The 576,716-nt window shown below is 45.4% G+C and overlaps 3 protein-coding genes across 4 annotated transcripts; 1 reads left to right on the plus strand and 2 right to left on the minus strand.

Moving 5' to 3' along the window:
* Positions 1 to 86,931: 86,931 nt before the first annotated feature.
* Positions 86,932 to 415,154, minus strand: ADGRD1 (adhesion G protein-coupled receptor D1). The gene is made up of 26 exons (XM_054996571.1): positions 414,757 to 415,154; positions 414,607 to 414,643; positions 398,886 to 398,969; positions 392,928 to 393,023; positions 390,769 to 390,891; positions 378,605 to 378,781; positions 374,488 to 374,742; positions 373,860 to 373,924; positions 371,283 to 371,438; positions 365,547 to 365,606; positions 364,197 to 364,314; positions 361,658 to 361,768; positions 357,395 to 357,470; positions 341,046 to 341,187; positions 249,776 to 249,849; positions 245,588 to 245,711; positions 218,631 to 218,734; positions 211,609 to 211,720; positions 199,692 to 199,845; positions 179,853 to 179,919; positions 172,716 to 172,782; positions 141,273 to 141,364; positions 98,590 to 98,716; positions 96,979 to 97,020; positions 90,124 to 90,216; positions 86,932 to 87,955 (listed from the first exon to the last, which is right to left on the minus strand). Exons 1-26 carry the CDS (start codon positions 414,808 to 414,810, stop codon positions 87,860 to 87,862), a joined length of 2,706 nt encoding a protein of 901 aa, XP_054852546.1. The 5' UTR covers positions 414,811 to 415,154; the 3' UTR covers positions 86,932 to 87,859.
* Positions 415,155 to 453,824: 38,670 nt separating this feature from the next.
* RAN (RAN, member RAS oncogene family) lies at positions 453,825 to 460,740 on the minus strand. The gene is made up of 7 exons (XM_054996919.1): positions 460,550 to 460,740; positions 459,739 to 459,784; positions 456,962 to 457,046; positions 455,713 to 455,838; positions 455,260 to 455,447; positions 454,312 to 454,482; positions 453,825 to 454,218 (listed from the first exon to the last, which is right to left on the minus strand). Exons 2-7 carry the CDS (start codon positions 459,775 to 459,777, stop codon positions 454,174 to 454,176), a joined length of 654 nt encoding a protein of 217 aa, XP_054852894.1. The 5' UTR covers positions 459,778 to 459,784; positions 460,550 to 460,740; the 3' UTR covers positions 453,825 to 454,173.
* A 9,734-nt stretch (positions 460,741 to 470,474) lies between these two features.
* STX2 (syntaxin 2) lies at positions 470,475 to 504,677 on the plus strand. 2 transcript variants are annotated; one of them, XM_054996981.1, is made up of 10 exons: positions 470,475 to 470,659; positions 479,431 to 479,505; positions 480,163 to 480,262; positions 489,464 to 489,538; positions 490,930 to 491,003; positions 491,757 to 491,865; positions 493,209 to 493,282; positions 493,378 to 493,515; positions 497,285 to 497,395; positions 502,618 to 504,677. In XM_054996981.1, exons 1-10 carry the CDS (start codon positions 470,630 to 470,632, stop codon positions 502,693 to 502,695), a joined length of 864 nt encoding a protein of 287 aa, XP_054852956.1. In that variant the 5' UTR covers positions 470,475 to 470,629; the 3' UTR covers positions 502,696 to 504,677. The 2 variants fall into 2 exon arrangements, with proteins under 2 accessions (XP_054852956.1, XP_054852955.1); XM_054996980.1 differs by lacking the exon at positions 502,618 to 504,677 and adding an exon at positions 500,417 to 500,531.
* The last annotated feature ends 72,039 nt before the right edge of the window (positions 504,678 to 576,716 follow it).

Consider the following 576,716-nt stretch of genomic DNA (forward strand, 5'->3'; position numbering starts at 1 on the left):
CTCTGCTCCTACGCAGAGATGCACATAGATATATCTTCAGGGAGCCATAGAGGCAAGTTACAAAAAGATGATGTGCCGCAGGGACAAAGGGAACAGGCATAATTAACAAACCTATTTTCATTTCAAACATTAATTGTGGAACGTTACTCATTTCAGGTGACAGAGAAAAGAGGAGCGCAGCTCTAGGGTGGCTCGGGGAACTTTGAAGGTTAAGAGCTGGTGGGCAGGAGGGAAAACAGCTGGCCTTTCCGTTTCGTGCATGGAACAGATTGGCAGGAACCTAATGCAGATCTAGCCAAGAAACAGCTGGGCCTCTTCTTCTGCAGGTCCCGTAATTGCGCATTATAGGTTTATCGGCCCTTAGTTTCATATTGTGGGAATCATATAATGCAGAAGGAAGTACAGGCACTAAACTACTATTAAATATTAAGATGCTAGCAATTTTGATGACTTGAGAACCCAAAGACAATCTGCATTCAAATTGCTTCATCAGAATTGGGTGGTTTCTGCTCAGGGCGAGGCAGGAGGCACCCCACTGCGCTTTGCTTCCATTGAACAACCATTTCTTGTGGTTTTGTAGAAATCTGGTGATATTTTGCTCTCGGTTGTATCTTGGTCTGCAGTAGTTAGCAGATCTTGCTTTCAGATTTTATGTTTGGACCAGCTTTGATCAATGTAACGTGTCCATCAATTGTCATTTCCTGAGAGTCTCTCTACAAAAGACATCTGACATGTGAAGAACACATGGCAGGAGGAGATGCAAGGGCAGCCGGGAAGGGTAGTTTAAATAGACAGAGCCGGTGGCAGGAGAAAGGCTTTGCTATATACTGGAGTTGTGTGAAGGGGCTGTGAAATGCCAAAAGGGAAACTGCAGCCCATTATAACCTCTCCAGGACAGTCCAAGCCTGGCTTTGGAAGGCAGCTCCAGCCCATTTACAGTTCTTGTGGCCCTCTGGTTGTGATCCCACACAGTTTTAGACAGGAGAGGTGAAATTGACAGAGCCTTCAAGGAGGCCAAGTTGCAATTAACAAACCTTCTGAGGAGTGATCTCTGCCCACTCTTTTAAAACTACCCTTCCCTGCTAACATTGCATCTCCCTACACTTGACGAACATGCATTGAGGCATCTCATGTAGAGGGACTCTGAGGATAGACCCTCTTTTCTTATTCCTTTCCTGTTTTATTTTGCCTTTGGGGGAGATTTTGAAAATGCATTTTTAAAATAAATTCCTAGAAGAGTACCACAAGTTTCTGCCCCTTATCTCGAGTCTTGAGAAGGACAATACAGTCTGAGCATGAAGCAGAAGTTGATGCTTCTTGACTGTAGTGCTAACAATGAACAAATGTTCCCTATTTTCTGGCTAGTGTAGCTTTAGGGCACCCGGGCCAGTGACAGTCACTCCCGCGCGCGTATGCGCTCCCGGGCCTATGTGATGACGTCACTTCCAGTGAAAACAGCCCTGGTGTAGTTGCTAGACTAGGACTTGGAAGTCCCAGGTTCAAATTTCCACTTTGCCAGGAAGCTAAGTGGGTGACCTTGGACTAGTCTCTCTCTCTCTCACTCAGCCTAGCCTTCCTCTCAGGGTTGTTGTGAGGATGAAAGAGAGATCGGAAAAACACGGAACATCCCAGAAGATCAATGAGATAGAAATGTATCAGATTGAAAGAGGTACATGAAAGTGCACTCCCAAGGCACTGTCATGAGTTGTGCTTGTTGTATGTGTGTGTTATGTTTCATCAAGTTGCCTCTGACCTATGGCAATCCCATGAATGAAAGACCTCCAAAATGTCCTCTCATTAACAAACTTGCTCAGATCTTGCAAACTGGAGGACGTGGCTTCCTTTATTGAGTCAAGCCATCTCGTTTTGGGTCTTCCTCTTTTCCTACTGCCTTCTACTTTTCCTAGCATTATTGACTTTTCCAGAGTTGTGTTGTGCTTAAGACTAATTTTGAATTCTTGACAACTTATTGTATGACAGATACATTTTTATAGTAGATATTTCACTGAATGAATATAACCCGCTCTTTGATTTTAAATCCATACTAGAGTTTGATAGAATCCTAGATACAATCACATTTAGATTGACTTTTGCAATGGTTTATCAATGCACATTTATGCATGAGTAATGGAGAAGAGGAGATAGATACAGGCGAACTGAAGGGATTGACAGCAGTGTCCATTGACTCCTGCTGCAGTTTCAGAAGTAATTTTCAATATTTATCCTGGTTAAACTGGGATGCAGGAGAAGTGAAACAACAGGCGGAGTGGAATTACAAACAATAAAGCAATTGACGGGGGGAATTCTCTCGTCGCTGATTGTAACCACTAAAATGATGAAAAAATAGTGGGATAAGAGAATGTATCCACCATCAGCCTTGAAATAAAATGTACTGGGCTTGGTGTAATGACTAATTTGTCCCATTGTTGAAGCCATCCCTGCACCTTCTAAGAATCTGTTCCCTGGCATATAATTCTTCCTCATTGTGTAGCTTTGTTTCAGGTATTATTTTTAAAAAACAGATCCAACAAAGTTCACTTGCATGCGATTTCTCTGCTCTTTCATTTTCCAAGAGTTCTTTCCAGGGCTTTTTTTCAGCTGGAACATGGTGGAATGGATTTCTGGAACCTCTTGAAAATGGTCACATGGCTGGTGGCCCCGCCCCCTGATCTCCAGACAGAGGGGAGTTTAGATTGCCCTCCACGCCGCTGGAGCGGCGCGGAGGGCAATCTCAACTCCCCTCTGTCTGGAGATCAGGGGGCGTGGCCACCAGCCATGTGACCATTTTCTCCAAGGGCAACCCACTGAGTTCCACCACCTCTTTTCCCAGAAAAAAAGCCCTGGTTCTTCCTCAAACATACTTTCTTCCACATGCCCCGCTACATTAGTAGTATTCTAAAAAAAGGCCTCTGTGTGTTTGACAAACTTGGGTGTTCGGAGGACTACCCCAAGGATAACTACAACAGCCTACCTTCTACCAGGTCAGGTAGAAGCTGTTGTCTACTCTGACTGGTAGTAGATCTCCATGAACTAAGGCAGAGGAAGGTCTTTTCATTTTGACATATATAACTTTTTTAAATGGAAAATGTCACCGATCGAACCCTGGACGTTCTGCATGCAAAGCAGGTGGCATATCACTAGAGATCCCATTCTCATGGTGGGTGTGGGGGATCCCCCACTCCCGGCTGGTGGGGGGGAGATGTGGGAAAGGCACTCTCATTGCCTTCAACTAGGGCCAGGGCTTTTTCTGTCCTGGCCCCAGCCTGGTGGAACGCTCTCCCAGTTGGACCTTTTACAGGGCCTGCAAGATGGAGACGTTCCACCGGGCCTTTGATTAAGGGCCAGTTTTTGCCCCCCCCCCCCCACTTTTGACCACCATACATCATGGGGGTGCCCGTGGTTTATGGTGATCTTGCAGCAGCCTGATTTGTCTGGTGGCGCCTGGATTTTATACTATTTGGATCGATGTGTTAATAATGTTTTTATTGTATTTTAACACTATATTTTGTGGGAAGCCGCCCTGAGCCCACTTGCAGGAAGGGCGAGATATAAGTTGAATTAAATAAATAAATACATTCCGGCGGGATGCAGAAGCGACAGGTTTGCAGGTGGGGCCGATTTGATAAAATCAGTCCCTGATATAGCGTTTGGAGGCAATTTTTATCAAGTGCTCTAGAGCGCCCCCCAATGCCCAGATCCCCCAGTTTCAAGCCCACAGGACCTTGCAACCCTTTGTATCACTGAGCTACAGTTCTCCAGATTATGAGGCTAGTTTATACCAAGTCAGACCATTGGTCCACCAAGCTCTGGTTGGTAGCGGTTCTCCTGGATCTCAAGCAGAGAAAGGACTCTTGTTGCAGTCTTGCAACAAGAGTTCCTGTACGTGGAGAACACATGAAGCTGCCTTATACTGTGCAGACCAACGGTCCATCAAGGATTATCGACTCAGGCTAGCAGCAGCTCTCCAAGGTTTCAGGAGGAGGCCTTTTAACTGGATCTGCTGAGGACTGAACTTGGGCCCTTCTGTATGCAAACACATGGTCTGCCACTGAGCCACAGGGTCTCACCACACAGTGACACCCGGCACGTACTGTTTAAGTGTCGGGTTTCACAATTTTACCTGGGAGCTGTAGTTTTAAAAGAGCCACTGGATCGGATCGCTGTAGAGAAAGAAGGGTTCACTCTTTTTGTAAAACAAAGAGTTGGGAGGGAGGGGTGGAAAAGAAAAGAAGCTTTTGGCTACTCCCTTAACTCCTTAGTTGCTAAACGACACAGTCTCTCCCCCCTCCTGGCAGATTCTACCCAGAGGGGGCGGGGAGGAAGACATTGTGTAGTTCAGCAACCCCTCTGCATGGAATCTACCAGATCTAAAAATAAAGAGGGAGGGGGAGACTGTGCAGTTCAGCATCTGGGGAGTTAAGGGCACTAGCCAAAAGCTTCTCTTTTTTCAACCCACACTCCAACTCTTTGTTTTACAAAAAGAGTGACTCTTTCTGTATCCAACAGCGCTTTTAAAACTACAGCTCCCAGGTAAACAGCACGTCAGGCGTTACTGTGTGTGGTGAGACCCACCGTCCTTCTCCAGTGCCAGGGCTTGATCTTCCACGTGCAAATCATGTGCCCTGCCTCTAAGCCACACACACACCCCTCCCTGAATTGCAGCAAGCAGTTGTATGACTATCGGTTGCACAAAATCCCTATTCTTGACCCTCTATAGGAACATCAGTCTTCCGTTTTGGAAACCAAGGATCTGAATATTTTAAAAGTCCTTCGGCAGTCTCCGAAACCCACAGCATGCTCTCTGTGGTCAGATGCACACAAAGTATTTGCACCTGCCAGTCTTTGAGCTATTATATTGGTTTTGGAAACAGTGTCTCAAAATGAATTTTTCACGAGGCCAGCTAACGTAGATGTATGTATAATAAAGATAAAATGTTTGCAATGCAAGGTGAGGCAGTCCACCAATCATGGAAAAGGACACTGTGACATTCTAAGCAGCTTTTCAGGGCTACAAAATGCTACTTGGAAGGAGTGGAAATTTCCTGTAGAATTTAGGGTCTGGCCAAAATAAAATTAGGGGATAGGGATGGCTGAGGGAGCTTTATTTGAGCTTTATACAAACAAACAAACAAATCATGCATTTGTATGCAGGAAACATCGAAAGATGTAGCTGTGGCTGATTGCGTATGAATGAAAGACAGCAAGGTTTCTTGTCCTCATGATGGAAGTGAAAAAATGCCAAATAAACAGCAAATGAAGGAGCAGAGGGAAAGGGGCAAGCTTTCCTTATATAATAATCACATGTACGTCTTCCCCGCAAGTCTATTTCCATCAGGGGTCCGGAACCTTTTTTATCCTATGGGTACATCTGGAATTCTGACACAGTGTGGTGGGCGCAGCAACAAAATGGCTGCCACAAAATGGCTGCAGCAGCAGCCAGGGCCAGCTTAGGCCCCCTCAACCTCCCAGCGGGGGATTGGGGCCTGGCACTTACCTGTTTTGGGGGGGGGGCAATAGCACCAACTTCTTGGAAGTGACATCATCACGCAGCCCATGGGCGTGCACCCACACTCTGCAGGGGCCCAAAACACACCTGTTTCGGCCCAGCTTGGGCTTGTTTCAGGCCCGTTTTGGTGTGAATCGGGCCTGTTTTGAGCTGCTGCAGAATGCCGGAGCACTTCTGCACTCCATAGCGGCCTGAAATGGGCCTGATCCAGGCAAAAATGGGCATGTTTTGGGCCGCTGCAGAGTGCAGGAGTGCTCCTGTGCTCCACAGCAGCTCAAAACGGGCCCGATCCACACCAAAATGGGCCCGAAACAAGCCCAATCTGGGCTGAAACAGGCGTGGTTTGGGCCCCATCGGAGGGCAGGAGGGCACCCGTGCTCTACAGCGGCCCCAATCCAGGCAGCAGCAGCACATGGGAGTGTGCAGTGCCACAGGGGAGAGTGCATGGAAGGCGTGCTCCCCCCACTGGCCAGGTAAGCAGGGGTGGGGGTGGGGGGAGCAGGGGATCCCCGCCTCCAGCAGGGGTCTGGCATCCCTAGGCCAGCTACTACAGTTTACCTTCTATCACCCAGTGAAGATCCTTGTGCTGTGGAAGCAGTTTCTGCCAAACCAATGTTTCAAAAAATCTGCACAGCCAATCAATACTCCAATGGCCAATCTGAAGCCATGCTTTGCAAATGCCCCACCTGGCCCCACCCATTTCCTAAAAACACTTGGTGTGCACCACAAATAGTTCATTGGGCACTATTGTGCCCACGGGCACCCTGTTGGGGACCTCTGATTTATGTGCTGTACATCTTCTCCATTCCTTTTCCCTTAAGATTTACATCTGAAATTTCATAAGAAGTGAAGCATTAACGACAACTGAACACACAAATTAAGAAAATAAATGAATGAGAGCCAGTGCGGTGAAGTGCTTGAAGTATTGGACTAAGATCTAGGAGACCTTGGTTTGAATCCCCGCTTTGCCACTAAAAACTCACAGGTGACTACGTGGCAATCACTCACTTTCACGCTAACTTACCTCACAGGGTTGTTGTGAGGACAAAACGGAGGAGAGGAGAACAGGGCAAGTCTGCCATTGGGGAGAAAGGAAGAGTATAAATGAAGTAAATACATAAATGTCTGGATAGTTTGTCCCAGTAACATCACTGGTTTACTACAGCAGATCACAGGAATGGTTATCCAACAAAATGGAATGGAATTTCTGCTACAGTGAATACCTCCATCAGAGATTGCTGTATAGTAGAGATGGGCACAAAACAACACGAACCAAAAAGAACCACGAACCGGCTCGGTTCGTGGTTCTCGAACCAGCGGTTCGTGGAAGCTCCTTTCCATGAACTTCCGAACTGGTATGCTGGTTTTGTTCGTTTTAAAAAGCAATGCCTCTTTCCGTGCCACAGTTCTTTAAATGCTCTTTAAATGACCATTTCCCCACCGCTCAGAGCGATGGGGAAATAGCCATTTAAACTGCAGGTGGGGCTTGGCTGGCTGGCCAGGAACTCCCAGCCGGCCAGCCAAGCCCCGATGTTTAGATTATCAGCTGCTTGTAGGGGATCTCCCCAACAAGCAGCTGATCTGCGGGTTTAAATGCCCCAAAAGGGGCATTTAAACCCCATGTACAAACCACGAACTGGTTCGCAAGTTTGCTCCAGTTCGGGGAAGTTCGTGGTTCGTGAAAACGCACAAACCAGGAACCACACGGTTCATTTTTTTCGCAGTTCGTGCCCACCCCTACTTTATAGCATGGGAGAAGGACTGAGGTTCAGCCACAGAATACAAGCCTTGTCTCTCCTGATTAAAGATCTCATGTAGCAGGTGCTAGGAAAGATCATTTCCTGTTAAAAGACCCTGGAGAGTCACCTGCTGCCAATCAGGGTAGAAATACTGACCTAGATTGGTTCGGAATCTGGAGGGCTAGAAAGGCGGTTTTGTGCATTTACTGCAAAACTTGCTGATTCATTAAAACATTTTCTTACACAGCTTTTAAAAATTGTTTTGGAAGAAAGGTTATTTATTAAAACCACATGTTTGAAAGCACCACCGCTGCAGAGAATGAATGCAGGAGTTAAGACTGTGTATTTCAGGTGATTGTGCTAGAAATAAGAAGCAGAGGGGTAATTGCTACATGAGGGACCTGAAGGCATATACTGTCAGCGTCTCCAAATTTCAAGAGCACATCGGATCCCTGAGCTAGACCTTGCGCTGAAGAAAACTGAATTTGCCATGCAATACAGTAGCCGTGAGTGGAAATCACATTTCAGTTTACTGAGGTCCCAAATGACACCAGTTTGGACACGACAAATCTCTTCCTCAGCACAGCCCTGAATGTAAGCTAGTAAAGGAACCAAATGTCGGGATTCTGCACTCCATGCTCTGGTTCACGGTGGGGCCTCTTCAGTAGCATCTTTCTGGCGCTTTGGCATCAGTTGGCAGCGTGGTGAGTAGGGGTGTGCAAGGAAAAAACTTTCGGCTTTCTTGTTTCGGGATTACCCGAAACAAGATTCTCTACCGTTAAAGCCGAAAGCCGAAACAAGAATCTCTTTCGGGATTCGGGATTCGGGATTCTTTCGGCATTCTTTCGGCATTCTTTCGGGTTTTTTTTTTGGGAAAATGCCTCCGTCTTTCAGGACGCCTGGAGGAGGCATTTTCCCACCTAGTAAGCCCAAAATTGGTGGGGACCTTCCTCTAACCCTTCTCTAACAACCACCCAAGTTTCAGACAGATTGGACTTTGGGGGGCCATGTTATGGCCCCCCAAAGCAGGTCCCCCCATCCTCCCCATAAGAAAGCAAAGGAGCAGCATATTGTTAGCATGCTGCTGCTAATCTTTCTTCATTATTTCCTATGGGGAAAAAATGAAGAGGCAGGCTTCCTTTGCCAGGGGTGGCATTTTGCATGCAAAATGCCCCCTCACCCTCAGGGGCCCTTCTCCCACCCCTCCTCCCACCCCCCACCAAGGCTCAGCCTGCTCCCACTTGGGGGGGCCATTTCATGGCCTCCCCAAGTAGGTGCTCTAATCTCTACCACTGACAGCTGGGGGAGGCTTGTGTTGCCAGGGGTGGCATTTTGCATGCAAAATGCCCCCCAGCCCTCAGGGGCCCTTCTCCCACCCCTCCTCCCACCCCCCACCAAGGCTCAGCCTGCTCCCACTTGGGGGGGCATTTCATGGCCTCCCCAAGTAGATGCTCTGCTCTCATCTCTACCACTGACAGCTGGGGGAGGCTTGTGTTGCCAGGGGTGGCATTTTGCATGCAAAATGCCCCCCAGCCCTCTGGGGCCCTTCTCCCACCCTTCCTCCCACCCCCCACCAAGGCTCAGACTGCTCCCACTTGGGGGGGCCATTTCATGGCCTCCCCAAGTAGGTCCTCTCAGCCCCTAAAGTCCACCCCTTACAGCCCCACACAAACCCAATTCCCCCCCAGCTGCCACACACAGACCCAAATCCCCACATTAGCCCCTCACAGACCCAAATCCACCCCCACCTGCCCTACACCCATAACCCCAGGAACAGGCTGGCAAAGGCCAGCCCTCTCCCTTTGTTCCCTATGCTGGGAACTTCTAAACTCTCTTTCCCTGGGCAATTCTGCACAGCCCAGGGGTGCCACAATGGTGGGCACACTTCTGAGTGCCAGCTGGTCCCTGTGAAAGAGCACCTGAACCACAGACACCCTCCCTCAAATTCCCCCACCACCCACAGAGATGGCTGGCCAGCCAGCCCCATTGTTCCCTATGATGGGAACCAACTGCACAACAAAGAATAAAACAAGAACAACACAAAATAAAGTTTTAAAAAAATTATATTCTCCCTTCCAAAGTACAAGTAGGCAAAGCATTATGACACATTACACCAGCAGTCCCCCACACAGAAAAATTAAAACAAAACTCACTTAACATCAGAGAATCACAAAGCATGATTCCTGTCAAAAACACTTTATTTCTTGAACAGCTTTAGGTTACACAGCAGGGGGGAACACCAAAGGGCATGGCAGCACTATCTTACACAAAAATAACACAACTCGCTTCACATTAAAGAATCACCCCAAAAAATTGCTGTCAAAAGCACTTTATTTCTGTAACTGCTTTAGGAAGGCACCACAGAGCAGGAAAGCAGTGCACTACACAAAAATAACACAACTCACTTCACATCAGAGAATCACACAAACACAATTGCTGTCAAAAACGGTGAAGTGGGTTGTATTATTTTTTGCAGTACATTGCTATCATGCCCTTTTGTGCCCTCCTACTGTGTAACCTAAAGCTGTTCAAGAAATAAAGTGTTTTTGCCAGGAATTGTGTTTTTGTGATTCTCTGATGTTAAGTGAGTTGTGTTATTTTTGTGTAAGATAGTGCTGCCATGCCCTTTGGTGTTCCCCCCTGCTGTGTAACCTAAAGCTGTTCAAGAAATAAAGTGTTTTTAACAGGAATTGTGCTTTGTGATTCTCTGATGTGAAGTGAGTTTTGTTTTAATTTTTCTGTGTGGGGGACTGCTGGTGTAATGTGTCATAATGCTTTGCCTACTTGTACTTTGGAAGGGAGAATATAATTTTTTTAAAACTTTATTTTGTGTTGTTCTTGTTTTATTCTTTGTTGTGCAGTTGGTTCCCATCATAGGGAACAATGGGGCTGGCTGGCCAGCCATCTCTGTAGGTGGTGGGGGAATTTGAGGGAGGGTGTCTGTGGTTCAGGTGCTCTTTCACAGGGACCAGCTGGCACTCAGAAGTGTGCCCACCATTGTGGCACCCCTGGGCTGTGCAGAATTGCCTAGGGAAAGAGAGTTTAGAAGTTCCCAGCATAGGGAACAAAGGGAGAGGGCTGGCCTTTGCCAGCCTGTTCCTGGGGTTATGGGTGTGGGGCAGGTGGGGGTGGATTTGGGTCTGTGAGGGGCTAATGTGGGGATTTGGGTCTGTGTGTGGCAGCTGGGGGGGGAATTGGGTTTGTGTGGGGCTGTAAGGGGTGGACTTTAGGGGCTGAGAGGACCTACTTGGGGAGGCCATGAAATGGCCCCCCCAAGTGGGAGCAGTCTGAGCCTTGGTGGGGGGTGGGAGGAAGGGTGGGAGAAGGGCCCCAGAGGGCTGGGGGGCATTTTGCATGCAAAATGCCACCCCTGGCAACACAAGCCTCCCCCAGCTGTCAGTGGTAGAGATGAGAGCAGAGCACCTACTTGGGGAGGCCATGAAATGCCCCCCCCAAGTGGGAGCAGGCTGAGCCTTGGTGGGGGGTGGGAGGAGGGGTGGGAGAAGGGCCCCAGAGGGTTGGGGGGCATTTTGCATGCAAAATGCCACCCCTGGCAACACAAGCCTCCCCCAGCTGTCAGTGGTAGAGATTAGAGCACCTACTTGGGGAGGCCATGAAATGGCCCCCCCAAGTGGGAGCAGGCTGAGCCTTGGTGGGGGATGGGAGGAGGGGTGGGAGAAGGGCCCCTGAGGGCTGGGGGGCATTTTGCATGCAAAATGCCACCCCTGGCAAAGGAAGCCTGCCTCTTCATTTTTTCCCCATAGGAAATAATGAAGAAAGATCAGCAGCAGCATGCTAACAATATGCTGCTCCTTCGCTTTCTTATGGGAGGATGGGGGGACCTGCTTTGGGGGGCCATAACATGGCCCCCCAAAGTCCAATCTGTCTGAAACTTGGGTGGTTGTTAGAGAAGGGTTAGAGGAAGGTCCCCACCAATTTTGGGCTTATTCGGTGGGAAAATGCCTCCTCCAGACGTCCTGGAAGACGGAGGCATTTTCCCATAGAAAAGCCGAAAGAAAGCCGAAAGAATCCCGAAACGTTTCGGCTTTTTTCTTTCGGCTACCCGAAACGTTTCGGCATTCCCCGAAACGTTTCGGCATTCCCCGAAAGAAGCCGAAACACTTTTGTTTCGGCATTCTTTCGGCATTCTGAATGCCGAAACGCACATCCCTAGTGGTGAGTCAGTAGCACAGACCAACTGGGTTCAGCTGCAGTCAGTTTACTCCTATCGTCTGCGGTATTCAGGAGTGGGAAAACCTTCAAAGCAAGCTGGCCATGATAAGTATTAGATTTCCTTTATGTTTGCCTGGGTTTGGGCTTGGATCTTCCAGAATTTTTCCTCGGTTAATGTATGTTATGCAAGGGGAGATCCACAAAGACTTGTGGAGGGAGGAGAAATCTCATTTTTCCCATCTCCCTCTCAGTTCATCTCAGCCCATTCCAACTGCCTTGCTCCTTCCGCAATTCCCGGATTTCATGCCATTCCTGGATTTTGTGCACTATTTTGGTGGTTGTCTAAAATGATGCTCAAAAGCCAGCAGTTTGGCTTTTGTGCGATCAAGTACAGGTGGTAATTTGGGTGGGGGCAGCCTAGCAGGGTTCACCTCAAATTGCCAAGGTTTTTCTGCAAACATGTAGATTCCCCTAGTTTTGTAGAGTGCCAAATGACAGTCAGGGCTAGCTGCCTTTGCATGGATTTGGCTGTCAGCATTTGGGGAGCATCTTTATGTTCTTAGTTGCAGAGATAGTGAAGCAAAGAAAAGTGAAGCATTGTGCTGCCCTTGCAACACAACACACCTATTCAAATAGGGTTGCCAACTCCAGGCTGGGAAATTCCTGGAAACTTTGGGGTGGAGCCTGAGAAGGTGTTAGGGAGCTTGGTGGAGTATAATGCCATAGCGTCTACCCTCCAAAGCAGAGGTTTTGTCTAGGAAAACTGATCTCTGTCATCTGGAGATCAACTGCAATTCTGAGAGATCTCAAGACCCCACCTGGAGGTTGGTAACTCTATATCCAAGCCTACCCTTCCTTCATGTCCACACACACAGTGTATCTTGACAAAGAATTCTGAAGACTTTTGTTTAGCATCATTAGCTTTTTTAAAAAAATTGGATTGTCAATGACTCTTTCAATAACACTGGAAATAAAGCCGAGGGGTTTTAGTTAAAATTAGAATAAAAACACAGACATGTCAAAAAAGTACCCTCCATTTGTTAAGTACAACAATTATCAAGAAGAAAAGAAGCACCTTCCATTTATGTCCCTGACAAATTGATGTCTTTCATAGTAAATCTTTCCTATTATTTTATTCATTTAATGTATATTTCACACTCTCCGCAGAATCGTCAAGGTAAGGGCATAGATTAAAACTCTACAAATGATCCATCAGATGCAATAAAACCAATTTAAACCAGCTGCATAAAACAAGAATTATAATATAACAATTAGCAGCACAATAACGTATTACGTAACTATAGCAGCATGCCTGAAAAACAATTCACGGTGCAGAACCAAAAAGTTCAATATCAGAAAAAACAGAAGGGCTTTAAGGGCATCAGGTTTGATGTCTAGTGAATAGGAAGGAGGCTCTGTGGATAGGATTCCATAACAGAGTAGATGATTTAACCAGAACACTCTTCTTGGTATACAAAAATGATCATTTAAGTGCCTATTAATAGCATCCAGAGGAGTTAGCCACGCTAGTCTGTAGCTGCAAAATAGTAAAGAATCCAGTAGCACATTTAAGACTAACCGACTTTATTGTAGCATAAGCTTTTGAGAACCACAACTCTCTTTGTCAGATTCATAGTCACCTTTCGAGAACCACAGCTATCTCTGCCGGGGGTTTTCAAGGCTCGAGACTAACAGGGGGTGTGCCATTGCCTGCTTCTGCATAGCAAGACCTCCTTGGAGGTCTCCCATACAATTACTAACCAAGGCCAACCCTGCTTAGCTTCTGAGATCTGATGAGAATGGGCTGGCCTGAGCTATTCATGTCAGGCCAAGGCCCCTTAATCTTACTGAACTACGGAAAGGATGAAGTTGAATTCCTTGTTGCAGCAGTTTTGAACTTCCCAATGTCCAATGCCCACCAAATTTGCAGGGGACATAGTCCTCACTGTCCTCTGAAGACCTCCCAAGTTTCAGAGAGGTTGCACCCCGGGAAAGGCATGGGTCTCCCCGTTGGCTGTCATTTTCTCTTCACAGTGGCAAAAATGGGACTCTCTGCTGGAAGTACTTTGAAGGGTTAAAGCCAGAAGGAAAGCCAGAAGGAGTTCAGACAGAGTTCAGTCCCTCCCTCCCTCCAGTTGCGAAGGGGATTGATTTCAGGTGACAGACTGACTGGCTTGACGAACAGCTGACGAAGGCAACAAACAAGGCTTGCAATAACCACTTGTTTGTTTAGAATGGGGCCTCATGAATTTTTATGGGTTTTTTCTGTTTGTAATGCTGTTCGTGCCCATGTCTACTTGTGATAGGATAGGAGACTTGACAAGATCAGGCTTCCCCAGGATATCCAGGTCAGGGCCTTTAAGGCATTACAGGACCCAAATCTTGCTCTTCTACTGCCGACCAACATGGCTTCCCACTTGACACTGCAAGAAGTAAACTCAGTTTGATTGTATATTTAAGGCAGAGAGGGAGTGGAAAAGATAGAAATCTGGCAACAATAAAGAATCAAGGAGTCATTTGCACAAGGTAGAAGTGAAATCAAAAGGGGGATTCTCAAGTCAAAAGAGCAGGAAAAGGGGATCCAAAATCAACTCTACAAACACATCCCTGAGAAAAAAGCCATGTCTGCAGAATATAAGGTACATGGAGGAGAATCTACAGGGACAAGGATCCTTAAGATTCTCAGGCAGCTGTTTAACCACACAGAGTATCTAAAAGGATCAAGCCCTGATGAAGCGTGATTAGCAATAAATAAATTTGCTCTAAAGAGAAGTTAAATTTGCCATTAACATATACCGTTGATACCTCCTTTTCCCTTACAATTTATCTTTCTCCATTTTTTTGCATGAGATCTGTAGGCAGAGAGACAAGTATATCATGGTGGTTTAAAATAAAATAACGTTATCTATTGAAATCCCTTTATTCTCTGTATTCTTTCCTAGGTATTGTAAATATTTTATGCTGACCTTTATCATTTAGAATGTTTAAAGGGAAACGAATTTGCTTATATATGAGCTTCAGTTGTGGCTTTGCGCGTTAATCTTGGCTGTGCGCTTCCCACCTGGTGAGATTTAAAAACCTGAATTCATCTTTGGCTCGTTTTTTTTTCGGAACAAGGTGTTCAAATTTAATGTGCTATAACTTTAACTGACAACCATGAACGGTAATGGGGCAACGTGCAAGGCATTTAAAAGACACTAATTGCTAATAAATACAGTCGTCGGCATTACATCTTCGCTGGATTCCACTATGTTAGCCAAATGATATAACAAGACACTCTTCCCTGAGATATTTTAAGGGAATATCAGGATTAACCAAGGCTGAAAGGTACCAGAAGCTCAGGCACTCTCCAGACATGATGCAAAACTGGGGTTCATTTTAACTGTGCTTCTTTTGTGAAACCAGGATTTGGTTCCCTGATGATAGGTCAAATCCTGGTTTGAACGCATGAAGCTCCTTCATACTGAGTCAGACGATTGGTCTATCAAGATCAGTGTTGTCTACTCAAACTGGCAGCTGCTCTCCAGGGACTCAGTAGAGGTCTTTCACATCACTTAACTGCCTGATCCTTTTAACTGGAACTGCTGAGGATTGAACCTGGGACCTTCTGTATGCAAAGCAGATGCTATACCACTGAGCCACGGCCCCTCATCTTCAGTCTTTACCCAATTTTATTATAACCTGGGCCATTTCCACACGACTTACCTTCCTCCGGAACGTTGCAGAATGTCACGAAAAACACGAGGAAGATAGCATCTTCTTGCGCGAAATCGTGCCGGGAAGACACGATCATCTGGGAGTTTTGTGCAACATCACGTCTTCCTGTCACAATTTCATGTGAGAAGACACTATCTTCCGCGAGTTTTTCAAGACGTTCCACGATGTTCCGGAGGAAGGTAAGTCCTGTGGAAATTGCCCTGCATTGCAGGAAGGGGGGTGCTGCGGAACAAGCCTGAGGGTTGGATGCATTCAGTTTTTTTTTTGTTTAACCTTCGCAAATTCTGCTTACTACAGTTCATGACCCCCACAGCGTTGGCCATGCAGGTTCCATGATCCCCAGCACAGCTATTTTTGCCAGTCGAAAGGGCTCCCTCCTCCCTTTTCCATCAGTAGGAAAACAAATTGGATCCAACCCAGCGTGTCCACATTTGTACGTCACACAGAAGACTGACTGTTTAATTGAATCAAGACCTAGGCTTCTTATCTCATTATCAGTGCTGATTTCTCCACACCCACTACCCCTCTGCATACCTCACCCTATCCAATTATGCCTGCTATTGTCATTCACTGACTTTTGTAATTTACCTACTATTGTCATTCGGCATCTAAAATCACTCCACTCTCAAAGATATAAGGGCCATTTCCACACTACTCACCTTCATCCGGAACGCTGTGGAACGTCATGAAAAAAACGCGGAAGATAGCGTCTTCTCGCTGAGTTTTGCGCAACATCACACAACACTCATGCAAGAGGACGCCATCTTCCGCATTCTTTTCACGACGTTCCGCAGCGTTCCGGATGAAGGTGAGTAGTGTGGAAATGGCGAAGGACAGATAGATTCACATTCTAGCTGTATCTGAAGAAGTGAGCTGTGACTCACAATAGCTCATAGCTCGTACACCACAAATTGTGTAAGTCTTATAGGTGCTACTGGGCTCTCGCTCATTTACACTGTGTTTAATAAGCTGACTTGAAATCATGATTTCACATCTGAAAAAGTGCCACAAACTTCCCACCAAACACATTTAATAGGGGAATGAACCATTTTTTAATAGCCACAAACACTTGTGAGCCAGTGCTCTTCTTGCCTCACTGTTGTTTAGGGTTGGAGTTTGGAGATCTCCATTTGTCCTGGAGAAAAGAGCTGCTTTGGAGGATGGATTCTGTAGCATCAAACCTCACAGAGGTTCCTTCCTCCCTCCCCATACTCTACCCTCAAATCGTCTAGAATGTCCAAGCCCAGATCTGGCACCCCTAGTGCCATCTGACTCAAACAGATGTTGAACAGCTTTGTTGCTGTGCAGGACCTACGATGGTGGAGTATTAGTCCTTCCATATTGTGGATGATTTGTTTCTGTTCAATAGGTGAAACTGACTCACTCCAGGATCAATAATCAAATAATGCAAGAGGGGGACTGTGAATCCTCTAGCATGCACGCGTGAAATAATCTCAAGAACAAATACTTAGAGCCAAAACAGACAAGACGCCTGATGCGTGGAGGACACACATTAGTTTTCCTCAAGGTTCCATGGGAAGTGTAGTGAGAAAGAACCTCAGCCATGGAGAATTCCTCTTCTCCCTGGCAGAGGATTTTTCTCTAGGCATCTTGTCTAGTCCACTCGGCTCCGTCTTGCCACTGCCAGCTCCCCTTGCTCCCCGAAATGCATTCAGCAGCCAGAGGGAGCCAAGCTGAGCATGCTGGTGGTGGCAAGAGGCACAAGGTGGCAGTGGCCAGGGTGTGCCCTTGCGCTGAGGAGCTGGGAGCTGAGTGGGAGCCAGAGAATGATTCACGGGCGCTGAGTGGGGGAAGAGCTGAGCAAGCCCACCCTGTCCTCACTCTTCTGGGGCTGCCAGTGGAAGAAGGATGGACAGCGTGAGCGCAGGGAGCCAGAGTGGGGCTTGTGCTGTGCCAACCTGGCTGAGGTGCTCCTGATGCTGGGGCACAACTGGAAGCAGTGCGCGCTGCCTCCAAGTCCAACTGAGCTGCAGCCGCCGCTTCCCTTTCTCCACCTTTAGCCACTGAGGCCATGGCTTGGCTGCTTTTAGGGGAGCAAGGAGAGCTAGAGGTGGTGAGAGGGAGCTCTCCCTCTTTGGAGAACTGGAGAACCAGTTTGGTGTAGTGGTTAAGAGTGCAGGACTCTAATCTGGAGAGCCGGGTTTGATTCCCTACTCCTCCACTTGAAGCCAGCTGGGTGATCTTGGGTCAGTCACAGCTCTCTCAGAGCTCTCTCAGCCCCACCCACCTCATAGGGTGATTGTTATGAAGTTAATAATAACATACTTTATAAACCATTGAGAGAGCCAATTTGAGAGCCAATCAGAGCAGAGTCACCTGGGCTCAGGAGCACATGGTCTGCAGCTGCTAGAGGAGGTAAGGGCTTTTTGCCTTTCTTGGCTGTGGTGGGTTAAGCTGAGAAGCTAAGGGTGGTCCTCTCTAGCTTTGGGGCTTTTTGTGTGTAGTTTTGTGTTGATTTGAGAGTAGTTTTGAGGCTGAGTGTGTTTGGGCTTGATTGTGTTTGAGGGTGAGTGTGTTTGTAAGGCTGCTGGGGGTTGCTGGAGTACAAGCCACACACCCCCTTTGTGCTCACCTCCTGTGCTTAGCAGGAAGTGACCTTTTGCATTGAAAAGGCAACTGCTGGGCAGGGGCAGGGCAGAGCAGAGCAGAGTCACCTGGGCTCAGGAGCACATGGTCTGCAGCTGCTAGAGGAGGTAAGGGCTTTTTGCCTTTCTTGGCTGTGGTGGGTTAAGCTGAGAAGCTAAGGGTGGTCCTCTCTAGCTTTGGGGCTTTTTGTGTGTAGTTTTGTGTTGATTTGAGAGTAGTTTTGAGGCTGAGTGTGTTTGGGCTTGATTGTGTTTGAGGGTGAGTGTGTTTGTAAGGCTGCTGGGGGTTGCTGGAGTACAAGCCACACCCCCCCTTTGTGCTCACCTCCTGTGCTTAGCAGGAAGTGACCTTTTGCATTGAAAAGGCAACTGCTGGGCAGGGGCAGGGCAGAGCAGAGCAGAGTCACCTGGGCTCAGGAGCACATGGTCTGCAGCTGCTAGAGGAGGTAAGGGCTTTTTGCCTTTCTTGGCTGTGGTGGGTTAAGCTGAGAAGCTAAGGGTGGTCCTCTCTAGCTTTGGGGCTTTTTGTGTGTAGTTTTGTGTTGATTTGAGAGTAGTTTTGAGGCTGAGTGTGTTTGGGCTTGATTGTGTTTGAGGGTGAGTGTGTTTGTAAGGCTGCTGGGGGTTGCTGGAGTACAAGCCACACCCCCCTTTGTGCTCACCTCCTGTGCTTAGCAGGAAGTGACCTTTTGCATTGAAAAGGCAACTGCTGGGCAGGGGCGCGAGCCTTTGGCGCGAGCCGAAGGGCGAGAGCTAAAGGGCTCTTGGCCTGTGGCTCTTAGCCGGGGGATCATAGCCGTTTTCTTTCCTCTTTCTGTGTTATTCCTAAAACAGAATAATGAAGTCAGAATGCCAGCAGGGGGTTGGGGGCTTTCCAGTGTATTGCACTGAGTGTCACATGTATGACTATCTGCCTTCTGGTCAGAAGTCCTGGATGTGTGCTCGCTGCAAGGAGCTCCTGGTTCTCAGGGAACGAGTACGTACCCTTGAGGCCAAGGTGGCTGACCTGGAGAAGCGGAGACAGTTAGATAGGCACGAGGACAAGATTCTCAGGGACAGGATAGATGTGTCCCACTCTAAAAATGGCAGCGTTCTTGTTGTCAAGGAGAATGAGGATCTTGTGGAATCAGGGCACTGTACTGAGGATAAGGGGAACATGCCCTCAGAAGGGACCTCTTCTTCAGTTGGTGAGCAGGTTTCCTTTCACATCAAGGAACCATCCCTGGGTGGGGCAGGAGGGAGGCTCTTGGTAGTTGGTGATTCAATCCTTAGACAAGTAGATAGCTGGGTGGCACAACCGCGTTCTGACCGTATGGTGACTTGCCTGCCTGGTGCGAAGGTAGCGGACATTACGCGTGTTATAGATAGGCTGGTAGATAGTGCTGGGGAAGAGTCAGCGGTCGTGGTCCATGTTGGAACCAACGATGTTGGGAAATGCAGTCGTGAGGTCTTGGAACAAAAATTTAGGCTGTTAGGCAGGAGACTCAAGGCCAGGACCTCCAAGGTAGCCTTCTCAGAAGTGCTACCTGTTCCACGCGCAGGGCCAGAGAGACAAACGCAGATCAGGAGTCTCAATGCGTGGATGAGACGATGGTGTAGGGAGGAAGGGTTCAAGTTTGTTAGGCACTGGGATTCTTTTTGGGACAAGCGGGAGCTGTACAAGAGAGACGGTCTCCACTTGTCCCGAGAAGGAACCCGGCTGCTGGCACTTAAAATCAAAAAGGTGGCAGAGCAGTTTTTAAACTAAATGCTAGGGGAAAGCCGACAAGAGATAAAGTGTCTCTGGTTCAGGATGGTTCATCTCAGAGAGATGAAGGGCTAGGTATAACACTTCTACAGGGAGATAGATTAGAGTTGTCAACTGAGATGGAGACAAACAGTGCAGATGACCTAACTACGTCTCGAGGCAAAGTGTGCCGGGGAAGTTACAGGTGTTTATATACAAATGCTAGAAGTGTCCGAGGTAAAATTGGGGAGCTGGAATGTTTAGTGTTGGGCGAATCCATAGACATTGTGGGCATATCAGAAACTTGGTGGGATGAGGAAAATCAGTGGGACACGGTGATTCCTGGATATAAATTATATCGGAAGGATAGGGAGGGAAGGGTTGGTGGTGGGGTGGCTCTATATGTCAGAGAAGGTATACATTCCAGTAAGATTGAGAAGGTAACTGAATTAGATTCGCTTCTGGAAATGCTATGGGTTGAAATTACGGGCCCAAATGGAAACTTAACTGTGGGAGTTTGTTATCGCCCTCCAGATCAGAAAATAGAGGAGGATTATAAAATGATGACAGGATTAAAGATGACTGCTAAACAAAAAAACTGTGTTGTAATGGGTGATTTTAACTACCCACACATTGACTGGGCTAATGGGTGTTCGAATCGGGGGAGAGAAAGTGAGTTTCTAGACTGTCTCAATGACTGTGCTATGGAACAGATGGTTACAGAACCTACTAGGGGAGAGGTGATCCTGGATTTGGTCCTCAGTAATGCTGAAGACCTGGTGAGAGATGTAAATGTGATTGCACCACTTGGGAACAGTGACCATAATGTTATTGAGTACAACATATGTATAAATAGGAAATTGCCAAATAAGACCAACACAGCCTTGTTTAACTTCAAAAGGGGTAACTTTTCTGAGATGAGGGGGTATGTGAAGAAGAAACTGAAAGGGAAAGTAAAAAAGGTCAAAACACTTGGGGAATCTTGGAGACTATTTAAAACTACAATCCTGGAAGCTCAAATTAAATATATACCGCTGGTTAGGAAAGGCACAAATAGGTTTAGGAAAAGGCCAGCATGGTTAACAAGCAATGTAATAGAAGCTGTAAAAGGTAAAAAGGATTCTTTTAGGCAGTGGAAAACTAGTCGGAGTGAGGTTGATAAAAAGGAGCATAAGCTGTGGCAAAAAAAGTGCAAGTCTGTGATCAGACAGGCAAAAAGGGAATATGAGGAGCATATTGCAAAGAACATAAAGAAAAACAATAAACAATTCTTTAAATATATTAGAAGTAGGAAACCAGCTAGGGAGGCAGTGGGGCCCTTGGATGACCAAGGCGTAAAAGGATTACTAAAGGGTGATAGGGAAATGGCCGAGAAGCTGAATGCGTTCTTTGCTTCTGTCTTCACTGTGGAAGATAAGAAGTGCATGCCCACTCCGGAAGCACTGACTTTGGGAGGGGTTTTGAAAGACCTGAGTCACATTGAGGTGACGAGAGAGGAGGTTATGCGACTGCTAGATAATTTAAAAACTGATAAATCACCGGGCCCAGATGGCATACATCCAAGAGTTCTGAAAGAACTCAAGTGTGAACTTGTAGATCTCCTCACAAAAATATGTAATCTGTCATTAAACTCTGCATCTGTTCCTGAGGACTGGAAGGTAGCTAATGTTGTCCCCATCTTTAAAAAAGGTTCCAGGGGAGATCCGGGAAATTACAGGCCAGTCAGCCTGACGTCAATACCGGGTAAGTTGGTGGAAACTATTATCAAAAATAAAATTAGTGGGCACATTGATGACCAAAAGCTGATGAGGAAAACTCAGCATGGGTTCTGTAAGGGAAGATCTTGTCTCACCAATCTGTTAGAGTTCTTTGAGGGAGTGAACAAACAAGTGGACAAGGGAGACCCGATAGATATTGTTTATCTTGACTTCCAGAAAGCTTTTGACAAAGTTCCTCATCAAAGGCTCCTAAGTAAGCTCAGTAGCTATGGGATAAAGGGCCAAGTCCTCTTGTGGATCGAAAACTGGCTAATTAATAGGAAACAGAGAGTGAGTATAAACGGGCACTTCTCACAGTGGAGGGTGGTGAGCAGTGGGGTGCCACAGGGGTCGGTATTGGGTCCAATGCTTTTTAACTTGTTTATTAATGATTTGGAATTGGGATTAAGCAGTGAAGTGGCTAAATTTGCAGATGACACGAAATTGTTCAGGGTGGTGAAAGCCAGAGAGGATTGTGAGGCACTCCAAAGGGATCTGTCGAGGCTAGAAGAGTGGGCATCCATGTGGCAAATGAGGTTCAATGTAGCCAAGTGCAAAGTAATGCACATTGGAACCAAAAATCCAAAATATAAATACAAGTTGATGGGGTCTGAACTGGCGGAGACTGACCAAGAGAGAGATCTTGGAGTCATGATAGATAACTCACTAAAAACGTCAGCACAGTGTGCGACTGCCATAAAAAAAGCTAATGCTATGCTAGGGGTTATTAGGAAAGGGATTGAAAACAAATCAGCCGGTATCATAATGCCTCTGTATAAATCGATGGTGAGGCCTCATTTGGAGTACTGTGTACAGTTCTGGTCGCCACACCTTAAAAAAGATATCATAGCACTGGAAAAAGTACAGAGAAGGGCAACTAAAATGATTAAAGGGTTGGAACACTTTCCCTATGAGGAAAGATTGAGGCGCTTGGGGCTCTTTAGCCTGGAGAAAAGACGACTGAGGGGAGACATGATAGAGGTTTACAAGATAATGCACGGGTTAGAGAAGGTAGAGAAAGATGTGTTTTTCTCCCTTTCTCACAATACAAGAACTCGTGGGCACTCTATGAAATTATTGAGCAGTCGGGTTAGAACAGATAGAAGAAAATACTACTTTACACAAAGGGTGATAAACACATGGAATTCGTTGCCACAGGAGGTGGTGGCAGCTACAAGCATTGCCAGCTTCAAGAGGGGACTGGACAAATATATGGAGCAGAGGTCCATCAGTGGCTATTAGCCACAGGAGATAGATGGTATTCTCTTTGTGGGGAGGTGGTGCTCTGTTGTCTTGGTGCTGGAAGGAAGGCAGTGGGAGGGCTTCTGGTGTCCTGGCCTCACTGACAGTCCTTTAGATGGCACTGGATTTCTAGCCACTGTGTGTGACAGAATGTTGGACTGGATGGGCCACTGGCCTGATCCAACATGGCTTTGCTTATGTTCTTATGTTCTTATGATGTAGAGATTAAGAGCGGCAAGACTCTAATCTGGAGAGCCGGGTTTGATTCCCCACTCCTCCACTTGAAGCCAGCGGAGTGATCTTGGGTCAGTCACGGCTCTCTCAGAGCTCTCTCAGCCCCACCCACCTCACAGGGTGTTTTGTTGTGGGGATAATAATGACATACTTTGTAAACCGCTCTGAGTGGGCATTAAGTTGTCCTGAAGGGCGGTATATAAATCTATTATCATCATCATCATCATCATCATCATCATCATCATCATCATCATCATCATCATCATCATCATCCTTGGCAGAGATTCTTTCTCACTGCACTTCCCATGGACCCTTGTAGGAAATTGACGTGTGTCCTCCACGAATCAGGCATCTGTTTGGGCTCTTAGATGAACCCTAAATGGCAATGCTTTTTTTAAAAAAAAAAACATACTGTTCATTTACAATCACTGACTGGCTGGCTGGTTTGCTCCAATTGGCTGCAGAGAAAGGTTTGTAAATGAGACGTATGAAAACATGCATGAGTGAAATGCTGCTGAATGTACTCCATTCTACTGTAAAAATATGCAGAAAAGCAACCAGTCTTGTGTTGTGGTTAGGAGCAGCAGGACTCTAATCTAGAGAGCCAGGTTTGATTCCCCACTCTTCCACTTCCAGAGCTCTCTCGGCCCCACCCACCTCACAGGGTGATTATTGAGTGGATAATAACAACACACTTTGTAACCTGCTCTAAGTGGGCATCAAGTTATCCTGAAGGGCAGTATATAAATCAAATGTGATTATTATTTTTCTTAACTCATGAATAGGGGTGTGCAAGGAAAAAACTTTCGGCTTTCTTGTTTCGGGATTACCCGAAACAAGATTCTCTACCGTTAAAGCCGAAAGCCGAAACAAGAATCTCTTTCGGGATTCGGGATTCGGGATTCTTTCGGCATTCTTTCGGCATTCTTTCGGGTTTTTTTTTTGGGAAAATGCCTCCGTCTTTCAGGACGCCTGGAGGAGGCATTTTCCCACCTAATAAGCCCAAAATTGGTGGGGACCTTCCTCTAACCCTTCTCTAACAACCACCCAAGTTTCAGACAGATTGGACTTTGGGGGGCCATGTTATGGCCCCCCAAAGCAGGTCCCCCCATCCTCCCCATAAGAAAGCGAAGGAGCAGCATATTGTTAGCATGCTGCTGCTGATCTTTCTTCATTATTTCCTATGGGGAAAAAATGAAGAGGCAGGCTTCCTTTGCCAGGGGTGGCATTTTGCATGCAAAATGCCCCCTCACCCTCAGGGGCCCTTCTCCCACCCCTCCTCCCACCCCCCACCAAGGCTCAGCCTGCTCCCACTTGGGGGGGCCATTTCATGGCCTCCCCAAGTAGGTGCTCTAATCTCTACCACTGACAGCTGGGGGAGGCTTGTGTTGCCAGGGGTGGCATTTTGCATGCAAAATGCCCCCCAGCCCTCAGGGGCCCTTCTCCCACCCCTCCTCCCACCCCCCACCAAGGCTCAGCCTGCTCCCACTTGGGGGGGCATTTCATGGCCTCCCCAAGTAGATGCTCTGCTCTCATCTCTACCACTGACAGCTGGGGGAGGCTTGTGTTGCCAGGGGTGGCATTTTGCATGCAAAATGCCCCCCAGCCCTCTGGGGCCCTTCTCCCACCCTTCCTCCCACCCCCCACCAAGGCTCAGACTGCTCCCACTTGGGGGGGCCATTTCATGGCCTCCCCAAGTAGGTCCTCTCAGCCCCTAAAGTCCACCCCTTACAGCCCCACACAAACCCAATTCCCCCCCAGCTGCCACACACAGACCCAAATCCCCACATTAGCCCCTCACAGACCCAAATCCACCCCCACCTGCCCTACACCCATAACCCCAGGAACAGGCTGGCAAAGGCCAGCCCTCTCCCTTTGTTCCCTATGCTGGGAACTTCTAAACTCTCTTTCCCTGGGCAATTCTGCACAGCCCAGGGGTGCCACAATGGTGGGCACACTTCTGAGTGCCAGCTGGTCCCTGTGAAAGAGCACCTGAACCACAGACACCCTCCCTCAAATTCCCCCACCACCCACAGAGATGGCTGGCCAGCCAGCCCCATTGTTCCCTATGATGGGAACCAACTGCACAACAAAGAATAAAACAAGAACAACACAAAATAAAGTTTTAAAAAAATTATATTCTCCCTTCCAAAGTACAAGTAGGCAAAGCATTATGACACATTACACCAGCAGTCCCCCACACAGAAAAATTAAAACAAAACTCACTTAACATCAGAGAATCACAAAGCATGATTCCTGTCAAAAACACTTTATTTCTTGAACAGCTTTAGGTTACACAGCAGGGGGGAACACCAAAGGGCATGGCAGCACTATCTTACACAAAAATAACACAACTCGCTTCACATTAAAGAATCACCCCAAAAAATTGCTGTCAAAAGCACTTTATTTCTGTAACTGCTTTAGGAAGGCACCACAGAGCAGGAAAGCAGTGTACTACACAAAAATAACACAACTCACTTCACATCAGAGAATCACACAAACACAATTGCTGTCAAAAACGGTGAAGTGGGTTGTATTATTTTTTGCAGTACATTGCTATCATGCCCTGTTGTGCCCTCCTACTGTGTAACCTAAAGCTGTTCAAGAAATAAAGTGTTTTTGCCAGGAATTGTGTTTTTGTGATTCTCTGATGTTAAGTGAGTTGTGTTATTTTTGTGTAAGATAGTGCTGCCATGCCCTTTGGTGTTCCCCCCTGCTGTGTAACCTAAAGCTGTTCAAGAAATAAAGTGTTTTTAACAGGAATTGTGCTTTGTGATTCTCTGATGTGAAGTGAGTTTTGTTTTAATTTTTCTGTGTGGGGGACTGCTGGTGTAATGTGTCATAATGCTTTGCCTACTTGTACTTTGGAAGGGAGAATATAATTTTTTTAAAACTTTATTTTGTGTTGTTCTTGTTTTATTCTTTGTTGTGCAGTTGGTTCCCATCATAGGGAACAATGGGGCTGGCTGGCCAGCCATCTCTGTAGGTGGTGGGGGAATTTGAGGGAGGGTGTCTGTGGTTCAGGTGCTCTTTCACAGGGACCAGCTGGCACTCAGAAGTGTGCCCACCATTGTGGCACCCCTGGGCTGTGCAGAATTGCCTAGGGAAAGAGAGTTTAGAAGTTCCCAGCATAGGGAACAAAGGGAGAGGGCTGGCCTTTGCCAGCCTGTTCCTGGGGTTATGGGTGTGGGGCAGGTGGGGGTGGATTTGGGTCTGTGAGGGGCTAATGTGGGGATTTGGGTCTGTGTGTGGCAGCTGGGGGGGGAATTGGGTTTGTGTGGGGCTGTAAGGGGTGGACTTTAGGGGCTGAGAGGACCTACTTGGGGAGGCCATGAAATGGCCCCCCCAAGTGGGAGCAGTCTGAGCCTTGGTGGGGGGTGGGAGGAAGGGTGGGAGAAGGGCCCCAGAGGGCTGGGGGGCATTTTGCATGCAAAATGCCACCCCTGGCAACACAAGCCTCCCCCAGCTGTCAGTGGTAGAGATGAGAGCAGAGCACCTACTTGGGGAGGCCATGAAATGCCCCCCCCAAGTGGGAGCAGGCTGAGCCTTGGTGGGGGGTGGGAGGAGGGGTGGGAGAAGGGCCCCAGAGGGTTGGGGGGCATTTTGCATGCAAAATGCCACCCCTGGCAACACAAGCCTCCCCCAGCTGTCAGTGGTAGAGATTAGAGCACCTACTTGGGGAGGCCATGAAATGGCCCCCCCCAAGTGGGAGCAGGCTGAGCCTTGGTGGGGGATGGGAGGAGGGGTGGGAGAAGGGCCCCTGAGGGCTGGGGGGCATTTTGCATGCAAAATGCCACCCCTGGCAAAGGAAGCCTGCCTCTTCATTTTTTCCCCATAGGAAATAATGAAGAAAGATCAGCAGCAGCATGCTAACAATATGCTGCTCCTTCGCTTTCTTATGGGAGGATGGGGGGACCTGCTTTGGGGGGCCATAACATGGCCCCCCAAAGTCCAATCTGTCTGAAACTTGGGTGGTTGTTAGAGAAGGGTTAGAGGAAGGTCCCCACCAATTTTGGGCTTATTCGGTGGGAAAATGCCTCCTCCAGACGTCCTGGAAGACGGAGGCATTTTCCCATAGAAAAGCCGAAAGAAAGCCGAAAGAATCCCGAAACGTTTCGGCTTTTTTCTTTCGGCTACCCGAAACGTTTCGGCATTCCCCGAAACGTTTCGGCATTCCCCGAAAGAAGCCGAAACACTTTTGTTTCGGCATTCTTTCGGCATTCTGAATGCCGAAACGCACATCCCTACTCATGAACAGCCAAACTGCTCATGGAAAAATCAGCTCTCTGCTTGCAACCAGTGAGCAGAAAGTGAGTCAAGCCAGCTGGGTGTCCAAGCATTCCCATTCAGGAATCCCATCCTAGGATTGCCAAATTTGTGTTGGGAAAGTCCTGGCAATTTGAGAGTGGAGTCTGGAGAAGGTGGGGCTTGGGTAGGGGAGGGTCTTCAGCAGGGTCTAATGCCTCCCTCTAAGGCAGCCATTTTCTCCAGAACTCATCTCTGTAGTCTGGAGATCAGTTTTTAATTCCTTGAGATCTCCAGGCCCTACCTGGAGGTTGGCAAACCTAGTCAGCTCCCTCTTTTTTCATTAAGCTACATCTTCAAGGCCTGGGGAGTTCATTGTGCTCTCTAAATTGTATCAACTGTACAATGTCTACATTTTATCCTTTCTCTAGAAACTCAAAATTGCACATATGTAGGGCTGCCAGGTCTCCCACTGGCAGCCCTCTTTGCCTGGGAGAAAAGGCGACATAGCCTGCATCATTACATCACTTCTGGTGGAGACCCAGAAGTGATGTAGGGTAGTTCTAGGAATCTCCAGAAACTCTGGTTTTACCACAAGGTTTCCAGCAATTCCTAGAATTACTCTATGGCACTTCCAGGTTTTCCTTGGAAGAGACATCAAGACACCACAAAATGTGGTCCTAGGCAGCGGCCTTAACTGCACCTTGTATTTTTATTCTCTCCTGGTGGAGCATTCTTGATCCATCAGGTGCTTCTGTCTCTTGCATTCAGAAAAGCTGGTATAAAACTGCTCCCCCCCTTCCTGCCATTCCCCTCACTTAACGCCACACTTTCCAGCTTTGAAAAACACACCGTCTCATTATCCTCACGCCGAGACTCATGCAATAGCAGCTAACAATAGCGCGGCCAATTGTTTTCCAGGAACACAAATTACCTCTGTGGAATAATGGGGCCATTCTCTTGCGTCAAGAACCAATTCTGTGGGGCTGTTTGTCTCGCTGCTGAATGGCTCCACCTTAATTTAAATGTAAATGAACAGTTCATAATATCTGTGTTTGAAGGACAAAGGAAACCTAGGGTGTTTATCGGAAACATTTCTTTTCTGAACCCTGAGAGCAGGATGACGGAAAGCGTTACCTGAGTGTTCCTCATTCAGGCCTAGATGACTGCCCCGGTGGCATTTGATTGGTTTCACCGATGAAACTTCCCCACCAGCGGGATGGAGCCGCTTTTTGGTGGACTCTGTTTAAACTTGTTAAAATGCGCCCCCTTCTGCCAATTCCTTCCTACACATGCAGTATCTTGAGGCATGAAATTAAAATTTTGCTTTTTGTTTCTGAAACATGAGAAAATAGATTGTTTCAGGGTAACGAGCTTGTTGTCTCCCTTCTGACCCTTGGACATTAAAAATATGTATCTGTTACTCCTCTCCATTTTTTTAATTTATTCCAATATTTATAGCCCACCAGGTCAAAACCCAGAGATTCCCCGTCCTTTTAACATTCTGGGTCTGTGAAAGAAGAAAGGGTCTCTGCATATGCTAGTACAGAGATAAACAAGGGCCGATTCCAGACGGGCACAAATAAAGCAAGTGCTTTCGCTTTTTCAGCGACAGCACTTGTAAAAACCCGCAATTTCCCGTCCCGGCTTACCTGCGGTCCATGGCGCTCGGTTGCACTCTATAAGCGGACGGTGTGAACACGGTATTGTGGGTTTGCACACTTCTGGACGCTTTGTCGCTGCGGAGAGGCCCTCCCCTTTCCCTCCTTCCTTTGCCAGCTGGCTGGCAACAATATTCCCTTAATTTTTTTTAAAAACCGGGCGCCATTTGCGCAGTTGCACATTTGCGCACATCAAACTGTGCAAATGCACACAAATGCACAAATGCACAAAAGTGCACAAACGTCGACGCTGCTTATTCGCATACCTGCGCATTTGCGCATTTGCACAAAACACGTAAAAAAAAATTTAAAAAAAAAAACACGAAATGCGAACCAATTAAGGCCCCCGACGTCAACTGTGATGGGGAGGAAACAACCAATCCCTGGTACCTCAGTTGGCCGTGCGAACATCCGGAAGCGGGACGGCACAGCACGCTGCGAGACAAAGCGGATGGAGACGAAAGTGAACGCGTGGCCGGTAGGCAATTATTTCCGCAGAAAAACCGCAATTTCTGGCCATCTGGAATCGGCCAAGGTAAGCTTTACTGTTGGGGTGTGTGTGTAAAGTTGCAGAGTAATTATTGCACAGTAGAATCAAACGGACAGACTCCTGCGGTTTTAGCTCTAGAAAAATACTCTTACCACCACATATCAGGGGAAAGGGTGAGAAAATAAATGAATAGCTATCTCTCTACATTTTGAGGTCAGACTAGATCTCTTCTAAGGCACTGACACACTGACTGATTGAACATACCTTAGTATATATTGCTAGTTAATTGCCACCCGCCCCCAATAAACTGGTTCATCCACCAGACAATCCTAGATCCCTTAATTAAGCATAATACTTCCTCCTTCCTTGAGGGGAACTCTTACTCTATACCTAAGTGGTCCTATTCAAACTCCCTATTTAACTAAACAAACAGAACAACAATTTAACTCTTTCATGACTGAAGTGAATGACTCTTGCTAAAAATCCCAACATTTACCCTGCTAGATCAAGACAGGTAGTTTTGTTAGTCTGTCTGTAGCATTAGAGAAGAGTGCACAAGTCCAGTAGCACCTATCTCTATCTCTATCAGCTGTGGCTCATGAATAGAGATGGGCACGAACCAGAAAAAAACTGAACCATGCGGTTTGAGGTTCGTCAAATTTCATGAACCACGAACTTTCATGAACCTGCCCCTGGTTTGCGAACCAGTTTGTTTGGTTCGTGAAAACGTCACATCCGGGGAGAGAAAAATCATCACTTCCAGGTCAGCAGAAGGTCACTTCCAGGCCAAAAGAAGGTCACTTCCGGGTCAGCAGAAGGTCTGCAGGAAGCCCATCCCCTGTTGCCTAGGAAACTGATTGGCACCAGGCTGTCTGCAGTGACAAACCAAAAAATGAACCAAACGAACCAGCCTAAAGTTCATGGTGGTTCGTCAGAAATGGGATCTGATGAACCGCGGTTCATGAACCATGAACTGGCCGGGTTCATGCTTAATTTTGGTTCGTATTTCAATTTGTGCCCATCTCTACTCACAAAAGCTCATACCTGGCCACAAATTTTGTTAGTCTTATAGGAGCTACTGGACTCTTGAATTTTACTCTGCTAAAGTGCTGTATGTCAAGATGCTCTTAAAGACACAGGAGCAGACCCATTTTTAAAAAGAGATGCAATAAAGTTGTCAGGTTACAAACAGGAGATTCCCTCCTTCTCTGTAACTTGCATCCACAGAAAAAGAAAGTCTCTGCTTCTCAGGACACAGAGATAAGAGTCACCTGATAAATTCCTGTCCATTGAAATGCTGTTAACGACCCAGGAATTGCCCTGTTAGGGGGGGAAAGATGGTAACAGAGTTACCAGGTTGCCACCTAGAGCCCTCTACTGTATGTTTAGTTCAGTCGTCCAGTTGGGGAACTGGCCAGCAGTGGGATCTTCTGCTCCAGCCCCTCCTCGGTTGTAACAAGACAGGATTCTGGATCGAGGGGGGATTGAGGAAATGATTGTGGGGAGGTGATGGGAGAAGCTGTCTCATGACTTGATTCAGCTCCACATTTAAAGAACCGGGGGGAAATCCTGAAGTTTGACATCCTTCCTTACCAGGGGTCATTTTGTAGAAAAAGAGCTGGAGGAACTCATTAGCATAAGTCATCAGCATAACTCATTAGCATATGACACGCCCATTGACATCACCAGAAATGTGTCATTAGCATAACTGATTTGCATATGCCACACCCCCTGACATCACCTATCCTGGCTGTTTTGGACCCAATCCTGGCCATTCAGGACCGAAATTGGGCCCAAAATGGCAAAAAGGGGCTGAAAATGGCCAAAAAGGGGCCCAAAATGGTCAGGATCAGGCCACTGCTGAACAGGAGAGTGATCCACCACCTGTCAGAGGCCTGATCCAGGCTGTTTTGGCCCCAATCCAGGACAAAATGGGCCCAAAATGGCTGAGAGTCAGGTGGGCGGGGCCACCTTACATATGACCTCTTTGGGGAACTGCCGGAACTGCGTTCCTGCGTGTTCCCCCTCGAAATGAGCCCTGCTCCTTACTATAGTTGTGTGGAGACTGCTGTTGAGTGAATTCTTGCAAGTTTGGGCCAATAAAAATGCGGTGACAAATTGCTAGCCATTGCTTAGAACCCACAACATTCTATGCTCTAACCTTTCAGCTGTTAAAACCACTGGCTTAGCACTGGTATACAAGAGGTCTCCTCACATTCGTTTTCACCTGTCTGCCCCAGGATATGTCTGTGTTTATGGCCAGCAATTTTTTTCTTCTGGTGCCTTCAGGCCCTCCAAACAATTATGCGTTTCCACTCATGCTACAGTTTTGTGAACTGATTTTCTTAGGCTTCCAATTTTGTTCCTTTTTGTGTTTTCCAAGCTAAGCAAACACCTGGAATTTAAAACACCTGGAATTTATGCTCATTGACTTTAGCTTCTTCATGCAAACTTCCTTCCGGTTCCATGGTTTAGTATCTGTTTAATACATTTAACCTTTTAAAAAATATCATTTTTCTCCTCTTGAGAGTATGATTCACTGCTTGCTTTTCGTAGTGCAACTCCACTGATATGAACAAGGCTCCATCCTAGTAAATGTAAATTTTAAGAGGTTAAATCGCCTCTTAAGCCTTTTCTGCTATTGATTCTCCCACCCCCACCCCCCCAGCTGCTATTTTCTCCAATATATGCCCAGATTAATGTGAAAGGAAATCAATTTTTTGCTCCTTGCTGTATCTTCCTTTCATTTTGCCACATCAAATTGTCCCATATTTCTCACTGGAATTTTTTTGACAGCTTGGCTTGTTCCCCTGTTCCCTGTCTGATGACCTGTAAATAATGGCGACAGGTAGCATCTCCAGCTAAACAAGGCCTGAAAGCCTTACCCAAAAGTTTCCAAAGCAGAGAGCCTTGTTAACTAACTAAGGCCAGGGGGTGGAACTGCGGGCAGAAAATCCTTAGGAAAGGCAGCTCATGACCCGTACGGCCCAGTTAACGATCTGGAACCTATAGCTGCCTTGTAGCTAAGCTGTACCAGAGGGGAAATCACTAGAGTCCCCAGATAAACTGCTTTAAGTCTTGCTGCTAGTCTGTGTCTCCTCCCCTCTCTATTTTCCTTGCAGCATCCTAGCTGAGCGTACGGCTTTGTCGTGGGTCAGCCAGAGCCCAGTTCTAGCAAGGACTGGTAGGGAGAAGATGAGCCTAGGGTAGCCCAGGAGGACTCCTCAGGAGAATAGGAGCCTCAAGCAGCCAGCTCCGAGTCAGTAGAAGCCAGCAATCAGGAGCAGCAGCTGCCAGCCGGTCAGAGAGTACAGCCAGCAGCTGACGCAGGGCTACCCACACCCTCCAACTCCACCAGTGAAGCCCAGCCAGAGACTTCCAACTCCCCAGGTTCACCTACACCCAGAGAGCGCCACTGGCAGAAGCAGGGTACAGCTGCCGGAGAGGCGGGCACAGTGTTTGCCTCCTAAGCCAAGGGCAGCTGTTTGCAGATAGAGACGGTGAGTAGCGTCAGGATAGCTCCCAACCAGCTGGCTGCAATCAGCTCACGGCCATAAAGATCAGCCCAGGAGAACGATGGGGTGTGGAAGTAACCAGTCAGCATCCCTGGTGCTGCGATCACTACCTTGAGCCTTGCTTTACCTTCTGGACCTGGTTGACCTTGCCTTTGTTGTATCCTTGGACTTATTGGTAATTGACCTCTGGACTGGATTTGATTATCGGCGTTGCCAGCACCCCTGACCTTCAGACCAGCCCTCGACTACTCACTCTGAGCTTAGTGTATTTGCCTACCGTGTCTCACGCCCGGAAGCCCAGCCTGTGCCTGCCTGGCCCACGACAGGCATGATATAATCTTATCATGTTGTGTATTAATTCATCCCAGCATCCTTTCATTGGTTGTTGGCAGGGGTGGGGCAACATGCATCCCACTTACACTGAGGTGCTGATTGGGTGAGATTGGTATCACTCACAGAGTTGTGATATTCACAGAGAAGAAGCAGCCATACAGGAAAATGGTATAAGGAGAAGGCTTCTCTGTGAAGGACCCGAGAGGTACAACTAGTAGATTGTTACCACCTGGGCTTGCCAAATGCCTGCTGGAGGTGGGATATATCCTGCCCCCACTGTCCTGTCAACACCCCAGTGGCTGGTGGGAGAAAGAAAAAAAGCTGTCAGCGATGTGATGTCACTTCTGGGGAAAACACCGTGCCTCTCAAGGAATTGCTGGAAACTCTATGGTCTTACCCTAGATTTTCTGGCGATTCTTCTGAAGTTTGACATCGTTTCCAGATTTCCCCAGAAATGACATCACACAGATGCTGAGAGCCATCCTTCTATGTCCCGACCTCCTCTCCAGTCTATTGCTGGGCCAGGCAACCCTATTATCACCGTTAGAGGTTTTTCAAATGTGCAGCTGGACATATATTTTGGTGAGCAGCTAGCATTTAATAAGGCGATGGGCTGTTCCTTAAAAATATGTAGAAAAGGGGAAAGAAGATTAAAAGAAAGAGGAGATGAAATTGAATAGTGTGTGCTGTTCTTTCTTTCATTTTCTATCCCTTCCTTCCTTCTTTGTTGTTTCTACTCCTCTTCTACCATTTTCCTTTTCTTTTAGAAAAACTGTCTGGTGAGCGTATGCCTAAATTGGGGAGGATGAAGTGCTGCATCAGAAGGGGGAAAATTCAATCAGGTTGAGCTCTCCCACTTTACCCCAGCTGGAACCAAGCAGCAGCTTCAAAGATAAAAAGGCAAAAAGACTGTCACTCAAAGTTCTGCCATTCCCTTTCTTCATAGAAGTGCTCTGTGATCATAGGAAGTTGGCTTCTCTTGTGTCATCCTATTGGTCTACCTAGCTTAGTATTGTCAATTCTGCCTGGCAGCAGCGCTCTATGATAGGTTAGAATTTGGGTTAGGGTTGCTGATCTCCTGGTGGGGGCAGAGGATCCCCCCACTCCCAGCTTCCTCTCCCTGCCACCTGACTGGTAGGGGGGAAAGCGCAGGTACAGATCTCTTGGGGCACACTACCAGCACAGTGTGACAATGTCACTCCTAGGAGTGACATCTTCATGCAGCTCCCTGTGTAAGCAGTTGGCCCGGCCTCCACCATCTTTAATGGCCATTGAATATGGCCACCTGTGATATTAAATGTCACCAGGCCCCTGGATTAATATGGCAGTTTGGATTGCAGCCAAGGGAATTCCAGCTAACAGTTGCTGAGTCCCGCCCAGGAGGCCCAGGCATGAAAGGAAAGCTGCATGTAAATGCGGAGAGACCAGCAGTGATTAGTTTTGCAGTCTCCCCAGCCCCTAAAGGAATCCAGCACAACAAAGGTCTCGCAGAGTCGCCTCCACTTAACACATTCCTTTCTCTCCATCCATGATGAGATCTCCTGTCCATGATTGAGGAGACAATCAACTAGCTTTCATAACTATTTATAATTCATTCCTGGGAAGGTACATTCCCAAACTAAATTAATCAACTTAGCTCCGGTGGACTTCATTAACAAACTGCACTTTTGTGCAGAGCCAGGACAAATTTTGCATTCTCTTTCACACGCCACAGCAATTGCCAATCAAGGTAATCAAACCCTTTGTTACTCACAGGAACTGACCATTGGAGTCTTTGTTCTAACAGCTAGGTGGGCTATCCCACCTCAGGGCATGTTTTACTCTATAAGTAGTGTCCTGGCCCCATTCAAATTGTACACGCTTACTGGATCCAAAGTGCTGTTCCTTTGAGGTTTGCCCTAAGCCTCTTGCTCTCCTGGCTGAGAACACTGGTGTTTGAAGCTGCCCTCTTCCTTATGGACTGGAATACTCTTCAGGATAGGTAGATATACTCTGCCCTCCCTCACTCTATTCCAACTTCTGCCTAGCTTCCTAGTGCGTAACCATTTTTACTACTTACCTTGTATGTGTGTGCATGCATTTTCCTCTTCCAATTAAATATTTCTCTTTGGAATTTAAGCACCAGTTTTGTTTGCTATAATTGGAAGGGACCCCGTAAAAATTGATGGAAAAGATCCCATAGTTACCACCTCTCACTTAGCTGTCTCCCTTGCCACCAATTCCCCCCACAATTCTCATACTCGCAAGGAGACCAATTCAGGTAACACCAGGAGTGCTCCTGGGCTTTGCGGCAGGCCGATTTGGCCCGTTTGGGGGCCCAAATCAGCCCAGCTTGAAGCCCAGGAGCAATCCCGGGGCCTGTGCAATGACATCATTCCTGGAAGTGACATCATTGCACCATGCCAGAAATGCGCACATGCTTTGCGCACACACAAGGAGAAAATAGAGGTGAGTGCTGGGTTTCCCCACATCCCACCAGGAGGATAAGGGATCCTGGCAATCCTAATTTTGGGCCCATATACAAGAAACCGTTTATGGACATTCCCAACTAGGACATCACAGCAAATTGTAGCTTATCAAAGATTTACTGCTTTGCTTGGCACTGTACATGGGGGGAGATGGGAGGGAACAGGCTGACCTCAAGATTTTGTCTTTGCCTTTCTCATTCAACTGAATGAACCTACTGAGTGATCATAGCCTAGTAACTGGCTTTTGTTGCCCACACCAAGGGAGGGAGGGAGGGATTCAAGATAGCTGCATAAGGTTGCCAAATTGAAGGGGGTGGTCCCTTTAACAGAGATTTAATGAGTAGAAATGGGCCACTAAAGTTTTTCATGGCACGAAGCTTAAGTAACACTGCCTGATGATCACTTGCAGAGTCACAAAGTGGGCTGTGACTCACGAAAGCTCATGCTGAAATCAGTGCCAGCACCCAGGGTGACTCCCAGCACGCGCGCTCCCGGGACCGTGCGATGACGTCACTTCTGGTAAGTGACATCAGGGTGTGGCCGCCCCCCAGGAGCATTCCTGCGATTCGAGCGCGCTCACCTCCCCACCCCTTACCTGGCAGTCCTCCGCTGCAGCCACCTGCCCCCCGGGAGCACTCCCACGATTCGGGACCGCTCACCTCCCTACCCCTTGCCTGGCAGCTGTTTGGCACAACTGCATGCACCGACGCTGCCAGCTTGGCATGCTCCTCGGCCAACAGCTCCTGCAGGAGGGCCAGCTCGGCGTCCAGCGAGCCAGCCACCCCGTCAGCATGGCAGGCGGCACAGGTGGCCTCCCGCAAACGCAGCACAGGCTCCCTTCAGCACGGCACCCCCTAAAAATTTTGTGCCTGGGGCGACTGCCCCTCTAGGCCGCCCCCCATGCTATACCACTGCTTGAAATACACATCATTAATCTTGAAGGTGCCACTACTTTTCTTTTTTAGTTTGCTACAACAGACTGACAACGTTACCTTTTGCAATCCCCAGGGAAAGGGACTCAAAGTCGGCAATGCTCCTAGCTGCATCTTGGCACACAGGGAGGGGGAGAGCAGCGCTTCCCCACATCCTGAAAATAGTTTCAGGTGGGCCGCTGTGTTGGTCTGCAGTAGAAGAGCCAGATTGGGGTCCAGTAGCACCGAGCAACTAGATTTCCAGGGTAGGAGCTTTCAAGAGGCAGAGCTCCCTTCGTCAGATACCCTTCGTCAAACTCTCAAAAGCTCATACCCAGGAAATCTAGTTGGCCTTCAAGATTCTACTGGACCCAAACCCTGAAGGCAACCGTAGAGTTGCTAACCTATGGATGCAGCTTCCCTACTCCTTCCTTTTGCAAGACTTTGCCTGGAGGCAATTAGCAGGTATTAAAAGTTTAGCTTTTAATGTACTCTCCCTGCTTGTTCCCTGGAGGATGTTCTGCTCTGTAGACCAGCATCTGCTGGTGGTTCCTGGCCCCAAGGATGTTCCCTTGGCCTCAACCAGGGCCGGAGCCTTTTCAGCTCCTGCTATGGCCTGGTGGAACGCTCTCCCAGTTGAGACCCGGGCCCTGCCAGATTTATTACAGTTCCTCCGGGCCTGTGAATGGAGAAGTTCTGCCAAGCCTGTGAGAGTGGTGGATGGTCCCTTGCCTGTTTTCCTCTGTTCCGCTCCACTGTCCAATGAGATCTGTTGATTTTATTGTTTCATGATTTTAACTGTTATTTATTATATTTTAAACTGTGGTTTTATGATGTTGTGACCCGCCCTGCGCCCACTTGCAGGGAGGGCAAGATATAAATCCACCAAATAAATAAAATATAAAAAATAGATGCATGCCATGAATTTCTTCACCTGCTCAGTTGGTTCCTTTCCCTTTGCCTAGAAACACACACACACACACACACACACACACACACACACACACGGCTGAAATTATTGCAAACAGCCCCCAGGAACATTGGGTTGATCGGTGGCTCAGGAGGGGTGAATAAAAGCTGCAAGCTGCCCTGGGGATAATGTAGATAGTGGTCTCTGTGTCTGGAAGGAATGGCCTGGAGGCAGCAGATGGAAAAGAGAGGGTGAAGCTTGGCTTTGGGCAGAAGCTGCTGTTAATTTTCCACACCTTTGATGCTTTCCAGTTTATATAAACGGCTTTAGATGGATGGCTATTAACCCTGGACAGTGGAAGGTCACCCCAAGGATCCGGCTGCTATTAAGATGTCCGCGTCGTCACTACAGAAGAGATGCATTGAATCCCATTAACTGGAACAGCTGAAATCAAATAAACGGGTTCCTTTAGACTGTCAACATGCCTGCGCCACGGGGTCATTAAGGGCACATTGATACCTGCGTATTATTATATTTTCCCCCAGATTTGTTTTGTGCGAGAGGCTGCCAATTATGAATGTTTTCAGGAGCAGCAAAGCAACATGCGAGTTTAAGTCTGTGAAACCAAATACACTGGCCTGGAAGAAAAATGGTTGAAAACCCACAACAGCCATCAGTGAGACTTGCTTCTGCGTAAGCATGTGAAACACATAGGGGTTACTTTATAATCAAAGAACTCTTCCCTTTGCACCAATTGCTATTCCTTCTTCATTCTGCCTTGGTGTGGCCCCCCCTTCCAGAGCAATTCCACTGCTGCAAGCATATGAGCCAGTTACTCTTTGCCATGCCCTGACCTAGATAGCCCAGGTGAGCCTGCTCCTGACAGATCTCAGAAGCTAAGCAGGGTCAGCCTTGGTTAGTAATTGGATGGGAAACCTCCAAGGAAGACCTCTACTATTGAATGCCCTGACTTGGATAGCCCAGGTGAGCCTGATCTTGACAGGTCTCAGAAGCTAAGCAGGGTCGGCCTTGGTTAGTAATTGGATGGGAAACCTCCAACAAAGACCAGGGTTGCAGAGCCGGGCAATGACAAGCCACCTCTGTTAGCCTCTTGCCATGAAAACCTCACCAGGGGTCGCCAGAACTCTGCTATGACTTGAGGGCACTCTCCACCATACCCTTTTTTTGAGGGAGAGAAAATTAGAAAGTAAAGTTTCCCATATCCTTCTTTCTTTTGAGAGGGAGACTTCATCAGCTTGGAACCACCATCCTCCACACAACTGGGCACTGCCACGCAGTTCCCACATTGCACGTTTCTTCTCCCATGCAGATGCCACAATGGGATGTTTTCACTCATGTAAGTTTGGAACGTATTATCTGGAGCTTGGAAAATCTGCCTTGTAATTAGGGCCAAGCTACAAGTGACGAATGACACTTGAACGGCAAGTGAACAGACCCACATGTATTCCTCCCTGTTCACTTGTGCTCCACTTGCATGCCACTTGATCACATGATCGAGTGAAGTGGAGCACAAGCAGGGCTTTTTTTCAGCAGGAACGCGGTGGAACAGAGTTCCGGAACTTCTTGAAAATGGTCACATGGCTGGTGGCCCCGCCCCCTGATCTCCAGACAGAGGGGAGTTGAGATTGCCCTCTGCATCGTTGCCTGGAGGGCAATCTCAACTCCCCTGTCTGGAGATCAGGGGGCGGGGCCACCAGCCATGTGACCCTTTTGAAGAAGTTCCGGAACTCCATTCCACCGCGTTCCTGCTGAAAAAAAAGCCCTGCTTGTGCTCCACTTCACTCGATCATGTGATCGAGTGGAGTGCAAATGGAATGCAAGTGAACAGGGAGGAATACACGTGAGTCTGTTCACTTGCCATTCAAGTGTTATTCGTCACTTGTAGCTTGGCCCTCAGTCAAATTAAAGTTCATCTGGCTCAAAACTGTTTGCTCTAACAAGCTGCAGCTCCCCAGCGACTCAGACAGAGAAAGGTCTTTTCCAGTTCCTGCTAACCAGAGATTCTTTCACTTGGAGATGGCAGTTAACCTTCTGCACATGGAAGCCACTGAGTCACCAGCCCTTCCAAATGTTTCGGCTGAACCATATCATTTCAAGAAAAGTAGGATTTTGTGACAGCTGGTGTTGGACAGTGCCGTCAAATCATAGCTGACTTATGGCGACCTCTGCTGGGGGTTTTATGACAAGGGACTAACAGAGGTGGTTTGCCACTGCCTGCCTCTGCAACCCTGGTCTTCCTTGCAAGTCTCCCATCCAATTACTAACCACAGCCACCCCTGCTTAGCTTCCAAGATCTAATGAGAACAGGTATGTCAGGGCTATCCAGGTCAGGATAACAGGAGCAATCCTCAAACCCAAGAAGCAGAGCAATACTGATATTGCTTTAGAACATTTTAGGAGAAAGCGGTGGAATTCTGGAAGATGGTCCATAGAATGGTTCAACAGACACTTAAGATTTGTTTACCCTTGAAACCAGAACTCTTTTTACTAAACCACATATTGGTTCCAGTTAATAAAAACCAAAAACACCTGATTTTCAATATAATTATAACAGCTAGGATTTTATACACGGGACTCTGGAAAATGGCAGTTACCCCAACACAAGAAAACCTGATCGAAAAAATACTTGAGACAGCTGAAATGGACAAACTCTCGAGTTTATTGAAAGATGTTGATATTATAATACATAACGACATTTGGGAGCCAATGTACACCTGGATACAGAAGAGGATTGAAGAAACCTAGTTTTTACTCAAGACAGAGACCTTTATGGACAATAACTAAAAATAAATGGAAAAATAGAAAATAATAGCTGAGCCACAGGACACAAGGATGTATCCGTAATAAGATGGTTGTTGTGGGTTTTCCGGGCTGTATTGCCGTGGTCTTGGCATTGTAGTTCCTGACGTTTCACCAGCAGCTGTGGCTGGCATCTTCAGAGGTGTAGCACCAAAAGATAGAGATCTCGACACTGAGAGATCTCTATCTTTTGGTGCTACACCTCTGAAGATGCCAGCCACAGCTGCTGGCGAAACGTCAGGAACTACAATGCCAAGACCACAGCAATACAGCCCGGAAAACCCACAACAACCATCGTTCTCCGGCCGTGAAAGCCTTCGACAATATATCCATAATAAGAATTATGAGTTTGAAACATATTAGATTGAACGGTGCAATGTGTTAAATTTATAAATATACAAATTTTTCTTCCCCCTCCCTTCTATTCTGTATCCCACATCTGTTATTAAAAAAATAAAAAAATAAAAACACTTTAGGAGAAAAAACAATTTGGCCTTAAAAATATTGGTTCGTGAGATAAGTGTTGGCTGTTCCATTGCTCAAAAGTCAATCCAGCCACCCTTCTAACCCCCACATCGCTGTTAATCCTGTGCTTGAAATCTAAGTGATCTATGTGGACTAACACATTCTTGATACTGCCTTTCACTGAAAGTTTAGATCATCAGCAGGGACTACTTGGGTGGCCTGTCTATACCAGTGTCAGCTCTTGAGGTCATAAACATGAGTAATTACCCCCCAAGTAACTACCTTATTGCAGATCTTCTCTCGCAGTCTTTTTCTTTGGCAGTTCTGCAGCTCCTCATACAGGTGATATGCATGAAATATCTGTCACCTGGAGACTATCTGAAATTGATCCTAGTGGTTGCTTTGTTTCGTCTGTGCAACAAGCATAAAGGAGGGAGGGGAAAAAAACCCTGCACAATGCCACTCCCTGGGATTGACGATTTTCTGTATGCAACCGCAAATCTTTTTTATCAAAGCATTGTTGTAGAAGGGAAAGAACTCCGAAGCCCGCTAACAAGCTTATGCATATGAATGGCTTGTGGTGCAAAGGTAGAAGAGATCGGCTCAAAGTAGACAATGGTGAATTTTTGATTTATCTGCATTGGCATTCAGAAAAGTTGTACTCCAGATTGTCCCCTTCCACTGTGAAAACTACATTCATGAGTAACTGGCCCAAGCAGGTAGCAGGTTTGGAAATAAGATCTTTCAATCTGCAAAAGAAAGAGCAGAAGCTAATGTGTAATTAATAGTGCATACTTGATGTGCCATTCTGCCTTGTGAAAATCGCATCTCTGATTAGTACTCCAAACATACAATAGCTCTTAGAGTCTCTCTACACGAGGTGCCTCGGCGCATGTTTGTCAAGTGTAGGAAGATTCAGTGTTAGCCAGGAAGCTAAAAAGACAGAGGTGGCAGAGATCACTCCTCGGAGGTTTCGTTAATTTCATCTTTGCCTCCCCGAAAGCTCTGCCAATTTCACCTCTCCAGTCTAAAACTGTGTGGGATGGCAACCAGAGAGCAGCAAGGAATGGAAATGGGCTGGAGCTGCCTTCCAGAGCCAGAGAGGTTATAATAGGCTGAAGTCTCCCTTCCGGCATTGCACAGCCCCCTCACGCAGCTCCAGTGTATAGCAAAGCCTTTGCCCTGCCACCAGCTCCATCTTTTTCAATTACCCTTCCAGGCTAACATTGCATCTCCCGACACGTGTTCTTCACATGTCAGATGTCTTGTGCAGAGAGACTTAATGTCCCAGTTCTTCTGATGGAGCTATATGCTTCTGCAACCGCAGTCTGGCCATTTCTTCCATAGCTATGGGTGAGTGTTAAGATCTGTGCAATGGAGTGGATGCTGTCTATAGACACTATGTAGGTTGGGTGGGTATTACAGGGTGACATCATTAGATATGAGGAACTGGTGAAATAGTATTTTCAATCAACTCAGGAACCATGCTGAGCAGAAGCCATAAAGCAGACCGGCCACTGTACTAGGTTTCTTTCATTGCAAACCTTTAATATGCAACGGTGAGGGAGCGCTGAAAAGCTCTTCTGAAAGAGCCAATGGCATTGCTTCCCTTGCTGGTGTAACAGCGCTTCCTACTTCTGCAGCAGTTAATGATCCCTGGCTTTGTGCCACGGCAGACTGGGCTAGTGTCCAGTACAACCGATTCATGTGTCTTTGCTCCAATAATGAGACTAAGGTGCTTTGTAGTCAGCCAGCCTGGAAATAAAAGAAAGAAACGATGCTCAACACAATCTGATTATGGTAACGCAAATATCAGGAGGAATTATCTTGTCCTAGCTCACCATGAGACATAAGGGGACTATACCTCTTTACAATTACTGCTAGGTACCAAGCCATGGATTTATACCCATCTGATCCACAAAGGGAAACAGGAGAGGAAAACAGCCTCTCCATTTAGGTGAATTATCTCGCCGAGAGCCTGTTAAAAGGAGCCAATGGCTTTCTCATAAGTCAGATGTCAAAAGCTGTGGGAAAGAGAGACTGCCCAGCCTCTTCGAGGAAGGTCTCTGAGGGGCAAAGGGTGGAACCCAAAAGGCTGAGATGCTTAACTTCAACAGCAAGAGCATTCGCCAAGGGATGTTCCCCCAGGGAAAACTTATTAAAACAGGTATATTTGTTCACGTTTATTTCCTTTCTCTTTTTTTAAGGAACTGCCCTTAGCTGCTAACAGGAAATAGTACAAAATCTGCAGACAACAGTTTGTTAGGTTGCTTCCACACAGGGACCGCTTTCACACGTTTCTGATGTCATCATGCCATGAAAATGGAATTGTGGTGCGATGGCATTAGAAATTGCGCCGTGAAGACACCCTCGTTCCATGAGTTTAGCGCTATGCCGAGATGTGTGAAAATGGCCAGGGGTTGTTGTCCTGCTCTCATTGCTGCTATGAGTACAGAGGCATTTGCCGTGGCAATTTATTTATTTTTATTTATTTTATTTACGTCATTTATAGTCCGCCTTTCTCACTGAGACTCAAGGCGGATTACACAGTATGAGGTTAATACAATCAGTATCAAGTAAGTACATTTCAATACAATACCATAAGGTATTGTATTGTGTGGTACTTCCACACAGGGCATTCCCTTGGTACCCCCTTGTGTCCATCATTCTCCCACCACCATCCTTGAAGTGCTTCGGGCCTGCTTTAAAAAAAATGGTCATCATGTATGCCTGCATGCCTGCCATTAATGTGTTTTGCATTTTGTGCTGATCATAACTGTTTGCTAAGGTTGTATTCTGTATAAATCATCTGAGAGTGTGTTAACTGCTAACATGTAACGTACTGGACCAGTGGGGGTTGACTGCTATCTGTTGAAAGTATTTACTTCCACTTTTATGGTAAGTGTCCTTGGACGCAAGCTGCAGGCAGCGAGCAATGTATCTTTTCTCAGAGTCTGGGATGATTTCATTCTGTACCATGTCTAGCCTAAACTAATCAGTTCCCATGTAACTTTTTGGGGTTTTCGCACCAGAATATCAATGGACCCAAAGGGCGGGAAGTTTCCCTATAATTAGTAGTGCCCTTTTTTGAATAGTCGCTTCTGCCAATTGCTACCTTTGTGTGAACACCCTGAATTGTATGTATCGCTACTAAAGTTGCTTCAACTGGAAAACCTGTGTGTTAACTGTGGAGAACTTGAGGGACCTAACTGCCAAGGACTGACAATGGTAGTAAATGTATGCCACTATAGTATTAGGATGCTATAGAGATGACTGATTTTTTATAAAATAGCCAGTAGAAAGCCTACCAGCAATGGAGTGGGAGGATAGGGTGGGCATGAGAGAAAATGGTACCTGAGGCAGGTGGAGTACCTCCTGCTCACACTTTTCTCAAACCTGCTTTGAGTATAACCTTTCAGGAAAGATTGTGCAGATTTAGGAATACCCACTGCAGAGACGGGGAAAACTCAGGAGAGGGATAACCAAACAACTATATTGTGTGGAAGGCCCTAAAGGAACCACTGCAATTTGTGAGGGAATGAGGACAAAGAAGAAAGGCAACCTCTGTGTGGAAGCAAGCAACCTTAGGGCTGAGAAGATTCCTCCTGTTCTGGTCCATTCCCGTCGTTTACCACACCAACTGGAAAATGGAGACTGTTTGATGTAGCTCTATGCTGAACGTCATGGTCATATTGAGCCTTTGAAAAAGTATTTATTATGAAACGGGATTATAATGCTGGCGAACGCCTGTCAGGCTCCGCCCACTGTAATTAGGATCTAATCCCAGATACGACTACAGTGTTTTTGTGAAAAGGCTTTATTCATAAGTAACTTGGAAAGAAGGTGACAACGCCGGTTTCTTTGGTGATACCCAACATCATCTGAAAAATAAGAAGAAATAACTTTATAATAGATGCATCACGTTGATATTAATCATTGAAAGTTGAGGAGCATCTACCTAGGACTGGTTACTCACTTGGATTGATTACCTATGGAATTTTACCAGTGGTGTTTGATTAATTATTTACCTCTCTTGGATAGACATTTGAAATATATTTATTGACTGTATTTATTGACTGTATATTTATATCCTTTTCCACTATTGAGCACTTTAGCACTTTATAAAATTTATATTATTAATTTTTCAGTTTCTTTATCCTCCGTTAGGCAGGGCCTTCTTGTTGTTTGTGAGTCGTTTCGGAGGAGCCCTCCGTTTCGGTTTGTCCGGTCCATTCCTGGCCTGGAATTTCACTCTGTGACGATAGAAAAGAGCAAGAGTCCAGTAGCACCTATAAGACTAACAAAATTTGTGGTAGGGTGTGAGCTTTCGTGAGCCACAGCTCACTTCTTCAGATGCACAACTGAAAGCTCATACCCGACCACAAATTTTGTTAGCCTTATAAGTGCTACCGAACTCTTGCTCTTTTCTACCGCTACAGACAGACTAATACAGCTACCCATCTTGATCTAACTCTGTGACAAATTTCACTTCTCTCTGATCTCAGATGCACAAGAGAAATTTCTCACATTAATTCCAGGATCTGAAAATGTCTGCGGCATACGGCTCTTCTGCATCTCCCCTCCCACAGCTATTGAAGGACTGTCAGCTCTGCCACTGCAACAAAAGAAACCATTTGATGGGATGGCATCAAGATCCTTTCCGGTTGGTGTTTTAATGAAGCACTCGTGTGCTCCTGCACATTGAGAGAATGCCAGAATAAAGCATTTTAATCGTCTTAATAATCTATCCGTACAACTATATCAAGTTGTACGGATACTATATCAAGGTTGCTTTTTATTAGTGCACGTATGCAACAGAACTGGAGGAAATGAAACCTGTGGCAAACTGCTTGCGCACGGTGCTCCCCGTACACAACTTCTAAATAACCAAGGAAATGCATTTTCAAAATGCACTTTGGAAATACGACCAGGTAATTTGGAACCTCAAAAATCCAGAAAAAGGTTTGTTTGAGGAGAGTTACAGAAATATCCCTACTGCCCTCTTCCCTCCCCCTCTTCCCTTCTGCCAGATAGTGGATCAGTGCCAGACGCAGCCATAAAGTTTAATATATATCATAAAGGATGGCGTGACTCCAACTTCCCTCTAAGCAGGGTTAGCAGCTGAGCACAGAAAAGTGGGTTTACCTGTTCTCTCACACTTAAGAGTGACTGTGTGCAGAAAGCATCAGGTAATGCTTTTCGCAGGATGTTTTATTGCCTGCTGATGCCTGCGGATAAATTTGCTGCTGTGGAATAAAAAAAAGCAGGAGCCAGTTACAAAAAAAACCCTGGCAATTCCTTTGGGGGATAAATATAATCATAATAATATTATAACATTCGATTTAACACCGACTCAGAGCGGTTTACAAAGCGTGTTGTTATTATCCTCACAACAATCACCTTGTGAGATACGTGGGGCTGAGAGTGCTCTGAGAGAGCAGTGACTGACCCAAGGTCACCCAGCTGGGGAATCAAACCTGGCTCTCCAGATTACAGTCCTGCTGCTCTTAATCACTACACCAAACTAGCCCAGGAGGTTTTTTTCCTCACTCTAATTCCAGAAATGTGGCCGTTGGTGATGGACAGATTATTTAGTTGAACAAAATATTTTGCACTCCAATTTTGTGTTTGTTTTAGTATCTAGGATGGAGATGGGATGGTAAAGGATAGATCCTAGCTGGTCAGGGTGGAATTAGAGAAATTTGGTTGGGTCCTCCTGGGTTAGGATTGTTAATCTCAAGGTGGGTATGGGAGATCTCTTGGAATTGCAACTCACCTCTGGATGACAGAGATTAGTTCTCCTGGAGAAAATGGCTACTTTAGAGGGTGGAGTCTATGGCATTATTCATGGCTGAGATTCCTCCCATCCCCAAGCCCAAAATCACCAGGAATTTCTCAACCTGGACTTGGTAGCCCTTTCCTGGGCTGTAATGAGCAGAATGTTTGCTTAGAACTGTCAACTCGGATATGTCAGCATAGTTGAAACTGAGCAAGTCTGAATGTGATGGGTGCTTGGCCGAAAGATATAACTCTGGCCTTTTCCACACAGCCCATCATTCCCGCCTTTTCCCCACTTTAGGTCTATATTTTGTTGAATCAGAAAACTCATCCTCCACACTCAGTCTCCGCAAGTGCATACCTTTTGCAGGACATCCTCCAAACAGTCCAAGACCAAAGAAGTTTTGGAGGGGAGGTCGTGCACTTTCGTCATCATGGTCTAAAAGTGCCCACTGCCCCCTTTTAAATTTTTTGTTTTATTTTGCACATCCGCAATTGCAATGCAGCTTCTGTTGCAAGCAGGCTTCCGCAACTGAATGGAAATGTGAAGAAAGAAGGGAAAGAGCTTCGGAGGAGGAACTGAGTGGAGATTGAGTGGAGTAGGAGGTGTCTTCAGAAGCGCTTTAACCGTTCATATGCCAGAAAATGCAAAAAAAATAATAATACTGCAAACCAACAACAAAAGAAAACACCAGTGCAAGTGCAGTCCTAGTAAAGATGGAGAAAATGTGATAACAAAACAATATGTGCATGTTTGGCCAATGATAACGTGGATGCTTGGGGAAAAGCTGCCACAGTTCCGAGGGTGAACCATACCTCTACAGACTTGTGGAAACAACCTGTTTGAGAAAGCCCTGGCACTTACATAACTATAGAAACATTCCATGCTATATAGACACATTCCATGCTCTTCTCCCTGATAAACTAGATTTCTTAAGTTCAGGGAGGTTGGGGGATGGATTTCAAACACGCTGCCTCTCCGCAGCTGGAAGTGGTATGGTCAAAGATTGCACAAGTTGACCCTGACCGTCTCTGCATCGTGGTCAGTGGAAAATTTCTTCATCAGGTTGCCTTGAGCTTCTGAAGCATTTGGCAAATGAACAGCTCACCACAACAGAAGGCTCTCATTTCACCCCCATGCTTCCAGATTGCTCTGAGAATCCCCGGTGCTTTCATTACAGAATGAAAGAGAGCTAAATAGCAGAGCACTTCAAAAGAATTCCCATCAGGTGAGGCAATTTGTGTTTCAAAGTGCAATATTAAGACAGAGAGAGAAAGAGAGCGGGAGCGAGGGAGGGAGGAACTCTTTTTCCTCTTCAGCATTGGAAAGAACTGTATTTATTTTCTATGAGGGTTGACCAAATATTCTCCAGTTTATATTTTTAGGATGAAAATGGTAATTTCAGGGGGCGGGGAATGGAAATAACCCTGAAATACACTATGATTGTGTAAATACTCCTATTTTATTAATCCCGTCCAGGGAAAATTTTGCTCTGCTGTAGCACAGTGGTTAAGTGGTTTGGCTGTGAATCAGCACTCTACTGGTTTGAATCCCACTACTGCCATGAGCTCAGTACGTGGCCTTGGGTAAGCCTCTCTTCTCAGCCCCAGATCCCCAGCTGTATTGTGGGGATAACAATAACACTAGCTTGTTCACTGCTGTGGGTGAGGCACTAATCTGTCCAGAAGAGCGGTATATAAGTGCAATTATTATTACTATTTGCTTTGCTGATATTTATTCTTCTGGTTGATGCATCTTTCTCTGACCTGCATTAGAGTGTCTCTACACAAAAGGCTTCAGCGCGTGTTCGTCAAGTGCAGGGAGATGCAATGTTAGTGGGAAGCATAGTTTAAAAAGACAGAGGCAACAGAGATTGCTCCTCAGAGGGTTTGTTCATTTCATCTCTGCCTCCCCAAAGGCTCTGTCAATTTCACCTCTCTAATCTAAAACTGGGTGGGATGGCAACCAGAAGGCAGTGAGGAATGGAAATGGGCTGGAGCTGCCTTCCAGAGCCAGACTTGGACCTGGAGAAGTTATAATGGGCTGAAGTTTCCCTTCTGGAATTTCACAGCCCCTTCACACAGCTCTGGTGTATAGCAAAGCTTTTGCCCTGCCACTGGCTCTGTCTTTTTAAACTACCCTTCCCGGCTAACATTGCATCTCCCGACACATGTTCTTCACGTGTCAGATGTCTCTTGTAGAGAGACTCATAGAGGTGCTATGTAAACAATCAGATGTGGTTGTGTGACGACATAACTCAAGATCAATGAAATCCGTTTAGAGTGCAGGCAGTGCCTTCTAGTTTATTCAGCTACAGATCCAGACAATTAGCAGTAAATGAGTGGCAAATAGAGGGCCGATGGGCTATGGAGTTAAACAGAGGAATTCACTGGAGTGAAACTGAAGAAAAGAAAGAGAAGGCAATGTGACAAAATTTTTCAGCCTTCTCAAACACAATTTATGTTTATCCCTTCCTACTTCTAGTGTAAAATATTTTTTCTCTCCCCTTGCATTACCGTTTAATGCGGTTCTCTCTGTTGCAAAGGATTTATCATGTGTTTTCTTGCCTCTGCTGAGGCAACGGCCTTTGCAAGATGTCTGACTGAGACAGAAATAACTTATTTTTGCACTTCATGAAGAGAAGCGAGTGGTTTATCGGAATTCAGCAACTCTGGCTTTGTTTATTTCTGATAACTGATTTAGCACCTTTGAGGGTTTTTTGCAATGGTGATGAAAACAACATTTAATATTTATAAAGCACTTCAGAATATGCTTTCATGTTAATATCTTGTTAGTTGCTAGAACAAATATTTGAGAGGAAAGAGGACGCTTTGGCTCCCAGGGCTTGAGTCTCCATCAACAGTAACATTCTAAATGAGCTGTGATAATCCTATAAATCATGCAATCACAAAGGGGTGGGGAAAGAATACCGCTCATAAATTATACGATAAGTGGCTCAGCATAAGTGGTGACTCGTCCCCGCAATTTGTGCCATTAGGCTGGAGGATTTCATTGGCTTACTCCAGTGTAATCCCATTGACTTCCATGCTTTTCACAGTCCGAGTAGTTCCAAGGTGGAATCAGCTGCCTAGGGGGGTGGTGAGCTCCCCTTCACTGGCAGTTTTCAAGAAGAGGCTGGATGAATCTTTGTCAGGGATGCTTTAGGCTGATCTTGCACTGGGCAGGGGGTTGGACTAGACGGTCTGTATGGCCCCTTCCGACTCTATGATTCTATGATTCATGCAACCATAGGAAAGCGAACCCCTTGTGGGTTGGGGAACTGATACTATCTTCATCCTGTCTTTACTGCCTTTTTCCTTGTTAAGAGCACTACGAAAAGACTTGCTTTCTTGGATCAGATAAATATTTATCTCATCATCTGTTTGGCGTCCAGCCAACCAGGAAGCTCTGGAAATAGGGCATGATGGGAAATTGGCATCCCTTGTTGCGGATCCCTGGATGTCACAGATATTCTGCCTATTGAACCCATATAGGGGTTCAATTTTTATAGATAATAGGTATTGGTGTATTTCTCTAGTTTTTTATTAATGTTGGTAGTGGGAAGTGCCATTAAGTCATAGCTGACATGACGACTCCTTGCTGGGATTTTCAAGGCAAGAGACTACCAGAAGTGGTTTGCCATTGCCTGCCTCTGCAACCCTGGTCTTCGCTGGAGGTCTCCCATCCACTTACTAACCAAGGCCAACCCTGCTTAGCTTCCGAGATCTGACAAAATTGGGCTTGGCAATCTTCGTTGGAGGTCTCCCATCCACTTACTAACCAAGGCTGACCCTGCTTAGCCTCTGAGATTTGATGAGATCAGGCTCACCCAGACTAACCAGGTCAGGGCCTTCTTCCCATAAAGTCTAGTAAAAAGAAATTGTCCAATGCCAAGCCATTGCATAGAGGAGTTTTCTTTCCCACGGCTAGTGGCAGCTAACGAACTGCAGTAGAGCAGTGCATGCTCAGACGGCAACATGTCACATTTGATGGGAAACAAGGAGGAGTAGGTGTGTGCCTTCTTTTAAAGTCATAGGAAATGAACATTGGTGCCTTTGGTGAAAAATGAAATCCTTCCTTCAAGTCAGAGCTGACTTACGGTGACCCCTGGTGGGGTTTCCATGGCAAGAGACTAACAGAGGTGGTTTGCCATTGCCTGCCTCTGCAACTCTGGTCTTCAGTGGAGGTCTCCCATCCAATTACTAACCAAGGCAGACCCTGCTTAGCTTCTGAGATCTAACAATATTGGGCTTGGCCGGGCCATCATTGTCAGGGCTTGTGGTGTGAAAAAGCTTGTGTACACCTAAATAAAACAGTACATAAAATCATCTTGGAGAAATCATACATACCATCACATATGTAGGGTGATACAGTGGGGACAGATGAGAATGAACTGAAGGGAGAAATTGGCATGATTTAACTCTGGAATTAATTTTAGAAAATCTCTCTGCTACACTGGGATTAAGGAGGAGTGGAAAGAAATCTTAAAGCAATAAAGGAATTGAATGGCAGAAATCTACTCATGCCTGTTGCTCATTATGCTCTTTGGGCAGCTATAATGTACTAAGAATTCACGACGCGATAAAGGTAATAGGTTTTGGATTGCGGGAGCCAGCCTTTATTTGTGCATCTTAATGTGTCAGAGGACGACGCATCACTGTGCTGTGAGATTTATGATCTGCAGGTGAGTTAGATGTTCAGATAAAACTTTCCCATATTTAAACCCCACTAATCTGATTCAAGGGTTTTTTTTTTAAAAAAAGAAGAAGATAAATCTCTGTGAGTTTCACTGTAATTGAAATCTGAATTTGAACATCTGAAGAAGAATAGAGAAAGAGGCCTAGGGCTATAGGGGGAAAAAAGAGATTCTAATCAAAAGGACAAGTGGAACCATGTTATCTTAATAGGAAAAAATATGTAGGCTTTAATTAAAAAAAAAAAATCTAACGCTTCTTTTAACCGGCTAGGTGTTGTGCTGGAGTGGAGCATTTATCTGGACAACTTCTATAGACTTCATTACTCTTTCTTGATTAAATCTTCACTAATGATTTCTGGCCGCGAGGCTGAAGAGAGAGGTATTCACAAATCACCCCTACCAACAGACACTCACAAGCAGTGATACTGGATTCAGACATGTCCAAGAGGACTTTGTGGCTGGGGGTGGGGTTACTCCCTAGTCTCTTGGTTTTAATCAGAACTGAGTTGATAAGGCTGTATAACCCTTAGGGCTGCGTCCCATGTATGCTTTAAAAAGAGGTGGTAAGTGGTACGACTAGGCACTGGCTTTCTAATAAAGATGCAAAGGAAATTCTCACATTCACTGGCTCGGTTTCAGCCATGAGGTTTGATTGGCTTTTGTACCATGAGAGAGAGAAAGCAAGGCAGAATATCTGATTGCTGTTTAAGCAGAAAGCATATTTCTATTGTCTAGTTCGTTCGTTCGTTCATTCGTTCCTTCCTTCCTTCTTTCTGGGTTAGGATGCCTTACTCCCCTGGCTGGATGTATTCCCTCAAGAGTTATTTTAAGTGTCCCCCCGCTTTCAATATTGCTGCAAATGTTAGCTGGCTACTGTGTTGTTAAGTTCATGGCTAAGAGTCTCTCTACGTGGGACGTCTGACACGTGAAGAACACGTGTCGGGAGATGCAGTGTTAGCCGGGAAGGGTAGTTTAAAAAGAGAGAGCCAGCAGCAGGGCAAAGGCTTTGCTATATGCTGGAGCTGTGTGAAGGGGCTGCAAAATGCCAGAAGGGAAACTTCAGCCCATTAGAACCTCTCCAGGTCCAAGCCCAGCTCTGGAGGGCAGCTCCAGCCCATTTCCATTCCTCGCTGCCCTCTGGTTGCAATCCCACCCATTTTTAGACTGGAGAGGTGAAATTGACAGAGCCTTTGGGGAGGTGAAGATGAAATTAACAAACCCTTTGAGGAGCGATCTCTGCCAGCTCTGTCTTTTAAAACTACCCCTCCTGGCTAACTTTGTGTCTCCCTATAGGACGAACATGTGCTGAGGCATCTAGTGTAGAGAGACTCTCAGAATAGCCGGCTCATGTCTCTACAATAGGTGTTAATTGTTCAGTAGACGTGTCCAGTGGAACCTAGAGATGACCCCTCCTAGCAGAAGAGAGGGCCGAGGTAAATATCTGTGCATACACACACACACAAAAAGAGCAACAGAGGTTATTTTTCATAAACATCCATCCAGTTAAAACTTACAATGCATAAAAAGAAATGGGTTGATTTAAACAAAAAGAGGAAACTGGCAGCCAAACATCCATTCTGAATGGGGAGGGAGACTCACTGACACCAAGAGTACAGAAGAGCAAAGAAGCTTTGGAGCCCTAATGTTTTCAACGAACAGGTGCATGCTCTTTGGTGGCCCCCACCCTATGTACTGGCCTGCCCAAGGAAGCCAGGAGAGCCCCCACTCTCCGGGTTTTTTGAAAACGATGCAAAACTGGATTATTCAAGGGGGCTTTTTGCTCAGATTGGAGGGCTATATTGTAGGGAGGTGGTCTCAAAGAGATGTTTCACTAATGAGTTGGGGACCACAGACTTCACCCCTATGTTGCCTTGCGTCCTGTCTGTTGCTTTAAGTATATGCTCCTATGTACCACCTGTTGCTTTAAATATGACCTTACTGGTTAATTCTATGTTGTCTAATGTCAGTCCTAGAATCAATTACACTCTGTTTCAGCATTTCTTCAACTCTGTATCTAATTTTTGCTAATGTTCTGTCTTTGTAAACTTGCATTTATTTACCCTATGGCATTGTTTATTGATATGTCCTTGGTACTGACTGTACTAATCTCACGCTACGTAATCCACCTTTAGTCTCAGAGCAGAACCACAAGTGACAAAAGGCACAGATTGGACACTAGTCAGCTTCCCTCAAGTTTTGATGGGAAATGTAGGCATCCTGGTCTTTCAGTTTGGCTCTCTGACTGCTGTCCAACGGACTTTTCAACTGTCACTTGTCCAACATTCCGCCAAGCTGCCTACATTTCCCGCCAAAACTTGAGGGAAGCTGACAAGTGTCCAACCTGTGCCTTTTGTCACTTGTGGTTTTGCTCTCAGTGAGAAAGGCAGACTGTAAATGACGGGCATACATACATACATACATACATACATATTGACATTCCTCCTTCTAGTTTGGCAGAAGGAAGGAAACCAAAACAGTAGAGCCTTCCCATTCACATAACAATTCAGGAAAGTAGATTCAGGTGGGTAGCCATGTTGGTCTGCAGTAGAACAGCAGGAGTTGAGTCCAGTGGCACTTCAGAAAGCAACAAGATTTTCACAGTGTAAGCTTTCGAGAAAGTAGACGTTTCTTTATTTCACAATAGTAAAGAGTCCAGTAGCACCTTTAAGACTAACCAACTTTATTGTAGCATAAGCTTTTGAGAACCACAGCTCTCTTCATCAGATGCATCGTCAGCTTTCGAGAACCACAGCTTTCATCGTCAGATGCATAACTGATTCTAAATCTATTCAATCGTCCCATTTGCAGCCCACTAAGAAGCCATCTAAAGTTAAAGAGGAGGTTTTCAGGGATGGGGGAATGGAGAGAAGGAGGCATTTGGCCAATAAAAACACTTTTTAAGCTGCATACACATAAACCCCTTAATCACACACACACACACACACCTTAATCTTAATCAAGACAAGCAGTTTAAAAAATGCTGGAATGAGGAAAATGTGGGAGGAGTGCAAACTAGGAGTTGATTTTTTAATTAGTTATTTTCTGGAACAAAGGAATTGTGCTCTCAGTTCTTAAGCTCTGAGGAAGCCCATTTCTCCTAACTTCTAAGTTTGTGGTCTGGCAGGAGTCTGTGGTTGTTAAGTGATGAGGGAAAAGCACTCTGCTCATTCTCAGAAGTACTGTTTCTGCCATTTTCCCGGCTTCAGTCATCCTACTGCAAACACGCTCCTGCATAAACCCTAATGACTTCTGAGCATGAATTCGATCAGGATTAGGGGGAGAATAAATATGAAAAGTTTTATTTGCAGATGCAAACAGGAATGAAATTATTGGATTCTCTCATTTCTTCCAGAGATATAAATAACCAGAGAGGCCAGTATTGAATATTATTACAAAATACTGCTCTACCACTGAGCTACAAATCCATTATGAAGAAAAGAAAATGTTAGCTATTTTATGGGTGTGTACTAATCAGTAACTTTTTGTTATAGTAGTGTATTCCAGGGGAACCTGGAGCTTTGGCTACATGCCTGTTTACTCAGTCCAAGAAAATAAAGAATGAAATATTCAAGCTGAAGCCATGTTCCTCTTCTGGTTATCAGGGAAATGACTAATTCAAAGGAAACCCTTCTCCAAAGACTCACTTTGAACACCTTTGGTGCTGCAGACGATAGATCTGGAGAATGTAAAGCATCTTTTGTGTAAGTCATCAATTTTCTGCTGTTGAAAAAAAAAGATCATTTTTCATTGCTGGTTTCCTCCAGTGACCATCCATAAAACAAGAGGTGAAAGTTGAGCCACGATCAAAGCAGAATACTTCCTGTAAACAGATTGATCCACCAGCCAGTTAAGACTCAAGAAGACTCTACCCTATCTTGACACACTCTCTGCTTCCTCAAGAAAAATAAACTATAAATCTGAATAAGTGAGTTTCTGTGAGCCAGAATGAGGAAGGTAGCTTAGTGTATGAACCAAAAGGGCATAGACTCCCCCAGGGGCACTTGTTATCTTGTTAGGGTTACCAAGTGCCCCTTATCCTCCCAGTGGGAGGGAGGGTACCTGGCACTCAATTTCTCTGTGTCCCTTGCTCCCACACCTGCATGATGGCATCACTTCTGATGATGTCACTTCCGGGCAACATCACTGCGCAGGAGCGCACGTGTGCTTTGCAGTGAGCCAATTGGGGCACCAAACGGGCCCGATTCAGCCCGTTTGGGGACTAAATTGGAATGTTGTGAAGCTCAGGAGAGCTCTCATGTTGGCGCAATGATGTCACACCCAGGAAGTGATGTCACCATGCTGACCTGAGAGCAGTGTCTGGGAGGCCCATTTCCACACCTTTTCCCTGCCCTCCACCGGCCAAGCGAGTGGTGATGGGGGGCTGAGAGTAGTAACCCTAGATCTTGCGGAGCTGAGTAAAGCATTTCTAAGTCGAGTCTTTGACAGATCTACTGGGCCGTTTCCAGATGGCTTACCTTCTGCCGCTCCATGCCGCAACGTCGCGGCTCGTCCTGGGGTGAACGCGAAATATCGCATGAGTTTTGTGCGATGTTGCGCAAAACTCGCGCGAGAAAACTCGATATTTCGCGTTTTCCCCGGCACGAGCCGCGATGTTGCAGCATGGAGCGGCAGAAGGTAAGCCATCCGGAAACGGCCCTGCTCCAGTTTATATCGACACTCCAAATGTTTCCTTTACTCCTGAATTAATTCCCTAGCTTGATAGAAACCATTTTGTACAGAGCCAGAGCTTGACTAACAATGCAGTAACCTTCTGCTTTTCGGTGTTCACAGATGGTAATTTTTTTAATATAATAAAATCAATTATACATTGAATGGAATTTGTCAACAATGTAGACCTCAGCCAAGAAGTCTTTGGCTGCACTAATCACTCTTTGGGTGCTGCGCCATTGTACTCAGTTACATGTTTCTTCTTCCTTGATGAAAATTGCTTCTTGGTAGTATAATTTAGCAAACCTTTCAAAGGATATTAAAGGTGGTTCTCTTCCACTCTTCTCTATCCCTACTGCTCACCTTGGCAACTAATATTATACCATATATGGTTATCTCTAGTCTAGTTCGCAAGCACACATAACATTCTGCCTGTATAAGTGTACATCCATTTGTAAGAAAGAGCCAATGTGTGTTTACTGTACAGATGAAACTGGGACCTGGTTTGGGGAGGAGTTGTGACTCAGTGGTAGAATGTCTGCTTCAACCCAACCCGAGACCTGAACCCAAGACTCTGGAGAGACGCTGCCAGTCTGAGAAGACAATACTATCTGTGGTAGACCAAGGGTCTAATTTTGTACAGGGAAGATTCGTATGAGCGCAAATAAATTGGTACCAGGATAAATGGGCTGTTTCATTTAAATTTTCAGCTGTACATTTGTTGAACGCATGAAAATTACTCAACACACATATAGAGAAAAATCTACACACTGTACACTGATTGTGCATGCATTCATTGTAACTTGTGAACAAGGTTTGTGTCTCTTAAAATCACATGATCAGCTCAACACCTCGCGTCATGTGATGGGAAGATGTCTTTTCCATTTCCTCTGAAATTAGGGCCTGGCCAATGGGGCTCTTTTTTTGTTTCTTTTTAATTTCTTATATTGCCATTTGTTTCCATTTGCCTACTGTTTTTGCTGTTATGATTCTTTTTACCCCAGTTTGATGGCATTTTTTATGCTCTCAATGCAAAAATATTAAAATGTTTTAATGTTATGGGAAGTCTAAGGAACAGGATGCAGGCACAGAGATTTACAGATTGATTTCTCTCAAGGGAGGAATAAAACTGAAATGAGAGAACCTCAAGGACACTCAAACATTTTAGAGACTAGTGTTCTATTAGATAAGGTAAAGGTAGTCCCCTGGGCAAGCACCGAGTCATTACTGACCCATGGGGGGACATCGCATCACAATGTTTTCTTGGCAGACTTTTTGTTACGGGGTGGTTTGCCATTGCCTTCCCCAGTCATCTACACTTAACCCCCAGGAAAATGGTACTCATTTTACCGACCTCAGAAGGATGGAAGGCTGAGGGCCAAGCTACAAGTGACAAATGACACTTGAACGGCAAGTGGATTGAGTGGAGGGCAAGTGAACAGGGAGAAATACACTTGCCGTTCAAGTGTCATTCGTCACTTGTAGCTTTGCCCTCAGTCAACCTTGAGCCAGCTACCTGAACCCGGCTTCCACCAGAATAGAACTCAGGTCGTGAGCAGAGTTTGGGCTACAGTACTGCCGCTTACCACTCTGCACCATGGGGCTCCTATGAGACTGGTGTTCCATTAGGTAAAGTAAAGGTGTTCCATTATGCCTGATAAAAATGTATAAGACAAAAATCAGAGGTTCCTGCAATAGAATAACAGGTGGAAAACCACAGATGAAGGAAAAAACAACAAACACCATTAACCAAGTACCATCAATGTAATAACTTAGGCATACAAACCAATTAGCATAATAAATCACAGTCAAAAGGCAATTAACAACTCTACAGTCAAACATCCAGTTCCAAGCCATTATATGATAAATGCCGCTCTTAAATTCGTTCAATAGCATTTAAGGTCCAAAAGGTGCAGAAGAATCACAACGCAGGAAGATATTCAACAGGTAAGTTTCTCATAGTGAAAGGTATGACGCTCGGCCGCCTTTTTCGATTGATTGACTCTTTGGTGCTGAATGATTTTGTACAACTTCTATGCACATTGCTGATGGATCTTTTAACAGCCCCTGAAGAGGTCTTGACAAAACATCAGGTTCTTGCTGGCTCTGAATGTTGGGTGGGCAGGCAGTGTCCTTTGGGCATCCCAACTTCACCAGTACCACCTGCAAGACAAAAAGAAACGAGGGAGATAAAGGAACATTGAATACTGAGAACTGAGATATACTTACCTTTCACTAAGAGAAATGTACCTGTTTAATGTCTTCCAGCATTGTAATTCTTCTGTACCTTTTGGACCTTAAATGCTGTTGAACAAATTTAAGAGCGGCATTTATCATGTAATGGCTTGGAACTGGGTGTTTGACTGTAGGATTGTTAATTGCCTTTAGACTGTGATTTACACATTTATTATGTTAATTGGTTTGTATGCCTAAGTTATTACATTGATTGTACCTGGTTAATGGTGTTTGTTGTTTTTTTCCTTCATTTGTGGTTTTCCATCTGTTATTCTATTGATAAAAATGTATGGCATAACACAGGAATGTTCAAATCAAACCAGCTAGTTTTTGATATTTGGTCTCCTTCCTGTCTCGAATTTCACATGGCGTGGAGCAGATTGGGTGTCCAGACCGCCATGTTTCGAGTAGTAACTTACCGCAGCATGTATAAACCAATTCACTAACCTAGATCATCCTTCCAAGCAGTGAAGAGAATCATTCCACAGCTCTGCACCTGATCAAAACTCCCAAGCAGCAAGAAAGATGGGGAATGAAGAGGTTCTCCTGATCACATGCCAAGATAATAACAAGCTTTGAAAGTACTCGAATGCTCACTGTAGTAAATTACCACCGGAAGCGAGTTTTAATGAGCTGCAAACCCCAATAGGCTGTATGCACTGTTTGTTACATAGCAGGCAGGCAGGCAAATCCCCAGAAAGAGAGAACCAACAACTTGGGCTTCATTCTGGAGTGCAGGTAAGAAAGGAGAAGCGAAATTGAAACAAAGATTTTTTTTAGGTGGAAAAACAGTAAGGATGCGAAAGTTGAAATCATTATGAAATTTGACCTTGAACGCCAAGCAGACAGGCCCTGCAAACTTTCTGATAAATACTCAAACACTGGGCCGATTCCACACACATTGAATAATGCACTTTCAATACACTTTAGAAATCCTTTGGAAGTGGATTTTTTGTGTCACATACGAAAACCCAGTTCCAAATGATCACTAAAGAGCACTGAAAGTGCATTATCCAATGTGTGTGGAAGAAGCGCATGTCTAGGTCCAGGGCTCGGCAAAATGACTTTGGTGGACTCCCTTCCAGTGGGGCATCTTCACCCCCAAGAGGTGGGTGGCGGTTGAGCAAGTGATAGCCACTAAGAGCCTGATCCTTATCAGCACTCAGGGGCAGGGGGAGGTAGGTGAGCAAGCAGGGTGGTTATCCACCCACGTGCACATAGAACATGAGCAACACCTCAGATGTTTCACGGCCTTTCCAAACTCAGCGGCTGCCCAGAGAATGCCCACGCCAATGCCAGTCCTCTGCTGAAGCTTTAATTTGTTATGTCTAAAGTAGGAATTTTGGGGGTTTTTTTAAATGTAGCCGACATGAATTCCTCTTCTTAGTCTCTAAAGCTGAAACAGAGGCCAGGCCATGGAACTCACAGAATCAGCTCTTCAAGAGTCCTGCAAGAAGCTGAGATAGGGTTGCCAACCTTCAGGTGGGGTCTGGAGATTTCCTGGAATTCCAAGTGATCTCCAGACTTCAGGAATCAGCTCCCCTTGGGAAAATGGCAGCTTTCAAGAGCAGACTCTAGAGCATCCAATTCCTGCTGAGATCCCTACCCAAACTCTGCCTTCCCCAGGTGCCACCCCAAATCTCCAGGAATTTCCCTACACAGAGTTGGCAACCCTAACCTGAGAGAGTCCTGCTCTTGCAATTCCTCACCCTCTTTCCTAGTGGGTTAAGCTAGCTGTCTTGTGGGGGGGAAACTCAAGCAGCACATCAGCCAAGGGAACCAAAGATATCAGCAGCTGAAGAGACCACCAACGGCCCAAGAGGAATCTCTATTTTGGCTTTGGCTTTTCCTTAAAAAAATGTTTATTTGCAACCCTTCTGGAGCTCCTTGGCATTAAATTGTAACAAGTTGTCTACAAAACAAGGGCTTGTTTCTACCTTCCATCCAACCGTCTACTTCTGTGAACAAAGACTTGAAGATGGAGGAAGCAAGGAAATGTTGCAGCCGTGCATGGAGGGGAAAAGAGGAACTAGTATCTTTACTAGAGATGGGCACGAACTGGAAAAACCTGAACTTTCACGAATTTGCTCCTGGTTCACGAACCAGTTCCTTTGCTTCATGAAAATGTCACATCTAGGTCAGAAAATCATCACTTCTGGGCCAGCAGAAGGTCACTTCTGGGTCAGCAGAAGGTCACTTCTGGGCCAGCAGAAGGTCTGCAGGAAGTCCATCCTCTTCTGCCTAGGAAACTGATTGATTGGCACCAGGCTATCTGCAGTCATGAACCAAAAAATGAACCAAACGAACCAGCCTAAAGTTCGTGGCAGTTTGACAGAAATGGGATCTGACAAACCGTGGTTCACGGACCATGAACCGGCCTGGTTCGTGCTTAATTTTGGTTCGTATTTCGGTTCGTGTCCATCTCTAATCTTTACGCCACAGCAACTGAGTGAGTCATGCTTGATGAGGCATGGCGTAGCAGTTAGAACATTGGACTAGGAGCTGGGGAAATCCAAGTTTGAATACCTGCTATGTCCTGTAAGCTTGGGCCAGTCACGCCCTCTCAACCTAGCCTACCTCACAGGGATGTTGTAAGGAAAAAATGGAGGAGGGAAGAATAATGTGGTATACTACTTTAGGACTGCATTGGGGAGAAAAGCAAGGGGTATGAAACTCTCTAGACAAATACATTAAATTGTTGGGCAGGCGAATTAACTCTGGTGCTTGGGGCATTCTTTCTGCTCCTGCAATTAGAGTAACTCTTGTGCAAACAAGATTTCATTCCTATCCCAGTGTCCAAAAATTGTAAATTTAAAGTGAATGCTGGAATAGGGGAAATGACTTATACTTCCGAGTCTTTTATAACTAGCAAGGAGCAGGTAATGTGTATGTTTTATTCTCCCCCACCCAAGCTTAAATTGTGGGCGCAAGCAAAAACCTCAGAACTTAGAGTGGATTTGTGAAAATCTCCAGAAGATCATAACACTTGAAAATCGATAACGAGATTATGTTGCTCCCTAAATGTCTGTTGTTTTTCTTTCTCTCCGCTGTGACTGATGTACTGAGTGTATTCTTCATGGCTCTGAACCTTTTCTAATGAAGAGATCAGCATGGAAAGGAAAATTCCTGTATGAAGAGAAAAGAATGTATCGAGTAGTGTATGCTGTGGAATTTTGCCAGCTCGATCAATTCTTACAGTTTTCCTAACCCCTTTTTCCCCCTAGTTGCGTGGCCAAAACACACAGAACCAAAGGAATATTATTTAATGATTTAATATTTATGTACTTAATATAGTTGTATGTTACTCTCCTCACACATACAAAGCAGTTTCTCTATAAAATCTCACAACACAGCCAGCAACAATGAAAAAGCATGAACGTGTAACAATAATAAGATCCAAATTGGATGCACAGGACAGAATTCAAACTGGGGAATGATGTGGAGGCTTTCCCAAGTATGGGCCTGGATCCTGGGGTTAGGTAATAGAAACTCTCTTAACAACAGGTTCTACTCGTGGCTAAAAAGCACCTTGTTTAATTACTCAGGCTATACACAAGGTTGCCAGGTCTCCCACTATGGAGGGAAACCACCCACCCGCAATACCTGCTGCTTGCCTCTGCTCTGTTGGCCAGCGGGAGAAAAATAAACTAAAAATCTACTGTCAATGCTACAGTGTTACATCACTTCCAGGCGAAACCAGGAAGCAAGTCATACCTCTCTAGGAATCTCTGGAAACTCTATGGTAAAACCTTGGAAACAAAGTGACAGTTATGCTGACAGTGCCCCCGCCATGTCCCCCCAAGCCCTGCCACTAGTTAAGCCTTCTAAAGGAGCAATCCTAAGCCAGTCTACTCAGAAGTAAGTCCCATGTTATTCAATAGGGCTTGCTTCTTGGAAAACGCAGCTTAAATGAACTGAAGTCAATGGGCTTAGAATGGTGGACCTTGGTTTAGGATTACATGGTAATGGTTTGAAGGTCAGGCAATGTGCAAATTGAGTCTCCTTCCAGGTGAATCCCTTTAAAAATATTTTCATTAAAGGCTATCCTTCTATTTCCCACCACCGCCTCCCGAGAATGCTAATAGTGTAACGTGATACCAGCTCTAACAACACCATTTTACCTCTTCAGATTCTACACAGGATGCCTGAAGTTGAGAGTCTGAAATCTTTTCCCCCCTCCCCTTTATTCTTTAACATCCTGCCTGATATAGTTTCAGGGAATTTGAAATTCTCTGTATTGGGTGTGCCTTCTCTGCAGCATCCAAGAATGAGAAGGAACTACAAGAGCATCTAGTAGCATACAGACAGCAAATGTATTTCTAGACACATCAAGGTACAAATTAGAGATCGTCTTATATCATTTAAGTTCCTCTTTTGTACAGTCCACAAGCTCTGCTGCTTGCAGATGAACACACTTAAACGGAGGGGAGATTCTAACTTGGGAGTTTTCATCCTTGTAGACCCAAAATACAACCCTACTGCAGAATAAAACATAACAAAAATAAAAAAAAAACTCACTGTGACAGAAATTTTGACAAGCTCTCTATATTTCACCCTGACTTGAATCAAATTGTACAGGGCCTATAAAATAGCCCACGGGATTTCTGTCAATGTTTCTTCTCGGGGTCTCTGGAGCACCTGAAGTTCTGTTCCACACACACCCCTTAAAGTTTTAAAGAGAAACAGACATTTTCTGATGTCTGAGTTATATTTGGACACTGTGGGGTAGTATTTTGTTTGGTCCTAATGAAAGCTGTGGTGTTTGGTTGTTGGTTGTTTGTTAAATTAGTACATTGCCTTTCTACCCTATTATGGCCACTGCAGCAAACAGCTAAAGCATTATAAAAACACATCATAAAAACAATTAGAAGTAGGGTCACTACTACCTAAGACTTGCAATCTGCTGGGAGAATTTGCGGGGGGGGGGGGGCATTCTTCTCAATGTCACATCAGTGCATGTTGTCACTTCTGGCACAAAGCTGGAAGTGATGCCATCATGCCAAGGTGACACTCTAGGATTCACCCAAAACTCTATGATTAAACAGTAGCATTTGGGGTGAATCCTAGAGGATTGCCCCGGCATCACATTCTCTCTCTCTCTCTCTCTCTCTCTCTTTGCCAAGGAAGCTCTTTCATTTCCCCCTTGCCAGTCTGTTAAATAGTAGCAGGGAATGGGGTTAGGGGCTGGCCAGGAAATCTCCCATTGTAGCAAAACACCTGATCCCTTTATTTAAAACTAAAACTAAATTACATCTATCAAAGCACAAAAAAACACCCCTAGTATTTAAAACATAGGGCAGGAAAGGGTGTGGTTCCCAACCTACAGGTGGTGCCTGAAGATCTCCCAGAATTTCAACTGATCTCCAGAATGTAGTTGCCCTGGAGAAAATGGCTGTTTTGGAGGGAGGCCTTATACCCTGCTGTAGTCCCTCCCATCCTCAAACCCCACCCTCCCATGGCTCCACCCCCAAATCTCCAGGACTTTCCCTGCTTGCTGTTGGCAACCCTACAGTAGGGGCTGAGCGCCTGGATGGCAATCGTCTTGGGAATTCTGTATGAGTCACCTTGAGTTGCTTGAGGAAAGTAACGAGGGATATTAAAATATTCCATCAGTGAATACATCTGTCTTCAACCTTAGCTCAGTGATCAAAGGGGAGACCAGGCTTTGTTGGCACTCCAACGTTAGTCATTTGTGCCCATCCTTGCCACTGACTTCAAAACAGCACCTGAGTCCAGGCTGCATGATGAGATTGGCTTCCCTTTCAGAGGAGAACCTTTCTTTTCTCCTTTGCCTAGCGCACCTGCTTCAGAACAGAGGGGCCTGCTTTGCATGTTCTTTGCCCTGCACAGATAAGCGGATCAAAAGCATCCCGAAAAGCTCCAGTTTCACGCTTGGCAGTAACACGGTTAGAATTAATGAATAAGGACAAACACTTATTCAAGCCGGTTACAGAAGGCCCCTCTCTCTTTTTGGCCAGCTTTGTTTCCCTTTGCAAGTGATTTTCTTTTCTCTCCTTGTGGGTTCATCAGGTCCTGGCAATATTACCATTCATTTGCCTAGAGGTGCCTGGAATTGTTTTCCATACAGTGCTTCTCAGGATAATGAGCTACGTTGCACTGCCTGGCTTTGGAGGGGTGGTGCCAAGTGAACCGCTGCACATTGAAAGCCGTGTTTATCTTTTGGCTTCACCGAAAGCGGATTGACGGGCCCGCCTTTTGTCTGTCTGGCTTCTGAAATACACCCATTCCAAAAAGTGCATCGTTCCACTTGTGAGTCTGCCGGGAGAACTGAAAACAACGAACTTACGCAGTGATCCTTTGCCGGAGGCATTTCAAGTCGCTCCCCAAAAGGCTGTAATGTAAAGAGAAAGGATCTAAGAACTGCCGATCTTGCTGGTGCAGAAGGAGGCTGCAGGAAAGCCAACATCGCGAGAAGCTTAACCGATGAGATGCAAAGACGACAAATGTCTCTTGATGCGCATAAGAGGTGCCCTGAAGGATCAGGTCAATAGTCCGTCTAGTTCAGCATCCTGTTTCATACAGCAGCCAACCAGTTACACTGAGGGGCCAAACAACAAGAGGTAGAAACCAAGGCCGTCTCCTCGTGCTGCCCCCTACCACTGACGTGCAGAGATGTATTGCCTCCGGACGTTGTGGTCCTCTTCGTCATCATGCCTAGTAGCTGCTAATGAAATGAATCTCTCCTCTCAGTCAGAGTCAGCCCCGTGGTGCAGAGTGTTAAGTGACAGTACTGCAGCCCAAGCTCTGCTCACGACCTGAGTTCGATCCTGGAGGAAGCCGGGTTCAGGTAGTTGTCTCAAGAACTGACTCAGAGTTGGAAGCCGGGTTCAGGTAGTTGTCTCAAGAACTTGGCTCTCCATTACAGCTGCAAGACCAGGATGCCTACATTTCCCATCAAAACTTGAGGGAAGCTGACAAGTGTCCAACCTGTGTACGGCGTCACTTGTAGCTTGGCTCTGAGTCTGTTCACTTGCCAGGCAAGTGTAATTCATCACCTGTGGCTTGGTCTCAGCCTTCCATCCTTCCGAGGTCGGTAAAATGAGTACCCAGTTTCCTGGGGGTAAAGTGTAGATGACTGGGGAATGCAATGGCAAACCACCCCGTAAAAAAAAATCCCCCCATGGGTCAGTAATGACTCGGTGCTTGCACAGGGGACTACCTTTACCTTTTTATATACTCCTGGCCTTCACTTCATTGACTAGCAGAGAATGTCACAGTTTATTTGCTTGCTGAGTGAAGAAGTGGGCAGACTCAGTAAACAGATTGAATGTTTGCCGTTATTAATTCATTCTAACCAGTCATTGTTCTTTGATGGTTGCCGAGCTGTCTGGATCTGTATAACTTCCCCAGGTTATTTAAAGCAAGCCTCTAACTAGGCAGGCCAAAAGTGGAGGTGGAATTGCAAGCGATTGTACTTGACCAATTGCTCGCTTTAATGACCCAGCCATGCTATTGGGGGATACTCTGATTTTCCAGGAACCAGGTTGCTGTTTGTAAATAGCTGCATCCAGTTGGTCGTGTTAATTTTTGAGTATTCAGACAGCAGAGTGCCATGCAAGCAGTGGTGTTTCACACAGGCACTTTTTCACACAGCCAAACCACAATCCTGCTTTCCCCTCCCCCCCCCCTCCCCTACAGATCTGTTCTTGCAGCTGCTCAGCAACTAGTGGTAGAAATAAACAGCGAGTAAACCAATGAGCCAGCTAGTGATTATAAATAAACATTTGATTTTTAAAAAACAGTCTTACCATTTGGTTTTTATTTCAGTCCCTGTTACGTACTTGGGGATTCTCGCACCGACTTGGTCATTCGTTGTCGAACATAGTAGGCAGGGCTCATTTCGAGGAACGCAGTTCCGGCAGTTCCCTGAAGAGGTCACATGTCAGGTGGCCCCGCCCACCTGACTCTCAGCCATTTTGGGCCCGTTTCAGCCTGGATTGGGGCCGAAACAGCCCGGATCGGGCATCTGATGGGTGGTGGATCACTCTCCCACTCAGCAGCGGCCCAATCCTGACCATTTGGGGCCCCTTTTCAGCCATTTTCAGCCCCCTTTGCCATTTTGGGCCCAATTTCGGCCCTGAATGGCCAGGATTGGGTCCAAAACAGCCAGGACAGGTGATGCCAAGGGGCGTGGAATATGCTAATGTTATGCTAATGACACACTGTTGGTGATGTCAAGGGGCATGGCATATGCTGATGACTTATGCTAATGAGTTTCTCCAGCTCTTTTTCTACAAAATGACCCCTGATAGTAGGGTTGCCCAGTCCTCCATTATAAAAACCGGGGTGGATAACCACGTCTAAGGGAACAAACAATGTACCATTAAAGACTCTCTTCAAAATTATATTATGTGAAATGTTCTTAAAGTGGCACAGTACACAGCCAAGTAAAGAGGGGTGCACCGTATGCCGCCTGAGATTGCCCAAGCAGCAGCGTTGCTTTGAAAATGCATGGGGAGGAGGTCTGAGGACCCCTGATGCAGTCTGGAAACAAGCGTTTATAATAACCAGTTCCTTGTCGGGTCCTTAGTCCTTCAAGTTCAGTCATCTCCTTGTTCCATCTATGAAGAAATATGAAAACAACAACATAAATATCTACAATCAAACAGCAACTATTTTGCACATTTCAGCGTGGACTTGATTGGCAATCCCCTATTGAACTTTCAGCACTTTGTGGGAGCCAATCCTACTCCCATTATTGGTTGGACCTTTTGTCTTATAGTCACTTTGTAAATCGGTGTGAATTAAGTATGAAATTGTAAAAAAAAAAAAAATTGTTGTCTTATATGCACTGCGCCACTTTAAGAACATTTCACATAATATAATTTTGAAGAGAGTCTTTAATGGTACATTGTTTGTTCCCTTAGACGTGGTTATCCACCTGGGTTTTTGCAGTTTACTTCTAAGGGTGCTTCTCTTTTCCTTACAGTCCTCCACTATAGCAGGAGACCTTCCGGCAACACAGTTTGTGGTCCACCAGCACTTGAAGCACCAGCAGATGAAAATGGGAGGCAGGATGCACCAGCATTGCACCAGCCCACTGATGTCACTTCTGGTGAAAACTGGAAGTGAGGTCATGGGATGCTGTAGAGCATCCCATGATGTCACTTTGTTGGATAATAGAAAAGAATCCAGTAGCACCTTTAAGATTAACCAACTTTACTGTAGCATAAACTTTCGAGAACCACAGCTCTCTTTGTCAGATGCATCTGACGAAGAGGGCTGTGGTTCTCGAAAGCTTATGAGACAGTAAAGTTGGTTAGTCTTAAAGGTGCTACTGGACTCTTATCTATTTTTCTACAGACTAAAACGGCTAACTCCTCTGGATCTTTGCTGGATAAGTATTGTTGCCAAGTAGAGTATGCACAGCCGATAAAGAACCACAGACACATGTATGTTTTAGCTTCTAGAATAAATCTTTACTACACATAGGGAAAAATAGGGTACCTTGGAGATAAAATAAAGAATACCTAACTTAGCTCCTACAACCTTACATCCTGACGATCTAAAGGTAACAGTCTAACCAACTGGAGAGCAATGGCGTCCTGAGAAGAGGAAAGAATGTCAATTGCCCCCCAGTAAACCTGGTCAGCCAATAAGTAATCCTAGGCTGATTCCGCACACTTTGGATAATGCACTTTCAATGCACTTTATCAATCATTTGAGGTGGATTTTTTGTTCCACACACTAAAAAATCCGTTTCAAATGATCTATAAAGAGGATTGGAGGTGCATTATCCAACATGCATGCAATTCCCCTTTCACCCTGGCAGGAACAACAACTCGACATCTAACTGGTCTCATGCAAACTTAACACAATTTAACTCTTTCACGACTGAAGAGAATGACACTTGTAAAAATCCCAACACACTTCCAGTTTTCACCGGAAGTGATGTCAGCATGCTGGTGCTCCAGTCCCCGCCCCCTAAATGCTCCTGGAGGTTGCTGGCTGCAGCCTGGCAACCCTATCCTGTGATTAAATTAGGTGGCATTGTTTAATAAAATCCTTCCTATCCAAACATCCTCTCAGATGAGCAAAAAACTGGTGCTGAAGTGCAAGGAGAAGCTAGTCATAGTTCCCTAGGTAGCCATTTTGTCCATGGATTTTGTCCATTGAGAGCCAGTTTGATGTAGTTGTTAAGATAGTGGGACTCTAATCTGGAGAACCAGGTTTGATTCCCCACTCCTCCGCTTGAAGCCAGCTGAGTGACCTTGGGTCAGTCACAGCTCTCTCAGAGCTCTCTCAGACCCACCCACCTCACAGGGTGATTGTTGTGGGGATAATAATAACGTACTTTGTAAATCGCTCTGAGTGGGTGTTAAGTTGTCCTGAAGGGTGGTATATAAATTGAATGTTGTTGCTGCTGTTGCTATGGATGAGAAGGATGAGATGTCATGTCTGTCCCCCACAGCCATTTCATTGCTCTCTGTACTGAGCCATTGCTCTGCGTCTTGACCAATGTGCATCTGTTTAACTTTTGCTTCTACAGCTTCTGTTTCTTCACGGCCTAGGAACGCAGCTGGCTTATCTTGAGTTGGAGGCTCACCGCTCTGGCCTTGAGACGTCTACACTATTATTGTTCACATTGCTGTTGATACTATACTCTGTGGTCTAGATGGGAGGGGGAGCAGGGAGTGGGTATTTAGAATCTGTACTGTATTCAAGTTGCTATTCTTAACAAAGGACCTGTGTACAGCCAGAGGCCTTTCTATTGCTTCTGATTATCCTATGGACATATATATGGCAAAGCCTGAATTTCTGAATATAACCGTTTACTCAAGAGCTTGGATTTCTTGCTGCGATGGTCCAGATTCTGGTGCACCATATCCTGTCATACATAGTCTGACATGAGAGCTGAGAGTAAGCTACGTTCCTGTTTGGAAGACTATAAAAGAAGTCACAAAACAGCACCGAAGCTGTAGTGACAAGTGAGGTAAGTGAACTCTAGGCCTGGGGAGACATATGCAGGGCTTTTTTTCTGGGAAAAGAGGTGGTGGAACTCAGTGGGTTGCCCTCAGAGAAAATGGCCACATGGCTGGTGGCCCTGCCCCCTGATCTCCACACAGAGGGGAGTTGAGATTGCCCTCCGCGCTGCAGCGCGGAGGGCAATCTCAACTCCCCTCTGTGTGGAGATCAGGGGGCGGGGCCACCAGCCATGTGACCATTTTCAAGAGGTTCCAGAACTCCGTTCCCCTGTGTTCCCCCTGAAAAAAAGCCCTAGACATATGTATGGTTAGCATTGCATTCAAGGTAGGAAGCTGAAGAAAGCCATGGATATGCTGCCATGAAGACATAAGATGGACTCACAAACAAGTACTTCTCCCTATGTTGCCTCCCGGTACAGGTATTCAAAGGTTTACTGCCTCTGAATGTGGAGATTCCCTTTCGTCACCATGGCTAGTAGTAATCGATGGACCTGCCCTCCAAGAAACTGTCTAGTCAGCTTTTCACTGCCTTCACTTCATGGTCTGTTTGGGCCTTGTGGAGATCTGGAAGAAGAAGAAGGAGCAATAGACCTCAAATCCCACACACTGGATCACGGGAAAATACTTGGATGGAGACAACACACACACTGGCTCTGTGGGCTGTGGCTTAAGGGCTGAACATCCAAGGTCCCAGAGACCCTCGGCATCTCCAGTTGAAAGGACCAGGCAGTAGATGTTGTGAAAGACCTTGGAGTGTTGCTTTCAGTCACAACAGACAATATTGACACTAATACACCAATGGTCTGACTTGGAATAGGGAAGCTTCATGCATTCATGTGTACTCACATCATTAGGTCTGCATTGAATGTTTCCAACCTGAAAAGAAAACATTTGCTAGGTTTCCTCTGTTTAGTTCCGATATTATTCATAGATTGATCTGCCCAGAGTCCCTTCTCTTCTGAATTCTGGTTTAAATGTAGGGTGATTTCAAATGTCTTAATTCCTGCTGTTTTGACTTGAAACCCCCCCCCCCATTTCAATTTCTCCCTTATGCAAATTGAACCTGTGATCAATTATTTCTGCACCATTTCCTCTTTCCTCACACCAAATGTTTCCCATCAAGCATGCATTATCTATGCAATAAATCAGCAATATGCCTCTATTATATATTTAAAAGGCATACGTTGTGTGTCAAAATACCATACAAAATGCCTACAAATATCATTCAATGTGTGTTCACAGTCTATAAAACCAACAGCCAAAAGCAGAGTTCTGAAACAATTGAACAAAATACGAGGAATATAACGAGAAATGAAATACCATCTATTTGCCTAACCTCTGTAAGAAACCAAAATTCTAGTCAGTCTTTGATTTCGCCCACTTCCTCACGAAGCAACTTCTGAGATTGCCACATAGCTGCCACGGGCATTTTTCCGGCATCTTACAGAAAAGCCCTTGTTGAAAAACATGAAACAAAGAAACAAAAATTCTTAGGATTGCCTGAACTGCCCAGACCAAATGAATTTTTTAACCCTGCTTTAATAATTGATTTCGATTAGACACCGAGGGATAATCTTCATGTGAAAACTATCATCAGCGGAGGAAAGGTCTGCCTTGATTAAGGACGAAACGAAAACCGTGATTCATCGATGGGATAAATACAGCTCAAATCCGCAGGGTCCTTGAGTGTGGCTTTTTCTTTTGCGTGCCAGTGACAGAGTTAGCTTGGCTTGACCGCGCTCTTTCCTTGGTTTGAATATTCATTGATGAGTAGGAAGATGTAACACCAAGTTCACTGCCTGGCCAATGCATAGTTCTCAAATACATTTTCAGTAGCCAGATAGGCAAGCAACTAATTGTCGGATTCAGCCACAGGTTTGGTACACACATGCATGTGTTTCACTTTGTTTGATTGATAACATTGTTTTATACCATGTAATAATAATAATAGCATCCAATTTATATACCGCCCTTCAGGACAACTTAACACCCACTTAGAGTGGTTTACAAAGTGTGTTATTATTATCCTCATGACAATCACCCTGTGAGGTGGGTGGGGCTGAGAGTGCTCTGAGAAGCTGTGACTGACCCAAGGTCACCCAGCTGGTTTCAAGGGGAGGAGTGGGGAATCAAACCTGGCTCTCCAGATTAGAGTCCTGCCGCTCTTAACCACTGCACCAAACTGGCTCTGCCTGGAGTTTTAGTGAGAAAGGCAGAAGATGGATGGATGGATGGATGGATGGATGGATGGATGGATGGATGGATGGATGGATGGATGGATGGATGGATGGGAGGAAAAGCTTCCCATGAGGCAAATAGGGATCAGTAGATTCTCCACTCTGTACTCCTCTGGGTGTGCTCCTATTTAAACCTGGTTTAACTAGAATCTTTCAAATTAATTACAGCATAGGAACATGTGCATAATTATCACAGTTTTCATCCCCTTTCAGTTTATTGGCTCTCTGCCCCTGTTATCAATATTACTAGTGTGCACATGTGCACTAATTTAAAAAAAAAATTACAAAAAATCTTGGTGCCATCTTACTTGGACTGTATCAAATTATTTTGTGTTTTCTGAATGCATATTGTTTACATCAGTAAAACACTGCACAAAACAAACTCACATGCTATAGTGATACATTTTAATTGCTGTTTTGCAGTGTTTTACTAATGCACACATGCTCCTTAGAATGATGGTTGGGGAAAATATGATACAGATGAACTGAAGAAAACAAAAGTTGCAGCAACTTGCTTATGCATGCCTCTTTGTAAAGAAATCTGAAATTAAAAACTCAGTAATGGAAAATTCTTTGATTTCAAAGTATCAGATTCTTTGATACTGAACCAATGAAGAGAAACAAAAATGTATACGTTCCATTCATAGACTGGATATAAAATTAATAAAATGGATAGTGTGTTTAAAAAGTGGTTACAAAGAGAAGAGCTAAAGCTTTCTGCCAAAAAAAATCATTCTGCAGACAGACAAGGAAAACCCCCTTTAGAAAGAAGGTGCTCCCCTAATGCCCAGTCTACTAGAGCTTGCTGCCCTCTGCAGGATCTTCTCTTCTTCTTTGCACAAAAGACATCCAACAACTGTTCTTTGAACCGATGTATTGTCGAAGGCTTTCACGGCCGGAGAACGATGGTTGTTGTGGGTTTTCCGGGCTGTACTGCCGTGGTCTTGGCATTGTAGTTCCTGACGTTTCGCCAGCACTGTGGCTGGCATCTTCAGAGGTGTAGCACCAAAAGTCCGAGATCTCTCAGTGTCACAGTGTGGAAAAGAAGTTGGCAGGTAATTTATATCTACTCAGGAAGGTGGGTTTGGGCTGAGTAATCCTGTAAGAGTTTCCCAGGGTGTGGAATGCTAATGGAGGGAGGCTTCACTGTATCCTGATATAAATGACCCGCCAACATCTTTTCCACACTGTGACACTGAGAGATCTCTGTCTTTTGGTGCTACACCTCTGAAGATGCCAGCCACAGCTGCTGGCGAAACGTCAGGAACTACAATGCCAAGACCACGGCAATACAGCCCGGAAAACCCACAACAACCATTGTTCTTTGAACGCTTAGTTAAAGTCAATGCTGGCTTTGGAATAATCAAGGGACACACTTGCACCCAGGTGTATCCACTCCTAATTCTTCTCCAACCCCAAGAGTTTGAAAATCACTGACCATCTGCAACATTGTTTACCAGGCAGTCCAGGCATTCGTAACATTCTATAGTTACCAAAATCAACCTCTGCAGGAAAAGAAGATAAAGGCTGATTCTGCACACGTTGGATAATGCGCTTTCAATGCACTTCAGCAATAGTTTAGAAGTGGGTTTTTTGTTTCACACACGAAAAATTCAGTTCCAAATAGTCTCTAAAGAGGATTGGAAGTGCATTATCCAACGTGTCTGGAATCAGCAAAAGAGAGATCAGGGCAAAGATAGCAATAGAACTGAGAGTTCTTCAGAACTCCAAAACCCAGGGGCAGATTCTAAGGAACGATCCGTGCTGATCTGCTGCAGCTGAATGAATGAAGAGTTTTGTGACTCCATAAAGACTAGCAAACGTATTGTGGAACCTTTTCGTGAGCCACAGCCCACTTCATCAGATGCACAGGGCAAGAACAGTACATGTGTCACTGGATGAAGTGAGCCGAGTATATGCTACAGTCATTCCTTTAGTTGCTGTAGTGTGGTGAGTGACACTGCTAAAATTCAGAAAGAAATTGGCTCCATTTCCATTTGGAATGGAACACAAGGCCCCATGCAGCCTTGAGAAGAGGGAAGTAAAGTCCTCTTTAAGGCAACCAAGATGACTTACACTGCCTGTCTAGCTTGTCCATCAATCACAGCCATACGGAATTAGCTGTTCAGCTTGTAGCCAAGAAGGATGGTAGGGGTGGGAATCTGTCCACCTGGCTTAGCTCACTGTGGGCTTGCACTCATTTTTCCCTGCTTCACATGGTTCTGGCAGGTCCAGCCATGTAAATAGGCCTAATCCCACAACTTGTCCGGTCCTGACTTTGAGTTGCCAACCTCCAGGTGAGGACTGGCATTCTCCCAGAATTTCTCTCCAGACTACAGAGATCAGTTCCCCAGAAGAAAATAGCAGATCCAGAGGGTGGATTCTATGGCTTTGCATCCCCATTGAGCCCCCTACCTTCCCCAAACTCCACCCATCCTGGACCCCACCCTCAAGTCTCCAGGAATTTCTCAGCCTGGAGCTGGCAACCCTACGATTACTGCCAATTCTTATAATATACTAATAACAACAACAACAACAACATTCGATGTATTGTCGAAGGCTTTCACGGCCGGAGAACGATGGTTGTTGTGGGTTTTCCAGGCTGTATTGCCGTGGTCTTGGCCAAGACCACGGCAATACAGCCCGGAAAACCCACAACAACCAACAACAACATTCGATTTATACATCACCCTACAGGACAACTTAATTCCCACTCAGAGCAGTTTACAAAGTGTGTCATTATTATCCCCACAATAAAACATCCTGTGAGGTGGGTGGGGCTGAGAGAGCTCCGAGAAGCTGTGACTGACCCAAGGTCACCCAGCTGGCTTCAAGTGGAGGAGTGGGGAATCAAACCTGGCTCTCCAGATTAGAGTTCGGCAGCTCTTAAGTAACTGACTCAAGGTCACCCAGCTGGCTTCAAGTGGACGAGTGGGGAATCAAACCTGGATCTCCAGATTAGAGTCCTGCACTCTTAACCACTACACCAAACTGGCTCTTGGTTGTGCAAATCGTCAAACACCTGTAGGCAACTGAGGATGTGGGGGGAGAGGCAGAAACCCAAGGCTCATGGTTGACTAGACCCAGAGGGTTGAGGAGGGAACTGCCTCAGCGTAGGGTAGCATCATGTGAACTCATGTGATAGCCAACATTGGAAGACGGTGGGCTTTCTCAGCGTCCTTTGACACAGGCTTTGGTGCAGGCAATGAAAAGTGAGGTGTGGCAATTTTTCCAGGCTGAGATTGCGCAAATTTTGATACCTCCTCTTGGCTTTTGCAGGGGAGAGGGGGAGATCTTTACAGTTGGCCACTTTGGCTTTTCATTTAAACCCTTAGGTGTTCCTTTCTGAATGGGCGTGTGTGGGCAGGCTGCAATTCAGGTGATGAGAAATTCAGAAGCATCTCTACGGGAGAAAAAACAACAACGGAATTTTTGCATCATATTAGTCTCCGCTGAACATACCAGTGTCTGTGGTATGCTTAGCGTTGTAGCTGACAAGATGAAAGATGGTGTCCCAACACCACGAGCAAAAGGGATTATTGAAGAAGAAAATTGGCTGAATGGGGGTAATTACTTTGCAATAACCACCCTGGACGTAAACAGCAGTGGCCCTTTCAAGTGGAACCATGGATGTGATAAAAATACCTTCTAGAGGAACTTGCCCTCAAAGAAAGAGACAGTCATAATTTTATTGTAATGTCCAGAATGATGAATACTTTTTTTTAAAAAAGAGCTCTCCAAAAATGGGAAGGAAAGACACTTTTTTGTATATTAGCATGAAACAGAAGTTGCTATTTCAGCCCCTGCTGGGCCATTCCTGTCATTTAAATAATAAACTTTTCATTAAAACTACCAAGGATGTAATCGCTCCATGCTCCTCCGTGCAATGAGCCCAGCGGTGGGAATTGGGTTAGTGGCATATTAATTGTTCCAGATCTATCTTTAACCTTGGAACGGCGTGACAGCTGTGCAGGAGAGATGGTTATTTTGGCTGCTGGTGCCTCCACGGGATCTTCCGCTTGAGAGATGTTTTTTATGTGTACTGATATTGCATCTTGTCAAAAATAAGGGCGGGGGGGGGGCAGAATCCCACAAGGTTCTGAGAGTGAGAAAAAAGTTAACATTTCGTTCATGCCTGGCGAAGTCACAAACGTTTCATCTGGGTCGGTGAAAAATGGATCCCAAGTAATCAACTAGAGGATTATTTTCGTACCCTGGAAGAGAATTGATGATTTCCATTTTTAAGGATGCCAGGGTACATCCTTAGGTATAACAAGTATAACAGGGTAAGCAATTTACCGTGCAAGAGTTACACCATTCGAAGTCAATTGAATTCATTGAGTTCAGAAGGACATACCTCTGCTTAGGATAGCAAGATTCAAGTCCAGCAGCACTTTAAAGACCAATAAAATGTCCAGGATATAAGCTTTCGAGAGTTAAAGCTTCCTTAGTCAATGGTTGTTGTGGGTTTTCCGGGCTGTATTGCCGTGGTCTTGGCATTGTAGTTCCTGACGTTTCGCCAGCAGCTGTGGCTGGCATCTTCAGAGGTGTAGCAACAAAAGACAGAGATCTCTCAGTGACACAGTGATCTCTGTCTTTTGGTGCTACACCTCTGAAGATGCCAGCCACAGCTGCTGGCGAAACGTCAGGAACTACAATGCCAAGACCACGGCAATACAGCCCGGAAAACCCACAACAACCATCATTCTCCGGCCATGAAAGCCTTCGACAATACATCTTCCTTAGTCAGATACAAGTCTAGTATCTGACAATGGCGTTTGACTTTCAAAAGCTTATACTTTGGACATCTTGTTAGTCTTTAAGGTGCTACTGGACTCATATCTTGCTCTTCTACTGCAGACCAAGATGGCTACGCACCCGAAACGATGTGCTTATTTATTTATTTATATTATTTTGTTTAGATTTGTATTCCACCCTCCCCACACCGGTAGGCTCAGGGTAGATCACATGCTTAGGCAGGATCTGTAAATTGCACCTAGGTATACGGCCATGTCACTTCTGCAATCGAGTGCCATCTTTCCAGGGACGCGACAGGGATAAATTGCAGAGGAAATGGTGGCTGACAAGAGGTATGTGCACAGAAATCTTTTGGGTGGATGCTCCATTGACTATGGGCATGTTTCTGCATTTGCTTCAGCAATGAATGCAAAGGAGAGAATCCTTACCGTGCAAAAGCAAGCAACCCTTGAGTCTCACATGCATGCAACGCACGTGGTCTACAGATGGCAAAATATGCTTGCAGAGCGCTCTGTGCAAAATTCAGAAATCAAAAGCAGAACAATGGAAAATTCCTGATGCATCAAATTCCACTCTGGAATTAAGACTAGGAAATTTGGAATGTTAGAATCTGAAAAGATGTTTGGATGAAAATTTGGGAATGCGAATTCTGTCATTTATTTATATGCCCTCAGCAATTCAAGATATAATGCTTTTTAAAAAATCAAGCGGAGCAAAAACTAGTTTATTTGTATATCTAGAATGAGGGGTGGGTGCTATGTTCCCCCCCCTTTTGACTTAAATAACTGAAATGGTATTAGAGCCCCTTTTACATTCAAAAATAACAAATATTTTATTTAACATAGAGAGGAAAGGTCAGGTGAAATTAAGGGTTGAAATTTTTTGAAGTAACTCAATATAGATAGGAGCCCCATGGCGCAGAGTGGTAAGCTGCAGTACTGCAGCCCAAGTTCTGCTCAGTCACAACCAGAGTTCGATCCTGGCGGAAACCGGGCTCAGGTAGCCGGCTCAAGGTTGACTCAGCCTTCCATCCTTCCGAGGTCAGTAAAATGAGTACCCAGTTTCCCGGGGGTAACGTGTACATGACTGGGGAAGGCAATGGCAAACCACCCCGATACAAAAGTCTGCCAAGAAACTGTTGTGATGCAATGTCCCCCCATGGGTCAGTAATGACTCAGTGCTTGCACAGGGGACGACCTTTACCTTTCACTCAATATAGATAACTCTGAGGGAAAATCAGTACATGCACAGACTTCCATTCTTATGTTTCAGACTAATGAGAACTCTTCACTTACTTCAATCTTTTTGTTGGGAGGCTTTCATTCCAGTGTTTTCCCAATCACCCTAGTACATTTTCTTCTCTTACTCTTTTGGTTTTAAGAAGGCTGGTACCCTCTTTCCAGTATCCAAACCCCTTCTCTTCAAACAACAGTACTTGTCTTCAGTTTTAAACTGAATCTGAAGGTCTCGAAAGGCAGTTTCTAACCACACCAGACCAAGGATCTCTTCACTATGGTTGTTGGGGGTTTTCCGGGCTGTATTGCCGTGGTCTTGGCATTGTAGTTCCTGACGTTTCGCCGGCAGCTGTGGCTGGCATCTTCAGAGGTGTAGCACCAAAAGACAGACACTGAGAGATCTCTGTCTTTTGGTGCTACACCTCTGAAGATGCCAGCCACAGCTGCCGGCGAAACGTCAGGAACTACAATGCCAAGACCACGGCAATACAGCCCGGAAAACCCCCAACAACCATCATTCTCCGGCCGTGAAAGCCTTCAACGATCTCTTCACTCTTCAGAGCTAACTCCCTGTTTGACCAGGTAGGGAAATTCTCTCATGAGTCACTAGAGATCTATCCCCTTTCTTTGGCCCAAATGGGAATCTGCGCCTATCTCTCAAACTTCCTTGCCAACTTTCCCCTAGTTCTCCTGTCTGTGTTAAACCGTCCTCCATCAGGCTGACTCTCCAACTGTGAGTACTCGACTCCTCTCAGCTAGGGCTGAAATCAGCCTCTTCTCACCCCAGCATCCAGTTCAGAAGTCTCTCTCTGTTCAGCTCATGCTACCCAGTCAGATTCCTTGGAGTGGCCTGTCACTCAAAACTCTCTGTTTCTGTGAGCCCTTCACAGTCCTTAAGCTGTTTGTACAGCACTTCTAAGCTTTTAAAAAGTGCAATCCATCACTGGTGTCACCACAAAATAGCTGCCATGGAGGATGGGGGTGAATCAGAAAATGGTTGTCATGTACTACTGGGGCGTCACAAAATATTCGGAAGTTCCAAGCCCAGCATCCTTCTACTATGGAGTCAGTTGTCCCTGGGTTCTCCTGTTCCTCTGAGGTTGAAGAAAGCCAGGAGTGGCTCTTTGCTCTGAGAAAAAGATGCTTCGTGGAAGAAGCAAATGGGCACTGGCAAACCCATCAGTGGGTGCCATGCAGCCCATGGGCACCACACGGGGGGGGGGGTCACAGACTATCCAGTTTTGCCACCATCTTAATGAAGGATGTTAACCCATCTCCTTTAACAGGTGCTTAATCCAACTTCACAAACCCAATATTCTTGACTTTCTGGCAAAAGCAGCCTGGTGCATGTTTTCTCCACACTTGTGGAACAGCTGGTGATGGCTTGAGCAAGCACGGCAGGAGGCTGAGTTTTTCTCAAGGCTTCCTGGGGTGATTCCTAGCAACAGAGTTGCTGGTGGTCCATCTTGCGTTACTTGTGTGCCCTAGAGAAGAAACACTTTGGTGACAATTTTACGTATATTTCCATGAGTCCTGAAGTCTTCTCCAGGCTCTTTTCTTAGCGTTAAACTAAAAAATGTGAAGTAATAAAATATTATGACAACGGGGGTCATAGCATCACCTGGGAGGAATGCCAGTCTGTATGGCAGAGAAACATTTCCCCGCCTGATCTTCCACAGAAGGCAAAGCTCTAACCCAACTTGACGTACAGGCAGCTAATGGTCATTTGACCACCTGGCTAATTGTCAGCTTTGCAGGAGGTGGTCTCTGAACAGCTGCCTTCGTAACAGGCTCCCTGACTAAAGGGAGAGAATGCCATTCCCAAAGCAACTTCCAAATGTTATGCTAGAAAACTATGTCCTGTAATTTGATCCTAGCCATAATGAGCCATCTGCTGCAAGACTTCCATTCCGACAAGTATCCATCGGAGCCGGAATTTTTGTTTTGGAGTAGATTGGGCTTTCTGATAACCGCAGGTACCGCCAGTATTGTATTTTGGGTCGTGTGCTCGATGCACTGCTGCATTGACCAGGCTATGGGTTCTCCTGCCACAGAACATGGTATGACCTCAGCTCACATTATACAAGAGGCCCCATGGAAACAGAGCTTTGGGTCATGGGTTCAATGCAGCCTTTTTGCTTCTGATTCTGGCCGCTTCCTCTACCATACATCACATTTCAATGATGGGTACATGTTTTGGAGAGGGGCTTTTAGATGTATATGTGAGGCTCCTCCCTCACCGATGCGCCACCTGACCGTCTGCCATCCGACCAGCTCCCCAGGGAGGTGTCCTCCAGCCTCAGATGGACAGGGAAGGGTGTTGCACCGCCTTGTTCCTTCACCTATCCTGAGAGTGAAAGCACGCACTTGCTGCCTCTCCGTGCAATTCCTCCTCAGCCTTCACGGGAATCTGACTTTAAAGGATCCCCCTTGCCCTACCTCCCTGGACCTTTAAAGGACCCCCCTTGCCCGCTTCCTTTGATCTTCTCCCAATCCTCACCCAGCCTCCCTGAGTAGCCCTTCTCCCCACCCATCCGATGGGAGGGCTGGATAGACTCTGCAGTCTCCTGGCCCCACCCACTCCATCCCAGCCCAGGGCAGGGCCTTTTTTCTGTTCTCTGTCTGGCTCACCCCTGCAGCTTCTGGGGTCTCTCCAGTAGCTCCCTTGGCATCTTGGGGCCTGTGCCTGCCTGGCTCATGCTGTCAGCAGTCCCCTGTGGGCCTGGCTGAGGTTGGGCTGCCTGGGCAACAGCAGGGGGGTGAGTCAGCTGGGTGGCTGCAGGCTGTTCCCCAGGGTTGCACCTGGATGTTGGCTGCTGCCAGGGCTTTTTTTCAGCTGGAATGTGGCGGAACGGAGTTCCGGAACCTCTTGAAAATGGTCACATTGCTGGTGGCCCCGCCCCTTGATCTCCAGACAGAGGGGAGTTCAGATTGCCCTCCACTCCAGCGGCATGGAGGGCAATCTAAACTCCCCTCTGTCTGGAGATCAGGGGGCGGGGCCACCGGCCATGTGACCATTTTAGCCGAGGGCAATTTAAACTTTTAAAAACTTACCCCTCGTTCCAGCTGACCCAAAGTGACATCATTGGCCCTGGGAGCATGCGTGCAGTTTGCGTGCACACATGTGGTACCAGGGGCATCACCTCCCGCCAAGAGTTGCCCCCTGTGCTGGCAACCCACTGAGTTCCACCACCTCTTTTCCCAGAAAAAAAGCCCTGGCTGCTGCTGTCCCAATGGTGAAGGTGGCCTGGGGCTCTGTAGAGGCTCTTGCAGCTGAAGTATTGACACAAGTGGTGCTGCAGGGCCTGAGGATGGTGCCTGCTACTGCAGGGCTGGTGAGGGTGGACAGGAAGACGGCGATGCCAGACAGTGTAACTTATCGATGCACAACAACACAAATACATGAGGTTATCAAACCAAGAATCTGATATGTCCATTGCCGTCAATTCCCGGAACGCATGTGCTTTATGTGTAGGCTCTTCCTACCTAGAATGTGCAAAAGAGCTTTCCAACCAATTGTCAGTTTGGAACTCCAACAAGATTATCGTAGTCATGTAGGTATTCCATGGCAAGGACAGTATTTTACACGAGTGATTAAAGTGTGTGGAATTTGCGGCCAGAGCATAGAGTGCTGGCCATAGGCACAGACAACTTTCAAAGGGGATTAGACAGATTCATGGAGGAGAGATCCATCAGGGGCTACTGGCCCTGGTGATTGAAGGGATCCTTCACATTCAGAGACAGTAAATCTCTCATTAACTGTGCCAGGGGCAACTGCAGGAGAAGGTCTCTCTCTCTCTATGTCCAGCCGTTGATCCTCCAGAGTAACTGGTCGGCCACTATGTGAGACGAGATGGACTATCGGCCTGTTCCTGCAGGTCTCTTCTTATGTTTTTATCCAGCTAGTCTGTGACAGAGGGATTTAAACAGCAGACACCTCCTTAAAGCTGTGCCTTGCCATGGAAAATTTCAAAGCAGCTTGTCATTTGGCCTGGAGCAGATACTGCTGGAGAAACGGCACGTCTAAAGCTGAGTGTGCTAATCTTGGACCAAATTAGGCGTACGTTTGAGACTCAGATCTGTGATCTCTGGATTCTGCAGCGCATTTAAGAAGTGGGGAGGGCATGCATTTGAAAAGGAGAAGTGGGGGGGAACCTTGACCCTTTGACCACCCACCCTTTTCTCAGTCACTTTTCTTTCATGTGTCAAGGGAAAGTGGCCAGGAAGGAGAGAGCACGAGACAACTGGTGGGATGAGGAAGGATTAGACAGTAGGCACTGTCCTGCCTGCTGCTTTCCCCATCCAAATCCTGGTCTCTCTTTGCTGCTTTTAGGAGGGATCAGGGCTTTTTTTCTGGGAAAAGAGGTGGTGGAACTCAGTGGTGGAACTCAAGACTGCACAATGACATCACTTTGGGTCAGCTGGAACAAGGGGGGAGTTTTTTAAAGTTAAAATTGCCCTCGGCGAAAATGGTCACATGGCAGGTGGCCCCGCCCCCTGATCTCCAGACAGAGGGGAGTTGAGATTGCCCTCCACGCCAGCCAGTGGTCAGCGGTGCGGAGGGCAATCTAAACTCCCCTCTGTCTGGAGATCAGGAGGCGGGGCCACCGGCTATGTGGCCATTTTAAAGAGGTGCTGGAACTCCGTTCCACTGCGTTCCCGCTGAAAAAAAGCCCTGGTAGGAATGATTGCTCCAGTTCCATTATTTTACTGTTTCAGAAGCAGCTTTGCATTCCACTCTTCCTTAGCTTCGGTTTAACCAGAACTTCTGAAATGAATTCCGAATCAGAGCACACACAGAGCATGCAGAAGCTTTTGATCCCTTCTGTTCATACACACCTTCCACTACCTCTGCATTAACCATGTGCACATGCACAATGATAGACAGTGCAAAAAAGTATACTCGATGGGTTTGTACGTATAATTGCATGAAGATTCTTTCGGCGGTCCATTTTATGAACGCAAAACAGCATACTGGTAAAAGACCACACAAAAAGAATCTCGATAGACATGTACATACGATCATTTCAAAGTTGCTTTTTTGCAGTGTTTTATATTTATATTTCATTGCGTTATCAGTGCTTTTTTGCAGTGCACAAGCATGGGAGGACAGAAATACAAAAATATAGCAAACCGTGTGTGAAACGGAGGACAACAATGGAGGATCGTGTCTGCATTCCTATCCTAACTCCAAAACTAAGAAATTCATTTGAGGAAGCATTCAGAAGCATTTCAATTGTCTACACTTCCAGCAGAAACCCAGGCTCAAATTTTCTTCTCTAATGTGATCCCTAGCTGCAGTTCCTTGGATCCCTGCCTGAGTTGTTAAGACTGTAGTGTTATATATCCCCCATTGCTCTTGCAATCTACAATGAAAAAAAAATGAACTGAACACTCACACATCCTTCTTTATTAGAAAACTGGGGCGGGGGGGAGGGGGACCATTTCTACCATTTCATTACTTTGGAGACAAAGTCGTCATTGCTGCTATATAATCTATATTTAACTCACATCTCATTCAATTAAGATTTCATATTGTTGACAACATCACGCTGTCGCAAAGACTTATTGCAAAAGCCACAACGTAAAGCCCATAAATAAGTAGCAGGATTTTCATACTCCAAAGGGGTAGGGTACAGATAGGCAGAGTTCAGAAAAAGGAAAAATTTTTTGGAGCATTCCTTATTCATACCTTTACTACAGAACAGTGGGGAATATTTAAAGTCCAACATAATGAACAGACTGTGATGGGGAAAGCAACATTTATGATCTGCTCCTATTCAAGAAAAACATATACAAACAGTACCCTGTATTGGAGACAGAAAAAGCAATGACAGAAGAGAAGATACGTACATACAGATGAAAAACTCCCCACCGATCCTCAAAGCACAGAATTCTTATACAGTGTTCTAATTCCTAACACTGGAGGGCATTCTAAAAAAGATACTTTGTTAGAGGCATTGTTTGAAATGGGTAAAGCATTGAGCTTGAATTACTTGACCGTAAATAAAATGGCAAAAACAAGAGGCCTGGTATAAATATAACAATTCCAATTTCCTATCCATTGCTATCTTTGAGCACCTGTTAATCTTCCACATTCCTTCCCCGTACCTCTTCCTCTCCAATTATCTTCCCCTACCCTTCAGAGCTAACCATGCCATCGAGCATGTCCGTAGCAATCATAACTCTAAACCCACTTCCAGCCATGTTTACAAGCCCTAGCTTCCAGCTAACCGCGGTTAGCTTGAAGATTGATGTAAATGCACTAGGGGTAACTTGAAAAGGGAAGGGTGTGGGAAATTGTGTGCGAAGAACAGGAGGTGGAAAGTGGAAGGAACCCATAAGCCTACAAGATGTTAAACGTTTTTAAAACGTGGTTAGAAGATCGGAACAGGAACATTATGTGTGCCCTAGGCCAGAATCATCAGCTCAATTTAAATATATTATTTTGGTCCCGATACAAAAATGTACCCCAGTTGCATTATTCGCATGCATTTCAGTGATCAACTCATGTCAAGAAAAGGGCATGAGAATCCATTTCCTACACTGAAATTAATGCAGTGGTCCTTGTGTGAAATGGCCTCTGGGCACATTGATATTTATAAGAAATAGAGGGGTGGAAGGGGGGACTGTATTGTGGGGGAGCCCTTGAGGGAGGGAAACAGCCTTTATTATAGTGCTCCCTAATGCCCTTGAGAGGCCATGGCTGACCTCGATTGTTTCGCTGTTAATGAGAAAAGACAGATCAGATAGGATGGGTATGTTTTTAATCATTCACTTAGAGAACATTGAGACATTCCCCATTGGCATGTTGGCTAATAGGGTTGTCAGGCCACACCTGGCAACCAGTGGGAGAATTAGGAGTCTGGGGTGGGGTGGAATGTGATGCTGGTGGCATGGCTGACATCACTACGTCATTCCAGGCACAACCCAGAAGTGATAATGGGTAGCTCTAGGAATCACTGAAAATTCTATGGTTCTAAGCAGATGATCGGCAGGAGGGCTTCTACCATAGTGGGAGGTGATGTGATACTTGCTGGGAAAAGATTGGTTCCATGTGTTCAGGATCCACATGGACCTGTCCAGAACTGTCATCTGCTATCGGGTTGAAGCGAAGATTGAGAAGAAAGCAGGAGAGAGGTAGGCCAGCAGCCAGATGCAAGCTAAATAAGCCAAGGCCTCACTGGGAAGCATATACCTTGCCTTACCTTGACTTACAAAAACCTTTCTTGGTTAAGAAAAAATATTTTGTGTGGAAAGGCTACTGTGGATCATCTGGCAGTGGTTAGATGCTGTGATATATTGCATTATTTTGGTTGTAAAGCTTCTGACAGCTTCGAAGTCCACTGAAGTCAGTGGATATAGCTCAGCTTAGGATTGCATTGTTAAATATCTTTGAGAGGATGGGTAATAAAGCACAGGAGAAAATGGAACACCGAAATGAAACAATAAATTATGGCTCTTCCAAGAATATGTTAGCCAGCAGGCTTCAGCCTCTTGACTCAGGTTATCATGGCGTGGAAATACACATTGCTAAGGACCTAGGGATGCTCAAGTGAACCTCATTTCATGTGTCCCCTCTCCACCTTTCCGTGTACTCGCTTGCACAGTCTCACTTCAATTTGCTCCGCATTAATATATTCATGTGTTCGATATCAGTTCCTCCTCAGCTGCTAAAAGTATCCCAGCTTCCCCCACCTCCCACCTCCATTCATTGAAATGCAGATCTTGACACTTTCTCACACCTTAAAGAAATGCAAACTGGCAAGTCAAAGGAGGCTCACAGGGAAAACATAGCAGACTCACTTGAAGATACAGTCACACAAAGGGAGCTCCCATGAAAACGGCATGCATGTGTACCGAGCAAGAACAGCCTGCACATGAATTGAGGGACATACATAAAATCCTACACTTAAACATTCCCAGGTAATGGTTGCTGTGGGTTTTCCGGGCTGTATTGCCGTGGTCTTGGCATTGTAGTTCCTGACGTTTCGCCAGCAGCTGTGGCTGGCATCTTCAGAGGTGTAGCACCAAAAGACAGAGATCCCTCTGTCTTTTGGTGCTACACCTCTGAAGATGCCAGCCACAGCTGCTGGCGAAACGTCAGGAACTACAATGCCAAGACCACGGCAATACAGCCCGGAAAACCCACAACAACCATCGTTCTCCGGCCGTGAAAGCCTTCGACAATACATTCCCAGGTAATTTGCAACATGATTTTCACACATAAGAGGCATAGCTCAGTGACATATCCCTGGGAAGCAGAAGGCCTTGGGTGCAGTCTCTGACATCTCCCATTAAAATATGTCAAAGAGAAGATGTTGTGAAGACCGTTCTCTGCCTCAGCCCATGGAATGAACCAATACGTTAGGTGGACTGATAGTATGACTTGGTATAAGGCAGTTTTCTATGCTCTGTGACATTACTCAGTGGAGGGGCGGGGGGAATACCACTGATGCAATGGTTCACTGTACATGCAGCTAATAAAAGGTCAGTCCGAGTGTAATAAATCTATGACATGTTGCAAAGTAGAAACAAAAGAAATGTTCATGATTCATTGACTTTGTTGATGCTGTTTCAATCCTCCCTTTGTAACGTGTGTTATACCTGGACATTTTTAAAAGAAAACTGTTTAACCCTTTGCCAGAAGTGAAATCCAGGGGCTGAGTAACCACAGCCACCTGACTATAGACTGGCATCCAAAGAGGGCAGGAAAGGAGGAGTATCTTGTTGGTAACTATAAAACCTGGATGCAGCCTCTTCTTACTGCTTTAAACCAGTGGCTATCAGCCCATGGGTTGCAGAGTCCTTCTGACTTGGTTGTTATCTCTTACAGAGCTTTCTTTTTTGTTACAGTTTGGAAGGGCAAGTGGTATAGGCAGTAAGGGTGCCATCCCTCATCTTCTCTTTGCAAGAACACTGAGAAGAACAGCTTGCTAGTGAGAAGAGTTGCTCCTTGCTGCCTTGGAGGATCTTATTTACTCTCTAGCTCACCAAACATTCGCCTATTGTAGAGGATGCTTGGTAGAGAGGTGGGCAAGCAGTTTCTTGGGGAATTTCATCTGTGAATATTTCTCCTTGAGGAACCTCTGATAAGCCTCCAAAACAATCCACTGTTCCCCAGAACACATTCTGGAAACCCTTAATCTATCAAAATCAGCCAGGATATCTGACATATGAATGAGCCTACAGAATCTGAGAGGCTTATTAGGACAATGTACAAAGTACTAGCCAACGGATACATTAATGATTTATACAGCTATGGTTCCTGTTTCTACTACATAGTTTGAAACAGAATGTGCGCAGGGGAGGTGTGCTTATTCCAGAGGCATGTCTAGCTTATAGATCCCTCTAGCACAAATTCCCTCCACGCTACAGTGGCATTGTGAAACCAGAATATGAAGAGTATGAGAAACAATGCCCCTGACCACAGCCTCTGATTATCAGCATCAATACATTACAGGGGTTCTGGAAGACAGAATGGATTGTATTCAGCGATTCTGTGTGTATCTGTGATTGAACACAGAAGGCAGTGTTGAGGGGGGGGGCAAGGTTCTAGCCCTTCAGGCAGCAAGGATAGGTTTGCTCAGTGCTTGGCGAGCCCTAGCAACAAAGCCCATAAGAAGGGGGAAAAAACATTTGTAGAACGAAAACAGGTGCTGCTTTCTCCTCTATCATCGCTTTGTTGGAAAGACGAAAGAGCTGTTTACCAACGGGGAAAAAAGAAAATAAAAAATGACATCTGTGGATAATAACACAATCTCAGCTGCAGTCTGTCTGCTTAGTTCACAGTAATATTTTTCTCGTCATAGTTTAGTTGAGCAGAGGAGTTTTTATTTTATTTTGTGGGTTGGATTTGGGTGTTCCTTTTTTTTTTTTTTTTGGTATGCTTCTGTTCGGCATTCAGCGTCCCACTCTGCTCTGCAAACAGAGAAACATGTCACAGTGTCAGCCCCGCAATAGTTTCCAAAAGTTACAGGTTAATTCTGTTGGCAGAATCCACCGGACAGACTGCTGTTGATTCTCCTACTAAAGGGTATTTCAGTCAACATGAATAGCCCCTCCGACGAAGCAACGTTGCAGGTGGCCTTCGCATCACCAACAGTCTTTAGAAATAGCATCATAAAAACTGAACAGATGTGTAGGAGGCAACCCCCCCCCCCCCAAACACAATATCTGCCATCTTTGTTAGTCCCAAGACCAGCGTACAGTAAGAAAGCATGGCTTGGGTTTTAGTTCCTCTACATCACCAACTTCTAAACAGTATTAAAATGAAATGTTTGTTGGCTGGATGCTGGGAAATCTCATCTCAGATAATTGGATTACTTGTTATTTAACATCAGTGGAGGATGAAGATCTGGACAAGAATGACTCCGTTTTAAGAACACCGTAGCAAACTTTGGTTCTGCAAAGCAGAAAGCGAAGCTCGTTGTGATCTCCTTTCCTGAGGTGCCATAAACTTGTCTCAGTCCTATTACCAAGGCAGCAGTATCCATTTCTCCTCCTCATCTCTCGTCTCTGCCTTAGTTACAAGACTGTCCAGTGTATATCGTTGCTAGCTATTCTGTAGCAGTTTTCAATGGCTACGGCAGGTAAAGATGTTTTTTGAAAGCTGGAAAGATTGATTCGGTCCAATGCAACATGGTATTTTTTCCCCTTCCAATTTAGCAGGTGACGATAAAATGAGAGGCACAAATCCAGAGTAAATCCTGGGCAGGCAGACGCCACATCCAAAGTCCTGAAGGTATGGCTTGGCTATTGGACAGGGCAGCTGGTAGGGTCTGATGTCAGACTGCCGAGAGATCGATCCTGTTTGCTGAATTGGTGCTCTTGTCCCAAGTATTTAGTTTTGTAGGACTGGTTCCTGGCCTGTTCCCAGTTATCTGGAGAGAAAAAATAATACTGAAGCAACAGCCGAGCTTTCATTGAGATAATAAACCTGCCTCTTGATTCTACCACTTCAATCTGCATGTGAGAACTCACATGTTGGAATGCCTCCTCAGGGGCAAATAAAACAGCGCAGATGCAAACAGATGCAAATTTGATGGTTGTTGTGGGTTTTCCGGGCTGTACTGCCGTGGTCTTGGCATTGTAGTTCCTGACGTTTCGCCAGCAGCTGTGGCTGGCATCTTCAGAGGTGTAGCACCAAAAGACAGAGATCTCTCAGTGTCACAGTGTGGCAATACAGCCTGGAAAACCCACAACAACCATCATTCTCCGGCCGTGAAAGCCTTCGACAATACATAGATGCAAATTTGCCCCCACCCCAAGAGAAGCAGACACCAGTTTCCTATTCCCACCAAACTGCGCTCAGCTCTCAGGAAAAGACATGGGTAACATGAGTTAGGCACATTTGTATTCTTCATTGGGTAATTATGAACTTTTTCAGCATCACCAGTCTGAAGACAGACGTCTTGTAAAAGGTCAGCTCACAGTATGTTGTTCTTGCCGTTGGGCGAATGCAGCCTCACAACTCACATAAAAGATGCTAGCACGACCCCCAGATGTGCCTCTCCACAAACGCTCTCGGTGGGCTGTCTTTTTAAAAAGTATTTATAGCAGCGATGCATGAATCATGCAATCATCCATTCATCCAATTTTTATTAACTAAAGAGCATAAGGCAACTTTGTCTCCTTCCATACAGGGATTTCCCCTCACTTGGACAGCAGGAGGCCGCTGATTCTGCACACGTTGGATAATGCACTTTCAATGCACTTTGTCAATCGTTTGAGGTGGATTTTTTGTTCCGCACACAAAGGAATCTGTTCCAAATGATCTATAAAGAGGATTGGAAGTGCATTATCAAACATGTGCGGAACCACTCACAGTAAAGGCAAGCATACAGACATCATCATGCCCAATCTGAGCACATTTCATCTGGCTCCTTTTCTTCTTTACTCTGGAGAAAACTATGCAAAACTGAATTATTCAGGAGAGCTTTCCACCCAGATTATAGGGCCATGTATCTCTTTCCCTGAATGTCCTAACTGTTGTTCGTTACAGTACTTGCTCAGAGAATGTCCTAGCTGTTGATTATATTGTATTTTCAGAGGAGTCAGCCGTGTTAGTCCGTAGTAGCAAAACAGAAAAGAGTCCAGTAGCACCTTTAAGGCTAACCAATTTTACTGGCTTTCCTTTCTACTGATGGCTTTCCTTTCTATCAAGAGGTATGTTGTGAGGGAGGGAGATTGTTTTCTTTATATTGGAACTTCTTGTACTTACAAGAGATTCTCACTTTTCATCAAGGCCCCGATAAAGCACTTTTACTGAGATGCTGTAGTGTGGGCGATATATGGTTAATTTAATTGTTTAAGAACCAGGCAAATTCATTGACAAAACTGGGCTGTTTAAACATCTTAGAACACTTTTCCATATCCATTGATGAGAAGTCCCTGTATATTCTCGTGGCCCCTTCTTACACGCCCAGGGTAATACTGATCACCATTTTGGGATAAGGAAGCAATTTTCCCCAGGCCAGTTGGCTAGGGATCCTGACAGTGTTTTTCTGTTTTCTGGGCATGGAGCTGGGGTCACTGGGTGTGTGGCGGGGGGGGGGGGGCGGACTTGTGAATTTTCTGCATTGTGCAGGGGGTTGGACTAGATGACCCTGGAGACCCCTTCCAACCCTATGAGTCTATGATTCTATCTGTCATGAAACCCCTATGCCTAGCAAAGGATTCTCTGATTTATATTAAGGTTAAACCAGGGCATGAGCTAGGTAATTGCCTTCATTCTGTTGAGTGCATATAAATCCCACCATTCCTCCAAGGAGATCAGGGTGAAACGCCTTGTTCTCTTTTCCCTATTTTATCCTCACAACAACCCTGCGAAGGTAGATTTGGCTGAGAGGGTGTGACAGGTCCCAGGTCATGCAGTGAGCTTCACCGCTGTGTGGGGATTTAAATCTGGGTCTCTCAGTTCCTAGTCTGACTTCTGCACCACCCTGGTTGTCCGGCCCATTTCCTATTCCAACGTGCCTCTGGAAAGATCTTTCCCATGACTGAAGTTTTTATGTTACAAACCATCTTACATCAGCCTAGGGATACTTACAATATCAGAGTTGAAAGGCTTCACATTGATGTTGCGCATGGAACTGCTGGTGAGGGACCACACTTTGGTTTTATGCTTGAAGGCAGCTCTTACCTGGGTGGGGAAACAAAGCAGAGAGCAAGAGGTAAGAGGCTTCCGTAAGCCGGGAGTGTTTGGCCATTCGCTTAGAAGGTCTAAAGCCACAGAAAGCCAACTGGACCACAAATCTTTCCACAGCCTTTGTCCTTCAACTTTCTCTGCTGCTCAACAGTGGCTGCTGGACCCCTTTCTGATGACTGTCCAGGCCAATTCACACATGCACGTCCATCGTACGATGACTGCAGCATCGCATGATGAGCTGTGTGTGTGAGTGAATATGAAAAATCAAGTACCCAGACTCATATGGCCTCACAGTTCTTTAAACTCGGTGGCTTTTCAACACAGAGCACTTCACATGTTTAGCAGAGTCATCAAGGGGTCAGCAACTGATGCTTTTTCTCTCTTTCTGTGTGTGTGTGTGTGTTGTCGCTTCTGACTTAACGGCAACCCTCTCTGAAATAGCAGCCTCCAAAACATCCTAGCATGAACAATCTTGCTGAGATCTTGCAACCTGGATACCGTGGCTTTCTTTACTGAATCAAGCCATCTCATTTTGGGTCTTTTTCTACTCCAAGATATACCATAGTTTTTAGTAAACAAATAACAAAAAAACTGGGCAGAACAGTGGTAGAGATGCTACCAAATTTTTGCAAACCCACAATTACTAACTGAAAATCCCTGTTTCAATTTATCTTCTCCATTGGGCACAGTGAACCCATGGTTTTTTAATCTCTGTGTAATTGTCTGTTTCCTTCCACCAAATTTTCTCCATTAAATTTATGTAATATTTAACTTCACTGATTTTATTTTATTTATTTTTATTTATGCTATTTATAGGCTGCCTGTATTACTGAGACTCAACTGTGAGTCAGTACAGTCAATTTCACAGACATTTCAATAAACAATGTAATTGGGTATATAAATGCACATTTCAAAGCTTTAAAACTAACAGGAATCTAATATGGAGTTGAAGAAATGCTAAACAGAGCACAAGCAATTCTAAGACTGGCAGTAAACAACATATAAGCTATCCGGTAGGATCATACAGCAACAGACAGTACATAGAAGTAAGACCTATAGCCCCTATCCCTCAGCCCCTCACTTTGCCTCAGTTGCATATAAATGGCATTCAAACAATGTCAAATATTCAAACAAAATGGAAAAAAAAACAGCAAAAATCTCCCTTCCCCCAAAGCGCAACGAAACTAAAATAAAAAGGGCATATTCATACACCCTGTACCAGCATCCGATATGCAATTCCCAGATCATACCACTTCAGACTGCTGATGAGAAACCAAGGGTTGGATCCTGTCTCCCTGTTTTCTCAAGCAGCACCTTCAGCCCCTGAGAAGCTGCTACTTGAGGCTATGGACTCTCCTGGAGCCAGTTTGGTGTCGTGATTAAGAAGGCAGGACTGCAATCCGGAGAACCGGGTTTTTATCCCTCGCTCCTCCACTAGAAGCCAGCTGGGTGACCTTGGGTCAGTCACAGCTCTCTCAGAGCTCTCTCAGCCCCACCCACCTCACAGGGTGACTGTTGTGAGAATAATAATAACAGACTCTGTAAACCACTCCGAGTGGGGGTTAAGTTGTCCTGAAGGGCGGTATATAAATCAAATGTTATTATTGTTGTTATTATAAGGCAGGGGCGGGGTAGGGACTGCAAGAAATCAGGCAAGATTGACCCTCTTATGTTAACGGAACATTAGTTTGATACAACAAGTGATATCTATGTTCCGTACATCCTTGCGAAATAGATAGGGCACTGATATCACAGCCTTAACCTCAGCTATTTTGTACAGTACTACATGAGTTAAGGGCATCAAGAATTACATTTTAATGCTTTTTGGTAGTTTTATGCAGCAGCCCTTGTATGGTGGGAAATCAGTTCTGCTATGGTGCTAGTTTTCTCTAACCTGGATAGGATCCTGATCTCATCAGATCTCAGAAGCTAAGCAGGGTCGGCCTTGGTTAGTAATTGGATGGGAGACCTCCAACGAAGGCCAGGGTTGCAGAGGCAGGCGATGGCAAACCACTTCTGATAGTCTCTTGCCATGAAAACCCTGCCAAGGGTTGCCACAAATCAGCTATGACTTGAGGACATCACACACACACACACGGCCCTTGTTCACACAATGAGTTTCAAGGCTGAACGAAAATAGGAAGCACCCTTTCTGGGAAATATTTTTCTTCTTACCAAAAGATGTCTCCCAATTTTGCCAGTCTTTCAAGTGGCCCATAAACAGGAACAAATACATATATATGTTCCGTCACCTTTTAAAGCGGCAAGCGATGGTGGAAGAATCAAGCTATGCATATGGCGGCAGATAGCCTCCTTTAAAGGAGCAATCTTGAAGCGTGATTTCCAGCAGAACCGCTTTCCTGCCCTTGGCAAATGTTGCAATGGCTTGGCAGAAGATTACGTTTTTGGCTCGGCGGAGCTCTGCACTTTGGGAGAAAACGTCACCCCTCACCAGAAAGACCCCTTTTCCATGCCAACCTCCCTCTCTCCCCCAAAATGAGCTTCGCAATTCAGAACAGCCAAAGTATTACTCATCGAATGGCCAAACAGTAGGGAAAACTATGTGGATTCTACGGGGAAAGTGATATCTAGACCATTTAATGGAAGTTGGGACAGCTACTGCAACCACCAAACTTACAAGATAGGTGACCACAGAAGGAATGAAGGCCTGCAGTGCCCTATAATTTTTAATTCATTAACACCGCTTCCGTGCAAGACACCGTCAGCAGGGAGCAATGTTTAGGAGGGTTTTCTGCGGTGTTTGCCAAAAACTATTATTTATAACCCTTGCTCGTTTCTCTCTCTTGTCTTCCCTTTTTCCTTTGGCAAACAAACTACAAACTCTAACGGGAAAAGATGAAATGGTGCACGCTCTCAGAACAGCTCTGCTCCCGAGGCAATCAAACGGCTCCCATCATTTACAACATACTTTCCCATCGAGCCCTTATGTTATTGCTTGTAAAGTCAGCAAGAAATGGGATTTCAGCTTGACGCCGCCTGAGTTTGAAGGTAGCAGCAAAATTTCCTCATCCTGGCTTGGATTGCTTAGCTATACTCAAACTGGAAAGTTTTCTTGTCTTAATCTGTTTAAATCTGCTGCACTTGTAACAAGTACTTTATTAATCAGACAGTGGGCCCAAATAGGCAACATTCAGTCATGGTTTTGAGGAGCCCCGTGGCGCAGAGTGGTAAGCTGCAGTACTGCAGCCCAAGCTCTGCTCACGATGACCTGAGTTCAATCCTGGAGGAAGCCAGGTTCAGGTAGCCAGCTCAAGGTTGACTCAGAGCCAAGCTACAAGTGATGAATTACACTTGCCTAGCAAGTGAACAGACTCTTGTGTATTCCTCCCTGTTCACTTGCCATTCACTTGTGCTCCACTTGATCAGGGAAGAATACACGTGAGTCTGTTCACTCACCAGGCAAGTGTAATTTGTCACTTGTAGCTTGGCTCTCAGCCTTCTACCCTTCTGACGTCGTTAAAATGACCACCCAGTTTCCTGGGGGTAAAGTGTAGATGACTGGGGAAGGCAATGGCAAACCACCCTGTTACAAAAAGTCTGCCAAGAAAATGTTGTGATGCGATGTCCCCCCATGGGTCAGTAATGACTCAGTGCTTGCACAGGGGACTACCTTTACCTTTAAGTCATGGTTTTAAGGAAATGAGAGGTGTATTGTAAAATCTCTTTGAGTTAATGTTTAAAATACATGAAATTGTATTATTGTTATAGTCCAGGGGAGCAGTGATGCGTGGAGAGTGTTTGGGATCTTTGAGGCTCCCCAAACTGATTTTCTATGAGGTCTAATAGACCCCATTTCCATACTTGTACACTTCTTTGCATTCAAGTAAAAACCTCTTAGAAGTATAAGTGGAAAAAACTACTAAACAGTCAATAGTAGGGATGAATCAATACGTCATTTTCATTTTAAAAAAAATTTCCATCTGCTGTCACTGTAAACAGCTTTGGTCTACACACGTTCATTGCTAGCACTAGATGCAGACGAGTTAGCCATGTTAGTCTGTAGTAGCAAAATCAAAAAGAGTCCAGTAGCACCTTTAAGACTAACCAACTTTATTGTAGCATAAGCTTTCGAGAAGCACAGCTCTCTTCGTCAGATGCATGACAGATGCATTGCTAGCACTGTCCATTATTTTGTATCCTGTATGCATTTTAGCACTATTTATACTGAATTTATACCGACAAATGGCTGAATCCTACCAATTTTTTTCCACCGGCAAAAGTAGGAGGAGAGGCCACTTTTGAAAACAGCTGCTGTAGCATAATGCTAGCAACTAACAAGAAAAATTACCAGAGGTACAAACAAATCAAATCATTCAACCATTCAAAAATGTTTAAATTATTTTTACTATATAACAGTGTAAAGTGCTATGTGCCAGAGTGCTTCGAACATTGATGGTTAAATATAATTAATAAATATCACCGTTATATAATATTTAACCATCAATACTTTTTAATAATGTGATTTGATTTGTTTGTATCTCCGGTAATTTTTCTTGTTAGTTGCTAGCGTTTTCGAGTCTGGAGGAACCCTTCTTTTCTGGTTGTTTTGCTGTAGGGGTTAATTAAGAGCATGTTAGGGAATAATTTTCTAATTTGGTACATTTTTTCTTTAGAGTGTAACAACAAATGAAGAGCAGTGTGTAAACACAGTCCTGGGTCTACTGCAGTATTTGTAGTTTATCACACCATACTAGATTTAAATTCTGATCCAGTATTTTACCTAGAATAATTCTAGCACTTAATAATGGACTATATTATATTAGAAAAATTTCCTCCCCCCTTCTTCTTTTGTTACAACTCTAGATAAAACACCGGGAGCACTGCATGATTGGTTTCTATATGTGTGGATGTGTTTGATCATAAATTGTTTAAAACTGACCACTAAGGAAGGCCTTCGGGCTGAAATGCGTCTGGTCGGTGTTTACTGTACCTTGGTCTATTTGTGTTGGTCGTTGCACTGTACCATCATCTGTATCTTGAGAAGTTTTAGCAAGTTTTAGTATATATATGTAGCCTGCCATTCAGACCTTATGTTTTAAACTTGTTTTTAATCTACATTGGTGCACATCTATAATAAATACTCTCTAATATATATATATATATACACACACACACACACACACACACACACACACACACACACACACACACACACACTTAACCCCTCTATTTTGTTCCCCTGTTTTGCTGTAGCATAATGGTATCGTGAATGGGCTACAAATCAGCACTCTGCTGGTTAGAATCCCACGACTGCCATGAACTCAGCAGGTGGCTTTGGGGAAGCCGCTCCTCTCAGCCCCAGCCCCCTATGCCTGTCATTTATGTGAAAAGGTAAAAGTAGTCCCCTGTGCAAGCACCAAGTCATTACTGACCCATGGGGGGACATCGCAGGGTCTCTAAGGGTGATCATAGTCAGAGACGGTTCCAAATTTCAGGAGGCCCTCCTGAAAGTACCTGTGCAGAGAGTGCCCAGGTGCGTTCCCCTTCTCTGCAGACCCCGCCTGCCTGTGCATCTGCCCCACATCCTCATGGGTCCTCTCACTGCCTGCACTCACAGCTGCCTGCATCAGCCCCATGTTCTTTCCTGGACAATGCTGGGCATCCTGGCCAGCTGGGAGCATGGATGGTGGACTGCTTGCAAACAACTGGGTGGGAGAAAGGCACGCAGTCATGTCTTCCCCTGCCCTGCTGCCTGCCCTCCGTATTTATTTATTTATTTATTTGGTGTTTCTATTCCACCCTCCCCAAGAGCGGGCTCAGAGCGGATCACAACCCATTAAAATACAATAACATTCCATTTCCATAAAACATTTACAAGCATCATTAAAATAAAAACATATTTCTAATTATGCAGTCAGCCTGACAAACTAAAATAGGATAGTGGACAGCCTTTGCAGGGAGGGTTATATTTTGTACACCCCTTGTTGTTTCAGGCCGGCAGAGGCCCAGACCTCAGCCATGTGCCTGGCAGAACACCTCTGTCTTACAGGCCAGGTGAAAAGATAGTAGGTCTTGCTGGGCCCTGGTTTCAGTAGACAGAGCGTTCCACCAGGTGGGAGCCAGGACCGAGAAGGCCCTGGCTCTGGTCGAGGCTAAGCGGGCCTCCTGGGGGCCAGGGACCACCAACAGCTGTTTATCCCCTGATCGGAGTGTCCTCCAGGGAACATATGGGGAAAGACGGTCCCGCAGATACGCTGGTCCCAGCCCGCGTAGGGCCTTATAGGGCCTTATAGGTCAGTACCAAAACCTTGAATCTTTGCTATGTGTTGTACCGGGAACCATCTGCGTGCAAAGCAAGCATTCTGCCACTGAGCTAAGGCCCCATAATAGAAATAAATAATAAATAAAATAAAATAATTCTCCCTACATTAAAGCTGTGCAGATGTGACCTGAATCCTTACAACGGCCAAGCTGCGGCCATTCATTTTACACCCAGAGCCCTCGACTTCAGCCTAGTTTTCTAGTTTTCGGAGGATGCTATAAATCGCACAGACAGCAGCTAAATGTACTATATATAAACCGTGAACATTGCTAAGCAACTCTGAGTGAAAAATAAAAGGCCCGCTCTCCGGGGCAACATCATTAAATGGCGCCATTCTCCAAATACTGCGGCTGATTTACAACCAAATTTTAAATCATCTTATTACTTCGCTAAATAAATAAATACAGATATATATCCCAGCATTACCGTGCTCTCGGTTTTACTGCACAAAGGCCTCTTACGTGAAAACGTACCTCTGAGTTCAGAAGACAGTGAAATAGGAAGATGAAAAATCCCTGAAACAGTAAAATAAAAATATTACCAATGATGGTCCGAGCTGGTCATAACTAGGCAGGTTTACAATTAAATAGAAATTGGTTCTGGCAACGTAGGAAGGGGGGGAACAGCACAGCAGTTTCATTCTTCATAAAGGACAGGGAGGCTCTAATTGCCCTGAGAATCATTTTGAAAGCCAGCTTGTTCAAAGGAATCACTGAGGGCCAAGCTACACATGACGAAAGACACTTGCCTGGCAAGTGGATTGAGTGGAGGGCAAGTGAACAGGGAGAAATACACTTGCCGTTCAAGTGTCATTCGTCACTTGTAGCTTGGCCCTTAGTTCCTTCTATCCTGCCTTTTTAGGGCTAAGCTCTATGATATGCCTGACATGTGCTGGGTCACAGGTGCATGACCAGACTCTCAGTCAGGCATACATCAGGTGTGCAACTGGACTCACAGTCAGATGTACATCAGGGAAACTCACAGCCAGATGTACATCAGGGAAACTGAGCAAAAAATGAGCAAAAGTGCTCATTTGCTCAGTGCTGCAAAAGAATACTGCAAGGGGAGGGGAGGGGGGGGGAGAGAAGGAGCTTCCAGTATTCTCCCTGCTCTGCTTTCACCCACAGAAAGGGAGGCAGGAGGGCTTTTCTGGCTCCATGTGCACGAGGACGGACACGTGCACCCAAAGTAGTGGGCAGAAAGCTCTCCCCACACCCCTTCTGCTGGTGAAAGCAGAATGGGAGGGAAGCAGGAAGCGCGTTCTCTCCCCCCCCCCCCCCGCAGTGCTGAGAAACGAGCACTTTTTAAGATAAGTTTCCTCAATGTACATCTGACTATGAGTCTGGTTGTGCACCATAATGGTACGTCTGGCTGCAAGCATGTACCTGTGGCTTGGCACACGTTGGACATCTTCTGTAGTTCTGCCCTTAGTGCCCCGCCTGAACTAGGCTGTCATGTGGAGATGCTCTTATATTCACGGTTTCCAGAGTGGAAACCCATCCACAGAGGATCCCCCTTGCCTCCACCGGAGGATGATTTGAGTACTAGCGTTTCCTTGACCACTAGGCCCTCCTCCCCTGAAATGAAGGAATAGGAAGGTCAATTTCTCTTCAAGACTGCCACTGGCAAATCCCATGGGAAGACATGAGACTGCCCCTGAAAATGGCATTCCCGCATTGCGTTCCCCTGGGAAGAAATGGACACAGGGATGCCATTTTCGACAGCAGCCCCATGTCTTCTCTGATGTGTAATTCATCCACTAAGAAAGAAATCTAAGCCCTTCAGGCAAGAACACCTGAAAACGATAAGCATGAACTTAGAATTACTACGCTCAAGCAAATACTTCCATTGTCTGATTTATCTCACAGCGGCTGTAATATACTGAACAACAGAAAATCACTGATGAGCCCCAAGAGTTCCTGTTGATCATACAGACTTATGAGCAATGCACAAAGGCCATGAAAGTTTAGAGGAAAAAACATAAATAGAAATTTGCTGGTAAAGACCTGTCTATTAAAAGCATGAAAGAGTCTGCACAAAATTGATGCAGGTTCCCTGGCTCTGTAGCTGCACTGTGAACTCACTTGCAAGGAGTTGAATACTGCAAACATGTACTGGAACACTAACGCGTGGTCGTTGACTGCTAGAACGCCAAAGATCCAGGAGCTTCCCAAGATAGGCAACAATACAGCCACGGCTTTGGCTGTCAACCTGAAATACAGCAAGAAAGAATGGGGATTTTAATACGATGGGCAGGTACAAGACTCATCCCCGGATTTTGGCTGAATCCACACTTCCTTTTTGTTTCTGCGTCTTTTTCGCAACTGCGACGCTGTTCAAGCAGATACTCACACGCTTTCCCGTTCCGCGTGTTCCCCGCCATCACCGCGCCACAATTGCGCCTCCTTTCTGTACCATGTGATAATGGCGGAAATCTGTTTTTGCCCAGCCCTCTTTTTTAAAAAAATGGGCTTTCATAGCGCATTTGCACAATAAAGAAAGGTCTCGGTATACTACAAAACCTACTTTAGCGAGCAGCGGTTTGCGCGGGAAAAGAATCAGATGATGGTCCTTTATCTTACCATCAGTTACTTTCTGCTCTCGGCTTTGAATGGGACCTGGTTCCCCCCTATAAATACTCTGGCTTTTCCCTGGCTCTGCCTACATAAGAGTCGGAATATCGGTATAGCGCAAAATTAACTTTTTTGGGGGAAAAAAAAGGGAAGCGACGTGTGCCGTCAACACTGACGACGGAGGAGGGAACTGCCCACTATAACGCTTCACTCAGTGGCGTGTGGAGAACTGATTGTGCCACGAAGACGCACTGGGAGGGTGAATGTGATGATGCCCAGCATGGTAGCAGAATGAACCCGACTGCCATGACTGTGCAAGATAAGCGGATGGTTGAGTGCGTGTGGATTTGGCCTTTAATAGAACACTTTGACCATGTGCTAGTCTCCGATTTTGTTACAGCACAACAAAAAGGATTGGCACCCATGCCAGCCTGGTGTAAGCATAGCAGAATAAGTCTGTAGCCTTACATTATTATTACATGAGAGACAGCGTGGTGTAATGGCCAGTACTGGACTAGGATCTAGGAGACTCGAGTTTGAATCCTCACCCTGCCATGGAAGCTCACTGGGTGATGTCGGGACAGTCACACGCTCTCCACCTAAACCTACCTCATAGGATTGTTGTGAGGACCAAATGGAGAAAGGCAGAATGTTGTAAGCCACTCTTGGTCTCCACTGAATAGAAAAGTAGGATTTAAAATGAATGAATGAATGAATGAATGAATGAATGAATGAATGAATGAATGAATACTGCGTGAGAGATGGTTGAGATAACAGTACATTTGAATGAGTGTAAGTCATTACCCAGCAGGGTAAAATTTAAAGCACTTTAAATGCAATTACTTAATGTATTAAATCCATTTTAATATTCATTTGAGTAACATGAAATATAATTAGTTTGATCCAGCTAAGTTAACCCCGTTGAAGAACCTTTAGTTTCATAATGGGAAAGTTAAGCCTGTTTTCAATTGTCTCTCAAATCAATCCATTTAACTTAAAAGGGTTTAATTTTGGCAGGATCATGCCCCATCTTAATCCAATTTAAAACAAATCACTGGTTGACCGTCCCAATGCCTCCATGCTCCCTAATCAGTATTTTGAAAACCAGTGTTGGTTTGACTCTTATGGAAATTCAACCTTATACTGAACAGATGCCTGCTGCTTTGAAATGGCACCTCATGTCTATGTCCCCCGTTCATAATATCCATAACTGACATCACGGTATTCCATGTCTCCTTACCTCATCCTTATTAAAAATAACCAAGGCCACCATGAACTAGTAGGAGGGTAGCAGAGTAGCAACAATTGCAGAGAAAATGTGATGGGTGTTTTGGAGCTTGCTTGCTGGCTGGTGTGAGTGTGAGAGACAAAATAACAAATTTACACTTGGCTTAGGTTTAGAAAAGAAATAAGAGTTCTTTATTATAGGAACTCCATACTCTGATAGAAAAGTGGAGAGATTCATATCTACCTGTCTAGTCTAAGGATGCTCATGGATTGCAGGACAAGTCCTGCATCCATGGTGTAAGATGGAGAGAAGAGATAGTTGTGTGACAAAGGGAGGAAGAGAAGGATGTCACAAGGATGAAGTTCTAAGATTAGAAATCTATACATTAAAGGATAGTTCAGGGCAGTAAAGAGTAAACTAACCTCTCTATCTTTCTAATTTTCTGGTTTGTCCCCTTCTGAAACCTGAGGAATGGATCAAGATGGGTAGCTGTGTTAGTCTATCTGTACCAGTAGAAGAGCCCAGTAGCACCTATAAGACTAACAAAATTTATGGTAAGGTATGAGCCTTTTGTGAATCACAGCTCTTTTCTTCAGATTCAGTTAGAATGTGAGTCCAACCATCTTTATATCTTGGAGAGCGGAGTGATTTCACATGCCAAATTACAATAGCACGTAAATGACAAAAGCCAGTAAATAACAATAGTAGGTATGATTGGATAGGGTGGAGTATGCAGAAGGGTGGTGGGAGCAGAGAAATCAGCACTGGTAATGAGACAGGAAGCCTAGGTCTTGATTCAATCCAGGTGGACAGGACAGCTGTCCCTGAGGAAAGGAACAGCGTTCAATCTTCGTCTTCTTACAACCCCTAATAAAAATAATAACTGCGCTTATATACCGCTCCTCTAGACAGATTAGTGCCTCACCCAGAGCAGTGAACAAGTTATCCCCACAATACAGCTCGGGAACTGGAGCTGAGAGGAGTGGCTTACCCAAGGCCACCTACTGAGTTCATGGCAGTAGTGGGATTCGAACCAGTAGAGTGCTGATTTACAGCCGAACCACTTAACCACTGTGCTACAGCAGCCCTGCCCCACATCAGTGGCTCTTCCTGCAGAATGCCATGATATCAGAACACAGGTAACCCCTACCTAGACCTTAAGGAAGGAAAAGTTAGACACGCAGCTACCATTTGCCACAGCAGCCATGTGGCTAATGCAATGCCTAGTTTAGCTCCGAACAATTCAGCGTAATACCATCTGCCAATTTTCCCACAGAGCCGGAGGCTCACTCATTTTTAAAAAGAAAGATTAACGTTCAAAGTCGGAGCCCTGAATAGCCCTGAGGGTCCAGCCATCTCTCTAGGGCTTCAGCCCAGTGACAGGTCTAAGAGGCCACATATAACATCCTGAATCACCATTCCGAGTTCTCTCCATTCTGAATGCAAGCGAGTGACTGATATTTGAAGGATTAGCCATGTTGGCTTTCGATCAACAAGATGACAAACCAGTGCGGGCATATTTATGTCCACAGCCTGTAGGAAGAATTTAATCAATACCACTTTCGTAATGCAGTCCTTTTATTGGGGAAGGAGCGGGGGGGTACATTAGCTGACCTTAAATCACAAAGCCCTGTTTCCATGCGTGCAATGCAATTACTAATCAAGTATCCCCGTGCACCATACTCAATGGACATGGGTTCTGCCACAAGCAATCTACAAACTCAGAGGTCCCTTGCTGCTTTAATTTGTAGCTCCCCCCCCCTCTGTTGAATGAGAGAATTGTCTGGCGTGTCGGTAGGACATACAGAGGCAGGGGGAGTAACTGGGGATGGAGAGAAGAGCAGAGTCAAAAGATCTTTGGCAAGAGGAAGGAAGTCTGTCCATGAAAATTGGCACACCACCTACATTGCTACTGGATTGCAATGGAAGTCAAGGACCAAGGTGAAATCTGGGCAAAAACACCGGAGGAATTTTACAGGAGGCAAAAGGGATGACAATCAGACTAGGAGAGGTTTCTGGGAAGTGGTATAGATGGGGCTAAGTGGGCAGCAGGGGGGATCTTGAGAGCAAGATGATAAATAAATCATTATGTAGGAACCAGGAACCTAATTAAAGGATTCCATGTTTGGGCTGTTAGCAGAGTCTATCCTTTGGCATAGAAAGCATAATTATAGGTGGTTGTGAGCTGGTTCTGCTGGCTGGTATATGTGCAGGAGAGAAAATAACAAAAGCATACACTTGCTTTATATTTAGAAAAGAAATAAGAGTTCTTTATTGTAGGAACTCCATACACTGATAGGAAAGGAGGAGAGACAGATCCTAACTACCTATCTAGTTTATCTAGTTTGCACAAGGCCTGCATCCATGCTGCCAAGATGGAGGGAGGAGAAGGAGAGAGGTGTTGCCTGGAACAAAGGCAGGAAGAGAAGAAGTGAGAGGGAGGAAGTCAGGAGGAAGAAATCCTGAGAAAAGCAATCTACATATCAAAGGACAGTCAGAGCAGTAAACAGTAAACAGAGTGCCCTGACCTCTCTATCTTTCTAACTCTTTGGTTTGCCCCCCTCTGAAACCTGAGGAAAGGGACAGTGTTAAATCCTCCTCTTCCAACACAAGAGACCAACAACACACCTCAAAAGTCTTTCTCTGGTCCCTGGGTAGATTGGTAACAGGCTGAGTTTCTCACTCTGGTGCCCAGGTACCCTGCAGAGAGAAGTCAGGATGGGAGGGGAAAGGGATGCTTCTTCCCTGAACAGAATACACTGTTCCTGTCCTCCTCCGGAATACACTGTTCCTGTCCAAGAACTAAACTGCCAGATGGAGAACTGACCCCTCCTTTCCAGTTTTTTATTTATATACTTCATTTATAGCCCACCTTTCTCACTGAGAGTCAATGTGGATTATCAAAATACTAGCAATAAGGCCTGTTGTTTGGGGAAATACAATGGGTCCTAGCAGCGCTTCCCCCCTCGCACCTCCCCCCCCCCGTGGCATCAGTCAAGGGGGGATCAGGGAAGAGATTGGAGGGCCCCCTCCTCCTCCAGCCCCTCGGCCGCCACTTGGCTTGTGCAAGGCCCCACAGAGGCAGCGGGGAGCCCCACCCTCCCGTTGCTGTAGGACGTTTGGGGGGGGTTCTCGTTGCCGAGCTGAGCCTTCCCGCAACCATAGAGCCTTTCCAGGCCTCTGGAGGCTCCAAGTAGGTGGTAGGGAGGCAAACCATTTCCCCCCGTCTCACTTCTTATCCCCGCGTACTGGGCCTGCACAGGGATAAGAGGTGAGTCATTGGCAACACGATTTGCTGTTTATATGAATGAATGAAATCCTGCCATCAAGTCATAGTTGACTTATGGCAACCCCTGGTGGGGTTTTCATGGCAAGAGACAGAGGTGATTTGCCATCACCTGCCTCTGCAACCTTGGTCTTCGTTGGAGGTCTCCCATCCAATTACTAACCAAGGCAGACCCTGCTTAGCTTCTGAGATCTGATGAGGTCAGGCTCTCCTCAGCCATAAACAAAGACCTCCAATAAACAATGCAGTAAGACAGATTACAGAAATAGAAAAAATGCAAATGAAACAGGCAAGCCATGCCGTAATGAAGAAAGCGGTTAAGGATATTGGTAGAGGACACTGTAGTAAAGAGGGTCAGCAAACACCAGAGGGGGGCAGGAGATCTCCCAGAATTACAACTGTACAACCTACAGGGATGTTCATTTATACCCTGACTTTCTCCCCAGTAGAGACCCAAAGCAGCTTACATCTTTCTCCTCTCCTCTGTTTTGTCCTCACAACAACCCTTTGAGGTAGGTTAGGCTGAGAATAGGTGACTGGCCCAAGATCTCCCAGCAAGCTTCCCTGGCAGAGCAGGGAATCGAATCTGGGTCACCCAGATCCTAGCCCGACATTCTAACCACTACACTACACTGACTCTCCCTGTTGGGTCCTTCCCTCTAGCAAGCCTTCCGCAGACCAACTTGCGCAATCCAAACCATTTGTCTGAGAACGTATGAATAAGGTACAGCTCAGCAATGTGATGCTTCCAGGACGGCACAAAGCAAAGCCTGAACTAAAAGGCTGCCTGTGTAGCACATTTCAGTGGGAAGAAAGCAAGAAGGTTTTGTGTAATTAAAGAACCGAGATCTAAGGCTCCTTGGTCCCCATTGCACCGCTTGGCAAACAAATCATTACATGTTCAATTCAAAAGGAATGACAAAATACCGCACAAGGTTCTTTTTAGTTGGATAAAGAAATCTGGGTCACTGGAGAAAGGCTGGGTAAAATTCTTTGTTGTAGAGGAGAAATCCCATTGCCCTTGACTGAAATGTTTCTCTCCTTAATAATGGTGATTTTCCCAAAGGCATTGTTCTGCTAGGAAGGGGAAGGGTTCCTTGAGTTCCGAGGACGGTATGACAGAATCAAGAATTGTGCTTACATACCGTTCTTCTAGACGGATTAGTGCCCCACTCAGAGCGGTGAACAAAGTCAATGTTATTATTATCCCCACAATACAGCTGGGGAGCTGGGGCCGAGATGAGTGGCTTGCACAAGGCCACCTGCTGAGCTCGTGGGAGTCAAACCCGCAGAGTGCTGATTCCAAACCCAACCATTTAACCACCATGCTACAGCAGCTCAAAAGAAGAGTGTTAGACTATGGATGGCCTGTGCAACTTGGTGATTTTCCAACATAGTATAATCAATTCGACAATAATTCGACAATAACATAACCAACTTGCCACATATTGTGGCCCGTCAGAAATTTTTGCTGTATGCCCAGAACTGCAAAGTGGGAGGAGCGTTGTCAAAGTATCCCATGTTTGGCTTGAGGGGTTTCAACCTCCCTTGAGCTAGACATGGTGTCTCAGCCTGAACTATTTGGCCGGGTTGTTGGGAGGATAAAATGAGAGAACTCTCAGTGCTTGCCATGCTAAGATCCTTGGAGAAGGAAAAGGAAACAAATGAGACCAAGATCCAGTAGACATTAATCACTTCCTTATGGAATTTCTCCACATTGTTGGAGGAATCATCTGAAGAACTGAACCACACGGGGCAGCGACAACCGTAATTCCTTCCTACCTCATTGTCACTGAGGTGGGAGGTGGGATGGCACCAGGGCTCATTTCGAGGGGGAACGTGAGGGAACGCAGTTCCGGCAGTTCCCCAAAGAGGTCACATGTCAGGTGGCCCCGCCCACATGACTCGGCCATTTTGGGCCCGTTTCAGCCTGGATTGAGGCCGAAATGGCCCAGATTGGGCCTCTGACGGGTAGTGGCTCACTCTCCCACTCAGCAGTGATCCGATCCTGACCATTTTGGGCCCCTTTTCGGCCATTTTCAGTCCCTTTTTGCCATTTTGGGCCCAATTTCGGCCCTGAATGGCCACAATTGGGTCCAAAACAGCCAGGATAGGTCATGTCAGGGGGTGTAGGATCCTCCTTAGAGCCAAATCCCCTTTTAGACACTGGGCAGGAATTATTCCTCTTCAGGAATAACTTCAGAAGACATAACCCTATCCACGTGGCTTGAATGGGAGTCTCCACTTACTATAATAATAATAATAACAGCAGCAGCAACAACATTCAATTTATATACTGCCCTTCAGGACAACTTAATGCTCACTAAGAGCGGTGTACAAAGTATGTTATTACTATCCCCACAACAATCACCCTGTGAGGTGGGCAAGACTGAGAGAGCTCTGGAAGAACTGTGACTGATCCAAGGTCACCCTGATGGCTTCAAGTGGAGGAGTGGGGAATCAAACCAAGTTTTGCAGATTAGAGTCCTGCTGCTCTTAACCACTACATCAAACTGGCTCTGCCAATAACACATACCCAGTTCTATCTTGGCTGTGTAAACACAGTCTTCCTTTAAGACAATGTTGTTACAGTCAGGGCAAATGTTTTCTTTACTTCACTTCAGAGGGGTACCCGTCTGACTCTCCTTGTCAGACTCTCTCACATACTCAACTCTCAACTGCTAAGTAACTCAAAATCCTGTCAGTACCAACTGTCATCCTGAAGCTGATTCCACCTAATCAATCAAAGAGCAGCCTGTCAATCAAGCTCTCATACCAGTTATTAACACCTTCCCTTCCCTCTTTGAGTGTTGCACTGTGGAAAACTTTCTTTAAATTGCATTCCGTCACACCAGGTTACAACTTTATTGACTACTAGCAAAAAAGTCCGTTTGTTGGTATTTTCCACTGGCGTCGAAAAATATCTACCCAATTCCCCCTTTCCCTTATTTAATCTTCCCCCTTTCCTCTTCTAGCTCTGTCAATATCAGATAGTGAGACAAGGTGCCAGGCCCAAGAGCCATTAGGAAGAAATTTCACCTCTCATGGGAAGCAAACTCTATTGCTTGCAGGGACATGGCCCATAACTTACAAATCGATTTTATCAGCTAGATGTGTGTAACTAATCCCTTTTAAGGAGGGTGACCTCCGCCACTTCAGCCGCCCCATCTGCTGAGTTAGAAACGCTTCTTGGGCCTATAAACCAAGGTTATATAAAGATCAGAGAAGGGAAATCTTATGAAGCCGAAACTCTTTTTCCGGAGTGGCTTATCAAAAAGAATTGACTTGACCCACAGGTTTTTAGCTGTGCTTTCTCCACTCGGGATGTGTTACACAAATATTAGCCCAGCTCAGCTGTTTGCCCAAGAGGGTCGTGAGGAAAACAAATCACTTATTTTCATTTCTCTAAATCCCAGTTGGGGAATGCAGCAAGGCAGCCTCTGGCTTTGTCTCTGCCCAGGCTTCTTTTCAGCAGGAACACGGTGGAACGGAGTTCCGGAACCTCTTGAAAATGGTCACACGGCTAGTGGCCCCGCCCCCTGATCTCCAGACAGAGGGGAGTTGAGATTGCCCTCCACACCATTGCGCAGAGGGCAATCTAAACTCCCCCCTGTCTGGAGATCAGGGGGCCGGGACACCAGCCTTGTGACCATTTTCGCTGAGGGCAATTTAAACTTTTAAAAACTCCCCCCTTGTTGCAGCTGACCCAAAGTGACATCATTGGTCCTGGGAGCATGCACGCACTTTGCGCGCACATATGTGGTACCAGGGGCACCACCTCCCGCCAAGAGTTGTCCCCTGTGCTGGCAACCCACTGAGTTCCAGAAAAAAAGCCCTGTCTCTGCCTAGTGGTAAGAAAATCTTTCCCAATAGGGGAGCCAGGAAGGTGCAGATTCTCTCCCACGTCATGTGCAAATTTTTAAAAAACATTCTACCTGTTGTCTTAATTGCTGCAGGAACACTGACACAGACCCAATAACAAAGGTATGTAGGTATATATAGCTAGCATGTCAGGAGAAAAGGCTCTAGACTAACTTTCTTCCTAGTGAATTTTGCCAGTGTACCAGGAACTGTGGTGCCCTGGGCACTGTTTTATTGGGTTGGCTGTGGGATACAAAGACGAGCAAGTCTTATGGAATCCTCCAAAACAATTTTATTTACTTCATTTATACCCTGCCTTTCTCCCAAATGGGAACCTGTCATGCCTCAGGTAGGGTGAGCCACCTTATGCTGCCACCACTCTGGGATTCAGGGTCCCTTGGGAAGGCCCAGAGTACCCTCCCAACCTTTCTGACCTCTGTAGCTTGGCCAATAAACAGGCGTGAGGACCCAGCAGAGTAACAACAAACAAAAGGGTTTATTTACAAGGTCAGTTAATATCAAACAAACAAGCAAGCAAGCAAGAAGCAAGGTGCCTTAGCAACAATAGACAGGTGAAAGCAAAATAAACAAAAGGCCCTAGCGCAACTGAACTCAGTGTCCCTCTGTCTGCCAGGCCTGTCTTCCCACCCTACCTGGATGAAGGCCTCTCTCCCCCTGGCAGAAACCTCCTCTGGCCTGCTCCCTGGGAGGAAGAATGCAGGCTTTTTCCCTCCCAGACTTATATAGCACTAGCCCCCGGTGTTCTGATTGGCCAAAAAGGGCTCCAAAACAGCCCAGGGGCTCCTGGGAATCGTAGGCAGGCCTACTCCCACTGCTAACAGGCTTCTGAGGCCTTGCTAGGCCTTCCTGGCACAGCCAGATCATGACAGATCCCAAAGCAGCTTACATCATTCTCCTCTAATCCAATTTATCGTCACAACAACCCTGTGAGGTAGGTTAGGCTGAGTGAGTGTGATTGGCCCAAACTTCCACGGCAGAGTGGCGATTTGAATCTGGATCTCCCAAATCCTAGCCCAGACTATAATTACTACACAACATTGGCTCTCACTCAAACCAGATGTCCCCACCTGAGTGTATGTATTGTTTCTGGAACAGTTCTGGTTATTCCCCAGCAGTTATTTTATTTTTCATCCATCACTGAATGCTGCTACATTGGGACTGCTTTAAGCAGAGGCAGCAGGAGAAATGAAGTGTAGTTTGTCATTCTCAGAGAAACAGCTCCGGGAATTTTTGTTTATTTCTAGGAAACTAAACAACAGGGCTTTTCCAAGATTCATTCCCTGTTGTCTGGTTGAAGTGAAATGAATTTTCAGAGGAGTTTTTTTAATGGCTTGGTTTGCCTTCCTCCTGTTAGGAAGGCCTGATGTGAGTTTTAAAAATTGCTGTTGAGGTTTTAGTGATTAAGGCAACGTGAGATCTCTTTCTTGGGAGCCACAGAAAACATTAGCAGTTTATATTCCCACTTCCCAGTTCATTTCAGCCCTTCCGTCTCAAGCAGGGCCTTTTTTCTGGGAAAAGAGGTGGCAGAACTCAGTGGGTTGCCTTCAGCGAAAATGGTCACATGGCCGGTGGCCCCGCCCCCTGATCTCCAGACAGAGGGGAGTTTAGATTGCCCTCTGTGGCAATCTCAACTCCCCTCTGTCTGGTGATCAGGGGGCGGGGCCACTGGCCATGTGACCATTTTCAAGAGGTTCCGGAACTCCGTTCCGCTGCGTTCCTGCTGAAAAAAAGCCCTGGTCTCAAGGGAATCCTTTCCAGGTGGACTGAGCATCCTAAGCATTAACTGGGAGAATCCCTGCATGTTGCAGAGAATGTGTGAGTTTGCACACCATCAACTTACAATCGGTTTATGGCAATCCCAGCAAGGGGCTGTCAAGGCCAGTGAGAAGCAGAGGTGATTTGCCCATGCTTTCCTCTGCAGAATCTTCCCCGATGGCAGCTCAGCCAAGTATTTACCCTGCTTAGCTTCTGAGATCTGATGATATCAGGCTATATCATGCTGCTTTGGCCTCCTGTTGCAGAATGATTAGGGTTTCCAGCCTCCATGTTGTGGCTGGAGATCTCCTGGAATTACAACTGATCTCCAGCCAACAGAGATCAGTCCCCCTGGAGAAAATGACTGCTTTGGCATTATACCCTCTGAGGCCCCTCCCTTCCCCAAACCCCACCCTTTCCACCACCAAAATCTCCAGGAATTTCTCAACCTAGAGCTGGCAACGCTATGCAGCCCTATGCGGGCTGTTTGGCATCCATGTTTTCGGTGCCTTTTCCAGGACCACAGAAAATGTGTTCCCAAAAAAAGGTGCTGAAAAAACAGAAGCCAAGTGGCCTGCAACCGTTTTGCAAACGGAGACGCCTGGATTCATGAGCTATAGCCACCAGCATTCGGTGAGTAAGCCATCCCTTTAAGGGTGTATGGAAGCGGCCATATTTTGAGATGTGTATTCAGTATCTGTCCTCACTTTCTTCTCCCATGTGTTGGGGCTGCTTCAGACCGTACTCAGAACTTGCCTGCAATTCTGGGTTGCAGGGGAAATGCAATAAAGGAGAGAAGGGTGTCTTTTAAGGAAGCTTTGTTATTATAACCTTCTTATCAGGGATCCCCTGGAAGGTTCCTCAAGAATCCTCTGTGTTCCCCAAATCCTGAAGCCAAGCTACAAGTGATGCCTGACACAGGTTGGACACTTGTCAGATTCCCTCAAGTTTTGATGGGAAATGTAGGCATCCTGGTCATGCAGCTGTAATGGAGAGCCAAGCTGTAAAACCAGGACGCCTACATTTCCCATCAAAACTTGAGGGAAGCTGACAAGTGTCCAACCTGTGTCAGGCGTCACTTGTAGCTTGGCTCTCAGTTTGTAAAGCTCTTTGTTTTCTCAGCCTTGAAGGCTACAGCTCGGCATTTTGTATTTTTGTCCTGACAATCTCTCTCTCTCTCTCTAAAACCATGAAACTTCCACGTTAAAGGAAGGTGATAGCAGATGAGTTGTGTTTCTGTGCGTGCAGCGGAGCAACAATTCAAGACCCCTTGCAGAATGGTACAAGTTGCCGTGAAAGGCGATACGTTAAAGGCATCGCTGGAAATGCCAGGCTAGCATCCTTGGCCCTATTTATAATCCAAAGACTTCTGTGTCAGCTTTATGGAGAATAAGAAGACTAATATCCAAGTTATGCCATGGCATAAAGTAAACACTTATTCAAACTAGCACCTTGCATTGCTCGGTGGGCAGGAGACATAAATCACTGGAGAAGGCTGACAGCACGTTTAGCAATGCAGATCCTGAGGTGCATGTTCTCCCCCCACCCCACCCGCCCACAAATAAAAATGAGAATATATAGGATAATTAAGAAGAGCCAAAAGTCTGTATTTTTGAAATCAATGCTCTTCAAGCTTTGAGATGTGATTTTTCATGTCCCTTGCATATTTTCAGTGTTCCACATTTTAATGTCTTTCTTTATGTCGCACGCGCTCGCTCTCATTTCTGAAAATGAAACACAGGCATTCAAAGGTAAAATTGATGCCACCCGGTGCCCTATCTGCAGCTTTCCAGTGTGCGACTGACAAAAAAAGAATGCCTCTTGTAGCTGAACAAACTCAGAGCGCCATCCAGGCAGAGTTAAGCAATTTTTATGTCCCATTGATATCAATGGCAGACTTCACGGATGAATTAACTCTCGCCTACTGATAAAAGCAGAGCTCAAAGGCGCTAAATTTTGGCTGCAGCATATCCCACAGTTTCTGCCAGAATGCTACAGCGAAAATATTCCAGCGTGCAATTTGCAAAATAGCATCTGGTAATCATAATTAGGGCTGTGACGCAGTCTCGCAAGCGTCCGTTTCCACTATGAAAGTTGCAACTTCTGTGGCAGTTGCAAAGGAAAACATGGAGATGTTCTGCTCTGTGCAGCAGTAGTTTCAGTGCTTTGCAATGTGCCTCTCAGTGCAAAGGAGCATCAGGCCCCTGGGTTGGATCCAGACTAAGTTTTCCACTGACGGAAGGCACTTCCATCAGCAGCACGGCCCTGACCTCTGCCCCCTGTTGCAGCCCACTGAAATCCTGCTCCAGGGGATTAGGGCCCTCAGGAATGGCATGGCATGCAAATCGGGTTTGTGAGGAGCAATTGGTAAAAATTCTCTCTCCCCCGATCACTACTTTAGGATCACTTAGGAATTTTCCTGAGATTGGCTAGGATCCTGGAGGTTTTTACCTTCCTTAAGAAATAGAACAGGAGTCACTGAGGGATTGGAGGAGTGGCTATAAGCTTCCCAGTTGCCCGCCACTGGTGAGCCATCTCTCGTGGGTTTGCCCTGTTGTCTGCCAATCGCTGGTGATCAGCGGGATGTGGCAACCCCCCCCCCCCGGAGATCGCCCACCACCAACAGGCAACCTGGGAAAAGATGCGCTGGGCATGCTCCCATTGGGCATGACGACATCATGGCTGTTTCCACACGTTCCCCCCCCCCTTGAAAAATGGCGCAAACCTTACAGAACAGCGCGCCTTCATAGCGCGATTTTCCATCATGAATTCGCTTTGTGGTGCGTTTTCTGATGTCATCGCACCACGAAGCAAAGTCGTGTCAGGAAATCACGCCATGAAGGCGCGTCGTTCCATAAGTTTTGCGTCATTTTTCGGGAGAGGGAAAAGACATGTGGAAACAGCCCATTTCCCGAAGTGACATTATCATGCCATCCATGGGTGTGTTCCCATGCCTCTCTGGGGCCAATTTTGGCCCTAAATTGGCTGAATTGTCCCCATGCAAAGACAGGAGCGTGCCCACAGCTGGCATGATGATGTCACTTCCAGGAGGTGACATCATTACGCAAGTGCTGTGCACACATGAAGAGAAGACTCTTGGGAAGTGCAAGGTAAGGGATAGCCCCCCCCCTCTCCGGCACCGGGTGAGTGTAGGGACCAGGCAACCCTAGATGGCTGTGAATTCCCTGCATTGTGCAGGGGGTTGGACTACATGACCACTGGGGTCCCTTCCAGCTTTATGTTTCCATTCCTATAATTTTGTTTCTCTGTTAGGGGAAAACTTAGTCCAACGCCATGGTTTTTGCCATGAGAAAATGTTCCCTCTTCTTCTAATAATTGCTCCTGATAACCAGTTTTGCAATTTTTTTTTGCTATGGAACCTCACATGCTCTCTTTACCTATACTATTTTGTTATGTACATATTTGTCTTTTATTATTCATGTCAAATAAAAACGTTATGTTCGGCAATTTCTTTTTAAATAGAGAGGCTCATTTTTCTGGGGAAGAGAATCTCGGCAGGAGACGTGCATTCATTTTGGCTCAGCGCAAATCACGGTACTCCACTACGGCTCCAACTTGGATTGTGCACACACACAGTGCACCTTGGCTAGTTCCACAGAGACAAGGGACTCCGAATCCAAGTCTTTGCACATGTGTAGGCTATGTGTGAGGCTGGTGCCCCCAAGCAAGGGACAAAGGGCAGATGGCGTGCTGCAAAGCCCCTCCTGCGCACCTCCCTTTTTGGGCCCTCTGGCAATCCCTGCTTCCACCATTGCCAGGTGGCTTGCCCTTTTCCCCAGCCTCGTCTCCTGGCTGCAATGTAGCCCACCAGTAATTCTGCAAGCCTCTTCGTGGCAAGACTGGTCCTGCAAGGCAAAGAACTGTGAGCAAGCTGAGTCAATTGGCCCTTGCTGGAGGTAGCACTGCATGGTCCACTCAGGTCAAGTACAGGCTGGACTCAGCGTAGCCAGAGCCGGATCAACGGGGTGGGGTGGGGTGGGTAGTCTGCCCCTGGTGCTGCCAAAGAGGGGGTGCCAGGTGCAGCTGCGCGCACGCACAGGGAAGGAGGCCAGACTTGGGTTGCCCTGGGCACTGGAACCCTAGATCCGGCCCTGAGCATAGCTTGAGTTGAGGCAGATGCTGGGGCCCAGAGCTTCTGCTGGGGCCCTCTGCTGTGTTAGCAGTCAGGCCCCTCCCCACACTAAAAGACGGTTTATGGATATTGAATATCATAAAGCCCTTGCCATAAGTCCTAGACACTGCCTGGTCCAAGGCAGAGCAGATGCCAGCTGGCCTGGAGACTGGGAAGTTACCAAGCCATGAGTCATCGGGGGAATGACTGACAGACAGCCCTCCGCATCCAGGAGAGCAGCAGAGATCATGAGGCTTTCTGAGAAAACTCCCTGCCGCATCCCCTCAACACCTGCCTGCCTTTTCCTCCCCTCTCCCACTTACCTAATCAGTTCTTTGCTTTTCACTGTTGGTTTTGTAGATTTGTTGTCTATATACATGGTACCATTTTCTATATGCCTCTTATTTTTCATTTCTATTTATCATTTATATAATACATAACATATAATGTATATTATGTATTATATAAATAATACATACACATAATATGTAATGCTGGTTTGGGATGCAGCAATTATGTTGAAAATGCACATATTTTAGGGGGAAATTTGGGTGCAAGTCAACAAAACGGTGTGAAAATACCAGTTAATAATAATAACTGCCCTTCTATACCACTCTCCTACCCAGATTAGTGCCTCCTCCAGAGCAGTGAACAAGTTAATATTATTATTATCCTCACAATACAGCTGGGGAGCTGGGGCTGAGAGGAGTGGCTTACCCAAGGCCCCCTACTGAGCTCATGGCAGTAGTGGGATTTGAACCAGTAAAGTGCTGATTCGCAGCCGAACCACTTAACCACTGTGCTACAGCAGCTCTTAGTCATTTGTTGAAGGGAAAAGTGAAATTGAAACAGGGCTTTGGCGATAAAAAGAGAAGGAATGCGCTTTCCTAGCCATAAGCCAAGTCCAAACTAAGAGCCAAGCTACAAGTGACACCTGACACAGGTTGTACACTTGTCAGCTTCCCTCAAGTTTTGATGGGAAATGTAGGCATCCTGGTCTTGCAGCTGTAATGAAGAGCCAAGCTGTAAAACCAGGACGCCTACATTTCCCATCAAAACTTGAGGGAAGCTGACAAGTGTACAACCTGTGTCAGGTGTCACTTGTAGCTTGGCTCTAAGGCCATTTTCACACTGCTTACCGGCCACGGAACATCGCGCCAAGCTCCCAAAATGACAGCATCTTCCATTTCGTGTGCGAACTTCTTGCGCGAAATCACGCCAGAAAAATGCTGTCATTCTGGGAGCTTGGTGCGATGTTCTGTGGCCGGTAAGCAGTGTGAAAACAGCCTAAGTATGAAATGACACCAGTGTCACCCTCATCCACAAACACAGCCACCTTGGCCCTTGATGTCAGCTTTCCTCTGAGTCAGGGAGGAGATTAATTAACTGATTATATGTTTATCCAGCCATAATTGGATCCCAAAGTGCCATGCGATAATTAGATTCCAGTGTGAATGACAATTAAAAGGCAACTCAAAAATGCTGCTGGAGCACAGGCAGCCTACTCAGTTGGGTCTGGAACTACAGAGAGATTCTAGATTCCAGCTTCCAGAAATCAGGTTCCTGTTACAGAGCAGTTTCTTCCTATCTATAGTCTTCTCTGTGGTTTCCTGCCCATCGCCGATGGGTGTTTTCCAGATGTCATACTCTAGTTTGCATGATGGGACAACGCTTGGTCACTTTCCGCAAATGATTGGCAGGGAAAAAGAGAGAAAGGGTGTGAAAATGCCATGTAATTCATGTGGTGATTACCAACAGAGAGTCCATTCTCACTATAATAACATTATAATAATAACATTCAATTTATATACCGCCCTTCAGGACAACTTAACACCCACTCAGAGCGGTTTACAAAGTGTGTTATTATTATCCTCCCAACAATCACCCTGTGAGGTGGGTGAGGCTGAGAGAGCTCTGAGAGAGCTGTGGCTGACCCAGGGTCATCCAGCTGGCTTCAAGCGGAGGAGTGGGGAATCAAACCCAGCTCTCCAGATTAGAGTCTCACGCTCTTAACCACTACACCAAACTGGCTGTCACTAGGCAATTAGCTTGTTGTCTAGGCTATATCATTTTATTATGCAGCTGGTGGTTTATGAGGAAAGAAAGATCCTGGCCTTCTAAATAACATGTTAGCTTTCTACAAATAGGACTCTTATTTTATCGAGGATACTGCACTGTAAGCCCCACCCTGTTGTTAGAAGTGGTACAGCTGAAGCTCAGTTTTACAACCGAGGCTAAAGAATTTTTTGGGCACAAGACCTTTTCTGAGATGAGGGAAGGAAATTACCAGTTAGGTTTTCACTTAGCTAGAGGTGACTCATTTTTAAGGTCTTTGTTGTGGATGCATTTTAAGTTGTACTTTATTGTGTTATGATAGGTTGATGACATTGTGTTTTTCGTTTCTTTTTTTAAGTAGGCATTTATGAGCAAATAGTAACCGCTGTCTTGGATTATGCTTTTAGTGTAAAGCTCTTCAGAAGTTATAGCTGTGAAGTGGAGTTATAAAATGTTCTAAATAAATAAATAAGCCAGCAACAAAATAAACATAGCATATTTATTTATTTATCTTTCCAGCACTCCTCATCGCAAGTTGTGGAGAATGAAAATCAAGTCAAAGAAAGAGGCCTCTAACAGAGTTCAAAGAACATACAGGGCACTGTATATTATCCTGGGCACTTCCTGTTATTCTGGGAGTTTTTGGGATGGGAAAATAAGTAGACATGATATTGGCTGTTTCCACACGGCTTACCTTGTTCCAGAAAACAGCAAAATCTCACGCAAAATCGTGCGAGAAGACGCTGTTATCACTCGAGAAGATGCTGTTATCACGCAAGAAGACGCGATGACAGCGTCTTCTCGCGAAATTTCGCGCAAGATTTCGCTGTTTTCCGGAACAACGTAAGCTGTGTGGGAACGGCCATTGTGTGATGTGTTGATATGACATCAGTATGTCAGCCCATGTTCTGGAAACTCTATGGTATTACCATGGAATACCACAGAAAACTTTATGATAGGGAGTCCTGGCTCCAACCTGGTGGAACTGTCTAACGAGACCAGGGCCCGGCAGGATTTATTATCCTTTCCCCCGGCTTGTAAGACAGAGATGTTCCACCAAGCGTATGGTTGAGGCCAGGCCAGGCCAGGCCAGGCCTCCCGCTGACCTAAATAGAGAAGGAGATGGCAACATCAGAGCCCTCCCTGTCAGAGGTATCCACCACCCAGTTTTTTAAGTGGATTGTTTGCCTTCTATTAGTTGGTTGCTGTCATCTTGTGAATGTTAAGTATTTATATTGTTGGATTGTTTTGGTGTAAACTGTTTTAAAGTATAAATTTACATGTATGTTTTATTGGATGTAATCCTCCCTGAGCCTGCCTGTACAGGGAGGGTGGAATAAAAATAGAAAACAAACAAACAAACAAATATGGCAATACCATAGAATTACCACAGAATTTCTGCTGATGCACTAATGTCATGGGAACAAAATAGAGGGGTTAAGTAACAACCTAAAAATATATTAGAAAATATTTATTATAAATATGCACAAATGTAGATTAAAAACAAGTTTAAAACACAAGGCGTGAATGGCAGGCTACAAGTATATGCTAAAACTTGCTAAAGTATCTCAAGGTACAGATGATTGTACAGTGCAATGACCAACACAAATAGACCAAGGTCTATTTAATCTACATTTGTGCCCATTTATAATAAATATTTTCTAATATATTTTTAGGTTGTTACTTAACCCCTCTAATTTTGTTCCCCTGCTGGTTTGGGTTGATTTTGTGGGGTCTTTCCCCCCCACACCCCCATTTTCTTTCTTCTTGTTGGCACTGATGTCATGTCCAGCTGTCCACACATTGCAACATTCCCACCCAAACACATGCGCTGTTTCTCCTGCCAATCCAGATGCAAGGGCCAGGCTATCAGGAAACTGGGTTGCCAGCACCCTGCTGGGGGCGGGGGATGCACCGCCCCCAACTGCTGCCCCCCTGGCACTGCTTGCCTAGCCAGTAGGGGGGGAGGTGTAGGGAGGCTGACAGAGCACATGTCAAAATGGCATATGCTCATTGCTTCTGGTTGAAACCAGAATAGATGTCATCAGGGAGTGCTTATGTGTGTTTTGCACATGGGTGAAACAGAGAAGAGGTGGCACCCCCCCCACGCCCCCACTGCTAGGCACCCACACACAAACTCCTGTGCATGGGGAGAACATGCAACTCACGTCAGATTTTTACATAGGGAGGCAAAGAGGCAGTAATCCGGAAGCTGGTAGGTAGTGAGCACTGGAAGAAAGGGGGAGCCACTTAGACAGGACAATAGGGTTGCCAACTCCAGTTTGGGAAATTCCTGGAGCTTTGAGGGTACAGTCCAGAGAAAATGGGATGTGGGGAGGAGAGGGACCTCAGAAGGGTATAATGCCAGAGAATCCACCCTCCAAAGCAACCATTTTCTCCAGGGGAACTGATCTCTGTCATCTGGAGATCAGCTGTAATTCTGGGAAATCTCCAGGCCCCATTCGGAGATTGGCAGCCCTAAAGGACGGAGGCATAAAATCTTGTTATTGCGAGTAAAATTTGATACACTGAAAGCATCTTATTCTCATTCTGTTAACCTCACATGACTGCCTGGGAGGGGATCAAAGTCAGCAGGAGATCGGAAAGCAGAATAAATGCAGTCCATTCCTTTGCCTCTGCCGTTCCCTTTCCTCAAGCCACCACCCCGGTAGATTTCCACCTATCTGGAACCTGGAAGTGTGTAAAGAAAAGAGAATGAGAATACGACAGTGAAGTGGAAAATCAACGGGGCAGGAAAGGGTGATAAGAACTTCTTCCCTGCAGCTTCTCTGCTAAAAATGTCTCCTCCTTAAAGCTGTTTTTCCGGGGGGGGGGGGAGCACCCAAGTGAGTTTAAATCTGTAAGAGAGTTTGCTCCATAGCATGCCTGCTACTCACTCTGCCTAACCAACTTCTAGATTCTCACTAGTATAGGTCAGACAATTCACAGTTCACCCCTGATGCTGCAGCGGTTATTGCTGCTGTTAGGCTGATTTCAGGAGCCGATTTTCAGAAGGCAAATGCCTACTCAGTGATGGCCCCTTTGGCGACGACTTCAACCTGCTTCAAAGAGATGTCGTGCTTCAGAAATCCTTTTTAAAAGAATACCCATTGTCTTCTGAGTCTACCGTCCCCAGTTCTTCAGTAGGCAAGGAAAGGAAATTGGTGCTGCAGTGACTGGGTTGATTTTTGTGACTGTGAACAGATCGGCTCTTTTTTTAAAAAAAGAGTCCAGTTTCAAAACAGAGGTTTAAAATGAGCCGTTCAGCCTCAAATTATCTTGTTGAAGCTCTCTAAAGCAAGGCAGCCACAAGTCTGCACTTGAAAACTCAACTACCATTGTGTGTGTGTGAAAGAGAGATTCCCAGAGGAACTCTACGTAGAACCTCTCTGAACGGATCTGCCCTTAGCTCCATGCAAGGATCCAAATGATTTGAAATCAAACGTTTTAAAGCCCCCTGCAGAGTTTTGTTACAATGAAGAGCTCTTGGGAAGGATATGCAAGGCCAACCTGCTTGGATAAGTGGAAGAAGGGAGGAGAGGTGCTGGCCAAGGAATTAGCCATGGCACTGGACCTTATTCGCACTGGACCTTATTCGCATGGTTTCTCTTTACGGATCTTTTAAGAGTAGTGCAAGATCACAACATAGGGAAGAAGCTATAATGACAACACAGCACAGGGACACCCGATCAGACTAAAGTTATATTGTTGTTGTTGTTGTTGTTGTTGTTGTTGTTGTTGTTATTATTTGAATAATCCAAAACACAACAAAAAGCAGAGGTCACATGTTATTATTGATTGGCCTTCCTAAGCTCATACAGGTTTCCGCTGGAGACCTAAGTATCAACCAGATATCGGCGTCTTTTGCAGTTCTGTAGGTGTTATATCAGAAAGCTGCAGTTTTTCCACATAAGTTGCGAAGTTTTTCGAAATAGTTCCCAGTGCCCCGATAACAATGGGGACTACTGTTGTATTCTTCATCCATAGTTGGGTGGTTTCTATTGCCAGATCTCTATATTTAATCATTTTTTCTTGTTCTTTTTCTTCGACTCTGGCATCCCACGGAATTGCAATGTCAACTATCCAAACTTTTCGATTTTCTGCAACTGTTATGTCTGGTGTATTGTGTTCAAGGTGTCGATCAGTTTGTATTCTAAAATCCCATAAGATCTTGACTTGATCATTTTCTAGCACCTTTTCTAGCACCAAGCACCTTATCATCATCATCATCATCATCATCATCATCATCATCATCATCATCATCATCATCATCATCATCATCATCATCATCACTGAAATCCAAGGTGAATTACAGCATGTGATTGAAAGATACAACATAATCAACAGCTTGGACATTCACTGAGCAAAGTACCGTTGATTTTGCCCAACTACAGGGTGGTATCTGCAGAAGGCCCTGTCCAGATGAATGAAGTTGCTGTTTCAGAACATGGGGTAGAGGCAGTCACACAGGTATGAGGGGCCGAGGCCATGAAGGGCTTTGAATGATGTATTAATGACCTGATAACTGATGGGAAGCCAACAGAGTAACTTCAGAATGGGAGTGATGTGCTTGCTCTATCTAGCTCCTGAGAGTAAATGAACTGCAGCATTCTGCACCAGATGGAGTCTCCCAGTCAACTTTGAGGGGAGGCCTATGTAGAGAGCATTACAGTAGTCTAGTCTTGATGTTACTGTGCCATGAATCCAGGTGGCCAGATCGGCCATGTCAAGGTAGGGGGCCATCTTTCAGGCTAGTCTGAGCTGTGAGAAGGCCTTTTGTGCAGCTGCATTTACTTGCTTCCCTAGCAGCAGCGCTAGGTCTAGTATAACCCCCTAGGCTCTTAACTGAGGGCCAAGCTACAAGTGATGAATGACACTTGAATGGCAAGTGAACAGACTCACGTGTAGTCCTCCCTGTTCACTTGCACTCCACTTGCACTCCACTTGATCACTACGTGATCATTTCCAGGGGATTTGGATAATGAAATATAGAGCTAGGTATCATCTCCATATTGATGACATCCAATTCCATAGCTACAAATGAGTTCTCCTCAAGGCTTTCCATAGAGGTTGAATAACATGGGGGATAAGAATGTGCCCCTACAAGATAATTCCCACCCTGAAGATTTCTGGTCTCCAATAGGATCCTTTTGAGTTTGTCCCATGAAGAACAATTTAAACCAGCCCAAGGCACATCCCCTGATCCCTACTTCTGCCTCCAAACACCTCAGCAGGATGGCCTGGCCTACTGTGTCGAAGGCTGCAGATAGATCCAGGAGAAGCAACAATGAAGCATCCCTTTGTCTACATTTAAGCAGAGGTCATCAACTGGAGCCACCAATGCCATCTCCGTCCCATTGCCTGGCCTAAAACCAGACTGAAAAGGTCCGACGCACCAGAGTTTTCCAAGAAGGCCTGGAGCTGGAAAGCTACTGCTCTCTCAACCACTTTGCCCAGAAAGGGCAGATTAGAGACTCGTCCAGCATCCTTTTCTCCACAGTGGCCCATCAGATGTCCTGGAACACCCAGAAAAGGGACACAGAGGATAAAGCCTCTCTGTGTTTTTGCCCTAAATCAACTGTCAGAGCAATCCTATGTGGAGTTACGCCAGTTTAAGACCATGGAAACGAACGGGCTTAGGCTGGAGTCGCTTTGGAGTAAATGTGCAGAGTACCGTACACTGTAGCATTAAATAATATTAAGTATTCAAAAACTTAAATAGCCCCTCTATGCCTACACATGCCTTCCCCTTTAAAATCTCAGTCCCATAGGATACAATCTGGCAAAAGAAAAGTGTCAAGAAAAATAATCATGAAGCTGCATGTGATATTGTGTTGCACCCCAAATTCTCGCCCTCGGAATAAAGGAAGCGTCAATCAAGTGCACCCGGCGGATGCTCCAGAGATCATTTGTAACTCACCCAACTTTAACAAATGACATTCTTCACCCACATTAAAATTTGAAAGCGGTAAATCTTCCCCGTGAAAATTACTGCCCTTTCGCCTATTTACATGCTATGAATATCAGATGGCGCCACGGCATCCTGTACATGAAACACCTTCTTTGCTGGGTCTGCAGTTCTATTTGAAAGAGCTCCTCTCCTATCAGCAGACTCGTTTATTACTCATCTACATTCTGATTTAATGAATAGGCCCCATTAAAATTTAAAAAACCCCAAACTGAAATGCATGCCAGTCAAGGCTTCATGTTTAATGTAACCTGGTGTATTATCATAATGGAGAGTTCCTACAGAGGAGCACAAATCTTTTCTTGCGGCGGGCAGTGCTTTTGCATGAGACTTTTAAAAACATATTGGATGATTTTAAAAATATGTATTATTGTCACCAGGGCTTTTTTTTTTTTGAAAAAAGAGGTGGTGGAACTCAGTGGTAGAACAAGACGGCACAATGACATCACTTTGGGTCAGCTGGAACAAGGGGGGAGTTTTTAAAAGTTTAAATTGCTCTCACGCCACTTGGTGGTGTGGAGGACAATCTCAACTCCCCTCTGTCTGGAGATCAGGGGGCAGGGCCACCAGCCATGTGACCATTTTTAAGAGGTGCCGGAACTCCGTTCCATCACGTTCCCGTGGAAAAAAAGCCCTGATTATCACTTAACTTAGGAAGAAAAGTATGTATGCCCAAACTCTTAGGCATAGTGTGCCAAAGCCTCCCCTCCCCTGCACCTTAAGTTTTGCCCTAATGCCCATTTTCAATGTTTTTGACTGCCGTTACATGAGATGCCTGATGTGTTACATGGGAACCTGATATGTAACAATCAGATATTCAACAGGAGACTCATCTTAAGAGTGATTGGGGGTGGGATATTGCTTGGAGTGGCAGCGTGGACCATGAAGGAGATTCAACCTTCTTTCCCGCATTTTTGCTGGCAGAAACAGCCATTAGAAGGCCCTGTTTGTAGCGCTGCTGGAAGCACGTGTCCTGGATCATGCGATGAAGGACAAGTGGTCCCTGGCAGCTGGCAAAAACAATGCCAGAGAGGTGCACTGCCACTCATAGCAAAATCCGCCACCCTCCCACACCAATCATTTTTAAGGTGAGTTCTCTATTAAACAACTGACTGTGAGTTAGGTTGGGAAAACGCAACGCAAGTTGCTTCAGGCATCCCATGTAATGAGAGCCTTAGACCATTTCCACACGTCCTTAAAGGGACAGCCCACTCACCAAATGCTGGGGGCTTTCCCCTTTGACTCCAGATGTCTCCGTTTTCAAAACAGTTGCAAGCTGGGTGCCGAAAAAAACAGAAGCCAAACAGCCTGCAAGCACTTGGAAAATGGAGACGTCAGGAGTCAAGGGGGAAAGCTGTCAGCATTCAGGGAGCGGGCCGTCCCTTTAAGGACTGTGGAAACAGCCTTAGGCTTCTTTCACACATGTTTGATAATGTACTTTCAATGCATTTTAGCAATTTTGTGCAAGTGGACCTTCCTACACAGGAAAATCCAGGTGCAAATAACTGCTAAAGAGCATTGAAAGTACACTGAAACCACATTGTCTGACATGCGAAAGCAGCCATAGTCTGAAATGGCATTACATGGAATGCTGTGATTTCCCCCCCCCCCTTTCTCTTTTTTTAAGTCCAAAGAAGGCTGGGCCTGAAGTAATTAGTAATTAGACAACATGCTTCAAGCATAACTGCAATGGGGACTTTACAGTCAGACAACAGCTGCAAGATCCCCATGGAAACTCAGTCCCCGATTCAGGAGCCCGATTCAGGGCAAATAGCCTTCTGGGGCCATCTGAGGGCATTTGGGGATTGAGTTCCCATGGGGATCTCATAACTGCTGCCTGACTCCATCACAGCCACATGTTAAATGCCATGCCCAGTTCAGACCTGGTGAGCATGGATGTTTTGTTCCTATGTTCCTTTCCTGTCATCTCAGCTCAAAAACACCCTTCCCAAGCTGACCTTTCACCCACAGGGGTAAGATTCAGGGAAGAAACAGGGATCCACACTCCCACCCCACACAAGACTGAGAGCCAAGCTACAAGTGACGAATGACACTTGCCTGGCAAGTGAACAGACTCACATGTATTCCTCCCTGTTCACTTGTGCTCCACTTGAGCTCCACTTGATTAAGTGGAGCGCAAGTGAATGGCAAGTGAACAGGGAAGAATACATACACGTGAGTCTGTTCACTTGCCAGGCAAGTGTCATTCGTCACTTGTAGCTTGGCTCTGAAAGAACAGTTGAGGGTGGGTGATTTTAAGCCGGAAAAGGACTAGAATGGGTCTCCTGGCCAATGTTTTTTTCTCCAACCTGATACAGCCTATTCCCAGCTGCCTTGGGTTTGAAAAAAAAGAATCACAGAACTTTACATAACTTGTAGCTTTAAAGGAAAACAGAAAAGCAAAAAAAAAAAACCCCACAATAAAAATCCTCTAATTGTACCATTCTGTTACGCCCACTCAAGAGAGGAAAATGTACTGAACAGAGAAGAAGTGAAAAACACTCACAAGTGCTTTGCTGAAGTGAAGTTGCATTTACAAATTGTACTGTATCAAGGGAGGCACGGTTGTTGATGTTTGCTCCCCCTCCTACCCTGAACATCTGATCGGAGCTGAGCAGGAAAGTTTCTTCCAATGCAGGTGTTGAAGGGAACTTCTCAAAACTGGCATTACAGATAGCACAGATGCCAGAAAAAACAAAGTTACTCTCCTGTCCCAAATTTCCTAACTAGCACTCTGCTGCTGAAATTAGTCATGTCTATACTCACTACAGGTTTCTTCACTGTCTCTCTCCCCCGCTAATTGCCTCTTCTCTCTCCTCCCCTTCTCCTTCCTCCTCTTCTATATTTGACCAGCCTCTGTAACATGCATCTGACGAAGAGAACTTGACTCTCGAAAGCTTATGCTACAATAAAATTGGCTACAATAAAATTGTCAGTGAAATCCTAAGAAGAGTTACTCCAGTCTAAGAACATTGAAATCAATGGGCTTAGACTGGAATAACCCTTTTTAGGATTGCACTGTGAGTCAAAACCAATACCAGGGGCTGTTCAACCTTTTAGGGTACTGCTCCTAAAATACCAATTTCTCAGGGCTTCCTTCTCTTAGACTATGCAGAAAGAAAACGTTGTGTGAAAAAAGGCCCTGGTGGTTACTGCTGTCCTGTGGTCCATGGCTTGCAGGGAGAGTGGAATATAAATTGAATAAAATAAATATCTCCTCTCCATTCATGCAGCACTGAATGGCTTAAAGTTCATGAGAAGCTGCAGTGTAACTTAGAGCAGCCCCATTTTGATTTAAAAAAAATGTTTTTATTGTGTGTACATAGCCTACAAAGTCAGTTCTTAAAGAACAGCAAAATCGAAAAGAGTCCAGTAGCACCTTCAAGACTAATCATCTTTACTGTAGCATAAGCTTTTGAGAATCACAGTTCTCTTCTTCGACAAGGAGAACTGTGATTCTCGAAAGCTTAAAGGTAAAGGTAGCCCCCTGTGCAAGCACCAAGTCATTACTGACCCATGGGGGGACGTTGCATCACGACGTTTTCTTGGCAGACTTTTTACAGGGTGGTTTGCCATTGGCTTCCCCAGTCATGGACTCTTTTCGATTTTGCTATTACAGACTAACACGGCTAACTCTTCTGGATCTTAAAGAACAGCTGAGTCTATAGGGTTGCAACTCAGGGTCAAGCTACAAGTGACAAATTACACTTGAATGGCAAGTGAACAGACACACGTGTATGCCTCCCTGTTCACTTGTGCTCCACTTGCACTCCACTCGATCACGTCGATTACACCGTGATCGAGTGGAGTGCAAGTGGAGCGCAAGTGAAGAAGGAGGAATACACGTAAGTCTGTTCATTTGCCATTCAAGTGTAATTCGTCACTTGCAGCTTGGCCCTCAAAGAGGCCCTGGGGTAGCCCCTACCTTATGGAATGACCTGCCAGCACAGGTCAGGAAAGCTCCCATTCTCCTGGTTTTCCACAAACGAAGTAAAACGGAATTATTCAGGAGGGCTTTTTATTCAGGCAATAGAGCTGTGCTATAAGAATTGGCTCAGAGTGATGCCTTAGTAAAGGAACAGAGATTGTAGACTATTCTACTGAGTTGTCTTGTCGGTTGATGCATATATGCTCCTACTGGGCAGTTCCCATGTTGTTAAAGATGCAGTATTTAATTACTTAGGTTTTGTTGCAGCAATGTTTCATCGCTGTGTTTTTGATTTATGCCCATTACAAATTTCTGCAACCTATACCAAACTGTATTTGTTCACTGAATGTTCTAGCTACTGATCATATTGCATTTGTTCATCAAACAGCCTAGCGGTTGTTCCTATTGACTTGCACTGTGTAATCCACTTTAGGTCTCAGTGAAAAGGTGGACAAATAAATAATAATAAATGAAATGAAATGAAATAAATCCCAGTTTTAATCCATCCCACCCCTTGATGGGAACAGACTTGGCGTGCAGAAAGTGGGCTGTTCCTCGCTGTCACTCAACATGCCAATGTTTGTACCAGGCCTACTTGCACCAGAAACAGCAAGAGACTTCCCTTGCGGTTCACGCCGTCTAGCCAAAAGCCAGTTGAGCAGGGGCTGGAAAGGGCCAGAGAATACTTTCAGAGCTGCTTAGAGAAACAGAAAAAAAAGACGAGCACCACAGCCTCTTTACGCGTTACAAAAACTCGGGTTTGGTTTGGAGGAAAACCCCAACCCACCTCGTGTTTAATGAGTGACTGTAAGTTTACTTTTAAAACAGTGGGAGGGGGAATCAACTTCCGTGCACACGTGGAAGCAAAAGGTGCCTCTTCATCCCCTCCTTTCCACCCATGCACCCTTTAACTAGCCAAGAAAGGTCATGGGGACAGGGCTATTTGCATTATTGACAATTCCACGCATCTACCAAGGATCTGCCTCTATCTTCTAATCACATGTAGGCAGGCGGCATGGAAACAGGAAGTATGGCAAGCAGCCCTCCCCCAGCCTTTCTTGGCTAGTTACAGCATGTGGGTGGAAAGGAGGTAGGGCTGCCAGTCCCTCGGTGGGGCAGGGGATCCCCCGCTCCCAGCCTCTGCCCCCTGCAGCCACCTCCTGGGCCAGGGTGCAGCAGGTACGTTCCCCATGGGCATGACAACGTCATTTCCAGATAGGGTTGCCAGCCTCCAGTTAGTGGCTGGAGATCTCCCGGCATTAAAACTAGTCTCCAGGCCACAGACATCAGTTCACCAGGAGAAAATGGCTACTTTGGGGGCTGGACTCTACGGAATTATGCCATGCCAAGGTCCTTTCCCTCCCCAAACCCCACTTTCTCCAGGTTTCTCCAGGTTTCACCCCCCTAGATCTCCAGGAATTTCCCAAGTCGGAGCTGGCAACCCTATTTCCAGAAGTGACGTCATTGCTCTTGCAGGTGAGACGCTGGAGGGCAATAGCACAGGGAATCTGTCGCCTCTGTGCCTAGGGCTGGCCTAACTATTAGCTGCACCTCGGCAGTTGCCTAGGGCACCAGAGGTGGAGGCAGGGGAGATCTACTATGAAACTAATGAAGCTTAAGCTTCAGATCTCCTAATCCTGGAGGGGCCCTGAAGCAACCTTCTTTTTTTTTTAATGAGTCAATTTTTCAACAAAATCGATGGGTTTTTTTCAAGTCTTTGTTATTCAAATAAGGCTATTTTAGTGACAGAATAATAAGCCAATGGGTTGACGTACTTAATATTGACCTTAGGATATGCTCTAATGCCCGTTTCATATGGCCTCAAAATGTCCCTGTAATTGGTCACATTTCACTATTTTCTCGGGGACTTGCAGCCCCTGAACCCCCAGCTGTACGGGCTCGCCGAGCTCGCCAGAATCTATCCATAGCCTACATTTTGGCAGCTGGATCCTCGAATCCTTCGTTGGTGCACGGCTCAATAGTTCTAAAGGGCTCACTGTACGGCCCATTTTCAAGGGCTCCACCCCACCCCACCACCCCATTCTCCGCCATTTGGGCCTTGAGGTCCTTGCAAGGGCAGCAAGGCCCTTTGGACCTTGTGGGATGCTGCCCTATTGTTGCTGGTTGAGAAGGGGCCCCCATAACAGTTCAAGCTTCAGGGCCCCAAAAATGTAGGTCCTCCACTGGGTGGAGGTGCTCCCAAGCCATTTCTGCTGCTGCCCGGCTTTCCCTCAACATCAGGGTCTGCCGGGGCAAGTGGTGTCCCTCAGCAACATCCTCAACTGTATTGGGTAACCTGTGGCAAACCTGTTCCGTTCCTCTCTTCCCCTCCCCCCCCCTGCACTGGGGGTAGCAGGGCTTTTTTCCAGGGACGTTTTTGCCTTCCAATCCATGACCAGTGAGGGTAGTTTGAGTGGGGGCAGCTTCCCTCTGGTGTAAGGTGGAGGAGAAGGGCAGCAGTCTCCCATGGTGCAAGGAAGAAGGAAGAGTATCAGTGGAAATTTTCCTGAAGCATGGAGGGTGCAGTAACATGGTGTGCATAAGGTGCAAAAAATCCTTGAGCTGACCCTGTCTATGCCTTGCTTGAAGACCATCTGAGGACATCTGGTTGCCCGTGTAGCCCAGAACTGGCTATTCTGACTGGCATTGGCTCTCCAGGGTCTCAGGCAGGTCTTGTCTAATCAAGCAACCCTAGATTGGGGACAGTAGAGACTGAACCTGGGACCGCTTGCACGTGAAGCATTCTTCCTTCCACCTTCCAGACACAGATTCAGGGGGTGTAAAAGGAATGGAGATGCCGCTGAGGAACAGACTCGGGGCCAAAACAGAACTGCGACTGGATCTCCCAACTTTTAACATGGATTTAAAAGCTCGACACCTAAATCACCTATGTGAAGCTGCTATTAGCTTCAAAAGAGCAAAAACATGCAGGTGCAATACAGGTTCCCGTATTCTGCAGAAGCTGTTTGCAAAGGGATGATTTAAATCAAGAAAACAGCTTGAAGGAAAAGGGTTAAATGGAAAAGAGGTTTTAACCCTACCCCTTGCCCTAGAGTTGCTGCTCCAATCAATACTGGGGCTGCCACCATTTTAATGGCTGTGCTGAATTTCAAAATTCGGCAGAAGACCTGGTCAAGAGTCTCCAATATCACCTGTTTTGGCCCTGCATCTCTTCAACCCACCTTACCCTCCTCCCTATTAAACTTTGCAGGCCTCTAACCTGTAGATCAGTAATGACGGCAACATTAATAGATACACAACCCCATTCACTCTTTAACCACATTGCTTCTGTTGTTCCCATTTGTAGCTGTCTACTTTTATTTTATTTTTGGTTTTTTGGCATGCTTCGAGCTCTTCCTCCCTCGAGACTAATAAACTGTGACCCAAACAGTGTTTATATTTTGTCATGTCCAATGAGCCAAAGATTTAATTAGCTTTAAGACATTATCAGTGGCAACTAGCTCCTGCTTCGCTAATGATCGTTGCTTAATGTGTTCGGTTTAATGTCTTGCATGCCTCTCTCAGGAGGGCACCCCACTACTCCATTTGGATGCCCGCTCTTGAGCCAGCGGGGTTCTCGCCGTGACCTTAGGCATTTATCAAGAGAAATAATTACCGAAAGCTGATCCAACTTGCCAAATCACTCTGCCTAATGGCTAGATGTTCCTTTCTGCAAAATGGGGGTTGCATTTTTTTTGTTGATAGATGAGAGAGGCTAGAATACCATTCCCTATCCCCTCCACTCTGTATCATGTTTGGCAGCTCATTCATTTACTATCATATACTGTGGAAAGCGCAGACCTAGGGATATTTTTCTTCCTTTCTCATATCTGTGGAATAAACTAGGGTCACCAATGTACCTGGATTGACGGACATGAGAAGAACATAAGGGCTGTTTCTAAACGTCCTTAAAGGGACAGCCCGCTTAGAGAACTCTGGCAGCTTTTCTCCTTCACTCCACACATCTCTGATTTCAGAGCAGGAGCAGGCTGTTGGGCTTCTGTTTTTTTGGCACCTTTTCGGGGATGCAGGAAAGTGTGGGAAATTGCATTCTCATAAAAGGCGCCAAAAACCAGAAGCCAAACAGCCTGCTACAGCTTCTTAAATGGCTTGTTTGTTTTTATATTGATAATTTATTATTTTAATTGTAAGGCACTTTGAGTGGGACTCTGGAAAGATGGCACACACAAAAAAGAACTCCTTTGCTGGGTCAGACCAAAGGTTCAGCATTTTGTTTCCAAAAACAGCCAAATGTCTCTGGAAGCACAAAATCAGGGCAAAAAGTTATTTATGGCCATTTGGAGTGGTTCCATGTAAGTAGTATGATTGAAAACATCGATTTAACATGTCTGTGGTAGCTTAAGGACTGACAAGGAAGCATTTCTTTGCACAAGGCCTAATTAAGATGGAATCAAAGATATGGTGAGTGTCAAACAAAACATTAGACACAGTTATGGAGAAGATCCAGAGGAGTTAGCTGTGTTAGTCTGCAGTGGCAAAATAACAAAGAGTCCAGTAGCAACTTTAAGACTAACCAATTTTATTGTAGCATAAGCTTTCGAGGAAGAGAACTGTGGCTCTCGAAAGGTTATGCTACAATAAAGTTGGTTAGTCTTAAAAGTGCTACTGGACTCTTTGCAGTTATGGAGAAGAGGTCCATCAGTATCTACTAGCTGTGATAGTTAAACATATCTGTTTAGAACATTTTTATGCCCCTTCTTCAAGGGAACCTGTCCCACATGGCTTACAAAATAAAATATAATAAAAACATGAAACATTAAACATTGTTAATTCAAGCCCAGCATTAAAAACCCAGCCAGAGCATAAAACAAAAACATTAAGCAGTTCAAAATGAGTAAGAATTTTCAGGCTAAAAGCACATTATAAAAACAGTGAGATCAAACCTTTAATTTAAAAGCCCTCAGAGGTGAGGTGAGAGATGCCTAGAGACAGGGCATTTTCTGTGGTGGCACCTTGCCTCCAGAATACCCTTCCCTGGAGGTTGACAACCCTAATGATACTAATTCAGAGACTGCAAGCAGAGGTTTGTATTTCTGAATTCTCCCCCCGCCCAGTTGAACAGATGCTTGTACACAAGCAACTATCACATCAGGAAGAGAACGATGCTTCACCTTTCTCTGTGATGTGCTATTTTTTATGCAGTCCTTTATGTCCAAGAGTATTTAAAAATGTAATTCTGTACTGGCAGGGCTAAAGTGGTATATACTGGAATTCTACGACTGCTCATCTGCTACCTTATTCCGAGTTATATGAGGATGATACAGACCAATCCTGCCCATCCTTGTACTGATTTTCAGAAATACTACTTGACATTTTTGCATCACTACTGTTTTAACCACTTGCCTAATTCAATTGAATAAAAAGCTGCTCTCTGCCTTGGGACCCCAAGGAGTATATCATCATTTTGTTGAGCAAACAATGTGCCTCGCAGAACAAATGAGTCACATGAAAAATCAGAATGGAGCATTAAAGAATGCTCAAGAAATCTTCTAATTAGATTGTAATGGCCTTCCTCTGCCGCTGAATAGGATAGCTCATGTATTTTGAGTCTCTCTGCTTCTAGGGAACCTGCATTTACTATATAAATGATACAGATTTTTCCAGCCCATCAGACCATTTCAAAGAAGACGACGAGAAAGTGCTCGATAAGATCTGGGCTTGGCAGTTTATCGAGAGCTGGTTAATGAGAGTCTGCTTGTGGGATAAATGCGAAGGAAGAAAGCTGAGCATGCTGGTTGTGGGCCAAGCCCTGGCACTCCGCTTGAAACTCATGAACGATTCTCAGTCTCAACCAGCCAAATGATCCTCATTGTGATGGATGTGTTGTGTATGAGTGTGCAGAGAGGACTTGTGTAGTGGACGGAGATTATGTCATCCCTCTCAGTGGAGACGAAGTCCTGCCTCGTCCGTACCAGAGATGAGAAATAGGATTGCCAACATCCAGGTAGATCTCCAGGAATTACAATTGATCTCCAGACTAAAGGGATCAGATCCCCTGGAGAAAATGGCTGCTCTGGAGGATGGACTCTATGGCATTGTACACCAGTGAGGTCTCTCCCCTAACTAAACCCTGGGCCGTTTCCAGACGGCTTATCTGTCTCCGGAAAGTCGCGCCATGTTGCGGGGAAAACGCGAAATATCGCGTTTTCTCGCGCAAAACTCATGCGAGAAAACGCGCTATTTCACGTTTTCCCCACAACATGGCGCGACGTTCCGGAGGCAGGTAAGCCGGCTGGAAACAGCCCTGATCTCCCCAGTCTCCAAATACGAGCTGACAACCCGAAAGAGGAACACTGAGTCTCTTTCACTATGCAAGACAGCCTGTAATAATCAGGGCTTTTTTTCAGCTGGAATGTGGTGGAATGGAGTTCCGGAACCTCTTGAAAATGTTCACATGGCTGGTGGCCCCGCCCCCTGATCTCCAGACAGAGGGGAGTTTAGATAGCCCTCCGCGCCGCTGAGCAGCACAGAGGGCAATCTAAACTCCCCTCTGTCTGGAGATCAGGGGGCGGGGCCATCAGCCATGTGAACATTTTCTCCGAGGGCAACCCACTGAGTTCCACCTCCTCTTTTCCCAGAAAAAAAGCCCTGGTAATAATAATAACAACAACAGCAACAACATTTGATTTATATACCGCTCTTCAGGACGACTTAACACCCACTCAGAGCAGGTGATAAAGTATGTCATTATTATCCCCCTGTGAGGTGGGTGGGGCTGAGAGAGCTCCGAGAGAGCTGTGACTGAGCCAAGGTCACCCAGCTGGCTTCAAGTGGAGGAGTGGGGAATCAAACCCAGTTCTCCAGATTAGAGTCCCACACTCTTAACCACTACACCCAACTGCAGGTGGACACCAGATAGGGATCCCATTCCCCCACCTCCTTCCTCACCTCCACATACCGGGCCGGAGGGGAAGGAAGGCATGGGAATGGGGCCTTCCGGGCACACTCCTGGGGCAGTGTGACGTCACTGACATCATCATGCCACCCCGGGAACTCTCCTGCGCTTAGCCACAGGCCAAATTTGGCCCCAAATAGGCCGAACTGGGACCGTTTGAGGCTCCAATCGACCTGCTGAGAAGTACAGGAGCACTCCTGCACCTGCGCAGTGACATCATTGCGCAGCCGCAGGACTGTGCGTGAACAGCACGCATGAGTCCAACATTGAGAAGCAAAGAAGGAGGTAAGAGCCGGGTCTCCCTGCTCCCACCGGGAGGGTAAGGGGACTTGGCAACCCTAACACCGGATCGTCTACAGTCCGAGTTCATGTGATTTTTTTTCTACTCACAAAAATTGGGGGAATCACAAAACTTAGGCCTACACATGATTGGATGCTCACACCCAGTTCCTGCAGGAAACTATCTGAACAGCACGAGGGACGGAAGCTATTTTTTGAACATTCCAAAAGCACAGGAGCTTGGCTGACACAGTTCAGGTTTACAACACTGCCTAGTCTCTGGATTTTTTGCATGCTGGAGCAATCACACAATATCAAGCTCTGCGCTGTAAAACGTTAACAATCCTTGCATTTAGAATACATTGGGCTCTGAACGTCATCCAATAGACACGGAATGTGCTGTGCAATTAAGACGGAGTCCAAAAGCAGAATCTATTTTGGGTTGCGGCTGTGCCCTCTCGGCAGGATATCTATTTCCTAATAAATGTGAAAAACAGTTTTTACAGATTACTAAACGGTCACAGATGATGAAAACGTGTGTTTCGGTAAACAGCTATAATGCCAGGCTTGTGCCGTTCTGTGCCGTTAATCGAATCAACGCGCTGGCCTCAGCTCGGCAGTGCCGTGTGGAAAATCCGTAACAATTACTGGCAACAATGACATCTGTTTGTTACTGCAGTCTGCCAAGAGAAACAAGTCCCTTCAGCAAACACACGCATCTGCTGCCAACAAGCCTCCTCTCCAGGGTCTCAAAACACACCCCGGCAAATCTTTGTACGACCAACATTTTTTATTCTTGCCAATCAGAGTCACAGGCCACGTTACTAAACACTTAATGTATAAAAACTGTAGGTTACTTCGCCCTTGGCCCTTTTCACACTACTTACTTGCTTCCGAAACATCGCGAAATGTAGCACAAAAACTGCGGAACATAGCGTCTTCTGGCGAGAGTTTTGCGCGACATCGCGCAAAACTCTCGTGAGAAGACGCTATCTTCTGCGGTTTTTGAGCTACATTTCGCGATGTTTCGGAAGCAAGTAAGTAGTGTGAAAAGGGCCCATGTATGACTCTGATAGACCCAATTAACGAGTTATTTGAGTGGCATTCATTCATCTCCTTTGGTACGCATCCTGTTTCTCAAATGGATAGGGTGTTGGCTCCTTTTCTTTTTGCCTGCTTCTGTCTCTCAGCTACCCTCTTAAGCCAAATAAGCAAGGCCTTTTGTTGGTATTTTCCAGGGGATCCAATCCCCCCAGTGGGGGCGAGGGATTCACTACTTCCACTCCCCCCCCGCCCCACTTACCTGGCCATGGAAAGGCAGGGAACAGGCCTTCTGGGCATGCTCCCAGGGGCACTGCAATGATGTCACTCCCAGGGGTGACGTCATTGCGCTGCCCTGAGAGCACATGCACATTTATTTCTTCTGCTGTTATATTTTTCTGCTGGGCTTGCTGTTTTTTAAAGTTTGCTTTTTATTATGAGGTTGTTGCTATTTCCTTGTTATGATTTGTACGAGGAAATCGGAATGAAAACGTTCAGAAGGAAAGTTGGTTCTGTTGGCAGGTAAAGAGGACTGATACTGCATCTTTACCCTAATAGGTAAGGATGTGCCTAGCTACCCCAGCACAACGGCCCGTAAGATTTGGCTGTCATTTTAAGAACATGGATGAGATCACCTCTATGCTCCCTTCGAGCACTGAAGCCCTATGATTCTGTGAAAAATCCAAGTCTCACCCCCCCACCCCCACCCCCGCTTGTGTTCGGCAGGCAGCTATACGTTGTACATCTTCTCCTGCCTCATCTCGCTAAATTCTCTCATGCTGTTTTAATCAAGCCAGCTTATTTCTTCTTTCTAAAAATACACCTGAAAAATCTTGCACATTTCTGCCACCGCTAATGCCAAATGAACTGTGTTCTTCAGATGGATGGCTGACAGGCTCATTGTTTTTAAGAATTACCTGATGCAACAACCTCCCTCAAACCCTCGAGTTTTAATACTTTCTTATGCATTCCTTTACATTATTGACACATCAAAGGAAGGAAGGAAGGAAGGAAGAAGGAAGGAAGGAGGAAGGAAGGAAGGAAGGAAGAAGGAAGGAAGGAGGAAGGAAGGAAGGAAGGAAGGAAGGAAGGAAGGGTTTTTTTAGTGACAACTAGTGACCTTGGTACCTTTAGACATAACTGGATGTTATATGGGTAATCTGGCTGCCATTGACCTACCTCCTCTCTGCAAAGTCAAGCAAAAGATAGCTGCCCGCAAAAATCATACTCCCTGTGCCTGGAGTAGAAGCTTTGATTACAAGCCTGAGCTCTTCTCTAGTTCAGATGGTACGTCCAAGCCAAAGAAGAAGTTGCCTCCTCCACTCCCTCCTCTTTCAGAAAATGGAAGGCTGCTCTCAGGGCCGGTGCCTCCATTGAGGTAAGCCCGGCGACCACCTCCAGTGCTGAGGTGCCGAGGCACCGGGGCTGGGGGCTGCAGCGGATGCCTCGAAGCTGGCAGCAGTAGCGCGCAGGCGACTGACCAGGAGGGATGGGAAGCTGTTCATGTGCCACCCTGGCTGCCTGCCACGCCTGCCCACAGCTACTGCAGCCACCCAGCTCTCCCATGCTTCTGCCACCGCCAACACGTGCCCCCAGCTGGGAGCAGCAGCCGTGGGCCAGGCGCAGCAGGCGTCCGAGGCAGCGCGTGGAGCAACGGACTGGGAGGGTTGGGAGGACACACACGCACCTCCTTAGCCCCCCGCCATGCCTGGCTGGGCCGGCAGCCTCCCAGCCCTCCCACCCAGCCGCCCACCACCGCGCAGTCCGGGTGCGCACACGCGATCTGTGCGCGCGCATGCGTGCGGGGCCAGGAGCAGTCCTGAAGCTGCCCCCCACCTGGCCTCAGGTGCCAGAAACCCTGGTGCCAGACCTGGCTGCTCTCACTGAAGATTCCAGAGGGGTAGCCGTGTTAGTCTATTTAAAAGGAGATCATTTTGGAAATTGCTCCAAGACTGCGAGAAGTCAAGACCGGAAGGAAGTAACAGAACTCAACCGCTTGTTGCCTACAGTTCACAATGCCTCATCAATGGTCTACAGCCTCTCCTGGATGAGGGTATTTCTCCTTCATAGGCCTTGGATGGCGGGATTTCCCTCGCTTACCGATCAGCTCCCCATTTCCAACAGCTGCTCACCAATACCAATGGGCCACAATATACAACCCAGGAATGAAGTCCTGCAACAGACCTAGATTTGTTCCTATATACATTCTGGCAATACTATTATGGGACATCAGCTACACCATCTTAGGGTCACCATTTCATTTAATATACGCCATCATGTGCCAATAATGTCCTTCTACTATCTATATTGGACAAAAAGGTCGGTCCCTACTGGAGAGAAACATGAACACAAATCAGATACATATTTTTTTAAAAAATGCAACATTCAGAAACCACTCAAGGAACATCTTAAACTTCCTGGACATACCATTATAGATCTGAAAGTTACTCTTCTACAAAAGAAAAGAAAAGAAACTTCAAAAGGAGTATATGACATGAAAAGTCCTGAATTAGAATCCATCAAGAAAGTAAACATTCTCTTGCCTTGACCTAAAAAGAGACTTGGAGATTCCCTGCTCACTGTAATTTCTAATACCTCAAGGAGACACACATTTTAGAGATTTCCAGTGGCTCTTCTTAATATGGTGTATCATTCTGTAATTTTTATAGATGCTCATTATTCTTATGTTTCAGACTGCTTCTTCCTGATAAATCATGTGTATCCTACTGCCTTTGTTTATCTGTATCCTGTGTGAGAGGCAAGAACCTCTGGCCTCTCTCATCATCCACCAGGTTGGATCCAGACTACAAGCCAAGCTACAAGTGACGCCTGACACAGGTTGGACACTTGTCAGCTTCCCTCAAGTTTTGATGGGAAATGTAGGCATCCTGGTTTTTTTTTTAATTTTATTGGATTAGAAATCCTATAATTATTCAATACAATCATTTCCCTTTAATTTATTCCAATTCTAACCCCCTCCCTTCCCCCCCCTTTTGTTGACTTCCAACAGTTTTCCAACCTCTTCTCTATCTTTTTTCTCACTCATTTCAAACTTACTTTTTTCTATTAAGCATACACTTTCATTCTCTTCTAAGCTAATATATTCTAACACAGTACTATCTTTATTCCCTTCCCCACTTAACTTATCAAACTAAATATTACATTCTTAGCATATCTTCTTTAATAATGTAACAGTAGGCATCCTGGTTTTACAGCTTGGCTCTCCATTACAGCTGCAAGACCAGGATGCCTACATTTCCCATCAAAACTTGAGGGAAGCTGACAAGCGTCCAACCTGTGTCAGGCCTCACTTGTAGCTTGGCTCTACATTGGCAATTTCCAACAATTCCCTCTTTCCATTGCAGACTCCCCTCGCCCCCTTGTCATTCTTCCGGCAGTGGGTGGTGGAAGGGCGGAAAGTTCCATGGTGCCCTTGGAAATTTAGTCCGGATTCAACCCATTTTGTGTAATAACCAAATTTGTTCCAGTCCCTTACACGGATTTATGACCACCTGATTCACGCCAAGCCTCTCTCTGGTCCAACTCTTCTTTCTTTCCCCCTCCCTTCTGAGATTTTTGTTATAAAAATCTCCAAAATTATTTCCTTCCATAAGCATCTGAAGAAGTGAGCTCTGACTCACACAAAAGCTCATGCTGGGATAAATGTTGTTAATAATTTAGTACCACTGGAGTTCTGTTTTATACTGCTCTGAGGCCAAGATGATAAAAATACCATTGTCTCTCCTATTTTTTAAAAAGGTCAGCAGGGGGGAGGCCTGGGTCAGCCAAAAGGCACCAGGGAGGGAATGTTTAGCCCTTTCTCCCTGTAATCACGCACACACCTCCGAAGCTGCCTTTTGCCCCACTGAGGATATACACGTATCACTCCTGTGTAGGGATGTATGAATTTCCCCTTTCACATTTCTTTTTGTTTTCTTGTGTTGCCGTTTTGAGCCTTTGTGTTTTGCCCATTTGCGCTTGCTGCTATTCCCAAAACATTTGGGGCTTTCTGCAATGTGTTTACACAACTAAGGCATAAACAACACTAAAACTGAAAATTTAATGCGAAAATTCACCACAGGGAACTGGAAATTTGGACAAAAATAAACGTTTGTGGGTTCGATTTGCACAAGGGAGAAGCAAAATGAAAAAAGGATTTGCAAGCTGAAATGGTGGGGCCGTGAAATTCAGCGGTATCACTACTCCTGCAATGCCTGTATTTTCCCACAAGGGGGATATAATCGTGAGCGGTAGTATTATTAATACAGTGGCCCATAAATGAGAAGAACTATGCATAGGATTGGGCTGTAAGAATCCCTCAACAAAGTGACTCATCACAGTTAAGTCCCTCCTGTATTCTTCCCCCATAGTTGTAAAATGAGATCCAGTGTCTTTGACTAGGATCTAGGAAATCTTGGTTCCAACCTCCACTCTGCGATGGAATATCACTGGGTGACCTTGGTTGCAAGAAGAAAAGGTTAAAAATATCCCCAGATATTTCCCAACCTAATCTTCCTCCAAGCTACTTTAGCCCTGTTTACACTGAACACACTTGATGGATCTTTATGCATACACTAAGGGTGGAAATACACATTACTAAGTACCTCGGGACGCTCAAGTGCAGGATTGTATGTGTAGTCCTCAATTCATGTGCAGGCGGTTCTTGCTCAGAGCATGTGAATGCCACTTTCATGGGAGCTCCCTTTGTGTGATCACACCTGCAAGTAATTCTGGAGGCCAAACTGCCAACTCAGCTCTTTTTCACTGCAAGAACAAGTACTGTAGACTCCTTTGACTTGCCAATTTACATTTCTTATCGCTTCTCGGCCTTTTGGCTAAGATCAAGTGTAATTTACATTTCTTTAAGGTGTGAGAAAGTGTCCAGATCTGCATTTCAATGAATGGATGTGGGGGGAAATGGGATACTTTTAGCAGTTGAGGAGGAACTGATATCGAACATGTGAATGTATTCACACAGAGTAAATTGAAATGTGACTGTGCGAGCGAGTGAATGGAATATTGGAGGGGGGAACACGTGAAATGAGGTTCACTTGAGCATCCCTAGGAACTTAGTAAGGTGTATTTCCACCCTAAGAAATTCTCACATTGCTTACAATGCATATTAAGTTGGATGTGTGATTTAAACACCCCATTTGTCCAGGAAATGGTCCCGGTTTCGTTTGCAAAGTGAATGTGTGTTGATTCTTTCTTATAAATCATTGTATATATAGGTTGTACACTCATTCACTGTAACACATGAACAAGAATTTTTAAAATGCAGGGGGGGTTCACCCATGTTTTTTATCGTGTGGTCCTTTAGGTAAAGGTAAAGGTAGTCCCCTGTGTAAGCACCGAGTCATTACTGACCCATGGGGGGGGGGGGGACGTCACATCATGATGTTTTCTTGGCAGATTTTTATGGGGTGGTTTGCCATTGCCTTCCCCAGTCATCTACACTTTACCAACCTTGGAAGGATGGAAGGCTGAGTCAGCCTTGAGCCGGCTACCTGAACCTGGCTTCTGCCAGAATCGAACTCAGGTCGTGAGCAGAGCTTGGACTGGAATGTTTAGTTTGGAGAAGAGGAGATTGAGGGGGGACATGATTGCTCTCTTTAAGTATTTGAAAGGCTGTCATTTGGAGGAGGGCAGGGAGCTGTTCTAGTTGGCAGCAGAGGGTAGGACCCGAAACAACGGGCTTAAATTACATGCACAAAGGTACCGGCTGGATATTAGGAAAAACTTTTTCACGGTCAGAGTAGTTCAAAAGTGGAATCACCTGCCTAGGGAGGTGGTGAGCTCCCCTTCACTGACAGTTTTCAAGAAGAGGCTGGATGAATACTTGTCAGGGATGCTTTAGGCTGATCCTGCACTGGGCAGGGGGTTGGACTAGATGGTCTGTACGGCCCCTTCCAACTCTATGATTCTATGATTCTATGACTGCAGTACTGCAGCTTACCACTCTGCACCACGAGGCTCTTCAGTGTGGTCCTTTACCATCTGTGTAAAGTTCTGAAAAGAGCAGGTAGTTTATATCTCCTTTGGGAAGGAGTTCCACAGAGAGGGGGCTTTAACAGAGAAGGCCCTGTTTTCTAGCCACAGAGAATACAGGATATTTTTATCATAGGGATCTGTTTGAGGTGAGAAGGATTTTGGCATTGATTTGGTGCTCTAAGTCTCCAAAGCAATATACAGCAAATGCTAATTAATGCTGTAATATGAACAGTAATCAACAACACTAGCCAAACAGGAAAATGCCTAACGTTTAGAATAATTTATGGAAACCTTCAGCTTCTCTACTCCTGCAGAAAATGCCAATTTGTCAATAAAAACCATTCGTCTCCCAAAGGATGACGCGTCTTGTATCTTTCCGAAACGGAACATCAGCCATCATTTTCATTCCCAATATTTCAAACTCATTACAGAATAATTAGGATATAGATCTTTACAGGGGCATATCTACTGGTTTCTCTCTTCGATTCTCGAAAAGACATACAATAACTGAGTTAAGTTTCATTAACTCAGACCTGGCTGCCAATAAGAGAAAAGTTGCTTGCTTGCTTAAAAAAAAAAAGGCAAGCAATCTAAATTACAGCAAATGACTCTTCTGAAAGTAAGATTTAAGCCATGCGCTCCAATAGTACATATTTTATCATGAAAGAGTTGATGATGTTCCTCTTCTGACTGACGGCTGCTGATGCGCAAAAAAATTGTACTGTACAAGGCAGCATACTTCAAACTCGGAGTAACCGGTAATGGAAATAACCAAAAATATCTAACGGAAAATACCAACATGGTGGAGTGTTACTGACTTGTGCATTTGCAATATGAGAATAAATATACCTGTGAAGAAGTGATTTCACGAAATGGGATGGGATAATCTATGCCGGCACACCCCGCAGGCGTGGCATTTTGCATCCTTCAAGCAACTTTACTGCCTCGTATCTTCATACTGGACTTGCCTTTGAGTGCCTGCGTGCACCTCTTTGAATGAATTGTACCTATATAATTTTGGATGTTGTTCCCACCATTTTGGACAGAATTGCATTGTATTGAATGGTTCTCAGACATCGACTTTGTAAGATTATCTATATTTATTATATGTACTCATCGTTATGGAATTGAGCACTTTTGGCACTTATTGCACTTTATAAAGATCCGTTAGATATTTTTGGTTATTTCCATTACTGGTTACTCCGGGAAGTTTCTGGTTGCCTTTGTTGTAATTCCTGGAGGGGCCATCTTTGCGTTATAGTATATTTCAAACTGGCTTTCCTCTCTTTAGTAGGATGCACTACTTGCCCACTTGCACAGGAAGGAAGGAAGGAAGGAAGGAAGGAAGGAAGGAAGGAAGGAAGGAAGGAAGGAAGGAAGGAAGGAAGGAAGGAAGGAAGGAAGGAAGGAAGGAAGGAATATAGGCAGTTCATTTGCATAAGGTAGGCTGGATCTTTGGCATAATCCAAGGGAGTGTGTTGGTGCAGGATTGTCCTGTGGCATGCCATGTAGAAAATGACTCCATAAGCATTTGCGTGTGATGCAATGAGGTCTAGTACCATGATTCTAGGTCTAGAACCATGAGGTCTAGTACCTTGGTTCTGAATAAAAACCTGTTTATTCCATATTCAACCCTTTGGATTGTAGATTTAAGTATCACAATCCAAGACAGACAGCATCACCTCTACTGATCTACTTGGAGCTCTGAGATAGCACTAAGGAGAAGCACTTACTTGAACGCATTGGCATCTCCATGCACCTTGTAGTTGTCAGCGCTTATTCGTGAGATGACTCTCGTGACTGCTACGAGGATGCAGATGTTGACCTAGAGGAGAAACATGGGAAGGTTTCATCAGAGAAACAGAGAAAAGCCATGTTGTATGGTGGTTTCACTGTCCAACTAAAAGGTGTGAGACCGAATTAAAATCCCTGCTCAGCCATGGCACTGACAGACTGGTCGTCGTGAGCCAGTTTCTGTGTCGGCTTAAGGTTACTGTTAAGATCAGGGCTTTTTTTCAGTGGGAACTCAGTGGAGCGAAGCTCTGGCACCTCTTGAAAATGGTCACATGGCCAGTGGCCCCGCCCCCTGATCTCCAAACAGAGGGAAGTTTAGATTACCCTTTGTGCTGCTCCAGCGGCAATCTAAACTCCCCTCTGTCTGGAGATCAGGGGGCGGGGCCACCAGCCATGTGACCATTTTTGCCGAGGGCGATTTAAACTTTAAAAAACTCCCCCCTTGTTCCAGCTGACCCAAAGTGACGTCATTGTGCGGTCCCGAGTTCCACCACTGAGTTCCACCACCTCTTTTCCCAGAAAAAAAAAGCCCTGGTTAAAATAAAATGAGGAACGGGAAACTCTGGGCTTTTTGGAAGAATGGCAGAATAAACATGTATTAGAGAGAAAACAGGGCATTTTGGAGACAAAAAGAGGTGGGAACGTCCCTTTCAAAACACTGAATGGACATCTTTAAAAGAAGCAACAAGATACAGAACATTCCCAACATGGTACAGATGACAAAACTACAAATAAACGAAGGCTAAATGAATCTTTCCTATTTCAGTTCTTTAGATATTCATTTATATTTTTTCAACACTTTTGTGGGTTCATTTGTATTGAGCATGCATGGCATTTATATGCACAAAGTATGTTTTTTATATGCATAGTATAAATGTCTAACACTGATTTATTGATCCATAAATTAGACTGGAAAAATGGGGAAATTCAGCATGAGAAAAAACAAATTTTAAACATTTCAAGTTTCACATAAAAGAGAAGCAGAACTGAAGTAGGGATGTCAGGTTGAAACATCAAGGAAATTTAAAATCATCCTTGAATTAAGACTGTAAGATCCCATGTGCCATGCAGATACCAGTGGCCAATGATGTATATATTTTAAATCAAAACAAGCATTTGGAATCATAGAATCATAGGGCTGGGACCTCTAGGATCATCTAGTCCAACTCCCTGCACAATGCAGGAAATTCACAACTATCTCTCTTCCCCGCACCCCCAGTGATGCCTACTCCATGCCCAGAAAATGGCAAAACATTTCCAGGATCCCTACCCAAAGTGGCCTGGGGGAAATTGCTACCTGACCCCTAGGTAACAATTGGCATTACCCTGGGCATGTAAGAAGGAGCCACGAGAATTAAGCAGTGATGTAACCCTTCCTGCCCTCCCTCTCATGATCTTCCCAGGTTCACCGAATCAGCATTGCTGTCAAATGGCCATCTAGCCTCTGCTTAAAAACCTCCAATGGAGGAGAGCCCACCACCTCCCGAGGAAGCCTCTGAGGGACCGCTCTTACTGTCAGGAAGTTCTTCCTAATGTTTAGCCAAAAACTCTTTTGATTTTAATTTCAATCCGTTGGTTCTGGTCTGACCTTCGAGGGAAACAGAAAACAACTCCTTGCCATCCTCTACACGACAGCCCTTCAAGTGCTTGAAGATGATTATCATATCACCTCTCAGTCGTCTCCTCTCCAGGCTACACATACCTTTGTGTCACTGTAGACCCCAATCTAATGCCTACAAAGTACGAAGCTGCTTCTGAACTCATTTGCATCATCTCCTGTTCTGGACCCCCTCGGGGTCCAGACTTCAAAATCAAAACACAGTTTTCTCTTTGCATGTTGGGATAAATACATATTGCAGGGCCTTGAGTGAAAGCTCTTGTTCTCCTTGTTTGTTGGATCAGCCCAATAACTACTTAAGTTGTCCTTTCAATATTCCAGCTGTCCTTGCAATACTCCCAGGTCTGAGGGCCGCTGGAGATCAGACAGCAGTAAACAAATGGACCACAGTTCTGCCCAGTCACGACTGTTTTTAAATAAAGAGAATTTGTCTTGTTCAAAAACCTGAAATGGCACCTCCAGGAGCCTAGCAATAAAGAGGAGACTAGAAGCCTTTACATATCTATTACATTTCTGAGTACATCTAAGGCTATAGTGCTTGGTTTCTGAAAATATTTCTGCTGCTGATATTGTCAATGAAAAATCGCATTGTGGCACCTGGAGAAGGCTCCAGAAATCCCTGCTGAATCCACATACAGCCACAGCATACCAGATCACTTTGAAAGGGAAAGAGGGGGAGAAACGCAAGTCTTCGCAAAAAGTCGTGCCGTGTTTGAAGTCAGGGCCCTTCACGCGATGAAAAGAAACTCTCTACAGAAATCTTGAAAAGGCTGACAATGAAAGGAGGAACAAATGAGCGGTTGCCAAGTTCTCTGGAGCCACAGGTAAGGAACAGAAAACTTTGTCACTTGAAGAAGACTGATCAAAAGACACGGCGGCTGTCAAAAGCACAAAACTTCTCAAAAAACTCGTGATGGCTAAAAGAACAAGAAAAAAACATTTACTGTGAGCTACCTAAAGTTCTTCAACGCCCTCAGCCAGTTTGGTGTAGTGGTTAAGAACACAGGACTCTAATCTGGAGAACCGGGTTTGATTCTCCACTCCTCCACTTGTAGCCCGCTGGGTGACTCTTGGTCAGTCACACCTTCTAGGAGTTCTCTCAGCCCCACCCACCTCACAGGGTGATTGTTGTGGGGATAATAGTAACATCCTTTGTAAACCACTCTGAGTGGGCATTAAGTTGTCCTGAAGGGTGGTATATAAATCGAATGTTGCTGTTGTTCTTGTTGTTAATGGTACAGGGTTAAACAACACAAGATTCCCCTTACTAACCAAACCAATGGTTAATCTCCAGCATTCTGTTATTTCCAACACAAGCTGATCTATAAGGACACGAGAAAGGTCTATCTAGTCCAGCATTTTATTTCCCACAATGTCCAACCAGGCAACACACAAGGTTCACAGCAGGAGCACAGAGTCCAAAGCTCCCCCAGCATTAGGATTCAGAGGGTTACTCTGAAAATGAAGAGTCATGCCAGCTGTGGTTAAATGGCTGAAAGAGAACAAATTGAAACTGAACCCAGACGAGACAGAAGTGATGCTGGTCAGGAAAGTAGAGATCTTGAAGGACAAAAGTGCTCCCCACTTTTGATGGGGTTCAATTGACTCTTGCAGACTTTGTTATGATCCTACGGGTGATAGCAGGTTATATATCATGACTAATCATTACGTGATATGCCAACAATGCCTATCTGCTCTGTATATAGGACAAACCAGCCAACCTCTGTGCAAAAGAATAATTCCGCCGGGCCTGCAAGACAGAGTTGTTCCGCCAGGCATATGGCTGAGGCTGGGCCTCCGCTGGTCCGGAAAAAGGGGTGTATAAAATCTTAACCTTCCCTGTGAAGGCTGTCCACCATCCTGTTTTAAATGTGTATTAATAGAAATACACTGCTGTTTTAATGATGTTTTAATGTAGATGGGTTTTTATTATATTTCAATATGTTGTTACCTGCCCTGAGCCCGCTCGTGGGGAGGGCAGAATAGAAATGTGAAATAAATAAATAAATAAAATGGACACAAATCTTGACATAAAAATGGCAATATCCAGAAACCAGTAGGAGAACATTTCTATCTACCAGGACACTCCATCAAGGACTTAAAGGTCACCATAGTTCAACAGAATCATTTCAAAAGCAGACTCCAACAGAAAGTTGCTGATTTGGAATTCATATGTAAATTTGACTCAGTCAGACTTGGATTGAATAGAGACTTTGGATGGTTATCTCATTGCCAGAAGTAACTGCCTCCAGGTATTCCATTCGGACTCAGCAATGGAGGGGAGGGGTCACACCCAACCTGGATTGAGCACTCCACCTCTTTCATGACTTTTGCAACTGATTTACATTTACATGGTCCTCACTCCCTGCACCCTCTCCCCCCTCCCCTCACCACCTATATATCTCTGGCCAGTTTCTTCATACCCTCCATGCATCTGACGAACAGAGCTGTGGTTCTTGAAAGCTTATGCTACAATAAAGGTAGTTAGTCTTAAAGGTGCTACTGGACTCTTTACTATATGACTGGTAGATCTCTCTTCTGCAAATAAATCCTAACAGATGTCTCCGGAAGCTCTCCGTAAAGACACAGCGGGTGTTCACTGCGTCCTGTCCATCCTATACTGCTGCTGAACATGAAGGTTCCATTTCTAATATCATGATTGATGGTCCGTAAGGGATCTGATCTCCTTGAATTTATCTAACTTTTTTAAAAGGAAGCTATATTGACCATCATCACATTTAATGGCAATGAATTCCCTATGCTATTTCCACAATGCACTAAGCAACATGCTGTAAATCAATTGTATTGGGTGACCCCTTACTGCAACTATTAAATTGGACCGGGGGTGGGGTGATTATTCAAATCTCTTTTTTCCTATAATGTCTAAAACATCTTCAGCCTTTCCTGACAGGCTGTTTCCAGGTTAGAACGAGAGGATTTACCCTTTTCCATAATTCCGTTCTGTCCAGAGTTTTACACCTTCTGAATTTTGGTTTAATTAGAAATTTTTTTAAAAAAATTCTGGAATTGACGCGTGTAGCTTGCCACATCATATAAATGCTTCCATTTATTTGCATCCAGGGCTCATTTTGAGGAGGAATGCAGTTTCGGCAGTTCCCCAAAGAGGTCACATGTCAGGTGGCCCCTCCCACCTGACTCTTGGCCATTTTGGGCCCATTTCAGCCTGGATTGGGGTCGAAATGGCCCAGATCGGGCCTCTGACGGGTGGTGGATCACTCTCCCCACTCAGCAGCAGCCCGATTCTGACCATTTTGGGCCCCTTTTTGGCCATTTTCAGGCCTTTTTTGCCATTTTGGGCCCAATTTCGGCCCTGAATGGCCAGGATTGGGTCCAAAACAGCCAGGATAGGTGATGTCAGGGGGTGTGGCATATGCAAATCAGTCATGCTAATGACACACTTCCGGTGATGGCAAGGGGCATGGCATATGCTAATGAGTTATGCTAATGAGCTATGCTAATGAGTTCCTCCAGCTCTTTTTCTGCGAAATGACCTCTGCCTTCTCCCCTATGCTGCAGGTGCACTCATACACAATGATCAAACACTGCAACAAAGCAATCTTGATTTTAGCGTAAAGATTCTTTCTTTGCAGTGTTTTACAGATGTGATCCTGTCTGTGCATTAGTAAAAGTCTACACAGAAAGAACATTGCTATGACCTTACATTTGATTATATCAAGACTGCTGTGTTAAAGTTTATAAATGTAAGCATGTGCCTCAAAAATGTGGAGGGAACGGATAAAAGAACTGAGGAATTGAAATCAAATTACAGACACACAGCACTCTGTTTAAATGTCAGAGATTAAAAGAAAAATAAGGCCCTGCTTCCAGCCTCAAGAAGATTAAGCAATTTGGAACTCCAAAATGTAAAGGAGAATTTTTAAAGCAACCTTATTCCCAAACCATTTCCAGAAGAAACTACATCTGGAGATCAGTGAGATTTAGAGAGCTGAGACTGGTAACTGAACTATACACTCATCCCATTATAAGTGTTTCAAAATACAGGGAAGAGACGCTTCAAGGAGATCAAAAGAGATGCTGCCTGCTAAATTTTGATTGCAATATTAATAATACAGAAGGTGAAAGATAAACAGTATTTATTAGGCTCGCATTTATTTTCAACAAAATAAGGTAAAATATTGGCCATCTTCAAAAATGCCAGCAAGAGCGGTTGAATTACTTCTGGCATATCACTAAAATGTCTAAACTAACTGAAGTGGTGAAGCCTAAGGAAGAACAATGCAAAGGAAAAGCTTGGGTGGGGGAGAGCGACAACTTTTTTGCTGAGTTCTGAAATCTTACTTACAATATTGATTTGAATGCACACCACGTCTTGTTGATTCTGCAACATGTTTACTTCCTTGTCTTGTGAGCAGGAGCGAATGTTCTTACGGTGCGTTTCAGAAGTAGTAGTAGAAATAGTAATAGTAGTAGTTTATGTGCGTGTTTATATACATAAACAGTAACATGACCACAGTGCTAGCACTGGACTTCATTGTGGGATCTCCCATTCCCGCCTCTGTTTACCTAACATGTAACTAATTGTGCCTGATTTGATGTCTATGTCAGTTCCTTCAGTCTTCTTGCCTTCAGTCTTTAACAAAGTTAGCTTATCACCATGTCCCTTTTTCATTTAAAAAAAATTACAAGATATTATTAAATTCAAGAGAAAACTATTACTTGTGTGAAACAACCCAGAGGCAAGTGAGGTCTCTCCACGATCTCCAATATTTGAAATTAATTCAACAGCATCCCTTTATTAGCTACTGCATGACATATCCATCATCGCTGTCTGTCTATAAAACAGTAACAACTTTGTCATAAAATGATTCTTCTTGCCTTGAAACATTGTATTTTGTCTCATATCTCAAGTCAACCCTTTTGCGCGCACATGCCAAAGGTCTTAAGCCTGATGCCAGACCAGCAGGATAGATGAAGGTACCTGTGTAACAGTACACACAGCAAGTTGCCAGGTTAAGATGGGCTCATAATTGCTATGTGTGCAACATTAGCACACAAGAATTTCATAACCTGTAGAGATGCTCAGCTGCTTCCCTTCATAGCACAAGGAAATGATACCATTTCCCACATGACATAGCACCAGGAAATGACATCAATGGGGCACACTGGGGGCTGATTCACTACAAATTAGCTCCAAACTTGTTGCTTCCGTGTCAAGCCAGGAACGACACCATTTGCGAGCACCACAGTTAAGTGTCCATTGCCCCGAATATCTCCCAGGGCCAAGCTAGAAGAGATGAATGACACTTGAATGGCAAGTGAACAGACTCACGAATACTCCTCCCTGTTCACTTGCACTCCACTTGCACGGTGCAAGTGGAGTGCAAGTGAACAGGGAGGAGTACACATGAGTCTGTTCACTTGCCATTCAAGAGCAATTCGTCCTGTTCACTTGCCATTCAAGTGTAATTCGTCACAACATAAGAACACAGACTACAACTAGAAGTATTGAATTCCCTTCATAATACAATTATTTAAAGTTAAACTTTCTAATATGCTATTAGATTGGTAGATCTTATAAGATACGTACTACAGTCAGGATCAGGTCTTCTTCCCCCCCCCCCCCTGCGTCTCGGTCTCAGTTCTCTTTAAACAGCTACAATAGCGGCGCTCACTCCCTCCTCCCCACTCCCCCCTTCAGATTCTGGATCTTCTTCTTGCTCGAACTCTTGATGATTAAGCACAAAACCCCTCAGCTGTACTTCCGATATTATCTTGTAGGCTTGGTCTTTATATCTAAACCAGGTGCCTTCCGGAAATAACCATTTGTATTTTATATCACGCTTTCTCAGAAGAGCTGCAAACCTTTTGTACTTCAATCTTCTTTTCCGAGCTAGAAATGGAACGTCCTTCAATATCTTAACCTTGTTGCCAAGAAAATCCAAGTCCACGTCAGTCGAATTATATAAAATGGTGTCCCGAGTCTTCTTAGATGAAAAGTCAATAATAATCTCGCGAGGCAGCTGACTCTTTGCTGCATATTTTGAAGATGTCCGACGGACTTCCAGAATATCGCTTTTTAACTCTTCTTTAGTTGCCTTTGCGAATGACGCCAAAAGTTCCGACACCAAATCCTTTAAATTTTCACTTTCCTCCTTCACATTCTGTAAACGCAATACCGTCTGAGCACGATCCACTTGTAGTCCTATCAATTGATTCTCCAAAAGCTTTACTTCTTTGTTTGTAGCTCTCAAGAGTGTTGCATTTTCACGAGCAGATTTCTCTGCCTCGAGCGCTACATCTTTAGTGGTTTTCACTTCGTTTTCAACTGAACCAACCCTTTGTCCGATTTCATTTAGCCTATCAACAAAGGGCTTCATAGCTTCAACGACCGACCATTTAACCACCTCTTCAAGAGTCTCTCCCTTCCCCTGCAACACAGACGAAACTGATTTGCCCACAGCAGGGCTCTACTTTTTCGTCGCCATCTTAGGGGGGGGGGGGGGAGTCCGCCAACTAAGTTCCAAAACTCAATGAAGGGGAAGATATCCGAACCTTCTTAAGCTTCAACTCTCACCAATCCTTCGCATACGCTTAAAGTAACAGAAGGGATCCGCTTACTTACAGGCTTTCACCTTAAATCTGCTTGTTGCCGTTCTCCATGGCCTGGCAGCACGCGATGTGCTGCGCAAGTCTGCTGGCCTCCATAGGAGCAGACGGGCTATTTACCCCCTGGATCGACTTCAGGGGGCTCTTCCTGCAGCGCTCCAGACCCTGACCTCCTACCTGGGAGTCCTGGGGGTTAACCCTCTCAGGTCAACCACCCGGTCAGGCTGCTCGGCCGCTTCCTCCCGGACCTGTGGAGAGGAGCGTCCGACATGGCTGGGAAAACGAAAACGAATCGTGGCCCTCCATGGTCTCATGTAGAGAAAGATCCTTCCGATCTTGGCTACCAAAGATGTTTTATCTGGAGGAATTAAATAAGAAACTCTTCTTGTTGCATGAGCTCTTCTCACTGACCAAGGGCTACACAGAGGACCGAGGACCTCTGCCTCTCTTAAAGAGGCATCCGTTACTTCCCAGAGCAAGGTAAAAAAGGTGAGCACATCCTCTGGCCTGTCTGGGCTCTGCTGTGCCAAATATTGCCTGGGGGGAGTTTGCCATCTGGGCTGAGCTTTTCCACTTGCTCTGTCCAACCCCTTGCCTGCTGATACCTTTCAAGAGTGCTGCATTTTGCCTGGGGAAGCTTTGTTAGTTCATAGTTAATTATTTCATGCTATAATCATAGAATCATAGAATCACAGGGTTGTAAGGGACCTCGAGGGTCATCTAGTCCAACCCCCTGCAAAATGCAGGAAACTCCTTTAAAAAAAAAACCATACACACAGTGACCCTTACTCCATGCCCAGAAGATGGCAAAACTCCATCAGGATCCCTAGCCAAACTGACCTGGGGAAATTTTCTGCCTGACCCCAAGGTGGTAATCGGTCTTTCCCCGGGCATGAAAGATGAGGCCACGAGAATTAAGCAGTGATGTAACTCCTCCTGCCCTCCCTCTCATGATCTGCCTAGGTTCACAGAATAAACATTGCTGTCAGAGGGCCATCTAGCCTCTGCTTAAAAACCTCCAAAGAAGGAGAGCCCACCTCCTCCCAAGGAAGCCTGTTCCACTGAGGGGCTGCTCTATAATAGTTCATATTTGTTAGCTGCCTTGGGTGTTCTTTCAAACAGAAAGGTGGGATATAAAATAAACAAATGAAAATAAGAAGGTAAATAAGAATAACAGCACAGGGAACTCTCAGTTTGCAAAGCCCCATCCCTCTCTGCCCCTTACGAGTTTTATTCCTCCAGGGGTTAACGAGTATTCACCAAAGACCCCTTGAAGTCTCAACTCTGCCTTGGTCTTATGATACAGCCCTAAACCTATCCACTACAAACAGAAATCAGCAACAAGGGTTGCCAGCCTCCAGGTGGTGGCTGGAGATCTCCTGGAATTACAATTGATCTCCAGGCCACAGAGATCAGTTCCCCTGGCTGCCCTGGAGGGTGAATTCTATGGCAATATACCCTGCTGAACCCCCTTCCCTCCCCAAACCCCACCCTCTCTAGGCTCCACCCCCCACCCCAAATCTCCAGGAATTTCCCATCCCGGAGCTATCAGCAACCCATATGCTGGAGGAGTTCCGAAGAGTCCCTATTGGATTCCATGCATGGAGGCTTTGGTCATTAAGCATTAACATTTAGAGCCCCCCTCTAAGTTGGCAGAGCAGCCTGTTAACGCACTGATTTAAAAAAATGACAGCTTTTCTGTTGAATAATAATTTGCAAACAGACATCTTCATTATTCAACCATCCAAATAAAGTTGACTGTTGACATTATTCAACTCAAATTCCTGGCACGGCCTCTCCATCTAAGTAATTAGTTGGAAAACTAGACTCCCCCCCCCCCCCCCATTATTTAAGCAGCACTTAAAAATCGCTCATGGCTGCCAATTACGTTTCATTTGAAACGTATACAACTCTTCGGAATGAGTTCCAGATAACTTGCAATCGAGTCTTCTTATAATGGGAGCTACTCAAGTCAAAGCTTGAACCTTTTAGGAAACTGCAGAGCCCCGCATCGCGTTTCCTAGCTTAAATTTAACACAGGTCTTGTTTTAGCATCACACTGTACCAAACATGCAAAATCAGACAGATATACATCACTAAGTATGCAGTATATGTATCTGGGAGCCCTGACTAGGCCACTAACTATGGTATTCCAATATGTGCACATGCTTGTTTAAGTTCAAGTATCTGTTATTTACCCTTTGGGGCTTTGCAGGGAACATCTGCGTACCTGAAGCAGGTGCGACCACTGTGTAATGCATGAGCCTCATTCTAATAGGCACATGATCAGTGTTCACTGAACTTCTGCATCTAAGAGCCCCTTCCCCTTCTAAACTTAGCACCTGAAGAGCCATTATAGTCATCACGCAGAGAGAAGCCAAATGTTGGCAAGGAAGTTGAGTTTCACGACAATTCAATTCAAACATTCATCTTTCTTTTATGGCATCCCTGTACATAGGAAGAAATGGTGGCCATCCTTTCCTCCAGCTCATATTAAAGAAATTCATCCTTTGGGGAACTGGGAAAAATTTACATTTGGAAACTTCAAGGCTAGATTACTGCATCAAGCTGTATGTGGGGCTGCCCTTGAAAACAACTCAGAAGCTCCGATGGGTGCAAAATATGGCTGCTCACATGTTGGTTAGAGCCTGGAGGTGGAAGCCTATGGCTTCACTGGTTACCTATTTGCTTCCAGGTCCAATTCAAAGTATTGGTGTTGATCTTCAAACCTATTCTGCAGCGTTGTATGTGTAATCAGAAATCTCACGGCCGGAGAACGATGGTTGTTGTGGGTTTTCCGGGCTGTATAGCCGTGGTCTTGGCATTGTAGTTCCTGACGTTTCGTCAGCAGCTGTGACTGGCATCTTCAGAGGTGTAGCACTGAAAGACAGAGATCTCTCAGTGTCAATGTGTGGAGAAGATGTTAGCAGGTAATTTATATCTGCTCAGGAAGGTGGGTTTGGGCTGAGTCATCCTGTAAGAGTTTCCCAGGGTGTGGAGTGCTAATGGGGGGAAGCTTCACTGTATCCTGAGGAGGTCCTTTTGCATATGGATTGGTGGTTGATATGCTAATCTTATCTGCAGGGCTATTGTAAGATGTAGAGTATTTTGTTAATCTGGTGTTTTTCAGGACTGGAAACCATGCCCTCTTCATTCTTCAACTCTCTTCTTTCCTGTTGAGATTGTGCTTATGCTTATGAATTTCAATGGCTTCCCTGTGCAATCTGACAAAGTAGTGGGATGTGTTGTCCAGTATTTTAGAGTCCTGGGATAAGATACTGTGTCCTGTTTGAGTTAGGCTATGTTCAGCCACTGCTGATTTTTCAGGTTGTCCAAGTCTTCAGTGTCTTTCATGTTCTTTTATTCTTGTCTGGATGCTACGCTGTGTGGTTCCGATGTAAACTTGTCCACAGCTGCAGGGTATGCCGTATACTCCCAGAAAATCTACAACAACTAAAGAAAGGATCTTGTCACAGAAGTAGAACGACCGATTTGGAACCGATGAGCTGCATCCAGTCATAATGTATCTACTCCTGGACCATTCTGTTTCAGACTGGAGGTGGAGGTGAATTAATGACCTCCTAAATGTCCTATAATTAGCAGCCTTGCTCAGATCTTGCAAACCGGAGGTGGTGGCTTCCGTCATTTGAGTCAAGCCATCTTAGGCCATTTCCACACACGTTGAATAATGCACTTTCAATGCACTTTAGCAATCTTTTGGAAGTGGATTTTTTGTTCCACACATGGAAAAGCAGTTCCAAATGTTCACTAAAGAGTATTGAAAGTGAATTATCCAACGTGTGTGGAAGCAGCCCTATTCTGGGTCTTCCTCTTTCTACTGCCTTCCAGGAGGGCATATGCATGTTTGGAATTACACACAAATCAGTCCCGTTGGGGAGAAAGAGCTATCCCAACTTTCTCCCTCATATATGAGCTTTAAACATTGAGGGAGGGCTTTTTAAAAAAAAAAAAGATCTGAAGTGGTACAACCCAGCAACAGATACACTGAAAGTTAGTGCAGTATCAGACTGGGATCTGAGAGATCCAAGTTCAAATCCACACTGTGCCATGAAGCAGATGATCATTGGGTGGTCTCCCTCTGCCTAACCTGCCTTACAGGGTTGTTGTGATGATAAAATGGAGGAGGGGGAAACCACATATACTGCCTTGAAGTCTTTGGAGGAACGGCAGGATAAAAATAAACTAAACAACAACAGCAACAACTGCACTTATATACCTCTCTTCTAGACAGATTAGTGCCCCACTCAGAGCACTGGACAAAGTCAGTTTTGTTATTCTCCCCACAATACAGTTCTGGCTGAGAGGAGTGGCTTCCCCAAGGCCACCTACTGAGGTCATGGCAGTAGTGGGATTCGAACCAGCAGAGTGCCGATTTGCAGCCCAACCACTTAACCACTATGCTACAGCAGCTCTAAGGCTGATGATTTTGCATTTGTCTCTCAGACTGCCTCTGGCCAGAAAAAGCATTACCCTGGGGATATCCTGCACCACACAATTATTTTTTCCGCTAGCATAATTTCTGACATGAACACACAAGCAGCAGACTTCAGCTGAGTCAGACCTTTTGCATGCAAAGTGGATGCTGTGCTGTTGAGCCGTACTTTCTCTCCTGCTTGTAACCTGCTTCGGCCAAAGCTGAAATTCAAAGTCCCCATTCTAATGCTAGTACTGACTAGACATGGGCACGGAACAAAAAAAAAAATGAACCACAAACCACGGAACTGGACCAGTTACAAACCAGTTCGTGGTTCATGGTTCGTGGGGTTTAATGCCCCTTTCTGGCCTTAACAGCAGCAGGGGAAGGGGCATTTAACAGTTTAAAGGGCCCTTTCCTGCCTTGCAAGCAGCAGGTCCCTTTAAACTGCACAAACCCCAGCCCCCCCTACCCCCTACCTTCCCAGCCCCAGCCCCACACTTTGGCAGTTTAAAGAGCCCTGCCACGGAAGGTCCCTTTAAACTATCAGCCAGCAGGAGGCCGGGGGGGGGGGATCTCCTCTGCTGCCTGCCAGCTGATAGTTTAAAGAGACCTGCTATGGCAGGGCCCTTAAAGGGGCAGTTTAAATGGACATTTCCCTGGGGAAATGACCATTTAAACTGCCCCTGTAAATACAACCCAACGAACCAGAATGGAAAGGAGCTTCCCCGAACCCTGGTTCGCGAACCCCGAACCGACCTGGTTCGTGGGTTTTTTTTGGGTCATATTTAGGTTCATGCCCATCTCTAGTACTGACATGTCCCAAAGGTAGATCCACAGACACACATTTGTGTGGCAATGTTCCCCACTGAAACGTGTAGCGCTAGAGCTGGTACTGGGTGAGCTTCCTTTTGGGGGCAACGGATCCGTGACAGCCCCTTACACCAGCTTGCCATCATTAGCAGATATGAACCAGCTTCAAACAGAAAAGTTTTATGCAAGACAAGCAGTAACCAAAGAGAAGTTGCTTGAAGGAAGATAAAGTTTGGAGGAGAAATAACAGTGTTCATCTTCGGATTGAGTAAACAGATTAGATATGAATAGCTTTATTAATGTTCCAGCCAGCTAGAGCAAAGAAACCATTCCATTTATACTATAAAATAAATCTAAGAAACAACCAACGACTTGTTCCATCGATGGGTGATTTTCTTCCCTCCTTCCTGACGTCTGGCACAAATACCTAGTCAACGGCTTGAATGGGGGGAGAATGAATGAAGGGCTGATGAAACGCTCATTATATTTTAAACTCCCCAACTATCACAACCTTAACGCTGAGGCAGAATTACAGTGCAATTGTGGACACGTGAGCGCAAATGGAGCTTTTCCACATTAGTGTGTTTGAATGACAGGGATAAACATTTAGATTTGGGGAATTACGTGCTGAGCCAATTGCTTTATTTTTCAAGATATGCTTTGTGTGGCTGCAGTTATCCTGCACTATAATTACACATGAATTCAGGATTGTTGGCTGACTGGGCGCTGGCAGCCGAAGCTGCAGTTTACTCGTATCGAAACAGTCTAGCTGATAAAAACAGTCCGGGTCTTAGACGAGTTTGCAGTCTTTCTCAAGCAAAAATCCTCGTTAAATTTAACAGGTTGAATTCTGGGGTGGGAATGAACACAACAAGGGAGGGAGATAATTTACAGGGGGAGAATTATTTAGGCTGAAAGAGCATCTTAGTTTAAAGGAGGAAGCTGTAGATGCAGGAAATGTATGCATCGGATGGAAGCAAGCTTGAGGTTAAAGCACAATAAATTGTTTATTCTTTAAGGTGTCACAAAACTTATTCTTGCTTCACCAGATTTAACATGGCTATCACTTGCAAAAATATAAGGGAGCTACTGGGACTGGTTCACACATGCACGCACATCCCAGTACTTAGGGATGCTTCTATTATCCTTCTCGTAAGAATTTTGCCCCATATTTTCAAGTTGCCTGGTCCTCATTATCTGGTCTCATTTCTCTAGTAGTGGAATCCTCCACTGTTCTGTTTTTTTAAAAAAATTCATTTCTGAAGTTTGTACTGAGTGCTGCTCTTAAGCAGTTTCACCTCCTTCAGTTCATTAATGCCCCTATAATTGACACATATGTGCACATTAATAAAACACTGCAAAAGAGCAACCACAGTGTGACCTTTGTTTTTGTGTGGTGTTTCACCAATGTGCAAGAAGGCACATGCACATTAATACCACATTGCCCTAAACAGGGGTCATTTCGTAGAAAAAGAGCTGGAGGAACTCATTAGCATAACTCATTAGCATATGCCACCGCCCTTGCCATCACCGGAAGTGTGTCATTAGCATAACTTACTTGCATATGCCACACCCCCTGACATCACCTATCCTGGCTGTTTTGGACCCAATCCTGGCCACTCAGGGCCAAAATTGGGCCCAAAATGGCAAAAAGGGGCTGAAAATAGCCGAAGAGCTGCCCAAAATGGTCAGGATCGGGCTGCTGTTGAGCGGGAGAGTGATCCACCACCAGTAAGAGGCCCAATCTGGGCTGTTTGGCCCCAATCCAGGCCGAAATGGGCCCCAAATGTGACCTCTTTGGGGAACTTCCGAAACTGTGTTCCTGTGTGTTCCCCGTCAAAATGAGCCCTGGCCCTAAAAGAATCATGGCACCATCATATATATGACGCTTTTTGCAGTGTTATGGGCAGACCAGTAAGGTAGACTAGGAGAAAGATTAATATGAACTGAACGGACATAAAGCTGTAGTAATGCTACAATGCCATCATTTATTTTAGAAATTCTAATTAACAGAATGGAAGGCAGCGCAGAGGGAAATTCTGGAGCAATAAAGTAATGGGAATAGGGGAGATCCATTCGTCTCTGCCTACGCTCACATGTCTGACAATCTCACCACAGAATGAGAGATCTCGGAAGCTAAGCATGGATAGGGGACCACCAAGGAAGGCAATGGAAAACCACTTCTGCTTGTCACTTGCCATGAAAGCCCCTTCCTGGGGTTACCATAATCCAGCTGTGACTTGACGGCATGTACACACACACACACACACACACAAGGCCTGGTTTAGATGCACATCAAGCATCCCTATGGATGCAGTAGAATGCAAGTAAAATATGATCCTGTGCCATCATATTAACTCCTGGGATGATTTATGAGACTTACGGTTGGCAGCCTCCAGGTGGAGCTGAGAGATCTCTCAGGATTACAACCGATCTCCATTTCCCTTGGAGGAAATGGCTGCTTTCGAGGGTGGGCCTTATATCCCACTGAAGTCCCTCCCCTCGTCAAACTTAATTCTCCCAGGCTGCATGTCCCAATCTCCAGGAATTGCCCAACCTAGAGTTGGCAATCCTAAAATTGTGACTAAAGTAGGAGACATTTTTGCCCATTGCGCTTACGTGAATCGCCACCAGGAGTAGGTGGCTCTCAAGTCAGATGTGTGTTCCCTACATGCTACTAAATCCATGCGTTCACTTGGCATAGCGGATCTGAACCAAGCCATAGACTCCAACTCCGAGGCCTTCTATAAATGGGAGAAGAGCCACGTTTCTTCTTCATCTTCTACAGCTGGAAATAGAACAATTCTCCATTAACCTAACTAAAATCAATGGAACAAACTCCTGGAAATGCAAACTCCTCGCTCTTTTCCGCTTGATTTCCAGGGCACTCGTTAGAAAGGACATGCCCTACCTTGGCTTTAATGTACTCTCTGGTTCTGGGAGTTGTCTCAACTCCCATCGCAGCATCATTAATAGTGACACTTGCCATTGCAAGTTATTGGGGCTGTGCGGTCCCTTGCTAGGTCACAAAGGAAATCGTTAAATGGATGGCGCGTGCTTCCACCCGGCTGGTATTTTGATCAATCGAGCCAGATGGGCCTGCGTGAAATGGGAAGAGGAAGACAAAGTGGTGCATTCTGCTCTGTGTTTACACCAGACTAATGCGTAGTCAGCCTAGTGATTCCGGGGGGGGGGGGGGGGGCATGTTTTGTATTTTCCTCGTAATTGCTGTAAACAGCTCGTATATGCTTGGAGGCAGGGGCGGGGGGCAAGTTGCCATTTAAAACTTGAGAGCAAACCTAGGCAAGAGGCCAGAACAGATAATCAAGTTGGAGACAGATGGAAGAAGAAATAAACAGGGTTGCCAACAGGCCTGGAGAAAAATGACCTGTCCCTTTCATAGAGATTTCATGTCCAGAAATAGTCAGCTAAAGCTTTTCACAGCACAGAGATAAATAGTCTCCATTAAGCTGCTATTAAAGGCACAGAACATTTTTCTTAGGGCCTGTTGGCAACCTTAGCAAAAGAAGGAGCACCAGAGGGGAATCTGGTCCATTCATTAATCGTGTTTCATTTTGGTCTTCTTACTAGCATGTTCATTCTTTCTAAGTAACCAAATGCTTCCATGCAGATTTCCTTACAGAAAATGGAGAACTTTGTTATACATCCTATACAATATTGTTAGATGTTCCCCCATTCTCTGAGTGATGGGAAGTTCTAGCACGTCTGGGTCGACTTTCTTGGCATGAAAGAGCGAGGGAGACTTATGGTGCCTTTGTAATAGTCGCTCTGTTTACCAGACTCCAGCAGCTCTGGTCTGAGCCACAGGAAAGAGCATAATCCCTCCATGTTGTTTCTCCTTCCAAACTTCTGGTGAGCAAACATACACTCTTGGCCTCACTCACTCACTCACTCACTCACTCACTCACTCACTCACTCACTCACTCACTCACTCACTCACTCACTCACTCACTCATTCTTGTGTGCACCCTCTTTCCCACACACCCATACACACACAGTAACCAGACACCACTCCCCCTCCCCTTGGTTTTCCAGCCTATGGTTGCCAGTTCCAGGTTGGGAAATTGCTGGAAATTTTGGGGGTGGAGTCTGGGGAACCTCAGCAGTGTGCAATGCTGTAGATTCCACCACTCAGAGCAGTCATTTTCTCTAGGGGGTGGGGGCTGATCTCTATAGCGTGGAGATCAGTTGTAATTCTGGGAGATCTCCAGGCCCACCTGGAGGTTGGCAATCTTGTCCCAACACCACTCATTTCCTGCCTCCTTTGTCTTTCTGACAAGCACCCTTTTACATATGAGCAGGTAGAGCCCCGTTGGCCAGTTGACTCTGCATCTCATAGGATCAAGCCAACTGATCAAGGGTACCAAATATCCATTGCCTTCATGTCAGGACCACTGTTTCCCCTATAGCCCCCCCCCCTCTTCTCAACCTTCTGTTGTAAACTTCCTCTCCAGTATGATGGGTCTAACTCTTGACTTGGGAATCTTTGGGAGGGTAGGAGTGCTCTCCAACCTCCATACCAGATGAGTGTTCACAAAGGCACAAACATGAGGAAGGTTCTCTGGAGATTCTACACTACAGACATCAAATGACTGAACTGCCATTCCTCTCCGCTAGGAACCTTGGGAACTGTAGTTCCCTGAGGAGTTACGGATCTCCAGTACAGAATTTCCAGCACTCTCTGCAAACTACCAACCAACGATTCTAAGGCAACAGTCGTGAGACTCATGACTATTAAAATAGTAAAAGAAACAAAACATAATGGTGCATGGTTAAAGTCAGGGCTTTTTTTTCTGGGAAAAGAGGTGGTGGAACTCAGTGGGTTGCCCTTGGAGAAAATGGTCACATGGCCGGTGGCCCCGCCCCCTGATCTCCAGACAGAGGGGAGTTGAGATTGCCCTCCGCGCTGCTGCAGCAATCTCAACTCCCCTGTCTGGAGATGAGGGGGTGTGGCCACCAGCCATGTGACCATTTTCAAGAGGTGCCGGAACTCCGTTCCCCCGCGTTCCCCCTGAAAAAAATCCCTGGTTAAAGTATTCTTAGCTTTCTATCAGTCCATATCTCTGAGGTTTAAATATGTGTTATTGCAGCTACAAAGCCACGTGCAGTTGGGTTCATGCCGTGAACCATAAAACCCAACAAAAGATCCCAGCATTAAGGTCACTGCAGGGAAAGCAAACTAGAATTTCAGACAATGATGATAATATGGAATGTTGTGAGTGATCTCGTTTTCAAAACTTGCATAAGAAACCTGCTATTTAACACACACGTGAATATTGGTGGAAGATTTCACTGAAGCCCCTGGAATGTGGTAATTGATGAAGAAAAATACTATATAGAGCCCCATGAAACATTGTCTGTCCCACCTACAAGAGCTTAATGACTTCCAATCTATTCAAACACTACTAACTCTACGCAATAAACAGATGTTTGAATTTCCAGTAGAATTTCCTTAATTCTGCTATATATATGGAAATACACCATGGCGGCAGATGGCTAATAAAAATGGAAACCTTCTGCCAACCCCCACCCCCTCAGCTTTGTTCCAAAAATTCAGGTGGTGTGACTATTTTTCCTTCTTCAGAAATATGTTCTCTGGGATTCAGTCTGACTAAAAATAGAAGAAAAGATGTAGTGCTGTGACTGTAACGTGATGCATTTGGAAGTCCACAGTACAAATCCTGCCCCTAATAAAAGCTTCTTAGGCCTTGGGCAAGCCATTCTCTCTCATCCTTTGCCTGCCCCCCTTTCCATCTTATTATTAGGAAAATAATATTGATCTATTGTATTGGAATGTTGTGCAAATCAAAGTATATAAAGCACTTCTAAAGCACAATATACATATTAAGCTTTAGTATTTGCATCGGAAGAAATTCGCAATGGAAGAAATAGGGTTTCCAGTCCCCCGGTTGGGGCAAGGGATTCCCCCACTCCCAACCGCCACCACCTGCCGCCATTTACCTGGCCAGCAGAGGGGGAAGGTGAAGGAATGAGAATGGGAACTCCAGAGCGCACTCCTATGTGCGCCAGAGCCTTCGTTGACATGCCAGGAATGATGTCATTCTCAGCATAACAGCAAAAAGAAGGCCCTCGTGTGGGGGCCTTCCCTTTCTTGTCACTCCGAGAATGTTGTCATTTCCAGAATGACAACGAAGGCTCCAGAGCACTCGTGGGCACAGTAAATTTCCCCCACATGTGCCCCTTGTGCCCTGGTTTGGGCCCCAGGGGACCTGGCAACCCTAGACAGAACACACATTCTGCCTGAAGAGGGTTCCAGGTTCAACTCCTCAATTCCCCAATTACAGAGGTGGAGAAAACCTTTTGTTTGCTTGATGTACTAGAAAGGTGCTGCCAATAACAGTTAGCTAAGTGGAACAATGGACTGACTCCATATAAGGCCACATTACAGTTCACGATCCCCAAGGATTTGCCTCTTTATTATTGGGTGGGACCATGGCTCAGGGGTAAACAACAATAACATTTTGCAGAAGGTCCCAGGCATTTCTTCCTTCAGGACCCTAAGTATCAGTATCGAGTATCAGTACTGAGATGGAGAAAGAAATAAGAGACATAACTAAAGTAGATAATGTTGTGATACTGATATATAATTTTATATGCTACCTCTCCAGAGACCTGCTCTTTCAAAATCTTAAGACTTTAGAGAGGGAATTAATTTGCTGTCCAAAATTCTTCTCTGTAGTACATTTGTATATTGTAGATATTAAATGAATTATCATAGAATATTTAATATTCGCATTTGGTAGTTTATAATATATCAATGCAGTGATTGACAGTTGGCATGTAATAGTATTTTGCACTGGGCCTTTTTATTAGCTGCCATATTATGGGAGGTCATACTTGACAGCTTTCGATGGTTGGCTTTCAATAATTGATATTTGATTTGATAACTGACATGCACTGGTATTTAGTATCTAACACCTGCCATTTCATCTGACACCAAACAGTCAAGAAATGCCAACACAGAACACAAACAATATATTTTTTCCATAAAATTTCACAATCAAAATGCAGACTCAAACTTTTAATTCTAAACTTTGCAGTTCCAGTGGATTTCAAATGCTAGCAAATAAGGATGTGCGTTTCGGCATTCAGAATGCCGAAAGAATGCCGAAACAAAAGTGTTTCGGCTTCTTTCGGGGAATGCCGAAACGTTTCGGGGAATGCCGAAACGTTTCGGGTAGCCGAAAGAAAAAAGCCGAAACGTTTCGGGATTCTTTCGGCTTTCTTTCGGCTTTTCAAAGGGAAAATGCCTCCGTCTTCCCGGACGTCTGGGGGAGGCATTTTCCCACCGAATAAGCCCAAAATTGGTGGGGACCTTCCTCTAACCCTTCTCTAACAACCACCCAAGTTTCAGACAGTTTGGACTTTGGGGGGCCATGTTATGGCCCCCCAAAGCAGGTCCCCCCATCCTCCCATAAGAAAGCGAAGGGGCAGCATATTGTTAGCATGCTGCTACTCATCTTCTTCATTATTTCCTATGGGGAAAAAAATGAAGAAGCAGGCTTCCTTTGCCAGGGGTGGCATTTTGCATGCAAAATGCCCCCTCACCCTCAGGGGCCCTTCTCCCACCCCTCCTCCCACCCCCTACCAAGGCTCAGCCTGCTCCCACTTGGGGGGGCCATTTCATGGCCTCCCCAAGTAGGTGCTCTAATCTCTACCACTGACAGCTGGGGAAGGCTTGTGTTGCCAGGGGTGGCATTTTGCATGCAAAATGCCCCCCAGCCCTCTGGGGCCCTTCTCCCACCCTTCCTCCCACCCCCCACCAAGGCTCAGACTGCTCCCACTTGGGGGGGGCATTTCATGGCCTCCCCAAGTAGGTCCTCTCAGCCCCTAAAGTCCACCCCTTACAGCCCCACACAAACCCAATTCCCCCCCAGCTGCCACACACAGACCCAAATCCCCACATTAGCCCCTCACAGGCCCAAATCCACCCCCACCTGCCCCACACCCATAACCCCAGGAACAGGCTGGCAAAGGCCAGCCCTCTCCCTTTGTTCCCTATGCTGGGAACTTCTAAACTCTCTTTCCCTGGGCAATTCTGCACAGCCCAGGGGTGCCACAATGGTGGGCACACTTCTGAGTGCCAGCTGGTCCCTGTGAAAGAGCACCTGAACCACAGACACCCTCCCTCAAATTCCCCCACCACCTACAGAGATGGCTGGCCGGCCAGCCCCATTGTTCCCTATGATGGGAACCAACTGCACAACAAAGAATAAAACAAGAACAACACAAAATAAAGTTTTAATTTTTTTTCTCCCTTCCAAAGTACAAGTAGGCAAAGCATTATGACACATTACACCAGCAGTCCCCCACACAGAAAAATAACACAACTCACTTAACATCAGAGAATCACAAAGCACGATTCCTGTCAAAAACACTTTATTTCTTGAACAGCTTTAGGTTACACAGCAGGGGGGAACACCAAAGGGCATGGCAGCACTATCTTACACAAAAATAACACAACTCACTTCACATCAGAGAATCACAAAGCACAATTCCTGTCAAAAACACTTTATTTCTTGAACAGCTTTAGGTTACACAGCAGGGGGGAACACCAAAGGGCATGGCAGCACTATCTTACACAAAAATAACACAACTCACTTAACATCAGAGAATCACAAAAACACAATTCCTGGCAAAAACACTTTATTTCTTGAACAGCTTTAGGTTACACAGTAGGAGGGCACAACAGGGCATGATAGCAATGTACTACAAAAAATAATACAACCCACTTCACCGTTTTTGACAGCAATTGTGTTTGTGTGATTCTCTGATGTGAAGTGAGTTGTGTTATTTTTGTGTAGTACACTGCTTTCCTGCTCTGTGGTGCCTTCCTACTGTGTAACCTAAAGCAGTTACAGAAATAAAGTGCTTTTGACAGCAATTTTTTGGGGTGATTCTTTAATGTGAAGTGAGTTGTGTTATTTTTGTGTAAGATAGTGCTGCCATGCCCTTTGGTGTTCCCCCCTGCTGTGTAACCTAAAGCTGTTCAAGAAATAAAGTGTTTTTGACAGGAATCGTGCTTTGTGATTCTCTGATGTTAAGTGAGTTGTGTTATTTTTCTGTGTGGGGGACTGCTGGTGTAATGTGTCATAATGCTTTGCCTACTTGTACTTTGGAAGGGAGAAAAAAAATTAAAACTTTATTTTGTGTTGTTCTTGTTTTATTCTTTGTTGTGCAGTTGGTTCCCATCATAGGGAACAATGGGGCTGGCTGGCCAGCCATCTCTGTAGGTGGTGGGGGAATTTGAGGGAGGGTGTCTGTGGTTCAGGTGCTCTTTCACAGGGACCAGCTGGCACTCAGAAGTGTGCCCACCATTGTGGCACCCCTGGGCTGTGCAGAATTGCCCAGGGAAAGAGAGTTTAGAAGTTCCCAGCATAGGGAACAAAGGGAGAGGGCTGGCCTTTGCCAGCCTGTTCCTGGGGTTATGGGTGTGGGGCAGGTGGGGGTGGATTTGGGTCTGTGAGGGGCTAATGTGGGGATTTGGGTCTGTGTGTGGCAGCTGGGGGGGAATTGGGTTTGTGTGGGGCTGTAAGGGGTGGACTTTAGGGGCTGAGAGGACCTACTTGGGGAGGCCATGAAATGCCCCCCCCAAGTGGGAGCAGTCTGAGCCTTGGTGGGGGGTGGGAGGAAGGGTGGGAGAAGGGCCCCAGAGGGCTGGGGGGCATTTTGCATGCAAAATGCCACCCCTGGCAACACAAGCCTTCCCCAGCTGTCAGTGGTAGAGATGAGAGCAGAGCACCTACTTGGGGAGGCCATGAAATGGCCCCCCCAAGTGGGAGCAGGCTGAGCCTTGGTGGGGGGTGGGAGGAGGGGTGGGAGAAGGGCCCCAGAGGGTTGGGGGGCATTTTGCATGCAAAATGCCACCCCTGGCAACACAAGCCTCCCCCAGCTGTCAGTGGTAGAGATTAGAGCACCTACTTGGGGAGGCCATGAAATGGCCCCCCCAAGTGGGAGCAGGCTGAGCCTTGGTGGGGGGTGGGAGGAGGGGTGGGAGAAGGGCCCCTGAGGGTAAGGGGGCATTTTGCATGCAAAATGCCACCCCTGGCAAAGGAAGCCTGCCTCTTCATTTTTTCCCCATAGGAAATAATGAAGAAAGATGAGCAGCAGCATGCTAACAATATGCTGCTCCTTCGCTTTCTTATGGGAGGATGGGGGGACCTGCTTTGGGGGGCCATTACATGGCCCCCCAAAGTCCAATCTGTCTGAAACTTGGGTGGTTGTTAGAGAAGGGTTAGAGGAAGGTCCCCACCAATTTTGGGCTTATTCGGTGGGAAAATGCCTCCTCCAGGCGTCCTGGAAGACGGAGGCATTTTCCCACAGAAAAAAGCCGAAAGAATGCCGAAATAATGCCGAAAGAATCCCGAAAGCCGAAAGCCGAAAGAGATTCTTGTTTCGGCTTTCGGCTTTAACGATAGAGAATCTTCTTTCAGCTTTCTACTTTCGGCTATAGCCGAAAATTTTTGGCTTGCACACCCCTACTAGCAAACATTCATTTCCAGTACAAGATTAGCAGTTATCTCCAACTTGGCAAAAATGTGTCTGAAGGCCAAACGAATGGAAATCCCAGGCCTATGAGCTAAGGTAGTTTCTAAAAAGCTATAAGACAGGTGAGGATGCAATTAGCAGTGGAAGTGGTAGAAAAGAGAGTTCTTAATTCTCTTTCAACTTGCTGTTTTCTTCTGAAACATCTTTCTCCCAAACACTTTTCCTTGACACACAGCTGCTATGCCTATCCAGTATTCCCACCTGATGAACCACAGCCTGAGGAGAAGGTGGCTGGTTAACCGATGGGTCAAGCACACCCATATGCACACAACCCTTTGCTTCTCTGCTGCAAATCGTCCCCTCCTCTCATAGCTTTTCAGTTATTTCATTTTGGCCCCAATCTGCCCCCTGTACATCTAGTTCAGCTCCATTAATAACTGGCTTTAACAGGATCCAAGGGTAGTCAATAAACAGCCAAAGCTAAAAGCTCTTGTAATTCACACTACTGAGCCCAGCGAAATCAGTGTTTACTGTGTCTCGTTTTGCAATCAATAACGTTTTGGGGGCATTCGCCCGAAGGTATGTTAGTAATTACGTCAGAGGAGGTGAAGCAAGATGAAGAAGGTGCAGAATCAATGACAACAACCTCTGAATACTTCTATTCTCGTTCCATTATTCATTAGCATTTACACCTCTCTAAAAAGGTCTTCAGACACTCAAAATATGACAGAACAGAAGACACGAGTGAGCGGCTGCAGTGTGACAACGGCACAGCTAAGGACACTTCGGCACCAAACCAGGAGATCTTAATTATTCAAAGAAATGTTCTACTAGATCCAGGCATAATTTAGTATGGCTAAAGGAAAACAACCACCAAAAAGCCAGTTTGGTGTAGTGGTTAAGAGCACAGGACTCTAATCTGGAGAGCCAGGTTTGATTCCCCACTCCTCCACTTGAAGCCAGCTGGGTGACCTTGGATGAGTAACAGTTCACTGGAGCTCTCTCAGCCCCACCCACCTCACAGGGTGATTGTTGTGGGGTAATAATAACACTTTGTAAACTGCTCTGAGTGGGCATTAAGTTGTCCTGAAGGGCAGTATATAAATCGAATGTTATTATTATTAAAAAGAGATGATGGTTTCCCATCAGTCGTTACATGTAAATCGCATGTGTGTACAGCCATGATTTGGGTCGAGGGGGGTCACGTGGGAACCAGAGATTTCACCCATCCAGTCCTACTCAGTTTCGTCAATCAAAATTGGGCTCCATCTTCTTTTGTTTGTTATTTCTCACTGAGGATCAAGGCAGATTATAACAAACAAACAAAAAATGCAATCAGGCAGCATAAGAGATCCAGCCAACAATGCAATGGGGCTAGGATTACAGAATTAGAAAATAATGCAAACCACAAACTGGTAAGATTGATCATAAACCACACAGAAAGTGGATTATAAAGATAGAAGACAATGCAGTAAAATGATACCTACAATAAACATTGCAGTTGACTGTAATCCTATATTCTTATAGAAAGCATCTTCCTGAATTTTCCAATATATTACTGTTCTAATCCCTTGGAATGTTTTATTATACATTTCAAAGGGGGGAAAGATATATCCTCTTAACACCTTCTTTTTAAAAATCTAATAAAGAATGTGGAGCCAGTTTTAATTAGTGAAACTAAGTGGGGCTTGACGGGTTAAATCCACTTGTTCCTTCCAGTATGTTCCAATCCAAAATGAGGCTATCTTCATAAGCAATTTTACTTTTCAGAGAATGGTAAGAGATCTGTGACCTCTTGAATATAAAGCTATGATAAGATGGAAATGGGCAAATATTAATAACAAGGTAGATTGCGTGATGTATTTAGTTTGGGAAGGTAAATGTGAAAATATACAGTAGCTGGGATAGTATATGTATTCTTTATTTTAATATTGATTAACTCAGAATAAGAGATGTTTTGAGTACTCTGTATTTTAATAACTCTTGTAGTGCAAAATCCTACCCCTCCTTTGACCCTGTATCTCCCCCTCTTCTTTCTGTACCCCTTTCTATTTTGAAAATATTTAAAAAAAATAAGAAAAAGAAAGAGATCTGTGACCTCCGTTGCAACAGTTTAAAACCTATTTCTGACAATTTGAGGCTCAGTACACTCCTGAATGCTACAGAAGATTGTAGCAAGCTGGCTGGATCTGAAAGCAGTCTTCTGTACTGATCTATAGTGTTGCAACATTGCTGCAAAGGTGCCATAAAGCAACCACTGAAAATGCATTAACGAGACAAAAACAACAAGGATTAGGTTGTAAAAACGAGGAAAGGGTGGAAATGAAGATAGAAGGCCGCCTCTGATTATCGTAACACCCCACATTATGTACGTACATTACAGTGAATGTCTGAAAATGGGTAAATATTGACAACCTCAGATGAATTATGAGGATATAACTCAGTGATTCACTGGTGTATGATGACAGACACCTACAGTTGATTGTCAGCCTTCCCGTATGTCAGCCCAAAAAGCAGGGTTGACGGCTTGCAGTTTTACTGAATGCAGAATCAACTAGACAAATCATACCTCCAGAGGAAAGATCAATTTATTCTCTTCCCCTAACAGATATACTATCTACATATTCACATCAATCACTGGAGCAATCAAAGAAAACAACCAACTGTAATATGAGAACACAGAATTTGCCTTCGCTCTGCATCACACTTTCAGACAGTGGAGTATAGTGGTTAATAACAACAACAACAACAGCACAACAACAACAACAACATTTGGTTTATATACCGCCTTTTGGGACAACTTAATGCCCACTCAGAGTGGTTTACGAAGTATGGTATTATTATCCTCACGACAATCACCCTGTGAGGTGGGTGGGGCTGAGAGAGCTCCTAGAAGCTGTGACTGACCCAAGGTCCCCTAGCTGGCTTCAAGTAGAGGAGTGGGGAATCAAACACAGATCTCCAGATTAGAGTCCTGCACTCTTAATCACTACACCAAACTCGTTAGAATGCCAAACTAGTACCTGGGAGTCCTGGGTTCAAATCCCCCACTTAGCCATGATGACGTTCTCTGGGTGATCATGGACCAGTCACACTGTCTCAACCTAACCTATCCCACAGAGCTGCTGTGAGGATAAAACAGTGGAAGAGAGAACTATGCAGGCTACCCTAACATTCCTGGAGGAAGGGTGGGTTAAAAATATGATAGGCAGATTCTATTTTATAGGACTTCTTGGCCACAATTCTATGAACTCAGTAGGACTTTCTTCCAAGAATACATGCACAGGATTGGACAGTCAGGTACTGCTTCTTCCAGGGAGTAAGTTGGTTCAAGCCTGTTTCTCAATGATAATAAAAATAACATTCGATTTATATACTGACCTTCAGGACAACTTAATGCCCACTCAGAGCAGTTACAAAATATGTTATTATTATCCCCACAACAATCACTCTCTGAGGTGGGTGGGGCTGAGAGAGCTCTGAGAGAGCTGTGACTGACCCAGTCACCCAGCAGGCTTCAAGTGGAGGAGTGGGGAATCAAACCTGGTTCTCCAGATTAGAGTCCTGCTGCTCTTAACCACTGCACCAGACTGAGAGTATCTGTGGCTCAGTAGCAGGGATGCCAACTCTAGGTTAGGAAATTGCTAGATATTTAAGGGGGTGGACTGTGGGGAGGGCAGGGTTCAAGGAGAGAAGGGAAGGGACCTCAGCAGAGTATAATGCCATTGAGTCCACACACCCCACCCCCAGCAGCTATTTTATCCAGGGGCATTCATCTCTGTGGTCCGGAGATCAAAGGGAATTCCAGGAGATCTCCAGCTCACACCTGGAGATTGGCAACCCTACTCAGTAGCCAGCCAGTCCCCTAACAGTCTGAGTAAGCTCTACCAGACCACACAGATGAATATGTTATTGGGCAAAATTAATCTATAATTGTCAGTATTCACTCGTGATTTCAGCATATTTGGTCATTCGCCGCAACATACATGTATAAATGCAAACTCATCCCACTAGTATTTCATTTAATTGCAATATTTCTTTTGCACCTGCTATCCATAAGTCTCCTGGCTTACAATATTAACAGCAGAATATCAAACATCAATAATGAATACTGAAACAAAACAACACCTTCGGCAGATTAAAAACAGCAGGAGAGCTGATTAATCCCTTAAATGCCATTAAACCCTGGGATAAACAGAAAGGTTTTTGATCGGCTCCTATGAACAATAGGGAAGCTGCCTTATATGGAAGCAGGCTATTGGTTAGGGCTGCCAACTCCAGGGTGGGAAATTCCTGGAGATTTGGAGGGTGGAGCCTGGGGAGGGCAGGGTTTGAGGCGGGGAGGGGAAACGTTTCACTGATGTGTAAGGCTATTGAATTCATCCTCCCAAGCAGGGGCATTGATCTCTGCAGTCTGGATATTAATTTTAATTCTGGGAGATCTCTAGACTCCATCTGGAGTTTGCAACCCTACCGTTGCCCCATCTAGCTCATTCTTGTGAGTGGCTCTACAGGATCTCAGGCAAAGAAAGGTCATTCTCAACCTCTGCTACACAAAGTCTGCTCTACAAATGCCGCACAATGAAGCGGATTCTGAACGGGTAGAATGAAGTGTGTAGCACATCAGCCTGCAGGCAGGATAGGGAGTCGAGAGAATACATGTTTAACATTCCGTATGTGAACAACTCCCTGTAAGTAGATGATTATCACAGCAGGGAGAGGATGGGCTTCATCCTTCTCTCCCCTACCTACCGAAGACTCACTACACGCCCCTTTTGAAGGTGTCTCTAGAGCCAGCGTGGTGTAGCAGTTAGAGCGTCAGCCTAGGATGAGGTGAGATTCCAGTTCAAATCCCCACCCTGCCATGAAAGCTTGCTGAGTGCCCCTGGGCCAGTCACACACCCTCAGCCTAATCTACCTCACAGGGGTGTTGTGAGGATAAAATAGAGAAGAGGATGACGCAAGCCACTTTGGATCCCCATTTGGGAGAAAAGTAGGGTCTAAATGAAGAAAATACATCAATATCTATGAACGCTCATGCTAGAATAAAAACGTCCTGGTCTTTAAGGTCCTGGTCACCGTGTATTGTGACCTCTTTCCCATTTCCCCCTTTAACAAAAAAGTCTCCCCACCATTACAAAGCAGTTCCTGAGAATGCAGCCTACGTTTTGGCTTCCCTGTTTGAAAATCCACCAGGATCTTTGGAAGTTACAGAAGACAGAGGTGTGAATTCTGAATCAATATGTTTATCCTTCCATTTGCCAGTAAACCTGCAGTGAGCACTGTTATCGCAGGAGGTACAGCAGGCTAATCGATAAAAAAACATCAGTGCTGAGCTGCTGCAGCGATCCTTCCCGAGGAGTCAGCTCTTCCTTCATCCCTTTCAAAACCATTCCTTGCAACCTCCTTGAGCAATCCAAGTGATTAAGCAACAATTCGCCGTAATTTAATGTGTGGGGATAATTAAAGCCCTGTAATACATTCACGTATCAGTAACTCAGTCGTGAACCTGCAACTCCCGTCTAGAAAGATTAAATTCATTACAGCCGACAGATGCACCCGGAGCAGCCATTGGAACCTAACAGACCTGCTTTAACTACCCTCCTTTGATCGAGTGTTAAAGCTGCAAACACTTGGCATCGACTTCCAAAACTGGAAAGCGAGGGGAGGAGCCTCTTCTCATTATAAAGCATGGCTAGAAGTGCAGCAAGGGAGGGAAATGCAATCATAGCAGCTGGCTGGGCATCCTCGGAGTGCCGCTGGCAGGAAAAGATCAAGAAGTGGTTCATTACCTGCCTTTGCCGTGGAGAACATCATGCTAAGGTTCGGAGCAATGGGTCTCTCCAAAGGCATGTCTTATTCAGATTTTTGAAAGATGCATTCACCTGCTTATTCCGGGGAGGTACAATAAATGAGGGGGTCAGCAGTGGGTGCAAACAGCGGGGCCACCACTGTACAGTGATAGGGAGGAGGGGAGTCATTTCCAGTGGGGTTGAGCCAACACAGTCCACTGCTTGCCCCATAATTACCCAGGCGGGCATAACTCTTTCTTATTATGGCCAGGAGTCTTTACACACCATTTATTTCTTCTCTCCCATGCGGAGCTGAGCTACATGAATAGGAAAATCATACGGTGCTGTTCCTACTGAAACTTCTGACAGCAGGTGGGGGGGATCACTGCTTCAATGGCCAGGGGCTGTGGCCCAGTGTTAGGACATCTGCTTGACAGGCAGAAGGTCCCAGGTTCAACCCCCAGCATCTCCAGTTAAAAAACAATCAGGTAGCAGTTGATGTGAAAGACCTCTACCTGAGAGTCTCAATAACAACAACGATGATGATGATAACTGTGCTTATATACCACTCTTCCAAACAGATTAGTGCTTCACCCAGAGTGGTGAATGGGTTAGTGTTATTATTATCCCCATAATACAGCTGGAGAGTTGGGGCTGAGAGGAGTGGCTTACCCAAGGCCACCTACTGAGCTCATGATAGTAGTGGGATTTGAACCGGTAGAGTGCTGATTCACAGCCCAACTACTTAACCACTGTGCTACAGCAGCTCATCGTGTAGATGTTTCTACACGAGACATCTTACACGGGGATGCTAAAGTGTAAGAAGACTCAAAGTTAGCCGGGAAGCATAGTTTAAAAAACAGAGCAGGTGCAGATTGCTCTTTCAGAGGATTTGTTAATTTCATCTTCCCTTCTGGGAGGCCAAATTGACAGAGCCTTCAGGGAGGTGAAGATGAAATTAACAAACCCTTGGAGGAGCAATCTCCACTGGCTCTGTCTTTTTAAACTGTGCTTCCCGGCTAACATTGTGACTCCTTACACTTGAGCGTCCCTGTGTAAGATACCTTGTGTAGAGAGACTCTGAGACTCTGGAGTGCCGCTGACATCTGAGTAGACAATGCTGACCTTGATGGGCCCATGGTCTGATTCAGCATAAAGCAGCTTCATGTATGCGTTTATGTATATATTCAATACTCCCTCTCGTTAAAAGAAAAAACCCTTCTTCTTGGCTCATGGAGTGCTAACACATCAGTGAAAAAGCCAGGCTAGAACTCTTCCCCTGACCAGGTGGTATTCTGTGGACAGAGTTATTTTACACATCGTACCATTCAATTCCTTACCTGCCAACTCTCAAGTGGGATAATACAATTAGAGCTGCATTGTGTGATTTCTGGGTCTTACCCCCTACCTTTTCTCCTACAGGTGCTACCGCTTTCTCCATTCCACCCTGCCTGCCTTCCCGTAATGACAGAAAGAGCCTGTTACAGTTGCAGACCTTTTTTGCTGGGTTGTACTGTAGCTCACAAAAAAGGGATTTAACCACAGCATTCCCGTGCCCCTGACACACAGAATAAAGACAGAATAGGTATTAAAGGGCTGCACATACCACTATTACGAATAGAGCTGGAGCCACAAAAGCCCAGATTGCACCGTTCTCCAGGGAAAGCCAGCAGCTGCAGAGAAAAAGGAAAAACACTTACTCTTTGTTCACCGCTGGAAGATCAAAACAGGGTTTTGCTGTGTTAGTAGGGAGAGATGGCCAGACGCTATACAAGTTTGCATTTCTGGTGCCTGCTTTCATTATGGATTGCCGCCTTCCCATTGACTAGCCTTGTTTCTGATTTTAACAGCAGTTGGATGCACACTTTAAAAAAGAAATACTCAACACAGATTGCTGCTACAAAGAAAATATCCTGCTGAAGTTTTGGATCTTCTTTTAGTCTGTTCCACTGATGGTAGTGCTTTTCCCCGGGCAGAAGGAGCCTTTCCTTGGCATTAAGGCTCAAAGACTTTGACATCCAGGGAAGACTGCTTGTACCTGGGCAAAGGGCCACTAGGGGAAGAGATTCAGGGGATCCAATGTGAATATTTATAATGTTTAAAAGCTTTCAAGTGCTAAAGAGAGAAGAGAGCATCATTTAAGCCTGCTTAGTCTCCAAACGTACGACTCTGAAACGTAAGGAAGAAAAGCGAGCAAAGATTTTTCAAAACACGGTTTCATCATGCTAATTCTGGAGGGTAGCGAGGCTGGGTCTTTGCACAAGTGTAAAGGTGCAAAAGTTTCTGTTCCAGTAATCTCACCCCATGGAGCACCCAGGCAGTTGGAATGAGCAGCTTTCTGCCAGCCTATTCCTTTATTGTTCTGTAGGGGTTTTCTCATTGCACACTGATTGATTCCATTTTCACTACCAGGATTTTTGAAATTAATAGCTAAATTGGAACATGCCCTTTTTACCATGGCTTTCATTTTGTTTCCTTAGTTTGTATCTTTTTCCCTTCCTTGCAATTAATGTAAAAAAACCCCACTGAAAACACTGCTAAAAAAGAAAACTTGATGCTATTGAACCATATGACTGCATTGCCTTTTTATGTGTTTTGTTTTTTGCATTGTGCACATGCCCTGCTATGCATTGGTGAAACACCACACACAAACTCTATACAACCAGGGCTTTTTTTCAGCTGGAACACGGTGGAATGAAGTTCCGGCACCTCTTGAAAATGGTCACATGGACGGAGTCCCCGCCCCCTGATCTCCAGACAGAGGGGAGTTTAGATTGCCTTCAGCACCACTGCACAGAGGGCAATCTAAACTCCCCTCTGTCTGGAGATCAGGGGGTGGGGCCACCGGCCATGTGACCATTTTCGCCAATGGCAATTTCAACTTTAAAAAACTCCCCCCCCCCTTGTTCCAGCTGACCCAAAGTGATGTCATTGTGCGGTCCTGAGTCCCACCACTGAGTTCCACCACCTCTTTCCCCCCAAAAAGCGCCCTGTATACAACCCTATGTACAACCACATCTAAGTGCTGCTGCTGCTTTTATTGTTGTTGATACAAAGGGACTGACAAATACAGAAAACTGTGCAAAGCTCTCTGTACTGAAATGAGTAACAAAAAACAGAACCGTGGAGGTTTCCTCACAGATTGGTTCCGTTTCAGAGACAGGATCTGGGCTGTTTCCACACGACTTACCGGCCTCCGGAATGTTGTGCAAAACATGCAGAAGATAGTGTCTTCTCACGCTATCATCCGGGAGTTTTGCGCGACATCGCGTCTTCCTGGTGTGATTTCGCACGAGAAGACGCTATCTTCCGCGTGTTTTGCGCAACGTTCCGGAGGCCGGTAAATCGTGAGGAAACGGCACTGGTAATCAGGAATCCAAATTCCAGAAAAGACATTCAGAGGAGGAGAATTCAAGAGAAGTTCAGAAGAGGAGAAAACACCTCAGGGCAGCATGAGAAAACTCTGTCTTTGCATGCAGGTTAAAGGGGGGCTAATCCCAAACCAGGAACCCCCTGTTTGGAGGGCTGGCACTAGGCCACTACCCAAATCTTGCTTCTTCCCCCCACCCCGTATATCGTATCCCTAGCAACAGAGCAAAAGACCTTTGAGGTGACAAAGTTCAGATTAAACTTCGTGACATTTCCTTCATGACCTCGGGCCCGTCATCCTCCCTCAGCCTGGACTACCACACAAGGTTGTTGTGATGACCACACAGGGAAGGGAGAAATGTACTAGATGGAGAGTTTCCTGTTTCTCATATTCAATCATCAAGGTTTGTTGTTAGGGCAGATTTCATGGGGGAGAGGAGGTTACATGGTCTTTTGAACAGTGTCCCTAAAAAAGTGGAATATTCTTCCCTCCAAAGTCAGGTTGGGAGGGACACCTTCCTCCCTTCTTTTCACAGGGATGAGGGGTTCAAAATCTGTTTATTTTATTTCACTGTTCCTTTGCTATTTGCCTTTACCCGAGAATTTGAGATCTCTGTCCCCAGGCCATGCTTTATAATCTTCCCTTTATAAGCTTCCCTTCTGCGGCTGCTGATGGAAGTTTAAAACCAGTCACAGATATTAATTCAGTCGTTCTGTTATTTTTCATACAACCTGAGCGGATGAAAATGGCAGACACTGACTGAAAATAAATGAGTAAATAATAAAAAGGGGGCTTTCTCTGCCATCGCACCTTGATTGGGGCACCCCCTTTTCACAGTTATTTACCTGGCACCAAGTTTGTTATAGCATTGGGGAACGACTGTTCTTTTTTTTATTCAGCTTCTTGTTCTATTCCAAAGAAGAAAGTAGGGCAGGAGCAGACCAGGATGTGAATACTTTAAATATCTATCAATATTTCTATTCCATTTGTATCCTGCCTTTTCTCTAAGGATCCCACAGTGGTTCTTTCTTACCCATTTGATCCTTACAGCCAGGCTGTGAGGTACGTAAGGCTGAAAGAGAGAGACTGGCACAAGGTCACCCAGTGAGTTTCATGCCAGTATGAGGGTTTGAAACTAGGACTCCCGGATCTTAGTCAGACACTAACCAATACTCTATTCTAGCTAAATGAATCAATAACTGTATGCTAGACTTGGAAACTATGGCCGTTTTCACACTGATTACTGGCCACGGAACATCGCGCCAAGCTCCTGGAATGACAGCATCTTCCCGGCACGATTTTGCACAAGAACTGCCGTTTTCGTGCAAAATCACGCCAGGAAGACACTGTCGTTCTGGGAGCTTGGCTTGATGTTCCGTGGCCAGGAAGCAGTGTGAAAACGGCCTCTGTCTCCAACCAATTCATTACAGTTTGAATTAACTTCAGTAGGGGATGTTTGTTCATCCCAGCCAAAAGATGTATAATTAAAAAAAAAAATCTGGCGAAATGGCTCCCCCACCCCAATCATTTATTCATCCCATGAAGAGATTCAGGTACTTCCTCCCTACACCACTGGGTGCTTTGAAAAAAAAGCCGGCACAGGGCCGCTCAAAAACAGGCATGCCGATTTATTTCCCCTTCTCGCAAAGCAGTCTTGGGTGGGCTCTCGCTCTGATTGATCCATCACTGATGGAAAGCAGCAATTGCCTCTCCTGACATGCCTCTGGGTGGTGGGAGGGGCAAACCCACAGAACAAACACGTGTAATTTGTCATTTTTGGCAGCTGCACCGGGTAACATGTCATTCATCAAAGAACGCTTTGCTACAGGCATTATTCTTCCTTGCAGCGAGAGAAATATCCCCCTCCTCTCTTCCTTCCAGCTGCCAAAGGAAAAAGAGGTGGGGAGGGAGGAAAGGTTCAACTTCTCTTTCATACCTTCAGGTAAGAATCAATGAAATACAAACCCCAGGGCAGAAGCAGAGGAATTATTCTACCCGGCAGCATTTTCTGAACACCAAAGTCCTGCAAGCTACAATGTTCAGATCCAATTTGTCATTTGTCTTCCAGAAACTGAAACTTGACGTTTGTTTTAGTCGGTTAAAGGAATGACGTTTAATTATATTTATCTACTGCTTTTCAACAAGGATTCTCAAAGCAGTGTACATTGCAAGCAGGCAGAGCTATGATGTGATATGAAGACCACTCCTCATAAATGGAGCTGGATCGGACGTGATGGAGGGGCAACTGGCTCCTGCCTCCTCTCCACAATGATGGCTACTTCAGTAGTACTTGGAAGTTGGAGGGTGGAAATCACCTGGAGTTGGGTCAAAGTACAGTGGGGCAGGCAGAATAGATGGATGGGCAGTGGTTAAAGAAACTGAGGTGCGGTGGAGAGGGCTCTCGAGTCACAAGCCCCTGGAGGGGTTTTCAAGGCAAGAGACTAACAGAGGTGGTTTGCCATTGCCTGGCTCTGCAACCCTGGTCTTCTCTGGAGGTCTCCCATCCAATTACTAACCAAGGTTGACGCTGCTTAGCTTCTGAGATCTGACAAGATCAGGTTCAGCTGAGCTATCCACATCAGGGCAAAGAAACTGTGGACAGGAGCAAAAAAATGAGGCAGCAAAAAGACCAAGCAGGAGTCAAGTCTGATGCAAGCTCTGGAAGGGTCACCATAAAGCTAACAGAAGGACGCTCACTTGAGAACAGACACTCCGAGTGATTCCGCACACGTTGGATAATGCACTTCCAATCCTCTTTATCAAAAAGAGTCCAGTAGCACCTTTAAGACTAACCAATTTTATTGTAGCATAAGCTTTCGAGAATCAAGTTCTCTTCGTCAGATGCATGATCTGAATCCTCTTTATAGATCATTTGGAACAGATTTTTTCCTGTGCAGAACAAAAAATCCACCTCAAATGATTGATAAAGTGCATTGAAAGTGCATTATCCAACGTGTGCGGAATCAGCCATAGAGGGTTTCCTTTCCACCTTTGACATTTGGTTCATAACAGAATGCCAAGCTAGTTTATACAACACTCGTTTTGTATCTCTACCTACCCTAGTCAACCTCTATAAGAAGCTAGGTCAGTCCAACATCTTATTCCCAACCACTACAAGCTGTTGTCCCCTGATACCTGATATTCACGAGCAGACTGCCTCTAAGCCTGGAGGTTCCATTGAATCACGGCAAATAGTCATCACAGATCTATCCCTCTTAAATGTTTCCAATCTCTTTTTGAAGACATCTAAGCTAGTGGCAGACAATCCCAACAGCAAATTACGCAGAATGAAGAAGTGTTTCCTTTTGGTTGTTGTTCTTTTTTTTTGTCCTGAATCTGCTGTCAATCAATGTCAGCAAGTGGCCAAACACTCTTGGTCTAGTATTAGGAACATATCTTCAGGAATGCCCTTGCACAGGCAGAGGGAATGTGTGAACTGGGAGATTGTAGGAACAGCCAGGAGCAGTGGTGGTGCTTTCTCCTGCTACCCCTGAAGTGCCTGGGGTCATACGATGCTAAGGGTACAGGAATGATCCTTCTTCATTTGAACCAAGAAATCACAATCCGCAACAGTGGGGAATAAATGCAATAAAATGCTGTCTTCGTGATGAGGCAGCCAGGTTCCCTAAGGGAAACTGTGAAACCCCTCTTGTTTTGTGACTCCAGGAGATCAACCTAAAACCAGGCCAACTGGATGGTCATTAACAAACACCAAGGAGTGTTTCAATGGTTTTCCAAAATAATGCCTGAATCAGGGCTCAACAGATCCAAAACACCAACAGCAGGGCTTCATGACACCTAGAAATTTCATTGTGGTGCACAGTATTTTCAGTACCGATTTATCGTATGGTCTTGTGGTCCTCAGTAGAAGCAAAAGCTTTTATTTATCATTTCACATGAGAATATTGTTTTGTATGATAGAAAAATGCACATGCCTGAAGTTCTTGTCTGGTTTATATGTTAACTTTATACCATTCAATGGCGGTGGATCAAATCATTTCTTAAGCAGTTGCCTTCTTCACTGGCTTCCATATTCAATTAACTGGAGCTTTTGAAAGCGGGAATGGAATTATGAAAAATTGGGGAGAGGTTAGGCTAGGGTTAGAGGTTAGCTTTTTGTTGTGATGGTAACAAATTATAAAACCCTGAAGACTGGAATATTAAGTCTGGCTCCTAATTTTTGGGCTGGCTCCTAAAGCCAAAGCAAATTTGTCAAGGCCTGGCCTAAATTAATAGACAGGACAATCAAACAGCCTTCCTGAGCTAATCAGCGAAGAAATACAATACAATCTGCTAATCAGTGAAGAAATACAATACAATACAATAAAGCCAGTTAGTCTTAAAGGTGATACTGGACTCTTTGCTATTTTGCAACTACAGACTAACATGGCTAACTTCTGTGGATCAGTGAATTAAAAAAAAATCTCTACTGAATTAAAATGGCCTCCCCCTCATTTCTCTAGATACTGCTTTTAAACACCCAAATGTATACACAGATTTGGGTCAGGAGATGCACATGTAGAGGCCACAGAGGTATATTTAACCTTGTTTCTTGGGTAACACCCCAGTCACTAGAACTCCAGATGTCCGTGACTAGAGATGGGCACAAACCAGGGAAAAGGCAGTTTGTTGCGGTTCGTGGTTCATCGCGTTTCACGAACCACAAACTGGCATGAAATTGCCCAGTTTACAAACTGGTTCATGAAAACATCACTTCCAAGGCAGCAGATCTGCAGAAAGCCCACCCACCCAACCCCATTGCCTAGGAAACGGCACCAGGCTGTCTGCAGTGACAAACTGAAAAACAAACCAAATGAACCGGGCTAAAAATCATAGCAGTTCGTCGAGGGTTGTCAGAAACGCCCTCTGACAAACTGCCGGTTTGCAAATCGAAAACCGGCCTGGTTCGTGACGAACTTTGGTTTGTATTTCAGCTCGTGCCCATCTCTAGCCATGACTATAACTGCCTATCATCAAATTACTATAGGTAAATGTATACCTAGGGACCTCACAGGATAGCTCACAGGTACAAAAACAAAGTTCAGTGTTTGAATTTGTGTTTGAATTTCCCTTCCTGAAGTCTTATTTCACCTTGCATGGAGCTTGGTGAGTGGTGTTCGACAGATATTGAAACACCTGCTTGGCATAAAAAAGGTCTCAGGTTCAGTCTCCGACATCTCTTGTTAAGAAGGATCAGGTAGGAGGTGATGTAACAGCCCACCCCCTGAGACTCTGAAAAGCCACTGCCAGCCTAAATAGGCAATACTGACCTTGATGAACCAATGGTCTATTCAATACAAGGCAGCTTTATGTGTCCATGTATTCATTCCATGCATTGTTGAACCCAATAGACTGCTACGTTTCAGAACTTACTTGTTCTTTTCTCCATAGCTTTCCATAGCTGAAATGACCGAGATGACACAAATCAGCAGTGGGCAGCCTGCAGAATTCAGAGACAAATAGAACTTCAATATGTTTTAAAAAAAAAAAATTACTCTTGCTCATGCCCAATATATCTATACAGGTTAAGACCATGTCCTGGGAAAGGGCTTCCGTTGTGATGTTTAGCCCAAAACAAGACATTGAAAATCTGTGACCGGATCCCCCATCTCTTTACATCTCTTTAACAGTAGAGGAGGAGAGATTTAAACCAGCGCTTGGAGCTCTTTAGCTTGAAGAAACGACGACTGAGGGGTGACGTGATAGAGGTTTACAAGATTATGCATGGGATGGAGAAGGTAGAGAAAGAAGTCTTTTTCTTTCTTTCTCACAATACAAGAACTCGTAGGCACTCAATGAAATTGCTGAGCAGTCGAGTTAGAATGGATAAAAGGAAGTACTTCTTCACCCACATGGAATTCACTGCCACAGGAGGTGGTGGCAGCTTCAAGCATAGACAGCTTCAAGAGGGGATTGGATAAACATATGGAGCAGAGGTCCATCAGTGGCTATTAGCCACAAGGTATAGATGGAACTCTCTGCCTAGGGCAGTGATGCTCTGCCTTGGTGTTTGGGGGGGCAGTCAGTGGGAGGGCTTCTAGTGTCCCTTCCCCACTGGCAGACCTCCTGAGGATACCTGGTTTTTTGGCCACTGCGTGACACAGTGTGTTGGACTGGATGGGCCATTGGCCTGATCCAACATGGCTTCTCTTATGTTCTTATGTTCAGCTCCACAGCAATTGACGAAAGCGGCACAGTCATTATCTTGGCTTATGTATAGACTACATTTTTTCCCAAGAGGTATCCCCAAGTTCGGTCACAGACACGTTCTGGGAGCTCCATGCTTCCCAGGTGCATGGAGAACTATTCAAATCAGGATGGTGTAACATAGGAGAAAAGGACTTCGGCTTCCCACGTAAACACACCATGCCACTAGGGAGCCACTGCTTGCTCCACTGAGGAAACTGACTTTTAGTCATATCAACAGCTCCATCAGGGCAAATAACAGTTCTACTGGGCCAGTTCACATCATTAAAAGGATGGGGGGAGGCCTAAGTTCTTTCTCCACATGCTGTTGTCCCAATCTGAATCTAATTCAAAGATGTACCCGGGAAAACCATAATGGGCAGTTAGATCCACTGAGCAATGGCCAGGAAAGCCCTTCCATGGATCCCAGCTGGCCTGTCCTCAACTCGAGGCTGTTTCCCCCAGGAAGGATGTAAAAAAAGGTCGGTACCAATGAAGGCCATCCTTTGAGTACTTTTACAAAAAACAGAAAGCATCTGAAATATTGTTTTTAAGACACAAAGTAGGCTTTATGGATTTTGCAGCCCCGTTTTCTAGCAGAAAAATCTTGTGTGTGGATGGGTGCATATGTTTATTTCTTTTTCACAGATTGGCTGCCACTCGATGTCAGGTGCTACATGTTCATTATCAGTGTAGGATGCAGGGCTTTTTTTCAGCTGGAACATGGTGGAATGGAGTTCTGGCACCTCTTGAAAATGGTCACATGGCTGTTGGCCCTGCCCCCTGATCGCCAGACAGAGGGGAGTTTAGATTGCCCTCCGCGCCACCAAGCAGCGCAGAGGGCAATCTAAACTCCCCTCTGTCAGGAGATCAGGGGACAGAGCCACCAGCCATGTGACCATTTTCGCCAAGGGCAATTTAATCTTTAAAAAACTCCCCCCTTGTTCCAGCTGACCCAAAGTGACGTCTTTGTGTGGTCCTGAGTTCCACCACCTCTTTTCCCAGAAAAAAAGCTCTGGTAGGAGGCATCAAGAAAAGATCCCGGATAACATGATGAGAGTTCAGCCACAAAGACAGCAGTGGAAACAACAGAACATATTTTACTCCAGTGCCCTATCCATCAAATAAACAGTTCAAAGTGATGTATATGATTGAATATAGAATGTATGAACATAAAATTTGGGGTATAAGTAATTAAGGAGAGGGAGAGGAGTAATATTATGAAATTTAGCTTGGTATATATCTTGCACATATTTTTTGCTGTAGTTTAAATCTATTATTCTGAATTCTGTTTAAGATTTGTAAAAATATTTTAATATTTTATTTTCAATTCAAGGGGGGTATAGAAAAAAGGGGTAAAAAGGAGGAGAAAAATTAAACCAGATATATGATTTTGTGCTACAAAGATTATAAAAATACAAAGTTTATAACTGTAAGTTTTCCCATTATTAAGATGTAATTAATTAATTATTAACCTTAGCTAATATATATTTTCCAACTATACTACACAAGCATAGTTTAAGTGTATTCCTGCTTATTTTTAGTATTAATACTAATAATAAAAAGAAAAACCTCATTATTCCATTGTTGCTCCTATCTATTCCTTCCCTCCTATTCCTATCGCTGCGGAGCTGAACATAAGAACATAAGAGAAGCCATGTTGGATCAGGCCAATGGCCCATCCAGTCCAACACTCTGTGTCACACAATGGCCAAAAACCAGGTGTCCTCAGGAGGTCTGCCAGTGGGGAAGGGACAGTAGAAGCCCCCCCAATGATTGCCCCCCCCAAACACCAAGAATACAGAGCATCACTGCCCTAGACAGAGAGTTCCATCTATACCTTGTGGCTAATAGCCACTGATGGACCTCTGCTCCATATGTTTATCCAATCCCCTCATAAAGCTGTCTATGCTTGAAACTGCCACCACCTCCTGAGGCAGTGAATTCCATGTGTTAATTTTTTAAGTAATTACAATTAATAGCAGGATCTCTAATTATTTCTTAATACAACTGCTTACCACAACCTTTAATATAAATATAGATTGCTATAAACAATGTTAGCCTCTTTCTATCCTTTACCTTGTACAAAAGGAAATTCTCTCAAATTTAAAAATCTTAAACCGAAGGAAATCTTAAACAGAATTTCCTTCTGTTTAATATTTTTAATGCACTGTCAAATGTCCTTTTTCTTCTTCTAAATAATTTTTAATTTAAAAAAAAGATTAAAGTATATATCCCCCCTTCTTGAAAGTCTTCCAGGCCACTCAAACTAAGCTCACGTGGAAATGCTGCTTATGGGTGAGAACGTGCATGTAACAACCGTACCCGCAAAATTTTGTGCAGCCGTTTGCAAAGCCCGTCAAAATACTTGAGATATAAAATGGACCAGTGGCTAATCTATATTAAGCCACTGTTTATGGGGGATACAAACTAGTGGACATAATTTTAAATATTTTCTGCTATACTGTTTCATCTATCTGTTTTTAATTCATCTATATGTAAATATTTTTCTTCAGTTTTTAACCTACTTGTGGTAGATTTTACCAACAAATAGCAAGTGAATTGCCTGATTGTAAGTTATGCTGGTCAAATGACCGTAATTAACAACAACAACAACAACAAAATTACAAAGATATGGGTATAAATCCTTTGAAAAGAACTGAGATTGTTAGAACCTATGCAAGTCAATACATAGTGAGGCTTTTTGAAGTGGATATGTTATTACCAGTATGTTGTGCTTTTGCTGTTCTGTATGTTTGTGTACGTGTTTTAAAACTTGGACATAAAACTTTTGCAATTAGTCTTTTGTAGGCAAACAAATGAAAACCTCTTTTTATGATTGTTATTAGGGCCTGTTTTGCTTTTAAAGAATTTCTAAATCATCTGCCCTCACATCCAAGGGCTGAGGTCAGTATTCAGGGCATCGCACGCACGATTAAAAAAGCACTTAAAACTACTGTAAATTCAGATTTCCCAAATGATATTCTGACCTTCTGGCTGCTCATTTTTGCAGCGTTTATGGTGGGTGGATAAAGATACATGCATGCTTGAAATATTATTTCACTAACTCTGAACTGAACGGCCATATCAAACATCATTCAAAAATATAGCAACCATTGTATTTAAGTGAGAATACAAATTTCAGAACTAGCATGAGCTATATTGGGGTAAACAGTAATATTAAAGATAATTGGATGGGAGACCTCCAACGAAGGCCAGGGTTGCAGAGGCAGGCAATGGCCAGAGCCGGATCTAGGGTTGCTGGCACCCAGGGCAACCCAAGTCTGGCCGCAAGTGCGCACATAGCGTGCGCACGCTCCCGGGGCTGCATGGTGATGTCACTTCCATGATGTCATCATGCACTGCGGAGCACGGCGCACCGCAGAGCTGGCGGCAGCAGCGCAGGTAGCTGGGAGGCTGCCCATGCTGTTCGCCTGCCCCGCTGAGGGGGTGGCCGGCTTGCTGTGGGCTCCCTGTCCTGCAGGGCAGGTGAATGGCACAGGCAGCCTCTCAGCCACCCGTGCTGCTGCCCCCAGCTCCACAGTGCACTGGGGCAGCCAGCTTGCCACGCAGGTGGCACACTAACAGGGGGCAGGCTTGCTGCGTGCCCCCTGCTCTCGTGGCAGGCGAATGGCATGGGTGGGCTCCCACTGCCCTCTACTCAGCCACCCAAGTGCTCCCGGGGGCTGGCAGATGCCAGCCTTTGACAGCGCCGGGGGCAGACTACCCCCCTGCCCGCCCCATCGATCCAGCCCTGGCAATGGCAAACCCCCTCTGTTAGTTTCTTGCCATGAAAACCCCACCAGGGATCGCCATAAGTCAACTCTGACTTGAGGGCACTCTCCACCACCACCCTGCATAGAGTTTATTCTCATCAGACATCCAGGAGGGCTGCCTGTAATAAAAATGAGAAGGAAGAATCCCAGTGCATGGTGGTAATTAAGACAATGAGCTATAGGCCAGAAAGGCACTGTTCAAATCTCATTCTAGCCATGAACGCACAGGGTGGCCATAGATAAGCCAGTCTCCATCTGTATTATGGCAGTCCTGGTCCATCTTACAGGGTCATTGAATGGGTACCCGAGAGCTAGCGTGGTGTAGAAATTAGTGTGCCAGACTAGGTTTGGCAAGATCTGCATACAAAAATATCCCCATCATGCAATACCATGGGTCAGTCATCCTTATTCAGTGTTCTGATTGACTTCACTGTGTGGTTATAAGAATAAAATGGGGTGGGGATGGGGGAACCATGTACACTACTCTGAACCCTTTGGATGGATGATGAGATTTAAAAAATGCAGATGGATAGATGACGACGACAGCCGTTTTTGTGTGAGTTGTTCCCTTCCACTCTTGCACAGAAAGAGGATAACATTTGTTGCCCACCAATAGCTACCACTTCCTGAAATAGCTAATCAATAAACAGGGTCCTGAACCATAGTCGTTAAAAAGTGATCACCGGCTTTGCCTTTTTTGTTAACGATACTTTGTATCTTTGATCTGCATTTCCAAGGGGGAAAAAAATCTAATCTCTTTCACTTGGGCTCTCCGCCGTGCCTCCCAGTCAAGCAATATCTAGCTCATCTCCTTTAATAACACTCCTCAGTCAATGGCTCCCAATCCAAGCCGCTAAAAATAGCTTCCGAAATCAGAAAGCACCAAGTCTCCCCGGAGATAACTCGATCAGCATGGATAAGGCATAAAAATGTCACCGGACGGTTACTCTCTCTCAAGTACCACAAAAGTAGGGTACACAGGAAATCCATGAATAAAACCTATCCATTTTAAGATCCCATTCCACAGTCCTAGCAGGGGCTATTTTTCTTAAACGAATGGCAACGGATAACCCTAAAAAACTGAAATAAATTGCATTTTGAGGAACGCACTGCATTCTAAGAGAATGTATGTGGTTTCACAGGATTGCATAGGTCACAACATTTAATACCAGATTAAAATACTGATATCACCAACTAAGAGATTCAAACTTGTTGTACCTGAGAACGCATGACAGAAAAATGCTTTATAGTTTTGATCTAGCCTGGCCAGTGAAGCATGAATATTCTTCATATTCCCTGCTTGTTTGGGCTTTTTAAAAAATGTTGTAATTCTGAGCATGTTTGTTTAGCCTAATTTTCAGTCCTTTGAGACCCAATTTGATCATTTATTTTATGTCATGTTTACATTATTTATACAGAACTGACACACATACCCAAATGTCAGTGTTAATGGTCATATTTTTATCTAAATCCATTAGTATGGTCAGGGGAGAGGAAACCCTGCACTTTCCTCCCAAACAGCGAGAAACCATGTCAGAAATTGGACCATTTGAATCACAACAGCATGTTTTGGTAATACCAAAACACCAAAGAACTGCATGCTTGGAGTTTGCCAGAGCACACCTGTTGTGTATCTCAACGTTTGCAGCACTTTCCTCTGAAGCAAGGAGCCTTCTTCTGACACAAGAGATTGTTTTGTTGTCAAATCCACTGGACCCAATTAGAGATGGGTATGAACTGGAAAAAAACTGAACCATATGGTTCGTGGTTTGTCAAATTTCACAAACCACGAACTTTCACGAACCTGCCCCTGGTTCATGAACTGGTTCGTTTGGTTCCTGAAAATGTCACATCCGGGTCAGAAAATCATCACTTCCGGGTCAGCAGAAGGTCACTTCCGGGCCAGCAGAAGTTCACTTCTGGGTCAGCAGAAGGTCTACAGGAAGTCCATCCCCTGTTGCTTGGGAAACAGATTGATTGGCACCAGGCTGTCTGCAGTGATGAACCAAAAAACAAACCAAACGAACCAGCCTAAAAGTTCATGGCAGTTTGTCAGAAATGGGATCTGACAAACCGTGGTTTGCGAACCACGAACCAGCCTGGTTTCGTGCTTAATTTTGGCCCGTGCCCATCTCTAGACCCAATACAATGCCTGGGGTGGGATATGCCCCTTGCACCGGACAAAGCAACTGCTTTGTGATGCATTGATGTGTCAAAAGCAAGATCATCAACTTTCATTGGCAAGAACTCCACATGGTGGGAAATGTACCTATTTGGGCAGAGGCACATTTCTCCCCCCCCCCCCCGATCCCATCACTCTTCTCACAAACACATAGGCATACCTCTGCAAAACGTGGGCTCTCATTCTGTCACCCCGTAAAATATCATTAGAGTATCTTGCTCCCTTAACTTCCTGACTGTGTACCTTCAACACATGACTAAAGTCCAATTTGATCCCCATGAGAATGTGCCCAGAATTCTCAAAGCCGGAGTTCTTCTAACTGGAGATGTCAAAGATGGGGCACAGGCGTTCTATATACAAAATGTTATAGCATTGTGTTACAATCCTTGCTCCAGTTTTGCCTCACCCAATGACCGAAAGAAGAATGGCAGTAAGTGAACCCTCTTTTCTCCCTTCAAAAAATTCTGTATCTTTTGGGGGAACCTTTCCCCTTTTCTTGTCCTCTTGTCTTCTTTTAATGCAAAGTGCGGGGGGGGGGGGGGAGTCCTGCATAATCCATTCAGAGCTTTGGGGGATGAATGGGAAATAAATTGGGTGGAAGAGGGAACAGGCAAACAGATAAAAGCTACACATGCGGCACTGAAAACATCAGTGCAGAAATATACACTTGGAAGAAACATTTAAGACAGGTCTGCTTAGGTGGTATATAACCCGAACCTGGTTGCTTTTCCACAGCACATTTCAAACGTCCCCAGGATTTAACTTGATTATTTATCAGCTTAAAACTGCACTGGAGAAGAAAATTAAATAGAGGGTTCCCTGGCAAGATAATAAAACTTATGCAGATGAAATGCCGGGCAGTCATCTGGATAACAAGATGAGCTAATTCCATGAATGTAAAGTGGCTCAGAGCCCACCTTGCTCTGCTCTTCCTTTCTCGGCTTCAGTATGAGTAGGTAAACTAGCAAAATCCAGGCAGTGTTTGTGCTGTAGCATCTAAATTCCACTGGATTTTGTTTGCTGTGAAATAAACTAAGCTAAGAACCAACCACTTGCGGCACTAAAGAAAGAGAAGAAATCTAATCAACTTAGGGTCATAATGCTGGATTCACCTTGAAAAATTGCCTACAGATGATACATCGGCCACAATAAACCAAGGCCCTTGTGCAATTCCGTACCCAGTCGGGAGCATAGCAGCTGCAGGTGAGCCATAGGATTCAGACACAACGTTGCACAGCAGTCCAGATGTTTAATGTCAACACTTTTAAGACCTCATAGATGTGAACAAGATAACTACAAAGGAACAGAACCACTCACCACTTGGGTTTTGCAAACCTCGGTTTCTCACGTTATTCCAGCTCCAAACTGCTGTTTGTTCTTTTTACACCGGGGTTCTGGAATCCGCAAGTGAGCTTTAAAATGAGCTGGGGTTAAGGATACAGTACAGTGCAAGCCGCCCCCAATTCAAGCACATGTGTTCTCACACAGCACAACAGGGGCCCTGGGGCCCCAAGTACCACTTCGCCATGTCTGTATGTCATCATTTAAATAAAAAGTTAACAAAGCAGTCATATAGACCGGGGTTTGAGATAAACGCTGAGTGTTTTTTAAAAAGCCTTAGGACTGGGTGTTCTGCCTAAGCATGTGTGACATTATTTTAGGTGTGCACATGTTCGCATAACATCATGGGAGTCATAGTTTACAGCGCCATTTAATTACCTTATCTGACTACCCATGATGTTGGGGAAGAATTGATTTCACCTACAGTTGTGGAGACGGAAAAGCAACCGCAAGGCAGAAGAAAATAACACTCCACCATCCCAGCGGCTGAGCAGCCACAAAGCTGTCTGGCAGATACTGGAGATGGAAGCCGATGAGGCAAGGAGATCCAAGACTCAGAGCCAAACTACAAGTGACGTCTTACACAGGTTGGACACTAGTCGGCTTCCCTCAAGTTTTGATGGGAAATGTAGGCGTCCTGGTCTTGCAGCTGTAATGGAGAGCCAAGCTGTAAAACCAGGACGCCTACATTTCCCATCAAAACTTGAGAGAAGCTGACAAGTGTCCAACCTGTGTAAGGCGTCACTTGTAGTTTGGCTCTCGGATTGTGTGAGTCAGAAACAGAATTTTGCCTGCCGAACATGTTCACGATGAAGGCTGCAGCCCTCCTAAAAGGGGCAGGCGAGGGAAACAGTCCTTTCCCTTACCGTGAAACTGCCTCAAGAAAACATTTTGTTCCCCAAATAAGCTGCCCTAGTTTGTGACAACATTTTCTGCCTTTTTGAACAGGCAATTTACAATGTGAAAAATTAAATGGAAAGAAATTCAGCTCAGCGGTAGCCTGCTAAAAACAGTAAATACCTCCACTGGAGTTATAATATTCCTTCTTTCAGTTTTGTATTGCACACGCTGCAGTGGGAATTACTGTAAAATGTCTCTACAAGGTGGGGTAAAAAAATTGATCCCCACCTAATCAACCTGATTGTACAGAGAGTCTATTTATGGACACAATGAATACGCATAGATATTCATGCCCAAAGTAAAAACCGCTAATCTACTCTTGTGCGCAGCTGTCCCAAATATGCCACCTGATGGGAGGATGCTATTTTTATGTGATCCATGTGCACTGGAACAGAGGATGAAAGTGGCAAGCAATCCAGAAAAGCAATAATGGGGGGGGGGGCGATATTTGTTCTCTCTGTAGATCCTCTTACTTATATATACTCAAGGTTGGCCAGATGTTCCCTATCCATATACAATTTTCTCTTTCTTATACAAGTGAATGTACTCCATCCCCTAGATAAACAACGACTCAGGTCTCCATGGAGATGGGAACCATTACTCAGTTATTCAATGATCTTTGCAGCTGTCCTGCCAGAAGATAAAACATCTGCTGAAATAAAAGAAGCAGGTTTCACACATCCTTAATTCTGTTTGCCATTGGAGTTTTACAACATCAGGTGCCAGATGCCTCCCATTGTGGTATTTGGCCTTTCAGCCGAAGCGAGGTAGGGAATGGATCTCTAAGGGGTCTTGCCTTTTCCAGTGATCTGGCCAGGGCAGGGAATATTTTACCAAGAGGTGAGATGAAACCAGCTTGCCACAGAAGTAAACTGAGGTCGAATGTCAAGAGGTGATTCAGGCAGACAGATTGCGAAGGGGAAGCAGCTGGTAGGGAAGCTGGCAGAGCTGAGGAACTGAGAGCCAAGCTACAAGTGACGCCTGACACAGGTTGGACACTTGTCAGCTTCCCTCAAGTTTTGATGGGAAATGTAGGCGTCCTGGTTTTACAGCTTGGCTCTCCATTACAGCTGCAAGACCAGGACGCCTACATTTCCCATCAAAACTTGAGGGAAGCTGACAAGTGTCCAACCTGTGTCAGGCGTCACTTGTAGCTTGGCTCTGAGCTGGGCCAGGGAATAAAGCTGGAATAATTTCAAATTTCCTGGATGTTTTGATTTAAAAATGTACATTTTGATTTCACTTCTCCCTTGTGGGTTATATTCCATGCCAAATCCACAAACGGGTTGCATTATAGTCATAAGTGGAGGGATTGTTGCAGCATTCAAGTCATCATCTTGATATAGTCTGTCCATTTTTTTTAAAAAATGCACTGAAATTAGTTGTGCTCTTCCTCCAGATGTGCTATACTGTAAACAGCTGGAACCCTCACAAGCCAAATATTATGAATTTCGTGTGGAATGACTGCAGAGCAAAAAAAACCTCTGTGATTCTTATTTAGGTGCCATATTCTATTTTTCCCCAATAATGATTTTCACCCCAGAAAATGTACACATTTTTCAACATTATCAGTGAATCAGTAAATCAGCATTATAAACAATACTTATATTGTACTTACAAATGCTACAGATTGTACATGTACATTGCACATTAAAAAGGAAACATAGCTAACTGGTCATAGATGCAGAGAAGTTAGCCGTGTTAGTCTGTGGTAGCAAAATCAAAAAGAGTCCAGTAGCACCTTTAAGACTAACCAATTTTATTTTAGCATAAGCTTTCGAGAATCAAGTTCTCTTCGTCAGATGCCTGATACAGAGACTGGTCAAACACAGAAGAGCAGAGGGAAGAGGCAATTAGGGGGGGAGGGGGAGGGAGCAATCAAAACATTCCTTTGCCAGTATATGTAAACATCTCCTTTTGGTGTGTGTATCAGTTGGCTTCAAAGGAGTTTGCCCTGTTAGTTTGTAGAAGCCAAACAGCTAGACCATCCAATTCCAATGCAGTGTGGGCCTTCGATAACCACAGCTCTCCCTGCCAGATGCATCTGACAAAGAGATCTGTGGTTCCCGAAAGCCCACGCCAGGTACCACTGAGCTCCCCCAGACCCCACCTCTGTAAAGGAAATCTGTTACCTGTGGTAATGTGATAACCATTCATAGTCCCTATTCAGTCCCAGCTTGACAGAGTCAAATTTGCATATGAATTCCAGTTCAGCAGCCTCCCGTTGGATTTTGTTTTTGAAAGGTTTCTGTTGAACTACAGTGACCTTTAAGTCTTTGATGGAATGTCCTGGTAGGTTGAAGTGTTCTCCCACTGGTTTCTGGACGTTTCCATTTCTAATGTCAGATTTGTGTCCATTTATTCTTTTGCGTAGAGGTTGGCTGGTTTGTCCAATGTACAGAGCAGAAGGACATTGTTGGCACATGAGGGCATATATCAGATTGGAGGATGAGCAGCTGTAAGAGCCAGAGACAGTGTAGTTGATGCCATTGGGTCCTGTAATTGTATTCCCTGGGTAGATATAGGGGCAGAGCTGGCATCTGGGTCTGTTGCAGGGCCTGGTACCTGTGCTGGTGACTCTGCTGGCTGATTCATGGTTGTGAGTGAGAAGTCGTTTAAGGTTGGGGGGCTGTCTGTAGGCAAGGAAAGGTCTTCCACCCAGGGCTTCTGAGAGAGAGGTATCATTCGGGAACCACAGATCTCTTTGTCAGATGCATCTGGCAGAGAGAGCTGTGGTTATCGAAGGCCCACACTGCATTGGAATTGGATGGTCTAGCTGTTTGGCTTCTACAAACTAACAGGGCAAACTCCTTTGAAGCCAACTGATACACACACCAAAAGGAGATGTTTACATATACTGGCAAAGGAATGTTTTGATTGCTCCCTCCCCCTCCCCCCCTAATTGCCTCTTCCCTCTGCTCTTCTGTGTTTGACCAGTCTCTGTATCAGGCATCTGACGAAGAGAACTTGATTCTTGAAAGCTTATGCTAAAATAAAATTGGATAGCTAACTGGAGATCAGTTCCCTAAGAGAAAATGGCTGCTTTAGAGAGTGGTGGTGGAGGAAAGTACCATCAAGTCATATCTGACTTATGGCAACCCCTGGCAGAATTTCCATGGCAAGAGACTAACAGAGGTGGTTTGCCATTGCCTGCCTCTGCAACCCTGGTCTTCGTTGGAGGTCTCTCATCCAATTACTAACCAAGGCCAACCCTGCTTAGCTTCTGAGATCTGATGACATCAAGCTCACCTGGGCTATCCAGGTCAGGCCTTGGAGAGTGGAGTCCATGGCATTGTAGCTTGCTGAGGTCCCTCTCTTCTCCAAATCCTGTCCTTCCCCAGGCTCCACCTCCACATTTCCAGAAATTTTCCAGCTTGGATCTGGCAACCCTAAGTTAAACTATTGATGCATCTGGAGATTGATCGATTTCCACAATTGCTCAAGGAGTAGGATTATCATTCAGCTTTAAAAGACCACACAGTAAACCCCCATGGCTTCAGATGTAATAAACATAACCTTATTTTCTAAACTTCTGCCTTTGAGAGTTTTCAAAATTTTCTGTCCAGAATTTTGAAATGCCTCCCATACCTTTAGACTAGGGATGCCAGAACCTCGGCGGGGGCAGGGGATCCCTTGCCCCCACTTACCTGGCCAGCGGGGGGGCACACACCTTCCATGTACATTCCCCTGTGGCACTGCGTGCTCCCATACACAGCAGCTGCCTGTATTGGGCCCATTTTGGCCCGGATCAGGGCTGCTGCAGAGCGTGGGAGTGCTCCTGCCCTCTACAGTGGCCCAAAACGCGCCCATTTCAGCCCAAATAGGGCTCGTTTCAGGCCCATTTTGGCATGGATCAGGCCTGTTTTGGGCCACTGCGGAGTGTGAGCTGTGCTCTACAGCGGCCCAAAACAGGCCCAATCCATGCCCACAGTGGCCCCAAAAGGGCCCAATCCACACTCCACAGCAGCCCAAAATAGGCCCGATCCGTGCCAAAATGAGCCCGAAACAAGCCCAATTGGGGCCGAAATAGGCACATTTTGGGCTGCTGTGGAGGGCAGGAGCGCTCCCGCGCTCCGCAGCAGCCCCAATCGGAGCCCCTGCAAAGCATGGGTGCACTCCCGCAAGCGCGATGACATCAGTTCCCCCAAAATATAAATGACAGGAGCTAGTCCCCCAGTGGGAGGTTGAGGGGGGCCTGGCAACCCTACTTTAGACAGAAACTCCACAGTCACTTCTAAGCCCCGTGAACAGGACTTGCTCTGTTCCAGAGCCTTCACTTAAGACACCAGTATTGGTTTGTTGGCAAAAGGGTATTTTCTTCCAATTTGTTGGGTAGGAATTAATCTTGGCTGATATGATTTCTTTTCATTAGGTCAGCCCGATTCTTAGAACAGGGCCCTGGAGACGAGGCCTAGCAGATGAGTGAGATAAATCCACCTTTCTAATGGTTTGGAATTCATATTCCCCATGCCACCAAACAAATCCAAAAGAAACACAGGTCAGTTTTTTTTAAGGCTGTGGAGAAGCTAAGTGCAAAGTCCAACAGCAATGATTTTCTGTGCTATAAACAGTTTCTTTAAGCCAGCCACCAGAACTGAGTGGATTTGTAGTGGAAAGGCAGAAACGCCTTCTTGTTTTCTAAAAAAGCGACGCAATTCTTTTGAGAGCTGTTCTGAATAACCAAGGCAAAAGGATGATTTTCTGACCATTTGGAAAGTAGGCCATGTTGAGTCTGACTGCATTTTCCAGTAGGATTGCCAGCCTCCAGGCGGTAGCTGGAGATCTCCCGGAATTGCAACTGATCTCCAGGCCAAAGAGATCAGTTCCTCTGGAGAAAATGGCTACTGTGAAGAGTGGACTCTATGGAATTATATATGTCATGTATCTGCTATACATGCCATGAGTATGTTGTGTGTGACAATTAATCCTCTGACACTATGGAGAGTTCTGAGTACCTTTCAATGCCTGTTATCTGGAAGTTCGGTGTGCTGTCTCTGCTTTGAAGCTAAACACTCTCCCGAGGAAGCAAAATACTTTCGCTTTTAAAGCAAGCGGCCTTGAGACCGGCTGCATCTAACACAAACGAGGCTTCGCCTGGGAACAGGGATGATTTTGTGCTTTCTCTGTAGATGTCGTCTAAACTGTGATATTTTTTGTCTCTGGCGTTCGCGCCAGAATTTCAACGGGCTTCTAACCTGGGGGTGGGACCTTACTCTGTATCTAACCATACTTTCCCTTAACACGTCACTTCTGCCAGTTCCACTGTCTTGAGCACCTTGAACCTGATAGATCTCTAATAAAAGTTACTTCAACCAAACCACCTGTGTGATTGCTGTGGAGAACTTGGGGATTTACTTGCCAAGGACTGACAATATCCCACAGAGGCCCCTCCCCTCCCCAAACACCACCCTCTCCAGGCTCCACCCCCCAAATCTCCAGGAATTTCCCAACCTGGATCTGGCAACCCTATTTTCCAGGGACCTGCTGGATGGCAGCTTTACTTCTGTGGTGCCAATAGTCAGCAAGAGATCCCTGAAGCCAGTTTGCTATTCTCATATAAAGGGTACAGGAGGAGCTAAGGTTGAGAACAGGATAGAAAAAAATAGATAAAAGATTTTGTAATATAATTGTATGCTCTAAATAATTCCTCTGGTTCTTATATAGATCCTAGCTCATGGGCCTTTTTCAGAGGGAGACATAAAGTTTTACAAAATTATGCATAGAGTGGAGGAAGTGGGGGGAGAGGAGAGAAAAAGAACTTTTTTCCTCTCTCCCAAAATACTAAAACTCAGGGGATCCAGTGTAGTTTATGGGCAGTAGATTAAGGATTTTAAAAGAAAGCCTTTTGTCACACAACTGACTTAGGAAATTCACTACTTCCGAGCGTAGCAATTGCAGTTGGCTAAGAAGATGAAACAAGTCCACGGAGGGTAAATTCATATGGAACTTCGGGATTATTGAGGTGCGTTTTTCTCAGGAAACCGCAGGCAAATCTTACAGGCAAAAGAGGAGGGCGCACTTAGGTCCACCAATGCAACCAGTAAGAGCGCCTAATTGATCTAAGTCTTGCATACAAATAGATAAACTGTGTCCAGAGACGTTTCCATTTTCTGTGTTTAGAGAACTTTGTGCATCGAGTTGTCTGATGAGAAACCCGGCATGTCTTAAGAGGTTCTGTGGTTGCACACTCAATTAGTGCAGGTCACTGGCCAGTCCTCTTGAGTCTAGAGGGAGGCACGTTGCCCCGTTGCATGGTTGCGTTGCACCGTGGGTTAACCTACGTGTATTTCACTGCTTCCTGAATTCCAGTTTAATTAGGAGAATTTGTGAAATAAATTCTGGAATTGTAACATGCACTGTTTTTAGCAGCTTTCAGTTCCTTCCATTCATTTGCACACACCCTGGTTACCGATGCAAGTATGCACATTGATACGTATGTATTTTGATAAAACATTTTTTAAAAAAACTACTATGACTGCATCAAAACTCTTTGCACATCTCTGATCCAGTGCACTGGTAAACGGCCACAAGAGAAGAATCTTGGTACAATCTGACATAAATCACATGAAGAAAAAAATCCTTTTTGCAGGATTTTATCATTTCAGTGCACATCTGCAATGCAGAAAGAGAAAAAGCATGAAGGAACTGAAGGAACAGAAACCTGAGAGCCAGTTTGGTGTAGAGGTTCAGAGCGTCGGGACTCCAATCTGGAGAACCGGGTTTGATTCCCCAATCCTTCACTTGAAGCCAGCTGGGTGACCTGGGGTCAGTCACAGCTCTCTCAGAGCTCTCTCAGTCCCACCCACCTCACAGGGTGTTTTGTTGTGGGGATAATAATGACATACTTTGTAAACTGCTCTGAGTGGGCGTTAAGTTATCCTGAAGGGCAGTGTATAAATCGAATGTTGTTGTTGTTATGCAGTGCATCTGTACTATATTCAAAAATAACTGGAACCATGGAGGATCCATTATGCATTGGCTGCACTTTGGAAAGAAGTTTTGGAAACCCCCCCCCCAAAAAAGGTTTGGACAGTTCAAATTTTGGGTAGCATGTCAGATGAGCATTTTACTTGGACTCTTACTTAGAGCTCACCGTTGCCTCCACATGAACTAAAACTGTCCCCATTGATGGAAGGAAACGTGGTCTTCTCCTCATCTTTTTTTTTTTTAAATCTCTCATATGATTCTCTCTGCCTACTCTTTTCCCAAAACAATATGTGACTCGTCTCTGAAGTGCCCACAGGTCCTCCATCCCCCCGCCCCCAAGAAGACAACTGGTGAATATGGAGGTTTCGAACATATAAATTACAGCATTAGAAGCAAAGACTGGAAGGTAGAAGGTTGCGTCGACAGAATGCATAACACAGGCAGCGCTCAAGGAATGTATACATGAATAAACTGTGTTCATTTGCTCATGCCCCGGGGTCCAGCCTGGGTGTTAAAAACGTTCCAATGACAATAGCAGAATTTCTAAGTAATTGCCATAATTGCTTTTTGATTCAAGCTTCCCAATTAATCTGTAGGAGCGGGTTGGGGGCGGGGGGGGGGGGGAGAACGCATGTTTTTTCAAGAACATTTTCCAAAGGATCCACCACTGACATGGATATTCTGTTCTCGGATACCTTTGCCCCCTCCTTCTTTTGTTCTCTAGGCGTTGCTTCCTTTTCTTCTTCCGAGGAGGAGGATTTGATGAGCCCTTTTCTTACATCTCCACAAACAATAAGAGGAAGATATCCTTTGTCTCAGGGGGAACAGATGCAAAGGAAGCCAGACACTGGGGGCTGCAGAAATTCTCCTTTGCTACGTGACTCACATTTGGTCACAAATGGAAAGGGGCTCAGAAGCAGTGGCACCTGGGGGAGAAGGGGCAAACCATATGCCACGCTAGAGACCAGTATTTGAATGTCCTGATCCAGCAAAGGGGAAGCTGCCAATATCCTCCCAACAACAGCAGCTTAGGCAAAATGCTCTCTAGTGCCCTCTCTAAATACACATTACAAAGTACCTAGGGGCACTCAAGTGAACCTCATTTCACGTGTTCCCTCCTCCAACCTCCCAAGCATTCACTCGCACAGTCAAACTTCCATTTGCTCCGTGTGAGTACATTCACGCATTAGATATCAGTTCCTCCTCAACTGCTAAAAGTATCCTAGGCCGTTTACAACTGCCAGATTCCCAGTTTCCCCTACTTCTCACATCCATTCATTGAAATGCAGATCTTGACACTGTCTCACAACTTGTGGTGGTGGAGAGTGCCCTCAAGTCCTAGCTGACTTATGGCGACCCCTGGTGGGGTTTTCACAGCAAGAGACTAACAGAGGTGCTTTGCCATTGCCTGCCTCTGCAACCCCGGCCTTTGTTGGAGGTCCCCCGTCCAATTATTTATTTATTTACAATTTATATGCCACCCTCCCCACATTTCCAGCAGGCTCAGAAAGGGTTACAGACACATACAGTTAAAATATATAAGACGGTTATTATAAATTAGTAACCATAAAAACATCCAAAACTACTACACAAGTTAAAATACATATAAACATGAACATAGCAGCACAACTAACCAGCCTAAATCATCTCCAGAGTATCTTCATAGTAAAAAGATGATTTAAATGGGAGGTATTTGTGGTGGGGAGGGCGCAATCCACCATCAACCGGCCAGGGGGGCTCCGCCTAGCACCGCCCAAATGCCTGGCGGAACAGCTCCATCTTGCAGGCCCAGCGAAAGGATAGCCGGGCCGACCCTGCTGATCTGACGAGATCAGGCTCACCTGGGCTATCCAGGTCAGGGCTTCTCACACCTTAGAGAAATGCAAATTGGCAAGTCAGGGGAGCCTAAAGTGCTTGTTCTACAGTGTCCATCCTTGAGAGCTCTCACTGCGAAGACAGAGCTTAATTGGAGCTCTGCCCTCCCGACTTGTTGATGGTGTTCGTACTCACTTGCAAATGTAATCACACAAAGGGAGCTCTCATGAAAGCGGCATTCACATGTGCCAAGCAAGAGACAGCCTGCACATAAATTGAGGATGTCACATAAAATCCTGCACTTGAGCATCCCCAGGAAATTTGCAATATGTATTTTCACACTTTGAGTCCCAAATTCAGCACCTGCTATGGGACTGACAACAGAGATCTCCATATTTGAGTGGCAATTTAACCTAGGTATTCCAAACAGCAGAAAAGCTGTGTGCAGACTGTATCACTTCAGTATGTAGATAGGGTTTGTGTGTGTGGTGCCCTCAAGTCAGAGCTGACTTATGGCGACCCCTGCTGGGGGTTCTCATGGCATGAGACTAACAGAGGTGGTTTGCCATTGCCTGCCTCTGCAACTCTGCTCTTCGTTGAAGGTCTCCCATCCAATTACTAACCAAGGCCGACCCTGCTTAGCTTCTAAAATCTGATGACATCAGGCTCACCTGAGCTATACAGGTCAGGGCAGATTTATCCCTTTTTAAAAGGATTTTTTTTAATCACTCCTCATTCCATCCTGTATTTTGGTTGTAATAACACGAAGGCCTTGCTGTGTATGGTCAGTTTGCACTCTGAGAATTAAGGAAGGCTACAGATGTTTCTTTGCAGCAGGGCCGGATCGAGGGGGGCAGGGGGGGTAGCCTGCCCCCGGCGCCACCAAAGAGGGGGCACCGGGCGCGGCTGCCAGCCGCCCGGGAGGCTGAGCGCAGGGTTGGGAGTCCCTCACCAGCCCCGCCGATGGGGCGGCTGGCTGGCTTGCCACGCGCGCAGGACCTCCCAGCCCTGCGCTCAGCCACCAACGCGGCAAGCCAGCTGCCCCAGCGCACGCCCTCGCCGCCGCCAGCTCCACTGTGCGCTGGGGCGGCCGGCTTGCCGCGCAGGCAGCACAGGGCAGTGGGGCACGCTAACTGCGCGGAAGGCCTCCTAGCCCTGCGCTCAGCTGGCTGCGCGGCAAGCTGGCCACCCCAGCACCCGGTGAGCCGCAGAGCTGGCGGCAGCGAGAGCGTGCGCTGAGGCAGCTGGCTTGCCACGCGGGTGGCTGAGCACAGAGCTGGGAGGTCCTGCACGCGCGGCAAGCCAGCCAGCCGCCCCAGCGCACGCCCGCACCGCCGCCAGTTCCACAGCTCACCAGGTGCTGGAGCGGCCGGCTTGCTGCGCAGGCGGGCATGGCTCCCGCCCTGCGTGATGACGTCACAAAAGTGATGTCATCACGCAGCGCCGGGAGCGCGCGCTGGAGCACCCAGGCAAGGTTTGCCCCGGGTGCCCAGGCGCCTAGATCTGGCGCTGCTTTGCAGCCCTGTTCCCAGCCTTGGGAATGTTCTTCCTCAGCAATGTAGAGATAACCATAGAGCCTTTCTGATAGTTTGTTACATGACCTGAAAGTAAACATAATCTCGACCTGTCAATCTATTATATTTCGAACATCATGAGACATTTATTTGATTGTTTAGATATTCTTGTAATAATCCTCTGGACTGTAAGCAATTGTTGTTTACTTGCATCATGCCTGTGGGATGGTATAAATGGAGGTGCCGCCTGGTTGTTGGCATGCACCTAGCTGTAATACTGTCCGCATCAGGCTTATTTCAGAACTTCTCATAATAAACCTTTTCTGCTTCTAAGATCATCAAGTTTGAAGCCTTGGTTTATTATTCAGACAAGAAAAGAAGGGGGACCTCATGACTGGCCAACAGAGGTAATAAAAGTTCCCCCCAAGAGTGCAGCTGAGAGAGATTGAATGGCCCACAATCATTCAGCAGAGTTGGGATCTGAAATCAGGCAGTCTCCAAGATCCTAGCCCAACACTCCAGCCACTACCAGACATGGGTTCTTTTCTTAAGTAGAGAAGAAGTTACTTACCCCATCCAATTCCATAGTAGTAGAAGTGCTTGCTTTCTTCTGAACCGAACACCTTGATGACCATGCTGTACAGATGAAAGCCTTCCACCAGCATCCAAGCAAAAGCACTCAGGAAGAAGAAGTGCAGGAGAATCGCTAAGATTTTACAAGGAACCTACAAATTAAAGCAAACAGATATATAGAGAGAGAAAGGGACACACAACTTTTCAAAAACGCCAGCCGACGGACAACTTACAATCAAACTTAAATATTCATTTGAACATTTTCCCTGCACGGTCAAACTGCATCATGTGCATTTTCTCAATAACACCTACAGCAATTCTGTAAAGTAAGGCCATATTTTCATCCTGTTTTACAGACTGTGGAGACCAAGACCAGTGCTGGCTGAGAGTCTCTCTACACGAGACACCTCGGCGCGTGTTTGTCAAGGGTACGGAGACACCATGTTAGCTGGGACGCATAGTTTTAAAAGACAGAGCCAGAAGAGATTGCTCATCAGAGGGTTTGTTAATTTCATCTTCGCCTCCCGGAAAGCTCTGTCAGTTTCACCTCTCCAATCTAAAACTGTGTGCAAAGGCAACCAGAGGGCAGTGAGGAATGGAAATGGGTTGGAGCTGCCTTCCAGAGCTGGGCTTAGATCTGGAAAGGTTATAATGGGCTGAAGTTTCCCTTCTGGTATTTCACTGCCCCTTCACACAGCTCCAGTGTATAGCAAAGCCTTTGCCCTGCTGCCAGCTCTGTCTTTTTAAACTACCCTTCCTGGCTAATATTGCATCTCCCAACATGTGTCCTTCACATGTCAGATGCTTCATGTAGAAAGCATCTGACTACATCTTCCCAGTGGCTTCCTGGCTGACCTGAGATTTGGACCCAACTAGATGCAAGACAGAGCACTTCGGGTTGACATCCGATATACTAGGATCTATATGGGTAGTATGGATCCTCTGGAGTGAGTATCAATGCAAAAGTACTATTCCTCCAATACTGTCCTAATAAGGTTATGCATGTATGAATCTGCCTTATATTGAATCAGACTACTCGTCCATCTAGTTCGGTATTGTCTTTTCTGATTGGCAGCAGCTCTTCAGGATCTCACACACAGCAATATCTGAATCCATGGTTGCCTTCTTTCCAGTGGTCATAGAAACAGAGGAGTTAGCCGTGTTAGTCTGTAGTTGCAAAATAATAGTCCAGTAGCACTTTAAGACTAACCAACTTTATTGTAGCATAAGTGAGAGCCAGTTTGGTGTAGTGGTTAAGAGCAGCAGGACGCTAATCTGGAGAACCAGGTTTGATTCCCCACTCCTCCACGTGAAGCCAGCTGGGTGACCTTGGGTCAGTCACAGCTTCTCGGAGCTCTCTCAGCCCCACCCACCTCTCAGGGTGTTTGTTGTTGTGAGGATTCAATTTATACTTTGTAAACCACTCTGAGTGGGTGTTAAGTCATCCTGAAGGGCAGCATATAAATCGAATGTTATTATGATGATTATTATAAGCTTACAAGAACCACAGCTCTCTTTGTCAGATGTATCTGACAAAAAGAGCTGTGCTTCTTGAAAGCTTATGTCACAATAAAGTTGGTTAGTCTTAAAGGTGCTACTGGACTCTTTACTTCTTTACAATGTGGCCGGTTGCCAAAAGAAAGGAAGTTTGGACATGAGAGCATATTCGAACAAGCAATCCTCCCAGACAGACGCATGATAAAATGGTATAGTTCTGTCAGGGCTCTGCTATGAGCCCTGCTTGGATGTTTTACGTGGTGTGACAACTAGTACCAAAGAACCTTCACCTATAGGTGCTGGGGATCAAACCTGGGCAGAAGTTGTAGGATAAGTGAGAAGAGAATCCAGAACAATTTCTGCCATGCTAGAGTTGCCCCATACTGGGAATTCTCGAATTTGTACATTCTGCTACTAAAAGATGGTTGGAGCCTGGTGAATAAAGATAAGACACTCTCTGGCAATAGAACCTTTCAGAGCATGTTAAAGATGTTTCTTAGATACAGTTAATCATGCAAATAGCAAGGAAATGCTATTGAAACTCTCCTTGTATATCCACGTTGGAATCAGACAATGCTCGTGAGATTGGTATAGAAAGAACGTAGGCATTTGAAACCTGGTTTTTAATTGCTGACACTTCATGCAGGCATGTTGTTGTAGCTGCTCTTATCAATTACTCCTCAAAGAGATCACTTCAAGTTTCTATCCAAGCCCCCCCCCCGCCCCTTCCCCACGTCCCTTCCTGCTTTGTGAAAACAGAAGTGGAGAAGCATTGCCTCTTTCATGCCCTCCTGATATAGGAAACGTGCCATGTTGTTTTAGTCACAGTATTTTTTTTCTTCCTGAGTGGATTCTCTGATCCCATCTTCGCTCGCTAGGAGATGTTGCTGCTGGCGATGGTATTATCAGATTCCTTTGTAGCAAGATTAAGCAAAAGATTTCTTTCAGACAGTCCTTGTCCATTTTTTGAACAAGTCGTAGATATAAATAAACTTCATTTCTGCCAGCTCTGTCGATAATGGCTGCGTTAACTTTGCCATAGCAAGAGGCACTGCTGTAAAAAAGAGTGTTTTATTGCAATCCCCAAAGAAAGGTTTTCTTTGCTTTTTCAGAACGTACTAAACAGAGAATGGGGCTGGTGTAGGATAGCGGTTAACGTATCAGACTAGATCCAGAGGAGTTAGCCGTGTTAGTCTGTAGTAGCAAAATCAAAAAGAGTCCAGTAGCACCTTTAAGACTAACCAATTTTATTATAGCATAAGCTTTCGAGAATCAAGTTCTCTTCGTCAGATGCCTGATCAAAACTGGGCAGATACAGAAGAGGAGGGGGAAAGAGAGAGAAAAAAGGGAGGGGGCATAAATCACAAGAAGGCAGAATGCAATTAGCATGGAGGCTATCAAAACATTCCTTTGCTTGGAAATGTAAACATTTCCTTTTGGTGTGCAGTCAGTTTGTAGCAGTGAAGGTATCCAATTCCTATGTAGTATAAGCCTTCGATGACCACAGCTCTCCCTGCCAGCTGCATCTGACAAAGAGAACTGTGGTCCCCGAAAGCCCACACCAGGCGTCACTGGGCTCCCCCAGATCACGCCTCTGTAAAGAGAATCTGTTACCTGTGGTAATGTGATAACCATTCATAGTCTCTATTCAGTCCCCGCTTGACAGAGTCAAATTTGCATATGAATTCCAATTCAGCAGCTGAATTGGAATTCATATGCAAATTTGACTCTGTCAAGCGGGGACTGAATAGAGACTATGAATGGTTATCACATTACCACAGGTAACAGATTCTCTTTACAGAGGCGTGATCTGGGGGAGCCCAGTGACGCCTGGTGTGGGCTTTCGGGGACCACAGTTCTCTTTGTCAGATGCAGCTGGCAGGGAGAGCTGTGGTCATCGAAGGCTTATACTACATAGGAATTGGATACCTTCACTGCTACAAACTGACTGCACACCAAAAGGAAATGTTTACATTTCCAAGCAAAGGAATGTTTTGATAGCCTCCATGCTAATTGCATTCTGCCTTCTTGTGATTTATGCCCCCTCCCTTTTTTCTCTCTCTTTCCCCCTCCTCTTCTGTATCTGCCCAGTTTTGATCAGGCATCTGACGAAGAGAACTTGATTCTCGAAAGCTTATGCTATAATAAAATTGGTTAGTCTTAAAGGTGCTACTGGACTCTTTTTGATTTTGTATCAGACTAGGACCTTGAATAACCAAGTTCGAGTACCTCACTCAACCGTGAGAGCCAGGTGACCTTGAGTCCGTCACAATCTCTCAGCCTAACCTACCCTCACAAAGTTGTTGTTGTGAGGATTAAGTGGAGGAGGAGGGAACAATGCGAAAACCCACTATGCGTCCCTGATCATGGAGAAAACTGGGACATAAATATAACAACATCAGGGCTCATTTCGAGAGGGAACGCACAGGAATGCAGTTCTGGCAGTTCCCCAAAGAGGTCATATGTCAGGTGGTCCCGCCCACCTAACTCTCAGCCATTTTGGGCCCATTTCAGCTTGGATTGGGGCTGAAATGGCCCAGATCAGGCCTCTGATGGGTGGTGGATCACTCTCCCACTCAGCAGCAGCCCGATCCTGACCATTTTGTGCCCCTTTTCAGCCCCTTTTCGCCATTTTGGGCCCAATTTTGGCCCTGAATGTCCAGGATTGGGTCCAAAACAGCCAGGATAGGTGATGTCAGGGGGTGTGGCACATGCAAATCAGTTATACTAATGACACACTTCCAGCGATGGGAAGAGGCGTGGCATATGCTAATGAGTTGTGCTAATGAGTTCTTCCAGCTCTTTTTCTACGAAATGACGCCTGAACAACATTAATAAGTTCTGTTTTTTCAGCCAAATGTTCACTCCACCCACAATGACACGCTAGTTCACAGTCAAAAAGGCATTGTATACAGCCTCCCTGAACTACACCACTAGTACACAGGTGAATAAGCAAAGCTCTCAATTTTAAGAAAGTGCTTAAAGGTTTCTCCTTGTTCTGTAAGAAGTGCATATGTGACTCAAGAGTGCAAGCTTTACATGAAGAGGTGTTTTCAAAGCCTAGGGGAGGGGCCATGGCTCAGTGGATGAGCACCTGCTTTGCACGTAGAAGATCCCGGATTCAATCGCCATTAAAAGGACCCCATTGCAGGTGATGTGAAGGATTTCTCTCTGAGACACTGGAAATCCATTGCCAGTCTGAGCAGACAATACTGACCTTGATGAGCCAATGGTCTGATTTAGTATAAGGTAAGTTCACATGAGCCAGGGTTACACATGGTTAGATCTTGCGGGAGTTTGTGGTTGGAAGCTTAGTTGCAGAAGATACCAGGAGTAGAAGATACTTGGAACAATTCCTTATGCCTCCTCTGAGAAAGGTCTCAGCAGGAGCTGGAAAAGACTCTTCTCTGCCTGAGACACGGGAGAGCCATTTGTCAGTCAAAGTATGCAATACTGAGCCAGATGTAGTAATGACAATTTCATCTGTAATGTACTGTTTTGGAGAGCCATAGCTCAGTGTAGGAACACATGTTTTGCATGCAGAACTGTCAAACCATCTTAGGTAGCACAGCAAAGGAGGAAAAGACCTGTCTAAGACCCTGGGAACTACAGTCGGGATAGACAATACTAGGATACGATTTCTGCGCCATTCCTGTCTTTCTCACTCCTTCATTATCAATGTGCATGGAGGCATTGATTTTTAAAAAAATTGCAAAAAAGCGATTGTCATGTGATTGCACAGATGGCTGTATCAAATTTCTTCTGGTGACGTTTTTAGCAATGCAAACCTGTGTGTTTACATTGTTTAGAATCACACAGAGAGAGGATCGTGAGATATAGGAACACATTAAGAATGCTTTTTTGCAATGTTTTAGTTACTGCACATGCACCAACTTTGGAATTCATGTTTTAAAGTCTCCGGTTTAAACTGGAATTAAGGAGTGGATCAGCATTTAGCATTCACTTCTGGAAAAATAAGGGAATAAAACAAGAGGAATTGACGCATCTCTAATGCCATCTCCTACCAGCATTTTGAAGTGGGAGTGTCCCAGGAAGCCCAGGCCACTGAATCACCATACAAAAGCTACTCTGAAATTCCAGGTCCTCAGGAAGGGAGGGGAAAAATGACACCAGTTCCTTTGTGGAAGTCCTTCTTCTTTTGGAACAGCTGTCTTTTGTAGCAAATGTTTTTAAAGGGGTGTAAACTCCGAAGAACAGACCTCCCATGCTGGCTACCCATAGACTTCATTAGGACCTGATGTCTGAGAGAAGAAAGGGTGTTTTTCTCAGCCTTGCTGCAAAGGCCCTGCAGGTTCAGAGTTCTGCAGAGGAGTTGATAGCTAACCACAGTTCTGTATGCAGGCTGCCGTACTTTAAAAGCATTCCCGGGTTCTGCTAGCACAATGCAACATTATTTACTGTCGGCAGGTCACTGCCGACTTCTTTTCCTTAGCCTTGAAGCGCTCGTCTCCCCCTGCAAAGTCAAAGCAGCCTGCAAAACCTGTCGGATCGGTTTTGTCTGTAAGATAGGTGGGAAATGTACAGAGTTGAGTTCCTTGTATTTTCAAAATGATTTCTGGCGCTCGTTCCTGCTTAATGAAGTTCTTCAGCTCCCTGGAGTAATCCAAGGAGAGGAGCAAAACAAAGATAAAGCAGGGAGGTCTGCAAAGGGAGAATCAAACTCTTCTGCAGCACAGCTCTACAAAACAACAACATGCCCAAGAATGAGCTCAGAATGGTTGTGTCAATAGGCAGCGCCACCTCTAGGATTCACTGGGCAAAGTCCCTTCAGAAAATTGAGCATGGTGGCATTCTTAGGGCTAAGGACCCTTCCCAGTCTTGAAAATGCAGCAAATCATAAAATCGTAGAATCAAAGGGTTGGAAGGGACCTCCGGGGTCATCTAGTCCAACCCCCTGCACAATGCAGGAAATTCACAACTCCCCCCCCACACACACACACCCAATGACCCCCTGCTCCATGCCCAGAAGATGGCAAAACATTTCCAGGATCCCTACCCAAATTGGCCTGGGCCACAGCCACAGCCCTCCCAGGGTCATCACAAAGGCACTGCTTCCCACATGGAATAGCACCTTCATTGTGTGGGCGTGCGTGTAAATGAAAAGATAGCGAGCGTGACAAGAAAGCATCCTTTCCCTTCAGCTTGCTCCATCCGTTCATTTTCATTTCCCTCCGGCTTCTGTTCCCTCTCAGGAGTCACACGCTGTCTAACTGATTTATTGGGGATTATTTCATTGCCTACTTTCTGGCCTTGTTTTCTCTTTCTGATTATATCTTTCCTGCTCAGCTTCATCCTCTCTGAGTTTTTATTTCCCCTCTAAAACCAAATCCATTTTTGTCCCCCCCCCCCGCCCACATACACTTCTCCCAGGGCCTTTTCTGCTATTTGAAGCGAAGTGACTCAGCGGTTTTCTCAGGTGTGGCATGGGAGGGCCGGGATCCGTTGCCTCTAATTCTTGTCTCTTCACAGAGGCATCACAAACGGACATCACAGTTTGGGCAACCAAGAGAAGGGCCCTTCTGGCAGTTGAATTTATGTCTCCTGGCTCACAAAACCAGGGCTTTTTTTCTGGGAAAAGAGGTGGTGGAACTCAGTGGTGGAACTCAGGACCACACAATGACGTCACTTTGGGTCAGCTGGAACAAGGGGGGAGTTTTTTAAAGTTTAAATTGCCCTCGGCGAAAAGGGTCACATGGCTGGTGGCCCCACCCTCTGATCTCCAGACAGAGGGGAATTTAGATCTCCCTCTGCTCCAGTGGCGCAGAAGGCAATCTCAACTCCCCTCTGTCTGGAGATCAGGGGGCGGGGCCACCAGCCATGTAACCATTTTCAAGAGGTGCCGGAACTCTGTTCCATTGTGTTCCTGCTGAAAAAAAGCCCTGCACAAAACTTTCTAAAAATTTAGAGTAAGCCGAAGCTGCTCCTGCTCCCGTTTCACATGAACACTTGAGGCTGGCTTATATTGAATCAGCCCATTGGTCCATCCAAGGTCAGTATTATCTACTCAGACTGGCAGCAGCACTTCAGGCCGGAGGGAAATGAAAATTAGCGGAGGGAGCAAGCTGAAGAAAGGTCTTTCACATCACCTCCTACCTGGTCCTTGTAACTGTAGATGCCATGGATTGAACCTGGGACCACCTGGGACCTTCTACCACTAAACCATGGTCCCTCACCTTGGTCTTGCCTCTGACCTTTCTCTTGCCTCTCCTCCCAAGTGACAAGTATCTCATTTTTGGCCTGGGGATCTGAAGGTAGCACCAAAAAGCCACTCTTTGCCAACTACGGAGGCTGGAATAGAACCATGAAGAGGAGAGAACTTTGATAGTACATCAAGTATAATCAGTGATTGGTCCTGTAAGTAAAAACCAGGTCAGGGTAGTCTTGCGGCAAGGAAGGAAGCAAGGAAGGAAACAAGCAAGGAAGGAAGCAAGGAGAGAAGAAAGCAAGCAAGGAGGGAAAGAAGCAAGCAAGGAAGGAAGCATGCAAGCAAAGAAGCAAGCAAGGAAGGAAGCAAGGAGGGAAGAAAGAAAGCAAGGAAGGAAGCAAGGAAGGAAGGAAACAAGGAGGGAAACAAGGAAGGAAGGAAGCATGCAAACAAAGAAGCAAGCAAGGAAGGAAGCAAGGAGAGAAGAAAGCAAGCAAGGAGGGAAAGAAGCAAGCAAGGAAGGAAGCATGCAAGCAAAGAAGCAAGCAAGGAAGGAAGCAAGGAGGGAAGAAAGAAAGCAAGGAAGGAAGCAAGGAAGGAAGGAAACAAGGAGGGAAACAAGGAAGGAAGGAAGCATGCAAACAAAGAAGCAAGCAAGGAAGCAAGCAAGGAGGGAAGAAAGAAAGCAAGGAAGGAAGGAAGCAAGGAAGGAAACAAGCAGGGAAGGAAGAAAGCATGCAAGCAAAGAAGCAAGGAAGGAAGGAAGGAAGAAGAAAGCAAGCAAGGAAGCAAGGAAGGAAGGGAACAAGGAAGGAAGCAAGGAAGCAAGGAAGGAAGCATGCAAACAAAGAAGCAAGCAGGGAAGGAAGGAAGAAGAAAGCAAGCAAGGAAGCAAGCGAGCGAGCAAACAAACAAAGAAGTAAGCAAGCAAGGAAGCAAGGAAGGAAGCAAGGAGGGAAGGAAGGAAGCAAGGAAGGAAGCATGCAAGCAAAGAAGCAAGGAAGGAAGGAGGGAAGGAGGGAAGGAAGGAAGCAAGGAGGGAAAGAAGCAAGCAAGGAAGGAAGGAAAGAAAAAAGGAAGGAAGGTGTTTGCAGAACAAAGAGGCTGCACTAAGCAACAAGGTGCTCAGACTGAGAATTCAAGCCAGTTGTATAAGGCCCAGAGAAGCCTCATTGCCACCTCGTGTCACCTGATGCCTCCTGAGCTCTTAGCTGCAATACTACCTCTTAGCCATCTGTGATGGTGGAACTGAAAAACAGCAAGCGAGCTGCTTCCTCCCGCCCTGATCTTCTGTGGTAGCTCAGCCTAAGGTGCCAGGGTTTTGCTGAGTCCCCGATTTGAAATCCCTGGTGTCTTAAATGCGCCAAGAGTGCTCTGCCATGCCAGTGCTGGTGCCCACAGCATCTGGGTAATTTGCTTTTATGACCCACATAAGCCAGGCGTTGGATCATCATCTTACACGGTCGCTCAAGCTTGTGAATGTTACAACTGAAGTGAACCTTTAACCACTTTTAGAAAATGCGGGCTTGACTCTGAAATTTCAAAGGCTTTCAAGGTTTTTTTTAGAAATTTAAACCTGACTTGAGAAACTTAACCTTAGTTCTTGTTGATAAATTTTAAGGAAAGTACAAGGAAGAAAACACATTCAGTGTTTTTATATGTTGCCATTTTCTAAAATCCCAGTGCTATTCATAATGCGGGGCAATCGTGGATGGAAAATCCAATTAGGAGGAGAATTTTTTGGTAAGGACATTTGGAATAGATTTCCCTGGAAATTTTCTCATCAGTCAAAATTCCTTTCAGTTCTGCTGAACACTTTATTATGGACTGCTCTGTGCAGACCCATGGACTGCTCTGTGCTAAGGTTCAGAGCCTATAGGATTGCATGCAGAAAGTCGGAGGTTCAGTCTTCGGTTTGCTTGCTTGCAACCACAACGCACAGCAAGAAGGTCTGATTAAATCTCAAAGAAGTCATGGATTCTAACCACTCTCTGACCACTTGTGGAAGTTCTTTAAAAGACCCATTATGTAAAAGATGGGATATTTTCCACCTTCTCACTGCTGTCTTTCCACGGAGCAGCTTATAGTAATCTTTTTTCCCCCATTTTATCCTCACAACAAACTTGAGAGGTTGGTTAGGCTGAGAGTGTGCAGCTGTCACAAGGTCACCCAGGAAACTTCTGTGGCAGAGGCGGGAGTCAACCCAGTTTGACATCCTAAACTCTACACCATTGTCTCCATTTTTAACCTCACAGCAACCCTGTGAGGTAGGTTAAGCTGAAAGGGCTGAAGCTACAAAAGGGCATAGGGCACGATTATGCGGCATAAATGGAAACTACACTATCATACAGTTAAAAATAAACAAAGCAACTCCAAGATAAATTAATGAGAAATCAAAGACAATTCTTCTTTTGAAAGAGGAAAAGAGAATAACAGGAACCAATTGCTATATTTTAAAAAAGAAAATTTCAGAAAAAGACATTCCATCCCCACAGAACCACCCTAGTTCAGCATTGTCTACCTTGACAGGCAATGGTTAGATGGTCAAGCTATGAAGAAGATACATGAAACAAACTGTTCCTTGGAACTTGACTAGCCACATGACCTTTCTGTTTCTCCACCACTTAAATCAAAATAATGAGACTCAGATTCCATCCAATGCTGCGAGATCTTCAAATGAAGCTCCACGATAATCATTAATATTATTACTAACTTAAATCACAGTGCAAGCACTGCCTTTGATTAATATATGACTTTACCTTCAGACTCAATTTTTGCTGCTCAAAATTACATTTGTCATGTTTAATTTGTACAGACTAGTGTAGAACCAAAATGTGATGGATAAAAGCACTAGTGTATGAATGAAGTATAATGGGGCCAAGGTAACCATTTAGTAAAGCTATAAAAAATCAAGAAAACATAGTTTACTTAATATACTGGCTGCAGCATATGATCCTGTGCTAATTTAGGTGGCTAACTCTCTAACTCCAACCATAAGCAACCATCACTCTCAGAATTGCCACTTCAGTTCCATTGTCAGTGAAACTGGAAGCTAATTTAGGGGCTTCCCTCAACATTCCTCAAGCAAAACACAAAAGGAATGTTGAGAAAAATCCATATTTTTTTAAAAGATTCATGAAATTTCTCAAGTGGGGTTTCATACACCATTGTATCATCACTGCTTGTTTCTTAAACAAATATATAAGTTTCTCCTTCAAGAAAAAAAAATATCGATTTTGGGGAAGCCAAAAGAATTTTGATAAAATTCTTAACATTCCTTAGGGGGGTATCATAAATTTATCAAATTCATTCTTCTGGTTTGAAGACATTGGTGCTCGCTTATTGTGTATTGCCTCTGAGTTTTTGCAGATTGTTTCTGGTCCAATTAAGTTCATAGCCCTATCAGGAGACAGGCTGTTAAAATTAGAAAACCCAGGAGTTCAGCCTGAAGAGTTAAACAGGACTAAAGGACACTTGAACGGCAAGTGAACAGACTCACATGTATTCCTCCTTGTTCACTTGCGCTCCACTTGATCACATGTGATCAAGCGGAGTGCAAGTGGACCGCAAGTGAACAGGGAGGAATACATGTGAGAGCCAAGCTACAAGTGACGCCGGACACAGGTTGGACACTTGTCAGCTTCCCTCAAGTTTTGATGGGAAATGTAGGCGTCTTGGTTTTACAGCTTAGCTCTCCATTACAGCTGCAAGACCAGGATGCCTACATTTCCCATCAAAATTTGAGGGAAGCTCACAAGTGTCCAACCTGTGTCAGGCCTCACTTGTAGCTTGGGTCTGAGTCTGTTCACCTGCCGTTCAACTGTCATTTGTCACTTCTAGCTTGGCCTTATATGAGATGTGGCCACAAAGTCAATGACAAGAATAAGATGCAGGCAAAATAAGGATTCCAGACTGGCCAAACCAAGTATAAACCCCATGAATCCTGTCTTCTGTCTGTGCCTGGACAACAAAATACAACTTCCCAGCAGGACTGATGCAACTCTAATGAAAAAAGAAGAAGTTGTTCCCAGTCTTGTAGCATCACACAGTGTCCAGAGAGGAAAATGTGTATCCTATTACTTTTGAGATTAGTCAGTCTTGTTTGTAGGATGGCTAAAAATAGCTTCCTGCTTTTGATTATACTCATAAAATTATCTGGAAACAGAGAGACCTCCTGCTTGCTTTGATCTTCCACTTAGATTAATCACAAGAATCCTTTCAGCATGCCAGGTCACACCCAGTTGGAACTTACCGTTCCAGGACTTAAATGGAAACTTATAAGGAGGAGGATCTGAGCCACCAAAACGGCGAACGACAAGTTGGCATGGATGTGGTAGCGCTGATTACGGATGGTGCTGACGGAGCTGTGGAAAGGAAGTCGGGTTAGCATTCAGTCTTTGCATCATTTAATGCAAAAGGATTTGGTTTGTGTTTTTCAGGTTTCCACTGTATTTGATTAGATTCCCCAGTACAATCACACCATTTTTACTGTAAGCCAAGAATTGCTAAAGAGGCTCAGAGCTTGCAAAGCAATAATGACTTTTATGCCCAGAAAAAAACAGAGCCACAAACCAGACAAAAGCGTCTTTTTGCCAAGAAACGTCTGCCATCTCAGTTTTAGTCCTTGATCATAAACCTAACAAAGCACCATGTCTCCCTTTCTCAGCTCAAAGCCTGGTGCATCCTAAGTTTCTTAACAGCTTTCCAGCAGACAGACGTCATTGTACCAACCGCAACTGTTCAAGTACCCACTGGGCCAGCGCTGTGGCTGCTTAAGCCTTGGGTAACTCATCCAGTAGAGAAATGCTTTTGTCGTAGGCATTTATCTTATATCCACCTCCGAGGGGTAGGCATTTGCCATAGCTCCATCCAGAATCTCCATCCTGTCTGGCAATCATGGTAATGGGCTTCGTCCTGAGACTTTGGCGTGCAAAGTATGTGATATGCCCGGGGTTTTTTTTCTGGGAAAAGAGGTGGTGGAACTCAGTGGGTTGCCCTCGGAGGAAATGGTCACATGGCTGGTGGCCCCGCCCCCTGATCTCCAGACAGAGGGGAATTTAGATTGCCCTCTGCGCAATGGTGTGGAGGGCAATCTAAACACCCCTCTGTCTGGAGATCAGGGGGTGGGGCCACCAGCCATGTGACCATTTTCAAGAGGTGCCGGAACTCCGTTCCACTGCATTCCAGCTGACAAAAAGCCCTGGCTGTGCCTGAGCTCTGGACCCCTGCCACATCTTCCACCCACATAATTAAGGTGATTGCCCCCACTAAGTGAGACACTGTGCATGGCACTGCCATTTATCTTCTCCACACGGGTGGAAGATGAAAGTGTTATCCAGGAGAGCATGGGAACAACCGTAGAAGAGGCAGCCGTTAAAGGATGTGCTCTGAGGGGGGGAAAGTGGTTATAATTTCAGATCCAAGATTTGAGGGGGAAATCTTCACTGTGACTGCTGATTTTTGAATAGGGCGTTGACAGTTTGGGATTTAAATCTCTGTGGGTTTTTTTCCTTCAGATTCTGGAATTTCAGGACCATTATTTTCAACAGGGAAGCAATCTGAGGCTCTGGGACACCTGTTTTTAAAGGTAATGGCATCACATTTGCATAAAACACAGTCCTTCCTCAAACCTAGTGAAAACTCCCTAAGTTTAAAGCTGAATGGACAAAGGGGATTAATTTTACAGACCTCCAAAGTAGGTGCCTCTCAGAGGAGACACATTTGTCTCCACTGACTCTTATCAGAAGGAAATGGTGGCAGCCCAGCAGAGACTGCTGACTGCCAGCATTTTAATAATAATAATAATAACAACAACATTTGATTTATATACCACCTTTCAGGACAACTTAACACCCACTCAAAGCGGTTTACAAAAAGTGTGTTGTTATTATCCCCACAACAATAATCACTCTGTGATGTGGGTGGGGCTGAGAGAGCTCCGAGAAAGCTGTGACTGACCCAAGGTCACCCGGCTGGCTTCAAGCGGAGGAGTGGGGAATCATCATCATCATCATAATAACATTTGATTTATATACCACCCTTCAGGACAACTTAATGCCCACTCAGAGCAGTTTACAAAATATTTTATTATTATCCTCATGACAATAATCCTGTGAGGAGGGTGGGGTGCTCTCTCTTGGAGAGAACTCCGAGAGAGCTGTGACTGACCCAAGGTCACCAAGCTGGCTCCAAGTGGTGGAGTGGGGAATCAAACCCAGTTCTCCAGATTAGAATCCTGCCACTCTTAACCACTCCACCAAACTGGCTCTATGGGATTTTTATGTAATCTTATGTCAGAGATTTTTATGTAATCTTACAGTAACTGTCTGTCAAAACATTTTTTCCTTTCAACTGAAAACTCTACATTTGCCATCATTCCTTGTTGGGGGCCACAAGGAATACTTCATTTACAGAACCCCCTCTACTGTCCCGTAAATGCAATCTTTGAAATCAGACAAGATTTTTTAAAAAAGAGCACATGTGTATGTGATTGCATGTGACGAATCAATCATCTAGTTGCTATGATACATGTCTTCACACTAGGCATCCCTTAACTGTGGTGGTACCTTAATTAATAATTAAGAACACTACTATTTAAAGAGGAGGAGGAGGAGGCAGCAACAGGAGCTGAGACATGGGAGGTGTTTGTTTACTTATTTGTTTATGATTTGTCTCTGAGTCCCTTGCATTGATCAGAGTCATATATGTCAGCTCCAAGAACAGTGTTTAAAAATCCACAGAAGCTGATTTTGCTGATGAGAGGCGGCACAGGTGGAGAGAGGGCTCTTGTCCACCACCACCCCCCCCCCAGCCTTTTTCCTGATCCTAAAGAACCTCTAGTGGGATATTATTTGCATAAATTTGGAGCTGCGTGTGGAATAGTCCTAGTGCTCGTAGCTTAAGTTCCTCCTCTGGGACTTGTCTCCAAAAGGTGATTGGCTGGGAACAGTCACTTCCTGGTCCCTTGCAAGGATCTGAGTGGAAGGAAGATATGTCGTTGCCTGGGAAATCAGGAGAATCAAAGAAAAATGATGCTTGCTGCTTCTGATGGTATGCAACCAAACTGACAAAACAGAGTGGATTTTTCAGGGCGGGGGGTGTTTTTCATAATGTCAGGAATCCCAGGTTTGTGTTACTGTTCCAGAAAATCACAGTAACGATTGGAAACAGTAGTTTTTGTGTATCTGTTCAGCTGTAGGATTTCTGAATGCACCCCTCTCAGCCATCACATAGAGTGCCGATGAAACTTTAAATTAAGGCAGTCTGGGAAACTGATTTTCAACTGAGATTTATCCTTTTTCTGATCTGATTAAAACAGTACTATGTGACACCCCCTTGACATTTCCAAGGGACAGACAGCACTGAACAGCACTGGCAAAAATCTAGTAATAGATGTTGCATCAACTTAAAGTGTGTCCCGAAGGCAACTGGGGCAATGTTCTTGGGAAACTGCTCATTTCTGCTGCCGTCAGATCAAGATCGAGCTGCCACATTCCAGACATCTGTCCCTGGTAGCAGCTTCACACTGGACCGTGATATGTCTCCCTTGCATCCTAATGAGCCTCAATCTTCCAACAACAAGGTTCAAGAGTTACTTTTTAATTGGGATGGTGTTGTGTTAAAGAAAATCCTACTTAAGGCTGACGTAATCAGCTTTTTGAGCATCAGCTAGGCCACTGATGTATTCCAAGTCTTCGGATGGCCATGGACCCCATGGTAATTCTGGATGTCCAGAAAGTAACAAATGACACTCTGTCCTACCCAAAAAGAAAGTCTTTATTTTGGGATCAATAAAATCAATCGACACAAATGAAATCAGAAAGAAAAAAACCAGCCATGACCAAGCTGACATTACAAAAAATCTCCAGAATAACATCTGGAGGCAGGCAGCCTCCCCGCCATCCACTCAGCCGCCTGTGCTGCCGCCACCAGCTCCACAGCGCACCGTGCACTGGGGTGGGCGGCTTGCCACGCGGGCGGCACGCCTCTGGGCCCCTGCATGAGGACGTCATGGAAGTGACATTATCACGCAGTGACTGCGTGCGCGCATGCGCGTGGAAGAATGCTGGACTTGGGTTGCCCTGCGCACTGGCAACTCTAGATCCGGCCCTGCTTGTCACCCATCAAGATCATAAGCAGCAGGGCTGTCCTGTGAAATAACAACTAGAACTCAAGCTTGTAAACACTTTAATTCAGAAAAAGAGGGAGCTGTGAACTGACAGATCCATTTTCATTTTCCTGCAATAAGCTTCTGCATCTATTTGGATTTATGCATCTCTCTCAGAGGCAAATCGTTCTAAATCAGTTCACAATTAACAACCTCCGGGCCAATTCTCCTCCGACAGGAAACTGGGAAAGTAACTCAATGGAAATTAGCGAGGTCGAAGCCAGTGTAAAGTCCAAGCAAACAGGGCAGAGCATCCAGCCAGCCATTTCCATATTTATATCAAATCTGGCACTTCATAAATAACGCACTGTGCTATTATCTACATATGGGTGGGTTTCCTATAAATATGGAAATACAGCATTTATTACTTGTTCCCCAAATCGCATTATGATTCCAGGACAGGGAGGCTGAAGAAATGCTCCTTGCAGGAGCCAGCTGGCCAGAGGTTCTATGGAGCACACCCCTTCCTTCTTTGTAAGTGGGATAAAGGGGAGCAGCTCCCCCATTCCACTTGCATGCCAAGTCCTGCTTCTTGTGCATTAGCTAGGTGAAGGGCCAAGAATAGAACACAAATGTACCAAACACAAGGGCAACAATTCACTTTTTTTTAAAAGGTATGCATGGTTCAGGCTAGCCTGATCTCATCAGATTTTGGAAGCAGGGTCAGTTCTGGTTAGTAGTTGGATGGGAGACCACCACCAAAGAAGTCTAAGGTTGCTATGCAGAGGCAGGAAATGGCAAACCACATCTGTCTTGAAAACTCCATGGGGTCACCGTAAGTCAGCTGCAACTTGAAAGCCAAAAAAGGAGAGCCATATAAAAAGCAACTCCCTACAGGGGAAGGAACATGGAAGTCTGAGAATGCAGTGGTTGTGCAGAACATTTTATTCCTTTATTTATTTAAAATGTTTTATAAATCCACCTCTCTTTACGGCAGAGCTAGAACTCAAGGTGCGTAAGAGTTTGGTGTAGTGGTTAAGAGCGGCAGAACTCTAATCTGGAGAGCCGGGTTTGCTTCCCCTCCTCTGCTTGAAGCCATCTGGGTGACCTTTGGTCAGTCACAGCTTCCTAGAGCTCTCTCAGTCCCACCCACCTGACAGGGTAATTGTTGTGAGGATAATAACAACACACTTTGTAAATCGCTCTGAGTGTGGCATTAAGGTGTCCTGAAAGGCAGTATATAAATTGAGTGGTTTTTATTATTGTTGTTGTTGTTGTTGCTATTGTTATTGCTATTGCTGCTGTTGTTGCTATATAATGTCATTGGTTCCATCATTATCATCATCATCATCATCATCATCATTAAAGGCAATAAAAGCCACCCTCAAAACATCCATAAGACAGTACATAAATGAGCAGCAGGGTGCTAATCTTGGGGTAATGATATGATACCCAAAAAGCTACTTAGAGTATGTCAAGTGTTCTCCTGAACACAGAGCTCTGCATGTACCACAGTCTCTCAAGAGGATACAGGCTGAGAATAGGCAGGAGGAATGAGAGAGGCTAATACCAGGGATACTTGAAGACACACCAGCAGCACACGTCCTGTAAGCCAGTTTCAAGCAGAGAGCCAATTTTCCATCAATCAGTTTGGCTTTTTGGAAACAGTTCAAACCTCTGTGCCAGGTTATTTTTCACATATTCAAACAGCCCAGCAGAGAGGAGTGCTATCAGAAGTATTTCACACATGTGCATTCTCGCACAGCCCAATGAGAGTTCACCTTCTAACTTATACCGGTGAGTGGGGACCTCTCCGTGTTTGGTATAGCTGCACATTGCTTGGCAGCCAAGGGTATAAGTAAATAGTGAACAAATCAATCAGCCATCCTGTGATCATAAAGAAAACCTAAAAATGTTTTCTGAAATGACCAGTTAGTATGTGTTTGAATCCATATTATTCTTACTTTGTGCACACACATTTTTGCACAGCTTCGTGCGAGGCAGATATCACAGACAGACATAAGCAGGCCCCTGATCCAATTAAGACGGAATCCTCCCTAGAAGCTAAAATGACAAAACTGAAGGTATCGTATTTTGGTCGTGTCATAAGAAGACAAGACTCCCCGAAAAAGACGATAATGCTTGGAAAAGATGAAGGCAGTGGGAAAAGAAGACCCAACATGGGATGGATTGACTCGCTAAAGGAAGACACGGCCTTCAGTTTGCAAGACCTGAGTAAATCTGTCAATGATCGGACATTTTGGAGGTCATTAATTCATAGGGTTGACTTGATGGTACGCACAGAGCCAATGCAAGGCAGAGGGATGAAACTCCACTTCCACAGTGGCTGTGCCGCTGCAATGCTGCTCAGTAGCTGTTCAAGTCAGACGGCAGCGGGGCAAACAGATCTATGGCTGGGTTGATGAGTGAGCACTGCTGTTGGACAGGGTCCGTTTGCCCCTCTGCCATCTGAGTTGAACAGCTAGATACAGCTAAATAAGAGACGGACAGATCAGCTACAGCTGGACTCACATTCTACCTGTTATCTGTATCTATCTGTATCTAGCTCATACCCTACCACAAATTTTGTTAATCTTATAGGTGCTACTGGACTCTTGCTCTTTTCTACAGCAAGAGGTAATTAAAGAAAAGCTTCATCAAGGAAAACGGGAAACGAAGCAACGTGATATTTTTTGTTCAAAGCGTTCATCCTGTTTCCTCAGCCTTCTTTCACAGAGCCCCATAAGCTGTTGCTGTCTTTGCTGCCTTTTGGAGCAAGCTATGAAGTCTGGATTCCCAGTTCTGCCTTTCGTCAGCCTCAAGATCAAATATTAGCTTTTCTGATCCTCCTTTCCATATTCAGAATCTACCTAAAATAAGAAGAGCGATTGCGAAAACTGCCAAAGAATAAATTGCAAAGAAATAACTTGCTATTTAAAGAGGGTCCCAATTTCAGGAAATTAAAGTAATTTAGTACAAAGTCAACCGACTGTTGCAAATATATATGCAGAATCTAATTAAAGAGGTTTAAGGAATTAATAACCTTTTATGAAACTCTTAACACCTGAGAGCATCCAGTCCAGTGGCTTGAAATGAATTTTTTTTTTAACATCTGATATTTCCAGACAGATATTGGCTCAGTGGGTAGAAAAGTTAAAATTACTCACGACAGAACAGCAAACGTGACCAGTGTGATAGTCAAACAGAAGATGGACAAAGAGCAGCCAATGTAACTGATGGAGGACAGCGCCATCTGGTGTCCGATTGGTAGCTGTGCAACGAAAGAAAATTAAGTCTAAGTTTAATTATTATTATTATCAGAAGATTCTCTGCAGAAAATGAGCACAAAGTAGTTTACAGAGGGAACAAATGTGATCATTAAAACACTATATAAAATTGCATAACATCACACAAGGCATTAAGGAGAAGCAAAAACACAACTTCCAAAAGCAGGACTTCTGGCCGGCAGCACAAAACTCAAAAGAAGTCTCACTTAAACAGAACCACCAATCGAATGTCTTTGATCAGTCAGCTTTTAGCAACCAGAATCAACAGAAAAAGATACCAGCACCAGCACCTCAACGGAACAAAATGTTAGGAAATGCACAAAGTAAATACAAAGAAACCTACTTAAATTATACCTCCGACTTTTCTCCCCAAAAAGGACCCAAAATTGCTGGTGCCATTCTCCCCTTCACCCTTACAACAACCCTGTAAGGTAGGTTAGGCTGAGAGTATGTGATTGGCCCACAATCACAGAGCAAGCTTCTAGGACTAAGTGGGGATTTGAACTTGGCTCTCCCAGAACCTATTCCAACAGTCTAACCCCGCTGGCTCATACTCATGTCTGTTGTTATCCTGTCCGATTTGGTCTTATGACTGCTTTGAACAGACCAATTACTAGGAATGGTTGAGCATCTCCTGTTTCATTTGCTTTCTACACTGTTTTACATTGTTGTCAATGGTTTCATTCTCTACTTTTTGCTGTTGGCTGACTTGTGTATATATGTTTATATTTGTTTGTATTTAGATGAAAAGTGCACAAACAATGTACATCGCATACACGTATAACACTGATTCATAAATAGCATTGAAAATCAATCAATTTATGGGGGAGAAATCTGGTGTGAAGGAACACAAAATGACATGAATATCAAGGATTTGCATGAACAAGAAGCAAAATTCAGACGGGACTGTTCTGGTAACAACAGCAAGGGAAGAAACTGGAAATCGTTCCTGCCAATCACAGCAAGCGTTGGGATTTTTCTTCTTTGCTTTATGCTATTACTTCTGTGAGAGAGACAATCATTTACAGTCATGCGTGCGCCATTGCTGGGCTCTTGCCTTCTATTTTCTGCTCTGACAGCTGCTGCCCTGAACATTCAAGCAACCACATCATTTTTGCCTTGCAGCACCAAGGCTACGTGTCGAATCCAAGAAGAACACCGAGATAAAGTCAATCATCCCGTTTTCTGTATGCAAATCCCAGCCACCGACGGTTCATTGCCCATAACCTGAACCTGAGACAAAAGCAGGTGAATTTAAAAGTATTCAATGGAAAGAGCCGAAAATGCATCTTATCTTTTCGGGGGCTTTTTAAAAAGGGTAAACTGTTTCATATTTCATAATTCAGACAATGAGATGTACTAAAAGAGGTCTTTGCATTATTGGCTATCAATTATTCAAGAGAAGCGTTTTAAATTTTTCATGCACAGATTTCTCTTTTTTAAAAGAAAAATAAGACGACACCACAGGCAGGGGGACCGAGTGCCAATAAAGGAGATGAGCTTCATTAATAGATAAAAGACCTTTGACAGGGAGAAACCAAACCTCCATACCCTGATTGCCACAAGATTTCACACAAAACTGAGTCAATAATTATATGTCTGTTTGGTGAGCCTTCCCCCCCCCCCTGCTTCCTTCTCACCATGTTCTAATTATCCACCCACTATATCATCAGTCCACAAGCTGGCATTCTGCTACAAAGCAGTGAATGATGACGGATCGTAGAATTGCTGAAGATTGTTTAATGGAAGTTGTCTTCCTTCAGGTTTCGGTTCCCTTCTTCCAGAGAGGTGTGTGTAGGAACATGTACATTTTGTTCCTAGCGTGCTCGTGTTTATCCTTCTTTGACAGAATGGGTACCCTTGGTAAGCGAAGTTCTAATTAAAGACAGTTGAAATAACAAAAAGTCCTGCTTTTGAAAGTTCTACTCCGGTACGACTCAGGCCCAGATGAGACAAACCAAACTCAGTGGAGAAACCACACTGGAGGTCAAAAAGCAAAATTATAAGGATTGGTTTATGAATATATTAAAGTGAAAAGTGCCTAGTGCATTTTATATAAATACTAATAAATATTTAAGATCAATGCTCATAAATAGATAGTAATAAATATACACATTTAGGATACAATTCTTGATGGAAAGCCGAAATCAAGGTAAGTAGTAGTGACAAAAAACAGAGTAGTCCATGCATAATATTTTCCTCCTTTCTTTGATGCAGATGTTGGTTCCAGAAGAGAAAGCTCAGCCAAAGGCAGAAATTCAACAGGTAACTCAACCAATAAATAAGGAAAATGTTTCACTTCTTCTTTTTGTTCTTTTTACAGGTGGAGCCAAATAGACAGGGGAAGGACCCCCACACCCTTGCCCAAGTGGCTGGCTAATTTGTTCAAACTTGTTTCATAAATCTTTCAGCATTTGGCCAAATCTTGGGAAATGACTATGAAAATACACTTGGTTTGAAACGTATATTGGAACGCCTGCTGGAATTGGTGGACCTCTAACTGGCCCCTGATGGTACTCCTTTGCTTGGAAGGTAGAAATAGTATGGAGGGCTTGAGGTACAGTTGCCGACTCCGGGTTGAGAAATTTGTTAGGGAGATCTGTGTGTGGATCCTGGGGGAGGTGAGATTGTGTGGGGGGAGGGACCTCAGTAGGGAGCCCTCCAAAGTAGCCATTTTCTCTAGGCCAGTTCAGTGTGGTGAGAACCAGTTTGGTGTAGTGGTTAAGAGCAGCAAGACTCTAACCTGGAGAACCAGGTTTGATTCCCCACTCCTCTGCTTGAAGCCATCTGGGTGACCTTGGGTCAGTTACAGCTTCTAGGAGCTCTCTCAGTCCCATCTACCTCGCAGGGTGATTGTTGTGAGGATAATAACAACACCACTCTGAGTGTGGCATTAAGTTGTCCTGAAGGGTGGTATATAAATCGAATGTTGTTGTTGTTGTTGTTACAGGCAATCTGATCTCTGTAGTATGGAGATCAGTTGTGATTCCAGGGGATGTCCAGGATCCATCTGGAGGTTGGCTTCAGGTGATCACGCCCAGATTTGGTGGCTCCAAGTTTTCTCAGGGAAAAAAAGTCCTTGGAAACATCAGAGCTTTCCCCCACCAATTCTCTGAGAAAGCTTAGAGAAAAAAAGTGCTTTCCAAGGCAAGGCCTAGCCCATGACGTCTGATAAAGATTAATAAATAATTTAACTTCTTGGAACTTTCCTTGTGGAAATTTCTCCACGAAGAACCGTATCTTTTAACTTTAGTTATTCCATGTCTTTGGGAGGGGAAGTCCAAATTTACGACCGGTTCCCAAACTTCTTTGAAATGTCTGAGATACGCAATTCTGTCAAAAATCTCAATTTGCTTTCAAATAGGATGTTGACTAGGAGCAGAGAGTATGAGTTTTTCCTTTCGCTGCCTGTGTGCGCTGTCACCTCGCACTGCCCTATTTCAATCCAAACCATTTACCTGCAACCTGTTGCCAGGAAATCCTTTTACATTTAAATGACAGATTAGTCACCGACCCTGAAGAATTCTTTTGGAATGATCCTTGCATAAATAGTTAATCTCATAAGTAAAACATCAAGGAAGGTTAAACAAAGCAGAGACAAATCCTTTGATTATGCATCTATAATAGGCTCAGGCCATTCCTGCTTTTAACTCCTTTGCAGTCAGGTGCTTTAAAGGAAATAAATGCTTATATGCTGGTTGCTTGCCGGAGTGCATAGCTTGGTCACTTCTGGATCTGAGAAACCACTTAAGCTAATTACCCAAAATAATACAGTTAAGTCCTCCGTAGAAATAGCTTTCCAGGGTTTTCTTTTTCCTTTTAAAAATATGTTATTCCTATTCCTGTAACTAATAACGACTTTCAGTGCAATCCTGTGGTGAGTCACTCCAGTCTAAGCTCACTGGAGACAATATAATGATAATAATGACATTCGATTTATATCCCGCCCTTCAGGACAACTTAATGCCCACTCAGAGCGGTTTACAAAGTATGCCATTATTATCCCCACAACAATAATCACCCTGTGCGGTGGGTGGGGCTGAGAGAGCTCCAGAGAACTGTGACTAGCCCAAGGTCACCCAGCTGGCTTCAAGTGGAGGAGAGGGGAATCAAACCCAGCTTCTCCAGATTAGAGTCCCGCGCTCTTAACCACTACACAAAACTGGCTCTCTACAACCGACTTAGACTGGAGTAACTCTCCATAGGATTGTACTGTCCATTTTCAAGCTGACATATGGTCCTTGTGGCATCATTCCGGAGGGAGAAATCAATCAGTGGAACTCAAAGAGATCGGTGAAATGCCAGGAACCAACAATGGACTTTGTAAAGATAGTGTAATTCCCAAAAACCATGTCCTGGTGCATGGACACCAATTGGTCACTACAGAACTTCAGGGAGTGGCCATGGCTAGGTGGGTAAAAGTCTTCCTTTGCATTCAGATCTAAGTTCCATTTCCAGACTTAATCCTTGGCACTTCTTAACCAGATGTCCAGTAGCAAGTGTCAGGAAAGACTTTTCCCTGCCAGAGACTCTGAAGAGCGGCTACCAATCAGAAGAGTCATAGCTGAGATGGATTGACCCATGGTTTGAATCTCCAGATTTATAGCAGTGGGGAAAAAACCCTAGAGAAAGGAAACTGCTTGTCAAGTGGATGCAAAGAAGTTGAAACTCACAGCCTGCTTTGGCACCCCAACAGTCCTGGATGCTCTACCATACTTGCTCTGCATTTTAAATGTAAAGCCACAATAGGCCAAACAGACAGTGTGTGTACATATTTATTTACTACATTTATTATCTACCTTTCTCCCCAATGGAGTTCCAAAGTGGCTTACATCATTCTCCTTTCCCCCATTTATCTTCATAACAACCTTGTGAGGTAGGTTACACTGAGGGTATGTGACTGGCCCAGCGAGCTTCTAGGGAAGAATGGGGATTCAAACCATATGCACACAAGAGGGAGGAACGGGAGGGAGAGAGAGAGATGGACAGAGAGATGGACTGGACAGATAGATGGACAGATAGACTGAGACAGAGGGGGGGAGCGGGCGGGCGGGCGGACAGACAGACAGACAGACAGATCGATACAGGGCCAGCGGCACCATTGAGGCAGTGAGGTGGGCGCTGTGGACGCTGGGGTGCTGGAGAGGGTGCCGGAGGGGGTGCCAGGATGGAGGCGTGCGCCACGGAGCTGGCGTGCCTGGCCTGTGGCTGCTACAGCCGTCCAGCCCCGCAGTGCCGCTGCCACCGCCACTGCTGCCACACGCCCCTGGCCGGGAACAGCAGCCACGAGCAAGGCACAGCAGGTAGCCGGGGCAGAGTGTGGAGTGCAGGCAGCCTCCGTGCACCACCCCAGGCACCTGCCAGCCAATGGGCCCAGCTTTGCTGCATGATGACATCATCTCGTGATGACATCATTGCGCAGTCTGGGGGTGTGCACGTGAGGATCATCACAGGCACCAGAAACCCTGGCGCCAAAAGTGGACGGACGGACGGACAGACAGATAGATACTCTCTCTCTCTTATCCCTTTTCCCCTTAACAAAAAAGGAACATTTTCTATCAACTCTTCAAGTCCAGCATAAGATGTAGCAGCCAGTTTGTTTCTCAGGAGATCGCAACTCAGTCAACAGAATTAGGTCCAAAAATATGACACTGGGTTGTGAGAGGAGGAAGGTCATGTTGTGATTAATGAAGCTTCAACTGAGAATGGAAGGCTTTTTCCAGCAAGGCAGCTTTAAGGCAGGCATCAGAGGGCACAGAAAGAAAACCGGGGTGTGGATCATTGCTCGAAGCCAAAATATAATGTTCACCAGCACTGGATAAGAACCAATGGCCCAAATCTAATCCTATCCTGCAGAGGTCTTATCAGTGAGATTCACTTCCAAGTAAGTCGGTTTGGGATCTCAGCCAAGAAATGTGGGCCTGGGAATGTATGTATGCATCTGCCAAGATCTAACAAAGGACTGGGTAAGTTAGTCTCCAGGGTGCCACAAAACTCCGTAATTATAGCCCATCCTAAATTTTCTATTATTTATTATACTTATTATATTAACATATTTATATCCCATGCTTCAAAGCTGGGGGGAGGGGCTTGACCCAAATGCTCAAAGCCTTTTAAAAATCAATAAAACGCAATGGTAATAAACAAGAAGGTATCATTAAAAATGCAAACCAAGCAATGGAACAGCCGTCAGAACAAGCCAGAGCAAAGCAGCAAATCAAAACTAAGGAGCCAGATTAAAAAACATTGGCGGGGGGGGGGAAGTCTTTTATGCGTAGAGCTTCCATACGGCAGCATTCCAAAACCATTACGTATGGGTGGCAAGCTGGGATGGAATTTGGAAGCTCGAGCTTAATATTGCACAAACCTGGGCCCGAAACAGGTTGCTTCTCATTTAGTTACATGTCCAATGCTTGGCATTGTGAAATCTGTAGGTAATACAATTCTTTTCCTTCACCTCCCTCATTTGTATGGTTTATTGACAGGCAAAAACTCGCCAACATTCCATGCAAATGGGTGACCCATCAGCCTGGTAAGCCTTGGGGGGGGGGGACCCTAGAACTGTTATCATGTATATACAAGCCACTGCTTGGCCTCTGTCTCTGACCTGCCTCTGACCTGCAAACAACGTATGCACTCTACCATTGAACTAAGGCCCCCTTCTATGGGCCAAGCTACAGGTGACGCCTGACACAGGTTGGACACTTGTCAGCTTCCCTCAAGTTTTGATGGGAAATGTAGACGTCCTGGTCTTGCAGCTTGGATCTCTGACTGCTGTCTGATGGACTTTTCAACTGTCACTTATCCAACATTCCGCCAAGCTGCCTACATTTCCCATCAAAACTTGAGGGAAGCTGACAAGTGTCCAACCTGTGTCAGGCATCACTTGTAGTTTGGCCCTATGAGCTTCTTGAGACACCACAGAATTCCTCGAAGAACAGAATGAAAACCACAACTGTAAATGCTTTGAATTTGGCCTCCTCTAAATTGCTGAACCCCTGTTTCTTTCGGCTGGGGTACGTGAAGCATGGAACAATCTACTAACCAGGCTCGAAGTCCTCCAGACATTCTGCCCAGTCATGCACGGATTCTAATCTCCTTCATCCTGGCCTAACGCCCTCTCCTTCATAACTCTAGGCTCAATTCTTGCCCCATCAGCTAGGACCTTTGAGTTGGTGACAAGAAGTGGAATTTACTAGGACCACAACACTGTAGTTGTCCACCAAGGCTGCTTGGCAGGGCTTTTTTTCTGGGAAAAGAGGTGGTGGAAATCAGTGGTGGAACTCAGGACGCACAATGACGTCACTTTGGGTCACTTGGAACAAGGGGGCAGTTTTTTAAAGTTTAAATTGACCTCAGCGAAAATGGTCACATGTCTGGTGGCCCCACCCCCTGATCTCCAGACAGAGGGAAGTTTAGATTGCCCTCCACGCTGCTCCAGCGGAGATCAGGGGGCGGGGTCACAGGCCATATGACCATTTTCAAGAGGTGCCGGAACTCCGTTCCACCGCGTTCCCACTGAAAAAAAGCCCTGCTGCTTGCTGCTTCTTGCTGCTGCCTAAAAAGTAGTTTCTTCTCTCCTTCTCTCAGTTTGCAGCCCAGCAGGAGATTCTTTTCAAACTGAGAGTTCAGAAGACTCCAACTTCTTTCGATCAGGCTCAAGGTTTACTCCCCACTAGATCTGGAGTGATATCAGACTAGATGCATCCAAACCAGCAAAGGCTACTGTGATGCAAAGAGGGGAGAGGCCCATTGACCCGTGGTCTGACCTGGTGGTTAGCTGTCAAACTTTGCTTGTAGGAGATCTAGTGGGGCCTGCTTTTGAGAGGCCACAGCTTTAAACAGTTCATGCAGCTACATCAAAACGCTCCCATTCTTTCCAAGCTATGCAATTCACACTGTGCTGTCTGCCTGTGAGTCTAACAACCAGACCCTGCTTGAAACACCTTCTACAAAATCTCATTCATTTATCACAGACTAAGGAGGCTTAATCTCAACCAAATTTCTTCCCAGGTTTGATAGTTCCAAATTACCTATGTAGTTTTCAAAGTGGAAACAAGGCATCAGAAATTCTCCCTTGTTCCTTTTTTTATGTTTCCAAATATTGTACGGAGACCTTTGCATGGATCACTTGCCACAGCTATCAGTTCCTTTGGTTCCTTTGGCAACTGCAAAAAAACAATATTGATGTGACTGTATGCACAGTCAAATCAAGGCTCTGTTAAAATGGTGTTTTACCAATGCACAGGCACACAAGCGTCGGTCAGCAGAATACCACGCTAAAGAATCTTGACACATGATATACAGACACATTCCTTATCTTCCCAGGGTTCTAGCAATGTGGAAGTATGCATCAGTAATACAGAGGGGACCAAACTCACAAATTTATGTAAATACTTATTTATTTTTACACCACCAATAGTAAGCAGTCAGCCCGACCTCTGCCAGTTGTACAGCAGTTTTCATATAGTGGTGTGTGATATTAAAAATGGACAAGCCTCTGGAATTTAAATTGGCTACTGTATGCTACATCCCGCCCGGGAGAACCAGGCATGCAAGGAATGCTGCTCTGGAATGCGGAGTGACCGCAGCTTGATTGGATTTACTACCTTCTCCGATCCCACCGGTACCCAGAGCAACAAAGGCCCCGCAGCGTCAACCCCACTTAGCACATTCCTCTCCCTCCTTCCATGATGAGATCTCCTGTCCATGATTGAGGAGCTAATCAAATGACATTCATAAGTATAGACAGTCGTTCCTGGCACAATGTATCCCCTCCCTAAAAACACTTAACCTAGCTCTGGTGTACTTTATCTGAAAAACTGTCCTTTTTGTGCAGTGCTAAAACTAGTTTTGCATCTGCATTCACACACCCCGGCAGCTATCAATCAAAGTACTCAAGCCTTTTGTCTAACCCAGGAACTGACCATTGGAGTCTTTGTCCTAACTGCTAGGAGGACTCTCCTCCACCTCAGGGCACATTTTACCTATAAAGGTAGAGCTCTGACCCCATTCAAATCGTGCAAGCTTTCTGGCTTCTCCCTTAGGGTCACTTCCCTAAGCCTCTTGCTCTCCTGGCCAAAGATGCTGGCATTCGAAGCTACTCTCTTCCTCCATGGACTGGAGCCCCTTCTCCGGGATAGGTAGATATATTTACTCCCTCTTGCTATTCTCAATTTCTGGCTACATTTCCTAGGACTCTGTGTGTGTGTGTGTAATTATTTCCCCCAGTAATTGGTGTGTATGTGCATGAAGTTCTTGTGTTCAATAAAAAGTCATTGTTTGATGTTAAGCACCAGACTCGCTTGTTCTATTGTCGGAAGGGACCTGGTATACAAAGGTGACAGATCCCAGTTACCGCCTCTCGTACAGCCGTCTTCCTTGCTAGCTAATTCCCCCATAAATCATATTTTTGCAAGGAGACCACTTCAGGTAACAGTTTCTGTCAAAAGAATTCACAGGGTGGCTCAAAAATGAAAAAGGAGAATCAGTACCATAACACTTAATCAGCCACAACAAATAATGATCTAAAAAAATCTGATTAAAAGATACACAATGTGATCCAAAAAATGTTCTGCAGCAATGGTATAGATGGGCAACTTCAAAAACTAAGTAAGGGCCTGGAAGAAAATTTTTTAAACCAGTGAGAAAGGAGAGCATCCTGGAGAAGAAGATTTCTCAGCCTTTCTAGAAAAGAGCAGACCCCCCCCCCTCTCCGGCTGGCAGAAAGATCTGCAGGGTGTACTCCCAGGGTTTGAAGCAAATAAACAGAAGCAACGGAAATGTGTGGCATATGCTCCATTTGTCTGAGAGTCTCTCTACATGAGACGCCTCGGCACGTGTTCGTCAAGTGTAGGGAGACACAATGTTAGCCGGGAAGTGTAGTTTAAAAAGACAGAGCCTGCGGAGATCACTTCTCAGAGTGTTTGTTAAATTTCATCTTCGCCTCCCCAAAGGCTCTGTCGATTTCACCTCTCCAGTCTAAAAATGGGTGGGATCGCGATCAGAGGGCAGCCAGCAATGGAGCTGCCTTCCAGAGCCAAGTTTGTACGTGGAAATGTTGTAATGGGCTGAAATTTCCCTTCTGGCATTCACACAGCTCCAGTGTAAAGCAAAGCCTTTGCCCTGCCGTCGGCACTGTCTTTTTAAGCTATCCTTCCCAGCTAACATTGCATCTCCTGACTCGTGTTCTTCATGTGTCAGATGACTCATGCAGAGAGAGACTGAGTTAAACTGGAATTGAGGAGGAATGAAACACATCACAGTCCAAAATCCTAGAACAAGGAACTGAACAGATGAAATCTCCTCTTGCCCAGTGCAAGCAGATGAAATCTTGTACTCTTCTCGGGGTTATTCGAGTTCCACAACTGGAACTCTAACCATGTCATTCGTTCCCTTAAAACAGCTGTGAGGTTCCCACATTTGGCAGTTGGGAGGTCAGTTTCACCTGATCAAAGTATCCCCCAACAAAAATTCGTCTCCCCTTGGGTGGCTTTAAGTCCTGAGAGCGAAAGGCAAGAAGCACAGCCTTTCTGTTTGCCCAAACGAGGCATTTTGCTGTCTGAGGAATGGTTGCTTTGCGAGAGGATTGATGCCGCTTTTTAAGATTAGTGCTTCCTTTTGGGGGCTTTGAACGTGTATGTTTCAGGTTTTTTAGTTAAAATGTTTTAACTAATGTGGAGTTTTAAAACTCTGTATAGTATCTTGAACATTTTGCTTAAATAGAAAGGGCAAGGAGAACCTTTTTTAAAAAGCAAGAAAGAAAGCCCCATATAAATTCCCTGGAACGTTCTACTGCTCAAACACGTGCTTTGTATTAAGAAGTTCGGTCCGTGGTGGCTTTACTTAAGGATTTCACGTAGTGGGTGCTGGAAAAGCTCTTTCTTTCTCTGCCTGAGGCTCAGGAGAGCTGCTGTCAGTCAGGGTACCCCATAATGAGCCAGGCAGACCAAGGGTCTGATTCAGCCTAAAACCGCTTCACATTTTCTTACACATACTCATTTGGAGAAGAAGGAGATAAAAACAGAGCTGGCGTTGTGCTGGAATTTTGAAAACTCCCCTTGAAATTAGTGCATTTGCTGCAACAGAAACAATTACCTTCCCTCAAGAATTGCCAGGCAGTGCTCAGCAGCCAGTGGGATGGCTGTGGGCAGGGATGTGTGGGGATGTGACATTGGCTGTGGCATCACATTACTTCTAGTAAAAAAAAAAAACATGTGACCTTCATAGCTCTGGAAACTGCCAGAAACTCTACCATAGAGTTTCCAGTAATTCCTAGAGCTACCACAGAGTTTCCAGTGATTCCAAGAGCTACCCTATGTCGCTTCTGATGTGATGCGGCATTTGACATTGTGCCTTTTTTTATTCTCTCCTGCCCCTCTTGGAGGAATGGGGCCCTTACTTCTCCCCCAAGTCCTTCCCCTCCGCCATAGCTTGCTGTACATTTGTATGAATGCTATTTGGCATCCTTTCTTGTTATGCCAGCTGCTGCTCCTTGTCATCCTTATTTGTTGAGAGCCTCGATTGCCATTTGTTAATAACCTTAACTGCCATCGTTTGTTGACAGCCTCAACTGCCAAGACAACCTTTATGTAGGTCTCTGTGATGTCATCACATCAGATGTCACATCATAACACAGTTGGTGAGATCACTGGTGTCTTTGCTACAGAGCCAAGCTACAAGTGATGCCTGACACAGGTTGGACACTTGTCAGCTTCCCTCAAGTTTTGATGGGAAATGTAGGCATCCTGGTCTTGCAGCTGTAATGGAGAGGCAAGCTGTAAAACCAGGACGCCTACATTTCCCATCAAAACTTGAGGGAAGCTGACAAGTGTCCAACCTGTATCAGGCGTCACTTGTAGCTTGGCTCACAGCCAGCTGATAAACTTGTAGTGAGAGCAGATAAGGACAAAGAAACTGAGGGCAAAGGAAAAGGGGACAGAGAAGAACAGGCCCTAAGTTACACAAAAATATTCACAAGCACCAGAGATCATGGATCGGGGAAGTGTTCTTCAACACTCAAAAGAAAAATGAACCCAGAATGAAGCTTAGCCCTAAACGTGAAATTTCAGTTTTTGAAACAGAATCCCTCATTCTCCATTGATCAAATTCACAGTGCTCCAGTTTTGTTGACAAAGGAAATAAATCAGCCTGGGGAAAACAATAATTTTTTGTTGGCTATCTTTGAATTCCTTCCTCCAAGGATCTCAGGGCAACACACACAGTTCTGCCTCCTTAGGCCGCAGAACAATCTTGTTGTGGTAGAGTTTCCAGTGATTCCTAGAGCTACCTATGTCACTTCTAGTTTTTTTTTTTTATCGGAAGTGGTGTGGCTCCATAGCTGGTATCATGCTCCCCCATATCCCCCCCACAGCCCTCTTGCTGGTTGCTAGGCAACCCTATCCTACAGCTACCTTGTAGCTAATTGCAGGGCAACTTTTGTTTCCATTTAATTTGCTCATCTTCCCAGAATGGTACTCCAGCCTTTAGTAAACATGATGAATTTATTTCAGCGCAGGCGAGCCTAGCGTGATATGGACATCGCAGCCAAGTGATAAAGACGCAAATAATGTCAGCCTTGCAGGATGCCAATTTATCACTCGGCTAACAGGGCCAATGCCAGCCCAGGGTCTGAGTGCCACATGGCTGTAAATTCGTCCAGTATTGTTATATTACTTTCCAAAAATAAACTGCAAGGGCTGTGAAACCCTGATGCTGGCTGAGCCGGCCAGCATGCTAAAGATTCTAAAGTCTTCCATTATGTTCCATTCTGACTGTCTTGTTTTGATTCCTTTGACTGAAATATGTTGCAACTCATCCAGAGATTTAGGGTGGATGGAAAAATCCAAATAAAAACAACATTTTTAAATGCTCTCTTATTGGTGCTTTATCAAAAGTGTTACTTCTAACATTATTGCTGAAGCAATCACAAATGCAACCATGCATTTTTAGTGAGGTCATGGATGTGTAAGTCCCAAGAGGTCCTGACCCTGAAGCATTTTGATTGGCACTTCCCATTTTCCAACTGAACACAGCCATTTGGGTGGCAAATGATGGCATGGAAAGAGGATTTGCCATAAAAGGAAGCAGAAACAGAAATTTGTATATATTTTGACATGAGTAGTGCCAGGTAAAGCACACTATAGTGCTTTGACCTTGATGAAATCCAAGCATGAATCACCACTGCAGCTTAAAACGTTCTCATCTGCTCCAGTTTATCTTCACAACATCCCTGGAAGGTAGATTAGGCTGTGTGACTGGCCCATGATAGCCTGGCAAGCCTCCATGGCAGAGCGGGAATTTGACCCTGGGTAGAGATGGGCACGAACCGGAAAAAATGAACCGTGTGGTTCGTGGTTCATCACATTTCATGAACCACGAACTTTCACAAACCTGCCCAGGTTCACGAAAGGGTTCATCACTTCCAGGTCAGCAGAAGGTCACTTCCAGGCCAGCAGAAGGCCACTTCCAGGTCAGCAGAAGGTCTGCAGGAAGTCCATCCCCTGTTGCTTAGGAAACTGATTGATCGGCACCAGGCTGTCTGCAGAAATGGGCTCTGACGAACCGCTGGTTCACAAACCACGAATCAGCCTGGTTCATCACAAACTTTGGTTCGTATTTCATTTCGTGCTAGGGTTGCCAGCTTCAAGTTGAGAAATTCCTGGAGATCTAGGGGGTAAAACCTGGAGAAACCTGGAGAAAGTGGGGTTTGGGGAGGGAAAAGACCTTGGCATGGCATAATTCCATAGAGTTCACCCCCAAAAGTAGCCATTTTCTCCAGGTGAACTGATCTATGTGGCCTGGAGACCAGTTCTAATTCCAGGAGATCTCCAGCCACTACCTGGAGGCTGGCAACCCTAGTTCGTGCCCATCTCTAACTCTGGGTCTCCCAGAATCTAGTCTGACACTTTAACCACTACACTACACTGGCTTTTCTACTGTGCTTGATGGATCAGTGGTCTAATTTATTACAAGGCATCTTCATGTATGAACCACCATCTCAGCAAAGGGTCTCCTAGTAAGAAGACTGCTAGAATCAGCACCCACTGTTCCTGATGGTTAGAAGAGGGGGATCTGACGCTGTCCCTTTCCTCAGATTTCAGAGGGAGACAAACCAGAAAGTTAGAGAGATAGAAAGGTCGGAGCAACTGTTTACCCCTTACTGCTCTGAACTATCCTTTGATGTGTCGATTGCTAATCTCAGGACTTCTTCCTCATGACATCCTTCTCTTCCTCTCTTTGTCACACAACTATCTCTTCTCTCCATCTTGCACCATGGATGCAGGGATCCATGAGCATCCTTAGACTAGACTGGTATATAGAAATCTCTCTCTCCACTTTCCTATCAGAGTATGGAGTTCCTAGAATAAAGAACTCTAATTTCTTTTCTAAACCTAAGTGTTAATTTATTTTCTCCCACTCACACCAGCCGGCATGCTCCAACTGCCATCATGTCTTTCTCTGCAATTGATGCTACTCTATTAAGGCTAACTATGGACACCTTTTATAGGTTCTGGGGCCTACTATATTAATTCTGAAGAGTGATAATACCTGATCATTGGCTTGCTTGGACTTTTGTCCAAAAAGTCCAACATAAGACTGTTTGGTATTTTGAAAACTACTTGTGCTGCATATGTAATGGTGGTCTACATTGAATAATTGCTATACATACACTTTATATATACGCTTGTCTTGGATGACGGAATGTCATCGAGTGATTTATTCGCATTTGTACCTGTTGTATTTATGAATACTTATTACAGCACTTTGTCACTTTAAAGGTAGCACTTTTACAGATAGTAGATTGAGTATTGATATTCCTAATCTTGAATATTTCATTTTGACCTCCACGTGTGCTGTTGCCACTTGTTTTGTTCGGCTTAATAGTTTGGAGGAGCCTCCCTTTTTTGTTAGACTTTTGTTTCGGCATAGAAATGCTATATCTGGATCCTGATCTTGGTTTGGCTTAGATTAAACCATTCCCCCTATGCCATAAAAATCCCCATGCCGTATTACAAACCGCTTTTGAATGCCCCCTTCACTTCACAGCTGATTTGCCTTAAAGCCTTGGTGGCTCTAGTTAGAGAACTATATGCCGAAAGCCCATTTGAGTGTAGGGAACCAACTGAACAGTCCTTTCAATCCAAACAACTCTTTCCAGCAGGTTTTCACTTCCAACACAACAGCAGTACCTGACCCACACCACACCATTTAAGATCTAGTCCAGGTTACATTCTCTCTGTAGTGATTGTGTTGTTGAACACCAAAAGCTGCTTTACATCGAGTCAGACAGACGACTGGCTGGAAGCAGGTCTCCAAAGCCTCAGGTAGAGTTCTTTTACATCATTTACTTCTGGATCATTTTAACTGAAGATGCTAAAGTCTGAACTTCAGATGTCTGGCATGCAGAGTAGATATCTTACCGCTGCGGCCTTACCCATTATCTTCACTCTCCCACAGGAACTGTTGAAAGCACCATAAAATGGCTTCAACATAAGTCAATTTCCATTTTTAATGAATTTCTTGTTAATTCTATATTCATTTCTACGTGTTTTTGCAGATCGCCCCGACAAAGATCAAGAAAACATGTTGGGTAAACCTGTTCAATAACCATTGATTGACTTTAGCTTCCGCATTGATTTTTCAGGGTTATGGTGCCCCTCCATCGCCCACTGGGTTCTGTTGACCAACCCCCCAAATGAGTAAAATTATCTTTTCTACTGGATTATGAATAAAAGGGTTGTTTTAAAGATTTCATAATCAAGCTATCTTAAAATAAAGTACTACAAAAGAGTAAAAGCCTGCAGAGAAACAGGTCTAAAAAAAGAACCCCTGTGGGGCCTAAGATGTACTTGTTTAAAAAGTGGTCGCCTTTTGATCTGCTCAAGAATGTGATCACCAACTGTTCAGCCGGTGCTTGAAATGCAGTACAAAAGGTAAGGGCTGCTAGTATTTTATCTCCAGGTGAGAATCTCTCTGCTTGACTTGCCGCTTGTACCTAAACCTTCTGACAGCCAAAAGACTGGGTCATGCCAGCTCAAGAAAGGTTGCTCTCCCCTCTCTGTTTGAGGATGGAATTCAGGAAGATATGATAAGGGGAAAAAATAATAAGAGATCACTGTCCTTCTCATGTTATGAAGAGAGCAAGCCCTCTTCATAATTCTTGAAAATTTTTATATACACAGTATAAACAATACATGTACTATGTAAGCCATTTATTCATAAATCAGCATGATATTTATATGTACAAATCATGCTGAAAAGACATACATTTTATGGGGGAAATTCAGTACAAGGCAGAATAAAGAATAGAGTAGAATAAAGAATTGTGGTTTGATTCAAACGGGGGAGAACAAAACTGAAGAGGGTATTTTTAAGGGACCCTAGAACCTGGTTTCTGAAAAATCTGAAGATCTGGAGAACCAGACCTGAATCTCTTTTATCTTGCCCTTCAGAGTAGAGATGAGCACAAACTGGGGGGAAAACCTGCCCTGGTTCACAAACCAGTTCATTTGGTTCGTGAAAACATCACATCCAGGTCAGCAAAAGTCCATCCCCTGTTGCCTAGGAAACTGATTAATCGGCGCCAGGCTGTCTGCAGTGACAAACCAGAAAACAAACCAGCCTAAAGTTCGTGGCAGTTCATCAGAAATGGGCTATGACGAATTGCCAGTTCTCAAACCAAGAACTGGCCTGATTCGTCACAAACTTTGGTTCGTGTTTCAGTTCATGCCCATCTCTACTTCAGAGCATCTAAGGTGATGTGATGGAACCATTGTTACTGATGTTATGTGCATGCCTCCGCTTACTGACCCGACGAAACAGTTTTTGTAGGTTTCTCTATTGCTTCAAAAACCTACAAAATCTGTTCCACCAGAGAAAACAGTGGAAGAAAAGAAATAGATGCATAAGCCAGAAGCAACACTGTCTCTATTGTTCTTATAAAAACTATCACCTGTTTTTCCATGCAATTCTTTTTTTAAGGAGGGGATTTAAACGGGGGTTTTTCTATCCGAAAAGCAACAAGAACATTTATTTAAGTAGCAAAAAAGTGAAAATTTAAAAAAGTTTAGTTGCATGCCTCAAGTTTTATTTAATTGCCTTGAGTTGTAAACTTCCTCTTGATTTATTATTGGAACAAGTTCCCTTCTCCTGTTCAGCACGTACAAAATTATATGAACTCAGCGTAGAATCTAGCATCTAGTACAGAACATTGGGAATTTTTAAGTACCATTTTTTTCCCCTTGACAGTCATTAGCAATGTTCTGATAGTAGCCATAATCTAGAGATGTAACAGAACAGAGTAACTGGTAGAAAGCCGGTCCATAGCAGAGGAAACCCAGGTCCAAATTCCTGTGACGTTCATTGGGTGACCATGAAACCTACTTCACAAGGTTGTTGTGAGAATAAAAAGGAGAACCAAATATGCCACCCCTGAGCTCATTGGAGAAAGGAAGGGATAAAAATAATAAAATACACATTCTATGTATTGTATAATATATGGCAAATACCTTCCACAATATTTTATTTCGAGCCAGGCTGCAACCTCAACGGAAAGAGAAAATTAAAGGCTTTGTCATTTGCTGTCTAAAACAAACAAATAAAAAGAGTCCTGTGAGACTTTAGAAGGTTACAAATTTATCGCAGCGCATTCTTTTGTGGGTTTGAACCCACTCCCATCAAATGAAGCAAAGATGCACTTGGTCTGGTGAAAATGCACTCATCGAAGTTTATGCTACAATAACTTTGAAAGCCTTTAGGGTGCACAGGACTCTTCTTTTGATTTCTGATGCAGTATATTAATTCAGCTATCCCGCTGGCACTTGCGGTGTGTAGAGGAAGGACCTGCCCAAGTCTGGCCGATGCTTGCCAGCAGGGAGCACTGCGTACCCTCCCACAGGCCTCAAACTGAGAGGCAAACTCCAAGTTGGGAAAATCCTGGAGATCTCCCGATTAGAGACGAGCACGAACAGAAAAAAAAATGGACATGATGTTAATTGTTCGTTGCCACCCACGAACAGGGACTCATGAACAACCACGAACATGGCCCCGTGCATGAACATGTTCATGGTTGGCTGTTTGTGGGGGCCAGCAAGCTCTCCTCCAGCCATCATCCAAGTCAAGATCCCTACTGCACCACTCCCAGAAACCTGACCTGAGCAGGCAGCAGGAAAGGTACCAATAGTAAATAATAGCTTGGCCCCAGAGCTTGGCAGCGGCCCTGGAACCTGAAGGGGTAGATTCCTATCCCACCACACACAAAGAAAATTCAAGCTCCAATGCACTCTCCCTGTCTATTAAAATGCCAACAGCAACTGTCTCTCCCTCTCCACTGTCTGCAAAGACTAGCCCGAGCTGGGAGCTCCCCCCTCTCCCATGGTCTTTGCGCCCTTGTAACAAATTTGGAGCTCCACACTTGGAAGGAAGACCTGCCTATCAAGCTAAAATGGGCTTAGATTGGGGTTTCCAGGGCAACAGCAGGAGTTCAGACAGAGTTCAGACAATCCCTGCCTAAGTTGCCAAGGGAATTGATTGCAGGTACCAGACTGTCAGGCTTGACGAACAGCAATGAACGAGGCTTGCAATGACCACCTGTTCGTTTAGAATGGGGCCTCACGAACAGCTTGTTTGCGAACAGCAGATTGGGCTGTTCATGGCTTTTTTTGTCCGTATTGCTGTTCTTGCCCATCTCTACTCCTGATACACATGGTTCTCCTTTTCCTCATTTTATCCTCATAACAAGACTATGGGGTAGGTTGGGCTGAGACTGGCTCAAGGATACCCTAATGACACCCAGCAAACTTCACAGCAGTGTGGGAATTTGAACCCAGGCTTCCTTAACCCGATACTGAACCCATTATTCCACAGTGAGTCTCACTACTACAAAAGCCCTACCTCCCAACACTACTAGATCTATCTTCACCTGAAGGATGGCACCTTGATGCAGACCCTGGTGCCAGTTTCCTGTCCCACCACAGCTGCAAGTGTCATTAAACTTCCTCAGAAGATGCGGCAAAATAGTCAAGGGTCCAGTAGCACCTTTAAGACTAATCAACTTTATTGCAGCATAAGCTTTCGAGAACCACAGCTCTCTTCGTCACATGCATTGTCAGCTTTCGAGAACCACGGCTCTCTTTATCAGATGCATCATCAGCTTTCAAAAACCACAGTTCTCTTCGTCGCATGCATCATCAGCTTTCAAGAACAACAGCTCTCTTTATCAGATGCATCATCAGCTTCTGAAAACCACAGCTCTCTTCTTCAGATGCAGATGTGGCAGAGAGTGAAGTTGCAAGGAAGCCTAAACGTTGCTACATAATTGATACATGTGTCATCACTCAGAATTGGACCTGCAAACAAACACACGGGTCTCTTTCAGGCAAAAGTGTTTCCATGCACTGAGGGAGCATTTCTATTCACCTTCTGCATCCTGCAGACATCCTTACAGCCAAGCTACAAGTGACAAATTACACTTGCCTGGCAAGTGAACAGACTCACATGTATTCCTCCCTGTTCACTTGCCATTCAATTGCGCTCCACTTGATCAAGTGGAGTGCAAGTGAATGGCAAGTGAACAGGAAGGAATACACATGAGGCTGTTCACTTGCCGGGCAAGTGTAATTCGTCACTTGTAGCTTGGCTCTTAGAGGGGCACTTTCAACTGGATGAGATTAACAGTCCACATAATGAGATGCACACACAATTCTGGACGGGAAAATGTTTCCAGTGCATGATTTTACGTCCTGTGTATGCCACACCTGTTGTCTCACATCCTATCCATGTCGCACCATGCTCTTTGAGACACACCCCCTCGCAAGAATATCTACATTGATCTGCATCTATACCTTAGACAAACTAAAGTACTTTACCATGTAACACACAGCAGTAGATTTCCACTAATACGTGGGGAGAGGAGATTGTTGCCAATTCCCCCCTCCCACTGCAGACTTCTGACTCCCCAACTTAATGCTTTTCCTAGATGTCCCCCAGGAGAAACATTTGGGGGGGGAGTGACATTTTGGGCTGCAGTGGGAGGGGGAGGCAAGAAAGCTCCATTCTACTGACAGAAATCTCTTTCATCAGAGGAAATTTCCGCTGGATCCAACCCGTAATTAACTTATGCAACTTGCTACCAAAGCATACCGCAAGGTTGACTTTTAAAAATGGATTAGACAGATGCTTGGAGAATGCTCCTATTAGTAAAAAAAGGGGGCCTGTAGCACTGCAAACCATCTCTTGCCATGAAAACCCCACCAGGGGTCAACATAAGTCAACTCTGATTTGAGGGCACTCTCCACCACTCCAGCACTGAAAGAATTATGAATTTATAATTTATTTATTCCTCTTTATGACCCAAAGAGGATGATGATCATGTCTGTGCCCAGGGCTGGCGCGACCATTGAGGTGGTGCTGACAGCCGCCTTGAGCATTGAATGGGGGCAGGGGCGCATGCTGCGCGGCTGGTGGTGGCAGCGCTGGTGACTGAACAGGAGGGCTGGGAAGCTGCTCCCGTGTGCCACCCCGGCTGCCTGCCGTGCCTAGCTCACAGGTGCCCGGCCAGGAGCACATGCTGGCAGCAGCAGCGTGGGGCAACTGAGCAGGCAGCCTCCCAGCTCTCCCACTCAGTTGCCCTGTGCTGCCGCCACCGCCAGCACACAGCTGCGGGCCAGCTAGGCATGGCAGGCAGCCAGGGCGATGTGGGGAAACTGAGCGGGAGGGTTGGGAGGCCACCTGCGCGCTATCCCAGCTGCCTGCCTCGCTAATGAAGCAGCTGGCCCCCTGCGTGATGATGTCACACGCAGTGACGCCATCACGCAGTCCGCACGCGGGGACAGCAACACCCCTGAAGCTGCCCCCAGGTGCAGGTATCTGGCCTCAGGTGCCAGAAAACCTGGCACCGTCCCTGTCTGTGCCTTAGTTGTGATCATCCAGTGGCATGTGAGCTGGCTGCTATATCTCCTCTGTCTTCCTGACTCCCTGCTCTTCCCAAGAAAAAAGAAACGCCAAACAGCAAGTTCAGCTATTGGGCTCAGAATGTGTTATGCAAATTATGCATAGTTATGCCCATTGCAAATAGTGTAAATATGTTGTCTCTCACACTGATTTGCATAATGTATTATGACATCAAAAATTTGCAATGAGGCATAAATAACATGATTGACTGGAGTCATTGTGACCAAATATGAGTTCTCTTAATGTAGAAGCAACACTTCTTTTATATTTCCCTGCAGTCTACCCAGCAAAAGAGGAAAACAGATCAATTTAAAAAATAATAATAAAAAAAAAGATTATTCCACGTACACGATTACTCCAAAGGCAAATAAATACTTTTGCATACTTATAACCCATGTTTTTATATTATTTCCCCAAGAGGTCTTTGCTGGAGCAAGAGAAACAGAGGGTATTAAATAGATCTCTCTGGCTCTAACGCTGTGAAACGCAATCAGACTCTTTAGGAAATTTCTTGGAAAGACATCGGAGAATGAAACATGAGTAATTGGGCGGTTTAATCTGCCTCACAAGCCATACAGCAAGGAGGCTATAAAAACAAATTAACAGTCGAGAAATGTTTGCCCGCTTTGAGTTTTCAGTTCTTGAAGTTCCTCACGCACAATAAAAGTCTTCCCATAAGGCACACACGTCTCAAGCACTCCTATCTTAAATCTGGGCTGGAATTATAAACTGCCGTTTAACCGACCTACAAATCCATCAAAGAATCCGTAGCGGCCTTCCAACAATGGCTTCTGGGCTTCGAAGCTCCGCGTGTGTCTTTTTCTCAGAAGGCCAATTCGTATCACCAGACCGGCATGCTCAAGTGTGCAGAGACACAACGAATTCAAGCTGAATTTGTAAACAAAGAGCGGGCGCAGTTGCTTTATCGCATATATAGCGTACAACTCAACTAAAAAAAAGTCCTGTATCCTAAGGACTTCTTTCTTCCATGCAAAGCTAGTTAGAGTTTAACCGTCCTGGAAGATTCTACCATATGATCTTCTGTGGTGTGGCAAGAGGTCTGATGAGACAAGGGCCTTCTTAGCGGTTGCACCAACTTTTAAGAATTCCCTTCCCAGGGAGGTTCATGCTACCCCATCTTTATAAGTCTTCAGACACCAGGCAAAGGTGGTTTGATGATAGAGGGGGTTTGGCATTTGATACATCTGCTTGGTTATGCTTTTTGTCTCTTTTCTAGCTTTTATCTGTCCAATGGTGTTTTCTTTGGATAATTTTTGTAAGGATCTACAATTTTTTTCCTCAGTGTTGTTGCCATGAGCCTTTCTGTGTCACCTTTTGAAGTGCTGGTTTTCCAGATTTGTTTGTTCCTTTTATACCATTTTTAAACTATTTGTATGCAGTAGAAACAAAAAACAGGCACTAATTTTAATGGTGGAATTAATAGCCAAGGAAAAAAGACAACTGCGGTTCTATCCTGAGCAGAGGGAATCCAAGTCAGAAGAGGCCTTCTTTGAATCAAAACACTAAGGCCGTGAAACCTGAAAGCTTCCCTAAGTTTTTTGCTTTTTGTTCTACTGTTGGTTTGTACCACTGTAATCAGCCTGGAAGGTTTTGAAAAACTGGGTCATTTCCACACATCCTAACGTCACGCCACGCTCACGGAATGAGGGCGTCTTCCTGGTGCAATTTCTGATGTCATCACGCCACGAAAACGGGATCGTGGTGTGATGATGTCAGAAATCGTGCCAAGAAGATGCTCTCGTTCCATGAGTGCGGTGCGACATTAGGACATGGGGAAACGACCATTTGAACCAGAAATCCTGCAAATTGCACCTAGCTTAGTAAGCAACTTGAGACTGATTATTTAGAGACAGGATGCTGATCTCAGATGCTGAACTGGCTAACAGGCAGGCCAACGAGTTAGGAGACCCCAGACATCCACTAGGGCTGCCAGGTCTTCTGAGAGCCAAGCTACAAGTGACGAATGACACTTGAACGGCAAGTGAACAGACTCACGGGTATTCCTCCCTGTTCAGTTGCGCTCCACTTGCCCTCCACTGCATGATCAAGTGGAGCGTAAATGGAGCGCAAGTGAACAGGGAGGAATACCCATGAGTCTGTTCACTTGCCGTTCAAGTGTCATTTGTCACTTGTAGCTTGGCCCTGAGAGACCTCCCACTGGTAGCCCTAGAGCAAGGAGGGAGGAGAAATGCTTGAAAAATTGCTGTTGCTCTAACAGTGTGATGTCACTTCTGGTGAGACCCCCTGAACCCCTACAGCATTGCCCTGACATGATTATGTCACTTCCAGGATCACACTGGAAGTGATGTCATGCCATCAGAATGCTGGCAATTTGAATTCCACCCCCACCCCCAGAACCTCCCAGCAGTCTCCAGCGCTCAGCTGGCAACCCTACCTTTCCCAAAACATCTTAGAGCCATGGTTGCCCTCTGAAGAAACTTCTCCTGAAACTATCTAAACGAAAGACTAGAGGAAAAGGTCATCTTCTGATTCAGTGACCTTCATGGTAGCCTGTTCTTTGTCACTGGCCATGCCTTATGCTTGAAGATTCGGGGCTGGGATTCATTAACAAATCTGACAGCCTCTCTCAGGACTTGAACGAGGAGAACTTACTACAAAAAAGGAAGCCGCCCACCATCTTTGTTCAAAACCTGAGACAGTCTGTCGGATTTGGTCGATGAATTCCAGCCCCGGGGCTTTATACATAACAGACAGGACAGAATGGGATTTCTGCCAGATGCCATTTCGTCCAACACAGCCGGCAGATGCACATTAATAATATGAGCAATTGGGATTTAAGAAGGAGGGGAGAGAGGGTTAATTGCTGAGTGGGGGGTTAAAAAAAAAAAGCTTTCCTGAGGGAAACAATTTTGGGGAACTATGCAAATATTGGCAACGGGGCAAGTGCTAGGTCAGAACACTCTGTGAGGAGAAACACACACAGCTAGAAAATACTTGAACACAAAGCCATCTTAAACTGGGAACCGCCATCTATTCCTGCTTCCAGCTTTCTCTGTTAATTATATGTCCACCCCTGCACTAGGTGCAAGGCCAAGCTACTCCAAGGTCGCTGGCAAACAAAACCAGGAGTTGGCTCCCCAATGGCCTTGATTATTACACAATGCCGAAACACGAAATCCCAGCACTTGCATAATGCATCGCTCTTTGGATCCATTTAATTTCCCTGCCCAAAATACGCCGTCATCTAATCTTATGATGCCACCCGGCGTTAATGTCATAGAGCTTGTCCGCTATTTATGAGACAGCAGGACAGTAATAAACCTGCAACACTCCCCAGGGCATAGATTCTCAGTTCCCCCGGAGAACATGGCTGCTTTGAAGGGTAGTCTCTATGGCATTTGGCCTGCTGAGGTTCTTCTTCTCCCCAAACCCAACCCTCCCCAGGGTCCATCCCCAAATCTCCAGGAATTTCCTAACCTGGAGTTGGCAAACCTACATGAGTTTAAGCAACAGAGACTGCTCTTGCTTGCCGTCTTCTCACCAGCAGCTTACTCCTGTTCCCATCCCATGCCTGATTGCGCAGGGATTGAGAAAAATGCAATGATATGTCCGCGCATGCTTAGTCTAGACTAGGAATAGGCAGGGAGACTGCAACCAAGAAATCTGGAGGCAACGGAGACTTGGAAGAGCAGCCATAAAGGCACTAGAAAGGATCCTTAAGGATGTGTCACTAGAGGCCAAGATCAAGTATGAAAATGAAAAATGGAAAACCATGAATGCAGCCAAGAAGAAAACTGATTCATTCAAAATGTGGTGTTGGAAGACAATTCTACGGATACCATGGGCTGCCTAAGTGGGTTCTAGATCCAATCAAGCATGAATCCTCTCTAAGAGAGAAATTGACAAAACTGAGGGCATCATATTTTGGTCATATCTCAAGAAGATAAGGCTCCCTGGAAAAGACAATCATTCTAGGAGAAGCTGAAGACACCGGGAAAAGAGGAACGCCAAACATTACATGGAATGACTCAATAAAGGAAGACATGGCCTTCAGCCTGCAAGTCCTTCACAAAGATGTTAACGACAGGATGTTTTGGACGTCATTAATTCATAAGAGTCGCCATAAGTCAGGTTTCAGGTGGGAAGCCATATTGGTCTGTAGTAGAAGAGCAAGATTCAGGCCCAGTAGCACCTTAAGACCAGCTAAATTTTCAGGGTACCAGAAGCCAGAAGTGATTTTGCAGCAAAGTAGATAGTAATTACAGCCCAGAAGCAAACCGGCAGCCAGTTTCTACTGGATCGCCTATTGCCAGTGAATGGCTATGATGACTCTTGCAAAGAACATTGTCCTGGGTGGATTTGATCCGGCAAGGCATTTATGATATTTGTAAGCAAGTCCCATCATTTATCACAGACTACTTAAGCCATCGGCAATGGTCAGCATGGCTGGGCATCTGCCAAGACCACACAGCCTGGTAGAGGGCCCTGCAAAAAGATCAGAAGCGTTTGGCTGATATGCTCCTAACAGAAATGGGAAGTCTAGTGTGATTTCCCATTTGCTGGTGGAAGTGACTCTCGGAGAAAGGAGAGGAGCAGGAATCTTCCACATTCCTCCCAGGCTCACTGTCATCTCTGTGCTCTGCTAGCATCGGCAAGACTCCAAGAAGCACGAAAGAGGTGTCTCTCCTCAAGAAGAAAATGTGTTAGGATGAAAGCACATGTGCAGAGTGGCACACTTGGGAGAGGAGCACTTAAGTGAGTCTTGCCCCAAACTCCAGAAAACTACAAGCGAGAGCTGCCTTCCATAAGTCACACATGCCAAATATGCACTTCCGCTTTGCAATTTTACATACCTTGATAGGGCCTGGAGATTCTATTATTATTTATTATTTATGTCATTTATAGTCCGCCTTTCTCACTGAGACTCAAGGCGGATTACACGGTGTGAGCCAGTTTGGTGTAGTGGTTAAGAACGTGGGACACTAATCTGGAGAACCGGGTTTAATTCCCCACTCCTCCACTTGAAGCCAGCTGGGTGATCTTGGATTAGTCACTTAAGAGCAGCAGAACTCTAATCTGGAGAGCCAAGTTTGATTCCCCACTCCTCTGCTTGAAGCCAGCTGGGTGACCTTGGGTCAGTCACAGCTCTCTCAGAGCTCTCTCAGCTCCACCCACCTCACAGGGTGTTTTGTTGTATGGATAATAATGACAGACTTTATAAACTGCTCTGAATGGGCGTTAAGTTGTCCTGAAGGGTGGTATATAAATCAAATGTTGTTGTTGTTGTTGTTGTTGTTGTTGTTATTGAGATTAGTATGGTCAATATCAAGGACATTTCAATAAACAATGCCATACGGTAAATAAATGCAAGTTTACAAAGACAGAACATTAGCAAAAATCCATACAAAGACATTAGCAAAAATCCAATATAGAGTTGAAGAAATGCTGAAACAAAACATAAGCAATTCTAGGACTGACATGAGACAACATGAAGCACAGGTAGCACACAGGAGCACGTATTTAAAACAACAGATAGTACGTAAAAAACACAGTGGTGAAGTCTATGGTCCCTAACTCATTAGCGAAGCATCTGAGAACCCCTCCCTACAACACAAACGCCTTTTTGAATAATCTGGTTTTGCATCATTTGCAGAAAGCTAGGAGAGTGGGGGCTCTCCTGACCTCCTCAGGCAGGCTGTTCCACAGGGTAGGGACCACCACAGAGACAGCCCATGTACGGGCTGCTGCCCTTTTGTAGAGTCGCACCTGCAGGAGACCCTGTTCAGATGAGCAAAGCTGCCGTGGACGAACACAGGGAGGGAAGCAGAAGGAAGATAGCAGAAAAGTGGTTAGCCCATCCCTGGTACAGAATATCTTTCCTGTGTGCCTTTAATTTGCCTTACCTTTATTGGGACCACTTGCATCAAAATGGCAAAGTTGGTGAGATGATTACACAAACAGATGGAGTAGTTGAGGTTGCCGTCCTCACGTACACAGCCTTCGTTAGACCAGACGCCACTCCCGTTGCTGCAAAGCAGATATGGTTTTACTTTCATTTTATTCCCCGATATGCTAAACACAGCCAATTAAAACTGAAGTTTGGGGGCAGGAGGGGAGTTAATTTGAAAACTCTAAAGAGTCCAGTAGCACCTTTAATACTAACCAACTTTATTGTAGCGTAAGCTTTCGAGAGCCACAGCTCTCTTCGTCAGATGCATCGTCAGCTTTTGAGAACCACAGTTCTCTTCGTCAGATGCATTGTCAGCTTTCGAAAGCGACAGCTTTCTTCGTCAGATGCATCGTCAACTTTCGAGAACCACAGCTCTCTTCATCAGATGCATTGTTAGTTTTCGAGAACGACAGCTTTCTTCGTCAGATGCATCATCAGCTTTTGAGAACCACAGCTCTCTTCATCAGATGCATCGATGCATCTGACAAAGAGAGCTGTGGTTCTCGAAATCTGACGATGCATCTGACAAAGAGAGCTGTCGCTCTCAAACTACAATAAAGTTGCTTAGTCTTAAAGGTGCTACTGGACTCTTTACTATTTTGCTACTACAGACTAACACAGCTAACTCCTCTGGATCTTTGAAAACTCTAAATGCCTAAAAGTTAACACACTTAAATTTCATCCTCATTCCCAAAGCAAAACAAGAAAAAGAAACATTCTTTTCAGAAGCCGATTCATCAAGTGAGCACAACAGGAAGCGGCCATAAATATGCAGGTGAAGTTTGTCATTGAAGTTTCAAATGGAAAAGAGCTTTTGAATTGGAAGAGACAGGCCCCGACGGAGCTGACAGAAGAAAGGAAGGAAGAGAAATCTCAGGATAACTTTTCCATCATTAAAACTGCCCCCAAAGCAAAAACGCCCCAGAAGAACAGAACCACGTTATTTGTGTGTTGCCATCCTTCAGACCGCCACCGTGCCTGTGATAGCAACGTAAACCTGCTGGTATGGCAATAGCAGGACTTTAACAGCACTTAAGTGAGTCGAGATGACAGACACGCCACAAGAAAGGCATCTCGGTTCATCCGAAAGCTCAAATGTGAAGAAGCGCCCCAGTGCCTGTAGTAGTTAGCCACTCCAATAACAACAGGCAACAGCCATTTAAGATCCCCCCTCCAGCCTCCTTGTCCACAGCCGCAAGCCCTTTACTTGGGCAACCGTGTGGTCACAACAGCTTGTTGATCTTCATTTGTTCAAACAGGCGCTACTGTCTCAAAACATGAACCCTGGGATGGCAGCCTTTAAATCTTGATTGTGGGGATTAGCCATAAAACTCTTACAAATAAAGTGAAGCATGTGGCCTGACATCCAACATATGTTATGCAAATGATATGCACACTCTATTCATTACCGGCAATTTGATATGCAAATTAGCCACCAAACTAATCGCCCACCACTGTCATCAAAGGTCTGCTCTGCTTTCATAGTGCAATCGGCTATGGGACCAACGAACCAAGCTCTTGAACCACAGGGACGGCCAGGGCCGCATTCTCGGGGGACCCCTCTGTCTTCCAAAGAGTGGTGCGGGTGCAAGAATTGCAATTTTTCACAGTGTAAATTAGCCCCCAATGCGATGCTGCCAAGTTTCTCACGATGTGGAGCTCATACCCAGCACCGAATATGTGATCCTGCTGTTATAATCTGCCAATCCTTTCGTCCATCTTCCTAAGGCTCCATGTAGAGAGGCCCTCGCCTGCCTCCTGCTCTATCCTCTCTTGCATTTCTGAGACCGGCAGCATACGGCAGGAACGCTATCCGCATCACTTGTTCTCATGCATGGTTTATACCAGAATTTATCTGCTCCTCCTTTTCTCGGCCCTCATAAAGGTAAAGGTAGCCCCCTGTGCAAGCACCGAGTCATTACTGACCCATGGGGGGACGTCGTGAGCAGAGCTTGGGCTGCAGTACTGCCGCTTACCACTCCGCGCCACGGGCCCTCATAAGAGCTAGAAAAAAAGATACTAAAAACATTCAGAGCTGCCTTATGCTGGGTTAAAACATGGGTCCATTTCACCCAGTGCTGACCACTGGCTCTTTGTTGGAGCTTTTCTCCGACATGGCTCCTGGAAAGCTCGGGTTGCCAACCTCCAGCTGAGTCCAGGAGTCCTGCCAGAACTACGACTGATCTCCAGACAAGAAAAAGCAGTTCTCCTGGGGGGAATGGCAGTTTTGAAGGGTGAAATCTATGGCATAACATCCTCACTGGAGCCCCCTCATGTCCCCAAATTCTGCTCTCCCCCGACACGGCCTCAAATCTCTAGGAATTACCCTAACTGGAGTCGGCAACCCTATAAAAAGCCTTATCAAGCGGCCAACAATTGAACCTTGGACCTCCTATGTACAGGTGCTTAGTCACTGTCAGTGCAATCCTAAACAGAGTTACTCCAGTCTAAGCCCATTGACATCAATGGGCCTACGTTGCTGTACTCTGTTTAGGATTGCACTGTAAGTGACAGTAAGACAGCTGCTTCCATGACAACATGAGAGAAATAGAAATTGCTCCCAAGAGAAGGTTTATCTGTTTTCCTGCCTCCTGGGCATCTGCCTAAAGCACTGAGAATTCATCTAGTATTAAAAATACAATAGCCAAGGTTACCAGTGCAAGAGGGCCTGACACTTACTTTTGCTCTGTGTGTGTGTGGGGGGGGGGGGGTTGAAACATCTGTAGCAATTCAAGCAAAGGATTTTGAAAAGTCTAGACTTGCCATATTGTATAATTGCCCAGGCTTTGACCAGACATGCCACTCAGTGCCTGTTTGGGCCATTAGCCGCTGTGGATTCCCAGCTCCCCCCACCCTTGTAGGTGGGAGAGAAAAGCACCGTGTATGTTACCCTCCAGTGGCACCGCCAGGACTTCAGGATGGCCGATCAAGGCCCCAGTTCACAGGCACAGCGGGGTGGGAGAGCAAATGCAGGCTGCAACTGGCATACCCCATTGAGCGCAGTGAGAATTACTTAGGTAAATATGTGTAGAATCAGTTTGCAGCATGTGTGTTTATTTGTAGAGATGGTGGGATGGGATGAGATAAGCTGGTTGCATGTTTATTTTACGCTTTGCTTGTTTATTTTACGCTTTGCATATTACCATCTAAAGGGGTGGCGAGGCATAACACGGTTAAGTATAAGTAGCGAAAGTCACACTTATGACTGACATGATTGCTTCCCTTTCTCCCCAGCAAGCTTTGCTGTGGTCTGTGAAAACCTGGCATGAGCAACTAGTTACGTTTTTAAAAAAAAAACACGTCCTCTGATCCTTTGCAGCATTAGTCACCAAGAGCAGACACAAAGCACCTGGTGAACAATCCAACAGTTACTTGCCTAAAACAATTGCTTGATAGGTATAATAAACAAATTAGTTTGCCCAGATTTAGTAATTGGGAATAGGGTTGCCAGCCTCCAGGTAGTGGCTGGAGATCTCCGGGAATTACAACTGGTCTCCAGGCCAGAGAGATCAGTTCCCCTGGAGAAAATGGTTACTTTGGGGGATGGACTCTATGGAATTATGCCATGCCAAGGACTTTTCCCTCCTCAAACCCCACTTTCTCCAGGTTTCTCCAGGTTTCATCCCCCCAGATCTCCAGGAATTTCCCAACTTGGAGCTGGCAACCCTAATCAGGAATGAGAAAAGGCCTGCATAATTTCCCAGAGAAGTTTTGCACAAGTCTTTGACGATCCAGCAAGAGTCAAACCAAAACATTTGTTTATTGATCCAAAAATTGTAACTTTCATCTTTCCCTTTTAACAATAAATTCTGGCCCTTCTTGACTATTAACGTCAGTTTTGTCCCAAAATTCAGCCCAAGTGTGGGAACGGAGTTATTCCAAAGTATGATGAGATTTATAGTTTTATCAGAAATGTGTTCCAGCCTTCCTTTTATCCAGATGTAAGAATGTAAACCCCCTTTTTTTAGATTAATAATGGACTAGTAAGCTGTTTCCAGTTTATTATGATTTCATTATTTTGACTATTCCCATGGATCCATTAGGGAAGAGGCGGGTGGGTCTGTTACTGTATCCATTAAAAAAAATTCCATTCTTTGTTCAAATGCTTCAAAAGGAATTCATTCATAACTGTGTCACGTACCTGTAATCCAAAAAAGCACAGTAAAGTTGCACTCGGTTGCTTTTGTTCACCGCTTGGCTGTACTGGTGAGCAGTCTGAAATGAAAGAAAGAAAGATGTCTCAGAAATAGAGTACAATAAGGGCGCCAGAATATGTCACAAGTAAAAACCGGTACATTCTGCCCATCTCCACCACTCACCCCCATTTTTTTAGGGTTCTTGGCAAAGTCTCAAAAGAATATAAGAAGTGCCCTGTGCTTTTCCTGTACAGGCAGAAAATTCAGAAGAGAACCCGTGAAACGCCACATTGAAATCCAAAGGGCGACTTAATCGGCCGGAACTTGGAAGAAAACTTGAACGGGTATAGGGCCCAAACTGGCAAAAATTGTCCACGCAAAAAAGGCCAAAGGCAGTGAATTCCTTTGCATACGTACAAGTAGGACTTTTTTTCAGCGGGAACACAGTGGAACGGAGTTCCGGCACCTCTTGAAATTGGTCACAAGGCTGGTGGCCCCGCCCCCCGATCTCCAGACAGAAGAGAGTTGAGATTGCCCCCCACGCCAGAGGGTAATCTCAACTCTCCTCTGTCTGGAGATCAGGGGGCGGGGCCACCAGCCATGTGACCATTTTCACCAAGGACGATTTAAACTTTAAAAAACTCCCCCCTTGTTCCAGCTGACCCAAAGTGACATCGTTGTGCGGTCCTGAGTTCTACCACTGAGTTCCTCCACTTCTTTTCCCAGAAAAAAGCCCTGCTTACAAGGTTTCACTTCAATCTACATGGAAGAAGAGTGAACATACACATAATGTAATAAATGAAGGGGGTGTTAGCCCTAGAGATGTGTAAATCAGATTTGCTTGATTTTTCCCCACACACCCCTCCCATGGGGGTGGGACAACGATGTCAGATTTTGGCCATCTAAATGAACTCTTACCTTATCTTACATCCTGTGCCTATAGGAAAGGAGTGGCGCCGATAGCCACCATTTCCCCACTCCTGACAAAGATTCCCTTTGTCTCGCCTTACACCACCCAGATCCAACCCAAAGAGCATACGGGGAAACAAATCACATGACTTTCACATATTTTTATATGTGAAATATCTATGTTATAATGTACTATGTTTTTTATCAATCTAGCCATGGTTTTTAACTGTATAAATTGATGTGTTTTAATATGTTGTAATCCGCCCTGAGCCCTTCGTAGGCAGGGCGGAATAGAAATCCAAATAAAATAAATAAATTGCCTGGCTTTGTGAGAGACCCCGCCCCCCCGGCCCAAGGTGACCAGGGCCCCTGCAATAGCGTTGCCCCTAGTCTTTCCCTTCTTGGCAGCCTTGTGGCTGCACACCCACCTCTCCATCACACAAACTGGAACATGAAGAGTGTGAACTGCATCAAGCACCAGATTTTTGGGGGGGGGGGGGGCAGAAATAGCATGATTTAAAAAAAAAAATCCCTTATTCGGCTCGCTCATTGGGATCATTTCAGAAGACTTGCTTCATTCAGTAAAGTATAACCTGTAGCATTCTAAGCACTGGATCAGATGGGATCATCTATCGGGAATGATGGACGGGTAGCCTCCCCTGACCTGACTTTGGGCAGTCGATGACTACGGAATAAGATCTTAACGGCCAGCCTCAGCAGCTTTCCTCTTTGTCGCGGGCCACAAAAGAAAATAATTGCACAATGCTAATGGAGAACATAAAAACATTATCGTATTATGAACTACCACTGGGGCCGTCAAAGGACAGACAGGCACACCTCTGTCGCGCCTGGATCTCACCCCACTAAAAATCTCCTGCCAATGTTCCATTTTAATTTCCATTTATATAGGCTTTTGACTCCTGTGAGGCACTTTGGGAGCCAGTTTTGGGCTGAATAGCACAATAAAAACATAATGAATAAATGCATCGGCATTCACAACCATCCTCTGACAACATTGTATTTCCATTTACAGCTGACATTTCATTCAGTATAGTTTCAGGTGGGTCGTCGTGTTGGTCTGCAGTAGAACAGCAGGATTTGAGTCCAGTAGCATCTGAGGAAGGGAGCTTTGACTCTCGAAAGATTATATCCTGGAAACCTCCTAGTCTCCAAGGTGCCACTGGAAATAAATTGTGCTGTTCAGGAGGTATGCAGAGGGTACACTCCCATTTGGGTTGCCAACCTCCAGGAGGTATACAAAACAACAAGCCCAATAGCCGGTTCAAACCAGAAAAGCACAAAGTGGAAAACCACCCGGATATTCACAAAAATAGTCTCAACATTTATGCAAAGTTACAGCAGTGTTATATACAAATTTGTCCAATGTGCAAACAGTGCAAATATGTTAGCTTATTACATGCATAATACATTTATCATTTCCCAATAGTCCAATTGCCACAGGGAACTGCGTGCCCCGTTCCGTTTCTTCTATGAACAAGGCAAGATCTCCATGGGTGAAGAAGAATGGTAAGTATGAGTCAAAATAAAATCCATCTGCTTTTGTCTTTTTATCCTTGCAGGTGCCTCACACGATGTTCATAAAGATGTTGTACAAGGAGTCCAACCACATGCAGCCCATGTGGACTCTATGGCATTATACCTCAGTAAGATCCATCCCCTCCCAAAATCCGACCCTCGCCAGGCACCACCCCCAAAATCTCCAGGCATTTCGCAACCCGGAACTGGCAACCCAAACTCCCATCCAGAAGTTGATCTTGCTGTGGACATCTGCACTCCAACCTTTTCCTTCCGCAATGAAGGCACTTGTTCAGTGTGGCACAGCAGAAAGTGTATGAAAACCCATATCAGGCCTATTGCCTACCCAGGTGATGGTAGACAGACCTCTGCAGGAGCCAGTGCGAGCAGCAAGCAACGATGTGCCAGGCTAGACACAGGCCTACCCAGTGCTCAGCCCTGCAAGTGGGGAGTATAACTGTGGCAGCAAACTCTGCCCCATGCTCCTGATGAGTTTCATGGAGATGGAAGTGATGTATGTTCAACCTTGGCCTTTGAGCATGAGTCACCCCAAAACACCAGAGGTGGGGGTAAACAGGAAACCGTGGTTCTCCGTGGAGCTCCACTGAGCAGTTCCAGGGACCATCTCGGATGGGCCACTGGGAGGTTGCTTCTGGAGGAGGAGGGAGATATGGAAGAGCAAAAAGTATAGCTTGTGAAAGTATCTTGTGGGATTTCCAAGTTCGGAGCGTTTTCTAAGTGCTCCTCTTTCACAGACATACCGTAGATCGGCCTTCCTCAAAATGACAATAAGGATGGCGTCCTCCACACACACACACACACACACACACACACACACACACAAAACATGGTTCTCCATTTGCAAAAACTTTTGAGATACTGGAAGAACCTTTTGAATCTGGTGCAAATAACAGATACAGGCCCGCCATCCTTTTGTAAAACAAAAATGCTCTGTGCCAGGGTAAGTATCTTTTGTTGGTGTGGCAATCGTGCCTTTTCCTATAGGCTTTGAAATAACCTGTTTCCATCCGTCTAATGCTGAAGGGCGTGCTGAGAATTTGTCATCAGTATAATCAGTTCCATGATTCTGCATTGAAATCTGACATCCCAGAAACATTCGGGAACCGTCCTTTGAGTCGTAGCGAGTTTTTTGCTTTCTTTTCATAAATCATCAAAATGAAGGCATGTCTGACAAATTCCTAGCCTCGCTGATCATTGCAACAAGGAGCTGAAAGTGGTACCCGGTAATATGGGAAAGAAATATTTCTCATCTGAGACAGAGAATTCACTGGGTGCTGAAACCAAAGAACTTACAGGAACCCCCTGGTGCCAATTTCCTTCTTGTCTCTCACAAGACCAAAGAAGGAAGAGCCAGGTACCAGCAGCAGAGTCATCTCTGCATCGGCTGATAAATAACTCCCTTTCTCTGCCAACAGATACACAGTTGGATTCCATTCTCCAGTATCCTGCGTTGCTACCGTACAACAGATAAGCTTCTTTATCAAACTGTTCCTACCCCACCTTTCTGTTCTGTATTTTGTAAAGACTCTTCCTTCTCCTAGAAAAGAACAAACCCTAACATCCTATGCTTCTGTTAACTAGCCAGAATATCTCCTGTAAGCCTTTATTTTAGAATAACTTGCTTTGAGAGACGGAGAGATCAGAAATATAAACCAAGATGTTCAGTGAAATAAGAGAGTATTGTGAAAGAACAGAATCTAGAGTCTCTTGAAGGACATGAAGCTCATCTTTTCAAGGCAAAATTAACTTGTGGGATTTGCTGCCACAAGATGTGCGAGTGGCAAAGAGCTTTGAAAAAGGATTTGACGAGTTCATGGAGGAATGATCTATCAGAGGAACCTTAGCAGCCATGATACTTAATGACGTTTTTGTGTTTAGAAGCAGTAGATTGGCTGGACAACTTCAAGCTTTCCTGGATGAGGCAAATCTGTTTCTAAGCTTGGCTATGGGACTGAAACAGCCTTGGTTACCCTGGTGAGTGACCTGTGCTGCTGTTGATTCTCCAGGACTTCTCAGCAGCGTCTGATACCATCAATCTTGGTATCCTTCTAGACTGCATTTACAGGTTGGGATTGGAAGGCACCATTCTGCAGTAGTCCTACTTGGAGGGCAGGTTTCAGAAGTTGGTACTGGGGGAATGCTGGTCAGACTCTTGGCCTTTGAGGTCCCACAAGGTTCCATCTTGTCCTCTGTGTTCTTTAGCATCTACATGCTACTGCTGGGTGAGGGCATCCAGAAATTTGGGCTGAGTTGTCCCCCATATGTGAATGACAGAGCTCTGTCTCGCACTTCCTGTTGATCCCAGGAAACTCTAGAGGTAGTTTTGGAGTGGATGCGGATTAACAAACTGAAACTTAATCCAGACAAGACAGAAGTGCTACTGGTGAGTGGTAGGCCTGACCCAGGATGGAAGGTTGGATTGCCAGGTCCAGATGTGGTTGGATTGCCAGGTCCGGATTTGGATTGCCAGGTCCAGGTTGGATTGCCAGGTCCAGATAGTCTGGAGAGGGCAGAGTTTGGGGAAGGGAGGGACCACAGCAAGGTAAAATGCCATATTGTTCACCCTCCAAAGCAGCCATTTTCTCCAGCAGAACTGATCTCTATGGCCTAGAGATCAGTTGTAATTCTGGGAGATCTCCAGCCACCCCCTGGAGGTTGGCAACACTAATGGAAGGTGTTACCAATTCAAGGTGGGTTGCACTCCCCTTAAAGGAACAGGTCCATAGTTTGGGGGTGGTCTTGGACTCAGCCCTGCTGCTGGATAAGCAGATGACAACTGTGGCAAGGAGTGCCTTTTACCAGCTTTGGGTAGCCAGCCAAGACCTTTCCTGGGCAGAAAAGATCTGGTGCATGCCCCAGTTACATTTAGATCAGATTACTACAATGTGCTCTGCATAGGGCTGTCCTTGAGAAGGGTTCAGAAATTCCAGCAGGTACAGAATGCTGCTGCCAGGTGTTGACTGGTGTGGGTCGTAGGCACCATATCACTCCAGTCTTGGCCAACCTACACTGACTCCTAGAAAATTTCTGGGCACAATTGAAAGTGCACTGCTGGTGTTGAGCTTTAAATAGTTTGGAACCAACATATCTGAAGGACCTCTACTCTCTTATGAATCTACCCAACCACTCCAGTCATCTTCACAGGCCTTGCCTCGGGTATCCCACCTTCTGATATTAGGCAGGTGGCAACCTGGAGGGTCTTCTCAGTTGGGGCACCAAAACCCTGGAACGCTCTCCCCAGGGATATTTATCTGTCCCCTTCTGTTCCATCTTCAGCCAGCAGGTGAAGACTTCTTTGTTTTATTTGGCGTTCCCTTGATAATCCCTCCTTCCCAACCAATGTTTTTAATTGTTTTAAATTTTTAAACTGCTGTTTTTATGTTTTTGTATGTTTTTAGCTCTGGTTTTAATTGCTTTAATGTATTTGGACGGGCGACCAACTCGGTTAGGGGGGATGATAAAATAACGTTCACAGATTTCCAGGACCTCTCAAAAATACTCCCCTAAATCCTGAACTGGTAACAATACTTCTGAAACAGTAGAAAAGAGCAAGAGTTCAGTAGCACCTATAAGACTAACAAAACTTGTGGTAGGGTATGAACTCTCATGAATCACAGCTCACTTCTTCAGATACTTCAACTGTGACTCACGAAAGCTCATACCCTACCACCAATTTGATTAGTCTTATAGGTTCTACTGGACTCTTGCTTTTTTCTACTGCTACAGACAGATTAACAGAGCTACCCATCTTGATAAATACTTCTGAAAAATCAAGATAACAAAACCAGTGCCGTACCTGAAATCCAGATCCAAAATTATGTAATTTTTGAAAAGCATACAACTCCTAGAAATGGCTGCTGACCTCTGCATTTCAATCTTGCACCACCGCCACGATGACACCTCACCCCTATGCTGTCCCAGGTTCCTCCTTCAGTGGCTTTGTGGGAGAAATATCCCTAGCTATGAACCCAATTATATTCTAACTATAGCTTTTTATATATATTGTTAACATGACAGAATGCAATATTAATCATAACTACAATCTCTTTTAAAAAGCCACTTGGAAGCATTCTATGCATTCAAGATTGCGATTCAGACATTCAGCTGTGGCAGTGAAAAGTGCTGTCAAGTCAGAGCTGATATAGGGCAATCCGGCCAGTTTTTTGAGGGGAAAAAATGAACAGAGGTGGTTTCCCATTGCCTGCCTCTGCATAAAGACCCTGGTCGTAGATCCAGAGGAGTTAGTTTGTAATTGCAAAACGGTAAAGAGTCCAGTAGTACCTTTAAGACTAACCAGCTTTATTGTAGCATAAGGTTTTGAGAACCACAGCTCTCTTCTTCAGATGCATAAGCTTCTGAGAACCACAGTTCTCTTCTGATGAAGAGAGCTGTGGTTCTCAAAAGCTTATGCTACAGTTAAGTTGGTTAGTCTTACAGCTACTGGACTCTTTACTATAAATACCCTGGATTTCCTTGGTGGTCTCCCATCCAAGTAGTAACCAGGGCAGACACTGCTTAGCTTCCATGATCTAATGAGATCAGGGCAGCCTGGGCCATTAAAGTCAGAGCCATATAGCTCTCGAAGGAGTAATTTCTTTCAAAAGTGTGATTTAGTACAGGGGGGTACCAATAATTGCCTGATTGCATAACCCTCTGAAATAAACATAATTTAAAAACAAAAATTTGGAAATCAAGATCAGCAAGGATGCATTTTCATTATGTATCTTAGTTAATCCCTGCTGCCCCCCCCCTTTTTTTTTTCAAAAATACAAAATGCAGCTGTACTTTCTACCCTTTCGGTGAAAGTCCTTGGCAGACAAGAAGAAAATGAATCGTTCTGCGTGAAAACAAACCCATCTTTGACCATAAAGTTGTCGGATTCTTCAAATGCCAATAGGGAGAGAGGAAATGGTAGAAGATGATAAGCAGATATATAAATGGCGTGAAGCCTCTCTTTAAGCCCATGTTGTTGACTTGAGAGGCACTGCTGTTGCATCTGATCTGAGGATATGCCATCCAGTATCCTTTTAGGGTAAACTCATGGATAAGAGAGTATCCAAGAAACGTCCACGGCATTTGCTGAGGACAGATTCCGGTCACACCCTGAAACATACTGGTCCACTCTGAGCTCATTTGACTCCAGCCTCCCTAAAGCCTTTGCAAAAAAAGGCAAAGCACAAAATAAATGAATACTTTGGGAACTACATCTAAAGCATCTAAAGCAGTATTTTGCGGACCTCTTCTTTGAGGTTATGGTTGATACCAGGGGTCATTTCATAGAAAAAGAGCCGCAGGAACTCATTAGCGTAACTCATTAGCACAGTTCATTTGCATATGCCATGCTCCCTTGGCAATCACTGGAAGTGTGTCATTAGCATAACTGATTTGCATATGCCCCTCCTCCTGACATCACCTATCCTGGCTGTTTTGGACCAAATCCTGGCCATACAGGATTGGCCAAAATTGGGCCCAAAATGGCGAAAAGGGGCTGAAAATGGCCAAAAAGGAGCCCAAAATGGTCAGGACTGGGCTGCTGCTGAGTGGGAGAGTGATCCACCACCCGTCAGAGGCCCAATCCTGGCCATTTCGGGACAAATCCCGGCTGTTTGGGGCCTGATCCTGGCCATTTTGGGCCCGAATTGGGCCATTTCGGCCCCAATCCAGGCCGAAATGGGCCCAAAATGGCCAAAAATCAGTTGGGCGGGGCCTGACATGTGACCTTTTTGGAGAACTACCGGAACTGCATTCCTGTGCATCCCCCTCAAAATGAGCCCTGGTTGACACACAGACTTAGAAAACCATGGCGCTAGTAGCAAAACTTTCCTTCCAATAGACTCCTCTATGGGCCAGATATTTTTCTTCTTCTTGAACTCCATAAAGCATTATACACACTGACCTGACCTGGATAGCCAGGTGAGCCTGATCTCATCAGATCTTAGAAGCTAAGCAGGGTCAGCCTTGGTTAGTAATTGAATGGGAGATCTCCAACGCAGAGCAGGGTTGCACAGACAGGCAACGGCAAACCGCCTCTGTTAGTCTCTTGCCATGAAAACCCCACCAGGGGTCGCCATTAATCAACTCTGACTTGAGGGCACTCTCTTCCACCAGAGATAGATAAACAACAAACAAGCAATGTTTGCAACTTGGAGAGACAATGATACACAGTCAGCTGCTCAACCCGGACGCAGAGCAGAGGAAGATTCTTGTATTTTTAGCAACTGTGTAGAAGTGACAATTATGACACATGCAATTTGTCATGCAGAGATTAGAAAAGCTGCACTTGCAGAAATTTACCTCTGCATTTGAACTATTAAAAGCATCCTCTTCTGTATGCAGCAGTTCACCCTGGCTGCTCATCTTGAACGAAATTCCTTGAATGTCCCCCCACCACAAGCTCTGCATCCTTGAAACCACTTGGCTTTGCTGTTTACTCTTCTTTATCCACACACGTAAATCTAACCTTGATTAGTGTCATGCACTCCTCATGGGGCTGTCTTTGTAGACTGTTCAGCAATCTCATCTGGTCCAGCAGCCAAACTAGGGACTGGGGCTAGCCACTGGGACTGCATTTCCCCAAGTCTGCAGGAACTTCACGGGCTCCCATTTTAATTCAAAGTGCCAGTATTGACTTAAAAATCAAGTAAGGATTGCTTGCACCTGGGCCCTTTCCACACATCCTTAAAGGGACAGCTCACTCACCAAACGCTGGCAGCTTTTCCTCTTGACTCTAAATGTCTCCGTTTTCGAAACGGTTGCGGGCTGTTTGGCTTCCGGGTTTTTTGGCATTTTTTTGGTCCGCAGGTAAGTGCGCTCCAAGAAAAGGCATGGAAAAAAACAGAAGTCAAACATCCTGCAACCATTTTGAAAACGGAGACATCTGGAGTCAAGGGAGAAAGCTGCCAGCGTTCGGTGAGTGGGCTGCCCCTTTAAGGACATGCGGAAAGACCCTGTACAATCTCGCCCGCCTACTAAGATTATCTGCAGAGGCCTTTCTCCAAGTGCTCCATTGCCTTCAAGGGTCTCAAGGGTGGTTATCCCAAAAGGGCCTTTTCTATGGTGGCACCCAAGTTATGGACTTCCCTCTTTGCCAAATTCACTAGGTTTTGTTTTTATTGTTTCATTGCTATATTAGGTATGGTTTCTATTTGTTATAATATATAGGGCAATTAAATGGGACGAGAGGGTAGAAACTCTTTTTAAAAAACTAAATGAGCTAACCAGAAGTGGGACTGGGTACATGGGTGGATCTAAATTTGATCAAGGCCAGAAAACATCATCAATATGCTCAAGACGTATCCGTTACTGGATTCTACCACTTAACGGGCTATGCAACAATCTCTGATGTGAACAACACATCCAAAGCCAGAGTTTTAAGGAAAAGCCAGACTAGATTTTCAGGAGCATGGAGTAAAGATTAGGTGATTTGAATGCCCTCCTTATATTATAGGCATTCAAATCAACTAATCTGCACTGGTGCAGTCTCATCCCCAGAACCATCATAGTCTACTAATCGTGCAGTTCAGCTCTCTGTAACATAAATCATTTACTGTTAAGTCTTATAGGATGACAGTAAAGGGTTAGAAGGTGCCTTTAAAACTGCCAATGGTGATGTGGAAAGTATAAATACTGATGTCTTCAGGCGTAGCCTTGTGTGTGGATAAATAGAGCCCGTCCAGCGGGTTACTATGGGAGATAATAACCAGGACGGAAGATCCAGGATGCTCATTAAACAAACTAATGTCAGGCTGAGAAGGGATGCCCATAAAAGCAGGGGAGAAATAAGAACTTCCATTTTTGTACTCCTCCACCTCGTAAACGAGTAAGTCAAACGATCTTCCTTGTTAACGTGTACAGTCCCTTTGGCAGCATAATTATGGCTGTCATGACCAACTCTGCAGTTCCGCAAAGCAGCTCTCTCCTTAGACACTCTGTCCCGATGGGCCATCAAAGGCCACTTTTGCTAAAAAGCCCAGCTCAAAGCTCAGGGCCAATTCCTCTCCCCTCTCCCAAGGGTGCCAGTTTCTGCCACAGGAGGTCACACCAGCTATGACTGATGCAGATCAGCTTCTTGTTTAGTGATCCAGAGGAGTTAGCTGTGTTCATCTGTAGTTGTAAATGTTGGAAATAGCAATGTCTGGTGTACAACAGCAGCAAGAAGGAAGAAGAGCCTACCATGCAGGGGGCAGCAAGGATCACTTAGTTAGGACAGTGAGAGCAGCATCTCTCTTGTTTCCTGGGGGTCATTTCCTTGTCTTGTCTCCTATTGGGCTAAACAGGGCAATATCCTGCTTCTTCTCTCTCCTGCCACACTTCTTCTCTCTCTCTGCAGGATGTAGTCAGATAGCAAGGACTCTCTCTCTCCTCTTTACTATCAAGTATGTAACTTCCTCAAATAAAACTTTTTGCCTCTCTAATCAGCACAGCATAATTCCACTGCGTTATTTACACTCACTCCATCAGTAAAATAGTAAAGAGTCCGGTAGCACCTTTAAGACTAACCAACGTTATTGTAGAATAAGCTTTCGAGAGCCACAGCTCTCTTCGTCAGATGCATCAATGCATCTGAGAGCTGTGGTTCTCAAAAGCTGACAATGCATCTGACAAAGAGAGCTGCGGCTCTCGAAAGCTTATGCTACAATAACGTTGGTTAGTCTTAAAGGCGCTACTGGACTCTTTATTATTCTTGTTTAGTGGGTCAGTTCCTCTCTACAGAGCTTGCAGGACTAGCATTCTCCAGAATATTGAGTAACTTTAGAAGTAAACCTTTCTCTTCCCTGTCATTGCCTTGCCTCTGTTTCGGTTTCCTCAAAAGGGGGAACATTCACTCTTGAGATTTCTGGCTTGGATTCTCCGCCTCGCTTCCACTTGCAGCTCGTCTCTCTCTCTACACAAGACATCTTACACAGGGATGCTCCAGTGAAAGATCTTACACTTGTTCTCACATTGTGGATACGCATGTACTGCTAGGGAGACAAAGTACACTTGAATATAAGACGAGACAGAAAGTAAGAGCTAAACTAAAAGAGATGAGTTTCATGAGGATGCTCGTGTGAAGGGAGTCGCAATATTAGCCAGGAAGCTGAGTTTTAAAAGAGACTGGAAGGCTTTGTCAATTTCCCCTCTCTACAGACCCATCAAAGAACACTCCTCAGAGAGTTTGTTTCCTCTTCGCCTCCTAGAAGGGGAGGTGAAACTGACAGAGCCTTTTGGAGGCAATGAGGAAATTAGCAAACCCTCTGAGGAGGGTTTGGATGGGTGGTGATAGCAGCTCTGCTTTGTTTAGTAGAAATGGAAGAGTAAAAGGGAGAAGACTAGAGGGCAAAGGCACAGCAGCCAGAATCCTTCAAAAGAAACAAAACCCTTCTATTCTACTTGGGCCCAGCTCAAGCGGAGAGCTCCCCTTCTCCCAGAGGCCAGCTTCCATCTGCAAAGCCAGAGGGAACAGAGGCAGCCATTAAACAGTCTCACATCGTGCCTGGATCCCAATAAATATCTGCATTGGTTTTAAACGTGTCCTCTGCTTTTGGAAGTCAAAGTGAAGTACAAATGCAAGCAACTAACAAATAGAAGAATTCGCTGCAGGTCTTCCTCTTGATAACTCTGGGACATCTCTTTTGCTGTCCCTTTTGCGTGGAACTCAACCCTCTGTCCCCAGACATGTTTATTTCTCCTTATGTCTTTAAATCCCTCCACACAACCCGTTTTTCCATCATGTCTTTGGCTTAATCCGTACCCCCTCCCTCACATACATTGTAACCTACATAATTGTGCTTGCTTACTGCAATCCTTTGCTACCAGGGTGTTTTTCTTTTCTCTTGCACGGAGATTGTAAGCTCTTTGCAGGCAAGGACTTGTCCTTTTTGGCCTGTGAAACTTTCTTGGGGGTGCTTCTGTCAGAGTAATCATAATCCTATCCTCGTTCCCCCTGTCTGATCTCTAAAGGAAGGTATCAAAACCAAGTCCTCTTCTGAGGGACTCAAAATTTCGAGAGGTTTGCATGGGATAAAATGTTCTCTTACACCCACCTGGGTTCAGTTTGACATTTTCCTTTATCTCCGTCACTTAGAATAGATTGCTGTGAATTATTCTTTTAGTTCTTGCAGTTCTAACAGCTTAAAAAATAACATTAACTGAGTGCCTCATGTTCCCCTGGAAATGCAAATGTTTCTTATCAAAAAGAAATGTTGTAAGCAGTGCAATTAGCTAATCAGGCAAATATTTTGGAAGGGAGGAAGGTTCCCCCTCAGAGCGAGACTGTGATGTATTGCGCGCCTCCTGGGCTTTGCCTTCACATAAGGGTTGCCAGATGTTCTTTTTCTACAGAGAACTGCCTCGTTCGGTTCATGGCACTGCCATAGAACATACTGGGTGTCCATCCTGTCAGGTTATCTCTACAACCTGCCGCAGAACAGATTGCACGCATCCAGACCAGCCCTCCTTGCTTCAAAAGAAACTCATTTGGCAATATAAATATCAATCAACAGCGCTGGACTGTGATTTCATGTTCTCCTTCCTAAGGGTGAAAAAAACAGACAACTCTGTTATCCCTTCTTGAAGTGTTTATGTGGAATATGTAATGCGTATGAATTTTCCTCGAGCTTTTTAATTGCTGCTGCTGTCCTCCTGGTATGCAAAACTGCAACTTTCTTCAGTGGATGTACTTCAAACACTTCCATTATCCCTGAGTACCAGGGATGGTCCCAGTTTCTGTTATCACTTGGTAATTCATCGTTATCACTTGGTAATTCATTGTTGAGATTTTTGTCTTTAGGATGCCACAGACAGCCATGCCAGACTGTAGCCAAAGTAAAGAGAGTTGTGGCTGAGAGGGAAAGACTGACTGACTGGGTGAACCACGTGGCTCAATGGAGGGGGAAGCCAGGGCTTTTTTTCAGCTGGAATGTGGTGGAACGGAGTTCCGGAACCTCTTGAAAATGGTCACACGGCTGGTGGCCCCACCCCCGATCTCCAGACAGAGGGGAGTTTAGATTGCCTTCTAGGGGCCACCAGCCATGAGACCATTTTCTCCCAGGGCAACCCACTGAGTTCCACCATTTCTTTTCCCAGAAAAAAGTCCTGGGGGAAGCTATAGGGATGCCAACCTACAGATGAGAGTAACAGTAGTATGAAGAGAGAATCACGGGAAGGAACAAGAAGGAAAAGAGCTCAAGGAGCGCCATGACCAACCAACTAGAATAACAATTGAACAAAATAAATAAAATAAATCAAAACAACTGTGTGAAAAATCTTATATCTTCATTGAAAATGATTGTTTGATTTTTTATATAAACGATTTTTTCTATACATGCTGCATACATAAAGTTGCCAATAGAACTCAGAGACAAACAAAGTCAACCATGCAACAATCAGGTCACCAAAAGACAATTACAGTGAATAAAGTGCAGAATGCTTATATACAATAAATATCAATAAATAACAATAGAGATGTGACCATTACCTAGATCTCCTGGAATTGCAACTATTCTCCAGACAACAGAGATCAGTTCCCCGGAAATGGCTGACTTGAAGGGTGGACTCTATGGCATTACACCCTGCTGAGGTCCCTCCCCTCCTCAAACCCTGCCCTCTCCAGGCTCCACCGACAAATCTCAAGGAATTTCCTCAGCTCAGAGCTGGCAACCGTAAGCTCCCCACATCGGCAAGATCAATTCAAGTTTTTCTAGCTTCTGACAGTGTTCAGCCAGACACCCCCAAGAAGATCACAAACAAGGAATGCTACAAATGGCCATCCCCTCTTCTTTATTCCTTAGAGTTTCCAAACTCTAGGTGAGGCTTGGAAATCTCCTGGAATTACAACTGATCTCCAGACTACAGAGATCAGTTTCCCTAGAGAAAATGTCAGCTTTGGAGGGTGGATTCTATAGTATTATTCTCTGCTGAGGTCCCTCCCCTATATAAATCCTGCCCTTCCCAAGTTGCACCCTTAAAACATCTGGTGCGGTGTAGTGTAGTGGCTAAAATGATGGACAAGGATGAGGGACACCTGTGTCCAAATCCCCGTTCAAGCGCTCCCTACACTCTCCTAGTGGAGGGGGAGATCTGAGACTTACTTTGTGGCTCTGGTGTGGTCCTCCGGAACATGTGTGATGACATCACTTCTGGGAGTGATGTCATTGCACTAGCCACAGGCGAGCTCCCGCACTTTGCACAAGGCTAATTCTGGTCCTTAGGGGGGGGCAAAATTGGCCCCAGTGAAGCACGAGAGCATGCTCGTGGCCAGTGTGATGTCACTTGAGGAAGTGACATCATTATACCCTCTAGGAATGGTGCACTGCGCATGTTCCCATGGTGCCTGCCAGTGACGGGCAACCTCCAAGGAGCTTGCCACCTCCCGCTGATCACTGGTGGATCAGCAGGCAACAGGGAAAACCCCTGGTAGTTTGCCCACCACCAGTGAGAATAAATAAATATTTATTTATTTATTTATATTCGATTTATATCCCTCCCTCCCCACACCGGCAGGCTCAGGGCGGATTACAGTCATATACAGGTTAAAATACATAAAACAGTCAATATAAATTAAAAAGCCATGAGACATCCAAAATTATGCAATTAAAATGCATACATATACCTGCTTGGTGGATGAACCTGGGCTAGTCATTCTCTCATCCTCAGCTGCCTCACAGTTATTTTAAGGACAAGGATTTAAGGATATTTTAGGGAAAGGAGTAACAAGTGTGTTGTCCTGAGGGTGTTGACAGAAGGACAGGATAAAAACGCAATACAGACAATAAGACATTGCCTCTCAAGTGGGAGTGTCATTTCATATCGTGGATAACAGTGGTAGAAAGAACCATCCTCCATGGATTGTTCTAATCTCTGATAATCAAGCCCTTTAAATAAGAATAAACTTGCAGTCTTGATTTGGATCCCCGCGCTCACAATTTTGGAGTTGTCTAGCAGTGCTGAGATCTCATTTGAATTTCCACACAAAAAGTTACAGGCCCGCTACCTGAGACTTTTATGCAGCATGAGGCACATGTAGCGGGAAAGTGAATGTTGTATTTGTCTTGGTCTCTTACATTAATATTTGCAAAACATTCATTGAAAGGTGGACCATATCCACTTGATCCATAGTTGCATCAACTCAGTTGTCTCAATTTTTTATTAAGAGTCCTCATTTTATAGGGAAATGTTGTCCCATTCCCTTCATATTTTGGCTCTCTCAGCAATGGCTCGAAAGTACGTTTCGCATATTTTCAGAATGACATGGTGACCCATTATTCTCTTGACCTTTCAGCAGTTGCGTCCTTTGATTGGCTAGTCAGCCTCTTCCATGCTATCTCAGCTAATCCACGGGGAATGGGTGGGAGAGGCAGTCAATGGAAGCGACAGACTCATAAGTGGTGACAGAGGCCAGAAAACATTCCCGATTGTAACTTCAGGCTGCGCATGGCTGCATCATTTCACCCCAAATGCAATGGAGAGCAACAGACACAGAAGCAGATAGAGAATGTCTGCATAGCTGTTACATGCGCTAAATCAGCATATCAGCGCAACATCGGCCCAAACTTCTGGCATGGTCATTAAGCACGTGTGTCTGCTTTAAACTTGTGGGCAAGTTTAAACAAGAGATGATGCAAGTCTAACATTCCATAAAGGAACATTTTCCCCTCACAACACATTTAAGTCAGGCCCAAGTTTCTAAACTCACCCAAAGACAGTTTTTTTTAAAAAAAAAAAAATCCTCAATCAATAGCTCTGGAAAGCCATAAAAAGTATTCTCTTTCTCCCCCCCCCCAAGTGATATCTTCTCACAGTGCAACTTAATAGTTTCCTAGTTTGGGGAGGGCAACTTTTTGCTTCTTTGGGGCTTTGTGTTCTTCGTTCCTGCAGTCCCGTCGCTTGGGAAGGGCCAGGTCAGCATTCCAGTAAATGTGCAGACAACATGGGCTGGGAGGAGATGGATATCCCCGCTAGCAACCTCATCATCAACCGCCCACACTTCCTTGGGGAGGTCACCTGACATGCTGAGAAAATAAGTCTTCTTGCAATCACGCCTGGACAGAGTTGATGAACGGGTTTCTGAGCTCGGTTGGGAACAATACTTGAGCCATGACCCGCAAGCAAAACATGCATCTAATATATACCAGTCGATGTTCAGAATTACAACAGCCGTTCCCCTAAATGCGCACACAACTGTGCGAATCCCGGCGTCGTAAAATGCAGAGCCAAGCAAACTAAAAATCTGCTCCGGCAACCCTGTGAACCTTGAAAGAAGAAAATAATGGCCTAATAGAAGGTTGGCATCTGGCAATCTTGCATCTCTGCATGTGGTGGAAAAAGCTCCCGTTAACATCTTACGATGTAAATTCTGAATGTTGTTCTCAAATGGCTCAGCCACCGTCTCTCTGGGTTGTGTCTATACCTCCATTCTTTTCCATGAAATTTGTGAAACCAGTGACTGGTCCCTCTGGAAATTGATCTAATGGACTGTGGAATGTTGCTAGAGTAATTAGGGTTTGGCACGGTTCCTCAAGCAATCCCCAAGAGTTTCTCTGCAGAACTGAGAAGAATGAATGACTTCACAATTCCCTTTTCGTTAGCAAACAAACAAACTCACAAAAGTTACGCCCCCTCTTCATGTTTTCCCCTCTTTCGCATTAAAGAGTACGGGTCGACGTCACTGTTTTGGTAAGCAGGATTCAAAAGCGTCCTGACAACCAAGACTTAATAGCTATTATTTCAGCAATATATGCTTTCCAAAAAGTGTATGACTGATTAACTTGGGAAGACAAATGAACATTTAAAAATACCCGACGTAAAGGGGAACATTTGAGAGCTAACAAAAATTATAATCACATGTTTAACAATCCACAGTAATGACGCGGCGCATTACTGAGCTTCTAAGAATAATTCGTTTCAGCTTGAGTTTTTAAAAAGTGAATAGCCAGGTGTAGCCCAAAAGCCAGAAATCCTCCAACTTTAAAGAAATAAAATGACAAGTCAAAACTAAAACACGATTTCACTGTGACCGGAGTAAATGTGAATGTATCGAATCAGAACTACACAAGAATATTACCACAAGGGGATATTTTTCTATAATTATCTGGAGACTTTCTAATACATCGCCCTGCGAGGAAACCAATGTAGAGTCCCGCAAAAATACAACTGATGAAACTCAACATTGAATCGGCTATGGTTATATTACTATTTTGCCACGAGATGAATTCCTAAAAATTACTAACTGCATTAGACTAGAAATTACTAACTGCACCAGCCTAACAAGAAGGAGCTGTGGTTCAGTGGTAGAGCATCCACATGGGAGGGGGAGAGCAGGGGGGCAGGAAGAAGGCCACCATGGCATGGAGAAAAAGCTCAATGCGGCCCTGGGTACCTCCAGCAGAAAAGGATCTGTGATAACAGAGCTGGGGAAGACCTTGGAGAGCTGCCGGCAGTTGGACTTGAGTGCGCCAAGATGAGCCAACCTCATGAGAAAGCAAGCAGCAGGTTCCCGTTCTGCACAGGAGCAGCAATTCAGAGCTTGGGGGAGGTGGGGTGGGGGAGCTGGCTGAGCAGCTGGGAGCAGCGGAGCAGAGGGCTGCACAGCAATCCCTTCCCTCTCTGGCCCTCATCAAGCCTGCACGGCAATTTCTTACAAAACTACAATTCTCGTGTACAATTGCATCAACGGCCATGGGAACGAACCCATGACTGCTGTCTCGTGTAGCTTGACCCCAATCAGAGGGCCAGGAAAGGTGTGGCAAAAACTAAATTTTCAAGACCACTCAGCCAGCCTGAAGAGACAGTGGACTCTAGCGAAGAGCTCTTATCTGACGAAGAGAGCTGTGGCTCTCGAAAGCTTGTGCTACAATAAAGTTGGTTAGTCTTAAAGGTGCTACTTGACTCTTTACTATTTTGCAGCTACAGACTAACACTGCTAACTCCTCTGGATTCTAACAGTGCAATCCTATGCAGAGTTTCTCCAGTCTAAGCCCACTGAAGTGAATGGCCTTAGGCTAGAGTAACTCTCCATAGGATTGCACTGTAAGAGTCTCTCTACACAAGATATCTTACACAAGAACGCTCATGTGTAGGGAGACGCAACGTTAGCCGGGAAGCATAGTTTAAAAAGACAGAGTCAAAGGCTCTGTCAATTTCATCTTTCTACACAGAATTAGCAGTGATTGCTCCTCAGAGGGTTTGTTAATTTCATCTTTGCCTCCCCAAAGGCGAGGTGAAACTGACAGAGCCTTTACACTGAACTCTAAAGATCAGCTCTAAGGATCGGACTAGACTGAGAGCCAAGCTACAAGTAATGCCTTACACAGGTTGGACACTTGTCAGCTTACCTCAAGTTTTTATGGGAAATGTAGGCATCCTGGTTTTACAGCTTGGCTCTCCATTACAGCTGCAAGACCAAGATGCCTACATTTCCCATCAAAACTTGAGGGATGCTGACAAGTGTCCAACCTGTGTCAGGCGTCACTTGTAGCTTGGCTCTGAGAGTTCTCCAGAGGTTTTCTTGTTAAATAGTAGTGCACAGGGGATTGCATTTGTGTTGGGACCTCAGATTACCACCGTCATTCTGTGCCATTTTTCTCACCTGAATTGACCCTGATGAGCCACTATAACTGGGACGCGCTCTGAATGTATGCCATAGCCTTAAGGAACTCATCTAGACACTGTTAAAAGGTGAGAATGAGAACAGTTAACAACTAGGATACAAAAGCTAGATCTGCCAACCTGCACTGTACACAAAGGACAGGTTTCTTTCTTAAAAAACTGGAGTTTAGCAGGGATGCAAGCAACAGGCGAAGAGGTAGCAATAGCAAAGTGGGTAACGTGAAGGAGTTTATACCATAACCCTGTTTTGTGTGCCAATAATTCGGGGGAGAGTGTATCTAGGCGAAAGCAAGTGTGTGTTGAGGGGGGAGGGATTTCTGTAGCTGAGCAGAGCAGAAGGGAAGCCGTTTAGATCTCATTTATCTGGATACCTTTTCAAGCCACAGCTGGGCTAGATCACTAAGCACTAGCAATGACTGAAGACGGCCTGGACATCAGAAGGGAAAGGTACTTCGGTTTCATCTCAAGGGGAGAGAGTTGTGGGCCATTTGAAGGGTTTTCTTATTGTACATAAAAGGGTTTTTTTTAAAAATGGGGGAGGAACCTAGACTAGATTGCCCTGCTCTACCCCCAAAATGTATGGGATTTTTATTCACACTGTTTCTAAGTCAGCACACTAGATATTCTAAGCCTGTCTTTTAAAAAAAAACAACTACTTTTCTCTTCTCAATAATCAAAGGAGATTCTCTGTTCAGAAAGCGGGGGGCATTGTACAAAAGGGCCCATGTCAGCATTGGTCCAACACGATCCAGGTCAAGACCCCACATGATGCCTCCTACTATGCTGCTAAAAATGGAATAATACACTAAATAAAGAGGAGCCCCGTGGCGCAGAGTGGTAAGCCGCAGTACTGCAAGCTCTGCTCACGACCTGAGTTCGATCCTGGTGGAAGCTGGGTTCAGGTAGCCGGCTCGAGGTTGACTCAGCCTTCCATCCTTCCGAGGTCAGTAAAATGAGTACCCAGTTTCCCGGGGATAAAGTGTAGATGACTGGGGAAGGCAATGGCAAACCACCCCATAATAGTCTGCCAAAAAACCGTCGTGATGCAACGTCCCCCCATGGGTCAGTAATGACTTCGTGCTTGCACAAGGGACTGACTACCTTTACCTTTACACTAAATAAATGACATTTTGCTGGCCTATAATGGCACCCTAACGTCTGCCACCTGCCAAATTCACTTCATCCTACCTAATGGCAGGGCCCAGCTCTACATAATAGTGGGATGTTGACATATTAGGTTAGCAGTAGGGAATTTCCAATCAGACTTTGACGCTCCAAATTAACTGGTCTTGTTTCCAGAATGGTTCAAATCCCCGCACAAAGAATCTCACCTGATTTATTACACTCAACTCTTCCCTTTGTCATTCCCTTTTTGTAATTTTCTGTTAAGCCAAGGTAAAGGGCTTTATTTCTCCTATTATACCTGACATAGTGAGCTCTGTCTCGTGAAAGTTCATACTGGAATAAATGTTGGCAGTCTTTAAAGTGCTGCTGGACTTCAGTTTGGTTTTGCTACTACACTCTAAGGTCGTTTCCACATGCCCTTAAGGGGATGGCCCACTCATCACACGCTAGCGGCTCACAGAAAAGGCGCTGAAAAAATGGAAGCCAAATGGCCCGCAACCGTTTTGCAAACAGGGACGTCCGGATTCCTAGGGGAAAGCCGCTAGCGTGTGATGAGTGGGCCATCCCTTTAAGGGCATGTGGAAATAGCCTAACACAGCTACATCCCGCAATAGCCAAATGCAATCTTATCACACCCAATGATTTATTGATGTACATGTGCAGGCTGGTAACATGGTGGGGGCAGAGGGGATGCAAATGAACTGAAATCTGAGGCCAACTTCACCTCATCTCATTTGGAATTAATTTCATAAATTCTCCCTATTAAATTCAAGAATAGTTGGACCAGAGCGGAGCAAAATTACTAAACAATCAAGGAATGGAGCAGGGGAAATCTTCTCGTTCCTAAGAACTGCCTGACTTACATTCATCTCTTCTGACATCAATCTGCACGACTTACACACGAGTAGCAGTTCTTTGGAGTGTGGTTAGAAAAGGCTTATCTGAAATGAGTCTGCAGCAAAGGGTGCCGGGAGCAGGGAAAGGAAGACAGAAGATCATTTGCTCTTTTCTTTTTCCTTCTGGAAGAGAATTGGCTAGCGTACACATACCCTGAGTTACAAGTTTTTACTGCGATAAAATGCATGTCTGGATGGAAAAGCCTATGATTTAAAAAAAGCTGAAGAAACCAATGCAAGGCAAACAAATAAAGTGTACATAGTGCCATGTCCTCAGCCTCCGATTACACTAAGCTGCTTTTCTAGACATACTAGAAATAAGATTCCTATTCATTAATCATGCCGATGGTTTGGAAACAACCCATGCTTTTAAAAATCCCATGCCTCTCCCCTCTCTTCTCTCTGTTCCTGAGGACTGGAATCCCAGCAGGAACCAGGAAGCCAAACCCTCAAAGGATTATCGGTGCCATGAAAAAAAATGCATTCATGCCTTGCAAAGCAATATGACTACAGCTCCTCCAACGTTCTCTCTTAGGGTCGCCATTTGCCAGCCGTTGGCATGTGAATCACTGCTGGCACTCCCCTGTCCATTGCCAGCACTTAATGGGGTGGCAGGGAGGAGGGGAATGGGGGACGGAAGCATCACTTCCAGCTATGTAACCAGAAGTGATGTCACCATGTTGTAGGGTGCTCTAGGATTCACCTGAAACCCTGTGGTTTTTACCATAGAGGTTTGGACGAATCCTAGAACATGCCATAATGCAGTGACATCACTTTGAGTTACACAGCTGGAAGTGGCTTCATGGAGTCGTAGGATGCTGTTAAAGTATGTTGTACCCCCACCAGCCTTTTAAGCTGTTCTTTCTTTCTATGGGGAGGGACTGAGCTTTGTGGGGAAACATTATTTGCATGCAGAACGTCCTGGATCTAGTCCCGCGACATCTCCTATTAAATGGCCAGGGCCAGCATCAAAGGTTGGCAAGGTGTGGGGGGGCACCTACTGAGGGCTACAGCCTGGCAAAGAGCCCACTCCTAGATAGGCTTTTGGCTCATCTGTTCCCATTGGGAATGGGAGAGTGAACTCTTCCATGCTCCTTCTAGGCTTGGCTGGCACCAATGTTGTTTAAAGGAATGGAAAGAATCCCTGCCGCCTGAGGAGGTATGTGTATACATACACAAGGGTACCGTTTGCCTAGCAGCAGTGGGAAAGCCTGCTGGAATGTTTCCGGCCCAGTCTGACCTACAGTCACACAGATTGCTTCATAGAATCATAGAGTTGGAAGGAAACTCCAGGGTCATCTAGTCCAACCCTCTACACAATGCAGGAAATTCACAACTCCCCCCCCCCCCCCGCCCACTCCCCAGTGACCCCTGCTTCATGCCCAGAACATGGCAAACACCGTCAGGATCTCTAGCCGAACCAGTCTGAGGAAAATTGCTCCCGGACCCCCAAGGTGGCAATCAGCATTACCCTGGGCATGTAAGAAGAGGCCACGAGAACTAAGCACTGAAGTCTCTTCAGACTTATTTCAGTGCTTTAATAATTACACCATTCTCACTCTCGTGCCAAGTCAGAATATTGGTCCATCCAGTTCAGTTTTGTCTTCTCTACAGGGCAGCAGAACTTCAGAGCCTCTAGCAGAGGCAGGTGTGTTCCCCCCCCCCTCCCCGTAACATCGGTTATTCCTGTTCTTTCATTGGAGGCGCCAAAGACTGAACCTGGGACTTTCTACGTGTCAATCACAGGCTCTGCCAATATATATATATATATATTCTAAATCATAGCATAGAGCTCTGCGGTAACTGGATATTAGAGGGTTTGCCAGCACTGAATGCAAAGTTTTGCAGATGTCTCCCTGTCTCTGTTTCCTTCCCTTTGACCCTTTCGGCCCACTTTTTCCAAGCCCTTAACATGAGAAACCTTAAATACAGGGCATGGTTTAGAGGAAAGTATGAAGACTTCGCACTGTGATTTAAACACAACACCGCCATCAAATGCTCTGATTTGTAAGGGCTAATGTGCTCCCTGAATCCACACTCGCGCACATAAAGTGGTTTGCTAGAATGTTAGCCGCTGTTGTGTTGTGGTCTAAGGGAGAGTTTTAAAATATTCAGCCTAGGGAAACCACCGCTACCTCTCAAGCTTGCTGATATTCCAAAATGAAAAGAGGCCAGTTTTCAGCTCCGTTTTTATTTTTAATGCTTGGGGTGAGGCAGGCTCAGTTTTATTTTGGTCTTTTAACATACTCTTTTCAAAAGAAACCTTTTCACTGAAGCAGAAAACACCAGAGAACTATAACGTCCTGATTAACATTCTGTCTGGGAGGGAAGGAATTTTGCTCTTCTGTGTGCATTTCTATAGCCCTAACCCACCCAATCTCTTCAGGACAATCAAGGCTAGAAGTTCACGGAGACGGGTAAAAATAAACGTTTCAGAGCTAATCCATGCATTCTGCAGTCTGAAGAACTGCACAGAGCTGGTGTGGCGTAGGGGTTAGAGTAGGGTTGCCAGCTCCAAGTTGGGAAATTCCTGGAGATCTGGGAGGTGAAACCTGGAGAAACCTGGAGAAAGTGGGGTTTGGGGAGGGAAAGGACTTTGGCAGGGCATAATTGCATAGAGTTCACCCCCCAAAGTAGCCATTTTCTCCAGGTGAACTGATCTCTGTGGCCTGGAGACCGGTTGTAATTCCGGGAGATCTCCAGCCACTACCTGGAGGCTGGCAACCCTAGGTTAGAGTATCAGACTAGGGACTGAGATAACCAGGTTTGAACTCCTCAGTCAACCACAGAAGCCTCCCAGGTGAATTTGGGCCTGTCACAATCCCTCAACCTAATCTACTCTCACACAGTTGTTGTTGTGAGGATTAAGTGGAGGAGGAGGGAACAATGTCAGTCAGGGAGAAAAGCGGGATATAAATTTTAAAAAATAAACTATAAGGAACAGTTCCATGTTCCTGTTGGGAACGTACTACCTTAAACTGCAGGCGGGAGAGAAGCAATGGGTTCTTCCCCTGTGTAATAGTTTAAATCCTATCTTTCATGTGCTGATTTTCTGACATGGCTCTTTCCCTGATATGCCAGCTTTCTTTGTTCAGGAAGGATTTTTTTAAACATACAAAAGCATCTAACATGCAGAGAGAAGTGATGCAGTCCCCACAGGATTGTACCTGTTGTGCCTTACTGCGTTGTTCCTCGGGGTCCGTTATACCAAGAATGATTCATGCCAGCGCTACTGACTTAAAGCACCTTTGCGGTAAGATTACCATTTGCCTGCCCCGCCCTCAGCCTTAATCCCTTGCCCTCAAGAAATTGAGAAGTGGCAGAAACAGTGGCTGGAAAATGGCCTCCATGGTGACGCTCTAGGAATCCCCCCTACCACAGAGATGAAGGGAAATTTCTATAGCATCACCTGGAAATAATGTCACATTCTCCCCCTAACTCCACTATTCCCCAAGCACCATCCTTAAAAATCTGGCATTTGCCAAGGCAGTGCTGGCAAACCGACTTTGCACTGGCTTTGCAGTAGCTTCATTTGGCAATATACACATTGCTTTCAGGAAGTAGCTGCCCTGGAGAGCCACAGGGGGGCAGGTGCATGCTGGGACAAGTGGCACTTGCAGTGCTAGCAGGGTCTGTGCAGCTTCGAGCCGGCCTGTAGTGACGATGGCCACAGATGTAGGCTCACCCCAAAACTCTCCACCCCAAAACTTGAAGTTAGGCTGGGCTAGAACAGATGTAGTCTGGGCCCCCTATCTGTTGCCAACTGCTAGCGTTGCCACAATCCAGCTGAGGTTTTATGGCAGGCAAGGGCAACTTGGCTGCGCTGGTTCCAGGGCTAACAGCCCAACCTACTCTGGATTGTTCTGTTGCGGGGGGAGGGGCAATATTCAGAAGAGTAAGAAATTGCTCCAGACTGAACGATGCCATATTAACATCCCAGGGGCAAACCTCAGAGCACTTGAGAGGGTTTGGGCTCTGATTAAAAGCGTGCAAACAATTGTGAACCGTGGATGAATGCACCTCCTCTTGAGAGATGCCCCTGCAGCGCTCTTTGGAGGATTAAAAAAAAACCTGGAATGTCTCAGCCGTCTTCCTGATGGAATAAACTAGATTTATCTAAACAATCACCAGATTGGTCAAGTGAAAGGATGATAGGAACAGTTACGTGAGACCGCTCGGCTGCACTCTGCTCTGTCTCGTTTCATGGGGGAAGTCATCATTTGACGTTTGTGCAATGTGGAATTTTTTCTGCATCAGGAACAATCTTTATTCTGATTCAAAATCACTCCACTCCAGGCAGCTACAGTTCTATACACTGGAGGGCCGGGGGGGGGGGGGGTGTTCCTGAGCTAGCCAAGCATCTGAACTGATGGAAGAGACCCTCTGCTGCTAAAAATATTTTATTTTATTTCTTATTTTATTAATATCATCTATAGTCCGCCTTTCTCACCAAGAGTCAAAGCGGATTAAACAGCGCAAGATTATTACAGCCAATGTCAAGGACAATGCCATAGGGAAAATAAATACAAGTTTACAAAGACATGGCATTAGCAGGAATCCAATACAGAGATGAAGAAATGCTGAATCAGAACATAAGCGATTCTAGGACTGACATTAGACAACATATAACTACCCTGTAGGATCATACTTGAAGCACTGGTAGCACATGGTCCCTAACTCATTAGCAAAGCATCTGAGACTCCCTCTCTATAACACAGCCCTCTTATCTGAGTAAAAGAGCCTTTTTGAATAATTCGGTTTTGCATCATTTGCAGAAAGCAAGGAGGGTAAGGGTTGTCCTGTCTTCCTCTAGCAGGCCACTCCACAGGGTAGGGGCCACCACAGAGAAAGCCTGTGCATGGGCTGCTATTGATTTTGCCAGGGCTTTTTTTCTGGGAAAAGAGGTGGTGCAACTCAGTGATGGAACTCAGGACCGCACAATGATGTCACTTTGGGTCAGCTGGAACAAGGGGGGAGTTTTTTAAAGTTTAAATCGCCATTGGTGAATATGGTCACATGGCCGGTGGCCCTGCCCCCTGATCTCCAGACAGAGGGGGGTTTAGATTGGCACAGAGGGCAATCTAAACCCCCCTCTGTCTGGAGATCAGGGGGCGGGGCCACCAGCCATGTGACTATTTTCAAGAGGTGCCAGAACTCTGTTCCACCACGTTCCTGCTGAAAAAAAGCCCAGGATTTCGCCCATGTGCAGGGTGGCACCCGCAGGAAACCTGTTAAGATGAGCGAAGCTGCCATGGAGGAATATAGGGAGGGAGGTGGTCCCGTAGGTATGCTGGACCCAGGCTGTGAAGAGCTTTGTACGTGATAACCAATACCTTGAACTGAGCATGGGAACCCTTGTGAGGACGAATTACACCCCAAAACAGCTCAAAAGCAAAATAACCTCAGCACTGTCCACCAAAAGGCAAGCTCTGCTTTATCACTTGGTCCAACTGGTAATTTTTTGCAAAGAAAGGAGCTCTTTCTTCCTTGCTTCTGTAGCTAAGGAACCCTGAAGCCCAAGTAAGATTCTGAAGAAAGACAAGCAAAATGCAAGACTGACCGGTCCAAAAATTGCTTAGTGCAACAATTGCTTAACGGGGCCAGTGTTTATTATTGTTACTTTTATTGCTATGATTATTTATTTAGGATACTTCTATGCTGCCTTTGCAATTTCATAATTACTCAGGACAGCTCACAATTAACAACTCACAACAATCATGCTAAAATAATGAGAATCAGAAGTTTAAAACAGTTGGTCAAATAAATAGAAAACAATGGATCACCACAAACCAGAAAGGGTTTCTGACTCATACTTTTTATCTCACTTTTTCCTCAAAGGAGCTCAGGGAAGCACACATGGTTCCCCTCCCCGCCTCCAACACACACACACACACACACACACACACACACACACACACACACACACACACACACACACACACACTTGTTTCCCTCACAACAACCCTGTGAGGTAGGTTGGATTTTGACAGCGAGCTGGGCAATGTCAGTCAAGGAGCTTCATGTCAGAATACAGGCTAAAACTTGGATCTTCCCCGACTTAGCCAACAAACTAGTCAATATGCCATATTGGCTTAGACTAATAGTCTTACAAAAATGTGAAAGCAACTTTTCCAAAGGGAGGGGGGAACTAAGTCAAGGACTCTACAGAAATACATGTGAGAAAATCTTAAATACTTTTCCAAGGAGAAACAGGGCCTCAACCTATTTCCAGAATGGGCCTGGAGCCAGAGAAAAGTAGAGTCCTGAGTCTGCTCAGAAATGCTTCTGTCCTTCTGCCCCTGATTCTAATTGAGTAGACTCCATCTCATCTCTGTTCACAAACTGAATATTTGATGCTGTGTTATACATAGTCAGACCATGGGTCCATCTGCCTCAATATTGTCTATCCTGAATGGCTGCAGCTCTCATTATATATTACACTTGAAAATATATATCTAAAATAAAGCTAGTCTGTTCCTGAACATATTCCAACAATGCTCATAATTGGTCTGAGGGAAGTCTGACAGGCACAAAAAATGCTATTACCTTGGCTACCCATCACTTGCCAGCTTTTAAGAGACAAAAGGAAAGCTAGCCTTATTCCACTCATAATGCTCTTCAGCGTCCTCCTAGCCTCCATCATAATCAGTTATTTGGAAGAAGTACATTTTGTGTACAGATTTACCTGGCTAACAAATTAGATACACTTTCGTAACCAGAGCCAATAAAGGTCAGTGGACTTTTGAGTTCTGTATTAAATAGTATCGCACATCATGGAGGAAGGAAGCCATAAATTCGCCATATATGGAAATGCTGAACTCATTGTCAGGAAAAAAATATTGACAAATTTGAAGAAGTTCAAAGAAGAAGAATTGATTCAGAATGTCAGCAATTGATAAAGTTCAATCAGTCTACCGTGGGTGAAAGATGGTCAAGTGGGAAATGGGAAAAGAATGACAAGTAATTCAAATTTGTTTAGGACGAGTGAAAATGAAGAAGACAGAAGGCAGAGTGATGAAAGAAAGAACCAAAGGGAAAGCCTGGTCATCATGAGTTCGGATGCTGTGAATTTCACCGCAAACATGTTCGACTGTCAAACTTCCAGTGTTCACAAGGGGAGATCAAATGGGAGTCAATCACTCAGTTGGTTTATCACTAAGTGGGAAGGGGGAGGGAGAAGGTCCCCCGCAACCAGAAGGACAAAGTCGAGCACGCAGGTATTCCCGGCGTGGGGGGGAAAGGAGGCCACATTCGCCCAGGGGCAACCTGATCCCCCAGCTACCTGGTGACTTCACCTGAGGCTCCTACTTAGGAGACACTCAACGGCTGCCGGCATCACCCACCTTCCTGCCTCGCCAGAAAGGATGGGACGGACAGGATGTGTCATAATGGGGAGGGGGAGGGAGAAGGTCCCACAGCAGCTGGGTGTCCTTACCCGAGGGTCCCACCTCGGCTCCCGATGGCAAACAACTGCTGAACTGGGGCCATTTCCACACATGTCGGATAATGCACTTTCAATGCTCTTTAGCAATCTTTTAGAAGTGGATTTTTTTGTTTCACACACGAAAACCCAGTTCCAAACGATCGCTAAAGTGCACTATCCAATGTGTGTGGAGTTTGCATCGTGTTCCCCCAAACTGTGCATGTGCAAAAATACTGCCAATTCAAATTGATGAGCAGCCATTATCCTCATGAAGGACTACTTAGACCAGGGATCCCCAACGTGGTGCCTTTGGGCCCCATGGTGTCCATGGACACCTTTCCTAGTGCCTTCCAAGTGTTTTTAGAAAATGGGTGCAGTTTCTACCCAGCCAGGCTTCTGATTGGACATTGGAGATTTGACTGAGAGAAAGTTTGGTGCAGCAGGACTCTAATCTGGAGAGCTGGGTTTGATTCCCCACAAAAAAATAATACAACTGCTCTGAGTTGGCATTAAATTGTCCTGAAGGGCGGTATATAAATCAAATGTTGTTGTTGTTGCTATTGTTGTTATTGACTATGTCATTTTTAAAAAAATGTTGCTTTGGCAACAGCTGCCACCACTTCACGAGGATCTTCACTGTATGGCTGAAGGTAAGCTACAGCAGCCATTGTATGACAGGCTCCACCTCCTGCAGCAGTCATTTTGTGGGTGCTCCCACCTCGCGGTATCATAATTCCAAAGATGCCTATAGGCTGAAAAACGTTGGGGACCCCTGACTTACATGAACACCGAAGGGTAGGATATTATTGAAACACAGCATTTACTGATGACTGATGATTTGTAAACAACTGTCTGCTGAGAACAGCAGTTACGCAGGAGGAGTTGGGGGAATAGTAGAACGGGCTGTGTGAGAATTCACTTGCACTAAAGGCTAACTCAGCTATGGTTGGTAAGGAATACTGCAAAACAAATTGATGAACAGGTCGACAAACTATCAAACCAGCTGTCAAAAAATCAGGTCTCTCTTTGCAACTAGCAAAAAGGATGCATGCTGAACCACTGGGTATTTGGGCATCCCTAATCATACCCTGTTTCTGGACTGTACCTTCAGGCAGTGGAGTCAAGACGCCTCAGGCCATGTTAGTCAAGTATAGGGAGATGCAATGTTAGCCAGGAAGGGTAGTTTTAAAAGACAGAGCCGGTGGAGATTGCTCCTCAGAGGGTTTGTTAATTTCATCTTTGCCTCCCCCAAGGCTCTGTCAGTTTCACCTCTCCAGTCTAACTGGGTAGGATCACAACCAGAGGGCACGGAGGAATGGAAATGAGCTGGAGCTGCCTTCCAGAGCTGGGCTTAGGTCTGGAGAGGTTCTAATGGGTTGAAGTTTCCCTTCTGGCATTTCACAGCACCCTTCACACAGCTCCAGTATATAGCAAAGCCTTTGCCATGCCACCAGCTCTGTCTTTTTAAACTACCCTTTCCGACTACCATTGCATCTTCCAACACGTGTTCTTCATGTGTCATATGTCTCTCATGTAGAGACTCTGTAAGTTGCATGCTTAAATGCACCCCTAGGAAGAAAGCAAATCTATATGCAGATCTCTTGCCAAGAACCCAAGTGCCTGAATCTAGCTGGGTGAGGAGCTATCATTCATTCACTCACTCACTCACTCATTCACTCATTGATTCAGGGCCCTTATAACTTACTTTTTTTCAAACAATGCTGACCCAAAGCAGCTTACAACAAACCATAAAAAACCCACAAAGAAAACAACTGAATTTTTTTACAAATATTACTTATAATCAACAAACAAATTCACAAGGCAGAGCAGGTAACAACAGACCCGGTAATCCCCACATCTGCAGTTAGAAATGGTATAAATTAGGGATAAGCATGTTCCCCATTTCATTTATTTTTATATTCATTTACATTTTTTCATCAGTTCCTTTGATTCCACTTTTCACTGTTAGTTTCGTAGTCATTTATGTTTTGTATACCTGCTGTACTGCTTTTGTACACACTGCATATGGTGTGTATACGTATCACACATGTCATTTTTAGATACTGTATATCTGTTAAGTGATAATGACAATTTGTTGATGCACAGAAATGTTGTAAAAATATATATACATTTTACAGGAAAGATTTGGTGCAGGAACACCAAAAATAAAGCAAAAAATAATAATTGGGCGTTTGATTTACATGAGGGCGACGCAAAATCGCCATGTAAACTTGCTCGTTGAAACAGAAGGGATAAGAAATTCAAAAGCATTCCTAGGTATAGTCCAGGAACAGTTTCAGTGTCTGGTGGGGTTTTTATGTAGACTAGAGCAAAGATTTCCTGTCTCTTAATGATAATGACAAGTAACTCTTGTCATTGTTCACGCACTAGCAGGAAGGGTAGTAGCTTATCCAGCACTTCAATCCACAAATGGGAATCCATGAAAATGTATAGATATTTTCACCCCCAGATGCCACCTGGAGAGCCAAGAGTATTGCAGAGTATTGCATTTGTCATTAGCTTATTTTGCTCTTGATGGTGGCTCTGTTATCGTCTCATATGCAGCCACAAGCTGGAGACATACTGGTGTGGATTTTGACAGGATTTTTTTTTAATTAGTGGTATGAACTGTTTTAAAAATACACATGGTGCCTTGTTTGAGGACATGAACATTTTCATGGGTATTATTTATTTATTTATTTTATTAATATTATTTATATTGTCGAAGGCTTTCACGGCCGGAGAACGATGGGCACAGTATCTTTTTCCAGGACACCAAAATACTGGACAACACTTCCAACTACTTTGTCAGACTGCACAGGGAAGCCATTGAAATTCACAAGCATAAGCAAAACTTCAACAGGAAAGAAGAAACCTTAAGAATGAACAGAGCATGGTTTCCAGTTCTGAAAAACACCAGGCTAACAAAACACTCTATACCCGACAATAGCCCTGCAGAGAAGATTGGCACATCAAGCACCAATCCATATGCAAAAGAACCTCCTCAGGATACAGTGAAGCCTCCCGCCATTAGCATTCCACACCCTGGGAAACTCTTACAGGATGACTCAGCTCAACCCCACCCCTCCTGAGTAGATATAAATGACCTGCCAACATCTTTTCCACACTGTGACACTGAGAGATCTCTGTCTTTTGGTGCTACACCTCTGAAGATGCCAGCCACAGCTGCTGGCGAAACATCAGGAACTACAATGCCAAGACCACGGCAATACAGCCCGGAAAACCCACAACAACCAATATTATTTATAGTCCACCTTTCTCACTGAGACTCAAGGCAGATTACATAGTGTGAGACTAATACGGTCAGTATCAGGAACATTTCTATACAGCATGAAGAACATTTCTATACAGTGTTAAGGGCATTTCCAAAATGTGATTTCTGTCATTTTCATATTATGGAACTGCAAAATAGCGCAAAACTTGGCGCCATTTTTTTTTAAAGGGAAACGGTGGGAATGTGCTGTCGTCAGCTGTGACGTGACTACATCCACTGACCAAACCTGCGCTTCCCAAAACTTGCGCTTCTGAATGAGAACTTCTGGAAACTCAAGTAAGCGTGACAAGTCGCTTTAGATTGAAAAAATGCACCCTGATAGCGGGATGACCGATATCGATTCGTGGCACTATATTTACGCTATATTGGGCAGTGTGAAAATGGCCAATGTCATAAGATTTTACAAAGACGTAGCATTAGTAAGGATCCAATACAGAGCTGAAGAATTGCTGAAAGAGACACAATCAATTCTAGGACTGACATTAGATAATCATGAAGTACAGGTAGTATAAGAGTACATGTTTGAGCAACAGATAATATGCAAGGCAACGTAGTGGTGAAGTTTATGGTCCCTAACTCATTAGCAAAGCATTTGAGACCCCTCCCTATAATACTTCCCTCCGATCTGAGTAAAAAACCTTTTTGAATAATTCAGTTTTATAAATGCATCTGCCATTCACAGCCCCCTGAAACACTTTGTAATTGCATTGGTGCTGAGGCACCAATTGGTACTTCTGAACACCAATTCTTTGGGACAAACAACAGAGGGTGGCTATCATTCACCATCAAGCTTTGGAGCTTCCTGGGAGCATCGAATGCCATTTTTGGAAACTATTAATTTTTATAGTGATTCTTTTGTTAGTGGTTTCAGTTCCCTGCTTTTCTCTGTTGGCTTTGTAAATTCACCTGTATTGCACACTCATAGGGATCTCATTCCCCCGCTCCCACCTTTCACCTCCCCACCACTTCCCTGGCCAGCAGAGGGAAAGGCAGGGCATGGGCTTCCCGGGCATGTTCCTGGGGCTGGCATGACAATGTCACTGACGTCATTGCCCCACTCCAAGAGCACTACTGCAGTTCGCACCAGGCCGATTTGACCCCAAATGGGCCAAATCGGGCCTGTCTGGGGCCAAATCGACCCGCAGCAGATCATACTCACACTCCCCAGCCCTGCACAATGATGTCATTTCCTGGAAGTGACATCATCATGCATTGTATATGATATTTATATTTACGACGTACACCATTGATATATATATATCGCCGATCCAATGATACGCAAAATGACATGATATTAATCAGTTCTGGAGTTCGGTTCACAAAAAGGAGATCAAAATAGAGATCTGGGGAGTCAAAGCAGCAGAGATGAGAAATTATCCCTGCTGGAAACAGGATTCAGGACTAGGTTGACCTTGGTTTGATCCAGTGGTGTAATTCTCATGTTTTTTTCTTAACTACACAGGAGAAAAATACAAAGTGTCCCAAAACATTGAAATGCTGATCTGCCAGACCCTTCTAGTTCCCTAAACATTTGATGCAGGAAAAATATGAAGATCTGAAGGCAGCAGTCCGTTGATCTACATTTGTGCGTGGATGGTAGCTTTCTTAAAGATGAGGGTTGATGGGGGGGGGGGGCATCCCCACTTTAACATATCAGTTTTCCCCTTTTTTTCTTCTGAAAAACACACACCCCTACCCCACTTTGTCACCTCATATAGAACTTTGGCCCAGTTCCATTCTTGCTGTCTTGGCCCGAAGAGAGATGGCTCTCCTCCACCATCTAGGTTACCGCAACCCGACCCAAGAAACAATTTATTTTATTAAACCCACGGTGGACTCTGGCACAGAATGTACAGGACTCTGCGGCAACCGAGAGGCCGTTCCCATCTAGGATTACAGTGGCCTGCAATAACTTAAGTCTAAAAATGCATCTTGTGTTGGATTCAAACATTAGACAAACATTGTTAGTTTTTTTTATTGCTTATAAGGTATCCTTCTCTGTGCTTTAGATGATATCATGCATAATGATGGAACAATAAAAGACTCTCCAGTGGTCATGTCTTTCAATATTATTCCAGTTCTTTCACGCGTTGCGTTCCCAGCATCTACTCTGTATGGTCAAGGTTCCAAGACCCACTTCTGGCATCTCTATTGTAACTTCCCAATACTGACCCTAAGAGAGTATTCAAAATATAATAAAATTCCCCTCCTCCTACACACCACTTGCGGTGCAATTCTAAACCCACTGACTTCAGTGGACTTGGAAGGGTGTAATCCTACTTAGAATTACACTATTAATATATATATATATATATATTTGACATGTATTTTATCCCACCCACCCCTATCCGTGTTTTTAATTTGAGAAAAAAATGAAAAACTGCTTACCCTGGGTATTGGGTGTCTAACATTGCAATCCTATGCAGAGTTTCTGCAGTCTAAGACCACTGAAGTCAATGGGCTTTGGCTGGAGTAACTCTGCTTAGGGTTGCACTATAAATGATCTCATTCAGCATCCCAATGTCTATGTTTTAGTGATGCAGCAACAGTATAATTTATTTATTTATTTAAAATATTTTTATCCTGTCTCTGCAAAATCTTGCTTGAGGAGACAAAACATTAAAAACATAAAAACAATAAATACGCATTTCACCAATTAATTAATTGAAACAGTTAAAATTATTTAAAACTGCATGGAAATTTTGAATTGAGTAAAGGCATCGGGATCGCTGTGATGTCATTGGAAATAATACTGGAGGTCGTCACAGACCCATAGATGGCCATCCTGTAGCACAGGTGCACCAAGTGGCAATGGTGGAGGGGTGGCTGTGGCACACCTGCACACCGAAGTAGGAGTTTCGGTGAGTCTGATTTTGACATCATACCTGCTGTTTGATCCCCAGCTTCATAGAAAAGAGGCAAGGCACTGGAAGCCTATACATGTATTGTAATGTGCACTAGAGTGGTGGGTGTATGCCATAATATGGATGATATTGTATGGCACTCTTGCCCAAACAGTTGTCTACCACTGCTATGTATCACCCCTGTAGACGTGACCCCTGACAACAGAAACAACATACTTTCATCATTTTCTACAGTAAATTCTGGTTCCCTTCAGCAATTGCAATTGCATTGTATAGCCTTTACAATCCTGCAATGACTTTTCCCTTGGAAAAGATACATTGGAACCACTGCTAAAAGGTGGCCCTCTATGGTGGGCAATCGTCTGTGCTGAAGATCCACTCCACAGAGCTATGGAAGAAAAATGGGAGGCAAAAATTGGTATCACACAATGCTGTAGGAATTTCTCAAAATTCTTTGGGTTTTCCCAAATGTCTATGGTAATTGGGAAAATCCTAGAGCATCGTATGATGCCCTGATGTCACTTCCAGTTATGAAATGGGAAGAGATGTCATGGTGTCACCAATGCCAATTTTTTAACTCTCTGCCACCATTTTGCTCCTGGAGATTGCTAGTCAGGGGCTGGGAACACCAGGAATAGGTTTTTAACCTTCAATCCGGAAGACATATCCCATTTACCCACATTCTCCTTGTGTGTTCTCTGTGTGTTTATAAAAAATGCTGCTATATCTATTGCAAAGATATTTGCCACTTTATCAGGCTTGAGAGGAAATGGGGAGACAAGAAAAAGGGTACTACTAAAAATGGGTTTGATCCTTTTGTGTTGATTAATAAGGAAGGGAAATCACCCAAGGCAGAGCTTTCTTATCACAAATTGCAATGGGGGGGAAAGGAATCATAAAAGGATATCTAATATATCTAGCACAGTACTGATAGATTACTCTCCCTGTCAACCTGCCTGTCACTAACAAATGTGGCTGAATGAAGCTGAAAGATGAGTCTGAATCAGAAAAAAGCAAAATCTCATCATCTACAAAGTGTTACTCCATTCTTAAATCAATAAAAAGCATAAGGCAAAATTGCCAGATGCCAACAAGATAGCAGAAATTGCAATAACTAGAAAATTATTTGAAAGGAGACATGAGATTATGCCACGAAAACATACAGGGATGAACGTTTGTATTATGGTTATCAGAGAAGGCGGTTTCTACTGCTTAAAGATAGGAGTATGTAACAGAGAAAAACCCTGATTGCCCCTGAAATGTTAAACAGCAATACAATACAATAGTAGCTAAAGATATGCAGTTCAGATGGAGCCGAGAAAATCATCCTGTAGAATGGATTGGGGGAGGAGAAAAATCGCTTAAGAAATGTTCTTGTCCCCGCCTAATGGTAGTTGAATCTTTCCACAAGAATGCATCACCAAAGCTACCGCTCTGACATCCTAAGTGGCGATGCTGACAAAATCCATAATTACTCGACTCAATATAAAGATTTGCCTTCCTCATGATGCTTGCATATATTATCCTACAGCATTTCCCTGAACCTTTTTTTTAAGTTGGTTTCTAGCATAAGACAAGATTCTGCTCATGGACAGAAGAACATGTGCTTAGCTTAAGTATATTTTAATTCTAATCATGGACTCTTAATTGCAGTGTCCACACCCTCCGAGGGGTGATTGCACAGGACCAAAGCTCATGTTGCACTAGAGATCAGAATTTGGATCCCCAGATGTGCTGCTTGGTTGCAAAAAACAGAGGATGCGACAGCGGTGTTCAGGGCTACATGCCGCCTTTTTCCGAACCCTTTTCCCGCTTCGGGTAAACCCGAAGCAGGAAACCCGAATATTTCTCGGGTGCACACCCCTAGCAGTGAACATCTGAGTGCTCCATCTTACATGTTATTATACCGAATAATAGACCTTTTTTCCTGGCAGTGAGTTGAGCTCTCTGACTTGTTCCTTGTTCCTGAGGGATGTTTAAAAATGTAAAATATAATTTAAGGTGCAAAGCAAATCACTGATTGTTAGCATACACAGTACTCAGATTAAATACTGTGGCATGGAACATTTCTCTTCCCACACACAAGCACCTTCGTTCCCCTGGCTCTTTGCTTCAAGCCTACCAGGGATGAAAAAGAAAGGAAAGGAGTCCAAAGCACTAAGGACAGAATGAGTTGAATCAAAAAGAGTCCAGTAGCACCTTTAAGACTAACCAATTTTATTGTAGCATAAGCTTTCGAGAATCAAGTTCTCTTCGTCAGATGCCTGATACAGAGATCGCTCAGCGGCGCGGAGGGCGATCTAAACTCCCCTCTGTCTGGAGATAAGGGGGTGGGGCCACCAGCCATGTGACCATTTTCTCCGAGGGCAACCCACTGAGTTCTACCACCTCTTTCTCCAGAAAAAAAGCCCTGGTCACAGTTATAATTGAGATAAATACTAAGTCCTGGTGAACCCAGATGGGAACTAGTATGAAAACAGCAGATACAATTTTAGCTGCAACTGAATCCTTTGGAATGAGAAAGTGACAAGGAATTTTTGTCAGGCAACGTTCCTTCAAGAGGGAATTCCATAAGCTATCTGACCCTCAAGGCCTTCACCTTCCCAGGTGCATTGGGTGAACACATGTGCTAAGTTCTTCCAATATGAGACAGTCCATTTACAAACTTCATATGTTTCTTGTTTCTTCATATGTTTCTTCAGGCCCTTTGGTCAAGAACTCGTCAATTATTGCTTTTGTAAAACTGCTTGTTGCCATGAAAGAGGTGCCAAATAAATCCATAATGTTGCAAGCCAAAAGGAAAGTACTTTGAAGCCCAATTGATTATGACATGAGAGCTACTCGTCGTGTTCCCTTTCATAGGAAGGCAGTGGAGCTTCAAAGCGCTTACCTTGGGCTGGCATGCGCCCAGCACCAATAAGCAATTATGCTACACACCCAAGATTATTCTTACATGATGGTTTTGTTATCATTCAGTGTAAGGAATTGGCAGGCTAAAGTGTTTTCCTCCTACTATTTCAGGGTTATCAACTAACTGCTGAAATGAAAAACAAAAGTTCTCCTTTTGGGAGGTCTAAATATGGCAGCCACACAGAAGAAAAAGAAAAGAAACCCGGGTCTTTTTTTTCTTTTCCAAAAAAAGCTCTCTTAAATTTAAAATGATGGGTGTAGATCACTGACATGAGTGACTTACACAGCTGATCACAGCCTTGCCCTACATTTCAAAGAATACTGGTCCTAGAGGAGAGTTTCTTACAGAGTTTCTACAAACCACCTAGCTCCAAATTTCAGAGATCCTACTGCTATTCCTGAAGAACAAACATTCATTCTACGCTAGAACATTCATTCTACACTGGGAACACATTGTCTGCACTGAGAGAGTGCTCAAGCGAACACTTGCAACAGGTTTCCTTTACCTTGGCAATTTGATGTACTTACTAGTAGAAATAGGCACGAACTGGAAAAAAACCGAACCATGTGGTTCGTGGTTCATCAAATTTAACGAACCACAAATTTTCACGAACCTGCCCCTGGTTCACGAACTGGTTCGTCTGGTTTGTGAAAATATCACTTCCGAGTCAGAAAATCGTCACTTCTGGGTCAGCAGAAGGTCACTTCCGGGCCGGCAGAAGTTCACTTCTGGGCTAGCAGAAGGTCTGCAGGAAGTCCATCTCCTGTTGCCTAGAAAACTGATTGATTGGCACCAGGCTGTCTGCAGTGACGAACCAAAAAACGAACCAAATGAACCAGCCTGAAAGTTCATGGCGGTTCATCAGAAATGGGATCTGACGAACCGTGGTTTGCGAACAACGAACCAGCCTGGTTCATGCTTAACTTTGGTTCATATTTCGGTTCGTGCCCATCTCTACTCACTAGCAATTCTAACACTGGCTCACTCATCTATTTTGTACCTCCCTGCCATGCTTCACATGGAGGTTTTTAAAAATTAAGTGCTGCCTATAGACTAAGTAGATCTACTTAGAAGTAAGTCCCATTTTAGTCAGTGGGTTAATTTCTGAGAAAAGTATCCTTCGGACTGCAGCCTTAGCCAGGGGCTCTGGGCGGTGAACAGTTTAAAATCGATAAAAACAAGAAAACAACAAAACTAAAATCAATATACAAACAATGAAACAAATTAACGAAGTGCAGTGGTGGGGAGAACCCTCCCCCACCCCAAAGGTGGGAGGCTGACATGGCACCACCCCCTTCAACCACTGAACGCCTGGTGGAACAGCTCTGTCTTACAAGCCCGGCGGAATGATAATATGTCCCGCTGGGCCCCGGTCTCCACTGACAGAGTGTTCCACCAGGCTGGGGCCAGGACTGAAAAGGCCCTGGCCCTGGTCGAAGCGAGGCGGGCTTCCTTAGGGCCGGGGACCACAAGTAAACATTTATTCGCTGATCGAAGCAATCTCCGGGGAACGTACAGGGAGAGGCGGTCCCGAAGATATGCCGGTCCCAACCCGCTCTGGGCTTTAAAGGTAAGAACCAACACCTTGAACCTGATTCGGAATTCAACCGGAAGCCAGTGCAGCTGGCGCAGGACAGGTGTGATATATGACTGGTAAGATATACAAGTCAGGACCCGCGCCGCCGCATTCTGGACCAGTTGTAGTTTCCGGATCAGGCCCAGGGGTAGCCCAGCGTAGAGTGAGTTACAGTAATCTAGCCTGGAGGTGACCTTTGCATGGATCACTGTAGCCAGGTCCTGGGGTGTCAGGTAGGGGGCAAGTTGCCTGATCTGACGAAGATGGAAAAATGCGGACTTGGCAACTGCCGTGACCTGGGCCTCCATCGATAGGGAGACATCCAGGAGCACACCCAGACTCTTTACCACTGGCGAAGTTGCCAGTGGTGTCCCATCTAGGGCAGGGAGCTGGATCCCAACATCTGGCAGCCCCCATCCCAGCTGCAGGACCTCCGTCTTCAATGGGTTCAATTTCAGCCTGCTCTGTTTCAACCATGCCATCACAGCCTCCAAAGCTCTGGCCAGATTGTCTGGGGCCGTGGCTGGCCGGCCGTCCATCAACAGAAAAAGCTGGGTGTCATCCACGTATTGATGACAGCCCAGCCCAAACCTCCGCACCAACTGGGTGAGGGGGCGCATGTAGATGTTAAATAACATCAGGGAGAGTATCACCCCTTGGGGAACCCCGCACACCAAGGGGTGACGGGGCGATAGATCTCCCCCGAGCGTCACCCTCTGTCCCCGACCCTGGAGAAAGGAGACCAGCCACTGTAAGGCTGTCCCCCTAATCCCCACGTCGGCAAGGCGGCTGGCCAACAAATCATAGTCAACCATGTCAAACGCTGCTGTGAGATCGAGTAACACAAGCAGCACTGACCCGCCTCGATCCAGATGCCTGTGAAGGTCATCTGTGAGATGAGAAGGTCATCTGTGAGATGAGAAGGGAGAGGTTTTATGAGTTTCCAGCCAATCAACCTCATGCGTAGCTGGCTTCTGATGCAAAAAGTTTCCCCTGAACTTGATCTTGGAGAGGAAATTGTACGTCTGATCAAGGTGTAAGGAGAGGGGAGGGGGGTTAGCTTCCCCTCTCCTGTTTTCACAATCTAATCTGAATTTTTCTCTCTGTCTCACACACACACAGAGAGAGCTACAATTTGCATTATTTGCTTCAATTCTCTCCAATCCAGATCACCATCTCACAAAACTAAAGTGGAGGAGGAGACCAACAGGAGAGTTAATGGCTTCCAGGTCTACCTTGACCTTGAAAAGCATTGAGCTTATCAGAAGGAGCCAGGGGAGAAATTGTTTTTTTGTTTTAAATCCTCTATGAGGCATAATGATTCAGTGGTTAGGACAGGGTTAAGAATGTTAGAGAAATGAGAGATTTCTGAAACACGAGAGTGATAAAGACCATAACTGCAGACAGATGACATGATCAAAACAATGCTGAGAACAGGTGCAAGCGAGAGAACAGGCTCGCAAAACACAAACTAAATTGTGTGCCTGCCTGTGAAGCATCCAAACATATGTTTTCCATGGAAATTCCAATCCTTTATTACATGTCCCCTCTCTGGCTTAGCGCTTCCCCTTAACATAATCAAACAGCCCAAAATATTCCCAAAGATGCAAGGGGAGCTGTTCAGAATCTGTAACAGTACAAACTCTCCCATCTCAAAAAGATGAAAAAATACGTACAAAGGAGCCAATTGCTTTCATGCTATAGGGCCAGGGATTTATAATCTCCTACCCACTAATAATGAGGAAAAAACGTTTTGCATTGTGACAGGTTTGGGTGTGTGCGAGGTGGGGGGGGCATACAATAACAACAACAACATTCACTTTATATAACGTCCAGGGCAACTTAATGCCCCACTCGGAGCAGTTAACAAAGTGTGTTGTTATTATCCTCACGACAAGCACCCTGTGAGGTGGATGGGACTGAGAGCCAAGCTGCAAGTGACGCCTGACACGAGTTGGACACTTGTCAGCTTCCCTCAAGTTTTGAGGGGAAATGTAGGCATTCTGGTCTTGCAGCTTGGCTCTCCATTTAATTGAAGTTTACAGAGGGGCAGTCTATGGGAGGGAGAACATGCGGTCGGGAGGGGAGTGCAGGCGTTGGGCTCTCGTCGGGCACCCCCCCTTCCCCTCCACTGGGTGTGGGTGTGGGGTTCTGTAAACTTCAATTAAATTGAGAGCCAAGCTGCAAGACCAGGACGCCTACATTTCCCATCAAAACTTGAGGGAAGCTGACAAGCGTCCAACTTGTGTCAGGCGTCACTTGTAGCTTGGCTCTCAGAGAGCTCTGAGAAGCTGTGACTGACCCAAGGTCACCCAGCTGGCTTCAAGTGGAGGAAACCTGGCTCTCCAGATTAGAGTCCTGCTGCTCTTAACCACTACACCAAACTGGCTACTACATCATCTTGACTGGTGGGACACCTGTTAGTAAGGGCCAAACCACCTAAAGTCAAGCAACTGAAGGCACTTCATTTCAACAGTGTCCCCAACTGCTGTGTTTTATTTTACCTTGTGGAAGCAAACGGGAATGATGCGACCATATGGGAGAGGGGTGCCTTGAAGGACTGCGATTTGAGGGGCACACCTGATCTTTTGTCCAAGGCATTAAAAGTCAAGCCATTCAAAAACCAACCTACTCCAATATGCACAACCCACAACCTGGGTTCTCTCTTCTTGGTAACACTAGTGTGTGACAGATTGTTGGAAACTGACTTTTATAGAGAGATTAGTTAAGACTTGTCAAAATGAATAGGGAAGTGACGGTCATTCCTCAAAATACATTTCCTCTCTTCTCCATCTTTTATTTGTTTTATTTAATCATCATCATCATCATAGTAGTAGTCGTAGTAATAGTAACCGTGCTTACATACCACTCTTCTAGACAGATTAGTGCCTCACCCAAAGCGGTGAACAAGTTAATGTTTCCATTATCCCCACAGTACAGCTGGGGAGCTGGGGCTGAGAGGAGTGGCTGACCCAAGGCCACCTACTGAGCTCATGGCAGTCATGGGATTTGAACCAGAAGGGTGCTGATTCGCAGCCGAACTACTTAACCACTGTGCTACAGCAGCTCTCATTCCACATTCTTTTTATTGACCTTCTAGGGCAACTGGTTCGTCTCTGAATGAGAGGATGCAAGACTAGATGAAGCGTTGCTCTGATCCCACATAGGACCTCTTACAGTCAGAGAAGAGGGGTGGATTGCTTTCAAGATCTGCAAGTCCATATTATTCTATTTATTTATTTATTTTACTTCATAGAATCATAGAATCACAGAGTTGGAAGAGGCCTCTAGGGTCATCTAGTTCAAGCCCCTGCACAATGCAGGAAATTCACAGCTGCCTCCCCCCTACACCCCCAGTGACCCCTGCTCCATGCCCAGAAGATGACAAAAAACCTCCAGGATCTTTGGCCCAACTGGCCAGGAGAAAACCACCCAGTGAGGCAGGTTAGGCTGAGAGGATGTGACTGGCCAAGGTCACCCAACAAGCTTCCACGGCAGAGTGGGGATTCGAACCTGGGTCTCTCAGATTCTAATCTGACACTCTAACCACCACACTACATTGGCATACACTTCCCTATTAATGATGTCAATTGCCCTGCGGTATTTCATGCTTCCTCCCATGGTAAATGCGTACCAACATTTCCACTGATCTGAAAGCGAAATGAGCATATAAGGCAAAACTGCCAAACTAGACTTTTAAAAAACCTCTTCTATTTTCTCCTTGATATCTTTATGGCTGTTCTGTTCCTTTACTACCAAAATGAAATATTTAATAAAAGGTTTATTTTTGAATTTGTTTTTGCCCATGGCAGCTGGTGACATTTCCCAAAGCTTTTATTTCTCTATCTTACTTTGGGGTCTATTTGACCCCACCTACTAGATTAGCAACATACCTGTTTTGTTTGGACAAGTGTTAACTTTGTCCCATAAAACTCGGAGTCTCTCTACACAAGACATCTTACCAGAGCCGGATCGAGGGGGGGCAGTGGGTAGCCTGCCCCCGGCACCGCCAAAGAGGGGATGCCAGGTGCGGCTGCCAGCCGCCCAGGAGCGCGCCGCGGCTTGCCGCGCGGGAGCCTGAGTGCAGGGTTGGGAGGCCCTCGCCAGCCCCACCAATGGGGTGGCTGGCTTGCCATGCACGCAGGACCTCCCGGCCCTGTGCTCAGCCACCTGCAGGGCAAGCCAGCTGCCCCAGTGCACGCCGCCGCCACCGCTGCTGCCAGCTCCATGGTGCACCATTTGCTGGGGTGGCTGGCTTGCCGCGCGGGCAGCACAAGGCAGCAGGGCATGCAAACCGCATGGAGGGCCTCCTAGCCCTGCGGTCAGCCGGCTGCACAGCTGGCCGTGCACCAAGCCGGCCACCCCAGCGCATAGTGCGACGCAGAGCTGGCGGCAGCGAGGGCGTGCACTGGGGCAGCTGGCTTGCTCCACGGCTCACTGGGCACTGGGGCGGCCGGCTTGCCGCACGGGCGGGAATGCCTCCTGCCATGCATGATGATGTCACAAAAGTGACATCATCATGCAGCGCTGGGAGTGTGTGCTGCGCGCGCACGCAGAGACCCGGGCAAGGGTTGCACCGGGCACCCACGCCCCTAGATCAGGCTCTGCATCTTACACGAATAGGATTAAGTGAAAGATCTTACACTTGTTCCCTCATTGTGGATGCACAAGCACGGCTAAGTAGACAGAATACACTTGAATATAAGACCACACAGAAAGTAAGGGCCAAGCTACACGTGATGAATGACACTTGAACGGCAAGTGAACAGACTCACATGTATTCCTCCCTGTTCACTTGCGCTCCACTTGTGCTCCACAAGCCGTTCAAGTGTCATTCATCATTTGTAGCTTGGCCCTCAGTCACTTGAGTGTCCCCATGTAAGATGTGTAGAGTGGCTCTCAGTGGAAGTCATTGAGAACCAAATCAGCCCCTTCATCTACATAGCTCTGCCCTGGCTTCTGTTTCTTGGTGTGACAGAATATTAAAAATATGAGATGAAATGCCAGAGGCCGACTTTGATAAATAGAGACTTCTTCACACTCTAGGGAAGCTCACTGGTTCTCACCTGTTCAGAGCCATGTGCAGATTTAATTGGAAGTGGCTTGTGGTATTAATAATGAGAAATGTTTAATAAAGGTGCTTTGAAGAACTGAAGTGTGCCTGACGAAACCCCACTTGAAAGTTCTTTACAAATCAATTTTGTAAGTGAAGACAAGAAAGCATCTAGCAAAAAACAAGAGTGCCCCTTTGGAATCCAGCCACTGCTCTCGATGAAATCATGCTATCTGGGGGCCAGTACAGTTTCACAGATGTGCTCTGTGTTATAAACAAATGAATGAAGTGCCTTGGGAACATGCTCTCTTAATGCCTGAAACAGACGGTGTTCAATTCCGCCGCAAGCGAGACGTATACAAGCGGCTGAGCAGCTAATCTCTTTATGCAGCAATCTTTCCAATCTCCTCCCCTCCCTAGGCTGGGCCCCTTAAAACACCTTCATCAAACCTTAAGCTCCGTGCCTATTTAAAAAGGGGGAGGGGGAGAATCCAAGGAACATCCGAGTCTGGAGGAACGGAAGAAAGATGGGTTATCCTCGCTCTAGCCCGCAGGGAAAACTACCATGGTTGTTTTTGCAAAATCTTTCTGCAGCTGTTTCGATTTAGGGTTTCTTGTCTGAAGGGAAAGTAAAGATGATGGATGCTCTGCCATTCTCAGGAAAGCCATTTTGCTGTAAATGTGTCTGAACAATAGAAACTGGGTAGAGAGGGTGCATCCGTTGTCCCTTTTTCCTACAGCACTTTTGTGAAATATTTTGCTAAAACTATATGAATTGGGGCCAGCCTGATTGCAGAAATATGCTAAGCAGTTTGGCGGGGGGAGGGGGGAAATATTTGAGAGATTTGAGGGATGGGTGGCTATGAGTGCAAGGTAATGCAGAAAGCTATGGCAGGCACCGAGGAGGAACGGCTGGGATATACCGGAGGCATATAGACAAGCAGAAGGTAGGCAGGTGGTACTAGAGACCTGTGGATGGACAGTTTGGCATTACAAAGAGAGAGCATGGTGTAGCACTTAAGACTAGGATGGGGAGAATGGAGTTCGAATCTCAACTATCACTTCGAATATCAACTGTTCACTATCAGAATAACACGACTTGCAGGGAGCCTGTGAAGATAAACTGAAGGAAAGAGAATCACGTATCCTTGGACCACATTAGGTCAATTTCAGCTTGACAAGTCTTACAGGTCCCTGACTACCGACTCTGAAAATTACATTGAAGCCTCTCTGAAGAAGGCAGTTCTGGCCCTCGAAAGCTCATACCCTGAAAATCTTGTTGGTCTCTACGGGGCCCCTGGAATCAAATCCTGCTGCTCTACTGCAGACCAACACAGCTACCCACCAAAAAAACTCGTTTTTGACACCGATCCATTTCAGCCCCTGTACGAATCTCCTGTTGGTGCGGGGGTTCACAACAACACTCGTTACTAGCAGGAGGAGGTTATTTACCTGTTCAGTGATAACAACTCATGTTAGAGAGTACATCCCAGACATTACTCCAGATCACATGGGCCGCTGCATCAGATCTCTCCCCCCACCATCCCCGAATCAAGAGTGCACTTTAGTCAAAGCCAGAGGGCAACTGCTCCCACTCCATTCCATGTATCCTTAGGAACACCAGCATATCTAGTTATTAAGAGGTATAAAATACCGGTGTGCATTTGAACCTTTGCTGGGTGACTTTGGGCTAGTTCCACACTCTCGGCCTATCTTACCCTCCTTGGCCTATCCTATCCTATCCTATCCTATCCTATCCTATCCTATCCTATCCTATCCTATCCTATCCTATCCTATCCTATCCTATCCTATCATATAGGGTTGTTGTGAAGATAAAATGGAGAAGGGGAGAATGTTGTGAGCCATTCTGGGTCCCTACTGGGGAGAAAAATAGGGCATGAATGAAGTGGTGAAGAGTGCCCTCAAGTCATAACCGACTTATGACGACCCCTGGTGGGGTTTTCACGGCAAGAGACTAACAGAGGTGGTTTGCCATTGCCTAACTCTACTATCCTGGTCTTCATTGGAGGTCTCCCATCCAATTACTAACCAAGGCTGACCCTGCTTAACTTCTGAGATCTGATAAGATCAGGCTCACCTGGGCTATCCAGGTCAGGGTATAAATGAAATAAATAAATCACGCACCTCTGACATTTTTTCTCTGAAATCTGAAACGGTCTCTTTCAACTAAAACCATTCTCCTCCCTGCCTTGTGCCCAGGTCTATATTAATCAGCAGCAGGGATTCTATTCCTCTAGCTTCCTTTTGGATGTGAAAAAACATCCAGTTAATGCAAGCCAAAAAAAGAGAGAAAGTCATTGGAAGACATTTTAGTACAAGTTTGAACAAGTTTCATGTGTCCCTCAAGACTAAAAAGTAAGCTTTATATTTACGACAAAACTGTCCGAGGCCATAACTTGGACTATATCTTTGCTCTTCATTTTCAGTTTTTCATTTCTTATTCTCTTGATGCCTCTTCATTCTTCGAAAAGTAAGATACACAGACAAATTGGGAATCTTGTCAAAGGGCCTCATAGGGCCCATCATCTCAGAAATTTCCTGCCATATGCAAACCAGTTGGACATCTAAAGTTTTATATACCTTTTCAGAGTCTCCCTTTGTTTTCCCTGAGATAGCTAAAAACCTTTTAAAAATGGGTAATTAAATTTTGATGATTTAGATAAAGGAGCAAGAGAGGAATGTACTGTCCTGCCAGTTAGTTTGGCCTGTTTGATTTTATTTTCAATACTTCCATTAAATAAAAAACTAGTGTGCAATTACCATACACTCCTCAGCTATTGATATACGGTGTTTAAAACATTACATTTTGGCAGGGCTCATCTTAGCATGCAGGTAAAGACGCAGTATTTTGACTCATGGGATACCTCCATCATCAGTGGGGTATAGTCCCATTTGGGCCTCATACAATGGGAGACCCTGACCTGGATAGCCCAAGTGAGCCTGATCTTGTTAGATCTCAGAAGCTAAGCAGGGTTGGCCTTGGTTAGGAATTGGATGGGAGACCTCCAACAAAGACCAGGGTTGCAGAGGCAGGCAATGGCAAACCACCTCTGTTAGCCTCTTGCCATGAAAACCCCACCAGGGATCGCCATAAGTCAACTATGACTTGAGGGCACTCTCCACCACCACCATATAATGGGAGAACATACTGCCCATGATCTTTTCAATAAACAGTGTCACCATTTTGTTTGAATGCAGTAAGGTGCTATTTTTTTTAAGCTCCAGTACATGTGACTGTCTACTCTGGGCTTCCAATCACATGTTCTGAAACAATCGCATGTCCTCTTCACACAAAATGACTATCATGCATATCGAAACGATTGTGCATAATGCCACCTTATGTGAGATGAGATCACCAAAACACAAGGACTGAAGGGTTTTTTATGCCATGCATCACTGCAAAGTGGGTTTTCCCTAGAAATGCTTCTAGAAGTCTTATGAGAATATTCCAGCGACCTACTCCATCCTCCATTCCAGAGAAGATGTAGGAGCTCGTTACGGTAGATAGGAGCATTCGGTTTGGGGTCGGGGAGAGGTTGCACGTCCCGCTCTAGTTACGCTGCCTACTCTGTCTAAATTGGGGAGGGAATTGGAGGGGAATGCTATGATCTCACTGGACACCAGTCAACACTGGAGCGGGCCAATTGATTTGTTCTGCCCTCACGATTCCTCTGTTCAGTACCGGAGCTTCCAAGAGCCACACTTCCTCTGAGCCAGCTCTATCCACACGGATTACACTCAACCTCAACATCTTCTGAAAACAAATCTCATGGCTTCCCAACAGGGAGGAAAGCGAACTGGCTCGGGTAGGTATGAACTACCAGTAAGCAAAGGGCCAAACCAGTAATTCCCAGCTTACCTTCCCAGTACTAAGATGGCTAACTTCTACATTTGGCGGAGGGGTGGGGGAGTTGGATTTGAGCATTGTGTTCAAGGACCAGAAATGAACTCTGACGTGCGCCTGATAATTTCACTAGAGGCCAAGCTCTATAGGAAGATCCATGATGTTTAGCTGCAAAGGCTTCGTGGTGAAGGAACACAAAAGAGGGAGCTAAGACTGCTCATTGGAAAAGGAAATCCCATTTCTCTTCTTGGCCCTGAATCCTCACCTCCTTTTGCTCCAGCTCTGCTTTCCTTCCCCCACATTTTCACCTATCCTGCCTTTCTGGTCTTCTGGGGGTGTTTAATCCACCAACCATTTGGGGAAGCAGGAGACAGTGAGGATTTTTCAGCAAACCTGGGGACTCTCACAGGTTTTCAGAAACCTATATTCCTAGCTCAGTGTCATCCCATTGTGCGAATGTTTTCATCCATGCAGGGGTCATACCCTGCAGAGGTCATTACCCTGCATTAGGCATCAGGATAGGAGCCAGTTTGGTGTAGTGGTTAAGAGTGGCAGGATTCTCATCTGGAGAGCCGGGTTTGATTCCGCACTCCTCCGCTTGAAACCAGCTGGGTGACCTTGGGTAAGTCACAGCTCTTTGGAGCTCTTTCGGTCGCACCTACCTCAAAGGATGATTGTTGTAATCAGGGCTCATTTCGAGGGGGAAAGCGCAGGAACGCAGTTCTGTCAGTTCCTCAAAGAGGTCACATGTCAGGTGGCCCTGCCCACCTGACTCTTGGCCATTTTGGGTCTGTTTCGGCCTGGATTGGGGCTGAAACGGCCCGGATTGGGCCTCTAACAGGTGGTGGATCACTCTCCAACTCAGCAGCGGCCCGATCCTAACCATTTTGGGCCCCTTTTCGGCCATTTTCAGCCCCTTTTTGCCATTTTGGGCCCAATTTTGGCCCTGAATGGCCAGGATTGGGTCCAAAACAGCCAGGATAGGTGATGTCAGGGGGTGTGGCATATGCAAATCAGTTGTGTTAATGAGTTATGCTAATGAGTTCCTCCAGCTTTTTTTCTACGAAATGACTCCTGGGCCGTTTCCAGATGGCTTACCTGCCTCCGGAACGTTGCGCCATCTTGCGGGGAAAACGCGAAATATCGCGTTTTCTTGCATGAGTTTTGCGCGACGTCGCGCAAAACTCATGCGAGAAAACGCGATATTTCGCGTTTCCCCCGCAAGATGGCGCAACGTTCCAGAGGCAGGTAAGCCATCTGGAAACGGCCCAGGTCATAAGGATAATAATAACACAATTTGTAAACTGTTCTGAGTGGGTGTTAAGTTGTCCTGAAGGGCGGTACATAAATTGAATGTTATTAATACGTTATTAAGAATGACTGGACCTTATTACATACAAAGCCCCAAAAGAAGTTTAACGTTAGAATATCTTCAAGTGCGTAGCCATGTTGGTCTGTAGTAGAAGAGCAAGATTCAAGTCCAGTAGATCCTTACACACCAATTCGATTTCCAGGGCATGAACGTTCAAGAGACAGAGCTCCCTTCATCGGATACTTTTTGCATCTGACAAAAAGAGCTTTGACTCTTGAAAGCTCACAACCTGGAAATCAAGTTGGTCTCTAAGGTGTTACTGGACCCAATTCGAGCTCTGTTAAAATATCTTGTCACTATGATTCTCTTTTGCATCATTCTAAGTACTGCGGAAAACCATTTTCTTTTTCACGCAAAGGGACCTTGGGACATAATCCTCGCTGTGTCTTGATTGTGTGTGTTGTGTTATGCGCCATCAAGTCGTTTCCGACCTATGGCGACCCTATGAATGAAAGACCTCCAAAACGTTCTCTCTCTAACAGACCTACTCAGATGTCTTGATTAGAGTTTGGTAAAATCCCTGGGGAGCAGATGAAATTGCTTTGTGGGCTGGCTCTGACCTATAGACTACCATGTGACCAACCATACTCTAGAGGTTAGTGCAGTGACAAGAAGCCAGAGGGGAACAATTTCCAAGTTTCTGTGAAAATGTAGTCCCGCTCGACCATACAAGCAGGCTAGACAAATGCCTCGGGTGATGCAATTCAAATGGTGTTGACGATGCCAGGCACTGCATTCCCTTATCAGGCCTTGTACTGCTTCCGGTATGACTTGCTCCCAACTGAGAAAATAACTCAGACACACTGTCCTGCCCTTTCGAAGCAATTTTTTAAAAAAATTATAGTTGTACAAAATCAGTGAAAACAGAGGGTGAAAGTGTGCTGGGTTAAACTGAATTTGCACACATGCAGCTTCGACAGCCCCCTACGAAAAAGTGAGATTTCCATCAGGCCACCCCCTTCCTGAACTGAGGCAAGTTAAGCCGGGGCAGTGTTGGAGTCTGCACATTCCTTGGCCCCCGGGGAGAATTTCTGGAGGAGGAAATCTGTTCCCACGCCCAGCCCTTTCCAACATTCCGTTCGGTGCCTTGGCCTATCACTTACCTACCTAACTGCAGCACATGGCTGGATTTTCAGAGCTGTAGCTGGCACAGACTGACAGTTCGCGCCCTGAAAAATACTTCTACGGACTGTGTAGGAGGAAGCCAGGGAGAGGATTCCAAAGTATAAACGAAACCAATTTCTTCAAAAGTCAGAACAAAACGGGAGTCTCCGAGATTGTGCTGCAGGACTCTTTGCACTCCAAAATTACACTGTGAAAAGTACAAAGAGTGCAGATGCCCGGAATCGATCTGGAGATTCTCCGCTTTCATTTACTTTAGCTGAACTTGTGGCAATTTCCATTTTGTTACAGTTCAGAACTACTAAGGTGATCCTATTGACACAAGCCAAATGTTGTTGTTGTTGTTATCATGATTAACATTTATCATTATTGTGATGTTACTATAGTCCACCAAATGTTTGGAACTTTTTGATCCTTTGCCTACTCAGATTTCAATCCAGGAATCGAGGAGTCAGTGAAGGACCAACTGAGAGTCAGTTTGGTGTAGTGGTTAAGAGCGGCAGAACTCTAATCTGGAGAATCAGGTTTGATTCCCCACTCCTCCACTTGAAGCCAGCTGAGTGACCTTGGGTCCATCACAGCTTCTCAGAGCTCTCTCAGCTCCATCTTCCTCACAGGGAGATTGTTGTGAGGATGCAATAAATAAATAAATTAATAATAATAACACACGTTGTAAAACTCTCTGAGTGGGCATTAAGTTGTCCTGAAGGCGGTACATAAATCGAATGTTGTTGTTGTTACTGTTATTATTAATATTATTTATTATCATCTTAGTATGCGGCATGTTCCAAGTAGTTTGTAGTGGCTGTTTGCAGCTGTCCAACTGTTATCCTGTCAATGCCACGACCGTCTTAATGTTTCGTTAGTCCTTATGGAATTGCACCCAGCATGCATATCACTACTAGAATAACTGGAATATCACTAACAGAAACAATTTTCATTTTCAGATCATTTGTTGATGTTGTTGCTGTTGTTTTTACTGAAGTGATTTGTGCTGTAAGCATTCAATGTGTAGAACCAGTGAGCTAGCCGGAGAAATAAGGGTGTTCCAAAGGAATAATCACGTGTTGTTTGAAAAACGGAGGGGCGTGTATACCCCTTGATACAGGACACCCCAGGAAGCACAACTTGAAACATGTCATAGGCCATTGTCAAAGTCTAGTGGCGCAGGCTTACAGTGGCCATTTTCACACTGCTTACCGGCCATGGAACATCGTGCCAAGCTCCCGGAATGACAGCGTCTCCTGGTGCAATTTCGCCAGGTGAAATCACGCCAGGAAGACGCTGTCGTTCCGGGACCTTGGCACAATGTTCCGTGGCTGGTAAGCAGTGTGAAAACGGCCAGTATGTCTCTAAGATGGAGATTGCATTATATATGTTCCCTGTGGGCATTCCGGTATAAACGCTTCATCCTACCTTGAAGTGGTCTTAAGATAAACCTACTCTTCACTGTCAAGTAAAGCAGGAATTCTGAGCGTTTCAAAGGTTTATAGCTCCCTCTCATATGTCTCAACATGTATCCCCTCTTTCAACCTGGTGGCTAGAAAATCTGGTCACCTTGATCTATATTTGACAAGGGAAGTGAAGGCGGGAGGGAGGAAAGAAGGGGGGGCTGCTGGAAGGATTGAATGCAAAATCCACATTGCCATCTGAAAACGATCGTTTTACTGCCCACGCCATAGGAATGTTTGCCACAGGAGTAAAGAGCTTTACGAGAGTTATAAAAAGTTACTGGCACTGCAACATGTTATCATTGCGGTATAAATTAAATTACCGATCTGCATGTCAGCCATGGGCCGGCTAGGATTCTTGCAAATGCGGGGGGCGAGGGGGGGACACAAAGGCTGCTGGAGAAGTTCTCCCCTTTGCAGCATATGCACTTATCCACTGCATTGGCTCTTTCGTTAGCATCAATCTTTTATGAGGGGGATTTCAGGCCTGTTCAGTTATGCGTGCCCCTCGATTTACAAAATGCTGGATTAACTCTCAGCCAAATGTGCGAACTGACGATTGAAAAAGCATTTTGCTTGAGGGGGTACGCAAGTTGTGTCTGCAGCGCTGGAGAATTCCGCTGGCTGATTCACACGTGCAAGCTGCCGCTGTACTCAACCAGCGAAGAAGGTGTGAACCGGCCTGCAGGCACTGTACAATGACTCACAACAATCTCCTCTGCCCTCTGTTCCAAAGTGCAACAGCAGGGGCTTTCAGTTGTAACAGATCAAGGCATCCTTGGGGTTCAGAGCGTACAAAAATGCATGACCAATGTATACTTCCAAATATGGGATTACCATCTCTTCCCACAATGTTCCCTGTCGGTCTGTTGGCGCTAACAGTATAAAGAGCCACCTTCTGAAGAGGAAGAAGATACTTCTCTCCCTTTCAGAGAGAGGCAGCTGAAATAATTACGTTAGCTGTGTGAAACCTATGAGATAATAGACAGCATCTCAATGGGGGAGTGGAGGAAAGGGCTCCAGTTATAAAAACAAAACAGGCATTATATTTGGGAGCACAACTTATCCTCATAATGTTCCACAACATCCTAGCCAGATCCTACTCAGTTAGAAAACAGGTTATAAAACCTCCTTTTCAAAGATGGCTGATCATCAGTTCCAATCGTTGAGAGATGGTCGACGCCCTCCTCTTACAAAGATTAAAAGCATTGGCCTTAGGCTAGACAGTTTGTGTGTCCATCCATCTTGTCTCCACTTGCTGATCGTACACTTTCAGAGTCATAAAGCCACAGTAGGCTGGATTAAACTAACCTTTTTTATACACTGAAGAAGGAGAGAGGACCTGTGGAAAACTCCATCGGGTACTCTGAATGCTGATCTCTTTGGGAGCTATTCTCAATAAATATAGCCCGTAGCTTAATGGGATACAACCCAGTCGACCTCGTTACTGCTCTCCTTTTCTCCCTTACCTGGAATCTCACAAGCAACGGGGCCTACTGCACTAAGCAAGGGATATAACACACCAACCCTTCTTCTTATAACATCATCATCATCATCATCATCATATTTGATTTATATACCTCTTCAGGACAACACCCACTCAGAGCGGTTTACAAAGTATGTTATTATTATCCTCACAACAACAAACACCCTGTGAGGTGGGTGGGGCTGAGAGAGCTCTGGGAGAGCTGTGACTGACCCAAGGTCACCCAGCTGACTTCAAGCGGAGGAGTGGGGGATCAAACCTGGCTCTCCAGATTAGAGCCCTGCCACTCTTAACCACTACACCAAACATGTCAGGAAAGGGCAGTTCAATTGAAATATATCTAAAAACAGATGCAGGCATAGCCACTAAAAATCCTCAACAAGTCTGTGTTATTCAGACCTGGCATTCGGTGCCGTCAATTTTCTGTTTTTTCTTGAAGGAGCTGGGGATGACACACATGAGATTGCCCCTCGTCCATTGTATCCACACAACAACCCCATTACATCAGTTTGGTTAATGGCCAATTCGTACATTACAGAGCACGTGGTTTAGGTCTGGGATATCCACCTTGTGGGACACTCAGATGTGTACTAGAGTTTCCACAATGTGTGAATTGACAGTGACTGGCACCAAAGGAAGAGTGTTCCGGACATGAGAATGGAAGAACCATATGTGTTGCCTGAGTTTCTTGGAGGATGGGCAGCATAAAAATATGATTGATTGACAGTCCTACGCTCCATCCTCTACATCATGGGAGGGGGGGTAGTTCTGAGCTCTGTGTGGAAAGATAGACACAATGCAATTCGATATAGAGTTATTCCTGCCTAAGCCTATTTTTTTTTCAGTTGGCTCCAGGAAAGTGGTTAGTGGTTAAGAGCGCAGGACTCTAATCTGGAGAACCAGGTTTGATTCCTCACTCCTCCACTTGAAGCCAGCTGAGTGACCTTGGGTCCATCACAGCTTCTAGCTCTCTCAGCCCCAGCCACCTCACAGGGTGTTTTGTTGTGGGGATAATCATGACATACTTTGTAAACCGTTCTGAGTGGGTGTTAAGTCATCCTGAAGGGCGGTATATACATTGGTGGTGGTGGTGGTGGTGGTGGTTAGATCGGAGTAATTCTGCATAGCATTTTGCTGATAGAAGCTCTTGAACTTCTGTTTTCCAATCCATGAACTGAAGTTGCAGAGGGACTATCAATCATGGAAGAGGCAACAGAGAAGGTTAAATATTCTCTTCTCCCCGAACCCTTCTCTGATCTTCAGGACATCCACCCGGGGCAGCTAATTAACTTTTAAAAACCCACAAAAGATCACTCCTCAGACAGTTTGCAGATAAACTGTGCCATATTGCTATGCCACATGGACAGCATCGGGGACAAAACGTCTCCTCCTTCCAATCGATGGGCCAGCCTGAAGATATTATTTCCCGTAGCCAGTGTCAGAATTACAAAGCAGCCTCAGTATGAAATGCCATCAACTAAAAAGGACAGCGCTGACATCTTTGACAGGAACAATTCATCTCTAGACTGGGGGTGCCATCGCTTTCCATTAAGCTTGTAAGATCGGGCTGCTGTCAGGGATTCGGTGACACGTTTTCTCCCCCAACTTTCAGAAGTTTTTTCAGATTCAAGGAGCCATCGAAAATGTTTGAAGGGACAAAAAATGAGTCAGTTGCGCCAACGAAAAATTATGAATTGAATAAAAAGAACATTCCCAGGTCAAGACCTCTTGTATTTATTTATCCTTCTTGTCACTCAGAGACAGATTTCTTCTCTGTGCTTAAAACTCTGCACTCAAGAGATTCTGTGCAACTGCTAGAGCTTCTCACAATTCTGCATTAATATTAATATATTGAGCTAACGGACAATACTTGCTCTTTTATGTAACTTCTTTTTGGTATCAGTTCTGTTATTGTATTTACCTCGAGTTGGTCTTTGACCGTAATAATTCATTCATGAATTCATTTGTTCACTTGGAGGTTCTAGATGTGAACAATTCCTTTGGAGCCCCTTCTTCTAAGGAAGGGTCAGTGACGAACCTGAAGACTTCCTAGAGTTTTCCGTTCAGAATGAGCAAATATTCCCTTATTTCATTTCCTTTATACTGAGGATTTGGGTTCTATAAATATAGTACATTTTTATCCTGCAATTCCTCCAGGGAGCTCAGGGTGGCGTGCATGGCTCTCCTCTCAGCCTTTATTCTCACAACAACCCTGTAAGGTAAGATAGGCTAAGAGGTGTGACTGACCCAAGGTCAGCCAGCAAGTTTCAGGGCAGAGGAGGGATTTGAACTCACCAGCCCAGCACTCTCTACTATACCATATTGACTCTTTGAGTCTCTCTACATGAGATGCCTTGACGCATGTTCGTGTAGGGAGACGCAATGGTAGCTGGGAAGCGTAGTTTTAAAAAACAGAGCAGGCAGAGATTGCTCCTCAAAGGGTTTGTTAATTTCATCTTTGCCTCCCCAAAAGACAGAGCCAATGGAGAGCCTTGACGTGTGTTCATCAAGTGTAGGGAGACGCAATGGTAGCTGGGAAGCATAGTTTTTAAAAAAACAGAGCAGGCAGAGATTACTCCTCAAAGGGTTTGTTAATTTCATCTTTGCCTCCCCCAAGGCTCTGTCATTTTCATCTCTCCAGTCTAAAACTGGGTGGGATCACAACCAGAGAGGGCAGCGAGGAATGGAAATGGGCTGGAGCTGCCTTCCAAAGATGGGCTTGGACCTGGAGAGGTTACAATGGGCTGAAGTTTCCATTCTGGCATTTCACAGCCCCTTCACACAACTCCAGTGTATAGCAAAGCCTTTGCTCTGCCACCGACTCTGTCTTTTTAAACTACCCTTCCCGGCTAACATTTTATCTCCTGACGTGTTCTTCAGTTGTCAGATGTCTTGTGTAGAGAGACTCAGCGCATTGCTCCTATTCTTCATATCATCCCAAGCTTTCCTCACTGAAGCCCTGCCTACGGAGTTGTGGTGGGTGGTGACCAGAGACAGGGCTCTTTCAGTGGTGGCGCCTTGCCCTTGGAGTGCTCTCCTCCTTGAAGCACGCCTGGCACCTACCTTGCTCTCCTTAAGGAGCCAGGCCAAAATATATCTTATTTGGCTCAAGCTTTTACTTTTTACCCTCTCATACTTTCTCCCTCTCCGATATAAATGCAGGAACCTCCCATTTGTTAACAATGAACAAGTCAAGATTTTATTTTGCATATTTAATATTTATAAATCTGAGGTATTACTAAACAACAAACTGCACTGAATGGCTATTTTGCACCCTGTGCAGTGGCAGAGCCAAATTTGCCACCGGGTCTCTTCTTCTGGCTTAGCCTGCTCCTCCTCCTCTCTCCTGGCCTCGTGAGTCATGACTGCCCTGTGAAATACTCATAATCCATTTTTGATTCTGATCCACAGTTGGAGAACTACTGGTGTAATGTATAAGGCTGATCTGGTGGTAGTGGAGAGTGCCCTCAAGTCAGAGTTGACCTATGGGGACCCCTGGTGGGGTTTCCATGGCAATAGACTAACAGAGGTGGTTTGCCATTGCCTGACTCTGCAACCCTGGTTTTCTCGGGAGGTCTCCCATCCAATTGCTAACCAAGACCAACCCTGCTTAGCTTCTGAGAGCTGATCCAGCGGCACACAAATGACAGTAGAAAATAGATACATTTTCCTAGGGAAAAGTCCATACAAGGAAACAGGAAATAGCATGTAAAGAGAGAATCACATGTACCCAAGCGCCTGCATGGATTTTTCCTATTTAAAAGTAGAGCCCCCATAACATAAGCCATTTGATAGACTGTTTTTAAAACTCATTTCTTTTTCCCAAAGCAATTTGCCAGGTACAATGGAGGGAACCGCTCTTCAAGAAACGCAAGTCCAAAGCTCCCTCCAATTATATGGTTCTTTGGATCCTGGTCCAAATCTAGAGCTTGTTTAAAAAATGTCCTTTGGAATATTCCAGCCAACTTGGGAGGGTGGTCCCTCTATTTACTTAGGCAGCCGTGCTTTGGGTAGATGAGAAATAAACAAGAGATGTAAAATGAGCTCATCACACACACTTAAACGTGTGTTAGTTTAAGCCAGAGGCTATGAATGACTTGAAAGGAGTAATTAGGAATCGCTCTCTAGGAGTTTGTTTTTAAGAACATAAGAGGAGCTCTGTTGGATGGGATCCAAAGTCCATCAGTTTCAGTATCCTGTTTCCATCTGTGACCAGTTAGATGCCTCCAGGTAGTCCACAAGAAAACAAAGATGGCAACAGCCTTCGCCAGCTGTTAGCCCCCAGCATCTGCTGTTCAGATGTACATCGCCTCCAAAGATAGAGGTTCCATTTATCATGGCTAACAGCCATGGCTAACGTATCCTCCATAGATTTCTTTATTAGGTTTTTTTGTTTAAGTGCCATCAATCCACCCTTCTTCCACTCCCCTTCATTTCAGAAGAAATAATCAAGCAAACTCTGAACGTGGTTTTCAACCGCAGCTAGCCTCTGCTTGTTTACAACAGGAAATCCATTTCCCTACTCAAAACAATGGATTGGCTTCAACTGCTTTTTCTGCTGGTGAAATGGAGAGGAAAGAATCTCTTTTGACCACCACAAAGGCTATAGATCCAGAGAAGTTAGCTATGTTAGTCTGTAGTTGCAAAATAGTCAAGAGTCCAGTAGCACCTTTAAGACGACCAACTTTATTGTGGCATCAGCTTTCGAGAACCACAGTTCGCTTCGTCAGATGCATCGCCAGCTTTTGAGAACCACAGCTCTCTTCATCAGATGCATCTAACGAAGAGAGCTGTGGTTCTCAAAAGCTGATGCCACAATAAAGTTGGTAAGTCTTAAAGGTGCTACTGGACGCTTTAGGTAAAGGCAAAGGTGCAAGCACCGAGTCATTACTGACCCATGGGGGGACGTTGCATCATGACGTTTTCTTGGCAGACTTTTTATGGGGTGGTTTGCCATTGCCTTCCCCATGCATGGGGTGGTTTGCCTTTACTGGACGCTTTACTATTTCACAAAAACTATGTTAGAGATAGGGTTGTCAACTCCAGGTTCAGCAATTCCTGGAGATTTAGGAATATAACCTTAGGAGGACAGGGTTTGGGGAGCAGAGGGACCCTGTGGGGTACAATTAGGGTTGCCAGCTCTCCTAGGCAAACAGCAAGAGGCGGCACTCACCGGCGCTCCTTTCTTCACATGCATACTCCTAGCTTCTGCACAACCTCACGCTGGCCAGGAGAGTGCTCCAGTGTTTCACAAAGGGGCAGTTCTTTGAAAATCAGCCTCTGTGCGGGGGGAGCAAAATTGGCCCCGTGCAAAGCACGAGAGCACTCCTGCAGCCAGTGCAACAACATCACTTCCAGATGTGACATCATCATGCCAATGAGAGTTGCTGGAAGAAGACGTCGAGCCACAGCGGGAGGCCTGGCAACTCTACTTCAGAGCCAAGCTACAAGTGACGAATTAGACTTGCCTGGCAAGTGAACAGACTCCCGTGTATTCCTCCCTGTTCACTTGCCATTCACTTGATCAAGTGGAGCGCAAGTGAACGGCAAGTGAACAGGGAGGAATACACGGGAGTCTGTTCACTTGCCAGGCAAGGGTAATTCGTCACTTGTAGCTTGGCTCTCCGTCTAACCTTCCTCACAGGATCATCATGGGGATAAAATGGAGAACTATGTAAGTTACGTTGGGTCCCCATTGGGAAGAAAGGTGGAATATAAATGCAGTCAATAAATAAATACACATGTATATGAATAAATATATAAATACATATTTTACTTTACTATTTGATTTGACATTCATCAAGAATAGACACTGCATGCCTGCACTGATCTCGGAGGCTGTATGGGGGCTTGTTTGGGACTCAGGAGACGGGAGGCAAGAGACCCTGGCCTCAGAAGTCAGCCATTGTTCCCCAGCTGTACACACTTCTGTGAGTTCTGACGGGACATCAAGGGTATTATTTATTTACATAAATAAGAAGAAGAAGGTGCTGTCAAGTAACAACTGACTCATGACGACCCCAACTATGGGTTGTTCTAGGCAAGAGACAGCAGCAACCCCTCTAATTGATTATGTAACAAATGGTCATTCCAAAGGCGAAAAGAAAAAAGCAGTATGAGATCCATTTTGATAGGCTGTGCTGATAATGATAATAACAACAACAACATTTGATTTATATACCAGCCTTCAGGACAACTTAACACCCACTCAGAGCAGTTTACAAAGTATGTTATTATCATCCCCACAATAACAATCATTCTGTGAGGTGGGTAGGACTGAGAGAGCTCTGAGAGAGCTGTGACTGACCCAAGCTCACCCAGCTGGCTACAAGTGGAGGAGTGGGGGATCAAACCTGGCTCTCCATATTAGAGTCCTGCACTCTTAACTGCTACACCCAACTGGCTCTCTCTGCTGGTGAACAGATAGATCAAATTCAATAGAATGGTAGAAAATTTTGTGAGGGCAGACCTCTGTTCTGAATAGGGTTGCCAGGTGTTCAGTATTCACCTGGACTGTCCAGTATTCTCTTGGACTGTCTCGGGAAAAATAAGATCAAAATACCAAACACCTGGCCTGGGCAAGGGAAGGATATGCCACTGCAGCCTGGGCCAGTCTCGCTCTGGTGCTCCGCCCCTCAGCGAGGCCAGCCTGGGTGAGAGAAGGAGGTGCACGCTGAGGCCTGGGCCAACCTTGTTCTGCCGCTGTGCCCCTCAGTGAGGCCTGCCTGGGTGAGGGAAGGAGACGTGTGCCGTCGCCTGGGCCGGCCTCACTCTGCCACTCCACCTCTCAGTCACGCTGGCCCTGCAAAAGCAGCCCAGAGAGGGGTTCGGGGACATCGTTCCAGAAGTGACATCACCACGCTGGCCTGGGAGCGCGCATGAAGAATTCTAATCAGGTAAGTCTAGGGTTTTTCCCCCTATTCCATCTGACAACCCTCGTTCCAGACAGCTGTCCCCTCCATAGATAAACTCTTAAAATGGAGTTAATCATTAATCCACTTCCTAAAACCTTGCAAGCCGGAAGGTATAACACTTGGCAAACTCACTTCCTGGAGCAATCAATGTGAATTTGACTGAGTAAAAGCGGAGGGGAGTCTGTCATAAAAGCTTTCCTTCTACACTGAACCTGGCAAGTAAACCAAGGAATAGATCATTTTTGAATGGCATAAACACTCCCATCCATCTTGCAAATGAGAAAATGCACCATTTTCCACGAGAGGCTTCATTTGACCTCTTACGTTTCGTTGGATAGAACACGTCTGGATTCGGTTAGGTCATTTGCTTTTTCAATTCACCCCCTATCACTGGAAGACATGTTCTTGACAAGAGGCAGCATCAATTAACTTTCAGGGAGTCCTTGACACATGCATTTAAATATCTGTTACCTCTTGCCAAGTATCTCAAAAATATTACCTTTTTTGTCCCATCGCTTTGTAAGTATTTCTAACTCTCCGAGTGCTAATTAACCTTTACAGATATAGTACTGCACAGATTGTCATCTTATACAGCTTCCACCCTGATCGACCAGTGAATGCCATACAGATTTTTTCTTCCTATTAGTGCTTTACTGTAAAGTGCCAGCCACTGGAAACGGAGTGGGGGATAGAGTTTCCAGTTCTGGGTTGGGAAATTCCTGGAGATTTGGGGCTGGAGCCCGGGGAGGGGAGGGTTCGTTGAATGCCACAGAGTCCTCTATCCAAAGCAGCCATTTTCTCCTAGGGGGACTGATCTCTGTAGTCTGGAGATCTGTTGTAATTCTGGAAGATCTCCAGCTACCACCTGCAGCCTGAAAATGCTGTGGAGGGAAGGAAATCGTCACACTAAGGGAGAATCAAGTATTTTCAAAACGAAAAATTAATCCAAACTTCTCAATGCTATCATTCAGACTCAAGAACTTCAAATAAGAATTTCCAGGGCTTTTTTTCTGGGAAAAGAGGTGGTGGAACTCAGTGGGTTGCCCTCGGAGAAAATGGTCACATGGCTGGTGGCCCCGCCCCCTGATCTCCAGACAGAGGGGAGTTGAGATTGCCCTCCTCTGTCTGGAGATCAGGGGGCAGGGCCACCAGCCATGTGACCATTTTCAAGAGGTTCCGGAACGCCGTTCCACCACGTTCCAGATGAAAAAAAGCCCTGAGAATTTCTGTTCTTCCCTGATAATTCAAAATTTGAGTGTTCTAAGCATGCTGGTTTCTTTTGATCGCTTTCATTCTGGCAAGCATGAAATACGTAGCCTCAAAAACCATCAAGTATTAGGTACCAAATCAATATCAGCGGTCAAAGGTTATACCTTGAAACCGCAGAATGTCAAGTATAGATTATTATGCATCCAGAGATCCTTCATTAAATTCCAACTATTCATAGAAGAACTGAAGGAAATTTGAAATTTAAAATTCTCAGAGGAAATTTTTGAAGACAATCTGAGAGCTTTTTTTCTTTCTGCTCCTTCATTGTGTGTGTTATGTACCATCAAGTCATTTCCAACCTATGGCGACCCTATGAATGAAAGACCTCCAAAACATTCTATCTCTAACAGACCTACTCAGATCCTGCAAACTGGAGGGCGTGGCTTCTCTTATTGAGTCCAGCCACCTCGTTTTAGGTCTTCCTCTTTTCCTGCTGCCTTCCACTTTTCCTAGCATTATTGACTTTTCCAGAGAATCTTGTCTTCTCATGATGTGGCCAAAGTATGATAGCTTTAGTCTTGTCATATTAGCTTCTAAGGAGAATTCCGGCTTGATTTGATCTAGTACCCACTTATTTGCTCCTTTAAATGCCACAAAATAGTTTATAACACAACCCACAAGCAAGTTCTTCGGGGCACAACCTATCAAGACAAATGGGGTTAATGAAGAACTAACTCCCTTCTAGATTGTATTCTCAGGCTACAATCCTACACACACCTACTTGGGAACAAGACATCTGTACACAATGGATGTGTACATTGTACAACATCTGACCACAAATCAAGAGGTCACTAGTTCATATCCGGGTGTCCCTTCAACTGCCCTGATCTGGATGGCCCAGGCTAACCCAATTTCATCAGATCTCAAAAACTGAACAGGGTAGGCTCTGGTTAGTACTTGGATAGGAGACCACCAAGGAAATCCAGGGTTGATGTGCAGAGGAAGACAATGCCCAACCCCAGTTTAAAGAAGTGATAAACAAAGACGAGGGGAGGCATTCATGAGTCCTTAATGAAGGAAAGGAGAAAATATAAGTTGCATTGGGTACCCTTTGGGGAAAAAGGCAAGGTATAAACAAAGTCAATTAATTAAAAAGAAGAGGGGAAAGCCTCAGTCCACAATCACTCACTTGAACCCTTTGCTGGACTGGAAAACATAACTAAGTGCTTTCTCTCTGAAGGAGAGAACTTGATATGATTTCATGTCAAACAAAGGATATAAAGTATTGATTAGGAATTCCCCAGGAGGCTTCCAGCTACAGCTAGATGACTGGTGAGAATGATGAAAAAAAATGAGACACCTTGGGCCCCCTCGAGCAAACCTAACCAAGAGAATTTTGTACTTCTGGTCCCCACCTTTGGGCAGCTGTTTCCAGTGTATGTTTAGCACAACTTTGGCTTTGCCGTACAAATGAAGACTATGGTATCGTGAGCAGAATTCAGTCTTCTGGAAATAAAACAGGAGTCTTGTGGCACCTCAAAGGCTAAAAAGCAGGGAGTTTTTCCTAGCACAAGCTCTCATGCCCACTTAGTCAATTAAAGCGTGGGGGTGGAGAATGCTATCAAGTCATAGCTGACTTACGGCAACCTCTGGTGGGGTTTTCATGGCAAGAGACTAACATGGTTTGCCATTGCCTGCCTCTGAAACTCTGGTCTTCACTGGAGGTCTTCTATCCAGTTACTAACCAGGGCCAACCCTGCTTAGTTTTCAAGATCTGACAAGTAGAGATGGGCACGAACCAGGGGAAAAACAAACTGTGAGGTTCATGGTTCATCGCATTTCATGAACCATGAACTACAAACTTTCACAAACCTGCCGTGGTTCGCGAACCAGTTCGTTTGGTTCGTCAAAACGCCGCATCCAGGTCAGCAAATCGTCACTTCCAGGTCAGCAGAAGGTCATTTCCAGGCCAGCAGAAGGCCACTTCTGGGGCAGTAGAAGGTCTGCAGAAAGTCCATCCCTTGTTGCCTAGGAAAATGATCAGTGCCAGGCTGTCTGCAGTGATGAACCAAAAAACGAACCAAATGAACCATCCTAAAGTTTGTGGCAGTTCGTCAGAAATGGGCTCTGACAAACCGCTGGTTCACGAACCACGAACCGGCCTGGTTCATGCCGAATCTTGGTTCGTATTTCGGTTCGTGCCCATCTCTACTGACAAGAATCAGGGATCATTAAAGCATATGCTAGAATAAAAACAGGGCTCCTGGACTCTTGTTTCTTTTAGCTGTACCAGACAAACACAGATGCTCTTCCAGAATTCATCCTCCAGAGCATGTCAACAAAGGTCTACCAAGAGTTAAGCCTCCAGAGAACCTCAGTGAAGGTCAACTGAGCTAACTTCCCACACACACAGTCAATTCTATCCCACAGAGAAAGGATCCATGACTTCATTTTTTCGTCTTGAATTCAAATCATCATGCCTGCCCCAGCTGGGAGCTAACTATCTTTTCCTTCATGCACATGCTAATTATTAAATAATATACTGCTGAAGAAAACACAAGTAATAAAGTCTGTCCTCCTGAGTCCCTGTCCAAGAGGAAGGTGTATGGAGATGTATCCCGTGATGATTCAAGGGCTTGCAATTTTAGGAACTAGTGATTTCCTGAGAAGAACCCTGTTCCTGGCCCAGATTCACAAGTCAGTGAGGTCTTCATTTTATTACCATTTTTCCCTATGAAAAGGAAAATCCCTCTCTCACAGCTGCACACTCCCCATTGGGAAAACATCTTTTAAATTCCTGATTTTAAATTTCATCAAATGTCTCACTGGCTGAACGCAAGCTGAATTAACCCTTCCCTAGGGGTGTGCACTTGCAAAATTGTTGCCATTCCTTCATTTATTTTACAGATTTAAATGTTGCCTCTCAATTATCAGCCTCCCGGGATGATATGCTATCAAACATTTACCTTTAAAAAAGTTAAAATTAAACAATACAAGAGTCTATAAAATGATCGCTCAAATTCCAAACACAACGTCATAAGATACCAGCAGTGTTTTTTTTTTAAAAAAAAAACAGTGCAAGCGAGTTAAAACTATAAATCCATTCCTGCAGCAGGGAGGAAGGGAGAGAACCAACATAGCCAATCAATGCCCAGGTAAATAAGAATGATTTAACTTGGTGACTGAAATGAAAAACAGTATCTGAAAGAGGGGGCACACAGCAAAAGGCAGAGAGGAGGAAGCAGGGGGTTGAGAAAGGCCTCAGAATTTCCCTCCCACCTGCCACTTCTCTTGTTAAAATATGCACCTCCCCCACCCTCGTTTTACAGGGGAAGGTTGCCAACTCCAGGTGGTAGCTGGAGATCCCCCCTAATTACAATTTGAGATAAGTTGTGGTCTCCAGACCACAGATATCCATTTCCCTGGAGAAAATGGTGGCTTCGGAGGATAGACTCTGTGGCATTATACCCTGTTGAGGTCCCTCTCTTCCCAAAACCTGCCCTCTCCAGGCGCCACTCCCAAAATATCTAGGAATTTCCCAACCTGGAGCTGACAACCCTAGAGGAGGAAGATTCTGGGAAGGGAACATCCATCTGTATAACATTCAAAGCCGAAGGGTTTTTTTCCCTTCCTGCTTGCAGGTGTGAAATCTGGGTATGGCCATAAAACAGACAAGCCTTTGGCTATGAGCTGAAGGGAAAGAGCCAAATTGATTGATTTTATAGGTATTTATACCACATTCCCTGCCCCCCTGCCCAAATGTGGCTTACAAAATAATTCTCCCCTCTTCTGTTTTTCTCCACAACAACCCTAAGGTAAGTTAGATTGAGAGCCAAGCTACAAGTGACGCCTGACACAGGTTGGACACTTGTCAGCTTCCCTCAAGTTTTGATGGGAAATGTAGGCGTCCTGGTTTTACAGCTTGGCTCTCCATTACAGCTGCAAGACCAGGATGCCTACATCTCCCATCAAAACTTGAGGGAAGCTGACAAGTGTCCAACCTGTGTCAGGCGTCACTGGACACTTTACTATCCAGCCACTACATGACACACTGAATGATATTTTATTTAATCACTTGCTTATTGAATCATTCTTAGGTAGATTTGTAAGCATTTGCAGAAGTTTGCAGAGTTGCAATGGAAATAAGTAGACAGACTTCTGTGATTCTGGCTCTATAAAAATACTTTACTACATAACAGGGTAAAAAGGGTACATTGGGTAGGAAAAACAACAAACAGTTTCTGACTACCTCTTGATAGTCTCAACTAGATACTAAAGAGAGAAAACCTTAGACTGCATGGTCTAGTGAAGTAGTAGAAGTGCACTGTAGTAGCAGACGACTGAACAAAGAGTAATAAAACCTTAGTATATGTTGCTAGCTAATTGCCCCCCAATAAACTGGCTCATCCAATAGACAGTCCTGGATTCTCTCATTAAGACTAAAGACACCCCCTTTCTCTGGTGTGAACTTCTCTCAAAGCCTAAGAGCCAAAACACACGTTAAGAAATACCTAGGTTCAGCACGTGTTCTCTTACCTCAAGGTTTGCCGGGATCTGTAGGCGTCCTGGAAGCTTAAAGTTTAGCATTTACAGAGCGCCTGTATTTTAAGCTTTAAGCTTCCAGGACCTTAAGCTTCCAGGACGCCTACAGATCCCAGCAAACCTTGAGGTAAGAGAACACGTGCTGATTGCTGAACCTAGGTTTTTCTTAACGTGTGTTTTGGCTCTAAGTGGCTAACAAACAGTACAACAACTTAACTCTTTCATGACTGAGCATAGGACACTTGCAAAAATTCCAACACCCTCTGGGCTACATTTGGGCAGAAAAGCAGGGTATTAAGTTGCCCAGATAAATAAAGGTTTGTGACAACTCAAGTCGCCTGCCAGCTCTGCTTCAAGTCAACAATTCTGCTCCCCCCACGCACACGTCTTGCCTTCACATAAACAAGACCTCAGATTATGTTTTTTCACCTCCCACGTTGCCTCCAGCAGCCTCCCCAGTGAAGCTCCAGCCACCGGGGTTAATCAATTGGTACAGGCAGAGCAATTAGGAAATTCCATCTCACTCTTCTCGCTCTGAGAATGAGCATCTCCCACACTGCATGTTATCCTTCCGACAGATTCATCCCCAAATGCACAGAACACCATGTGCTGGAAAACTGACTGCACCTGCTTCGGAAAGGGACGGCAGAAGCTCACCTCCCTGCCGCTAACCCGTTTGTCATCTTTTCTGCTTGCCCCCAAATGTGCAACTGCCAAAAGTGAGGGAAGGGGGGAATCTGCATAGACTGAGCAGTGAAAGAGAGGGCCGATCTAGAAGGGACACTGAGAGATCTGTGATTGGACTTTCCATGTTGATTAAAATTAGACCGGGGCTGCAATTTGGATCAGGGCTGCAGAGGGAGGAGGAACTTTAACTCTTCCACTCTGGCATGAATTCTCCAGTCAAAACTGGTTCTTGATTCTCCATCTCCACGCTGTGATTAGAGACTTGGAAGAGGCGGAGGGAGACAGGCACCCATCTTTTGCCCATCATCCAAGAAGAAAGCATGAGCAAATCCTGTCATGGACAGTTGTGCGAAAAACTGATGCCTCCGATCTTTGCACAACTTTTGTACTTAGAAAGCAACTGCAATGCAACCGTTAATGGGCTTGGTTTGCATAATTAGCAAACAATTTGAATTGCATACATATTAGGCAGTTTGGATTGGAGGAACCTTTTGGCGAAGATCCAGTGTGGTGTAGAGTCATCGAATCGTAGAGTTGCAAGGGCTTTAAGCCATCTAGGTCACTCCGTTGCTCAGTGCAGAAAATCCAACGAAACCATCCCCAACAGATGGATGTCTGACTTCTGACTAAAGGTCTCCATGTAGGAGAGCTCCTCGCCACTGCCCCAGTCATTGGTTCTATTGCCAAACTCCTCTGATCATTAGGAAGTTTCTTCGAATGCTCAACTGAAGCCATGCCACCTGTGATTGAAGACCATTAATCTAACCTGGAGCAGCAGAGAATAAGTCTTTGCCCTCTTCTAGGATTGCCATCCTCCAGCTAGGGTCTGGAGTTCTCCTGGAATTATAACTGATCTCCAGACTACAGCGGTCAGTTCTCCTGGAAGAAATGGCAACTTCAGAGGGCAAACTCTATAGAATCAGGTACAAGCTTCTCCTTCCTCAAACAACAGTTTTATTTTGGTCTACCTTCAGTGCTAATTTGCTTTTCAAACTTCACTTTGTTCAGATTCTTCTACAGAATCAGGTACCAGCTGTGAACAGCTTTCCATCCCCAAACTCCTGCTTCCCCAAACTCTACCCTTAAATCTCCAGGAATTTCTCAAGGTGGATTTGAGACTACTACCCTCTTCCGTTTGAGAGCCTTTCGGGTATTTGAAGAGCATGATCATGTCTCCCCTCTGTCTTCTCCAGGCTAAAATATATCTCAGGTTTAAGGAACACCAAAGAATTCACAGATACTGCATAGCTGACTTACCAACTGACCAGGAAGCTGTGACTTTGGCCCTTTCCACACATCCTTAAAGTGATAGCCCAATCACCGAATGCTGCCGGCTTTTCCCTTGACTCCAGATGTCTCCGTTTTCAAAACAGTAGCAGGCTGTTCCGTTTTTTCAGCACCTTTTCTGGGACTGTGGGAAAGCGCTTTCTCAGAAAATGCACCGAAAAAAACGGACGCGAAACAGCCTGCTACCATTTTGAAAAAGGAGGTGTCTGGAGTCAAGGGGGAAAGCCGGCAGGGTTTGGTGAGTGAGCCATCCCTTTAAGGGCATGTGGAAAGGGCCTTTAACAGCACCCTGATGCATAGAAATCAGCAAGTGCTACTTTTCCCAAAACTGAGATTAATATTACCCAATGTCTGCTCATCAATCTGCCTTTAACGGCACTGAAAATGGTTGAAAAGCTGGCAACACAACCAATAGGAAAAGGGTCGTAATCCAGATCCATTCTCTACAGATTTTATTTACATTTTCCCAACTGAATCATTCCAGCTCCCTCAACAAGGACTGTTTCCCAAGGGTCTCAAGTTCATATGATCTCCCATATTTGAAAAAAAAAGGGGTTAGGAATTGTTTCCTATACTTCAATCCATCTTAAGGGGTGGGCCAGTGCTTGGAAAGCCACTGAGCGGCTTCACAGACAAGAGGGTATCATTTTTGCTGTACGGAATATTCATTGCTGCTCCTAAGCTGGGAGCTCTCAGTTTCCCCAATAGATGGTTTCAAAGCTCTCATTTTTCACTGTGATATTTTTGTGTGTAAGCAAAGAGGAAATCCAATTATATCTGGGCCAATGGAATGTGCATATACAGTGAGAACGCAGACCTATAATGCAAAGACACAGAGAAAAGTTCCATTTTCTCATTCCAGGCCTCTTTGAAATGTGTTACAGGGGCACCCGCTCATGTGGTCAATTATTTCGCACTTGCAATCTCTGAACATCAATGCATTTACATTTATCTCAGAGAGCAAACCCTCCGATATGAAGCAGCCCCAAGTGTTAGAGACCAGTTAATAAGGCCCTGCGTTGAAATCTAATTTATTGGAAAACAAATGGAGAGTTGCAACCCAGAGCTCTGGAAGGCCCCTCTATAGTCTGTTCCCCTCTCCTTCCTCAAACAACATTTTATTTTGGTCTACCTTCCATGCTAATCCACTTTTCAAACTTCACTTTCTTCTGTTTCTTCTACAGTTAGCGTAGTGTAGAGTTTCGATTGATGGATTAGAATTTATGAGACCAAGATCCAAAGCCTACACTATCATAATGCTTGAGGGTAGGGTTGTCAACTCTGGGTTAGGCAATTCCTGGAGCCTTGGGAGTGCAGCCAAGGGAGGGTGGAGCTCGGGGACGGGAGGGAGCTCAGTGGAGTATAATGCCATAGAATTAGGGATGCCGGCCACATCTTTTGCGTCTTGATCCCCTCACCTGGCTGGCAGAGGGGGGGAGGAGGGAGAGACATGCCTGGAGCCACCAGAGCACGAGGGTAGATGGTACACACACAAGGGCTGGAGGCCCCAGTGATGCACATCTTACTGAAAACCAGAAGTAATGGGGTGGGGGCAAATTGGCCCCAAACATAGTTAAAATGCTATGTTTAAGGCTGATTTTGCCCCCACAGAGACCCCGTCACTTCTGGTTTTCAACCGGAAATGATGTCATCGGGACCACATGAGCAAAGCATGTGCGAGAGCATGCAGAATCACCTCCCCACCACCACCTGCAGACACCCCGAAACGTCACTTGGGAGGTAAGGGGACCCGGAATCCCTAAGTAGAATCCACCCTCCAAAGCAACTGTTTTCTTCCAAGAAGCTGATTGCTGTTGCCTAGAAATCAACTGTGATTCCAGGAGATCTCTAGGGCCCTCCTGGAGGCTGGCAACCCTACATGTGGGGTAACTTTGACCAGTCATATTTTTTCTGCCTAAACTACCTCAGCAGCCTAAATAGCCCTAACTAGCCTGATGTTGAAGCATGCAGGGTTAGCCAAGGTTAGAAATGCATCTGATGAAGAGAACGGTGGTATTCGAATGCTTATGCTACAATAAAGCTGGTTAGTCTTAAAGGTGCTACTGGACTCTTTACTACTTTAATGGGAGACCACCAAGGAAGACAGGGGCTGCTATACAGAGAAAGGTAATAGCGAACAACCTTTGCTCGTCTCTTGCCTTGAAATCCCATTGGTCCTGGCGTCACCATGAGTCAGCTGTGACTAGGATTGCCAGGTCCCTCAAGTCTCCCAGTGGGAGACTGGGACACTTGTTCTTACCCTGTTGCCAGTTGAGATGGTTTGACTGCGCGTGTGCAAAGCATGCATGTGCTCCTGGCATGCATGATGATGTCACTTCCGGGAGTGACATTTTCACACAGGGTCAAAGGGTGCCCTACATGACAACATCATGCACGCCGGGAAGGGCAGAGAGAGCAGGCAGCTCGCTCTCTCGCCGCCACCACTGCCACACTCATTGTCCCTGCTGGCGCGGGCTGCACAAGGGCAGCGGCGGCAGCGGCGGCAGCAAGAGAGCAGGCCACAGTGGCTGCAGTGGCGGCAGTGAGAGAGCAGCCTGTGGTGACCATGGCGGTGAGAGCGGCCTGCTCTTGCCACCACCGCCCGTTCTCTCTCTGCCACCACTAGCGCCGCCACCTGCTCTCATGGTGTGGGAGCGTGCCCCGCACCCAGGGGTGCACCACACCATGCGGGGAGGGGGCACCCCAGGGAGCATGCCCCCTCCGCCAGCCAGGTAAGTGGGCAAGGGGGGGAAAGGGGGGGATTGGGGGATCCCCCGCCCTGGGCGGAGGGATGGAAACCCTAGCTGTGACTGGACAGCACACAAATATTATATTAACCTGCCTCACCATGTTGTTGAAAAGGTAAAATGGGAAAGGGAGAACCATGTCTGTTACTTGGAGTTTCTCAGAAGAAGGGTAAGTTAAAAAGTGTTAAGATAGATTTTTGCTGTTCTTAAAATATTCTGTCTCCAAAAACTCACAAGCAAGAGGAAAGGAGATGAACAACTTCGTCTGGAGTCCTAAGCCACCACTGAACCTATTTATTTGCCCTACACATGTGTAATTTCACAGCCCATCAAACATCTTGTCACGCTGAATCCTAAACACAATGCATAATTTAGTGGTGGGATTTACAAACACAAATAATGGTAATAAAGATGAATAGATGTTCTCGATTTCATTTTTTTTTTGTATTTTCGTCTACAGTTTCAGTTCTCTGCTGTCCATTATAGGGTTCTGTATTTGTTTGTATAGTTGATGCACACACTTCTGATATGCAATTTAAATGACATTTGCATATAGCATGTGTGTTGTTCATATGTATAATGAATAATACTGATTTACTGATGCACAAAATGTTGGAAAACGTATACATTTTATGGGGAAAGTTGATATAAGGAAACAGAAAACGGCACAAAAAATAATCAGCTCCTTGTTGTGCATAAGAAGGAGAGGGGGGATTATTGCTTCCACATAACCATGTTAGCATATGCATCAGTGAAATACATAGACAAAGCCACCTTTTTTAGCTCTCTCTTATTATCTTTGCTTGTTTCTTGGTGGAGTTACAAGTGTAAAGGGGCAGGAACCAAGATGCGACCTCAAACTCCTTGGCTTTTTCTTTAAAACAGAATATTAAGAAAACACTTCAGGAAATAAATGGCTCCCATCATTACTCATTTCAATTAATTTTCTTTTGGCATTTTCTACTATGAAATAATAAAAACGATCTACATTTTTTTTACAAAAAGATCGAGTTGAATTTGGCAGCCTCCGCTACGAAATCAAGATGTTATTGATTACAAACGTTCCCCCTCCTTCTATTACAAAAACAGTTTGAAATCATCGGGACCAATTTCGCAGGAGGTTTGCTCATAGCGGGGATTAGGGACTGGTGGAATGCAATTTGCAACTCAGCTGTTGTTGCCGTCGTTTATAATTTCAGCAGCCAAGTTATTGACATTTGAAATCTAGCTGTGCAGTAACTTCTTTAAAAAAAAAAAAAACACCAAGGTTATTAATATTTGAGTCGCACAAAATTTAACTCCAGCCCTCTTGTAGAGCTCCACTGTTTCCTCCTGTAAAATAACAGATCAGTGCAACTATGTGAACCACTTCGCACACTGCAGTGTTTTTAATGTCTACATCTGAGGTTTTTAAGCATAGCCCCCCCCCCTTCCCAAATGCCACGCGTGAATAGCAAAAACATTTGTTTGGGAAATATGTTAATTGCAGAGCTACAATCGACCAGGACTGCCGGAAGAAGAGAAAGATGGACAGAGGCACACAGAAGTAGAAAACACAGGAAATGCAACTGAAAGTCTCTCTACACAAGACATTTTACACGAGAACGGTCAAGTATAGAGAGATGTAATGTTACCCAGGAAATGCAATTTAAAGTTTCTAAGCATAGTTTCACCTCTCTATAGAGCCAGCAAAGATCGCTCATCAGAGGGTTTGTTACGTGACAGAGCCTTCAGGGAGGCGAAGAGGAAATTAACAAACCCTCTGAAGAGTGATCATTGCCAGCTCTGTAGAGGTGAAATTGACAGAAACTTTGGCTCTGTCTTTTTAAACTATGCTTCCCAGCTAGCATTGCATCTCCCTATACTTGAGCATACTCGTGTAAGATGCCTCATGTAGAGAGACTATAAGACACAGGGCAAAACTAGACATTATGGCATCCCTAAGTCGGACTCATGGACCCCAACACCATCTTAAAGCTAAACGGCTATTTAAAAATGCCAGAAGGGCTCAATCTTGGTCAGGCTCACAGCATGGCAGGACCAGCTGATCTTGTTTCCTGTCCCACCCACCCCATACTTTTATCTGCCTTGGAACCATAGTTGCATTGCTGTCTATTGTTTGCATGGCCAATGACCACTGCTGTCAAATCACTACCATACTGAACACAGATAGGCCAATTAATTGTAGCTAATTCAAAGCAGTGTGGTCTCCAAAAAGAAGACAATGTTGAAGTCATGATCAGGGGTCTAAGTATAAGGCAGCTTGGTGGATTCATAGCCACAGCACAAGCAAAAGCAAAGTTATAGTGTTTTCCAGGGCTTTTTTTCTGAGAAAAGAGGCGGTGGAACTCTCAAGAGGGAAATGAGGGGGAAACACACGGGCCCTCTTACAAAACGGCCATTTCCTCCAGGGGAACTGATCTCTGTCTGGAGATCCGGGGCAGGGCCACCGGACACGAGAGGTGCCGGAACTCCGTTCCACTGCGTTCCCGCTGAAAAAAAGCTCTGATGTTTTCTGGGCTACAGTTCTACAGTTCTCTTTGGCACACAGACAGAACTTCCTATGCCCTAGAAACAAGAGAGCAGCTTAGAAATCCCCCATGCCTCTCACAAAAAGACATAACTGCATTCCAATTCACAGGGATGGGGGTGTGGGGAGGGGACAGAAGACTTTATAGCAGAAACCTTTTGACCATATTGGAGCTATTCTGGCACCGCTGCAGCAATCCATCACAGTTCTGCAACCCTACTTCGAGAATGTTTATTATTCACTGATGAGGGCCAGAAACTAGGGAGGGTGAAACTTAATTTCAGAAGCGAGAGCGCGTTGGAGGTTAGGCAATACAACCACCGAGCGAAATCTGATTGCGTCGTGCCCCATGATCGTCTTTCCTCCTGCGGGTGACAAATGCCAAATCACAAGAGAAGAGAGCAAACTCAATATCATGCCGCTCTTGAAAATAAGATATCTGTGGGATTCAGTTAGAAGTTTATCAGCCCAGCAAAATTGCTCCGGCTTCCCCAGTTGGTATTGATCAGCGTGGTGAATGTTGACACGCCGCCTCCCGTCAGCAGAAGTTCGGGGAGGGAAACAGACCTTCAGTGTAGAAGTGTGATGTACAGCTCAAATCTAGGGGTTTTGTGTCCATGGGAAGGGGATTTATAGGTTCGGATCTTATTAACTCTCAGCAAAGGCAGGCAGATACAATCTCCAGCTTACCGAAAAAAGATCATTGAACATATGAAGCTGTCTTGTACCGAGTCTGACCATCAGTCCATCTTGCTCAGTAGAGTCTATACTGGCTGGTATGGCTAATGCAGGGCCGGATTGAGGGGGGGCAGGGGGGTAGTCTGCCCCTGGTGCCAGCAAAGAGGGGATGCCAGGCGCAGCTGCCACCCGCACCACTCGCCTGCCCCACTGAGGGGGCAGCTGGCTTGCCGCGCGCTCTCTGTCCTGCGGGGCAGGTGAATGGCACAGGCAGGCTCCCAGCCCTCTGTGCCACTCGCCTGCCCCGCTGAGGGGGTGGCCAGCTTGCCACGCGCTCCCTGTCCTGCTGGGCAAGCGAGTGGCACAGAGGGCTGGGAGGCTGCCCGCGCCATTCGCCTGCCCTACAGGACAGGGAGCACGCAGCAAGCTGGCCACCCCCTCAGCGGGGCAGGCGAGTGGCACGGGCGGCCTCCCAGCTGCCCGCACTGCCGCCACTCCACTGGTGGCACACCACCCTGCGTGATGACATCACGGAAGTGACATCATCACGCAGCGCTGGAAGCACGTGCTGCGCACACGCGCAAGGGCGGCTGGACTTGGGTTGTCCCAGGCGCGGACAACCCTAGATCCGGATCCCTGGGCTAATCTTTCCTGCTCCACAGCTGAACTGATTCAGATCGGAGATAGCCTGAGAAGCAACGAAAGGGGATGCTGGCAGGATCTCCGACAGAGACAGCTAGACTTACCAGATTGCCCACCAGCTGTGGTATATTTATTGTATATGTATGTATATATGTATGTATATAATGGAACAGTCTGCTCCTCTCCTAATATTTGTGTGATTTAGTTTGGTCCTAATGGGTAGACCGCTTGTTTCAATTTTCCAGTTTTGGATGTTAGTTGGTTAGTTGTTGGTTGCTGGAGTTGTCACCTTGCAAATAAATGGTTAATGTTTTGAGCCAGCTTGTCTCTGCTGAACGGACCTGAGGACGAGTGCCTGAGTGCAAACTCTATCCTGGGAACCCACAGCCAAAGGGGGACACTACACGGTGTCAGAAGGTGGCCTGTATCTCCTTTGGTCCTCCAGCGTTGAATGGGAAGGTTCCAGATTGCCTTCCTTGTAAAGCAATGGAGCATTTCAAGTCTCCATCACACTTATCCTTTGTGGGGCATTTAGGAGAGGACAATCCACCAGCAACTTCCTGCTCCGTGCTCTGGCCCTTGCCCTCCCTGCATGGAACAGCATGAGCAAAAATGGAGAGGAGACATGACAGAGGTGCGCGACGCTCTAAGAATTCCCCTAGAGTGCCATGCAACACCATGAAGTCACTTCCAGGTCATGCACTGTCATTATCCTCAGGCTCCAACCATCCCCCAAATGCTCCCAGCTGGCAACCCCTATTATCAGCACCTACTACTTGAGGCTCTTTAACTGGAAGAGATGGGGGTTACATCTAGGACCTTCTGCATGCAAAGTAAATGTCCTCCCACTGAGTCACCTCCAGTCCCTATTGGAAGAGAAGTGGGGATCCGCAACGACTCTCGAGAAAGGCTCTCATCCCTCCTGGCTGGCCTTCCTCCTCACACTATCTCCATTTTCCCTCCTTCCCCTTGTTCTTGCAGCTTCTCCTCTTCCCTTGTTTCCTTCCCTCCCTCCAGGATGCATTCCCTCAGAGCCAAGCTAAAAGTGACGCCTGACACAGGTTGGACACTTATCAGCTTCCCTCAAGTTCTGATGGGAAATGTAGGCATCCTGGTCTTGCAGCTTGGCTCTCCATTTAATTGAAGTTTACAGAGCAGCAGTCTATGGGAGGGAGAACACGTGGTTGGGAAGGGAATGCAGGCGTCGGGCTCTCGCCGGGTGCCCCCCTTCCCCTCCGCTGGGTGTGTGGGCGGGGGGGGGGGGTCTGTAAACTTCAATTAAATGGAGAGCCAAGCTGTAAGACCAGGACGCCTACATTTCCCATCAAAACTTGAGGGAAGCTGACAAGTGTCCAACCTGTGTCAGGCATCACTTGTAGCTTGGCTCTCACTCTTCCTCCATTTTCCCCTCCCTCCTTCGATTCTCTTTTGTTTCTCACTTCCTTCCTGCCTTTCTTGCCCGCCCACATTTAATCCACATTTTGGATCAATGGTCAAATACAGATATATAGAGGATACATTTTTGCGTCAGAGTCTAAGTGCCATTTTTCCTAAAAGATGTCAAGCAACTTCCAGGCCCACTATATGATGTGGTAACAAACCACTGGCCAAAAAAAAAAAATCACAGCTGATTTTTTTTTAAGAGTTACATTTTTTTTCCTGAATATGTTTTTGAACCAAGGCTCAGTTTTCACATTCATTTTTTGATGTGGTAAAGCCACCACAATGTAAATGTTTTGCTGACCTTTTCATTCCCTGGGTGAAATGTGCTTCGAACGTGACTAAATATAGTATTTCTGCCACATAGAGTGGAACAGACGCAAAGAAAGAAGAAGCTGCTCCTGTATCTTTAGATAGCGGCGGAAGGTTTTTCAGCAGGGGTACAGCTTTTCATACCTCTGCATGTCGAGAGGGACCTGCTAAAAGTTCCCTCTCCTGCATAGATACTGCAAGATAGATCAAGATGGGTAGCACCTATAAGACTAACTCACGAAAGCTCATACCCTAGGACGAATTATGTTAGTTTTATAGGTGCTACTGGTCTCTTGCACTTTCCTACTGCCAAAGATACTGCAAGCTAAGGTTCCCCATGGTTAGGGTTACCAGCCCCCCCAGCCTCTGCCCCCCCCCTGCCAACTCTCACCTGGCCAGTGAGGGGGAAAGGCACAGGAATGGAGCTGGAAACTCCAGAGCATGCTGGACTAAATTTGGGGGCTGATTTTTACTGAATCAGCTCCCGGCACGACCCATCATTTTTGTATTGTGCCAAGAATGATGTCATACCCAACAGGATGTGGGATGTTGCGGAGTGTCCCGTGTGCATCTGGTCACCCAAAGCTAGAAGAACTTAGTTTTCAGTCCCAAAAATTCACCTTGTAGTCACTTTTCCCAATATTTAGACCACACAACTTCCATAAAGTTTTTGCAGATCAGAATAGAGGCCCATTTAGCTTGGCACGCTCTACCCAAACTGGCAACAGTTTTGAAGGGTCTCAGGGAGAGACCCTTCCAGAACACCACGAGCATAGAGCTGCCATCTACTACTACGTCAAACTATTGGTCCATCCAGCACAATGTTTATCAGAACTGGCACTTGCTCCCCAGAATATCCAGCAGGGGCCATTGCCAGACCTGCTACTACAAATACTTGTCCCGGACCTCTTGGGGACTGAACATGGGATATTCCTGAACGCAAAATGCTATAACCACTCTACTCTCTGTCCCTCCTGTCCTTTACACTGGAGATATCAAGTTTTTTAAACGTTATATTAATTTTAGCAAAACTCAATCCGTAATGATGTTATAAAACACCACATATATATCTCCAGGGCCAGTTTAAGGAACTTGTGCACCCCAAGCAAGTTATACCCGCTGCCTCCTGGGCCCCATTGCCAGAACCAAGACAAACCCCCAACCGCAATGCCACAGGAGCCTGGCTCGTACCTGGGCAGCTCACCTTCCATGCCACTGACAGCTTGAAGTGAGCTGAGACCTCTGAGGCAGGGTTGCCAACCTCTAGGTGGAGCCTGGAGATCCCTCAGAATTACAACTGCTCTCCAGACTACAGATACCAGTTCTTCTGGAGAAAATGGCAACACACACACACACACAGAGTAAAGTTTATGGCTGATGTCACTTCTGCCCTTCTCTGCCTTTCAGACAGAATTATTAGTAGGGCAAAATCCAGCAGCCCTGGGATTTCATTTATTAATGTTAACAATGCCGAATAGATGCTATAACGGTTTAAAATGTATTGTAAATCAGTGTAAAGGCCAACAGAAGCTTGAATTTGCCAAGGAGCATGAAAATTGTCCAAAACTATTTTTTTTCTTCCATTGGAACTTTTGGTTGCTTTCTGAATTACACATTTTACTAACCGCAGTCACCGTCCATGCACGCACACACACACACACACATACAAACTATTTTGTTTTGCCTAACTGTGAATTTATAAATACCGAGCAGAGAACAGAGGGAGAATACTTAATGTTACACTACTACAGAGGTTACCAGGAAGAATTGTTCATTCAAGATTAATTCATCAAGTTCCATCTATTACATTTCTATCCCGCTTTTTCCTCCAAGCGCAGGGCTTGTTAATCTTCTTCATTTTATCCTCACAACAACCTTGTGAGGTAGGTTAGGACAATAGCAACTGGCTCAAGATCTCCCAGGGAACTTTGTGGCTGTGTGGGATTAGAACCCAAGAATTCCCAGTCCTGCTCCAACACTCTAAAGACTACACTATGCGATTAATATATACCTGTGTGCATGTCTACACCACAGATATAAAAAAGTCACTCCTCGGGATACCAACCTTCAGGTGGGACCAGGAAATCTCCGGGAATTACAACTGATCTCCAGACAAGAGATCACTTCCCCTGGAGAAAATGGCTCCTTTGGAGGGGGGGGGAATCTATGGTATCACTACCCAACTGGCTCCCCTTCCCAAAATCTGCCTTTCCCAGGCTCCACCCCTAAATCTCCAAGAATTTCCCAAATCTTGAGTTGACAACTCTAGGTTTGCTTCCTCCCTCCAGAAAATCCTAGGAACTGTACTTGGGGGGGGGGGGTGTCTCATAACAAACAGACCAATGTCAGCCAATGTCAGATGTCACCACAGCTGAACCCAGTTCGCCTCAGTTTCATACTCTACACACCACTTCACTCTGGATCTCCAGGTGTGTCATGCCCTACTACCCCAAAACTCATGGACGGTAAAACCATCTCCCTGGAATCACCTGGGTCTCTTCCATCTACATTTAAAATAGTCCACCACCCTGGAAGTGAAGTTGCTAGGGTTGCCAGCTCCAAGTTGGGGAATTCCTGGAGATCTAGGGGGTGAAACCTGGAGAAAGTGGGGTTTGGGGAGGGAAAGGACCTTGGCATGGCATAATTCCATAGAGTCCACCCCCCAAAGTAGCCATTTTCTCCAGGTGAACTGATCTCTGTGGCCTGAAGACCAGCTGTAATCCCGGGGGATCTCCAGCTACTACCTGGAGGCTGGTAACCCTAGAAGTTGCCCTCACACAGATGCTTTTCCTGTTTAATGTAATTCACCATGGTACTAACACAGCTCCTCAGTATCACCTTCTACAGTCTTGTGCAAAAGATAGTTTGCCCTCATACTACATTGTCTCCACAGTATGTTTTAAAAAATCAGTTTCCAAACCCTCAGAAATGTGGATGAAAGCCTTTTTCAAAAACCCCAAACCTGGAAAGCCCTTGGTTAAGAAAAGCTTTAATTATTGAAGAGATTTTTGGCACGACAGAACCATGTTGCTTGCGTTCCAGTTGCTGCAGGCAGTTCAAACATTTATTTTTGTAACTGTTTCAAACACACACCTTAAAGTTAAGGCCATTGTGGGTGACTGCCTGGTCTTTCTTTTTTTCCTCTTTAAAGACTGAAAACTTTTCCCAAAGAAGACCAGGAGGCAAAGTGTACATCTTCTTCAGCAGAATGCTAAACGGGTCTCAACATACTCTCTCCATTTCCACAAGGAGCCCTGCTAGATCAAACAAATGGTCCATCTAGCCAACATCCTGTTTCCCCAACGGCCAACCAGATGCCCCAGAAGATCTAGAATAAGCATGAGAAGGAGAGGCTCTTTTTGTTGTCCTTTCCCCTGAGCAACTGATTTTCATTCATTCATTCATTCATTCATTCATTCATGTCATTTATATTCCACCTTTCTCACTGAGACTCAAGGCGGATTACACAGTGTGAGATTAGTACAATCAGTAGCAAGGACAAGGGCAGGCATTTCCATACAGTGTCAAGGACATTTCCATACAACAATGTCATAGGGTAAATGAATACAAGTTTACAGAGACATAGCATTAGCAAGGATCCAATACAGGGTTGAAGAATTGCTGAAACAGAACACGATCAGTTCTAGGACTGACATAGACAACATGAAGCACAAGTAGTATATACAAGTACATATTCAAAGCAACAGATAATATGTAAAGCAACATAATGGTGGAGCCCATGATTCCCAACTCATTAGTGAAAAATCCGAGACCCCCTCCCTACAATACTGCCCCCTCCTATCTGAGTATGTGCCCCAGAGAGCACTTCGTTCAACAGGAAAACATCTACTGGTGGTCCCTGACCCCAGGGAGGCTCGGCTGGCCTCTACCAGGGCCAGGGCCTTTTCGGTCCTGGCCTCAACCTGGCGGAACACTCTGTCTGAGGACACTCAGGCCCGCCAGGATCTTGTATCATTTAGGCAGGCCTGTAAGACAGAGATGTTCCACCAGGCATATGGTGGAGGCTAGTTTTTAGCCCATCATTGCCGAGCCTTCCACCGGTCTCCCTCTACAAGGGGTATGGAGAGTCCACTCCCGCTGGTTGCCCCAAAAGGGGTACAATATTTTATCTGTTCTTATAATTGATTTTAAGCTGTGTTTTAATCAATGTTGTACCTTGTCCTGAGCCCGCTTGCAGGGAGGGTGGGTTAAAAATAAAATAAATAATTAAATAAATAAAAAGACTTTTTGAATAAGTCAGTTTTGCATTCTTTGCAGAAAGCCAAGAGCGTGGGAGCTCTCCTGACCTCCTCAGGCAGGCTGTTCCATAGAGTATATTGCCTCTGAACATGGATGTTCAATTTAATCATGACTAAGAGTGAAAATACATGTTACCAAGTACCTGGAGATGCTCAAGATCAGGATTTTAATGCGTGGTCCTCAATTCGCATGCAGGCTTTTCTTGCTAGGCACACGTGCCTGCCACTTTCATGGGAGCTCCCATTGTGTGATTGCATCTGCAAGTGAGTACAGAGGGCGGCGCGCCAATTCAGCTCTCTGTTTTCGCTGCGAAAACAAGTACTGTTGGCTCCTTTGACTTGCCCATTTGCATTTCTTTAAGGTGTGAGAAAGTGTCGATATTTGCATTTCAATGAATGGATATGGCGGGTGGAGGAAACTGGGATATTTTTAGCAGTTGAGGAGGAACTGATATCGGACACTTGAACGTCCTCACATGGAGCAAATGGAAGTGTGACTGTCCAAGCAAGCGCATGGGAAATCGGAGGGGAGACATGTGAAATGAGGTTCACTTGAGCATCCCTAGGTACTTAGTAATGTGTATTTCCACCCTAACAGCCATTGCTGGAGCTCTCCTTCATGATTTCACCATGTCCTCTTTTAAAGTGAGAGGCCTTCACCGCAGCCACACTGAGATCCACAAGTCAATCACACATCATGGTAAAACAGTGCTTGCTTTTGCCTAATGTGAACCTGCTGCCCATCAGCTGTATGTGTGCTCCTAAATTCTAGCATCTGGAGAGAAACAGCTGCTGTATCCTGAGACTTCTTTTCTCTGACACTATGCCTGCCTTTGCAGGAATGTTGATAGCCCAGGTGAGCCTGATTTCGTCAGATCTCAGAAGCTAAACAGGGTCAGCCTTGGTTAGTAATTGGATGGGAGACCTCCAATGAAGAACAGGGTTGCAGAGGCAGGCAATAGCAAACCACCTCTGTTAGTCTCCTGCCATGAAAACCCCACCAGGGGGGCGCCATAAGTCAACTCTGACTTGAGGGCTGGATTTCATTTTCATTAACAGTTTTTAGCATGAGTTGTAATTCTTCAAGTTCCAGCTCCTCTAGAAAGAGGCCAAGAAGCAGAAGAGGGAAAGTCCACTGGTGCTTTCCAGGGCACATGGTGCCTTAAATCTTTTCAGCAGAGATGCCAAGGATTGCACTTGAGGTTTTCTGCATGTGCTCTGCCACTGAGCCATGGACCCTCCTTGGGAGTTGAGGAAACTATGGGGAAGCAAGCCTCATCCTGCTAAGCAAGGTTAGAAAGGAGCAGGATCTGATGGGCTTTTCGAAGGTGGACATTGGCATGCACAAGCTGAAAGGGAGTAGGAATTAGAGATGGGCACGAACAGCAATACGAACTAAAAAAGCCGCGAACAGCCCAATCAGCTGTTTGCGAACAAGCTGTTCCTCAGGCCCCATTCTAAATGAACAGGTGGTCGTTGCAAGACTTGTTTGTCGCTGTTCATCAAGCCAGACAATCTGGCACCTGCAATCAATTCCCTTGGCAATTGGAGGCAGGGATTGTCTGAACTCCTGCTGTTACCCTGGAAACCCCAATCTAGTTTGATAGGCAGGTCTTCCTTTCAAGTGTGGAGCTCCAAATTTGTTACAAGGAAGCAAAGAGCAGGGGGGAGGGGGGGCTCCCAGCTCTGGTTTTGCAGACAGTGAAGGAGTTACAGTTGCTGTTGGCATTTTGAGAGAGAGACAGGGAGAGTGCATTGGAGCTTGAATTTTCTTTGTTTGTGGTCAGATAGGAATCTACCTCTTCAAGTTCCAGGGCTGCTGCCAGGCTCTGGGCCAAGCTACTATTTATTACTGGTACCTTTCCTGCTGCCTGGTCAGGTAAGGTTCCTGGGAGTGGTGCAGTAGGGATCTTGATGGCTGGAGGAGAGCCTGCTGGCCCCCACGAACAACGAACATGTTCATGAACAGGTCATGTTTGTCAATGTTAATTGTTTGTGGATGGCAACAAACAACAAACACCATGTTCATGTGTTTTTTTTTCTGTTCGTGCCCATGTCTAGTAGGAATGCTGCCAGGGGGTGGGGGAGAAAGAAATGGCCTGTTAGGCTCTTTTGCAGCAGCTTGCTGGGCAAGAATCAACAAACACCTGGCATGGAGAGGAGAATTATTACCATTACAGTCTGCCTCTGCCAACAACACTACTCTGAAAGGCACAGGAAACAAAGCAGGAAGTTGGCAGTCCCCAAAGTGGAAGGTGACCTCTTTGCAAAGACAACAGGGATCACTGGACACTTTACTCAAAAGCAACTGCTATGCAAGAACGAGGAAAATGAAAACAAGGCAGCTACTTGAGGGTAAAGAAAGGAGCAGATCGGAGAGCCACTGACAAAAGGCAGAAGAGAGAGATGGAGAAGAAGCTTCTTGCAGCTGCACCCAGAACAAAAGCTAGAATAGAGGATGAGGATAAGGGACAAGAACAATAGACACAGGTTTGTAACAAAGGATGCTTGTCACATACACACACATCTACACACAGTCCCTCCCTTCCATCTTTGATTATGGGTACCCAGAGCTTCCTGTACCCCCCTCCTGAAATAGCTTCGTGTTCTTCTCTCCCCCATTCCCTCTCTCATCCTATGAGTAGATCTGTCAAATGCTTTACGATATCATGTAAAAAGACATTGTAGGTAATCTATTCTGCAGAGCAAGAATGTGTTTTAGGAAACTGCACGTGTGATAAGCAGCGATGTCTTGCCGAAGGCACAGAAAGATACAGATGACAATGATGGTGTATAAATTAACAGTCATTACTAACAACGTGGTTGGGCCACCTCCCGCTCTTTGAATAACTGCAGCAGGGAGAGAGGAATCGGGCTATAGTGGAATAAGAAGAATTCTCAAGCAACTGCACCCACTAATATCACTGCTACGAAGTTTACGTGCAGAATGCAAGAATACCAGACTTTTGGATTTAAATGTTTTGTCATCAGGCACGCACTTAAATGTTTTTTAAATATTCCTTGAAATTGTTAAGATAGAGGCAATTCTTGCCTCTGTCAAGGCTTATGTTGCAAATGGTTATCAAGATGGTTATCAGTGCCTGCTTCTTCTTCAGCTGTGGTCATTTGCAAGATGGATCTCTGTCTTTTTCCATTATTTTATACGGTATTGCTGTTGTATGGCCTATGGCTAATAGGAAAATAAGACTGAACTGAAAGAGCTGTCTACAAACTCGACTAGCCAAATTGGCCTGCTGTGAAGCATGGGAGCATTCCCGGCCCCTGCACAATGATGTCACTTCCCAGATGTCACCTCCCAGAAGCATAAGCTTTTTGAGAACCACAGCTCTCTTCGTCAGATGCATGTGACAAAGAGAGCTGTGGTTCTCGAAAGCTTAGGCTACAATAAAGTTGGTTAGTCTTAAAGGAGCTACTGGGCTCTTCACTATTAAGCAGGATAAGAAATGCTCTAAATGAATGATAGGAAAGATCCACAATTGGATCGTCACTGCATTTTCCCCTTTGTACATGAGTGCCACAAAAGGCAGAGAAAGGGTTTATCTCTTTCGTCCCACATGCAGTGTCTTTCCCAACCTCAAATGGACACCGCAGAGATGATATTTGCCCTGTTAGAAAAATTCTATCTTTCCTGGGGGTTGTTTGAAGCTAGGAAAACAGCATGGAAAGAAAGAATTAACCCCCCGCCCTTTGCTCAGGGTTGCCAGCCCCTCCCCGGGGTCTTCAGCTTACCTACTGTTGCCCCACCATGATGCCAGTCTTAAAATGCAGCTGCACCTTTGGCAGGCATGGCACAATGAATGTCTGATCACGGTCCCTCTAAATGGGTCTCTCTAGTTAGGTCCTAATGACAACATTCAAATGCAATCTTGTGTAACTGCTCTTATTACCAGACAGGAAGTGGAAGATAGCCATTTTAATAACAACAACAACAACAACATTTGATTTATATACCATCCTTCAGAACAACTTAACACCAACTCAGAGTGGTTTTAAAAAGTGTGTTGTTATTATTCTCACGACAATCACCCTGTGAGGTGGGTGAGGCTGAGAGAGCTCCAAGAAGCTGTGACTGACCCAAGGTCACCCAGCTGGCTTCAAGTGGAGGAGTGGGGAATCAAACCTGGCTCTCCAGATTAGAGTCCTGCTGCTCTTAACCACTACACCAAAATCAAAATGTATATTCTAGTTACGTGTTTTGCAAATTTCTGAGAGATGATATGCTTTCATTTTTCCAGACTTAATCTGGAGCCTCTAAAAGCTTACTTGCACAGCATCAATTGGCTTAGAATGGAGTAATTCTTTCTAGGATTGCACTGTAAAGAGCCTACATCACTCTACATGAGCCACTGATCTTTGTGCCTTTCTCCTGATTGGAAAGAGGCCATACCAGAGCAAGTAACTCATTCAGAGACACAACAAGCACCCTCCTCCAAAACCAAATGGTTCTGCCCTGTCTCTAAATCACTAATGATTGCATTTGGTGTGACTGTATGTTCCAGAGACATGGCATATTTAGCTTCACTAATGATTGCATTTGGTGTGACTGTATGTTTCAGAGACATGGCATATTTAGCTTCCAGTGAAGGCTACTTAGAAAGAGACAAGGCAGAGATGCAGCAGGCAGCCTCATCTTTGGATGGGACTCACCGGAGCCTTTAATTATCTGATTTGCTTCTCTTGGCTCCCTGGCAATTCTCTCACAGCATACAGTAGGGAGTTACTGTTCGAGCCAATATAGGAATCACATTCCAATTATAGTCAAAGGAGGGGTTTTTTTTATTTTAAAAAATGTTGATTTAAGTATCACTTCTCAAAACCAGCTCAGTTGAGTGTAAGTAAAAAGAAATCAAAAGGCAGGAAAGCCAGTTCAGCAGAAATAACCTATACTTAGAAGAGGTAGAAATGGGGTCAGGCAGAGGACGAGGGTTTGAATCTGTCTGCATTACTATTTTACAGTTCCCAGAGCACCAAAATGTCAAGTATGATGTTTGGGTAATGAGGAATGACATATATAATCACACCTCTCAGACTGGGCCGTGCCCAGTGCACAGATTCCCCCAGAACTTCAAACTGCAGCCCCTTCCAAACCAAACTCTTGTCTTCCAGCCTTGCCTCCCACCACTTTGCGATGAATCTGTAATAAGGAAACCTCTTCAGACGCCAAGGGAAGAAACCCATCGAGGCTACTGGAGTGTCTGCTTAAAAAGCGGGGAGGAAAAAAGACAACAATGCAGATAACATTTTCAAAGTAAAAGTCATTATGTAGGACTTCCAGCTTGAGGTGGGCGCTAGTTATTACAGAGGTTTTTTACGGAGGTTTTACAGAGAGGTTGAAAGCACAGGTGAGAGGCTGCAACGGCGCATATCCTGCCCGGGACTCTGTTCCGGTCACATATAACACACCGGCTTTGCACCAGCTGCACTGACTTCCAGTGGAATTCCAGATCAGGTTCAAGGTTCTGGTAGTCTCCAGCCCCAAGGAGGTTCGCCTTGCCTCAACCAGGCCCAGGCCCTTTTTGGCCCTGCCACCAACCTTTGTGGAACTCTTTGTCTGCGGCAACTCAGGCTCATTCGGATTTATCTTTCCGCTGGGCCTGCAAGACAGAGATGTTCCGCCAGGCATATGATGATTGAGGCCGGCAGGCCATCCAAACTCGCCTCCTGCCATGGAGACCGGGTGTCCCCCTGACTCTGTATCCATCTGTAACCAGCCACCCTGTCCCTTGGGCGCTGAACGAGTGGTGCAATACGTGCACGGCTGGTTTTAGTATTGTATTGTTGTTTGCAGATTTTATATTTTATGCTGCCGATTTTTATTAATGTATACTTTTATATTGCTGTGATCCGCTCTGAGGCCGCTTGCGGGGAAAGTGGAATATAAATTCAATTAAACAAATAAATAAATACCTATTCTACAGCTACTCCAGGATTTCTCTTTGCGCTGATTTCTGCAGCCTGTGGGATCATTTTGCTAAACATTTTGCAGATAAAATTTCTTGCATCCACTCGGACATGAACAGGATTGGGTGGTCCCTGGCATTGCCCATTTGTGTGGGATGTCTATCAGCTTGTCCAATTTGAGGATGTGGAGAGGACTCCCGGAATTTTGAGACCTGCCACCTGCTTGAACCACCTTTGCACCTTCTGGCTGCTTAAATGTGCCAGGAGGGAAGGGCTGGTAAACTGGGTGTGGGAGTCTGTAAAACGCTTCACTGAGGCAGAGGTGGTGGCCCCTGCTTTGAAACAAGTAGTGGTATGTCCAGTTCTAAAGTAATCTATTCTAGACCCAGGAGAGCTGAATAACTACTATCCAGTCTGAAATATACCATTCATGCACAAGGTGACTGAATGAGTGGTACCTGGGCAACTTCAGGGATTCCAAAGTCTACGGTTTAGATCTGTTTCAATCTAGTTTCAGGTAGGATTGCCAGCATGCTTGGATATCCAGCTAAATTCATAACACTGAGAATACTGAACTCTTTAATAATGTATTATTAAACACATTATAGCATATTACATACATACATACACACATGCATACATACATAGAATATTTATTGCATGTGGTCAAAGGTCATCGCAATCGAGTGAATAAAACTAAATAAGCAAAACATAAACACTAAAAAATAAAACGATGTTAAAAATTACTTAAAAGACATAAGCACCTTCAGGGCTTTTTTTCTGGGAAAAGCGGTCGTGGAACTCAGTGGGTTGCCAGCACAGGGGGCAACTCTTGGCGAGAGGTGGTGCCCCTGGGACCACATGTGCGCACGCAAAGTGCACGCATGCTCCCAGGGCCAATGACGTCACTTTGGGTCAGCTGGAACAAGGGGGAAGTTTTTAAAAGTTTAAATCGCCCTCGGTGAAAATGGTCACATGGCTGGTGGCCCCGCCCCCTGATCTCCAGACAGAGGGAAGTTTAGATTGCCGTCCGCGCAGCTCCAGTGGCACGGACGGCAATCTAAACTTCACTCTGTCTGGAGATCAGGGGGCGGGGCCACCAGCCATGTGACCATTTTCAAGCAGTTCCGGAACTCCGTTCCACCACGTTCCAGCTGAAAAAAAGCCCTGAGCACCTTCATTATACATAGGCAACGGACTGTCAACCATTAAGCACGGCTCAAGCCCTGATTCTCTTGGCTGCCAAAGCAAACTGGGCTGCTGTATAAAAGATGTGCAGATCCAGGTCAGAAAGAAGGGTTCATTTTTCCACCGTAGTTGAAGATTCAGTGTTTTTTAAGATTTCCCCAAGAAATGTATTTCTGGGCTCTGTATACAAAGGGCAAGAGAAAAGATAATGGGGAAGCTCTTCGGGGACTGAAGCTCCACAAATACAGAAATGGGCATTAATTGGTATTTGTGAGTAATGACTGTCTAGAATAGCTGAGGGCGTGATTTGAAACCTCAGAGCCATTAAACCCATCCTAAGACTAGGAAAGGAGATTTGGGTCAAATAAGAGGCTCTGCCATGGTCCTTCTTGAACACCTTGAACCAGGGAGAAAATTCGGAATAGAGAGTTTTACTTCTGTCCAATGTAGCATCCATCTTAAAGATTCGGCCTCATATATTGAGACCGGGCAAGGGGACACCCTGAAAGTCATCTACTAGAGAATAACGACGGAGGAGAATGTTAAAGCCAGCAAAGCAAACGGTGTCTGAATGCAGCAGTGTATCGCATATTATTTGAACTTGGTTCTCCCCTGTCCAGCACGACTCACTAACCACTACACCGCTCTCACCACCAGTCTCTACACATACTCCACCCATGTGAATGGCAGGCATTTTGTCACTAATGGCAAGAAACAGAGGGCAGCTTTCGGAACTGTGTCCTTTCCCCTACTTGGTAAAAATTGCTCCCTTGTACATCTGTTGTCCGACCTTCTTACTTCGCAACTCTTCCATTTTGTCCGAACCAAGTACAACAATAACATGCCTTGGAACTACGTTGAAAAAAGAAATCCACCGAAGAACTGGGCCATTGAACAGCCACTGGTGAATCGACATCCCTAGTACACTGCTAGCTGAATAAATCAGGAGGGCCAACTGTGCAACCGTAGTCTTCAAGCAAGCCAGAAGGGTCCGTCGGGACGCCATTCAGAAGAACTTTGTGTTCGAAAATATCCCAGCAACTGAAGAAGAAAAAAGTCAGTTTCCACATTCTATTTTTCCTTCCTCTCCAACTCCGAGCACCTGATGCAACTCAGCTAGCAAGAGCAAACAAATCCAGTACGCTGCAGCTGGCTGGAAAGTATCTTTGAAATAAAATACGTCATGTCGCTTCAAAAGCGGGGCGCTGAAGGAAGGAAATTAGTGAAAATATTTATACATACTTCCCTTTTCCATTTATAACTATCCCAGCAATTCTCCTGGGGGGTAAAGACAGACATAATGCATTAAGAACAGCAGGGGCAGTTTGGATGTTCTCTTGCTGTACTATATCAATGTACCTCATCCTTTTTCTGTCCTTGCGGTGGAGAAGAGAACAGTTGGATTCGATCAGTTCTATGGGCCCCCGAACAAGATGCCTCCAACCACTCTCCATTGTCTCTGGGGCGAGGGGACATTTTCAAGACTCTCCAGGCAAAGGGAAAAGTTAAGCAAAGGGAACCCCTGGCCAAAAGCCAGGCCCAAATACAAGTCCCACTCCCAACACAAACTGAACCAACAAAGTCCAAAAAGAACCAAACTTCAGCAAGGGAACTAACGTCAAGCCAGAAAAAAAATCAATGAGAAAAATCAGAGAACCCCAATGTCAAACTAGAAAGCCCCTATGTCAGACCAAAGAATCACAAACTGAAACAAGTGGATGCAGCTCACTGGAGAGTTTAAAAGGCAGCCAGCAGTGGCTTGGTTTTTTAGAGCTCGAGCAGGGGTGGAGGGGCGGGATGGGAATCCACTGTGTCTGCTACCACCTATCCCTCGCCAGTTACGTGCTGCTCTCCAGCAATGGCGTGAAACTTGCCTCCACTTTGCATCACTGCTGCTCCACTGGCTGAATGCTCTCCCTCTACAAGGTGCAGCCCAATCATCTAGACCATCACAGTTTGGCTCCCCAGATTTGATCCAGGAGCCTTTAAAATGATCCAGCGTAGCCAGATTATGCCAGATCAGCATAATGCTGGCTATGTTGCTGGCTATGTTGCTGGTTCACAAATTCCGGATTGCACACCCCTATTTTGAACCTGGATTTCGCCTCTGAAATGTGACACACTAAGAACTATTCTAGATGACACTGGTTCTACTCTGAGGAAAAGCTAGGTGTGAAAGCGAATGGGCCAACATAGCAGATCCACTTCAATTAACCACAATTAGATGCTTTTGAGCTGCCATGGCTGAAATCAGAGAAGCAAAGAGACGTAACCAACAGCAACGCAGTTCTGTTTACCAGTTTCTCATTGTGAGCAGCACAGGATAAATCCCGTGGGTTCATTCCCATTGATATTGCATTTTCAAAATCGCACACATATGTAAACACACACAACAGTCACATTGCCTCAGCTTTGCAGAAAGAGGCCAGAGGAGCGGGCACAATTTTAACAAGCCTGTAGCTGAAGAACCTGCATGACCGAATCCCCATACCCTTCTTCCTCCCTTCCTTAATAGCAGCCACTGCAAGCGAAGACCAACTTCCAAAAACACGCACAGCCTGATCACAATCAGGCAACATCATTTTCAGTCTGCCTTGGTCAAGACAGTGCTTATTGTCTGGCCTCATGATAACACCGTGCGCATAGGTAGTACATAGAATCTGGTATCCTGGCAATGTCAACTTTCTTTGTATTAAAGCAAGCTTCTAGTCCTCGTGGTCCTGAAGACTGGATTGGAAGTGAAGGAATCTCAGGAAACAGAAGGAGAAGGGAGCAAGCAAGAATTCCTGTGACTGGAAGGCTGGGCAGAGCTTTGCCTACCCTTTACGCCTTTTCACAGAATTATCAGAAGCAGAATAAACAATATACACAAATGCCTATAATTTACATAAGCTACCAATGTCCCATGATTCTGCATTTCTTGACTACTGAATATGGGGTATCTTGATACAGAATGTTTGCTCGTGTGTGCGTGTTTTTTTAACGTAGTATCGGGTTGGATGCGAAGCGCTGCCGGCAGACAGAAGTTGGCAGAGGAAGATGCCTCCCCCCTTTTGCTGCAGCCCACTGAACCCCTAAGCAAAATATCGCGATGCCGCGCAAAACTCGCACAAGAAGACGCTATCTTCTGCGTTTTTTTCGCAACATTCCGGATAAAGGTGAGTAGTGTGGAAACAGCCTCTGTTCCTTAGTTCCAAAATTCTGCTCCTTACTGGTCAAGAGACTATCAGGAATAGAAGGGGGGGAATAACAGGAAAACGGCAGAAATCACTTCCTCCTGCTCTGACAAGGTAGGTGTGATTCCAAGCGTCCTTACAGAACACCACCTTTGGATCCTGTCTGTTACTTTCTGAGCACCAAGTTACACACCGCCGAGGTGACAGCAAAGAAGCAAACCAAAGAATTTGCAGCACTGTGGCCACTTACCAGTTTGTGCTTCAGATGGATAGTGATAAGAGGAGCAGCTGACAAGTTTGGGGACAGAGTCGGCGGGGGCTCCACTTTCAGGGAAATAAGGTAGCTGGCTGCTGAGATCATACAGTCTTTCCAGGTAGCGGCTTCCGGAATCCTGAGAAAATAAACAAGTGACCTCTTAGCAATTAGTTAGTTGTTCCCAGGGGTCATTTCGTAGAAAAAAAGCTGGAGGAACTCATTAGCCGAGCTCATTAGCATAACTCATGAGCATATGCCACACCCCTTGCCATCACCAGAAGTATGTCATTAGCATAACTGATTTGCATATGCCACACCCCCTGACATCACCTATCCTGGCTGTTTTGGACCCAATCCTGGCCACTCAGGGCTGAAATTGGGCCCAAAATAGCAAAAAGGGGCTGAAAAATGGCTGAAAAGGGGCCCAAAATGGTCAGGATTGGGCCGCTGCTGAGTGGGCCCAATTCGGGCTGTTTTGGCCCCAATCCAGGCTGAAACGGGCCCAAAATGGCTGATAGTCAGGTGGGCGGGGCCACCTGACATGTGACCTCTTTGGGGAACTGCCGGAACTGCATTCCTGTGTGTTCCCCCTCGAAATGAGCCCTGGTTGTTCCAATCATTAATTCACTCACATATCTACCCAGGAAATACAATTACAGGACCCAATGGCATCAACTACACTATCTCTGGCTCTTACAGCTGCTCATCCTCCAACGTGATATATGCCCTCATGTGCCAACAATGTCTATCTGCTCTGTACACTGGACAAACCAGCCAACCTCTGCGCAAAAGAACAAATAGACACAAATCTGACATTAAAAATGGCAACATCCAGAAACCAGTGGGAGAACACTTCAATCTATCAGGGCCATTTCCAGATGGCTTACCTGAAGCCGCTCCATGCCGCAATGTTGTGGATCGTGCCGGGGAAAACGCGAAATATCACGTTTTCTCGCGAGAGTGTTGCGCGACGTCGCGCAAAACTCGCACGAGAAAACGCGATTTCCATCAAGGACTTAAAGGTCACTGTAGTTCAACAGAAACCTTTCAAAAACAGAATCCAACGGGATGCTGCTGAATTGAAATTCATATGTAAATTTGATTCAGTCAGGCTTGGATTGAATAGAGACTATGAATGGTTATCTCATTATCAGAAGCTACTGATTGCATCTACTCCCCCCTCCCCTCTCCACCTATATCTCTGACCAGTTTCTTCCTACCCTCCACTCATCTGACGAAGAGAACTGTGATTCTCAAAAGCTTACGCTACAGTAAAGTCGGTTAGTCTTAAAGGTGCTACTGGACTCTTTTCGATTTTGCTACTACAGACTAACTCAGCGAACTCCTCTGGATCTTCACTCACACACACACACACTCATCCTGAGAATGACCAAGCTGTCTTACATGGGCAGAGCTACACTGCTGGTGCATCTAGGAGCCAAAACACACGAGAAGAAATACCTAGGTTCAGCACGTGTTCTCTTACCTCAAGGTTTGCCGGGATCTGTAGGCGTCCTGGAAGCTTAAAGTTTAGCATTCACAGAGCAGCAGGAAGGGAAATACAGGCCCCTGTATTTCCCTTCCCCTTCCTGCTGCTCTGTAAATGCTAAACTTTAAGCTGCCAAGACACCTACACTTCCCAACAAACCTTGAGGTAAGAGAACAAGTTTAGCATTTACAGAGCAGCAGGAAGGGGAAGGGAAATACAGGCGCCTGTATTTCCCTTCCTGCTGCTCTGTAAATGCTAAACTTTAAGCTTCCAGGACGCCTACAGATCCCGGCAAACCTTGAGGTAAGAGAACACGTGCTGAACCTAGGTATTTCTTCTCGTGTGTTTTGGCTCTAGGTGTCACCTAAGATATCATCCTGGTAGATTCCCAGCATTCTTAAAGGGCAACATGCCACAGCACAAAGAGGAGAGAGTGGTTCTGTTCTGCATTGTGCAATTTCACTGCTCAAAGCTGATGCATCCTCTGTGTTGTTATAAGAGGCTTGTCTTTTTTTTCCCCCACCCCCTCTTCCCTTGGAGGATCAACATTCAGAGCTGAATTCCCTCTTCCCTCCACTGGAATTCCACGTGGATGCCATTTCCCTATAAACAACTCTAGAGAGATCCTTTCACAGGTCTCCGGATGGCATATCTCGTTTGGCCCTCGCTCAGTATGTTTTACTGCGACTGGCAGCAGCCCTCCAAAGCCTTAGGCGGAGAGAAGTCCTTGCCCAATCCATTTAACGGGAGATGGCAGAGATTGGATCTGGGAGCCGTTGGCTTGCAAAGCAGGTACTCTCTGCACCGAGCTATGAGAATTAGGCAAATAGCAACACCATTATAAAACGACAAGAAAAAGAGAGAACCAGGCACCATAAAGCATACCAAACAAGAAAGCTTGATGGCTCTTCTGCAAAATACTCAGGGATCTGAGCAATAGACCTATTCACAAATAGTCTGTTTAAATCCCAGTGACTTCGATGCCATTTAAGCAGCAGTACAGAACATTACTTTATGTCTCAAATTTAAACGCTGACAACGAACCCAATTAAGGGCTTCAGCCTTAACTCGCAGTCGAAATAGCTGTGCCTGGCATTTGTTACATTGCACAATGCAGCTCCCAGTGTGGAAGAGAATAAGGCAGCCCCTCCTCACACGGAGCTTTGTGAGTGCAGGAAGCCCTGCAATGTTTTTAAGCGAGGCCACAAAGTTGGCCTTGAGGATCACAACCGGCTGTTTAATACCTCTAAAGCGCTCGCAAATTCAATCTAGAAATAAAACCAGGTTGTTGTTTTTTAAGTGCAAGGAGCTAAAGCAGCTTAAAAATCATGCTCAGAATCCGTACAAATTTTAATGAAGGTATATTAAAGGGACATCAGTTTGGTGTAGTGGTTAAGAGCAGCAGGACTCTAATCTGGAGAGCCAGGTTTGATTCCCCACTCCTCCACCTGAAGCCAGCTGGGTGACCTTGGGTCAGTCACAGCTTTCTCAGAGCTCTCTCAGCTACACCACCTCACAGGGTGATTGTCGTGAGGATAATAATAACACACTTTGTAAACCGTTCTGAATGGGCATTAAGTTGCCCTGAAGGGCTGTACATAAATCAAATGTTGTTGTTACCTTCAGTGATGATTTTCAACATAACAATGCAAATGATAATCATTTGCAACCTGACAACAACATAGTGGCAGACTATGAAGTTTTTGCAGGGCTTTGTTTCTGAGAAAAGAGGTGGTGGAACTCAGCGCACGCACTCCCAGGACCCCACAATGACATCACTTAAGAACATAAGAACATAAGCAAAGCCATGTTGGATCAGGCCAGTGGCCCATCCAGTCCAACATTCTGTCACACACAGTGGCTAGAAATCCAGTGCCATCTAAAGGACTGTCAGTGAGGCCAGGACACCAGAAGCCCTCCCACTGCCTTCCTTCCAGCACCAAGACAACAGAGCACCACCTCCCCACAAAGAGAATACCATCTATCTCCTGTGGCTAATAGCCACTGATGGACCTCTGCTCCATATATTTGTCCAGTCCCCTCTTGAAGCTGGCAATGCTTGTAGCTGCCACCACCTCCTGTGGCAACGAATTCCATGTGTTTATCTTCCGGGAAGTGACATCATTGTGCAAGGTGCGGCCACCTCCAGGAGCACTCCTGCAATTTGAGTCCGCTCACCTCCCCACCCCAGGCCGATTCAGGCCTGATCATGGCCATTTTGGGCCCATTTTAGCCCAATTTGGCCCAGTTCTTACAGATCTCTGGGGGTAATGTGTCTGTGTGTCCTATGCGCACACATGCACAAACAGGTAGTTAGTTCCTCCACACATACCCCATAACGATGAACATTTTGTCAGTAGAGATGGATGGTCATTGTAACTCGTGGTTGTAGAGGCTGTAATCCTAATATCTTTCCTTGGAAATGAGCCCGACTTAAATAGTTGGGACTGACTTCTGAGTGAATGTGGTTAAGATCAACCTGCAATAACATCTGAGTTTTATTGAAATCCAAGGGAAGCCAAAATGAACAAGGATTCTTATCTTCAGGTGATTTAAATAAGCACGAGTGTCAAGACAGGTTTGGGTCAGCTGGTGACTTGGCATAACTTAAGCAAGATTTAAAATAGGAAAGGAAAAGTTCTGCCTGCTGTAATGCTAACCAGATGGCATGCACAACACCTGACTCATAGCATCCTCTGCCTCCCCCATCTGCTTCTCTAAAACCACAGCTGACCAACTCTAGGACAATGTGGCCAGGTTTCAGGCCAATTCAGACTTCTTCCTGACCTCTCTCTGAGGGCCAAGCTACAATGACAAATGACACAGGTTGGACACTTGTCAGCTTCCCTCAAGTTCTGATGGGAAATGTAGGTGTCCTAGTCTTGCAGCTTGGCTTTCCAACGGCTGTCCAATGGACTTTTCAACTGTCACTTGTCCAACATTCCGCCCAGCTGCCTACATTTCCCATCAAAACTTGAGGGAAGCTGACAAGCGTCCAACCTGTGTCATTCATCACTTGTAGCTTGGCCCTGAGTCTTTCTACACGAACCCTCTTACACAAGGATGCTCAAGCGAAGGGAGACGCAATGTTAGCCGGGAAACATAGGAGTTTAAAAGACAGAGCCGAAGGCTTTGTCACGTTCACCTGTCTACAAAGAGCCGGAGATTGCTCCTTGGAGGGTTTATGAAAGCTGTGTTAATTTCATCTCGCACTCAGGGAGGCAAAGAAGAAATAAACAAACCCTCCGAGGAGCGATATCCAGCTCTTTGTAGAGAGGTGAAAGTGAGGAAGCCTTTGGCTCTTGTCTTTTAAACTCCTACGGTCCCCGGTAAATATTGCGTCTCCCTTCACTTGAGCATTCTCAGGTAAGAGGTCTCGTGTAGAGAGACTCTGAGTTAACACTTCTATTAGGCCAGAAAGACAGAACAGACCATGAGACCCATTCTTTGAACTGGTCCTCCAAGCCAGAGATGACCATAAAGGTAAACTCTCACGTTAGTCTAAGCACCAGAGTCTGGAAGTGTTAAATGCATACGTCCAAATGCTAGTGTGGTGGTCATGTGCCAGGTAGTGATGGAGGCCTGGAGCAGAGAATGCTAATAGCAGGCAGAAAAAAGCCAGTCCCGAGGGGCAGCCCAGAACCTTCTCCTCCACTTAACCTGCAGTAACAATTCCCCATTTGGGGTGTATCACCATCTCCATTCTGCATTCCTGTTGGCTGCAGGCAGGGGGAGACGCAAACATAAAACATGATGACATCACGACCTGGGGAAGAAGTTTGGATCTTCCCATCTCCTCACCCCTAAAATGGCCTGCCTCTGCCTTTGAGAAGCATGCGGGTTACAGTAAATGTTATGATTCAGGAACGGTGCACACCATCTGGTTAGCATTACAGCAGGCAGACTATTTTAATCCTATACATTACAAGGAGACTGGGGAAGAATTCAACGTGAGGGATGCCATTTTTGGCAGCACCCCTCTGCCAACCCAATTCAGCAATTCGTCTCCAAGAGAGGGTCAGCCAGCTATTGCCTCCACCTTCGGGGAAGCGGAGTTTTCTTCACCTTCTCTTTCCTCTCAAAGTCACATTGCAGACCATGTACTTTAAATAGACAACTAAAAAAATTAAATGGGAAAGGATCAAACATGCGGATCAGTCAGGCGCACTCAGCAGAGAGGCAGGGTTAGCTCAGGTTCCCTGGCAGGGCTATACTCTGGCTCAGTTCAGACCATAAAGCAGAATCACAGTTAAAACAAACCAGGGTTAATTTGAGAAGCCACAATACGGCTGCAGGTGATCACTCGAACCATGGTTTGTCAAAAAAATGTCAGCTTCATTGCTTTTGCTCTAGCCAGGCATCTTTGTAGCCGTCAGGATTAAACCATGATGTATACATTTGTATACCATGTGAAATCATAATTAAGACTGTTGGTTAATAAACCAACTTGAAAACATGTTTTCAGAACCCAGGTTGATGTACTTTAACTAATTATAACTAGCGAAATGGTCCGCATTCAGAGACTAACTATATTTAGTTTCATTAAACTATCATTTTGCATCATGTCTGAACTGGGAACTTCTCTACACAAAATGCCTTGGTGCGCTGTCAGAAAATCAGGTCTCTCTTTGCACCCAGAAAAAAGGATGCATGCTGAACCAGTGGGTATTTGGGCTTCCCTAATCATACCCTGTTTCTGGACTGTACCTTCAGGCAGTGGAGTCAAGACGCCTCAGGGCATGTTTGTCAAGTATAGAGAGATGCAATGTTAGCCAGGAAGCATAGTTTTAAAAGACAGCCGGCGGAGATCGCTCCTCAGAGGGTTTGTTAATTTCATCTTTGCCTCCTTGAAGGCTCTGTCAGTTTCACCTCTCCAGTCTAAAACTGGGTAGGATCGCAACCAGAGCGAGGAATGGAAATGGGCTGGAGCTGCCTTCCAGAGTCAGGCTTGGACTTGGAGAGGTTCTAATGGGCTGAAGTTTCCCTTCTGGCATTTCACAGCCCCTTCACACAGCTCCAGTATATAGCAAAGCCTTTGCCCTGCCACCAGCTCTGTCTTTTTAAACTACACTTCCTGGCTAACATTACATCTCCTGACACGTTTTTCACGTGTCAGATGTCTCGTGTAAAGAGACTCTAAATGTAACAAACCCAGGTTTGGGTCTTAAAGGAAGGCTACCTGCCACCCATGGGATCCCTTAAGGTGCAAAGAGTGTGGATGCATACGTCGTCATGCTTCCTCTGACCTTCTTGGGTGTTCTTGGCCAAAATAAAAATGGGCAGTACTCTTGCGGGGGTCGGCCTTTTGCTGTTCTTGGGGGGGCTGCCAAAAGCCCAACCTTGCTGCCATCTGGAGTGAGCCACAGCTGAGTCCCTGCATACTTCATTCAGTCCCTTATGGCATTTCTTAAGCCTCTTTCATAAGGACTTGCTGTCATTACAGACAATTACATTCCTTGATGGGCTCATAGAAAATGCCTGGAGATAAATCTCAGCAAAATGAAGGCAATGAAGGGAAAACTTCCCACACCCAGAGCCTGGGCTCCCCATTCAGAGATAGATATTTTTCAAATTAGTATTTTGGCACGTTATTTATAGCTTTGTTATGAAAGAGGCCCATCTCGTCCAGAAAAATGTTTGCTTTTCAAAGATAGCATAATTCAAACCAGGATACCGAGGAAAGCCAAGCTGGCTCAGCCTCTTTGCAGTAAGCCTGCCAGCTAAGATATTTTCCTTGCTTGAGGGAATTTTGACAAGCAATGTTTAAATAACAACGTTGTTTTCACTTTTTTTCTGTGGGGCAAAACTTTGCGCACAAATACCAACTCCTAAAGAACAGCACAAAAGGCAGGGTCTGGTCAGGCATCTCGCAAAACCACAGTTTAATGAAACTAATTATAAATAGTGTGATTGTCTCAACTTAAGCCACTCTGCTAACTATGGTTAGGTAAGATTTGTCAAACCAGGATCTGAAACCCATGGTTTGAAATCAGTTTACTAACCATAGTTAGTTTTCACTATGGTTTTGTGTAATGCAGGGGTTCCCAACCTTTTTGAGCATTGTGGGTGGTGCGTACCTTTGGAATTCTTTCACAGGGTGGTGGGCGCAACCACAAAATGGCTGCCACAGGAGGTGGAGCAAACCACAAAATGGCTGCCACAGGAGGTGAAGCAAACCACAAAATGGCTACTGCAGCAGGAAGAGCCATACCCACAGAGGAAGCCCTAGTACAGGGGGAAAGGCGGGTAATTTTAAAAATACACTGGGAAAGAGAAGTGAAAGAGAATAAAACCAAAACTGTGGTGGCAGCTGTCACTGAGAGCTAAGCTACAAGTGATGCCTGACACAGGTTGGACACTTGTCAGCTTCCCTCAAGTTTTGATGGGAAATGTAGGCATCCTGGTCATGCAGCTGTAATGGAGAGTCAAGCTGTAAAACCAGGACGCCTACATTTCCCATCAAAACTTGAGGGAAGCTGACAAGTGTCCAACCTGTGTCAGGCGTCACTTGTAGCTTGGCTCTAAAACAATGCTATTTGCCAGCCAATCAGATCTACAGTAGCCAATCAGAAGCTCTGCTGAGCAGGCACTTGGGTTAGCCCGACCCACTTGGTGGGCAACAGGAAAGGTGGCGGCAAGCACGGCACCCATGGCTCCATGTTGGGGAATTCCGGTGTAATGCATGAAATTGAGCATCCCGAGTCGCTTCTGGCTTGTTCCTCAGCTCTACCCTCACACCCTCCACAGCTACAGAGACAGCTAGGCCTGAGTGAAGGTAATGAAACAAGCGTTCCTCAATGCAAGCCAGGATGTGAATGATCATCTACAAGCCGAATCCTGCTTTCATAAACGAACCATAGCGAAAATAAACCATCGTTTTGCATCTCAACTGAGCCACGGAGTTTTGATGCGCCATTGGAGGAGACTTTGACTCATTGGCCCTATCCTTTCTGATCTTTGACCCTCCAGCCCTGTGGTGTTAAGGCTTTCTTGCTTACTGTGAACGGTTGGAAACATGAAGCTGTCTTATACTGAGCCATTGGTCCATAACTGGCATTCTTATCTCCTCAGATCAGCAAAAGCTCTCCAGAGTCCCAGGCAAAGGTCTTTTCATATAACCTACTGCCTGATCCTTTTTAACAGGAGATAGTGGGGATTGAACCTGGGACCTTCTGCATGCCAAGCAGAAGCTCTGTCCCTGAGCCAGTGGTTGTGAATGGGCCTATTTTGCACAACCTGACACTTGATGGTAGACAAAAGAGCTCCATGGATCTCAAGGACTGGACATCTTTCTCCAGTCTTTGAAATGTCACACTTATCACAGAGGAATGGCAGGAAGATAGTCTGAAGCAAGGAAGCCACCAAGAGAAACAGGATAGATTTTTATGACTGTTGTGGAAATAGATCCTGCGGTACTAGGGGTCTCCAAAGATGTGGCATTTGCTCTAAGGAGCCTTTTTTATCCAGAACGCTCTGCCTCTTCCCTAATCATGCTTAACTTGAATATTTCTCAATAAACAAGCTGGCAAAAATCAGCATTTTCCATAACAAACAAACAAACTTTGCAAAGAGGCCGTCCTTGTTGTTAGTCCCAACCGTGAATCATAGTCACAACGGGGACGCATCATGGGTAGTTTCGATGGAAAACGGACAAGAATCCTTTTGGATCTTCTGTAAGACGTGCTGCCTTGTTAACTACTTACAGGCTTCTCGGCAGGACTTTGTATGAACTTGCAACTTGACCCTGTAGTAGAATTATTGGGCAGCTTCAAATGGCAATTGTTTTCACACACATGTAAAGCTGCCTCCCACATGCAGGGGTCATTTCGTAGAAAAAGAGCTGGAGAAACTCATTAGCATAACTCATTAGCATATGCCACACCTCTTGCCATCACCGGAAGTGTGTCATTAATATAAATGATTTGCATATGCCACTCCCCCTGACATCACCTATCCTGGCTGTTTTACACCCAATCCTGGCCATTCAGGGCCGAAATTGGGCCCAAAATGGCAAAAAGGGCTAAAAATAGCTGAAAGGGGGCCCAAAATGGTCAGGATCAGGCCGCTGATGAGCAGGAGAATGATCCAGCACCCGTCAGAGGCCCGATCCAGGCCGAAACGGGCCCAAATTGGCCGAGAGGCAGGTGGACGGGGCCACCTGACATGTGACCTCTTTGGGGAACTGCCGGAACTGCGTTCCTGTGTGTTCCCCCTCAAAATGAGCCCTGCCCACAGGTATGGCATCATGTGATTATCATGCAACAGAATGTGGACTCTCCAGAATAGCATTGCATTTGAGAGGTTATAAATGTTCTCTCTGATTCCAGAGAGATCACAGCCTTGTTTCACACACACACACTTGGTCAAATAAGGAGCATGCATGAGTGAACTAAGCCTCGTCCACTGCACTTAATGGCCTTCCTGCTGCTGAACAGTTCTTCAGCAGTGCTATCCCACTAGCCAATGTGGCGCTGCAGCCGGCTGACATCATTAAATGGCTCTAGGGCCAAATGGAAACTGCTGTGGGCTGAATGAGCCTCCAGACCGTAATTTGCCCCCCTCTGACTTAGAGGGGGACCACAAGTGACAAAAGGCACAGATTGGACACTTGTCAGCTTCCCTCAAGTTTTGATGGGAAATGTAGGTGTCCTGGTCTTGCAGCTTGGCTCTCCGACGGCTGTCCAATGGACTTTTCAACTGTCACTTGTCCAACATTCCGCCAAGCTGCCTACATTTCCCATCAAAACTTGAGGGAAGCTGACAAGGGTCCCACCTGTGTCAGGCATCACTTGTAGCTTGGCTCTGAGGGCCAAGCTACAAGTGACGAATGACACAGGTTGGACCCTTGTCAGCTTCCCTCAAGTTTTGATGGGAAATGTAGGTGTCCTGGTCTTGCAGCTTGGCTCTCTGACTGCTGTCCAAGGGACTTTTCAACTGTCACTTGTCCAACAGTCCGCCAAGCTGCCTACATTTCCCACCAAAACTTGAGGGAAGCTGACAAGTGTCCAACCTGTGTCAGGCGTCACTTGTGGTCCCGCTCTTAAGACTCCTATTTGCAGAATATTTTGCTCTCTGCAAGTTTTGTTTCTTATTTTGTAAATCTATACAAATGAGAGAAAAGAAACCACCCTCGATCTCCTCTTGGGTTCCCTATAAGAAAATGCAACATTTTAAAGAAACTTTATTAAGACAATCAGCAAACAGAGCAATATAGTTAAGGATTTAAGTGTGCGCAAAAAAAAAAAAGAAGAATAAAAATTGTATAATAATTTTTTTTAATGAACAAGAATCTACTTGTAAAAAGCAGGCAGGTGATATTAATTACTGAAGAGCAAATACAATTGCGAGATTTAAGATACTAAAAAGAAGAGATTGTAACTTTAAAATTCTCATTAGAAAAGGTAATTGTCAAAAGGATAAAAGCTAAGTGAGAGTTAGGCATGTGTTCACATATATTTAAAAAAACACACCAATGTAAAGAAAGAAAAGCAAGGTTATTATCTGCAAGCGTTCCTCAAATAGCTGGAGTACGAGTCACGGGGGAAGAGAGGGATGCCAACAGAGCATTCCAGGAATTATTATTTTTCCAAGAGACAGAGGGAGGTGCCATCCAAAAAACTAAGGGGTGGGTTTGCTTAGGTATACAATAAGCAATTCAAAAAAAAATCCAGCTGTATTTAAAGAAGCAGCATTCTTCGGCAAAAGGAAAGACATTTTTATGCAGGTAATAGCGCTACAGTATAATGAAATGGTTCAGGAAGGCGTTTTTATAAAGGAGACAGAACTGTAGACTACATAACTATATGTTACGTATTATCTTTTTGCGGTAGCCCACTCCCACAGCCTTGTTTTCTACTTTTATAATACCATTTTCTTCCGTATTTGACGTATCATGTCTAATACTTTTTGCTTTGTTTTAAAAGTTGGTAGTTCTAGTCCTATTGCATCACTTACTAGATTTCTCATCCTATTGATTGCATTGACTTACACTATATAATCTGCCTTTAGTTCCAGTGAGAAAAGCAGTAATTAATGAAAAGAAGGGGCTTCTCGGGAACACCATGGAGATTCCAAGGGGTTGTGAAGCTTGGATTCAATTCAGTGTCACCAGTTTCAGCCACATACTGCATATTATCTGTCCTCATGGGGAATCCAAATTATAGTATTCCCCATTACTATGTATGGATGTGCGAGTTGGATGGTGAAGAAAGCTAACAGCAAGAAAATCGATTCATTTGAAATGTGGTGCTAGAGAAGAGTTTTGCAGATACCATGGACGGCCAAAAAGACAAATAAGCGGGTTCTAGATCAAATCAAGCCTGAATTCTCTCTAGAAGCTAAACTGATAAAACTGAAGCTATCGTTGGTTGTTGTGGGTTTTCCGGGCTGTATTGCCGTGGTCTTGGCATTGTAGTTCCTGACGTTTTGCCAGCAGCTGTGGCTGGCATCTTCAGAGGTGTAGCACCAAAAGACAGAGATCTCTCAGTGTCACAGTTTTATTGCTCTTTGTTCAGTCGTCTGCTACTACAGTCCACTTCTACTACTTCACTAGACCATGCAGTCTAAGTTTTTCTCTCTCTAGTACCTAGTTGAGACTTATCGAGAAGTAGTCAGAAACTGTTTGTTGTTTTTCCTACCAAATGTACCCTTTTTACCCTATTATGTTGTAAAGTATTTGTATAGAGCTAGAATCACAGAAGCCTGTCTACTTATTTCCACTGCACTATTATCAAACTCTGCAACTCTGCAAACTTTTATCTAATTGCTGTGCAACCGCCAACAACAAGGCGCTCTGGAAAAGTCAATAATTCTAGGAAAAACAGAAGGCAGTAGGAAAAGAGGAAGACCTAAACTCAGTAAAAGAAGCCACGTCCTCCAATTTGCAGGATCTGAGCAAGTTCTGTTAAGGACAGGATGTTTTGGAGGTCTTTCATTCATGGGTCACCATAGGTCAGAGGCAACTTGACGGCACATAAGACACACACACATGGGGAAACTAACACGCTCAAGCCTAGGGAAGCCCATTTCTTGCAGATATCAAACTGACAAAGATTGTTAAACTCCTTGTGAACATTCACCATGAGAGGGCTTCACTTGATGTTTCACATTCCACCACGTTATTTTCTTTCTTTCTTTCTGCAGCATGCATAAGAACTTGTACGCCCCACAGCAGTTATCCAATCCTCTCCCCCACCCACCTCCGCCCACCCGACAAGAATTAAACTGGAAAGAATCCCATATAAAGAAAGTCCAAGATACATTGAACATCAAAACTGGCAGATTATCAAGGCACTGTTACTAAAAATAATTAATTCTCACCCACTATCTCTGTATATGTGTGGGAAACAATTGTTCCAACCCTATCTCCCATAATAAATTGTGATAATGCAGTTCAAACACCCAGTGACCTTTAAATTACAGGCTTTTGTTACTTCATATCATATAATGGTCAGAAATATTCTATGTCCCCAAGGCAATTGCTTGGCACAATCCATATAGCTGGCCTTCAGAAGGCAAAAGGTGTGGCATCAGTTCCATTGACTTCTGATCCAGTATTATTACATTTTATTTACATTATCTGGGTCAGGAAGCAATTTTCCCCAGGCCAGTTTGGCTAGGAATTCTGACGGTGTTTTGCCATCTTCAGGGCCTGGAGCAGGGGTCACTGAGGGTGGGGGTGGGGAGGTAGTTGTGAATTTCCTGCATTGTGCGGGGGGTTGGACTAGATGACCCTAGAGGTCCCTTCCAACCCTATGATTCGATGATTTCGTCTTTCTCACTGAGACTTAAGGTGAATTGCATCATGTTTTGTCAATACGATCAACAGCTGAGGCATCCAATAAACTATACAATAGGGTCTGGATTGCAGACATTTGAAAATTAGCAGAAATCCAACACAGAGGTGAAATAATGCTGAAACAAAATATAAGCAGTTTAACACGACATATTAAACAACACAAAATACTCAGTATGAACATACTTGCAGCAACAGACAGTATACAGTAGTATAGTCCACAGTCCCTATCCTTTTTTAAAAAAAAAATTATTGGGTGAGTATAATATCAATGTTTACATTTCCCAGATCTGCCCATTCTTAATCTATTCCCCCCCTTTCCCTCCCCCCCTTCTACTATAGACCTCCAACAGCTTTCCAACCCAATATCTAACTACTCTGCTTAATATTATTTGGCTATTTAGCAAATAAATTGTTCTCTTAACTCAGTTACTATTTCACATCATTGCCCATATTTCCCCCTTGTAATGATCACTAACTCCTCAATAAAAACTAAAAATTATCCAATGCCCAGTCCACAGTCCCTATCCTTATTGCTTAATTTATTCATTTGAAGCGCATATATTCCCACCCACCCATCAGAAAAGGCCCTTAAGGCAGAATAATCATTATAAAAAAGGACAGTATCAAAATGCAATATCAAAGAATCAAAGGAGAATCAGGCGGGCATTCATAAAGTGCGGTGCCATACCTGAAAAGACCTTGCCACGTGTTATTAATCCTCTGCCCACTATTCCCTATGGCTAAATCCCCTCCTAATGATTTGATTCAGAGGAAGGCAACCTGTTCAGCTCAAGTGTCAGAAAACCCACAATGTCTACTTGTGAACTAGTGGAAGCAAAACATTTATTTACCCTACGGCATTGTTTATGGAAATGTCCTTGATACCAACTGTACTAATCTCACATTGTGTGATCCACCTTGAGTCTCAGTGAGAAAGGCATAAATGAAATGAAATAAATAAAAAAATAAAGTCCCCAGTATGTCCAGAGCCATGGAGCCAGACACCAGAACAGAGGTTTCTGGCTTGATCTTGGGGCCAAAATATCCGTGAATTGTGGGGGACTCACAGAAAGATGCAATTAAGCTCAAAAGAGCTGCCATACCAGGGGGCTGATATGCAAGAGAGATGCACCAGGGATGTGATACAAGGAAAGAAGAACGTAAATCTTTGCCACCACTCCACTTCCCCTATTAAAATTGCCGTCTAGCCTGATTTCAGATCCGGGTGTTTTTTTCAAAAGGCAGGAAGCCACAAACAGCCATGGTGGAGTGGGAGGGGCAATACAGGTTGGGTGCTATGGGCCGTTTTCCACACAGCCGGTCATTCCCACCCTTTGCCTGCTTTTTGTGTGTGTTTTGCTGAGTCACTCTGAAAACTCAGCCTCCACACACGCTCCCCAAAAGCGCTTACCTTGCACTTTGAGGTCGCAGGACATCCTTTACAGTTCTTAGAAAAAGCGGTTTGGGAAGGGAGGTTGGGCACTTTCGTTATTATCGCCAGCCTCCCTTTCAAGTGTTTGTTTTTGTTCTGCACATGCGCAGCTGCATGCTGAGAGCTTCGGGGGAGGAGCTGGGCTGAGATCGGATCATTCCTCAGAAAGCTTGAACCAGTCACATGCCCAAGAACACGGAAGAAGCGCTCCGTCAGCCCGCAGCAAAAGAAAAGACCAGGGAAAGTGCAGTTCCAGAAAAAAATGCTGTGAAAACGGAAACCAAGCAGCCTGCAACCGTTTTGCAAACGGAGATGTCTGGAATCTTGGGGGGAAGCTGTCAGCATTCGGTGAGTGGGCCGTCCCTATAAGGACTTGTGGAAATGGCCATGGTTTGGAGAAACCATATCCCAAAATGTACCCTTCCTTTTCCCCAGCCATGGCTAAAAGCAGCCCTAGGGAAAGTCACTTTAATTCATGGTGACTGGGGGAGCTAAACACCGCCTCCTCAGTATACAGCCCTCATTTAGCACCTGAATTACACATTGGGAGACCTGAAAAGCCCTTCACGAAAGTTCAGTCTGCCATAGGGGCAAGCAGGGCTTTTTTTCAGCTGGAACATGGGGGGACGGAGTTCCAGAACCTCTTGAAAATGGTCACATGGCCAGTAGCGCCACCCCCTGATCTCCAGACAGAGGGGAGTTTAGATTGCCCTCCACGCCATGCGGCACGGAGGGCAATCTCAACTCCCCTCTGTCTGGAGATCAGGGGGCGGGGCCACCAGCCATGTGACCATTTTCTCCGAGGGCAACCCACTGAGTTCCACCACCCCTTTTCCCAGAAAAAAAGCCCTGGGAGCAAGCAAATGGGGGGCAGGAAGGCAAGACTGCTCTAGTAGGCAGCTGCAACATACAGTGAATAGGTTCATTTTTTTCCTCCCTGTGGATCCCAACAATGTCCAAAACAGAACTTGTCTCTACAGTCAAGACTGGGGGACCGGGGGGGGGGGCACCGGTGTTTAAATTCTGCAGAGAAACCCAGAACTTCACATCAGAAGGTCAGAGCAGGAAAAAAAACTAGACTAAAAGAACCAGCCACTATCCTAATCAATTTCTCTCGGCAGCGATTACGTGAATAAATACATTTTGACAGGCTAAGGGGAGGGGGATGTAGCAATTGCCATAAATGGGCTGGGAAAATTTCCAGGGTGGAAGATGCTGTCTTGTTGAATGGTTTGTTGCTCCTAGTTCCCTCTATTTTATCTCGCATTATTGCAAGGCAGAACGTTTTTAAATGGCGTTGGTGCCTTATCAGATCTGTTCTGTTGGTATAAAAATGAGCCGGTGGCATGTGAGAAAGGCAGCGGAGGGATGTCGTATTATGCTGCAATATTAGTTTTAGTCCTTCATGCTATTTTAAGACGCAATCACAACCTTGACAAACAGATCCCGGTGTGGTATAATGGCTCGATTTTGACAATGTTGCAATGTTTTGAGGATGACGTGAGCTGCCTTGAGCTTTTTATGGCAGGAGAGGCAAAGAAATGCCTTTCTGAAAATAGAAATACTTCCATCAACATTATTATTATTAGACGGAACAGGTAGGGCAATATCTCTAAGACACTTACTTGGTCTGCATAGGTTTGATACTGTGGAAGTATTGGTGCATGGAATGGTAGAGAAGCCCCACGATGGTAATCCAAGCTGAGGGGAGGGGGAAAGAAGTGGGAAGAAAAAGGAAGCGGTGTTTACATGTCAGTTACAGCGCTGAAAGAAAGAGAAACCACAATTTGAAACCCGTTGTAAATTGACAGTCTCTGGCCTCTGTAGACCTTTCACACTTTCACTCTAATGGGATTTCTGATTGCTTTCCTAAAGAAACAAGAAGCCCCTGCAGTGGTTTTAAAAAAATGGAAACCAGGAAGAGAGGTGGAGGAACCTTCTCACGGCTGTGACAATGAAATGAAACTAAACTGCTAAATTATTAACTCTATAAAACCATGGCACCCACAGAACTGCCCGAGATACTCTGGCTAAATAGCCATCTGACGGCAATGCTGATTCTTTGAACCTGGGCAGATCATGAGAGGGAAGGCAGGAAAGGTTACATCAGTGCTTAGTTCTCGTGGCCCCTTCTTACACACCCAGGGTAATGCTGATCACCACTTTGGGGTCAGGAAGCAATTTTCCCCAGGCGAATTTGGCTAGGGATCCTGACGGTGTTTTGCCATCTTCTGGGCATGAAGCAGGGGCCACTGGGGATATGTGTGAGCGGAGATAGTTGTGAATGTCTTGCATTGTGTGGGGGGTTGGGCTAGATGACCCTGGAGGACCCTTCCAACTCTATGATTCTGTCTCTGCTCTGCTATAGATAGTGTAAACGGTAGTTCAGGCCATCATAGGTATTTCTTGTCCTACATTTTAAAGGAAATCCTTAATGAGTGCATCTAGGCTGCAAACATATTGGCTGCATACTTATTTTATGTAGTTAGTTCATTGATACCCTGCCTTCTCCCCAGTGGGGACCCAAAGCAGCTTACATCATTCTCCTCTCCTCCGTTTCATTCTCACAACAACCCTGTGAGGTAGGTTAGGCTGAGAGTGTGCAACGGGCCCGTGTTCACCCAGCAAGTTTCCAGGGCAGAGTGGGGATTTCAGCCCAGGCCTCCCAGATCCTACTCTAACTCTCTAACCACTACACCACACAGGTTCTACTATAATTGTTGTTTGTTTATAGTCCATCTTTCTCACTGCAGTCAAAGTCAGATTAATACTAACAACAACAGCAGCGGCGGCATTCAATTTATATTCTGCCCTTCAGGACAACTTAACACTCACTCAGAGTGGTTTACAAAGCGTGTTATTATTATCCTCACGACAATCACCCTGTGAGGTGGGTGGGGCCGAGAGAGCTCTGAGAAGTTGTGATTGACACAAAGTCATCTGACTGGCTTCAAGCGGAGGAGTGGGGAATCAAACTGGGTACTCCAGATTAGAGTCCTGCCACTCTTAACTGCTTCACCAAACAGGTGATGCAGTTTGGTGAGAATATTAATAATACTGTTAGAGATTCCTGGCCACACATGTTTGGTGTAGTGGTTAAGAGCACGGGACGCAAATCTGGAGAGCCGGGTTTGATTCCCCACTCCTCCACTTGAAGCCAGCTGGATGACCTTGGGCTAGTCACAGCTCTCTCAGAGCTCTCTCAGCCCCACCCACCTGACAGGGTGATTGTTGTGGGGATAATAATAACTTACTTTGTAAACCGCTCTGAGTGGGCATTAAGTTGTCCTGAAGGGCGGTATATAAATCGAATGTTATTAGTATTATTATTAAAGACTAAACTAATTTATGTATGTAATGCAGATGTTGCCGAATGACATGGCATTATGTCAAGTTAGATTATTTAGCCCAGTGATGCTCGCTCGGGAGCCACATGTGACTCTTTGACATGACTCTTCCCAGAGCACCTTCCCCGTGTTTCAGGTAAGAGGGTAAGGCCTTTGCACAGAGGGGCTTTTGGTTGGCCCTTGGTTTCCACCTTGAAACACCTGCTGCAAGAGGAATGGGAAAGCTGCAAGCCTCGCTGGGGTGCAAGCATCATGCTGGGAATGGAAGTAAATGTGGCTCTTTCGGCTGACGGCTGCCCTGACCTGGATAGCCCAGGAGAGCCTGATCTCATCAGATCACAGAAGCTAAGCAGGGTCAGCCTTGATTAGTAATTGGATGGGAGACCTCCAAGGAAGACCAGGGTGGCAGAGGCAGGCAATGGCAAACCACCTCTGTTAGTCTCTGGACATGAAAACCCCACTAGGGGTCGCCATAAGTCAGCTATGACCTGACGGCACTCTCCATAACCACCAATTGTGAAAGTGGCTCTCTGTGAGCCACTCAGTGAGCATCACAGATGTGGACCATCTAATTCAGCACTCCGGCTGCCAGCAGCTCTGCAGGGCCCTGAGCAGATGATAAGACTTCCTTCCGAGCCCTAATATCCATTACCAGAAAGGGCAGAGATTAAACCTGGAGCCGTCAGCATACCGAGCAGGAACTCTGTCCCTGATCCACAAATCCCCCCTTTAACAGCTCTTGCATGTTCATGAACTCTTTTACATGTTCTTACTTTGTACTCAACATTCAGAAGCCTTTTCAGTTAGGCAGGGCCTGATGAAGAGTGCCAGGCTGTTCCAACAGGGTCCTTCTTACCCTTCGATGAGATTCCTAACCCAAGCTTGAGTCAATTTTTCCTGAATTTCCACTCCATGGCTCAGGTTTCCAGCCTGCAACTCCCATCCAAATTAACTAGTGAAGAGCAGGCTAGGGTCTCCTGGCATGAGGGCTGTAGGGATATGGTGGGGTCACAATGCTGGCTGAGGTGTTGTGTCACTTCCAGTAAAAGAACTAGAAGTGACACAGGTAGTTCTAGGAATCACTGGAAACTCTATGGTTACCACTGAGTTTCCAGCAATTCCTAGAACTGAACTATGTCACTTCCAGTTTTTACCGGAAGTGAAGTGACGGCATACACAGCACTATGGTTTGTTTGTTTTTAATTCTTCTGCTGCCCCTCTGTGCAACAGTGGGGGAGCAGAGGCAGGGGATTCCCCCATCAGCACAGGGGGCTTGGCAGCCCTAGAGCAGCCTGGCAGCTTCACTAATCTGAACAGGGCCTTCTGCAGATACCGCCCTGCAATTGGTCAAAATCAACAGCAGCTAGCACATATACATTCTCTGCGGCAGCCCCCACTTTATGGAATGGCCTGCCTGAGGAGGTCAAGAAAGCGCCCACTTTCCTGGTTTTCCGCAAACTATGCAAAACTGCATTATTCAAGAGGGCTTTCTACCCAGATTATAGGGCTGTGCTGTAAGAAGTAGCTCAGAGAGATGCCTTGCTAAGAACAGAGACTATATGCTCCTCTGTTGAGTACTGTCTGCTGACTTAGACATGAGCCTTTGAGGGAGTTTTCATGCTGCCAAACATGCCATATAAATTAGGTATGCTTTGTTTCAGAAAGATTCCATCTCTGTGCTTGGCTTAATGCTTGTTTTCCAAATGTTCTGCTCCTTTACCCTACTGTATCTCTTTTACTGAATGTCCTAATAGTTATTCTTTATTGTCCCTTGCTCGTTGAATGTCCTAGCGGTTGAATAAGTTGTATTTTCACTTGCATTCTGTAATCCACCTTGGATCTCAGTGAGAAAGGCAGACTACAAAAAAATAATAATTCCAAAATGCTTTCTTGGGAGTTAATGCTACTGAACTACGTAAGATTTACTTCTGAGTAAACGTACTGAGGACTGGGCGTGTTGTGGATAAAACAGAATCTCCAATGTGTGTGTGTGGCATCGCTCAGTCAAAGAGCATGGCCGTTTCCGCACGGCTTACCTGAAGCCGGGCCATGGTGCAACATTGCGGATCATGCCGGGGGAAACGTGAAATATCACGTTGCGCGAGAAAACGCGATATTTCGCATTTTCCCCGGCATGATCCGCAACGTTGCGCCATGGCCCGGCTTCAGGTAAGCCGTGTGGAAACAGCCCATCTCTTTTGCATGCAGAAAGCCTTGGTATCTCCAGCTAAAAGATCTCAAGTGGCAGGTATTACATAATCTACGTATCTAAAGAACTGAGATGTGACTCACAAAAGCTCATACAGAAATAATTGTTGCTAGCCTTTTAGGGTGCCGATAGATTTTTGTTTTATTTAGCAGGTATCAGGAAAGGCCTTCTGAGATCCTGGAGTCTGCTGCCCGTCAGCAAAGACAGCTCTGAGCTTGGTGGAGCAATGGTTGGGCTTCAAATGTTCCAGTAACGCTGTTTTAAAAGAACTGCAGTCTCTCCCGGCTGCAGTTCTCACACTCTCCCCGTTCCCAGGTAAACTTTTATCTTACCTTTGGTTTGGAAAGCTTCACCAGGGATAGAAATATAACTCTGCCCTTGCAATGGGAAACGATAGTGAGACACGTTCAGGAGTTGAAGAGGCTTCTTGACCAAAGAATAATCTGTGTGAAAACACAGACATTTAATACAAAGAATACATACGATCATATTTATTACTTAGAGGGATCCAACCCTCCCACCACCATCACCAGAGCCACCTGTCCTGGATTTACTCTTTTAATATCTGCAACCATTTTTTCCCCTAAAGAAAACTGAGATTTGAGGCTTCATTCATCAAAAAACAACAGATAAGGGACAGGTATTCTATTAGAAGCCGTTGTGTATCATGCACAAAAAATGTGAGATAGTCACATAAGTGGAACTGACAGGGGTGCCCATTTTCTTTTCTGCCACAGAAACATTTAGCACACACATGGCACACGCACACACAACCGCTTGCAGTGTGCTTTCAACCTCACGGGGATTGCATGTGGGCGCCAGTTGCATGAAGTGGTGCTTCGGTACGGGGTACACAGACAAGAATGCAATACTATAGGTTTGAAAATGATTTCGCACAACGGTGCAGTCGTCGGGGATGGGGTTGTATATCAGGCTCCTCGTGGAGCCACAGATTCATCTAACACATCACAAGCCTGTGGGCACCCCCACAGGTTGGAAATCCGGTAACTACCCACTCACACTGGGCCATATTGATTATTTCCTGATTTATTTAAAATATTTATCTCCCGCGCTCTCAATAAAAAAGCCCCGTCCCTGGTGCTCACCCACCTCGCTCTTTTTTCAGCTTTTCAGCTTTTGCTGTATATAATAAAAAGCAAACTGGCCACACTTCTGTCTGCAACAACAAGCTTAAAACTGCAGAGGCTACGCTGGGTGAAATCTCATCCTAACCCGGAGGGATGACCGAAGGCTTTTCAGATCGTAAGCCCGCATGCACAACTTTGGGTTTTTAATTACTTTTGCACAGCACTTAGTCACGAATCACAGCCTAAATAAAATGTGGTGTTGATGCTGAATATGCAGGACGTTAAACTGCTGAGAGACAAGTCCTTGCCCACCTGCCAGGACTAAATTTATGCATGATTGTAATTTATGTTATGTGCGGTTTAATTAATTCTAAGAGCCTTCAGAAGCTCTTAAGGTGAGCATTTAATGCATTTATACCGCGCTTTTCAGCCACATTCGCTCCTGTAACAGCTAACAATTAAAATCCATCACAATTTTTAATTAAGGCCTACTGCTGTGATGCTGTGTTTTGCTTTTTCTCCCCCCCGCCCACCCCCGCCCAGTGAAAGAAGTTTCACCAAATACTGTAACTTCTATTGACAGAGTTGAACACCCAGAAAGTGGTAGAGATGAGGCCAGTGGTAGAGATGAGGCCTAGCCCCCACCAAATGCCTGGCGGAACATCTCCGTCTTGCAGGCCCGGCAGAATGATAACAAATCCCGCTGGGCCCTAGTTTCCTCAGACAGAGAGTTCCACCAGGTCGGATCCAGGATTGAAAAGGCCCTGGCTCTGGTAGAGGCCAGACGGACCTCCCTGGGGCCAGGGACCATCAGCAACTGCTTATTAGCTGATCGAAGCGACCTCTGGGGAACATATGGGGAGAGGCAATCCTGAAATTGTGAGTGACCCTAGCAGCCCATGGAGCCCCCATTGTCTCAGGTCCTGATATTGGCCATTTTAATTGGACTTTATTATGAGGATGTTCAGGGTTGCAGAGGCAACCTCTGTTAGACTCATGCCATGAAAACCCCACCAGGGGTCGCCATAAGTAAACTATGACTTGAGGACACAAGTTCATTTTTTATTGTGAGGATATTCTTGTAAGCCACTTTGAGAGCTACATATGAGGCAGGGTATCGATACTAAAAAAATTACAATGTGGTCCAGGAAATTCCCATTTTAAAAAGATACCTCAGGCAAGGTGTTATACTCTTAGCTTGATCTGCCACGCCATGACATCCATTCAACAATATGAGAATAAAGCTGGTTTACTTTACAGGTTTATTGTAAAGATTACTGTGGCAATAATGGGCATTAACCACAGTTTGAGCTCCTGGAATGCATGTACATAAGTGATAAGTGTTGCTACCGATTTGTATAATTTATATACATTGCAAAATTTAGCTTTTTCATCCCAGAGATTTAATTTTTATTTAAACGTGGGTCTGGAATAGTCTTGACTAACCTGTGATAGATGCTTCAAAGAACCGGGGCATCAAGTGATAACTGCAATCTACACACAACACACATGACCATTAAAAAAAAACACACATCTTGGGGAACCTGATTATGGAGCCAAATTGAGTCACCATTTCATGAGTTAATTTTATTCCTTCTTTGGTGATGGATGCAAATCTTTCTCCCCTACTCCTGCCCCAATTAAAAGGAAGAGAAAAGACAGATTGTAGTATGCTTCCCATTCACTGTCCACAAGTGACAAGCTCCAGATACACAAGTGTTGTACTGTGATTATCCAGACTCTGGTTTCAAGCCAAGTACCGTGACTGCAAAATAAACTTCACCTGCCACGGATGACGCTCCTTCGAAAGCTATACCCGACGAGCTGCCTCCCAGATTGCGGGCCACGTGCAACATCACACTGTCAACCGTTTCGACCAATGCTCCAGCAATGGGTGCTGTCTGGAAAGCCAAAAAGGGACAGAATGATGAGAAATGGAGGCAGCAAAGGTATCTGATCTCTAAAGCATGCCTGAGAAATCAAGTATGCCTGTTTATCGAAGGATTCAAAGAGGGTAGCCTGGAGGCCTTTCTAAATGATTCTAGTTGGTCCTTTCTAATGATTCTAAAATACGCATGTAATAGTACTTCTAAAAATGGGATTATTTTGGTCAATGGGTTGATTATTTCCCCCATCCACTGACCAGCTGTCTTTCAATCAGTTAAAGCAATACTGCCATTGTTTTGTACCTTTTAATTTTTATCCTGTAGCTCAGCGGGAGGACAAGCAAGGACAGGCAGTCAGCAAAAAGCCCAGCCTTTGGCCGGAGTGACAAGTTGCTCAGACTAAGGAGCTGGGGCAGAATCAGCAGCTTTAGAGGTCCAGATAGGATATTACTGGCTTCTTATGTCACCTGATTCCTGCTGGGATGATGCCTGCAGTACCACCCTCTGAGCACCAGTCGTGATGGCGCTGTTGAGCAGCTGACCAAAGACCATACAAATTTCACAGGGACACAGGGAGCCAGGCCTCTCAGCTTTGTTTGAGATCCTCAGAACCTTGTGAACACATTCAAGTAGAAATCCATGGGCCACAACTATATGACATTTGAGCTGCCATCTCTCGATGACTTCCAGCTAAACAGGTGAACTGTCACCCCACATTGGAAGGTGTCTCCATATTAACGTCCTCTGACAACTGCAGCACCAAAACTTCATTTTCAGGGGGGCGGGTGCCATCACACATCTAACATCACAGAGAGAACTTTCGTATCCTCTCTGAAGGCAAAGGTATGTTTGGAGCCTAGAATGGGGCGGGGGGAGAGAAAGTAAATGTACGGGGAATTTAGAGTGGATCAGTGTTGGTTTGGGGAAAGGTAAATAGTTTAAAAAAAGGTAAATAGGTAAAAAAATCAACTCCTCCCCAAGCAGCTTTTCTTGGACAAAAAAAAAGAAAAACAATCTCCTAGAGCTAAGCTGTTTGGAAGACCATGCGGGGAGGAGAACATCCGCATGGAAATCTGATACCGAAGAATAATGGGTAGGAAAACGACTGAGCACATCCTCTTTCCTGCTGCTTCCCCACTAAAAATCAACACCTCCCAAAGCAGTTTTCCCTGGGGAGGGAAATAGGCCATCAGGGATCTGATGGCACATATTTGCTTGTCACATGTAGTTTGGCATGTAGAAATTACCTCCATGATATCAGTCCAGCTGGATAAGGAAAGCACATCTATTACAGTTTGCAAGAAAGCCTACAAATAAAAAAAAATAGATTATGCCATGACACCGCCATTCCTCTAGCAAACAACAATCAAGGCAAGGGCTTCATTAGATGTTGCCTGCCTGTTCATTCCAAATAATAGACACATATTCATGCATGTCACAGGGACACAGCATTGCCCGACGCTTGTCTTATTAGATATCATATGGTATTATTCCTAAGTAATTGGCTATTTGTTGATGCTAACAGTGCAATAATGTTCCAGCTACGCTGTCATTTGTTTATTTCTCTCCTCAAAACGTTGAAATGAAAATTGAGCAAAAATGACTGAAGCGGGAAGAAAAATAGGCCAGATAGCTACAGACTCAAGTTACCGGGTTCCCCAACTTGATGCCCATGGGGCCCAACTTGGTGCCTATGGAGCCCAGCATGGTGCCCATGGGCACAAGAGTGCCCAGGCTTTCCAAAAAAAATGGGAACAGCCATTGTAAGACATGGCTTGTTATTGCCTGCCCTAGTCCATATGAAATGGTTGCAATAGCACCCACCACCATTGGAGGATCACAAGGACTGGTAAGCACCTGCATTTGTGGTTCGATTCCTCCTTCGTGCTTTCTTTTTTTTTTCATTCTCCCATTCTCTTTCTCCCTTGTTCCCCGTCCCAGGGGCTTCCATCAATTCTTTTTATCCTCCTTCTGTAATTCTTTTACAAAGTGAGGAGGAGGATATTGTGTTTGGCTCCATCTCCTGGTGCAGCCACTTGGGACTTGGCTCCACCTCCCACGGCTGCCATTTTGGAACTCACCACTCCCTTGCAAAATTCCACAGGTTCAAAAAGGTTGGGGACCTCATGTGTGTATAGTTCTTTTAATAATGGAAACTACATCAAGGATTGTGTCAATGCTGCATGGCTGTGCCTCTGCACTAGCAAGTCTACAGTGCACATCGACAGTCGTGCACATCGTCTGTCATGACTCTCTATTGTTTCCCCTGCTTTTTTTGTTGATATTGCTGTGAGCAGGCTGGAGTTGTCAGCCGTGCCTTGGCAAATGACAGGGGATTTTGAGGTTGGTGCCTGGGGGGGGGGGGCAGAAATTTGGGGAGGATGCAATGTCACTGATGGGTGACGCTCCAAGAATTAAATCTAATATTTATGGTTTTAAAAAGGTAAATGTAGTCCCCTGTGCAAGCATCGAGTCATTACTGACCCATCGGGGGACACTGCATCACGACGTTTTTATGGCAGACTTTTTGTTACGGGGTGGTTTGCCATTGCCTTCCCCAGTCATCTACACTTTACCCCCAGGAAACTGGGTACTCCTTTTACCGACCTCAGAAGGCTGGAAGGCTGAGTCAATTCTGAGCCAGCTTCCGCCAGGACCGAACTCAGGTCGTGTGACAGAGCTTGGGCTGCAGTAATGCGGCTTACCACTCTGCGCCAGTAAAGGACCATAAAGACATGGAGAAATGCCTAGAGCTTGGAGCACAGGACTTGGGCCTAGTGGACTGGTTGATCCAACAAGGCAGCCTTCTCAAGTCTCAGCCTAAATAGGCTGGGTGTTAATCACGTTCAGCTGCACTTGCTGGCCAGTGCTGCAGCTCTTAAGGCTGGGCTGTGCTCTGGCCAGGATTCTGTGAGGAAGTACCACTCTCAGCACTGTACTCTGGATCTACAGGGAGGTGGAATGCAGTCAGTCTGGCATTTGGCCTCCTTTGTGCCACCTCAGACTGGACCTTCTGCAACCTGGGTTCTAAGGGGTTCATGTCCTGGCTGGTAGACGCCTAGTGGTTATCTTTGAGGCTGGTGGTAGGGCTGCCAGTCCCCCAGTGGGGGAAGGGGATCCCCCACTCCCAGCCTCTGCCCCCAGCCACCACTTACCTGGCCAGCGAGGGGAAAAGGCTCGGGGAAACGGGCCCGGGAGGCAAAAAACCTCCCTGGCCAGCACACAACGGGCGCACTCCAGGCGGATGCAACAACATCATTTCCTCAAGTGACATCATCATGCCTCATCATGCCTGGCAGTGGGCACACTCCCACACTTCACAGGGGCACAAATTTGGGAAGTGACATAATCGCACCCACCTTGAGGGTAAGATCACCAAAGCTAAATGCCAGGTCCCCCCACTGTCACTGGAAGGGTAAAGGGACCTGGCAACCCTAGCGGGTGGTAAGGTCTCCTCTAGTGCTGCTAGAGCATGGTTGGTGGGTGTGTCCGCAGAGTCAGGCCCTCCATGATCCCCCAAGTCCTCCTGGTTCCCTGGCCTTGGTTTCTCAGGCTCTTCCTCCAAGCCTTCCAAGTCAGAGTCACTTGAGCTGGTCAGAGGGGGCCATGACAACTATGGAAGTCATTTTCTGGCCATCATTTCTGCCACGAGAGTGTGGGGGATTGGGGCTGAGGGTGGGGCTTTTTAAAGGGTTTCTGCAGCCGCATAGACCGATATTCCTGACAAGCAAATTCAGGGCCAGATATAGGCCTAGGGTTGCCAGCCTCCAGGTAGTGGCTGGAGATCTCCCGGCATTAAAACTGGTCTCCAGGCCACAGAGATCAGTTCACCTGGAGAAAATGGCTACTTTGGGGGGGGGACTCTATAGAATTATGCCCTGCCAAGGTCCTTTCCCTCCCCAAACCCTACTTTCTCCAGGTTTCTCCAGGTTTCACTCCCCAGATCTCCAGGAATTTCCCAATTTGGAGCTGGCAACCCTATATAGGCCGAGGCTGTAAATTGCTCACCTCTGTGCTAAGGGCTGAGCCAGAGGTCTTTCCCAGCCCAGCTACCTTAGATCCTTTGGACTAGAGCTGCCAGACAAAATCGAGGCCCTTCTGCCTATGAACAACCACTGACCTACCACCCCTTTCTGAAATAATCGCATGAAGCTCAAAGCCCCTGTGATAACAGATTATCATAACAGAAGCCAATTAACACCCCTTGGATCCAGGTTTTCCGCTTCAGGTGCTGCCAGGAATGATTCTTTGCTGCTAATATATGGTCGCAGAACCAGTGCTGGGAGGCCACATCAGGTGAAGATCTTGGCCTCGTCACTCTGTTGGTTGGCTCTGCGAGGCAACTGTTTGGCACTGTGTGAAAAGGATGTTGGACAAGTTGGACAACTGGTCTGATCCAACAGGGTGCTTCTTAGGTCCAAGCACAACAGAGCACCATAGGATGTCCTCTCACCCTCCAGTTACTGCAACCAGCACCCGTGATGCATGTATTAAGGGGTGCCTGTTCTAGGGTGTTACATCTCTATTTTTATAAATCCTGCACAGTTACAGAATTGTTGCTTTGCCGGAAAAATAGCTGCAATGTTTCTCCCTCTGGAACATTTCTTGTATCCCGTTCTTCCTCCAAGGAACTCAGGATAGAACACCAATCCTATGGGGGTATGTGAGGCTGAAACAGAGTGACTGGCCAAAAATTCCCCAAAAAACTTCATGGCAGTGTCAGGGCTTGAACCCAGAAGTTTCAGATCCTAGTTCAGCACTCAAAACACCATTATACAGGTTGATAACTTATTTAATTTAGAAAATTTATATAATAATAACTGCTCTTATATACCGCTCTTCTAGACAGATTAGTAGCCCACCCAGAGCGGTGAACAAGTTAGTGTTATTATTATTATCCCCACAATAGAGCTGGGGAGCTGGGGCTGAGAGGAGTGGCTGACCCAAGGCCACCTACTGAGCTCATGGCAGTAGTGGGATTCGAACCAGCAGAGTGCTGATTCACAGCTGAACCACTTAACCACTGTGCTACACTAGCTCTCCACTTTCCCATTGGCCTGCTGAACATAATAACAGCAACCTATCCTCTTTCCTTGAAATTCAGAATACTTTTAAGGGGCACACACACAAATAGAAAAGGGACGGAGAAGAAATGGTATATTTTCCTTTCGCCTGAGTATGTAACCTGCAGCCCCCCTCCCCCGCCATTACTCCTGGCTTTAGCATCACACAATCACAACTGATTACTATCACAACAATGCTCAGTTAAGGCCAGGATTTAACAGGGAATAATCTGCCTGCCGCTGCAGCCAAAGCCACCGTTTTGTTAGCAGAAAGTGTCTTCTCGACCTCTGGCTAGCTCAAACCCTGCAGGCAAATGGGGGCCATAAAACACAAAGCAAAGCGGAAGGACAAAGTGCGGGAGGCATTCAGTTCATTGAGATGATGGGGCCGATACTGGAAAATACATACAAGTCAGCAAAACTTCTGCCTGAGTGCCATCAAATGAGGGGGGAAAGGCCTTGGAGATTTGCTGGGCGTGTTTGCAGCCACATCTGAACTGTGAGCCCAAAAGCATGAGGCCTCCGTAATAGAAACACAGCTCCCCCCTGCCTCTTCAGAGCTGCCAATGCCAGCCACCAGTCTTTCCCTAGATAAACTTCATTTGCTTATCTGTATAAAATATTCCTTAAACTATTTCTTACCTAATGAGTCTGGTAACAATGTAAAATTACACACATTTGAGATTAACAATATCTTTAAAAAAATGTACCCCTCCCCCAGCTTTTCCATAGGTGGGTAGCTGTGTTAGTCTGCAGTAGAACAGCAGGATTTGAGTCTAGGGGCACCTTAGAGACCAACAAGATTTTCAGGGGGCAAGCTGTAGACTCTCGAAAAGCTGACTCGGAAGTTTACACGCTGAAAATCTTGTTGGTCTCGAAGGCTGTTTTCACACATCTTACCAGCCACACAAAATCACACAAAACTCCCAGAACGATGGTGTCTTCCTGGCACAATTTCCCATCATGACTCTGGTTTGTGGTGGAGTAAGATGGCCGGTATGACATGTGAAAATGGGCTTAGTTGCCCCTAGTCTCAAATCCTGCTGTTTTGCATGGTAGTTGCCACTAGATACAACAAGCTCAAAGCAGTCAGTGTGTCTGTTCTGTATAAATGGCAAAAATATACTGTTAATATATAGAATAGACCATCTAGATAGACAGCAGAAAATGGCAACCCTCCAGAAACAGCTTTAGAACCAAAATAAGGATCACGTGCAATTCTCACCAGGGATCAATCAAAAGCCTCACTCAGAAGTTCATGTTCTCAACCTGTGTGTTCACACAGTGGCAAGAAGCACAGAAGCCTTGCAAATAAAGGCACAAAAAATATGTTACTAGTTCTCCTGCCACTAAGTACCACCATTAAATCTGTGGCGTAATGTCAGGCAGCCTGAAAAAAGAACCCCCTTCTTACACATTTACAAAAACTCCCTCTTTTAATAGAAAATACTTTCTCCATTTAACAACCTTTTTTCTTAATTTACCAATCCAATCACTTTGGCCAGCCCTACCAACAGCCATACATCTACTATTTACCTCAGTATATTGACTGATGAAGGAAATTTTCTTCAGTGAATCAACTATGAACTTTCCCCCAATAAATTGACTAACATTCCACAGAAAATCAAGTAAGGGATGAAGGAAATTTACCTCAGAAAACTAACATCAGTAAATCCAGAGACAGATGAAAGAAATGTACCTCAGTAAATGGACTAATGTTCCTCAGTGGACATACACCTTTCTAAGCCCATTGAAGTAAATAGGTTTAGGAGGGTTTAACTCTACAGAGTTACACTCCAAATGAAGTAACAGATGAAGAACATTTACCTCCATAAATTGACTAGTATCCCTCAGTAAATCAAGTAATATATGAAGAAAATATTCCTCAGTAGCTGAACTAACAAATAAAAGTAAATTTACCTCAGTAAGATTAAAGGCAGTCTCTGCTGAGAGTGATTCATTGGGCAATGCAAGGGAAATGTTTTCCAAGTAGTCCAGCATGGCACCAGGGTGATGGAAGTTTCCTCTCTCCTCAGTAAGGTTCATTATGATGGGTTGGTAGGCATTTCTGGACAGCTGGAAGGTTGACACAATATCTCACCTTTCATTATCAGGGGTCAACACAATACCTTCTAAACACTAAGGCACACAACAGGTGCAAGAAGCAAGTGTCTTATTCTGAGAAATTTAAAGCGATGAATTAACTGGATAACCCAATGAACTTTCATAGGTCAGCTTATGCCTTGACTACTGCAACCTTCTGGCCTTCCCTTGTCTCCCCTCAGTCCTTTATCCTCTATCCCAAACTCCAGTAACAAAATAATTTCACTCTCTCATTGCTCAGAGCATGAAATGCCCCCTTCAAATCTTTGCACAGATTCCCCCACCCCTTCCACATCCAACACAAGTCCTTACTTCAAAAGCTCGTCGTGGCTAGACTACACTCTGTTTACATGCCTGTATCTCCTGTCACCTTCTTGTCAGCTGATTGACCCCCCAAACTACCTGCAATTCTCTCACTCCTTTAAAGACTCTATCCAGTCTCCACTGCCTGGAATTCCTTCCCTGACTGCCTACATGGGACTACCTCAATTTCTGCAAATCCCTCTTTAAATGAAACCACCTTCTCCATGGGGTCTTTGGCTTAAGCCCTCAGAAAGCACCAACAAATGAAAAAAAGCTTAAGTATGTATTGCTGCATTTGCTCATGTCTATCCCTTGTTAACCTTGCCAGTCTCCATCCATATTTCCTTCTCCTCTATCAATTCTCTCCCCCATTAAATTTCAAATTATTATATCCTCTGGGCACTGACCTGTCTTTTATGTTGAAGCGTCATGCCCACGGAGGATGTTATCTAACATAGTAATAGCTTTTCCAAGGCAATGTTTCCTTATCTTGCCTCCATCTCAGGATGGCATTGATCTGTGTTATTATTTTCTACATGAAGATCAACATCTACTCAATGCACCCTTTCTCAAGTTTATCAGTTTGGTTATGTGGAGCACTCCTATCTAAGAACATGAGAAGGGTGTTGGCAAATCAACCAAGGTCCATCTAATCCAACAATCTATTGCCAAAAAATGTCAGCCACAGTCAAGGCCTAATGGTGTGCCCTCATTAGCTATCCTCTTCATCCAGCACTCAGCCTCTTTACGTGAAAGTACAATTTAGCTATCACGGCTGAAAAAATTATCCCATTCTTCCGTTACATGAAAGGGCCATAGGAGGCTGCGCCACTACAAACCTTCCAGAAATTGCTGTGGTGAGCTGCGACCTGGGGCTGTGGCGAAGAGTACTCACCACAGAGCCATTAAGTTGCAGCTTGCTTCAATAAAACGATCTCAAGAACGAGCAATGAGCGAAAGAGGTTTTAACGAAAACAAATACCAAAGCGTTTCACCTATACCGAGTGAAAATTGCTTCCTTTCTCATTCTGACTAAACACACTTGATAACAGCTACGTCAAAATCCCATTAGTTTTCATCTTGTTCGCTTCAGACTTGCGGGGCGTGAGTTGAATTTCTGATGTGTTGTTGAAGAGGGCGAGGCAATCACTCCGGCAACAAACTTATTTGTGCTACAAGTTAAACTGGAAGCTTTACTGTTTTTCTTTTTTTTTTAATTCCTGTGAACGGACAATAATGTAGGGGGATGAACTTCTCTAAAGCAGTTATTGTCAATGTGATACCCGTGGGCACCATGGCGAAATCTTATGCATTTCCTAGTGTCCATTTACTTCTTTGACAAACCATCTCTTGCCAAAGCAAAGAGCCAGCCCTATCTTTCTCCCGTCACATTGGAGTAGGAGGTATTTCAAAAGAACCCTTCAAGCATCACATTTACGTCTGAGGAACACCGATTCAGAAATAGCTGCCATTGTCAGAACACCTTGACGTACAATCTCCCCATGTTTTGTGACTTGCCCTCCCACTCTATGGCAGCCATTCTGTGATTGCCTCTTAGGGGCAGCCATTTTGTGATGGTGCCCACTTCTCATTCTCAAAATTTCAACAGGAATAACAAGATGAGGATCCCTGCTCTAAAGCCTGAGATTAATGAGAGGGCTGCTAATTCGTATATATGCCAGTTCCCTCTCCCCTCCCATCTGCAGTCCACCCATCACACTGCATAAAGTGTGCCCCCACCACATCAAAATAGGCTTACTAGGCTACTGCTGGGGGCAAGGGATCTCCTGCCTTGAGCAGCAGCTGGAAAACAATCATGTTTTTAAAAAGCCAACAGTGACAGCATGATGTCATTTCCAGGGAAAACATGGAAGTGATGTCAGTCCTCTCTAAGAATCGCCAGACACTCTATAGTTTTATCGGGAAGTGATGTCATGCTGCCACTGATAGCACCCCCTCCAGGTCCCCTGCCTTCCTGGACTCACGCCAGTTAAATTTTTTTGTTGATTAAAATTGGGGGAGGGGGGGGGACAAATTTTTTCATTACACATAACCAGCAGTAAAGAGACAGAATTTCAAAACCTTGCCTACCATTGGAAGCGTTTCTGTTGCTTGTTGGCTCCATGGAGCTGTCGAAGAAAGTAAAGGTTGATCACCTAGAAAAAACATTCATATAAATTGTCCCTTCACCTTAAATCATCACAGTGCACAATCCAAGATAAAACCAGGGTAAAAGCTGGCAAAGTTCTGTTAGTCGGAAATCAACAGACCAGCCTATTGCAGTGTGTTCTGATTCCTCATTCCCACACTTCGTTTCCCTGCTAAGTGAACAGATGCTGATTGTTGCTAGAGTATCAAAGCACAGTGTCCCCTCCCTGATATGAGCCACTCTGCACATAAGATCTTTGGATTCTGGCCCAGCACATACATAACACTATCTCCCAGCAAACCATCTTTTGCAAGTTGGTCGCCAGTCACAAGTATACGATTCCCCATACCACCAATTACCTAGCACGAAGTCCTCTCTCCCTCCATCAGTCTGAAAGTCCAATATTATATCTGCACCAAAGTTATCAATTTAGGTCAAGGTTCCCATTTTAACTAGTATGTGCAGCCAAGATTTGAAGGGGTCTTTTAAGTCCCTTAAAATGCTCCTCTTTCAGATGCAATCCAAGATTTGCACCCGCGGCTTGCTAGAATGAGTGGTATTTCCACTTACCTACAGCAGCTGCAAAATACTGTTCAACTTCCTTGGGTGTGAGCACTCTTTCCCATATGATAAATTCATCAAAAACCCCGTTAACATAACGCCCGGTCTGGTCAGCCTCTGATCCCGTCAACATGTTTGAATTTGAGTCCACATAGCTGTAGGAAACTTTTCCGTTAGGATCAGTGGTATGTAAGGTTCCGTTGACATACACTTTCAAACCATCTTGAGATTTCCAGGTGAAAAGAACATGAGTCCAGTAGGGACCTGGAAAGAAAAATAAAACAGAGGAGATCATAAGGTTCCATAAAGTCACTGACACAAATCTGCATCTCAGAAGTAAACAAATATTGAATGAGGGGGAGGATTTAAGTCCAGTGGCACCAACAACATTTTCAGAGTGAGCTTTTGAGAGTCAGAGCTCCCTTCTTCAGGCATGAGTAGGAATGGAGATCCCTGAACCTTTATATCCTAGCCAAAGTTGGGTTGCCCACCCACCTTTGGCTGGGATATAAAGGCTCCTGAATAGAAGAAGGCAAGAACTGAAATACGAACCAAGTTCGTCACAAACTGGGCCAGTTTATGGTTCATAAACCAGCAGTTCGCAGGAGCTAATTTCTCACAAACCATGACGAATTTTAGCCCAGTTCGTTTGGTTCAAATTTCAGTTTGTCACTGCAGACAGCCTGGTGCTGATCAATCAGTTTCCTAGCAACGGGGGGGGGCTCTCTGCAGACCTTCTGCTGACCCAGAAGTGACGTTTTCACAAACCGAACAAACTCGTTCACGAACCGGGGCGAGTTTGTGGAAGTTCATGGTTCGTGAAACATAATGAACCACAAACTGCACGGTTCAGAATTTTCCCAGTTCGTGCCCATCTCTACTCAGGAATTTCCATTCCCTACTTGTGCCTGAAGATGGGAGCTCTGACTCTTGAAAGCTCATACCCTGAAATTCTGGTTGATCTCTAGAAACAAATCCTGCTGTTCTACCGCAGACCAACACGGTCACACGCTTAAACTATCCTCATGGATAGGAGGAGATCCATATTTTACCACGCCTTCAATCACTTAGCATAAAAATTGATTTTAATATATGTTAAATGAAAACTAAGGTTTGGTAAAATGATGTAACAGAAGCCTAAGATTGTAGAATAAGATATACTAGGGTATACGGATTTGGAACCTCCCACACGTAAAAACCTTCCTGCAAGCAAAAAAAAAATCACATCAAGTTGGAAAGAGTCTGGCCCAGCCCAAATCCCTATTGCATTAATTTTTCTTCTTGCGGAGAGCTGCATAGAGTACCATTCATAAACATGATCCTCCGTCTGTGGTCAGCGGAGTACAATGTTTTACCACCTCAAAACTCCAATGCCTCCTTTTACTGCTTGCACAAACCAGCCCTAAAGTGCACCAAAATTATCAGCACATTGCCCAAAAGAAATGTTTAATTTCAAACAAGAGAGTTGCTCAAGCTTGTTTCCAAACATCACCTTCCGCTCTTCCCTCTGTTTCCTGATGTGCAAGGACATATATATTCAGTGCTGATGGAAATGTACTCTGCACCTGTTCAAGCACCCATTTTCTACTTTGCACCACCCAAATTTAAGCCATGGCACTGTAAACAGATGCCGCAGCTGACTCCAGAAGAGCCCTGGTATTCATTGAGCCAGGATTTAGAGCTGGCAGTTCTGCAACCTGGCCATAGCTCAGTGGCAGAGCGCACACTTTGCAGGTATGTGGTCCCTTGAAGTTTAATCCCTGGCCTTTCCAACTAAATAGGCAGCAGATATGAGATTCTCTTGACTGATCTTGGAGAGATGCCGTTGAGAATGGAAGTACTGAGCCAGATGGGCCAATGGTCTGACCTGGCATAAGGCAGCTTTGTATCTCATGCCCTTGTAAGAGGGTTCCTGTTATTCACAGCCAGGATTGTTCAGTGCTAGAAAAATTACAACATGTAATAATGGGTTCTTCCAAAGAATTTAGATTTAATTTTTTTTAAAAAAAAAACCTCATGTTGCTAGCCCCTCTGGCTGAAAGTTAGTTGAAAGTCAGTGCCAGGTAAAATCTCAGAAGTCACAGGTAGAGCTATAAAACATGGAGCTTCAAGCAAACCATATATCAGTAGGCTCTAGCTATATCGTTCATATAAAGTCATTACAGTAAGCATCATCTAGCAAAAAATGCACAAACTAAGAAAATTTACCACCCAACAGGAAAACCAGTTATTCTACGGCTATATAGGGGACTAGGAGTGAATATGGAAGGTCTATAGGTGGACAAATTCAGTCAGGGGTAGGGATGCCAGACCCATGGTGGAGTTGGGGGATCCCACACCCCACCCCCACTTATCTAACCTGCGGGGGGAGTACACCTTCCGTGCGCGCTCCCCCGTGATTGTGTACACTCCCATGCACAGCAGCCGCCGGGATCGGGCCCATTTTGGCCCGGATCAGGGCCACTGCAGAGCATGGGAGCGCTGCTGCGTTCTGCAGCGCTTCGAAACGGACCCATTTTGGATGAAATCGGGCTCATTTCGGGCCCATTTTGCTGCGGATCAGGCCCGTTTTGAGGTGCTGCAAAGCGCAGGAGCGCTCCTGTGCTCCGCAGCACCTCAAAACAAGCCCGTTTCAGCACAGATCGGGCCTGTTTTGAGCCCCTGCGGAGCGTGGGCGCGCTCCCAGGGACTGCACAATGACATCACTCCTGAAGCGCGCACCCCCCTCTCCCCCAAGGTAAGTGCCAGGCCCCTATCCGCCCGCTGGGAGGTTGAGGGGTCCTGGCAACCCTAGTCAGGGGGCTCCTGATTTCTCAAGCCCTTGACTCATTAAGCTGGAGTTTCCTCCCAGTTTGGGTGGGTTGGTCTGTAGTAGAAAAGCAAGATTCGGGTCCAGTAGCACCTTAAAGACCAGCTAGATTTCCAAGGTATGAGCTTTCTCCTTTCCTTGTATCTTTTTTTTTCATGAATACATTTTATTTTATTGATAAGTTTAAAATTCCAACAAAAAGGAAAGAGAAAAGAGAAGGAAAAGAAGAAATAAAGGAGAGAAAAAGAAGAGAACAAAAAATTAAAGAAAAAACCAAAGAAAAATAATACATATATAAGAAGTCATTTTCCATTTTTCTCTACAATACCTATCATATCTTTACAAACATTATACATGTAGGTTTGATACCTCCAAAATTTACATTTCAATAATGCCCCCCTTCCCCCCAGTTTTATCCTCTTAGAAATCGAATCCACAAATCATCAGTTCATTTTTTCTTGTCTCACGCAGAAAGTAAATAAGGGGTTTCCAATTTACTATAATTTAATAAGGGGTTTCTAATTTACTATAAAAGTAGACAATGCTTTGTCTCTGAATCCTCTCCTTGTATCAGACAAAGGGAGCTCTGACTTTCGAAAGCTGGAAATTTAGTTGGTCCTTAAGGTGCTACTGGACTTAAATCTCCCAGTTCGGGGCTCCCTGTTTGGCTTGGAACAGCTTATCTATCTTTAAAATGGAGACCTCCGGTACCTGTTAGAATTCATTCAAAATGGAGGACGGATGCTAATTGACTCTGTAAAAAAACTGTTGATTTTTGTAGTCGTAAGTACAAAATGAATTTAAAAGGAATTTTCTTCTGATGGAACTTGATACTTTTTGAAATATTTCTGGATATATTGCTTGGACCTTATATATCTGGAGAGATATATCTATATTTATCATATTTGTGGTACTGTATTATATATATAACAGTTGTTAAAGTATTGGCACTAGCACTTTAAAAATATTTTATCTGTTTACAGCACTTGGCACTTTAACTTTGGCTGTTTCAGAGTTTGGATTATTGTTTGATGCTTTGCCTACTATATGTAATCAACACGTTATACACATACCACTTTACTAAAATTGCCTTATGAATAAGAGTTTTTGACTTATGAAGGAATCTTCTTGATTTGATTTAGTTAGTTTGATTTGATTTAGTTTGTCGCTTTCTGTTGGAATCAGATTTAATCGACTAAAACGTGCACGATCAATTCTTAGTTGAACAGTAGCCCTATTTAATAACAAATAAGTTTGCTGCATCCATCATCCCTGTTCGTCTTCAAGAAACAAACCATTTGGAAAACCTGGATTTACCTGATGGGATGAAACTTGCCTCCCACTTCCATGAATGTTGATGGTTGTACAGTTCCACAGATCCTTTGCCTTCACTGAAGGAGATCTTGAACCCATTGGAAAGGACCTGATCACCATATGCTGGGGGAGAATCAGCCTGCTGCCCCTTTGTCTTCCAGAAAAAAGAGAACGTGACACCTAACAGAGGCAAGGGAGAGAAGATGGAAGGGAGGTTGACTGTGTGAAGATGGATGGGGAATTTAAACTCTTTGCTCACTTGCCTATATCCCATTACTGCAGCTGTTAAGCGTGAGACTCTCTTCCACTTATTCATTTGTTATACTTTCTCTCTTATTCAAAGTATCTTAGCATACATTTTATTATAAATGATAAAAGGCTACAATTTATAAAACAGCAAAGCAGCAGAAACGAAAATAGCGGCATCCAAAGTACATTAAGTTGTTTTTCAAAGCTGGTTTTCATAGGTGCTCAAATATAATAATAACAACAACAATAATAATAACAACATTCTATTTATATACCGCCTTTCAGGACAACTTATGGCCACACTCAGAGTGGTTACAAAGTGTGTTGTTATTATCCTCATGACAATCACCCTGTGAAGTGGGTGGGGCTGAGAGAGCTGTGACTGACCCAAGGTCACCCAACTGGCTTCAAGTGGAGGAGTGGGGAATCAAACCCAGTTCTCCAGATTAGAGTCCTGCTGCTCTAAAGTAACTGATCCAAGGTCACCCAGCTGGCTTCAAGTGGAGGAGTGGGGAATCAAACCTGGCTCTCCAGATTAGAGTCCTGCTGCTCTTAAGTGACTGATCCAAGGTCACCCAGCTGGCTTCAAGTGGAGGAGTGGGGAATCAAACCTGGCTCTCCAGATTAGAGTCCTGCTGCTCTTAAGTGACTGATCCAAAGTCAACCAGCTGACTTCAAGTGGAGGAGTGAGGAATCAAACCCAGTTCTCCAGATTAGAGTCCCGTGCTCTTACCCACTACACCAAACCCGCAAAAAGGGCATGCAACATCAGCCCCTGAAATTGGCAGGAATTTAAAAAAAATTCTGAATTGGCCCAACCTTCTATAAATATTAGGAGCATGACCTTCCTGAAGGGCCAACAGGACACTAACTTCTGCTTGCTAATTTCAGGCTCCCAGCTCTCCTGATTTCATGGATTTGGAGCCAGAGAGCACACCCTCCAAGTCTACATACGGCTGCTCACAAACCCGGTGTGCCCATGATCGCTTTTCTCTTCCACCACATGGCCTGTAGAAAGGCCTTTGCATCAGACAAAGCAACTCCACCCAGAAAATCTTTTCTATTCATTTTACACAACCAGGTGCATGCATAACTTGTGCAGAAACTTGAGCGATGGATAGCAAGTTTGGAAGTGCGTACTTTGTTCTGGAATGCATTTTTTGTTATGGTTTTTATCCTATTCCTAAAATCTTTAGGAGGGGGAAAAAGAACGCGGCGGGGGGGGGGGGGGAGAGACAGAATTAAGCAAATAAACTTCAGGAAGGTCAGACATGTTAATTTGCTACAACAGGGACAACAAAAGAGTCCAGTGACACCTTAAAGCCTAATTTATTTATTATGACATAGGCTTTGCAGATTAGAGCCCGATAGGATTGCTAATTTCAGGCCGGGAAATTCCTGGAGATTTGGGGGTGGAGCCTAGGGAAGGCGGGGTTTGGGGAGAAGAGGAACCCCAGCAAGGTTTAATGCCCTACATTCCACCCTCTGAACCTGCAATTTCCTCCAAGGGAACTGATCTCTGTAGAATGGAGACCAGTTGTAATTCAGGGAGATCTCTAGGCCCCACCAGGAGGTTGGCATCCTTAGCCTCTGATGAAGTCCGTGGAAGCTCACGTATGGTAATTTTGAAGGTTAGCACAAAAGCATCAGGTTGGCATCCAAATCTATCTTTTGTCTACACAACCATTCAAAATCACAACAATCATATAGTAGAAGAAAAGTTCTATGTTACTCATAAGCTTATGAAACTGTCCAGTAAGCAGTAACAAGGACATCCCTATGCCTGACAACAGACCATTTTGTGCCATACAAAGACACGTTTTTTTCAGTTTTGGATTAACTTTTCCCCTTCTTATGCTGCTGCTTTTTATAATATTGATTTTGCTGCTATAGCTCTTGGATTACATTCTGCTGTTTGTTTTACTGCTGATGGTTTGAACAGTTAATTGTATTGGTTTTTTTAACATATTTATTCATTTATTATATTTTATTGATTGATTGATTTGATTTGATTTATACCCCGCCCTCTCCACAGATGGGCTCAGGGCGGCTAACAACATTCAAAAATACATTAAAAGTCAAAAAAACATAAAATCAATAATTTTTAAAAAGTCATTAAGGAGCAGGCTATTTAAACAAATATTGGGAGTCCATATATGGGCATATATTTATTTATGTTATTTACAGTCTGCCTTTCTCACTGAGTCCCAAGGTGGCTCACACAGTGTGAAATTAGTATAGTTTTAAGAGTTTTTGTTGTTTTTTTACTGTTAAAACTTTCTTATTACACTTTACCCTGTTCTTTCTCCACACAACTGGGGGTGATGCACTTGGTTCTCCCATCCTCCATTTTATCTTCATAACAATATGAAGTAGACAAGGCTAAGAAAGGGATCATCTGGTGAAGTTCATGTCTGAGGGGAGATTTTTACCTGGGTCTCTCCCAGCCTAGTCCAGCACTCTAACCATTATACAACAGTGCTGTGTCTGAGGCAAGGACAGCGATCCATCCTAGAGAAGGCAGAAAGGAAAGGAATTCCACAGCAGAGGTGTGCACCAAAAAAAGATTCAGGTTTCCCACTTTGGGTTTCTTGCAAGCAGCAAGAAAAGTGTTGCTTTCAACTGGCTTCCTGCTCCGCTGCTTTTTTCACCAGATGGAGGGGGGAGAAGGGGTTCCCTCCTCCCCATCAGGTAAAAAAGGTGGCAGTGCGGGAAGCTCAAAGCAGCACTTTTCTTGTCATTTGCAAGCAGCAAGAAAGTGCTGTGGCTGCTGCCCAAAACTTCCTGAATGCTCCAAAGCTTCCAGAAAGCTTTACTTCGGTATTTCTGAATCAGCTCAGTAATGCTGGGGCCGATTCGGAAATTACGAATCTACATGAATCGGCCCAATTTGGGTTAATAACCCGAATCAGAAACCCGAAGCACACACCCCTCTTCCACAGCTCATCTAATCTAATCCCCTGCACAGAGATAAGATTTCCATACTTGTATTCCTAAATTAGTTTGGGAAGCAGCATTGTTGAGGGAGGGATAGGCACGACCTACATAAATAAAATCAGCTTGGTTATAGTTTGTAGAGTTCCTAATTCTATCTACATCCCTGTGAATAGCTGGGAGTTATATTTTGTATGCCAAAAGCCTTACTTCCATGCTGGGGATCAGATTAGCTGAGGTTTGGAGTTCCCTTCCCCAGGAGCCCCCTAGAGATGGGTGGAGAGCCCTGGCTTTCGGTCAACACAATGACACATCTGTTGATTGATCTTTTATTTATTCTGCATCAGTTCTTTCTGCAAAAGGGAAAGTTGTGGTTTTTCCAGCATTGTTTGCTATTATTTTAGGCCTGCTGAGATCTGTGTTATTGTTGGTGGAGGAAAGTACACTGTTGCGCTTGGAAATGAGAGCAGCCAGGCCTAACTACGGCCGCGGCGCTTCAGATCCTCCGGCTGGCCTTCATCCGACCACAGGCTTAGGGCAGCCAAATTCTCCCCTTGATTTTTTCCCCCTTGTTTACATACAACACAGATGGGCAAACCTTCGAAGAGCCGAAGCTTTGCTCAAATGAATCTTTTTTGGATTAAGGCCATTCTCAATTTATTACGGCGGCTTTCTATGCCTTTTGACTGCCCATATTTATCAGGGATAGTCCATGTTCTCTATCTCTTGGGAGATTACTTTTAAAACTTTCGTGCATGGGTAAGAAAATGCACATGCATGAATACAGAATTCTAATGCAATAATTCCATTATTTTCCACATGCACACGCACAAACTTCACCATAAGTACACAACAGCAGTTGTACTGGATCAGACCAATGGTACATCTTGTCCAACAGCCTGTATTACAAAGTGGACAATCATATTTATTTGTGCTTTTTAAATTATTCTGCTCCTCCACTGCCCCTGCAATGGGCTGCGATTAGGCTCAAAGATACCCAATAACGACTACAAGCAGGGCATGGAGGCCAAGGAAAGGACACCCCAAGTTGTTGGTTGTTGTTGGTAGCCAGTTGGTAGGACACCCCAACTGAGCGACGCGTTGGGCAATCTAAACTCCCCTCTGCCTGGAGATCAGGGGGCGGGGCCACCAGCCATGCGACCATTTTCTCCGAGGGCAACCCACTGAGTTCCACCACCTCTTTTCCCAGAAAAAAAGCCCTGATCACTGCTGTACGCACAAAGCAAGGTTGCCAACCCTTGCTGTAAACAATGAAGAACGTTAGGGCTTTGCTCTGACCGAATCACACCTGATAAAGATACCTGGCCGAATTAGACACTCCATCCACCCAAGGGAGGCTGGTTGGAAGGAGAAGTCCAGAGCAGCAACACTTAGAGAGAGATAACAGACAGCCTCCTTTGAAGGCAGTTAATTCTGCAGCATCTCTACATCAGTATTGATCGAAAGTAAAAAGATACAGAGGAATTAGCTATCCCTAGCCATATCCTGTGCATAGCATAGCGGCTACTGTCTTGAATTTTGACCTGTGAGACCTGAGTTCTAATCTACTGTTGCCAGAACAATAAAGGATAAGGGGGCCTCTATGTCAGCTCCTTGGAAGAAGGGTGGGATACTTTTATTCCTCAAAATAACTCAGTAAAGGACATAGTCCTCTGTTCCCCCTTTAGCCTCATAACATCCCCGGTTAGGTGGAGAGATGGTGACTGATCCACGGTCACCTATAAGACTCAGGGCACAATGGGAACCTAAGCCCAGGTCTCTCTGCTCCTCGCATTTATCCACTACACCATTCTGGCTCTGCCAAGCAAAGGTAATGCTAATTGTAAAGAGGTTTGGCCACACCAATGAAGTATGCAGAGATGTGGCATACTGCTCCTTTTCCCCGGGAGGCTGCTTTGGATTCACAGAAGACTTTAATTATTTATTTCATTTCTTATGACACCACGGAATGCCGTAATGCAAAATTTAGGAATAACAAGGAACAATGTTCCTTCCCTCTACCACCTTTTCTTTAGTATTTTTACCCACTGTGCATTTCAGTGTTTTGTGATCTTAATATTTTCGTTTGCAAGCCCAGGGAAAGCTGGTCGTAAAAAATTTATTCCCAGACTTATATTACCATCACCATTGCAGAACTAATGTTGCAAACGGGTAAGTTTTATTTCCCCAACAGGGTGGGAAAGAAGCAAAATATATACACAAGAAATGGTGCACACAACAAAAATATTGTTGCGGCAGAGGATGAAAAATCTCCTCGAGTCTGCCCAGATCAGGATATGGGGTCCCCATTTTAGGAAAATGGGGAAGTGGGGACAACTCTTCTCCCTGCACTCCAGCTCATTGGCTATATACAATACAATAACTACAGTAAAAACCAGAGATGTCCCATTTCTGTATTCTCCTGGGCTATTCTGTTCCACAGACCCGAGCTACACATGATGTAGAGGGGTTCCCAGGCCAGATCCCCTGACATGTAACTTACCTGCAAAGTGGCTTCAGGCGACCTGAAATGGATTGGGGCCATGGCATTTAGGAAGGGGGTATTTATCTAAATGCTACATGCACAGTTTCCTTGACTGAAAATGATTTCTTCAGGGTGCCTGTAGCCCTATAAAAGAAAAGAGATATCTGTCTTTCCCCCCTCCCCACTGAGGTAAAAAGCAGCCTGGGGGACCATGATCAACTGGGGAAACAACATGGAGGGCAGTTAAAACCCACCTTCTCTGCCTCTTTTTCCACAATCTATATTGAGTCCTTTCCACAGTTGCAGGTCAGATTTACATCACCTGCCATTTCACATTAGAAATCAGTGTCCTGCTATCTTGGACAGGATTCCAACTAGAGATGGGCACGAACCGAAATACGAACCAAAATTAAGCACAAACCAGGCCGGTTCGTGGTTCGCGGACCACAGTTCGTCAGATCCCATTTCTGATGAACTGCCACGAACTTTAGGCTGGTTCGTTTGGTTCATTTTTTGGTTCATAACTGCAGACAGCCTGGTGCCAATCAATCAGTTTCCTAGGCAACAGGGGATGGACTTCCTGCAGACCTTCTGCTGACCTGGAAGTGACCTTCTTCTGGCCCGGAAGTGATGGTTTTCTGACCCGGATGTGACATTTTCACAAACCAAACAAACCGGTTCGCAAACCAAGGGCAGGTTCGTGAAAGTTCGTGGTTCGTGAAATTTGATGAACCACAAACCACATGGTTCGTTTTTTTTCCGGTTCGTGCCCATCTCTAATCCCAACATCTCCAAGATGTGTATCTCAAGCCCTGCCCTTTGTGCCCCTGCCTTCAGACACAAGGGGATGGTGATGACTAGGAAGGGGCATTTTCTGTGCTGGTGCCTCACTACTGCAATGCCTTCTCTCTTGAAGCTCACCTGGTACCTTGAGGCTCAAGGTCAAAATACATCTTTTAAGCTAGGATTTTAATTAGGGGGTTTTCCTCACCAGCTTTTTAATAGTCTGCTTTGTATGACAGTTTTTATTATAATAATAATAATAATTTTAGAATACAAACTGATCAACACCTTGTACACAATACACCTGGCATAACAGTTATGGAAAATTGAAAAGTTTGGATAGTTGACACTGCAATTACGGGGGATGCCAGAGTCAAAGAAAAAGAGTAAGAAAAAATGATTAAATATTTTTAGAATAGAAACCACCCAACTATGGATGAAGAATACAACAGTAGTCCCCATTGTCATCAGGGCACTGGGAACTATTTTGAAAAACTTCGCAACTTATATGGAAAAGCTGCAGCTTTCTGATATAACACCTACAGAACTACAAAAGATGGCATTACTTGGAACAGCGTACATATTACATTGATACCTGAGTGATACTTAGGTCTCTGGTGGAAACTTGTATCAGCTCAGCAAGGCCAATCAATGATAACATGTGATCTTTACTTATTGTGTTATGTGAAATTCAAATAATAATAATAATAATAATAATAGCACTTATATACCTCTCTTCTAGACCGATCCGTATCCCACTCAGAGCAGTGAACAGTCACTGTTATTATCAACCCCACACTACAGCTGGGGTTGAGAGGAGCAGCTTCCCCAAGGCCACCTGCTGAGCTCAGGGCAGTAATGGGATTTGAACCAGCAGAGTGCTGAATCACAGCCCAGCCTCTTAACCACTAGGCTACAGCAGCTCTGAATAATAACAACTGCACATATAGCCGGTTTGATGTAGTGGTTAGGAGTTTGGTGTAGTGGTTAGGAGCATGGGACTCTAATCTGGAGAACTGAGTTTGATTCCCCACTCCTCCACTTGAAGCCAGCTGGGTGACCTTGGGTCAGTCACTTAAGAGCAGAAGGACTCTAATCTGGAAAGCCAAGTTTGATTCCCTACTCCTCTGCTTGAAGCCAGCTGGGTGACCTTGAATCAGTCACAGCTTCTAGGAGCTCTCTCAGCCCCACCCACCTCCCTGTTTTGTTGTGGGGATAATAATAACACACTTTGTAAACTGCTCTGAGTGGGCATTAAGTTGTCCTGAAGGGCGGTATATAAATCGAATGTTGTTATTATTATTACACCTAGACAGATTAGTGCCCCACTCAGAGCAGTGAACAAAATGAGTGTTGTTCTTATCCCCACAATCCACCTGGGGAGCCATGGCAGAGAGGAGTGGCTTCCCCAAGGCCACCTGCTGAACTCAGGGCAGTCATGGGAGTCGAACCAGCAATGCTGATTTGCAGCCCACTCACTGTGCTAAAATAACTGGGCTTATATACTGCTCTTCTAGATAGATCAGTGCCCTACTCAAAGCCGTGCACTAGGTCAGTGTTATTATTATTCTTGGAGCTGGACTGTGATTCAGTGGATTCCCAAGGCCACCTGCAGAGCTCAAGACAATTGTGGGAGTCAAACTAGCTGAATGCTGATTGGCAGCCCAGCCTCAGCAAAACTGCTGCTTGAACTGCGAGGCCTGTTCTTGCCTGGGTATAATAACAATAACAGTGTGCTTACATACCACTCTCCTAGACAGATTAGTGCCTACTCAGAGCAGTGAACAAAGCCAGTGGTTTTGCAGCCCAACCACTTCACCATTATGCTACAGCAGCATTTATGCACTTATGTTCAGTGACTTGTTTTTAACAGCTTGTTTTTACATTGAGATATTTTTAATTATAAGCCACCTTGAGCAGGACTTGGAAGTGGTGGCATAGAAATATCCTAAATGGAAAAAAAAAGAAACGTCGCTAAGTATGGTGCAATTGTAATCATTCACTTGTAGTGCCATAGGTATGTAGTAGTGCCATAAGTATGCAGTCACCTCCATACCTATGGGACTGCCTCTCCCATTATGCCCCACACAAGGCCTTGCGCTCTGTGGATAAACAGCTTCTGGTGGTCTCTGGCCCGAGGGACATTTGGCTGGCCTCAACTAGGGCCAGGGCCTTTTCCGCCCTGGCCCCAGCCTGATGGAACACTCTCCCAATGGAGATACGGGCCCTGCAAGACCTTTTACAGTTCCACAGGGCCTGAAAGACAGAGCTGTTCTGCTGGGCCTTTGACTAGGGGTCAGCATTTTGTCCTCTCTTCTGACTGCCACACCCTTCTTTTGCAGCCACCATGGAGTTACATCATGGTGGCGCCTGTTGTTACGGTGACTCTGTAGTGGCCTGATTTGTTTGGTGGCGCCTGGATTTTTATGCTCTTTGTATTAATGTGTATTAATATTGGATTTTATGCTATTTGCAATAATGTTTTATTGTATTTTAACAATATATTCTGTCGGAAGCCACCCTGAGCCCACTCGTGGGAAGGACGGGGTATAAGTCGAATAAAATAAATAAATAAATGATGTGTCGATCCATTGTTGGTTTGTCAAACCAGGCCCTCCTTTAGTCACCTATCTGTGCGATGTTAACATCTGCTGCCAGAAGTGAAGATTTCACAGTCATGTTCCGAAGCAAGGGTTGCCAACTGCAGCTTGGGAAATCCATGGAGATTTGGGGGTGGAGCCTGGGGAGGGCAGAGTTTGTGGAGGGGATAGGATCCCTAGAGTCCATCCTCCAAAGCTGCCATTTTCTCCAGGGGAACTAGGGTTGCCAGGTCCTCTTACCCCCCCCCCAGGGGGGACCCAGTGCTTACCTCCTCTCCACTCCCACGATGCTCCTTGTGCATGGGCACCACGTCTGTGTGATGACATTACTCCCAGGATGTGACACCATCATGCAAGTGTGTGGCCCGATTCAGCCCACCGTGAAGCGTGGGAGCACTCTCGGGGCAGTGCAATGATGTCACTTCCTGTATTGATGTTGTCACACTGCCCCGAGAGCTCGCCCAGGAGGCCCATTCCTGCACCTTCCCCCTTCCCCTCCACCAGCCAGGGAAGTGGTAGCAGGGGACAAAGGGTGAAAGCGGGGGATCTGCGGCCCCCACAGGGGGAATGGAATCCCTAAGGGGAACTGATCTCTGCTGTCTGACGATTAGTTGCAATTCCAGGAGATCTACAGGCTCCATCTGGGCCGATTCCAGATGACTAACCTTAAGGCGCTTCATGCCGCCCTCTTCCGGATCGCGACGGGGAAAATGCGAAATATCGCGTTTCCTCGCGCGAGTTTTGCGTGACGACGCGCAAAACTCGCGTGAGGAAACGCGATATTTCGCATTTTCCCCGTCGCGATCCGGAAGAGGGCGGCATGAAGCGCCTTAAGGTTAGTCATCTGGAATCGGCCCTGGAGGTTGTCAACCCTATCTTCAACCTGTGGAACCTCTTGCCTCCGATAAGAACAGATTGTTCCTCTTTGTTTTCATTTCAAAAGCAGCTAAAACTATCCTTGTCTTGGTTTGCCTTGCCTTGTGGGGGGGTCAGGGAGTCTGTGTAATTTTCACCCTAGAATGACTGTTTTGACAAGCTGATAACATTTTCTAGTGACTTTATTCTGGTTTTTGACTGTACGTTATTACACAGTTGCTTGTTTTTCTCTGTTCTTGCAAGCTGCCCTGAATACATGCCAGAAAAGCAGGATGCTTAAGCAAATGCCCCCGGCCAGAAATTTATTTTTTTTTTGCATAAACCAGTTTTCACAATAATGTTTGAGACTCTGTGAATGAAAATGATGCCGCCCCGCAGTAAGAGTTACATTATTATGGAGCACATTTACTCAGGCATAGCTGGAGCATTACTTTAAAAGCTTAAGCGAGAGATTGCGCCATAGCATCGTTTGTCTCTTTCTCTCTGTTTACATGACACATGAAAACCTGTTTTTCTTTTCCCTTTTGAGTGAAACTTTGCTCCACACTTTGGTTAAAATTCAGTAGGGGCACCGGCAGCCATACAAAATTGCTTACAGCGGCTTAAAAGTATTTTAGAAGTGTTTTGCAAGGAGTAAATGGGATACCTGACAGAGCGGCTTCAATACCGTACCAAAGGGAAAGGTGATTGAGAAAGAAGGGCTGCCTTGGGGACTCCTGAGAGTTGAAAACTATGTCCGGTGACATCACTTCCGGGGTGACATCATCACACAGGCACAGGAGCGCACACGTGCTTCATGGTGGGCTGTTTTGGGCCTCAAATGGGCCCAATTCTGTCCGTTTGGGGCCCAAAGCAACCCACTCTGAAGTGCGGGAGTGCTCTTCGGATGGCACAATGATGTCACTCCCAGGAAGTGATGTCATTGTGCCGCCCTAGGAGTGCATCTGGGAGGCCCGTAACCGTGTCTTCCCCCACCCACCAGCCAAATGAGTGGTGGCATGGGGAAGACGGTGTGAGCAGGTGATCTCCCGCTACTACCAGGGGACTGGTAACCAGGGCTTTTTTCAGCTGGAACGTGGTGGAACGGAGTTCCGGCGCCTTTTGAAAATGGTCACATGGCTTGTGGCGCCGCCCCCTGATCTCCAGACAGAGGGGAGTTTAGATTGCCCTCCGCGCCGCTCAGCAATATGGAGGGCAATCTAAACTCCCCTCTGTCTGGAGATCAGGGGGCGGGGCCACAAGCCATGTGACCATTTTCGCCGAGGGCAACCCACTGAGTTCCACCACCTCTTTTCCCAGAAAAAAAGCCCTGCTGGTAACCCTAGGTGTAAAAGCTAAATAAATAAATATAAGCTTAGTATTGTTCTACTAAGGGATGGGGTGAGAAGGAGCATGCTTCTCTGTTTACCCTGTGGGATGTTATTTCGATCAAACCATCACTCACCACTAATGCTTTCCCTCCTGCAAAGGAAGGGACACCAGGTTCATATATCTTTGTTAGTATGATGAAGGCCAGCTTGGGGAGAGCAATTTTTAGCAGACAAAACAGCCCAAAAGGAAAGGATGAAGCACCCTCTCCACCCCCACCCTTCCCCTAATCAAGTTTGGAGCCTCCCAGAGGCTGTATGAGTCTCCTTTTAAAAAATATCAAGGGGCCCTTCACTGGTTTCCTGCATCAGTTTAGCATTTCATGTTCTCTGAAAGAAGCTTTCCAAGAATCCTTGGAGATATTCTAAACAAGCATTTCTCTCATCCAGAAAAGCTTATGAGTTGAGAGATCTAACTTAGTCCTAAGGGGGGTGATGTTCAGTCGTGGTAGTAATGTGAAACGGATTCAAGAGGCAGCTATTAAAGTACAGAACACATACCTCTACACAAAGCTATTCAAGGGGGGGAAATCTTTGTGGGAATCACTTGGGGCCTTTTCTCACTATTCTTTAAACCCAGAGTTAAATTACAGTAATATGCAAATATGCATAATTTATTCCGATTGTTCAGGATTTGCAATTTCTAGGCACATCATTGGGATCTCTTTTTTAAAAAAACGGATGTGCGTGCAAACAATTTTGTGACATTTTCATATACAACTCACTTCCCTAAGAGAAGAGAAGATTTTGCTGATGCCTTAAGATTGCTGAAAGGAGTTGTATCATCTCTTCTTCTTTCTTTCTTTTTTAGTTATAAGTGCAGAACAATAAAAAAGCAGACAATAGAAGCACGGGCAATGGCTGTGTACTAACCTTCAGGTTCACAAAGTTCAGGATTAATAATGCAAGAGTTCTGATAGCTTCCGAAGAGGAGAAACATCACTCCGGTTGGATCCGGGATGCAAATTCCCTTGTTTACCATTCCTTCTACTATATCTGAGGAAAGGAAACGTAAGAAACACGTAACCTTATTTTTAATATTCTCTTCTCAGTCCACACAGTCCTGAGGATGTGGCTCAAGCATTTTACGTACACATTTTCATTCCTGTCCCACTTCCCTACATCCTCATTTCCATGGGTCCGTGCAGGGCTTATTTCGAGGGGGAACGGGCAGGAACGAAGTTCCAGCAGTTCCCCAAAGAGGTCACATGTCAGGTGGCCCTGCCCACCTGACTCTCGGCCATTTTAAACCCATTTTGGCCTGGATTGGGGCCGAAATGGCCTGGATAGGGGCCTGTGACAGGTGGTGGATCACTCTCCCACTCAGCAGCGGCCTGATCCTGACCATTTGGGGCCCCTTTTTGGCCATTTTCAGCCCATTTTTGCCATTTTGAGCCCAATTTCGGACCTGAATGGCCAGGATTGGGTCCAAAACAGCCAGGATAGGTGATGTCAGGGGGTGTGGCATATGCAAATCAGTGATGCTAATGACACATTTCTGGTGATGTTAAGTGGTGTGGCATATGCTAATGAGTTATGCTAATGAGTTCTTCCAGCTCTTTTTCTACGAAATGACCCCTGGGTCCGTGAAACCAGTGGAAACTGGCCCTTTCTCTAGCAACAATTCACAGGCGGGTGGATACACTGCACCACCTTGATCTAGGGCTGCCAACTCAGGGTTGAGAAATTCCTTGAGATCTGGGGGACAGAGCCTGGACAGGGTGGAGTTTGGAGAAGAGAGGGAGCTCAGCACTGATGTGACATCATAGAGTGCCCTCTGAAGCTGACATTGCATCCAGGGGAACTGATTTTGATTTATGTCGTCTGATCAGCTGTAACTCCACGAGATCTCCAGGTTTCACCTGGAGGATGGAAACGCTACCCAGCTCCTTATTAAATCATTGTATTTTTTAAGAAAAACATGCATTTATTTTGTGACATGACAGTTCCCAAGCACACACATGTAGGGTGCTCTCCATGCTATACAAAAACTCGGAAACAATCCATAAATACATATATACGTTTGTGCCCACACAGTCTCTATGGTGCAAAACTGAGGCAGGACTTAGTTTCAGGTGGGTAACCATGTCGGTCTGCAGAAGAACCACAGGATTTGAGTCCAATGGCTCCTTAGAGACCAACAAGATTTTCAGGGTGTCTGAAGAAGGGAACTCTGACTCTCAAAACCTTGCACCCTGAAAATTTTGTTGGTGTCTAAGGTGCCACTGGACTCAAATCCTGCTGTGGCAGAACTTACCACTGTGATCCTGTGTCTGTCCCTCCCAGGACATCCATAAAGGGCTAGTATCTTTCTACAGAAGCCCTCAAAGGGCAGTGCTGAGCTTGTGTCCTTTGGTGATCTCAATCAGGGTTAAAAGACCTTGCCATGGTTAGCACCAGAGGTGAGCACAAACCGGGAAAATACTGAACGTACGGTTCATGGTTCATCGCATTTCACAAACCATGAACTTTCACGAACTTGCCCCGATTCGCGAACTGTTTTGTGAAAACAGCACTTCTGTGGCAGCAGAAAGGTCACTTCCAGAGCAACAAATGGTCACTTCCAGGGCAGCAGAAGGTCACTTCCTGGGCAGTAGAAAGCCCATCCTCCCATTGCCTAGGAAACTGCTTGATCGGCACCAGGCTGTCTGCAGTGATGAACCAAAAATGAACCAAATGAACCAGCCTAAAGTTCATGGCAGTTCATCAGAAATGGGCTCCGCCGGATAGCAAACCACGAACCAGCCTGGTTCGGGACGAATTTTGGTTTGTGCCCACCTCTAGTGAGCACTAAACGTGATTAAGTGATGTCTGTCCCAGGCCTATTTGGATCTCCTTTGAATTAACCTCCGTATGACAGAGACCCATGTGCAAGCTGTTTTCAAGTTGATATACAAACACACACAAATATTCAAGCATTTTAATGCTTTTAAACCTGCTTTTAGTTGCCAGGGAACCTCCAGTTCCTAACATAACTTTGATCAGAAAGGTCCATGTGTGGCAAATGCGGAAGAAACATATAGAAGTCTCACCTACAGTTGCAGAGAAGTTAGAGTAGGCAGAATCATTGGTATATACAAAAGTAGAGTTATGGGAAGGAAGCACAGTGAAGTTGTGGACTCTTAGAGCTGGGTGGAACGACAAAGACAAAAAAAGGCAATACGATGATTAAATTGCAAGATGAATATGAATCTTCCAGTTCTTATCTCTCAACGGGGAGGGGGGCACAAATGGCAGTAAGTGACTGTCTTGGGAATCAGGGCAGCCCTCCCACAAGTTTTTCTCCTTCACAGCACTGGTTTTACAAACAAAACTGACTATCAAATGCCATTTAACCTTAGAAAGAACAGTATCAAAATGCATAGCTCACTTAAAAAGGTAAAGGTAGTCCCCTGTGCAAGCACTGAGTCATTACTGACCCATGGGGGGACATCGCATTACAACGTTTTCTTAGCAGACTTTTTACGGGGTGGTTTGCCATTGCCTTCCCCAATCATCTACACTTTGCCCCCAGGAAACTGGGTACTCATTTTACCAACCTCATAAGGATGGAAGGCCGAGTCAACCTTGAGCCTGCTACTTGAACCCGGCTTCCGCCAGGATCGAACTCAGGTCATGAGCAGAGCTTGGGCTGCAGTACTGCCGCTTACCACTCTGCGCCACAGGGCTCTATAGGTCACTTAAAGGTATTAATTATTTATACTGCCAATTGCCGTTACTGAAAGCCTCTACCGAACAGAGGAAAGGCCCAGCTACTAATCAAGGGTTATCAATCAATGGGCAATCAGGGCAGCACAATACGATCCTTCAGGAACTTTTTAAAGATCCAAAATTCGACAACTGCTGCTTCTATACAACACAATATAAGAGGCCCTCCAGTGAGAAAACTAGCCTCGAGAGCTTTCACCATTGGCTGTTATTCAGCCAGATTTTAGCACAAATTATTATTACTATTATTTACTGAATTTCTAGTCTGCCTTCCCCACAAGCGGGCTCAGGGCGGATTACAACGAACAGATAAAATCAGTAATAAATAAAATAAAATCATAAAATCCCATTTCAGCGGCACCGACAATTCCACAATCCTGTGGCTCAGAAAAGGAAAGGTGGTGGAGTCATCGTGACGTGGGTAGTCATTGGATTGGATTCAATAACGCCTTTCGGGTAAGCCTTTTTCTGTAGGAAAATGACTTCCTCCATCAGAGAAAGGACTTGCCTTGGGAGTGAGAGGCTAGTTTTTGTTAGAAATGTCTCTAGATTGCTTTAGATTTTTTAAAAAATGGATGTTACTTGTTTTCATGTTATATGGAATACTGTTTGTCAGCCACCCTGAATCACCAGAGAAACGTAGGATCCGTTTCAATCAGTCAAGATGTCTTCCCTTGGAGGAAGCAGGGCTTTTTTTCAGCTGGAACATGGTGGAACGGAGTTCCGGAACCTCTTGAAAACGGTCACATGGTGGTGGCCCCGATCTCCAGACAGAAGGGAGTTTAGATTGCCCTCCGCGCCCCCGAGCAGCCCGGAGGGCAATCTAAACTCCCCTCTGTCTGGAGATCGGGGGGTGGGGCCACCAGCCATGTAACCCTTTTCTCCAAGGGCAACCCACTGAGTTCCACTACCTCTTTTCCCCAAAAAACCCCCCTAGGAGGAAGACATCCTCTATCAAAAGAGCTTTTAATGGAAGGGAATGGCGTCATTCTATCTAACCTCCTAGAATTGGATCTATGTCAATGATTGTAAAATTACTTTTAAAGTTCACCATGAGTGTAATTGAAACATTTTTCTTTCTTGATCTTTTTTAAAAAGAGCAAAAGGAATACAAAATTTTCTTGCAGGAATGGACTAAAAACATATTTAGTCCTGTATCCTATTTTCAAAAGGGACTCACCGGATGCCTCCACAAAACCCACAAGCAATGTATAAGGGCAATATACTGCACCATTATTTGTTTCCGGCGTCTGATATGTGTAGATACACTGGACTTGAAGGTCCCATTTATGTTCCATGGTTCATAGACACTGAGACCTGGGCCGTTTCCAGACAGCCCCCCGCCTTGCGAAACGTCGCGCGTCGTTGCGCGTCGTTGCGCAGAAAACGCGAAATATCGCGTTTTCTCGCGCGAGTTTTGCGCGACGTCGCGCAAAACTCGTGCGAGAAAACGCGATATTTCGCTTTTTCTGCGCAACGATGCGCGACGACACGCGACGTTTCGCGAGGCGGGGGGCCGTCTGGAAACGGCCCTGGCTGTATGTGATTTCTGACAACCTTCAATTTTCTAATGAAAACCAGGCTTGCTTTTCTGCTACGTACACATCATAAGACAGGTAACTTCTAGGGAAGGCATCCCAAACCCTATGAATATATGGCTCTCAGAAAATTTATCTTGGTGGCCCTAGCATCCGGAAAAGTGAACCGTTGAGAGATATGGAACTGGACTGCAGCCATACAAAGATTTCACAAGTAAAATGAATCAACATGATAGGCAAGCTTGTGATGTGTCAATGATTTATGAGAAGGAACATGGAGCGAAAAACAATTGCATGGAATTATGACAAATGGAAGGGAAACATAAATAATATCCCCCCAAAGCCCTCAGCGCTGAATGGAAGAGAGACACAATCAGCAGGAGAACACATTACCTGCAGCATCGACCCTCTAAGGATGCTAAATCTTGTCCTTACCAAATCAAAATAATCCGGCAGCTGGGTTCACACATGCACATTTTTTGCTGCATGTATGAAACCAGCCATTGTAGATTAATTGCCGCAAAAGCAAGACCTTTTTCGCACAGCAATTTTTGCCTCTTTGGGCCCCGTACCTCCTCTGATTTTCTTCCAAATTCTGGGCCATCGACTCCTCCTTCAGATTTCAATGCAGCGTTTCAAGACTTCTCTTCCGAATTTTTGGCACGCACATAAAAAGTGCAGGCTGCAAATTCGGAAGAGGACTCTTGAAATGCATTGAAATCTGAAGGGGGAATTAAGCATCCAGAATTTGGAAGAAAATCTGAAGTTGCAGAGGACCAAAAGTGGCAAAAATCGCCCATGCAAAAAAAAGGCCCAACTTTCATATCACAGGAAGTCATCACAGGCACAATACTTTTCAACTGGGGAGGGGAGCTCTGTTCACATATTAAGCTGCACTTTACTAAGCCATAAACAGTGGTATTGTTAAGACTAGACTTTGGGATAAAAATCTGGAGCCTGGCCACCATGGCTCAGCAAAAGAGGAGGGACCGAAACATCAAATATAGCTAAATATGAGTGAGTGCCAACCAACTCCCTTCAATTTCCATTATTCCTCCACTTCATTCCCCCCTGTATTCCGAACACTTAGGGCCAAGCTGCCTTGATGGGACATGTAGGCATCCTTGACGGGAAATGTAGGCGCCCTGGTCTTGCAGCTTGGCTCTCTGACTGCTGTCCAATGGACTTTTCAACTGTCACTTGTCCAACATTCCGCCAAGCTGCCTACATTTCCCATCAGAACTTGAGGGAAGCTGACAAGTGTCCAACCTGTGTTATTCGTCACTTGTAGCTTGGCCCTACAATACCCAGAATTTGTCCTAGTGTCAGGCTGTATGTGCACTGAATGCAACATGTGCAGCCCTGGAAACGGCATCCCCTGGGGCCGTTTCAGCTCAGAAAACTGCTGCAGGGTGAGGCAGGCTGCAGCCCTGCAGTTCCAATGCGAATTGGGTCCTGTGGTGCTTGGGTAAGTCCCCCGCAGGTATAGACAAATCTTCTTGGCCAAACACATTATGTAGTTTGGCCCTCAGCCCTTCCCTTTGCAATACTGAGACAGCAGTACTTACCTGCATTACAGGATTTTTGTTAAGTACATGAAGCAGTTTGGATACTTGAAAGCTTGTATAAAAATGCATTTTTTAAAAAAAAGGTGGTGGTTAAACTGCAAATGACAGCAGTGGGGGGATTCAAGTTTCTACACCCTCCCACCAAGAACAATTTACTGCTCACAGAAAGTTAGCATGACAGGGGGAAGGCCGTGGCAGAACTCTCCTCTCTGCCATCTGGTTTTCTATGTGCAAAGAATATTTTGTTAAGAGGAACATTCAATTGCGCAATGCCACTACATGCATTATGAAGTGGTACAATTCAGACACACCTCATCTGCTGTTTGTATAGACTGGGCCTAAGGACTGGGGGAAGCAATTCGTGGCAGATCAAATGATCTGTGTGTGTATGTGAACCCCGCAGTGCAATCTGATACAATCCAGTACAATCTCGTTGAAGTCCTTTGATTTCAATCTACTGATTGCAGTGGGTTTAGACTGGAATAACTGCACGTGATTGCACTGTTCAAGTCATAACTCTGTCAGCCACAGCCATGGGGGTCATCAGAAGGCAATGCACACACAGATATATGCCCACAGGTACGCAAACACATACCCATCCAAGCGAATACAATCCATACACCAAAATAGGTTTCGGCACACGATCTGACGAATCGACCACATGAGTAAGACCAGGGCTTTCTTTCTTGGAAAAGTGATGGTGGCACTAGTGGGTAGCCAGCACAGGGGGCACCTCCTGGCGGGAGGTGGTGCCCCTGGCACCACAGGTGTGCGCACAAAGTGCGTGCATGCTCCCAGGACCGCACAATGATGTCGCTTTGGGTCAGTTGGAACAAGGGCTGAGTTTTTTAAAGTTTAAATCGCCCTCGGCAAAAATGGTCACATGGCCGGTGGCCCCATCCTCTGATCTCCAGGCAGAGGGGAGTTTAGATTGCCCTCCGCGCCAGTGGCGTGGAGGGCAATCTAAACTCCCCTCTGCCTGGAGATCAGGGGGCGGGGCCACCGGCCATGTGACCATTTTCAAGAGGTGCTGGAACTCCGTTCCTCTGTGTTCCAGCTGAAAAATGCCCTGAGTAAGACTATTGGAGAGGGCAGGAGGAAGAGAACCTCATATCCAGAAATGGAAATGCAAGATCTCAAGCACATTTCTTCAGGGCTTCCATCTGCCCCAGCCTGTGATACTATGTACTCAGACCTCACAGGCACAGCACCTGGTGATTTCTCCTTGAAAGAGAAGGCACTTGATGTCCCACCAAGCGCTGCAGTCCCATCATATCATTCATTGCACATACAAAGCCATGGAGGACAGCCTTGATTTGCCAGAGACATTTTGGATCAGGGGTGGCCAAACTGCAGCTCAGGAGCCATGTGTGGCTCTTCTAGACATACTGTGTGGCTCCTGGTGGTCTCTGAGTATCGCTATGGCCATACATTTTAGTTTAGTTTAGTTTATTTCCCTCCCTTTCCTCCTTTCTTTTCATGTCTTTTCCTCCCTTTCTTTCTTTCTTTCTTTCTTTCTCTTTTCTTTTCATGTCTTTCCCTCCCTTTTCCTTTTTTCCTTCCTTCTTTCTTTCGTATTTTCAATAAAAATGTTGGGGTTGCCAGGTCTGACTCAGAAAATACCTGCGGACTTTGGGGGGTGAAGCCTGGCAAGGATGTGACATCATTTTTGTGATTTCACTTCCAAGTCAAAGGTCAGGTGATGGCTCTTCCCAAGCCCCACCCCTTCTGATGATGTCACTTCCAGCATACTGCAGCAAAACCCCATCCCTTCTTGTGATGTCACTTTCAGGACATTGCCCCAAACCCGCCTCTTCATCTGAAGTCACTTCAATGCATCATGTCTTTCGGCGCTCAAACATCTGACATTTATTCTATGTAGCTCTTACATTAAGCAAGTTTGGCCACCCATCATGAGATTCCTCTCCCTGTAGCTTTGCTGTTACACTCCTAGCTCTGTATGGGTCACCTTTAAATGGTCAAAGAAGTCTGAGGAAGGCAGCTTTGAAATGCAAAAAAAAATCATTTGGGTTCCAAAGTATTTGCTGCATAAAGAGCATCTGGCGCAGCTTGAAAGAGGAGGCTGACAGCGCTTGTTTCTCCGCTCCACGTTCTTTACATTCTGACTTTCACAAAGACATAAGTAACTCTCAGGGTCACGAATCCTTGGATGTACCTCCATTGGTGTCCCGCAACTCGTGGATTCCTTCCACAGTCCCCAGAGGCCAGTAGTGTGACGCTTGGGCTAGAACATCAAACCCTGTTTAAACAAACAAACAACACCTGATGTTAAGGATCAGTGATGCTCATAACCCGAGGACAAAAGGTGATACTGGGGGAGGAGCAGGCCAGAAAGTGAAAATGGTCACGGAGCAAGCCACGTTGAATGGCCCCTGCGATGCTACAAGCCACCACTGCAAGGGTCACCCTTTGCTTCCTCCTAAAAAGGGGCAGCAGGTTGGGAAAAGACAACTGGTGAACTGACACCAATTGCCATTACCAATGATGGGTCTGAGCCAACCGCCCCCTCTCCAGAAGAGTGGCAGGAGCTTGGTTATGCTTGCTCCTGGCCATTGTCCTGGCCCTTGGAAAGCGGCCCACCAGGAAATAAATTAAATGGTACATTCACCCCGGAATTCGGGTGGAAGGCATGTCCACGGCTCATCCATCAACACATCAGAAAAAAGATTACTGTGCATGATTCAGCCTGGAGTAATGATCAGTCGGTGTTTCTGGTCTCACGATCGATCATCATCATTCTTGTCATCATCAAAATGTATTTTTAATTATATATATATATATTTTAAAAAAATGATGAGGACAAGGATGGATAATGATTGACTCTGAGTACCGAAACACAGAGTGATCATTTAATTAAAACCATTTGATTTAAAATAATTAAATAAATTAAACAATTTAATTTAAAACAATTACATTGAATAATTTAAAATAATTTTTAAAAATTTAAAAAATCAAAATGCATTCATCACATATATATATTCTCATATCATGGCAATCAGGAAGTTGTATATGGGGTTGCCAGGTGATCTCTCATCCAGCCGCTGACCTAGGGATTCCCGGTGCCCACCAGTGGCAGGCAATCTCAGGACTGTTTATCTACTCACTGGCGACCAGCGGGAGGTTTTCAGCTGCCCAGAGAATGCCCATCATCGGCTGGCATCCTGGGAACACGCGCAATATGTGCACTCCCAGCAGACACGACAATGTCACATCCAGAAGTGACTTCGTTGTGCTGTGCTCTCATGCTTTGTTGGGGGCCAAAATCAGCCCCACACAGAGCGCAGGAGCGCTCCTGTGGCTGGCATGATGATGCCACTTCCAGAAGTGACATCATCACACAAGTGCTGGGAGCGCGTGCACATGAAAAAACACACAGAGATGGCATACGGTAAGTGCCAGATCTCCCTTAACCAGGGCCGTTTCCACACGGCTTACCTTGTTCCGGAAAACTGTGAAATCTCCCGTGAAATCGTGTGAGAAGACACTGTTATCGCATCTTCTTGCACAAGGAAAGGCTGAGGGCCTTGGGAATGTTTAGTTTGGAGAAGAGGAGGTTGAGGGGGGACATGATTGCTCTCTTTAAATATTTGAAAGGCTGTCATTTGGAGGAGGGCAGGGAGCTGTTCCAGTTGGCAGCAGAGGGTAGGACCCGAAGCAACGGACTTAAATTACATGCACAAAGGTACTGGCTGGATATTAGGAAAAACTTTTTCACGGTCAGAATAGTTCAAAGGTGGAAGCAGCTGCCTAGAGAGGTGGTGAGCTCCCCTTCACTGGCAGTTTTCGAGAAGAGGCTGGATAAGTATTTGTCAGGATGCTTTAGGTTCATCCTGCACTGGGCAGGGGGTTGGACTAGATGGTCTGTATGGCCCCTTCCAACTCTATGATTCTATGATTTCCTGCGAGATTTCGCTGTTTTCCAAACCAGGTAAGCCGCGTGGAAATGGCCCAGGACTGTATAGGGACCTGGTAACCCTATGCTAACTAAACCTGTTTAGTTCAGCAACATTCTCACTAACCATAACCTGGGAACCCTGTTTTCTCTCCAGTACAATTTCTATCGTGCCCTTCCTCCATGGAGGTCAGGAAGACGACCTTCCCCATTTTCTCCTCATAACAACCCCGTGAGGTAAGTTAGGCTGAGAGAGAATTACTGGCCCAATGCCACCAAGCGAGCTATACAGAAGAATGGGGATTTGAACCTGGGTCCCCCATATCCTCATTCCTCATTCTACCCACTACGTCACACTGGCTTTCAGTGATAAGTAAGAAAGGAAAGTCCATTTAAGTGGGTAGCCATGTTGGTCTGCAGTAGAACAGCAGGGTTTGAGTCCAGTGGCACCTTAGAGACTGACAAGATTTTTCAGAGTATAAGCTTTCGAGAGTCAGAGTTCCTTTCTTTGAAAGCTTACACTCTGAAAATCTTGTTGGTCTCTAAGTTCTTTAACGTGCCCCTGGACTCAAATCCCAAGTAAAGTCAGGGAACTAGTGAACGGGGACTCAGAGCCAAGCTACAAGTGATGAATTACACTTGCCTGGCAAGTGAACAGACTCACGTGTATTCCTCCCTGTTCACTTGCCATTCACTTGCTCTCCACTTGATTAAGTGAATGGCAAGTGAACAGGGAGGAATACATGTGAGTCTGTTCACTTGCCAGGCAAGTGTAATTCATCACTTGTAGCTTGGCTCTAAATTTGTTCCCTGCTCCCCTAGTTGCCAGCTGGCCCACCTGCCAACAGCTTTGTCAACTGTAGCCTCTCATCTCACAGAACCTCTAACACATCACGTCTTCAGGGTAAATTGGTGGCAGAAAGATCAGGCAGCGCTATCACGTGATTCCCTAGATAGATAAAGGTACACATAACGGATGTTTTATCAGCACTGTTTTAAAGCCACAGCCAGCCCAAGCCTGAAAAGGCTTCTTTCAAGCTGCAACAAAACAATGGAAAAACAAGAATTTTTTCTTCTTCCAGTCTAGTTTTATTCCTTTCTAGAATGGCTATTGATGATTTTTAAAACTTTTCAGAGGAACTAATCTCCTCAGTTTCAAGAATGAGGTGAGGAAAAAAAATGGAAAACAGCAATGGAGAGCCTCTCTTCGCGGCGGCAAAAAGAGAACTGAGGGAGTGGCGGCCTTCCTCCTGATCACGTGATCATTTCGGTGGGAAAGTGCCTAGGGGAGAAGGGCTGCTCCTACTCTTCTAGAAAGCTCTGGAAATCTTTTCCACGGCTGGCCTGCACATGCGCAGCCCCAATGTGGCACTGCACCAAACATAGTGGAATCCACTCAGTCTTGAAACTTCTGTAATCTACATATAATAATAATAACATTCGATTTATATACTGCCCTTTAGAACAACTTAATGCCCACTCAGAGCGGTTTACAAAGTATGTTATTATTATGCCCACAACAAACACCCTGTGAGGTGGGTGGGGCTGAGAGAGCTCCAGAGAGCTGTGACTAGCCCAAGGTCACCCAGCTGGCTTCAAGCGGAGGAGTGGGGAATCAAACCCGGCTCTCCAGATTAGAGTCTTGCGCTCCTAACCACTACACCAAACATGCCTCCACCTCTCTGCCTCCATCACTCCACCCTGCATTCAGTTTCTAACAGTGCAATCCTAAGAAGAGTTACTCCAGTCTAAGCCCATTGAAATCAATGGGCTTAGACTGGAGTAACGCTTCTTAGGATTGCACCGTTAAACACACATATACTATCGACAGGGAGGCCAACCCTTATTCCCTCTGTGCCATACGCAGAGCAGCAGCTGGAAAAATAAAAACCGTTAAGTCTACCATTCTGCAAGCATGTCGCACATCTGGGTTGTTTGGGATTCTTTTTCTTCAGCGTCCTACTGATTCATAAATAAGCGCCACAGCTAAACGGGAACATTTTCCTTCCCGAAGTGCCTGCTTCAGCTGCAGATGGCCACACATGCTGAGCTCCAGGTGGGCAAGCTGACAAGAGCCATCTGAAGCTTCCTACCTCCAGGGACGCATTTATCTGCAGGATGCAAGAGACGGCTACATGGAGGATGCTTTGGGGGAAGGAAAAGTTCCAGGCAGCTTGGAGGTGGAACGGAGTTGTCGCTTGGCCATGTGCTCCAACTTTGCAAAGCCCCCCCCCCCACTTTCGACCACTGTTCACTATCTTTATCTGTTGCCTTTGGGAGAAGAAGTTGAGGGTGCCTCTTCATTGCTTTTCATTTGTTACTTTTCTAACCGGAGGTGTTTTTATTTTCCTCAGACCTTTTATAGTACCTGAACAGCCCCCTAAAGACAGACAGAGATGATGATAATAATAACTGTGCTTATATACCACTCTTCTAGACAGACTAGTGCCTCACCCAGAGCGGTGAACAGTTTAGTGTTATTATTATCCCCACAATGCAGCTGAGGAGCTGGGGCTGAAAGGAATGGCTTACCCAAGGCCGCCTACTGAGCTCATGGCAGTAGTGGGATTCGAACCAGCAGAGTGCTGATTCGCAGCTGAACCACTTAACCACTGTGCTACAGCAGCTCCCGATAGATAGATAGATAGATAGATAGATAGATAGATAGATAGATAGATAGATAGATAGATAGATAGATAGATAGATAGATAGATAGATAGATAGATAGATAGATAGATAGGCAGGCAGGCAGGCAGGCAGGCAGGCAGGCAGGCAGGCAGGCAGGCAGGCAGGCAGGCAGGCAGGCTATCAACAACCTGGTAGGCCATAGCACATAGCTATATTAAAGTTACAATCTGCATGATAGACCCTATACATAGCCATACTAAGGATAGGACCTTTTCTCTGGTGGCACCCCAGTAACAGAATATGCTCCTCTTCACCTGATACTAAATGGCTTTTCAGTGCCCGGTAAGGATTTCTTTAGTCTTCTGGTTATCAGCTTCTTCCATGTATTTTGTGTTGCCTTCACTTCGGTTTACTGTGGTTTCTAACAGAGAGGGGTTTCAATTATTTATTTGCTACTCTGCTATTGCTGTTTAATATTTTAGCACATGATTTTTTTTTTAATTTATTCTGCCACTAGCTTTTTTTTACGAATTTTTTTTCTGAGTGTAATTTTAACTCACTGTTATTTGTATTATCACATTTTGAATGGTTTTATGTTTTACTAGTATAAATTGCCTCATTTTTTTAATTTAGACAGAGTCGGTAGCTGACTTTCGTTCCTATGGGAAAAAGCAATAGGGACTGTGCTGGGAGGTGGCGATAGGCTGAACATGCTAACCTGGTTTAGGTTTTAAATTTTCTTAACTGTATCTCAGATTGCAGCAAATTTTCTTTATCCCACAGAGTATGATGGAAGCCAAGATCTAAGTTCTGCATAGCCACATCCTGGGTATCATTTCTTGGTCACACCAAAGTTGATAGAAAGTACTTTTTATATTATGAAATGTTATGAAGAATCCACTAGTTGCCCATAAAAAGAACTTAAGCACAATATTGATTGATTGATTTGATTTGGTTTATACTCCGCCCTCCCCACAGATGGGCTCAGGGTGGCTAACAACATTTAAAAAATACATTAAAAGTCACAAAAACATAAAATCAATAATAATTTTTTAGAAGTCATTAAAATAGTCCAGGAGCAGGCGATTTAAACAAATATTGGGAGTCCGTATATGGGCATAGCAGATGGCCGAGGGCAGACCCAGAAAAAGTGGTGGTCTTAGATGGAAGAAGGAGGACACCCGCTGGCACTCAGCCAAAGGCCCAATAGACTAACAGTGCAAACTTAAACAGAGTTACTCCAGTCTAAGCCCATTGAAATCCGTGGGCTTAGACTGGAGTAACTCTGCTTAGGATTGCATTGTAAATTTGGGGTCCAGTTTGTTGGTTGGCATCTGGACATAACAGTGTCAAGCGTTTGCCTTTTAGAGAAGCACAAAATGGCTTGGATTCAGCACGTCATTAGTGGGTAAGAGATTTGTTTCCAGGGCTTAGAAGCTTCTCCACACAGAAATACCTGGATAAATGAATTACTAACTGAAGTGAAACTAGAAAGATTTACTGTACAAAAGGAAAAATTCTCTGACAGTAATTGAGTTTGGCTGGCAAGCTTCCTTGGAAAACAGTGCCCCTTAGGTTTTATTGAAATTAACAGTGCATAGATACCTGATTTCTTTGAACTTTACAGTGCGTAGATACCAGATTAACACATTCAACTAGCTGTTGAATTACAATCCTGGGTTGCACAAACGTTTGGAGGGACACAGAGTAAAGATAAAGGTACCCGATTAATACATTTAACTAGTTGCTGAATTGCAATCCTGGGTTAAACAAAAGTTTGGAGGGACACAGAGCACTCTCCTAAATGCTGCTTATTAAGAAATGACAACTGTTGAATATATCCAACAAAAGGGCACCCACAAAATCCCAAAGTATATAACTACAGCATCCTCTTGAAGTTATGCTGGCCAGTAACCTGGAAGGGGCCTTTGCTGGAATCACCTTGGATCCAAGAGGGCAGAAAGGCAAGATATAAATGCAATACTTTCAAAAGAATTCTAGGGGGTGTGTGGCACCCTCAAGCCCTGCCCCCCCCCATGGGGCTTTCATAGCAAGTGATTATCAGAGGTGATTTGCCATTGGCTGCCTCTGCAACCCTGGTCCATCATTGGAGGTCTCCCGTCCAATTACAAACCAAGGCCAACCCTGCTTAGCTTCTGAGATCTGACAAGATCAGGCTTGCCTGAGCTATTCTGGAAAAGCCCAGTGACTTTGTAGTAAGCATCTGCTTAGCTTGCAGAAGGTCCCAGGATCATTCCCTGACATCCCCAGCTAAAAGGATCATATATTAGGTGATCTGTAAGACCTTTGCCTGAGAACCTGGATAGCCACTGCCAGCCAGAGTAGACACAGACCAAGGGTCTGACTCAGTAGAAAGCAACTTCAGGTATTCAATGTACCTGCCATGTCTCCTATACTGAGCTCTCGTCAGATCTCAGAAGCTAAGCAGGGTCGGCCTTGGTTAGTAATCAGATGGGAGACCTCCAACAAAGACCAGGGTTGCAAAGGCAGGCAATGGTAAACCGCCTCTGTTAATCTCTTGCCATGAAAACCCCACCAGGGGTCGCCATGAGTCAGTTATGACTTGAGGGCACTCTCTACCACATAAGGAGATTATAACAAAATAGGGCTACACATGCAACTCCCTAATGGGGCAAATAGCACCCCTAGGGCCATTTGGGGTTGGGAAATTGGCAAGGGGGGGGTGAAGCATCTTCTCCCCACACACACCACTGTCCCAAGCCAACTAATGGCCTTCTACAGTTGGAAAAGAAGTTTCCAACAGCAGGCATGTGACTGAATTAAAGTCAGATTAGAGGAACCTAGAAGCAACATGTTAAAAATCATTCCGGGTATTTTGGCCCTTAAGACATCAAAGCTGATAATGGTCATAGATCCAGAGGAGTTAGCTGTGTTAGTCTGTAGTTGCAAAATAGTAAATAATCCTGTAGCATGTATTGTCGAAGGCTTTCACGGCCGGAGAATGATGGTTGTTGTGGGTTTTCCGGGCTGTACTGCCGTGGTCTTGGCATTGTAGTTCCTGACGTTTCACCAGCAGCTGTGGCTGGCATCTTCAGAGGTGTAGCACCAAAAGACAGAGATCTCTCAGTGTCACAGGGAGATCTCTGTGACACTGTGACACTGAGAGATCTCTGTCTTTTGGTGCTACACCTCTGAAGATGCCAGCCACAGCTGCTGGCGAAACGTCAGGAACTACAATGCCAAGACCACGGCAATACAGCCCGGAAAACCCACAACAACCACAGTCCTGTAGCATCTTTAAGACTAACCAAGTTTATTGTAGCATAAGCTTTCGAGAACCACTCTTTACTACAAAGCTCATAACTAATTTCACCGAATACTTCTTCATTCTGCAATGCAAACATTCTAGTAATGCAGTTTTTAAATGAAAGCTGTGCTTAAAAGGAATTTTAAAATCAAAGTAATAAAATCAAATGTTCAGTTGGAAACTCTGCCTCTATAGAATCCCAGAAGATAGGCAGGCCTGCCTCTAACAAAAGAGACTCTTTGGAATAAGCCTCAGTAAAAAACGGATTCTCTCCTGCCATAAAATCGAGTATCTGTTTCTATTGCCTGGCAGCCTCCCAGGGTTGTGGGGGAATAAAGGATGAAAGCATGCCAAAAAAAGACAAGGAGGAATAAAAACTGTCAAAGTAGTGAAGGTGCAGAATTAGCCCGAATGATCTTGTAGCACACACTGTTATCCAGACAATACAGAAATCTTGTAAAACAAAAAGTCAAGTCGGGAGTGAAAATAAGCCACTAAGATCAAAAAGAGTCCAGTAGCACCTTTAAGACTAACCAATTTTATTGTAGCATAAGCTTTCAAGAATCAAGTTCTCTTCGTCAGATGCATGGTACAGAAACTGGTCAAATATAGAAGAGGAGGAGGGAGGAGGGGAGGAGAGAGAAGATGCAATTAGGGGGGGAGAGGGAGGATGCAACCAAAACATTCCTTTGCTAGTATATGTAAACATCTCCTTTTGGTGTGGGGGTCAGTTGGCTTGTGTGAGGCTTCAAAGGAGTCTGCCATGTTAGTTTGTAGCAGCAAAACAGCTAGACCATCCAATTCTAATGTAGTATAAGCCTTCGATAACCACAGCTCTCCCCGTCAGATGCATCTGACAAAGAGAACTGTGGTCCCCGGAAGCCCACGCCAGGTGCCACTGGGCTCCCCCAGACCCCGCCTCTGTAAAGGAAATCCGTTACCTGTGATAATGTGATAACCATTCATAGTCCCTATTCAGTCCCAGCTTGACAGAGTCAAATTTGCATATGAACTCCAATTCAGCAGCCTCTCCTCCCCTCCTCCCCCCTCCTCTTCTATATTTGACCAGTTTCTGTACCTTGCATCTGACGAAGAGAACTTGATTCTCGAAAGCTTATGCTACAATAAAATTGGTTAGTCTTAAAGGTGCTACTGGACTCTTTTTGATTTTGCTACTACAGACTAACACGGCTAACTCCTCTGGATCTAAGCCACTAAGAGTTTCTTCTGGCATTTCTGAATTTATTTCCAGTCCTTCATCAATGCCAGAATATAAAGGGCTGAGAAAGGTCGGAGCAAACATTCCCATACCTTCATAACCCCCCAAACCCCTACTTCCTCCTTTGAAGAAGGGGGAAAGATATGGAAGACGTACTACGCTCTAAATTATCTGCCCGGTCTCAGAGTAACTGCCAAACAAGATCCAGAGGAGTTAGCCATGTTAGTCTGTAGTAGCAAAATCAAAAAAAGTCCAGTAGCACCTTTAAGACTAACCAATTTTATTGTAGCATAAGCTTTCGAGAATCACAGTTCGTTTCGTCTGATGCATGGAGGGCGGAAAGAAACTGGTCAAATATAGAGGAGGAGAGGGGAGGGGAGGAGGAGAGGAGGGATGTAAAAAACTCCTTTGATATGAAAATGCAAACAGCTCCTTTTGATGTGGGGATCAGTTTGCTTGTGTAAAGGTTCAAAGGAGTTTGCCGTGTTAGTCTGTAGTAGCAAAATCAAAAAGAGTCCAGCAGCACCACCAAGACCATCCAATTCCACTGCAGCACAAGCCTTCGATAACCACAGCCCTCCCCGCCAGATGGATGTGACAAAGAGAACTGTGGTCCTCGAAAGCCCATGTCAGGTGCCACTGGACTCTCCCTGACCCCGCCTATGTAAATGAAATCAGTTACCTGTGATAATGAGATAACCATTCATAGTCCCTATTCAGTCCCAGCTTGACAGAGTCAAATTTACATATGAATTCCAATTCAGCAGCTTCCCGTTGGATGTTGTTTTTGAAAGGTTTCTGTTGAACTACAGCGACCTTTAAGTCTTTGATGGAATGTCCCGGTAGATTGAAGTGTTCTCCCACTGGTTTCTGGACGTTGCCATTTTTAATGTCAGATTTGTGGAGTTGTTTACATCCCCTCTCTCCTCCTCCCCTCCCCTCCTCTATATTTGACCAGTTTCTTTCTGCCCTCCATGCATCTGACGAAGAGAACTGTGATTCTCCAAAGCTTATGCTACAATAAAATTGGTTAGTCTTAAAGGTGCTACTGGACTTTTTTTGATTTTGCCAAACAAGATGTGACCCTAGGAGATAGTAACAACAACATTTGATTTATATACCGCCGTTCAAGACAACTTAACACTCACTCAGAGCAGTTTACAAAGTGTGTTATTATTATCCTCACGACAATCACCCTGTGAGGTGGGTGAGGCTGAGAGAGCTCTGAGAGAGCTGTGACTGACCCAAGGCCACCCAGCTGGCTTCAAGCGGAGGAGTGGGGAATCAAACCCGGCTCTCCAGATTAGAGTTCCGCCTCTTAACCACTACACTAAACTGGTTCTTTTGCAATTCATGTTTTCTGTATACCTGGGCTTGGACCCTGTGCACGCGTGCTTTTGTCATGAAACTTGATTTTTGAATCACGTAAAAGTTGAAGTAGTAAGAGACTCTATAGACTTTGTAACCAGCCAGTTAAGGGATAAGAGCAGTCCTGTTGCATCAGATCAATGCGATCAGATTAGTGGCCCATCAAACCCATTATCCTGTTTCATACAGTGGCCAACCGGATGCCCCCCAGACGGCTTAGAAGCAGCAGCGTGGATGCCAAAACTCCTTCTATTCTTGCCCCCCTGCACCTATTCAGAGGTACACTGCTTCTGAACATGGAGGTTTCATTTAGCCATTGTGGGCAATAGCTACCGATGGCCCTCTCCTCCTCCATGAATTTGTCAAATCGCCTTTTGTAAGCCAAATAACCGTGTAACCATCATTGCTTTCCGTGATGGCACATTCCACAAGCCAATCACTCTGTGGATCTGCCCAGTTCTTCTTAGCCCCTCACTTCCTCCATGCAAACCTGACAGTGGAAAATGCCCCACTTCTCTGGCTGTTGTAGCCCTGGAAGGCTGACAGAAAGACAAACAAATGGGGGGGGGGGGCACCTATTCTACCTTTCTGGATTAGTAACAGGCTAGAAGCCACGTCCTCCAGTCTGCAGGATCGGAGCAAGTCTGTTAATGATAGGATGCTTTGGAGGTCTTTCATTCATAGGGGCGCCATACGTTGGAGGCAACTTGACAGCACATCACACACACAGGGTAGGTCAATTTCAGTTGTTGAAACGATGCAATCAAACACTATCTCCCCACTCAGACCACAGCCCATCTTTAAATGGAGGCAAACATCTCTGCTGTTCTCATTTAAAACCGTCCTAGGGGATCCTTCGTGGATTTCTTACCGTCACACCTACTTTGACCTTCAGCTCCTATACAGCTGAGGAGCAGCAAGAGTGATCTATGACTTATTATTATTAGTATCATTATTGGTAATACCGATAATAGTCTGCTCTTCCCGCAGGCAGGCTCAGAGCAGATCACATCATATAAATATATTCAACAATAAAATCACATTAACAACATCAAATTCAGAGAACATATAATTCAGACAGCAACCCGTATCGCTCGGCCCCATCAATACATTCTATGAGATGGGGACTGGCGGACAAACAGAAAGCATGTCCATGGGGGGGGGGGACTGGGACGAGGGAGTTTTCAATCTCTCCCCCAACAGTAGACCAGCAAAGGAGGTCACCCACATTTCAGTCATGACCAACACAAAAAGGACATATATGGTACGATCTGAGCAGCGTTGCACCCTCCTAAGTCCATTGAAATCAATGGATTTTGCAAAGTGTAACTTTGTTTAATATTCCACTGCTAATTGCTTAGATCAGTAAACAAGCATATGTCCCAAACTTATGCACTCCAACTGTCCATATGTATAAGTGACAGGCTGTATTTTGTGTTCCCTTTACCTGATATATCCCTATCCCCCCTATTTCAATTTTGGGGATGGCCGTATTTAGTGAAGTGGCCCGCATTTTGGCAATCCCACTACACGCAGTTTAATTAAACCGTGGTGTCGCGTTATTTCTAAACTGAGTCACTATGGGACAATTAGGCTTTTCTAGGATATATTTAACCAAACGAACAAACACTGTCTAAGCTTTTAAATCAACAGAGAACAGGCTTTGGGAGGATAAATGGATCCTAGGCACAGTGGAGTAGAGCTTACAGCAAAATGTAACCACGTGTTGTTGTCAGGGGTTTTTTTGTTATGTGAACTGATGGGAGGTATGAAAATCTTACAAGGGTCAGGGAGTACAAAACTAACCCACACTGTCCTACTGATGCCAGATTTCCTTGGTTAGGGTTCCTCCTCTCCAAGCTCTCCCGTCTCTTGACCAGAGAATTGAGCCAAGGACATAAAATATGTGTGTGCTTGGAAGTGGCAGCAATGTATCCTACCTGCGGCACTCTTCAAACATCATATCTGTCCTCACACTGAGAGCCTCTCTACACGAGATGCCTTGGTACATATTTGTCCAGTGTAAGGAGATGCAATGTTAGCCGGCAAGCGTAGTTTAAAAAGACAGAGGTAGCGGAGATCGTTACTCAGATGGTTTGTTAATTTCATCTTCGCCTCCCTGACGGTTCTGTCAATTTCACCTTTTCAGCCTAAAACTGTGTGGGATCACAACCAGAGGGCAGCAAGGATTGGAAATGGGCTAGAGCTGCCTTCCAGAGCCAGGCTTGGACCTGGAGAGGTTATAAGGGGCTGAAGTTTCCCTTCTGGTATTTCACAGCCCCTTCACACAGCTCCAGTGTATTGCAAATCCTTTGCCCTGCTGCCAGCTCTGTCTTTTTAAACTATCCTTCCCAGCTACCATTACATCTCAGGGCACGTGTTCTCCACGTGTCAGATGTCTTATATAGAGAGAGACTGAGTAAACTTTCAGCAACTGGGGAGTGGCTCAGGGGCAGAGCACCTGCTTTGCATGAGGAAAGTCAGATCCCAGATTCCCAGCCTCTCCAGTTGAAAGATCTTAGGTCACAAATGTCAGAGAGAAGTTAGCAGACAAAACTGACATAGATGGACCAAAAATTTGACTTGGTACAGTACTGCAGCTGGCACAGAAAACACCCCCACATGTGACCCAGGAAAGATTTGTGTAAGGAGCAGGGCTTTTTTTCAGCTGGAACGCGGGGGAACGGAGTTCCGGAACCTCTTGAAAATGGTCACATGGCTGGTGGCCCCGCCCCCTGATCCCCAGACAGAGGGGGGTTTAGAGTGCCCTCCGCGCCGCTTGGCCATTTTCTCCAAGGGCAACCCCACTTAGTTCCACCACCTGTTTTCCCAGAAAAAAAGCCCTGGTAAGGAGTATATTTTGAGGATTATGCAGAAGGCAAACAAAAAGCACTCTTCACTGATTTCTTCTCCAAAACGACCAACCACTCTACATTTTATGCCTATCCCTCATTTTAAGGACCATCTCTCAATTCATTAATGTTGATGCTGGAGCAAGGAGGAAAGAGTTAGTACACAGCAGCACAACCAATTGATTGGTCCTTCTATATTTACTGGAGAATACATCCTGAAGAAATCCAGTCTTTAATAAAAATGTGCGGCAAAGCCCAGGAGGGAGCTCAAAAAGATTTGTATTGGGAAATGGCCCAGAGCTCACTCTTCCGATTCCTAAAATCCCCAGTTCCATAAAACATGTGGAATTTAGTGCACCCATCCCAGCCACAAAATGCAGATGATGTTTATATAAACAGATTTGGACACGTTAGCCAGAAACCCAGCATTTTTTTCCAGGATAAGCATCAGAGCAAACACTGTATGAGCAGAGTATGAGAAAATCTGCATGCTTATATTCTTTAAAATGTGAATAAAATGCAGCCATCCTTTCCCTAGGTGGGGGTTCAAAGAGGTAAATGGAAAATCAATGATAACCCTCAGGGATTTCTATAATGCTCCTGCCAAGTCCAAAACATTATTAGTTGTCTTCAGACGTTATAAACAAACATAATTTTTCATAACAAGAGCAAACCCTTCCCCGCCTCCCCTTTGCGTGTCGTACCAAAATTACAATTAGTTCTAGAGTAAGACACCTGTAATCTTGGCGTGGCCAATAAAGGCGGGGACAAGGGAACCCAAGAACTTCCTGGCTTATTTTCATTATGAATAAACTGTGGTTTATTGACAGCTGAACACTAAATAACAATTTAAGATCAAAAGCTTTAACAGCAGAGAATGAATACCTTCCTTAATTAATAAGCTCTTCATTACATTTAAGCAATCTTTTATTCTTAAGAGAAGAGGGCAGGAAGGAAGATTCCACAAAATTTCAGAATTTAATTCTGTAGATGCTCAGAGGAAGGGAACATGTTCCCAAATCTTCGTATCTTCCTGCTAGAGCATCCTGTGGTGTGTAACACACATACACACAAAACTTGCAAGGGCTGAACTTACAAAAGGGTGCACAGAGGAGTAATAGAAAAATAGAGAGAAGTGAAAGAGAAATTCTTCTTTTGAAAGAGAATAAGAGGAATCAATGGCCGTATCTAAAAAAATGGGAAAAGAACTTCCACTCCCCATCACAAGGCTAAGCAGTGAGCACAGAATTCCAGTTGCTGAGAATTTCTACGTCATTGCTTTGGATTTTAAGAAAACAAGTTTCTAGCCCTTATGACCAGAAAACTCAATTCCAAATGGTGTGGGGAATGCCTTGTGCAATTACAGGTGGGGCTAAATAAGATTTCCAGAGTATAAAGGGTAGAACTACAGCGCTGGACTTACTGGTTAAGAAAAACATAACCACTAACCAGTTATGTAAGATGAGCTCAAATACGCAACCCCAATTATTTTTATCATTTGTACAAATTGCAAAATTCAGATGCTGTACAGATAATCTGGAATAATTTGGCACATAATTTTGATTTTTTTTTTAAGCACAGAAAGCATCAGTATACCTTTAAACATTTCACAGAGGAAAATAGGGGCACACTTGAAACATCTCTATTCCAAAGATCACCAACATCTATCTAGTACTATGCTTTGGTGAAGGCTCTACTCTGCGGCACTGGTCTACTCAGCAATAATCTATCTGCCACGGATTGAAAAGCTAAGAAGGTAATGTGTTTAAGAAAAGACAGTATTTTATCAACCATCCAAATATAGCTTGGCACCAGCGGGGTGTGAAATTGCAGGCTGAACACTATAGGGTGCATCGGTCTTCATGCGCATCCATGTACACAGATATATGCTATAGAGAAGAAGCATCTAGTTCACCACTCAGCAATTTAACTTCCAATGAACCTGGGGAGGGAGACGAAGCCTAAAGAATGACAGCACAAGCAACTCTTACTAACAAAACTCTAACAATGGGCAAAATAGAAACAGCGATTTATCAGGGGCCATGAAACAGGTACATTTTGCCCATAGACACACAATTCGGGACACAAGAGAACCTCTATGATCCACTTTGATCTACTAAATTCTGGGTAAAAAAAATTGTGATCCAAGATACTTCACAGCTACAATATATGATTTTAGAGGTGTGCTCACAGCCACCTCGGTGATACTGCATCTCCCATCCCACTGTGTGTCTCGCAACTCAACTGGTTTATTGGCTACCCAACTAGATCACTACCCCCAAATACTTGGGCCGCTTGAAATTGTGGGTTCAGCTCTCCATGTTGCCTTTCTATTGGAAGTGCCTCTGAAATGAGAACGTGAAAAGACACCATTGTTTGACAACTAACATACTGCTGTCAGTATGGTGTTGTGGTTCTTGTCAGGGAGCTTCATGCCACTTTGCCAAGAAGCTCCCTGGATCACCTTAAAGTCAGTCACTTTCTCTCAGCCTAACCTACATCACAGAGCTGGCATGAGAATAATTCAGAGGAGAGACAACCACGTTACCAGGCACTTGGAGGAAGGGTGGGATAAAAACACAAGAGAATTCAATCTTAGCATTAGGAGGGAAAAACAAAGTTCCTTACCTGGATGTTTGTGCAGCCAGGTGTTGTTTCCATACACCTGTATGTTAAAAAGAACATAGCATGAATAGGTAGCAAAGCAGAAGTATCAAATGAAAAAATCCAAGCAATGGGGCGGGGGGGGGGAGGTGTCAGATGTGTTGAGAGCATTACCTGAAATAAAATCAGCAAAGACAGAAAATACAACAGCAATGAGAAATTCTCCATGGTCCCTTTTCTTGCTGCGAAAAGTGCGTCAAAGAAGAAAACACGGGTGAGACTTCTGTTTACGAAATGTTAACTCTCCCTTGTTGGTTTGTATCCTTTTGAAAGAGCGTGGTTCATATAAAAGTTCAAATAAAGTCCATGCCATCAGTTTGCAGGAAGAAAAAGCCTTCCTGGTTTCCGATAAGGAATATTTGGTTCTTCCTCAAAGGATAGAGCGCTTCAGTCGTCAGCAAATGCATTCCGATAAACCGGACAAGAAGAAAAGAGTTGGATGCAAGTGGAACCATTCCACAGAAAGTATCCAGAGTTACAGATAGAAATTCCTGTCTGGAAGAGATTGGATTCTCAAACTTCTAGCTAAACTTCCGTTTTAGTTTTATCTCCTCATTACCGGATGCCAATCTGGCAGCTGTGGTGAAGAATGCTCTTCTGTGCTCTTTCGTTTCTCTTATTCCACTGACGGGTGAACTCTTAGCTTTCTTCCTCTCTGTAGAAATTGTATGGAGATGTGTGGTTCCCTCCCTGTGCTAGTTCAAGTTTACACCTCCATCTGACTTCTCTTTGGGTGGGGAGAAAGTCAAAATGATGTCATGCTTTCTTCTCAAACTTGGTCCCATATCTCACGTTTCCAAAACCTCTTTCGCTGGGTCCTAACACCAATGTGTTAGAAACAAGGGGGACCAGAGGAATCTAGAGTTGTTCAGAAAGGGGGGCGAAAAAACCCTTCCAAATGTTGAACAAACAGAGTTTAAGAAACAAAGCCAGTACAAACAATCGGTTTAACTTTCACGAGCTTTCAATGAGTTGGAGGCATCGTTTTCGGACATCTGTTTTTTAAAAAAAGGATTCCTTACGATGTATCGCATGCTGGGAAGCACGTCCTACAGAACCTAGTGGGGCTTATTTCTGCGTAAACATGCTTTGGATCAGGTCAGCCACAGCTAGTATAATACTCAAGTGCAAATAGTTCAGCATGAGGACTGGGGGGGGGTCACCTGGAACGTTCCCAAGAAAGTCATAAGGAATGTTGCGGTGTGGTGGAGGGGAGGAATATGGGTACCAGGGAGAAGATTGCAAGTTAATGCAAAACAGCAATTCTTTCCAAGTAAGAGTAGTCCCATATGCATCAGGTTATTTCCAGGGCCATTCGAAGCAGGTCTCTGCAGAACCCTGTTCAGGTCTGTTCAATGGGGTTTAGTCACAGAAAAATGTTCTTACTGCTAATGTATTAAATGATGTAAGAGAATAAAACACACCTTTGCCAACATACATTAAAATAAATAAGTGCCCAAGGTGTTAACGTGAATCCCGGGTGCCTTTGCAATTATAGATGGAAGACAGCAGCAGGTCCCCTCTAAGTTGTTTCTCCAACTGAAACCCACTCCCAGGTGCTTTAAACGGTGGGAAGGAAATAAGATTAACATTGCATGAGGATTATTTTCACAACAACCTTGGAAGGTTGGTTAGGCTGAGGGTCAGTATGGGCAGCTCAAAGTCACCCACCAAACACCTCCAGGGTTCCAAACCAGCGGGGTGGATCCTGCACCTGTCTACTCCACTGAACATTTTGATGCCTTCCTCCGTGTATTTTACTGCGTCCATAGTACTGTCTCCTCTTAAAGTCTCTCTACACAAGACGCTGCGGCATGAGTCCGTTAAGTGTCGGGAGATGCAGTTGTTAGCCAGGAAGCATAGTTTTAAAAGACAGAGCCAGTGGAGATCGCTCCGGAGGGGAGGGGACAGATTCTATCATAGCCCTCTGCCGCCTCTGGTGTCTCCCTTCCTGTAGTCTTTGCCCTGCCACTCTCGTTGCTTAAAACTTTGAATTAACCAAGCCTCAGTACGGCAAATGCTCCGGAAGGGGAGACGCCAGAGGTGGTGGAGGGCTGTGAGAGAATCCCTTCCCTCTCGAGCAATCTCCACCAGCTCTATCATTTAAAACTAAGCTTCCTGGCGAACATTGTGTCTCCTGATAAATGAAGAACACAAGTCAAAAGTATTGTGTAGAGATCCAGAGGAGTTAGCCGTGTTAGTCTGTAGTAGCAAAATCAAAAAGAGTCCAGTAGCACCTTTAAGACTAACCAATTTTATTGTAGCATAAGCTTTCGAGAATCAAGTTCTCTTTGTCAGATGCCTGATCAAAACTGCCCAGTTTTGATCAGGCATCTGACGAAGAGAACTTGATTCTTGAAAGCTTATGCTACAATAAAATTGGTTAGTCTTAAAGGTGCTACTGGACTCTTTTTGATTGTGTAGAGAGACTCTTATTAAAGGTGAAAGATTGCTGTAGTTTATAGCACATACTTACAAGGTTATGGATGCACAGGGCCCCTGTACCTTTAAAAAGAGGCTATTAAAAGGAGGAATTTCAGTTCTTTCTGCCTCTTGCAGAGACAAGCTGCATTTTCTCTTCTGCGCACCAGCAGATACATAGAGACCTGTTGTCCTCTTATTTGTCCACCTCCTGTCCTCTTTATATAATTGAAAGCTTGCAAGGAATTTCACCTGGACATGAAATTGAAAAAAACTGCTTTGGGAGGGGACACTTTTGATTAGAGAAGGAAAAGTTCTCTGCTCTAGATCATCCCCATACTGGCAGCTTCTCCTTGTCTGGAAAAGGGCTAAGCACACACACACACACACGCAACTTTCCCATTAAAAATCACCCCACCCCACCTCAAGCCATTATTCAAAGACCTTAGGATTCATTTACCAGTGTTTGCACATAGCATGTTCTTAGCAAACCAAGAAGTACCTCTTTCTAGCTTAGGGGGAAAAAATCAACACAATTCAGAGAAGTCCCTGAAAACATTAACTGTTAAAGTGCGCCATCATCAGGAAGAAGAAGAAACTGCAGCTTAACAAAGAAAAGCAAAAATACAAGAAAAAAGAGTGATGTATTAAAAAAAAGAAAAGATGTGAGAAAGAGACCTCTTCAAGAAAACTAGAAAAAGAAATGTAAAAAACAGCTAATTTCTAGGATATATGACAAAAAATGGTGCATGTAGATGTTTTCTCCATGGTAAAGCTGCTGCTTTTTAAAAAATTCTGTCCTTCTAAAAATAAATCAACAGACTCTGAATTGATATTGCAAAAAGATTGTAAATAGCCTTCAGAGATATATTAACCCATTGGGGGGCAGTATATACGTAGCCTGAAGTAAAAGTATTCCTGGAAACTATCTCTTCAGGCTGTACCTGAATGTTCCTGAAACATTGAAAAGGGCTATTTTTAATGGTCATGTAATTGATTTTATTTTTTAATAGCCACGAAATTTATAGGGGGGGGACCCAACATAAGATTGCAGGAGAGCTGGAAGTGGGGACAACAGGGGTGTGACATTGCCCTATCACTTTCTGATAAAAGCAACAAAGGGTAGTTCTAGGAATCAGCAGAAAATCTATGGTACTGGTGTTGCTTTTTTTTCCTTCCACCCCCATTCGGAGTGGCAATGTGCAACAGTGCTTTTCAGCAGAAGACTTGGCAAGCGTACCCCAACCCCATCAGCAATCCAGCAATAGGCTCCTGGAAGCATCATGCGCTTACTTGCAACATGCTACTGCCTGCGCACTGCTGTGCTACAACTCCCAAGTAACACTGCAGGAATGTGCATAACCAAAACACTCTGAGCCAATTTAACACTGTTGGGAAAAGGCCATTGTTCGGGGGGAAGCTTGTAATTAGTGGCCCTCAAGTAAAATATGACTTCAGCAGAGAAAGAGTCATAGAAATTCAAGGGAGGAAGGTCTTAAAAACTTATCATAGCTTCCCCAGTTATGGGATCATTAAAGAAGGATGAGTGTCTCTGAATGATGACTGGCTCCCTACTAGAGATGGGCACGAACCGGGAAAATTCCGAACCGTGCGGTTCGTGGTTTGTCACATTTCATGAACCACAAACTTTCACGAACTTGCCCTGGTTCGTGAACCAGTTCATTTGCTTCATAAAAACGTCACTTCCGGGTCAGCAGAAGGTCTGCAGGGAGCCCATCCCCCACTCCTGTTGCCTGATTGATCAACGCCAAGCTGTCTGCAGTGACAAATCAAAATACAAACCAGAAGAACTGGGCTAAAATTCGTCAAGGTTCGTGAGAAATGAGCTCCCACAAACCACCAGTTCATGAACCATGAACCAGCCCAGTTCGTGATGAGCTTTGTTTTGTATTTTGGTTCATGCCCGCCTCTACTCCTTACCCTATTAACATTCTACAATGTGCAGCTGTATGGGAAACCAAAAAGAGTCCAGTAGCACCTTTAAAACCAACCAACTTTATTGTAGCATAAGCTTTCGAGAATCACAGTTCTCTTCATCAGATGCATCTGACGAAGAGAACTGTGATTCTCGAAAGCTTATGCTACAATAAAGTTGGTTAGTCTTAAAGGTGCTACTGGACTCTTTTTGATTTTGCTACTACAGACTAACATGGCTAACTCCTCTGCAGCTGTATGGGAGCATTAGTTATGATCTGGGGCTCATTCTTGGTTTGTGTACTGTGGCAGAGAGGCCCAAGGGATCTAACCAGCATCCTACATCTGTTGATGTACTGATGTACTGTATGATTCTCTTGCAATATGCAGGGACTGCAGGAGAGACAAATCAGTGTGGATTTACAAAGACAGAACATTTAGAAATGTTTGAGAACACTGATTAAAGGAACTGCTTTCTTCCAGAAATCTTTTCAGTGGCTCCTAAATTAATTTTCTCCCCCAAGCTGCACACCTGAAAGGAACAGGACGGCTTGCATAACAATTTTGGCATATCAAATTCTCCTTAACAGTTAAGCAAGGCAAAGAAAAACAGATGTAATTTTGTGTGTGTGTTGGAGAGGGTCTTCCACCCCGGCCTGAAATTAAATATATGCCTGGCGAGCTAACACAATTAAACTTGGTATTTTGGTTTCCGAACTCTGTTCACCCCAGACTCTTTCCAAAAAATGCTAGCACTGACATTGCCAGAAAATTAGCTAATTTTCATAAGCTGACAAAAAGCACACCAGAAAAAGAATAATATTCTAAAGCGGGGTGGGTTGGGGGAACCCTGTCTTTTTACTGACTCCATAAAAGGCAGACTCAGGAAAAATGTAATTTATATTTTATGCCACGGATGGGGGAATTTATAATACGGCTTTCTTAACATTGTCTTTAAAATGGTACCCTCTTGGTAAAGCCAGCTGAATACATCCAAGGCCACTGAAATATTTAACGAACATTATCAGAAGGGACAATTTAACACATTTCCTTTACTTTTCTAGCTTTTAAGTTTCATTACGAATGACCTAATATTCCCATCTTTGATAGCTTTGAAATCAAAAAGAGAGAATGGTTTAAAGAAAGGAAGGAAGAACCTAGTTCAAATCTGTTTCTAAATAAATAATGGGGATGATTAATGAGTAAAATATTGCCGATCCCAGTAGGAAAAAAGTTCCTAAAATCCAAACACAATTGATGTGAATTATAGCTTTAATGTTTTCATTTTCTGGCTTAAGTAACAAGCCTCAAGGGAAGTAAAACCACCTTGCTTTATTTAATTTCTATTAGAAGACACATCCAAAAGGGGGGGGGATCACAATTAGAAATCATTGAAGTGAAGAAAGAAAAACCCTTATCGATGAATATAAAGCTGAAATTTTATGAAGAGCTGCATACGACCAACATTTCACAAATAACAACAACATCAATAACAGCAACAACAACTAGGGTTGTCAGCCTCCAGGTGGTGGCTGGAGAGCTCCTGGAATTACAACTGATCTCCAGGCTACAGAGAAGAGTTCACCTGGAGAAAATGACTGCTTTGGAGGGTGAACTATATGGAATTATACCATACTGAGGTCCTTCCCGCCTCCAAACCATGCCTTCTCCAGGCCTCACCTCCTAAATCTCTAGGAATTTCTCAACTTGGAGCTGGCAACCCTAACAACAACAGTGTGCTTATTAATTTAATTACATTATTCCATTTATAGTCCGCCCTCCCCACACCAGTGGGCTCAAGGAGGATCACAGCAGGGCTTAAAAACACATTGCATAATTAACCATTATTACCATAAAAAACATAAAATACTACATACCATCATTTAAAAATTACTACATCTATATAAATATAAAAAATCAGAAGCATAGCAGCACATAATTTAGATGCTCACCTTTCACCATCTATAAAGCATTTTTACTAGAAAGATATGTGAGAGATGGAAGGTGACATTGGACAGGAGGGCATATAGCTTAACCCCCCTACTAGGGGGGGCACCGCCTAGAATCAACCATATGCCTGGCGGAACAGCTCCGTCTTGCAGGCCCGGCGAAATACTAACAGATCCTGCTGGGCCCTGGTCTCGTAAGACAGAGCGCTCCACCAGGCTGGGGCCAGGGCCGAAAAAGCCCTGGCCCTGGTCGACGCCAGGTGGGCCTCCCTAGGGCCAGGGATCTTTAATATATACTGCCATTCTGGACAGATTAGTGCCCCACTTAGATTAGTGCCCCACTCAAGTACATGCAGGTTGGAATTTATACCATCTAACGGGCAGATCAGTTCATTGGGGGGGTCCCGTTTCAGGGTCTTTTTCAAATATGGTTATCTCACCGTTATTCTCAATATTCAGAAACTCCCATTCAAACAACACTTAAACATGCGTCGGTTGCTGCTCCTAAGGAATTCCAACCTGCAGGTACTTGGACCCATACTTGAAGTTGGATCCTATGAACTTTTTGAGTGATCCTAAGGAATACTAATGTTTTGTGAGTTGCACTGTGAACTTTAGAAGGTATTAAAGAGCCTATGGCTCTTTAATTAAAGAAAGATACAATTGGATATTATTGCACGGTGCACTTTAAGTACTTGATTGTTTCTGCGGTTTGTTATTGCTTGTAACGCACCTCCAGGTCTTCTGGAATTATAACTGATCTCCAGGCCAAAGAGATCAGTTCCCATGGAGAAAACTTGTGCTTTGGAGGGTGGTGGACTCTATGGCATGATACCCTGCAGAAGTCCCTCTTCCCTCTCCAAGCTCCATCCTCAAAATTTCCAGGAAGTTCCCATTCCGGATCTGGCTACTCTACCCCTAGGGCACCAAAAACCCGTGAGCCAGCCCTGGACTCATGAGGCTCTTAGCTAGTGAAAGCGCCTTTGGCACCTGCACTGGAGGAAGGCTCCGCTGTTGGCAGAACCATTTGATCAGATCAAACCATCCATTTGTTTTAAAAGGGGTTTTTTCTGTTACAAAGCCAAGTTCTTTGCCAAGAACTGAAATAATTGTATACTTCCTATCCAAACGGCTTGAGTGGTCTATTAAAACTAAATCGCCTATTTTAGTGAGTAAAATCACCTCATCTAAGTGGGATGTCATAAGTGAACAAGTTCAGAGAAAATTGGAATTTTGTTTAAACCCAGGGCTTTTTTTCAGCTGGAACGTGGTGGAATGGAGTTCTAGCACCTCTTGAAAATGGTCACGTGGCCAGTGGCCCCTCCCCCTGATCTCCAGACAGAGGGGAGTTGAGATTGCCCTCCGTGCCGCTGGCCACATGAGGCCTGCACGATGCTGTCACTGCACGATGCATGCCACATGAGGCCTGCATAATGACATCACTTCCCAGAAGTGATGTCATTGCGCAGCCCAGGAGCACACGAAGTCATGTTAACAGATGAGTGCCACGTCTCCTACCTCCTGCCCAGATAGTAGGGGACCTGGCAACCACAGGAGGCAGGGAGGAAAAAAAATATTCTCTGTATCCATTTACTCCCCTCTCAGCCTAATTTTTCTAACCTCCCCTTCCTCCCCATCTCCTAATCCTCTTTGGAAGGCAGGAGGGAATTGAAATTGCTTGCCCTCATTTCTGGTTCATGCAACAATGCCACACCCTTGCTTCATTTGCTGTCCATTACTTAATGCACCACGGGGCTCCACCGTGGCTCTCACCCAAGAGAAATACCGCCTTGAGTAAGTGAATTCAAAACATACGTTGGAGTTCCCTAGGAGTTTCACAGCACAGAGCAGCATGCCTTCGGCATTGCAACGAAAATCGAAGTAGGAAGCAAGAAAGAAAATCCTAACATTTGCTACCATTTATCCCAGCGGCTGTGTCAGCACGATAAGGGAGCGTGTCTTAACCCCTTCCCCATAAGGCATATTCAGCACAATAGGAGATACTAACATTTCTGTAACTTGGGGGGTGGAAGATCTCAGGCTGGAATCAAATGACACTTTCGGACACAACCATACTGATAAATCCATTCCTAGCAATCAGGCAGCCAACACAGAGCAGTACCAAAGATCAAAAGAGTTTATTGTCTATAGCCATAGGCCGTCACAATTCACCAAACATTGACTAATAAACAATTAAGTCCCTTATCACAGTTTATATAAGTTACTAAAATTAATTAAAACAATACAGTATGCCAAATTATCCCAGGGATCACGAAGCAGCCTCATTCAGTACCACCCTAGATCTTATCTTTTTGATGGCGAGTGCAAACTGAGAGACTCTACGGGACACATGATTATCAGTGTCGGATAACAAAAGCACAATCTTCGCGATTTCAAAGTATGTGTTTGTCACTGGTAGGATTCTGGCCAAAAATTTAGCTCTGGGTACACTATATAGTGAGAAAGGTTCTCCACTGTAGGTAATCCACAAATGCAGGTGCGATGTTCCATAGGGGTGTGAGAATAACGTCCTGCCGAAAGAGCTGTCTGCATCATCTGGAAGCGCAGAGCAGTGAAAGAGACTCTGAGGTTGTAATGAGAAATACTGGCTAGGTAGGGAGATCTTGAATGGTCAAATTTGATTAGTTTATACCAAGGAGCTGCCTTAGATTTTGATATTGATAGCCGATCCATCACTGCATCTGACTTATAGATCCACTCCTTAAGTGGGAGGTTGTTGGCTGAGACCCCTAACAGGTCATCCGGGATGGTATACCTTTGGCAAATGGTGGATAGAAAGCCAGGCCGTGTGGGGTCTTTGGATAGTAAGTAATTTACTGATTGGCAACTTAAGGAGTCAGAACTGGAAAATTTGATCCTTTCCCAGTATTTTAAAACTGCAAGGTGTACCCGCGCCCTAAGGGAGGGGAGCCCTGTTTCGGCCCTCATCAGGGCGGCAGGAGCGCCTTTGGGTAAAGCCAAAATCCATCTCAAGAACTGGTTTTGGATTTCCTCAAGGCTGGTTAGAATGTCTTCCTTCCAAGCCCACACTGCAGCTCCATATAGGAGGTGTGGGATGACCTTGCTCTTAAATAATTTCAGTGCTGGATCTATCAGTCGACCCCCCCCCCCGCTTTGTAAAAAAGAAATGTATGATTGACCCTACTGTACCAACCAACATTCATTTTGATCTTCCAACACTCAAGGGAGCTACAGCAATGGAAGGTTCTTTTTCCTTTTTCTTGGGGAAGGGCCAGTCTGAGTTTGCAGCCTGACCAGGGAAAGGCCCAAGCACACAGTTTAACATAGCAGTTAGTGACCATTGGTTATGGTGTTGGACAGGGCTTTTTTTCTGAGAAAAGAGGGCAATCTAATCTGCACTGCTGAGGGCAATCTAAACTCCCCTCAGTCTGGAGACCGTGGGGGCGGGGCCTCCAGCCATGTGACCATTTTCAAGAGGTGCCAGAACTCCATTCCACCACATTCCTGCTGAAAAAAAGCCCTGGTGTTGGAAGAATACTGGGCAGACATTGGCTCAAATCCTTGCTGGCCCTGAAAACTCACTAAGGCCAGTCATTTTTTCTTGGTGCTACCTACATCGCAAGTCTGTTGTGAGGATAAACATGGAAGAGGGAAGAACCAGGTACAGCTGAGTTTATAGGAAGAAGAGCAGGGTAAGTAGTCATGGTGCTTTCACAGCTGCCGGGAGGGGGAGGTACCCGGAACTTACCTCATGCTGGCAGTGTGGATGTCTTTCACGCACGGGCTCCCTGACGCCTGCACGATGATGTCACTCCTGGAAGTGATGTCATCCTACCAGCCGCAGGAGCACCTCCGGGAGCTTGCCACCTCCTGCCAATCACTGAGCGATCAGCGGACATGAGGGTAAACCACCAGGAGTTTTCCCGACACTGGCAGGCACCTGCAAACCCTAGTTGGATAACATTAGGGTTGCCAGCCTCCAGGTGGTGGCTGGAGATCTCCCAGAATTACAACTGATCTCCAGGCCATAGAGATCAGTTCCCTTGGAGAAAATGGTTGCTTTGGAGGGTGAAATCTATGGTTTTACACCCTACAGAAGTCCCTCCCCTCCTCAAACCCCACCTTCTCCAGGCTCCACTCCCAAAATCCCCAGGGATTTCCCAACATGGAACGGGCAACCCTAGACTACACACTTTAGCAATTGTTTGCAACTGGCCTTTCCCGTTTCTCATAGGAAGATCCAGTTACAAACGATTGCTAACATGCATTGAAAGTGTATTATCCAAAGTATGTGAAAGCAGCCTTCAGTATCTGCTTCAGTGGGCTACGGAGAAGGAGGGGAGGGGTGAATTATCTTCCTCCTCGCTTTCCAAGTGAGTTCTGTAGCATGCTCACATCTGAGAGCAAAAAGATTCCCGCGGTTTTGTGCAAGTCAGGTTTAAATAGCTCTGAGCTAGTTGGCCCAGTTCTGCATCCGCTCTCGATCCCGGACTGCAATTACGAGGTGCATCGCCAGGCAGTTGCTCCCTCAGCCAAAAAGGAAGCAATGTGACAAGAGGTGGTGTGGAAGAACAGACAGAATATGGTGTAGATATGCAAGAAAATGAGGCGACAAAACTCTTATGGGGTAGAATGGACTGATTGTAGGTGGGAAATTACACTTTAGAACACTCCGTTATGTTTAAAGAGAACCCTTGCAAGTAGAAAATGAGCACAGTAAGCAAAGAGAGGAAGAAAGAACCTTTCTTCCTGCCCAACTATTTTTATATCCCTTTTTTTACATGAAGAAACATCCAAAACTGGAATGCACCCTGTGTGCAGTCCTCAAGTGGTACAGTTAGGGTTCCGGGAAGTGACATCATCACGCTGCGCACGCACACACACCCAGCGTGCCCACACTCCGCAGGGGCTCGCGTTGGGGGCTGCTGTGGAGCACAGCAACGCTCCTGCACTCCAAAGCGGCCCAAAACGCGCCCGTGGATCGGGCCTGTTTTGAGGCGCTGTGGAGCACAGGAGCGCTCCTGCACTCCGCAGTGCCTCAAAACGGCCCATTTTGAACCACTGTGGAGCGCGGGAACGCTCCTGCACGCCACAGCATCCCAAAACGGGCCCAATCCGTGCCAAAACGGGCTCGATCCACGGCCGTTTTGGCACGGATCGGGCCCGTTTTGGGACGCTGCAGCATGCAGGAGCACTCCTGCTCTCCTCAGCGGCTCAAAATGGGCCTGATCTGTGCCAAAAAGGGGCCGTTTTGAGGCGCTGCGGCGCACAGGAGCACTCCACAGCGCCTCAAGATGGGCCCGATCCGCGGGAGCGCGCAGCTCCACAGGGGAGAGCGCACAGAGGGTGCACCCCCCCCCCCCGCTGGCCAGGTAAGTGGGGGCGGGGTGTGGGGGGCGAGGGTGGGGGATCCCCCACCCCCACCGGGGGTCTGACACCCCTAGGTACAGTCCACATAACCACCTCAGGTTTGCACCACCTCATTCTCCTTTATGAGTAAACTAGGTCTTAGTTCAGGCAGATCCAATGAAATTATTTCTTGAAAGCATTCTGTCTGCTCCACTCTTCGCATATGTACTCCCAAGGCACCTTCCAACAATCCATTAGAACAATAACGAAGCCTTAAGAAGACCATCGATCAAACCAGCAATAAAACAGTCAATAAAAGCAGAGCAATGTATCAGAAAGCCAATAAAACATCAGAAGGAACCAGAAGGTTTAAATAATCAAGAGACCAAAAAAAAAAATCGGCAAGAAGCCTGAGAAAGTGTTTTAAAAATGGTTTCACGTGGCATCTGAAACCGAACAAATTTGGCACCAGGCAAAAATGATACATTAGATAAATGAGATACTCGCACAAGCTCTTAGGTGAAGAAGAAGATGCGTTCACTCGCACAAAATGGCCGCCGTTCTTTCCCCTGGGAAAAGTGAAGAGTGGCAATTGGACAGAGATATCATTGAGGAGGCAGCACACAGAGAAACGTTGGGGCTGGGGCCAGGCCAGGGTTACGGGCAGCAACATTTGAATCCAGACCCAGGTTGCTCTTTCTATTAAGGGCCAAACAAGATGCCATACAAAAAATCTGAGAGTAGGATTTCCACCCATGAAGTGCCAGTTTCTGCCCTCTCCTTACTGCTGCAGCATGAAATCTCTCCCACCGGAAACGCTGTCCTGGGGGACTGGAGCATTTTTGGCAATAATTTTTTGCTTTTGTAAACTAATTAGGAGCCAATAAGTGTTTCTGGGTGAGATAGCTTTAACTCTTTCCTTTTATGTTCTTCCATAATTGAAAACACCCCTTCCAATTGGCAAGAAGAAAAGACAGATACAAATGCCTGAAGCTGTCTTTCTAGGGTTGCCAGCCTCCAGGTAGTGGCTGGAGATCCCCCGGAATTACAACTGGTCTCCAGGCCACAGAGATCAGTTCACCTGGAGAAAATGGCTACTTTTGGGGGTGGGCTCTATGGAATTATGCCATGCCGAGGTCCTTTCCCTCCCCAAACCCCACTTTCTCCAGGTTTCTCCAGGTTTCTCCCCCCCGCCCCGAGATCTCCAGAAATTTCCCAACTTGGAGCTGGCAACCCTATGTCTTTCCCATAAGCCCAGCTTATGGCAGCTTTGAGGGTGTTCTGAGTCACAGATACGTGGGTGGCCCGGGAGCACTTACGAGTCGGGGACTGGAGCACCTGCATCATGCTGGTGCGCTGATGGAAACTGGAAGTGACATCATGGGATACTCTAGGGTTTACAAAAAAACATAGAGTTTTGTGAATCCTAGCATGTCTCACAATGCCTCTTTTGGTTTTCAACATCAGCATGCCAGCACAATGCTGGCACGTACCCGTAATTTCACCACTCATTTCCTCCTGCAGGGCCGGTGCTTCAGGCACCAGCAGGCAACGAACTAGGGTGGCGGGAGCTGGGAGAATTGGCCGCCCTAGTCACAGAAGAGGCATGGGAGGAAAGAGTTAAAAACACTTTCATCCAGACCCTTCCCCAGTCTTCAAAGCAGCAGCCCAGGACCATTGATTAGCTTTTTTTAAAAAAATCCTAATCACAGATCTTTTATGTCACCTTATGACCTTCAGAGTTCCTGAGACTGAGGCTGACTGCCTGATCCTGAGTTTGGGAATTCAGAGAACTGCTCTGTTGTCCAAACAGCAGAAAATCAGGCTTATAGAATTTCTGCTAGCCCTGACTCCATATTGCTGGCCAATTGCAAGGACCACAGCTGGGCACATAGCCTGAAGGAGGACCTGAGGCCTATGCACACACCATCCACACACTCATACTTGTCTGAGGCCTGGAAACCACAGAGTTTCTGGCAGTTCCTAGATAAGCATGATGTCACTTTTGGGTTTCCCTGGAATGATGTCACACCATCACTAACAGCAACCTCCCATATCCCCACCATCTCCTGATGGTTGCCAGACCATGCCTAGAAAACCTAGTCCTGGCCTCAGACCTTGAGGGCTATTCATGGGGCCTAGGGCCAGTTCTCCAGCCAACCCACCCATGTGACTGCTTAGGGCAGCTTGCTACTGGCCATTCACAGTGTGGGAGATGATGGCCATCACTTCCTGGGCCCAGAGTGCCATGGGCTGGATCTTAGCCATAGTCCCACAGCAACAGCCAGCTCAGACTCAGTCACCAGTTGGGCTGACAGCCCTCCCCTGCTATGGTGGGAGACCTCTTGCTGCTTTCTTCTCGCCACCACTCAGAGCAGCAGGAGGAGAAAAGTAAATAATAAACTGCTGGTGCTGCAGGCAGTGTGATGTCATTTTACCATAGAGTTTCCAGTGATTCCTAGGGGGTGTTTTCAGGGTTTTCCCAAGAAGTTATGTCACACCATAGGCCTAGCAGCCACTTTCAGCAACCCTACATAGAATCTATTTTCTCCAGAGGAACTGATCTCTGCCAGGAGATCTCCAAGCCCTCAGCAAGAGGTTGACAGCCCTACCCTCAATCAGCTTTTACTGTGCTCATTCCACATCGCCCCTGAAAGCTCCTTGACTGCTTTCTCATGTCTGGTATCTGGGACACCCCATCTAAATCCTCGCTCTGCCATGGACATTTCCTGGGAGGCCTTAAGCCCATTGCATATGTAACCTGCTTTGTTCAAGGAACAACATCAAATAAATGGATGTATCTAATTTGAGAACGGGGAAAGTTCATGTCTATGACAGTGCGATCCCACCTGGTGACACTTGCATTTATAAAAAAATAACAATGAACAAACTTGGAAAAGAAAACATCTTATTTGGAACAATACAACCAGGGCTTTTTTTCTGGGAAAAGAGTTGGTGGAACTCAGTGGGTTGCCCTCGGAGAAAATGGTCACATGGCTGGTGGCCCCGCCCCCTGATCTCCAGGCAGAGGGGAGTTGAGATTGCCCTCCGTGCCGCTCAGCGGCACGGAGGGCAATCTCAACTCCCCTCTGTCTGGAGATCAGGGGGCGGGGCCAACAGCCATGTGACCATTTTCAAGAGGTTCCGGAACTCCGTTCCACCGCATTCCCGCTGAAAAAAAGCCCTGAATACAATAATAGAGCGTATGCAACCATCATGTAACAAAACAGGCCTGTTTTGTGCAAGCAGACCCAGGTCCCAGTCTTTCTGACATCTTCTAGCCAGTCCCTTGAAATGCAGCAACTTGTAGCTGTGCTCTGCGTTGGGATGCCTTCTGTTCTTCACAGGAGTCCTAAAAGATTAACAGAGAGTTCGTGAAAAGAGTGTTTCTGAGGGGAGAGGGCTTCTCCCTGCAGTTTCAGGCCCTCCAGTCTCTCAAGGAAAAATTCATACATGTAACATTCATTTCAAATAGTCCCAACAATAATCAAAATACAGCTAACAGCCAATTAATATAAACGCAATCCTCCCTTCCAGTAAGTAGCAGAAATTCTCATACCTACAACATTAATAGAGGGTTCATACAAAGGAGTGCTTCTGAGGAGAGAGAGCTTCTCCCTGCAGTTTCATGCCCTCTAGTCTCTCAAGGAAAATTGCGCCTTTTTTTCCTTATAAGGAATACCCCAACTCTTTATCTCCCTCTAGTGGGCAAGGGTTACACATACTCTTAGCTTAAACCTACCTTACAGGGTTGTTGTGATAATAATAGAGACGATGAGAACAATGTTAGAAGAAGGGACTGGCGATGTCTCTTGCTCGGGCCTTTAGGACGGCCAGAAGAGAAGAAGGAAGGCGACAACCGTAGAGTCAGCTAGATAGATAGGCTGCTATCAGTCTCCTTCCTGCCAGGGGAACTTCCTTCCTTCCTTTCTCTCTCTCTCTCTCTCTCTCTCTCTCTCATCCCTGCATGCACCAGAAGAGGTAGCATGGTGTCTCCTCCTAAGAGAGATGACCTACTTTCAATCTAAAGCCATCCTAGCTAGTTAGATCAGTTACTAGTTCTTTCTCTCCGCTAATCTTATGTAAATATATTCCTTTAGATAAATAAACCGTTATTGGTTCTCTAACTTGGATGAGAGCTTTCTGCATGCAGTTTGCTTAGTTAATGTGCCTTAACTAAAACCCCAAAAAACAATGTAAGCCCCTTTAGAACCCGATTGGGGAGAAAGGTAGGGTATTAAAAGCAAATACATACTAACGAATAAATGGCCGCTTTACAAAACCTTACGGTTCCCAACTCCAGCTAGGGAAATTCTTGGAGATTGGGGGACAGTGTCTGTGGAGGGCAGCATTTTGGGGGATTCAAGAGTGATATTACTATGCTACAGAGTCCACACTCCAAAGCTCCCATTTCCTCCCGGGGAACTGATCTCTGGAGATCAATTTGCTAGCAGTCAGACTCCTCTTGCTGAGGGGCAGTTTATGGATAGAAAAACATAAACCCCTTCCTCAAATATAATCGTAAGACACTGCCTGGTCTAAAAGGAATATCAGCCAGGTAAGAGCCTGGAAAAATATTGTAGGAGAGTTACAGTGCAATCCTAAACAAAGTTACACCAGTCTAAGCCCATTGATTTCAATGGGCTTAGACTGGTGTAACTCTGCTTAGGATTGCGCTGTTAGAGTTAGAGCTGACTAATGTACTTGTTTTGGGGGCAAATACATCAGCTTGCCCCAAGGAACATTTTGCCCTATATCTGGAGCTCCTAGCCCCCAGTGTGTGTGTGTGTGTGTGTTCTGGGATCCATACACTCTCAAATCTGTTTGGCCCTTCTCTCCATGAAACTCTGGTTGTTTTGCTGCTGTCTCCGCGGACCACCATCTTCAAAACTGCTGCTGCTGTAGCACAGCTGTTAAGTGGTTCAGCTGCAAATCAGCACCCTACTGGTTCGAATCCCACTACTGCCATGAGCTCAGTAGATGGCCTTGGGTAAGCCACTCCTCTCAGCCCCAGATTCCCAGCTGTATTGCAGGGATAAAAACACTAAATTGTTCACTGTTCTGAGTGAGGCACTAATCTGTTTAGAAGAGCGAAGAGCATTATATAAGCGCTGTTGTTGTTGTTGTCCTCCCTAAAACTGCTTTCTGCCCTTTTCCTCCCTGATTTCCTCTTAGCTAGCTATATATGTGTGCTGTGTGTAATTGTATGTTTGCCCTTTTATGTCTCTTTTAATAAAAACTTTTCTGGTTGAACATCTGCCTGATTTATTTGGACAGTTCTCTTGAGGGAACAATCCCTATAAACATCGGTGGAGATATCCAGTTACCCCCTCTTGCTGTACCTCCTTTAAGCTAATTTCCGCCAACTAATTAGGAGACTGCCTATTTGGGTAACAAGTCCTGGGAGGTTGGTAATGTTAAGCATAAGAGGCCACAAGTACGACCAAACCTCCACTGCATTCTGCTACCTGCAAACGTCTTTCTTGTTTCATTCTCCGCCTTACCTTTTTTGACTGCGTGCTGCAGTCTTTAAATGAAATGATGCCGTAAAGTTTTAATCATCTTCATAAGCCTGAGTTGCAAGCTTCAGTAAAATATTTATTCTCGACCCAACTACGGCTGCCTTTTCCAAAGGCTAGCTAGCTTGTGGGAAACCCATTTTACAGAGTTTTAAAACTGTTTATTGGCACTGTTTATCTCTCCATCTATAAATCCCAAGTGCTTCGGCACCAAGGATTTGATAGGTTAGAATTCAGGGAGAAGGGGCGGGGGGGAAATATCATTCAGACAAGGAATGGTTTGAGTGTTACTGTAGGCTTTTTTGTTTCCCCGGCATAACGGTGTTTCGTACTCCACAATGGCAATAAAAGAGGAATAGGACATGTTCTCGCAGTTGACTAATGGCCACCGACGGAGCTGTCCTCTCTGAATTTCTCTAAACCAGATATATCCCATTTCAGAACATGCAGGTGAACGAGCCCTGGGTGGCCGGCCTGATGCAGTTACAATTCACTCAAACAAACGGTGATCATTCAAGTTCCCCATCTTCAAATGACTGCCAATAAAGTTGTGGGTTTGTGACCATCATCGCAACATCCTCTCATGAATGTTTATTCATTTAAAAAAAAAAAAAGCTCTTCCCTTTTTCAAGTGGCAGCTTACAATCAATTTTTTTAAAAGGCACATCTATAGAATAACAGCAAGAACAAAATCAAGCGACAATTTGATTTGCTGTAGCAGCACAAAAGCCATAAAAAATTAAAAACAGAGTACGAACTTGAAAGACTAACCAATGTATTGTGGCAGAAGCTTTTTGAGACTTGAGCCCGCTTTGACAGAGGCATTAAAAATTCAGCTGGGAGAATTGTTACAGAAAAGGGTACAAATAGAGGAAAGGACAGGGAGGGGGAGAAAGTTATTACAAAGAAAGGCCGAAAGGTCCAGTATTCCTTGAGCTGCATTACAGAGCACAGATGAAAACAAGATCTGGCCAAAAGCGTAAACTATTCAGTCACAGTGGGTGTGGATCACTTTCAACAACTGATGAATTGGCAAAGTAAAATGAATAGAAGTATTTCTATAAAGAGCTCGCTACTCCCTGTCCCAGTAGAGTCCAAGCTGGATAGCTTAATTGCCCTTAGCTTAGGGAAGCACTGATCCTCAGGTTTCTATTTTGTATTCAAACCAATTTGAATTTTGTTAGCTGCCTTGAGCATGGAAATACACCTCCTATTGCAACTAAGGAAGCCAGCCCTTGACTGGCAATCCCTGGGAGCACAGAGGGGTAAGTCACTTCCTCTTTTGAAACAGGAATTTCAAGAGTGTCTTATGTTACTTCCTGTTTCAAAACAGGAAGTGACTTCCACATGCTGTTCCCCCAACCATTTCTCACCACTGCTCTACTGAGCGAGGGTGGGAGACAGGGAACATCACGAAGGGATCTCTCACTAGGGATGCCAGGTTACCCTATCCCTCGGCAGGAAGGTGGGGGGCCCGGCACTTACCTTGTCAGCAGTTTCCTCCAGGAAGTGACATCATTGCGTGCACTTGGGGCCCCAAACAGGCCCAATTTGGTCCATTTTGAGCCAAAATCGGCCCTCTGAGAAGCACAGGTGACGTCATTGTGCCGCCCTGGGAGTGTGCCTGCGGCAGAGTTCCCCCACCTTTCCTCCTCCGCCGGCCAGGTGAGTAGATGCCAGTGGGGAAATGGCGTCCATATCCCTCACTGACACTTCCAAGATATTGTTCCTGGAGATCAGCTGAAGAATTAAGGTTCTTAAATTTTTGCAATGTGGATATATACTGGCCAATTAAACCACCAATAAACAACACTCAAACATATTCAAAAGAACACTCCCTGCGCGTAAAAAGCCATTTCTATAACAATGCAGAAAACTCCTTTCAGCAAAATGCCAAGAGAAAACAGAAAGCCTTATATTCTTTATGCAAGCTCAGAAGCCATGTAGTCCACTGGGCCTTTTTAAAACTGTGATTCCAGAGCATAGAGGCAGCCACCTTCCTAAAACAATGAAAATAACCACCAGCGGAGCTTGCTGACCTGATCTTAACTGACATGTAAACTCACACATAGACAGGTGGAACTTCAAGTACGTGGTTTGCTGGCCATGAAAAGGCTTTAGACGACCCAGATTTACGTTAGTAAGCAGTGCGACTGGCATAGAATAAGCTGGAGGTAAGCCTGCTGCATAGCACCAGATAACAAGTGGCTGACTTCTGTACCAGCTGAAGTTGCCGGGGAGTCTTCAACGGCAACCCCAACATACTGCATGTCATGGTAATCAAGAATGGAAGTGGAGGAAGCACGGGATCGGAACTCCCCTATCACTTTAATTAATTGTACTGTATAAAACATTCCCATCTCATGATGAGTGCCAAGAGCAACCATATATGTATTTGATTGCCACCAAGTCACAAGAGGCTTATATGACAATCTGGTCAAGGGGTTTTCAGGGCATGTGAGGAGCAGAGGTGGTTTGCCATTGCCTGCCTCTGTGACCCTGGACTTCCTCGGTGGTTTACCATACAAGTACTGACCAAGGCAGACACTGCTTATCTTCCGAGAGTCTCTCTACACAAGACATCTTACATGGGGATGCTCAAGTGTAGGGAGATGCAATGTTAGCCAGGAAGCGTAGTTTAAAAAGACAGAGCCTGCGGAAATCGCTCCTCAGAGGGTTTGCTAATTTCATCTCTACCTCCCCCAAGGGGAGATGAAATTGACAGATCCTTAGGAGAAAATGAAATTAACAAACCCTCCACTGACTCATTCTTTTTTAAGACTACCCTCATGTAGAGAGGTGAAATTGACAGAGCCTGTCTTTTTAAATTATGCTTTCCAGCTAATGTTGCGACTCCCTACAGTTGAGCGTCCCAGAAAGATGTCTCATGTAGAAAGACTCCAAGATCTTACAAGATCAAGCTATACCATGCCACCTTACCAAGAGCTACTATGGGCCTCTCTCCAGCCTCTCCCAATTCACACATATATATAGGTAAAGGTAGTCCCCTGTGCAAACACCGAGTCATTACTGAACCATGGGGGGACGTCGCATCACAATGTGTTCTTGGCAGACTTTTTACGGGGTGGTTTGCCATTGCCTTCCCCAGTCATCTAGACTTTACCCGCAGGAAACTGGGTACCAGTTTTACCAACCTCGGAAGGATGGAAGGCTGAGTCAACCTTGAGCTGGTTTTCTGAACCTGGCTTCCGCCAGGATTGAACTCAGGTCGTGAGCAGAGCTTGAGCTGCAGTACTGCCACTTACCACTCTGTGCCACGAGGCTCAGTACGCATACATATAAAGAAGCATAAAACTAAGAAAGAATTAGAGAACGGCAGTGCTGGTATGCTGCAGCTGAAGGGGAAATCTGTGGAAATCGTGCCTTCAGCTTGTGCGAGGACACCTTTGGATCCAACCCAATGTTGACATAACCCAACAGAAATTCTGGTGTGGGGTTTGTTCCCCTCCTTAATCCATAATGTGTGTACCGAACAGCCACCAGCTATTCTAGCTGCATTTAACTTTCCTGGCATCACAACAGCAACTTCAGATGTTTGTAATTAGAAAAAAATATTTTGCTGCAGCAAGCGTCGTCACTTGAAATTTGGGTCGACGTGTTTGTTTCTGTTGCCTGCTTAATTCACTTCCCTGCCGCCTGTTGAGGTGAAAGAGGACCGCACATAAACTAAACTAAAATAAAAATTGCAGCCCCTCGTTCTGCAAATTAATTCTATCATTCCAGCCCGAAGAAATGAAACAGAAAGCACCCCCCCCCAAGCTAGTCGGCAAATGGTTTCACAGGGAAAAACGCAAAATAGATAAGTTAATATCTTTCACTGGCCCAAAACAGGCTGGAGAAAGAATAAACAAAATGGAATGTGTGGCAATAACAACTTTCGGCAATGTAAGTGTTCTTATGTGTTATGCATGTTTCCTTCAGCCTGTTTTTTTCGCAGTGGGACCTAGATGAGCACTGTTCCAATTTTGGACCAGATCAGTTATCCCCAGCATAGCATCACCTGGTGCCAGTTTTGCATCTTTGAAAAAGCATTTCTTCTCCAAAGCAAAGAATGAATCCTGGATTTTCTCGACCTCATAGGAGCAGCAGGTGTTTCAAAAGAACACAGCAGGCATCACAGTTTGGTGTAGTGGTTAAGAGCGGCAGGACTCTAATCTGGAGAGCCAGGTTTGATTCCCCGCTCCTCCGCTTGAAGCCAGCTGGGTGACCTTCAGTCAGTCACAGCTCTCTCAGCCCCACCCACCTCACAGGGTGATTGTTTTTAGGATAATAATAACCAGGGCTTTTTTTCAGGGAGAACGCGGGGGAACGGAGTTCCGGAACCTCTTGAAAATGGTCACATGGCTGGTGGCCCCGCCCCCTGATCTCCAGACAGAGGGGAGTTTAGGCGGAGGGCAGTCTAAACTCCCCTCTGTCTGGAGATCAGGGGGCGGGGCCACCAGCCATGTGACCATTTTCTCTGAGGGCAACCCACTGAGTTCCACCACCTCTTTTCCCAGAAAAAAAGCCCTGATAATAACATAACTTAGTAAACTGCTCTAGGTGTTGTTTTAAGTTGTCCTGTAGGGCAATATATAAATTAAATGTTGTCGTTGATATTTATGTCTTCAGGGAACACCCACTGAGAAACAGTGTCGGAGGATGCTTGACTTACAAAGTCTTATCGGTTTGTGACTGGCCCACACACCCTGTTATGTGGGCCCACACCCTTCACATATATGAACCACCCATTTGTGATTGCCTCCGATGGCAGCCGTTTTGTGGTGAAGCCCACTTCTCAACCTCAAAAGTCCAAAAGTATCCACAGGCTCAACAAAACTAGGAACCCCTGTATGAGATGGATCATTATTCTAACCCAGTAGGGCAGGGCATTATGAACACAATCTGCGTCTCATCGTGAGTCAAGTTGTCTGATGCAGAATTTGGTTATATTCCAGGTTTCACTTAACCAAAGAAGCGTTTGATTCAATATAAACCATCAGGCGTGCTCCAAAGAGCTACACAAGACACACCCCAAATCAACACTCCACCGCCGTGAAGGCCAGATCAAATTTCTCACATTTGTAGCTTTAACATAAAAATCCCCATTTAAATTTTCCTTTTTCCCGTGGACAAATCCAATCAGCCATTGTTTATTTTGGTATGATTTCCTGCTCCCAATCATTTCCCATAAAGTGTATGCATTTGTCTGCAATATTGGTTTGTCAATAAACCAGCCTCATACATTGCATGAATATTATGTATATAAATGTCATAAAAGTTAGGTGTAAAAACTGTACGACACGTATAAATAATATAGATGAATCTGCAAATGCTACAGGAAAACACAGGAGAACTGTGGCCCAATAAACAAACCAGCTGGGGATTTGCAGAGAAATCATGGGAGCAAAGGAGGGAAATTCTCACACATATGAACACACATTAAGCCACCTTACAGTAAATCACACACTGGACTCCATCAAGGACAATTTTGTATACTCAGACTAGGGATTACTGCCACCCTTCCCTCCCCCACACCCACTTACTTGGCTGGCGGTGGGCTGTGCTCCCCAGGGTGCCCCCAGGTGGCACAGCATGCTCCTGCGCCCACAGTGACCCAAATCGCAACCCACAGCACCCTGCAGCAGGCCCATTTCAGGCCGAATTGTGCCCCTCGGTGAGAGTGGGGCACGCCCTTCGACCTGCAGGCCACCCTTTGACCCGTGTGATGACATCACTTCCCGGAAGTGATGTCATTGTGCAAGCCGGGAGAGCGGGCACATACGATGAAAAAATCACAGAACGCGGCCAGGGTAACACGGCCAGGCTCCCAATCTCCTGCCGGGGGAGCCAAGGGACCTGGCAACACTACACTTCCCAGAAGTGACATCATCACGCTGCCCTGGAATCACAAGCACAAGAAGGCACATGAAGCAACAAAGATGAGGGCCAGGTCCTCCCCTTCCCTCCAGGGGAGTAAGGGACCCTGGCAACCCAATCCCATATGCTCACCTTTCCCTACATCCTTCTCTCCTTCAAACCCATTAAACGACTTACCTTTTTCCTGCCCCCCATCTTCATCTATATTTACTGATTTACTTCATTTATATACCGTCTTTTTCCACAGTGGGGACTAAAAGCAGCTTCTTGCCTCTGTATCGTCCTCGCAACAAGAGAGTAAGGTTAGGCTCAGAATGTGTGACTGGATCACCCCGTGAACTTCCACAGCCGGTTTGGAGACTCGAACCTGCGGCTCCCATATCCTACTCTGAAACTCTAACCGCTACACAGCACTAGCTTTGGGGGAGGGATGCTGTTGAGCAGTAGCAAGCAGCCAGGCCTGGGTGAGCCATGTAAGCTGTGTGGTAATAAGTTCCCTGGTGGTGGTTTCTGGGCCTGACCCCAATGAGTGCTCCCTCAAAGGCCAAATCAGCCCTGGAAAAGGCCTGACCCCTCTGCCTGTCTGGAATACTCTGTTATGGTTGCCTAGCAACAGCCACTCCGGCCATCTAATTAAAGCTCCAGGAGCGCCTTTAATCGTTTTGGGGTTTTTTAACCTCAAATGTGTGTGTGTGTTTTTTAAGATTTCAGATTTTTCTGCAAACCTGGGTCATTTTTCAGATCTGTCCTGTCCGTTCATGGCTCCAGTCTCTGGATTTAAGTATCCACCGATCAGAGCCACTTCACTATTAGTATATAAGATATTAAAGAAAAGAAACTGACAACACAGGCTCATCCCTTGTTTTCTCCAACCCTGAGCCTCCCTAACACACCGAGACTGTAAATGCAGATTCAGCTGATCTGCATATTGTATTTCAGCTGAAAGCTTTTTCCCCCTGCTTTGTTTTTAATCAGCATAGAATTCTCCTGCCCTTTCTCATAATGGCCATCACAGCACTTCTAGGCCCTCCGTTGAGATTCGGAAGATTAAGTTTCCATCGAGATCTTCAAAGTGAATTACCGAGACATATGCACAGTGCCATCTTTTCTGGGTCCATTGGCTCCCTAGACATCGCTCTCCTGCCGAATGCAAGCAAGAACTCCAGCCTCCAAGCTGATACCCACGGGAATTGTGGTGCAAAGTTAATTTGAGACCGCACTCGGCACTGCCCAGAAAGAAGTGGCCAGGGGAGAAAAGCAACCTCTTTTCCTATTATTCAAATATGTTAAGCTACCAGCAAACGTAAGCAGTGAGCACCATGAGGGAACAGCAGCTTATTAGAACATAACACATTGCAAAATGCCGCTGACTCCCTAACCTTCATGTGTGCAGGACCATTGGCCTCCCAATTCACATGACAGCAGAGGCCAGCTTTGCAACACAACTAAAGATGCTTCTAGACGAAGAAAATGCCCAGGGTTCTGAGGGGCAACAGGCTCAGGTCCAGAGCAGACAAAAGGATGTACAACAACTAATTTATTTGACGAAGGTCATTGCTGCAGGATCAGGGCTTTTTTTCAGCTGGAATGCGGTGGAATGGAGTTCTGGAACCGCTTGAAAATGGTCACATGGCTGGTGACCCTGCCCCCTGAGTGGGCCATGTGACCGGGGCCACCGGTCACATGGCCAGTGGCCCCTCCCCTCCATGCCACTGGCAATCTAAACTCCCCTCTGTCTGGCGATCAGGGGGCGGGGTCACCAGCCATGTGACCATTTTCTCCTAGGGCAACCCACTGAGTTCCACCACCTTTTTTCCCCAGAAAAAAAGCCCTGTGCAGGATACAATACTTCTGTGCGGCCCACTAGCCCCTAGCTTAGATGACTGTAAAAAGGGATTAGATGAAGGCATACAGGGTAAGTCCTTCAATAAGCATGGTGTCTAAATGGAACTTCCTTGTTCTGAGGAAGCAAACTTCTGAATGGCATTTCCTGAGGTACAGAAACAGGGATGGCCCTTAGCATCCGTGCCCCAGCTTCTGGGCCTTTTGGTTGAACACTTTAGGAAACAGGATACATGACAAAATGGGCCATTGGTCTGATCTGGTAGAGCTTGTCATATGGTCTTAAGGCTGGGGAGACCTTACAGGAAAAGTGTTAAATGGTGGGTTCAAACGCTGGGTGATTCAACAAGCTCTTTATTCGATCAGAACATCACTGAAAACCTAGGTGGCAAGCCGCACATACATACACAACTTTCATTCCAAAACCATGCCCCAACTATCTTAACATCCAATGAGAATATGCAGAACAGGAACCCTTCATTTGCATCAACTATATACTTTATAACTTATTTACAGCTCAGTGATTGGTCTTTATCGTGCCGCCCTGATCGGCTGCTACCAGCAAAACGCAACCAATGACATTGCAAGCTTCAGCACCCTTGTTTGAGCTAGAAGCTTGACCAATACATAACAAAAAGTCTATTTGGTTCCTCTGTTAAGAGAAGCTGGACTATCTGACAATGATGTTTCCAGAGTTCTTTTCTGAATTTTGCCCCAAATTTTGGAGTTATGAATTACTTGGTGCCATTTCAAAAGTGGACCTAGCGTAGGATTGCCAGGGCCCCTTATGCTGCTCCAGGCAGGAGGCAGGAGACCTGGCACTCACCTTTTTAGATGTTGTCGTGGGCTGTGATGTTGTTCCGGGAAGTGATGTCATCACGCAGGCCTTGTGCCACCCCTGGAAGTGCTCCAGTGCTCCAGTGTGGAGCAGGGAAGCTCTGCCAGTGTGGCGCAATGGGCTCTGGAATGCTCCCACACTTCACGATTTTGGCCCCAATTTGGCCCATTGCACAGCACGGGAGCATTGCTGGGAGGGCACCGGTGATCTCCTGAGCTTCACAGCCCACTGCGGAGCTCGGAAGCGCGCCCTGGGAGGCCTTTCCCCCGCCTTTGCTTCTGCCAGCCAGATAAGTGGGAGCAGGGGCTCCCTTGCCCCCAGCAGGGGACTGGCAGTGGCAACCTCAACCTAGCACATTAGGAACCCTCCCTTCTTCTGTCTTACACTTTGGAATACTGTAGTTTGCCACAACCATCAGTTTCTTTGTGTGCCCTTTGTGTTACAACACAATTGATAAAATTCTGCCAAAAAAAGGCCATTCTGACATAACTGAATGTAAAGCTGTGTCAGGAGTCTTTTTATGAAACGGTTTACTGATGCACACATTGACTCCAGCATGTTGGTAAAATGGCATAAAGGATTTTGATACAGTTGTCGGTACAATAACGTCAAGGTTGCTTTTCTAAGCGGTGCTTTATCAATATACATACGAGTGTTGTTGGTGTAAAAGAGGGAAAGACATGAAAGAACTGAAATCTGCATCAAATTGCACCTGCATGATGCTCAGTACAAAATTTAGAAATAAAAAATGGAACAACGGAGGATTTCTAATGCATCAGAAGGTAGAATGTTTTCAGTAAATAAACAGAACCAGCTCCAAAACTTCCCTCTCCACCATGGTTGCCAGCCTCCAGTTGTGGCATGAAGATCTCCTGGAATTATAACTTACGTCCAGACTACAGATATCAGTTCTCCTAGAGAAAATGGCTGCTTTGGAGGGTGGACTCCATTACATTATACCCCACTGAGGTTCCTCCCCTCCCCAAGCCCCATCCTTCCCATGTTCCACCCCCAAATGGCCAGGAATTTCCAAACTTGGGCTTGGCAACCCTACTGCCCACTCATCCCTTTGTGGCCAGAAGCAAAAAAGGATCCTTTCAAGCACCCCATCCCCTTGCCATATTGCTTTTAACCTGCACCTGGCTGAACAATGCAGTCCACATTCTGGGTTCTAGGACCACCGATACGAATTACACAAGCACCTTGAGGTATCAGAATAATCAAAAGACTAGAGCAGCAATCGTCTATAATTGAAGGGCCAAACAAAATCAGTATAAAGTTAACTTGAATAACTGAAAATATACAGTTTAATATTACTGATAATGGATATCTGGATTAATAATCCATAAAGTTTTTGCAGCTCAATCACTGGTTGTTGTGAGTTCTTTATTAGAGTGGCACACTCGGAGACCTCACCATAAGTAATAAATGTACACTGGAGCACCTAATGTGAATGTGTGATGGAATAAATCTGTCCATGGTTTGCACTTGAATTACCGGCAGCTGTTCACCTCTGTCATTTCCCTCTCTGTAAGCATCTCTAAGAAATGCACTAGTCCCATAAAGATCTTTGCCCACTATTCCCTTTTAGGGTTCCCAGGTAGTTTGCCCCCTGAACCACCAGCGATCAGTGAGAAAGAGCAAGCCCCCTAGAGATTGCCCCCCACTAGCTGGCACCCTGGGAATATGCGCAGCGTGCACACTCCCAAAAAATGCAACGATGTCACATATTGAAGTGATATTGTTGCACCAGCTGCAGGCATGCTCTTGCGCTTTGCCGGGGCCAATTTTGGCCCCAAACGGGCCAGAATTAGCCCCGCGCAAAGCATAGGAGTATGCCTGCAGCTGGTGTGGTGATGTCACTTCCTGGAAATGATATCACTGCGTCCGCACCAGGAACACACATGCGCAAGCCACAACACACAGGAGGCATGAGTTAAGTGCCAGGTCCCTCCTTCCCGTTGATGGGTATAAGGAGCTGGCAACCCTTCTTCATATATGGGTTATTCTAACATTTGACCTACCCTTCTGTTATACCCAAATGGTATTTTCCACAGCACACAGGATCCAGGGAGAGAAGGCTGCTTAAATCATTTAATTAAATGGGAGGAGCCCTGGCCATACAGAGGGCCCAAGCCCCACCTTGACCCAAGGCTCATCAAAATTACAAAGCTTGTGCAAGGCATTTTATACCCCTTGGTTCATTAAAATATTAGGCTTTTAATTGGCTTAAGTCTTCCAGGGATCTCCATTGGCGAAGACCAGTTGCCGGTTGCCACCTCTAGCTACCCAATGCCTCTTGATTGGAAGACTGATTTTGTCATTAACATAATTATAATATTTCCCACCATTCTTTACTTGTCAGGATGACCCAGTGTCTTATCTCTTCCCGAGAACGTTTCTTCCGATCCACACTTCTCTTCCTATAGGCTAGAAGTAGGTTCCTCTCCTCTTTTGCTGACTTAACACTTATAACCTATTTTCCAAGGCAACTTGTATCAGTTCTGTACCGACCCCCCCACCCCACCCCTTTGGACCTAGAGCCATTAGTTGCAAACCCATGCCCTAATAAAACAATTCATTTCTTCATGTTGTGCAGCAACATAACCCTCTGGAATCTGGTGTCGTGGTTCACAGACTTGAACTGGAATTTAAGATATCTTGTGCCTTTAGCGGTGAATGTGGGAGGTGGAAATGGTTATATCCAGTCTAGTGGATATCATTATACTGACTTACCTTAAAATATTGCTGTAGAGATTACTCAAGGCATGTCTGCACCACCTACATGTACCAGTTTAACTGTAAGAGTTTCACTCCCCAAAGGATTCTGGGAATTGTAGTTTGGTGCTCAACTGTCAGGGGCCAGAAGAGCCTAAGGAAGAACTGCTGCAGTGGTTTACCTTTACTGTCGCCCAGCGTCAGTGTCCCGCTGCAGCTCCCTCTTAAAGGAAAAGCCTTCCTCCTGGGCTGTGTCCTCAACTGCTGAGGATGAGAAAAGTCCACCATACCATGATACTTCACCATGGCATCCTTCATGGATGTGTTGGGAGTTTGTCATGTGTGAATTGGATGAAAATTGTTGCTAAAAAGCAGAATAAAACTGTAGCGAAATAAATGGTTTGGTATCTGCAGAACTAGTTTGCAGGATCCCCTGTGAAGGGATGGGATGACAACTTATGTCGTTTAAGCCTGCTGTAAATAACGTGAAGTGCTTTGAGCAATAGGAAAAATGCTTCTCATTAAAGTATAGTATTAAGCCTTGATACAAATGTAGGTCTCATTCTAGAGAATATTCATCACGTTGTTCAGCAAACTGTACTACAGCAAGACCACTTTGAGGATGGAATGGAGAGGGATGGACGAAGCAACGTCTTCCTACAAAGTCCCATTACCCAAATTCCCAGTTTCTCTCCACACTGCTTTTGTATGATCAGAACTGACAACACAGAGGAGGAAGTTTGTGTTTCTCAAAACCCCGCCAAGTGTGCTCATGTACATACACACGGCCTGTTCTTAAGGGCCTAAAGAGGCTGGATTCCCGATACTTCTCCTTGCTTTCAAAGCAAGCCACATGGGACATGCTAATCTGATCAGCAATGCATCTTTACAGGACAAAGGGTTAATCCTTCCCCACATCTAAATTGCTTTTCAAAGCTGTTGTTAGCCTGACTGGAGAAAATAATCTGGTACCTGCAGGGCTTTTTTTCAGTGGGAATGCAGCGGAACGGAGTTCCGGCACCTCTTGAAAATACTCGGCAAGAGTGCGTGAAAATAATATTATTTCAAACAATCCCATGTGTTTCTTCTTCATTTCCCTCACAAGAGTTCCGCCACCTCTTTTCCCAGAAAAAAACCCTGGGTACCTGTATGTTGGACCTGGTTAAGAGTGGCCGGACTCTAATCTGGAGAGCCGAGTTTGATTCCCCACTCCTCCCCTTGAAGCCAGCTGGGTGACTTTGGGTCAGTCACAGCTTCTTAGAGCTCTCTCAGCCTCACCCACATCACAGGGTGATTGTTGTGAGGATAATAATGACATACTTTGTAAACCACTCTGAGTGGGCCTTAAGTTGTCCTGAAGGGTGGTATATAAATCGAACGTTATTGTTGTTGTTGTTAATGTTATCCCCAACATGTGTAACAACATTTTATAGGATGGAGGGGGACACTTTGGAACAAGGGAAATAGGACGGACGAAACACACCCGTCTTTGAACATTGCTTTCCCAATCAAATTAGCAGCCCCAGAAAGTTATCTTGATGAAAAAGTAGACATCTGACCATGCTTCTTCCATATCCTGCCTAATTTGGCCATATGAGTTCTTCAGGGCTCATTTCAAGAGGGAACACACAGGGATGCAGTTCCGGCAGTTCCCCAAAGAGGTCACATGTCCACCTGAGGCCCTGCCCACCTGACTCTTGGCCATTTTGGGCCCATTTCGTCCTGGATTGGGGCCAAAATGGGTGTGTCATCACTCTCGGGTGGTGGATCACTCTCCTGTTCAGCAGCGGCCTGATCCTGACCATTTTGGGCCACTTTTCGGCCATTTTCAGCCCCTTTTTGCCATTTTGGGCCCAATTTCGGCCCTGAATGGCCAGGATTGGGTCCAAAACAGCCAGGATAGGTGATGTCAGGGGGTGTGGCATATGCAAATCAGTTATGCTAATGACACATTTCTGGTGGTGTCAAGGAGCATGGCATATGCAAACCAGTTATGCTAAAGACACATTTCTGGTGATGTCAAGGGGTGTGGCATATGCTAATGAGTTCTGCTAATGAGTTCCTCCAGCTCTTTTTCTACGAAATGACCCCTGGAGTTCTTTAATATGCTTAATAGGGATGCATTCAACTAAGTTCCACACACAAGATTTAAAGATACTGGCAGCGTCATTCCTCAGAATTCACTATCAGGCTATTGCTTTGCACCCTTAAAATAAATCAACGTTTTTGCCAATCCTTTTTGTTTTGCAGCACAAAACAAAAGAAAAAGGTGACAAAGCATAAAAGAGCATTGGCTTGGTTTGTGGGCTGTCAGCAGCAATGAGAGTTGCAAGCAGATATAATTGAAGAGCAAAGCAGCGCTGCGAGGACTGGGGGAAAAAAGGGACGCTGCACAAATCTGGAGAGACCGTGCATTGCGTGCAGTGGATCCATTTCACGAATGCCGGTGCTTTCCCCTGACACAAGGAGCCTTCCTCTTTGGGTGGAAATTCACGATACTAAGTACTGGGGGATGCTCAAGTGCAGGATTGTGTATGTGTAGTCCTCAATAGAGATGGGCACGATCCAAAAAAAATTAAAGATCCAGCTGATTGTGGATCGGTGCCAGCGATGATCCCGAATTAACGATCCACACCAATCATCTCCTGTTCCCGAGCCGTGGATCGTGGATCGTGGAGGCCAAAGCAGGCCGCGCTGCTATTCCCAGCTATGTGGGAAGGTGGGTGGTGGCAGCGGCCGCCGGGCCTGGCAGGCATGGGGAGGCGGCAACGAGCCACACTCCAAACAGCTGTTTCAGGGGGGCTTCCAGCAGCCCATGTTGGGGCTCTGTTCACCCTCCCTCAGCAACACAGGAGGTCTGTGTTTGGCCGTCAGAGCTGCCTATCAGGGTTTGCAGGGATGAGATTGGAGTGCCCATGGCTACAGAACATCCCCTTCCTCCTCCCTCCCCTGGGTGTCTTCTCCCAACTTGTGACTGCTTTGCTGCTCCGTGGTTGGAAGGAAGCCCTGCTGATCAAGGAAAGCTGGGCTTCCATTCGGGTTTCCAGGGCGACAGAAGGAGGGCAAACAGAGCTCAGGCTTTCCCCTGGCTCCTTTGCCAGGAGGATAGATTGCTAGCGCCTGAGTGTCTGGATCCCCGATCCGAGCCCGAACGCAACGATCCAGGCCTCTTCCGACTGTTGGTCATGGACGATCACGATCTGCCAGGTCACGATCGTGCGATCGCCATTATCGTGGGTTTTTTTTCGATCGTAATGCGGATCGTGCCCATCTCTAGTCCTCAGTTCACATGCAGGCTGTTCTTGTTTGGTGTGCGTGAATGCTGCTTTCACGGGAACTCCCTTTGTGTGGCTGCATCTGCAAGTGATTCCGGAAGGCAAAGCTCCAATTCAGCTGTTTTCACTGCAAGAACAAGTACTGTAGGCTCCTTTGTCTTGCCAATTTGCATTTCTTTAAGGTGTGAGAAAGTGTCCAGATCTACATTTCAATAAATGGATGTGGGCGGAACTGGGATACTTTTAGCAATTGAGAAGGAACTGATATCAAACACATGAATGAATTCTTGCAGAGCAAATTGAAGTGTGTCTGTGCGAGCAAGTGCATAGAAAGTCGGAGGGGGAACACATGAAATGAGGTTTACTTTGGTGTCCCTAGGTACTTAGTAACGTGTATTTCCACCCTTTGAGCCACTTGCAACAGAGGACACCAGGGCTTTTTTTCTGGGAAAAGAGGTGGTCGAACTCAGTGGTGGAACTCAAGATCGCACAATGACATCACTTTGGGTCAGCTGGAACAAGGAGGGAGTCTTTTAAAGTTTAAATTGCCATCAGAGAAGATGGTCACATGGCCAGTGGCCCCACCCCCTGATCTCCAGACAGATTGGGTAAACTATTTTGCCACTTCAGACTAACTCCTCTGAATTAGGGATTCAGTAAGCATCCCCCTTTTTATAGTCATTTATTTTTTAGTCAATAGTTTTCACCATGTGCTTTCTACTGCCAGTTTGGTAGAGTTGTTTGGATTGGGCTGGGCTCTTTATATAAAGGTAAAGGTAGTCCCCTGGGCAAGCACCGAGTCATTGCTGACCCATGGGGGGACGTCTCATCACAGGAGTTTTTTGGCAGATTTTTTACGGGGTGGTTTGCCATTGCATTCCTCAGTCATCTACACTTTACCCCCCAGGAAACTGGGTGCTCATTTTACCGACCACGGAAGGATGGAAGGCTGAGTCAACCTTGAGACGGCTACCTGAATCTGGCTTCCGCCAGGATCGAACTCAGGTCGTGAGCAGAGCTTGGGCTGCAGTACTGCAGCTGACCACTCTGCGCCACGGGGCTCCCTTTTTGCTCTTTATATATATGACATTTATATATAATACTAACACAAAAGCACAAATAACTTTGAAAACATATACATTGCACAAGGAAAATTCAATGTAAGGAAATGGAAAATGGTAAAAGAGTTTTTTAAATTATACATTCAGTTTGCACATGGGAAATTGAAATGGGAGTTTTGGGTGGAAACAGCAAGGATGAAAAATTCAAATTCACGCTCCACACACACACACACACACACACACACACACACACACACACACACACACACACACACACTTGAGAAAGGAAAGAACATTTTGAAGCATCATAGGTCACCCTGTACCGATGACAAATCACTGATTTATACCCCAAGAATGACTAAGAAAGTAGATGAATTTGGTCAGTGCGAGAAAGGGCTTCTGTGTAGGCCTAGAGCGCCACCATGTGGTTCCTGACATGATGGGAACATACTTCTTTAAAGGGTTCTCCTAACAATTCCAGAGGCAGCTGAAAAACTGACCATTATTCCTGCGTAAGCTCTCATGAGTTGGTGCTTGGGGGTGCTGACTCATGAAAGCTCACTCTAGAGTAAATATTGTTACCCTTTACGATGCCACTGGACTTCTTTCACTTTTCTTCCAGCAAGCTTTTCCGTTCTGGTCTGCACCAACCCTTGCCGCAGGGACACAAGGAGGAATACATTTCACCAAGGCCCACAGTGCCAGAAGGAACCCACCCGGGCCGAAACTCCACCACCATAATAAAGCATTTCATTCTGAAATAACATAAGAAGCCCTCACTTACTTCTGGCTTCAGGAGACAGTATGGGGTTTCAGGGTGAGGGTAGGGGAATACACACAAATTTATACTCAAGCCCTGGGAAATGGTACCTGGGCATTGCTGCCGCTGAAGATACCATACCATACCATATCACATGTATATTAGCAATATTGTTAGAAAATGGTTTGCACACAGCTACAAGGTTTCGCCTCTTTCTGCAAAACGGTAAGAACTAAGCTAGAATCAAAAAAGATGGAATTGGAGAGGGAGTATGCCTGCAAAGGGAGTTTTCAAAAACACAGGAGGGATAGGCATGTGGAATCTAGTCTGGAGGCATGTCGTCAGATACTGCTGATTTGATAAAACTTTGCAGGCCACCTCTAACCCCATTGAACACAATGGTGCTTTAAATGGGGGGTTTCTTACTAGATAAAAGGCGAGCCGTATTGGCAGTGACTCACTTTTTATTCTAGTGCAGGCGCAGAATAGTGCAGAATAAAAAGTGAGTTGTCTGTGTGGCCTGGCAGGGTGCTGTGGGGCCTTTGGAGGTCTGCGCCAGGTTTCTGTGCTGCCTGTGGCAGGCCTCTGAGCAGCCGTGGAGCCAGCAGGAAGGAACAGCACAGTCCCACATCCACCGCGCAGGTGGCAGGAAGGCCACCACTATGGGAGGTGCTGAGGCAGGTTCTCCCGCCCCCTCCACAGTCGCTGCAGTGCGTCCCTACCAATGCACCACGGAGGCAGGAAGGCTTTGCGGGGGGTGGGCTCTCCACCACCTCCACAGCCACTGCGGCACATCCCCTCGCAACATGTCCCTCCCAAAGCCCCGTGGAGGTGGTGGGAAGGACACCGGGGCGGGGGGGAATGTAATGATTTTAAATAAATGCATGCATGTGTCTTTAAATGCTTGGTGTGGTTATAGATGAAGAGTGGGGGTGAAAGAGAGGAATGAATGAGTGTTATTATTGGTTGATGACTGGGAGTGTGGGCGGAGTCAACTGCTGTTTCAGTTACTGAGTGGAGAGAAAACATTTCGTCAGAGCAAGGAAGGCAAGCTGTGTGCAGCCTGAGTAGTTTTAAGTAGTCCTGAGAGAAATATGACCTATTTGGAAACCTGAGTTGTGTTTGTGAAAGAACATTCAGTCAGGAAAAAGCAGGTAAACTGTGTGTGCGCGCCTGGGAAAAGGTCTTACATGTAATTGAGAAATTATTATCAAAAGCAGCCAAGCTGTGTGTGAAGCCTGAGAGAAGATCTGTGTGACTGGGTTGAAGTAAAATGACTTTAAGAATTGAGAACTACTCTCCTGAAACCATCAAGTTTTAGAAATAATATGAAACCGATGCAGAGGAGTTAGCCGTGTTAGTCTGTGGTAGCAAAATCAAAAAGAGTCCAGTAGCACCTTTAAGACTAACCAATTTTATTGTAGCATAAGCTTTCGAGAATCAAGTTCTCTTCGTCAGATGCCTGATACAGATACTGGCCAGATACTGGCCTGATACAGATACTGGCCAGATACTGGCCTGATACAGATACTGGCCAGATACTGGCCTGATACAGATACTGGCCAGTATCTGTATCAGGCATCTGACGAAGAGAACTTGATTCTCGAAAGCTTATGCTACAATAAAATTGGTTAGTCTTAAAGGTGCTACTGGACTCTTTTTGATTATGAAACCAATACGCTTCTTATAAAAAGTTTGGGTTTTTTTTCAATCCCAGAGTTATTTCTATATCCCATTCCTTTCCTCAGGGCCATATAATACCACGAAAAAGCCTGACCCTTCGGCAAGTTATTCTGGAATTTAATTCCTGGTGGCAGCAATCTACCAAGAGGGGGCAAGAATAAAAGGCTTAAAGACCAAATCTACCCAAGAGAAAGAAAGGGGTCGTAACAGGGAGGTTCTCTGTCACCTTCACAGCCTGTTCCCTCCCAAAACATCCCAATGCCCCGTAGGGGGTGGGTGGTGGGTGGGTAGGCTCTCTGCCACCACCATGGCTACTGTGTGGCCTTAGGACAGCCGCACCAGCATGGTCCTCCCAAGCCCCTGCTGTTAGAGCCCGTTGTATTTTTTCAATGGGCTCTGCTACTAGTTCTAAATAATGGGCTGGAGACTAGGTCTACCATCCACAGTATGATATCCGTAACCAACCTTGGAATTCACTGTCAGGTGAAAACACAAACGCACACACCACAGGAGATCTTCAGGCCATTGATTACCATGCAAGGAAATCTAGAGCTGTGTTCCAGGGCAACTCTTGAAGGTTGATCCCATTCCCCCCTCTCAGTTAAGCAAGAAAATAGGAAGGCGGCCTTCATCTGTGCCCAGCGGGTTCTTCAGTCCTCCATGAGGCTTGGCAAGGAATTCCATGGGGCAACCAAGCCTTGCAGGACTCCAGAGGGTCCTCCATGTGCTGCTGCGGCCCACTCCCTTCATTCTCCTGCTGTTTTATGGGGTGGACTCAGCCTTGAAGTTGACGACCAGGAATGGGCGTCAGAGCCAACAGTGGGCTAGAACACAGTCCCAGAGCCAACAGTGGGACAGGCTGAAGATCACCTTCAACGTGGGGTGAGGGGCTCTCACCTAACAGGTAACTGTAGGCCCAGTTACAGACTGAGCAGCAGAACCAGTCTTCAATCACCAACTTCCAGGTGGACTACCTGGAGGTTATAATGAGTAGTAAACCTGGCCCTGAAGTCTACTGCCAATTATTTGGAGCACTCTGAACTGCTTACTAGGATATGGGCCCTTTACATTTGAAAGGGCCATTATTTCCAATAGGGTAGACTTGGCCTCTGGAGTACAAAGTGTACCCTCTATGGGAAATAAAAACACTTTAAAATGTAATTGGCCCACAGACCAGCAAGCAGCCAGGGGCCTCCTTCTTCTTTCTCCCTCCTGTTTTAATCCACATTGGAAAGTCAGGAAGGGCTGGTACTTAATGACAACTGCATACCCTTCCCAATACAGAAATAAAACCATTTTCCTAGTGCACGCTCCTGAACTATGGTTGCCAGTTAGAGGTTGTAAAATTCCTGCAGATTGTTTGAAGTGGAGCCCGGGGAAGGTTGGGTTTAGGCAGGGGCGGACCTCAGCAGGGTATAATGCTTTCAACTTTTGATTGCCAGTTTAGTGTAGTGGTTAAGAGTGGCAGGAGTCAAACTCTAATCTGGAGAACCGGGTTTGATTCCCCACTCCTCCACTTGAAGCCAGCTGAGTGACCTTGGGTCAGTCACAGCTCTCAGCCCCACCAACCTTACAGGGTGATTGTTGTGGAGATAACATACTTTGTTAACTGCTCTGAATGGGTGTTGTCCTGAAGGGCGGTATATAAATCAAATACTGTTTTCAGTTGGCCCTTGCTGTCTCGGTTAAAAGCCTATGGGTTGTACTTGATCCAGCACTACACTGCTACCGAAGAAGCAAGCTAATGCAGCTGTGAAAAACGCTGGCAATTTAATCTGGCCCAGATGGTGACCCCCTACATTAAAACAGCCCATCTGGCTACTTGGATCTATGCCACAGTAAGACCAAATCTACACTTCTGTAAAGCACTCTACATAGGTCACTACAGTCAATTTGGAAACTTCAGTTCGTGCAGAATGCTAGTTTTATTATCAGCTCGGCAGAGCATGCATATTACAGTTTGCAGTCAGTCCATTGGGTACCCATCATTTTTCAGGCTCAGTTCAAGGTATTGGGTCCTTCATGGCCTTTCTCCCTATGATACACCGTGGGGATAAGATTGCACCCCTATGAAAGTTCGTAATGCCACATTGAAGATACTCGGTCTCCAACAGCAACCGTTGACACTGACAACTTCAACAGTTACTTCTAAGAATCCCTCACCCCCATCTTAATTTCTATCCTTCAAGTGACAAGATCCACTTTCAAATGTACTCTATCTATTTTCACTTCTTCCCCATAAACAAATTTAGTGTGTAGCTCATTGGTCTTGAACGGATCATTTAATAGACCAAGGAAGCAACCTTAGGAATGACACACACACACTCCACCACCAGATAAAACAAGACTCTGTTGAATGAACAGTAATAGAAAATATAAAATGAATGCTAACTTCCATATGTGGATGGCACCATTAAGAGGGTGGATATACTGTATAGGTTGTGCACTTCTCCCTTCAATGTATCTCATGAAGAATGAAGTCAGCCCAATACTGTTTTTTCATGGAACTTTTAATGCTTAAAATTCTAACGAGTACTAATCTATACTTGTATTACGTTGCTCCCTTTAAAACAGTTACTGATCAAAACCTAGAAGTTTCTACTGGAACAGCCAATAAAGGAGCCTTAGTTCAATTCCAAGCTCATTTGTTTCCTGTAACTGGATTTCAACAGATCTTACTTCAATTTAAGAAGTATTTAAGTAATGTTGTAACCTGCTAACTGAAAGTGACACTGAAATTCAGTGCTAATACAACACAAAGAGCAATTGATTACACTCAGATCTAGTAGCATGTTGCAACCATCTTACTTCCATATGAAACTTTTGCATACCTAGTGCTTTAGACCACGTACAAAACAAGCTACTAAGTATCAAGGTACAAGGATCTTCTTGAAAGTATTAAAAATCTTGGCAGCTTTAAGTAAATATTGCAATATGCAATGGTTGAGATCAGCAGAAACAGTAAAATATGCACGAGTGTAACACATTAAATGAGGCAGTTTCTTATAATATATGCACATCCTGCGAATATTGCATGGATTAAGGAGAATGGAATTGGGAAGGTTTCCAATCTTCTTTTCATTCATAGCACAGCACAATTTTTTATTCCCAATTTTTCTGTTTAACTGCAGGCAAGCCAACTACACAGGCCATTTAATTTATTGCTCCATCATACTGCGGCATTTTAGGAATGATGAATAGATTCTCTCCCCGTTCTATTTGAATACTCCAACCAAAAATTAAATTGCAGTTCTACTTTTATTATTTGAACACTTTTGATGTAGAATAACACAGTAAACTTAGGGACAAAGGAAAGAAGCGTATTTAGGAATTGCTGAGATTAGCAATAATAGTTGTGATCTGTGCCTCAAAGTAGTAGTCTCACCTATTTGAAGCCTAAAACTCAAGATGTTCTTTTTAAATGCAGAAAGGGAGATTAGCAAGTTTAGGTATGAAAGATGGTAACAGCCCTACTGAAAATCTAAGAACACTTTGAAAGAAGAGCTGTTTGCTAATGCCTATTTGAGTGCAAGGCCCCACAAAGCAGTGGGACTTGCTTTTAAGTCAACATGCAGAGGTTGTTACAGCTTTATTTCTTTCAAGGTAACTTGTAGCACAAACTACAAGTGCAAGTTCACTCAACTGGTATGGTGGAATATTAACATAGAAGAATATTTGCTCCATAGAGTAAACTAGAACTTCCTATACCAGCTTACTATTATCTGTGAGAACAAGGCCTGGAGCAGTAAACAACCCACTTATACCAGAGAACAGCTACTTAAATCTAACAACTGGTCTAAATTCAAGTAACCAGAATGTGTGTCAGAGTACTGGCTTGTCAGAAGTCCTTAAAGGTTTTTAAGAAGGCTTCTTAAAATACTAAATTGGTATATAAGTACTAAGCTAAACAGACCACATTTTTTAAAACCTGAAATAATTAGTCTTAATTCATAAAGATTCACTTGCTTGGTTATTTTTAATACAACTTTATTATGATCTAAACAAAAAGGAATGGGAATGACAGTAACAAACAAGATTTACCACTGAATACTGTGATGTGACTGCAGCAGTCAGATGTGAAACTCAAATAGGGAGTAAATTGCAGTCCAAAACAGCTAAATATGCAGGTCCAAAATGAAGGAAATTTTTTTAACTGCCACATTCACTCCAAAGCCCATTCTCTCTTTCAGCATCCCAAGATTAAAGCACATGTTCTGCTCAGCTATAATAATAAAGTGGCAAACACGCTGCACCACTGACATCACAGGACAGTTGCCTATAAAACTAGACTTCTGACGCTGGGCTCCAGCTTCACTCCCTCACAGATCATCATCCTCATCTGGCAGTGCAGTGGTTTGAGCAATCTGTAAAAGGGAAAGAGATACATTCAGTGCTGTTCTAAATTCTGCATCAATACACACCTATCCTATTCCTACGCTCTTTATGAGAATATCTACCTGTAAGTCTTGCTCATACTGTGCTGCCAGTGCTGGATCCATAACGACCTCTGGTGGTGCGAGAGCAGGCATCGCCACAAATTCCAAGTTGGGATCTCCAATTAGCTTTCTGGCCAGCCAAAGGAACGGCTTCTCGAAGTTGTAGTTGCTCTTGGCCGAAATATCATAGTACTAAAAAGAGAACAGAAACCACAGTCACTGTTTTTGCTGTAATATGCTACGTGTCTTGTCACAACAAAACCCCAACATTTGTGACACAAGCCTGTGCATACACAGGTATACGGAGGGATAAAACTTGTAAGCACTGGGCCAAAATTCTATGAAGTTTAAAAAATACAACTGAACATTTCTATGTAAATCTCAAGTTTATCTAAAGTAAGCACAGCAGACAATTTTGTACACATCCAAGTTCTGCAAAGAAACAGCAAGCGGCACCCTTTGTATGGCCTTAAACTCATTATTGTTTTTTCTTGGCACACATCATAGATCAACCAACTGGATAACAGATCATTAGAATCATGAAACTGAGTTCTAGTCCACAAACTCTTGTGCCACAGTAAATTTCTCTTTAAGGTAACGAAGCACTCTGAAGACTATTCTCTGTCCCATAAGCAGTGGGGAAAGTTTTATATCTGTATTTATTGCCAATATGGCTTTGTATGGTTTTTGTTTACCAAGTTTACCAATGAGTTACCAGTCATCAAATGTTATTTACCATCTTCCTTCCACTTCACAGATTTAACTTAAAAATAAGCTATAAATACAGGCCATCAACAGAAAACAAAGCAGATTCAAATCTACAAGACAGAGGACTTTCCACATTAACTTGCTAAACATTTTGAAATCCAAGATTAGAAGCCATTTACTGAGGATGAGGCCCTATTTAGTTCTTGCAAAACAAGTGACTGTTTCATATACAGCTCCTACTAAAGAGAGTTGGCATATTACCTGCAAATTCTTCTTCCTGTGAAAGACAATTGACTTTGCTTTGACTTTCCTGTCCTTGATATCCACTTTGTTGCCACACAACACTATAGGGATGTTCTCACAAACTCGTACCAAATCTCTATGCCAGTTAGGTACATTCTTGTATGTAACTCTTGATGTTACATCAAACATTATGATGGCACACTGAGCTGAAAGAAGAAACAGTTTATAGATTTATTAACAGCTATAATGCACAACAATAGACAGCTGGCAAAGCTACAAAAATGAGCTGCAGCACTTCTGCCTATGCAGAAACCAGGACAAGTCAAGCAATAAGATCCTCCATCTTAAACCCGTAACATAGCTTAGATGGCGAAATTGTGCCAAGGGTACAAATCTGCTGCTGAAACACGTAAGAAGTGAAGTTTCAGAAGAAATAATAATCAAAACAAGTGTTTATTCTACTCCACTTACCTTGGATATAATAGCCATCTCTGAGACCTCCAAATTTCTCTTGCCCAGCTGTGTCCCATACATTAAATTTAATAGGACCTCTGTTAGTGTGGAATACCAGAGGATGGACTTCGACACCCAGGGTGGCTAAAAGATAATGAATATTCAGTTAGGATATTGCTTGTGATGGGCAAATGAACACAGCGTGCAAGTCAAGATTTCAACTGGACTATCAAGCAATAAGGAAAGTGACTGTGACTAGGATAACCAAAGCTGCTGAGACTTGTTTTGATTTACAGAACTATTAGCAACTTTTGGACTGCTTTGATAATTGTGTTTACCAAAACAAAACACAGAGTGGTGTTTGCCACTTCAAGGTTCCCGCCTCCACCATTCCCCCCCCCCCCCCCTGTATTGTAACCCTGTATGCTCTTGGGGAATTATTTCTATTACCAACTATCATTTCTTCTCCTAGCAGTCACTCAGCAGAGAACAAAAGCTATATATTTTCATGTAGATTATGGCCAATCTTAGGTTTCTACATTTCATACAAAATTCAACACTCTAAACCAGGGGTTCCTAAAATGGTATCTGTGGGCACCATAGTACCCCCAAGCCCTTTTAGAAATTGGGTGGGGCCAGGTGTGGTTGCTGCCCAGGAGGGCTTCTGATTGGCCATCGGAGAACTGATTGTTTGTGCAGTTTCAAATAACATTGTTTCAACAATGGCCAACACAGCAACTTTATTCACTCTGCAATTCTTCTTTCCCAGTGTATTTTTAAAAAAATTACTCATTTTATCCCCTGCACTTCGGCTTCCTCTTTATGTTGCTCCATCTCCTGTGGCAGCCATTTTATGGCTGGCTCCACCTCCTACAGAAGCTGCACCCATCACCCTTTGCTTGAATTCTAAATGCCCATCAAAAAGGATAGGGCCTCCTGCTCTAAACACCTGTGCAATAGAAATTGCTGTAGCAAAGTGGTTAAGTTGCTGGGCTCCAGACCATCACGCTGCTGGTTCGAATCCCCATACTGCCATGAACTCTGCAGGTGGCCTTGAGTAAGCCACTCCTCTCAGCCCCAGCTCCCCAGCTACAATGTGGGGATAACAAGACTTTCGTTAACTGCTCTACTGTGGCACTAATCTGTCCAGAAGAACGGTATATAAGCACACGGCTGTTGTTATTATTACTATTAAAACAATATACAGATATTTTTATACTGCATTTAAGGAACATTACTGGTAACAGATTTAAGACCTTCAACATACCTACATACTTCTTCTCAAATTCACCAGTCAAGTGACGTTTTACAAATGTTGTTTTGCCAGTACCACCATCACCAACCAGAACAAGCTGTTGAAAGACATTTTCAAGTTATACACCACTTTGGCTATAAAAGTATACAGTACCATAGTAAGTTTTCAAACTATATCAATCTTATGGACAAATCCATGGATTTTAGGCAAATAAAATGCAATTACATGAGAACAAGCTACCTTGAAACCAATTATTATAGCTTAATACAAAGATCATAGTCTGTGCTAATTTTCATCTCATCCATGAAGTTTACTGAGTGATCTCAAACCTGTAGCCCATTTTCAATTTTTCAGTGTTTTTATGAAGACAAAAAAGATAAAAGCTAGGCACACCCCTCACCCCTCCCTGAACTCCTTAGAGAAAGGGTGGGATAAAAATATGATTATGTATCTTGCTGGAAACTTCAGTATTTGACAGTATAAGCAGAGCCAAGATTCATTCTAGAGGAATGCCTGAAAGCACTGAATATACGCCCCATCTCTAAAGCTAAAAAGGGTCTAAGCTTGGATATTACCCGAAAACTCAGGTAGGCACAATACAAACAGAACAGGAATCTTCAGTAAAAGGGAGCAATATAATAGTTTTTCAGAAAATGTTTTGAAAGATTCAACTGACTACTCTCCCAGGGGGTATATTAAGCCTCTTACTTATTCAGTTGTTAAATGATATATTATATCCCAGGTGTAACTTAGGTTAAACTATCTCTATTCATAAAAAGCAGGTGTCTGGCCCTGCCAAGAAACAAAAACCTGTGCAGCATATTATTAACTTATCTTCAATTTGTGAAGCTGCAACATTTAACAATTCTTTTGTTACCTGCTTAAACAAGTAAAAAAGTTTGTCAACACATTAAAATCAATGATTAAACTGTTTCTGCGGTCAAAGAAGAGGATGGAAGTCTTCATCTTTACATATCTGAAGCATTCTAAGTCACTGTCTTGTCTCAATCACTTTAGGTCTTATATCTTGCTCTTCAAAGCATTTATCAGGGAAGAGTTTAACAGAAGTTTGGGAGGGAGCATAAAAAGCAAGAAGCTGCTTTTTAATATCCTACATTCATACTAACTTTTTACACAAGATTTAAAAAGTTGTACATGTTTACAAATAAGACTGTCAACTAGCAAGACACATAAGCATATTTACCATTTGCTACTGACTAATGAAGTCTCAATCCAAATATATTTTAGTAATTTGAAAGAAACACAACATAACATTTACCTTCTCACTGACAGAAAGGTATCCTCCAATAATAGTAATATCCAAAACAGCCTCCCGCGTCTGCCTTCACCCAAAATATTTCCAACTCACCAACTAAAAGGTTTACTAAATTGGTTTCCTGATTAAACTGACTACAACTAAAAAATCTGGAAGCTAAGCACCAACTTCACAAAGCACTTGGCTTTGGATATAATCTTCTCCTAAATCTGCAAATCTATACACTTACATAGGGCTTTAGGAAATATATCTGGCCTTTCTTCCAAGTAAATATGAACCAGTTGGAGTAAATCCAATGTCATACACTTAAAAGAAAGTTTTACTGAAATCAATTATAGTTTTTAATGTTATTTAAAATACATCTATGCTGTCGTCCCATCCATTTTAGTGTAACCAAGGGAATCCACACAAGCCTTTCTGTGTACCTGCATGCCATCTTCTCATACAATCCTAGCACATGCCAGCGTCAGACTACTGATGACACAGCTACCTTGGTGGCACTACAGAACCATGGTCATAGAGGACTGTTCTGCCACATCCACATGAGCTTTTACAGGTACGGCTATGACAGTAGAAGTGGGCAAAAATCAAAACCTATACTGCTTTCTACTTAGAATCAGAGGGTTGGAGGGGATTTCTAGAGTCATCTAGTTCAATCCCCTGCAAAATGCAGCGAATTCCCAAATATCACCACCACCACCCCGCCCAAAACTCCATTAAGATGCCTAGCCAAATTGGCCTTGGGAAAATTGCTTCCTGACCCCAAGGTGGCGATTGGCCTTACCCTGGGCATGTAAGAATGAGTTCTGATATAACTCTTCCTGTCCTCCCTCTCATGATCTGCCTAGGTTCACAGAATAAACATTGCTACCAGATGGCTATCTAGCCTCTGCTTAAAAACCTCCAAAGGAGGAGAGCCCACCACATCCCAAGGAAGCCAGTTCCACTGAGGGACCGTTCTGTCGGAAAGTTCTTCCTAATGTTTAAAAACCCTTTTGATTTAATTTCAACCCGTTGGTTCTGGTCTGACCTTCTGAGGCAGCAGAAAACAACACTGCTATTACATTTTCATTCCCTCCTAGTTTGAGTGAATGGCTGGTTCTGACATCAATTTTGACATCTTGGTTTGTTGTAGCTTGCCTTGCTTTAATTCTACCAATTAAATAGTTTCAGGTAGGTAGACATGTTAATCCAGTGTCACCTTAGATTTTCAGAATATGACTTTCCAGAGTCAAAGCTCTCTTCTTCAGATACCTGATATACATTGCACCAATGCAAAGTTAATTTTAAAAAACTGTTTTCCAACTGTGAAACGACTACACCAGACCAAGGGAGTTTTGACTCTCAAAAGCTTATACTCAGGAAATACAGTCAAGGTAGTACTGGGTCTATTTCTAAAAGAAAAAGCCTCAACGTGTCACCTCTTGTTCCGGTTTCAGAAGGGAACAATGAGGGGGAAGGTACAGAGGGCAGGTTTCCCCAAATACAGACGCCTTCCTGCCCTGTTCCTTACCTTAAACTGCACTTGGGGTTCTCCTTGCGGGGCGGCCATGCTGCGTCTGAAAAGAAAGGAAAAAGCAAGGCGTGACTCAAGCGCTCCGTGCCATCCCGTCGGCCCCGCGCCACAAAGGCGCGACTTCGCTACTCATCCGGGTCAAGAGGGAGGAAGCACTCCATGGCGGCGGCCCTGTTCATTTTTTACTCCCCCCACCCGCCTCAAAAATCCGCACCCGATGGCTCAACACAATGAAGAAAAGAGGAAAAGAGGAGGAAGCCATCTCAAGAAGAAAAGAAAGGGGCCCGGCCACGAGCCTCGCCAGCCGCCGCCGCCCCCTTTCAGTCCACGGCGCGCCCCACCCGCAGAACACGCGGCCCAGCAGTCGCCAGCGGCGAGGCCCGTCGCTGCTTTCCCTTCCCCGCGCCCCCCCCATCCCCACCACAGGGCAAACGCGCAGGCGCATTTGCCCTGTCCGCGCGCCTGCCTGCCTGGTCCCCCCCCCCGCCCGCAGCGCGGCGGCCGCGCGCTTTCCCAACGGCCTTCCGTTAACGGCCGCCTAGATTTGAAAGGGGGGGGTCGTGAAAAACTAGGGCTGAGGGAAAAGAGAGGGGTGGGGGCGCGCTTCCTTCCTTTCTCCCCTCCCTCTGCAACGCGTGAGCGAATAAAGGGGCTCTTCCTTCTGGCACTTTCTACGCCGCCACCGACCGCGCGAGGCCGCTCTGGGTTTCCAAGCGAGGCTGAGGGGGGGGGGGGGCTCCCTCCGCACACGCCGCCTTTCCCCTCTCGCCTCCCGCCTCGGCCTCGCTCGCTCCCTCCCTCCGCTCACCGTTCCCGAAGCTTCTCTCGCTCCCCTCGCTTCGCTTTTCTCTTTTTTCCCCCTCAGCGAAGGAAGATGGCGGAAGCGCGGCGGTTCAAATAACCCGTGAAAGGAGGAGGAGGAGGCGGCGGCGACGACGCAGACGCAGCAGCGCGGCCAAGAGACACAGAGAGACGCGGGCGGTGGGGAAGGAGAAGGAGGAGCCTCCCTCGGTCACATGACCCGGGCGCGCATGTCGTCGCGAGGAGGCGCCGCCCGCTTTTTGGGGTAGAGAGACGGAGGCAGCGCGCGCGCGCCCCAGCCCGCTCTTGGACGAGGTCCGCCTGAAGGGAGGGAGGGAACGCGCACGCGCGGACGCTCACGTCGGCCGCCGGTTGATTGGCTCGCTCCTTTGTGACGCAAGGAGAGGTGGGAGAGCGCGCGATCGTTCTGTCCCGCCGTCGCTCCTTCCTCGTCCGTCGCAGTCGTCAGGCCCTCGGCGCGTGCACAACCGCCAATGAGAGTTCTGGCGGGAAAGGCTCCGTCTCCCTCCCCCCCCCCCACTCGCTTCAGGCCAGTCGGTCAAGCTGGGCAGTTAGGAAGGGGGCGGGGAGGAAACAGCCTTTTCCTCTCGCCAGCTTTGATGGAGGGCTGTAATAACCGTCTTGTGTTTTCAGTAAATGTTTTCTGTCGATCCCTATCTGTTTTATAAATAAATTTAATTTAAACGTTATATATATAACAGATTTATATAATTATTAAAAATAAATTTATAAAAATAAATTGTTCGAGAACAAGATAAAAGAATAAAGCAACAGATGACACATACCATATGCAGCCATAAAGCCAACAGACCCCTTGCCTCCCTTGAAATACCTCCGGCACTATTCTTTTATAATGTATATTGTATATATAATAATACAGCCCTGTCACCTTCATAAAAATGCCCTGAAAAATTACATTTTGCAGTAGATAGATACAGTTGCTGTTGTTACTCTCGTCACTGCACTGTTAAAGCTCTGTGCTCAGTTCCTGCCACCCTAAGAACTGAGTGAAGGGCGTAACCCTGATTTATTTATTTATTTACCTTATACGTGTAGCCTACCTTTCTCTCTGAGGCTCCCAAGGTGAATTACAGAATGCAAACTATTTTTAGGATAAGGTATCCAATGAACAAAATATGACTGGGATTACAGAATTAGAATATAATGGGAAGAACTGACTAAGGCAAAATGTAAATTAGTGGAACTGGAAAGGAAGAAGATAATTCAGTAATAATGAAATCCTAAACAGAGTTACTCCAGTCTAAGCCCATTGATTTCCATGGGCTTAGACTGGCGGAACTCTGCTTAGGATTTCATTGCAAAACCTAGAGTAATCACTGAAGTAGACGACAATACAATTCTGTTCCTTTATAAAAGGAACACTCTAAGCTCTTCCATTATACAACAATTTTAATCTCTTTATAAAAATGTCCTCCTGAACATTCCTTTTTTTTTGCATTCCTGATCTCCTTAGACAAGCCATTCCACAAGATGGGAGCTACTGCAGAGAATATGTTTGAACTGGCAGTTGCTGATTTTGCCCATTTGTAGGGTGGCATCTTCAAAAGGCTTGTGTTTAGGATAGCACTCTTTGAGTAGTAACTGCTGTACATAACATCTCACATTATATAAATTTAATCTATATCTCATAACTTAGAAACATAGAGCTGAAAGGGATCCTCATGGTTCATCTAGTCCAGCCCCCTGCACAACACAGGAAATTCACAGCTATTCTCCCCACCTCCATCAGTGACCCTGTTCTATGCCCAAAGAAAGGCCTGGAGAAAATTCCTTCCTGACCCCAAGGTGGTGATCAGCATTACCCTGGGCCATATAAGAAAGGGCCACAAGAGTCTAGCACTGGCTCATCCCTTCATGCTCTCCCTTTCCTGATCTGTGTGCATTCATATTAAGTGAGAGAATCATCATAGCTGCCAGATGACCATTTAGCCTCTTCTTAAATACCTCCAAGGAAGGAGAGCCTCCACCTCCCAAGGAAGCCTGTTCCACTGAGGAACCACTCTGTCAGGAATTCTTCCTAATGTTTAGCCAAAAACTCTTTTGCTTTAATTTTAACCTGTTGTTTCTGATCCAACCTTCGGGCGCAACATAAAAAAACTGTTCCATTCTCTATGTGACACCCTTTCAAATACTTGTAGAGGACTATCATATCACCTCTCAGTCATTTCCTCTCCAAGCTAAACATACCCAACTCCTTCAACCTTTCCTCATAGGACTTGATCTCCAGATCTCTCACCATCTTTGTTGCCCTCCTTTGGACACTTTATTCCATGAATACCCTTGCTAGGATTTTGACCTATTTATCCTTTCTAGCACAAAAAGCTCTTATTACTGTCTATGTCAAACTACATCTCCAACACTCTTTATCTTTCATGAGCTGTAGATATACTATCATAGTAAATAAAGTGTGACAATACTATAATAGTATGTGTTAGAGAGTTCTTGTATCATGATTTTGGGTGAATGTGAGTGTTTAATGATCAGGCATGCAAATCGCTTGTAGTGTGAACGCAGTCTGTAGATTTAAAGCTGTGCTTCACTATATGTTGTGTTGCCTTTTTTATTTAAAACATTTATGTACCGTCTTCCAAAACTGTTTAAAAATTCAAATGTCCGTAGTTAAACAAAATCAAAATAAAGCAACATAAAACCATAGGATAAATAATAATTTTCAAACTAGAATAACAGAAAGCAGAAAGCAAAACCATATACGGAAATGGGGGCGGGGGGTTCCCTCTCATAAGGAGGGAATTATTGTCTATCAATTTGAACATGAACATCTTTTTATCATTCAGGTTATTTATTTATTATTTATTTCATTGGATTTCTATTCCACCCTCACCACAAGCAGGTTTAGGGCAGATTAAAGGTAAAGGTAGTCCCCTGTGCAAGCACCGATTCAGTACTGACCCATGGTGGGGACGTCGCATCACGACATTTTCTTGGCAGACTTTTTATGGCGTGGTTTGCCATTGCCTTCCCCAGTCATCTACATTTTACCCCCAGGAAACTGGGTACTCATTTTACCGACCTAGGAAGGATGGAAGGCTGAGTCAACCTTGAGCCGGTTACCTGAACCTGGCTTCCACCGGGACTGAACACAGGCCGTGAGCAGAGCTTGGGCTGCAGTACTGCAGTTTACCACTCTGTGCCACGGAGCTCTGCCAGGGTGGATTACATCATTTAAAACACAGGTTATTTGCACTTCTGTGGAAAAATAGGAAATGAACTGATCTAACACAAAATGCCATTTTATTACAATTCTTATGTGATTCTGTTGAGTTATTTTGATTTGTTGCTTTATTTGTTGCGATTACAGCTCAGGCAATAAAGCTGATGATGAAATCTCAAGCTACATAAAGTAAGGGATGAGGATTTTTTTCCTCTCCTGGGAGTTTTTCAGTTTGCCTCTAGAGGTCAGGAAAGGAATTTCTGTAGCATTTTCCTTCATCTCTATGTAGTTTGGTTGAGGGTTTGCTACCACAGTGGACTTTAATAACAACAACATTTGATTTATTTACTGCCCTTCAGGATGACTTAACACCCACTCAGAGCAGTTTATAAAGTATGTTGTTATTATCCCCACAACAAACCCTGTGAGGTGGGTGGGGCTGAGAGAGCTCTGAGAGAGCTGTGACTGACCCAAGGTCACCAGGTGGCTTCAAGCGGAGGAGTGGGGAATCAAACCCGGTTCTCCAGATTAGAGTCCTATGCTCTTAACTACTACACTAAACTGTGGCTATCCATCAGTATCCTTTGTTGTTTCTCTTGTTTCCCTGTCTGTCTTCAATGGACAAGAATCTTGAAGTTTGTCTATTCTACAAAAGCATCATCTTAGTGTGTCCCCCCCCCCCTTTCTTATGTGATGTTTAATTCTCTGTGACAAGTAATTCAACTCTCACACCTTTTCTGGGGGCATTTTCCAAGACTGGCACCAGAGTAAATAGCCTGTAAAAGTATTTATTTATTTATTTATTTATTTATTTATTTATGTCATTTATAGTCCACCTTTCTTGCTGAGACTCAAGGTGGATTACATAGTGTAAAATTAGTACAATCAGTATCAAGGACATTTCCGTACAGTGTCAAGGACATTTCCATAAAGAATGTCAAAGGATTTTACAAAGACATAACATTAGCAAGGATCCAATACAGAGTTGAAGAATTGCTGAAACAGAACATAATCAATTATAGATTAGACAACATGAAGCACAGATAATATATAGAATTACAAATTTAAAGCAACAGATAATATGTAAGGTAACATAGTGGTGAAGCCTATGGTGTAGTGGTTAAGAGCACGGGACTCTAATCTGGAGAGCCGGGTTTGATTCCCCACTCCTCCACAAAGCCAGCTGGGTGACCTTGGGCGAGTCACAGTTCTCTCAGAACTCTCTCAGCCCCACCCACCTCACAGAGTGATTGTTGTGGGGTAATAATAACACTTTGTAAACCGCTCTGAGTGGGCATTAAGTTGTCCTGAAGGGCGGTATATAAATCGAATGTTATTATTATTATTATGGTCCCTAACTCATTAGCGATTTGCGAAGCATCTGAGACCCCCTCCCTACAATACAGCCCTCCCATTTGAGTAAAAAGCCTTTTTGAATAATTACTAAATGCCATTTAAAAAAAAAACACCTTATTTCAATTTATTGAGGGTTTGCTACATAGTGTCTGAGCTCCTATTCAGTCTATAACTCTCGCAACAAATAGGGTTGCTAGCTCTGGGTTGGGAAATTCCTGGCAATTTGGATATCAGCCATGGAGGGCTGGGTTCGAGGAGAGATCTCAGCAAGGTAGAATGCCATACAGTGTACCCTACAAAGCAGCCATTTTCTCTATCATCTAGAGATCAGTTGTAATTCCAAGACAGCTCAGAGCCCCACCTGGAGACTGGCAACTGTAGCCACAAAAGTTTCAGTCATTCATGCATCAGGCCTTTGGCTGGCTGTAGTGTAGTGTAATGGGTTAAGCCATGAGCCCCAAAGCCCTCTTTCAGTTCAAATCGTAACTTCAGCTTCCTAGAAGAGCCACTATATTTCAGGCCTTTGTCTCCAACATGGGAATAACATGCTGGCTTTTCATGGCTGTTAAGGTTTCCTGTGAGAATGCACATGAAATGCCTTGAACACTCTAGGTCTACAAATGTCAAGTATTATTTTCCTCATTTAATGGGTTTCCATTGGTTGTGCTCTAACAGGTTACTTTCCCCTCCTCCACTCACCCATCATGACTAGCCTTGTAGAGGAGCTGCTGCTACTATATATACTACCTGCAATATATACTATATATACCACCTGCGAAAACAATCAAACCACCTGCAGAAACAATCAATTTTTTGGTTGTTGTGGGTTTTCCGGGCTGTATTGCCGTGGTCTTGGCATTGTAGTTCCTGACGTTTCGCCGGCCGTGAAAGCCTTCGACAATAAATCAAATTTTTATTCTTTTGCAGGAGTTCTGTCTCTTGCATTTACACAGAATGGCCTTAGGCAAATGATACAGCCTCAGCACACACACAAACACCCGAATAATTATGAATAATAAAAGTACGATTGGGTTACAATGATCCATGCTACAATCACATCCAGAGTAGATTACTGCAATGCTCTTTATGTGGGGCTGCCTCTCAAGATTGTCTGGAATCTTCAGTTTGTCCAAAATATGATCACCAAGTTGATGTCAGATGTCAGATACAGGGATCATACCACCTCTGTGTTTAAAGATCTGTATTGTCTGGCTGCCTCTCTGTTACTGGGCAGACTTCAAAGAGCGAGTTTTTATGCTGCAAAGTTTTTAACATTGCCGGTTCTTATTGATGGCTGTTCTAACACATAAGTGAGGGTGGTTTCACTGTTGTCACACTGATTTTATTGTTAGATTTTGTTTTTATTATTTTAATTTTCATTTTTGTGTTCACATTTTTATTCCCACAGTAACCATCTCAAAGCAGTTTTTGGAGAGGCAGGGTAGAAATCTTCTAAATAAATAAACGCTTATAGGTTTGCAGTAAGGTTTATAAAAAGATAATGCATGTAAAGCACTTCCAACCCTGAAAGCACTATGCAAAAGCTAGTAATTATTATTTATAGACTGTACAAGGAGGGTTTAGAAGAATGCTCCCAGATGTAAATGTGCCCAGTAGCAAATGTACAGGAAAACAAAAGGTCTTTCTCTCTGCCTTTTCCCCTCCTTCCTAAGACAGTAAAATCGCACTTTGGCGCTTGCCAAAGAAAAAGTACATTCTTTCCAGCCTGTCCTAGTTCATATAGAGAGAACAGGACATACTGTGGGAAACTACCCTCTCCAAATCTATTTGTCAACAACGATGTCATCTTCTATAAACAGCTGTACCTTTTAAAATCCTCATCTTGACAACAGAATTGCTTCTTTGGTCCAGAAAACAAGGTTCATTCTGTTTCATACAGGGACCAGCTGGATGCCTTTGGGGGTATCACGAGCACAGTGTAGAGGTAACAGCCATTCCTTTGGGTTATCACCAGTCTTAATCACAGACATACTGCCTCTGAATGTGAAGGTTCCATTTTACCTGTCATGGCTATAGCCCCTGATGGAGTAATGTGCAGGGCTTTTTTTCTGGGAAAAGAGGTGGTGGAACTGAGAGCGGAACTACAAGTGACAAAAGGCACAGGTTGGACACTTGCCAGCTTCCCTCAAGTTTTGATGGGAAATGTAGGCATCCTAGTCTTGCAGCTTGGCTCTCTGACTGCTGTCCAATGGACTTTTCAACTGTCACTTGTCCAACATTCCGCCAAGCTGCCTACATTTCCCATCAAAACTTGAGGGAAGTTGACAAGTGTCCAACCTGTGCCTTTTGTCACTTGTAGTTCTGCTCTCAGTGGGTTGCCAGCACATGGGGCAACTCCTGGTGGGAGGTGGTGCCCCAGGTACCATGTGCGCATGTGCAAAGTGCGTGCATGCTTCCAGGACTGTGCAATGACATCACTTTGGGTCAGCTGGAACAAGGGGGGAGTTTTTTAAAGCTTAAATTGCCCTTGGCAAAAATGGTCACATGGCAGGTGGCCGCTGGAGCAGCGCGGAGGGCAATCTAAACTCCCCTCTGTCTGGAAATCAGGGGGCGGGGCCACCGGCCATGTGACCATTTTCAAGAGGTGCCAGAACTCCGTTCCACCACGTTCCAGCTGAAAAAAAGCCCTGGTCATGTGTAAAAAAGATTCTTACATTAGATGACAATCGATGAAGACGCTGATTTTCAGTAACTCAGTACACAGACACGTTGCATTATTGATCACCTTGTCCTTTCCTAGGAATAAGAAGCCTATGCGGAAATGCTCAGTCTGGCTGACACACTGGCCCCCTTATATGCATAAGTCTCTAGCAGTTCATATGTTCTGGAGAAGCCATTCTCTATGCTACCAAGTAGAGACCAGAGAGGTGGCACACTCCGTGGCGGCCCCTCACTTCCGGAACTTTTCACCCACTGAAATATACCTGTCACTGTATCTTTCCTTTTATTTTGTTTTAAAATGCATTTTTATTCTAAAAGCTTTTTGTATTACCTTTCCCAACAACATGTGGATTCAAAACAGAGCTTTGATTTCCCCCCCAAACCTTTTAGCAATTAGTACAACTATTTTTTTCTTTAAACAAGCTCCTAAGTGCAACCATACCGAACTTTCAACCAGCCATGTCTTTGAAAACCACTGAAGGTAAACAGTTCAACTTGTCAGATCCCACCAATTAACAAGAGTCCTTGGCCACAATCCTTCTGGTTTGAAGCAACTAGATCCAGGCTTCTGTCCTCTTCTTTGGGAATTACAGCCCTGTAAGAACAATACAATCTCAATAACAACACCAAGCAAACACAATACACATTGTGTTACACAATACACATAGGCCACGGCAATACAGCCCGGAAAACCCACAACAACCACAATACACATTCACAACTTTTAGTCATATTGTTCACATACAACATCTCTGATTACCTTATTCAAAGTGGTAAGGGCATGTTAATTTTTATCAAGCTCTTCAGCAACCAACCTCTTCCTCAGCTGCCTGGCTCCAGATACTAACTCTGCCCTTCTGGGCTAAACCAAATGAGTTCATGGGGGTTCCACATTCTTCTGTAGAGTCTTCTTTGGTTGTCACCCATCCAAGTACCGAGCCTGCTTAGCTTCTGAGATCTGATGAGATCGGGCTATACCATAGCCACCTTCCCTCCCTCTTTTCTTACTGCATTAGAGTACTGCCTTCTGAGATCTGATGAGATCTTCCCTCCTTCTTTTCTTACTGCCTTAAAATTTCCTAGCATTATTATCTTTTCCAGCGAGTCTTGTCTTCTCAAGATGTGACCAAAGTACGATAGCCTCAGTTTCGTCATGTTAGGATCTGGAAAAGCTAGGTTCGATTCTCGCTCTGGCACGGAAGCTTGCCAGGTGATCTTGAGACAGTCACAGACTCAGCCTAACCTACCTCACAAGGTTGTTGTGAGTATAAAATGGTAGAGAGGAGAATGGTGTAAGCTGCTTTGGGGCCCCATTGTGGAGAAAGGCTGGGTATAAATGATATAAATACATAGAAGTTTGGGTATCAGCGGAGATTTACAGCCTCTACCCTTTCAGAATTATTAAATTTACTCAAGGGTAAATAGTATTGATTTCAATAGGGATTATTTGCAGAAAGTATGAACAGAATTTAACCATTACATCTTGAGCCTGCATGCTTACTAAGATTACACTCAATTCACTGGAGTTTAGTGCTAATCGAATGTACATAGAATTCGAGTCTTACACCTCCAGTTCTGCCCATCCTCAGCACACTTACTTGGGAGTAAATTTTCTTGGACTCAACTGGGTTTGTTTCCGGGTAAATGAAATCCTACTGACTTCAATGGAATTCTAATCCTAGGTAAGGGGGGGGGGGGCAAGGTTGCAGCCCCATAGCCCCAATCCTCTGCATGCTGCAACCCTAAACAGTATTTATCTGGAACGTTCATCACAAACCCTCTTGGGCAGCAAGTTTACTCCAGCAGCCTAGACCTAAAGTTGCCAGCTTCAGGCTGGGAAATTCCTGGAGATGTTGGGGGTTTGAGAGGGGGGGTATAATGGCAAAGAGTCCACCCTCTAAAGCAGTTATTTTCTCCAGGCGAACAGATCCCTATGGCATGGAGATTTGTTTATTCCGGGAGATCACCAGGTCCCACCGGGAGACTGGCAACCCTAATTTAGCCGTCTGAGCTACTGGAGGGGAACTGGAGATTTTGGGGGTGGATCCTGGAGAGGGAGGGGTTTGAGGAGGGAAGGGATATGAGCAGCCTATATAGAGTTCACTCTCCAACGCGGTCATTTTCTCCAAAAGTAGAAAAGAGCAAATGTCCAGTAGCACCTATAAGACTAACTCATCTTGATTTTCTCCAGGGGAACTGATATCTACGGCCTCTCCAGGAGATCTCCAGTGGAGATTGCCAACCTTAATTTGGCCCTTTGAGCTATCGTCAACTGGAGATTTTGGGGGTGGATCCTGGTGAGAGAGGGAGGTGTTCGGGGAAGGACGGGACAGGATGAGCAGTCTATAGCATGCCATAGAGTCTACCTTCCAAAGCAACCATTTTCTCCAGGGGAACTGGTATCTATCAATCTAAAATCGTGATTCCGGGAGATCTCCAGCCACCACCTGGAAGTTGGCAACGGCCCGTCTTCTGACCGCGAACTGCGCTGCCGCTCGCCGCTGGCCGCTCGGTTCTCCTCGCGAAGAGCCAGCCTGATTTGCATAAGCGACGCCCTCTTGATTTGCATGCGGTCCCGCCCACCCGCGGTGGTCCCTCTGCCTCCCGGCTGTTTGGTTGGTAGCGGGAGGCGGCCGTCGTGCCAGGCGGCGCATGCGCAGAGCGGGGCGGAGAGGCGGTGGTTGCCCTGGCATCGGCGCCGAGGGAAGGCGAAGCCGCTTCGGGTCCAGCCCGAGAGCGGCGCGGGAGGAGCTCCGGGGGGCGGCCTGAGGAGGAGGCGGAGGAGAGGCAGCCCTTCCTCGGGGCGACGAGGGCGCGGGACCCCGCTGCGCTGGGATGAAGGACCGCCTGGCCGAACTAGCGGCGGTGAGGGGGGAGGCCGGGGCCGGGGGAGGGTCGCCGCTGCCCGAATAGGATGCTGCGAAAGGGGCGCCCAGCTCGTCGCCTCGGCTGTTGTTTCCGTGCAAGGCTGGGGAGGGGAGGGAGGAAGAAAACGGGGTGTGTGTGTATGGTTCTCTGAAAAACACGGCTGCCAAATCCAGGTCGGGAAATGCCTGGAGATTTGGGGGAGGGGAGGGACCTCAGCAAGGTATCATGCCACACAGCCCACCCTCCAAAGCAGTCATTTTCCTCCAAGCGGTAGAAAAAAGCAATCGCTCAGTAGCACCTATAAGACTAAAAATTTGGGGTAGGGTATCAGCTTTCTGACAATTTGGGGTAGAAAACTCATACCCTACCACAAATTTGTGAAGAAGTGAGCTGTGACTCACAAAAGCTAACATCCTACCACAAATTTTGTTAGTTTTATAGGTGCTACTGGACTCTTACACTTTTCCACTGCTACAGAAGGACTTAACGGCTACCCATCTTGATTTTCTCCAGGGGGACTCATCTCTGTGGCCTGATGATCAGCTGTAATTTTGGGAGATCTCCAGCCACCACTTGGAGGTTGGCAGCCCTAATATATAGGGGCATACCACTAGCCTTTAATTTATCTCTCTCTTAATTGGGTGTTTCAGGTGGTTTGCAGTAGAACAGCAGCATTTGAGTCCAGTGGCACCTTAGAGACCAACAAGATTTTCAGGGTATGAGCTTTTCAAGATATCTGAAGAAGGGAGCTTTGACTCGTGAAAGCTTATACCCTGAAAATCTTGTTGGTCTCTAAGGTGCTACTGGACTTGAATCCTGCTGTTCGAATTGAGTGCGTGTGAGAGAGCTATTTTCTGCTTCATTTACCCACCTATAAATTAGGGCTGATGGGTTGTATGTGAGATAGGTATGCATGCAAATGCTGGTACCAGTTTATGTAGGTAGATAAAAGTAAGTCTCTCTTGTTCATATACCTGTATTTACATGTATCTATCTAGATAGAAGCACATGCTTGCTTTTATAAATACACCAGATAGAATAAAATTTGAGTCTTGTAGCACCTAAAAGACCCTGCACGGTTTTCGGGGTATAAGCTTTCATGCATTGAGCCATACTGGGTCAGATGTGAGTTTTGAGCCATGGAAACTTATATTGGACTTGAATTTTGTTCTGCTACTAACATGGCCACCCACCTGACAACTGCAAATAAGTGTGTGAGAGAGAGAATGAGAGAGACTTCTAGAGAGAGAGAGAGAATCCTAATGGTTGTGTATGTGCAAGGGAGAGCCCGAGAAATTTATTTAATTTTTATGTATGTGGGACAAATGAAGGCTGATGTGTTTATAAGAGTGTGTAGATGTATTCATCCATGTGTATTCATGCATGTGCATTTATAGATAGATAAAGATAGCTTATGTGTATGTGTGAGGACTGGAGACTCTCCGGTTGCACAAGGGGCTCACAACAGTCCTTTGTGACTATTTGACAGTCTCTGCATTTGGATATTTGTTGTAAATGGCTATATCTGATACCTGTGTGAAGTCATTCCTTTAGAAAGTTTGCTTTATAATCCTTTTACCTTTTAGGATAGCGTTTTCCAAACTTCTGGTAATTGAAGCTCTTCTTTGTCCCCCCCCCCCCCCCCCGGCATGAAATAAAGCTGGAGGCACAGGTCACTCTTACTTTGGAAAGGTTTACATTTAGAGCTCACTAAAGCTCTGTTGTTTGTGTGAGCTGCTCTTCTGGTCCAGTCTTCTAATGAAAAGGAGTAAAGCCTAAAGCAGTGACTCATCCAGGGATGCAACAGTCATCCTCTTCTGAGAGAGGATATTGCTACTGCCTCTCCACAGTGGGAGTGTTTAGTCAAATTACACCTGATGCAGAGACATGGGAGAACTATCAGACCGTAGTAAAGGCCAATTGGGAGACCAGAACAAGGACTCATGTAGAGATACAGTAGGCAGTCCATTCTGGGGGTGTTTTGGGCTCACCAGATCCTTTAATTGTTTCATTTTCCCTCTCATCACATAATTTGAGGAATACTGATTTAAGACTTTCTTATTTTTTGAGGGTATTAGTGAACAGATATTTTATGGGGGGTGAGCAGGAAACAGGAGGGCGAGTCTGTGGGAAGGAACATAGGACAATGTGGTGTGGCGAGCATGGGACTTGGAGGCAGTGTGTAGAGACTGACGGTGTGAACGGGGAATTATGGGGGATGAAGGGTTGACGTGTGTGCCAGAATCAAGGGTGGGAGGTAAATGGCAAGTTGTAGCCCAGGGGTTAAAGAAGGATGTAATGTCTGAGCTGTGAAGCAAGAAGTCTCTGATTCAAATGTCATCTTGGCTATGAGTTCCCTGGGCGGTCCTGGGCAACCCAATCTCCCTTAATACCACTGGCAGAATGATTAATAGTTCTGAACAACCTTACAGGGATGTTGTAGGGATTATTGAGATCCTATCAGTGATGTTTTGAACCCTCCAGAGAGCAGTAGACATTGCTAATAATATTGAGGTGTAGAGTGGGGGACAGGAGAGGTTTTGTTTTGGGTAGAAGGTGATACCTGGATGAAGATTGGGGCTCACCCTCAGCAGGAAGGGGTGTGTGGTGTGAAAGTTGATGGGGCAAAGTTATACAGTGGGATAAGATGCCAAGAGGAAGTATGTTGGTAAGACTTGATGCCTTCTGCATTAACTTTGGATGGAGTGTGTAGGCAGAGAACGGAGAGAGCAGCTGCCAAAATGGGTATGTTGACTGTGGGTCCATTGAAACTGTGGGTCCATTGTGGGTTTTGTGAAAGGGTGTGAGAGAGACGGGTCAGGCTCCAGAGACATCTGATTACTCTTTGGGTGTGGTGAGAGAAGGATAATGAAGCTTATCTGTTATCTTTACAGAGGGGTGGGATGGCGGTACTAATAACACAGGGCAGATATCGGTGAGCAAGCCCTTCTTATCTGATGCTTTGTGGTTGTACTAATTGTCATACTGAGCCTGGCACTTAAGTTGTGAGGTGCTGAACAGGCTGGGTCAGTGTGATGGATGGATGGCGTGGATTTCTGATCCATCTGCTTGCATGCTCTTGCCATGGACTATGTGGGGCTAGGCTTGCTTTAAGGGAACTAAGGCTAACGATTCAGAAAGTAGCATCCAATCTGGACTGGCTGGGACCTTTATGGCGGGTTCTGGGATGGCCTGGAGATGCAGGAAAGAAAGCAGGACGTGAGGGTCAGGAAAGGTTTGCTGTCTGGCAAGGGCAGCATCTAAAAGAACAGCAGCAGATCACGGACTTGGTTGAATCCGGTCCTGATGTCCTCTTCTCTTATTTAACCCATTCATCCTTGTTCCCAGACACCAGTTTGGTGTAGTGGTTAAGAGTGCAGGACTCTAATCTGGAGATCCAGGTTTGATTCCCCACTCCTCCACGTGAAGCCAGCTGGGTGACCTTGAGTCAGTCACTTAAGAGCTGCCGGACTCTAATCTGGAGATCCAGGTTTGATTCCCTACTCCTCCGCTTGAAGCCAGCCAGGTGACCTTGGGTCAGTCACAGCTTCTAGGAGCTCCCTCAGCCCCACCCACCTCACAGGGTGTTTTGTTGTGGGGATAATAATAACATTCTTTGTAAACTGTTCTGAGTGGGCGTTAAGTTGTCCTGAAGGGCGGTATATAAATTGAATGTTGTTATTAAAATGAGAGACTTGCCTCATTGGCTAAACACTGATGGGTATGGATTCACGACTCACTGAACAACTGGGCAGGATACTATCTAGACATTTTACCACCAGTCTTAGGACCTACAATGCCTAGAGATTTTTAAAAAGAGAATACAAAAAGTCAGGATAATTATTTTGGGGACAAATGGGCACCAGACAGTATGTCCAGATTCTAGGCAAAAACCCAGTCGGATGAGCTGTATACCAACCTGTACCCTTATTGAACGTAATCATGGAGGGAACAAGCTTGATTTTGTTCCAGTCTTGGCTACCAACCTACTAAGCAATGCAATATATGACAGCCCCCCATTGTATTGAGGCTTACCTTACAGAGATGCTTGAAAGATTGTTGAAAATCTTAAGGACTGCCTGCCTGCATATTTAGATCTTTTTCCAAGGGCTTCTTCCTGTGTCCCTGTCCTTGGAAGTGAATTGGATGGCTGCAGCCAATATGGAATTCTTGGTGGTAGCTGGAATTCCCTCCCCGGCTTTCTTTGACCAGCATCTACCATGGCAGTCTTTCGACACACAGATATTTCTGTTAGTTTAGCCTTGTAGGTCCTCACCCCCAACAAAAGTACAACCTATGTATCCGGAATGGCAGGTGTTGCCCTCTATTACCCCCTCCTTCCCATCTCGCCTATGGTCAAAATGTAGATTTTAAGCTCCTCAAGCATGGATCTGTCTCTCTTTGTCTACTCTGTAAAGCACTATGGGATGCTCACGGCGCTGTATTATTGATATATTAATAGGAATATAGCCAACTTCATGAAAAGTTCAGATTCAGAGAGAGGCTTGTCGAATGAATGGCCCTTTGAATTAAATCTCTGGAGAAAAATCTCTAAGCTGCCACACGCTCTCTTCCTGCCTTTCTTGTTCTAGGAGGTATAACCAATCCTGCCAGTTTTTGGTCTTTCCGAAAGCTGGTGAGATCTGAGAAGAGGTTATGCTTCCAGCTTCAGTCAGCCAAACTGCACCGAGTTGCTGGCAATTCCACTAAGGAACTCCGATAGCTTTTCCTTCTAAAAGAGGAGGCGCATGGGGCCTTGATCTGGGTCAGGATTATAGAGATTTACGCTTCTGCTCTTGGACCATTTTCCTGGCTTGAAATGGCTCCACAGAGATCCTGGTCTTATTATCCCATCTGGGCCTGTTCTTTCAAACAGCAGTTTAAAAGGAAAGTTTTGCCGCTTCGCTCTGTGGTTGATGGCATACGTGGTAGAACACTTCCCAACGAAAAGAACACATTCTTACACAAAAAGGTTAAGCTACAACCCTTCCCTTTAACATTAATTTTTGTGTGTCTTTGCAGGGGATTTTTTTGTACGGAGAAGTGTCGAATCGTTTGAGTCCCCGTTTCCAACCTGAAGCGGTATAGTCCCAGTGCGAGTTGTCGTGGGACAGCCTCTGCTCTTTGATGCACTAGACCTCTGAGGGCCACAACAGACGTTTACTGGGAATTCTGTGTTCGGAGCTTCCAGAGTTTTTAAAAATCTAATGTCCAAGCGCGTGCAAGGAGGGGGTTTTGAGCTGATTTCCCTGCACCATTCCCCCAGGGAGTCACTCTTTATCTTAACGGCGCTCTGGGGCAGTTTCCTGTTGGGAAGATGGCGCAGGAGGGAATGCTTAAAACCCCTCACATGCTGCAGTCCCAACCCAGACCTTGCAGACCTGAAAATGAAGTTTAAGAAATCCCTGGGAGCTGTCAACATGGAACGTCCAGTGTGTGTCCGGTTTGGCCCCGAGACATAAGAATTACTCTTTCTTCTTTGAATCTCTTCTCTGAATCTGTTGTGTTAGAACGGCTGTTACGAGTGTGCTTTTATCTCATGTGTTTATGTGCGTTTAGGTTTTTTTCCGTGCAAACAATAGAATCAAATTTTCACCATTTTTACATTTAACAGCTGGGTAAAGAAACATGACCGTGTGTGCGAGTAAAATATGTGTGTCTTTTTCCTTCCTTTTGTTCTTATCTCTTCCTGAAGAAACAAAGACTCGAAAGGGAAAGGGAGGTGTTAAGGGTTTTTTTAAAAAAACAACAGTGGCTTTATCATGAGAAAAAAAAAGTCAATGCTGTGTTTTCTTCCAAAGGACGGGAAATGAGATAACGATGAGTCTTGGCAGTTGCTGAGATGCTATGCAAAGGCAGAACTCGTGAAAAAATATTTGTACAGCTATGACTTTGGAATAGTATTCTAGAGCATTAATGTGTACTACATCCAGTGTGATATAGTGGTCAGAGCGTTGGACTAGGATCAGGAAGACCTGGGTTTGAATCCCCTCTCTGCCATGGAATCTTGCTGGGAGACCTTGGGTCAGTCACACACTCTCAGCCTAGACTACCTTACAGGGTTGTTGTAAGTATAAAATGGAGGCGAGGAGAACAATGTAAACTGCTTTGGGCTTTTATTGGGAGAAAGGCAGGGTATAAATGATGCAAATAGTCACTTTTCTCTCCGTACCCCTGCAGAGTAGCTCATGATTGTTACAATTTAGATCGTTGCTGGAGGCCCTCTGCAGGAAATCATGATTTGAATGCAGGTCTTTCCTGAGCTACAGGCTAACCACTGAGTTTTGGCTTTTGTGGCAAAGGTTCAGTCTCAGGCATCGTTGGTTAAAGGATCTTGTGTAGCAGGTGTGGGGAAGACCTCTGGTCAGTATCTTGAAGAGCAAAGAGCGAGCTGGGCTAGACAGACCAAAAATCTAAGTTATTTTCTAAATAAATAGTGTAACACAGTTTAAAGTAATTCCTTGTGTCGTGTGCTTTGTTTGTTGGTGCAGCAACTGCTTTAAGATTGTGCCGGCAAGGCGCATTAAGACTTTTTGAAGGTTTTCATTGTTTTGCAAAATCCCTGAACACTCAGACATTACCAGCAAGTAACGTTTTTAATTAATTATATGTTGTTGTTTTTCTGTTTAAGTATACAGCATAAACTGAACAAGCTTCAAATGTATACCTGTCTCCAGGGCTTTACTTTGGGTAAAGCTGGAACAGGAGGGGGGGAGTGTTTTAAAGTTTAAATCGCCCTTGGCGAAAATGGTCACATGGCCAGTGGCCCCGCCCCCCTGATCTCCAGACAGAGGGGAGTTTAGACTACCCTCCGTGCCACTCCAGCAGCCAGTCTAAACTCCCCTCTGTCTGGAAATCGGGGCTGGGCCACCGGCTATGTGACCATTTTCAAGAGGTGCTGGAACTCTGTTCCACTGCGTTCCCACTGAAAAAAAGCCCTGCCTGTCTCCATATACACACCCATTTGCTAATTAATTTATATGATTCTTCTTGGGATTACCTAGTTCCTTTTTTTGCCAAATGACTGTTAAATGTCTTTCTGACTTTTCTGTAATTAATAGTCTGAAATATTCTTTTCTGACCTCGGGTAGCTCAGTGTTTTTATTGGTACCGGTCTTATAGCTTGATATATAATGGGTAATTACTGGCTATTTGTGTTATAGTTCTACACAGCATGCTTGCTCATCAAATAAGTGCTTAATTTTGTACTTCTCATCCTATATAACTGCCTAAACGTTCTGAGTAAGAACAGTAAATTATGTCTCTTGTAAGCAGTGTACCTTGAATTCCAAAATAGTATGTTGAAAATGCAGTATACACCGGATAGGATTTTATTTGAAATGGGTTCTTTAAATTTTGAGACAACTGTATATGGAGTGCCTCTAGTAATTATTGAAATATTGCAAGCCTTGTGTACTTGTAATTCCCATGGTGTCATTGGGTCTGTCTCCCAAGTAAGAACAGGTAGATCTATTATTTATTCATTATATTTTCAACTCGTGTTTCTTGCGTCCTAAGCCTTGGGTACAGGCAATCAGTTCTGCAAAGTGATTGTAATATAATAAGGTTCTTTTTTTATTAATATTTTTAAAAAATGTTCTTAATCTTACAAAGCAAAATGACAAGAAGAAAAAAATCAGAATAAATATGAATACTGAATACTTAACTACAGGACCGGGAAGTGTTTTCCCAATTAAACATTTCACAAGGGCTAGTCTCATAAGATCGCATAGGAAAGTTCTTGATGCATGTGTGTGTTCCCCTGTGTCTGTTAATGCTCTGAAAGCTTGTTTGTTACGTCTTTCCAATGAGTCATGATGGTAACGGCGGGGGGGGGGGGGGACACCATAGGTTTATGCTGATGGGAGGAAAAAATTGTGTTAAATTTAGTCACTGACTTGAAGCTTTGTTGAGTGCATCAATGGCTGTTTTGAAATTTAGCTTTAACAAATGAAGCAGGTAGTTCTAGAATAATAGATCAGATTCATGAATAATATTTGTTTAATTGAAAATCACACACCCCACACACCATCAATTAATTAATTAATTAATTAGGCTTCTATCCTGCCCTCCCCGCAAGCGGACTGAGGGCAGGTTACAGCAATAAAACATATAATTTACAATAAAATCACAGCATTTTCCATAAAACACCCCCCCCAGACAGCGATCCTACAACCCATCCCTGCCAGTAATACACAGGGGTGGGGAAAAGGAGGGCCGGGGGAAGCAGCTCATTCAGTTTACGTTGCAACTCGTATAGGTGGCCAGATGATCATATGGCCTCCTTGACAGAAGGCTGGCTGGGAAGCTCTCTGGATGACTGTTGGACCGGCCTCAACCATATGCCTGGCGGAACATCTCAGTCTTGCAGGTCTGCTGGAAAGATAAAAGATCTTGGTGGGCCCACATACCCACCAATAGAGAGTTCCATCAGGTCGGAGCCAGGACTCAAAAGGCCCTGGCTCTGATCAAGGGCAGTTTAGCCTCCCTGGGGGTCCGGGGCCACCAGTAGGTGTTTATCAGCTGATCTCAGCACTCTCCAGGGTACATAGGGTGAGAGGTGGTCCCATAGGTATGCCGGTCCCTGTCCGCTAAGGGCTTTAAAGGTCGAAACCGAAACCTTGAACCTTATCCGGAACGCCAGGGGGAGCCAGTGCAGCTGCTGCAAGACGGGAGTAATACGTGCCCTCTACGGAGCACCGGTCAAAACACATTTGCCTTGTTAATTAGATGTGCTCAAATGTAATTTTTTTCCTGATTTTTTCCAGTGTACACAAAACGAAGATGGGGACGCTTCAGTTGTTGTTGAAAATGACCATTACATGGAAGACTTCTTCCAACAGGTAAAACGTCTTCGAGAGGCAGCCTAAGTATTATAGCTGCTCCTCATCTTCAAGTTGCTTCCATGTCTCTTTTGGAAATGGTTTCTTCTTTCAGACTAAAGTCTTCTGTGTTTACAATACGGTCTCAAAAATGGGCCACGCAGTCTTAATACATACCCTCTTCCCTCTACCTCAGATATGCTCTGAATACTGATCTGGGGGAAAGTACTTTCAGAACTACAATTCCCAAGGCTCCTTAATAATTTAAATTGGTTATGTCTGGGGTATAAACAGGCTGCTCAGTGGAGTACGGCTTTTTGTGTATGACCAATGCATAGATCCAGGCTTTCGAGTATTGATTTGTCTGGCCTGTAGCAACGCATGTGTCTGTATTACTCAGTAACCAAAGACCAGTGTTTTGCTCCTCTGAAAGCCGATGACGAAGAGCAGCATTTCAGTTTGCGCTGAGATTTTGGAGAAATGATGATTTTAAAATACAGAGTGAAAGGAAAGCGCATGTCAGAAATGAATTGTTGCCTCCATTGAGCTTCGTTGTAATGTTTCTGTCTAAGCTAAAGTCGGAAGTAAAAATGTATTCAGTTGTTGGATTGACCTGATAGTAATTATTTCTCTTATCTCACTGGCATTTTTCTCTTTCTCTCTCCCTTCATCCCCGAGGTTGAGGAAGTTAGAAAGCACATTACGAAAATATCAGACATTGTGGAAGAAGTGAAGAAGAAGCACAGTATTATTCTTTCTGCCACAAATCCTAAAGATAGTAAGTTTTCTTTTTTTAATTTTTATTTGAAAAGAGAGAGACAATAAACAATACATAAAGAAACATAAACAGCACATTTAAGCTCCAGAATATAACTCCTCTCCATCTCCTTACTTACTTATACTCAAGATTTTGTACTTAACATTTTATATTCACCATTATACTCAACCTTTTATATTCAACATTTTAAAATATTAATGACCTAATTGGTCTGCTTCCCTAATAACTATTCTTAGTTTGTCTTAATTTCCAGCTACATAGTCAAAAAGGTCTTTCCATTTTTCCTGAAATTCTAAGATTGGTCTATTATTCAGTCAGTAATGGTCTATTATTCAGTCAGTAAGTTTTCATCTATTGAAATGTACAGCTCTTTGCCTGGAACGAAGTTTCAGTTCTTTTATTAATACTCATAGACCAACAGATCTTAATCATATATACAGATAAGATAAAAAAAACCAACAGATCCTAAGCAAATATACAGGCAAGATTAAAAACATAAGAATAGGAATTGGACACAAGAACAGGAATAAAAACTCAAGAATAGGAAATAATGCCATTAAATGCCAAAGACAAAAACTTTGCAACTGCAAGAGTCATGTTTGGATCGGTATCTGCTAGCTAGTAACTTAGCTACAATCTCTTGTTTCGCAACAGGACTCCATTTTTGGATATAAATCGTGCTCCCTTTGTTACGGGCCAGATTATATTTGTTGCAATCAATAAAAAACTGCAGATAGGGTCTACAGCCCCAGATTTACAGTCACAAAGTCACTCAGGGAAAGAAAATCCTAGGAACATGCCTGCTAGTTCCCCTAATGGCAAAACATTTAGTCTTGCATTGGAGAATAATATTCTGTATTTGGGAACCGTTAGAAACTTGCAATAAGCAGGTAAGGTCTTTGGGACCGAAAGGCTTAAACCTTGAATGGAAGTAAGCAAGAATAGTGACTACTTGCCTGACAGATTAAGAGTTACACCCGGTATGCCATTAAAGGTATTTGAATTGAATTGAATTGAATTGAGTTACACCCAGTGTAGAGATAGGCATATAAATAACTGCAAATAGGCACGGAGAGCTTCAATATGGATCAGGGCCAAAGTGCAGAAGAAAAAGGTTTTCTCCAGGGCTTTTTTTCTGGGAAAAGAGGTGGTGGAACGTGCTCCCAGAAATGCGTGATGACGTCACTTCCGGAAGAGACACCACTTCCCGGAACTCAGCACAATGCGTTACAAGAAGGTAAATGTTAGTAAGCTTGGGAAATTACACTATTATGAGAAAGGGTTTTTTCCCTTTCTGTATCTCCTACAAAAAGTGAAATCTTCTATTCCTTTTCCCAAACATTTCATTTCTTTGGAATCATATTTTAAAATATGCAAGAAGGAAGGGGCCTCTAAAAATCCAAAACCCATCTCACAAATCTAAATTCTAACCGATTCCCTCTGCCAGCATAGAAATTTTTTTTAAACTCTTTCTCAAAATTCCACAGAGTCTGAAATTCCTAATCTAATGAATATTGAATTTTCAAATTTTCAGGGAGGGTTTTGCTTTACTGGAGCATTTCAAAATTAGATACTCAACTTTAGCTGCATTAGAGTTATACTTAGTTTAAAATGGCTTTTTTTTTGTTGCCTTTCAACTCTACCTTACCCATGGCTAAGCTGTTGTGACATTGTGAAATGCTCATAAATATTCCAATGTCCCAGACACAATAGTCATAAAAACTTAACACCCGTATGTCCACTGCCATTTCAGTGATGTTAATCAGCTGAGGGTGGGGAGAACCATTTGAGTTACAGCTATTAAGACATAAGAACACCTATATACTGATGAATATATTGATGAAAGGCTTCTGTGACATGGACACAGCTATCCATTCCTAGCATAAAACTGGAATAACCATAACTGATATTTTAATTAATTCAAATAACCATAACTGATATATTTAACTAACACAGAACCAATCTGCTTTCAAAAGCTGTGGGAACCATAACAATGTCAACTTCAGTCAACAAAAGAATGAAAGCAACACACACACACACACACAGCCTCACCCACCCAATGAAAAGAAAGCAGAATGAACTCAGCAGCTAATGCCTGCTCTCCAAAGTCGACCCCAGAAGCTATGCTTACACACACACACACACACACACACACATTCTCTCTCACACACACTCACACGAATGAAAAAAGCAGAATGAACTCAAAGCAGCTTACCCTCCTCTGCAGAGCCCTGCTGGGCCCCAGCTCTCTCTCTCTCTCTCACTCATAGACACCGCCCCCACACACACACACATAGAGGAATGGGGGGGAAATCAGAATGAACTCAAAGCAGCTTACCCTCCTCTGCAGAGCCCTGCTGGGCCCCAGCTCTCTCTCTCTCTCTCACTCACAGACACCCCCCCACACACACACACACAGAGGAATGGGGGGAAAAGCAGAATGAACTCAAAGCAGCTTACCCTCCTCTGCAGAGCCCTGCTGGGCCCCAGCTCTCACTCTCACTCGCAGACCCCCCCCCCCCACACACACACAGAGGAATGGGGGGGAAAGCAGAATGAACTCAAAGCAGCTAAGCATCCTCCACAGAGCCTGCAGGGCCGAAGGAGGAAGGAATCACATGCACAGATTCTAGAGTTTCCAGAACAGCGTTCTGGAGCGTTCCCCCTCAAAAAAAGCCCTGGTTTTCTCCATTCTCTTTGCACTGTTTTTTTAAAAAATGTAAATCCAGCATTCAAGATGCTGTTTGCCCTAACAGGGAGAATGTATGTTTCCCCTAATGTATCCTATAGCTCGGGGCAGGAGGGAGGGTTTGCTTTCCATCAGGAAATGGTTAGAAGAAAACCTTGCACCGTGCTTCTGATCCAAATCAGCCCTCGCCTCTAGGGAGCAGCTGCTACTTACAGAAATTTAAGCTGGAGATCTGATAGTTGATCTCTAGTTTCCTATTAATTGTACCCAAAGTGTCAGCCTCCCAAGTGGAGGTCCTGAGTGTTGCTTTCACGCCTTGATTGAAGTAGCAGGCACAGTGCCATCTCTTTCCCCGCCAATCAGTGCTGCACAAGTGGTGGCGCGTTCCTCAGTGCCCGTTTTGCCCGGCTGGAATGGTGAAGGTCTCTGCTTTGTAGGACTGTTGCCTCTCCAGAGCTTTGTTTTGTTTTTCTGCAGCGTTTGTCATAAGGATTCATGAGTAGGTTGCCGGGGAATCGCCCGTTCGTTCTAGTCGGGCATAACATGATTGGGGCACATTTCTTTACAGATATTTGAAAAGTATTCTGAGGAACAGTAAAAAGCTATGTTTTGGTTGTCACTGTCTCCCTAATTGGCTTGGTTTCATCTAGTGGATGAAGGCTGCTTTATGTGCTTTCGCCAAAATCAGCGGTAAAGCTTTCATAAAGTCCCTGTTGGATCAGGATCTGTTTCATGCATTGGCCAGTCAGATTTTCCCCTCCACCTGAAGGCCTATAAGGTAGGTGCAAAGGCCAAAGCTGCCTCCTGTTGTGGCCTGTCTGGTTATTTATACTGGCAGGTTTATTTTCATTGCGCCTTCTGTTCTCTGGGAAGGCATCACTGGAATGTCTCGAGAGCAAGTCAGCACTGCCGATCGTAGAATGGGTCCCCAGGATGCAACCTAATGGTTTGTCTAAAGTGGCCTACCTTAGAATGATAATGCTGAGCCTGTGTAGCCAAAGGCATGATGTGCTTTATTGTGCCAGTGCAGTAGCCAGTCCGTTTCCCTCCTGTTTGATCAGATCCTGTTTGGTGTTGTGGTTAAGAGCAGTAGGACTCTAATCTGGAGAGCCAGGTTTGATTCCCCACTCCTCCGCTTGAAGCCAGCTGAGTGACCTTAAGAGTGGCAGGACTCTAATCTGGAGAGCCAGGTTTGATTCCCCATTCCTCTGCCTGAAGCGAGCTGAGTGATCTTGGATCAGTCACAGCTATCTCAGAGCTCTCTCAGCCCCACCCGCGTCACAGGGTGCTTTGTAAACCGCTCTGAGTGGGCATTAAGTTGTCCTGAAGAGCAGTATACAAATTGAATGTTATTATTACAATCTGATACAACTTTTACTTGGAATCACTTTAATTGGTGAGGCTTATTTCCAAATGCAGGAAATAGGCCTGCTGTAAAGCATTAAGTCATGGCTTAACTAGAATGCGTATTAGATCTTTTTTTTTAACAAAAAAACCCTTGTTTTCACTGACAGTTTTGTAATCATAAATAATTTCAGTTCTTAGTTTCATGGACAGAGTGGACTAAGTACTGTACAGTATACTGTATTCTCTGGTGGAATACGAAGCCGTGCTTGGTACAGTTGTTTGGCCGGAGGGAGAGAGAAAAAACAAAACAAAGATTCAATAATAAAAGCTCAAATATACAGAGCATTGTTTTATCAGAAACTGTGCACATTTGAAGCATACTTCTTAGGGGGCGCAAGTATATGAGTAACATGTAAATTGATTGCTAACATTCTAGGACTTCGAGCCTGACCTGATTGGTGATGAGGTGAGGTAAAGTGGCCTCATAACACCAGGGCTTGTTTTGTCTTAGGGTTGCAGGTCTCCAGGACCTGGAAATCTTCCTGAATTACAAGTGATCTCCAGGCTATACAGATCAGTTCCTTTGGAGGAAGCAGCAGCTTTGGAAGGTGGACTGTATGGCATTGTATCCTACTGAGGCCCCTCCTCAAACTCCACCCCTAAATCTCCAGGAATTTCCCACCCAGAGTTAGCAGCTTTAGGGTCTGCATGCTAAAAAAAGACTCTTCCTTTTAAATTTTTGGAAACTTCGGGCTCTTTTTTAATGTAGTTACTACATTATCTTTTACAGTTCCACGGGGCCTGCAAGACGGAGATGTTCCGCCAGGCCTTTGACTAGGGGCCAGTGTTTTGTCCCCCCTACTGACCGCCATACCCTCCTTTTGCAGCCGGCCTGGAGTTGTTATATCATGGTGGTGCCCGTGGTTTATGGTGATCTTGCAGTAGCCTGATTTGTCTGGTGGAGCCTGAATTTTATGCTATTTGGATTAGTGTGTTAATAATGTTTTTATTGTATTTTAACAGTATATTTTGTTGGAAGCCGCTCTGAGCCCACTTGCAGGAAGGGTGGGGTATAAATTGAATAAAATAAATAAATAAAATAATAATAACAACAGCATTCAGTTTATATATTGCCCTTCAGGACAACGCCCACTCAGAGCGGTTTACAAAGTATGTTGTTATTATCCCCACAACAATCACCCTGTGAGGTAGTTGGGGCTGAGAGAGCTCTGAGAGAGCTGTGACTGACCCAAGGTCACCCAGCTGGCTTCAGGTGGAGGAGTGGGGAATCAAACCCGGTTCTCCAGATTAGAGTCCCCATCGCTCTTAACTACTACACCAAACCACTACACCAAACTGGCTCTCTGCTCTCGAGTATAAGGTGGTCTGGGCAAGGGCTATTTGCCAAAATTAATTTGATTGCACATTTAACAATAAGTTGCTGACCCATAATTAAATGCAGGGCTTTTTTTGAGTGGGAATGCCCTGGAATGGTGTTCCAGCAGCTCTTTAAAATACCCATGTGACTGGTATCACGTGGGTATTTTTTAAAAGGCCTGCCTATTTTGGCCATTTTGGGCCCGGATCGGGCCGGTGCCAGGCGGGGGAGAGTTTCCCTGCCCGGCAGCAGTCCATTCCAGGCCGGTTCGGTCCTGATCCGGGCTGTTTTGGGGCCGTTCTGGCTCTTTTGTGCCCCTTTAGAGCACAAAATGGCCAGGATCAGGGCTGAAATGGCCAGGATTGGGCCGGTGCCAGGCGGGGGAACCCTCCCCTGACTGACAGTGGCCTGATCCTGGCCATTTCGGCCCCGATCCAGGCCATTTGGGGCAAGAATAAAAGGTCTAAAGACCAAATCTACCCAAAAGGGGTTGTAACAGGCCTAATCTTAGGCCATTTTAAGCCCCTTTTGGGCCCAATTTGAGAGTTCCCCCAGCTCTTTCCCCAGAAAAAATGCCCTGATTCAGTGTCTCAGCAGTTCCTACTTTTCCATAGGCTTATACAAATTTTGGATGCTGAATTTGCAAGTCAGGAGAATACTGAGTGCCATAAGAATTTATGAAGCGACTTGATACTAAGTCCAACCATTGGTCCATCTAGGTGTTGTTGACTGTTCTGACTGATAAAGGCTGTCCAAGGCACGGAGAGTTCTCTCAGGCAACAAATATTAGGAGATTATTTGTTTAGGATGTTTCTATACCATGTGTTGAAAGTCCTGCTTGAGGTAGCTTGCGATTAAAATAATATAACAAAAAAGAAGCCATTAACAACAAACCATTGGTCATACGCAGCATAGAAACAGTCCATAAACAGAAGCAGGCCATTTAAAAAGCTGGTAAGATAAAACTCCAAATTAAAAGCCTAGGTAAAAAGATGTGCTTTGGCCAGGTGCCTCCTTTACTGTCTTTTAGGCGCCTGGCCAAAACACATCTTTTTACCTAAGCTTTTAATTAGGGGTTTTATTTTACTTATGGACTGAAGACAGCCTTCTCACATGCATTCTTCAGTAGCAAATAGATTGCTTCTTTGCAATAGGCCAATGACTGCATCTATTGTTATCGTGACTGCATATGGTGTTCTCGTAATTATTGAGCTCAAGGCAGGGCAGTGCTTCATGCTGGTGTTTTATACCACTTTTTATGGTTGTGTTGCTTTTTTTGTTTTGCTGTTGGTGTTATGTGACTTTGCATCCTCCCCCCAAAAACATGTAGGGCTGCTTATGGGGTAGTGATCACAGTGTCTATCTTAGAGGCTCAAACAAACATAAGGAAGGCCTTGTGCAAACTGCAAGCTTACACAGCCCGAGTTTGCCTTGAGGGCCACGTGGAGAAGAGGACGTTTAATCCTTCAACCTCAGCTTATTTTCGATAATTGAAACTGATTCCCCCAACTTTGCCGTTAGTATTTTAAGGAAGAAAAGATGTGTGCTTCAATCACTGGACATTCCCTTCAGGCTAACCCAGAACTGATACTACTTAACTTGTGGACAGATACTGAAACTCCAAAAAGGACAAAAAAACCTGATTGGAATACTTTTAGCAGCAGCAAAAGCCACGATAGCAACAGTTTGGAACGATCCAAAACCACTTTCTGTTACCATGTGGCACAGGAAAATATGGGGCCATTACTTTATGGAAAAGATCGTATAACCCATATGATGTCAGACAGTCCATATTCAAGCTTTGTAGAGACATAGTACCCAATCTTAGAGTATATGGCTAGTATGGGCTTACAGCCAGGTAAAGCATACCCATTTGAGCCCTTTATATTATAAATGTTATTCAACTGTATATAAGTTCAGAGACATCATGTTCCTTAGTTAAAATTCACTTTGCACTTACTCTGTTTGAGAGCCAGTTTGGTGTAGTGATTGAGAGCGGCAGGACTCTCATCTGGAGAGCCGGGTTTGGTTCCCCACTCCTTCGCTTGAAGCTGATGGGTGACCTTGGGCTAGCCACTTAAGAGCGCAGGACTCCAATCTGGAGAGCCGGGTTTGATTCCCCACTCCTCCGCTTGAAGCCAGCTGGGTGACCTTGGGCTAGCCACTTAAGAGCGCAGGACTCCAATCTGGAGAGCCGGGTTTGATTCCCCGCTCCTCCACTTGAAGCCAGCCAGGTGACCTTGGGCCAGTTACAGCTCTCTCAGAGCTCCCTCAGCCCCACCCACCTCACAGGGTGTTTTGTTGTGGGGATAATAATGACATACTTTGTAAACCGCTCTGAGTGGGCATTAAGTTGTCCTGAAGAGCGGTATATACATCGAATATTATTATTATTATTTGTACATAGCTACAAATGTATGTTCTGTTGTTTTTATTGTTTAAAAAAACCTAAATAAACAGTTTAAAAAAAGAAAATACATGTGCTTCAAAAAGAACTCCCCTCCCTCTTTAGAGTGCTAATAGCAAACCAGGGAGGCTAGTTTTGCTTAGTAAAATCAATTAGTAGACGAAGGGGTAAAACTTCCTATCCTCTCCCTACGTGGTCATGAGGCAAACAGAGACTACACAAGCCTGCAGTTCGCATTGGATTAATGGGCAGAGCTCTGTGATCTTTGTCATTTCTGTTTTTCGTTCCAAGGCCTGGGTTCCAATTCTACTCGGCCATGGAGCTCAATCGTGTGACCTCGTCCTTGTGGCTGTCTCTCCCCTACTATGCGTGGCGGTTGTGAGGGGTAGAGTAGAGAAGGCGAGAGCTATGTGTAAACATCCTGAGCTTTTTGTTGAATGGATGGGATAAAAATGTGAGAAAGTAGCAGGGAAAGTGATTCTGGTTCGAGGCTTTTTGATTCTAGCAGCTGTGGACTGGGCAGGAGTGTAATGTCAGGCTGTGGATGACAGGATTTGGCAGACAGATCCCTGGACCATTGCAGCAAGACACAGGTTCTTGGTTAAATGGTTTTTATTCAGAAATCAGATCGTTTCCATACATATGTCCATAGGACTACTCAGAAGTCTAAGCAGCAAGAGTAAAAGTTGACAGGAATGACATCATGTGAGAGAGACTTCTCTTTTACCATTCAAGTGTGCTCTTTCCCCCCCTCCCAATCATAAACAAGATGTTGGTACTTTTCTTGTGTGAGAATGTTGCACATTTTTGTAATATTGAGTTGAGTCACTAGGAAGCAAGACATAGCAAAGTCTGAGAGGGAGTACAAGGTCAGAAAAACTGGAAACTCTTACAGTCCATTCGATAAACACCTGTGGAAGCCTGTGAAAGAAATAGTTATGACACTGGTAAAATGACATCAAGTTACAGCAGGATACATTGGTTCAGCACAGAAGGATCATTAAAATTGGCACGGATGGGGCTCAGACATGACATCTTCAGTCAGAAACGTAACTGCTCCATGGCTCAGTGATAGAACATCTGCTTGGCATGCAGAAGGTGCCACGTTCAGTCCTTGGCATCTCCAGCTAAAACGATTAGGTACTAAAGTAACGTGAAAGACTTCTGCGTGAGCCCCTGAAGAACTGCTGCCTGACTGAGAAGACAATACAGACCTCGATGGACCAGTGGTCGGATTCAGTATAAGGCAGCTTCATGCGTGCATCTTGATCGTTTATGTTGACATTTTTTAAAAAGTATTTACAAGGTTGCAGTGACTCTAAGGCGTCATTGGTAGCAAACCACTCTAAAAGATCCATCTTTCAAATTCCTCCATTTCAGAAACCAAGGAAGAACTTGAAGATCTGAACAAAGAAATCAGGAAAACAGCGAATGTAGTTCGTGCTAAATTGAAAGGTAGGCAATTGGATGAAATGCTTTTATCGTATTGTTTATTGTGGGGCTGAAGTTGCTGCCGGATTGTGGAACTGGTGACCTTTCAGCACCGTTTGTAGCTTTCGAGCAGACCTGTAGAGCTACATACGCAGCTGAACACAGCCCCTCAGGTTCTGGGGTGGCTTCTCAGGGGTTCCTCCCTGGAGCTACAAAAACAGAGAGATCAGTCAGCACCTGTCAGGCCCCAGTACATAAAAGCAGACTTAAGTTCAGTTTTGTAGATCATGAGTTATTGAGGACTAAGAGACAACGCAGTGGTCCATAGAGGGAGCCTGAAGGAGGGCAGGAAGCAGCCGGGCAGAGTGCCTCCAGCCCAAATTCCCCCTCACTCTAGCTTCCAGCTGCCATTGTGGGCCCGTCCAAGGGAAGGTAGGAAGCAGCCAGCTATCCCTTCATCATGTCCGACTGCATTTTCTGATGAGAGCCCCCCCCCCTCTCCCTCCTTCCACCTTCTCTCAGCTTGGCTACCAGAGGGAAGCCAGAAAGCAACTAGCAGAAATCTCCCCAGCAAGGAAGATGCATATTGAATTGTCGTATATGCGTTGCCGCTTGGTTCCTGTGAGCTGTTTTGGCTGCCGGTATTTGGCTGAAAAATAGAGTAGAAGCAAGGAGGGTTTGTTGTTGTTGTTGTTGTTGTTGTTGTTGTTGTTCATTTGTTTAATTTGTGCTCAGCTGGTGGTATCCTACAGGGTCTAGCTTTTATTTAAATAACAAAGTAAGTGTCTAGTAAAGGCCCAGTTCTCCCTGCTCTTGTTGGAAGGCAAACTTGTTCATAAACACATTATAGAACAAGCAGAAGATGCCCACCAGTTGCAGTGTGGCATCTCCCAGGCGCATGAAAATAATACGCAAATTAGGTTTGATTAGTTGCAAGAACTGCCAGATTGTTTTTTGGGTCCTTCCAGCTTAACAACATGTTGCCAAATTGGCCCACCAAGTTGGTTGTTTTAAATAATTTGTTTCGGAACTGGACTGTGTGTTGTTTTTGTAAGAAAACGCTTAAAAAAAAATTAAAATCCCCTTTCAACGACAGAGAAGTGGGATTTGTGTGGAAATCTCAAGTAGGCTAGCATGTGTGCATATGTGCTGTCAAGTCGCAACTGACTTACGGCAGCCCCACCAAGGGGCTTTCAAGGCAAGTGAGTAGCAGAGGTGGTCTTTCCTTGCCTTCCTCTGCAGAGTCTTCCTTGGTGGACTCCCATCCAAGTACCGACCCTGCTTAGCTCCCGAGATCTGATGAGATCGGGCTATACCATGCCACCTTCCCTCCCCATGTAGGCCTGGTCTGTTGAAAATATCTGTGTTGCGTGTGTGTGACATTGGCGTGATGGGATGCTTTTGTTTGTTTCTAGCCATTGAACAGGGTCTAGCTCGGAATGAGAACGCGAATCGAACTTCCGCGGATGTCAGAATACGGAAGACGCAGGTACAGACAGCAAACGTGTCAAAGAGGATAATGCAGTTAGTGTTGGGATGCAGCTATAAACAATAAAACTCCACAGTTGGGGCGTGATGATGATGATGCACAGAATGACTCCAAGCCTGGTCTGCTTTCGGCTGAGCCCCTGGCTGACCAAACTGCATTCAGCTTTGCAGTTTGGGGGGTGCTTCTGGGCCCTGTGACATCTGTGGCTGAAAGCCTCTTGTACCAGCCGAAGCTGATGAGCTTTGCTGGAAAGAAGTGACCTGGTTACCTATACTCTCATTACATCAAGGCTAAATTATTGTTAGGTGTTTAAGTGGAGCAGCTTTTGAAGACCTCTTACAAACTTCACGGCCAGGAAGTGGCCTGCCGTCGACAGAGATGTGCCACAGCAATCGTACCGCTCCTGTATTTTAAAATATCCATGCTGTTTTCCTTAGTGGTTTTGGATTATATCCAAAGCACTGTTTATGTCCTTTAAAGTCCTTAATAGTTGTTATTGTATCTGTGGCATATTTATTGCATGTATGTAGCACGTTAGCACCTTTGCACTTTCTTAAAAAGATTTATAAAATTGATTAAAATTATTGATAATATTAGAGTTTCATTCCTCTGATAGGGTGTCCCCCCTCTTTTTCCTATCTAGTGTAGAATTTGGAGGAACCCCTCTTTCTGTTCCTGGTTCCCAACTTGAAAAAATGGCATATGTACATATCTAATTTATTTCAGAAAATAATTTTTTTCGTTTCATCTCAGCACTCAGTGTTGACGCGGAAGTTTGTGGAGGTCATGACAGCATATAACGGAACGCAGACCCTCTTTCGAGAACGCACCAAGGATCAGATACGGCGGCAGTTAGAAATAAGTAAGTGTTCCTTTTATTTTTCTTTTGTTGTATGAAACTAGTGACTTTAAAATGGCATTTGCAGGAAGTGAGTGGGTGGGGTGGGTTTTTCACGGCTATGCCGTTTTCTTGCCTTGTAAACAGCTGTGTTGGTTACCTTAAATCAGGGCTTTTTTTCTGGGAACAGAGGTGGTGGAACTCAGTATGGAACTCAGGACCGCACAATGACGTCACTTTGGGTCAGCTGGAACAAGGGGGGCGTTTTTTAAAGTTTAAATCGCCTTCTTGAAAATGGTCACATGGCCGGTGGCCCCGCCCCCTGATCTCCAGACAGAGGGGAGTTTAGATTGCCCTCCGCGCACTGCGCGGAGGGCAATCTAAACTCCCCTCTGTCTGGAGATCAGGGGGCGGGGCCACCAGCCATGTGACCATTTTCAAGAGGTGCCGGAACTCCGTTCCACTGCGTTCCCTCTGAAAAAAAGCCCTGCCTTAAGTCATCTGAATGTTTATTTTCTGTGCCTCCTGGTAGGCAGATTGTTCTGCTATATAGGCATGGAAAATGTTCAGGTGTCTAATTACTCAAAAACTTGGGATATTAACTAATTCAGGCTTGTGTAAGGAAAATGCCTAGAATTGGAAGGCTGTGGTCCTTTTAAAACTGGTGCTTAAGAGTTCGAAATACATTCCTATTCTTCTGGAAGCAAATAAAAAATAAACCCAAATAGTTTTTCTAGCACACAAAACAGTTGTGCAATAATAGGGAAAGAAACCATCTTTAAGAATGATCATCTTGGAGCTTTTAAAGCTATTCAGCCCTCTAAATAACACGATTCTGTTTCTGTTACAATTCCCAGGATTGGTTATATAAGAGCCAAGCTACAAGAAACGAATTGCACGAGGAAGAGAACATGAAAGGAGTCGCAATGTTAGCCGGGAAGTTGAGTTTTAAAAGCAATCAGAAGGCTTCATCAATTTCCCCTCTCTGCAGAGCCAGGGAGATGACTGCTCAGAGGGTTTGTTTTTTTCCTCTTTGCCTCCTAGAAGAGGAAGTGAAACTGACAGGGCCTTCCAGAGGCAAAAAAGAAATTAGCAAACCCTCTAGAGGAGCAATCTGTGCTGGCTCTGTAGAGAAGGGAAATTGACAAAGCCTTCTGATCTCTTTTAAAACTCAGCTTCCGAGCTAACATTGTGACTCCCTTCATGTGTTCCTTCTCTTGTAATTCGTCTCTTGTAGCTTGGCTCTCAGTTCCTCATGTGCTGGGGAAGAGTCTACTTAAGCTCCAGCAGCCAGTACAGCTTGCCTTTTACATGGTAAGATATAGGAAGCAATGGATGATAATGGATGACTCTTAATTTCTTACTAGCTGGGAAGGCCACCAGTGATGATGAACTAGAAGACATGCTGGAGAGTGGCAATCTTTCTATTTTCACTTCGGACGTACGTATTTCCAGTCTGCTTTGCTGCCCTCATTATATCCGCCCTCCTTCTCACCCCGAATGCCTACTGATTTAGTACTTTCTTACTCCCCAAAGATTATTCTCGACACCAAAATTACCAGGGAAGCTCTAGATGAAATTGAATCACGTCACAAGGACATTATAAAGCTGGAATCCAGTATACATGAGCTACATGAAATGTTCATGGATATGGCAATGCTAGTTGAGGTCCAGGTAAGTGAGCAAAGTCGCATTATCGCTGGCAGTAGAATATGTTTGAAACTCCGTAGTTAGAGCAGTGTTGGATTTATTCCTTTTAACCTGAAGTGGGATGCAAGGGACCCGCAAGGTAGCTTCTTTGCCTTGTCTAAGAACTCCACTGAAATGAAAGGAAATTGCAAACTGTGTTGGCTGCTGACAACATGTGAAATGTAGCAAAGAACAAAGTCCTTCTTATGGTCTTCAAAACTGGTTCAGATGCATTGGTGTCCTCCGCCCCCCCCCCCCCCCCCCGCAACCTTTGTTGTTTCCAAGCTGATATATCAAGATTATTTCCAACGTTGGAATAAGAATGTTGAAGAATAAGCATGGGTGTGTGATGCAGCCTGTCGTTTTGGTTCCTGGAAATTCGAATTAGATTCTTGCATTTCAAGTGCACGTGAAACTTAAACACAACCTCTCATGCTCCCCAATTCTGGTGATCCTTACTGCTAAACAAAAACAACAGCTGAAGAATCTTAATAACATGCGTAAGAAGCCGCACTGGGGTTATTAGGGCGAGAGGATTGCTGAATTCCTTGGGGCCACTTCTTCCTCACTCTTGACTGAGCACTGTGCCATCTTACCAGGACCACAAGAAATGTGCCTCGCCCAGGGCTGTATTGTCCAGTGGGCTTTCAGAGGTTAAGCTTAACGCCATAATGCTGTAAATCTGATAGGGGCCTTAATCTGTGAGGGCTGCTAACAGCTAATGTAAGCAATATTTAGGAAGCTTTCCAAGAGTGTGTATCCAGTAAAGACTGAAGGATGGAAACAGTTAGTGCTGTTCCCCATTCCAAAGCTTGGTAAAGTTACCTTCTGCTGTATTTGTCTCTTTGAGTCAGTACACACTTGACACCAAACCGTCGTTTGGTGCTTTGTGAATGAATTGTGGGCTGGTGTACTCATTCTTCCCTTTCTGTCCCTCTCTTCTCCCTTCATGTGCACTTGGCTCTTTCTGGCAGTTTGTTGGCAATCCAACAATTGCAGCCGCATGTGAACTGGGCAAGCTGTTTGCTTGTGCTAACCATGGTTTACCTGGAAATTTGAACGGCAAACCATGGTTTGATTGTGTTTTATAGTTATGCTTTCTGGGTAAACTGTGATTTGTGTCAACCACAGTTTGTCTTGTTGACTTGTAGCAGCAGTCTAGTTTTTTCCAACTAACAAAAAGTACAAGTAGGAATCGAAGTGCATAAGAAGGAGGGGGAGAATGTAATTGAGTCGAACTGGATGTATAAGAGGTAGAAAAGAATCCCACACAACAGTGGAAGCCGAGGCATAAACAAAAACGTCCAAACAAATGTTTTCAAAATGCAACTGCTACATGTAGGCAAATAATGCGAGTGTAATGTTTTGTTTCAAACCCTTGGACCTTTATTACAGCTCCTACTTACATTACCTTAAATTTTTACCTTAAAAGGGCCCTGGTTGCAACCAACTCTCCTTTATTTCTCCAGTCACACAGAACTTTAAGTGTTCTCTACCCAGCCTTTTACCTTGAGAACACCCTCCTTTGGGGTTTGAATCCCAGCTGTGGCATTTTCCCCATGTTGTGTGACATATATGTTGCTGCTTCCCAAAAGGTTTCCACGGCCACCAAAGGCTTTCACCTTAGAGCTCTTCAGTTCAACTTGTATTATAGGAAGTCTTATTTATGGATGGTATTATGACAGAAAAGTCAGCACGTGGGGGTGGTTGTGAGGTAAAAAGGGGGATCCTTTTTTGCTTAACCCAAAGTAGAATTTATTTATAAGTAAGTAAGTGTGATGGTTGCAGAGTCTTGATAAGCGTATTGGTTTCAGAATAGGTCCATAAGCATGGTGGTTTCAAAATAGCCATATCTTCTTAAAGGTATATTCACAGACCCAGTCACAAAGACTTATTTCCACACAGATCTTCACTAACAGAATAAACACTCTTCTCATCCACGCCTATATTCACCCAGGCCATTCCAGACAGCTTGCCTGCCCTAGAAAGAATAACCTCTCTGAGATACACACAGACTGATCAAGTCTCACACACAGTTTGCTGGTGAACTCCGCACAGAATGACAGAATGAACACTTTTCTCAGCATTCGGACTAACACTGCAGTTCACTCTGCCCCCTGAGGCACAGCCACTGTCCCATCAGAGCATACTCATTTCACCCATCCAGCCCCCCGCTTCTTTTCTCAGAGGCTTGCACTTCTAACCCAAGTTAACCAATATTCAGAACCCCCACATTCATACCCACGAACTTATTTACATAAAAAACATTACAGTGAGCAGGAGCCCAATATTTCCACTCACACCCTTTCCCCAAACAGGAGTGCAGTAACATGCATTGGAGCAGACAGTTTATAAGCAGTCATGTGAAGTATGCAAGCATGAATTGCCCTCTTAGGATTAGTTTAATGATTTGGGGCACTGAAAGTTTTTTTTTTAAAAAAAACAAGCTTTTTATGTAGTAGTTTGAATTTTTGTTTTAACTTACCATATTGGGTGAGCTTTGCCCCTTACAAGTTAAGCGGTGTCCTTTGTGGGGCTGTTAACTGAATGCAGAAATTGAACGTGGCATGACCACCTTTAACACTTTGCTGTTTATTGTTGCGGATAATGTCTGCTGTCGGACAGAGCCGCCCAGGTAACACTTCTCTTACAACTTTCCCATGTTTTCCACACATTGTTTCTCAACTTTGTTCATCAACCCCATTGTCTGATTGTATACTGGCATTCTAAACCAGGCATATTCAAAGGGAGATTCCATGCTGGCAGCCTGGGGCTGTGCCTCTAAACCAGCAGGGCAAGCTCATGACATTTTGTTGCCCAAGGAAGAACATCCAGACGGCATCCCTGCCTGTTAATTAGTACAGGGCACAATCCACTGGGGAGTTCTCTTCAAACCTCCCTTTCACCTCAATGCAGATTCTCCAGGAGGACGATGGATTGTGTCCGGTGGGGCAGATTTGTCCGGCATCTGACGGCACAGTCTCATCTGGTCTCCTTCATGGCTGGTACAAAGAGACATCCTTGCTGTGCAGCATCTCATGAAAAGTGGAGAAAAACCACCTGCCAGCACCTCCCTCTGATGATGCAGAGAACGCCTGGCCTTGCCGTCCACGTTGGACACAAACCACTCGCTATGCATGGCGGCCCATTGGGTTCAACCGACCTCTGGTGCTTACTCTCTTCCCGTGCCTGCCAAAGCAGGTAGAGCACCTGGAAGGGCATAAGATACGGCTGGTGAACTGTATTCAGTATGACCGCAAGTTCCTCAGACCCCGTAGAGACGATGCAGCCCTCACTGGCCCCAGGGATGCTTCCAGGTTGCAGCCACAGCAGCTGTCCTGAGAAGGAGGGTCGGGCACCAGACAGTGCTATGAGAATTGCATTTGGTACCCCGGCGCATACCAGAAGGGGCGGATGGTACATCTCAGCATTTCATGTTCCTTCCTACTTAGAATGCCAGTCCAAAATGTCAAAAGCATTTCTCATTTTTGTAGCTACGCTTTCCTTTTTCCTTATTTCCCACCCACTACGCACCGCCTGCTTTCCCCAATGCGATCCCTGTAAAATATAAAACCGGGGGGGGGGGGAGATGCTATTTTGTGAATGCCGTTGTGACAATTCCCAGCAATACATCTGTTGCACATAACCCTTGTTCTAAAATTGTTCAAGAACGTTTCTTCCTGTCCTGGGTCATCCAGCAGTTCCTTGAAAGTTTCGCAGTAAATGTTTTTCTTTTCGATGGTTTGACTTTCAGGGTGAAATGGTCAACAGCATTGAGAAAAACGTGATGAATGCAGTCGATTATGTCGAACACGCGAAAGAGGAGACCAAGAAAGCCGTCAAATATCAAAGCAAAGCTCGCAGGGTAGGAACGAGGCTTACTCTTACCAGTCTTGCTTGAAGGGCTTCTGCTTCCTTGTCTGTTTTCATCCAGGCATGCAAGAGAGGAGGTTGTTGTGAACCCTCTTTCTTTGGAGTAACGCTGCTCTGAAGATGGTGGTGGTTCAGGGACTGGAGGCTTGGTTTGGGTTCTTAATTTGAATCCTTATTCAATTCCCACAGTGGGAATCCATGTAGTTTCCCTTCGTGGTCTAAATTGGAGGCAGGTGCTATTTGGAAAAAACATGGAGAGCAAGGGCAGATTTACCTTGCTGGTGCTACTGAAGCCAGGCTTGGGGTGCGGGGGACGATGCTGAGAGCAACAGAGCAGTGAAGTAGGACATCTCGATGTCCTACTTCACTCAACTGGTTTTCAGTTTCCCTTGCCAATTTCTTTAAAAAAAAAATAGACACCTCCACCCTTTCTCCATGCACAAACAAGTGGAAATCTGTAAAATGATGGGTTTTTTTTATTGTATTGATGTCTTTGTTTACATAGCCATACATAGTCACTTTCATTACATTAACATAATCCTACCTCAATACAACCTTTTCCCCTTTATGTTACCCTCCCCCCCTTCCCGTGAACAACCAGTTTGAAAAAAAACACAACTTTATACTTGCAACCATAAGCACACCCTTTGGATTTTGTCAAATGTATCTTTGTTGGGCCCCCCTTCCCTTACCCAACTTATATACCCAAGCCATTTCTTCCTTATCTCCAATATATTATCCTCCCATGTCTTTTCCTGTTTTAATATAGACAAAATGTCTGATTGAATCATTTGATATAGATACAAGTTCCATCTACCCATAGTCCACTTTGCCGTATCCTAGTCATAAGAGAAAAAAAGGAAAGCAAGGGGCTCCCTTTCCTACTCAAGATACAAACAGAACAAACAGGGAACGTAGCAACACAGTCTAAAAAGTATAATACTCAATCAAAAATGTAATAAATTGACTGTGAAAATAAATATATACAATCTTTAAGTCATAAGCTATGACTGCATGTGCAGCAATAATCATTGTTTTAAACCATTCCTGTTTAGACTTATCTGCTTTGTTATTCCCCAGAACTCCCATCTGTAAAATGATGTATGATCTCTGCCCACCCCCGACTCTAACATTTAGTTTGGTTCTGATATTTCTGAAGAACAAGACACAATTGCAAAGCTTTTTAACAAATCGCTGCTTGTTGGAGACGGTGCTTACTAATAATAATACTTATCATTTATGGAGCGCTTTAAAGTTTTGGCAGTCCACCCCCTCCATATGCTTGTTGAAACAATTTAAAAGTCGAGCACAGCAGTGCTTCTCTTTCTTAAATGTACACGAGCTCTTTCTTAACAGGGCATCAAGCAGGGCATGTCTGGAGGCTAGTCCTCATCAGGCGTATTCGTTGATTGATGCTTTTGTTGTTTCGGGAGGGGTGGACTATTGGAGATCGAACACTAGCGTATTGCCTCAAATTGTGCACCCTTCAGTAGAGTTTGATTATCTCTTCAGAACAGGATGGAGAGAAGTCCCAGTAACGCACATGGAACAAGCCCTGGGTGTTTCTGCTGAGGCTCTTTGCTCAGGGGTAGGGTTACCTGGTGATTACCTGGTGAAAAAAATGCTCCATCCTTTTAATCAATCCTTAATGAGATGTTCTTTGCCAGGTGATGTCAGTTACCTCCATGTCATGATAAGCTGCCTGTTTCCACACATTAAGTCTCCAGGAAGGGAGCAAGATGTTTTTCTCCAAGCCTTTTGGGAACCCTATCAGCAAACTTTCTTCATGTGCTGTCTTTAACTCCAGTTCAAGTGCTGCTAAGAGTCTCTCTACCCTAGACGCCTCGATGCATGTTCAACAAGTGTAAGGAGACACAGTGTTATCCAGGAAGCATAGTTTAAGAAGTCAGAGCCGGCAGAGATCGCTCCTCAGAGGGTTTGTTAATTTCACCTTCGCCTCCCCAAAGGCTCTGTCAATTTCACCTCTCCAGTCTAAAACTGGGTGGGATCGCAACCAGAGGGCAGCAAGGAATGGAAATGGGCTTGAGCTGGAGAAGTTATAATGGGCTGAGGTTTCCCTTCTGGCATTTCACAACCCCTTCACACATCTCCAGTGTATAGAAAAGCCTTTGGCCTGCCCCCTGCTCTGTCTTTTTAAACTACCCTTCCCAGCTAACATTTCATCTCCCGCCACGTGTCCTTCACATGTCAGTGTCTTGTGGAGAGAGACTCTAATTCTGCTCCCAACATTGTTATACTTCCCACTTCTCTCGAGTCTCCTGAAGCTGCATATCAGTACTGCTGGGTCCTTTTCATAATGCTGTGAACTGCGACTCCACGGGGCAGCACACGCTGGCCAGAAAACCAGGCTGGCCTAACACAGTCAGAACGGCTTGCTTCAAATTCTGCATTGTGTTTGTGTGTGTTAGCCCAGAAATGACCTCATTGTTTCGTCTGACCCATCCGTATAGCCCCCAGAATGATCGAGTGGAATGTCAGCAAACTAATTTTTGAACCTGGACAAAAGAGCATGCAGTACCACCCCCCCCCCCTTTGTTCTGCAGCCACACACACAATGAGATGAGCTGGGTCCTGGCAAGAGCTGTCATGTGACACCACTGTGCACGCAAGGGATGGAGGTCAGCAGTTGGGGCATGTGCCACAGTAATTGTCTTGTGCCTCTATCCTGGAGCATTGCTTTTGCTTCTTGATACAGTTCCTGCCTGGGAAAGCTGCATACTTTCCTGTTTATATTCCTCTTTTCCTCTGAGGCATTCAGTGTTGAATTACATGGAACTCCCTCAGTTGATTCTCACAGTAATCCTGCGGTGTAGGTTAGCCTGTCATAGTGGGGTTCCCCCCACCCAAGGCTGCCAGCAAGCTTTGTATCTGAATGTGGATTTGAACCCATGCCTCCTTAAACTGGGTGTCGAATGGGAAATTGGCCTTTCTAAGCTTTGTTTTGACACTGTTTTTCCAAAACGGAGATGTTGACCGTCTTTTCCTTTGGCAGAAAAAGTGGATAATTCTCATTGTTGTATTGGTTCTGCTTGCCGTAATTGCTCTAATAATTGGCTTGTCAGTCGGGACTCGGTGATGCTCGGATAAGCCAGCATGCATCTCGCTCTGCTGTTGCGGCAGTAAGTACTAATCAACTAACTTGCTTTTCTGCAAATGGCTTAGCTCTATTAATTTGCCCTCTGTGCTAATTTGTGTCCGTGTGTGATTTTCATACAAAAGACCGTGATCTAACTCACTTGCTAAACTGGAACATTGCATTCAGCGTCCGTGTAAGCCCTAAAAACAGCAGCTACTGTGCGGGCTGAGCCCCCTAGTGGCTAGCTGCTGAACATGCGTCCATCTCACACACAGTAGTGCAAGAAAAGTTGAGACCGCTAGAATTAGATCTTTTCTCTTGAGCCAACATTGCAGTGGTGTAGAAATAGACCAGCTTTAGAAACAAGCTCAATTTATACGGGTTTGGAGAGAACATTTAGATCAGTACTACAGCCCGTAATCCTCTTTCTATCTGTACATTGTGTAGAATAAGAAGTTTATGTTAAATCTGTTGTTGGTTTGGTATGACTAAAAATAATGTTTTTGTGAGGACGCTTGCCCTGTTATAGCCCAGTAGTATATGGCACCACCTCCCTCTAATCCTTCCTCGAAACCCGGTCTTTGGTTCTACCTCCTTCGCTCTTGCTGTTACCCTACTGTCCTTTCTTCATTGCAGCCTTGGGTGATCTTAGTAATGAAATCCCGGCAGGAATAGTAGCATATTTGTTTCCTGTTATCCATGCTCCCTCCCCGTTTCTTCTGCTATCCCCAACCCCCACCTAATGCATGCATGCACCAAAATCCAGATTGTAAGGTTTCCAAAGCAGGAATCTTCATTATTTTAGTTACACTGTAAAGCCCCATGTGCCCCAGTAACACACACACCTTTATGTATTCTAAAATTTTGCCTGTTCCAGTATTGAGCGCAATGCACCTCTGAAATAAAAAAAGCTATCATGTTTCGTAGGTTTGGCTGAAACCTGAAGTGAAATCATGGTTTGTTTTAACAACGGTTATTTTGTGAAACTCGGACTCAGCTTTCACACGATCCCAGTTTCATTGCCTTCTGTCTTTCTCCTTTCTTCCCTACTGAGTCTGGCTGGTATCTCAGTCTGCATCCTGGCAAAGGCAACACCAAGAAACAAGCTAAGATGCCCACATTTGTACGTCCCATGAAACTTTATTGAAGACTTAATAAGCCAACTTCAAATCTCGGTACCCACAGTTAATGGAGTGGCCCACTTTCAGACAATCATGCTAACTGTAGTTTGCATAATCAAATCATGTTTTTGTGTGACTTCTGAACTGAGTCCCAGGGCCGGATCTAGGGTTGCTGGTGCCCAGCGCAACACTTTCTCCAGCCTCTGTGCATGCGCACAGCGCGCGCGCGTTCCCGGTGCCACGTGATGACGTCATCGTGACGTCATAGTGACATCATCACACAGGGGTGGGGGCGTGCTGCCCGCGTGGCAACCCAGCCACCCAGGCACCCGGTGTGCCATGGAGCTGGCGGCGGTGGCGCATGCATGCATGCGCTGGGGCAGCCAGCTTGCTGCGCAGGTGTCTGAGCGCAGGGCTAGGAGGCCCTCCACGCGGTTTGCCTACCCCGCTGCCCCGTGCCGCCTGTGCGGCAAGCCGGCTGCCCCAGCGCCTGGTGCACCGTGGAGCTGGCTTGCCGCGCGGGTGGCTGAGCGCAGGGCTGGGAGGTCCTGCGCGCGCGGCAAGCCAGCTGCCCCATCGGCGGGGCAGACAAGGGCCTCCCAACCCTACGCTCAGCCTCCTGCGCAGCAAGCCGCGGCGCGCTCCTGGTGGCTGGCAGCCGCGCCCGGCACCCCCTCTTTGCCGGTGCCGGGGGCAGGCTACCCCCCTGCCCCCTCCGATCCGGCCCTGCTGAGTCCTTGTTTCAATCTAGTAATTAAAAGTGAAATCCTAGGCAGAGTTACTCCAGTCGGTGGGCTTAGACTGGAGTAACTGTTTAGGATTTCACTGTAAGTTTAGTAGTCGCTAGATGCAATTTCCATTGAAATCCAGTACATATGGTTGGAATTGGAATTTAAATGTTCCTTCCCTGCATCTTCTGTATTTTTAAAAATTTCTGCTGTAGCCAACTAATGATAGGTTTCCCTAACTCCCCACCCCCACCCCTTTGTCTTGCAGAAATTGATGTTCATAATCATTTGTGTAACTTTGCTGCTTGTAATCCTTGGAATTATCCTAGCAGCAACCTTCTCGTAGCACACGGCAGATACCAAGAGGTTGCAGCATCCAAATCTCACACATGCGAGGAAACCAACCAGCCTGCTTGTAAAGATGCCTTCTCTTGCCACAGTCAGATGTTCTTCGAGGGAAACCAGATGACTGTTAGCTATTTAGCCGACAGCGCTAAATTGGTGGAGTGGGGGTTTTCCTCTCGAAAATGGAAAACTGCAAATTGTATCTCACGGACATAAAGGCTGCTCAGATTTTGTTCTGCACTATTGGAGATGAATTCTGTTGTGTTTTTAATAGGCCAGTGCTATCCAAGTGGAATGCATTGTCCCCAAACATTGAGCCTTTGCTTTTTGTGGCTTCATTTGCCATTAATTAATCCATCTTATTAACATAGCGGTGGATCTTATTTTAAAACTGATGCAGCCACATTCTCTTAAAGAATTTGTAACTATGCTTAGGACTGTCGTCAGACTTCAGAGGCGAGTTCCATTGCTGTCAGCAGGTCTTTGACTTTCAGGTAAACGTGATTGGGGTGAGATATGAAGTGTCTTTTGTTTCCAGTTTCCGTATTTTTTAAAAAAAACTGTCTTAAACATGATTTTTTTAAAAAAGTGCTTAACAAGTCAGTGTATGCTTTTAATGTGAGCAGTTTCATAGTTTTCAGACGGCTTTTCGACAACTGTGTAGAAGCAAGTGCCTTTTTCTTAGTACTGACCAGCCAAAATTGTGTATAGGCTTAAGTACTATTACGACTTTATCACATAACACTGTTTTAAAGAGGATCTACTCCACTGTGAAGATTACTATACATTTTCCCCTGATACTCCTATGGGCTCTCCCCCTTTCAGAGTTATGCCATAAAATATTTAGAGGGCTCCAGTTTTCTAGAGATGAATGGAAGGTGCTCACTGGCACTCTGGAGCAAGCCCTTCAGAGCTTGAATGTCCTGCCTATACTGGCTTCCTCATTCTCTTTGGTAAAGATTTACACACATCCTGTTGTGCGTACCAAACAACCTCCGGCATCGAAGTGAATGGAGAAGCTTTTATAGGTATGATTGCTTCAGATCTAACAAGGGTCTCTATCTTCTTATGCACATGCATGCACACACAGAGGAAAAAGTCCCGTTTGTTTTAGTGGAACCTTTGCTTTCATATGGTTTGGTGGGCTTTACTCACAGTGTCTAATAACTGAGAAAAAATGGTTTCAGTAAAAATATGATAATGAGGCAAAGATACGAGCATTTTAAAGCTCGGTTTGATCTTGGAATCCTTCTAATCTAATCTGTGACACAGCTTAACCCTGCAGATTGGATCTGCTTTACAGTTCTGGCTGTAGTGCAGCAAGCCGTGATTTCCTTTTCATCAAGGAACAATCACAAAAATCAAGGTTTTGTGTCTTTAAATTTCCATTTAGTCCTTAATGAAGGCGGGTGACGAAAAGGACGAGCAGGTGTTCGTTCTAAACAAGACACTGAATTTGTTGGGGGAATGTGCTTTTTGAATTTCCCTAGCAAGAATGAAGTGTTTGCAACTTAGCAAAGGCCTTGGTCCAAAGTACGTCACAATTGAGTTCTGTTGAAAGGAAGGGGGCTTTGCACTCCTTTCTCTGGGTTAGGACCAAAACTGTGCAGCTGGGAGCAACATTTAAAGCATTTCAGAAGTAACCAAAACACTTGTTGCTGAATAGCTTTTTTTGTATTGTGTTATTGCTATGTAAAATATTGATAACTGTGTTTTTGATTTCTCACTGTTTCCAATATATTCATGTAGATATGTGGATATTTATGCCAGAAGTGAAACAAAGTGCAACGGGTGCCTTTTTAAAAAAACGATAAATGGTCTTGAAATATTTATTTCTGTGTTTTGAACAAGAAGAATAAACTTGCAGATATATTTTGTGTTACAGGTAATCTTTCTCATCACTCATAGTTTATTGACTTTTTACATATTTACAGTGTATATTCTTCAATGTTTGTTATGTATATAATAAACTAAAAGATAACATTAATAATTGTCATTTCTATGTGTCTGACTTCCTTGAAAGATTACAAAGGCCTTGCAATAAAAATTCTTCTAAATGAATGTTAATGCTTAAAATATGGTGATACAAGTTTCAAATCATTATAAGTCTGTAGCCGTGTTGCTTTCCAGTGGCAACCTAAAGATGAACAAGATGTTCATGGTATAAGCTTTTATATATATGTATTTATAAATCTATATATGTATGTGTGTGCGTATATATATATAAAAGCAATAAACATAAAAGATAAGAAAAAACAATCATCTAGGAAACAATCCAAAGTAACAATTCATATAAACATGAAAGAAAAAACATAAAAGGCAACTAATAAAACGAGGAAGAAGATATAGAGAAGAAAAATAAAAGCAAGACTAAACTACGGGCTGGGTTCCGATTTTCTCCACAACAAATATGTATCATTTTCAAATTCTCACTTATTCTGTGTTAAGAATAATAGCCCTCTTTTTTTCATCGAATTGTAGAGTTGGAAGGGGCCATACAGACCATCTAGTCCATCCCCCTCCCCAGTGCAGGATCAGCCTAAAGCATCTCTGACAAATATTCATCCAGCCTCTTCTTGAAAACTGTCAGTGAATGGGAGCTCACCACCTCCCTAGGCAGCTGATTCCACTTTTGAACTACTCTAACCGTGAAAAAGTTCTTCCTAATATCCAGCCAGTACCTTTGTGCATGTAATTTAAGCCCATCTCTTCGGGTCCTACCCTCTGCTGCCAACTGGAACAGCTCCCTGCTCTCCTCCAAATGACAGCCTTTCAAATACTTAAAGAGAACAATCGTGTCCCCCCTCAATCTCCTCCAAACTAAACATTCCGAAGGCCCTCAGCTATAGTTCATATCATATTCCTTAATCCATGAATCGACACACCATCAAGTCATTGTCTGTTTCATGTAAAAATCTATAAACGGTTTCTGCACAAATGCAGATACTGTCCTCTCTCATGGTATAAGCTTTTGAGAGCCATCTAGTATCTGAAGAAGGGAGCTCTGACTCTCAAAAGCTTATACCCTGAAAATCTTCTTGGTCTCTGCAGTGCCACTGGACTCGAATCCTGCACATACAAATAAGTTGTTTTTAGAATGCCATTTCTCAAGCTTACAGGTGGACACCCGTGAGTGGCTCTCCTACCCTGGTGAATGCCAATTTCATAGTGTCCTTCACTAGGACACCTATGAATCTTTTTTCTTTTGGCCCATGCAGCAAAACCCAGTGCCTGGGGGAGACAATCTGCTGTGGGTGTGGGTAATGATTTTCTCCTGCCACAAGTCCCACCGGAACCAATAGTAGTTCTTATCAGTGTGGCTTAAAGAGAAGCTGATACTATGGGCTTTTCACTGGACACGCCCATTCTGTAAATTTGAAGAGATGAAATTGCCTCTTTCAGAATTAATTTTCCTAGGAAGGTTTGTAGTCTTTGTAAAAGGTAGAGAAAAACTGGACATGGTAGTGTTATCAGAAGACATCTATTCATGCGTGGGGTAATTTATCTTTTTAAAAAACCTTTTGATTTCTGGTTTTCTGTTTTGAATATGGGCATCAGTAAAATAGGTTATTCTCTGCATTTTGCAGAACTAATTTATACTTGAGTAGGAAGGTGGCATGGTATAGCCTGATCTCGTCATATCTTAGAAGAGTTGAGCCTGGTCTGTACTTGGATGGGAGGCGGCCAAGATGACTGTATTACAGAGGAAGGAAATGGCAAAACCCTCCTCTGCTCCTCTCTTGCCTTGAAAAACCTTTGGCGGAATCACCATAAATCGGTTGCGACTTGACGGCACTTGCATACATAATCTATGCGGTGTAGTTAAAACTGTTGACTTTTTCTTTCAAGATTCACAATGCACACAATCGATGTATGAAAAGATGGAATGGAAAATAAACCCATAACAACAACAACAACAACAATAATAAATGTATTGAAACAATGTTTTGGAAGTTTTGTGATGATTGTACCAGTTTTCAGGATGAGCTGTCTGTGGCTGAGCGAAAGTAGACAGGTTTGAAAGACTTGTCCCATTTAGTGATTCTCAGGGCTTTTTTTCAGCTGGAACGTGGTGGAACGGAGTTCCAGCACCTCTTGAAAATGGTCACATGGCCGGTGGCCCCGCCCCCTGATCTCCAGACAGAGGGGAGTTTAGATTGCCCTCCGTGCCCAGCTGGGCGCGGAGGACAATCTAAACTCCCCTCTGTCTGGAGATCGGGGGGGGGGGGGGGCCACCGGCCATGTGACCATTTTCGCCGAGGGCAATTTAAACTTTAACCCCCCCCCCTTGTTCCAGCGGACCCAAAGTGACATCATTGTGCGGTCCTGGGAGTGTGCACGCACTTTACACTCACACATGTGGCACCACCTCCCACCAGGAGTTGCCCCCTGTGCTGGCAACCCACTGAGTTCCGCCACCTCTTTTCCCAGAAAAAAAGCCCTGGTGATTCTTAATGGAATTCTTTTTACACGGCTCGTTCCCCACTCAGGTTCCTAGATTTCTCCCCCAGTTTTTTTTTTTTTTAAAGGAGGGCCAACATACATCAAATAAGAATGTAACCTTGAATATTCAGGAGTTGGCTGGTGGACATTGGGTTCAAGGGTATCACTGAATAGATCTCAGGCACACACATATTATATGCAGAGATCTTGTACATGTGTGAATAAAGTTGCCGTGTCCTAAGAGCTCTGATATTCTCCCCCCTCATCCTTGATTTGTGGGAGGGATTGTTGGATGATGATGTTAGCCTGCTTTGTGTGTATGAGTGTGGCGGAGGGGGGGTGAATTTAAAGGTTAAGGAGTGCAGATCTAGCTATTTCTTTAGGTCTGCAACTGGCTCTCTGCATTGGACAACCCCATGGATGGAGGCAAGGGGGTGCATCAGTTCATAGGTTGGGGGTACTTTTAGCTCTGGAAGTCCCCTCTCCTTTGAACTGTGCCTCGCTCTTTACTTCCTGGGTATTTTCTTTTGTAAAGGCTTTTTTATTTGAGGAATGGGGATTTAAAAAAAAAAAAGCTCTGATGCTGTCGTCTTTGCATGTTTTCTGTTTACTGTTTTGTTTAATTTTTCCTCCAGATTTTATGCTCATTCATATTATGTTAGCCATATTGAGCACCCCATAGCAGAAAAGCGGGACAGCGTATTCCAGTAGATAATATAATGGCTCTAAAGAAACACCGTCAAGAAATGTACAGTTGTTTCACTGGGAGACTTAACAGTTTTCCAGTCCTTGTGACTCTGACTAGATGTTTGAAAATAAGTTTGCAGCTGGAGCAATAGGTGCCAGGTTGACTACAGCCTCCATGTTCACAGGCCAGCGAACTCCGTGTATGCTGGTGCTGGGGGGTTAAAGTGGGGTAAGACTTGGTTCCTGTGGTTTTCTTGTCAGCAGGGGCAGACTGGCCATTGTAGCCACCAGAATTTATCCTGGTGGACCGATGACCTGCCCCTCCATATGCACCAGGCCAGTCCATTATAAAGAATAGTGCTCGGCTGAGTCACGGTGGAGTGGGGCTGGCTGGACAGGAAAGGAGGGTGCGATGGCATCTCTTCCTCCTTGGATGGGGTAGAGCCAGGATCGGTGCCTTTTTCCAGGGCTGGTTTTTCCTCCCGTCCCACTCTTGCTTGTATGTCTTCCAGGGCATCTGGCTTGGCTACTGAGAGAAGCGGGACTGGAAGGACAACTGGGCTGATCAGCAGGGGCCCGTAACGGAATGGATTCTGGGGTCTCCAGTTGCTTCTAGCAAAAAAAAAGGGGGGGGGTAGAAATTAACTGTAAATTCTTCCGTCCCCCGTTGGTCTGAAATGCCCTTTGCTGTGTCCCGTGACTCATACACCTCGCTAAATATAACCATGGCACCCGTCCTGAGATGCAAGCTAACGGATCAGCCTCTGCACCTGTGAAGCAACTCGAGCCACTCGCCATGATCGGCTTCTCGGTTTATACAACATCAGTCGCAAACACTATTTTGGTGACTGATCTAAAGCGTCCAAAGACAGGAAAGGAGGCCAGATCGGTTCCTGGGAATTTATCAAAGAAGTTGATCGTCGGGGTGTACGAGTGTTTCGTGGGTCCTTAACTCGTCTTTGCCAAGTGCTTAGGTGGGGGGAAATGGAAAAGGTAAGCAAATGAGAAGTAAAGGCACCGAGTGCTTGTTTGCAAAGGGTTTCATGGTGGCTTAAAGGGCCTGAGTGTAGGATAAATGAGAAGAGGCTGGAACAAACCAAAACGTTACCAGTCAAAGTGGGACGGTGAGTGAATTTCCTGTTTGTTTGCCAGTGACAAATAGATCCATTCAAAACCTTTCGAGTTTTGCGCCTGTGTAGGAAAATAGCCCCCTGCATAAGTTCACTCCAATAACAGTATGAAACTGAGAGTGCGATAGTTGGTCTGTGTTCCGGAGCAGCTGCAGGACATCAGGTAATGGGCCCTTGCTGTTCTTGTGCCTTAAACCCTGTAATCCACCTACCTGGCCAACCTACCTGGCCTAAGTGAAGATTATAAAGCTCGCTGAGGTTTATTCATCTGGAAAGAGCCAGTAGAGCAGTGACTGGAGTGCCAGCCTAGGATCAAGGGTTCAGTCCATTCAGCCATGAAACACATTGGATGAACTGGGCCAGTCATTCTCTTGGCATAACTTACCTTGCCAGGTGCACGTGTGGACAAAACAGGGGAGGGCAACAATGTATGGGTTTCTGAGCTCCTTGGCGGAAAAATGGGATTAAAAATAGATTTAAGATCTTCCCGGCAAGCCCTGCATGGTAACCAGAGACAGGACTTTATCATAACCTCTCCTATGGAATGCCCTTTCCCATTGAGGCTACCTGGTGTGAATGCTGCTCTTTTAGGTGCCAAAGTTCAATGTAACTGTTCAGTCTTTTAATTAAGGGGTTGCTCTTTTAGTACCTTTTAGTCTGATAATTGTTATTATCAGGGCTTTTTTTCTGGGGAAAGAGGTGGCGGAACTCAGTGGGTTGCCCTCGGAGAAAATGGTCACATGGCTGGTGGCCTCGCCCCCTGATCTCCAGACAGAGGGGAGTTTAGATTGCCCTCTGCGCTGCCAAGAAGCATGGAGGGCAATCTCAACTCCCCTCTGTCTGGAGATCAGGGGGCGGGGCCATCAGCCATGTGACCATTTTCAAGAGGTTCCGAAACTCCGTTCCGCCGCATTCCAGCTGAAAAAATGCCCTGGTTATTATTGTAAGCTGTTGCAATGTTGACCTATGTTGCTATGCTCTGGCTGGGTGTTTTAATTCTGGATTTTGATTAATAATCTATGTTTGTTGTACGCCACCTTGGGCAGGTTTCCTGAAGTGGCGGTGTACTGTTTTGCTACCAGCTGGTTGGCTAGCAAGGAACTGAGCTCTTCCTGAGCAGGCGTGTCGCAGCCCTTTGCCTTTAGCTTGGCCACGGGCACTGACTTGGTCTTAGATTTCCCAGGCCAATGCCAACAAATCCCAGGACCTCTTGAGGGCAGAGCCTGTAACCAAGCAGCAGCTAAAAGCTGATCCTCCATGGCTGTCATTTTACAATAGGCGTTGCCAGGGGTCATTTCGTAGAAAAAGAGCTGGAGGAACTCATTAGCATAACTCATTAGCATAGGCCACACCCCTTGCCATCACTGGAAGTGTGTCATTAGCATAACTGATTTGCATATGCCAGACCCCCTGACATCACCTATCCTGGCTGTTTTGGACCCAATCCTGGCCATTCAGGGCCGAAATTGGGCCCAAAATGGCAAAAAGGGGCTGAAAATGGCTGAAAAGGGGCCCAAAATGGTCAAGATCAGACTGCTGCTGAGTGGGAGAGTGATCCACCACCTGTCAGAGGCCCAATCTGGGCTGTTTTGGTCCCAATCCAGACCGAAACGGGCACAAAATGGCTGAGAGTCAGGTGGGCGGGGCCTCTTTGGGGAACTGCAAGAACTGTGTTTATGCACGTTCCCCCTCAAAATGAGCCCTGGGCATTGCCCCTTCTCCTGGCAACCATTTTGTGATGTTGGCCACCCACTCTTTCAGAACTCCAGAAGCGCTTTGCTGACTCAGTGAGGATGCTTGTGTTTCTAAATAATGCATAGCCGTTAAAACGCATGGAGACACTTGGGCTTGGCAACCGTTGTAGAGGCTGCTGTTGAAGTTGACCCTGAGGAAGTCGGTGCTTTCCCCTTCGTTCCTTGGAAGCCCCTGCCAGAAACGCACAAAACAAAGACCTACCACGGCCAGGTCTAAAAGACCCACAAAACTGAAGCACACTGTACGGCTGGAAGAAAACATGCTTCCTCTAACAGTTTAGCGAAAATATATTTATCTAACCAGCAGGTATTCATGCAATCATAGAACAACAAGTATAATAAAGTTCCAAAGTCACTAGGCACAAGTCAACAACCATGTGATTTGAACATCACATAAATTATCCCATAGGAAGGTCCAGATTCTCCAAAGTCCATATGAATAGAAATTGGAAACGGAGCCCAAGCTCTCTTCTTTAGACGCCTTCAAGGGAACCCGAAGCCACGAGCGAGCGAGAAGCCGACTTCTGGATCGGAGAACCCACAGTGGAGAAAATGGAGGTGCAGGGAAAGAATCACAGCTATCAACTGCTCAACAGGGCGCAAACTGGATTCCTGTTTCGGTGTCGTTTTTTCAAGAGCATTGATAGACTGGCTGCTTCCACACACGCTGGATAATCCACTTTCAATACGCTTTAGTGAACATTTATAACTGATTTTCCATGTGTGGAACAAAAAATCCACTTCTAAAGGATAACGAAAGTGCATTGAAAGTGCATTATTCAACGTGTGTGGAAACAGCCACAGAGTTCCAAATGCAAAAAGAAGCCTCGCTTCTCTAATCCCAAGTGGGAGACCCAGATACCAGGTATCTGATGCTCAAATCGCATGGTCGTTGACTTGCTTCTGGTGACTTCGGAACTTTATTATACTTGTTTAAAATTAAAATGACCCAGGGGATTCATAACTTCTTCAAAAGGTGTCAGGTTCTGTAAAGGAGTAGAGAAATGTGTCCAGACACTCTTCACAATGAAATATTTTGATCTCCATTGCGCTCCACCCTAAATTGGCCAGCAGGCAAATCTAACGACAATCCCTGATTTACTGTGAATGCTTAAAATCCCAGTTGGTATGGCATATTGGGGCTGGGGTGGGGCTTGAGAGGAAGTAAAACATTGGTGCTGCCTTGGAAGAGAGACAGAGGAGATGTACATTTTAAAAGCTGTATCCAGATCTTGACAACAGGATGTGTGCATTTTCCGAATGCTCGGACAGAGATGTTATTGCTGAGGGCGTGCGTGTTTCTGCTCACTGCAACAACAGTTGGAGTGCCAAATATTACAGTGGCTCAAAAGAAATTATTGCGAAATGACACTTCTATCATACCATCTGTTCATGTCTTTATGGCATTTTTCAGCAGTGTGCTTAAGGCAGCTTTATAGCATTTTCCCCTCCAGCAGCAGTGTGATTAAGCAATATGATGCTTTCTGTAGAAGCTAGCTACTGCTTTTCGCCTAAAGGTTACCAAGAGCTAGGCTCTTGAAAGAGAAATTGATGTAAGATATTTGACTACACGTTTTGCCCTGGACCGTCCTGTAAATTTAATATTTCCTAGGTAAGCATGGAGGTATCTCAGACGGTGCTTCCTATTTGCCGACATAAGCAGCATCCATTTCTCCAGCTCGGATTGACTTTCCGGTGACTGCTCTTTGAGCGAATTGCTGGTTGGTGACAAACTGGAGATATTTCATGTCATTCTGCAGTTGCAATAGCTACACTTGCCTTTGAAACCAGTGTCACAACTCTGCCAAATTCTTCTGAAAAGGTGGCAAACAAATCTGTACGGTAAATAAATAAGAATCTAAGAGCAACCCTGCTAGATCGGAACAATGTTCTATCTCGATATATTGTCGAAGGCTTTCACGGCCGGAGAACGATGGTTGTTGTGGGTTTTCCGGGCTGTATAGCCGTGGTCTTGGCATTGTAGTTCCTGATGTTTCGCCAGCAGCTGTGACTGGCATCTTCAGAGGTGTAGCACCGAAAGACAGAGATCTCTCACAGTGTGGAGAGGATGTTGGCAGGTAAGAAGAGTAGATATAAATTACCTGCCAACATCTTCTCCACACTGTGACACTGAGAGATCTCTGTCTTTTGGTGCTACACCTCTGAAGTTGCCAGTTACAGCTGCTGGCGAAACGTCAGGAACTACAATGCCAAGACCACGGCAATACAGCCCGGAAAACCCCCAACAACCAATGTTCTATCTCATTCAGTATCCTTTTTTCACATGGTGGCAAAAGAGAGACAACCCCCCCAGGTGTCCTACAAACTGGGCACAGAGCCAAAAGCCTCTCTCGTCCATCCGTCCCCCCACACACTGGTGTTCAGACTGCCTCTGAACATGGAGGTTCCACGCCACCATAAATGAATGCATACAGGCCTCCTTTGTTTTCGCCATCCAGTCATTGGCATTGAGTGGCTCTACTGGCACCTTAGAGACCAACAAGATCTTCAGCGTGTAAGCTTACTCTTGAAAGCTTACACTTAGAAAACCTAGTTGGTCTCTAAGGTGCCACTGGACTCAAATCCTGCTGTTCTTACTGCAGACCAACAACCTGGGCCACCCACCTAACTGGCGTTGAGAGCTGAGCTGCCTCTGGTGCTAGAGATGCTACTGCCGTCGTGGCTGAAGTATCTGCTGGCTCCGTGCCTGCCTTGTGGGCTTTGGGGGCACTGTGTAAAGCAGGATGCTGAACTAGAGCTTTGCTCTGATCTGGCGTAAGGTCACCTGCCTCCAGGTGGCGCCTGGAGGTCTCCTGGAACGACAACTGATCTCTAGATGAAAGAAGTCAATCGGATGCTTTGGCGGGTTGACTCTATGGCATTGTACCCTGCTGAGGTCCCTCCCCTCCACGGGTTCCGCTGCCAAATCTCCAGGAATTTCTCTGCCTGCAGTTTATTTATTTATTTATTGCATTTCTAGACCGCCCTCCCCATCGGACAGGCTCAGGGCGGTGTAACAGCATACAATTTATAACATACAGTTTAAAACAATAAAAACATTATAAATAAACATTTAAAAACATTATCCATGTGCAATAAAATTCCTCAGATGGCGGATATAAGTATGTGTCACACTTTATGAGCATGGGTGGTGGACGGTCTTCAGTGGTATGGCCGGCAAGAGGACAGCCTAGCCCCCACCAAATGCCTGGCGGAACATCTCCGTCTTGCAGGCCCGGTGGAATGATAACAAATCCCACCAGGCCCTAGTTTCCTCAGACAGAGAGTTCCACCAGGTCGGAGCCAGGACTGAAAAGGCCCTGGCTCTGGTAGAGGCCAGACGGACCTCCCTGGGGCCAGGGACCATCAGCAAGTGCTTATTAGCTGATCGAAGCGACCTCTGGGGAACATATGGGAAGAGGCGGTCCCAAAGCATGCTGGACCCAGTCCGCATAGGGCTTTATAGGTCAACACCAAAACCTTGAACCAAAACCTTTAAGGTTGGTAACCTTAATCCAGTAAAATGTTTCTCCATGTTCATAGGCCTTGAATACCACATACTTCCAGTCATATCAGCAACCCTACAGAATACATACAATGTTCTGGCATTTCCCCCGGTACATTTTGAGTTGCTTGCAAGTGTCAGTCCATGGACCAACAAATTTTGGGATCACTGCTGACTTTTTCTTCAAGGGAAAAGATTTTCCCCCACTGAGGCTTCTTATGCCGTCCCACCCGTTATGGGCACAAGAATTCATTACGCATACATATTTCAAAAATCAATAAATAGCCAAGCATTTGGCAACACTTAACCCTCTTTTACTCTGCCATTTACTCAACATGTTAGTGCTTAATAGGAACCTCGCCTGTTAAATATTCATGGACAGATCTAACGGAGGGTAACACATCACAGTTTGATTCAATTTTCTTAACTCCATTCATTCATGGCAAAATGAACTGTTTGGAGAGAATGAAAATTGTGTTCGCCGGAGGAGTAACAACTGAATTACTTATTTCGAGGTCGGTGTCATGGCCTATTTATAAGAACTTGTTAATATTCCTGTACCCAAGTGATGTAGTCATTGGCAGTTCAATGGAAGGGCCAGTTTTGTAGGTCCAGTAATGCAGGTTCCAGGGAACTGAATACAAGAAAGCCCGGACTGTTTGTTAATGGCTCTCTCATGTCATTTCCTGCAAATGGAAAGGAACGATTTCCCATCTTTTGGTACGCTGCTGCTTAAAGCAGTATCCATGGAGAGAGGCAGGATACAAATATTTGAATGAATAAAAGTGATGAAGATGAGAAAGGAATCGCCAGTTTACTTTGGTCGAGGCCAGATCGTTTGGCATTTAAGTGTGATGGAAATGGTCTAGTTCTGTCTTGGACATACTGTAAGAATATGTCCTACACTGAGTCAAATTGCTAGTCTGTCTCACTTAGCAATGTTTGCTTTGACTAGCACAGATGAACAAAGCTGCCCTTATAATGAATCAGGCCACTGGTCCATCAAGGTTAGTATTTCGGGATGCCAGACAGAGCTTGGCAACTGGCGCGAGACTTACCAGTGGCACGGGGGCTTGGTGTTGACACACTGATGTCCGTGGCAATGCACTGATGTCACTCCTTGTATGACATCAGCATGTCACCAGGGACACTCTAGCATTTTGCAAAAACTCTGTGGTTTAGCCATAGAGCCTTTGCAGAATCATAGAGCATTCCATATCACGTCCAGTTTAAACCAAAAGTGATGTTAGCATGTCAGCTCAATACTGGCATGCCAGCACCCACCTACTCCCACCCCCCGATTCTTCTCACCTGTGCCCGATGGCTGGCATTGATTACTCAGACTGGTAACAGCTCTCCAGGGTCTCAGGCAGAGGTCTTCCACATCACCCACTGCCTGGTCCTTTTAACTGGAGATGCTGAAGATAGAACCTCAGACCTTCTGTGCACCATGCAGATGTTCTCCCATTGAGCCACGGCCCCTTCCCAAAGAGAGGTCTTTCCCATCACCTCTTGCTGCCCGGCTGTAGTGACTTGGAGGGTGCTTTAGCTAGGAGTGTGGCGGCCCTCATTTTACTCTAAGACATTTAGGCTATCCCTTGTGCTGTCTTGAAGAAGAACCCAGTTGTCTCTGTCTAGCATCCCTGCTGTGGAGACCTGACCCCTCCGTTTCCGACAATAGAGGAAGGAGCCAGCCCTAATGCTTCTATTTTGTATTGGATAATTTGGCAGTACAACTCTGATTTTTGTTTGTTTGTTTAGCTGCCTTGAGCATGGAAATGGAGTGGCAGGGTACAAATTTATATTAATATTTAAATAAAAATATCCAGCCTTGCCGTCACATAATGTCCAAAATAATTAGAGTCCAAAATAATTTTTGGATAAAATTTACTTAAAAACAAGGATCAAACCAGTGCCGCCTAAAAACCAGCCTTCATAGTCTCAATAAACCCCGCAGACAATAGTCACAGAATGAGCAGTGAAAACACAAACAGGCCACACTAGGGTGCCAGCTCCAAGTTGGGAAATTCCTGGAGATCTGGGGGGTGAAACCTGGAGAAACTTGGAGAAAGTGGGGTTTGGAGAGGGAAAGGACCTTGGAATGTTATGATTCCACAGAGTCCACCCCCCAAGGGAGTAATTTTCTCCAGGTGAACTGATCTCTGTGGCCTGGAGACCAGTTGTAATTCCGGGAGATCTCCAGCCACTACCTTGAGGCTGGCAACCCTAGGCCACACCAAAAAAATCATATTATATAAAGACTGAGAGGATAAAATAATCTTAACAGCCACTAAAACAGAGGAGCTCAGAAGACAAGCAAGAGGTCTGGGAAGTATATTTCATAACTGGGGTGCTACCATGGAAGTCCCTGGCCCTACCCCCCAAATATCCAAAGGCCAGTGTGTTCAGACGAAGGTTTTAAACGATGGAGAGCCAATGTGGTACAGTTAGAGTTGCCAGGTCCGGGTTGGGAAATTCCTGGAGATTTGGGGTGTGTGTGTGTGCCTGGAGATGGTGGGGTTTGTGAAGGGGAGGGGCCTCAGAATGGTACAATGCCATAGAGCCCATCTTCCAGAGCAGCCATTTTCTCTAAAGGAACTGATCTCTGTCGCTGGGAGATCAGTCATAATGCCAGGAGATTGCCAGCCCCCAGCTGGAGGCTGGCAACCCAAGCTACAGGGTCGGTGTAGAGCTGGAAAAATCAATATTCAAATTTCTACCCTGCCACAAAGCTCACTCGATACTTTGGGGCCAGTCTTGCTCTCTGCCTAACCTACATCACAGGGTTGTTGTGAGGACAAAACAGAGGGGTGAGAGAACCATGTATGCTTCACTGCGCTCTGTGGAGGAAGTTTGAGCTGAAAATGTTCGGCTGCTTCAGGTGCCCTGGACCTCCTGTATTTAGGGTTTAATGTGACCAGAATCTTCTCAAAGGGTTACTGAAGAAACATTGTCCCTACTTTTTCCTCAGGTCGTTCTAGAGCTTAGCTTGCCAGGAGACTCAAAATTCCTTGCCCTCTTCAGCCCCTCCATTTAGCCCTGTCAAGAATTTCTTCCACTCACAGACTTCGACCCCGAGTCTTTTTCTCTCCTCAGGCTTTGTTTGGAAGCCAGAGCGACGGTCCGGCCTGCACAGAACGTGACTCGGCAGCAGAGGGCAGCTTTTCTCTGTGCAGGGGCCTCACCCTAAAGAATGCTTCCAGATGTGCCAAGATGCCTTATTCATTTTGTCGGGGGAGGGGGCTGCTCTGTCCTGCCTAAAGCAATGTCTGAGGTGAATGTGAAGGTTGGGAGGGAGCTTTGAAGAGTTCTGAGGTAAACTTGAGGGAGGGGAGTTTGACACAATTATCATCATCATCATCATCATTAATGATGATGATGATGATGATAGATTTATCTACCGCCCTTCAGGACAACTTAATGCCCGCTCAGAGTGGTTTACAAATATGTTATTATTATCCCCACAACAATCACCCTGTGAGGTGGGTGGGGCTGAGAGAGCTATAAGAGAGAGCCGTGACTGACCCAAGGTCACCCAGCTGGTTTCTAGTGGAGTGGGGAATCAAACCTGGTTCTCCAGATTAGAGTCCTGTCGCTCTTAACCACTACATCAAACTGGCTCTAAAAACTCGTGGCACTTTGGAAAGCAGCCAAAACTATATTTTGGAGGCTGTGGCAGTCCAGTCAGTTAGCTTCGATCCTGCCTAGCAGTGTACCTACCAAAGTTTAGAAAATATGAAAAATGAAGACTAGAGCTCCCTTTTAATAAACCCAATTCCGCACCCTGTTTTTAGATCAAGATGTTACTGTCTGTAGCAGTAGAAAGGAGCAAGAGTCTAATAGCACCTATAAAACTAACAAAATTTGTATCAGGGTACGAGCTGGATAGGTATCTGAAGAAGCAAGCCGTGGCTCACGAAAGCTCATACCCTGCCACAATTTTTGTTAGTCTTATAGGTGCTCCTGGACTCTTACAGCCTGTTTTTGAATCCCAGAGCCCAGCTCCAGAATATATGAATCACCAAGAGAATACCTCTGAGAAGGGTTGCCAATTCCAGGTTTGGAAATTCCTGGACATTTTGGGTGAAGTCTGGGAAGGGCAGAGTTTGGTCAGCTCCGCCGGGATGTAATGCCCTAGAGTCCACCCGCTGAAGTGGCCATTTCCTCTGCTGTAGCCTGGAGATCAGTTGTAATTCCGGGAGAATTCCAGGCCCCTCCTGTAGGTTGGTGACCCTTCCTCTGAACAGATGAAAAGCAAATTTGTCTCACCACTGAGTTACTTTCCCTCACAAATCTGGGATTAGTGCAGGATTTTTAGGGGAGACCCAGCCCCAGCCTTTTTAGAAGTTACTTTCTGTTTTGGTGTTTGTGCGACATCGCTGCTGTCACAATAACCGTACGACATGTTCTGGGTTCTGGCTGCTGCTTCATCTCTGTTCGCTCTCTATCCCAGCCAGTAAATATCATTGGCTAGAATTCAGGCTATCAGCTCAAGTTTCCCATCTCTAAAATGGGAATAATGACAACATCGCTCGCCAGTTGGGAGAACGTTTGGGTTAGGGGAGGGATAACGTCAGGGCAAGAGGGCAGGGTCTGTGCGTGGGCCTTGACTTGGGTCTGGAAATCAAACCCCAAATATAAAGCAAAATTAAATTGGAAGCCCAAACTCAGGAGTTGCAGATAAGATTTCCATCCTCCAGGGGCTTGGCATTCCCTGGGAATTAAATCTCTAGGCCCCAGAGATCTGTTCCCCTGGAGGAAATGGTAGCTTCTGAAGGCAGACTCCGTGGCATGACGTTACACTGCGTCTGAGCTCCGGCCTTTGCCCAAACCCCTGTCTTCCCATGCTCTGTCCCCAAATATCCAGGAATTCACCAAGCTGGAGTTGGCAACCCTAGCTGCAGAAGCAGATTTGAAATTCTGAGTTGCCTCTTTGGAATCAAGCCATGCAAGCTGATTCTGGTCCTTTGTAAATTCCCTCTTGAGTGTGAGACAAACAGGGAGAAAAAGGATGAAATCAGTAGGAGCCGGGGCGTTTTTAAAAAGCCTCTTCAAATTGGAGTGGATTTTCAGCGGTTGGGGTGAGGAGGAGCAGTGTGTTTTTACCGGTACGTGTGCAATGTGTAATTTTGAGAATGTTTCAATACTGTTCAAATTCATGCTGAGGAATGTTTTATTTTTTCCTTTTGGCACTATCAGAGAGCAGACCTCTTGTGTCTGTAGGCAGGGATTCAACCAATGACGCTTCCCAGGCAGAACGCCACCATGTCCAGAAAAGCTTTATCACCTTGTAGTGCCTTTAAGACCATTGTACAGTGAGGAGACAGTGGATCTGTTTGTCGTCTTACACTCTATTCATGCCTGCACTGGCAATTCCCAGCTGATTACTAGAGATTTGCCCAGCCTCTTGCTATGGCAGGACTCCTGCCAGCACACTTCATTGCCTGCTGTGACTTGGAGCAGTAGCGGGAGGGGAAAAAACAGCAACATTGTCTACATCGCTTTTGGGTATAACCTGGAAGTGGCAGAGCGTAGCTCTAGGAATTGCCAGAAACTCTATGGTTTTGAATTAGGCTCCACTTCCCCCCCCCCGCCCCCACAAATCTTCAGGAATTTCTAGTGCAATTAGGCACAGCAACTTTTAAAAATCTAGGCTTGCCATTTAACTGTGGGTGGTGGGTATTTGCCAGAAATGGTGTCACTGGTACAGCCAGCTGCAGTACTGCAGCCCAAGCTCTGCTCACAACCCGAGTTCAATCCTGGTGGAAGCTGGGTTTAGATAGACAGCTCAAGGTTGACTCAACCTTCCATCCTTCCGAGTTTGGTAAAATGAGAACCCAGTTTCCTGGGGGTAAAGTGTAGATGACGGGAAGGCAATGGCAAACCATCCCGTAAAAAGTCTACCAAGAAAATGTCGTGATGCGACATCTCTCCATGGATCAGTAATGACTCAGTGCTACCTTTACCTACCACTGGTACAGCACCATTTTTAAAAATGGGAGACCTAGTTGCCCTACAGCGCCTCTGCTAAAAAGGCCGTGTCCCGTGTCCCTGCATTGCAGAGAAAGCTTGTTGGTTAATCTTAGGCCATTCACTCCCACTTAGCCTCAACTATCTCACAGGTTATTAGAGCAGACTGGAATGGAGAATTATGTACGGTGCCCCGAGCTTTGGGGAGGAAAGGCCCAGATGAAAACGTATTAGACAGAATAATCCACTGTAGATGGTTTAGTTGGGCAGGTTTTAGATAAGGGTTCCTCAACCTTTTTGAACCTGTGGGCACCTTTGGAATTTGAACACTGGATGGTATTCATAATCACAAAATGGCTGTCACTAGAGGTGGAGCAATCCACAAAAGGACTGCCACAAGAGGCGCAGCCAACCACAAAACCTCAGGGACTGAAATCATGCATCACTCTAATAGTAACTTCTCAGCATTTCAGACAGAAGCCATTCTGCTCCCATTCTGTTCTTCAGTGGTGACATTCTTGGCTTTTAGCTACATGATAATTGCAGTAATAGTAGTATTATTTTTAGCAGACCAGTCGTCCATCAACTGCATCCTCTCTTTCTTCATCCGTTCGAAGTTCGAGGGCAGTCTTTAAAAAGAAAGAATCAAAGCAGAAAATGGACTCAGCTACTATGCAGACCTGGAAAAGGCAAAATGTTACCAACCAATCTTCTCTCAGCTTTAAAGACATGGAGATTCATGTGCTTCAAGTCGAATGTGAGGAGCTACGAAACAGGCTGGGATGCCTGAGGGTAAATATATAACTTCTACTTCACACATAGAGGTTGCCAGTTTTTTTATTTCCAAACATCACATCCAGGTCAGAAAATTGTCACGTCCGGGTCAGCAGAAGGTCTGCAGGAAGTCCATCCCCTGTTGCCTAGGAAACTGATTGATTGGCACCAGGCTGTCTGTAGTGACGAACCAAAAAACGAACCAAACGAACCAGCTGAAAAGTTCGTGGTGGTTTGTCAGAAATGGGATCTGACAAATTGTGGTTCGTTAACCACGAACTGACCTGGTTCATGCTTAATTTTGGTTTGTATTTTGGTTCGTGCCCATCTCTAGTACAGAGGATAACCATACTGGCCTAGCTTTAAAAGGCTGTTGTAGGGGTTACAAACTTCACGTGTGAAGCACTTGGAATAGTATACATTCTTGTTCAAAGTGTGTTATCTTGTATATAACCCTTCTTTACAAATCTCTTGTAAGGCAGGTCACTCTTATTATCTCTTATGGCTGAAAGAGTGCGGCTTCCTAGCGATTTCATGGAAGAGGTCATGTTTGAACCTGGAATTTCCTGCATAAGTACTAATTTTCCTAGCCATTGCACAATACCAGCTACAAGTACAAGATGCTGTACTTGGGTTCTAATATGGGTTGGAAAAGCAGCAGAAGAAAGTAGAAGAGGATGTGATCCGTTTTCCCAGCTATGGCCCCACCACCTCTTTCTTCTTCCTTTGGACTTTGTCCACCCTGCCTCCCTGTGCTCAACAGAGCCCGTTGAGTGTGACTATGAAAGAACAGCACATGCACCACTGATTTCCCATGCATGTGCTTATATGCACTAGCAGGGCTGGCCTGCCCATCGAGGCCAGCCCGGCAGCCACCTCGGGTGCTAAGGCGTCGGAGGGGGCACCGGCCCGGGGACGGGGGCGTGCGCCATGGAGCTCAATTGCCCCGTGCTGCTGCTCCCGGCCAGGAGTGGGTGCTTCCAAGAGCCTCGGATCACAATTTGCAAACCAGCGAGAGTGGAGCAGCGAGTTTCTAAAACGTGCCCCATGCTGTCTCCAACTTTATGGAGGCCGTTGCTCCCCAAACTGTATGCTTGTCTTTTTTAATGCCTACTGAAGGAAGACTCTTTGGTGTTTCAGGAAGGGCTGGTGGGTCAAAAGCCAAGCGACACGGAGGAACTGATGAAACAGACTCAGAAGGAGCTTCTGAGGCTACAGAGGCAGCTCTCCTTTCTCTCTGCTGGGACACCCCTGTGCACTTTGTCCACAAATAACAAGGTGAGCACTGCAGCCACTTGGCAGGCCAAAAAAGATTTGGCCCATAGTTGATTGGTCAACAATGATAATGACCAAGTTTCCTATAGCATCTCTGCCCATCATTTCTCTTGTCTTCCTCTCATCCCCATTATGCATTGCTGAAGCCTTTTGCTCTATTCTGTATTCATTCATTCCGCCACTTCCTGCCCTGTGCTAATTGGAAAAACAAAGGAGGGGTCTTTGAAGCAATGATCATTAGGGAGAAAAAACGTAACTGTCTAATGCTGGCAGAGGACCTATGCAGCAGTCAGGACAATGAACTGATAAAGGATAATAAAGCTTTATTAACAGAACTAACAAACCGGATAGGAAAGATAAGAAAATAAATGTAACTGCCTTGCTAGTTGAGAGTTCTCAAGAGTTTTGAGATTATTCTGCATTCTGCAGATGGACAAGGAGAAAACTCCTTATTAGAAAGAAAGTTCACGCCCTGCAGACTTAACTAACTAGATCTTGCTGCCTGCTGCTGCCAGATCTTCCCTTCTTCTTTGTACACAAGACATTGCTATACTCCAGCATCCTATAGTACTTTTATCAGTATAATTCAGTAGTGTCTGCATGTGGAGAACAGGCCATGCATGGTGCAGAGATCAAAATGTCGGACCACAGAGAGCCACATTCAAATCCTCACTGTGTCATGAAGCTCATAGGGTAATGTGGGGTCAGTCACCATCTGGCAACTTAACCTACCTCACAGGGTTGTGGTGAGGATGCAAAGGAAGAGGGGAGAACCAGGTGAGCCATCTTGAGAGGCATGGTGGTAAAGCAGCCTAAACATGTGATAGTGTGGCCTGGTATCTATTTACCCAATGGCATTGTTTATGGAAATATCCTTGATACTGTATGGAAATGTCCTTGATACTGATTGTACTAATCTCATACTGTGTAATCCGCCTTGAGTTTCAGTGAGAAAGGCAGACTATAAATGACATAAATAAATAAGATCAGTTGTAATTCTGGGAGAATTCCAGGCCTAAGGTTGTCAACACCAGGTTGGGACCTTCCTGGAGATTTGGGTTGGAGCTTGGGGAGGTGGGGGGTTGGGAAGAGATCTCAGCAGGGTGTAATGCCACAGAGTCCACGCTCCAAAGGCACCCTTTTCTCCAGTGGAACTGATCTCCTGGCCCCACCTGGAGCCTGGCAACCTTACGAATGGTTCCTTAATTGCCAGCATTCACTGTTAAAATAGCTTTAGAAACATTACATTTGCCAGTCACATAAAGGAGGAAGACTAGGAATATACCTTATTTCAAAAGGGAGGTAGAGAAAGGTCTCCTGTAACATTTCCCTCTCCATACCCCTCTCCATACCCCAAATACACATCCATTAAAGCTTTTTGGGGGGGCGGCTCTACCCCTTGCTGAATAGTGACTTCAAAACATGACAAACAAATGATTTTGGGTCCTATCCCCAAGAAGATTCGGGTATTCTGTTTGTGTGTGCGCGCACAAGCATCTTCTATATATTTAATTCTTTCCACCCCTATTCCAGTTGCTAGGCAGCTGCCTCATCAGGCAGCTAGAGGCTGTGAAGTTGTGCCTCTGTGTGTGTGTGTGTGTGTATTGGTTGCAGTTGCCTTTTGCAAAAGGAGAGGGGAGAGGAATCCGAGTGCTTGGCTGGGACAGTCCAGCTAATCTGCCTCTGTTACCCTTTTACAATTCATAAACAACAGTTCATCATAAAATCAACAAACAGATAATAACTGTCCCAAGATGGGGTCAATTCCAGATTCCTGCCCATCAGCATACAGGGGGAGGGAAGAGGACAGATAATGTACTGCAACCTATATGTGAGTCAGCTAACGAATGGGCACTACATAGCCCCGTGCTGTACCCATACGTTGGGCAGCCGGCCGGTGGACACTGTATAACCCCACACTTAGTGGGAGGCTGATGGGAGGCTCAGTAAGGATCTCATGATGGCCTCAACCGTACGCCTGGTGGAACATCTCCATCTTACAGGCCTGCCAAAATGATAGAAGATCCTGACGGGCCCGGGTGTCCTCAGACAGAGAGTTCCACCAGGTTGGGGCCAGGACCGAAAAGGCCCTGGCCCTGGTTGAGGCCTACCGAGATCCCTGGGGCCAGGGACCACCAGTAGATGTTTTCCAGCTGATCGGAGCGTTCTCCGGGGCACATACGGGGAGAGGCGGTCCCTCAGGTATGCTGGTCCCAGGCCATTTAGGGCTTTATAGGTCAAAACCAGCACCTTGAACCGAATCCGGAATTCCACGGGGAGCCAGTGGAGCTGCTGCAGAATTGGTGTAATATGTGACCTATAAGGAACACCTGTTAGGAACACACATTGCTTCTGGTTTCTCAGCTGGTCTGTCTGTAAGGGGGTGCCAACCTCCAGGTGGTGGCTGGAGCTCTCCCAGGATTACACCTGACTACAGAGCTCAGCTCTCCTGGAGCAAACGGCTACTTTGGAGGCATTCGTCTCCACTGAGATCCCTCCCTTTCCCAACCCACCCAACATCTCCAAGAATTCCCCATCCCGGAGCTGGCAACCCTACCCAGCGTCCACTTGGAGGTAAAATGCGCCTTCTGCGCTCCTCTGCCCCCCTCCTTCCCCTGCCTGCGTAACGGTGCCTCGCCTGCTGCCGCCGCCTGCAAGCCCGGCCTGCTGCTGTCCAGCGCGGGGGTCAGTCGGGGGCGAGGGGGGAAAGCCATCTTGGGGCGAACGGGGGCGCGCGCGCGCCTGCCCGGGGGCGCAGCGGGGGCGCGCGGAGCTCGAGGCGCCGCTCTTTCATAGGCTCCGGCGGCGGCGGCGGCGCTTGCAGCTGCTGCTGCTGCTGCTGCGCGGCCGGGAATGCTGCGCTCGCCTTCGCCCGCCTCCCTGCAGACGGCCACGGAAGCGCTCGCAGCCCGGAGCGCCAGCGGCTTCGCGCACTGACGGCTGCCTGCTCCGTCCTCGCTGCTCCCGGCGCCAGGCTGCGGTCTCCCGTCGCTGCCCCCGGCTTCGGAGGGGCGGGCGAGAAGCGCCCCTGTCCAAGGTAAGGCGGGCTCGATTCCCCTAAAAATAGCTTAGAGCGGATAAGCCACCCTTGGCCTGCCTCGGCGCTCCCCGGGCGGCAGGCGATGGCCCCTGCGGACAGGCAAGCGTGATTATTACTATTATTATTATTATTGGCCCATCTAGTTGGCCTCTAAGAAGCAACTGGACCCGCACCTTGCTCTTCTGCTCCAGAAACTCTCTCGGTTCCGATCCTGGCCCGTTGCAAAGAGTTTCATGCCCTTCACGTCCCCCCTAGAGCGCTGGGGAAGGCGGCCGGGACTGATGCCGAGGCGGGCGGACGTGCGCGCAGCAGCTGCGCGGGGCTCGATCCTTCCCCCCTCCCCCTCTCCTTTTATTTAATGCTCTTTCCATCATCCGGCGCCGCCCGGCCAGGCCCCCGGCCTCCTCCGCTGCCTGCCTTCTGCGTGGGGGAAACTTGTGGCCCTGCCGGCCGCCGCCTCCCCCCTTTGCCATTAGCGCAGCTCAGCCGGGGCGCCGATCGGCCGGCAGCTCGGAGACCGATGCGGTGGCGTGGCGGATCAGCGCCAGAGCGGCGCTGCGAAGTCGCCGAGGCCGTTCTTACGCTTCCCTTGGAGAGCTCGTGAATGCAATTAGCCGCGGGCTCGGCGCGCGCCCGCCCCGGGTCCCTCGCGTTGCACATCCGGTGGCATCGGCGGAGGAGAGCGCGCGCCTGCTTGCTCGGGGTGGGATGTGATTTGCAAACTCTTCTCGGGTTTTTGCTGGATGCACGGTTGGGGCCTTCTGGGGGTCGCCTTGTGAAGGTGGGGATGTCGCTTCTGCTGTGGTAGCTGAGTGGGATCTCCGGGTGCCGAGGCGGGCTGCCTCCAAATGCTGGACCCTGGAGGAGCCCTTGTTACAGGCTTCCTGCTGGCATCTGGTGAGCCACTGGGCATAACAGGAGGCAGGAGTAACGGGGCATTTGGTCGAGACTTAGGTGGGGTGTATAGGTATGTGAGTTTGTATGCAGGTGAGCTCAGTGGTGGATGTCTTATGAATGCTGGTGGTCGTCATTTATTTACTCCTTATGTGGTGTCATGTCCTAATTTGGATAGCCTGATCTTGTCAGATCTTAGAAGCGAAGCAGGGTCGGCCTTGGTTAGTACTTGGATGGGAGACCTCCAAGGAAGACCAGGGTTGCAGAGGAAGGCAATGGCAAACCACCTCTGGTAGTCTCTTGCCTTGAAAACCCCAACTGGGGGTTGCCATAAGTCAACTATGACTTGAGGGCACTCTCCTCTACCAGGTAGGGTATCATAAATGCATATCTCCCTTCCCTTTAATGTGTATTTCCCTTTAACGTGTATTTCCTTTCCTTTTCTGTATTCCTCTCCCTTTCTGTATTCCTGTATATATTCCCCTGGTGACAGGGGGGATATATTGGAGGTAAGGATGTGTTAGATTTAAAATATATATATACAGCACATAGAACGTTTGGCACTTCGTAAATAAGTTTAATGCCCAGGGCTTGACATTGTAATCTTGTGTGTTTGCTTGGAACTGTGCATTTTGTGCATCCAAATTAAGCATACGGCTTTGGGGAGCAACGTGCACAAGCGGCATGAACCATGTAGATGTACAAAGCTGCTTGAGTACCCAGTCAGGCCATGGATCCATCTGCCTCACCCTTTGCTCTTCTGACTGGCCGTATCCCTCCAAGGTGGAGAAAGGGCTTTCCCAGTTTCCTGCTACCTGAGATCTTTTACAGGAAGATGCACAAGAGTGCACCTGGAACCTTCTTAGGCAAAGACTGTGCTCTCCCGTCGCCTTGCCCCCACAGCAATCTGAGTTTTGGCAGTAGGGAAGATGGAGGGACAGCAGAGGGGAGGCAACAAGCTGCACACAGAGAGGCAGAAACTAGGATTTTGTGCACGGCGGGGTCAATGTGCATCACCCCTGCGTGGAGTTGACACATGGTCAAAATTGGAAGCATGGATTGGGTCTTCCTCTCATTGCCTGGTACATATTGACTTGGAGACTGTGCATATTGGCTCTAGGCCGTTGACAACATTCTCTCTCTCCGATTGTCCGCCAAAGCTTATTTGCAATGTCCCTCAAGTAAATATATCTCCTGTTGGAGGCCATAGCTGTGCAATGGATTCCCTCCCCTCCCCTCCTTTCAAAGCTGTACCAAACCATTTCTCTAAATGTTCAGTTTTCAGTGCTGTTTTTTTTTTTAAAAAGTAAGTTTCTTGCTTTTTTATATGGAAGGAAAAGAGGCACACTATATTACTCCCTGATTGCTCCATAAGAGTGAAGCCGCTCCCTCCTTCCTGTGTTCTGGCCATCAGTGCGAAACCCAAAAAAATCTCAGAGTGCTGCACGCTTGGCATATTTGTTTTAATTAAGACCGAATTGTGTTTTGTTACAATGGTTTGATGGGATGAATGACTGCAGTTGATGTGTATTGGATTTATTTTTTGGTTTTTTGCTGGGTTGCATTGACTTGCAATGGCCTCCGCGGTGCACTCTTAGTCTTAACCCCCCCCCCCAAAAGACTGGTCACTGGCTTGTCATCACTGATATTCACGTGCATCATGCTCTCCATTTACTAGAGATAGTTCTGCTTTTCGGCACCCTTGGTAAAGTCCTGTCCCTTCATCGTTCCCATTTTTGCTTTTGGAAAAGAAAATGGTTTGGAACCCATGGACAAAATCTGCTAAGGGTGGCATTCTTCCGCACGGGGAGCTGCCTGTACTCTCCTTGCACTGGGGGAAAGCACCACCGTAAGCAGAATGGATCTAAAGGATCCAGTCCCGTGTGTTGAATGTAGGTTGCTCTTCTTCAGGACCAGGCCCCCTCCCTAAAGTCTCTGGAAGTTTAACCTCCGAGAGGAGCATAGGCTCTTGATCTAATGGGCTTGCACATAAAGGTATGCCCTTGAATGCTAAGTTCACAGTGGTGTTGCACACACAAGCCTTCTGCTTCATGCACCACATGAAGCCGTACTGGCTGAAGTAGATTTTAGGTAATGCATCATAAGGCAATGATCCCCTCTCCAAATATATCATTAGCAAACAGAACCATTGTATTGTTGTTTTTTAAATCAACGGAGGATAGATAGGCTGTTGCAGAATAAATGGAGGGCAGGTGTCAGCAGTGTGATATTGCAGTAATGCGGACTGGCTGGCTCAAGTAGTGATGCCTTGGGCAAGAGGGCCAGTTTGGTGCAGTGGTTAAGAGCGCAGGACTCTAATCTGGAGAGCCGGGTTTGATTCCCCACTCCTCCACTTGAAGCCAGCTGGGTGACCTTGGGTCAGTCACAGCTCTCTCAGAGCTCTCTCAGCCCCACCCACCTCACAGGGTGATAGTTGTGGGAATAATAATGACATACTTTGTAAACTGCTCTGAGTGGGTGTTAAGTCATCCTGAAGGGCGGTATATAAATCGAATGTTGTTGTTATTAAGAATTGCAAGCTCCCATCTGTGAGAAAATGGAGAGGGACCCGTCTGAATGAGTTGTGATTCAAACATCCTCAGATTGCAGGAGTGAACTGCCTGCATTAAAACTGACAGTCCGTTTTGAGGAGCACGCGGGGCCTCCAACCCAACAAGGGAGGGGAGACATGGAGCCTCAAATGCTGGATACAGGTGCCCTTCCCTATCCAGCACCCGTCTTGCATGCAGGGCAGGCCCACTTCCATTTTGAACCGGGCCTGTCCTGCTTGCAAGAAGGGCAGAAAAGGACCCAGTGTTCACACGTGCTCTCGCTGAACGTATTGGTCGCTGCACCCGGAAGAGCTTCTCTTCGGAGCAGCCTTAGAATGGCTTTTAAAAAAAATTAATGATCAAAAGACAAAGCTATTCATCTTAATGTTTTACTAACTGCATCAAGCGGCCACAGAAGGGAAGTGTTAAGGCTGTGATCGATAAGAGAGGGAGGGCTGAATAAGGACTCCAAAGCAGCAAGGAGAAAAGATCCACCTTAAGAAGCACGCATGAAATTCAGAAACCCAGGGAAAGCCAGAGAGTGGAATGGATTGGAATGGAGGCTGGTTAATAAATAAGCCTGCATGTTAAGAGAATTGTTGCAGCTGCAGCCCTGGAGGAGCATTCGGGTCTTACTCACTCATGTACATGCTTATATCACTGAGACCCATGCTAGGCATGATAACAGGAGATCCACGAACTGTAAATAGCTGTGTTGGGAGGGATTCAGTCTGGAGCCACAGTGTAGGGTGAGGCGGAGGGTGTTTAACCCTTTCCTCCATGTTAGTTTTGTTTTTCTCCATTTGAACTGCTACTAGCCTCACAGGGAAAAAACATGCAGGCAGCCATATAGGTACCTGTATGCATTTCAGCAAGGAGAAAACAGCCGGGAAGAGGATTGAATTGGTACCCTGAAAACAGTGTGGGTGAAAAAGTTGACTTCCCTTGCCTTTGCATCACAGCTTAAATCCCACTCAGGCTCTCCCCACCACAGCACTTCTTCTCAGAGCTAAACTACAAGAGACGAATTACACGAGGACACTCATGTGAAGGGAGTCGCAGCGTTAGCCAGGAAGCGTTTTAAAAGGCAGATCCGAAGGCTTTGTCCATCTCCCCTCTCTACAGAGCCTGCAAAGATCGCTCCTCTGAGGGTTTATTTCCTCTTAGCCTCCCGAAGGCGCTGTCAGTTTCACCTCCCCTTCTAGGAGGTGAAGAGGAAATAAACAAACCCTCTGAGGAGCCATCTTTGTTGCTCTGTAGAGAGGGGAAATTGACAGAGCCTTCCGATCTGTCTCTAAAAGCTTAGCTTCCCGGCTAACATTGCAACTCCCTTCACATGAACGTCCTCGTGTAATTCGTCTCTTGTAGTTTAGCTCTCAGTTTGAAAAACATGGGAGATCTATGCATGGATCTCCCATTGCCCAGCCTATCTTGATCCTCGTTAATACCTCAGTAAGAATTGTTTCATATATGCAGGTATGTCTCATGTGATTTATTTATTTATTTTTCTATTTATGTTATTTATAGTCCACCTTTTTCAGGGAGACTCAAGGCGGATGACACAGTATAAGCCAATATGGTCAATGGCGGGACATTCAATACCCAATACAGCAGGGTATAGACTGCAGAAATGTGAAAGCAAGCATAAATTCAAATATAGACATGAAATGATATGACCAGCCTCATCCCGCAGGAGGGGGCTGGGCTGGGCTGGGCTGGGCCAGAGGCGGGAGGAGGGGCCGCATTGGCGGAGGGAGTGCGACTGGTCGGCGCGGCGGGACTGAGTTTCAAAATGGGGGTTGAAGGTGGTATGAAATGTGTCAAATTCTTGGTTTTCTTCTTCAACTTTATATTCTGGCTCTGTGGCATCGCTCTCATTGTCCTGGGGATCCTCATACAGATTGAGCTGAATAACACCCTGCGGATAACCAGTGAGTCTGCTTCAGGGGCTCCCATTGTTATCCTGATTGTGGGTGTTGTCGTCTTCTTCATCGCTTTCTTCGGCTGCTGCGGAGCATGGAAAGAGAACTACTGCATGGTGACCACGTTTGCTATCCTATAGACATGAAACATGGCTGAAACAAAACATAAGTAATTTGACATGACATATTAAAGAGGCAGACACTCCCAGTAGGGGCATATCTACATTGGCAGACAGTACCTTGTAGTATAGCCTACGGTCCCTGTCTCTTTACCATGGCATCTGTCTGAGCCATTTTCTTCTCTTTCTTTTTGTTTCTTACAGCGCTGGCCCATTAGCTGAGTAAAAAGCCCTCCTGCATAATTCAGTTTTGCATAGCTTGCAGAAGGCAGTTTGTTCCATAAGGTGGAGGCCACAACGGAGAATGTAGGAGGGTGGGCTGCAGGTGATTTTGCTCATGTGAAGGGTGGTATCTGCAGAAAGCCTTGTTTATATGGGCAAAATTGCTGTGGGGAAATATAGGGGGTCCTGCAGATAGCATGGGCCAAAAACACAAATGGCTTTATATGTGATCGTCAAGGCCTTGAATTGAGCCCAGTAACTGATTCCTGATAATAATCAAGCTCCAGCATTCTGTACCAAATGGAGTGTCCAGGTTGTCTTTGGGGGGAGACCTATGTAGTAGTAGTAGTAGTGGTAGTAGTAGTAATAATAACAACATTCGATTTATATACCACTCTTCAGGACAACTTAATGCCCACTCAGAGCGGTTTACAAAGTATGTCATTATTATCCCCACAACAATCACCCTGTGAGGTGGGTGGGGCTGAGAGAGCTCCAGAGAACTGTGACTAGCCCCAGGTCACCCAGCTGGCTTGAAGTGGAGGAGTGGGGAATAAAACCCAGTTCTCCAGATTAGAGTCCCGTGCTCTTAACCACTACACCAAACTGACATTACAGTAGTCTAGATGGTCGGTAAGGCCCCTTCCAACTCTCTGATTCTATGGGGATGCTTTAGGTTGTTCCTGCATTGGGCTGGGGGATGGAGTAGATGGTCTGTAAAGCCCCTTCCGATTCTATGATTCTAGTTGAGTCTTGATAAGTGGGAGTGGAATGAAAGTGTGCGTTCCTGAAAAGAGCCAGAAACGAAATGCGTGAACAGCCTCTGGCCATATGGACTGGAGGTGATACGTGTCCTGTCTTTGGGGTTTGGTGCATGATGGTTCATTCAGATTGACAAGTCCCTACTTTATACCTTTTAACTTCGAGTAATCGGTGTCTGTGTGAACTGTGCTTGTTACTTGGGTCATTGCTCTGTTGGGTTACCGGAAGAAATGCAAGGTGAGAGGAAAGAGCTCTCAGTGGTGCCTGCACAAGGTTAACTTCACATATGTGGATCGCCCCTTGAAACTGCAGTCATCTAGAAATGAACGTTGCTGGCTTCTCATTTTCACCCCCGGCTTGACCCTGCTGTGAGCTTTTGCCATTGAAAAGCACAGCAGAGCCCTGTTCAAATATAGGCACATGAATCAGGAGGTTTGCAACGACGTGTATCTGGAGTGTATGCTACCAGCAGTGTTCCCAATATGCACGGTTACCATGCTGTCTGAAACGGGATGATGCATGTATTTTGCATGCTTGTACAGCTTCCATATGCCCACACCAGAACCTTGAAAAATCCAGTAGTTTATTTGCACATAAGGAAGCAATACACTCGTGCAAAATGCATATGTTGTCCCTGTTCAAACAACATGGCAACTAGGCATGTGAGGACTGTGGCAGGTAGTACACACTCCTGGTATATGTGGATGTAACATCTGAAATGGGCTCAAATTAAGTTTTGTTGTGTAGTGTTTACTCTGAGGGGTGATGGCTGTTTTCACAAATGTGAAAACCTTTTTTTTTAAAGTCAACATTGGGTGACGGTTCATAAATACATGTTCATCATTTGACAACCGGATGATCACGTGATGATTTGCAAGGATGAGTGGCTCGTCAAGGGTCAGGCGCTCGGACAGTATTATGAGATGACCAGACAACCACTCAAACGCAAGGCATTTCAGTAGCGACAGTCCACTAGGGATGATATTGAATTTCTTAGGTCTGTTTCTTCATTGCGAAGACCCTCCAGTTTGCTTTTCTGTGGTCAATAGAAACGATTAAAACCATTTTCTGTTTCCTTGCACCAAAACTTTCTTGCAAAATGTATACATCAGTAAATTTCCTGGAGTTACAAATCTCCAGATTATTATTATTATTATTGACTACTGCTACTACTACTAAAGGTAAAGGTAGCCCCCTGTGCAAGCACCGAGTCATTACTGACCCATGGGGGGACGTCGCATCACGACGTTTTCTTGGCAGATATTTTACGGGGTGGTTTGCCATTGCCTTCCCCAGCCATCTACACTTTACCCCCAGGAACCTGGGTACTCATTTTACTGACCTCTGAAGGTTGGAAGGCTGAGTCAACCTTGCAGGGCCGGCGCGCCCATTGAGGCCAGGTAGGCGGTGGTCTCAGGCGCGGGGTGCTGGAGGGAGTGCTGGAGGAGGCGCGGGGGGCGGGAGCGTGCGCCACAGAGCTGCAGCCTCCTATCCCTCCTGCCCTGCCCTGCTGCCGCCGCCAGCACATGCCCCCGGCCGGGCGCAGCAGCCGTGGGCAGGCGTCTGCGGCGGCGCAGGAAACCGAGTGGGAAAGCTCGGAGGCCACCCGTGCACCGTCACAGCCGCCTGCCGCTGCAATCGGGCCAGCGGCGGCACACGCGCTCCCGTGATGACGTCATCACGCATGCCGGTGCGTGCACGTGTATGCATGTGCGCGAGGGCGCCCAGCCAGCCAGCCGCGAGCGCCAAAAACCCTGGCGCCGCCCCTGCAACCTTGATCCAGCTACTTGAACCCAGCTTCCGCCAGGATCGAACTCAGGTCGTGAGCAGAGCTTGGGCTGCAGTACTGCAGCTTACTACTCTGCACCATGGATCTCTACTACTATTACTACTAGTAGTATTATTAATGTCATTTATAATCCGCCTTTCTCACTGAGTCTGAAGGTGGATCACACAGTGTGAGACCAGTACAGTTAATTTCAAAGATATTTCCGTAAACAATGCCACGAGGTAAATAAACACAAGTTTACAAAGACATAGCATTAGTAAGAATCCAATACAGAGTTGAAGAAATGCTGAAACAAAACATAAGCAATTCTAGGACACAAGTAGCTCATAGGAGCACATATTTAAGACAACGAATAGTACATAAGGCAGCATAATGGAGAAATCTGGTCCTTAACTCATTAGCGAAGCATCTGAAAGGCCCTGCCTACAATACAAAAGCCTTTTTGAATAATTCGGTTTTGCATCGTTTACAGAAAGCTAGGAGAGGGGGGGGGCTCTCCTGACCTCGGAGAACTGTTCCCCTGGAGAAAATCCCTGCTTTGGAGGCTTGACTCTATGGCATTTGATGTAAGTAGCTTGCAAGGTGAGATAGTCGGTGTGGCACAGAGATTAGAATGCTGGGCTAGTTTGGGGATCATACAAGGTTGCGGGGATAAGATGGAGGAGACATAGGGTTGCCAGCCTCCAGGTAGTGGCTGGAGATCTCCCGGAATTACAACTGGTCTCCAGGCCACAGAGATCCGTTCACCTGGAGAAAATGGCTACTTTGTGGGGGGTGAACTCTATAGAATTATGCCATGCCAAGGTCCTTTCCCTCCCCAAACCCCACTTTCTCCAGGTTTCTCCAGGTCTCACCCCCCCAGATCTCCAGGAATTTCCCAACTTGGAGCTGGCAACCCTAAGGAGACATGTATCATGGCTTGGACCATACGTTCCCTTTCCGCTTGTGGGGAAGGGGGGAATCTGATTTTTGCCAATTCTCTCCTCTCATTGCAGCTCTCTGCTTTGACTCCCCCATGATGTTCCAAGGGTCCACTGATCAATGGGGCACAATATTGGGCAGAGGCATAAATGACTGCAGGGGAGAGGGGAGGCAGGCGAGTTACCACTCATGTGCTGTTGCTCTGCTTGCATTGCAAAGGATCCGAGCTGTGAGGTCTATTTTATTGTTTCTGTGTTGGTGATGGAATGGGGGGAGACCAGGAGATTGTGGCTTGCTCATAGGCATTGTGAGGGCGCAAGCAGATGTGATACTGGTGGTGTGAACAGTTTCCTGGCAGCTTGAGGTACATATATAATATAAAAACGGGAAAAAATAGTTGTGGTTTTGAGTGGAGGAATGGCAGAGGGAATTGGGGCGCGGGGGGGGGGGGAGCTTTGGCTTTACCCCTCTGCTTTTTTTGCTCTTGTGGATCCAACCCCCCACACTGCTTTTCTGGACCATCCGATGGCACGAAGGGCTGAGTAGCCCCTTCCCCTGCTGATCTTCAATTCTGCACCATGGTTTCTAAGCCTGCTTTTCAATTAAAAAAACGCACGCGCGCGCAAGCAAAACCCTTGGGAGACCGTGCTCAGCCATCTCTCCTGTGTCACGTCATCTATGGCTGAGATGAAATTTGGAGAGGGGGTTGTCCCTCGTTTAAGAACACTTCTCCCCTACCTTGTGCAAGGGCGGCTGCTGATCTGGGCTATAGGTGCTTCAGAATGGATCTCAGGATTGACCGCAAGACCTCCCCACGCACAAAGGCTCTCTGTGCCCCCCCTCCATGTTACTCAGATTCAACTCAAATATCATATGGAACCAGGTCACATGATGTTGCTGTCAGAATGTACAGCGTAATAAATTATTTCTGTGTGCTTTATAGAATTGCCGGTCTCCGGGTGGGGCCGGGAGATTTCCCGGAATTACAACTGGGCCGTTTCCACACGTCTTACCTGCCTGCGGAACATCGCGTGAAAGACCCGGAAGACACTGTCTTCTCGTGCAAAATCGCACCAGGAAGACGCTGTTATCTGGGAGTTTTGCGCGATTTCATGCAAAACTCCCAGATAACAGTGTCTTCCTGGTGCGATTTCGTGCGAGAAGACAGTGTCTTCCGGGTCTTTCGTATGATGTTCCGCAGGCAGGTAAGACGTGTGGAAATGGCCCTGATCTCCAGATGATAGAGATCAGTTCTCCTGGAGAAAGTGGCTGTTTTGGAGGGGTGGAATCAATGGCATTATACCCAGCTTAAGTCCCTCCCCACCTCAAATCCTGGCCTCCTGAACTTCACCTCCTCCAAATCTCCAGGAATTTCTCTATCCTGACTTGGCAACCCTATGGGCATTCTCCCTCCATTTTTATATTTATATTCCAGTATCTGCCCTGAGCCTGCTTGCGGGGAGGGCGGAATACAAATATGATAAAATAAAATATTCCTCTGAAGACCTCAGGACAGTGCCTGTGAGCTCTCCCTCTCTTTTATCCTGAGGGAGAGGGACAAAATTCTGTGGGTCCTTGCCGCTCCAGGCTGGTCCATTTAATCAGGCAATATTTATGTTACTTCCTTTTGACAAATGGGTTGAGTCTGGATGGCGTGAAAGGGAAATCTTTGTGTGGCAACTCTCTGAAGACCTGTCACAACAACTCTGTGAGGTAGGTTCAAATGAGAGGTAGAGTGACAGACGCAAGGACACACCTCTCCCTTTTTAAAGAAATAGAAAAGAGTCCAGTAACACCTTTAAGACTAATGAACTTTACTGTAGCATAAGCTTCAAGAACCACAGTTCTCGAACCTCATCTGACGAAGAGAACTGTGGTTCTCGAAAGCTTATGCTACAGTAAAATTGGTTAGTCTTAAAGGTGCTACTGGACTCTTTTCTATTTTGCTACTGCAGACTAACACGGCTAACTCCTCTGGATCTTTTTAAAGAAAGGGGCCGTAAACCCATAGTGGTGACCAGGGACCTCAAGAAATTTGTTTCCCTCCTCTCTCTTCCTCTGGTAGGTCCTTCTTGCTTGTTGGCCTTGTGCTTAGATTAGCCTGAACAGCCCTAAACTGTAGATTTTAAAATTTTTGTGAAGGGTAGGCAGAAGTTCACGATGAAAGTAACGGTTCTTCTCCACAGGTGGGAGGGAAGACTTGTTCGCTCGATGTCTGTCCTGCTGCCAGCATGGTTTGGTTTGGAGCCTTGTGTGTAGAATTGTGTTGAGTCGGAAAGAAAACAAACACAGATTACTATCGGCATGTTGTGGAAATACGGAAGAGTGGGACAGGAACATAAAGAGAGGAGATGGTGCCGTGTCAGGGGGAAGGAACGTACTTTATAAACACCATGGTAACCTGTTTTTTAAAAAGTACAGTTTTAGGGCGATACTTGATCTTTTGTGATCGAGAGAGAGAAAGAGGAAATGAACGTTGTAATTCTCTGCAGTTACTCCGGTCTAAGTCAATTGAAAAAAATCAATGGGTTTAGAGTGGAGTAACTCCACATGGGCTTACATTGTAAGAGTTACACTTTCTTGGGTCGTGAGAGAATCCTGAGTGTTCAACCTGGATGCTTAAGGAAGAGCCAACACTTGATATCGTGATTAACTGATAAGCTGTAATACCGCCATCTCCAGCCCTTGGACTCAGTGGCCTTAAAGGGGTGTTACCTTACACTCGATCGCCTGCGAAGACCAAGTATTTATAGCACTTGCTGGCAAAGCGGGAGGGTTTACTGCGTTATTTCTTACTATGTTATTTCTCCGTGCCCTGTTGTTGGCCCTCTAGAGTAACTGGTTAGCCTCTGTGAGGCAGAACGCTAGACTAGATGAACCATAGGGCAGACCCAGCACTGCTCTCCTTACGTTCCTAAAATGCCACTTGCACAAAGTGATTGAGAAACGCTTTCTAATTCATTTTTGTTCAGAATAGACTTTCAAAGCATGGAGCTATCTAGCATTAAAACAAATAAAATGAAATGTTTTGTTGACGTGGCAGGGGCTAGAGTGGCCACGGTATGTCTCTGGTCTGGGCTTGGAGGAAGAGGGAAAAACTCTCTCACTATTAGAAGCCATTGGGCCTAGGGCTGCTTTTTCTCATTCATCCTGCACTTGGATTCAGTCAACAAATTAGCCGACGGAAACCAAATTTAATTTCTAATGGTGAATTTGAAATGACTGGGGCTGTGAGTTAAAAGGCATCCTCATTTATTCTTGAGGCTACTTTGGTTCCAGTGTGTTGCGGCTATAGGAAATAGATTTTTTTTCGCTATTCACGCCGTGACAGCCAGCTTGGTATAGTAGTTAGAGGATTGCCACCTCTGGGCGGGAGGTGGGAGACCTGGCACTTACCTTGGAGTTGCCATCATCATGCCACTGCGGAGTGCGGGAGTGCTGTCAGGATGGTGCGATGGGCCACGGAGTGCTCCTGTGCTCTGCAGCGGTCCGATTTGGCCCGAATTGGGCTGGATTCGGGCTGAATCAGGCCCGTTTCAGGCTGAAATTGGCCTAATGCAGCGCATGAGAATGCTCTGTGCCATCGAGGAGCACGCTCTAGGAGGCGTATTCCCCCACCTTTTCCCCTGCTGGCCAGGTAAGCAGGGATGAGTGGTGGAGGGTGGGAGAGGGGATTCCCCACCCCTAGTGGGGGACTGGCAACCCTAGGTTAGAGTGCTGGACTAGGATCTTGGAGTCCCAGGTTCAAATTCCGACTCACCATAGAAACTTGCTTGGTAACTTTGGGCTAGTCCCATATGCTCCTTCTTTCATGCCTCACAGGGTTGTTGTGAGGATAAATTGGAGGAGAGAAGAATTATATAAGTTGCTTTTGGTCTCCATTGCGGAGAAAAGAGGGGTATAAATGAAGTAAATAAATACATAAAGTTTATCAACTAAACGTGATTCCCAAGAGCAAATGGCAACTATTTGTCTGTTGAATCAAACGTTGTCTGATATTCCCTTCTGGATTGCAAAAAGTCACATATCCAAAGAGGGTCTGCAGATGCACTTGGGCTAAACCAATAGCCACCCATACATATGGCTTCTCTCTGGTGCCCCCCCCCCCCCCCCGCCACCATATGGAATGGCCTGTACGAAAAGGTCAGGAGTGGTCCCACCCTCTTGACTTTTTCCAAACTACACAAAACTGAATTGTTCAGGAGGGCTTTTTTACACAGGCAATAAGAGTTGTGCTGTAAGGAAATGCTTTGGAGAGAAGCTTTGGGAAAGAGACAATACTACTTCGTACTGTCTGTTGATGTAGACGTGCTCTTACTGGGTAGTCTCCATGTTGTTTAATATGTCCAATTCCAAATTACTTACATTTGTTTTCGACAATGTTTCATTCTGTGTTCGCATTTAGCTTCTGTATTCCTGTATTTAAATTTATGATGCTGTTCAAATTTCTACAATGCGTAACCTATTCTGTTGGGTAACCACAGGTAAGGTTTAATTGTATATGGCCAAAGGCCGTCACAATACAGTTAAGAACAGTAAAAGTAGGAATTCTATTCTATTGTTTATTGAATATCTCAGCTGGTGATCATATTAACTTATACTATGTCATCCACCTTGAGTCTCAGTAAGAAAGGTGGACCACATATAAATAAATGAATGGATATTGAGGTTGTGATAGTATGCTAATATATTTAAATTCTGTCTAAAAGGCAAATAGCTAGAAAATCCTTTAGTCAGTTGACTGCCCTTATATTTCTGAATAGATTATGCATAGATTATTCTCTCTCTCTCTGTTGCATTCCTTCTATCTTTAGTTCTTACCCTGTTAAATTGCTTAGCCACCACTGGGACTCAACCCACCCAAGTGTGTATATATACAACCACCTTCATGGTGAAGTGTTTGTCTTTGAGAACTCAGTAGGTTTTCTGAAATGCTGTAGCACTGTTTCTCTTTAATAACAACAACAACATTGCCATTTAATTTTTATCTTCCTATTCCATTGTTAATTATATATCTTATACTGCTCAGGGTAGGTTACAACCCTGAGCAGTAGGGTAGGTTATTGTATAATAATACAAAAATAAACAATTAGATAACTTAAAACTACAAGTATTCGTGTATATAGATTCAATCAAAGTTCCAAGATGGCAGCCCCCTCCACTCTTTTCCAGTCAAAAAGTAAACAAGGTGGAGGAAAGGAGGTACAAACTGGTGTCACCACAGTGACTATGCAAATAGGAGGCTAGGGTTACTAGCCTCCAGGTAGTGGCTGAAGATCTCCTGGAATTACAATTGGTCTCCAGGCCACAGGGATCAGTTCACCTGGAGAAAATGGCTACTTTTGGGGTGGACTGTATGGAATTATGCCATGCCAAGGTCCTTTCCCTCCCCAAACCCCGGTTTCTCCAGGTTTCACCCCCCAGATCTCCAGGAATTTCCCAACTTGAAGCTGGCAACCCTATGGGAGGCAAATGTTTATGTAGCCCCCCCCCCCCCGAAGGGAGACTGGTAGGGAGGCATTTCTAGACTAGCCTCAGCCATACGCCTAGCGGAACATCTCTGTCTTACAGGCTCCCCAAAAGGATATAAGGTCTTGGTGGGCTCGAGTATCTTCTGACAGAGTTCCACCAGATTGGGGACAGGACTGAGAAAGCCCTGGCCCTGGTCAAGGCCAGCCAAACCTCCCTGGAGCCAAGGACCACCAGTAGATGTTTCCCTGCTGATCTAAGCCCTCTCTGGGGGTATATATAGGGAGAGGCAGGCCCTCAGGTATGTTGGTCCCAGTCTGTTTAGGGCTTTAAAATTTAAGACCAAAACCTTGAACCTGATCCAGAACTCCACGGGGAGTAAATGCAGCTGCTGCAAGATCAGGGTAACATGTGCCTTATCCTCATCAGGACGCATACAGCAGCATTCTGGACCCGTTGCAAATTCCGGGGCAGACCCAAGGGAAGGCCTCTCTCAGTGAGAAAGGTGGGCTATAAATAAGCCAAATAATAATAATAGGCATCAGACTGTCGATGGGCTTCGAAGAGTGTAACTGTAAATAGTGGCACTGTAACTAGTGCTTTTGAGAGTTCAAAGAACATCCCAGCCATTGCCTTGTTGGATTGGACCCAAGCAGCTTTTCGTCTAGTGAAAAGGAGAAGAAGGGGGTCATTTTGGACCTCTCACCTCAAAAAGGCGAAGTGTATGAGCCGTGTATGAGCAAAGGCCACCTGCAATGGGAATGGTAATAAAGAGGAGGGGCTGGGTGAGATTGAGTGTGAAAGGTGGCTGGATCCAGTCCATTATAATGTCTGTGATGGGTGGGTATATCCAACTTCACATTGACTACTTGGACTGGACGCAGCCCTCCAAAGTCTCCAGTGGAGGCTTTCCCCAGCCCTGGTACCCAAGGCCTTTTTTGTCTAGTGATGCTCATGGTGGAATGTAGGACTGCATGCCTGGCATCTACGGTCAAACTATGGTTTCTTTCTGCCAAGAAATGTGATTGCTCATGTTTGTGGCTGTGTTGTGTTCAGGATCAAGGGCAACTACACACAGAGGGGCAGGTTCAGTAGCTTAGGGCTCACGTTCTTTCCGCTTTCCCTTTCCCTGCTCTCCCTCTGCTCTTTATCCCCATGGTCTGTTTTGAATTGTAAGCTCCTTGTGGGCGGGGACTTACCTTTTTTTCTATACCACTCCATAAGGTATGAATTCTACCAATGTTGCCGAACAAGTAAATAGCAATAATAAGAAATGTTAAAGAGTATGTGCTTTCTATGTAGAAAGTCCCAGATGCAATCCCTGATATCTTAAATTAAAAGATGACAAAGCTGAGAATTACCCCTGATGGAGATCCATTAGTCAATGGAGACTGTACTGGTATGAGGTAGTAAGGTGGGGCCACGGCTCAGGGGTACAGCATCCACTTTGCATGCAGAAGGTCTCAGGTTCAATCCCCAGTTGAAAGGATCAGGTAGGAGGGAATGGGAACAATTTCCATCTGAGAACCTGGGTTGCCAGCTCCAAGTTGGGAAATTCCTGGAGATCTGGGGGGTGAAACCTGGAGAAAGTGAGATTTGGGGAGGGAAAGGACCTTGGCATGGCATAATTCCATAGAGTCCACCCCCAAAAGTAGCCATTTTCTCCAGGTGAACTGATCTCTGTGGCCTGGAGACCAGTTGTAATTCCGGGAGATCTCCAGCCACTACCTGGAGGCTGGTAACCCTAACCTGGACAGTGCTACTCGTAAGAGTAGGCAATATTGCCCTTGCTAGACCAACAGTATGACTCGGTATAAGGCATCTTCCTGTGTTCATGTGTTCTATATAGTTTATTTTCTTTCCCCAGTTGGCTCTGGGTTTGTGGTAGCTGCAGTTTATCTGTTCATCTGACTTCCCTCTCTGGTTTTTTTTTTTGTGATATAGAAAGATGCAATCCCTATGAATTTTATTGATAGCATTAAGCAGCGTGTTCTCTCTCTCTATCCTGTGAGAGTGTCCAACCCTCCCCTTCTCTCATTTACCACCTGCTAATTAAATTTTGTAGGTGACAGTTTGAAATCTTGCTGGGTTGTGTCATGTGATTGCTAATGCCCTGGCAGATCAGTATTACGTAACCTCTAAGTAGTGGGGAGGGGGAGGAAGAGGAGGGAGGGAACGGGCTACTGTGATGCTAAGGATGGCAGAAGGCGCCGTCTCAGGCTTGCAGCCCAAGTGCCGTTTGTGGCGTGAGTGGCTGCAGAAACCTTCCAGTTGCTTGGCTCATGAATTTTTCACACTCGGCTAACTTCGGCAGCTTCGAAACATCTTTGACGTTCGGCCTACCTGCCTGTTCCTAGAATGGGGGTCGGGGCTTTTCTTGGACAAAAAAAAATCCTCCTCTTACATGCATGTGACAGTCTATTGAAGCTTGTTCTGGAATAAGATATTGTTTGCCTTTAAGGTGCTGTAGGAAACCTGCCATGTGGAAGACGCGTTCTTGCATACTGTATTGGCAGCTGCACACCAGCCTGTCCCTGTGTGGAAACTACTTTCATGCGTTGCTGTTGACAGTGAATATTTCTGGCACTGTGTACAATTGGAATACCCACGTGCCCCTTAGATTTCTGATACTGTATCTTGGATAAATGATAAGCTCAAGCCAAGTAAACAAATCTCACCATTTCCTTAACTGTCCAGTTTTTCCTGGGGCAGAGATTGCTTTCCAACATCAAATAGCAATCTTCTCACAGCCAGAGGGTTCAATATTGGATAGTATAGGCATATTGAAGTGACCATTTTTTACCTAGTTCAGCTCAAGGAACAACAGGATGGAAAGGTTAATGAACATACAACAGTTATCTGTTTCTGTTACCATTTCTTCCCCTGAAAGTCTTAGTACTTAACCCTATGAGAGTTTATTAAGCCAGTATGGTATAACGGGAAGCACAAGTACTGGATGGGGGATACACTTCTGGGCAGTAGTATATGTGAAAGGGATCTTGGGGTAAGAGTGGACTGTAAACTAAATATGAGCAATCAGTGTGATGCGGTGGCAAAAAAGGCCAATTCAATCCTGGGTTGTATCAGAGGGGCCATAGCATCGAAATCGCAGGAGGTCACAGCCCCTCTCTATACTGCCTTGGTCAGGCCGCACCTGGAGTATTGTGTGCAGTTCTGGAGGCCTCACTTCAAAAAGGATGTGGCCAAAATCGAGAGGGTGCAGAGGAGAACGACAAGGATGATCAGGGGTCTGGAGACTGAGCCCTACGAGGAAAGACTGAGGGCCTTGTGAATGTTTCGTTTGTAGAAGAGGAGGTTGAGGGGGGACATGATTGCTCTCTTTAAATATTTGAAAGGCTGTCATTTGGAGGAGGGCAAGGAGCTGTTCCAGTTGGCAGCAGAGGGTAGGACCCGAAGCAATGGGCTTAAATTACATGCACAAAGGTACCGGCTGGATATTAGGAAGAACTTTTTCACGGTCAGAGTAGTTCAAATGTGGAATCAGCTGCCTAGGGGGGTGGTGAGCTCTATGCTCGACTTTATTCTTGTTTTCAAATTTCCTGCTACCACACCCTATTGTGTCTGTTCACTGAATTCCCTAACTTGCTCAGTACGTGTCCCAGATGTTGATTATATTGTATCTCACTCGCGATGTGTAATCTACCTTGGATCTCAGTGAGAAAGGCAGGCTACCAATGAATTAATAATATCATTAATAATATCATTTCTGAGCTCCATTCTCAGAGAACGGCCAGAGAATGATGGTTGTTGTGGATTTTCGTCACTGAGAGATCTCTGTCTTTTGGTGCTACACCTCTGAAGGTGCCAGTCACAGCTGCTCACGAAACATCAGGAGCTACAACGCCAAGACAGCCCGGAAAATCCACAACAGCCTGAATAATTCAGTTTTGCATAATTTGTGGAAAGCCAGAAGCGTGGAAGCTTTCCTGACCTCCTCAGACAGGCCATTCCATAAGGTAGCCTGAGACAAAGAAATGCTTTGAATTTTTTCTCATTAGTCCCTTTCCAGCTTGTGGTCCAGAAAGGACTTTAAAAAAAAAATCAGGCCTATAGAAATCGCTTTGTATTACCAGCTTGGGTTTTATTATTATTATCACCATTCGGACGGCTTCTAAATAATTACAGCTAAATAGCTCCTCTACCCTGTTGTCAGCATACTGTGGCCGTGGGATAGATGCTTCCATTTTTGGCGGGCATTCCTGTTTCCAAGCAATCTTGGATAATTTGTATAATTAAAGCCAATGTAGACCGACTCAGCCAGATGCGCCAGCAATTTCTCTTGTTTGACTTCAGTGGAGTTAGGCCAATGGATGAATTCTGCTCAGCACAGAAGCTGGCGGTATTGGCATAAATTCCAATTTTTTTCCCAATAAGAAGAACAGCAGACCAAATGCATGGAAGTTTTTAAAAATGAAATCATTGCGAATTGCAGCCATTGTTGCAGTAAGAACAGCGAGCATTGCCTTGCTGAATCAAACCAAGAGTCCGTCTAGTTGGTAGCTCCTGTCTCCTGCCTGCCAGATGTCTCTGGAAGGCTTGTGAGCAGGATATGATCACTCTTGCTTCGCCAAGGTGCCGAGACGTCATCTAGAGTTCATTTCAGGCTTCACGCTGATTACGAGCAGACCAGCGACGTACTTGGGATATCTGCGGGCTGTGCAGCTGAGAGCCAAGCTACAAGTGACGCCTGACACAGGTTGGACACGTGTCAGCTTACCTCAAGTTTTGATGGGAAATGTAGGCGTCCTGGTTTTACAGCTTGGCTCTCTCTTACAGCTGCAAGACCAGGATGCCTACATTTCCCATCAGAACTTGAGGGAAGCTGACAAGTGTCCAACCTGTGTCAGGCGTCACTTGTAGCTTGGCTCTGAGTCACACGCGTGCCTCTGCATTCAAGTGGGAAAGGAAGGGCAGTTTCTTACAGCCTAAATGTGTTTTAATTGAGTTGTCCTGTTTCTGAGTTAAACTATTTAATATGTTTATATTTTATATTCTTATTGTTTTATATTTGTATGTTTATTTTTGCTGTACACCGCCCTGAGTCCTTCGGGAGATGGGCGGTATAAAAATTCAATTAAAGTTAAAGTTAAAGATGGTAAATCCTGTCCCCCTGTTTCAGCTTACATTGCAGCACTCTATTACTTTAAAGCATTTTCCATCCTGCCACACTTTGGGGTGTATCGGAGCTAGGTTTAGAAATGCATGCTTCAAACAATGACAGGGCAGGGGAAGCTCTTCTCATCTCCGAGTCATGTTTGCATTAGAAGATAAAAGGCCACTCTCTAAGGTTGCCAGATTGCCAGCTCGCAAGTTGAGCAATTCTTGAAGATTTCATGGGCGGAGGCTGGAGAGGGTTTGGTTTAGGTTTATTTGATTTTTAACCCACCATCCCCGCAAGCGGGCTCAGGGCAGGGCACAATAACAGTAAAATACACAGAATAGCAATAAAACGGCAATCTCAGAATACAACTTTCAGAATTAAAATCAATTTATAAGTTCAGCATCTCAAGATGGGGCCCCTCCACGCTTCCCTGCCCACCAACATAAACTAACAAAGGGGGGAGGTGCGAGTACATGTTACGCTCTAACATTGCATGCATGGGGCAACCACTATGCAGAGAACTATATAGTCCCCGCTGGCAGGAGACCGGTAGGGAGGCTCATGTGATGGACCTAATGCCGGCGTCAACCATATGCTTTGCGGAACATCTCTGTCTTGCAGGCCCGCTGAATGGATATCAGATCTTGGTGGACCCGAGTATCCTCCGACAAGATTGTTCCACCAGGTCGGGACCAGGATCGAAAACACTCTGGCCCTGGTCAAGTTTAGGGAGGCCTCACCCATTCATAACCCACCCCTACCATGGACAAACAGCCACATCTCAGCCTCCAAGATCATCCAGTATTCCCAGTATCACCACCTTTGTAGGTAGGATTGCCAGCCTCCAGGTAGTGGCTGGAGATCTCCTGGAATTACAACTGGTCTCCAGGCCACAGAGATCAGTTCACCTGGAGAAAATGGCTATTTTTCGGGGTGGGCTCTATGGAATTATGCCATGCCAAGGTCCTTTCCCTCCCCAAACCCCATTTTCTCCAGGTTTCACCCCCCAGATCTCCAGGAATTTCCCAACTTGGAGCTGGCAACCCTATTTGTAGGGTTTTCCTTTGCTGTCGTATGGTAATTAAAAAAAGATTAATTTTTTTTGTAGTCAGTGACCATCTCAGCAGTGCTGTTGACATAATCTTCTCTTTCTGCAATTAAAATCCAAAATGGAGAAAGCTGATTTTATGCCTGTAAGCATTCTGCTGGGATTTATTTTGTTCAGCATCAACATTGTTTATTTTCCGATCTTTATAAACCTCTTTGCCAAATTATTCTCTCAAAGCGACGTACAAAATGACATGGGTTGCAGACTCAACAGAGAACTAACTGGTAGTGAATAATTTACAACCTGATTTTAAAAAAGAAGAGCTGCAACCAGGGCTTTTTTTCAGCTGGAACGCGGTGGAACGGAGTTCCGGAGCCTCTTGAAAATGGTCACATGGCTGGTGGCCCCGCCCCCTGATCTCCAGACAGAGGGGAGTTGAGATTGCCCTCCACGCCATGCGCTGCGGAGGGCAATCTAAACCCCCCTCTGTCTGGAGATCAGGGGGCGGGGCCGCCAGCCATGTGACCATTTTCTCCGAGGGCAACCCACTGAGTTCCACCACCTCTTTTCCCAGAAAAAAAGCCCTGGCTGCAACCTATGAAAAGTGTCAAAAGCCCCCTTATGCAGGAGGTCTTCAACAAATAAAGTAATGTGTAGTTCTCCTCTCCCTTCGGCTTCCATCAGTCTGATATACCTGGGACCTCCGAAGCGTTCAGGGTCCAATTTGTATTGGGACCACACAGAGAGAGGAGTCTTAATCTCCCCCCCCCCCCATTTTCCTGACCTGAGACATCCGTTGCTGTTTTATTATTGAGGAAACTTGCATGTATTGAAGGGCGCCACGTTAAGTTTCTCCAGTGGGGACACAGTTGTTCCCTGGAGCCATTTGAGGTCAGGAAACTCACATGGTGGGGAGAAGGCTTAATCTCTCTCTCTCTATGGTCCCAGTCCAAATCAGCCCCTTTCACACTTGAAAATTGGGGCTTGTTATTTTATTTTGGTTTTAACTATAAATGTTTTTAATCTATGTTTATACACAGCCTTGAACTACATAGAAAGGCAGGGTAAAATGTTTTAATAAATGAGGTCCCTTCCAGTTCTATGATTCTATAATAATAATAATATTTGATTTATATACCGCCCTTCAGGACAACTTAACAGCCACTCAGAGTGGTTTACAAAGTATGTTGTTATTATCCCCACAACAAACACCCTGTGAGGTGGGTGGGGCTGAGAGAGCTCCGAGAAGCTGTGACTGACCCAAGGTCACCCAGCTGGCTACAAGTGGAGGAGTGGGGAATCAAACCCAGTTCTCCAGATTAGAATCCTGCTGCTCTTAACCACTACTAGAGATGGGCACGAACCAAAAAAAAAAGACCATGTGGCTTGTGGTTCATCACATTTCACAAACCATGAACTTTTATGAACCTGCCCCAGTTCACGAACCAGTTCGTTTTAGTTCGTGAAAACAACTCTTCCAGTCCAGCAAATCACCACTTCTGAGTCAGCAGAAGGTCACTTCCGGGTCAGCAGAAGGTCTGCAGAAAGCCCAACCCCCGTTGCCTAGGAAACTGATTGATTGGCACCAGGCTGTCAGCAGTGACGAACCAAAAAAAACAAACCAAACGAACCGCCCTAAAGTTCATGGCGGTTCATCAGAAACGGGCTCTGACGAACCACTGGTTCACAAACCACGAACTGGCCTGGTTCGTGATGAACTTTGGTTCGTATTTTGGTTTGTGCCCATCTCTTAACCACTACACCAAACTGGCATGGAGCTCCGAGCACACATTTTGGCAACAGGTACTGGGGTGGACATAAGGACGATGTCTTGTAACTAGGCTCTAGGGTTGCCTTTTATGGCTTGAGAAATCCTTAGAGATTTGAGAGTGGTACCTTAGGAGGGCAAAGAGAGGGAGCTCAGAGGGGATATTATTGTGTCATCCCGTCCGCCCTCCAAAACGGCTATTTCCTCTGTGGGAACTGATCTCTGTAGTCTGGAGATCAACTAAAATGCCAGGAGACCTCCAAAAGTTGGCAATCCCACTAGGCCTTCAGCCTGTTATCTGAAATGGCTTGGTGCACTGATGTCTTCACTTGTGGCGAGTCGTTGGCATGTACTAGCTGTTATCCTCCATGCACAATGCAGGATACTGGCACAGCAAATGTTGCTCGCCCAGCATTTTTGCCAGTGTGTCACTCAAAAGCTGACTCCTGTGTGTAGTGGTGGGTATGCAGCTCAAGCAATTTATCTTGTGGGCTCCCCTCCACCCCCCAGTTTTCCTGGTAGCCTCTGTCTGCCCAGAGTTGGTGTGGCCAGGCTTGGAGTAGCCATGAGTTAAATAGCATTGCCATCTTTTGTTTCCTGGCAATGCTCCCATGCGTCTAACATCACACGCTGCAAGAAGCACGCAGCGATTCACAGCATGCAGATGTGCTAAGGAAGCCACCCCTGTTCAATTTCTGTCTCTGGAGACAGTTGTTCAGAGTGGCAAGTTTTGGAACAAATGAGGTTTCCTGTGTACGGGACGGGCTGCAGAGGGGCAAGAAAACAGGTCACATGGTAGATGTTCTCCTGAGCATATGTCTCTTGTGACTCTGGGACAAGGTGACTATTCCCAAATCCTTTGCTAATTTCCCCCAAGTATTATTTCATTTTCCGTCAGCCCCCAAAGATCTTTCCATGAAAAGTGAAGTGTCTCCAAGGGGCAATTTGTTCCTCCTTTTTATCAGTCGTTATTGTTGGATGGATAAAAGGCTGCAGTATAAATAATACAAGCATTGTATAAATATTTCAGGCGAATTATCGCAACAATCCCTTGCACGTCGCACGTCAGCTGTGCAATTACCGTGTTCCTGGGGGAGGAGGTAGAAGTAGTGCGGGAGAGACGGAAACGTGGTTGTATCACCCTGGCTGGTAACGAAGAACTACTTTAACTTAGAGTGTAAAACTGCATAGTTGACCAGGAGAGATTTGTGATTAGATCTCTTGAACAGTTTACATTGCTAAATCAGCCCCTCCGAATTTGGATCAGAACCCATTTGGATTGGAACCATGCACGTTCTCTTCAAACTTGCTCATGATCTTTACCATAGTAGCTTCTTGTGCTGAACAAGTATGAAAATTAATTTTGTAGATCATTTCTGAGAATTGCTGCAAGTGAAAAGAAAGTGCTTTCCCTAACCCTAACCCCCACCCTGCCCCAGCATCTCTTTGCCTTGCTGGGGGAAAGATTCAGATTATGTGTTTTCCCAGTGGCGTGAATAGAAACTCTGGGGAGTGAGGTGAGATGGGGTGGGTGGGGTTGAGCTCAGTGAAAGGAGTCAGGCTATGGATGACAGGCTATGGCAGATAGATCCCTGTACCATTGCAACAAGAAATCCAGGCTCTTGGTTAAATGGCTTTATTCAGAAATCAGATCAATTCCACAGATATGCCCTTAGGATTACTCAGAAGCAAGGTAAGCATCTAAGCAGTAAGAACAGGTTGACAGGAATAGTAACGTGGGAAAATCCTTCTTCTTAACACACACGTTTGCTCCTTCCCCCTCCCAACAGTAAAACAGGACTTTTGGCGCGAACTTGTCCCGAGAACATCTCAGATATTTGTACTATCAAGTCAAGAGACACTGAGAAAGCAAGAGATCAAAGTTGAGACATAGCCGTGCATGAGAGAGCAGTATACAAGGTCATAAACACTGAGAGTTTCTATAGTCCGTTAGATACAGCAGCTGCAGCCTGTGAAAGGAAACAGATATGGCATTGGCAATATGACATCAAGTTATAGCATGAAACATTAGTTCAGAACAACAGGTCAGCATTAGTGGCATGGATGGGGCACAGACATGACAAAAGGATGCAGTGGGGATCTCTCCCCCCTATGCTGTGACCCTGATATGAATTGTGGGAGTGGGACTGCAGTTACTTTTTCCTAACACAGAAAGGCTCAGGAGTTCGAACCAGGCCACTCTAGGGGCAGACTGGCCTTCTCACTTCCTGGCAGGATTCTGGGTGAACTGCTGTTCTGGAGGGCCACTGGGGGACAGGAGAAAGCTGAGCTAAGTGGCCCTTTTGGTGATTGCAAGGGCTCAGGGTCTGTGTGGCTTTGACGTGGGCCATGGCAGTGGCATAGGGCTGCCAGTCCCCCGCTGAGGGAAGGGGATCCCCCACTTCCACCCGCCATCCCCTGCCCACATTTACCTGCCTGACAAGGGGAAGAATGCGCCTCCCAGGGCATGCTCCTGGGTGGTGTGTCATGCTCCTCACTTCACAGTGGCCTGAGTTGGGCCAAATTGGGTCAGATTCAGGCCAAATTGGGCCTGGTCTGGCCCGAATCCAGCAGCTGTGGAGCGCGGAAGTGCTCATGTGCTCCACAGCAGCATGATTTGGGCCCAGTTCAGCCCGAGTTGGGCCGCTGCAGAGCACAGCAACATTTCCACACTCTGCAGTGGCCCGAATCGGGTCTGATTTGGCCCCCTGAACATGGGAGCGCTCCCAGGGGCAGCATGTGGCCTGAGTGATGACGTCACTTCCCAGAAGTGATGTCATCACACAGGCCGGGAGCACATTCACTGCAGCACCACAGAGGTAAGTGCCAGGTCTCCCGCCTCCTGTCAGGAGTCTTTTGAGGTGGCAAGAGGTTGTAAGCTCATCAACCAGTGCTTGTTGTTACAGGAACAAAACTCTTAATCTCTGATCACAGTGCCTTAAGTTTAGATGTGAAGGTATGGGCAAGCTCAGGTTGGGAAATTCCTGGCGATTTGGTGTGTGGAGCCTGGGGAAGGTGGGGTTTGGAGAGGGGAGGGAACTCAGTAGGGTCCCTCCCCTTCAAAGCCGCCATTTTCTCCAGGGGAGCTGATCTCTGTAGACTGGAGATCAGTTGTAATTCTGGGAGCTCTCAAGCTACCACCTGGAAGTTGGTAACCCTACAACAACCTGAAATGTCACCAAGGTTCTAACTGCAAAAGGGAGAGGATTTTTGCAGAGGGTTACACATCAGCCCGATTATGACTGTGCTTGTTTAGTGGAATACCTATTCAATCTGCCTGTTCCGCTCATTTTAAATTTTAATAAAAACAGATCACACCGATTTTCTAGGGGGGAAATAACCTATGATTAAAAGGTTGAGGGCAGGAAAGTGATTCCTCATTTGCAGCTTCCATGAGGATGTGGCTGTCGGGGCGATGCTCTTCAATGAAAATGGATGTTTTTGGATCCAGACAAGACCTCTTGCTGAAGGTTCTGGGATGTCCTTTGAGGTGTGAAATGCCTGTGCCTTTGGCTGAGAAAAATTCATCTTTGCCAAATGCGGTTTGAGAGCCAAATTGACAGATTACTCACCTGTAGGTTTAAAGTGGTGGACTGTGGCTTTGTTGGAAGGCTGGGAGGTTCCTGTAGCGAAGTGCCGTTCCTGCTGCTGGGGTGAGCTTGCACGGCTAAATTTTTTTGGCTGCAGAACCTGGTGGAAATCCAATAATATTTATGTCAGATGTTTGCATTCTAAAAGTAATGGAGCTAAATGACATGTTAACCCCTTCTGTTTCCATCTTAAAGCTGCTGTCCTGTGCAGCCTTACATAGGAGTAAACAACAATTTGAGCCCAGGCTGCAAATTTTCCATTAGTTAGCAAACAGTGTTTAGGTTTTAAAAAGAAATGCAGTAATAATAATCACTTCCCCCTGCCCCAAGCAATGAGAAGTTCCAGGAAATTCCTTAGTAGGCTTTTTCCTCTATCATTTTACTTGGAAGTAAGCTCTGATGATTCCAAATAAATGTGTTTTAGGATCATCGCTTTCGTTTCTTTTGGAAGATGGAATACTGGAGATTTATGACATCTTTGAACAAAAAGTCTTTGCTTTAGGGGAGGCACAAATATAATAAGATAATTTTATGCCATCAAGTCATCAAGTGGCAGTTATGGGCAAGAGATGAGCAGAGGTGGTTTGCCATTGCCTTCCTCTGCATAGCAACCCGAGGCTTTCTTGGTGGTTGCCCAACCAAGTATTAACTGTGGCTGATCTGTTTCGCTTCCAAGCTCTGCAAAACTGGGCTAGTCTGGGCTATTAAACTGCTGGTATAAATATTCCTCTTCTTACTTTTTGTGCTTTCATGTGCCATTATGAGTCTTTTCATCTGTCTCATTTTATTGATGGCATTCCTGATTTCTGTGTGTCTTTATGCCATTTTAGCATGATTTTATGCCATTTTATGCCATTTACACACAATTGAGGCCAAAATGATATTTTAAAAAATGCCTAAATTCAATGGCAAAAAAATTAGTATGAAGAAACAGTAAATGAAGCAGAACTGACGCGTCAGGAGTTTGATTCACACAGGGGGGAAATACAATCGAAACAGGGATTTTCGAATTAGTTGCTAGTTTTTCCTCTTAATTCGTGTAGCTCTAAGCAAAGGTACGTTCTGGGGAATTGCACACCAAGACAATGATAGATATTTCACATAGTAGTAGTACTTCAGCAGATACATCAGGGCTAGCATTTCTGTAGCAGGTTCAGAGTATTCAAAATACTTCTCATTTCTCATTAAACTTTACAAGATGAGATCTACTGTGAAGCAATGGTTGGCGTGTTAGCCAGTTTGGTGTAGTGGTTAAGAGCGGCAGGACTCTAATCTGGAGAGCCAGGGTTGATTCCCCAACTCCTCCACTTGAAGCCAGCTGGGTGACCTTGGGTTTGTTGTTGTGAGAATACAATGGAGCAGGGAAGAATGATGTTGTAAGCCTGGGAGAGAAAGCTGGGTATAAATAGCTGGGTATAAAAATGAATAGTTCCGTCAGATAGGTCAGTATTCTTGGTACAATATTGCCGCCTGGGAGCTTGCAAGAGAGTTACTTTCCTAGGACAATCATGACTAAGGCAAGATTTTAACCACAGATGAAGTCCTTAGCTGTTATGCTTCACCAGCTTCCATTATTACTGTATTTATGCTTGTGGTTTTTTTAAAGGTGTGCAGAAGTCAGTACAGCGCATGTGTTGATGCTTTGTCAGTGGATATGAGGCCAAGTTATGCGCACGGTTGTCGAAAACCTGGAGAAAAAAGTGTCCTGGCTGTGTAATAGAGGGAGAGGGTTGCCAGGTTCCCCAGGGGCCAACCCAGGCGGCGGGAAGGGCAGCGGGAACGTACCTCTTGCACCTACCCGTCACGCCAGAAAACGGGATCATTTTACACCGTGATGTGGAAGCTACGATTTGCGTTGTGGGGTGATGGTGGTGGTTCACTCAAAATTGCTCCCCAAGTTAGTGCTGGGGGCCATTTTTAATGACACCCCTCCCCAGCACAACCCATATCTTCCTCATCATGCCAGAAAGTAACGTCATTTTCGGGTGCAATGCGGAAGAGCATGCGCGTTTCTCCAGGTACCTTTCCTCTGCCATCCAGGTGAGTGGGTGGGGGAGGCTCTGGAGCCAGGGGATCCCCCAGTCCCAGTGGGGGCTGGCAGCCCTAAAGAGGGGTGATGCTTTTCATAGCATGGAGGTACATCACATCACCTGGTAAGCAATGAGCCATTAGCAGCCCAGAATATGCATAAGAAAGTCAGTGTGGCATAGCTGTTCAGGTGTCAAATTAGGAAGTGGGAGACCGAGGTTCGAATCCCTGCTGAGCAGGGCCTGGCTACATGTCACCATTTCCTTGTGTCCGCCCAGGGCCTGTATAGTCAGATGTGCAGTGTGTATAGTTAGACCCTGAGCCATTAAGCTAAGTGGGCGATCTGAGGCCAGCCACCACCTCTGTCCCTTCACCTAACTTACTTAAGCAGAGGTAGGGATTGTGAAGACAGAATGGGGGAGAGGAGAGCCTGATCCAGAGGTACTTGGAGGAAGGGCGAGATAAATATGCGGCAGAGATAAATCTGAAAACCTGCTTTCATTACGAGATCCGCCTAGAGGAACTTTAGCCACTTGCTTGTTTCTGAGCTTTAATCTGTCATCAGAGATGATAGTCCCAGCCTTCCCTTAGAGGGCTGTCGTAAGGATTAGAGAAGAATGCACGCGAAGTGAGGTGGATCTCTGGCTTGGTCACACGGCATGCAGATTCAGTTCGGTTTTAAAAAGTGGATCTGGGCTGTCCGGTGTCGAAAAAGGTCTTTCCCCCCCCCCCTGCCTGATACTCTGAAGAGCTGCAGCCAGTCCAAACAAACAATTCTGAACTTAGGCAGGCCAGCAGTCTGAATCTATGAGTTGGCATCGTACATTTAAGGTCTTCGAACACTCTTGAAAGCAGTTTGTCAATGCTACCATATGCATTTTCTGCAGGCCACAAAGCAATAGTGGAGAGGAAATAAATCCCTGATGCAGCAACAAAAACCAGAGGTTATCTTGCTGTCCCACAGACGCCCATTCTCTGCCATCCCCGTGCCACGTTGTCACCCTGCTTTTGTGTAATAAATGCACAAAAGCAAATATGCATGTTATATAGATCTGCATATATCGGCAATCCCTTCTGCTCAGCCCCCACTGTCGCCCATTCAGAAACACAGCGTCTGACCCACTCGGTGGGCGTTGGATCTGGTGAGAATCTTTGATTTGTTGATAAAAATGTGGCCAAGGAAGCTACTCCCGCTGACCTAAGTGACGATGAGACAGGTCTGCAAATGTCCCTGTTGCCGCCTTCCCAACTTGCCTCCCCCCCGTCTTCTGCTCCCTGTGTTCCATTAGAGGTGGCACATCCATCTTTTATAGGTGGCAGATTGATCTACGATGAGCTGGTGATAGTTTTGAGGGAAGCCAGAGCCGGTTGAGCAGTGCAAAATATTATAATAACTTAAGAATCTCCTCAATCACCCGTATGTGTTCTTAATGGGTTTTGCGGCGGTTGGCATTTTGTTGGAGCATGAAGTCTCAATCTCTCATTGCCAGGAGTTAAGTGGGGGGTGAGGGGAGTGGCGGAATTGCTTTGGGGGCTGTTTTTGCCTGATTCTTTAATAAATGGCACAGTCCTAGGGAATCACAGTCGCTTGTATAACATAGTTTTTTGAAGACATCCTTGTGCAAGGCTCTGTTGTGAGAGCCAGTGTGGGGTAGTGGTTGGAATGTCAGGCTTAAGAGCGAGGACAGTGGTATTCAGTGGCCTGGGAGCCACGTGTGGCTCTTTGACAGGCCACTTGTGGTGTTTCTGAGTAGTGTTGCTCAATGTGGCACCTGCCTCGTATTTCAGAAGAGTGAGAAAGGCTATGCCAAGGAGGGCTTGTGGCTGGCAGGAGGTTCTTATCTGTCACCAGAAGAACAGGTAAGCTGTGAGCCTACAATAAAAATTGTAGGGAGCCTGGGGAAGGGACTTCAGCAGGGTATAATATCATAGATTCCACCAGGGCTTTTTTCTGGGGAAAGAGGTGGTAGATCTCTCTGTTATCACATGTGCGCGTGCAAAGCGCGCGAGCGCCACTGGAAACACACAATGATGTCACTTCTCAGAAGTGACATCACTTCTGGGAAGTGACATCACTTCTGGAAGTTACCTCTCTTCCTGGAAGTGACCTCGTTTCCTGGAAGTGAGGTCATCGTGCAGGATGCAGCCACCCCCCAGAGCGCTCCCTCAATTCTGGCCCGCTCGACTTCCTGCCCCTTACCTGGAAGCAATGTTCCCTCTAAGTGGTGCAGTGTTGTGAGCCAGAAATCTACTTTGTGAGCAGCAAATTGCAAGTTTGGTCACGCCTTTTCCAAAACCAGAATCCATCTGATTATCCAGCCGCGTGCCTCCTTCCTTCTCTCACCGCTTGCTTGGCATGACAGCGGCAGCGGGAAGTGCAACAGGAGGGCAGCTTCCTCTTCCTTTCTTCTCCCTCCTGGCCTGCCTCTCAGCCAGCCAGGTGACAGTGGAGCCTCAGGGAGGAAGGTAAAGAAAAGGAAGAAGAAAAGACATGGAAAGAGAAAGCGAGGAAGGGAGGGAGGGAGAAGGGAAAGGATGGGGAAGAGGCTGGGGAAGCAGGCGGCCCAGGAGAAGCTCCACCCGGGGAGACAGCCCACGGGTCTTTGGGCACCGGGGGGGGGCACCAACCATGTGATCTTTTTTCCGAGGTGCCGGATCTCAGATCCGCAGAGATCCCGCTGAAAAAAAGCCCTGAATTCCTCCGTCCAAAGAAGCTCTTTTCTACAGAACTGATCTCTGTAGCTTGGAGGTTGTTTGGAATTCTGGGAGTTCCCCAGGCCCCACCTGGAGGCTGGCAACCCTATTTGATGGACCCTAATTATCCCTAGCCAGCGTAGTGTCCTTTGTTCATACAATGACACGGACTTCATAGGTTAATTACAACGTGGTTTTGCATTCCGTCTGAATTGAATCCGAGTGTTTTATTCAAATAAATGCCGTTGGCTGCTTTAAGAGATGTGCTTCAGTGTGTATCTTCACGCAGGCCTATTGCTCATCTTGTTTCCTCCCCCTCTCCCATTTTTCTCAGCTATTTATATTATAACTCCACACAAGATTTAATAATCCATACCCATAAACAGATGAAAAATGGCAATACATTTATTCACAGTACAATATTGCAAGTGCGTGTTTTCTGATCACTGGGAGGGTCAGATGCTGCATCTCTATATGGAACATCTAGCAAAAGAGGAAATTACTGTTACCTGCTGGTACAGGCTGTGTGCCTTTTGTGCTGCCGTCATCTTTATGTGGGTCAGAAAGACAGACAGTGGTGCTCGCGTTCCCCCTTCCTCAGGACGAATGGATGGAGGAGATTAATAAATTCCGCGGAGGCATAATGCCTGGCAGAAAGACAACCACGGCTTGGCTGAGGCGTTCCCGAGTTTTGCCTTTGGTGTGTTGCCGCAACTGTTGTCCAACCATTCTTCAGTCATTATCACCACCGTGTTTGGAAGATTTGTAATTTCCAAAATTAAAAATTGAAAGTGATTCTCGTTCTCAGGCCCTTGTGGCAGATAGCGTTGCCAGTCTCTTATAGAATCATAGAGTTGGAAGGGGCCATGCAGACCGTCTAGTCCAACCCCCTGCCCAGTGCAGGATCAGCCTAAAGCATTCCTGACAAAGATTCATCCAGCCTCTTCTTGAAAACTGCCAGTGAAGGGGAGCTCACCACCTCCCTAGGCAGCTGATTTCACTTTTGAACTACTCTGACCGTGAAAAAGTTCTTCCTAATATCCAGCCGGTACCTTTCTGCCCATTGTTTCGGGTCCTACCCTCTGCTGCCAACTGGAACAGCTTCCTGCCCTCCAGTTGGGTCTCTCCTGGAATTACAACTGATCTCTAGGCCACAGAGATCAGTTCCCCTGGAGCAAACGGCTGATTTGGAGGGTGAACTCTATGACACTATATTCCGCTTAGGTCCCTCCCTTTCCCAAACCCCTCCTTCCTGAGGCTCCACTCCCAAATTTCCAGGAATTTCCCAACCTGAAATTGACAACAGTCGTGGCAGATGACAAGCGAAAGGCTTCAATATTTTAGAAAAACTGCTTTTTAATATGCAGTATATTTATTTGTTCTGTTTGTCTTCCACCAGCATGTACATTAGGCATACCTAGTTGATTGCAAGTGTGCCAGAGGTGGAGAGGTGCCCAAACCAGCCTTGTTGCTGCCCCTCCTATCTGCCTGCAGCACCAGGGTCTGCCGTGGCAAGCAGCAGTCCTGGTTGGACACCCCCCCCCCCCCAGTCCCAGTGTGCAGTTGCTGCTGTGTGTTGGCTGCTGGCAGGTGTTTAGGTGGGCGGGAAAATTCCAAGTGATCTTGTGGCAACATAGCTTGAAAAGATGTGCAGGAAGGATAGGTCTGTCAGCTGGTATTAGCTATGCCAACTAAAGAAAACCTCAGCATTCATAGGGGGATGGTTGTTGTGGGTTTTCCGGGCTGTATTGCCGTGGTCTTGGCATTGTAGTTCCTGACGTTTCGCCAGCAGCTGTGGCTGGCATCTTCAGAGCTAATTTCTAATTTGCTTTGGAACCTGTTCCACCTGGTAATTTTTCGTTTAAGAAGACTTTGTGAAGATTCTGCTGTTCCTCGTGGCCAAAGAACACACATATATACACGATGGAAACCCTGGACTAACTTTATTGAATAGCTCATATATGCTTTATAATATTGAGTAGTAAATGCATTAATATTTTTGACTGTGATCAATAACATTGTTTAGTAAATGCATTAATATATTTGATTGTGATTATATATTCAAATGAGTTTTGAATAGTGGCTCCTGTGAGTCTTTTCTCTCTTTATATACAGTTTTGAACAGGAGCAGCCTCTTTCTTTTTTTGCATCTTCAGAGGTGTAGCACCAAAAGACAGAGATCTCTCAGTGTCACAGTGTGGAGAAGATGTTGGCAGGTCATTTATATCTACTCAGGAGGGGTGGGGTTGAGCTGAGTCATCCTGTAAGAGTTTCCCAGGGTGTGGAATGCTAATGGCGGGAGGCTTCACTGTATCCTGAGGAGGTTCTTTTGCATATGGATTGGTACTTGATGTGCTAATCTTCTCTGCAGATGCCAGCCACAGCTGCTGGCGAAATGTCAGGAACTACAATGCCAAGACCACGGCAATACAGCCCGGAAAACCCACAACAACCATCGTTCTCCGGCCGTGAAAGCCTTCGACAATACATTCATAGGGGGCATATCTCTGAGACTGTACTAGGCATGGTAGTCAAATGGATCCCCCATTGTGAATTGTGGCCTGCTCATGAACTATCTCTAACTACCCACTGTTGGAAACAGGTGGTCAGTCTAGATTAACCTCAGCCTGATCCACCAAAAGGTGTATTTGAGTTTGTGTGTGTACCCTTTTTTTCCCCTGGTCATAGATCCAGAGGAGTTAGCCATGTTAGTCTGTAGTAGCAAAATAGTAAAGAGTCCAGTAGCACCTTTAAGGCTAACCAACTTTATTGTAGCATAAGCTTTTGAGAGCCACAGCTCTCTTCGTCAGATGCATCGTCAGCTTTCGAGAACCACGTGCATCTGACGAAGAGAGCTGTGGTTCTCAAAAGCTGATGATGCATCTGATGAAGAGAGCCGTGGCTCTCGAAAGCTTATGCTACAATAAAGTTGGTTAGCCTTAAAGGTGCTACTGGACTCTACTTTTTTTCCTTGCTGGTCTCTCATGCTTTTAACAACTGCTTTAACAGGCAGAAGTTCAATGGGTTGAGTTTCCCCGACTGCTGCTTTTAAATCTGTACCAAATGTCTTGCACACGACTCTTTTCAGGATGAACAGAGTTCTCAGGAGGGGAGACAAAATGCCCACCTGATCCTCTTGCCAGTTTGAGCCAGTTTGGTGTAGTGGTTAAGAGTGCAGGACTCTAATCTGGAGAACCGGGTTTGATTCCCCACTCCTCCGCTTAAAGCCAGCTGGGTGACCTTGGGTCAGTCACAGCTCTCTCAGAGCTCTCTCAGCCCCACCCACCTCACAGGGTGTTTTGTTGTGGGGATAATAATGGCAGACTTTGTAAACCGCTCTGAGTGGGCATTAAGTTGTCCTGAAGGGTGGTATATAAATCAAATGTTATTATTATTATTCTTATTATTGCCCTAGTTTGCCTGTTGTGTTGTTGTTTGTGAGTTGAAGGTAATGTGTACTGCATCATGTTAGCCTCAGTGGGTATGACTGCATGACTGCCACAGAAATGGGGGGGGGGGACAAGGCAGGGAGGAAAGTATGGCACGCCACGCTGCAAGTATCTTAACCTCTTTTGGGGTCCCGTCTTGCAAAAATGAAAAAGAGGAATTTTAGGTTTTGCTGGTATGGACTCCTCGGTCCTGATTTGCTTTTGTAGACAGAAGCTGTGTGAGTCCAAGTATGTTTACTGGCTGGACGGGACTTCCTCCCTCCCCAAACCCTCCCAGTTTCTCCTCTTACACCGTTTGCTATAAGGATTTCCGTAACACCTTTCACCTTGTGGTTGCAGAGTTTGCCTGTAAATATTTAAAATCACAGCTCGTTTTTCAGATATACCAATGACAAGAGACCACAATTTTTTGACCTTTTGTTAATCTCAGTGAAACATGATGCCCTGGATCTTCTTCTAGCAGTCTAAAGAAAGAATGTACAGGGCACAGGTGGGGCCATGAGGTGGCTTTTGTGGGCTGTAAACAAACAGACAAATGGCATTAGGTATTCCAGAAGGGCATGTGCCTGGCTCCTCAACCTCAATCATTGCAGCCCAGTTTGGAAACTGGTGAGCGTGGCTGTTACAAGATTATCTGCCTGGTGTCTTTGCCCCAGAGTTTCAAAAGAATTTTTTTTTTAGAAAACTTACAGTGAGAAGAAGGAAGGTGGAATTCTTAAACTGCATCCTCTTCTTGCATTCCCCATCTTTGTCCTTATGGGCTTATCTGCTGTCCCTGACTCCTACCCTGATTTTAAAAAAGGCAAAGCATTACTCCACTTCCTTCTGCAACAAAAACCCTTCCGCTTTCTTTGGTCCATTTCTGCAGCAGCCCGGAAAGAGGGACGCAACCCAGAAATGGGCAAACGGAGGGGAACGGAAGCCCTTCTTTGCTTCTGTTGCTGTAGGTTCTGCAAATGCAAGGGAGGGAGACATAAACCACCATCTACTGAAGCAACAACTGCGCTAGAGAGGGAAAACCCTGTCCTTTCTCCAGCACAGTCTCCCAGACATGCTTTGGCTTGCAGCTTGGTTCTCCCCAAACCACTCGAGTTGGCACCGAATTGGCGCTTCACTGAGCGCACCTGAATTCTTGGCCCGTTCGCCTACGAGGGTGTGAAAGATCTCATAACTCCCGTGGAGGCTGTTTATTGTCCCATGGAGGTGAGAATTCTTCCCAGCCTGGCACTGCCATTGAGAATCTGAGCTACTGCCAGTCCCCTTTTACAGTGGAGGGAGCTGCCAGTCTGCCCTTGGCACGCCTGGAAAAAACCTGGCCACTTGATTGGGAAAAGGAGCCACCCCACTGCTGTCAGCAGCTTGCCCTATCAATGCAATGTGCCAAACTTCCGGCTGCGACCCTCGGTTTGCTTTCTAGTTTGGCTGCCTTGAACATGTCACTGTAATACATTGTTTGTAATAATGGGCAAGCGTTTTGAGAGGTCCCCTGTACTGTGCTTGAGACTTGTGGGGGGAGGGGGAGGCCACAGAGAAAGAGAAAATAGCTAAAAACAGCGATTCCGGCGCTTTGGTAAAGGGACACCACTGCGTCTGAGCAAAAGGCTGACCCAGGAAACGGCAAACGAGGAAAGCACGTGCCGTTACATGACCAGTTGCTCTGATGTGGCCTCTATAGTCTTTCAATTGCTTCCTCATCCTCTGAACTCTCTGCCTGGTTTGTCTCCTCCCCCCCCCGCCCCCTAAAAAGCTCCATTGCCAAGGCATTCTTACTATTCACGTTTCTCATCAGGGGTCATTTTGTAGAAAAAGAGCTGGAGGAACTCATTAGCATAACTCATTAGCATATGCCATGCCCCTTGCCATCACCAGAAGTGTGTCATTAGCATAACTGATTTGCATATGCCACACCCCCTGACATCACCTATCCTGGCTGTTTTGGACCCAATCCTGGCCATTCACGGCTGAAATTGGGCGCAAAATGGCAAAAGGGGCTGAAAATGGTTGAAAAGAGGCCCACAATGGTCAGGATTGGGCCACTGCTGAGCAGGAAAGTGATCCACCACCCGTCAGAGGCCCGATCGGAGTCATTTAGGCCCCAGTCCAGGCTGAAATGGGCCCAAAATGGCCGAGAGTCAGGTGGGCGGGGCCACCTGACATGTGACCTCTTTGGGGAACTGCCGGAACTGCTTTCCTGCGTGTTCCCCCTCGAAGTGAGCCCTGTTTCTCATAATGAACAACTGACATTACATACAATAAATATGCAGTCGCCCTTCCATTGCTTGAACGTCCCATTTGAAGTTTTACCATTCCCAGACGGCTGGGTTATTCGACATGATGGCTGAACCACTGCATGGATAGATTTTCAAGAAGCTATTCTGATTGTCCTACATCTATAACAGAGATAAGGGAGGGGAGTTCTTAAGGCTCAACAGTGGCCCCCAGGCTGTGGAATCCCCCCCCCCACACCATAATGTCTAGCAAGTCTGTTGACCTTTCAGAAATTTATAACGATGGTCTTCCCAGAAGGCATTTTGATTTGTTTATTCCCTGAATCTGTTTTGCTCTGTTGATTGTGATGTTATATGACTGACTACTGCTTTTTTATCTGCCGCTCGTTAAAGTGTTACTGTGGTGTCTGATAGTTTGCTTTTATTTTGCTGTTTTTAGATCTTTTAAAAGCAATCTCTTTTATAACTGTATCCTTTTATCTTTTTTACGTTGTGATTTGCTTTGTGTCCCATCTGTAGAAAGGAATACCTCTGAATAACTACTTGAAAGGATTCGGGGCTGTCTTTGATGTGTGTTATCTACCAACTTTGTCCTAGTAGTCTGGTTATAATTCTTGTCCTATTGCATGTCGGAGGGCATTTTAATATCAAATGGAAGGCAATTGCTGGCTGAAATTTGTTGCTGGGATCAAAGTGTGCTTGGGTCCACTCAGTGCTTTTGTATGTGCCGTGCAGAGGGAAATGCTAATTTTTGTATCTCATGGCAACCCCTCATTCGTCACGGGATGTCATGCTGGATGGAAGCTTCAGAGGTGGCTACGGGACATGGGGACTGAAAAGTCCCTGTGTGTGTGCATGGTGTATGTTATGTGCTGTCAAGTCGTCTCCGACCCATGGCAACCCTATGAATGAAAGACCTTCAAAGTGTTCTATCTTTAACAGACTTGCTCAGATCCTGCAAACTGGAGGACGTGGCTTCTTTTATTGAGTCATGCCGTCTTGATTTAGGTCTTCCTCTTTTCCCACTGCCTTCCACTTTTCCTAGCATTATTGACTTTTCCAGAGAATCTTGTCTTCTCATGATGTGGCCAAAGTACGATAGCTTTAGTCGTGTCATTTTAGCTTCTAAGGAGAATTCAGGCTTGATTTGATCTAGTACCCACTTACTTGTCTTTTTGGCCGTCCATGGTATCCGCAAACCTTTCCTCCAGCACATTTCAGATTAATCAGTTTTCTTCCTGTCAGCTTTCTTCACTGTCCAACTTTCACATCCATACATGGCAACGGGGAATACCGTCGTTTGGATTATCTTGATCTTGGTTCCCAGAGAGACATCTTCATCTTTAAGGATCTTATCTAGCTCCCTCCCAGCTGCTCTTCCAAGTCTCAGTCTTCTTCTGATCCTATTAAAAGCCATGCTGGGTTTTTTGGAATCTAACAAATAAAGAAGGGATGTGTTTTGTTAAGAATTCCTGTTCTTGGCACTTTACATGAGCTGCCAATGGGAAGTAGCAGTCATACTGTAGCTGTGAGTCCCCAGTGGCAACTCCTGTGTAAAAACACAATAGGGGCCTGATTGGGATCGGGACCATGGTGTGTGTTGAGGAGGGGCTCCTGTCTCCCCCAGCCCCATTTTTGGGAGCAGAAATGGCTTGGGAGGGCACAATAAATTTTATTTGCTCTATCAAGAGGTTGCATGTGCAAGCATTCAGTGCGTGGGGCAAGCAGCTGTTTTTGCTCCTGACAAAGGCATGGGGCAGGGGGAGGAGGATAAGATCCCCTCCTCTCACCTCACCCTGGAGCCTTGCTTCATTTTTACACCAGAGTTGCCACCGGGGACATGTGCATTTTTACTATGACTGCAAGTCCTTTCAGTGAACGTGTATAAAGTGTAACGCGTGTTGTTTGGCCCGGGTTTGTGTGTCAGTCATGCTTTTCTTCATTTGGACTTGCAGTTTTTGTCTCCATCACTTCGCAGCTTTTCTAAGCCCGCTTTTCTACCGAGGTTCCATGCTTACTTAGTTTTACGTGTGTGCTACTTTAAAAAAAAAATTATATTCCTTATGTAGTGATTTTTTAATACATTTTTACAACTATTCTGTTTACGTGTGTTTTATTTTGTTGGCTTTCATCCGTAATGTCAGCCATGCAGCTAGCTCTGTCAGAGTACCAGTTTCTGGTGATCAGCGGAATCAGGGCTTTTTTTCAGCGGGAATGCGGTGGAATGGAGTTCCGGCACCTCTTGGAAACGGACACATGGCTGGTGGCCCCGCCCCCTGATCTCCAGACAGAAGGGAGTTGAGATTGCCCTCTAAACTCCTCTCTGTCTGGAGATCAGGGGGCGGGGCCACCAGCCATGTGACCATTTTTGCCGAGGGCCATTTAAACTTTTAAAAACTCCCAGCTGATCCAAAGTGACATCATTGTGCCATCCTGGGAGCATGCGCACACTTTGCGCGCGTGTGCATGTGGTACCAGGGGCACCACCTCCCGCCAGGAGTTGCCCCCTGTGCTAGCATTCCCACTGAGTTCCACCACCTCTTTTTCCCCGAAAAAAGCCCTGAGCAGAAGGTTTTGTAGCTTGCCAAGTTAGCTAGTGGGGTCATGATCCTAGCAAGACTTAAGAGCATGGCTCCCTTTCCCTGAATGGGGTTCTGCAATTGGATTCCTCCTGTTGCCAGGCAAGCCCGACATCTTTGGGTCTGGGCTTTGGCCCCTGTGTCTCTGTTCCCAAAGCCCGTAGGTCAGTCCCTGACATGTTCAGTTAGAGGTCTGGGAGAGCTGACAGGGCGAGTCTAGATGGACAAAGGGGCTGACTTGGAATAAAAGGGCTTTATATAGATCATGCAGCTTTTCTATGTTGGTTGATTCAAGGGTGCTTTTTTTGGTGACATTCCGTAGCTTCAGGATGTTGATTAAAAAACAGAAACAGAACCCCGAAGCCCTGACTTTATATTTTCTAGTTTTCTTTCTTCATTGATTAAAAGAATGAGAACTTGGTCTTGTATTGACAAATTAATGCTGCTTCTGTCTTTAAAAAACCCACGGATTTTCTCATCAATCAGTGGGAACGTAAGAATTTTAATGCACTCTTTGCCTGTGTGTTTTGGTTCTCCTATGGATATACATGAAGGCATATGCAGTATTCATTCCGAGCAAGTGGTGCTTATTCTGGTCAAGGGAGTGCCTCCTATGGACACTCCTTTCTTTCAGCCAGGGCCATTTTCACACTGCTTACTGGCCACGGAACATCGCGCCGAGCTCCCAGAACAACAGCGTCTTCCTGGTGCGATTTCGTTCCAGGAGCTCGGTGCGATGTTCTGTGGCCGGTAAGCAGTGTGAAAATGGCCCGTTACTAGTGAATTTCTCCAATAAGACAGAGTCACCTTTGGCTTTGAACCTTCCCAAGATGCCGAGAGCTTCTCCTTCCAGAAAATGGCAAGTATGGTGGAAGTCTATAGGGAACTAGCCAAGCACGTGTCATCGCATGACCACTTGCACTGACGTGATCTCTCAAGTCTTGCGATCTCCTCCTCCTACCTCACTGCTTGACTTGTCTGTTTTGATGCCATTGGCCGACCTGCTCTGATGTCACAGTGCGCCTAAATTGACAAGCAGTAGATTGGTAATTGGGGACTTGCAATTTCAAGGTCTGTGATCTGTTTTCGTTTTCTTAAAAGTAGCATCACCTTTGTGGGATTTCAAACTGGGTGTTGCGGGTATAAAAAATTGGTCATGTGGTTCCAGAGCTTTTTCATGAAGACAAATGATGTATTGTTTATGGGATATGATTATACTGACTAAAGTAGACTCTTTTTTTTTGGCTTAAATTGTCTTGTGTTTTGAAATATGTGGCTCATCTGTCAACAATCCAATGAGTTGGGTTTTTAAAAAGAAAATTCCATTAATTGATATATATTTTCAATAGATGGCCCTCAAAATAAGATAAATTACTTCCTTTCCTCCTCCCAGCTGCCATTTCAGTAAAGCACAAGAACTGCTGGTCCCACAAAACCTTAGTTCAGCTTGTCTCTAGAAGAAGAGGAGAGGCTGTGGCTCGGTGATAAAGCACCTGCTTTCCATGCAGAAGGTCCCAGGTTCAAGACCAGCCATCTCTGGTCGAAGGATCTCAGGGGACAGGTGCTGGGAAAAGACCTTCTCTGCCTGAGACCCTGGAGAGTTGCTGCCAGTCAGAGCAGGCAATACTGGGACTAGATGGACTAATAGTCTGACTCAATATAAGGGCGAGATTGTTACGTATTGGGCTAGCTTCAATAAGTGCTAGGCTCCTAAAGCCTCCAATCCTATTGGTGGTGTCTTGTTGGCAGCAGCCAACCGGTCCTCTTGAATAAAGACCAATCACAATCTTGTAGATATGTTATAATGTATATAATGCAAATCAAGGATTCTAGTTGTGTGTGTTCTATTGGTTGTGCTGTAACGGGGGGCGTGGATTATGTGTATATATTTGACTTCCATTGGGCCTGTTCCTCGGTCCGGTCTGTCTGTTCCAGCTCAATGAAGATGTTGCTCTGAGCTGAGATCCTGACCTGTTGAAATCACTATGAGCAGAAATCACAATACAGAATAGAGGAGCTGCTTGGGATGTAGAAGGAGTGCGTCCGGCCCTTAAAACTTCGAGCATTTTGAAGTGACTTCTCTAAACAAAAATTCCACGTACTGTAGCTTGGAGGTGGTATTGAGCATTGTCTATTAGGCTCTCAAGAAGAGAAAATGTCTGTTAAATGGATTCTGCAGCATAGATACAATTGATTCTTCCATTTCTAGTTCTTGGTCTCATTTGCACTCAATGACCTCATTCACTTTAGATAATAACCTCTTTTTGTAAAACAAACAAACAAAGAAAGAAGCTTACAACAACATGAAATTGCATGCTTGGCCACTCCCAAACGAGATGGCTACCAAACCCATTGCTTCATAAATATTCAATTATGCATTTTGCTCTAATAATTTTTTTAGTAGCAGCAGAGATGGGAAGTGGGGACAGTTGAGGAAGCAGTGGTTGTAAAATCACTTCCTTTTGCATCATGGTCATTAAGAATGATGAAGATGGTAGAGTGAGATGGATCCTGCATGTATGTCTTATGAGTTATTTGCTTTCACTGATTCCTGCCTACCTCTTTGTGTTAGTAAATGTTAGTAAATCTTGTCCTTTTCTGATGTGGTCTTGTTCTCTTAAGAGAGATGCCACGCTCTGTTATTGGGTAGGTCAGGGGTCATTTCGTAGAAAAAGAGCTGGAGGGACTCATTAGCATAACTGATTTGCATATGCCACACCCCCTGATATCACCTATCCTGGCTGTTTTGGACCCAATCCTGGGCATTCAGGGCCGAAATTGGGCCCAAAATGGCAAAAGGGGGCTGAAAATGGTCAGGATCAGGCCACTGTTTAGTGGGAGAGTGATCTACCACCCATCAGAGACCTGATCCAGGCCGTTTTGGCCCCGATCCAGGCTGAAACGGGCCCAAAATGGCCGAGTCAGGTGGGTGGGGCCACCTGACATGTGACCTCTTTGGGGAACTGCCGGAACCGCGTTCCTGCGCGTTCCCCCTAGAAATGAGCCCTGGGGTAGGTTGTTATGGTCATCACATAAACCCTTTCTTCCCTTCTGGAAATATTTTTTTCAAGTCAAGCAAGCCTTTATTGGCATATATGAAATATAAAATTTTAAATACAGAAACAAAGTGAGATTAAAATTACAGAAAGGAACAGGGCAACAGTGCAGTAAAACCAGTATAGAATATTACTTGTCAGGGCGTATAGCCGTGGCGCTGTAGAGAAACTTGGAAATCTTTTTAAAAACTGTTTGGAATCCTGCACGTGTGGGGTGTAGGGTGGCTGGAGGTCTCCCAGAATTACAACGGTTCTCGAAGTGGCAGAGATCAGTTCCCTGGAGAAAATGGCTGCATTGGAGGATGGACTCTATGGCATTATACCATTCTGAGGCCCCTCCCCAAACCCCACCCTCTCCAGATTCCACCCCCAAAATCTCCAGGAATTTCCCAACCTGGCCCTGGCAACTCTGAGGGTGGAGGGTATTGAAATTTGGAGCTGAGTAATGGTGAGTAAAGAGGGAAGTCAGAAATCTTCCCAAACACTCGCAGTTACTTATATCTGTTACCGAAGGCCTCCTTCCATTTAAAAACAATAGCCATCTAGATTTTGACATATGAATTGGAGTGAAATGTGTAGTTATGCCTGAAACTGGAATTTGAACTCGAGCTTGTCTCATCTGTATCTACTCCTTTGTCCACTATGTTGAAGCAACACTTCGGAGAGGCAGCACGGAAATTTTCAAAATAAATAATACTGGAATGTTTGCTGGTAAGCCGCTTGCGTATCCAAGCAGCTGTCGAGAGTTATTTGTTTACTTGTGGCTGGTGGCAATACTGCCTCCACCACCCTCGAGCAAGCTTTTCATTCTTCCCCTTGAGTATTTACTGAGAAATGGTAGTTATCTGGTGTTTGGATAGTGGGAGGGGGCGAGAAACATTATTTTCTCCTCATCTAAGACAAACTCCTACAGTCTCCCTCCACCTCACATGAAATTGTACAAAATTATCAATACTTTTCTACTTCATGCGCATTTTTGTAAATGGTCCTTCAATATTTTGTTTCCACCACTCAAAGCTAAAACATTTCTATATTTTAATAATATTCTGACATCCTGTCACTTTTTGATAGGATGAAGAAACAGAACAGCCGAGGAAGCAAAATATTTGTTTGTTTATTGTTGCCTTTGTTTGTGTGTGTGTGTGTGTTACGTGCTGTCAAGTCGCCCCCGACCTATGGCGACACTATGAATGAAAGACCTCCAAAATATCCTATCATTAACAGACTTGCTCAGATCCTGCAAACTGGAGGGCGCGGCTTCTTTTATTGAGTCAAGACATCTCGTTTGGGGCCTTCCTCTTTTCCTCCTGCCTCCTACTTTTCCTAGCATTATTGCCTTTGTTTATTGTTGTTGTTTGTTGTCTGCCTTACTCACTGAGCCTTGAGGCGGATGACACAGTGTAAGTCAATATGATCAACAGCTGGGACATCCAATAAGCAAGTAATAGGGTTTAGAGTGCTGAAGTTAGAGTCAGGGCTCTGCAGATAGGAGCATATTTGATATCCGCTGGTTAGTTAAACCTGCTCCTTGCCCCTGCTTGACCACCTTCTGAGAATCTGTCCCTGGGTACAGGCTTTTCAGTTATAGTTCAAAACATTTTGCTGTGACCTCCCCTGCTGTCTCCCTGCCACATTGTCCCCCTCCACCCCATTTCCCCCCTCCTCTGCTGTTGCAGCCCCCACCTCCATACCCAGGGCTCGATCGACGGGGGAGCAGGGGGGGTAGTCTGCCCCCGGCGCCATCAAAGTTGGGGTGCCACACACAGCTGCAAGCCCCTGGGAGCGCATGGGCAGCTGAGCAGAGGGCAGTGGGAGCCCACCCGCGCCATTCGCCTGCCGCGAGAGCAGGGGGCACGTGGCAAGCCTACCACCCTGTCAGTGTGCCACCCACATGGCAAGCTGGCTGCCCCGGCACACCGCAGAGCTGGTGGTGGCAGCGGGCGGCCTCCCAGCCACCTGCGCTGCCACCGCCAGCTCCACGGTGCACTGGGGCAGCTAGCTTGCCACGTGGGGCAGTGCGCTCTGCAGTGCGTGATGACGTCACGGAAGTGACATCATCACACAGTGCCGGGAGCACGTGCGCACTGTGCGTGCGAGGCCAGACTTGGGTTGCCCTGGGTGCTGGCAACCCTAGATCTGGCCCTGTCCATACCCTATAACTAAAGGAGATAATTTTCAACATCTCTTTGTTCACCCAGGCCTTTCTAAAACCGTCATAGCAAGCCATACATACCCTACTGTATTTCCTGAAGGGTCACAAGAGGCAGGGATGTCTTGAGAGTTTGGGAAGCTGTCTTGGGTAGTGGTTAGGGGAGAGGCTGCTCCTCCTCCCAATATACTGTCTGAAGTTATCACCTTGCACCCCCCCCTCCGAATGAGCCGGACCTGACACTTGGATCTACTCTCCTACAGGACTGCGAAGAAGCATTCCCTGCAAAGGCAAAGGTCAGGTAGCTCCCTTGAGCTCAGTGGCATTTGGATTAATCTCTGACTTCTCCAGGTAAAGGATTTTGTATTAGAGAACACACAAAGGTGTAAGTTCTACTGGTGCCACATTTGGAACAATGCAAACCAAGTTAAATAATTTAGTTAGCCCCAAATCCTCCACCCTATAGAACTGTGTAACAACCATGTGTGTTTAGTTAACAATGAACAGAAACACCCACCCGAGATAGCCTGTCTGAGTTCAACTAAACAAATAGTTCTTTCTTGCAAAGGTTTGCGGTGAGCAGGGGTACGTACCATTTGCCTGCAAATGCATCCATGCTCCCTGTTGGCACTTAATAGATCGGTAGCAGAAAATTGAGGGGGGGGCAGTGTCTGAAACACCACAAGGTTATTTCCAGCTGTGTAACCACAAATGACCTTGTGGCATCACTGGAGACCATTCAGGTGAGTCTCTTCCCCCCCCCCCCAGTCTTTCAAGTTGGGAAGTTTGCAAACCTAGCAGCAGGCCAAGTTCCATCTGTCTTCCAAAATATAGGGTGCCTGATTCTTTCAGTTCTCTTCTTTTGTAAAAAGGAATTCAGTTCTAACACACTGGACCTCACACAAACAAAATTATATTATCTATAGTCTGAAAAACACAGCCCTGAAGTAACAATATGGTTATCACAATTTTATTTATTTATTTATTTATTTATTTATTTTATTCAATTTATACCCCCACCTTCCCCACAAATGGGCTCAGGGCGGCTAACAACATCAAAAATACATTGAAATCACAAAAACATAAAATCAACAATAATTTTTTTAAAAAATCATTAAAATACTCCAGGAGCAGGCTATTTAGACAAATATTGGGAGTCCATATATGGGCATAGCAGATGGCCGAGGGCAGCCCCAGAAGAAGTGGTGGTCTTAGATGGAAGGAGGAGGACACCTGCTGGCACTCAGCCAAAGGCCCAGCGGAACATGTCCATTTTACAGGCCCTGCGAAACTGTAACAGGTCCCGCAGGGCCCGGATCTCCAGTGGGAGAGCGTTCCACCAGGCCGGGGCCAGGGCAAAAAAAGCCCTGGTCTTGGTTGAGGCCCGACGGATGTCCTTCGGGCCGCGGACCACCAGGAGTTGCTTGTCTGCAGAGCACAACACCCTGCAGGGGACGTAATGGAAGAGGCAGTCCCACAGGTATGCAGGTCCCAGTCCATGGAGGGCTTTAAACACCAAGGTTAACACCTTGAACCGGATCTGGAACTCCACTGGGAGCTAATGTGGCTCTCCATAAACTGCAGAGTGAGTTCCACTGATATAGTCCATTCCCTGACTGCAACAGCAGCGGCCTGGTAATGTCAGCATTCCAGGCTACAATTGCACTTCCCTGCTGTTGTAGGTCCAACTCTTGCTGATTCAGAACTGCAGCAGCAGCTAGTTCTGATGGACCGAGGCAGCTCCTGGCCTCAAATCCAAGACTTTGGTCTCAGGTGAGACTTACAAGAATTGGTTTCCACTCGGGACACAGCTATCTACCAGAAATAATACCCATTTGTGTAGCTATTAAATGTATTGTGCAGCATTTACTTACATTAATCTATTTTTCAAGGTGTTCTTTTGTTCAACTGTGCAGTAAAGTTTTACTGTCTTTGGTTTTTGTAATTTTCTGATGTTTGCATAATGTTTGGCACAACGCCTTTGAAAAGTTTGCAGCTGGACTAGAAAATAAGGGAAGATGAAGCAAGGGAGGGAAGATTGGATATGTAGTTAAGTAGGAACACTGCCTTTGAAATAACCTTTTTACTTTATACAGATGCAAAAAGCGGAGGGTGCAACAAGACAGCAATTGCACCACGGCCAGCAATTACCAACAATTGCTCCAGTGCCAAAAAATGGTAGCTATGCCACTGAATTCAGTACATTTCTGCCTTAAGCTTTGCCATCATCCCTCTTGGGCAACGAGTGCTAGTCCCGAGCTCTTCTGAACGTATCCAAGACAAATAGCAGGAGGAGAAAGCACACCATTAATTCCTAATACATTGGAACGTGCCTGAGTGTGAACAAAATCTGTCTCTGATTAGTCATCTTATCCCTTTGTGGCTTGCAGAACTTGTTTAGCCAATATGTGTGAATTAATTTCCCACTTTTCCTTAAGGGTTTTTTTGGGGAGGGGGTAGTTTATGGTAAGGTTTCAAGACATGTCCCTGTAGCTTTGGCTGCTCTCATTTGCAGATACAGTGGATTTCACCCAGCTGGGGAGTTAAAGGATGCGAAGTTGAGGAATTTGCCGAATCTGATGGGTTCAGAAAAGGAAAAACTGTATTGTTAATTGCAAATGCATTCATGACATGTTTTGAATGTGACAGATCTTCTTGAGTGGGGGAGACTGGGAGATTAAGGCAACTTTAGCTTTAAACTATGTTGTTTGGGAAAGCTTTTTTTTAAAAGACCCAACATTTTAGAAAAGACAGCTGTTCTTGGACTTCAGTGGTTCAAATCCTAATTTGGCAGGATTGGGCAGAGAGTAAATTAGCGTAACAGTTCGCTTTTGCATTTTTATTTTTCCTGCTGAGGATGAATTGTCATCTTTGAAACACAGTTAATCCAAATCTGATCCTTTGTCTAAGGATCTGACGAAGAGAGCTGTGGTTCTCGAAAGCTGACGATGCATCTGACAAAGAGAGCTGTGGTTCTCGAAAGCTTATGCTACAGTAAAGTTGGTTAATCTTAAAGGTGCTGTTGGACTGTTTACTATTTTGCAACTACAGACTAACATGGATAACTCCACTGGATCTTTCTCTAAAGAAGCTCAGAGTCCCCTCTCATATCCTCCCAACAACCTTGCGAGGTAGCTTAAACTGAGGATGGGTGGGTGACAAAAGGCCACCCGGTGAGCTGTATGATTGGGTGAAGATTTGAACCTGGCTCTTTCCAGTCCAAATCCAACCATTCGGCTCACGAGTCCGCTCCACCCTGTTTTCTTCAGCAAGCAGAATATCCATCAAAACAGAATTGCGCGCTTACGAGGGATGTCAAGAAGTGTGCGTTTCCGTTTGTATTGCGTTGTCGCCTTATCACGGTTGCTGTGGTCACGTTAATATGTAACATTCACAGCACACATTGGGAAGATAAAACATGGCAAATTTCACAAGCAATTCCTAGGCTTAAGAAAAGACTTCCCTTATCACAGCTGCTTGGTAGAGCCGTTTTCCGACTTCTGTAAAGAGTTTCAGTAGCTCTTTTGGTTCCAAAGCTGCTCTACCGTGTGTTTATCCTGACCAAAAAAAAATCCCCAAGCAAAATAAAACGATGAAGGGACACCTGACTGACAGGCCTCCATACCTGAAGGATCTCTTTTCCCTTTGGGAGATGCGTACAGGAGGAGAAATTATACCACCCGTGTCCTTTTCCATCCAATGACAGGAGAAGCCATGCTGGATGTAATTGTGAATTCTGTGCAGTTTTTGAAGTTCCAGGAGTTTTTGCTGTGCTGAAGAAACCTTCAGTAAGCAGTAATGCCTAAAGGGAACTGAGTAGGCTTGCCAACTCCAGTTTGGGAAATTCCTGGAGATTTGTGGGAAGATCTTAGGGAGAGCAGGGATTCGGGAGGGGAGGGATGTCAGCAGAACATGATATCATAAAGCCTGCCATCCAGAGCAGCCAGTTTCTGGGCAGGGGGAGGCTGATCTCTGTAGTCTGGAGATCAGTTGTAATTCTGGGACAACTCCAGGCTCCACCAGGAGGTTGGCAACACTAGGGAGCGGAAGTGAATTTCACAAACAAAACTGAGAAAAATATATTACGGAAGGAGGAAAGGAGGGAGACAAGCCCTAGCCTAAACTGTACCTGTTTCAGCTGAGCACCTTCTGCTGAATATCAGAAACTGAGCACAGGTAGATATGCCCAGTTTTTCCTTTCTTCCTCAGACTGTAGCAGTGGCTGTGCCCAGCACCCTGCTTAGCTCACACATGCAGGGGGGTGAAGAGACAGAGACCGGAGGCATAGAGTGACTTGTGCCACTTCAGAGTGCAGCCAGAAGATCACGGAGAATCTCATTTTGCAATATTAAACATGGTTCCCTGCAAATAGCAAGCCACCCCTGCTGTTACCGGGTCTCCTTGCAAAATATGATTTATGGAGGAATTAACTAGCAAGGAAGACGGCTATACGAGAGGCGGTAACTGGGATCTGTCACCTTTGTATACCAGGTCCCTTCCAACAATAGAACAAGCAAATCTGGTGCTTAACATCAAACAATGACTTTTTATTGAACACAAGAACTTCATGCACATACACACCAATTACTGGGGAAAATAATTACACAGAGAGAGAGAGTCCTAGGAAATGTAGCCAGAAATTGGGGATAGTGAGAGGGAGTAAATATATCTACCTATCCTGGAGAAGGGGCTCCAGTCCATGGTGAGGAGAGAGAGAAGCTTCAAACATTCAGCGTCCTCGGCAAGGCAAGAGGCTTAGAGCAAACCTCAAGGGAACAGCGCTTGTGGATCTGGAAACATGTTCCATTTGAATGGGGCTAAGGCTCTGCTTTTATAGGTAAAATGTGTCCCGAGGTGGAGGAGAGTCCTCCTAGCAGTTAGGACAAAGACTCCAATGGCCAGTTCCTGGGTTAGACAAAAGGCTTGAGTACTTTGATTGATAGCTGCCGGGGTGTGTGCATGCAGGGCCATATGAGTGTCTAGAAAGAAAAAAAAAACGGGAATTTATTTCTTCCTATGATGTGAGCTTATTTTCTTTTTCTTTCCTTGGGACTATCATTTTGAAATTAATAAGTGAATACAATTATTCCAGCTTTGTTTACTGACGCTTTGATATTCCCTTCTGCATTGTTTAAGAAGGGCTGATCTGTTCTTTTCTTGTAAAGTGTCCTCCAGTGTTGGACAAAATCGAGAGGGTGCAGAGGGTGCAGAGGAGAGTGACAAGAATGATCAGGGGTCTGGAAACTGAACCCTACGAGGAAAGGCTGAGGGCCTTGGGAATGTTTAGTTTGGAGAATAGGAGGTTGAGAGGGGACATGATTGCTCTCTTTAAATATTTGAAAGGCTGTCATTTGGAGAAGGGCAAGGAGCTGTTCCAGTTGGCAGCAGAGGGTAGGACGCGAAGCAATGGGCTTAAACTACAAAACTAGTTCTAGCGCTGCACAAAAAGGACAGTTTTCTGATGAAGTACACCAGAGCTAGGTTAAGTGTTTTTAGGGAGGGAACGCATCGTGCCAGGAATGACTGTCTATACTTATGAATGTCATTTGATTAGCTCCTCAGTCATGGACAGATCTCATCACGGAAGGAGGGAGACGAATGTGCTAAGTGGGGATGACTCTGCGAGGCCTTTGTTGCACTGGACCCTTTCGGGGCTGGGATGGCAGTAAATCCAATCAAGCTGCAATCACTCCGCATTCCAGGGCAGCTTTCCTTGCATGCCTGGTTCTCCTGGGCGGGATGTAGCAACGGCAGAGGCTTCCTGGTGGCCATACAGTAGCCATTTATAAACTCCAGAGGCTTGTACACTTTTAATATTACACGCAGCTATATGAAAACTGCTGTACAATTGGCGAAGCCCGGGCTGACTGCTTACACTGCAAGCCTAGTTGACTCGCCCCTGCTGTTTTCTATTTGCAGAGTTGTTTTATTTTACCCTGATCTTCTCTGTGACCTGATCTTGTTGAATCTTGTCAGATCCCAGAAGTTAAGCAGAGTGATCCATGGTCAGTATTTTGATGGGAAACTACCACAGGAGGCCAGGTTGGTATGCAGAGGCAGGCAATGGCAAACTCTGTATGTATGTATGTATAAAATAATAATGCCTAGCGTAGTGGTTGTCAGTAACTTGAAAAACTTGGAAACATCTGAGAAGAGAGAAATTGCTGTGCAAGTTCTTAAATTCATCATTTTAGAATTCAAATGGAGGGAGCAGATTACACGATATATGCGAGTATTATTTTTGTTAAAGGCTTCAGTGCTGGTTGGGTTTTGTTTTTGTTCAGGGTGACATACCAAAAAAGGAGAAATTTTTTTTCCCTGGCATGTATTGCTGGAAGAGAGACTACAAAGTATTGCATTTCGTTAAGGGCACTGAGAAAGAAATGAATTGCTTTCAAGTTCAATTTATCTTTCCCTTTTGATATGTTGCTTGGTGTGAGATGTATGCTTGGATTTTATTTAAAGATTGCCCCCCCTCACCGCCCTTCTCTTTTACAGCATCGTGTTAGTTCACAAGAATGTTCTTGCTTAACATTCCCTTTGGTGAGCTGTTAGGTTCAAATGGTCAACCATCCGAAAGGATGCCTCTCTGTATAAATTCATGTTGCATATTCCGATCTAGTTTTTTTTAAAAACTAAGATTTCTTGGTTTGGGGAAAAAGGATGCGCTCTCCTGGCAAAGCAATACATTGAACTCAAGATGTGGAAAGGGCACCGCAGCCAACTTGATTCCCCACCCCACCCCAAGCCTCTTAGCCTCAAGATACAACTGACACCAACCATCAGCTTCCTCAGTCTCTCGCCCTGTGGTCCTTAATTTCTTTGAAGTGGGACCTGCTTATAGCTTTTGAGATCCACTACTGCTGGAGAGTAAGGCTCAGCTTGGGCTGTTTCTTTTTAGCATTCTTTTAAATTAAGAGTTTTATAAAATGGAAAAAAGAACATAAATTCTTTTTTATATTTTTATGTTTTTAATGTTTTTAATGATGTTTGTATTTGTTATCCGCCCTGAGCCTGCGAAAGCGGGGAGGGCGGAATATAAATATAATAAATTAAATTAAATTAAATTAAATATGCAATAAC

The sequence above is a fragment of the Eublepharis macularius genome, chromosome 13 (assembly GCF_028583425.1).
Source record: "Eublepharis macularius isolate TG4126 chromosome 13, MPM_Emac_v1.0, whole genome shotgun sequence".
Taxonomy (NCBI): Eukaryota; Metazoa; Chordata; class Lepidosauria; order Squamata; family Eublepharidae; genus Eublepharis; species Eublepharis macularius.

What these genes read in the sequence shown, in the direction of transcription:
- ADGRD1 (XM_054996571.1), bottom strand. Translation starts at nt 414,810, where the DNA reads ATGGAGAATTTCTCATTGCTGTTGTATTTTCTGTCTTTGCTGATTTTA. An exon ending in CAACAGAAACGCTTCCAATG is followed by an intron (nt 371,439 to 373,859) that starts GTAGGCAAGGTT and finishes TCAACCTTCCAG; the next exon opens with CTGTCCAGAAATGCCTACCA. An exon ending in TGTGCTTTTTTGGATTACAG is followed by an intron (nt 245,712 to 249,775) that starts GTACGTGACACA and finishes TCTGCTTTGCAG; the next exon opens with CAACGGGAGTGGCGTCTGGT.
- RAN (XM_054996919.1), bottom strand. Translation starts at nt 459,777, where the DNA reads ATGGCCGCCCCGCAAGGAGAACCCCAAGTGCAGTTTAAG. An exon ending in ACAGGAAGAAGAATTTGCAG is followed by an intron (nt 454,483 to 455,259) that starts GTAATATGCCAA and finishes TTCTCTTTTTAG; the next exon opens with TACTATGATATTTCGGCCAA. An exon ending in AGTATGAGCAAGACTTACAG is followed by an intron (nt 454,219 to 454,311) that starts GTAGATATTCTC and finishes TCCCTTTTACAG; the next exon opens with ATTGCTCAAACCACTGCACT.
- STX2 (XM_054996980.1), top strand. Translation starts at nt 470,630, where the DNA reads ATGAAGGACCGCCTGGCCGAACTAGCGGCG. An exon ending in TTTCTATTTTCACTTCGGAC is followed by an intron (nt 493,283 to 493,377) that starts GTACGTATTTCC and finishes TACTCCCCAAAG; the next exon opens with ATTATTCTCGACACCAAAAT. An exon ending in CAATGCTAGTTGAGGTCCAG is followed by an intron (nt 493,516 to 497,284) that starts GTAAGTGAGCAA and finishes TTTGACTTTCAG; the next exon opens with GGTGAAATGGTCAACAGCAT.